Here is a 529,607-nt window from a genome sequence, read left to right on the forward strand (position 1 = left end):
TTTATCATCGGAAACAGAATTAGCCCTCGACGTCTGCACAACTTTTTTTGAAAAAATCCCTAAGCCGCGCAGTCACAATTTCAGCAAAAATCTGACGTTCAGCAATTCACTCAAAAATGGTGCAAAGCTGTTGCAAAATATCCCCTGAAAGGTTTTTCGGTGAAAACAGATGGGTTTTTATCATCGGAAGCAGAATTAGCCCTCGACGTCTGAACAACTTTTTTTGACAAAATCCCTAAGCCGTGCGGTCACAATTACAGCAAAAATCTGACGTTCTGCAAATCACTCAAAAATGGTGCCAAGCTGTTGCAAAATATCCCCTTAAAGGTTTTTCGGTGGAAACAGATGGGTTTTTATCATCGGAAACAGAATTAGCCCTCGACGTCTGCACAACTTTTTTTGAAAAAATCCCTAAGCCGCGCGTCACAATTTCAGCAAAAATCTGACGTTCTGCAATTCACTCAAAAATGGTGCCAAGCTGTTGCAAAATATCCCCTTAAAGGTTTTTCGGTGAAAACAGATGGGTTTTTATCATCGGAAGCAGAATTAGCCCTTGACGTCTGAAGAACTTTTTTTGAAAAAATCCCTAAGCCGCGCGGTCACAATTTCAGCAAAAATCTGACGTTCTGCAAATCACTCAAAAATGGTGCCAAGCTGTTGCAAAATATCCCCTTAAAGGTTTTTCGGTGGAAACAGATGGGTTTTTATCATCGGAAGCAGAATTAGCCCTCGACGTCTGCACAACTTTTTTTGAAAAAATCCCTAAGCCGCGCGGTCACAATTTCAGCAAAAATCTGACGTTCTGCAAATCACTCAAAAATGGTGCCAAGCTGTTGCAAAATATCCCCTTAAAGGTTTTTCGGTGGAAACAGATGGGTTTTTATCATCGGAAGCAGAATTAGCCCTCGACGTCTGAAGAACTTTTTTTGAAAAAATCCCTAAGCCGCGCGATCACTATTTCAGCAAAAATCTGACGTTCTGCAATTCACTCAAAAATGGTGACAAGCTGTTGCAAAATATCCCCTGAAAGGTTTTTCGGTGGAAACAGATGGGTTTTTATCATCGGAAGCAGAATTAGCCCTCGACGTCTGCACAACTTTTTTTGAAAAAATCCCTAAGCCGCGCGGTCACTATTTCAGCAAAAATCTGACGTTCTGCAATTCACTCAAAAATGGTGACAAGCTGTTGCAAAATATCCCCTGAAAGGTTTTTCGGTGGAAACAGATGGGTTTTTATCATCGGAAGCAGAATTAGCCCTCGACGTCTGAAGAACTTTTTTTGAAAAAATCCCTAAGCCGCGCGGTCACTATTTCAGCAAAAATCTGACGTTCTGCAATTCACTCAAAAATGGTGACAAGCTGTTGCAAAATATCCCCTGAAAGGTTTTTCGGTGGAAACAGATGGGTTTTTATCATCGGAAGCAGAATTAGCCCTCGACGTCTGAACAACTTTTTTTGACAAAATCGCTAAGCCGCGCGGTCACAATTTCAGCAAAAATCTGACGTTCTGCAAATCACTCAAAAATGGTGCGAAGCTGTTGCAAACGATACGCTGAAAGGTTTTTCGGTGGAAACAGATGGGTTTTTATCATCAGAAGCAGAATTAGCCCTCGACGTCTGCACAACTTTTTTTGACAAAATCCCTACGCCGCGCGGTCACAATTTCAGCAAAAATCTGAGGTTCTGCAATTCACTCAAAAATGGTGCCAAGCTGTTGCAAAATATCCCCTGAAAGGTTTTTCGGTGAAAACAGATGGGTTTTTATCATCGGAAGCAGAATTAGCCCTCGACGTCTGAACAACTTTTTTTGAAAAAATTCCTAAGCCGTGCGGTCACAATTACAGCAAAAATCTGACGTTCTGCAAATCACTCAAAAATGGTGCCAAGCTGTTGGAAACGATCCGCTGAAAGGGTTTTCGGTGGAAACAGATGGGTTTTTATCATCGGAAACAGAATTAGCCCTCGACGTCTGAAGAATTTTTTTTGAAAAAATCCCTAAGCCGCGCGGTCACAATTTCAGCAAATATCTGACGTTCTGCAATTCACTCAAAAATGGTGCCAAGCTGTTGCAAACGATACGCTGAAAGGTTTTTCGGTGAAAACAGATGGGTTTTTATCATCGGAAACAGAATTAGCCCTCGACGTCTGCACAACTTTTTTTGAAAAAATCCCTAAGCCGCGCAGTCACAATTTCAGCAAAAATCTGACGTTCTGCAATTCACTCAAAAATGGTGCCAAGCTGTTGCAAAATATCCCCTGAAAGGTCTTTCGGTGAAAACAGATGGGTTTTTATCATCGGAAGCAGAATTAGCCCTCGACGTCTGAACAACTTTTTTTGACAAAATCCCTAAGCCGCGCGGTCACAATTTCAGCAAAAATCTGACGTTTTGCAAATCACTCAAAAATGGTGCCAAGCTCTTGCAAAATATCCCCTGAAAGGTTTTTCGGTGGAAACAGATGGGTTTTTATCATCGGAAACAGAATTAGCCCTCGACGTCTGAAGAACTTTTTTTGAAAAAATCCCTAAGCCGCGCGGTCACAATTTCAGCAAAAATCTGACGTTCTGCAATTCACTCAAAAATGGTGCCAAGCTGTTGCAAAATATCCCCTGAAAGGTTTTTCGATAGAAACAGATGGGTTTTTATCATCGGAAACAGAATTAGCCCTCGACGTCTGCACAACTTTTTTTGAAAAAATCCCTAAGCCGCGCGGTCACAATTTCAGCAAAAATCTGACGTTCTGCAATTCACTCAAAAATGGTGCCAAGCTGTTGCAAAATATCCCCTGAAAGGTTTTTCGGTGAAAACAGATGGGTTTTTATCATCGGAAGCAGAATTAGCCCTCGACGTCTGAAGAACTTTTGTTGAAAAAATCCCTAAGCCGCGCGGTCACAATTTCAGCAAAAATCTGACGTTCTGCAATTCACTCAAAAATGGTGCCAAGCTGTTGCAAAATATCCCCTGAAAGGTTTTTCGATGGAAACAGATGGGTTTTTATCATCGGAAGCAGAATTAGCCCTCGACGTCTGCACAACTTTTTTTGAAAAAATCCCTAAGCCGCGCGGTCAGAATTTCAGCAAAAATCTGACATTCTGCAATTCACTCAAAAATGGTGCCAAGCTGTTGCAAACGATCCGCTGAAAGGTTTGGCGGTCAAAACAGAAGGCCTTTATCACAGGGCAAGAAATCAGCCCTCCACAACTTAACCGGCGTAAAAAGATTTTTTTGAAAAAAAATCCCTAAGCCCTAAGGGTCAGAATTTCAGAAAAAATCTGAGTTTGTGCAATTCACTCAAAAATGGTGTCAAACGGTTGCAAATGCTCCCCTGAAAGGTTTGGCGGTCGAAACAGAAGGCCTTTTACCACAGGACAAGAAATCAGCCCTCCACAACTTAACCGGCGGAAAAAGATTTGAACCAGTCCAAACTGGGTGGAACAGGTCTAGACTGGTTGGAACCGGTTCAGACCATTTGGTACCGGTTGAAGCCAGTTTGAACCGATCTAGACCAATTGGAACTGGTTGAAACCAGTTGACGCCGGTTTGAACCAGTCTATATCGGTTGGAACCGGTCCAGACCGGTTTGAACTAGTTGAAGCCGGTTTCAGCCAGTCTAGACTGGTTGGAACCGGTCTAGACCGGTTGGAACCAGTTCAGACAGGTTGGAACCGGTTGAAGCTGGTTTAAACCGGTCCAAGCTGGTTGGAACTGGTCCGAACCGGTTGGAACCAGTCCACACCAGTTGGAACCGGTTGAAGCCGGTTGGAACTGGTCCACGCTGGTTGGAACCAGTCTAGACTGGTCGGAACCGGCTGAAGCCATTTAGAGCCTGTCTAGACCAGTTGGAATCGGTCCAGACCGAGTTTAACTGGTTGAATCCGGTTTCATCCGGACTAGACCAGTTTGAACCGGTCCAAACTGGTTGGAACTGGTCTAGACCAGTTGGAACCTCCTCAGACCAGTTGGAACCGGTTGACGCAGGTTTGAACTGGTCCAGACTATTTGGAACCAGTCCAAGCTGGTTCAAACTGGTCTAGACCGGTTGAAACCATTTCAGACTGGCTGGAACTTTTTGAAGCCAGTTTGAACCGGTCTGGACTGGTTGGAACCGGTTGAAGTCGGTTTCAGCTGGTCTAGATCAGTTGGAACAGGTCTAGACTGGTTGGAACCGTTCTAGACAAGTTGGAACCGGTTCAGACTGGTTGAAACCGGTTGAAGCCAGTTTGAACCGGTCCAAGCTGGTTGGCACTGGTCTGGACCGCTTGGAACCGGTCCGGACCGGTTGGAACCGGTTGAAGCCAGTTGGAACCGGTTGAAGCCAGTTGGAACTGGTCCACGCTGGTTGGAACCAGTCTAGACTGTTTGGAACCAGTTTCAGCTGGTTTCAGCTTGTCTAGACCGGTTGGAACCGGTCCAGACTGATTTTAACTGGTTGAAGCCGGTTTCATCCGGAGTAGACCAGTTGGAACCGGTCCAAGCTGGTTGGAACTGGTCTAGACTGGTTGGAAACGGTCCAGAACGGTTTAAACTGGTTGAAGCTGGTTTCAGCCAATCTAGACTGGTTGGAACCGGTCCAAGCTGGTTTAAATCAGTCTAGACCGGTTGGAACCGGTTCAGACCGGTTTGAAGCAGTTCAAGCCAGCTGGAACCGGTCTAGACTGGTTGGAACCGGTCCAGACCGGTTGGAACCAGTTCACGCCAGTTTGAATCGGTCTAGACCGGTTGGAACCGGTCCAGACCAGTTTGAACTGGTTGAAGCCGGTTTCAGCCGGTCTAGAGGGCCGTCTGAGCTGGGGCAGGGCCTTGAATTGGAAGCGCCTGCACCTGTGCCGGGTCCTCAGGAGCAGACACCAGATGAATCCACTCTGGCTCTGGAGGTGATTGAGGACCCATTGCCTCTCCCAGCCCTGTCAGGGGAAGGTGAGCCTCCCCCTGGGTCCAGTAACCCTCCAGCCTCTCCTGAGCTGCAGAGGCTCAGGGCAGAGCGGTGGAGGGAACTGGTTGCTCTCAGGAGGAGTGCTCGCCTTAAGGCCAAGAGAGGCGGGTCACCTGTGGGCCGGGACCGCCCCTGGCCTCAGAGAAGATAAAGGCCAGTCAGCCCGGTCCCAGGTTCCGGGAGCAACGTCGCTGGAAACCTGCTTCTGCCAGCACCCAGTCCTGTTCTTCCAGAGTTCCCAACCACGCCCGGCTTCTTCCTTCGGATCCCGCTTCACCTTGTGTGGACTGTCTCTAGACCCGTGACCCAGGACCGGACTCTGACCACGCCACACGGTAACCTTCCCCCGGAACCAGCACAGACCGGTTGGAACCAGTTGAACCTGGTTTAAACCGGTGCAGACTGGTTGGAACCGGTTGAAGCCGGTTTCAGCTGGTCTAGACTGGTTGGAACCGGTCCAGACCGGTTTGAACCGGTTGAAGCCGGTTTGAACCTGTGCAAGCTGGTTGGAACGGGTCTAGACCGGTTGGAACTGGTCCAGACTGGTTTAAACTGGTTGAAGCCAGTTTCAGCCGGACTAGACCAGTTGGAACCAGTCCAAGCTGTTTGGAACTGGTCTAGACCGGTTGAATCAGGTCCAAACCGTTTGGAACCAGTTGAAGCTGGTTTGAACCTGTCCAATCATGGCGTACCCCATGCGGCGTACCCCAGCAAGCCGGGTCCAGACCCTTGGATGAGGGGGGTGCCTGGTATGGGTGGAACTGGTCGAAGCTGGTTGGAATGGGTCTAGACCATTTGGAACCACACCAGACCGGTTGGAACTGGTTGAAGCTGATTTGAACCGGTTTAGACCTGTAGGAACCAGTCCAAGTTGCTTGGAACCGATCTAGACTGATTGGAACCGATTCAGACCGGCTGGAACCGGTTGAAGCTGGTTTGAACCGGTCCAAGCTGGTTGGAACCGGTCTATACCAGCTTAAACTGGTTTCAGCCTGTTTCAGCCAGACTAGACCGGTTGAACCGCTTCAGACTGGTTTGAACCAGTCCAAGTTGGTTGGAACTGGTCTAGACCGGTTGGAACTGGTCCAGACCGGTTGGAACTGGTCCAGACCGGTTGGAACCGGTCCAAGCTGGTTGGAACTGGTCTGGACCGGTTGGAACGGGCCTAGATTGGTTGGAACCGATTGAAGCTGGTTTCATCCGGAGTAGACCAGTTTGAACCGGTACAAGCTGGTTGGAACTGGTCTAGTCCAGTTGAAACCGGTTCAGACTGGTTGGAACCGGTTGAGGCCGGTTTGAACTGGTATAGACTGGTTGGAACCGGTACAGACAGGTTGGAACCGGTTGATGCTGCTTTGAATCGGTCTAAGCTGTTTAGAAGTGGTCTAGACCGCTTGAATGTGGTACAAACCATTTGGAACCAGTTGAAGCCGGTTTGAACAAGTCCAAGCAGGTTTGAACCAGTCTAGACTGGTTGGAACCGTTTCAGGCTGGTTGGAACCAGTTGAAGCCGGTTTGAACCGGTCCAAGCTGGGTGGAACAGGTCTAGACTGTTTGGAACCGGTTCAGACCGCTTGGAACCGGTTGAAGCCAGTTGGAACCAGTTGGAACCGGTTGAAGCTGGTTTCAGCCGGTCAAGATCAGTTGGAACCAGTCTAGACTGGTTGGAACCGGTCTAGACCAGCTGGAACCAGTTGAGACCGGTTGAAACCATTTGACGCCAGTTGGAACCGGTCTATACCGGTTGGAACTGGTCCAGACTGGTTTGAACGGGTTGAAGCCAGTTTCAGCCGGTCTAGAACAGTTGGAAACGGTTCAGACCAGTTTGAACTTGTTCAGACTGGTTTGAACCGGTCCAGACCGGTTTGAACCAGTTGAAGCCGGTTGGAACTGGTCTAAGCTGGTTGGAACTGGTTCGGACCGGTTGGAAGCAGTCCAGACCGGTTGAAGCCGGTTGAAGCCGGTTGGAACTGGTCCAAGCTGGTTGGAACCGGTCTAGAACAGTTGGAAATGGTCCAGACCGGTTTGAACCGGTCCAGACCGGTTTGAACCAGTTGAAGCCGGTTGGAACCGGTTGAAGCCGGTTTGAACTGGTCCAAGCTGGGTGGAACACATCTAGACCGGTTGGAACCGGTTCACGGCAGTTTGAATCGGTCTAGACTGGTTGGAACCGGTCCAGACCGGTCTGAACTGGTTGAAGCCGGTTTGAACCTGTGCAAGCTGGTTGGAACCAGTCTAGACCGGTTGGAACTGGTCCAGACCAGTTTAAACTGGTTGAAGCCGGTTTCAGCCAGACTAGACCAGTTGGAACCGGTCCAAGCTGTTTGGAACTGGTCTAGACCGGTTGAATCTGGTCCAAACCATTTGGAACCAGTTGAAGGTGGTTTGAACCTGTCCAATCAGGTTGGAACCGGTCTAGTATGGTTGGAACCGGTCGAAACAGGTTGGAATGGGTCCAGACCATTTGGAAGCGGACCAGACCGGTTGGAACTGGTTGAAGCCGATTTGAACCAGTCTAGACCTGTTGGAACCAGTCCAAGCTGCTTGGAACCGATCTAGACCGGTTGGAACCAGTTCAGACTGGCTGGAACCGGTTGAAGCCGGTTTGAACCGGTCCAAGCTGGTTGGAACCGGTCTAGACCGGTTTAAACTGGTTGAAGCCTGTTTCAGCCAGACTAGACCGGTTGAAACCGGTCCAAGCTGGTTGGAACCGCTTCAGACTGGTTTGAACCAGTCCAAGCTGGTTGGAACTGGTCTAGACCGGTTTGAACCGGTTGAAGCCAATTTGAACCGGTCTAGACTGGTTGGAACCAGTCCAAGCTGCTTGGAACCGGTCTAGACGGGTTCGAACCGGTCCAGACCAGTTTGAACCGGTTGAAGCCGGTTTCAGACTGTCTAGACCAGTTGGAACCAGTTCAGACTGGTTGGAACCAGTTGAAGCCGGTTTGAACTGCTCCAAGCTGGTTGGAATCGGTCCAGACTGGTTTAAACCAGTTGAAGCCGGTTTCATCCGGACTAGATCAGTTGGAACCGGTCCAAGCTGAAACCGGTCTAGACTGGTTGGAACCGGTCTAAGTTGGTTGGAACCGATCTAGACCAGCTAAATCTGGTCCAAACCATTCTAGACCGGTTGAAGTCAGTTTGAACGTGTCCAAGCAGGTTGGAACCGGTGTAGTCCGGTTGGAACCGGTCCAGACCGGTTTGAACCGTTTGAAGCCAGTTTCAGCCAGTGTAGACCTGTTGAAACCAGTCCAAGTTGAACCTTTTGGAACCGGTTCAGACTGGTTGGAAACAGTTGAAGCCGGTTTGAACTCCTCCAAGCTGTTTGGAACCGGTCTAGACTGTTTGTAAGCGGTCGAAGCCAGTTTGAACGAGTCTAGACCAGTTGGTCATAGCTGCTTTGAACCAGTCCAAGCCAGTTGAAACAGGTTGAGACTGGTAGATACCAAAACAAACAAACAAACAAACAAACTTTAGATGAAATGATGCTACTTGCCTTATTCATAGGGGGAAGAAGGTTGGGATACGATCACATTGTCAACCCAGACGTAGTATAGATTTTACACTAAAAGGGGTTATCAAAGCTGCACAATTCTATGATGCACAAATAGTGACTACCACCCCAACTAACCTCTATGTCCTGAATGTGAAATCCTGGGCATAGGTGGTGCTGTGTGCAAGGATATCTAATTTTTGGCAGGGTTTGTTGATTAATGACCCCCTTCCTTATTTGAGGAAGCACACTGCTTGCTCAGTTAAGAGCACTGCTTCTGGCTAGGATATTTTAATGCTCCCTTCAGAAACTCATTGAGTAGATGGAAATAAAATCAATTTATGTGCCATACTATAAAAGCTAAAGCTGCAAATCTCAAGCATGGTGACTGGAACGACATGGTATTACTTCCTGCCGGTTAGCTTCATCAATCGTTGCTGACCACAGCTAAAGTTTTCTTAATAGTGCTTGCAGTTAGAAAGTTTAACTATACAATATGTAGGGTATACACAGAATATCTCCTTTAACCTGGTCATTGATCGGACACTACAGTCAACGCAAGAGAAACAGATCTACCTGGTGCAAAATTGAAAAGGTTTTGTAGAGCGCAAAGTAGGGCTCCTTTAGAATAACAAAGTAATGGAACCTACATGTGGCAATAGTGCTTTGACTCCAGACAGCCATATTTAGAGTAGGCTCACACAGATCAAATGAATTCAAGTACCATTGATTTAAATAGGTCTACTGTGAGTATAAGGGACGCGGGTGGTGCTGTGGGTTAAACTACAGAGCCTAGGACTTGCCGATCAGAAGGTCGGTAGTTTGAATCCCCGCGACGGGGTGAGCTCCCATTGCTCGGTCCCTGCTCCTGCCAACCTAGCAGTTCGAAAGCACGTCAAAGTGCAAGTAGATAAATAGGTACCGCTCCGGTGGGAAGGTAAACAGCGTTTCTGTGTGCTGCTCTGGTTTGCCAGAAGCGGCTTAGTCATGCTGGCCACATGACTTGGAAGCTGTACGCTGGCTCCCTTGGCCAATAAAGCGAGATGAGCACTGCAACCCCAGAGTCGGCCACGACTGGACCTAACTGTCAGGAGTCCCTTTACCTTTACCTTACTGTGAGTATGGCTCCAACCAAGAGAGAGCCACGCAATAGTGATTTACACAAATCCTCCTTCGGATTTGCAGTCATAGTAAACTTGTTGCATTCTGAAGGAAATCAGCCCTGAGTGCTCACTGGAAGGACAGATCCTGAAGCCGAGGCTCCAGTACTTTGGCCACCTCATGAGAAGAGAAGATTCCCTGGAAAAGACCCTGATCTTAGGAAAGATGGAGGGCACAAGGTGAAGGGGGCGACAGAGGACGAGATGGTTGGACAGTGTTCTCAAAGCTACCAACATGAGTTTGACCAAACTGGGAGGCAGTGGAAGACAGGAGTGCCTGGCATGCTCTGGTCCATGGGGTCACAAAGAGTCGGACATGACTAAATGACTAAACAACAACAACAACAGTAAGCTTGTCCCTTACTTATTCTGACATGTGACCCAGGCCAACATCACTGTCTTTGGATTCAGTTTTGGATGTTATGTTGATGGGGTAAACACTCATGAAGCAATTAAATAAATCACTTTCCCTGCTCTGATTTTCAGTAAGAAAATGCCCAAACAAGAACGTGGAGGTTACAAAACCAATATTAACTGACAAACAGAGCCAGGTTTAAGAGTGTCCTTTCAGGCAGCAAATAAAAATCTGATGGGAAAATCTCAAGATAAAGTTTTATAAAAGGGCTTCAAGCTAAACATCCGTACTGATTTTGAAGTTGTGAAATAGGAAGCTTTGTGAAACAGAAGTTCACATTAAAGGAATAGTGGTTCAAAAAATTGAAAGGAGAACGACTAAACTGTTAAGAAATTGGCTTTCAAAGCAGCGGCCAGTCACGGAAGCAAAAAAGAATGAAACCTCAGTTTTCACGTTTCTTTTCTGAACCATGTCTCACGTTGGCAAATGTTGATTCCTAAACACTTTAACTGTTCAGTTTTCATCTATGAACAATTTCATAGTATAGAATGAAGCCAATACCAACAACTGGGAAGGCAAGGCTATTAGGAACTATAGGAGGAAATGCATAATGAAAGAAAGTTTGGGCTTAACTCACACTCTATGGTAAAGGTAAAAAACGTAAAGGACCCCTGGATGGTTAAGTCCAGTCAAAGGCGACTGTGAGGTTGCGGCGCTCATCTCACTTTCAGGCCAAGGGAGCTGGTATTTGTCCACAGACAGCTTTCTAGGTCATGTGGCCAGCATGACTAAACCGCTTCTGGCGCAATAGAACACTGTGACAGAAACCAGAGCGCATGGAAACGCCATTGACCTTCCTGCTGCAGCGGCAACTATTTATCAACTTGCACTGGCGCGCTTTTGAACTGCAAGGTTGGCAGGAGCTGGGACAGAGCAACGAGAGCTCACCCCACCAGGGGGATTCGAACCGCTGACCTTCTGATCGGCAAGCCCAAGAGGCTCAGTGGTTCAGACCACAGCACCACCTGCATCCCACAGGCTATGGAGTGAGCTCACGGAATGGAAGATGGCAGGATCCCCAAAAATGTACTCTATAGGGAGCTGGCTTCAGGTACCAGGCCTGTCGGCAGACCAACTCTGAGTTAAAAAGATTTCTGCAAATGTGACAACACCAAGCCTGCCATGTGGACAACCACAGTGCCTGGAAACAGACAGTCAGCTTGTGTAACTATAGCAAGGACCAATGGAAGAATGACCACTGGGAGGAGCACAGAGAGAAGAAATGCCATGGTGCATCTTCAGCAGCACAGCCAGATGCCCTCACCTGCCCCAGCTGCAACAAAACATGTCTCTCCCATTTCAGTCTCTACAGCCACAGCAGGCGCTGTAACCCTCCAATGGTTTGGCTTCACCCCCACCATGCACTCCTTCATTGTCTCCCAGTACATGGATGCCAACAACACGTGTAGGATGTTCAAAGCATTTCTGATACTTGAGCATGGGGTTTGGCCGGGGGACACAACAGCAGATTGGGCAGATTAGGCCAATTAATGGGCATTCAGGTTAAGATGCAAAGAAAAATTAAAAAATAATGTATTTCCCCTCTCTTAGAACCACAATCCACAGAGACTAAGTTTACCTGTGATGCAAACATTGGTGATTAAAAATGATGTGTTTCTTTCAGGCAGAAGGTGGCAACACAACAATTTGGAAACAGCCCAGGTGAGGGCACTAATCAGTTCCTGCAGTGATGCAAATTGACTTTCGCTTGTATAAGATGTGCTAAGTAGGGTTATTGTGGACCATTAATTTTATTTATCCTTTGAGTCAGGTTACTGTGACATCCCCTTGATTGGTTTGTCTCCCGCTTCCATATGCAACACAAGCTCCTTGTCCCTTTTAAGCTCTCCCTGGCTGTGCCCACGCTGTCTTCCAGCTGTTTGTTTTATTCCTTTCAGTGAATTCCACTCCTCCAGAGCTCTCTACCAGCCTTCCCTAATATGGTGCCCTTAAGAGGTTTTGGACTAAAACTCTCACCAGCCTCCACCAATGCTGTGACTGATGGGATTTGTAGTCCGAAGACTGGAGAGTACCCGCTTGGCCAAGTCTGGTATATACCACCATTTGCCCAATGGTGATGGGCAAATGAGAGGGAGACAGAGAGGTGCAGGAAGATAATGGGCTGCAAGTTAAAGCCACCAGCTCTCCTGAATATTCCTTGGAGAGAAAGAAGAAGAAGAAGAGGAGGAGGAGGAGGAGGAGGAGGAGGAGGAGGAGGGGAGGTGGAGTTTGGATTTGATATCCTGCTTTATGACTACCCTAAGGAGTCTCAAAGTGGCTAAGAATCTCCTTCCCCTTCCTTCCCCACAACAAACACTCTGTGAGGTGAGTGAGGCTGAGAGACTTCAGAGAAGTGTGACTAGCCCAAAGTCACCCAGCAGCTGCATGTGGAGGAGCAGGGAATCAAACCTGGTTCACCAGATTACGAGTCCACAACTCTTAACCACTACACCAGAATGCATGAGGATACAGGCTGCAAATTAATGAAAGGATGGTCCCACCACTGGGTCACCCCTGAACGTTCCTCAAGTCACCCTAGGGTGCCATAACACACTGGTTGAAAACCAATCTCTTTAGCTATTACTTAATACAAGTATTTGGAAAGGCAACAGGTGGACATGCCAATTTTGAATAATATTGCTTCCACTTCATACGCACACAAGAGATGGAGAGACAGACTTTCAAACTTCCTGCTGTGAAATTATTATGCCGCATCTACAAATCAGATAAATGAATATTCTGAAATTGGAACACTTTTTTTTAATCATATGCAAATGTATACAAATTCAACCAGCCAATAAACCTGTACTTAGTTGCTTAAGAATAACAAAGCAGTTTTAAACCTTATACGATGAATTTAGGGTTGCTTTATTGGGTGCCCTACTTATCCTAGTAATTCACAACCCCACCTGTAAAAGGTAAAGTAAAGGTCCTCAGGGCAGTTAAAGCCAGTCAAAGGGGACTATGGGGTTGTGGCCCTCATCTTGCTTTTAGGCCAAGGGAGCTGTCATTTGTCCACAGACAACTTTCCGGGTCATGAGGCCAGCATGACTAAACTGCTTCTGGCGCAACTGTCACACCGTGATAGAAACCAGAGCGCATGGAAATGCCGTTTACTGCTGACCTTCTGATTGGCAAGGCCAAGAGGCTCAGTGGTTTAGACCACAGCGCCACCCACATCCCTATCCCACCTGTAACCAGTGCTGGATTTATATATAGGCTAAAGCCTAGGGCCTCTAAATCTAGGGGGCCTTGCCAGCCCATCAGTTCCCCAGCAGGCACCCCCCCTCCAAAAATGGCAAACCCAATACTTCATGTGAGGGCAGGACAACTTGGGCCTCTAAATCTAGAGGGCCTTGACAGCCTGCCCGCTCCCCAGTGCTGCAGTCTCCCCTCTCCCAAAATTGTAAACCCAAGGCTTCATGCAAGGGCAGGGCGACTGACCCAGCAACTATGATACTCAGGGCTAGCTAGTGGGGCCCAATTTGAAGCAGTAGGGTGCAACTTGAATTATTTTTTGTAGGGCCCCAGTTCACAGCCAAAGTCTGCAAAATCTTATAGATATAAAATCCATCTAGATTGCCATGGTGCAGGGCCCCCCTTAGGAGCAGCATGTGGGGCCCAATTTGGCCTAATTGCTCCAGTTGCCTTAAGGTCAGCCCTGATGAGACTGTGCAGGGGTTGGACTGACAAGCCCTGCACCTTCTAGCTCCCTGGTGTCACTATTCAGAGTACAGATTCAAGGACTTGTTATAGAAATAAAGGGGGGGCACTTATTGGAAATCAGTTTTGTCACCTCTCCCCGCCTTCCGCAAACCCCCAGACAATGAGCCCAGCCACCTTTTATTCACAGTCACAGAAGCACTACACCTCAGCATGGCCATAAACCTGTACGTTCAACTGCTGAAATATACACCCAATATGTAGCAATGGAGATTTATGTTACTGCTTTATGAATGAACACTGTGTTTTATGAATGGACTCTGTATTTTGTGAATTACGTAAGAGCCACCAATAGGGAGCTCTAGAATCTGATAGCTAACCAATTGGGTACTACCAAACTGCACCCCCTATTGCTGAAAGCAGGTAACCAGCAGGGAATGCTTCAGCTCAGCCTTTGCACTGTTGACAGAACACCCCCTGATGTGCAGATAATTGAGAAAGCTCATAAATTGTGTCCCTTCTGGCATCCTGGCCAATTCTATTATGCTTGTGTAAACCCTGCTGCACCAGTAGCCCAGAATAGCAGCAAATAAAATCTGCTCATATGTCAGCAACTGATAAGACTTGTCAACCAGTTCTTCCAAAGTCTTACTAAATTATAAAGCTCCAAAATACAAGCCAAAAGAGAGTAGGTCTGGGAAGAGCGAGGCATACAATGGGCACCACCAGTGAAAAGGCCCTGCTCCGTGTAGCTCCTGCCCTGTCATTTGATAGGGTGCCCACTTGCCCTCCTTCTTGACATGGAATGCTCTCTATTGGGGTCTCCAGGTCCAGTACAAAGACGATAAGAAGGGAGAGCAGGGACCTTGAAGTTCCCAACAGCTGTTAAGCAAGCAAGCAAGCAAGCAAGCAAGCAAGCACATAGGTCACCTTTGTCACAGTCAGGACACCTATGTCCTGGCCAGGCCTGCACCCAATCTTGTTTTTGTACAATCTTGTTTGTCCTCAGTAACCAAAATTATATTATCAACATATACAAGCAGAAAAGTTGTTTTCCTTCATTTGCAAGGAATCGTACAAAACAAAGTGGCCCTAATAAAGAAAAGTTCCAGGGTGACAACAGAAAGCAAACTAAAAATGCTTTTACAGTTCATCAGAACTATCCAGCAATATCAAGTTATAGTAGAACTGGTGCTATTAACAGTAATCCTTCGTTGGTTAATTGGTTCGGCAACTTCCATGCACATGACGTGTGATGCTAATTATTTCCCCCAAGAGTTAAATGATAACTAATCAGAGGCAGCTACAGTTGCAAATGGCAACAAAATATCTGTGAAAGTAAGAGGAGCACGTTTGCTCAAGTGTGTTGCAGGTACGAATACTGTTTGTAATGAAGTGACAGCAATAGTTTACTTGCTCAAATTAACAAATAAGAAAGTTTTGAGAATTTAAATTCTAGATTAAAATTGATTTCTTAATTGAGAAAGGGATTGTAATAAAAACACTGGGGCCTAATTTGAATAGTAGAGTGCCTGGTATCTGGTGGGCACTCATTAGGAGAGCTATGAGATCCAGGTGAGGGCCAATCCCAGCAGGTATATAACAGGAAGACCCAGCCTGCCCAGGCCTGAAAAGGTTTACAAAGTTCAGTTATTGCAAAAGTTTTTCAGTGTTAATTTTATGCATTTTTTTAAAATCACCATGGTATTTAACAATAATAATAGGGGATAAATTGTGAATTGCAGAATTTTAAATACCCGTCATCATCCTTGGTTTCATTCAGTTTTGTTTATAACACTCTTCCATTTTCTTCTTGTTGTGAGGGTGGTTCTGCCAGTAACCTGTAACCAAACACCACACTTGTGGCTTCCCTCCACTCCAACCCTCTGTTGTTTTCCCTCATTACCTATTTCAGTTTGTAAGCTCCTCTGGGGCAGAGACTTTTCTTTTTTGGTAACCTACAAACCTCATGTGTGGGATTATTAAAGCTGGGTGGGTGGGGGAAAGTATTATAACTCACAAAATGGTTATGTCAGTATCCCATTCCCTGGCTCATATGATCCACTGCCGAAAACACACACAAGAGATTTGCAAGTCTGGATTTGCAAGTCTTCAGAAAGAAATCAAAACTACCCCAGAAGGAGCACAATGTATCCCCCATCATTCAACCAGCTTGGAAATGAACCGCAGGGCAGGACCCCAAGCTAAGGCCAGCAGCTCTTTCCTCCATTCAGGAGCCAATGGTCCATTCCAAACAATGCTAATCTTTAAAGCATCATTTGTTTGTTGTTTAGTTGTTTAGTCGTGTCCGACTCTTCGTGACCCCATGGACCAGAGCACGCCAGGCACTCCTGTCTTCCACTGCCTCCCGCAGTTTGGTCAAACTCATGCTGGTAGCTTCGAGAACACTGTCCAACCATCTCATCCTCTGTCATCCTCTTCTCCTTGTGCCCTCCATCTTTCCCAACATCAGGGTCTTTTCCAGGGAGTCTTCTCTTCTCATGAGGTGGCCAAAGTATTGGAGTCTCAGCTTCAGGATCTGTCCTTCCAGTGAGCACTCAGGGCTGATTTCCTTAAGAATGGACAGGTTTGATCTTCTTGCAGTCCATGGGACTCTCAAGAGTCTCCTCCAACACCATAATTCAAAAGCATCAATTCTTCAGCCATCAGCCTTCTTTATGGTCCAGCTCTCACTTCCATACATCACTACTGGGAAAACCATGGCTTTAACTTTACGGACCTTTGTTGGCAAGGTGATGTCTCTGCTTTTTAAGATGCTGTCTAGGTTTGCCATCGCCTTTCTCCCAAGGAGCAGGCGTCTTTTAATTTTGTGGCTGCTGTCACCATCTGCAGTGATCATGGAGCCCAAGAAAAATCACTCACTGCCTCCATTTCTTCCCCTTCTACTTGCCAGGAGGTGATGGGCCCAGTGGCCATGATCTTCGTTTTTTTGATGTTGAGCTTCAGACCATATTTTGCGCTCTCCTCTTTCACCCTCCTTAAAAGGTTCTTTAATTCCTCCTCGCTTTCTGCCATCAAGGTTGTGTCATCTGCATATCTGAGGTTGTGGATATTTCTTCCAGCAATCTTAATTCCCTATGCCCTTTTAAAATGTGGTTTGGGGTTATTGGGTTGTTGTTTTTACTTTGGTTATCTATATTGTAGTCTTATATGTTGGTTTTATTCTGTGAACCGCCCTGAGACCTCCGGCTATAGGGCGGTATTCAATAAATTCAACAAATAATAATAAAGCGGTGCGGAGAGGTTGCTCGCCCTTAGCTGAGGCAGCGCCGAGGGCCAGCAGATGGCGCTGCCCTCCTGCCTCCTTTTCCCGCAGGCTCCCTGAGCGCGGAGAAAAGTTGGGGGACGAGTCAGCCGGGAAATGAAGGAGAGGGCGGCAGCAGCATTTGCATGAGCAGCGGGAAGAGCCAGTGTGTGGGGGGAGTGTGTGTGTATGCGCGCGCGCCACTCTCCGTCTCTCGCTCGCTATATAGGATGTGCCGCGGAATGGGTGGCTCGTTGCTGTAGGCACGCGTGCGGCTCGCCCTGCCTTTGGCGAGCAGCGTTTTGCAGCGCTGCTGCTGCTCTCCTCCTCCTCACCACCGGCAAGGCAAGCGATCCCGGCAGGCTCTGGCTTTTCCCGGCTGCCATCTCCTCCTCCTCCTCCGCCTGCCTGCCTGCCTGCCCTCTCTCTCTCCCATTTTCCTCCGCTGGGAAGCCTCGATGTGCTGCTGCCAATGGCCGGGGCACAGCCAGGGGTGCACGCTCTCCAACTGCAGCCGGTCCGCGTCTCGGCCAGCCTCAAGAAAGGCACCGTCTTCGTCAAGTGGGACGATGTAAGTTTGCGGAGCGCGCCGCCTCGGCCGCCCTTTGCCCGACCTTCCTTGCTCCCTCTCCCCGCTCACCTTGATGGATGGAGGGTGCCGGGATGGAAGGGGGAAACGCCACGCGTAATTACGCAACGGCCAGAGCGCATCGGCCGGGGGGCTCGCCACATGTGCGGGATGGTGCCTCGCCGAGGGCGCGTGGTGCTCATCGGGCTCGGTGGCTGGGTCACACACAAACACGTGTCTGAGATGGGCTCTGCTGAGACGCAGAATCGGGGATCGGGTCAAATTTCAGCTGCTTCTGGGCACGCAGGGGTTTCCTAAGTGGCCCTAGTTCCGGAGCAGAGTACATGCTGGGGTAGCTCGGTCGGTAGAGCAGGAGACGCTTGCTCTCAGCGTCGTGGGTTCGAGCCCCATGTTGTGCATGCTCCTTGCACGCCAACGGGTTGGAACAGAGGACACACGCCGTCCCTTCCAACTCTACAAATCTATGTTTCTACGATTCAGTGCTTTGCATGCCGACGATTCCAAGTGTGAGCCAGTCCAGCCAAAGGTGCATAGGGCTGGGAAAGACTTACTCTTGGGAGACAGGCAAGGGAGGTGGGCATGAATGGAATGTGTACCAGTGGGCTTGACTGGGGATCTGGCAGTTCTCGCTATGTATTGTCCATTGCTGGTGCTTCTGGGAAAAAGCAGAAATCTCTATAAAGTGGAGTGGTGGAGGCAGAGTTGGGATTAGGTTATGCCATTTCTTTTTCCAAAAGGATGAATGGATGGCATGGAGATGAAGAAGCCAAAATGCTGTCGCATGGGTTGTGAAGCACCCTGACAAATGCAGGGTCCTGCGAGTGGGTGGGATGGGCGAGTGCAGGTGCTGCCAGCCTTAAAGTTGGGAGAGAAGCAGGAAGGTGGAGCTGGTCTGATTTTTATGTGATGAAACATTGGAAGAGCATTGGTTCCCAACGAGTTACCCTTGGCAACAAGCAACTCAAATGCATTGATGTGGATTTAGACAAGCAGTTTGGTGCTTGTGTTGAGAAGAAACGGGCACAGCTTTTGTGGGTATGTGCATAGCCTAGTGTGCATACACACACAGAGAGAGTTTTTGAAGGGAAAAATAATAATAGAATTGTAGTGTCTGGTCCATCCCCCTGCCATGTTTCTAAGTGGAACTTGGAACTGGATTTTTTTTAAAGAAAGTTTGCTACTTGATCTTTTCCTTAAAAATTGATTTTTGCACTCTTTAGTGCCTTGTTTAGATGCAGAAACCTCTCCGTAAGCTAGTCTTCACCCAGTTTCTCAGGTCCTCATAGTTTTTGCTGTCATATAACTACTTATTATGGGTGCATACAGTGACATTGGTAAATTGAGTGTTACAGATTTCCATAGGCAAAAGTAGGAAGACCTCCGTTGCCCAGAAAGCTTGCACTCTAAAACAGATAACTGAGGACATAGGAGGCATAGAGAGAAGGTGGTAATAGGTTTGACACTACAGTTCTACGTATTTAGAATCTAGTTTATTTTTGCCTCTTTATTACCGTTGCATTCCACAATTTGCCTTTTACAGCAAAGGTTATAAAGTGAAGTTGTTTTGTTATGGGGCATGGTGTTTTTGCACCTTACCTTCTGGCTTTGTTAGTGTCAAGGGTAGAAATTGATGCATGTGGTGAGAGCATCACTGGCTCAAGTAACAAGCAGTTATTTACAAAGTGACACCTCTTCCCCCTTCTGGCGTGACCCTTGTTTTGATAGGCATAGGAACAAGCAAGAGTACACTGTGGTCTTGTTCTCACAGGTATTCCACCTGCACCTAGACTGTATCACGGCAGGTGGGGGCTCACATCACTGAGTGCTTGGCCATCAAAAAATAAAAACATGAAACCTGGAAAACTAATTTGCTAACATAATTGCTAACAAGACTTCTCTGTGCATTGCTTTATAGAGAAGCTGGCTTGGTTTATTCCTCGCTGTGCTCTCTCTTGAACTTGGATTTCCCCTGTGCTACAGCTTCAGAATTTGGATTTGTAAGTGGAGATCCTAAAGCAGAAAAAGAAAGAAAAGTTCTTTCCACTTCTACCTGAATTTAAGCTGGTTGCGTTGCTTAAGTTAACAGGCTATGTTATTTTTGTTTCTCATTTCCTATTACAGTGGACACTAGTTGGAGTGGGTTTTGCTGGATGCAGGAATAGCAAAAATATTCTTTCTCATATAGAAGGAAAGATGCTGTGAAGCTGAAGTTTGTTTTTTTAAATGAAGAGTGGCAGTTCCAATCGTGCTTTATTTCCATATCTCTGGTCTTGATGTCTACATATAGTCTAATGGAGCAGTCAGGCACAGGCAGTGGTTAAACAGCTTAAGATAAAAAGTGTTTCCGTTGGGGCTTTAGCACTGATAAGCCCTTTCAACTGGGGAGGATACGGGACTTGTTTGTGACCCTAACTGGTATTTAAGTGTAGCAAACTGAATTGAGGGAGAGCTGGCATTTCAATAAGCCTTAAAAATTAAATGCTTAGATGCCCAAACATGCAACTGGCTGAGGACAGCTTATCAGAAACGCTGCAAGATCTGGATTCTGAGCAGAATTGCTGGTGACCTGTGAAACAGTGCATTTATAATCCACTTTATGGGTTCAGAAGACACAACTTTTCATGAGGAAGATGTTTAAGAGCAATTCTCTTCCTCCTAGTGAGGAAGGAATGCATGTCAGTGCCCATCTAGCGTATAATTGGGTTGCGGTACAATTAACTCGGCTGCTATTGAAATGTTGCTTTAAAGGGGATAAGATTGTTGGTTTTAAGTTGCCCAGCAAGGTCTTGATGGATTTAATTACAAGAATTTCTCTTCTGGTCTGCAGCAGCCTCCTGATGTTGTTGGACTTCCAGCTCTCATCATCCCCAGCCAGCATGGTCAAGGATGATGGGAGTTGTCCTAAACATCTGGAAGGCAGCAGAGACAAAATGAGGCCCCAAGCATTTCTGAACACATGTTGGCTTTTCGGTGTATAGAGTCAGAGGAGCAAATGCAGCGCATTGGTTAAAAACTGGCAATATGGTGCAATGAAGGCATGTTTTGGTAGAAGTCAGGATCAAAGACATTTCTGCAGTTCCTTCACTAAGGAAAAACCAGTGCTCATGCATTGGATACCAAAGGGAGGCAAAGAACAGGATTACAAGGCAGGCACCTCTCATTAAATCAAACAATTGTAGAGTTGGAAGGAACCCCGCAGGTCATCTAGTCCAACCCCAAATAGTGAAGGTGCCCTTGGTTATACCAACTGATTTGGAGAACGGCTGCAGTTCAGTGGTAGAGCATCTGCCTTGTCCATTCCCTGACACTGCAAGGGGGGAATATCTGAAAACTTGGGAAGCTGTTGCCAGTCAGCGTAGCGATATTGGGCTAAACAGACCAGTGGTCACTGACCTCCTTTTCTATATGTGCAACGATGTCCTAAGTAATTTGTGTCACTAATAGCAGCTGCGACAAACTGCGGGAGCACTTGCGGGTAAAGTTAGATCAGCGTCTTCTGTGGCCAAGTTTTCAAAATGCTTGCAGGCAGCTGTTCCATCAGTGCTGGCTTCAGATATGTCAGGCAGGTCACAGACGACGTGTTCTTTGAAAAGAGGGTTTAAAAGACCATGCCTGAAATTACCTCCTCTCGTTCTGTCTATGCTCTTGGCATCAACATCAAGCGGTGTAAAAGCTGTGTGTTTATGTCAAGTCCTGGAAGTGTTGCTATGCTTCGAACAGCAATGAACAAACTCTGACCTCTCTGAAAGTTAAAGAGCTTTGTATAGAACTGGTCCTGGGAACTAGAACCACAGTTAGCCCTAAGGTCACAAATAAATAAAACCAACCAGTGTATGCAGCGTGTCTCTCGTTCTAATCTTAAGGCCAACTAGATGTGACAGTTCTGTGATCAGATCTGATGTCTGTTCCTAAAGAGGCTATGGGGGACAGGTGGGGACAGTTTAATTCCTTTCTCTCTCTCCTCCACTCCCATTCAATATCCTGTAGCTACTATGAACTGTGGAAACAGTGGAAACAAATCTTGTCCTATTTTTGCCCTATGTGGCTGAGGGTGCTTTCACACAGCAGGTTGCTGTGAACTCGGTGATGCTTGGGTTTTTTTTGGGTTTCTTTATTGTCTTTCTCATAAAAATGCTGTCCCATTTCCCCCTCCCTCCCTTTAATCTGGATTTACTGTTTCTGAGTTTTTATTTGAACTTTTCCATGGAATCTGGATCAAATGGGAAAATAATACAAGGTGGCATTGGGATGCAGGTGACAACAGGCAAAACTTGCAGGCACGAGCAGTCACTAAGTCCACAATACAGAGGTACCTCGGGTTAAGTACTTAATTCGTTCCGGAGGTCCGTTCTTAACCTGAAACTGTTCTTAACCTGAAGCACCACTTTAGTTAATGGGGCCTCCCACTGCTGCCGCACCGCCGGAGCATGATTTCTGTTCTCATCCTGAAGCAAAGTTCTTAACCTGAAGCACTATTTCTGGGTTAGCGGAGTCTGTAACCTGAAGCATATGTAACCTGAAGCGTATGTAACCTGAGGTACCACTGTAAACTCTTTCTTGGAAGTGCTCTAATAGCAACACCTAATAGAGTGGTTTGTATGCAAAGTTTAAATCCCACTATTCTGCAACTTCAACCCAAATAAAATACACTGGAAGATTCAATTGCAGATCTCTCTGGCTTTCCTAGTCTGGCCCTTAGTACCAAGAGACAACATATTGGTGTTGTGTTTGCAGCGTTTGAAATTAGCCAGGTGCTGGGCGCATTTTGCACCTGGCTGTTGGCCACTTGCGACCAATAATAATAATTTAATAATTATTGGGCAGCCCAAGTAAAGATGTCCGAGTGTCATCCTGGCACCTGACATCTCCACCACCTGGAGGTGCATGCCTGGGGTTCATTGGATCTTGACTGTTTTCACACACTAGCAGCACATCCTGTAGAATTCTATCTTGTTATATTTTATCTGCACAATCAAAATGAATTTCAGAAACCAAAATGCTTTCTCTGTGCAGCCTGAGCAGGAGCAGTCACCATTAAGAAGAATAGGTCAGAATAGGCCAATATATATGTGGACAGTCCCTGGATCCAGTAATTTCCCGCCCTTAACTACTTTAACTACCTCTCAGCTGCCGCTTAAGTCCTCCCCCCCTTAAGTTCTTAACCTAGCTCAAGGTTGTCATCTGAACTAACCAAATGTTTAACTGAGCATCTATTACATTCAGTCCATCATTTGAAAAATAAGACTTTAGAGCTGCCTTAAAGGTAAAGGTAAAGGACCCCTGGATGGTTAAGTCCAGTCAAAAGCGACTGGAGTTGCAGCGCTCACCTCGCTTTCAGGCCGAGGGAGCTGGCGTTTGTCCACAGACAGCTTTCCGGGTCATGTGGCCAGCATGACTAAACCGCTTCTGGCACAACGGAACACCGTGACGGAAACCAGAGTGCATGGAAACGCTGTTTACCTTCCCGCTGGAGCGGTACCTATTTATCTACTTGCACTGGCGTGCTTTCGAACTGCTAGGTTGGCAGAAGCTGGGACAGAGCTCACCCTGTCATGGGGATTCGAACTGCCGACCTTCTGATCAGCAAGCCCAAGTGGCTCAGTGGTTTAGAAAACGGCAACTAGACATTCCCTTTTAGCGACTGCAACCTTGGTTTAAGGAGCCATTTGGCACCTGGCTTATATATCTGAGTCTATAACATTCAGGAGTGCATATCCTGGGATGTGGAAAATCTTTTGGGAGCTACATCAAATTGGGCCCACTGGATCTGTTGTAATCCAGATGTGAGACATGTCTGGATTCTGATGTCCGTTCAGTCAGAAGTTGTATTAAAGTCCAATGCAGATAAAACACTGTATAGGATCCTTCATGCCAATCTCTGCCACCCCCCAGTGTACGCCTGCCCCTCTTTCCCCACCCCTCTACATCTGACTGTTGATCCAGCCTTCAGATTTCAAGTTGATGAACAGCAGAAGCAGGTACACCAAAGCAGGATGGAAAGTATCCTTGCCGTGACACTGCAGCTTAAGTGCTTCCAAAGCAGAATAGGAATGCGTGAGGGATAATCCCATCTGATTAATGGGCAGGTTCTGGGAAAGTTGTGAGCTCAGCTGGCAAAAAATGTAACCTTTAACTACTCCTAAGCCGCCCAGGTAAGATGCAAAACTGAAATGAGACAACGTTTTGGGATGTAATCCCTTTATAGCACCTTTGGAGAACCTTTGCTATTGGGAAAGGCTAAATGCCCTTTACATGAGGCTGTCTTTGGAAGCTTTAGTTCATGGGTAGGCAACCTAAGTCCCGGGGGCCGGATGCGGCCCAATCGCCTTCTCAATCCAGCCTGTGAATGGTCCGGGAATCAGCGTGTTTTTACATGAGTAGAATGTGTGCTTTTATTTAAAATGCATCTCTGGGTTATTTGTGGGGCATAGTAGTAATAATAATAATAATAATAATAATAATAATAATAATAATAATAATTATTATTATTATTTATTATTTGTACCCCGCCCATCTGGCTGGGTTTCCCCAGCCACTCTGGGCGGCTTCCAACAAAGATGAAAAATACACTAAAATGTCACATATTAAAAACTTCCCTGAACAGGGCTGCCTTCAGATGTCTTCTGAATGTCAGGTAGTTGTTTATCGCTTTGACATCTGATGGGAGGGCGTTCCACAGGGCGGGCGCCACTACCGAGAAGGCCCTCTGCCTGGTTCCCTGTAACTTGGCCTCTCGCAGTGAGGGAACCGACAGAAGGCCCTCGGAGCTGGACCTCAGTGTCCGGGCAGAACGATGGGGGAGGAGACGCTCCTTCAGATATACTGGACCGAGGCCGTTTAGGGCTTTAAAGGTCAGCACCAACACTTTGAATTGTGCTCGGAAACGTACTGGGAGCCAATGTAGGTCTTTCAAGACCGGTGTTATATGGTCTCGGCGGCCGCTCCCAGTCACCAGTCTAGCTGCCGCATTCTGGATTAGTTGCAGTTTCCGGGTCACCTTCAAAGGTAGCCCCACGTAGAGCGCATGGCAGTAGTCCAAGCGGGAGATAACATAGGAATTCATTCATATTTTTTTCCAAAATATAGTCCAGCCCACCACATGGTCTGAGGGATGGTGGACTGGCCCATGGCTGCAAAATGTTGCTGACCCCTGCTTTTGTTAGTGCAGGACGCAGCAATAACTTTTTTTTAAAAAAAAGGGAAAAAAGCTACTTTAAAGTTTATTCTTAATAGTGCAAGCACAAATCCCAGCTGAATAAATATAAAGTGACTAATTGCTGTGCTTGAATAAGCCACTGCTAATGCGCTCAAAGCCCTCATCGCCCTACCGAGTGATAAGCCGTGTTTGCAGCACAATTTTATGCATTGTTTAGTAACACTGTTTACTTAGAAACAATTCCCACAAAGTTCACGGGAGTAAGTGGGATAGTATTGTAGCCTTGCTGATGCCTCCTCAGGGCCTGATCCCATCCAAAGGGCAAAAAGGATTTTGCACTTGGCTGATCTTGGTAGATCCTGAGAGTGAGGGGGAGGGAGTGGGTCCTACGATCAATTTCAGATGTGCCTGTTATAGAATCCTCTGCACCTAGTTGGCTGTAGGAAAGCCATAGCTCAGTTGTAGCATGCATGTTTTTTTTTAATCTTATCTTGTTTCTACCCTGCATTTACAGTGCAGCCCCCTTGTATGCCAAAGGTCCAAGGCTCAGTTCAAAAGGCTTTGCAAACAGCAGGTCTGGACAAATCCTCTACCTGAGATTTTAGAGAGCTGACGCTGGTCACTGCTCACCGGCTTTCCATACCTTGGTACCCTCCTTAGCTTTTTCTTCTCCTAAAGATAATAATAATAATGATAATTTATAATAATAATTTATTATTTATACCCTGCACATCTGGCTGAGTTTCCCCAGCCACTCTGGGCAGCTCCCAATCAAGTATTAAAAACAAGACAGCATTAAATATTAAAAACTTCCCTAAACAGGGCTGCCTTCAGATGTCTTTTAAAAATAGGATAGCTGCTTATTTCCTTGACATCTGATGGGAGGGTATTCCACAAGGTGGGCGCCACTACCGAGAAGGCCCTATGTCTGGTTGCCTGTAACCTCACTTCTCACAATGAGGGAATCGCCAGAAGGCCCTCGGCGCTGGATCTCAGTGTCCGGGCTGAACAATGGGGGTGGAGATGCTCCTTCAGGTATACAGGACTGAGGCCATTTAGGGCTTTAAAGGTCAGCACCAACACTTTGAATTGTGCTCAGAAATGTACTGGGAGCCAATGCTGATCTCTCAGGACAGGTGTTATATGGTCCTGGCGGCCATTCCCAGTCATCAGTCTAGCTGCCGCATTCTGGATTAATAGCAGTTTCCGGGTCACCTTCAAAGGTAGCCCCATGTAGAGCTCAATGCAGTAGTCCAAGATATCCTTCAAGGCAGCAGAAGTTTAGGCGCAGAGTCTTCCTTCTCCTAGATGGGCTACCTTCCCTGGTTGACGAGCCCCACTTGCCCCTTAGTTTTCTTAAAATAGCTCCCCCTTCCTTTAGATGATAACATGTGTTAGTTCACTTCAATACAGTACTGGGGAGCCCAGGTAACCACTGCCTTGTACAATTGACCACAAGACATGGAGCACACACACCATTTGAATGGCAATTTTAATCAACTTGGGGGGGGCGACCCCCTAAAATATTTTATGGGTTGGCGAAGGGACCTCAGCCCTTAGGAGTTGGCTCCTATGCTTACTTTTGCAATGTGGTAAGCTGGCCCTGCTGTTTTTGGGGGACCTCCTGCTCATTCTGCAGAGTGAGGCCCTAGACTTCTGCTGCAAAGTCGTGCCCTGATGGGGTTTAGCCTCCCCTTAAAGCAATGACAAACCTAGACAGCATCTTAAAAAGCAGAGACATCACCTTGCCAACAAAGGTCCGTATAGTAAAAGCTATGGTTTTCCCAGTAGTGATGTATGGAAGTGAGAGCTGGACCATAAAGAAGGCTGATCGCCAAAGAATTGATGCTTTTGAATTATGGTGTTGGAGGAGACTCTTGAGAGTTCCATGGACTGCAAGAAGATCAAACCTATCCATTCTGAAGGAAACAGCCCTGAGTGCTCACTGGAAGGACAGTTCGTGAAGCTGAGGCTCCAATACTTTGGCCACCTCATGAGAAGAGAAGACTCCCTGGAAAAGACCCTGATGTTGGGAAAGATGGAGGTCACAAGGAGAAGGGGACGACAGAGGACGAGATGGTTGGATAGTGTTCTCGAAGCTACCAGCATGAGTTTGACCAAACTGCGGGAGGCAGTGGAAGACAGGAGTGCCTGGCGTGCTCTGGTCCATGGGGTCACAAAGAGTCAGACACGACTAAACGACTAAACAACAACAACAACTTAAAGATGCCCCTGTGCTTTTCCTCCACAGCCAGAGTTGCTTTCACTCTCTTCCCGTCTCCATGTGGAGCTGTGTCCCACCAGGGAAAAGAGCTGAAGTTGCAGTGCATAGGAGCTGGTTGTATGTAGCTAGCTGCTCGCTCCATCTGTTAACAAGAGGGCACAGTCTCCCACATATTATTACAGCACCGTTCTGGTGGAGAGAAGGCGACACAAAAAGCCATTATGTGACATGAGAAATGTTCCTTGCCGGTTTCCTGAAAATGGCATGAAAAGGCGATGTAGCTCAGAGTGCAACTTGCCTGTTCGGAATTAAATACCGCCATGAATAGCAGTGCTGTGCAGAAAGAACATGTGTTAAATTTTCAGTTTCAAGGGATCTGAATATCTCGAATATGACTTGCTTTTCTTATGAACCTATACAGCTGCTATATGCTGAGCTGAACCACTGATTCATCTCTAACCCAATGTATTGTCCACTCTAGTTAGCAGCAGAAGCAGCAGCTTGCTAAAGTTTTGGGCAAAGGTCCTTCTCAGCACCTGCTCCCTAAAATTCTGCATTTGAGAATAATAATAATAATAATAATAATAATAATAATAATAATAATAATAATTATTTTGTGTTTATATCCCGCCCTCCCCAGCCAGAACCGGGCTCAGGGTGGCCAACATCAAAATATATAATACATTAAGACATAAAAATCAGCAATCGACTGAAATACAGCTTAAAATCGGATTAAAATCAAAATAAGATCAGATGGTTACCTGCAAATTATAACTACAGTGGTACCTCAGGTTACAGACGCTTCAGGTTACGGACGCTTCAGGTGACAGACTCTGCTAACCCAGAAATAGTACCTCGCGTTAAGAACTTTGCTTCAGGATGAGAACAGAAATTGTGCTCCAGTGGCGCAGCAGCAGCAGGAGGCCCCATTAGCTAAAGTGGTACCTCAAGTTAAGAACGGACCTCCAGAACGAATTAAGTTCTTAACCTGAGGTACCACTGTATAACTATAGGGGTTGGGAACCTTAAGTCCTCACCAGACTCAGCTTTTTGTATGAGCCGGTGAGAAGAGTTAGAGAGGCCACTTATATGCCGGGTTGTGTAAAAGGAACAACAGGTCAGACAGGGCCCTGACCAAAGGCCTGGCGGAACAGCTGTCTTGCAGGCCCAAGAAGCCAAGGGTCTGAACTTGAGACCTTCTGCGTGTGCCTGACTGCTGAGCCATGGTCCCTCCAGATTAATTGGAGCGTTGATCCATCCAGCCCAATTCTACTCTCACTATCAGTGTTGCTCTGAGATTTTTCCAGCCCTGCTACCCCTTCCACTGAAGATGCTAGGTCATTGCCTTTTCAGTGGTTAAAATCTTAAACACTCCTTAGATATCTAAGGGTAAAAGGTAATTTGATTAGGTGTGTGATTGCTAGATTATTACCACTAGGATAGTAAGAGGTGAAACTGAACCATATAATTGGTTTATCAATTTAATTTGCTAAAACAATCACTGAACTTAAAAAGCTAGGTTTGATACGTCCAATATAAATAAGAAATCTGCAAATACAGTGACATCAAGTTCTGTTACCAATCCTAGCAGAAGAAACTCAACTGTTTTTTTTTTGTTTTGTTTTTTTTTATTAAATATTTATTGGCATTTTCAAGAAACACACAACAAACAAAAACAAAAAATACACAAAACAAAACAGAGAAAAAAAAACAAAACACAAAAATACATAATATTCAAAACTAAACAAAGAAGAAAAAAAATAGAAAAAACCACATAAAATTTCTGATACTTATTATTCTTAACCTTATTTCTCAGACCTCCTCACACCTCCCCTTCTTGTATTCCAATTTAAATTGTCAGTTCAGCAAGTCCTTAACTTATTTCTTTACCTTAACTTAAACATTTGTTCTAACATACTATTGTTTTACTTTACTTCTTTTTTCCATTTCCTCAATTTATTTCTAACAGCCTTATTTTCAATTAATTTAAAAAGAAAAAACCAATTTTACCTTATTAAAATCACACTTCAACTTATACCTCATTAATTATTCTTAAGCCTTTTTCCTAAAGTCGACCAAAATTTCCCTTCCACGATTTACCCAATTTCCTTACCACTAACAAAATATAAAAAGCAAATTATCCTTATGTACCCTTTGGATTCCCAACCTCCACCCACCCTTCTCCCGGTTCCAGTCCCCAACCAATATCCATCAGTCTTTATGTTATTTATTTAGCCTGGAGATCTCACGTCCGAGGCCCTTATATCTCTCTCAGTTCCTTTCTGCCGGTCTCTTTGATAGTCCTTGATGTTAAGCCCCATGTCTCGGAGGGGCTCCGGCCCAACAGACTCCATGTTGCTTCCAGCCAGTCCTCCATACCTAAAAACAAAGCCTATGGGGTACTCCAACTCTTGTTTCAAATTTCTTTCAGATCCATATGTCCCCAAAGCTCCAGCTTTCACCTTCAACAAATTTGTAGTCCTCAGGTCTTCAGATCTCCTCCAAAGGGGATCTCTCCATTTTCCAAAGTCCCATTCAGACCAGGCTTTCCACATCCAATTTTGATTGTCCTTTTTTATCATCACGTCAGGCCTCATATTGTAACTCTCCTTTGACTCCTGCAAATCTCCTGCTCCTCCTTCATTTTCTTCAAAAACAACATATTGCTCCATCATATCTACACTTTCAGTTTCATTTATTTGTTCAGTTGAATAGGCTTCCTGTTTCAAGTCCTTATCAGGCTCAAAACTGTTGTTTACTGTCCAGTGTAGTAATGATACCTCTGTAGACAAAGCATTGTATTCATCTTGCAAATTTCCCAAGAGAACGAGTGCTCTGTCCAATTCTGCTTGGATTTTACATACTCCAGCCATTTTTGTGGTGTAGTGTCCCTATTACCCCTCTAGGGGGATTTTAGTTCCTTAATGTTCCTTTCGGCTCAAAACCAAAAGTCCAGTTATTTTGTATCAGCCCTCCTTATTTTCAACAAGTTGTACCAAATAAACCAGCAAAAAAAGCAGAAACAATGTTCTCTTTTTCCAGCTGACAGCTCACTTGACAGCTGTCAAAATCCTCAATACAACAGGCTTTCTCATAGGACGTTCCCGGGTCTCGGGGGGGGTGTGAAATTTCAGCTCCCAAAATTCTTTTTATCCTCCAGTAAATCTTCTTATAGTGTCAAAACCGTGAAGTCAGGATCTTTCATTAAAAAGAAACAAGAAACAAATTCTCTCGACCTTAGCTGCCCAGTCCTTTGCTTTAAATTGTTTACAAAGAGGGGGGGATGGACTTCCTTTTTAGCCCCTTCCCGCTCGTTCCAAATCCAAAATTAAAAATTTTTAAGATTCCAATCTCCGTATTACTCACGGGTTTATATTTTAGAGTCCAATCGGTCTTGGAAGAAGTTGGCGCTCTCTGTCAATGGCTTGCGGCTTCACTCCGTAGGCGAGGGAGTACTCTCAGCACCACGCCCCACCCTGCCTCCGTTCCGAAGCCTTTAAAAAGGCTCCGTCGCGGATTGGGGGGGCGCAAATGGTGCCCGCCGAGTCTCTGTGTTCACAGGCATCCGCGCCTGTGATTTTAAGGGTCTCCGCTTCGCCGCAGCGGCCAGACCCAGACGCTACGGAGCCGATTCCCTCCGGAGCTCGGAGGGAATCCGCCATTAAACAATGGCACCAACCCGGAAGTCCAGAAGAAACTCAACTGTTGATTCAGATATAAATATGGATATGAAAGAATTAATTTTGGGATTGAAAAGAGACATCTTAGAAATGAAGAAAGAGATGAATGAAAATGCTAGGACTACGGACCAAAAACTGGATAGGATGGGAATGAAAATTGACGAAAATGCAAAGATGGTGACAGAGTTAACAGGAAAAATGAATGAATTAGTTGTAAAAAATATGGAGATGTCAAAAACCGAACCTGGGACCTTTTGCCTGTAAGCTGTGCTGAGGTCAGAGGTAGGGAACTGGCCAATGGCACCATGGGGCTGCAAGGATCCCTTCTTGGCAGGCCCCAGTTACACTACCATTCATGGACTGTCCCTGGATAAAGTGACTTTTCTTCCTTAAGTTCTCAAAGTTCTTAGCTTAGCTTAAGGTTGTCATCTCAATTGGCCACATGTTTAACTGATAATCAATCACAATCAATCGATCGTTTGAAAAATAAGACTTCAGAACCATCTTGCCCCCAAATGGCAACTAGACATTCCATTTCCTTAAACTGTAAACTTGGTTTAAGGAGCCATTTGGCGCCTAGGTATGTCTTGAGTTTCTAACACTGATGTCTAGTAAGGTTTCCATGGAGGTAAAATCGAGAAGTAAATGCTACCATTGGTGCTGTGAAATTAGCATGTAGTGCAAATCTTGTAGAACAAAGTGTATTTCATCCCAGATACATCTTTTTCTTAAGTGCCCTTCTGAAGGAGTATGCTGGGCAGAATGTAAAAAACAAAACAAAACCTTGGATAGAAAGAGGTTACTGTTGGGCTGTTCCGTGCATCGTTCTTTGGTTGGAGGCCCAGGCCCGGCAAAGAAGTCAAAGTTAATTGGAAAGTTGAACAGTAACAGAAGGTTTGCTCCCTGTAGTTCAGAAGAGGCTTTTGCAGAAGTTTGAGGCAGAGGCAAGAAGGGAACATTTTAAACTTTAACACCAAGGATTCCTGGTTTGGGCCAGTTGAATACATTCTGATCCCTCACCCCAACTGTATAAAATGGGCCCATCCTGCTATTTTGTTGTAATTTAAAGTTCTGACGTAGCCCTTGCTTCTTTAAAATTTTGATTGACACAAACTGAAATGCTGCATGAACTGATCAAGCACGGTGTTTTATGCAAGCGACTGTGACTTTGTGCTGGTCAGAAAATTGGCAGACGTGCCAATAGTATTGATGCCAGTGCCCGCCTCAGAATCTGTTCTCAGAGCCAGAGCTTAAAGCTTGAAAAAGTGAAGTCAGAATGGATAAAAGTGCCTCTTGCCAGGTGTGGAGTGCATTTCAGTTGCTACTGAGCCACTACAGTAGGGAGTCACCTCGTTACATCAGGGTTAAGGGAAAGATGAAACACTTTCATCTCCTTTTAAAAGATGCTAGTGTGGCAGAAAAGGGTTTCTATACTCCTCAAATGCCTGACAGCCTTAAATAAACCTGCCTCTACTCAAAATACCTACAATAAGCTCGGCAATGCAGTGCATTTAAAGGGAAGAAAGGGAAGCTTGTTTTCAGTTGCAATGTAAACTATATTAGGTCTGTGATAGTTTTGCATCATCTCTTTTACCAGCAGAGCTCCTATTATTAGCATCCTATATGACAGGCATAGGCAAACTCAGCCCTCCAGATGTTTTGAGACTACAATTCTACATCCCTGACCACTGGTCGTGTTAGCTAGGGATGATGGGAGTTGTAGTCCCAAAACATCTGGAGGGCCAAGTTTGCCTATGCCTGCTATATGAGAACAGCAAACTCGTTCTCCAAGTCTGACTCCTGATGCAGCCTAAACATGTGTGTGGATGGTTCCGTTGGCAGACTCTGAGAAACCCCAAGGTTTACAGAAATACAAAAAAAAAAAAAAAATTGTTAGGAGAGAAACTCTAATGGGGGGCTGTTGCCCCCCCAGTCTGTTTCCCCACTTCAGACTGAGCATGCTCAAAAACCACAGAATGCTGAGTGTTTTTGTTATTTTGACCAGTGGATTGGAAATGGAGAGGGAGATCCTAGAAGAGAGGGTATAAGTGGTTAGAACTCTGAACAGGAGCAGCCTGTGCTGCAACATTTTGCTGCAGGCTCCTTTGGTTTTGTTTGTTTAATACACACCCTGTGTGCTTTTGTTTCTGTCATCTTTTCAAAGGGCAGCTGCCTGCCTGCAGCAGCAGATCATTGCAAAATCCTGGTGGTCAATAGGACAAGCTGCCTTGAGAGTTCTTTTCTTGATGAGGAAGAGTAAAGTAGATTTGGACAGGGCAAATGAAAAGAAATAAAAATAAATTCAGTTCACTAGCCATCTTGCAGATTGACGCAGGGCGATAGAGTGACCACAGAGCCACTCCTGGAAACCAGGTCAGAGATGCCACAAGGAATGCAGAAGGTTAGGGCGAATGACTCCTGGTGGCATAAGCAAGCAAGTTGAACCACTGGTAGAAAGCAAATGCAGCAGATTAAATGTAGGTCAATAGATAATTTGATCTGAGGAAAATTCCTTCCCTATACAGCTTTTAAAAAGCTGTGGTTTTACATAATGATTTGGACAGACCAAAGCTTTACTCACCTGGAGTTGAGAGGGTATTGAATGTCCTCAGTGTTCCAGGCTTGGAAATGGAAAATATCAGGGGGTGTTGTTAATGAAATACCCACTCCCAACTCCCCAAGCACATTTAGTTGTGGCACTTACAAGTCCTGACAGCTGATTTCAATGTTTTCAACATGGAAGCTGTACCCATACTTCGCACAATGCAAACTAACTATACGTTTGTTCCCTCATCCTGTTCAGCTTGAGCATTTCCTGCATTTGCTCTGGTTGGACAGAATGGAAACCTTGATACCCCTTTCACAATTTCTATTATAGTTTCCATATTCATGTTTTTTTTAAAAAAATAACAATAAGCATATGAATAGGATTGCTAATAATGTTCATAGTAGTACATAGTGTATCATACATATATATTCACACACTTCTGTATGTATGTATGTATGTACACAGCTTCTTACAATTCAGTCTACTCTTCAGGTACAAAAGGTTTGTTAACTGAGGTTGAGAATTTCTGACAATTTAATATTTTTCCAGCATCAAAATACTTCTAGAAGACTCATTCATTTTATATCTCCACTAAGGATTCAAAGCATATTGCATTATTTCATTCTGTATCTTTGGGCTCCTTTGGGATATAAATTCAATAAACAACTGCTTTATATATTAAAAAGAGTTTCTCACTTTGCTTTCCTTCTCTCTCTTCCCTAATCGTGTCAATGCAATGTTGAGGATGCCCTCTGTTAGCTTTCTAACCCTTACATCTCAAGAGTGGTGTGTTAAGTGAGACTATAACAGATGAGGCCACTGATTCTTAACCTTAAAAAAGACTTGGTTTTGAGCTGAGCTGGTGTCAGTTGTCAATATGGACATGGGCTGTTTTCCCAGTACGTGCCTCTCTCATTAACAGTCATCTGGTAGAAGCTAGCATGTGGTTCTGGGCGGTGCCCTTGAACTTGAGTTCCAATGGGAGATTTTCCAGTAGGGAAGTAGATTCTTTACAAAAAGTACTGTGCACTTGTGGCACTGTTCCTCGTTAGATCAGGGCAGCCATAACAAGGGCAGAGGGCCCAGCATATTTGTGGCTTAAAGTGGGGGCTACTCTGTGCTGGTGGATCTGCTTAGGTGGACCCAGGTCTTATCCTGTAGCCCTTCTATTTCTCCTGTATTACTGAAAATGACAGCATAGGCCCAACAAGTGACAAAAGTCCTCACAACAATGGGCAGGTGTTGGGGCTGGTTTTCAACATTGTGATATATCAGCAGCTAAATACCGCAATATTCTGACCTATAACGATGTCTGGAATGTATCTCAGTTGCTTCTTCCTCCGCACCTTAGGGAAAGAAGCAGCAGCCAAGATACATCGTCCAGCCCTTCTGTTGTTTAGTTGTGTCCGACTCTTCGTGACCCCATGGACCAGAGCACACCAGGCACTCCTGTCTTCCACTGCTTCCCGCAGTTTGGTCAAACTCATGCTGGTAGCTTTGACAACACTGTCCAACCATCTTGTCCTCTGTCGTCCCCTTCTCCTTGTGCCCTCCATCTTTCCCAACATCAGGGTCCTTTCCAGGGAGTCTTCTCTTCTCATGAGATGGCCACAGTATTGGAGCCTCAGCTTCACGATCTGTACTTCCAATGAGCACTCAGGACTGATTTCCTTCAGAATGGATACGTTTGATCTTCTTGCAGTCCATGGGACTCTCAAGAGTCTCCTCCAGCACCATAATTCAAAAGCATCAATTCTTCGGTGATTAGCCTTCTTTATGGTCCAGCTGTCACTTCCATACATCACTACTGGGAAAACCATAGCTTTAACAGGCTATGATTGCCTACTACTTAATCCACTAGAAACCTTGACTAGAAACCCCCAGCTCTGGGGAAATGGGAAGCTGGAAGAGAGATCTGTTACTCATCACCTGTGATGCCTTCTTTATGGTCCAGCTCTCACTTCTATACATCACTACTGGGAAAGCCCCAAAAGCTTTCCAGCTCAGTTGGGCTGGGCAGCAGTGGAGCATATCCCTGTACTGCCCATGCCAGGGGCGCAGAGGGTGCCCTCCTGCATGCCACAGGGTAGGAGAGGGGCAGGGAAGCTGCTGCCCACTCTTCTCCTGCTCTCCTCCCTGTGGTCAGGCCTGACCTGGGAACAGAACTGTGCTAGGCACAAGCACTGCAGCTAAGATGCAGCGCGGAGCCAGGATCTGATGAAGGAGCCTGCTGTGTGGGCGCCTGCTTGTTTCCCCTTTCAAAATTGTGCCCGGGGCCAAGGCACCCCTGGCATCCCCATGCTACACCTCTGGGGCTGGGCAATGTAACTCACTAGAGGCTTCTCAGACTTTGTGTGCTCATCCCGGGGGAGTTACTGTGCGTTGTGGTCCGTGTCCAGTCCGAGGCAGAAGCAGGGTCCAAGGTAGGGAGTCAGGTGTGGTCAGGAACTCTGGCAGAAAGCAGAACAGGGTGCCAGCAGGAACAGGTAACCAACAATGTTGCTCCCGCAACCTGGGACTGGGTGGGCTGGCCTTTATCTCCTCTGAGGCATAGGGCAGCCCCAGTCCACAGGTGACCCGCCTCTCCTGGCCTGGAGGCGAGCACTCCTCCTGCGAGAACTTAGTTCCCTCCACCTCTCTGCCCTGAGCCTCTGCAGCTCAGGAGAGGCTGGAGGGTTACTGGACCCAGAGGCAACCTCACCTTCCCCTGACAGACCTCCGGAGCCAGAGTGGATTCAGCTGGTGTCTGCTCCTGAGGATCTGGCACAGGTGAGGGCCCTTCAGGTTCAAGCCCCTGCCCCGGTTCAGCCAGCCCTGGAGGCGGGGACTCCTGCGCAGGCTGGGATTCCTCAGGTTCAGCCTCTGAATCCGATTCCCAGGCCACCACACTTTGCCTGCCTGCACCTTTGCCGTTTGGAGGCAATCTGCGCTGGGAATACATTGCAGATCTGCAGCCACCACAATGTATTCCCAGCTCAAAATGTCTTAAACTGGTATCGCGATCTGAATGCTATACCAGTTTAAGACAATTTACCAGTATATCGCCCAGCTCTAGCGGGTGTGTTTGTGTCCAGAGTCTTATGTAATTGGTTGGCCTGCTACTCTTGAGAAAAAACCAAAGTTCTTTCAGAAGTGCACTAGGTGACTTTTAAGGATATTTGAAGTCCCACTGGGAGTTCTCTTAAACAACCATCTTATTACAATTTGGATTTGCTAAGTGGCATTGGCTTCTCAAGTGGAAACTGCCCAATGAGGGATAAAATGCAGCATTAGTAAATGATATGTCCCAGGCTAGTCAAGCATCAGCGAGGGAGATGAGAATTTGTAGGTCAAATGCTTGCCCCAGGTGGTGTTGCATGAGTTTGAGTGTGTTTTGATTATATCTGTCAAAAAGGCATATCACTTAAAATTCAATCTTTCCCTAGGTAAGCAGTTGCTTTCTGCAAATATGTAAATCATCTGTGTGGAGTTAAGCACACCTGTATTTTGGGACTGGGGGCTTTAGGGAATAGAGACATTGACTCTTCTTGTCGTCTCTTTTCACTGTACTTTGGGCGTACAGGTTTCAATTGCTGCTTGCTCAATGCTCTTTAATCTCCAGGCGTATGTATTTCAAGGGTCAGTTGTAATTTTGGTTAGGTGACAGCAGGAATTTGAGAAGCGTCTGTCTTGGTGTGCTTTGTAATGGACTTTTATGAAACTGTAGCTGGTGAAATGAGAGCTGAACTCTTATCTAAATGCAGCCATAAGAGGTGTGCTTGAAACCACCACCACCTTGCTAATGAGGAAAGGTTGGCGTCTGGAAAGAAGTCTCTTCTGATGTTGGAGTTAAAATGTTGGATCTGGAAGTTGTTGTTGTTTAGGCGTTTAGTCGTATCCGACTCTTTGTGACCCCATGGACCAGAGCACGCCAGGCACTCCTGTCTTCCACTGCCTCCCGCAGTTTGGTCAAACTCATGCTGGTAGCTTCGAGAACACTATCCAACCATCTCGTCCTCTGTCGTCCCCTTCTCCTTGTGCCCTCCATCTTTCCCAACATCAGGGTCTTTTCCAGGGAGTCTTCTCTTCTCACGAGGTGGCCAAAGTATTGGAGCCTCAGCTTCAGGATCTGTCCTTCCAGTGAGCACTCAGGGTTGATTTCCTTCAGAATGGATAGGTTTGATCTTCTTGCAATCCATGGGACTCTCAAGAGTCTCCTCCAGCACCATAATTCAAAAGCATCAATTCTTCGGCGATCAGCCTTCTTTATGGTCCAGCTCTCACTTCCATACATCACTACTGGGAAAACCATAGCTTTAACTATACGGACCTTTGTTGGCAAGGTGATGTTTCTGCTTTTTAAGATGCTGTCTAGGTTTGTCATTGCTTTCCTCCCAAGAAGCAGGCGTCTTTTAATTTCGTGACTGCTGTCACCATCTGCAGTGATCATGGAGCCCAAGAAAGTAAAATCTCTCACTGCCTCCATTTCTTCCCCTTCTATTTGCCAGGAGGTGATGGGCCCAGTGGCCATGATCTTCGTTTTTTTGATGTTGAGCTTCAGACCATATTTTGCGCTCTCCTCTTTCACCCTCTTTAAAAGGTTCTTTAATTCCTCCTCACTTTCTGTCATCAAGGTTGTCTCATCTGCATATTGGATCTGGAAGAACAAGGTTCAAATCCCCATTTAGTCATGAAGCTCAGGTCCTCCTTGCATGTCGCTGGGTGATCTTGAGTCAGTTACTGTCTCTCAGCTTAATCTACTTCACAGGGGTGTTGTGGGGATAAAATGGGGGAGAACCATGTATGCCACCTCAAGCTTCTTGGACAAAAGATGGAACAGAAGTGTAATAAATGGGATTTGTGGCCAATACAAAAATTCCAATGTGACTTTGTGCATTTTTGCTAGGAAGTGAGAAGCTGACTATGCTCTCCCACCTGTGATTGTGTTGCACCCGCTTTAAATTTATTTACTTGCTGTATTTTTGGCCATGCCCCATCACCAAAAGGGTTCACAAGATGACTCACAGCATTATAAAATAATAATAAAATAATCGGTAATCACAAAATAGAGCAAAAAGCAGCAAAAGTCAAATAGAGATTGTTATGCTTGTGGTCTTTAGCATTCCTGGAAATGTTTTTGGAATTGGAGGAAGAACACTGAAGGCTGCAGCGACTTGCCTCTAAATATGTGTGTGTTTTGCAACGCTTTGGTAGATGCATGAAGATAGCACAAATTATAGTGGCTGTAAATTCAGGAACGAAGATCGATGAGGTGGATTTGTGCCAGGAAGTACTTGCCTCTTCACCACCCCCTTCCAATAAGCTGCTTTCATGTTTAAAATATAACAAACGAAGAGCTGAAAAATTTGACTGTAGCAACAATATCTACTGCGCCAACAACGAATCCGACAGTGCAGATGTAAGTTAATGGGCGTTAAGGATTAAATATTAGTTCTGTTTTAGAGGTGACTGGGTCATTGGGATCCTCAAGTACCTGAGGATGAACAGCATAGGTTCAGCCAAAAGGCATTTAGGCTGAAGCTGTTGAGTTGATTTGAAAAGTTGAATACAGTAGTACCTTGATTCTCAAATGCCTTGGAATTCAAACAACTTGGAACCCAAATGCTGCAAACCTGGAAGTAAGTATTCCAGTTTGAGAACTTTTTTTGGAAGCTAAATGTGCTCCGTTTTGAGTGTTATGCTTCCGATTTGAGTGCCACACTTCCATTTGGAGAGTTACACTGACAATTTGAGTGTTACACTTCTGTTTTGAGTGCCACACTTCTGATTTGAGTGCCATACTTCCATTTTGAGTGTTACACTGAGGTCTGTCTGTTTTTGCTATTTATTTTGCATTTTTGTTTGCAGCTTTTTGTTTTGTTTTTGTGACTGTGTGGAACCCAGTTCAGCTACTGATTGATTGATTGATTGATTGTGTGACTGCAGTTTGTTGTTTATTGACTGCAGTGACATTGTTTATTGCTTTCATTTTACGGATCAATGGTCTTGTTAGATAGTATGTAAAATTCATGTTAAATTGCTGTTTTAGCGGTTGTTTTTAAAAGTCTGGAACAGATTAATCCATTTTGCATTACTTTCTATGGGAAAGCCCATCTTGGTTTTCGAACGCTTTGGTTTTGGAACAGACTTCCGGAACGGATTAAGCTTGAGAACCAAGGTACCACTGTAGGTGATTCTGGAAGGTAACTTCCAGTCGCTTAAGGGTTGGAATTCTCACATTTCCATATTCATGTAGCGCTTGCATTGTAAAAGTGTGATTGCATGTACAGTGGTACCTTCGGTTGCATACGCTTCAGGTTACATACGCTTCAGGTTACAGACTCTGCTAACCGAGAAATAGTACCTCGGGTTAAGAACTTTGCTTCAGGATGTGAACAGAAATCGTGCTCCAGCGGCATGGCAGCAGCAGGAGGCCCCATTAGCTAAAGTGGTGCTTCAGGTTAAGAACAGTTTCAAGTTAAGAATGGACCTCCAGAACAAATTAAGCACTTAACCCGAGGTACCACTGTATTGTGGACTTAGTGACTGCTTGTGCGTGCAAGTTTTGCGTGTTGTCACCTGCATCCTAATGCCACCTTGTATTATTTTCCCATTTGATTCAGATTCCATGGAAAAGTTCAAATAAAAACTCAGAAACAGTAAATCCAGATTAAAGGGAGGCCCCATTAGCTAAAGTGGTGCTTCAGGTTAAGAACAGTTTCAGGTTAAGAATGGACCTCCGGAACGAATTAAGTACTTAACCCAAGGTACCACTGTATATAACCATACATCCTTAGAACTATCCTAATATACTGTTGTTGTTGTTTAGTCGTTTAGTCGTGTCCGACTCTTTGTGACCCCATGGACCAGAGCACGCCAGGCGCTCCTGTCTTCCACTGCCTCCTGCAGTTTGGTCAGACTCATGCTGGTAGCTTCGAGAACACTGTCCAGCCATCTCGTCCTCTGTCGTCCCCTTCTTCTTGTGCCCTCAATCTTTCCCAACCTCAGGGTCTTTTCCAGAGAGTCTTCTCTTCTCATGAGGTGGCCAAAGTATTGGAGCCTCAGCTTCACGATCTGTCCTTCCAGTGAGCACTCAGGGCTGATTTCCTTAAGAATGGATACGTTATATACCAGTATACTAGAATTTATAGTAAATTGTCTGCCAGTTTCCAACAAGCAGTGCTGTGGCCAAGATTCCCCGGAGGAAGCGTCTGGGTGGTACTGCTTTAGACGGCAAGTGGGAGTGAGTCTGACATGATGGAATGCTTCTCCATGCAAAAGAAACTTCCCTCGGCCAAACTAGCACATCAGGGGAGAATGCAAGGGCCTTTCTTCCTCACGTGCTAGATCTTAAAAGAGAGGAGAGTTTCTTTTCCACTAGGGGCATTTCTAACAGGCCGCCCCACCTATGCTGTGAAGTGGTGCAGTCCACCTGGAACTATGCCACTTTTAGTGAGAACCAGGCATTTTTTTCTCATATATAAAGCAGACCAGGGTGTTCACAATGTGAACACAAGTGTTCACAAATTCACGCTTTGTAGCCTCTCACACAATACCTTTTCAACTGCAGTTGGCCAAATACATTTTTAAAGTAAAAACTTCCTGCTAATAGTCGACCTCCTGGGACGCCGAAGCACCACATTATAGTAACATATTGTTGTGTTAACACCTTGTTCCATTGATTAGCACATGAGAACATCCCTGTGGACATGTTACAACTCCCAGTGCTCACCCAGGAGGCCAATTCAATTAGTTCTGTAAGTGGAATTTGCGCAAATACTTAATAACGGGATTGCTACTTGCCATAATGTCTCCCCACTCCCTCACACCTATTGGATAGCGAAAACTTGCTGCTCTGAGGGTAGAGCCATAGGGTTGGTTTTCCTCTCCTTCTTAATCAAGTTTCATCAAGTGCCTTGATGATCTTGCTTAAAGTTAAACTTGCATTCTGCTAACTTGTGTTCTGTATGTACGGGGACACGGGTGGCACTGTAGTCTAAACCACTCAGCCTCTTGGGCTTGCCAGTCGGAAGGTCAGCGGTTCGAATCCCCACGACGGGGTGAGCTCCCATTGCTCTGTCCCAGCTCCTGCCAACCTAGCAGTTCAAAGCATGCCAGTGCAAGTAGATAAATAGGTACCAATGTGGCAGGAAGGCAAACAGCCTTTCCATGCACTCTGGTTTCCATCACGGTGGTCTGTTGCACCAGAAGTGGTTTAGTCCTGCTGGCCGCATGACCTGGAAAAACTGTCTGCGGACAAATGCCGGCTCCCTTGGCCTGAAAGCAAGACGAGCACTGCACCCCAGAGTTGCCTTTGACTGGACTTAGCTGTCCAGGGGTCCTTTACCTTTACCTATTCTGGAATTGTTTTCATCCTAGAATAGGTAAGGAAAAAGCGTTGGAGTGGAGGAAAGTATTTTAGGTTGGTTATGCAAAACAACTAAGTAAATGAATGAGCGTGTTTTGAAATAGCATGACTTCTAGGCAGTTCTCCCTGCTTTGCCCCATGTAATTTCTTCCCGTTAGCTTACAAGTAGTAAAAGAATTGGCCTAGAAGTCAATGTGCTCAGAGGGTGGCTCTCCGTGCCCCATGTATTCTGGTAATACTGAAGGCAGGACATCGAGCTTCTCAGCTTGGTAATTCCTTTTTAATAGAACTGTGAGGCTAAGAACATTTGCAGGGGAGAACGGAGGGTTTGTCCGTTCTCACTGTCTCCGACAAATGAGGCCATATTAAAATGCTTCCCCCACTCCACAAAAAAATAATAATATAGGGCTCTGAAATGAGTAAGCCACACTGAGGGGGAAACAGAGCATTTTCATGGGACGATGGGGAGATGTGGACCAATCTTTCATCTGCTAAGCTGCCTCTACAAGAGCTACACCTGTGTGTGTTTTAATCAGGGCTTGTTTTCGGGCGGAACTTGCCAGAACTCAGTTCCGGCTCCTCTCAGGTGGACGCCATTGCTGTTATAAGCGAGGAAGGGAGGTGTTCACGGTGAATTCTAGCACCTCTTTTTCTAAAAAAACCCAGCACTCTTTTTAATCAAGCAAATGTGGGTTTAGCAGCCCAGGCATCTCAGGATAATGGATACTAACAGTTGGGTAGAAGGGGTAGGAATATGAGGGGGCTAAGGTGAGCAGAGCTCCCAGACCCTTTGCTTTAAAAGAAAAAAAGGAAAAAGGAAAAAAAAAGTCAAACCAGGTATTCCTGATGAAAGCTAGAGCATAAAATATGGGCATAGCCTTTTCTGTGGTGGCTCCCCATTTGTGAAATGCGCTCCCTAGAGAGACTTCCTTGGAGCTGTAGTGACTTGTCACTTGAGAGCCATCCTGACATGTATTTAGGCTCTAGGCAAAAACATTCCTCTTTAACCTAGGCCTTCAGCTGTTAAATAATCTATGGCTTCTTAAAGGTGTGTGTGAGGTGGGGGCTTTTATAATGATTTTTAATAATAATAATAATAATAATAATAATAATAATAATAATAATAATAATAATTACTGTATTTCTCGCTCTATAAGATGCACCAGACCACAAGACGCACCTAGTTTTTGGAGGAGGAAAACAAGAAAAAAAAATTCTGAATCTTAGAAGCCAGAATAGCAATAGGGATCGCTGCGCAATGAAAGCTGCAATCCCTCTTGCTGTTCTGGCTTCTGGGATAGCTGCGCAGCCTGCATTCGCTCCATAAGATGCACACACATTTCCCCTTACTTTTTAGGAGGGAAAAAGTGAGTCTTATAGAGCAAAAAATACGGTAATTACTACTACTACTATTATATTACTAAGCTTTGCTTTATGATTTTACGATTATGCTCTGTAAAATATGTTTTTAACGTTAGGCACTGCCCTGAGAGCTTTCGATATTATCATTATTTATTTAATTTTTATACCTCCCTAGACCCGGAGGTCTCAGGGCGGCTCACAGAACAAAATAAAGAGCGGTGTATAAATCAAATTGAAGAATAATAACAATACTTCTTTGGGGCTCAGTAGGCCGCACCATTGCTAAGGGCAGTGAGTCACTGTTGCTAAGCAACCACAAGAAGGAATGTTGACACCTGAGACTGGGGAAGAGGCCCCTCTCAGAGCAGCAACCAGAAGCAGAAGAAGCTGGCCAGAGGAAGTATACTGGGGTACCTTACTTGAAGCACCTTCCTGCCATCAACGTTACTTCATTCACTCAGGCTGCTTAGCAGTGCTACAGTTTCACACCATTGCAGAAATGTTTGCAAAAGGTGAAATATGTTTTGTTAACTAACTAACTAGCAAAGCTGAGACCAGAAGAAGAAATCTAGGACAACTTGGATGTCAAGGAAATAATTTAATAATCTAGCTTAACGTTAGGGATGATTCACGCATCACCTCTCCAACCCGGATTAGTGCACGTGAAAAGTGTTTTGCATGTGGAGGTGGGGGATGCAGGGAACTTTAAGCCTCAAGGAAAGTCCTTGCATTTGTTGCAACATGTTCTGCTTGGAATAAACAGACGCCAGCAGTGCTTGGGAGGAGCCAGTTGTCCAAAAGCGCAGAGTGAGAGGCGCTGGGAAACTGCACATGTCATGCATGCCAATTCCCCGTTGCTTCGCTTGTCAGGTTGTACTTGGAGTGCTTACATGAAGCAGACCATGTACAAACAGCACTCTGCGGGACCTGGCAAACCCAATTGCCATCTGCCTTCATCCTCTGTCTTTTGCAATATAAATGGTTCAGGCTGCAGCTTCTTAGAAACCGGAGGCTTGAAAATAGATACTTAGGCAAACACGTTCATGCAAATTATCCAGTCATTAGTGTGAGAGAGCTGGGGAAACCCCTTCTTTCGGCATACCTCTTGTTCCTCCCTCCCCCTCCATAATTAATCATAATAAACCCCAACCATCACCCCGGCTGGGCCTAGCTGTCCCACTGAAAAAGGAGGTAGTGACCCAGGAGTGGCCCAAGATATTGGGCTGCCTGAGATGTCCCACCGCCTTTCAGTCCATACACAGAAGCAAACCTGATTGGCAGTTAAATCTGCCACTTGAACACTAGCAATGGGACACCAAGATCCTGTCCAGCTGTGGCAGGCTTACTTAGGGTTAGGTTAGGGATACAGAGCAGTCTACCTGGCACACACAGCTCTGTCCTTTAGCACCTTAGTGCTGCTTGCTGCCCCTCAGGAAGTGTGCCAGTGTGGTGCAGCTGTTTGTTTGTTTATTAAATTTCTATACAGTCATACCTCAGGTTACAGATGCTTCAGGTTGTGCGTTCTTGGGTTACGGATGCGCCAAAACCCGGAAGTACCAGAACGGGTTACTTCCGGGTTTCGGCGCTCGCGCATAAACACCGGATCACAACCCGCACGTGTGCAGACGAGTTGCGGGCGCTGCATGTTGCGAACGTGCCTCCCGCAAGGATTGCGTTCGCAACCCGAGTGTCCACTGTACCACCCTTCATCTGAGGACCACAGGACGGCTTACAATATATAAGCACAAAAATACATAGCATAGTAACAAACAGAAACAATTCCCCTCCATATATGGTTTAAAAGGCCACCAGTGGTTTAATGGGCCTAAGCTCTGTGAGTAGAGGCATGTTTTTGCCTGGTGCCTAAAGAGATGTAACCTCACTTAAAGATAAGGTGCCAGGCAAGACTCCCTGGGGAGAGCATTCCACAAATGGGGAGCCACCACAGAAAAGGCCTCTTCCTGTGTTACCACCCTCCGGATTTCTCACGGAGGAGGCACATGAAGAAGGGCCTCAGATGATTATTGCAGCATTTGGGTTGATACACACGGGGAGAGACAGTTCTTATGAATGTTGGACCAGGACTTGGGACATCTGGGTTCAAATCCCTACTCAGTCATGAAGCTCACTAGGTAATATTGAGCCAGCCACAGCCTCTCAGCAGCACCTGCCTCACAAGATTGCTGTTGTGCCAACCCAGGTGGCTTCTGTATGGGGTATGAGGAGGTCGGGTGACATTTTGCCCTTTTGCCTTGGACAGTAAAATGTATTGTGATGGTCCTGGCTGACTTCTACAGGATGAAAAAACTGATACTTCTGAAAGCAGGAAGAGCAGGGCAATGCACTATTGGCTACGATTGCCAGGGTTTGCCATTTCCATTTTAAAAGGGCAGAACTCCATTTGGGGAGATAGCTAGCAAAGCAGTCTTTTCAATTATTCTGTGTATTTCCACGTCTCGTTCCTAGAATAGAGCACTTTGATCTTCCCAATTTCTATCCTTTTCCCAATCGCTCTTAAATACTGGTGGGAGGATGAGGATTCATCAGACTTCCCAGTGAGGTGTAAATTAGAAATTCTTTCCTCCCTGGACTAACAAATAGTCCAATTCTCAGGGTGACAAATTTGAATCAATGAAGAACTGAAATCTTATTTTAGAGTGAGCTTCCCCTGATGTGCTTTTCACAAACCTCCACCTCCTGTAGTTTGTTCTACTACTAGGATATTGACTGATGAAGAGGTGGGTGGTGACTTTTCAACCACTCTTGACAGCCTTTTCCTATTAAAGGGGTTGGACTCAAGTTCTCCAAGAGATTCTTTTGCCCGTGGGTGAATTCTTGTTTTCTGTTTATTTGTTTTCTGACAACATGTGCTGGAGAGTAATGGAGGGTGTCTCTGTGCTTCTTAGGCTCACTGGGCAATGGAACTTTCTGTAAAGATGGCAAGCAAATAGAACTTATCTCCATGGGACCGAGAGCTTTTAAGAATTAGCTTTTTACAAATTTAGTCTTCTGAATTCAGTGTTTTCTTCATCAGTTGCACTAATTTGCCCCAGCATTGAATCTTCTGTACCTCACCATATGCAAAAATGCTCTGTTGCAGTACACACTGCTGGTACACATTTATTTTGATTTTATAGACAAATCGGGTCCTCCCTTAAAGAGGGCACGTATTGCGGTGAGACCTGGAAAACCAGCACTCTGTGTTGTGGATGGGTACGATTGGTCAGCCACAATACCAGATTGGTAGGTCCTTCGTAGCTGGGTGCAATCTGGCCAATGGGATGCAGTCCAAACGGTTAGAAGGACCTATTTATGCCCATGCACGTGACCCAGAGCTTCCTCTTTTGGCCTGTGCATTTGGAACACCTTCCCACCTCTCCCTACTTTTAGGGCTTTGCGCTTGACCTTGCTATGCCGTCATGTGTCGTCTGTCGTTGAGACAGGGGCACAGCAGGAATTTTCCCCACTTGGCTGATTGGCTGTTGCCATTTGGGTTTTGTCTTCCCAGTAGCAAATCGTCACAACTTGTAAGGTTGTGGATTGGCTCTGGTTCAGGTGATAGAGATGGGAGAACGCTCTCACCATCCCTATGTGAAGGGTATTCTGTTAAAGGAATCCAGGGACTCAATGCTTTGGTCAACCCCTGAGAGGGGTTTGTGCCCATGCCAGAGTCCAGGGGGACATTTCAGTGGCAGAAATAGCCTGTTCCCGGCTTTCCACTTATCCAGGTGTTCATCCTTGGCTGACCTATGCTGGAACCCTGGGTCAGCGCTACCTGCATGGCAGGCAGCTAGTCAAACCAGAGCCTATGCAACAACTCACTTTCTGTAATCAATAAAGTTGTGGCCTAAATTCTGCCAAAAACCAAAACCAAAATTTGAGTCAAGTGTGAATTTATTTAAAGGGAGAGGTTTCTGGGTCTGAACATGCAACTGGTAGACCTCAGTCACATATTTGGAAGCTGAACCTGTGAGTTGGGACAAGCCAAATAAATACAAAACTGTGTTTGTACTAATTGTCTCAGAAAACATTGGTTCCTATTTGTTTTTAATGCTAAGTGAGCCAAAATAAAAGTGAGCAACCTGGGAGGTTAATTAGAATAATTATAATTTTTGTTACTTGGAGCTCTTTTCAATTTTATGAGCCTCTCCTGTGCACTCCTAGGATGGTAGTGGAAGGGAAACACAGAACAGGAGGATTCCAGGATGTGTGTGCCTGTCTCCTCATCCCCAGAGCAGGAACAGTGGCATCATCTTCCAGAGCACCAGGATAACCGATGGACCGTCTTTGCTCTGGTACATACCGTATTTTTTGCTCTATAAGACTCACTTTTTCCCTCCTAAAAAGTAAGGGGGAATGTGTGTGCGTCTTATGGGGCGAATGCAGGCTGCGCAGCTATCCCAGAAGCCAGAACAGCAAGAGGGATTGCTGCTTTCACTGCGCAGCAAATCCCTCTTGCTGTTCTGGCTTCTGAGATTCAGAATATTTTTTTTCTTGTTTTCCTCCTCCAAAAACTAGGTGCGTCTTGTGGTCTGCTGCTTCTTATAGAGCGAAAAATACGGTAACTGAAGTGATGATGAGGTTTTCAGGATTTTTGTTTTGTTTTGGTGACTTGTTAGCATAGAGCAAGGCAGAGAAACAAGGAGAATAACAAAGTAGGGGCTGGATACTTCTCTCCTTTTCTTTGTTGGGCTTCTTACTTCAGGCTGACACTCTCTTAAGTGATAACACTTCTTTGCAGGATTGGTTTGCATTTCGAATTAAAAGCCACCAGCTGCATTTCAGGTGGCTGAAGATCTTTTATTAATGCTCAGTGCATATTTTTTTTTTACAAGTTAAAACTGCAGCTGAAACAATATGCACAGGTTTTCTGGCAGTTGTGCTAATAAATTTAATTAGTAAGCTAAGTCCTGCTTCCTTTGCTCAGTGTGTTTGTGTGTGCATATCACAATGGACTAATATAACTGCCTGCATTTTGGGATTCTTCGTTGGGGTTTCTAGATCCTCGTTGAGAATATGAGATTTCAGAGGATTACGACGAGTCCCTGCATTTCACTGCTCAGTTAACATGGTTCTAAAATCCAGCAGCTCATCCCAGCTCATGAAACATGGTTCTATAATCTAGCAGTTGTGAAACGGTTCTTGCATATAATTGGCAGCAGGATTTGTAGGAAAAGCAGGAGGGGCAAAATGTAGAATGGCAATGTGTATGAAGGAAACATCTGAAAATACTTAAGTAGCATGTTGTATACTTCAAGGGAGGATGGGACAGAGAGTTAATGACAGAGAGGCTCCTACTTGTGTGGAAATATTCTCAGAAAACAAACTCTAAAATAGATGGAGCAAGTCGGACATCACAGATTTGAGACGGCATCCCCTGGAGGGAAGCAAACTTAAAATGCCTGGCTTTGCAATGTGCTCAGCCTCTGAGGTGTTGGGTTACTTTGCAGTTGTCCTCTGATCTTGTCCAGCAATTGAGAGGAGTTAGAATAATGTGTTTGTGTTGCAAGGCCTGCTCACGTTTTGAAGGGGTGGTAGCGGTGGAATTAAGCAACTGTGTTTTGGTTGGCACTGGGAGTATCTACAGCAAGACTTAAAATAAATACTGGCAAGTGTTATCTTCAGCATTGCGTAGGGCAAGGCCAGTAAAGTGTTCTGTTTTCCTTGAGTACTTTAAGGGCACCTTTCTGTTCCACCAACTTTGTCTAATGAGTTACCCAAACTCCTGTATAAATGAGAAAGGCATGCACATAAAATGAATGGCAATTTATGAATACTTCCTTTTGCTAGCTAGGGTGGTATATTTAGGCATGCAAGAAGAGCTTTGCAATGTGTTAATACTGTGTCCTTTCTTTCTTTGCCAGGATTCCACCAGTGTGACGTCAGTTTTTGTCCGAACAGACCCACATGGATTTTTCTTGTATTGGACAGACCAAAATAAGGTAGATATACATTGAAGTACTTCAGCTCCCTCTTTGTGGTGTCTTCTTTTTCTGACCAAATACCTTTTCTGACATATTTGTAACCCTGATGTCTTTTTTTTTTAAAGGATGAGAACTAGGGATGGGTGTGTATGTGAATTTAAACCAGTCCACATTTAAAGATTCACACTTAATACACTACCTAAATCACACTTCCTGAAAATTTTGCAAACCAAAGCACAGCAATTTTTCAAAAGTCATCCTTCCCTGAATATTGCAATGCAGTAATGTGTACAAAAATGCAAATACTAAGGTAAAGTGTACATAAGAACACATGCCCGTGAAAGAAACATACAAAAATGCATCCTATTCGTGAAAATTGCATTGCAGAACAGTATCTTTTAGGAAAAAATGCATACAAAAATGTATATCTTAGGAAAATTTTGCACTACAGCATTGATAAATTTTCATGAGGTCTTTTTAAAAAACAAATTCACAAGCTGATGTGGAAATGTGGGGGACTGTGTTTAAATTTGGAAAAATAAGAAACTGAGAGAACTCTGGACCATTTCCGCAGAGTGTGGCCATGTTTTCTAAATACTTATCAGTTCTACTTGATAGGAACCTGGAAAAAAAAGTCTTACTGACTTTTGAAGATTGCAAACAGTGAGAAAGGAAGAGCATTGATGATGAACATTTATATGAAAGTCTTCAACTATTTATATAGTCTGGTACTAGGACATTCATTTTGTGTTTCCTTGTTCCTGTAAAAAACAACAACCACTAGTACGTATATTGAAACGATGCTCTAGGACAGGGGTCAGCAAACTTTATCAGCAGGGGGCCGGTCCACTGTCCCTCAGACCTTGTGGGGGGCCAGACTATATTTTGGAAAAAAAATGAACAAATTCCCATGCCCCACAAATAACCCAGAGATGCATTTTAAATAAAAGCACACATTCTATTCATGTAAAAACCCACTGATTCCTGGATCATCTGCGGGCCGGATTTAGAAAGCGATTGGGCTGGATCTGGCCCCCAGGCCTTAGTTTGCCTACCCATACTCTAGGAGGGTATATATTTATAGTATTGTTGCTATATTCCTGACAAATGCTTAAATACCTATAGCTTTTTAAAAGAGCATTCGTTCAAGATAATTTGAATTGGACTATCACTGTGTGATTAAAACCCAATCTATAAGGGTCAAGGAAGGATATTTCTCTTCAGCTGATAATGATGGTTTTAGAAACATTTGCCGAAATGTATCCTGAAAGGCTTTGTTTAGAAAAACAAAAATAGATCAGCTGCCTGAAAGCTTTGCTTAGAAACTTGAGTGTTTGTTTACGATCAATGCTGACAGCTATTGAAAGATTAGTTGCAAAAAAAAAAAAAAACTTGTAGGAAGAACTTGTGCTAATGCCAGAGCTTGCTTATAATGTTGCTTACTGCAGAGGAGTGGTTAGAAGATGTAGGCAGCTTGCCAATAATATTCATCCATAGTTGGTTCTAAGCTAGCAGTATGTACCTGGAGGAGGGGTAGGCAAATCTGAGTTAAGGAACATTATCTGTTTTTCCCCCTTGCCTAAAATAAAACAATTTCACAGCTGGGCAAACAAAGGCTGAGGTTTTATCAAAAGGGGATGAAATGTTCTGGAGATGCAGACTTAACTTTTAAGCCTTCAGTTTGGTGCCTCCCTAAAGCTAAGTAAGTGTGACAAAAGAATGACAAAACCTTGCAAACTGAAGACGAGGGTACAAACTTGACAAGTGTTGCCAAAGACCCAATGGCTACCATTTCTGAGTTTCCAGTGCTAGTATTTAACATGTGTAGAGAATCGGAAGATCTTAGCATGCAACAATATGCACCTTCATGTCTGAAAGCGATGGATTTCTTATTGCAGTTAATGATTCTATCTCATAATTGCCTTCTTGTTCAAAAGAAGAGCTAAAATACATGAAGATTGGGAGAATTACAAAGTATGAAAGAATACAAATCTGCAAATGGCTCTTTGTTTCTTTTAGGGATGCGGGTGGCGCTGTGGGTTAAACCACAGAGCCTAGGACTTGCTGATCAGAAGGTCAGCGGTTCGAATCCCCGCGACAGAGTGAGCTCCCATTGCTCGGTCGCAGCTCCTGCCAACCTAGCAGTTCGAAAGCACGTCAAAGTGCAAGTAGATAAATAGGTACCGCTCCGGCAGGAAGGTAAACAGTGTTTCCGTGTGCTGCTCTGGTTCTCCAGAAGCGGCTTAGTCATGCTGACCACATGACAAGGAAGCTGTACGCCGGCTCCCTCGACCAATAAAGAGAGATGAGCGCCGCGACCCCAGAGTCGGTCACGACTGGACCTAATGGGCAGGGGTCCCTTTACCTTTACCTTTATGTTTCTTTTACCTAAAGGCAATAATAGGGAATGGCTCTGATTTGGAGAAGGGGCACCGCGTATGTGAATTCTCCCCCCTATCTCCAGTTAAGTTTCGTCTCTTCTGAATTACTATTTGAAGTTCCTGTTATCAATCCACTCCCTGCTCTGTGACTACTAGTAGGTTCCGGGAGTGGCTTATCAGGAAAATGGTGCAGGGCAAAAGAGTGAAGCCCTCCTCCCTGAATGTCAGTACAGAATTCACTACACCTAAAGTGAAAATAGAAATATCAGAAGATCTGGTCTTGGCCCCAAGCCTTGATAAGCAAAGGTAAACACTCTAGGCAAACAAGGGTCATGTAATACTTGGACAAATGGATGTACAAGTTCTATAGCATCCACAGGATGGTGTTCCTAAACAGTCTTAAGAAGATGGCATTAAGAAAAGCTAGTGTGGAATAAAGAGAAATTTCTTGGAAGTAACAATTAGGCTTAGGGGCAGAATATTAATATGTTATTAATAAATATTAAGGATTAGAATAGTAATAAAGGAGAAGAAGTTAGTAAATGAAAGAAGTTAATATTATTAGAAAAATGAATTTGGAGAACTGCTAAATAGGTGATATAATGAAATTCAGTTAGAGGGGATTCGCGGAAGTCGGTTATTAATGTAATGAAATTAGGATTTGGAAGTAAAAATTTGTTCTTATGTGTGTGTGTTTTTGTATTTTGTGTATTGTAATGTTTTTCTTTTTTTCTTTTTCTTTTTTTATGTGATAAATGTGAAAACCAATAAAAAAATTTGGTTAAAAAAAAGAAAAGCTAGTGTGGAGCAGTGGTTAGAGTGTCAGATTAGGATCGGAGAGACCAGGGTTCAGATCCCCATTCAGCCATGGAGCTCACTTGGTGACCTTGGGCCTGTCACTGCCTCTCAGCCTCACCTACCTTGCAGGGTGGATATACAGTAAATGCAATAAATAAATAAGATGCTTATCAACAGGATAGTTTGATTATCAAAGAATAAACAATAATACACATGTAGCTGCTTTCTTAGGGGACACTGGTGGCGCTGTGGGTTAAACCACAGACTCTAGGGCTTGCCGATCACAAGGTCGGCGGTTCGAATCCCCGCGATGGGGTGAGCTCCCGTTGCTCGGTCCCTGCTCCTGCCAACCTAGCAGTGTGAAAGCATGTCAAAGTGCAAGTAGATAAAAAGGTACCACTCCGGTGGGAAGGTAAACGGCGTTTCCTTGCGCTGCTCTGGTTCGCCAGAAGCGGCTTAGTCATGCTGGCCACATGACCCGGAAGCTGTACGCCGGCTCCCTCAGCCAATAAAGCTAGATGAGCGCCGCAACCCCAGAGTCGGTCACGACTGAACCTAATGGTCAGGGGTCCCTTTACCTTTACCTAGCTGCTTTTTTAACTTGATGATGGTCCAAAGAATATGGAGTCTGATTTCCAGCTTCACTAACCTCACTGTGCCCATGTGAGGGGCGTACCAGGAAACTGGGCGCATCAACTGCCACACACATGTTACCTCCTAGCCTCTTTCAGCTCAGGCTCATTGTTAGTGGAGAATATGTTCGTGGGCATTTGTTCCATCACAGGTAAGAGAGCTTGCTCCTGACAGGTTGACTTGGTGAATTAAAGGTGATAGAAGGAGGGGTGCTATATTAATAAACAAATGCATGTTTTAATAGGCTCTGTTTTAAAAAGGCAGATGCTATTTTGCTAAGCAGATTCTCGTTTTAGTTGTTGCTGCACTCTGATATTAAAGGAAATCTTTAAAATGGCCTTTCCTTCTGATGGGCTACTGGGTGAGCTGAAAAACGTGCTTAGAAAAGTGATTTGTATTCCACAGTAAGAATTAGTTTTTCCCTCTGTGGATTTATGTAGTCAGCAGCCTGATTGACCTTGGGCTAAAAGTTCTGTGCAATATTTCTTGCACTTGTTATTGTTGATGATGTTAAAATCCTGGAGTAGGTTTTCTGAGGGTTGATTTCCCCCCATCCCTGTGGTTTAAGTGCTTTGGGCTATTTCTTACACAGTTTAGTCTCATTTGGGACCAAGGGCTCTTGAAATGACCAGAAAGAACTCACAGTGTGCTGGAATAATGAGAAAAGGAAAGATCAAGCAAAAATACAGGGCAGACAGTGGAAATTGTGTATTGCCTGCATAACTATTTTCTTTGAATTTCAGATTTTGCTTACAGATAAAGCCATTTATGGAGCTATGAGTCTGATCAGCAGCTCTTGAACTAATGTGTGGATTGGAAATTAAGTTATTCAGTGGGCTTTTCAGTTCCCACATATTCTGACATGGATCTTGCCTTTGCAAAACATATCAAAATGGTGTTTTTTTAAATAAAAAAATAGCTTCAGAAATGAATATTTAGATCGGTATTTAAATGCAATTAATTAATAATCGCATTTGGATTAATAAAGAAAGCACATTGATGCAGCAAATGAAAAGGAACATATTTATGAGTTAATGCTTGTGAAATTGACATGGGCTGGGAATAGACCAGTTTGCCCATCTTAAGTTGCAGTATCAAAGAGCAGCAACACGTGCATCACTAGCGCATACGCAAAACACCACACAAGGCTTACATGTTACATTTTAATGAGCATAGAAGCTTGTAATAATTTCTAACAAAAGAAATGAACAGGCAGGTTTAAATGGATAGTAAAATAATTGCTCATATGCTACAGCAGCCATATTTAATATTTAGAACAGCATGCCAGTGTCCTTGTAATTCTTGGTGCTGTCTAATCTGTCTAATAATTTTCTGAGATGGGAGTAGCATGGAGAACTGAACTGGGACATATTTTTTCTGAAAGTTGTCAAGGAACGTTCATGCATACTTTCTGAACAAGCAGGTTTCGATGCTGGTCTTTAAATCAAACTTTGATATCCATTACCTCCCTGCCCCTGAGGCATGGCTTGTGCAGAGGTCTGCATTCCTCAGTATGAAGTGGATGAGCTAGAACTTGAACAAGCCACTCTGATCTTTGGCCAAGCAAGTTTTCGCTACAGCTCAATGAATCCATTGAAGATACCCTTTTAGTACAAGCCATGTAATAGTGTATCTTAGTGGGGTCATCTGGAATTGCCTTTCCAAGCTTGATATCCTCCAGATGTTTTGGGATGCAACTCCCATTAGCCCAAGCCAGCATGACCAGTGATCAGGAATGATGGGAGTTGGAGTCCAGCAGCTAATGTAGGGCCACAGGCTCCCCACCCTTGCCTTAAAGTGTACAGGATGAGATCTGTGGGTTTCTGAAGTAGAGTGTGTTTTGGACTGGGGTGATGTTCGGAATTTACAATGGAAGGAATTTATACAGTGCACAAATGCTTGTCCTGAGCCCATCTGCATTTTGGGTTCGTAACTCTGTATCTGTTAGCTGAAAACCAGGATAATGTATTTCAGTAATTAATATCTGGAATCAGAGTCTGCTTATGGCTCTTTGCTCATGCAAAAACTGTCATGACCCAGTAGTGACTACAGGGACTTGACAGTATAGGTTACATTTTATTTTTAACCAGTCACCCAGGAACATCCATATGACTCAGGTTCTAAAAATGTGCCGTAATGAGCCTGTGTTCACAATAAGCAGCTGTAGGCTTCCCAGTAAGCAACTTACGGATGGAAAACCTGGATGATACACCATCACAATGCGGGTTTAATGCCTAGAACACAGCAAAAGTCTGCTGATTGTTCATAGAACCCAAAAGGAATGTTGTGCCTTAAATTCATGCCACAATCCAGCCTCCTCCAGCCGGGAGTGCTGCACAGCAGCTCCTCCCTTCCCTTGATGGCTGGTGGTAGGTGCAGGAGTCACGGGAGGGCTGTGTGCCGTTGCCCTGTGCTTCCGGCTGGAGGAGACAGGCAGGCAAGGGAGAGGATGGGAAGGAGGCAAGCGAGTGGGAAGGGGAGAGGAAGGAAACAGGATTAGTGGGTGTGCAAGCAGCTATCCCGTGCCTGGGAGGGCACCCTCCGCACCCCTTGGGAGTGTGCGCTGGTACCCCTCGGGAGTGCGCCCTCGCACCCCTCGGGAATGCGCCCGCCCTGGGCAGTGTGGGCATATGCTCCGCCACTGGCCGTGATCACCAGTCAAATAAAGCTTTTCCTTCTCTCTGCACATAAACTGTTGTAAATCGTAGAAGGCAAAAACATAAAATCTGTGCAAACAGCAAGTCTGGTACAAGCATCCAGATCTATATCCTTTTAAGTGTAGCATATCCTTGAGAAAGTTGATTGTGCATCACAACCAGTATTTCTGAAATCCTTCAGCTCACCCTGTAAGGTCGTCTAGTATTATCTTCATATTGCAAATTATGCAGTAAGGCTGAGAGAGGTCTGCCAAAGGGAACTGCTTTAGTTTATGTCCAAGGTGGAACTCAAACCAAAGACTTCTCATCTCACATACTGTACTAAGAACTCCTCTTTCACCAGCCTAAATTAATACACGGAACTGTGGCGGCATTGTTTCCCATTCAGTTGTCAGAGCTGACATTGGTTGAAATAGGTGTTCACCATTCTTTGGTGTCAGGAGTGAGCTGGCGGTAAATCACATAATCAAGTTGAAGTTAACTCTTTACTAGCAAGAACACGATCTGCACTGACTTGGCAGAGTGTCAGGTCTAATGAGTCCATCAGCTCCATGGTCAGTTGCCAAGACTGAAAGTCCATGCCTCCCCACAGCCGTCAAGTTCTTTCCTCTCTAGGGATTTCCCCAAGCAATTGGAGATTGCACCTGCATAAAGCCAACCTCTCCTCCACCCTTTTCATGCCTCTTCTGGTTCTGGGAGACCAGGGGGGAGAGGAGCTTGTTGCAGCAGAAGGGGGAGACACTCATGACTCTTCACCAGCCTGACTCATCTCTGCCTCCTGGCCTCCTTCCTCCCCTGCTTCAGCTTCTGCCTCTTTTTCTGGTCTTCTCTCTGCCACAGAATCTCCCAGATCACTAAGCTTTGTTGTCTATTCAGCTTCCAACATGGTCTCCTCCCAGTCTTCTCCCTCTGACCACTCATGGTTGTCCCACCACCAATCCAAGAGCTTTCTTCCTCTGGGGGTTCCCCAGCTGGTTCCTCCCACCATTCCTCCGCGTCCAACCAGTCAATAACATTTGGCAAATAGCTGACTTGTCAGAGACCTGGAGGTAGTACTGCAAACTGCCCATGACATCTACAATACAGTAAATCTTTTCCTTTTGTCCTGTCTTTGACTCTGGTAAAGCATTTTTATGTGGGTTTCTGTATCACTTTAAACTGTTCTTGGGAGGGTTGTCTCTGCAGTGTGGTGATAGACATTGTGTACATAGTTTCTCAAGCACTAACTGGACAGTACTTATGGCATCACAGGTGATGAGTAACAGATCTCTCTTCCAGCTTCCCATTTCCCCAGAGCTGCAGTCAAGGTTTCTAGTGGATTAAGTAGTAGGCAATCATAGCCTGTTAAAGCTATGGTTTTCCCAGTAGTGATGTATGGAAGTGAGAGCTGGACCATAAAGAAGGCTAATCACCGAAGAATTGATGATTTTGAATTATGGTGCTGGAGGATACTCTTGAGAGTCCCATGGACTGCAAGAAGATCAAACCTATCCTTTCTTCAGGAAATCAGTCCTGAGTGCTCACTGGAAGGACAGATCCTGAAGCTGAGGCTTCAATACTTTGGCCACCTCATGAGAAAAGAAGACTCCCTGGAAAAGACCCTGATGTTGGGAAAGATTGAGGGCACAAGGAGAAGGGGATGACAGAGGACGAGATGGTTGGACAGTGTTCTCGAAGCTACCAGCATGAGTTTGACCAAACTGCGGGAGGCAGTGGAAGACAGGAGTGCCTGGTGTGCTCTGGCCCATGGGGTCACGAAGAATCGGACATGACTAAACGACTAAACAACAACAATCATAGCCTGTTTCAACAGGTGAAGTTAGGGAGCAGGTCCTCCACAAAATCATGCTGGCAGTCTGGCATGACCTCAGGCAGGCTTGAATCCTGTGTTACATCTGTCAAGGAAGTAAGCACCACCAGCCTTTATGATCTTACCAATAAAAGCATTGTCAAACAGTGCAGTTTCTAGGATGATGTGAAAGTGGGGAAGCAAACAGGAGTGCTTAACAGAAAGGGAACAGGGGCAAGAATGTAGCTGTTGCACAGGGAACAGAGAACCAATTCAGTTTTGGAACCAGAACATGGAATTCAAAAGAGGCAAATATTTAGTGAAGCAATAGCAAGAGAGGAGGGACTTCCTTTTCTCCAGCCAAATCTTGGAGTGCCAGCCTCTAGATCCATGACAACTTCTCCTTGACTTTTTGCTTGAGTAAAGAATCTTCTTTCTCCCCTGCCTAGAGCTGATCCTAAAATAAGTGGCATTTCCCCATGCCCCCAATTGCTGACCTCCTCAGAGGCTGTAGGAAAGTTGTACACTAGCCAGATGTGTGCTAAGCAAAGATACATACTAGACCCAACTTTACCCTTTGTGTAGCAGTTGACTCCACTTCACACGTGCACAAGGAGGTGACAGTAGAGGTCAATAACAGATGCTATACGTCCTGTCTTGTCAAACAGTTCACAGCTCAATAGTTTCCTGTGGTTTCACTCTCTGTCTGTCTTGGCAGAAGCAAAATGTACTCCTCCCCTGATGAACTGAGGTGAATTTAACTTAGGAGACACCAAGACATGCCTATGCCTCTAGCCATCTCTTGAATTACTAAGGAAGGGAGTGAGTAATGACTCTTGCATGCTATAGATATCAAGGTAGTAAACAGATGTTTACCCACTGTGCCTGTGACATGTTATGTGATCCAAAGTTTTAAAGGTCTTGTTGGATTTGTTGATTAAATAATCAGTTTGTGAGAGACACTGCATATCCCTGTGATGAATTAATGGGAGTGACTCACTATACCTGTATCTTGTGTACTAAACCAAGAGTGGCTGGGGAGACCCAGCCAGATGGGCTGGGTATAAATAATAAATTATTATTATTATAAACCATGTTGGTTTGACTTCTCCCATATTAAAGCATGTTGCTGCTGGTAACGACAAGCTAAATTTGAAGAGAAAACTGTTAAACTCTTCAGCCTGCCTGATTGTAAATGGTGTATGCCCAAGCGCTATGAACAGGAGCGGGTGTGTGTGTGTGTGGGTGTGTGGACACCTTTCTGGTGTTCACATTGTAAGGACAGCATGTAGACCAGGCATATGCAAACTTCGGCCCTCCAGATGTTTGGGACTGTGGACCAGTGGTCAGGGATGGTGGGAATTGTAGTCCCAACCATCTGGAGGGCTGGAGTTTGCCTATGCCTGATGTAGACAAACCCCTTGTATTTGTCTCAGAGTGACAGAAAAATGGTGCTAAGCTGCTTAGAAACCTAGCTGGCATTAAGCCATGTCAAGTAGAATGACGGCAGAGAATTGCCTAGGACCGTGGATGTGGATCATTAAAATATCTGAATAATTTTATGACATAACTTGCAAGCTTTCAGTTAAGTAGTATGTTAGCATAAGTACTTTGTTCATAAGTAACAATTGTGGTATTGTGTCCTAGCTCAACGTTGCATTTGTATGAGGGCTTGGTCCGTTTCAGCAAGCTATATTTTGGACCGCTGGCTTTTGATGACAAGTGTTAGGTTAGGTTTGCAAGTGACTAGAATAGTGGCATGTGGTAAGAAAGGAAACTCCCTCAACAAAGTTCAGATTGCCTCAGAGAGAGAAAGCTCTGTGCACTTGGACTTGTGTAATTAAATGCTAGGGCAAAAGAATGAAGCCCACTGCAGCTTGACTGCGTGGTGTGCTAAATACATTGGGTCATGATGATGGGGAAGTTTTTAGAGAATGAAATTAACAGTTACAAGAAAATTGCACTTGCACAAGTTGATACAAGAAAGGCTTTCCATTAGAATGCAGAAGCAAATAACGAAATGTAGATAAGTGTGGAGTTCTATTCTACTTCAAGCACTTACTTTTTTTAAAATAACAATGAGTTCAATCGAAGCATATGAGTTGTTCCGCAAAGCCTTGACTAAACTCAGTGCTTTTAAGGAACAGCTTTAATAGAAAACGCAAATAACCTTGTAATTTCTTGCTTTGTAAGAAAATAATAATAATTGCCATGATTTTCCATGTGAGGCAAGACTAAATTCTGTGTAATGGGTTGTGTGCTACTATTAAGAATACAAAAGAAAAAAAAATTACCATAAAATGGAACTTTTACCAGGTGGGTCCTCCTTTGTAACAAAACAGAATGCAAGGTGTACAATCAGAGAGCTTTTTTTTTATGAAAAGAAATTTGGGGTTAGCATGGTCTTACTGAGGATAGTATTCAAATCCTAATAAAAACCAGTTAGTCCCTAGGTAAGGAAGTGTTGTTCAGCTTTAAAAACAGCTATTGCGTTCCTCAGATTGCTTGAAGACAGCAAACACAATGGAGAGGCAAACTGAATAGGTTTGCACACATGCATGGAACGGAATACTTGACCGAATGCCAGAGGGTGGCTTCAAATTGGCATCTTAATGTTCTCAGAGTTCAGCAAAGCATACTTGGAGAACTCACATGTTCAGGACTTAGCTGGAAACACCTATCAAAAGGAAAAGGTGGAACGTATAAGAATGGTCTTGCTGGAGCAGACCAACGCCTTTCTAGTCCAGCTTTCTGTCTCTAGCAGTTGACTGTGGGATGCTCTCAGCAGCTCACAGGCAAGACATGAAGGCACAACCGTCCCCTGTTTGCTCTAGGTACCCAGTACCCAAAAGGTCTGCTGACCATTCAGGCATCAGGAAATCTTGGAACTCCAGATACTTGTATCACTCTCAGGCTGCCTTTCATTTCGCAGTATTTGTATAAAGCTAGGCAAAGCAGATTAGATTCAAACAGAACTATGGGTATGAGATACGGAGAGCCGCCTTTCAAGTCTGCTTAGCTACATAATATTTTGCCCAGGTATGGCAAGGTGGCGTGCAAACAAATACATTTTTAGAAACATGGAATTGGTACTTATGGGGGAATTGCTGCTAGTGGTAAGCGCACTGACTTCCACAGCAGTTCTAATCTGCATTCTAGAAATACAAGACCCCCAGCCCAAAGGCTTAGCAGGACTGCTGCAGTAGGCACAGGCAAATTTGGGTGTGACAGCTGCAACATTTGTTGACTCTTGCCAATGATGAACAACATCATGGACAATGTGTGGGGTGGGGTGGGGTGGGGAGATGTGTTGGTAACCGGCATGGACATGTTCTAGGATACGTTATTATGTTGTACATGAAAGGATATATATGTATAGGCTTAAGTATCCATGCAAAAAAAGGGACGCGGGTGGCGCTGTGGGTTAAACCACAGAGCCTAGGACTTGCCGATCAGAAGGTCGGCGGTTCAAATCCCCATGACGGAGTGAGCTCCCGTTGCTTGGTCCCTGCTCCTGCCAACCTAGCAGTTCGAAAGCGTGTCAAAGTGCAAGTAGATAAATAGGTACCACTCTGGCGGGAAGGTAAACGGCGTTTCCATGCACTGCTCTGGTTCGCCAGAAGCGGCTTAGTCATGCTGGCCACATGACCCGGAAGCTGCACGCCGGCTCCCTCGGCCAATAAAGCGAGATGAGCGCCGCGACCCCAGAGTCAGCCACGGCTGTACCTAATGGTCAGGGGTACCTTTACCTTTACATTTACCTTTATTCATGAACAACACACAAAGTAACATAAATTGAGAAAACTCACACAAATATTGTTTGCTGCACCTTTTCCTCCTTAGAAATAAAAGATGGAAAAGAGTCGGTTACGACTGGACCTAATAGTCAGGGGTCTCTTTACCTTTACCTTTATCCATGCAAAAAAGAAGAAAAGTGCCAATGGGAGCAAAATCCAGTTGACTACATGTTTCTGTTGACTGCTGTAGTCAATTTCATAAGTACACCAGCTTGACAGGACTAGTGGAAGCAGCTGTGGTTTGGCTAATAGCGCAATAAAAAGCCATGCAGTCCTTGGGGAAAGGGAATATGAAGTGCTAGGCAATGGAGCATACAGGCAGCTGAAGAGTCACTGCCTCTGCTCAGCAGCTCATCTGAGCCACAGTTCATGTCCCTGGCTCTTTCTCTTTCTACCCTTGAGCCATAGAATAGAGTCTGTAGGGAAAGGAGGACATGCCATTGGAATGGGTAGAAGCAGACCCAATGTTATATGTATTATGTGAGCGCTGGTGATCCTTCTGGATTGACAACCGGGATTGAAATGTTATGAATGAACCCACACTAGGTCTTTCCCACTCTGCCTGTCTTCTGTGTGAGAGGCTACTCCTTGGGGCATTGTAGTTTTGTGGAACTGGATCTCTTGTAGGAAGCTGGAGTCAATCGTCATTTTATATAGCAATTTAGTTCAGCCACATTTTGTGTGTCCATTACACTCTGGAGTTCTTGCTTGCTGTATATGTGTGTGTATCACTTTCTTCCTTTAAGAATGAATTGTTTGTTTGCTGTGTGTATATGTTCCTGAGAAGAACTAATGTGTAGCCTAAGAGCAAGTCAGGAGCAGGCGTCAGGAATAAATCACATGGAATAAGTTAACTCTTCATGAGAAGAAACATGATCTGTTCAGGAGTGCCATGTCTAATGAGCACAACAACTCATAAGTCTTAGCCCTATGATAAGGTTACCAGACGTCCCCGTTTCCTGGGGACAGTTCCCAGATTTACAAATCAGTCCCCAGACAAAATCCATCTATTTAGCAGGAAGTTGAAAAGTGTCCCTGGATTCATTGGAAAAAATCTGGTAACCTTACCCTGTGAGGCAGTTGTGGAGGGTGAAGGTCCATGCTTTTCTGCAGCTGCCTAAATCTCCTCCTCCAAGCAATCTGAGACTCCGTCAATCTGCCGGTCTTTGCTCCTTCCTCTTCATACTTCTTCTGGTCCTGGGAGACCAGGGGGCAGGGGAACTTGTAACAGCAGGAGGGGGAGACACCCTGGCTTCACCAGCCAGACTAATCTCTGCCTCTTGGCCTCATCTCCTGGTTCAGCCTCTGATTCTGGGCTTCTCTCCCTACTCACTAAATTCTGTTATCTCTTCAGCTTCTGATACATCATCCTCCCAGGTTTCTCCCTTCTTCTCCTCTGACCACTCTTTGTCATCCCACTACCAATCCCCAGACTCTGAACTTCATCCCTTGGCGGTTCCCCAGCTGGTGCTTCGATGTCCATCCAGTCCATGACAGAGCAGATGTTGTAGAAAATATAATGATAACAATCTGTATTGTCTTGTACTGTCATCATAGGATAGTAATGCCATAGTTTCACTGTGTCTTTCACTTCTCATGGTACTTTCATGGGCTGGCTTTACACTTTTGAACATTCAGAATGTGGTCATCTTCAGAGGGGAGTGGCTACCGACAGTGTTAAAATTGGAGCTTCCCCAGAGGGAATAGTTGCTCATTTGTATGTTGAGATGCCAGCACAACTGAAGCAGCCTAATGCCCAGCACTTAGCATTGAAATAAATATGAAGTCAAAATAATGCATGATGAAAACTGACCAATATTGGGAGCATCGTGCATCTATGGAAGCTACCTATGCAACTTTGTGCTTTCTAGGTTGGTAGATAATAGCCTGGGGAAGCCAGACAGAGTGTGAAGAACAAGCCCCCCAAACTCCAATTTCCAAATGGCATTTAGCCTCCTAAAATGCATGGCACATTCCATATAAGGGATAAAGCCATTGTGAAAAAAATGACCTGTGACAGATGCTGCTCTTGTCCTATAGTGACAGCTTGTATAGCTGTGAACTGGCATACACAGTCCCATGTAAGCAGGTGTTGGCTGTGATAGTGAATGAATATGAGGTTTTCACTGTATCGTTTAACTTTATTACATCCATAAATCAGCCGGGCATGAGTAATCATTAGCTGTATCACCAGTGCTTCCCTCTCATAAGGTATCTACTACTTCTGGTTTCTGCAGGTGAAGAGTGAAGCATAATTTAGTGGTGGGTAATGTTTGACAGCTACACTGTGCACACACATATAAAGTGTGCGGCTGCTTAGTTTAAACATTAGCTCAGCCTGATAGAGTAGCTGGAAGCTAATGTCATCACGAGATGGAACAATGGCTGAATTTGGCACTACAGTATATGTATATAGTAAATAAACTGTTTCTCCTTGAATGCAGAAAGGCATTCTCTGCTGTTTCAGATCACTTAGTGTCTTGATCTATGTGGCTTTGAGGGTCAACAAAAATGGAGCTGTGTGTTCAGCAAAAAGTTCATTTAGTGACTGTGTCTTTGGCAAATTGCAAATTAAGTTTTATTACCTTTCAAGGAATTGCTTGAGAGTGATGCAGTGAGTTTCAATTTTAGGTTCTGTCCAACGCTTTCCCCCCCTGGAAAAAAGGTGGGGGAACTCACCATGAAGTTTGTTTGTTTATTGCCCGGCCAGTTACAGTGCTGCCACCCCCCCCCCCGGCAGTGACTAAGAGTAAAATGTGATTAAAAAACCCAAGCAGACAATTATCTGGATTAGAAATGGCTGCAGCTTTATTGATAACAGATCTAGGTGGATTTTTGAATCAGGCATTGGGTGCATATCTGTTCCATGGCCCCCACTGACAAAAAAAATAATTATTTAATTTAAGAAAAGTAAGGGAACTCAGTTTCCCCAAGTTCCTGCTCAAAAAAGCCCCTGGTTCGTCGTTTCTTAATCCATCAGTCACATAGTGAAACACACTAGCTTGAAACAAATTAGGCAGCCATCTTTGATGATTTGCTCTTGAGTCAAAAGATGGCTTCTAAAATGATCCTCAGCAAGTAAAATACAGTTGCAGTGAATGTCTCCATTTAGCTCAGTTTAGTGAAGTTGGAGGTAATATTGGAATTTGACCTGTAAATGGAATTAGAATTTAATGAGTTCAGCCAGTAGTTTTTGTTTTAAAATAGAGTCCTAGTTGATGTCAATATTGGGTAAGGGAGACATTTTTTCCTGTTGGCCTTCGGGTTGACTATTTGTATTTGTTCCCTGTTTACTGTGAAACCAAAGGTATGTTTTGTGTATTGTGCTCTTATCTAGCCTGTTGCTCATATCGTTGACTGGGCCCTTCTGTATTGTGTATGCTGAAACTGTTAATGGTTTCATTTGATGCCAAATTCAACTTGATGCTTGGATTGGGTTAACCACCCTCAAGCTATTTTCAGCACTGTGTCCCTCATATTAGGCACGCAAGTATGGCTTTGCCAGCATTGAAATTCAACTTCTTGTCCTGATTGTAATGTCCTGGGAATCTTGGATGTTTATTTTTTTTAAAGGAAAAACCTGTTTTGCTAGCCAACATGGTTATGGAGAGAATCTTGGTTGTGTGCCAACTGCATTATTCAAGATTAAAATGAAATGCAGTCTTAAGCAGACCTTCCAGCAATCAATAGGCATTACAAAGCATAGGTCCCTTATTCTGTCTGCTGTCCTCTGCAGTGCTAGCTTGTTTTCAATGCTTTGTTTGTGCTCATCCCACCAGCAACCATATAGTTTTTCTCTCATGACGCTGCTTTGGGCTGTTTGCTGGAATTCTGCCAGAATCTTCTTGGAGGCAAGATTGAGTGGGGTTGAATGTATGTGCAATGCAAAGGGGGCAGAAGAGGTAAGCATTGTAACCTCTTCTTTTGTCACTCAGTATGGGTGGCGCTGTGGGTTAAACCACAGAGCCTAGGACTTGCCGATCAGAAGGTCGGCGGTTCGAATCCCCGCGACAGGGTGAGCTCCCGTTGCTCGGTCCCTGCTCCTGCCAACCTAGCAGTTCGAAAGCACATCAAAGTGCAAGTAGATAAATAGGTACCGCTCCGGCGGGAAGGTAAACGGCGTTTCCGTGCGCTGCTGTGGTTCGCCAGAAGCGGCTTAGTCATGCTGGCAACATGAGACGAAGGTTGCACGCCGGCTCCCTCGGCCAATAAAGCAAGATGAGCGCCGCAACCCCAGAGTTGGCCACGACTGGACCTAATGGTCAGGGGTCCCTTTACCGCTGCCCTGAAGATTGCACCAACTATGAGATGACTTTTTTGTGCTTGTGGTACACTGTGCTAAGATAAGGTTTGATTTAGCATATAATCTGAACCCTTGGCCTTGATTTAGCTCTCTTCTCACTAATCATGAACCAAGATATGTATATTTTTTTGCAGTTAACTAAATATAGGAGTATAGGAAGCTACCTTATACTAAGCTCAATATTGTCTACATCACTCTTGGTGGGCCATTTTGACAGAAAGCCTGGCATCACTCTAATATCAGGTGACCCATTTTTCCTTTGTAGTGCAGCAAGCCACTCTACAAAGGAAAATTCAAACCCATGGGTTTTGAAATTACTGCCAATCAGTTGATTTGCACTGATTTCAAGCTCTGCTTTCTGCAGGGGGTCAGCAGCATCCCTGACACCCCCCCCCCCCGTAGGGGAGTTTGCTCTGTGGCCTGTGACTTAAAGAGACAGCCTTAGTTGGTTTGCTAGCTAATTGTTCTCAGTGTATGGTAAGGCTTGTTGACAGGATCCAGGTATGTCCTATGCCTATAAGAGAGTGGTTTGTAAATCACTTTTCCAGAATGCCAGTTCTTGCGATGTTAGCAGCTGTGTGGTCAGGCTTCCAGGCTGAATTCTTGATCTCTTAGATTTGCATCAATTATGGGTACAGCTGTGACCATTTGCTGATGAAAAGGAGGTGTATTTATGCACAATTCATCCAGGAAAATAAATCTTGTGAAGTGTATCTGGAATCAGAGCACATAACTCTTGGAAAGCTTGCAATCATTGTGCTTTTGCTTTCTTCTGTACTATTAGAATATTTAGTTGTAGAATATCAAGAAGAAAACCACCTTAATCTCCTTCTACATTTCCAGACTACATTTCCACCTGTATACTATTCCTGCTTTTTTAAAAAAATAAAAATAAATCAAAGACGATTATGTGCTAAAAGTGTGGAGGTTTTATTTTATTTTTGTTAAATGATGTGGTTTCATAACTAGTTTATGAGGAATAAATCTTGTTTCTCAATAATGCAGCACCCACAACACTGACAGTATTATTGAGCATAGCATAAAACACATACTGCATCTATCCTAATATTGCATTCTTAAAGCAAGCCACCCGCCCACCAGTCATAAAGCGGGGGGGGGGGGACTCCCCTTATTTCTGCACTGTTGTTTTTTTCTGCAGCTTCATTATGCCCTGAATTTTACTCCATTTATCTTCTGAGAAAAACCCAGAATGGCACATATGGCACATTTTAGAACATTGATAGAAGGTTTTGCTGATGGGTCTTACACTTGGTTTTCTGAATATTTCTTCCTTTGAATTATTTTATTTTTATTTTGCCACATTGTTCCATGCTGGAATGGCAGCCCAATCAGTTGATCAATAATTATTGATTATAATTATTTATTATAATAAATATCAATTTGAAAGGCACTGCCTGCTTGGAAGAATCAAATGTAGTTCCTGTATTATTATTTTTATTATTGCCTTTCTGCGTCAGCAAATGAGTGCTCTAGCAGACAGTAGAATAATATTTTGAAATAAACAGATATACAGCCCCTCCACCCTGTTTTCACAGATATTTTTTCCTGCCATTTTAATGGTTTGCTTTTCTCTAGCTTTCTGTGTGATCTCAGGGCTCAGCTTGATGCAAATACTTCCTTATTGTTTGAAAAATTACTTACAGTGAAAATTTGTTTTCATAATTCAGAACTCCCAAATCTGGGTAGAAATTTAGCTGGGGAGCACTTTGTAAGCACACTTATGAGAAACTTGGAACAACTGTGCCAAACGAGTATAATTAAAGGATGTGTAGGACGCGGGTGGCACTGTGGGTTAAACCACAGAGCCTAGGGCTTGCTGATCAGAAGGTCGGTGGTTCGAATCCCCGTGACGGGGTGAGCTCCCATTGCTCGGTCCCAGCTGCTGCCAACCTAGCAGTTCGAAAACACGTCAAAGTGCAAGTAGATAAATAGGTACCACTCTGGTGGGAAGGTAAATGGCATTTCCGTGCACTGCTCTGGTTCGCCAGAAGCGGCTTAGTCATGCTGGCCACATGACCCGGCTCCCTCGGCCAATAAAGCGAGATGAGCGCTGCAACCCCAGAGTCGTCCATGACTGGACCTAACGGTCAGGGGTCCCTTTACCTTTACCTTAGGGCAGAAAGGGGTATTGGCCCTTCTGTGGCCTCCTATTCTGGTGTTGGGACTGGGGAGGAGGTGGACTAAAGCAATTGACTTCCATAGGGTAATAGTGCCATACTGAAAATGATTTCCCCCTTAATTAATTAGTCTGTGGCCAGAAATAATTCACCCTATATTGCTGCTTTTATAGCCTCTTGGTTTCTAAATACTTTGACATGATTAACTGCCTTAGCCATGTAAGGGGAAAATGTGAATGTGTGTCCTAAGCTCCACAGCTTCAACTTTAGCCACTTCAGAAGGAGGCGCAGCGTTTCTGGCTCCTCCCCATGGCTTCCTGGCAGTAGAGAGCCTTGGTGGAGGCTGGGGAGCATCTTGAGTAGCTGAGGGGGTTGAAGCAACTCAGGAGGCAGTGGCATTCTTGCTAAGTGAGTGCATCATGCATTATATTTAAAGGTTTTGTGGGCAGGGTGTCAAAACTGTTGGGATATCTTCATTGTTTCTGTCCAGTCCTGAATGTCTTGCCTGATTCCTGAACCTCTGGATCATGGCTCCTGAACTCTGTGTCTGCTGCCACGTCTGTGCTGATATTTGTCTGAATAAAGATATCTTATCTGCACATAAGAATGTTTGTCTGCATGTGTTGGACATGAAGCAGGACAATATGAGCAGCTATTTTGTTAGACTACTCACACCAAAGTTAGCATCATTGCAAAGGTAATAGCATTTTGTGCAAGAGGCGGATTCTGTGCCAAAACATGTCCCATTATTCAAATTCAAATTATGTTTTGAGACTCTCTTTAGAAAACTGTACAGACCAGAGTCATTGTATTAGCACTTGAAAAAATGCCAACGATGAAAATGTCAACCTTGGCATGTTTAGATGAAGTATAATATTGTGCTTGGCAAACTACTTAAAGTGAAGGTTATGCACACCTTAAAAAGAAAAGCCTGGGCATAGGCATGCTTAAGTTTGAGGTTTCAGGGCTTGTGTGTGTGGTGGGGGAGGGTGTCTTCCATTGAAGTATAACCCAGGTTCAAGAAAGACAAAAGAAAGTAGTTATTTGCATGACACATTATGAAATATAGCACAGACACAAGATGTAGCGATGGTCACTGGGTGGGGTGACTTTATAAAGGTAAGAGAACTATGAGGATAACAAAGTAAGACCTCCTGGTTTAGAGGCAGGTGTACCTCTGTATATCTATTTCCTGATAAGCAAATGTTCAGGAAGGGCTATTATTCCCATGTACTTTGTGGACTTCCTGGAGGCAACTGTTTCACCACTGTGGGAAGCAAGATCCTGGATTACTAGATGGCACTCAAATCTGTTTCCAGCAGGGCTCTTACATCCCTGTTATTATGCCCCAGGGAAAAATAACCTCTGCACCAACCAATTACAACCTAAATTGTGCTTTTAAAAGAGATTTCACAAATATTGTAAAATGAGCTCATTTATTCTGTAATTATACATGCATTCTGAACTTGTCATTTGAGATGTTACGTATATAATCAGGAACATTTTTTTATGGACCGTGAAGCATTGATGGCTTAGAGTGATAATAATTTAGCCCAGAGGTTGTCAACCTTTTTGGGTCCACGACTCCCTTGACCAACTACATTCTTTCCGCGACACCCCTATGGGGCTCAGGAGCCCAGTTATGTCACCCCTTGCCTACAGAGCCAGCAGCCCCTCACCGCTTTTTGAACACCTTCCCTTGTGGAGTGTTCCCTCAGCCTCCTCTTCTCTGCTCTCCTCTCTCCTTGGGAGTCCTCTGGAAAGCCACTGCTGCCACCCCTGGTCTCTGCGCTGCCCACCCTGCACCAAAAAGAGATGCCTCCTTACACTGCCCCACATGTGCCTGGGAAGCACCCCTGGCCAGTCCCAGACACACCATTCACCTGGGCAGTGTGTAGCCAGGGCTGCTGCAACAAACAACCATGCAAGCCTTTGGGAGGCAGAGACATGAGAGGGCATCAGGGAGGGAGGGAAGGAAAGAGGGACAGAGGCCAGTGTTGCCCATGGCACCCCTGACCATCATTCAAGGCACCCCAAGGTGCCACTGCACACTGGTTGAAAACCACTGATCTAGACTATTAATTGTATTTCAAATAGTATCTGGAATTCAAATGCCTCTGTGAAACTCACAAGCAGGGTATGAAGGTGATGGTCTTCCCCTGTTGATTCCTAGCCTCTGACCCTTGAAGATGTTGCTTTCTATGAAACAGCAGTGTGGTGGCAGGTGGAGTGGTATGGCTTAGTAATAGGAGGCAGGAATAAATGAGTTGGATAAAACAGGGTTGCATTGTGTGGGAGGGCGCAATGTGTTTTTTCCAGTGTCCAAAGGAAGCCTTGATGCCTGATGGGAAATCCCCATAGATTAGCCAACACATGGCTGAATTATTGCAAGAGGAAATTTGTGGAGATTTCATGTGGCTAGCAGGTCTTGGACTTAATGGAGTTATGCATTCATTTGCACATTCCAGTCTTGTGTATGTATAAAACAATCTCATGCTAGCTGAAGGTGTGTCAAATGTTTTTGTCTAGAATTTCAGGCTAGCAATGTTGATGTTTGGCACATTATCCTATTACCTTCAAGCAAGCTATTCTCTATAACATGTGACAGACAGTACATGATGAGGTTGAGATCTGTAACTTAATCACTAAGAGTCTGATGTGATGTGTACTTTTATTTAGAAGAGGGCAGATCCATCACTAAGGCTGCAATTTTAGTCTTATACTTGACACCAGTCTTCCCAGTGACCCAGTGCATTAATGAATAATACCTTTCAACCATTGACCCCTGAATATATTGAAACTGTTCCTTATGTCATGCTCCTTTCAGGCTGTCCAATAGCAGAGTAAATGTCAGTAGTGAGTTGGCTTTTGCAGTGACATTTATAATGTTTGAAACAAAGTGCATTTTAAATGCCAGTTTAATTTTTCTTTTACAAATGATAGCCATGAATTTTCTTCAGACAAGCTGCAAAGCTTATTTATTTATTATTTAGTAAATTTGTATACCACCCTTCATCAGAAGATCACAGGGCAGTTTGCAACATAAACATACAAAAGGAGAATACAAATAAAAAAAGCAATCTAGAAAACAACCATGAAGATGACTGGCTGTTCAATGAGGTTTAAAGAGCTGTATAGATCCATCTGCATAAAAAGGTATTCAGGAGATACCTGAAAGACAATGGTGAGAATACTTGCTGAATCTCAGATAGAAGAGTATTCTGCAGCATAGGACCAATGACACTAAATGCCCCAAATTCTAACTGTAGCCAGTTGACCCTCTGTAGCATGAGGGGCATCTAACAGCGTTCCTCTGGATTGTCTCCGTGATTGAGCTGGAAAATAAGGCTCAGGTGGTTTTCAGACTTCAACACCAACACCCAGTTTTAATTTTTGAAGTTTTTCTACATCTCCCACCATCCCCTTCTTTGTGTGACATCTAGCTTGATAAAGAGATGAAGAACTCAAAAGGCTTGTGCCCTATTGGATTGACTCTAATAAAGATATTGCCCAGCTGTGTCTTTTGGAGAGTTCACTCCCTGCCATTTATGGACCAGCGTGGGCTTATTGTGTATCTGGTATTCTGCAGTCTTGGGCAATTTGCACACAGTAATCAATGCATTGCTAATCCAAACACCAAGTTTTTCAATAATTGTCTACTAATTAAAATATTGGGATGCGCGTGGCGCTGTGGTCTAAACCACAGAGCCTAGGATTTGCCAATCAGAAGGTTGGCGGTTCGAATCCCCGCGACGGGGTGAGCTCCCGTTGCTTGGTCCCTGCTCCTGCCAACCTAGCAGTTCAAAAGCACGTCAAAGTGCAAGTAGATAAATAGGTACCGCTCTGGTGGGAAGGTAAACTGCATTTCTGTGCATTGCTCTGGTTCTCCAGAAGCAGCTTAGTCATGCTGGCCGCATGACCCGGAAGCTGTACGCTGGCTCCCTTGGCTAATAAAGCGAGATGAGCACCGCAACCCCAGAGTCAGCCACGACTGGACCTAATGGTCAGGGGTCCCTTTACCTTTACCTTACCCTGCACACAATACACAAGTTACTTAGGTATTTTGTTTAGTTTTGATAAGCACGCCATAGGCACTTATTTAGTGTTAGAAAAGCTTTCATACACCAATTCCCATGCACACAAACATTTATGTATGGGGACAGCTAGAGGTAAACAGTGGTGGGAAGGATTTGTTAAGAATAGGTATTTCCATCCCCTTCTTAATAGGAAAGGATACTAAACATGCCTTGGAGAGCTAGAAGCATGCCTTCTAGCTAGGAACCATAGGATTTGCAGTTTCCTCAGTCTCATGGATCTAGTGCCTGGTGGAGAAAACTACAACTCCCATGCTATTTGAAGGATGCTTTAGATCATGCTCATAAGAGTTATTTCCATTTTAACGAAAGGTCGGAAATTCCTCTTTTGAGTCTTCCACCTTGCTTTTTATTCTTCCCCCTTTATTTTGGCAGAAAGGGAGTATATTTTTCTCTCTGTTAGACCAGGAGATCATACCAATCATAAAATTAGCTGCTGATTAGGACAAAAAACAACAACCATGAATTTATAACTGATATAGTGCATCCCCTGGATTTTTTTGCTCAGGAAGCAAAGCATAGCACTATAGGAGCTATGGGAAAAGACAGGAGAGCAAAAATGCCGGGAATGTAGGCTTGGGGGAGCACATTGTTGTTTGAGACTCTTGCAGACAACCACAGTGCCTAGAGACAACCAGTCAGGTGATGTATCCACAGCAGTGACCAGAGGAGGAATGACCACCGGTACACCTGCTTCAGCACAACCGGATGCCTTCATCTGCCCCAGCAGCAATAAAGCATGTCCCTCTCATCTCAGTAGCACTGTAGCATTCCAACAGTTTCACTTCACTCCTGAAGGTGCACTCTTCCATTGCCTTCTGAGATTGATGGATACCAACAACAACAACAAAAACAATGGGAAAAGAAATATGACAGAATGGCAGGGTGGTAGTTGGCAGGGAGTGTGTCTATGTGGCTCCTATTTGACTGAAGTGTACAGTGGAGTTGCTGCCCAGTGTCTAGGTTGTGGTTGTATCTATAGTCCAGGTTGGTGATGAACTGCAGAGCTTGGCAGGCCGGTAATAGTGAGGAGTGTGCAGAGGTGACCCAACTTCAGTACCTGGGACAGCGCAATGTGGTCTAGAACCAAAACTATGGTTATCTAGCAGAGGCCCAGCTAGAGAGCAGGTCACCTGGAGCGATCTTCCGTATGTGAGCAGAAGTGTGTGTTCTTGGACCTTCCTCCTTGGAGGAGACAAGGGATAATGGTCTTGCTTCTGAAATGTATTGTCTGGTGAGGCTGGTATGTTTTTTGCTGCCTCTAGCTCTGATGTGATTGTGGAGTTGATGGTGAGCAGTAACTGGTATCCAAGGACAATGTCAGAAGAAGCATTATTGGGAGTAGTAGCCAGAGGAAGCATGATCCACTGAGGCTCGCCTTCCTTTTCATCCAAGCAAATTTGCACAAGAGGGGCTGCCTCACTTGATCTCTCTTCTAATGCAGAAATATTAATCTGAGTGTTAGGACACAGCAGCACACACTCTCACTGGACATAAAGCAGAGGAGAGAGCAGTCTGTATATTATATGGCCCAGCCTTGCATGCCTACATTAAACAGTGAATTGTTAAAAGAAGATGATCTTATTTTCCCTTTAGCAGCTTATTGTTTTGGGACAAATAGACACTAAAGAAAAGACTTAGCAAAGATAAACAAAGTATGGGTGGAGAAAGGAGGCCAACAGTGAGGGATTCCAGTCTCTTGAAAAGCTTTGGAATTCTCACCAGTCAGATCCTGGCCTCTGTGTATATACATTTCTTGTGATGTGTAATGTAAAATGCTTATTTCTAGGTACATTTGTTGTCCTTAATTACCCCTGTGCTGTTTTAGGGCCTGGTATAGCATAAATGGACTTACAGCAAGCTTACAGTCCTTGACAGGAGGTTGTGTATTATGTCTGCACTCAAAATTGGCTGTGTATCTTACAGCCTCTGTAATTACATGAACAATAGGATAGTTCTTGGCCTCCTTATACTTCTCATGATCAGTCGTGAGTTGTGGTGTCATCTAAGAAGTGCCTGGTTTATGGCCTGTCAAACAAGTAGGCTAAAAAGCAAATATTTATACACATGGGCTGGAGATTTAGGAATAAAACTGAGGGTGCTACAGGACTATTGAGCATTAACTGTGCTCTGTAACAATGAGTCTTTCTGGAAAGTGGTTCCCTGCAGAACAGCTGACATCAACAATTTCTTCCTCTTCAGCATCTTGCAGTTGTCAAGCTCTGCACAAAAGGTTCAGCTAGAAATATTAAACCACATGGAAGAAGTAGAGACAGTTGTCAGGACTTGTAAATAAATGCTGGACCACTGAACAATAAACAGATGTTATGTTATTAAGCAATAATCCCAATAACATATTAATGATAGCTCTAAATCCTGCGGCTATAAACAACTTAAAATTCTTTTTCTGTATTCCCTGTCTCTCTCAGCTTGCTCTGACTCACTTCTTTCCTAACCAACTCTCAAGCAGTTCAAACATTTTGAAAGAGTAGGGTGTTACAGAGCACAGAAGAGTTAGACCACATATGGGACATGTGAGACCTGTAACAAAAAGTTGCAGCGTGTGGTGCTCTTGTTTGGTATTCCAGCTGGTTAGCAACACCCTCTTCCAGGACACTCAATTTCACTCTCTTGCTCCCCCTGGTCAGTCAGCACTCTGTTGCCACTGAGCACGCTCTGTCCTCATTGGGCTGTTTTTAGCCCTTCTCTCCTGAGCTTTTAACAAGTTGGTTTTGTATTTTTCCAACCTTGGGCTTCCTGTCGGTTAGATTACTGCAACACATTGTACATAGGACTGCTTCTGAAGATGGTTTGGAAACTTCAGCTGGTGCAGAATTTAGCAGCCAGGTTGTTCACTGGGGCAAGATGGTTTAAGCATATAACACCAATCCTGCCCCAACTGTAAAGGTAAATGTAAAGGGACCCCTGACCATTATGTCCAGTTGTGGCCGACTCTGGGGTTGTGGCGCTCATCTCGCTTTATTGGCCGAGGAAGCCGGCGTACAGCTTCCGGGTCATGTGGCCAGCATGACTAAGCCGCTTCAGGAGAACCAGAGTAGCACACGGAAACGCCGTTTACCTTCCCGCCGGAGTGGTACCTATTTATCTACTTGCACTTTGACGTGCTTTCAAACTGCTAGGTTGGCAGGAGCAGGGACCAAGCAACGGGAGCTCACCCCATCGTAGGGATTCGAACCGCCGACCTTCTGATCAGCAAGTCCTAGGCTCTGTGGTTTAACCCACAGTGCCACCCGCGTCCCTCCAACTGTAGTGGCTACTAATTAGTTTCCATTCCCAATTCAAAGAGCTGGTTTTGATCCATAAAGCCTTACACAGCTCAGGACTGCAATACTTCAATGACCGCCTCTCCCCATATGAACCAACCCAGACTCTTAGACAATCACCTAAGGCCCTTCATTGTGTGACCCCTCCACAAGAGGTCCAGAGGGTGGCAACACAAGAACGAGAATTTTCTGCGGTGACTCCCCATTTGTGGAATGCTCTCCCTAGGGAGGCTCACCTGGCTCCATTATTATATATTTTTAAATACCAGGCAAAAACATTCCTCTGTTAATGTATTGAATGTATCTATGTGGAGTTTATTGTCTGTTTGCTTGGTTGGTTATAAATCTCTTTGGATTGCTGTGGGCAAAGTAAAGTGCTCCCAAAATTTAATGAATAAGAACAGTGTTTTTTTTCCTTAAAAAAATGTTAGGGGTACTCTCATTTTGACTCAAGAAAACCACCATTTTATAGTTCAAATTGGGAAAAATAAATACAGTAAATGGACAAAAGTACAAAGATTCACAAAATGTTTAGAGGTATGTGTACCCCTGCGCCCCCCTGAAAAAAAGCACTGAATAAGAATAATAATTCCATCAATAACCATCAATAACCTCCTTATTGTGCATGGGTGACTTTGTCTACATTAGGAGCCATAATCACATCTGAATTTCAGAAACAGAAGGAATGATGACTGTGTCCTGCCACCTGCAAGGATGTAAGTGTAATATTGGGACATTTCGCTCCTCCTTGCTGTTATCAGAGTTGGAAGTAGAGATTTCCCTCAGTCTCTTCATTAACTGGAAAGTTGGACACCTCATCCTTTGGAACAATGGTGGCTTTTTACAGTGTCCAGATCCTCCTTGCGTCTGTTTGGTTTCCCAGAAGTTGAGAAGCAAGTAGCAAGAAGTAGCAGAAGTGGGTGATACTAAAAAGAAAAAAAAAAAACACCAAGTACAGTTGGGCAAGTAATTATCTGTCAGATTCCAATTGCTCCAAATTAGAAATGGGTGGTGGAGAGGAGGAGACCAGAGATGGCTTTGGTAAGAGCGAGTGCTCACGTGAAGGGAACTGCAGAGAGTCAGTAAAATTTATTTCATTAGCTATGCCTAGGGCAGAGATGGCAACTCAGAGAATTTTAGGCCACTGCAATTTTATCTGGCACTTCGGAATTACAGGGCTGTGTGAAAAATTCTCCAGTTACAACAACTTAAAGACAAAATTGTGGTGGTTAAGAGGCGGAGGTTTCCCAAAATCTCCTTAGCTCGTGGTTTTGTTTGAGGGTTTTTTTTTTTTTTGGTCACCATGTGTTTTGCAGCTGTCCAGCTCTCAGTGGCATTCTCAGCCACTGCTACCATCTGCCTTTTTTTTAATAAAAAAAAACAAAACACTCCAGAAGTCCCTTGCCACTATGCTACATCATGATGTAATGTCATAGTTGGGGAACTAATGGGAAAAACAGCAACTACTAGGAAGAACTGCCAGAAACAGTTGGCAGAAACAAATAGGTTTCTCATGGCTTTTGCCTCTCCAGCCCCTCAAATGCTTGAAATGACGCAAACTTACACTCCGTGCAAATCAGATGGCAAAATGGAGAGGGCAGGTTTTGGTTCAGCCTTAACATTAAATTTCATTCTAAGTGTGGTACAGTGGTACCTCAGGTTACAGACGCTTCAGGTTACAGGCTCTGCTAACCCAGAAATAGTACCTCTGGTTAAGAACTTTGCTTCAGGATGAGAACAGAAATCGTGAGGCGGCAGCGGGAGGCCCCCTTAGCTAAAGTGGTTAAGAACAGTTTCAGGTTAAGAACAGACCTCCAGAACGAATTAAGTTCTTAACCCAAGGTACCACTATATATCTTTTTCTCAGTATTGACTTGTGAGGAAAACCAACAAAATAGTATTTTAGCACCAGTTGCGGAGCAGCAATTTTTTTCCATCAGAAGAACGCTATCTGTATGTTTCAGTAATTGACAACTCCTATAGTATGGGAAAGTGGGAATGGCAAATCTCCTTAAATTGCCTGACGCTGCAAGCTGGGTGAGATGCCCTTTTTTAACACCACGGGCCAGCTGTGCATCTAAGTAGCAAGACTGTTGCCTCCATGACACGTTTAATTTTCCTCTAGAGACTGCAGACATTAATTTACAGCATTACTGTCTGAATCAGTGAGTCATTTAAGGTGAGACAGTGCATTTCCCCCTCTGGGAGTGAAGAGCCAACGTTTTAACCCTAATACCGCCTAACTCGCTAACAAATGATTGGGTAGTTGTCTTTGCTCTTTCATGCTGAAATATTCTGATATTTGAAAGATGCCTTCCAGCTTTGCAGTGCTGTGAGCTAATCTGAGCCAACTGCCTGCAAATGGATTGTTGGAATATAAGATATCCTGCAATGGTGTACAGCACTCATTTGGGGAACTCTGCAGTTACACTCATGCAGAGTTCTATGGGCTGGGTGTTCATCAGTATGCGGATGATACCCAGCTCTACATCTCTTTTAAATCAGAACCAGTGAAGGCTGTGAATGTCCTATGTGAGTGTCTGGAGGTGGCTGGAGGAAGGATGGCGGCTAACCAATTGAGGTTGAATCCTGACAAGACAGAAGTACTGTTTTGGGGGGACAGGGGGCAGGCAGGTGTGGAGGACTGCCTGGTCCTGAATGGGGTAGCTGTGCCCCTGAAGGACCAGGTGTGCAGCCTGGGAGTCATTTTGGACTCACAGCTGTCCATGGAGGCGCAGGTCAATTCTGTGTACAGGGCAGCTGTCTTCCAGCTCCATCTGGTACACAGGCTGAGACCCTACCTGTCTCGCCAGAGTGTTGCATGCTCTAGTCCCGCTTGGACTATTGTAATGTGCTCTACGTGGGGGTACCTTTGAAGCTGACCTGGAAACTGCAATTAATCCAGAATGAGGCAGCTAGACTGGTGACTGGGAGTGGCCGCTGAGACCATATAACACCGGTCCTGAAAGACCTACATTGGCTCCCCGTATGTTTCTAAGCACAATTCAAAGTGTTGGTGCTGACCTTTAAAGCCCTAAACTGCCTTGGCCCAGTATACCCAAAGGAGCGTTTCCACCCCCATCGTTCAGCCTGGACACTGAGGTCCAGCTCCAAGGGCCTTCTGGCGGTTACCTCACTGTGAAAATGAGGTTACAGGGAACCATGCAAAGGGCTTTCTCAGTGGTTTTGCCCGCTCTGCGGGACGTCCTCCCATCAAATGCCCAAGAAATAAACAACTATTTGATTTTTAGAAGACATCTGAAGGCAACCCTGTTTAGGGAAGTTTTGAATGTTTGATGTTTTATCATGTTCTTAATATTCTGTTGGGAGCTGCTCAGAGTGGCTGGGGAAACCCAGTCAGATGGATGGGGTATAAATAAATAATAATAATAATAATAATTATTATTATTATTAGTATTAGTATTATTATTATTTCACAAAAAAACATTAATTATTTTCTGCACACCCATGGATGGAAGAATAGCTTTTATGTAATAAGGTTCCAGTCTGAAAATCATACAAGATTTATTCCATATCTCATATTTGGAAATTAAGCCATACCACATGACATATGTTTTGGAATTCCTATATTGTTCATGCCTACACACCCATTGCCAAAAAACTAAACAAACACACAAGAGCTTTAAAATGTGAGGATCTCTTGTTTTTAGTTGTATGCAGTTTTCCTCCCACAGCAAATCGATTTTAATATTCATTCTACAAAACGCTTCTTTGTCAAAATAGAAAGATCAAAGCATTGGAAGCAGATCTCTACATATACATGGGTTCATTGCCTCAGCTTAGGCCTCTAGGCCACTTGATCCTTTTGGTAAATTGTCACTAATTTAACTGTTTTCTGGCAACCTCAGCTCTTGGCAATAGTTATGCAGATTTAGGAGAAACCAGGGACCAATATTCTGCTAATTCAGTTCTTTTGTTTTTTTTTTTTAAATAAATTTTTATTAGAGTTTTACAAAAGAAAAAAGTAAAAATTTACAGAATAAAAAAAGAAAAACCACAGATAAAAATAGACAATACAAAAAAGAAAACACACAAAACACACGAAAAACAGCTAATTAAGAAGAAAAAAAAAGAAATTAAAAAGATAAAACAAATCCATTTTTCTCAATATCCTCAAAGTCATATGCTTGTATCCTTGACCTCCTCACACCTCCCCCCTTTTGTGTTCCCATTTACATACTTAATTCAGCAAATTCTTACCCTTTTTCAAATATCTTAACTTTGTGTCATAACATATTATACCCCAATATTTTCAACCATTTATCAATACATTTTTTTTACATAATCTTATTAGCTTTTATCACTAGTTACCACTTATTACCAATCCAAGCATAATTTTAACATTCATTAATTTTACAGTATTTCCAAAGATAGTCTTTAAATTTCTTCCAGTCTTCTTCCACCAACTCTTCTCCCAGGTCTCGGATTCTGCCAGTCATTTCCGCCAATTCCATATAGTCCATCAGCTTCATCTGCCACTCTTCCAGGGTGGGTAGCTCTTGTGTCTTCCAATACTTTGCGATGAGAATTCTTGCTGCTGTTGTTGCATACATAAAGAAAGTTCTGTCCTTCTTTGGCACCAATTGGCCGACCATGCCCAAGAGAAAGGCCTCTGGCTTCTTAAGGAATGTATATTTAAATACTTTTTTCATTTCGTTATAAATCATCTCCCAGAAAGCCTTAATCTTTGGGCACGTCCACCAAAGGTGAAAGAATGTTCCTTCATTTTCTTTACACTTCCAACATTTATTATCGGGCAAATGATAGATTTTTGCAAGCTTGACTGGTGTCATGTACCACCTGTATATCATTTTCATAATATTCTCTCTTAGGGCATTACATGCCGTAAATTTCATACCTGTGGTCCACAACTGTTCCCAGTCAGCAAACATAATGTTATGACCAACATCTTGTGCCCATTTAATCATAGCAGATTTAACTGTTTCATCCTGCGTGTTCCATTTTAGCAGCAAGTTATACATTCTTGAAAGTGTTTTAGTTTTGGGTTCTAACAATTCAGTTTCCAATTTTGATTTTTCCACCTGGAAACCTATTTTTTTATCCAAATTATAGGCCTCTCTTATTTGAAAATAATGCAGCCAATCTCGCACCTTGTCTTTTAATTTCTCAAAGCTCTGTAATTTCAATTTATCTCCTTCTTGTTCCAATATTTCCCAATATTTCGGCCATTTGGCCTCCATATTGGACTTTTTCAGTGCCTTTGCTTCCATTGGTGACAGCCACCTTGGGGTTTTATTCTCCAGTAAGTCTTTATATCTTAGCCAGACATTAAACAATGCTTTCCTGACAATATGGTTTTTGAATGCTTTATGAGCTTTAACCTTGTCGTACCACAAATATGCATGCCATCCAAAAACGTTATTGAAACCTTCTAAGTCCAAAATGTCTGTGTTCTCAAGAATTCTCAAGAATTCAGTTCTTTTGTGTCACATTTCTTATGCAGTGCTCTGTATGCAGATACGAATGGTTCTGATATTGCCACAGCAGTATATACTGATGGTTTGGAACCATAGTGGTCATCATCCATGGCCTTGCAACCTGGGGTTAATGAGAGTGCAGGCCCAAAGCATTCACACGGCACCAGGTTGGGAAAGGCTGGTGTATCTGGTTCACTCGGCTTCAACGTCCATAGTACCAAGCCATCTGGTATACACTAACAAAACTTAATTGCAAACAGTCATCTTCAGAGAACTGGCCATATAAATGGAAATAATGGTATGAGTATAAATAAAAGAGCAAATCCAGACACGCACTAGCGAATGGCTGCTATTTTTAACTCCCTCTGACTTTAAAGCCTAACTCAAATTACTTAATGCCGTAAAACATATTTAATGTGCATAAGAATGCTGGCTAACAGGTTTTATATATAGTATCATAAAGGCCATAACTCCACATACTATAGTAAAACTCCAGTAAGGGCAGCCGGAGACATCATTTGCTTTACAGTAGCTGCATGAACTTGAAAAAGCCTGCTGATACTAAAACTTTGTTTTATGGGCATCATTTTAGTTGCACAGAGAAGGCATCCGTGCATTTTAGAGTACTTTGGGCATTCAGGAGGCCGGTTAAATCATCCTGTGAAGGAAGGAGAGATCATGGGGGTGGGAATTATAGCGCCCCCAGCCCATCCCTGTCTCCCTCTGCTAGTTGGAGGTTGACCTTCTGACATGGGGACCCTATTTCTACTTCCTGCTTAACCTAGATTTCCCATAATATAACAAGCCTATGTGAGTAAGAAACAGGTTCATTACTTGAGATTGTCTCCCTGCAACTTGCAGAGGGCGACAGGCTAAGGGGCTCATTCCCAGGCTCATCCCCAAGTGTTGTGTTCCTGCTTCCCTGAATAGCTGAAGAGGACCCTATTGAGCCAAAACAGTGTTTAGCATTATGTCATCCTTGTCTTCTTAGAAAACACAGCAAGGCCTGGAACTTTATAAAATATTAAATTCTTACAGTATCACAAAGCCCAGTTTCTTCATTCATTCTCATGGAATTTTGCAAGAGTCCATCTAAGAAACATCATTGGTATGGTTACTTGTTGTTTGTGTAGTGCAATGTAATGTGAGAATTCAATGTATATTTTCATAAATTTCTGTTATTTCCATTGGGGGGGGGCAGGCACTATTGTGTACATTTTTATAGCCCTGTTGAAAAAAGAGCACCTTAGTTTTACTCATCTTCTGACATTTTTCTCTGTTTCTCATCCAACTCCTGAACATGAAATGAAGTGTGTGATAGCCCCCACGAGCTATTCTTTTCTAACTGTGCAGACCCTGAAGCAGGCTACAGACCACAGCTCTAGGAAGCACCTGAGCTTTGGATCAAAGGAACTTTGCAGTCCCTGAGCAAATCTAACCCAGGTTAGGGATACTCCCAGTTAAGGTAAGCTTGGGCCAAGTTCCTTTATATATTCTCTGTAAGACCTTCCTCAAAGCCTATATGATAGGACTGTGAGGGGTGAAGCTAGAACAGGCTTTTCCCCATAGACTGAAGTGGAACATCTTTCACAAAGATGCTGGGAGGCCATGGTGGCCTCCCCTGGCATAGGGGCTGAGAAGGAGAAAATAAATTATATTCAAAACAAGCATGCTAGGAAAAGCGAATTAAGGGTCCTGAAGTTCTTTGGAAATGCTACACAAAAAGCGGCATGGATTTCTGAGATTGTCTGCAATTCTTCTCTGTAAAATAATAAAAAAAGACAGGACAAGTTAAGGGGGGCGGGACTTGGACTCAGAAACAGCAGAGAAACTTCATATGAAAGCCGCTTCAGTGATGACTATGTCACTCGGCTTTTGTAGAGGAGGTCCCAATGAACAGGCTCTCTCTGTGTCCCTCACCATGTGCTAGCATGGAAACTGTAACATCAATGGATGGCAATTAGGTGCCAAGTTGTTGCACATTAAGTGCACTGCTTGGAGCAGCTGTCATGTGGAAACGATTTCAAGTGATTTGAAAAACCAAAAATGCAGGAACAGCAGTGAGGAATCTTGTCTATGGACCATATGGCTACAGTCAACTGAATCCTTGCAAAGTCTACTTCCTTTATTCCATTTGGCTTCTGAACTCTTCGTCTGAACAAGAGATCTAATCCAATGTTGTAAACACTCTATGGATAAAAAAAAAAAAGATTAGTAAAGGCATTGCCAGTAAGTCTTGCTAGAGAAAGACGGTCTGCTGTTGGCAACATGGATCCTCCACTTTTTTCCTGTCTAGGAAAAACAAGCAGCAGGAGGATAAACAAGCTATCTAGGAATAACATAAGAACAAACCTGTAATGACTGGTTTATAAAACCAATGAATTTGCACACGCTTCCTATATTAAATTTGGTAAGCAAATATGTAAGAGGTTATATAAGAAACCATTGATTGGAATCACCATGTAGCATGGGGATATTTACGTTCGGAACTGTGAAACTGCTTTTGCAGAAAACTCCAGTGCCAGAAGATGTTTATATGGACTCTCAATTTCCAGCTTGGTATTTTGAGACCTGCAGCTTTGGTATTTCACTGTCCCTGCAGCTGTTCAGTTAAGCCTGTAAGAAACATTTGCTCAGCTGCCATTGGGTATTAGAAAGATGTGAAGGAAATGAAAAATACTTGGATGGATTGCTCATTGAAAAGAAAGGATACCAGCCGAGCACCACTAAAACAACCAAGGGTTGCTTCAGACTTGATTGTTGTTGCATGTTTGAAGGGATTAGCTGATTCGACCATGTGAACATGGGGTGAAGTAGATTTAGAAGCTTCAAACACAGCATACAAATGATTTATGAATTTATCCTGTGTGGTGAAAGAGTGGTTCGTGTTAGGCATTTGTTGTGTGGCAAGGGAGATAGCAGGTAATCAGCTGTCGTTTGTTATTAGAAGAGTTTTGAATGTTTAGTGGAACATACTCCAGAAGTTAGATCAATAATATAAAAAGTCTGATTCTGGTTCTCAATGGCTCAAGGGAGAATGTACAACAGCAGGGGCATAACAGATGGAAGCATTTTCTGTTGTGGGCTCAAGCTTTTAGCAGTGTGAAGGAAATTGGCTGGATTCTTATAAAGTTTGTCAGCTTAAGTAGACCAGCTCCATATTACTAAGGCTTAAACAATCCTATTTTTCAGCAGTCTGTTTTGATTATATATGTGTACGCAATTTCCTTTGTGGAGCAACGTCTCTCAATTAATGACAGAAGCCTCTAATTCCCCTTCCCCCCACCACATCCTGTTATTTACATGCTACTGAGCTTTGAGAATTTCCAGAGTTTAGGGAGTCATGGAAATGTGTTCAGAAGACCTTGCTGAACCCTGCCTGATTATACTGTAGGGTAGAGTGGGTAGACATCAGGCATGTAGGATCCATGCTGCTCTTGTTTTTAACAGGAAAATGATGGGTGCATGCACACCGTCCAGAACAGGATGTGAGGATTTAGGATTAAGGAACAGAGTGCCTACTGAACCATCCAAGTTAGGCTAGGTGCTCTGTTTATTATGGCAAGAGGAAGTAAATCCATGGGATACTGGTAAGTAGAGGAGGGAGAATTCAAGTTGTTTTGTCAGGGACTGGCTGGATGACGAGGAGTGGTGGAAGCTGCCTGACCAAGAGCCCCCCCCCCCCCAGGGAAAGCACATAGGGAGAGTATTTGGATCCTGGATCTTGGTGGTGGGAAACGGGCCATAGGAAAGGAAAAGCTGGGAAATGCTGGAGGCTGGGAGCTTGGAGGAGGTTGAAGAGGAGGAAACAGGCAAGTTCCCCAGCCCACAGGGATCAGTCTTGGCAGTTTCACCACAGAGCCATCCTATAGTTTCTTTGCTGACAGCCTACAAGCCCCCCGCCCCAGCAAAGCATCTCTTGCATATTACTGAACAGAGAGCCAGGCAGAAACAGAGGGGGTCTCTTGGGGCTCGCCATAGACAGAGGAAAGGGCCTGACACAGAGTGTTGGAGAATGAAGGGGAGGGGAGTTACAAGCCAGTCCGGGCAACTTCTTCTTCTAGACAGAAGCAACCCTCAGAAGTCTCCGTGTGTTCTCTGTTCTGTTTCCTTAATAAAGAAACCAACTGTAAGCTAGTCAGCGTGTCACTGTCTTTCTCTGTTCTGCGAATGACCTGTTATCCCTGTCGGCTCCCTGACATCTTTTGTTTTAAAGATCCCTTTCTCTCTGTCTCTGGGCCTTCAGCAGATGCTGTTTACTTCTTCTCGAAAAGCTTACTATGGCAACATGGAAGCTTAGAAGAAGTTAGGATGTTTCGCTCCGAGCCTAAGGGTATAGCTCCACCAGTTGGCTTTTTCTAGATTGGCTTTAGCAGGCGGTGACATCTGCACAAATTACTGTGATTAGTCTTGAAACTGTAGGGTTCAGGGGTTTTTTTTGTGTTAATAAATGCCTTTTACTGTGCTAGCAGCAACTTCCAGGACAACTATTTCTTTACTGCTTTAAACTCTGACTGCTGTTTAAGTCCTCCACCCACCACATTTATCAAGAAGTTCTACTTGCTTTTTGCAGATCTCTTTTGGGAACTTGTAATGAAGATGAGTTTATGTACACTGCTTCCTATTACAATACAGATAGTTAAAAGACAATTAGGTTATCTCTGGTATTGGAAGCAAAATCAGTAATTAAAGACACCTGGGTCAAAGTTCCTGGACTAAATGGTTGTCGGCATCCATTTTTATATGAGCTTATGAACTGCACACACATGCACACACATGCACAGCCATGGCTATCACTATCATGCATACCTTTGCTCCAACAGAGACTAGCATATTCCCTCTCCAAATTTATTATGAGGACTGCAGTGATATTTTTAACTGCTGTACCACATTTGGAGTTTCCAGTTTAAGTGGTTTGTAAGGAACTGATGCCCAACTTGAGCTATGGGGATTTTGCTAACAGTTGGGTCTCTCTCTTGCACGGTCTCTCTCTCACACATGATCCTACTCTTACTTGAAGGTAGAAATCCTGTGAATGATGTGTAAATGTCACAACTGGCTTCAGTTCATTGTTGATGTTTTGAGCAAGTTGAAGCACTGATTAGTACATCCACCTGGGGGACGGGGCAAATTAATGCCCAGGCAGCTTAATTGGTTTCCATTCATGACAGCCAAAAGAACTTTCTTAGCACCAGATTTCCGAAAATGCCTCATACATACAACATATTTCTCTCACGTGGTCCCTGAAAGTCCAGCAATTGCTTATTCACCACAATATCCTGTTAGGGCCATTAGTGCCTGTGCAAAGCCATTGTGCTGAACCGTCTTTGACTGATAGCTCACTGAGGAAATCATTTTTCGTTTGAGTGAACAGAGTAAGCAAATGTATTTCCCAGACTGGATGGGGAAAAAAGCCCCTATAATTTAAAAGCAAACAAAAATATTTATGCTGAAGCACTAATGATCTGAACTGAGTAGTCACATGCTGTGTTATATTTATGTATACTGAATAAAGTGTGCACTGTCTCTTAAGCAAAACAGCCTCCTGACTCCTACCTTCCACCAACACCTTCTGGCTGACACAGTGTGGAGATCTGGGGGACCATACCGGTCAAGAACCTAAGCTATGTGTCAGTATTGTTGGGGCTTCTTATCACTAAAGTGGCCCTTAGCAAGTTATTTTGATTCTGTCTCAGCATCCTCCCTGCCCCACGCCCTATTTGCAGCACGGAGATAATAATGTTTGTAAGGATAACAACAAAGTAACACATGTTATCTTTGAACACTCAGATGTACTGTATAGATGTTAAATATTAATACCGTTGCTAATATTAATAATTTGCAGTAGTTGTTTTCTAGGGGTCAGCAAACTTTTTCAGCAGGAGGCTGGTCCACTGTCCCTCAGACCTTATGGGGGACTGGACTATATTTTGAAAAAAAAATGAATAAATTCCTATGCCCCACAAATAACCCAGAGATGCATTTTAAATAAAAAACACACATTCTACTCATGTAAAAACACCAGGCAGGCCCCACAAATAACCCAGAGATGCATTTTAAATAAAAGGACACATTCTATTCATGTAAAAACACACTGATTCCTGGACCGTCTGTGGGCCAGATTTAGAAGGCGATTGGGCCGGATTCGGTCCCCGGGCCTTAGTTTGCCTACCCATGTTCTAGACCGTTTAGCTAATTCAAGCTCTATTATGTGTGAAGCCTTAGTTCTTCAAAAGTTTTTGCAGACAGCCTAGCTTATGCCCCACGGGTTTGGAATTTACTATAGGGCCATTCAACACATTTCACAAAGGTCCGTTTGATTTTCCACTAGGTGTACACTTTGAATTTTTGCGATTTTAAGGATCCTGGTGAGTAGTTTTAAGGGCAAACTTTAAAATGTAATGCAAAAAGTTGCCCTGTGTCGACTGTCACAGCTAGAATGACATTCAAACATTAAAGGAAAATGTGGTTATTTTTAAAATGAAAATAGTACACATGAGCTAGAAGAAGAAGGTATGGTTTGCTGCTACATCTGAACTGGTCAAGTATCTTCCTTTTACTTGACCACCTGTGCTCTACTTTCTTTTCCTTGGTCTGAAAATATACAGCTCGTTTGATGTTTTTTCATTGGTCCTATATCCATCTGGGATTAGCTTTTCTTTTGTACAATCTTTCCTATGCCAGCTTCTGACAAACATGAAAGGTGTTAACATAAGGAGGGTGGCTTTTGTGAGTTCTTTAGAGCAGATTAACTATTTTTGGAAGTAGTAGGGAAAGCAGCTAGGCACTTTAGGGTAGTACGTACTGGCCTTCTGCATCAGAAGAAAGCCTCTCCTGCAACCTGAATGCATATGTAAAAGAATAGTTCATTGTCACTCCTGTCAAACTTCCCACCTTAAGTCAATAATAGTTTGCTCTTAAAATAAATGGAACTAACAATTGAGCATCCTTTTGACAATCGCTTTAAAAGGCAACACATAAAAAACCTGTGCTTTAGGAAGCTCTGCTGCCATTGCCGAGAGAAGTTGTGATTTTGACTTTGCTTCCCTGTCTATTATTGTCCTGTGTGCTGCTCTTGGAATTCATGCATAAATCGTCTTGGATATAGAGAGGGCAGGAAGCTTGAATTAATTCCCTTTAATTGGCAGAAGACAGAACAAGAAGCTCCTCTGCTTGGAACTCTTCAGGGGTCTACCGCCCTGCCAGCCACACACAGATGTGTTTCTCTGCATCACATCTGAAGAGTCAGAAATGTAAATGAGTTTTCATAGTCAAAGCAAACACATAGCTTGCCTTTATGAATGAAACTAGCATGGCTTTCCTCTCCACTGAGAGCCACAGGCAACTCAAGCTGGTGACGCTCAGTTGCAACAAATGTCAATATGGTGTTTAAACCTAGACCTTCCACAGTGCCAATGGCATTTAAATTGCAGCATCATTTTGGCTGTAATAATCTACGATAGGAAAGAATGCATATGAATTTGGGAGGGGGCAGAGAAAGAAAACATTGCCTTCCCTTCTTAAAATTGTGCTATTGTATTTATCAACATTTTACAATTATATCTATATATCAAATTATCTGCAAAAGGTAATTGAGGTTTAAAATGTTAACGCGTGTTCTGTATGATGTTTGAACTTTATACTTTGAAACCAAGTTACATTTGGTGGATTCTGCAGGTATGCCATGAAAATGGGTTTATTCTCTGGGTTGCGATATTGGACAATGATCCATAGTTTGCAGCTGTGGACAGCCTTCCACCTAGGAGGAGGCAAGTTGCAGTCGTAATTCTGAGGATACCTGTAGTGAACTTGAGGTTTATTTTCTACTGAAATTCCTAAAGGTTAGAATGCAGAAGGTGGCAAGCAACTCCACATTCTAAGTTTAAAGTTGAGTGGGCAGCATAAGTGCTAAATAACTTTCAAAAATACATCAAACCACCCAAGCTCTTTTCCCTCTTTGTTTAAAATGGACTGGTGAGGTAGGTGTCGATGGAGGTAAGTGTTCTTTGTATCTCATTTAGCTTAAGTGGCTTTCATTATATAGTATATGGAAGTCCTCACTATACAACAACAAAGCGTATTCTCCCTCATGGAGAGCACGTGTTGCGGTGGGGGCTGACGAGACACCTCATTGTTTCTAGGCAAAAGGTTTGGCCATCTTTTAAGCAGGGGCGGGCTGTTACTGGGGAAAGTTATATGTTGCCATTTAGTGATTGACAGCCCTGTTTGTTAAATACATTGCACACAGCAACGAACTTCTTCTTTTCGCTGCGTGCTTCGGATCACCCGCCCTCCCTTCCCTAATGTTAGGCTGTTTGCTTGACCTTCCTATGCCTGTCATGGGGTCGTCTGCCATTGGGGCAGGGGCCCGGTAGGAATTTTGTCCATTTGGCTGATTGGCTGGTGCCATTTGGTTTTTGCCTACTACGTAGCAAATCATCACAACTTGTTAGGTTGCGGTTAGGCATTGGTTTGGGAATTGGTTGGTGGAGGGGTATGGATTTGGCTGTGCCTGCCCCTCCAAAATGCTGCTGCTGCTTCAAGGGTTTTCCGTTAAAGGAACCCAGGGGCTCCCCATGCTTTTGTCCGAAACCCCCTGGCAAGGGGCTAGGGCCACGCAAGCCCCTGGGAGCATGCTGGGGAGAGGTGAGGCATGATGCCCAGTCCCATCTCTCTCCCCAGGTGACTTACCCTTTCTGACTTCGCGGGGGGTGCGAATGTCAGAGCTGTCCCCGTGAGGGTTCAGTTAGTGCTACCAATGCCTAAGCAACCACTCACATTGCTGTAATTTTAATAAAGTTGTGGCCAAAATTATGCCAAAAATCTTAAACAAAAATTAAGTGTCATTGTGTTTTTATTTGGGGTGTCTTGGGGACCTTGACGCGCAACAACTTATTATTTATACCCCGCCCATCTGGCTGGGTTTCTCCAGCCACTCTGGGTGGCTCCCAGCAGAATATTTAAAACACAATAAAACACCAAACATTAAAAACTTCCCTAAACAGGACTGCCTGCAGCCCTATGTTTTTATATTGTGTTTTTATATTGTAAACTACCCTGTGATTCTTGGATGAAGGGCAGTATACACTTTTTTTAAAAAAAACAGTTTTTATTAAGGTTTTTTTGTGTTACAAAGAAAACAGATAAACAGGGAGTGGTACATCTATTCAACTTGTCTCCATTTTCGTTTCATAGTCTTTTTCACAGTTCATTTACGTTTGGTGAGAGACACTATTGTCATAGACATCTTGCAGTTGGGGGAGAGGAGGGAGAGAGATGGGGAAATTGTTCTTTCATTCTATTGCTTATTCTTAGGGTTTGGGTCAGCATCATACGGGTAGGTCCTTTGTGTATTTATTTATTTTTATTGATGTTGCGAGAGGTAAGGGGTTCCCAAGCTTGATTGGCTTGGTTCAGTTGATTGCAGTGTGGCTTAATTGTGTGAATGGGGCAGGCTAGGTTGTTGTGTCATGTTAGTGATTCATATGCTATTTTTTTTTGGGGGGGGGATAGGTTATTGTCCTGTTGTGCTGTGTATGTAATAAAGGGGAACAATATTAGGGTGAAGGCATCCTCTGTAGCTTGTTCCCATTCTAGTTTGAATTTGCTGATTAATTTTTCAAATTACTCTAAATAAATAAAAATATTCTGCAACAACCAAGTGCAGTGGTTGCAAAAAAAAAAAAAAGCCATATTGTGACTCCCCCCCCCCCCCCGCAATGTGATTATGACAGTTCAGCTCAAGTTCTAGCAAGTCAATGAGTTGCTCACAGTGCTTGGTTTTGTGCTTGTTTATGATTTATTGGCAGAAACTGTTCTGAAAATCTTTCACTTCATGAGCATGTGGGTAATTCCTCTCTTAAAGCACATTTGAGCCTTTCAAGGCTTGCACAATGGTCTCATCTGATAAATTAGCTATTTTAATTAAATGAATTATTTTTAATGACTGCAATAATGTTTCAGTGGATATTCTACTGGAGATCAAGGTCATCAGATAGCCCCCAGAATGTTACTTGGTGATTAAAATGTTGAATGATTTATTCATTTGGAACCCTGTGGTTTCTTTTGACAAGTTGCATTTCCTATCCAAAATGGTTGAGTTAATGAAGCTTTGAAAAAATAATAATTCAGAACGGCACTTCGTTTTGCTGCATGCTAATTATTGCATATGTTGTATTTTAAAGGTGCCTGCAGTATATAAAATGCCTTCATGTTTTCGGTTGTCGTAAGAGACCAAAAGGTCTTTGAATGAAGTATGCTTGGAACAAAACATCTTCTGTATGTAAAAAAAAAAAGGGTGGTTGATTTGATTTATGGTGATAGTTTTGTGCATGTTGAAGGTTTTATCAATATGTTTGGCTGTTGCTGTTTGGCTGTCATTACAGGGTTTCAAGCTACATTTCTCACATTTGGGATTTGCTGGACATGTTACAATTCTACACACAATGTTTTGTGTGCAGCTGGCACACACGTTTCCTGCAACATCTAGCAAACAAGAGCACATGCCAAAAAGCCAGCATTGGCTATAGCCTCCCACCGCATGTACTTGATGTGACAAAAATACACTGGATGATTCATGTAGGAAGCAGCCCTTAGTTCTTGGAGCTGTCGAGAGGAAGGAAGGCAAGCCAAAAGCACCAGATTTTGACGGGGGGATTTCAAAAGCCCCACAATAGAATGGAGTTTTTGGATTAACAATTGGTTAACCCCAGGCAGTGGTTTCCTATTTGTGTCATATAAAAAGCATAGCAATAGAGAGAAGCATGAAGGTAGTTGTGCAGTGCTGTAGTTAGGCTGCCAGTGCCATGTGATAAATGACTTATTTTCTGGCTCTGCAGTGGCTGTCCTGTTGGGCCGAAAGAACAACTTCCCAACAAGTTGGAACAATTTCAGTAGTTTGCTCTGAATGGAGCAATTCCTTCATAAGGGAACATAATGGGCCCATTGTCACATGCTGTTCCTTATGTGTGCCCTTGAGGGACCTTGCTTGCCACGGAGAGTGTCAGCGTTCTCTTATGTCCACAGGACCTGCATACATCAAACAAACCGAAGCACACACGGGTGGGAGGAGGGGAGAGGGACTAACTGATTCTCCCTGTGGTTAGCATTGCAAAGACTGAGTCATCATACAGATTGCAATAGAGATAAGATGTAATGGAAAGTATCTGTGGTGTTGCTTTTGGCTGCTCTTAATTAATCAGATAAAAGTAGGGGACAGTGGGGGAGGAGGACCCAAGGTAATACGTTGCAGAAAATAAGAGAAACTGTTAGAATTGTGCCAAACTGACATCCTTTGGCAGGGATGTGACGAATAGCTCTGCTTGCTGCCCTTTGTCTGAAGCTCATTTATCTATCAAAACAACAAGGTCACAACCTAATTCAGGAATATTGTGTTTTTAAAAGAGCCTTGTGAGGGCACTTGTTCAACTCAAAGGACAGCATTGGAAAAAATGAACTTCATTGCAGCAATGTAGTTGGTGGCAGAGAGTTTATAGCAAGCAGGAGTTAGGACGTAGCCCTTAATTTATGTAGGATTTGATCTGGAGTTAAGGATTGGAGAATTCTCTCCCCTTCCCCCATCTAGTTTACTCCTTTCTTGCTCCACTGGATCACTCTCCCCTGCATTCCACTACTCCTGCCCTGAATTCTGGGAGAATTTCTAAAATAAATTCTGAAACTGTAGTGTAGTTTTCCACAGCTTCATTTGCAGATTATGTTTACAGTGGTACCTCGGGTTAAGAACTTAATTCGTTCTGGAGGTCTGTTCTTAACCTGAAACTATTCTTAACCTGAAGCACCACTTTAGCTAATGGGGCCTCCCACTGCTGCTGTGCCGCCGCCGGAGCACAATTTCTGTTCTCATCCTGAAGCAAAGTTCTTAACCCGAGGTATTATTTCTGGGTTAGCAGAGTCTGTAACCTGAGGAATCTGTAACCTGAAGCATCTGTAATCCGAGGTACCACTGTATCTCATAGAATCATAGAATCATAGAGTTGGAAGAGACCACAAGGGCCATCGAGTCCAACCCCCTGCCAAGCAGGAAACACCAATAGTGCCACGGTATTCTGCTCTGGTCAGACCTCACCTGGAGTACTGTGTCCAGTTCTGGGCACCACAGTTCAAGAAGGACACTGACAAACTGGAACGTGTCCAGAGGAGGGCAACCAAAATGGTCAAAGACCTGGAAACGATGCCTTATGAGGAACGGCTAAGGGAGCTGGGCATGTTTAGCCTGGAGAAGAGGAGGTTAAGGGGTGATATGATAGCCATGTTCAAATATATAAAAGGATGTCACATAGAGGAGGGAGAAAGGTTGTTTTCTGCTGCTCCAGAGAAGCGGACACGGAGCAATGGATCCAAACTACAAGAAAGAAGATTCCACCTAAACATTAGGAAGAACTTCCTGACAGTAAGAGCTGTTCGACAGTGGAATTTGCTGCCAAGGAGTGTGGTGGAGTCTCCTTCTTTGGAGGTCTTTAAGCAGAGGCTTGACAACCATATGTCAGGAGTGCTCTGATGGTGTTTCCTGCTTGGCAGGGGGTTGGACTCGATGGCCCTTGTGGTCTCTTCCAACTCTATGATTCTATGATTCCTCCCCTGCCCTCTTTAATTTTACTGTTGAAAATGTGCACATAGATAAAAACACTTCCCAAAAAGAAAAGAAGTTTCCTGGGTATGATTCTTTGCACCATTTCATTAAGCTTCTTTTTGTGTAGTGTTTTACTGATGTACGCAGGTCCTCCTGCACATTGGAAATACACTGGGGAGCAGGGTTGGTAGGGGCTTCTGTTTAGCAATGCATATGTCCACCTTGATGATTGGGGTGGTTGGGTAGGGAAGATGCAGATAAACTGGAAAAAAAAATTGAAAGGTGCAGCAAAAGTGTGCATGCTCTGTGATTCAGCCTCCATTGATCATGCAGACCCCACATGGGGGGGGGTTAATGTTGCCAGCCTTCATGTCACCTTTGCAGACATATCTGTGTTGCGGAGTTGGTCTGCCAACAGGCCTAATGCCTGAAGCCAGCATATGTGAATTGGCTTTATTCAGTTTGAAAATCTGCCTTCAAGTACACCTGTTGCCACCTGTAGCCAGAAATAGAAAATACTATCATACAGGTAAACAGAACTTGTTGTATTTCATGCTGTGATAATGCTGAAGCCATACGATGAATCAGTTGTTGCATCAGATATGTGTCAAGCTCGCAAGCAGAAAAAAAAATTGTGAGCCTCTAAGCCACTTGGAAAGTAAGCTACATTTGTATACATGGAGACCAGGTTGGTGCACATATTTATACGGGCAGTCCTCCTCTATCTTCTCCTCATGTTATGCTCCCATATTGTGGTCACCACACCTGAGCCCTGAACTTACTAGATGACTTAGGGCTAGCTGGACACTTCTGCCAGGATAGGTGATCATTTAGTAAACCATCCTTTGGGTCGCTGGTGCTAAATAATGTCCAGACACAGAGCATATCATTTCACTCTGAAGACAACAATCATTCATTGCAAAGTCCTTGTTAATTAGTGGATCTATGACCTCATCAATGTAGTGCACGTTATACTACTGTATCTGGAGAATTGGCAAGTACTGCAGCCAATTCAATTTATTGCCACAGTAGGATTTTAGAGTGTAGGGCTTCCACTGCCACTGAAAAAAATAAAAAATCGGGCAGTTGGGCAGAGTGCTTACAAACTTGTTGCCCTTAAGGAAACCAATTCACACAACATTCACATTTTAGCTTGACAGTTCCGTTCTGAAGAATAGACCAAGGAGATGGAATGCTAGCCTGTCATACAGTGTTACTAATGGAGAGTTGAAAGAGAAGAAATACCGAACAAGATGTTGAATGGGCGTACTGGGTTTCATTGTTAACAGGATTGGGCTTTGGGGTTGTTGTTTTTTTGTATTTTTTGTGGGGCGGGGCTGAATTTGTTTAACCCACTTTATTGTGTGGGCAATGACACCAAACATATACAAAATGTAACTTTCTGGAAATCTCACCATTTCCTTGCTAAAAGAAATCAGGAGTAATTCAGATAGAAGCTTTTCACTTTGGTAACAGTGTCTTTGGCTGAACTAGAGGAGGGCCAGGACTTTCAGTGGTCTTGAAAACAGAAATTGGGCAGCATCTAGGTGGTACAAATGCCTTTTGTTGAAGATTCGATTTTCCTTGGTTCAGAAGTTTAACAGTAGTAGTAAGGAACACACTGTACATGTGTGAACGTAGTGGATAACTCCCTCTGGGCTTAGCATGACTTCATCCGTTAGGAACAGGCTTTGTGGTTTAGGCAATTTATGGTAAGCAAACAGCTAGCCTCTAACTGGGCAAAGTGACAATTTGGCAATTAGACGGACTAGTTTTTAGCTGTCACAGTAACTGATCCCCTGTATTTGGCTGCCATTAATTACGCAGACCAATACTGTAGAGAGAACACTTGGTCTTTCATTGAGTGGTCTTTCGGCTGATTCTGCATTGTTGAAATGGACAAAATGCATGCTTGCAACCTTCCTTGGAGCAGTAGGATTCACAACACTTGAACAACAGGTTTGAAATTGTAACTTATTTTCTTTGGTAATGTCAGCTGGTGACAAATCTGATTTAATGTTCCAAAGATTTTCTCTGGTACTGAAAGTAGGTTTTCTCTTTAAAACACACACATACAACCTGATCCTGTCACTTCAGGAAATGCGCTGCAGCAGAAATAAGATTAGTGTCCCAATTTAATATTTATGTAGGTGTCCTAGTAATGCACATCCTGCAGTCCAACAGCATAACAAAGAAATACATTGGCACTCATCTAAGAATCTAAGATTATAAATTCATGGAGGATAGGAAACATGGTTGCATAATTAGGCTGAAGTTATACCTCACGGCACACATTCTAGCTATGCTTCATTTGGAACCTTTTCCATCTTTTATTTCTAAGGAGGAAAAGGTGCAGCAAACAATATTTGTGTGAGTTTTCTCAATTTATGTTACTTTGTGTGTTGTTCATGAATAAAGGTAAAGGTAAAGGGACCCCTGACCATTAGGTCCAGTCGTGGCCGACTCTGGGGTTGCGGCGCTCATCTCACTTTATTGGCGGAGGGAGCCGGTGTACAGCTTCCGGGTCATGTGGCCAGCATGACTAAGCCGCTTCTGGCGAACCAGAGCAGCGCACGGAAACGCCGATTACCTTCCCCCTGGGGCAGTACCTATTTATCTACTTGCACTTTGACGTGCTTTCGAACTGCTAGGTTGGCAAGAGCAGGGACCGAGCAATGGGAGCTCACCCCGTCGTGGGGATTTGAACCGCTGACCTTCTGATCAGCAAGTCCTAGGCTCTGTGGTTCAACCCACAGCACCACCCACGTCCCTGTTCATGAATAAGTCATAAGAAAAAAGAGGTGAGATACCATTCAATTTCAGTAGCATGAAGTGCTTGCTTCTTGTTGACCCAAGTGGCAGTATCACCTAACGGCAACTGACCTTCAATGTCTTCTCATCATTTGTACCAAACATTATGAACCAAACATAGCTTTCTGATCTTGTCTGGTAGAACTGTCTGATAGGGAATAAGCCTACAAACTGTACAGCCTGGGTTTGGGGCTGTGAGGACATACATGATAAAGCGAGGGTCTTAATTGCTCATTCTTCACACCTTGGCTAGAAATGGAGTGAAGAATATTGCACCATAGCCTGGAATGGAATGATTATGGGGGTGTTTAGCAATGGAATGTGGGTGGCAAACTAATATGGGCAGAGAAGGGATTAAAATGCTGGGGAAGTGTGCGAATAAAGCTTATACTGATGCGTCTTTGAAAGATTTTCAGCACTTAACTTTCATATGTAAGTGTTCTAGAGTAGCTAGCTCTCAAGGTGTGACTGCTTGGGGTTTAACCTCCTTAGGTTTCAAGGGAAATGGTAAAATGCCACGAGTTAAGGGACCACAATCAAAGGTAGAAGATAAAAGTTCCTATTTGCCTTCAGATACTTTGTATTTGTGTTGCCCTTCCGAGCCCATTCTGCTTCCTCCAAGGCATCTTAATGGTATTGAATGGGGCCATGGAGACCTCTCTAGAATTTTTGGGATGAGAAACCCATTTGAGTTCAGGAAGGCAAAGTGAATAGGGGTTGAACAAACAGCAGGGAGAGAAATCAGGGAGGCATACTCTACAGTCCTCTAGTTTGAGTTTTATGGCCTTTCAAAAGACAGTCCTCTATTTGAAGTTGTCATCTATTTGGCAGTCGGAGTCCATTTTAAAGATAAGGAACCATAAAAGGAGAGAGGGAGAAGGAGCCTTGCTCACCAACCCTTCACATCTCCTGGTCGGCAGATTGAGCAGATATGCACCTTTAAAGGTAAAGGGACCCTGACTATTAAGTCCAGTCACAGACAACTCTGGGGTTGTGGCGCTCATCTCACTTTATTGGCTGAGGGAGCCGGCATACAGCTTCCGGGTCATGTGGCCAGCATGACTAAGCCACTTCTGGCGAACCAGAGCAGTGCACGGAAATGCTGTTCACCTTCCTGCTGGAGTGGCACCTATTTATCTACTTGCACTTTGACGTGCTTTCGAACTGCTAGGTTGGCAGGAGCAGGGACCGAGCAACGGGAGCTCACCCCGTCACTGGGATTCGAACCACCAACCTTCTGATCGGCAAGCCCTAGGTTCTGTGGTTTAGACCACAGCGCCACCCACGTCCCGTCCAAGGCACCTTGCTTTCCCCCAAACAAGCTTTGCCATCTTCCCCACCCTAGGTCCCACTCCTCACTTGCTGCCATCACTCCCAAAGAATCCTGGGAAATGTAGTTTGTTAAGGCTGGTGGATGTGAAGGGTAAACTACATTTCTCAGGTTTCCTTGGGGAAGCCATGTGTCTTAAATGTGCATAGCTGTGCCATTAGTCTCAGATTATGAGCCTCAGGAGATCTGGTATCCCTCACTGTTTCTCTCCATAAGGTACTCATCTTAAGCTGTGGTTTAATAACCTTTGGTTTTCTGGATGAATATATACTGCAGTGCAATAGCCTAAGCTGAGTAGTGTTTACAATACATCGTGATAAATATTAGAATAGGGTTCTATTTGTCAGCTGAGTAATATCTCTAATGCTGGGATGTTGTGAGAGAACAACACAGTGGTGGACACAAAAGGGCTTGAACTTGATTATTTTGCCAAACTGTTGAACAATCTTTGGGAAGCTTGAGTGACAAGTCCTGACTAAGAGCTTTCAGAAAAAAGGCTACATGAATAAAAGGCAACTGCTTTTTTTTTATTGTTACAAAGCAGATGGCTGGAGTTTTTCCTCTGAATTTTGCATATGTAGCTAAAGGCATTGTGTATTTGGATTGTTTCTCAACCAGTTTTTCATCACATTTAGTTTTTGAATTCACAGCTTTGTCTTTAAATGGTTCATTAAAAGCAAACAATCCATACCTTCCACATTTTCACTTGTGTAATACTTCTTTTTCATTGTACCTGTATGTAGCTGCCTTTCCTTGGTCTCCTGCTGCTGTTTTGCATCTTTCTGCTTTTCTTATTTTATTATTACTTGAAAAGCTTTTCTATTCCAGCATCACATAGTGAATGCATGGACACTGCAGGTCATGTGGTCATTTGGACTTGGCACTAATTTTAAAGAAAAAATATTGCAGTGGGGTCCCCCCCTGCACAGATACCCCACCCCTACTTACTATCCATGAACTAGCTAAGTTATTTGGTGCCTGACCTAGAATATGAGCACTCGATGGATGTGCAAACTGTTTCCTATTTCAGGGAGATGTCTCCATTTTATAGAAAGTGAAACTGAGTACCTTCTGGCTAGCCACATTTTGAATTCATACTCTCTGTATTCTTCTAAGATTAGTTGCAGATAGATATATCAGGGACCAGATCTAATATAAAATGAAGAGCAGTTAGGTATCTCCATACACAAAATCAATAGATATTTTCTGCGCCAAGTTTCTTTCTTTCTTTTTGCTCAACTTCCTTAATAAATTCAGTTCAATACAGAGATTTTTCTAAAACAATACACAAGTCCCTGCTCACGAACCTCAGCAAAATTTGTCTTCCTCCATTAAGTATAAAAGGACCACAGCTCAGGCTGAAAATTAAGCGCCCCAAAATTAAACAACAAATACTCTGGCATGCATATCAGTGAAACAATGTAATTGTTTCTTGTTATCCATGTAGTACCTTGTCAAACTACTAGTTAACTGTGCATTTTCCCCAAAAGTTAGCAAATGCCTAAAATAGCCACTGATGCTATTTAGCCCCAAGTCACAATTTGTGAAGAAAACAAAATTCATGGAAAAGTAACTTGGCAATCTTTTTTATAAAGTGTGATTGGACAACTGTAACAAAGAGAATATTTCTTGATCTGACTAAGAGGCTGAGCTATGAATTATGAAGTCTCCGACTGCAGTCTCACATCACCATGAAATTGCTTGTTGATCTTAGAGCAATCTTCTTCTTCTTCTTCTTCTTCTTCTTCTTCTTCTTCTTCTCCTTCTTCTTTTGTGTGTGTGGGGGTTGTGTTCACATTAGCGGTAAGGTCATTTCTCCCACTGGGTTTCAAGCTGCATTTGCACAGTGTTGTTCATGTGGGGTAGGGATGTTTTCACCCCATACACATGGTTTCTCTGCCCCTGCAAGACCCCCACAACCAAAAATCCTATTATGTTGACATCTATGCATGCCTGACAGCTGTCTCAAACGTTCACAACATTCTTAAGTATGAAGTGATTCCAGGTAATTATTATCATTATTTTTAGATTTAAGCTGGCTTGAGGAAAAATGCATCAAACAGCATTCCCAGTTGCTATATAAATCCTATTATCACCCTTCCTTACATATAATTGACTACCAATAGTTCTAACAGAAACGATGTTTTTCTCAATATATAAACTGGCAGTTCATGCGTTCTACTCTTCATTTTAAAATAAAAAAGCCATCTAGACTGAACTCTGATTTGTGAATTGGAAGTGAATATTGGCGGGGCAGGGGGAGCTGCTATGAATGTGAGTATTTAAAATACAGTATCCTGAGAGGTCCAGTCTCAGAAAGGGAACTTTGGAAGCTATTTCACGGGCCAAATGGCCTGCCTTTCTTTGACATGAAATACAGTTGGTTTTTGCTTGATCAAACTGATGTTTCAGCACTTTTTGCAGGGTTCTCCTTAAATGTGCTGAAGCTAAAGAAAGCTCCACTGCTTAATTTGAGTAAGAGCCTCATAAATAAATGCGGTAAAATCTGTTCAAGCAAGAACATTCTCACGGCGGACTTTTTTTTTGGCTAGAGTTCATGTTCACATTTTGCATTGTGCTCTTCCTCCAAGGAGCTTGGAGCAGGCATACATTGAGCTACCGGGTTATATCTACATGCCAACTCTGAGAGTTAGAAAGAGTGAGTGATGAACACAATGCCAGCCTTAAGTTTCATGGAGATCCATGTATCTGAGCCCCATGGTCCAAGTCCAACACCATTATCACTAAATAGCACTGGCTGCTAGGGCCAAATGATGCTTGTAGATGGGGCAGTCATATCTGTTTGTTCAATCCAAATGATATTTGCAACACAGTGGCTGTGTGAGTGAGAGGAGTTGAATCCATCCTATCTTACCTTACTGAGATGCACTGCAGCCAGCAGTCACCACCCCGGTTCCAGTTTGCTTTTGGTATTGGAGCTGGACAGAGGGGGAAAAGGGTTTGCGGGATGGCTATGTTCTAGCTCTGCTGTGGGAGGCATTATTCTTCTGAATAGCAGTTGCTGGAAATTTTGGGTGCACAGTGCTGTTGTGGTCTTGTCTAACTTGAAGGCTTCCTGCGGGCATCTGGTTGGCCGCTGTAAGAACAGGATGTTAGACAAGATGGTCCAGTGGACTTGCCTTATGTTCTTACAAGATGGAGCTCAGGGAGTTAAGGACATGGAAATCAGCTGCATGCCCCCCCTTTGTTAAAATAACTAAATAAATTAGACCCCTCTCCCCCCTTGATATGTGCATGAGCAAATGTTTGACTCTTCAGCCAGAGAGTTCGAAACCGAACTAGTTTCTGTTTTGCAATACAATGTCTTAATTATACAAATAGCTAAGCTGGCATCACTCTGCACAAATTGAATCTCAGTGGATTTTATGGGAGTTTTAACTCGGGCTTCTTGTTGGGGAGATGGGAGTCATTGCTAGTAATTGCAAACACAGCTGATGAAGTCCTTTTCCGTCTGGGCAACTCGGAAATGTGTGGTGTAATCTTGTGGCTTATTGTCTATCCGACTACAAAAAGCTGACCATTAAAAATAATTGAATATATTCTTCAGGCTTCCTTGCCAGATTAAAATGACTGAAGAAGGCAAGAAGGTGGGGTTGGGTGGGGAGGAAATGTAGCAATGTGGATGTGTGTGTGTATGTGTGTGTGTGTGTTTTCTAGCTCCAAGGTCCTGCATTTGGCTCAATCTGATCTGTTTCAGTCACTCTTTCAGAACTGTGCCCAAAGGAGAGCTATTCTGCCTGGCCTTTAATTTGAACTCAGCCTGATCTTTTATTTCCCTTCTCTTCCCCCTCCCCCCTTTTTATGAAGATTACCCACTCTGGGACCCCACAGCTAATTCTCCCCTGGCCTCCTCACTGGCCCAAGTAGGTCTAATTTAGCCAGCTAGCCCTGGTGACTATCTAATGTTTATTGGATGGATTTCCCTCAAATTGATTTTTGAACTTTGAATTTTATTGTTATTCATGCTTTTATACTGTATTTTATGCTGCTTTTATGTTGCATTACAATTAAATTTGTTGTTAGCCGCCCTGAGCCCGGGTTTCTGAACCAGGAAGGGCGGGGTATAAATAAAAATTTATTATTTATTATTATTTTAGTGTACTTAACAGGAGTAAGTTGCAGTAGTTGCTGCTAGGACTAAGTGGTGTTTCAAATGCTTAATGTGAGCTTCTGTATTGCACAGAAGTCTCAGAGTGAAATTTGAAAAGGGGGGGGAGAGAAAGATTTCTGAAAGTGGTGCAGCTTGCTGTTTTCTGCAAAGCCTATGAGTCAGCTGTCTTGATCCATAGTGATGCTTACCACCAAGGGAAGATGATGGCCCAAACGAGGTGGAGATCAATAGGCCCAGAGTTCTGGAAAACGTTGTGAAATATGGTGAGGCCCATGGATAAATATCAAGGTGCTGGTTCAGGACCATGGTTAGAGTCCAGCAGCAGAAGTGTCTTGTTGGCATGTTCATGGGGCTTCCATACCAGTGGATTCACATGAGAAGGGCCAGGGTGTGAATGCATCTCCTCGGATTCTAGGGATGCCAGTGAACTTCACTCAAGCCAGGCTTAGGAACCAACGCCAAAGCCTTTCTTTGTAAAGCCCAACCTCAAATAAAACCCCTGAACTTCCATCCAACTTGGATTTTTATCTAAACACTCCTTCAACTCTCTCAGCTGTGAAACCCCCTCAGTCCTATGGGGAAAAGATAAAGACACATTCTCAGAATGGGGCATTTAGACCCCACTCATCCCCCAGAGGGGATGGGTGCCCCACTCTTGAACTTTGTCCCTGAAGCCCCCTTTGTATTACCCCCATAGGACCAAAAGGATCAGCATCACTCCACTCGCTCCTATGGAACAGGCAGAAGAAGCTGTAGGAGCAGATCCAGAGGATATGTGTGGGGAGTTGTGCCCCCAGGGCTCTCCACCCTGTCTGTTCTGACCCATCTGTGCAGATATGTGTGAGGCAGGTCAGTGGTTGCAGCACCTTGGAAAGCTCTAAGTGAGCAACTTGCTCCCACAATAGCTGAAGGTTAACTTAAGACACCTTAAGAGTCCCTCCAGGCAGTCTATCTTTCCTGAGCTCCATCCCATAAGACCTTTGGCTCAGGTTCAATAGTCAGTAGGCTCGGGTTTAGCATTGTGGTACTGTTCCCCAGCTGATGGTACAGCAGCACTGGACTTAGAAGGCTCACATGTCTGAGATTGAGGGTGGGCCACCATCCTAAGAATCTGCCCCTGGAGCCCCTTTACCCTCCTCACACCCTCAAATTGGCTTTGAAGAACTATTTGAATTCTTCCAAATTTAGCAGGGAAGACTGGTGTACTTTCCAAATTAGTGCGAGTCCATCTTTGCTGAATCCTCACGTTTGACATCCAGCTTATTTCTGCCAATCCTTCTTCATAGGGCTGCCTTCTCATACAGTCAGTGTAGCGTTAGTGTGCTGAACTCACACAAGGTTGTATGAGCAGCAATTTGTGAAAGTGAGCTGGCATCTCAGCAGCAGGGAGCAACTCCTAGTGTAAATGTTATCATTTTTTGTGTGTCTTATTTTAACTTGGATTTCATCTTGTTAGGCGGCTGTTGTTTTTGCTACAATTGTTGCTAATTTTAACTTAACTGGATTTTTATAGCTTTGTGTTGAAAGCTGTTATGAGAACCTGTCTTGAAGAGTGGGGCAGTAAACGTTGAAATAGAATAAGTATATTTGAAGAAGGTAACAGGTTTCAGGTGTGGATAGGAAGTGGGCTGTTGCAATCTGTTGAAATGTAGTTAAATGCAGTTAGTTGCTTGTAGTGTTCAACAGCTGCTGGTGCTCTACATGTGATGATTCATCATGATTGTAAAAAATGTAATCCAAAGCTTTAACCGGCTTGCAAAAGCCACACGGGCTATGAGGCCATTTGGATACCTCCCCAAAGAAGTGTACAGCTTTTGTTATGGACCCTTAGAGAATGCAGCATGGCTGTAATCTGGCAGAGATTAGTTTGTGCTTCAGCTGAGAGAACAAATGTTTGTCTGAAATGGACCAAGCTTTTGTTGGGAGTGGTAATGATCTACAAAGGGGACTCCCAACATCTTAGCTAGAAGACTATGCCTTAGCAATCTATAATGTCTTTCTCATTCATTAGCTTTACACTGAATGGCTTCAAAATCTTTAAAAATATATTCCATACTCAGTTACTTTTCCTATGTGACATAAAGGTAAAGGGACCCCTGACCATTAGGTCTAGTTGTGGCCGACTCTGGGGTTGCGGCGCTCATCTCACTTTATTGGCTGAGGGAGCCAGCGTACAGCTTCCGGGTCATGTGGCCAGCATGACTAAGCCGCTTCTGGCGAACCAGAGCAGCGCATGGAAACGCCGTTTACCTTCCCGTCAGAGTGGTACCTATTTATCTACTTGCACTTTGACATGCTTTCGAACTGCTAGGTTGGCAGGAACTGGGACCGAGCAAGGGGAGCTCACCTCGTCGTGGGGATTCGAACCGCTGACCTTCTGATCAGCAATCCTAGGCTCTGTGGTTTAACCCACAGTGCCACCCACGTCCTATGTTAGCCTCTAATCTAGGGGTAGGGAACCTGTGGCCCTCCAGATGTTGTTGCACTCCAGCTCCCCTCAGCATGGCCCTGGGGCAGGGATGATGGGAATTGTAGCCAACAAAATCTGTCGGAAACAAGGTTTGGGGCAACTGGTCCCAACTGCAGGCTTTCCATATCAGTGTCTTGTAGCCACTTCACTCGAAAACATTTCACTGATCAACAGAGAGCTGCCATGCATTGACGTCATCCCCTTCTAAACATTTTATTACGAACGTCATTCAATGAGTCTTCCTCTATTCGGGCAGCACATTCTGAGACATATTCTTTGTGCAAACCTCTGCCTCCTTTATTCAGTGGTTGATTATTAGTGTGACTTCACAGACACATTGTTGTTGCTCTTGTTTTTGGCAGGGGAGGGGAATGTGTGCCTGCAGGTAAGTGAAGTGTCTGCTTCCTTAAGCATTTTCTAAAATGCTTAGACAATCACTTGAAGACAGAGAGAGGAATTGCATCACATTGCTCATAGCTATGCATGATGAGTTTCTGTCCCTGCAAGGATGCTCTTCCATAATCCAGTACACACCGTCAATATCTTCAGCACCACAGTAATAAGGAAACAATAAGCTGAAATCAGTCATTTTGTGATCAGTTGCCAGAAGGATTTTAGACTTGGATGGGTAAACAACTTTTAAAATTATGTAAGGGAACTGCATATATATAAAACAGTTTTTCTTTGACTTACTCTAAAACCATTTTCCTATACCTGCAGTTTTTGGAAGTTTCTCCCTGAAGCTCAGTCTGGTATTTTTCATGTAGGAGTAGCTATCTTCTCCCCAGCTCCTATTAAGTATTGTGCCTTGCTGTGTCCTGCTGTACTCAGTGAGGTGGTAGAATACAGCTATGAGAAAGAGTAGAATGTACTCTTCTAACATCAGCTTGGGAAATGCCACTTTTTGAGTGGTCCCTCATGTAATAATACGGTTCACAAATTAAGATAACTAGTACACCAGGGACAGATTCTACCCTAGCCTACTCCTTACTGTACTAGATTTCTGGTTGCAGGGAGCTTTCCATGAAGGGAAGTATTCCCTAATATGTTTCGCCCACATACATCCTTTTGCAGTCTGAAGTGGTAACACTGCAGTTGGCCATCTTGTTTGGTCCCATGTTTATATCAGCCCTGAGAGGATCCTGGTTGTGCTCAGTGGCATCCAACTTTTTACTTCCCTGCTTTAAAAAATTAAAGATCTGGGTTACAGTGGCTTGTGGCACTTAGTGCATTATCCTTTGTCATTATGCTGACTCAATAGTCATTATGCCTTCTGTATTGCAGGATTTCTGGGCTCCCTGCAGTGGTATCAGATAGAAAATGACGCAGTTAGGTTCTGGTGAATATATGCTGCTTTAAGGCTTGCTACCTTCTCTTAATATTAAGGCTGATCTGTCTTTATTTTGCTCAGTTTCAACTTCATTGAGGCTTCTTTAACTGACTTAGGAATTAAGGATATCTAAATGCTGAATTTACTTGATGGAAAGAAAGCACAGTGCAGCTTACATCAAACCCATTATTATTATTTTATTTGCAAATAATTACAATGTTTCCAAGCACTTAGTTCAGGTCACTTGTGATTAGTTCACGTCATATATCTAATGACTTTGATAAGCGATGGCAAGTATTTGTGCTTTCTGCTCCATATCTTTGCTTAACAGTGGCGGCAGCTGTCCTTTAGCATTTAGCATGGATCATTCACTGTTTAATTTCTTCCTCTTAATGGAAACAGATGCAATTTGGTATTTTGTAATTAATGTGAATAGAGAGACTGTTCATTGCTGAGGTGGATGCACTTAGAAGTCCATCTTGCACTGTGCCGATACATTTAGTTCAGACAATTAAGTCTAAGATTGAACATTAATGCTAGAATTGCATATTGATTACATGATAGTCACTTGGCTGAGATGGTTCCACAAATTTCTCACATGTCGGAGGCACTCTCGGAAGTGTTGTAGAGGAGAAGATCCTTCTGTTACTACCTCAATAGGGCAGACTTGTAAAGTAGTTGCGTCTAATTTAGGCTGCCCTTAATGAGGCAACAGTCAAAACTCACCTTAAGCCGGACTGTGGGTTTATTACTGATATTTAATAGAATCTCTATGTGGACGCAGGTGGCACTGTGGGTTAAACCACAGAGCCTAGGGCTTGCCAATCAGAAGGTCGACGGTTCAAATTCCCACGACAGGGTGAGCTCCTGTTGCTCGGTCCCAGCTCCTGCCAACCTAGCAGTTCGAAAGCACAAAGTGCAAGTAGATAAATAGGTACCGCTCCAGCGGGAAGGTAAATGGCGTTTCCGTGCACTGCTCTGGTTCACTAGAAGCAGCTTAGTCATGCTGGCCACATGACCCAGAAGCTTTACACCGGCTCCCTCGGCCAGTAAAGCGAGATGAGTGCCACAACCCCAGAGTCTTCCGTGACTGGACCTAATGGTCAGGGGTACCTTTACCTTTATGTGGACACAGTACAGTGGTGGTGGGGAGCGAAACCTTTTTTAAAACAACAACAACAACAACAACAACAACCCAAATTGAGGGGGGAACAGTAATATTTTTGGGGGGGACCCTGTGTCCCCAATTTTCCTCCCCTCCCCTGTCCTTTACATCTCCATGGAGGGGTGTGTGTGTGGATGGATTTAGTGGAAACATCCCTGTATTCTCTTCTACCAGCTCAGCCAGGCTCCCACTAGCTGCCACAGAGAGTGTTGGCACAACGATGAAACCTGGATTGAAATTAACAGTAAAAGAGATTAAACACATCAGGATAGGCTTGCTCAAACTATTATTGTTATGTGTACATTGATAAATTATAGAAATACACGCTGAGCAGTGGTCACGTGTCACAGCGATATTGGTGCTGCAGTCATCAGTAAAGCAGAAATCATTAAATTGTGAAGGAATAGCATGTTGAGAGGAGGATAAGGCAGGGAATTTACATACCAGATTTTAAAGTAATTTGATGTTTGCCTTTGCAGGTTTCATAAAAGCTCCACAACTCACCTGTAACTCTTTAATCCACAATTTGCCACTTGTTTAAGTATTTGCATGAGGTATTTACAGTGTGGTGAAATGGGCTCCCCATTGCCTTTCGTCCTAATGAAGAACCTTTGTTCATTTCCATTGCATAGTCAGTTGAATGTGCATTGCTTAGCAGAGTTTCTTCCTAGAATTTTTTTTAACTTTAAAGCATAAAAAATAGTTCTGCACAGCTGGTACACTGTCTTTATCATCCCTATGGAAGGATCAGGACATGAATATTATAACATCATTAGAGAAAATGTTTGCTAAATTCGGCTAGCTGCTTGGAAGTAACAAGATCTTGACCTTAATGGTTACTTAGATTGCTGTTTCATGTTCTAAGATGAGCAAAGAACCATCTATGACCCAAGGGTATTCTGCTGTATGAAATTTTTACATTTCTACAGTGAATAATGCCTGCCAGTTTTGACATAGTTAAATTGAATTACTGGTAACTACGATAAGAGTTCTTTATTTATTGTTCCACCTCACCTTCATAGTCCTAAAAAAGCACACAAATAAAATTAAAGGATGTGTTCCAAGTCAGTTAAGATTCTGCCTTGTACACAAATGGTCTTTTAATTATACCTGGGGGTTGCTGTTTTGTATCACGGTTCAACTTGTATTTGTTGTACTGACAACTTTAAACCAAAACAAAAATAAACAAAGAAAGCTGGGCTTCAAAACTAATTGCATCAGTGTTGGCCATCATTTAAGATTTTAGCTGTTATGAATTTGTAGTGATGGATATATTGGAGTTGTGTAAAAACAGCTTTCATGGTTGGGTCATGCAAGACAGGGACACACACTTTGCATAAAAGAGAACTATTTTTGCACCCATTTGAAAACTCCAAAGGATGAGACTGCTTTCAAAGCAAATTAACTTTCATGGTCACAACTGTTGTTCATTTGTAACAGGAAATACCTGCTGTGCTAACTATTTCTACACTGAAACATCCTCAAATGCCATGGGTGCACCTAGCAATCTCAGAAATTTAGTTCATGCTGTGCTCCCCCATCCCCCGGAATGCAGAAATTTGAACCCGGAGGGTCTGACTGAGAGCTACTTGGCATGTCAGGAAGAGACAATAACAGGGGATGCGCAAGTATTTGTATACCAGACTTTGCTAATCAGGTGCCCTCCATATGTTTTGGAGTACAACTCCCATCAGCTGGTTGGTCAGTGTTAGGGTAGACATTTCTACCCTTGCTCTCCCAAGCTCACATCTGAAAATTCATTCAGAAGCACTTTTAGGAAGTGCAATTCAGTTCCTTTTTCTTGCCCAGTGCTGCTTGAGAATGCCTGAAGCTGCTATAAGAGACAGGAAGGGTAGTTTAGGGTTTCTATAATTTGAAGAGCAAAAAAGAGGATACTATGATGGCCATTCAAAACAAATAAATGCAATTTGTCTCAAATTTTCTGTGGAAAAAGAGGACGTGTCTTGGAAAAAGAGGACACATGGCAACCTTAGATAGGCATAAGTTTAGAAATTGTGTGGATTAGGGCTGGGCAATATATCAATATATGCATCATCTAAAAATGAAGGTTTCATACTTTTTGACCTTGCAATATATCGTGAATCATGTCTCTCTCTCTCTCTCTCTCTCTCTCTCTCTCTCTGTGTGTGTGTGTGTGTGTGTGCTATGCAAAAATCATGATGCAGTGGAAGCTGTGAAGCCAGCCAATGCCTCTACATAACTCCATCCTTATTTCAGAAATTGTGATATATCTGTATATCGCGATGTTTAACTGATGATGTATCACAAAGTTGAAAACCAGCTGCATCGTTAATTCAGATGCCGTGATATATTTGCACATCACAATGTCTAGCTGGTGATATCACGATGTTGAAAACCAGATATTGCCCACCCCTAGTGTAGATGAAGCAGCGGGTGGGGAACTACAGCAGAGGCAGAACCAAGGGGACAGTGACATGCATAAAAGGATGTGTGCTGGGAAAAACTTGTGAAGGGTACAGACTGTGTGCTGTTGCTGGGGAAAGGGGCTAGGCAAGACAGCTAAGGAAGATAGGCGAGATAGCAAAGAAAGCATAGGGCACAGGAGATCAATGGGTAATGTAGTGATAGTGCCTGCTGAACCAGCCACCGCTTGCACATGTTCACAGGGGAGTACTAATGTAGGTGACGCAACAAAAAAATTGCATTAAATTCCTGTTGGCAATCTGTTGACAGCAGTTGTCTTCAGCCCTTGATTCACTGCTCATCTGGTGTTTGCCGATTGTACTCAACTCAGAAGTTGCACGTCTGTTTCCATGGTGCTGATTAGCATACCATAGCAGGTTGCATCCGAGGCAGATTTACAAAGGCTGGAACGGCCAGACTGACCTCACTAAAACAACATTGATCTTAAGGCAGTAGTACGGAGCTAGACTGGGGTAGGTAGGTGGGGGCGTTTCTGAAGCATATTGGGGAGACTGATGGGGGAGAAATGGGGAGAAATGGTGATTTGTTCAGCGGCAATTGTTATAGTTTCCAGATTTTTTATTTATTTTAGCCAAATGGAATTTCACAATGTGATTATATCCACTGTTTGATCTCTCATTGGCTGAGATTATGCCATTAATAAACCCTTTCAGGGTTCTTTTCTTTGGTGCAGCACCGAATGGCTATGAAGATAATGTAAAAATGCGAGACAGAGTGAAAGATATGGCATGTTTTGCGGGTGCCTTCTTGTTTTTCAAAATAGTGAGTTTCATGCTGATAATGAAACATCACAGAAACTCTGTGTGCTGTTTGAATGCATCTTTTAGCATTTTCATGCAGAGCATATGCCAGGAATTGGCTCTGAATTTAATTAAATCAGTTTCCTTTTAATACTACCATCTCCTTGTCTTGAATAACTTCTTGGTAAATAAACTGGTAAATAAACTGGTAAATAAGGGACACTAATGGATCTGATGGCTTCTCCTTCTCCTGAAGCATTCCTATATCTCCTGAGGGTGCCTTATCCTGAAGTAAATAGATAAGATGGGAGGAGGGGCCAACCTCCTTCCCAGATCAGCCCTTCCTAACAAGCTGAATGACTGTGTCAGGCTGGATCTCCTAAAAGTACAGTATCCAGGCTCCCCCTCTCAGACACAGTCTTTGGACTCTCAGCTTGAGGGAACTTTAAAGCCTTTATTCAGCAAATCATTACACTGTCCAAAGTACAGGATGCAAGATTTGTAAGGCCGCAGCAGATCTCTTAAGGTTCATGACTAGATGATAGCTAAGAAGTTGTCCCAACACTACTTTTAAAGGGTAGGATGGGTCCAAACAGTTACCGTATTTTTTGCTCTACTTTTTCCCTCCTAAAAAGTAAGGGGAAATGTGTGTGATTTCACTGCGCAGCGATCCCTCTTGCTGTTCTGGCTTCTGAGATTCAGAATATTTTTTTTCTTGTTTTCCTCCTCTAAAAACTAGGTGTGTCTTGTGGTCTGGTGCGTCTTATAGTGCGAAAAATACGGTACATGGTTATTGACAAGAAGAATGAGCTTGCCAGGGATCGCTCCAGTGGGTTGGCTGGAACTGTTCACATCTGTGCCAATGGCAACATGTCCTTAGTAACAGAACCTAAGTCAGTCCTTCCAGGTCCCCTTCCACTTCTGGTTCAGCCAGACCCATTGATTGGTTGCCCTCCTCTTTGGCTACCGTGGAGACTTCCTCTCTGGAAGATTCTCCCTCCCTTTCCGTGACATCTGCCAATAATGGGCTAAAGACTTCTCCTGAGTTGCTGAACTTTGGTTCATCCAAGAGGCTTTGATTTATGAGAAAGGCTGAGACCCTGAACATTTATCTCTGGTCTCTCTCCATGCTAGCAGACAGATTTACAACACCTGCTTATCTGGTTGGCACCATTGCTCAAGCCCAGTCTGAAACACCATTAATGGGAATAATATCATCATCCAGCTGTGCTCCCATAAAGCCCCCCACCCACACACCATCAGCTAACCTGAGCCACAGAACGTTACAGCTGAAAAGCCCCAGGATTGGCTGGCCTGAGACAATGGCATTGCTAGGTCACAAAGGTGTTCAACCAAGGCCCCTGGATACTTTCTTGCTAGTGCCCCACTTTCCCTGTGGAACAAAATATCTAATGCCACCTTCAAATTGACTGGAGGAATGTATTTGGAAGGCTTTGGAGAATATAGAGAAAGCCACCAAGCAGTGAGTAGGTTGTGGCCCATTCTCTACTGACTTTTCATAGCTCATCTTCCCCATGGAAGATATTTGAAAGGTAAGTTACCTAGGCTTCCGTGCATAAAATTTTCAAGCATTATAAAATAGATAGATATTCACCTGCTATAGTAGCATTTGGCAGGAAAGTGTTTCAATGAGTAGTCTTACAGCAAATGTTTGATCCTTGGAAGCCCACCCAACGTTATTCCGCTGGGAGTCCCAGAAGAAAATGGAAATTTCCTTGGCCATTGATTTCTGTTCTCTGAGACTCCCTTTTTTAAAATGAGATTGTTATTGTATTATAAAAGTTTTTCATAATACAATAAAATTGCAGCTACCAAACATACAAATAGAAATAAGTAGAATACAGAGTCATTTCTTAGTAAATAATTTTTAGCCATTACCAGCCACAGAAGGTAGTAGACCCTCTCTCAGCTCTTACCTGGGATTTTTCCTTTCTCCTCCCAGACTCTCACCCTGTCTCTCACCCAGGCTCCTCCATCAACCATCTACCCCCCCCCCCCGAGTATACAATCTCTGGACTTTATGATATAGGACAGAAAGGCAGTAAGATTGTAACAATAAGAAAAGAGAAAAAAGAAATAAAAGAAATACAAATTAGAGAAAGATACAAAAAGAAAACTTCTGCCTATTGAGAGCCAGTGTGGTGTAGTGGTTAAGAGCGGTAGTCACGTAATCTGGGGAACCGGGTTTGTGTCTCCGCTCCTCCACATGCAGCTGCTGGGTGACCTTGGGCCAGTCACACTTATTTGAAGTCTCTCAGCCCCACTTACCTCACAGAGTGTTTGTTGTGGGGGAGGAAGGGAAAGGAGATTGTTAGCCGCTTTGAGACTCCTGAAGGGGAGTGAAAGGCGGGATATCAAATCCAAACTCTTCTTCTTCTTCTTCTTCTTCTTCTTCTTCTTCTTCTTCTTCTTCTGATTTTCCATCTACTGGTTACATTAAAAAAAATATATTGTTTAAGACTTTCAGTCCATTCTAACATCCATCTTCTCCACTTTCTGTTAAGTCAATCTACTGATTGAGAGCGGGGTAGCTACTGCTGTCTAACAACAGCATGCTTATAATAATATATTTTATTTTAAATTGGTTTGTAATGTACTGGGTGGAGGGTGGAGTTTTATGGTTTTAAGATCATCATCATACATAAGCTGTTGGTCTATTAGAATGCTTCTGAGCATCAGGCAGAAGTTGTCAGGTTAGTGGTACCAATGTGGATTGAACAATATTAGTGCTAAAGGTGAAAGAGAGAGAGAGAGAGAGAGAGAGAGAGAGTTGCTAGGGATGGCAACTACCTTTGAGTTCACTGAATTGGTCAACCTGTACCTGGGCTATTCCATTTTTAAATTGTGTGCAAGCTCATATTATTTAATGTTCCTCAGTATAAAATTGGACATTTTCCTTGTGGAAGCATTTGATAAAGCGAGCATCCTCCTGCAGTCTGAAGGCGTTTGGCCGAGGCACAAATTGAACCACCTCTCTCTGAGAACTAAGCCCTAAAGTGCTGCTGACCTATGCACAGCAATAAAAAGCACAGCCACCATTAATGTTTTCCTGCAGTTGTGTTCTCAGCCCGGATTGCTTCTTGAATCAGGAGTGCTTCAAATGTTTAATGGTGGCATTGTATTAAGCTTCATTAACCACCCACGTAAACATTTTCACAGAAATACAAAACAGAAACAACACAGGCATTTAGCATTTTGTGGGTAATTTTATTGCTTTTCAAAAGGGCACATTCTGTGCTTCCTCTGTGGTTGCAGAGATGTAACTGGGAATATCCCCTTGGGAAATGAATGCAAAGCATGTCCCATATTAAGGCTAATATGCGGCAAATGCTTTGGAGCTTCTGGAATGCTTGTTAGGTGACGAGGAACCAAGGATGCATATCCACCAGTGCTAGCCTCAGATAAAAGTGTTTTCACTTGAGCAGTCCATGCACCTCTTCAGCATAGAGTAGCTTGTGCCTATGTTCTGTTTGTCAGCAAACTGCCTATTGGGAATTTGCATAGTTATGGCAGCCAACAAAAAAGAGCACTTCAGTAGTGTTAGACTAAGAAGTGCCACTTACTGTAAACGGACAATATTCATATGCAGTTTTCACTAGCCCTAACTACCTGACTGCTGTTGGAAGGATCTGTTAGTATACCCTCCAACATTTCTCCGTTGAAAACAGGGACATCCATAATAATAATAATAATAATATTTATATTCCACCCATCCGACTGGGTTCCCCCAGCCACTCTAGGCGGCTTCCAACATATACAAAAATATAATAAAACATTAAACATTAAAAAACTTCCCTTTACAGGGCTGCCTTCAGAGATTTAAGCAGAGGTAAGCATTGGAGATGTGGGACGCGGGTGGTGCTGTGGGTTAAACCACAGAGCCTAGGACGTGCCGATCAGAAGGTTGGCGGTTCAAATCCCCGTGACGGGGTGAGCTCCCGTTGCTCAGTCCCTGCTCCTGCCAACCTAGCAGTTTGAAAGCACAAAGTGCAAGTAGATAAATAGGTACCGCTTCGGTGAGAAGGTAAACGGTGTTTCCGTATGCTGCTCTGGTTCGCCAGAAGCGGCTTAGTCATGCTGGCCACATGACCTGGAAGCTGTATGCCAGCTCCCTTGGCCAATAAAGCAAGATGAGCGCCGCAACCCCAGAGTCGGCCACGACTGGACCTAATGGTCAGGGGTTCCTTTACCTTTTACCTTTAAGCATTGGAGAAAGGTAATGATTAGTTCTACAATCTCTTCAGCTTTCTCTATCTCCAAGGGGGCTTCTGAATTTTTGTAAGAGACTGGTTTACATGTGACGACTTTGGACATGAAAGATGTAAAATGTAACCAGGTACTAAAGTACATACTTTGAATATGCAGTTCTGTAGCCAGCATCCCAGGCTAAAACACAGGCACACCAGCTTTCCCTTCAATACTCCCTTTCTGCAATTTATAATCCTCCCCTGTTGTCTTGGAAACAAGGGGGTATATATTTGCCTTCAGCAGAGAGGGACACATGGAGAAAATAGTAGCTGACTGGATATTGCTCTGTGATCAGAGGCAAGGTGACTTGAGCAAGTTCATAAAACTCTGTTTTTAGACTACAGCATCCATCATCCCCAACCTTTGGCTATATTGGCTGGATCTGGTGGGAGTTATTCCAACAATATTTGCAGGGCATAATGTTTTGCCTGCAGTTGTTTTGGCCGAGACATTTCCCATAATGGACATCTATCCCAGAGAATGGGTTATCAACCTGCCTGCCATTCAAGTAATTTCCTCAGACACTCTGGGATGCAGTCCTTTGAAGGCTTCCTATGAACTTGACTCTGCACTAAGACAGGGGGATCTTTTGTAGGGTGATGTTGCCAAAGTTTAGAATTACTTGTTTTGCTATATGAATTTGTTTATTCATGACTGCATTACAAACCTAGCAGCATTTTCCATGAAATTTCTTCTTCAGCTCGGAAGTTCGAATGACTTTATGCATATGCATGGCTAGCATTCAGGTCAGGACACTAAACTTAGCTGATGTGTAGGTGCATGCACAGACATTCTTTATCGCTGAACTCTTAATATTGATTAAACTATCCTTGATTTGCTGGGAACCGCATGACCAGTCCAACTGACGATCGTTCTGTTTATTAGCATTTAATCTGTTTAGGTAAATTATCTGTTCTGTTGCAGATGTTGTATATTGTAGTTGTCCCCAGTCCCTTAACGAGACCTGAAACCCTCTCTTGCATGTTTGAGTGGAGCAGAGTATGATGAATTCAGAGAAGCTCTGCACGAGTGCAGATCAGGCAAACCCAAACTGAAGCTCTCAGGGAGCAATGCAATAAACTACACACTTGGCAACTCTACCCACTGTCTTGTGGGACACCTTCAGGAGACGAACCCTACACAAATCAGGACGGTTGGATGGCGCCTTGTGGCAACTCCTCCAGCAACTCCTGCAGCCAAGCTGGTGCCAAATGTATTGCTCTGCTTTCCTTTGGACCACAGTGAGGCTGAGAAGGGGGTCTTTTTGTCTGGGCAACCGAGGACCTCCATACCCACTGCCCAGGCTTGCACCCCAGAGATGTCACTTCAGTGCTGCTAATGCAGTAGAAGCAATGTGGTAGGCAGCAGTTATGGCCTCAGTCTCTGTGGCCTCAACAGGTGCTGTGATCTTTCAGTTGTTTGAATTACCCCCCGGGGCACAGTCCATTGTCTGTCAAGACAGATGGATGCCAACAACAACAACAACAATAACAACAACATCATGGCACCCATCAGCTTGCATGCTCCAACATAACAAAGGTGGAGAAAACTCTCATTGAATTGTACGTTCCCCCCAAAAGCTTGCAAAGAGGAGTTAGGTTTTCACTAGTTCCTGCGATTTGAAAGTAAAATGTGTGATAATCTGAATAATTGGAAATTGTGTCCATGACCTTAGTGTCACATGAGTCTCTTAATTGCAACATCCCTTAATTAGGATGTGCTTAAGCAATACAGACTCCGAGGCGCAGAACACATTCATGGGAATCACTATAGCTTAATGAAAATAAATGCCAATGAGTCATCCTCCAGCCTTATAAAATGCTCTTCCAGGGGAATGTGCATGCCCTTTTTCATATTGCACTCTATTAAACCTCGTTTTACTCTGTTAAAAGGTGATGAAATGTATTTTGTGATTCTTTCCTTACTGTGAGGCATGCAGAGTTTATAAATGTCTAACATTTAAATGTTAGAGAAGACACTGGCATTGCATTGCAGCTTTTTTATTTTTTAAAAAACAGCTGTATTGGATTTCACTTCATATTGCACACCTTTTACTTGGCAATTGGTGTTCAAGATGAATCCTACATAAGCTGGAAAATCACCAGATACAAATATTTCAGAAAGTATTAGATTTTGTCTTAAGCTTCTGGTCACCTACACTCCAGCAAAGGGGCAGGTTACACCAATTAAAGCGACACAAATAAAATACAAAAAGCTAAAAATATATAAAATATAATAATCAAAAAAGTAGTTGGAAGTATAATATAATTAAAATGATATTGAAATAATATTGTGAATGAAAGTTTAAGAACTTCTAATGGGCCTGTGAAAATATCAAGAAGTTTCTTATATAGAATAGATACTGTGGCGTTTGCCCATTCCTTGTGATTATGTTTGTACAGGGGGATGGAAATGGTTAATGTATTTTTTTTCTTTAAAATTTTTATTGATTTTCACAAACTTGTAAACATACAAACAAATAAACAGACAAACATAAATCCTAACCTTATTAAAACTAATCTTATTAACATTGTTAAGCGACTTCCTCGTATCCCCCTAGTTGAATTTTAGTATATATCATTTTAACGGTTTCCCAACTCCAAATTCTGATATAATTAACTTGATCGCTTAACCTGTTTCTTTCATATTCATTCATTCATGTCCTGAATGGAAATGGTTAATGTAGATTGACCAATGAGAAAGCTCAGAGGCGGAGCCTACCTGGTTTTGAGGCTCAGCCCAGGGGTTTACCAGGGGAGATAGAGGAATGAGGGTCAGACAGAGGCAGTAAAAGTCGAACATAGTGGTTGTGACAATAGAGTAAGAGACAGGGATAGAACTGAGAGAGAAGAGTGTGACAGTGTGGGATAGTGCCACATCTAGTTAAGGGTGCGCATCTGAGAAACCGTTCTGAACATATTTAAAACTTGTTTGTTCTTCAATAAACTTTAATTTTCGTTGTTGATTTTACAACCTGACTGAGACTCAGTATTTCACCAGAAGAAACCTGGTTGGTGGCAGCGGAAGAATAAAGCAGTTTTGTACAGGTCAATAGTCCGTGGAACAACCGGGGGCTCCGTATGAACGCCACAGATACCATAAAATGGTTGTTACAATGTACATACAATGTGTTCAGTGGCGTAGCGTGGGGGGTGCAGGGGGGGCCGGCCGCACCGGCCGCAACATCTGGGGGTTAGGGTTAGGGGGCGCAAATCCATGGGTTTGGGGGCGCAAATTACTTGCCTTGCCCCGGGTGCTGACAACCCACGCTACGCCACTGAATGTGTTGTAAATGTTTCAGCTATTTGTGCAGGTTAATCTGTTTATTTACATCGCATTTTAACCAAGTTTTGACTTTCTGAGGGATACAAGTCCTTGATAGCAAATCAGTTAGCGCCATAATTTATATGGAATAACTTTGTAGGCAGCTGGCCTCCCTGGATTTCTGGGACAGGCATTTGGAGATTTATTTAAGATGAACTACATTCTAAATAATAAGTTATTGAATGTTCTAAGTCTCTGTGATAGTCCAGGAATTTAAACACCAAATACAATAAATAGAAGCATTCGGCAAATCCACTGCTGGGATAAAAATGGATACGTTCACCATGCAGCCAATACTTTCCATGTCATTTTAAAGCAACTTTTTATAAATCCTTAGCCTTTAAAGTTAAAAAGGTCCATGATATCATTGATCTTGGGCCTAGTTGTTGCTGGTATAGGGTCAACCATTGCCCTGGATGCACTGCTGTGGGTGCAGATAAAAATTAATAGGAAAGTAGCGTGTCAGGGGTGAAGCTCAATAACCCTTCTCTCTGTCATCTATCTGGAATGCTTTTTAAAAAATATATGAATGGGGGAGCTTTTAGTCTTGCAAAACTGTTAACTACTGTGTGAAGTGGTGCAGCCAAGGCACTGAGCTACACACCTCAGAACTAGGCTTCAGTCTGAGATCTTGAGGCTCAAGTGAATATTTTAAGAAGGAAAACAACAAAGGTAGAGAATCTGATCTAGTGGTTCAGGAAAAAGCCTATGATGGACGTTCTTGGATGATACGCCCCCGAAATACAAGTGGGAAATGGCATAATGTAATTTATTAATTAAGAGATTTGTGTTCCAACCAAAAATGGTTGCAGAGCAGTTTATAAAAGCAAAGTAATTAGCAGGAACATTAATACAATTATCTTAAGTTTCACAACACTGTTTTCATACATGTCAAAATACCTTGCTGGTGGAGAACAAGTACTTAAGATAGGAGGGTAGGTTTTTGACCTCCATGTCAGTTTCACACGAATATGACTTATTTTTCCGTATGGTGGGGCATTTAATTATGTATCCCTCTTACTGTATATTTGTGTAGCCCAAGGTGAATGTCACTCTGTGTTTCCCCTTATTATTATGTATCTTGGCTCCATTGTTTCGCCATAGAGAGTCTTGCGTTTATGTACACTGTAAAGTCCATACTACATTTGCTGTACAAGTACAGATGTTTTGGATGCTTTTGTTCCTCTTAAAATGTCCATTACTGGTTGTCTGTGAACTTGGGCAGTCAGACTACATCAGTAGCACACAGGTTTGATTTACTGTTCTTCTAAGCACAGGAAACACCTAGAAATATTAACCAGGAAACTTAAGTTAAGAAGCTGGACTTGACGGCAAAGGTTAATGATAATTCCTGAATCTGGTCTTGATTGAGGAGAAGTTTCCATGCGTGCTTGAACAAGGCTTGTAATGGTCTCTGTTACTTAAAACAGTCAGCTTAGCTTTTAGGCCTAAATTAATTGCTATTTGTTTCTTGGTTCTCAGCAATATAATTGCCTTCTTATGTAAAGGGAAAGGGAAGACACTCTTCTGCTGGTGCTGTACTGCTAAATGTGTTAGGGCAGGGAACATCTATCTGCACTGGTTGGGATCTCTTCCCTCCCCCAATGCAGATGAACTTGATTTTGCTTTTTAAAAGCTTTACTTGTTCCAGCTTCTCCCTCCTTCAGATCCTAGTGATGTTTATAAATACACAGGCCATCAGTGCTACTTCACTCCCGCCCAGTGCACACATTGGATGGATCATTACATGTCAAAAATAGAAACAGCTCTGTATTCTGTTATGTGAGGGTTGGAGGGTATTTTGGAACTCACTGGAAGCCAGCATCGCACTATAGCAATTTTTTTTTTGAGGGGGTGGGGGTTGGTGGTTGTTTTTTGCCTTTGTAACAGCTGCAGGGCACAGCCACCAGTTTCAGAGGGACAGGTTGTGATGAATATTGAAGCGTGCTGCTTTAATATTGCAGGACCAAACTTTGAGAGGACGGAGGCCAAACGGTTCTGCTGTGTTACGGTACTACAGTGACTTCAGAGCCACATGGCTGAACTCCAGGCATCTTGTTCACATAAAAAGTACATGGGATTGATGATCGTTTTATAGAACTGGCTGCCACAGATTTTAGATTGAACCTTGTGTATGTACCGTACTTTTCCGTGTATAAGACTAGGTTTTTTTACGGGGAAATTATGTTTAAAATTGGGGGTCCCCAATTTTACAAGGGGACGTGTTATACACAGAAAAGTACGGTATATACTTCCACTGCTTTGCTCATTGGTTATAAGTGCAGTTTTAAAAAATAATAATAATAGCCAGGAGAGCAAAAAGAAGTAGGTCTTCAGACAACACATTCTGAAATTCTCCAGAGATCTGGCAGACTACATCACACCCTACTTCTTTCTCCATCTATCATCTTTCTCCATTTGTTAGTTAATATATAAGGACCTAAAAACAGCAGAAGAGCCCTGCTGGATCAGACCAAAGGCCCACAGCATCATGTTCTAATTGTGACCAACCAGATGGAAAACCTGGAAACAGGATCTGAGTGCAACAACACTCCTCCATTTGTGCATGTCAGGAACTAGAGGCAGAACATCGCCATTATGACTAGTAGCCATGACTAGTGGCCACTCATAACTGCATCCTCCATGGATTTGACTGCTCCACATTAAAAGTCATCCAAGTTGCTGGCCATCAATGGGAGCAAATTTTATAGTTAAATTATGTACTGTGTGAACAAGTATTTGTCTATCCTGAATCTCTCAAAATTCATTTTATTGAATGTCCCCAGATTCTAGCACATTGAACACTTTCTTAGTACAATGCATAAATATATACACCCCTATCACCTTTTCACTGAACTAACACTCCCCTACCCACCCAAATGTGGGATGTGGGTGGCTCCTGTGGGTTAAACCACAGAGCCTAGGACTTGCCGATCAGAAGGTCGGCGGTTCGAATCCCCTCGACGGGGTGAGCTCCCGTTGCTCGGTCCCTGCTCCTGCCAACCTAGCAGTTCGAAAGCACATCAAAGTGCAAGTAGATAAATAGGTACCGCTCCAGCGGGAAGGTAAACGGCGTTTCCGTGCGCTGCTCTGGTTCACCAGAAGTGGCTTAGTCATGCTGGCCACATGACCCAGAAGCTGTACGCCTGCTCCCTCGACCAATAAAGCGAGATGAGCGCCGCAACCCCAGAGTCGGCCATGACTGGACCTAATGGTCAGGGGTCCCTTTACCTTTACCCACCCAAATATAGCCTTTCCTTATAGTAAAGTGACTCCAAACCCTTGGACCATTTTTGTAGCCCTTTGCTGAAACTTTTCCATGTCTACAATATCTTTTTTGAGGTGAGGTGACAAGAAATGTACACAGCATTCCAAGTGTGATCTCACTATAGGTTTGTACAACAGCATTAGGGTAATGGTCACACCTCCAGATGTTGCGCACAGATCCAGATCAGCTTAGCTTCAGCATGACTTGTGCATGAATTGATGTACATTTACTATTCTGAACAGGAGGACTTCCTCTGTGAGAAATGGTGTCTGGTTTGTAATACATCCAAGCACCATGAGCCGTCTTTTTGTATACCAAGCCAGGGAATTATGAACTTTACTTGGAGGGGAGAATGATGTAGCATTGGTTGGTACTGTCATTTTTCAGTGGTTCTAAATGTTGTGGCATGGACCTTTGGAGAGAGGTGACATTGATATAACAGATTGTATAAGCATTGGCCAAATGGTTTGAAGTCAGTGGAGCAAATGAGAGCTTTTTGAACAATTTGGACAACTGTTATGGGTTTTTGATATAAAAGTGCTTCTAGAATCAAGGGACGCCCCATATTGCATTAGGATTTTCTGGAGGAACAGAACGTGGTATTTGGCTAATATTTTTTGGGATTGGTATGGTGTTTTGCTAATATTTGTACAGCAAACACCAAACAGCGTGAGTTAAAAGCAGGAAAAATAATTCCTAAAATATCCATATTGAGCTGCAGTTGGCACCCATTTGTTCAGTGATTTTGAAAGAGTTCTAGGTCCACAGACCGTTCTTCACGGCATTTTACAGCTTCAAAAGTGATGTGCCATCCTTGAAAGTTAACAGATGCGGCCTCCTGCTGCAATACCAATTTTACAAATACACTTCAAAAATTCATTTCCTTTTTTTTGAAACGAAAGAGTAAACATACATCAAAGAGCTGCTTTTCTGAGTCCATATCTTTTACTTCCTTTTTATTTTATTTTTTAAAAAGTCTTGTTTTTGTGGATAGACCTATCTTCCTGAACACCACACCATTCCATTCTCTACAGGGAGCGAATAGGGCTAGCATTTTCTGTTGCTGTTTATCATGTTGGGCTGGCTTTCATACATTCTCCTCTGTGGCAACATATTTTAAGGAATTCTATTTGTCTATTTATAATGAATTGCTTTTTCTTTTCTTTTTTTCCTCCCTTCTCTCTCTCTCTCTCTCTCTCTCTCTTTTGGATGAGAGAATTTCCTTCTTCTCTCCCAGTGGCCATACTATGTGCCACAAAAATGTCTCTTACATGGTCAGATTATCAGCATCTTTGTGGTCAATGACATTACACAGGGATAAACCTCACTGTGATTTGTCTTCCCGCAAGATCCGCGTGCCACTTTTGTAAATGTAATACAATTTGAATAAACTTGGGGAAACCATCTGGTTATTAAGCAAAGGAAAACATGGCTTGAGCAATTAAGACTTAACTTAGATGTGACTGTAATCCTGATTACAATGCATTGTGAGTCATACACAGGCATCTGCCTTCTGTGTTGTGACAAATTAAACCATTGGTCTTTCTCGCTCAGCACTGCTGGCACCCTTGAGGGACTCAGGAAGGAGTCTTTCTGAGTCAAACCTGGAAATGCTAAGGATTGAACCTGTGACCTTTTCCATGTAAAACATGAGCTCTGCCACTGGGCTACAGCCTTTCTCCAGAGCTACTGTGCAATGTTGGCTGGCTTACTGCTATGGCCCATCAGTTATTCTGACCTAAATGCACTACGTTATAACACTGATGTGTTCTGGTTAAGTCTATAGCTGGAACAATGCTGTTGTCATAAATTAGTACTCCTCCTACCTCTTTGTGCTGGTTGAAGGGCAAAGCTTTCAGCTAAATAATTCTGATTAGCATGATTGGGAAAGGGCCTTTTTACTGACATACTGATTGGGTTGTTCTTGTTCTTGTTTTTATCATGTATTTTGTGTTTTTAAATTGTGATTTTATGTTGTGAACCACCTTGAGACCTGCAGGTATAGGATGGTAGACAAATTTAATAAATAATGATAATAAGAATAATACTGATGTCAGTTCTCCAAAGTTTGAAAGTAACATACTATGGGGCTAATAGGGTCAGTGGTCTGACTCAATATAGAGCAGCACCCTTTGTGTAAGGGTTTAGATGAACTACCCAACACCTCTAGAAAGAAACAGATTCTACATATTCAGTTAAGGTCTTGTCATTTTAAAAAGGACGGACTTTCTGAAGAACTGCCCCCTGGCAATGTTTGTATCAGGAGTGTGTGCAGGAGCCAGGCCTTGTGACCAGTAGGACTTTGCAGGACTGGGGCCTTCCTAAGTTTGTTCTGAAGAGGCAAGGTGTGGCCGCACAGGTGAGGCCGATTGGTAACTCACAGCACCTGGTGGCAAGAGCCAGGAAGGGATATAAGGTCAGCATTTCCCTTTGGCTCTTTGCCACAGCAACACGTTCCCTGCCTTGCTGCGTTTGACTCCTTGACTCCTTGCTTCTTGATCCTTGATCCTCGGACCCCTGACTTCATGACTCCTTGCTTCTTGATCCTCGGACCCCTGACTTCGTGACTCCTTGCTTCCTGACCCTTGGCTTACTGACTCCTGGCTTCTGGACTTCCATTCCTGCTCCCACCCCACCATCTTGCCCCCGGTCCCAACATCCCCAGCTGGGACTTTGACCACCCATGAACCAGACCGTGACAGTTTGACACTAGACATTGGCAAGGACATACTTGGAAAGTTAAATTAACCTCATATGCAGTGGCACAATGGTAAGGTGAAAGAATTAGGCACCACCTTAGAGGTAGTTTGGAGTGATTGCTTGTACATGTACCAGTGGCTGTTGCTGGCTAGGACTGTTGATTGCTAAGAAGAAACTATGTTTGTGATGGACCTACATGATACATACACTGTAATGCAATCTCAAAGTGGTGGCCAATGCTAACTAGCTTGAACACAATCACCAGCCAGTGTATGTAATCTGTTGGCAACCATACTGTACATTTTGAACCAATCACTTCCCCCTTATCTTTGTCCTTTTGGGCATGATATTATAAGTATATCTGGCCTAACAGGAGAACTATTAGTGCCAATAATAGTGTGCTATTTAACAAATAAACTGATAGTCTCAAGCTAAATATTGCCAGAATACAGTTTCACAATTAAAACACAATTATAAGTAGCTAGATAATTGGACTGTTGGATACAGGAAGAACATAGTCACAAGAGACCTGCCTGCTACTGTAGTTGTGCAAATGCGTCCATGGTTCTTGAATGCGAGAGGCATTACAGCGCTGTCTGATCTTATACTCTGCCCTGTCTGCTTTTCTCCTTGCTATTTTTGTAGGTAGCTATCAAAGGATGTTCCTTTTGCACATCAGTCCACACTGACTTGCTAAAAGAGCTCCTAACAATATCATTATGGTTACGTGTTTGGTTTTCTTTAAGAAAGAAAGACTTGGAAGACTTGTAGAGAGAGAAAATAGCCACTTACACGAAACAGGAAGTGAAAAGCCTTGTTTCAAAATAGTTTTGTCTAAAATAAAACATAGTGGTGAGTGACTTTCCAAAGCCCACAGCAGAGAACAAGTATCATGGGATGGAAAGTGTGTAATTGAAATCTGTTGATAGGAATTCTTGTGGTGTTTATGTACTATTTCTCATAAATAAATTAGCCATGCTCTGCAGAATGAAAAAAAAAATGCATTGTTAACAGTGCTGGTGTACTCCAGTGTTGAGGCGGTGTACATATCAGGCAAGCAGTGATGTCTCCCAAGCCAATAATGATGAACATAGGAAGAGTCCTGCTAGATCAAGCTAATGGGCCATGATACCTAGAATCCTTTTTCTAGCAGTGACTAGTCACATGTTTTGGGGAAGCCCACAAACACCATGCATTGCTTGTGGGTTTCCCAAAAACATCTGACTGGTCACAGGCAACAGGCAACAGCCGTCCTTTGTCCGCCACCATCCTGTATCTAGAGATGAATTGCTTCTGAACCTGTGCACTTCATTTAGCTGTCTAAGCAAGCACGTAGCTACCCATCACATCTTTTGGTGGCAAATTCCATAAGATGCATGTCGTAATGATTGGGGATTACTGTTTCTCCCCATTCACCCAAATATTCCTGCTTGGAATGAGTATCACTCAGCATAAGTCACCTGCCTGCCATTCCCCTTAGTTTAAGTGTGTTCACTTTTCAAAACCTTGGCGCAAGCCTGAAACACACTGATTTTCTGGTGATCAAAGGGAAATCCATTGCAATATCTATAAAGTATGTAAATAAATTGCTACGTACTGTTCAGAAGGGTAGGTACTGTTCCAATCCAAAGGTTTACAGGCTGGAGAATCCTAATGGATTTATTGTTCCTGTAGAACTTCTCATGGTACAACTTCTTCACAATGTAGGCTGGTAATCCACAAAGTTATGAGGAAGATCTGACCCATCGTGACTAGCTATTAGATATGTTCCAAGTGACATAACTCACTGAGTACTGTTTGCCCTGGAAACTGGCATGCTTTCTCGTTCTGGCCTTTTTGACTGTCCTACCAGAAGGGCACACCATGACATTGATAGTTCACAGATCATCCATGCATAGAGCAGACTGTTCTGCAACTAAAATGAAAAGTATTTGTCACCCTTCAGAGAGCATGGGTAGCAAAGAAAAGTGTGTGTGGTGTGCGTGCTCATGGCTTGGAAATTACAAATACCCTTTGCCAATAAGTGATTGCAGTTTCATTTAATTGCTTGGCAGTCTTTTAAAAGTGTAGAAAAAGATGCAGGCAAAGATGAGTTAAGAAACACAAGTCTCCATTTCCTGTAGAAATTAAGCTTTGGACACTTATGACTGCATCCTCTGCCCCAACATTCTTGATGGGATGGGGGCTATGTTTTTGCTTATGGTTCTCTGTAACTGTGTATCCTGAGCAGCAAAGCTAAACTGCCCTTGTTAGGTAGTTGTACCTGGATGCCAAATTTGTGGGCAGTAGAAGTTTCCTTGAGATTGAAGAACTGGATCTTACCTGACCAAATGCATTTCAGTATCCAAGTACAATTCTACAAGGCAGGCATTTGCTCCAGCTGCTTGTGTTTTTTCACATTTGTTAAATCTGAGAGTTGTGTGGTATAGGTGTGCTAAGAAAATGAATTGGGAAGATCTGGTTCCTATCTCACCTGAGCCATAGGCTCTTTAGGTGGCTTTGAGAAACGTCTGCTGCCAATCTACTCATGGGAGAAATAGTTACCTGTTACCCATTTTATCAATTTTCTCAGATGTGGCAACCAGAATTGGGTGCAGGTTTGCAGCAGACACATTGCCTTGCAAAAGCACAGCTTTGCCAAGCAGAGGAAAAATACAACATATGCCCAACAGATACTGGCCCAATCATAACACAAGGCTTCATGTGTATTTGGGGTGAATGATTGTAACATTGGGGCCATTTGCAGGAGTGCGTCTCATGTAGGCATAGCATTGCCTTCTTGTTTTCTAGTTAGAAAATTCACCAAGCTCTGAAATATTGATCTGGAAAAGATTTGTTTTATCAGTTACAACAGGCAATCCTGTCTCAAACTCTTCTACTCTGTTTCCCTGTTATATATTACATTTATATATCACCTTTCCTCCAAGGATATCAAGGTGGTATACAGGATTCCTTCTCCCATTCCCATTTTATCTTCTCAACAATCCTGAGAGACAGTGGCCTCACCAAAGTCATACAAGTTAATGGATGTATAGGTGTTTGAACCCTGATCTCTGTGATCCTGGTCCAACACTCTAATCACTGCACTAACTCATATATTTAGGTACTTGTATTCAGGACTATACAGCCCTCTCAAGGTGGTGATTCACATTATACAACGAAATAAAGGAAGAAAATGCAGACTTCGCAATAGTGGTTCAATCTAAAAACTCGTCAGTAAAATAATATTAAAATAGCTACAGTGGTTAATTTGCAGCTAAAAGCCCGAACCAGCCTTCAATCAATCAGTTAAAAATAGGTGCAGATGTAAATTGACAGATCTTTAGAGTTGAGATATGCAAACCTGAATTGCAAAAGGCGAGCGAGGGCTTTTTTTGTATTTTGCATATTAAGTGCAGTGGCAGCCATAAAAATGATTTATGAGCACAATACAGAGATGTCATCTCTCTGTGCCATATAGGCAAACAATTGAAGTTGATTAAGAGTTAGTAGATGAATGAATCTCATTTCTCTTGTCAGGCATGTTACTCAACTGAAACTCACAACTACATGTTAGGTTGATTCTATGATTGTTTTCTCCATTGAGTTTTTATTTTAAATCCAAAACAGACACATATAAGGGGCTTAACCTTTTCCTATCCAGTCCTTTTTTACCCTCACCTTGAGAGAGTCATAGTGGTCATAGTGTTGAATGTAGACTTGATAGGCCTAGAGAGACCTCAGATCAGTGGCGTAGCGTGGGGGGTGCAGGGGGGGCGGGCCGCACCGGGTGCAACATCTGGGGTTAGGGCAAATCCATGGGTTAGGGGGCGCAAATCCACGGGTTAGGGGGCGCAAATCCACGGGTTAGGGGGCACAAATTACTTGCCTTGCCCCGGGTGCTGACAACCGACGCTACGCCACTGCCTCAGATGCTTGCTTCATAATGAAGTTTACTGAGTGACTTTCATTCATTCATTCTCTCTCAACTTAACCTACCTCACATTGTTGTTTTCGGGAGGCACATCTTGTATGGTATCCTGAGCTCTTGGGATGAAGGGTGGGATTAAATAATAGAACTGGCTGATGCAGGTTAAACACTGTACAAGTGGAAATCCTCGCACTTATTGTAAGAGTGCATTGGATGCCACCCTTGGTTTCCATTATCAGGAGTGTCTCCCTGAGTATAGGCTTGGGACATTCACTGGAGCAGCATGACAGGTGCAGGAATAATCCTGAAAACTCCAGATCGAGGACAGTACAGTGGTACCTCGGGTTAAGAACTTAATTCATTCTGGAGGTCCCTTCTTAACCTGAAACTGTTCTTAACCTGAAGCACCACTTCAGCTAATGGGGCCTCCCGCTGCCGCCACGCGATTTCTGTTCTCATCCTGAAGCAAAGTTCTTAACCCGAGGTACTATTTCTGGGTTAGCGGATTCTGTAACCTGAAGCGTATGTAACCTGAGGTACCACTGTATACAAATTTAATAAATAATACATTTAATTGTTGTTCTTGTTGTTAAACTGAAAATTGCCTCCTGCTTTTCTGCTGATGGCATTTTTCTGCTGGACCTTGGTCCCATCCATTAATGGATTGTGCCCTTTGTTAGTGGTTGTCTAGTTAGGATCAAAATCATGCATTTGCCCAGTACAATGGAGGGTTAATAGGCAGCAGTTCTGCTACAGCTGTGTAAGGAACTTTAGGCTCTGGGCTAATTGTGGCTCTCTAAGCCTCTCTGTCTGGCCTTTTAAGATCCTGCTCAGGCTCTTCTCCAGCACTGCTGGGCACTCTTCTTGAGTTCTGTTGCTTGGCTGGAGTCCTTGAGCTTTGGGTTGCCTGGATGGAGAAGTGTACCTGTGTTAGCGCAGAAACATCTGTCTTTGTGTGGTTAAAATTCACCTACTGTGCAAATGTATGAGTCCCCTCTTTAGTCCCACCCCTTTTGCCTCTGGCTCTGTCCACCCTTGGTTTGCAGCCCCGTGGAAGGGTGCCTAGAGGGAATATGGGTCCCTGGTTCCAGAAAAAGTGTACCCATCCCTGCTCTGTAGTGCCTTTGCCATTTCTGAAAGCTACAGCATTGTCTTTTTCTTTTTAAAAAATAATTTAGGAGTACTCTCATTTTCCTATTAGTATTGAAATACTGCCCCTCAATGAGGCCAAACTTAGATTCACAAAATGTTTAGGGGTATGTGTACCCCTGTGTCTCCCCAGAAAAAAATCACTGACCACATCCATTCCAAAACATAAAAATAAAAAAGATTCCTTCAGACCTTCTCCCCTCCCTCCATGGGTTCCATTTTTACCGTTATCCATCTATTATGTAATGATAGTAGCCAAAGTTCATTTCACTTTACAAGTGTCATTGTATTCCTGCCAATGATTTCAACTGTCTACAGTGGTCATTTAAACATATTAAAAATTTATTCCAATCTTTTAAAAACACTTGGTCTTCCTGATCTTTCCCGTCAGTCTTGCCATTTCTGCGTATTCCATCAGTTTTGTCTGCCATTCTCTGGCCAGTACTTCTCCTTCTTTCCATCTCTGGGCTAGAAGCATTCTTGCTGCTGTCGTTGCATACATAAGCAGTCTTTATTTTGTTTTATTTTGGTAGTTCCTCACCTATTATACCTAACAGAAAAGCCTTTTTTTAAATAAAAGTTTTCTTAAACATTTTCTTTAACTCATTATTTATCATTTCCCAGAAAGCTTTTACCACCCCACAGGACCACCACATATAATAAGATACTCTCTTTCCTTTTACCTTTCCAGCACAAATTTGAGCTGGTTCTATACATTTTTGCAATTTAACTCAGAGTCAGATACCAACGGTACCTCATTTTCATATAGTTTTCTTTCAATGAATAGCAAGCCTTAAACTTCAAATCCTCTTTCCATAACTTTTCCCATGATGAAAGTTGTATATTGTAAATCTCTTGCCAAATGTATCATCACTGATTTAACTTCTTCATCTTTAGGAAACCATTCCAAAAGCAATTTATACATTTTTGAAAGTAATTTCACATTGTTTTCCAACAGAGAAAGCTATGGCATTGTCGGTTCTCACCATTTTGAAACAAACCTCCCAGTAAATGTAAATGACATATGGACATACATACCTGGTCTCTCTCTCTCTCTTTTTGGAAGGGTTGTGAAGCTTGTAGTTTGGGTAGCTGGAGGAGTTTGTGAAGGAGGAGATGGTTGTTCATATATCTGCAAGATTGCATTTTGCACTGATACGGTGAAAACGTGGGTGGTGGAGCTGCCACCAAGGAATAGAGATGAGTGACAACCTCAAATTAAGCTACCATTTTTAGCAAGGGCTGGAAGTATAGCATAAGAAGAGCTCTACTGGATCAGACCAAAAGTCATTCCTTCCTTCCTTCCATCCCCCATTCCACCCAAAGAAATCACATCCCGTTTCTCCCCTTTTTGCACATATGGACGCTCTGTGCATAAGTTCCCACAAATTCACAGGTGGCAGAGCCTGTGGGTGAATCAGAAGTCCTTTTCCCTTCGAACACTTATTTCTGCCTAAGAATGAACACCTAAACAAGATTTTAAGGCTCTTATTAAATGAGCCGGCATGTTCAATCTTCCACGGCTGAGCCAGTTAGCCAAAAGATGTGGTAACATTTCACACAGTGGAAAGATCTGCAACATAATACCCCACCGAATCAGTCATCTGGCACAGTATAGAGAAAGAGGGTAGTTTTGTAGTGTTTGAACACGTTTATTCTAATATGTTCCAAACTATTGACTGAAGTTAAGAGAGGGGGACTTGAGAGCAAGCTTGAATTCAAATTCCTATGGAATGTAATAAGCTCCTAGGCAGGAAAGCTTGAGGAGCTGAATACTTAAACAACCATTTGATGCTTTCTTTGCTTAGTTGGTTAGAGGGTTATGAAGCTCTATACCAGTCTTCCCCAACTTGATGACCTCCAGATGTTGGACTACAATTCCCATCAGCCCAGCAAGCCTAGACAATGGTCGGGGTGATGGGAGTTGTAGTTCAAAGCATCTGAAGGGCATTGGTTTGCAGAAGCCTGCTCTTCACAGTAACTGGGATACCTTTATGCTCCTATCTTTATGCAGCTACTTCGATTCCTTTGAAGATAGGGACGAAAGAAATGCTTAGGATTTACAGCAGGAGGGGAAGGTTTGAAATCTAAAGGCATCTTTCTTTAATCATTTTGCATTCCAGAAAATTTCTTTTCAGAATGAAAGTACAGTTACTGGGCAGATGTCTCTCTCCATGGTAGTACATTTCCTGCAGAAACTTGTTTTCCCCAAGAACTCCTAGAATTATTTCCGGCATCGGGGTAGAGAATGTTTTTGGCTCTATGTGCCATATCTTTATCAGGATTGGCTTCATGAGCAGGGCAACCCACCTGTCAATCACAGGACATCCCATGCTTGGCTGCTAGATTGCCCCGTCCACCAGCCAAAATCCTTTGGGTGGGGACCACGCTGCAAGGGACATTGTCAGCCCCATGTTCAGCACTTTGGGTAGCTCCAAGCATAGGTCTGGCTTGTTTCTCCCCTTCCTGCATCTTGATGGGAATGGGAACAATAAGGCTGTGTTTTATAGGCTTTAATTTATATATATATTTATTTATTTAATGAATCCCCCCCCAATTTTTTTTATTGATTTTCACAAAATTATAAACACACAAACAAACAAACAAACAAACAAAAATCATAACCTTATTAAAACTAATCTTATTAACATTGTTAAGTGACTTCCTCGTATCCCCCTAGTTGAATTTCAATGCATATCATTTTAACGGTTTTCCAAATCAGTATTCTTACAAAATTAACTTAATCACTTAACATTTTTCTTTCTTTCCAATTCAGCATTAAACATATTAATTCATCACATTGCATATTTAAATCCTAAGCCTATCTGGTAATTGCAAGCTTTTTCCAAGTAGTTTAACTTAACATATTTAACTAAATAATCATTAAATTTCGTCCATTCTTCCTGGTACTCCTCCTCCTTCTGGTCATGGACTCTTCCAGTCAGGTCGGCTAGCTCCGAAAAATCCATCATCTTCACCTGCCATTCTTCCACTGTTGGTACTTCTTTGGTTTTCCACTTCTTAGCTAATAAGATTCGAGCAGCAGTTGTGGCATACAAAAACAATTTAACATCTTTCTTGGGCAATTCCAAACCTGTTATTCCAAAAAGAAAGGCCTCTGGTTTCTTTATAAATGTATATTTCAACATTTTTTTCCAATTCATTATAAATCTTTTCCCAGAAGTCTTTCACCTTGGGACAGGTCCACCACATATGATAAAAGGTACCTTCTTTTTCTTTACATTTCCAACATAGATTATCACAGTTATGATAAATCTTTGCTAATTTAACAGGGGTCAGATACCATCTATACATCATTTTCATTATGTTTTCCTTTAACATTGTACATGCAGTGAACTTGGCCCTTTCTTCCACAATCTTTCCCAATCTTTGAATTTATATACCACTCTATACCTGGAGGTCTCAGGGTGGTTCACAAAAAAAAATAATCACAACATATATAAAATCAAGATAAGAACAATAACCCAATAACATCGTTGACTCTTTGACTGTGAGTGCCTGGTTTGAAATCAAACTTAAGCAGGACTTAACCCCCTCCAGGCAGCTGTGCATCATAGGTTAAAACCTGCTAGGAATAGGCACCTGCAGCTATCCAACTCATCAAGTGATGTCACCAGTAATGCTAGCAAATTGGACTACAGCTTCAATTATCCCTGATGATTGGCCATACTGGCTGGGGTAATCGATGATGGATGTCTGTGGTGTACTTTGCTAGTATACAGTGCAGCTTATTTGTTTTTGTTTTTTTAAATACAGTTTTATTGATTTCCAAAATGTAACAATTACAAAAATAGAATAAAAAGAATAGAAGAAAATGCTAAAATACAATCCCAATTTACCCCGTTCCCCCCTCCAGAATTGATTAGTCTATTTAAGTTTGCCAAAGTCCAGTCTGTGATTTCGGTGGTTGTCATTCTTCATGGTTATCAGTAAAGTATTTTATAAAAGGATGCCATATTTCAACAAAATAGTCTACATCATTTGCATTATTTGATGCATGTAGTCTCTGTTATTTTTTCTGATACAGCATTCAACCATACACCCTGTTTCCAACAAGAAATATAGATATTCGAATCCTTTCTAATTCTGTGTCACTAGTAGGTGTGCTGCCGCTAAAAGAAAAGTAATTAGTTTTTTTAATAATAAAAGTCAAAATGCCCTTCTGTAAAAATGGTTAACTTGGGGTACATTCTACATACTGACCCATAATATAGCTTATTTTTGTAAATACCCTCTTCCAGAAGGGCTTTATATGTTCACATTCCCACCACATGTGAAATGTTGTACCTATACAATTTCAGCCTCTCCAGCACGATGGTGGGATACTTTTATTAATATAGCTACACTGTAATGATGTCAAATTTATTAAGGAAACAGAAACAGAAATGAACTAACTGGACATCACCAAATTCTTTAAATGTGTTAGTCTCCCACCCAAAATTGCATTTATAAAGTCCATTAATATATATTAATAAAAACACTTCTGTATAAAATGTCTTATTGTTTCTCCAAATGGCATATAAATTCATTGAGGCATTTTCATCCTGGTCTTCTATAGTATTGTCATCAGTAGGGAAGGAACTTTAAATTAGTGATGATGAAGAAATTGCTTGCTTTACAGAAGGTGCTAGGTTGAGTTTTTATCATATCCAACTACAAAGGATGTTAGGCAGCAGGACTGCAAGGACTTCTGCCTGAAACCATAGAAAACAACTGTTGGTCACGGTACACTACGTGAGCCAACAGGCAGCTTCATATGTCCATGTATTGTCCAATCAATTGTCTACGGCCTAATTTTATTTCACTAGTGGATGAACAGCTGTCACTTTCCCCTGAGGGAGATTGTGATATATCTCCTGCAGATGTTTAAGCGAGTGAGTTTGTTCATCATCAAGGCATCCATCACCCATAAATGCCATGTACCTCTTCTCTAAACCACTGTAGTGGGTACGTCATTATTCTTCCAATTTTTGTGAGTGGTACTCCGACTGCCGTTATCAGGTTCTTTACAAGGTCTCTGTGATCATTCTTTATACTGTTCTTGGCATATTCTAACAGGAACTCTTGTGAGGTTTTTCCAATTTTGTAACTTATTATCTCTCTGGTGTTTTTTGCAACATCCTATCAATATTTTTAATATAGTGGTGCTGCTGCCAAGTGTATCTATGGGCCTTGCACTGTTCTTTTGACACCAATATTTTTGAAGGTGTCATCATGATTTATTTTTTTAAATGAAAGTTGAAGTGTAATTCCACTTACATAGAATTTTAGAGCAGTTTTCTTTCATCGCCATACTGACTGTGCTTTTTTTCTTTTGAACAAGTATAATTCTGGCAAGATGCTGAAATTTAAATCTGGTATTTCTTATTTTTGCTATTGAATTTCTTTTACTCTTTATATTTTTTTTGATAGCACTTCTGACATCTTTGTAAACTTATTCAGTTTTTTAAGTGCTTCAAGAATTTTAACCCTGCACAGTAGACAAAAACATTAAAAGAAACAACACAACACCCAGAACAATGATGCATTAACATATTCAACAAGCAACACATTCTGTTATTGATATTCCATCTGGCAAGCTTCCATGCTTGTGTAGATGGAACAATTAGAAGAGGGCAACAGCACTGAATTCTACCCAGGGCCAATGAAATAGGTGAGAGAGATTAAAATCTGCAGACTCAAAGTTGCTATTTCGTAGCCTGAGGCAAGAGATAAGATGACACCCTTTATTTTGCATACAGAAGCTGATTAGATGGGCAGCTGATTCATACTTCAACACTGATGGTGGAAGAGGACACTCCATGACACCTAAGGGAAGGTTGCTACAATGAAGTGTGGGTGGTGCTGTGCTCTAAACCACCAAGCCTCTTGGCCTTGCCGATCGGAAGGTCGGCAGTTCAAATCCTCGTGAAGGGCTGAGCTCCTGTTGCTCTGTCCCAGCTCCTGCCAACCTAGCAGTTCAAAAGCATGCCAGTCCAAGTAGATAAATAGGTACTGCTGTGGCGGGAAGATGAACGGCTCTGTCACGGTGTTTCATTGCACCAGAAGTGGCTTAGTCATGCTGGCCACGTGACCCGGAAAGCTGTCTGTGGACAAATGCCTGCTCCCTCGGCCTGAAAGCAAGATGAGCGCTGCAACCCCATAGTCACCTTTGACTGGACTTAACTGTCCAGGGGTCCTTTACCTTACAATGAAGTCAGGTGGAAATTCTTCCAGAATCGCCCCCCCATGCTTTATTTTCCCATGAATTCTTCTTATTATTAATTTCATAAGATCATTAGCTACAGTAAATGGAACCAATTTCAAATACTATATTAGGCAAGCTTGGCCATTTCAAAGTTTTTAGCTTTGTTTCCTAAACACAGATGACATGCTAAATTAGATCATGCTGAAGGACATCCAACTACCCAAATTTTTCTTGAAAACCCTTATCATTGGTAGGCTAATTTAGGTTACAGAACAGGCTGTGTGGCACATGGTATACAGTGGTACCTCTGGTTGCGAATGGGATCCGTTCCAGAGGCCCGTTCTCAACATGAAAGGAATGCAACCCGCAGTGGCGTGTCTGCGCACGCGCAGGTTGCGATTCGCTACTTCTGCGCATGCGTGTGACATCATTTTGCATGTCTGCGGATGCGCGAATGGCGAAACCCGGAAGTAACCCTTTCTGGTACTTCCAGGTCGCCGCGGGACGCAACCTGAAAAAACGTAACATGAAGCAAACATGAGGTATGACTGTACTGGCCTCCAGTAGAATGGAGTGCTTGTCCTCCAGCACCTGCCGTCTGAAGCGATCGCCTCAGTATATCTAATAGTAGAGCCAACCCTTTCCAGGCTTGATAACACCATTAAGAATTCTCGAGGTGGCCCCTCAACACAGATAAATTTATGAAGCTAAGCTCATCATGCTGATTGCATCTTTTATTTGCTGGTAACAATTATTATAATTGATTGTTCACTGCAAATTGCTCTCTGAGATAAATAAGATCCAGAATAAGGGACGAGTTGATTAGAGTTATATTCTAGAGTCTGGTTTTATTTTTTTAATGGGGGAAGGGAATTGATAGTTGCACAAAGGTTAGCTAAAAATCCTTTCACCCCCTTGACATTTTGCAATATAACCTAAGCCTCCTGTAAATTGCATTGACAAGCTGGCACAACGATGCACCTTGAAAATGAATGAATGCAATGATGGAATGTAAACATTTCCAAACACCTGCAGTGATCTGGGCCAGATGTATACTAGCAAGCAGGGAGATGACAGAGAGACAGAGCCATGTTTGATTTCTCGTTGAATCCAAGGCTGCAACTATGGGAGAAACAAGACCCTTTTGGGATGTTAATGCTGTGAACCTTGCCAACATAGGCTCACGTTGTATATACACGTAAATAAGCCATATATCATAAAGACACTACAGTCTGCACTGTGCCTCATTCCAAAAGAAAACATAAACCCTGGGTAAGCGCCTGGAATCTTGCATCGCTCAGAGATTGTGGTGGCGTGAAACAATAATATTCATTAATGTCAAGAATGCATTTATTATATTATTTCCTGCAGTACAAAGATATTCTTTTAAAAGAACAAATCTTCAACAAAGCAAACTCTCTTTCCACATTGTAACAACAACAACTAAAAAAACCCTCACTTTGCAGAAGCATAATTTCTTAGATCCTTTCCTTGAGATTTGCCTCTGGATGAACGTGGGAAGTGTTCTCTACAGCTCCTTATAACTATGTCTAGGTATTGGTAGTTTTGTGGGCCTAGTTTATGGCTCTTTTTTTTGGGTGGGGGGAATGGGTTCATTTACAATGGCCTATTGCAAAAAGGAATAAGGGAAAATCATTCTCTGTAAATAGACTGCATTAGAGGAATGTTGGTTGATTGTATCGCTCGATCTTTTTTGTGATTGTTTCCATTACGGTTTCATTTGGAGGCAGAAAATTTCCAATTTGTCTAGCCCTGTGTGTCCCATCCATCTTCATGGTGATGTTGAAGGGTGCTTTTTGTTCCCTTGTAGTTAAAAACGGCTTCAGATTAGGAAGTTTCATCCAGAAGCGTGCTGATGATGATTGTAAGATTTCCACCACAAACCTGGCTAGCTCTGAAAAGTAACTTTTCCAGCAATTGTCTCCTGGAAGTAAAGCTGCCGAAACCGTTTTTCTTCTTTGCTCTTGCATGTCAACACGTTTGGCTTATTTTGAAAGCACTTCAGTGTCTGGCAACGATATGGTGCTTACAACAAAGCAAGTGGAACAGCGGATGCAAAGCCTGGAATGGATAAAAGGAAGGTTCAGAATTCCTTTAGAAATCTCAAATAGAACTTGGCAAACTGTAGCAAGTGGCTTCCTATCATAGCTAGACAGGAAGTGTCATATTTGATAAGTAGCATTTGAGCTTTGAAGCAGGAGTTTACACTTTGGGAGAGATTTTTTCCCCTATTGTTAAGTGGAGAAAAAACAATCCCCTGGCAGCAAAACTTTCTCAAATGTGAATCAGGCTCAGCTAGCTAAAGGTTGTGAGAACTGTTCATTCAGAATTAGAGAAATTGGCAAGTGTGCATCTTAGGCAAGTTTATTCAGAAGTACATACCCATTGCACTCAGTGGGGGTTTGCTTCCTAGTTAGTGAATTTAGTGTTATAGCCCTAGCATATTTCTTGCTTAATTCTGCAATATCCATATTTGATCGAGTAGCATCTTCAGGAGAAGCGTGGCCTCATAAGATGAATGTTACCCATGAACCATGTACATCAATGAAAGTTCTTAGAATGATTTGGATAGAAGCTGGGCTATATTGGTCTCAGTTGCTACTAAAATTGGTGGGCAAATGCTGCTTGTTACAAGCAAATAGAAATGCTTAGAAATGGGGTACAGCAGTAGCTGTACCCAGACCCAGAAAATATGACATTTGACTAGTATTTTAGAGATGCAATCAGATAATGGCATGTGGTTGTACCATGGCTTATGGGTTTGTTTTTTGTTTTTGCTCAGTCATGGGCTTTGATTTTTGGGGTTGGGAGCACTGGCTGAGATTTTTCCATAGCACCTCCTTGACGGCAGATGTAGCTACACCCCCCCATTCCCTTGAAAATTTTATATATATATATATATATATATATATATATATATGTATATATATATATATATAAAATACACACACACACACAGTGGTACCTCAGGTTAAGAACTTAATTCATACTGGAGGTCTGTTCTTAACCTGAAACTGTTCTTAACCTGAAGCACCACTTTAGCTAATGGGGCCTCCTGCTGCCGCTGTGCCGCCGCTGCACGATTTCTGTTCTCATCCTGAAGCAAAGTTCTTAACCCGAGGTAATATTTCTGGGTTAGCGGAGCCTGTAACCTGAAGTGTATGTAACCCGAGGTACCACTGTATATATATAATCTCAGTAGGTGTTGGGATATTATATAATAGAACAAATATGTGAGTCATGAATTTACCTTCTGCTCAGGGTGTTACCTTCAGGTTTCTAAAATCTTGCAAGTGTTCACTGCAAACTAGAAAATGGAATTTCAATAAGAGAAAAAGAAATTGGTCCCCCAAGGGTCAGTTGTATCCATAGTCGGTGTTATATTTCTGTCTGGACTTTAGTGATGAATGCAATTCCTTGATGGATAGTTTTAAGGCCAGTGGCCTTTGATCTGCAGATGGTAGCAGGGCAAAGGAAAGGAGGAGGCCTACAACTGATGGTAAATGGTATTTTCAAAGGTCTTCTTTTCGTGCATAGCTGAAGTGGGAATAAATCGAAATTGTGACAGTTCCTGAACTGCCCTGGAATGTATGAGTCACCAGCCTGGCAGCAGAGACTTTCTCTAGTGTCCTAGGGCAGGTGCCTGAGACCTTGAGATTCCTTTTTTCTTCTTTAAAGTAAGCCTTTAGCCCTCCTAGGAAAAAGTTGTGGGGGGGGGGATGCAGGTACCTACTAAGTGATTTCTGTGAGTGTGATGTGACCAGCTTAATGTGCTTAACTAGATATGCTTAATGTTATATGAACTTGATGGTGAGCCTGGATAGCTCAGTTGGTTAGAGCATGGTACTGCTAACTCCAATGTTGCAGGTTGGATCCGTATAGGACAGCTGCATATTCCTGCATTTCAGGGGGTTGGACCAGATGGTCCTCCAACTCTACAGATCTATGATTCTGTGATATCTGATCTGTCCTCAAACAGAGATTTTCATTGTTAGATTTGGTTTCGCTCCCTTCACCATGTCTTATCAGCTCCCCAAAGTGATGAGATGTGCTTAGAAAATCATACACTTCCAAAGGCAGAAGGAAATGGAAAAAGCTCTATTCAGTGCCTGTTTCACTCTGGGTTTCCCCTTTGAGTGAACCTGACTTCTAGTGGGACCCTGTTGGGTTGATTTTTGATGTGTTGCATCATGGCCTATATCATTGTCTTGAGATGGGAATGCTGGCAATGCCATGGTCCTGTTGTGTCTGACTGCATGGGTTAGCAGGATGTTTCTCTGCCTCCCCTGAATCTGAAAGTGGCTCAGGTTCACTGTGACTGTAACATCAGGTGTAAGTGATCATAGGTGATAAAGATTCTCAGGTGCGTGCCCATGGCAGGGGCATTATGTGAGAGGTGCCGGGGGGGCCGTAGCCCCGGTGCACAATTTTTGAGGGTGCACAGTCCAGGTGTTCCTCTCTGTGGGTGTCACCACATCGGGGGGATTCGCCTGCTAAGGGCTGCATTGGCCAGCTGGGCTCCCCCCTGCATGGATGGGCAGGCAGCTCAGCACAGCCCCACTTTGCTTTGGTGGGAGTGGGCTTGCTCTGGCAGCATTGGAGGAGAGGGTTGGGCTAGCAGGCTCTATTCCCCCTTCCCCAACGCCTATACTTGCGTGCCTTGCCTAACGCCTGTGCGCATGCCCCAGGCGATGGCAAGCGACACTACACCATTGTTGCCACACAGAGACTTTGAGGTGTCTGCCTTATAATTCACTGCTTTACCTCTTGATATGGTAATGTGATGGTATAAGTTACCAACCAAAGTTGTTGGCCGTATGCTGATTGTTTTCAAAGGAATTCTTTCTTCTTCTTTGGCAATCACTCGTAGCCGAGTAAGATTGTCTTCCATAAACACGGTTTTAACAATGAGTCCGTAAGTGATTGTGGAGGCCAGTTCTGGAACCACACGACCTTTCACAGTGAGGACAATGGTTACAAGAACCACCACCAAGTTGCTCTATATATCCTGCTTGCAAGTTTCCCACAGGCATCTTGTTAGCCACTGTGAGAAGAGGATGCTGCACTTCAGATGGACCATTAGCTAGATTCAGCAGGCTCTTCCTATATTTTTATGGCTGTCCCAAGGTCACCCGTGAGCTTCATGTGGCTGGGTGGAGTTTTGAACCTTGGTCTCCTTGTATCTCCATTACTCCATATCAGCTCCCCTCAAGACTGAATCTCCTCAGGTATATGCATGTCTCAGGATTAGCTTTAAAATGTTCTCATTAAACTGACCTGGCAGCTGCCAAGAAGTGGTGCTAACTGAATTTATGGAGACATGTTCTCTATTTTATATGCACTCATCTGAACAACTGTATCCACTTGGAGGCTTAAACACACTGCCCTTCCAAATCATGTATTCTCCTTACTTAGCAGTTTGTGTCGGATAAAAAAGAAGAAACAGTTTAATGCAGTCATCAAACACAAGGTGACCCCTATTAGCAGCTCTGATTGCCATAGTTTCCAGATTTCAGATCCTGGCTTTTGTTCCAGGCTTCCAATCTTCAGCCTACAGACATTTTTAATTCCCACTCTCCACTCTATGCCTACCATTCAGCTTTCCCTCCTCCGTACGTAGCACAATGCTGCTTTTTGGCTGTTCGGAGAGAATTAAATTGCAAGAGTGAAAATTCCATCTTAAAAGCATACAAGATGCCATTCAACGAGTTTTAGTCAACACAATGCAATAATGCATAGCTTTGTGTTTACAAGTCATGAGCCAGGTTCTTACACCAATTGTAACAATCAATTTCTCAAATGTAGCAAAGAAAGGTCACATCTCACTTCTTATGAGTCCATGCCTTTCCCTTTGTTGGGCTTGAAAATAATACTTCTCAAATAATAATCCTCAAGCTGCATCCTGTGGTTCAAGAAAGGGTTGTTCACAGGTAGGGTTTTTTTGTGTTGCTTTTGGAATTGTTGCCAATACTAATAGGGGATTCAAGTGGAGTATGCAACAAAACGTTGTGGGGTACCTCCCACTCCTGTGTGTGCATTTTATTCGACGGTAATAATGGTAGCTTCCTCTTAGTGCTTGCGGGATTCATTTGATAGTGATGTGGAAAAAATTCCAACCACATCCTCTGGTGAAAGCCTGGGACTTCACAGCCAGATGTACAAGAAATGTTCTGCTGGTCATTTGACATAATACGCCAGTCAAATTCATTATTTTAGGGCTCAATTCAGACAGAGCATTTTCCACACAGCAGTTCCCCTACACATCTCTGCGCATGATGGGTGACCCTGAGGAAGGTTCTGAACCCTGATAATCTCTCTCCCCCCTTTAACAACATTCTTCTGTCTTTAATAAATGCAGTGCCACCGTGATTTTTCTTGGGAGTTGTGAGGTAGGGCCTTGTTGTTCCAATTTTACAGAGTGCTACACATCCGTCATCACAGCTATCTTTACAAGAACCTTGTGAGGTTCTGTCATGATTATTATCCTCTTACTGCAGGGACTGAGGCTGAGAGACTAGTGAGTTGATGGCTGCTGTGAAATATGGAAGAGGTCCTTGGCAGCACATCGTCTTAGATACTGCGCTCTGCCAATTCTAGCAAACGTAAGAGCATGTGGCATTAATCTTCACGAAATTATATATGAACTGCCTCAGAATGGCTGAAAAGGAGTAAAGTCGGTTACTGGTCAATTTTAGAAATGCTATTATCTGAACCACATCCAGACATTAGGAAATAGCGATGAAATGGAACTGAGCAAAACCTTCCAGTAGGTCATCCCCCCGGTAGGCTGAACTCCACACACCTCGTCACAAAGTGACGTCAGATGGCACCCCAAATCAAGCCAACTAAAAGGACAATCCATTAACACCAGCTGTATTTTTTGTAATGGCTATATGCAGTGCTTTTTCCTGGGGGGACACAGGGGTATGCATACCCCTAAACATTTTGTGAATCTATGTTTGGCCTCATTGAGGGGCAGTATTTCAATATGAGTAGGAAAATGAGAGTACCTCTAAACATTTTTTTTAGAAAAAAAGCACTGGCTATATGGACATGGAAATTACACATGCCCTGGAAGTTGAAAATTAGGTTCTTTATTGCAAAGGATAGGTAAGTAAATAAGTGCCTTTAAAATGCAGTTGTTCAGAATCTGAAAGCATACAGGGGCCCTTTTAAAACCATCACTGCTCCATACATCTCACTTCGGAAACCCAACTAGCCAGTCTTAGTGATTTCAAGGCTTTCTTCGGGCATTTTGAAGGGAAACTTGTAACTGAACAAAGCATTTTTCAAAAAAAATAATCTTTAAATAAACGTTGCTTGTGAACCTCACAAATGCAAACATAACAATATGTGGATGACAACTTCTGGCTGAATAATGTTCATAATGGCTTTCTAATGGATAAATGTGAGGCTGAGATTGGCACAAAGAGACCGTTGTGATCTATATGCCACTCTCTCAGTTTCCCTCTAAGATGCCTAATGAAGACAGACTTGTGTGAAATCTCTCTGAACAGAGGACTGGCATTGTGACAACTTAATTCTCCTTCAGATAGCTGCCTTTTTCTTTACTGAAAAGTAAAGTCATATGCCTAAATCATTCTTGAATCAATTGCCCACCGTTTACTGAAAAGTAAAGTCATATGCCTAAATCATTCTTGAATCAATTGCCCACAGGTATGGATGTCAGTTAAAAGGAAGAACATGGTAGCTAAACCTCAAGACTGTTTGATGAATTCTGCATAATAGACCATGCAATGAAATGGCACCTGAATGAATGCAATTAATGCCTGTGTCAGCAGAGACAAGAGAATTAGTTATCAAAAGTTCCCAGAGCATATGTATGTGTAAAGCCAACATGCTGCAAATGAGGCATTCAAGTGAAACTCAAGATGTGTGTCATTTTCTTTTTTTTCAAAAAAATTGCTTGGTTCACAAAAAATGTGCATTGTCTTTTTTCAAGTTGTACCATCCTTTTTTACATTCAAATACACCCCATGTTATCTTCCTCAGATATGCTGTCACAAATATTGCAATGGGGTGCATTTTTTTTCAAGTAGCAGTTTTAATCAGATGTTAGGGCTGCTTAGGTCAGCAAGCTAGAGTGATGTGGTCCTGGGCTACTTGCATTGCATAATACACTTGTTTCAGCTATTACATTTCAGAGAATATGAGTTGTACCACTGGAGGATGAGTTCTCTGTCCCCCTGTTCATCATAAACAAGGCAATAACAATATTGCTTAGTTCCAATATGTAGACACAGAGGTGAGCATTAGGGCTTTCATTTTGATATATGAAGCACAGATAAGTGGAGGACTCATAGTGGCCTTTCCCCCATAAACTTGGGATGTGACACAATCTGAATTGTCCTACTGAGCCCAGACTAAATTGCAGAGTGGAAATGGCTAGGAACTGGTATTACAAACGGGCAGCACATGTGGAAAATCAATGCTTCTGCTCTTCATAAGGGGAAAGGTCCGTTTAATCTATAAGCTGTTGCTTCTTCCCATCTATGGAATTAAATCCCACAAAGTAATGGCCACCTACTTATATGGCTTTAAAAGAGAATTAGACAAATTCATAGAGGATAATGTTATCAGTGGTTAATAGACAAGGTTGCTATGTTCTCCCTACACTGTTGAAGGCAGGGTACTTCTGAAAACCAGCTGCTGGGAATCACAAGTGCGGAAAGTGGTATTCTGCTCATGTCCTCCTTGGGGACTTCCCATAGGCGTCTGGTTGACCACTTTGAGAACAGGATGCTAGATGTACTGGACCTTTGGCCTCATTCAGCAAGGTGCTCCTTAAGCTTTTCAGCATCTCTGTGTAGCAGAGCCCTCTCAAGTGTTGTTGCACTCCCAGCATGGCCTACGGTCACCCTGGAGGACCACAGGTTTCTCACTCCTGGCTTAAGGTCATAGGTCTGCATGATGGAGGACTTGGCCCTTTATTTCCAATGTGTTTCTGCTTTGCCTACCCATCCTACTGGTTATCCACAGGGAGTCTTCCGAGTGTCTTCGATGTCAGTGCTTTGCCATTTCTTCTCTCCACAAAAACAGCAGCTCCACAAAAGTGATGCATCTTATGCTGTATTGGCAAGTCCTGCTATTCGTGAATGGGAGCACACATTGGAACCAAGTGCATCCCGCTGATCTTAACGCACTGGATTGGAATTAACAACAACTTTAATTATTTTTATTGGATTGCTTTTCTGTTTTGTTAAGAGCTCCTTGAGTCGTTGGTTAAAAGTTTAAAGAGTATTGTTCTGAGAAGATGATATGGAACACTGTTCCATTAAAGGTAAAGGTAAAGGGACCCCTGACCATTAGGTCCAGTCGTGGCCGACTCTGGGGTTGCGGCGCTCATCTCGCTTTATTGGCCGAGGGAGCCGGCGTACAGCTTCCGGGTCATGTGGCCAGCATGACTAAGCCGCTTCTGGCGAACCAGAGCAGTGCATGGAAACGCCGTTTACCTTCCCGCTGGAGCAGTACCTATTTATCTACTTGCACTTTGACGTGCTTTCGAACTGCTAGGTTGGCAGGAACAGGGACCGAGCAACAGGAGCTCACCCCATCACGGTGATTCGAACTGCTGACCTTCTGATCAGCAAGTCCTAGGCTCTGTGGTTTAACCCACAGCGCCGCCTGCGTCACTGTTCCGCTGGATCAAAAGAATAGAGTGAATAGTGCTTTTTGTCCCTAGTGAGAGAGCAGTGTCCATGGAAGGTTGGCTCTAACATTGCTTACCCTTCATGAAAATGGGACAGCAATGAGATAAGCCTCTTGGTCATTTGATGCTACCTTATATTGAGCTAGACCCACTGGTCCTTTAGTCCAGTACTGTCTGCTCTCTAGTTTGCAGGCAAAAGTCTTTCTTATCCTTGTAACTGGTGACTGCAGGGACAAAACCTGGGTCCATTGGTACACAGAGTACCTACTTTGCTACTGAGTCATCTCCAAGAGGCTTCCTCTGGGATTCATTTTAGATGTAGCCACATCTGGGTTATGGACCTGGAATGGGTGCGAGCTTGTTGTGTGTTTCTGCTAACAATGCAGGCAATAAAGGGCAATGTATCTTCCGGCCAACTGAAGCTGTGAAGGCATCAGTGACTCTTCCTCTCTTGCTTTCCCCCCATCTCTGCAATGTACAGTGGGAGCCTTTATTTTTAAACCAGCATTTGGAATTCAGTGTTTCATCACCTCTTCCTTTATATAACAGAGCGTGTGTCGCAGTACAAATATTTGGACCTTTTTTCTTCTTGGGGCGGGGGAAGAGTGATATAGGATCAGCTTTACCTCTTTCAGCATTAATAGAATGCCTCATCTTTGCTGCCATTTATAAGAAAAGGAACCCCCTGGTGTCCTTGCAATCACCATCTATTTTGCTGTTTTTCTCTGCTGTGTTGTATAGCCCAGGACTGGTGTAGACTTGTAAAGCCACATATGCTAACATGTCATAAACAGTCACAGATTTCACAAATGTTTTGTATTGGGGCAAAAAAAATATCCAATTACTGTATTTTTCCATGTATAAGACTAGTTTTCCCCCCTAAAAAATAATGTCCAAAATTTGGGGGTGTCTTATACGCGGGGGTCATCTCCCCCCATTTTCTTAAACCTGAGTTCCCAAAAATAGGGATCGTCCTATACATGGGGGCATCTTATAGACGGAAAAATACGTTAATTCCCCACTCCACCACAAATGTATACAAGGTAGAAAGTAAAACGCCACCTTATTTCAACAAAAATTCCCTAACCTTAATAAAGAAATAAAGAAGGGGTAAGTACAAAGGAAAAGAAGAAAGAAATGGGGGAAGTAGGTAGAGGAGAGAGAGAAGAGGTAGAGATTTGTACAGATGTGTGAGCAACAAACTTTCAGTTTTAGAATGAAGGCTTTCTACACTTCAGCTATTTTATTAGGTTGGTTGGTTGTTGTTATATTTTAAAATTATATATCTTGCTGGTGCTACCTGGATGTGATCAGAGCCTGGATAGCTGTCAATTGCAGTTTTATTTTTAGCCCATCATTGACATCTCAAATCCCATGTCAGCAAAAAGCTGTACTAGCTACTTGAAGACAAGGCAAACTGTGGCATTAGTATGAGTTGGAAGAAATAAGGAGTGATTTTGATAGGTTTCTTATGTGATAAACTGTTTCAAGTAAACACGAGTTTGAATAAATCATAATCAAAGGTTGGGGGAATATTTGGCCTACAACTCTCATCACCCTTGGGTATGCTTGCAGGTGCTGATGGGAGTTGTAGTTCAGCCAACATTTGGAAGAAGGGCACGGGTCCTCCATATATGGTATAAAGAGATAATTGTTTTCTGAACTGTGTGATACCTACTACATTCCCACCTCCCTATATAAAGGTTGAGGGACCAAAAGATGTCAAGAGTTGCAGTTCAGTTCAGAATGCAAGAATGTTTCAGGTAATTGGAGGAGGAAGGAGACAGCCTCTCATCCGACAGCCACTTTTGATGGCGAGTAACATTGCTTTCTCGCCCTGTAAACTAGCAGTTACATAACAGCACAGTGAAAGACTCTGAAACCAAAGGAGGGAGGGATGGGAAGCCCTTTAACAACTGACAAGCTGGAACGTGTGCAGTGGAGGGCAACCAGGATGATCAAGGATCTGGAAACCAAGCCTTACAAGGAACAGTTGATGGAGCTGGGTATGTTTCACCTGGAGAAGAGGAGACTGAGAGGAGATATGATAGCCACCTTAGAATATCTCAGGTGCTGTCACATGGAAGATGGAGCAAGCTTGTTTTCTCCTGTTTGTGAGGCTAGGACCCGAAGCAATGGCTTCACGTTACAAGAAAAGAGATTCCAAATAAACGTTAGGAGTAACTTTCTGATAGTAAGAGTTGTTCAACAGTGGAATAGACTCCCAAGAGAGGTGGTGAACTCTCCTTCATGTGAGGTTTTTAAGCAGAGGTTGGATGACCATCTGTCATGGGTGCTTTTGTCGAGGTTCCTGCATTGCAGGGGGTTGGACTGGATGACCCTGAGGGACTCTTCCAACTCTTCCAATTCTATGAGTCTATGACCATGAGGGCCCACAATCTTTCCCTAAGATCTCACCAGGACATGCAAGAAAGTAAGGCCCCAGTGAGATCCTACAGCGCATTTCCCCCTCTCCTGGCAGCAAATCAGCCCAAGATGCACATAGCTGCATTGGACCATAAAATAATGATCAGCTGGAATGGAAACAATTTCAGTCTGATTGAATGACTTCTGTTGGGCAGTGGTTGCTGAAGGGCCAAAGGCAGCTTCTCAGCAGAGTCAGTAGAATAGCCCTGTTTCTCCCTCAGTGCAGTCTTAAACATGTAATGCACAAACATCAAATGACCATGCATACAAAGGTTTTTAAACATTGGATCCACAGGGAAATCATATATTTTGACTGACCAGGTGGGGCAAAGTTGCTGTGGTAGCTTCCCAGCAGGTGGGTTGGTGTTGCTTACTGGGAGAGAGGAGCAAGTCTTGACTCCACCAGTGCCATTCTACTGTGCCAAACTCCCCACTGCCTCTCTCCCTCCTGGTCATTGGCAGCAACCCACTTGCCAGGAAGCCAGTGTAGTACCTCTGCCACACCTGGCAAGCTGTTTCTAGATTCATGTGTGGTCTTCTTGGCATTCAAGCATATCACACTGTAACAGAGATTCTACAGGGGTGCAGGTTGTGGGCAAAGACATATTATTTATTGGGCATGGTTTGATAATGATTGTGTTTGATGTAGAAGAAAAACTTAGGAAGTGGTTTAATTTTGTTTGGAGAGCTAATCTAAGGAAAGTTCCTGTCCCCGTTCTGAAATTCAATACTCATAAATAGATGATGAGACATAAGAAGGAGACCTTTATTAAAGAATATCAGTTGGAATTGACACAAGCTTTGGAGACTCGTGATAAGACGAAATTTTGGAAATTGGTGACTGATATGGAAGGTCGCTCTTCTCCAAAAGATGAGTGTCACATTGCGGAACTATGTAGGAGGAATTTTTTTGTACAGCAGTCTAATGATCTAATGATGCTTAATGAGTTTCAGGGGGGAGGAATCAGTCTGTACCCATGAAGCTGTATTATACTGAGACAGATCATTGATCCCTCTCTGTAGTACCGTCTACTTTTCCTGATGGTGGCTAGTTTTTGACTGCCTGAAGTCCTGTTTAACTGGAGCTGCTGAACCTGGAATATTTTGCATGCAAAGCATCCCCTGTGCCACTGAGCAGTGGTCTTTGCTTGCTTTCTGTCCCCTTTCCCCATATAAGATATAAATCCTCTATTGCTATGGTTACTGTTTCCATTGCCTGGTGTGGGCAGCCTGGTAGAAAGAGTGCACTTGCTGCTACCCTGCAGCTTTTTCCTTACTGAGTGCTTGCTACAGCCCTATTGAAAATGTAAATTATCTGTATATCAAATTAGTTTTACAAGCTACCTCCAAACATGGCGTATCAGTTTCCTTCCCACCCCCAGTCCCAAAATCGTTAACAGTATTCATAAGGGGGAAAGTATACTCGTTTGTGGGGTCCTATGCCGCTACATGGATTTCTCATTAATTCAGTAGCTTTCCAGGGATCAGAGATAGATTTAAATCTAACATGTTGTGGTATACTGTATTAATCCAGCATTGGCAGTGTTTATGGAACTGAGCAACTTTTATGGTAATACAGACAATTAGTGCAGCTTATTTGCTCTAAATACAAATCGTATCCACAGGAGAAACACAGTAGATGCTGCCAAGTCTCATAAAACTTGCTTGCCTATGGCTCATGAAGTAGTGCACTAAGTAGTTGAGAAGGACACATTGGTGCTGGGCTTCTGCATGGAGCACGTCACACCTTAATGATGATGATGATAATTTATTTATTTATACCCCGCCTATCTGGCTGGGTTTCTCCAGCCACTCCAGGCAGCTTCCAACCGAATATTAAAAACACAATACAGCATTAAACATTAAAAACATCCCTAAACAAGACTGCCTTCAGATGTCTTTTAAAAGTAAGATAATTGCTTATTGCCTTGACATCTGACGGGAGGGTATTCCACAGGGCGGGTGCCACTACCGAGAAGGCCCTCTGCCTGGTTCCCTGTAACCTCACTGCTCGCAGTGAGGGAACCGCCAGAAGGCCCTCGTGCTGGACCTCAGTGTCCGGGCAGAATGATGGGGGTGGAGATGCTTCTTCAGGTATACAGGTCTGATGCCATAAACTATACCATAAAGGGCTTTCCCACTGGGATGCAGCCAGATGCCTCTCCCCTACCATCTAAGGACCCAGCTCAATGCATTTGCTGCCATTGCAAAGTTGTGACATAGTAGAAATGGAGATGGGTGGAAACCCCGCAGAACCATGGCCAATCCGTCTGTGGGTAAAATTCCTCCATGGTCATGAGAAACGGGGGCCGATCCATGTCCATAACAATTCTGCTGGTGGAATTTTCTTCCAGATTCCTCTTCACTAAACTATTTACTTAAGGAATGGGTATGTGGAGAAGTCTCAAAGGTGAAAACTGGGGGAAGGGCGGAAGCCGGTGTGGGCCTCCTTGTTATACTCCAGGTGTGGATTTGACCAGAAAAGTCTTCAGTCAAGTCTACCCCTAGGCTCCACCCAGGGGAGCCAGAGAGCTGGCTTTGATTGGTTCCCTGGCGGAGGAGGCCCTACCCCCTCATGACTGCCCCATAGTGTACTTGGCTGAATGGGAGGAGGATCTGCTCCCCCTGCGTCACTGCAAATCATGGCAGTCAGGGATGGAAGAGTGAACCTGGGCTTTTCCTCGAGGCCACTAGCTTCCAAGTCTGCAGCTCATGCAGGTCTCCTGGTCTCTAAAAGGCATAATCTTAACATGATTTGGGAAGACTCACACTGACGGGCCAATGGTATAAGACAGCTTCCTTTCTTCCTTTATCTTAATTTATTTATGTATTTATTTATTTTTAATAAATTTTTTATTGGGAATTTCATTTACAACAGAACACAACTCCCCCACCCCCCAACACAGAAATCCACCCCCTCAGACACAAACATAACAAACTACAAGCATAATATACAACAATACAAACAACTAAATAAAAGACTTCTTTTATCCTGTTTCTGGCATCCTTATTTACTTCTTATAAGCTGTTTCCTTTATGAATAATTATTAAGATTTTTCTAACTATAATTTAAATATCCACAAAGTCCCCTGCAGACATTAATCGAAACAAGTCCAGGTATGAATTTTAGGGCACTGTTTTGTGAAGTATTCTCTGCATTTTCCCCATGCTTTTTGAAATTCTTGTCTAGTATGATCTCTGAATGCCTTTATCTTAATTTTGAGTGGGAATGCTTGTAAAGACCTTCATATAACTGCAGTGTAAATGATGGAATGACCTAATGCAGCAAAACACATCTCCCCTCTCCCCTTCTTGTCTCATCAGGTGCAGGAATCGGAGCTGCTGGATATCAGCCTTGTCAAAGATGCCCGATGTGGGAAACATGCCAGAGCACCTAAGGTAGGTCACATGGGGAGGCCAAATATTCTCCACTGCTGTTCTACCAGATTGTGCTTCGTAAAAATTCCCTATGGGTCACATTTTGTTCCTAAAAGTTGCCTCTCCAACCATATATGTGTCTTTGCATAACTGCAGCATAGCCTTACTTATAATGATAGCCTCAAGGTGCTTAATTAAGGGCTCTCTGGGAGAGGCAAGCATGCAATTTGAACTTCGTCTTGTACATTGACGGAAAGTCTATTATGTGGAACTTTTTGGATGTCATTGCGGCAGTGACTGTGTTGCGAAGCAAGTACATAATTTCACTTTAGTTTTGAGTGGCTATACCCTCGACAGCTGAATCGGAACTGTAATGTTAATTATGAAGTGCTCCTTTTTAATAAACATTTAATAGATAGCGTAAGTAACTCATCATGTTTGCAAGAGATGCCTAAATTAAGTTTTGCTATTTTCTGCGTCTGTAAATTGGATGAAAAAGCTGCATTGTTGAACCGAATGTACCTTCTAGATAATGGCTGTTTTTCATTTTCAACTTTTCATTAATGATCACACAAGTATGCAATCCAAATTCAAAGCTATGCTTGGTGGCACTTGAGGATTTTTCACGCATCTCACCAGCTATGCTTTATGGAAGCAAGTTGCCATCTTTGGCCTTTCTCAGTTTTGTTTTGCTTTTTAAATAGGCAGCTGCCGTGTGCAGGTAATTGTGTGCTTGGGTGTATCATGTGACTATGGAATTGCTTTTCCTAAAGCATTTTAAAGTTTCTTCCTAAGGGCCCATTTCAGTGTCAGAAACTTTCCAAAAGGCTAGAATTGTAATTGAAAACCTATGGTAGCAATTCGTGACATGCACATAAATATCAAATTAGTGCTCCCTGATTATTGGCTTTATGATGAACAGCATGAGAACATTAACAATGGATAGAACATTATTTTAAAAAGCAGCTCCCTCCCCTTCCTTCTCTCTCTTTTTCTCTTTCTTTTTTGAGAGAAGTGTTCCTGTATCAAAAAGTATGTTTCGCTAAGGTGCACATACAGTTATTTGCTCAGTGGGGTTTTGCTTTTGTTAAACTGCATAAATGCTTTCCTTGCTGTTGTGCTCCACCAGTCAGTGGCAAGCAGCTTTCATTGCAAGCTGTTTGTAAAAAAGAAAAGAGGCCTTTCTTTGCCTGGGGATGACATGCCTTACCTATGTGTGTGAGCTTGCCTGTTGCTTTGAGGTGAAAGGGTACCTTAGAAATGCGATAATGTGTTGGACAATCAGTTAAAATCTGTTTTGTGCAGAGAATGGTTAATTGTGCAGTGAACCCTTTAGTAACAACTGGAAAGATCTGTGGCTTAAATGACTCCGCCCTTTCTCTCTTGCTGTCTCTTATGCCTGGAATTCCATCTTGGAACACCTATGTGATACTACCCCGCTGCTTTCCTTCCAATCCCTCCTCCAAACACAACTTTCTAATGAAGCCTTCAACACAACTCCTTAGTCCCTGTCTTCTAATGATATTGGGCTTAGGTATAGCCTTCTCATTTCCCCTCCCTCCCTCCATCCTGGTACGCCTCCTTCCTGCAACTCCTGCAGCCAAGCTGGTACCAAATGTATTGCTCTGCTTTCCTTTGAACCACATAAGTGAGGCCAAGAGGGGCAGATTGTCATCTGGGCAGCCTGAGACCTCCATACACACTGCCCGGGTTACGCCCCAAGAAGTCACTTCAGTGCTAACACAGCAAAACAACACAGGAGGCAGCAGTTACAAGTTATTGGTCTCTGCAGCCACAGCAGGCGCTGTGATTCTCCAGTAGTTTGACTTCAGCTCTGGAGGAACACTCCATTGTCTCTCAAGACAGATGGATGCCAACAACTCCTCCCCCGCCCCCATCCGCAGCAACCTGCTTTGTCAAATTTTAGATTGCAATCTTACTGAGTCAGGGACCTGTCATTATTTTTATTGTTGCTGTTTCACTTTAAAGCAGTCTTCTCGAACTGGTGTGCTCCATATATTTTTGACCACAGCTCTCATAATCCCTGGCTGTGTTGACTGGGACTGTGATGGAAGCTGGAGTTGAAAACATGTGGGCAGCCACCAGGACGGGGAAGGCTGCTTTCACGATGTATATTTCTTGCTGCCATACTTCACAATGCAGGGTTACTCCAAGCTGAGATCTTTTACCTAAGCCTTTTCAGGGTAAAAAGGTATCTCCCATTGGCTTACATTGTGTATTGTTTTTATCATCACTTAACACTCATGGCGATGGAGGCTTTTGAAAGATAGATGACATTTAAAGCAAAAAATGCAAAACAGAACTGCCTAGCCATTGGCAGTTTTTGGATCCTTCTAGAAAGCATCCCCAAAGTTTCCATGAGATGTCAGCCCACTGTGAAAGAAGCAGCAGTTGTCATTGAGCTGTGTGTGACATGGACTAGTGCAGGATTGACCCAAGACGTTTTGCTGCCTGGGGCAAAAGTTCCAGTACTCATGGTGCCCTTACTTACTAGATTGGTAGCCTCAATTTTAAAGATGCCACCCTCAATTTTAAATATGCCAGTCATGAGTGGGTTTTCGCAGCCGTGCCTCAAGAATTATTTGATGTCTACCAATACATATTAATGATCTGCAGAGTCTCTCCTTTAGCTAAACACCATCTCACAATCTCTGTAGAGCCACTCCCAAGCCAGCTACAATATTTCCATTGGTTCCAATTGCATTCTGAATAAATCACTTGGGGTAAATGGCCCGATGTGGGTAGAGAAATGGAATCTCTGCCAGAAGCAATAGGAGGGCAGTCAAGAATAGAAGAAACTGAAGGGTGTTTCAGAAGAGAAATTCTGCAGGAACAGAAGGAAAATCAGAAAGATGGGGTGTGAAGATCTAGTTTTCACAGGGATGGTCAACTTTCTGTACCAGTGATGCTCTTCCATGCAAAAGAGATTCTCTTCAAAATGAAAACTAGCTTGCAAGGGTGATGGATTATGGCATTCTTTCTCACATGCTACAATTCTTTGCGCTGGGGTGTTTACTTTACGGAAGAGAGTTCCATCATGTGAACCCTTACCTGTCCTCAGAAACAGGTTGACAGCCTCCTGTGATGAAAAAGTTGGTTTTGCTGGACAGGTGTTTCTTTTTCTTTTTTCTCCTGCCAGCAAATGGTTAAAGAACGGCAGCCTCTGATTGGCCGTGGTTCCAGGAGGGAGAGTTTAAAAGGAGAGGTTGAGGAGGTGGGGTTGGAATTGAGGTTGGAGAGGCTGGGAGATAGGTAGGGAGACAGGTTAGGAGTCAGGTTGAGGTGAAAAGAGTGAAAGGGGAAAAGAGTTGGTTCTGGAAAAGAACTTGCATTATGAGTGTATTGTGAAGGACAGTGTGTGGTGTCCTGTAGGAGGAATAGACTGGAATTTTACTGGGAGGCAGAGATTGAGCCAGGAGAAGTAGGAGCTGGAAAGGAACAGCCTATTTGGGACTCAGTCTAGTCTGGAGGGGAGAGATTCTTAAGAGAAAGCAGGAGACTCCCAAACCCAGTGAAGGGAGGGAGTGTGGAGAGCGCTTGGGTCTATTTCTTAAAGTACCTCAGAAGCAAGATTGTTAAAGGGGGTGGATAACTGAAAGAAAGTATCATCTTATAAAGGGACAGACCTATAACACAAAACAACTAAGGGTGAATTAAAGTGAAATAGCATTGCATTCCTGCAGTAACCTAAGTTTTATCCACTTGTGTTATGTACTATCTTGCCTTAAATAAATCCTTATTGTTTATTTAAAGAAAATCCACCTGAGACTCCAACTTACTAGTTATCCCCTCACAAAGGTCCCCCACAGGATAATCTGGGATAGTTTTATTAAAACAAAAGAAAAACCTTCAGGTAAATGGTTGTTCAATGAGGTGGGGGCAATTTATGTAAGTGAGAGCGGGCCCAATGGCGTGAGAGGAAAAAGTGTCATTGCGCCCATCACACCTCCATGAAAATTAGCCCATATGCATCTTGCTAATATTGACAATTTAGTGAAAGGATCAATTTGTAGGAGCATATTCACAATATGAAAAATCTAATCTAAAAAGCTACCCTTTGTGGTTCTGTTTCTTGTCACAGAGTGTTATACGAGGAAGGGATAATTATTTCTCCATAAAACCTTTGTCTCCATATTAATTTCAACCTCCCACCCACCCACCTCACCCCTCTGCCTGCATGTAAAATAGATGGTGGAAGTTTGTTTTTGCATTATGGATAGCTGATCTAACCGTGAACCATATTAAAAAATATTTTTCAGAGACAGTGTTGAGACAGCTCTCTTCTTAAAATGCTGTTCATGACTGCATTTTTAAAACTGGATTTTAGTAGTCCTATAAGAATGTTAGTTGGCCAAATGTCAGGTTACTCTGAATGTCATAACGTTTGCTTTTCTAAAAGGTTCTGCTTCTACAATTATGTGATAAGTGGAAATATTAGCTGCTTTCAAAAACAAAATTAGATTTCTGGTTCTTGGGTCTCTCAGCAGAAGCTGAGAAGGATGAGCCTATAGATTGAATCTTAGGAAATAAATAAAAACGCTGAAATGCTTTGCTTATGAGATATAATTCAGTCACTCTCCCCCAGTTCAGGGTTGACTTTAAAAAGAATGCAATCACAAAAAACTTTTGCCCTTAGAATAAAATTGCTTACTCTGAGTTGTGTTTGTGCTAAAGCAGCCTGTAAGTTTTGCTGTGACTTTTTCAGTTAGAAAATGGGTACTTGCAGATGGCTCTGGTGGGTTTGTGGAAACATAAAAGTTCCATCTCTCTGTGTTTCCGTGTACCACATTTTAAGGATATTGATAAGCTGGAATGTGTGTGGAGGAGGGCAACCAATATGATAAAGGGTCTGGAACCCAAGCCCTATGAGGAATGGTTGAGGGAATTGGATTTGTTTATCCTGAGAGGAGATAGCGATCTTCAAATATCTAAAGGGCTGTCACATGAAGGATGGAGCAAGCTTGCTTGTGCTCTGGAGGCTAGGATCCTATCCAATGGCTTCAAGTTACAAGAAAAGAGATTCCTGCTCATCATCAGGAAGAAGTTTCTGACAGTAAGAGCTGCTCAACAGTGGAAGAGACTCCCATGAGATGTGGTGGATTCTCCTTCCTTGGAGGTTTTTAAGCAGAGGTTGGGTGTCCACCTGTCATGTATGACCTTGTTGAGATTCCTGCATTGCAGGGGGTTGAAGTACATAACTCCTGGGGTCCCTTCCAACTCTACAGTTCTGTAACACCCACCCTCTTCTGAACATCTTTGAAGAGAGTGATAGAAGATTATATTGTAAGGACTTGAATATCCATGTGCTAACTGTGGCAACATTGGGCTACTTTACCTTTTACCTTCCATGTAAGCTACACTCCATACAGTGATGTATGGAAGTGAAAGCCGGACCATAAAGAAGGCTGATCACTGAAGAATTGATGCTTTTGAATTATGGTGCTGGAGGAGACTCTTGAGAGTCCCATGGACTACAAGAAGATCAAACCTATCCATTCTGAAGGAAATCGGCCCTGAGTGCTCACTGGAAGGACAGATCGTGAAGCTGAGGCTCCAATACTTTGGCCACCTCATGAGAAGAGAAGACTCCCTGGAAAAGACCCTGATGTTGGGAAAGATTGAGGGCACAAGGAGAAGGGGACGACAGAGGACAAGATGGCTGGACAGTGTTCTCGAAGCTACCAGCATGAGTTTGACCAAACTGCGGGAGGCAGTGGAAGACAGGAGCGCCTGGCGTGCTCTGGTCCATGGGGTCACGAAGAGTCAGACACGACTAAATGACTAAACAACAACAACAAGCTACACTCTCTCCTGCCACCAGGCCACAGGATATCCTGGGAAGAAGGTGTACCTGGGGTTTATGTAGGGCTTGTTTGTTGGTACTTGGGGGTGGGGATGGGGCTCAGGGGTGGTGGGGAGTGGGCACATTAGCACGGTGAAAAGCTGTAGATCATGACCTATGCTTTTATCTTGCGACACTAGAAATGATATAGCGTATTAGTAGTTAGCAAATGGAAATTCAAATTAACATGGGTGCTTAACATCCCGAAGTTTCACACAACAGTTTCTATGGAAACTAGAATCTTTATATAGCTCTGAGGATTTTGCTAACAAGCTGAAATAGTGGCATTAGTTGGGTGTAGGGCACATTCCCCATGGTGAACATTCATTTTTAAATGTGCTATGCATTTTATTATTACTGCTCAGTAGTCATACATATTTCAGCAGGAAAGGCTTTTAAAATAAAAATAAAACTATGCATTGTTTTCTTGAGCCATATGCAAAGTAGAAGATATTAAAAACATTTAATTTCTCCAAACATTCTGAAAGGATGGGGGAGAGATAATGGATGTAGCCGGGATTAACCGCCCCCATCAAGTAAATAAATAAAAATACTTAACTTGCTGACCAATCACATCACAGTTAGCTCAGTTCTGCTCCCCCCAGCAAAACTCCTCCCCCCCTGCCATAAATCCTGGCTATGCCCATGGGAGAGATGTTAAGCACAGGGAAAGTTTCTTTTGAATATTTTTGCTGCTGGTGGTGATGATAATTTTACTTAAAATCTGTCCTTCACCATAAGGTCCCAGCTTGGGGGTATGCACATAGCAAAACAACAAATAATGCAATCAAAATATCAGTATATAGTGGTGGTGGGGGTAAGCCTGGTAAGCAATGTGGAGAGTTTAAAAACTCTTTTTCCACAGAATCTCTGCACAAAAAGGGCTTTAAACCCTCTGCCTTGCTTACAGGGCTCTGGGATGGTCATGGAAGTGATCGTGGGATCTCAAGGGGCCATTTTGAGAGCTCAGATGGTGGGGGCGGTTCTGTGTGTTCTTCTGACCATGCACAATTATGTCTTTACACACAGCCCCCAGGAACACAATCCTCGTGCAAGCAGTGCTTGCACTGTAAGTGTAGTTGCTAACAGGCCATTTTGGACCTGCGCCTCCATACACTGTTTGAGGACGTGGTTGAAAGAGCTTCTCCCGTCAGAAATTCTTGGCTTGCATCCATCCCTTCCTTTGCTACAGCATGTGGAGCATCTGCATGTTGGACAGAGGAAATAGGTACACAGTTGCTTACTGAAGCTTTGTAGGCGGCCCCCAAGTCCTCTCTTTTAAGGCAGGGGAACAGACATGCACCGTCTTAGTCACTAAGTGCTGGCTTTTCCCCTGTGGTCGATGGCCTCATGGTCAGGCTTTAGTTGGATGGAGAAAGCTATCAGTCTGGGCACCCACATTCCTACTGCACTACAAGGCAGGAAATGTATTGCCTGCCTTGCAAGGTGCCACTGATGAGGCGTTCTCTGCTTCCCTTGTAGCTATAACAGAAGGGGCATCTCTCGCATGCTGTCCCCTCTCTACTCCTTTCCCTATCCTTTAAACAAGAGGGAAGGAAGCTTTTGGGCAGCCTCAACTAAGCCATGCAATGGAGAATCTTGCAGTGCCTGCTTCTTCCTGTATTTTTTAAAATATTATTATTGTTTTCTAAGTCATTTGGTCGTCCCCCCCCAGATTTCATTTCCCGTTTTTCTGACTAGAAACAAACAGAGACCTATTTCATACCCTCCAATATCCCCCACTAACTGACCCACCTTGACCCCCCCAATTTTTATCTCCGACCCACAGAACATTCCCTATCAACAGGACACAGCACACAACTTTTAACTGTTTAATTAATTTATCTCATAAAAATTATTCACCGCTTGATTGTAAAAAACCTTGAATATAAAATGGTAAAATCAATAAAAAATTAGAAACCTACTTTAAAACATAGAAAAGTTAGATCCCTAAAACAGATTAAGATTACCTCAACTTTCCAAGCATTTAGGTGGGCTTGTCTAAATAGGTATATTTTTAGTAGGTGCTGAAAAGAGAATAGTGAAGGGGCTTGCTTGATCTCAGTAGGCTCAAATGTTCTTGCTTATTGTTTGTGCTGTTTATTTTTATTTCTTGTCCTTCTTAAATGTGATTTAGAAAATCTCAGTGAAAGTATTTTGAAGATGGGAACACACACCCATCTTACAAAACTAGCAGATCTTTCACAGGCCCTAACAAGGTAGTCTTTATATCAGCTTTGCTAATTAGGGGAACAAATTTTAATCAGCAAGTGAAACACTTACTGTAGTTTTATTCTCCTTATTTATGGAAATAAGCAAGTCTGCAGTGTAAACATGTCATATGAGAACAGAAATTTAGCAATGAGGGAATTGTGGTTTTCTCATTTTTGAACTTAGTGAACATGCATGATGGTATGTCTTTAACTTTTAATTAGAAAGGATTGCATACAATCACGATAACCTTCTAAAAATATCAGCATTTAAAAGAACAGCCCTCTGGCATGTCAGTGAAGAATACCCAGATTTGCATTTCAGTGAGATTAGGGTTGAGTGGTTTCTTTCATTTGCCACAATTTCTGTTTTTATCTTCAGATAAATATATGGGATTTTTTTTGTTTGTTCGTTTGGTTGCAAAGCGAGCTAAATTAGAAATTCCTTTATTTGACCTGTACCAAAGTTATCTATTACAGCCAACAATATATAAAGTATAGATTATATTCAAAGCATGAGGAACATGGGATCTGATTTTGCTTCTTGAATAATGGCACATCTTCAGAGGAGTTTTTCTTTCAGGAGCATTTTGTATTGGTGGGGGGGGGGAGACAGAACATTCTCCTTGTGTAGAACATAAAATGACCCCCCCCCCAATTTTGTGGAGGTTTCTCTTGTGTACAAATGATTTAGTCCCGCAACATCTTTGCCAAGTGTGTGTCAGGGGTTGTATCTAATTAAGTTCTACTCAGAGTAGACACTTTGTAATTAATGGACCCAAATTAGTCATGTCAATCAGTTTCAGTGGATCTACTCTGAGTGGGTCTAGTACTGGAAACAATCCCAGGATGCTACAATTACTCTTCTCTACTGGATGTAATGATGAACAATTTTGGGAAAAGTAGAAGCTGTGTCTCGGTGGAGCATTGTCCTGGCTCCCAGTTGTTGAAGAACAAAAACTTGAATGATCTTTGCAAGCGTGCTAATGCTTAGATTGGTGCCCTACATTTGCAAATCACTCATCTAAGGCACAGCAGGCAGTACATCTGATACTGACACAACCCTTGCCATCCTATATGGGGAAGGCTCAACTTAATTCATCAAACAGTTCTGTTCCTTAGCAAGCAGTCTTGCACTCTGTCTTGGAGGTGGGATTTGCTCCAACCGTTCATGCCTCCTTCCTTGGGCGCCTCTGGGACCTAGGTGATGGAGGGAACTCCCCTCTGGAGAAAGAGAGCTAGATTCAGCATCTGGCATGAAAGACACTGTTAAGGTGTCAGAGATAGACTTCAACAGTTGTGGTTAGGAAAGCAAAGCTGAAGAGGCAGAGAGGCCTCTTGGTTCTTGCTGTGGGGATTGATGAGGTGAGAGAACAGGCTGAGGGACACACACATCTGGTCCAACCTCCAGGGTCTTCACTATTAGGCTCCCCCAGGTCTGGCAGAGACCTCCCCACTACACTGGAGCCAACCATCAATCTCCATCATCCTGACTTGGCCACCCCATGACAAGCATGTGATTTTAATGGAAAATATAGTCTCCAAGACCTCCATTCTGTGTATCCCTGGCGGCTATTAACAATAAACATTTGGTACTACAGAGAGAGGGAAGGAGGGCAGGAGAAAGTGAGAAAAGACCAAATACTAATAAAAGGTAAGATAGCTGACTAGTTTTAATTTTTTCTTTGGTTGTCTAAGCAATTCCTATTGGTAAATCAGTTGCCTTCCCGATATGCCTATCCCTTTAAAAGGCTCATTTGTAACTGGTTGCAACAAACGACGAGGAAATGTTCAGGAAAAATGCAAGCTAATGACCCATCCTTTACTGAATGACCTGAAAAGATCAGCTTGTTCTGAACTACATGCATTCATGCCCAGGAACGTAAATAAAAACATTCTTAAATTCATCCTTGAAGCCAATACAGGACTTTGTGAATAGAAGCCAAGTGAGGCTGTGCATCTTAATGTGGGTTTCTCAACAGAATGAAGGAAGTTTGCCCTTGGAAGAAACAAGGATAGCCAAGTAACATAGGTTTGCAGCCCCTTTTTGGTGAACAGTGAACCAAACGTCGTGAAGTACTGGCAGGTGTTAACTAAACACTTGAATGCCATTAGACCTGCTGCTCAACTGGACTGCTAATGGCTTAAGTTCCACAATGTACACAATACCACAAACCTTAAGTGTGGCAATAGAGTGGGATTCTCTGGGGCAAGCTGATCAAACAAGGAAGCAGAGCAAAGTACTGGACACACATTTATGACCTGAATGTTAACAAAACAAAGAACATCTCTTCAAACTAGGACTGTATAGGTCTCTAGATTGGTAGCAGGGATGGATAGTCATCAGCATGCCATGTTTGAAACACTTGGCATTCATTTTCAAGGGACCTCAGACATTGAAAATCCATAGTTCCCCCGCCGTTGTGGTCTTCTTCTTATTATGTGAGTTTTCTGTGGGAAAGAAAACTTGCACTGAAAGTGAGCTATGAAGTAAACATCACATGTCGTTAACGATGTTAGCTTCCATCTGATGGCCTATCGATGTCCAGAATTCCTGCAACATTTGTTTTTCGGCTACTGACATCAATTAGTTAAACTCGGTTTGACAGATTGGACAGATCTTATTGAACTCTGCTGCTGCTTTGGTTGCTTTTTTTTTTAATGCCTATAATCCCTTTTTGGATTTGAAGATGTGTACTTACTACGAGAAGCATCTTAATAGCACTAACATGGGGAAAGCGTCCCAGCTCCCAGGTCTCAATTTGATTATCATGCAAGGCGCAACTTGAAATGTACATTACATTCATGAATACTGAAAGACTTCTCTTGGGGAGATATTTCATTCAGGAGCAAACTGATCAAAACTCGAGGGTAGAAGCAGGCATAATTTATTTTGCAGTCTGAATTTTCTGATGAAAACGAGAACTTCGGTTGGAGTTCCTTAGATGATGTACACCCTGAAGTAAAAAATAAATAAAAATGAACTTGATCCTTTAAAGTTTTTTTTTTAAGTTTGCTAATAGCATGGGAGTTTGATGTTCAGCTGCTGTAAGTTTGAGGACAGCCACTTCATGCTTTGATTGCAGATCAAAAACTGAAAGGAGAAAGCTTCATATATTTTCTGAATCGGCTGTTAACAAACAACAAGGCAATGTCAGAACTGAGCTGCTGGTTTCAGTCTTGTTGCTATGAATGTATAATCTGGCCCATATTTTGAAAAATGAAAATCTAATTTGAGATTATAGGCATCAATGCTCGTACATTCCTACATTCAGTCTACCCCACCAAGTTAGCTCCAAATTGAGAAGCACACCAGTGGGTTTGAGTAGGATGCTTCCCCCTGCTGAATATTGACTCGGGACTCTGGTAGGTGGAGTAAGACCATGCATTTCCTCCTCCTTTCTCAAAGACAAAGCTCAGTTGCCTGAAGAGACTGACTCAGTGTCCTACTCATTGCTTGACTCTGAGGTCATTGCAGTAGAAAATGATGGAGGGGGTTGGGTAATGGAAAGGGTCAGGATTGCATAGCCTTGTCAGCCATGTTGCAAACCATCCATCCACACCAATGTGACTACATTATTGTAGACCTCAAATGACTGTGCTACACTTGCTCTGAACTCCTAGCACCCCATCAAACTATTGGAGAATTTCTGCACCCCTCTGTGACGTTAACATATATGAGAGAGTGCTGGAGGGGAAATAGTTAAATAGGTTGCACAGACAGGACCCAGGGGGGTGGAGTCAGTGGGACTATAAAACCAGTTCTGGGAGGAGTTCCGGGAGGAGTTTGTTGGGGGTTGTTGGTGGGTTTTAGTGGGTTGGCTGATTGGGAAAGGCAGTTGGTAATAGAGAGACAGTTAGGGCAGTGGGTTCTTGAATGTGGGGAGGTAGAAGAGATAGAGAGAGGAAAATAAGACTAAAAAGTAAAGACAACAAGGTTTGGAATGCCATAAAAGTTTTGTTCGTGTCTGAAATAAAATATACTCTTCTTTATTAATTGAGAAGCTGAGTGAGACTGAAGTGATTTTACCAGGGGGAACCTGGTTGGTGGCAGCGGTTTAGTGGTGTACGGGTCAATAGTCCGTGAGACGACCGGGGGCTCCGTACGAACGCCACACCCTCCACAACAGTTTTTTGTGAAATCCCTCTCCTCCAACAAACTTCTCTCTGCCCCCTAATAAAGTGGAGGATGTCTGGGACAGATGTGAATCCAATTTATGAAATTCATTTTCTGAGAATTTTCTTTTTCTGTCATCCTGGAACTGTAGGCAGATGACGTTTTAGCTGGTTTGGCAGAGGTCTTGACAAACATGGCCCACTCCCAGCTCCCACCGACCAATTGTACTTTGAGAAATTTTGGGGCCCATCCAAGTTCTTTCCCCTCTCGTTCCACAAACCATCGTATTACATTCTTGAATGTAAATGAAATGATTCCTTGAAATTGCACTGTTAAGCTTGTATGGTACAATAGAAGACAAGATGATTACTGCTGCCCAAGCTACCAGTTCTGGCCTTATTTAAAGGATTAAAATAGTGAGGCAGCTAGAGACGCAGTGTGTTTCATGCCTGGGCGACAAAATATTAAGAAGTTTTCATATTAAAATGAAGGTGATGTGAGATAAATCACAGAGGCTTCCTAACCGGGAGAAGGGGAAAGTGTTTGTCTTACTGCAGAAACAAATATTATGTATTTGTCAAGGCACAGGCTCAGAGGTTGATATCTTTTGAGAACATAGGGAAGGAACAATTAAGTCAAAGGACAGCGAGGTTGCATTCAGAGAAATAATCAAGCTTGGAGCAAGCTTGTTTTCTCCTGCTCTGGAGGTTAGGACATGAACCAATGGCTTCAAGCTAGAAGGAAGAAGATTCCGACTAAGCAAAGGGAAAAGCTTTCTGGCAGCAAGAGCTGTTTGACAGGGAAATAGACTTCCTTGGGAGGCTGTGGTTTTTAAGCAGAGGTTGGATGGCCACCTGTCATGGATGATCCAGTTGAGATTCTTACAATGCAGGGGGTTGGACTAGATGACCCTTGGGGATCCCTTCCAACTCTCTGATTCTGTGAAGGTAAAGCCAAGTTACTTTTGTTAAGCTTGTGGCTGAATCAGAGGTAGCTCAGTGGTAAAGCACATGCTTAGCATGCAGAAGGATTCGAGATCAATTCCTGGCACCTCCAGATAGCAGAGATATTGGAGAGGGCTGGGAAAGGTCTCCGGCTAAGAGTTCAGATAGTCATTGCTTAGTCAGAGCAGGCAGTGCTGGGCAAGATGAACAAAATGGCTTTGGCTCAGTAAAAGGCAGACTGATAAGTTCATATGTTCCCCTGGGACCCCTTTGAATAAAGCACTGAGCTCATTTCACGAAGGCAGGACAGCACAGTACAAACTCCAGCACCACCGTCTGGGGAGTGATTTAGCGAAGGTGGGAATACATGTTAAGCTATTCAAAAAGGATTCTTAAAAAATAAAGGAATGTTGCTGCAGCATGGCATAGATGCTGTTCTTTTGGTTTGTGCATTTAACACCCCATGGATTACACATGTATGGTAAGGTAAGTATTGCAATCAGACTTGGACTTTCTGCTGCTATAAGAATGGATTTCAAGAAGTTTCAGGGGAGTTAAATGGGCATCCAGTGATGTGTTACATTTTAGCGCACAGCAGTTAGGGAAAGGAACCTGCCAGCTTGTTTGAACTATAGTCTTTCTGTTCCGTCAAGCCACGAACGCCCAAATTGGGAGAGGATAAAAGTCTCAGTGGCATATTTTCTCCTAGTGACTGAAAAGCTACAAGGAGTTATTTCTCTGACAGGAGGAAAAAGCTGGTGAGGGAACAGCAGCAGTGATCGACACGGTAATAGTAGCAAAAGTGATTTGTTTAATCCTATGGAGAGCAGAAATACCTTTGTATGGCATAAGGCCCTGAAATTGCGAATGCAACGGGGGGAAATGTTTTGGGATCTTCAGCCTTTCCCTGTTGTTACCATGTGTTCTTGTGGACCTGTGTACACACATACCTGCCCCATATATTTTTTAACCCATAGCCATGGTGTGCCGTAGCAATTCTAAGGGGAATTAGCAATGAGAATATAAGCCAACATTTAAAGTAACCAAATGGGTGGTGTATTGCAAAGGTAGACATCATTCAGACCGGACTGGGAATTAATGGGTTCAATCTAAAGAAAGCAGGTGAGGACTGGGTAAGAAGGAACTATTTGCAATACTGGAAGGCTGCAGAGGATGGAGATGAGACGAAATAAGGAAATGGGAGGACAATGGATGCCAGATAAACTTGCAGAAGGGCAAATGGGGTTAGAGAAGTGCTAAGTTGTGGGCGAACATATCAGACGACACAGCGATTCTTCAAACAGCTCTTGTTTATTCACAAGCCAGAACAGAACTGAACTGAATGGTTCAGTCAGCCTGCTTATATAGAGCTCCAGTACAACGTAACTGTAACAATTTTCTAAAACTATCCAATCATTGAACGTCACTTTTGATCCCCTATTTGCATAACTATCTACAGTATCCCCCTGCTGGCCCAGGGTGAGAACTTCAGTACATAACAAGAAGAGAGTCCAAACATAACTAACACTTTGTCCGAAGCAGGGTGGGCAATTTGCTTGGAGAGTTGGTGAGAAAGAAAAGGAAACACAAAAGAGAGATTGAAAAGAAACCAGAGTGCAAGCATTATCTATTCCAAGGCATGGGGCGGGGTGGAAAGAGGTTAAACATACTTTGCATCTTTGAGGTTTCAAACCAGAGGGTAAACTGAGGAACTGCTTTGCTGCAAAAAAAAATTTTTTTCTTCCAGTAGCACCTTAAAGACGCATCTGTGTATCTGAAGAAGTGTGCATGCACACGAAAGCTCATACCAAGAACTAACTTAGTTGGTCTTTAAGGTGCTACTGGAAGAAATTTTTTTGTTTGTTTGTTTTGACTATGGCAGACCAACACGGCTACCTATCTGTAACTGCTTTGCTGCAGTAAGTGTGCAAGGAGAGTCCTGGGGGCATCCATCATTCTCTCTCTTTCTCTCTCTCTCTTAAAAAAACTAGCTAAAGGGTTGAAAGTAAAACAAGCACTGAAGAATATAATTGGTGCAGATTCAGATGCTTTAACAAGACGGTGCTTTGAGCAATAGGATAGTACGAGCAGTCACTGATGCGGACGGATGTATGCCTCCTTATTCTGCATCAAAAATGGCTGGAGATGCATTTTTCTGTAAGGATAGTTTGTGCTTGATCTGTTGCTAAATACTTATGCTGAGGTTTGCCATACTTTACCAAGAGAACAGGGCCCTTGGAGAGCGCTCAGAAGCAGTAAGAGATTTCACATGTGCTGTGCATGAGAAGCTGCATCAGATGAACCTCTGCTTTTCTTAGTTTTCAACAGCAGCCCTGTCCTGGATGCAATACAAGAGCCCCATTTCACAGGCAAAAGCTTGCCTTCCCAATGGAAACTGCTTAATAAGGTTTTTGTTTTGGGTGAGGAGGAAAAATGGAAGCCTTCAGCCAAGGAAATTACCTTCCAAATGTCTTGTTTGTGTAACTTAAGAACCAATTGTAAAATCCTTATGGCGCTCCAGTTTTCTTTCCTGTTCTAACAGCTGAGGAAAGGATGTGGTATCTCTCCCCCCCCTCCCCATTTCCGTACAGTGACAGCTTCTGGGCACTAGACTTGCATGCTCAATAGTCCTTCTGTGACGCTTGATGTCCCGAAGCCAAAAATACTACCTGTGCTATCAAGACTGTCTTGCTGTGTTAATATCAGGATGATGTATAATATATATATTTTGAAACTAACTCTCTACTTTTCATGGAGAAAAGTGCTGAGTACAATGACACCATCGTTGCTCAGCAGTGCCTAGGCTGATCCGTATAAATAGCACCTGTTTTACTCAAGCCTAAAATGTGGCCTCTTACACAGTCTGTCTGGGAGCAGACAGATCTTGTCAGGTTCATTGCCAGGCTGTGTTTGTAGGCAACTGCCATGGGGTCTGAGTGATGAGAGGGGTGAACTTTGGTGGCAGGAGGTGAATGAACTAAGTTGTGGGAAGGGGAAGCCAGTGAAGAAAAGGCTGTAGTCTTCAAGTGAGGTGGTAATCAGAGCATGGAAAGAGTGCTTAGTAAGGGAACAGGGAAGAAGGGCTGCCTTTTTGCAGTGTTGTGCATAGCAAGGGAACATGATGTTACAGTGGACTGGATGTGAAGCGCAAAGGAGATGTAGGCATCCTAAAGCCAAGGCTTGAGGCCTGGTCAACAGAGTCGATGGTGTTGTCCGTGGATACTGAAACTGAGGAGAGATGTGTTTATGAGGAAAAATGGCGAACAATGAAACATGCAAATGGAAATATCAGACAGACAGTTACAAGACTGGATGGAAGGGAAAGGTCTAAGACCCAAAGATAGTGCTGGGTGTCTTTGGTGAAAATTTTCAACAACATGTTTGTATTTCTATCTTACTCTTCCATTTAAACTACCAAAGTAAATCAAACAAGTGTGCAGAAGCTAAACATGGAACCCTGAGGTGCACTCAATATAAACAGCATAGACTAACAAATCAACTTCTGAAGCCAGAAATAATAAAGCCAAAGTTATATGAATCTAGTGAGGGAAAGAGTTCAAAGTACTTGCTTTCTTGGCATAGCCTCCACGTATGAAGAGGAAGATTTGTTGCTCACATATCATGAGCAAGATTTGAGGAAGTCACTCAGGGATGACATGTGGAAAGTGAACAGCAAAGGGCAACGTTAGGTTTTGAAGGAATCTTGGGGAAGTGTAAGGTTAAATGGGGTTTATAAAACATGGGTATGCAAGTGAAAGAATGAATATATTGGGTCAGTCAATTTGTGTTATGTGCCAGCTGTGGACTTTGCCATACTTATGATGAACTAGATAGATTGGCTGTACCTGGAATGATAGTCAAAGAGCTTAAAATATAAAAGGGGTGGGAGAAAACTGAAGGAAGACTTTATAGGATATAAGTAAACTCTACTAGTAACTCTAGTAAAGGGAATTTAAGGGAAGGTGAAAAAGAGCTGTACAAAAAAAGATATGGAGGTGCCATAGCTAAGTGATTAAGTACCTGCTTTGCATGCAGATGAACCAAGTTCTGTTCCCAGCTTCTGAAACTGAAGCCATTTCTGCTAGGTGGGCATAGAAAGGTTTCTGTCTGAGTGCATGCCAGGGAGAGTAATAGACAGTGCTGAACTACATGATCTGCCTCAGCATAAACTAGTTTTATATGTTTTAAAATGGACAGTATAAGGTTCCACTGTTTACTTTCTTAATGGCTTCTCACTTGTGGTGGTAAACACTGAAATCCATGTTCCAGAAATGTTTTGCTTTTCTTATAAACTCAATAAAAAGCAGAGAAGCTCCCAGTGTTCAAAGTGAGGCGGTTTCCAAGGACTCGTTGCTACTCTGCAAAGTTGGTGTCTGATCTTATTCATATGGTTAACTTTCCCAAAAGAAATATTGGGTCTTGAGCATGCTGAACTTAGGCTGGATTGGGCTATTTAAGAATATTCAGTGAAGCAAATAAAACAATGTGAATATGCACCCCGCCCCCGCCCCTGCCTCCAGCCGGAACTCATCTTTCATTTTCAGTATATTTGCCATTTGCTATTCACATTTAAAGAAGCAAGATTCAGAGTTCTCATTTGTCTTTTTAATAAAGTAATGATCTTCACTTAATACAAAAAGCCCACATAGACAATAACTTACAATAATGAGTAGTGTGCATTTTGTGCTTAAAATAACCTCACCTTCATTTCCTTCCTTTATACTGAACAATGGACTTCTGCGTTCCTTACTTTGAGTAAATTCTGAAAAGCAAAGAAAGCTGTTGAGGTTGTTGAGTATACTGTATTAAAATGTATTGTTGTCAGAGGTGGGGAACGCATCACTATGATAATGGAGAGAAAGCTGTCTAGTTTTTACCCATTAATGTCATGGCTCCCCAACTGGAAATCAAAATGTTACAATGACTGGAAGTTTTGAAAGTTTCAGTAATGGAAAAGAATGGAAGAAATTTAAGGAATATTTAGTAAAATATAATAATATAACATAAGTGGAAATACTTGCAAGTACTAAATTTGGTTTAGGATTAAATTATGTTGAATTGTATAAAATGATGGATTGAGAATATTATGAAAAGAAAGGAAGTTAGTAATTTGAACAAGTTAATTTCACTAGAAAGTGGATATTGGAAAATTGTTGAAATGAGATTTAATGAAAATCAGTTAGGAAGGATTTGAGGAAGTCACCCAATAATGGAATGCAATTTGGATTATTAACTGTAAGAAGTTTTGAATGTATGTTTGTTTTTCTTTTTTATATGTTTGTTTGTTATTTTGTGTTGTGTTAAATTTGGAAAATTAATTTATTTATTTTTTTAAAAAAAAGGAAGTTTCAGTAATGAAGTTAGTGCAGTGTGGGCTACAGGTTACAAGCAGGTGAAACATGGAAGAGGAGTATTATGCATGGCTAGGTTTAGCTAAGATGTTGATCTAGCAATTGGCACGCATGATTTTCTCACACCAGTGCTTTCACCTCTGGTCTATTGGAGATAGAGGCAGAGCTGGCATAACTGGCTCACTATTGGACTTGTCCCCAGATGCCTTTCCTGAAGGGGAAAGCTCTTCACTGACAGATGATGACACCTCCACAGATGATGATGTATCACTTTGGGGGCCAAATATCACAGAGGGGAGTCTAGGGAGAGGGACTGATTGTTCAACCACTCTGGGAGTTGTAGCTCTGTGAGGGGAATGGGGATCTCTGAGAAACTCTCAACACCCTTAACAAACTACAGTTCCCAAGATACCTTGCTGGCTGTTTAAAGTGGTATGATGTTTCTTCAAATGTGTAATGCAGATGGCAGCTTACAGAGCCAGTTTAGAGTGGTATGACAGGCGGGAAGGCAGAGGGGGGGATGATAATCAGTGTGTGTCTTTTGAAGGAGTGGCTGACAATCTTTCAGTTGAGCTCTTTAGTGACTGCTGTTCAGCAGCTGAGAAACCAAGTGAGCAGAGTCTTACTGAAAGAGAAAAGTGCAGTGCAGTGTAGTCAAAGGAAAACATGAGCCCATTACCTCTCAAATGACATATGGTGCTTTTGCTTGATCCGTTCAAGCAGAAGATAAGTTTCCTCAGGAAGCAAATAAACAAGGAAATAGACTGTGTTCACACAAATTGCTACTGCTCTGTAATCCAATTTTCAGCCTGTGCTCATGAAGCGGACCATTAGGCCACTAATGCTGAGGAAATGATTGACAGTTGTTCATTGTAGGGTTCCCATCTGATTGAGAACAAGTCATAGCAGATACCCTCAAAGAAGAGGTATTACATCCTGTGTTTGTGTGAGAAAAGCATGAATGCCTCTTCTAAGATGGTGTCTGCCACTTGTGATTTTTGTAAGTACGTGCATTTAAAAACTACAGGTTTTTTTGAATGTGCCGTTTGATTAATTGGAGGCACCTTTTAACCAGTTAAAAGGTTTTAAATCAGTTAATCTAACATTAGTCATCTAAACATCACAGCCTGAGTTATAGTAGGCTTCTCAGTTTGTCCTGTGTACTAGTAGTGCTTCACTGTTTGCAATGGCTCCTCTGTGATGCAAACACTCAGCTTGCTTAATATTTTAATGCTTTGCTTAGAAACAAGAGAATGCTTAACTGCATTATTCCTCATGGCTCCTGGCCCGATCTACCATTAAAGCTGTACTTACAGCACGGGGGAAAGGTAATTTCCGGTAAATGCTTGGGCCTAATTCCGTTGTAATTGTGGTCTGAAGATCTTGTCTTAGCCTGTGAAAGATTGGGATCTCGTTTGCAGTTCAGCTGCTGCAGGATGAAATAACCATGGAAAGGGCCAGCACAGATGTAAATATTTGCTGAACTGTGGACACCGCTGAATGCCAAAGACCCTCTGCTTGATACTGGAGGAATGTTCTTCCCTGCACCTGAGAATCTGTCTTGTCTGGGATAGATCATTTTGGCCTGCAGATAAGTGGGAATATGATTGTCATGAATTAATCTGATGTCAAGCTGCCCTATATTTAGTTTTAAAGAGGTTTTCAGGTGACACTTCTGCTTCTAAGTTAAAACAAATGTTGGGAGATGAACACTGCAATGCTTTGCTCGGCTATAATTGGATGTGCTCTTCCTGAAGTTGGAGGTTTAAAGACATTGGCAGCTGTTGAAGGGAAGTTATCAACACGAGTCCTTTTCCCCCCTTTGGCATGGCAATGTTTACAGTGTCTTATTTCCAGTTAAGGGTTTGTTGAAAGCTGCTGTTTCACAATAACACACAAATGCGGTAAATGCTGGAGACACACACTACTTTGAACAATTACCTATTGTAGTCAAATTTCCTGTTTGTAGTGAGAATTGGAGATGTTGGCTGATGGCTCCATTCTGCTAACTGGCCTCAGGCACATCAGAGTGGCTGGTTGTTAAGATTGCCATTCCAGGGCCAAGGGTTATGTTACAGTAATCATGAAAGTGCCTTTTAAATGCTTCTTGGGAGTCTGTGAAGGAGCCAGGGTCTGAGCTAGATGTAGTGGCACAAATAATATCATTTCCTGCATCAATTGACTGAGTCTGAGCAGTAAAAAAGAAGTTAAGTTAAATTATATGGATAATTGTTTTAAAATGGTTTCCCCCCTTCTTTTCTGGTTTTATGGTTGTTAACTGTTTTGTTTTATAATTGTATGTTTTATTGCTGTAAGATAAATAAATTCATAGAATGGTAGTGCATATGATAAGACTTGGCCAGTTGCAGCACGGAAACCATAACTCCTGCGAGCAGTCCAAGTGGTCTACATCTGGAATGACCTTTGAGTTTGAGATCAAAAACCATGAAAGTTTGTGTTTCTTTACTGTGAAAATTGCTAATGTAAATGATTGAAGTAGAAGCCCTGTTTGGTAAGGTAAAGGTAAAGGACCCCTGGACAGTTAAGTCCAGTCGAATTTGGCTATGAGGTGTGGCGCTCATCTCCGCTTTCAGGCCCAGGGAGCTGGCGTTTGTCCACAGAAAGTTTTCCGGGTCATGTGGCCAGCATGACTAAACCACTTCTGGCGCAACGGGACACCTTGGCGAGTGCCAGAGCACACAGAAACGCCATCTCGCCACAGCAGTACCTATTTATCTACTTGCACTGGTATGCTTTTGAACTGCTAAGTTGGCAGGAGCTGGGACAGAGCAGTGGGAGCTCACCCCATCACACGGATTTGAACTGCTGACCTTAGATTGGCAAGTCCAAGAGGCTCGATGTTTTAGACCACAGCACCACCTGCATTCCTGTTTGGATATTCTGTACCATGTGCAACTGTAGGCCCTTGCAGTGCACAAAATCCTCCTGTTATTTGGGACCCTGTATGGGATCATCATACAGTCTCATTTCTGTTGTTTTGTATATTAGAAACTTGGCCATTAGCTTTGGCAGAAACCTTTTTGCATAAGGCCAGCTATCATAACTCCGAATTGATAAAACTTAACCTGCCAAAACTCTAATATTGAGAAATGGTGCTTGTTTTTTCCCTCCTAAACCTTGGCGACATATGGGAATAGTTGATCTTACATTCCTTGTTTTGCAAATTTACTACGAGCTACTTTCTAACCAGATCGAGAAGGATACTCAAAAATTGTCTTCTGATCATCTGTTCATTCCCACTTGGATTGCCACAGGGTGCATGATTGTCCTGTTTGATATCTCATTTTCATTCCAGACCATGCTAGTGTAGTTACCTCTCAAAAGCTCTTCTCAAATGGCACAAGCTCCTCACAGACTTCATCTTGAACATACGTTCCTTAAAGGAGCAACTATGTTTGGGATTGTTGGAGGAAGCAAGTTTTTCTGGATTTTGTTCTACACTGTTTAGTGGAACATTTGACCAGGAGCAGTCTATTTCCTCTTGAGAGGACCCTTTGTATAGCTTAGATGTGTAGCCAGTGTGGTGTAGTGGTTAAGAGCGGTAGTCTCGTAATCTGGGGAACCGGGTTCGCGTCTCCGCTCCTCCACATGCAGCTGCTGGGTGACCTTGGGGCAGTCACACTTCTCTGAAGTCTCTCAGCCCCACTCACCCCACAGAGTGTTTGTTGTGGGGGAGGAAGGGAAAGGAGAATGTTAGCCGCTTTGAGACTCCTGAAGGGGAGTGAAAGGCGGGATATCAAATCCAAACTCTTCTTCTTCTTCTAAAATGTTTCTTGCATACAGCTGACACACTTGTTCTTATTTTGCTGCTTCAGGTTTAAAATATTTCATCACTCTTCCATTATTTCTGGACAAGTGTACAAATGTAAATAAGCTTCTGTCTTCTCTCATTTCAAGTTTTAGTCTTCCTCTTTGTAATGTGTTTTGTTCCCCTTTGAAGTGCCAGTTGTTGTTTTGTGGGTAAAAAAAAAAATGCTTTCCAGGTTGTCATGTTTGTTAAGATGGTATGTCATTGAGCAATATTGCAAGGGTATTGATGGATAGAGCCAAATACCTTAGAACAAATGTTTTTGATATATAAATCAGATGACTGCATAGACATTCACAATACAAGCAAATATAATTTATGGGTTTTAATACAAAGTAGTATCTATTTTAAGGGATGCGGGTGGCGCTGTGGGTTAAACCACAGAGTCTAGGACTTGCTGATCAGAAGATTGGCAGTTCAAATCCCCGCGATGAGGTGGGCTCCTGTTGCTCGGTCCCTGCTCCTGCCAACCTAGCAGTTCAAAAGCACGTCAAAGTGCAAGTAGATAAATGGGTACCGCTCTGGCGGGAAAGTAAATGGCATTTCCGTGCACTGCTCTGGTTCGTCAGAGTCATGCTGGCCACTTGACCCGGAAGCTGTACGCCAGCTCCCTCAGCCAATAAAGCGAGATGAGCACCGCAACCCCAGAGTCGATCACGACTGGACCTAATGGTCAGGGGTCCCTTTACCTTTACCTAGTATCTATTTTACAATAATGCACTGGGTCAATGCAAGCACTCTCACAAGCATTCCGGTAAAGTATGAGATGAAGGCCAATATTTGAACTTTGTGTTTTGATTCAAATCTTGCATAGAAAAATGTTCATGGAGAAATACACATGAAAAATCTGATGTGGGAAAATCCATATGTTATTTTATGGGAAAGGCATGCAAAAGGGAGACTAGATTCTAGCTTGCACTTGATGTTATAAGCATGAGTTTTTACTCTATGGCAGAATCATTATCAGCCATACCTATTTTGTTTGTTTGTTTCTACTGGAAGGTTGGGCTGCTTTTGCAATGCAACAGAAGATGATGAATTTCATTTATGAATAGCTTCCTATGAAACATAATTAAGCCATCTCCATTAAGCCATTTTTAATCAGTGAAATGTTTGACCCAGTCAGATGATGACTTTCTGTACAGTGTGCTGCAATTTTGTGGTGCTCGATGTCACAATCTCACCTTTTTGCTTCAAATGGATTAATCCAACCCCTGGTTTATTACTTGTAAGCAACAATATAGAATGGAATCATTTAAACAATTTATATACAGTTTAATACTCTTACAGTTTAGGACATAATCAACAAGCAGTTTGAAAGAAACAAAATGCACAATACAATCTTTTATAAGTCGCAAAGCTCTGTACAAACACACTCTGTATAAATTGGGAGGGGGTGTACACACACACAACACACATACACACTCATTTACTGTATTATGTAGGTTCCCATTGCAAAAATCTAGAAGAACTAATTCTCTAATGCACAGCTCCCTTAACCAACTACATTCTTTTCGGGCCACCCCAGTGGGGCTCAGGAGCCCAGTTATGTCACCCCTTGCCTGCAGAGCTGGCAGCCTCTCACCCTTTTTCAAACACCCTCCCTTGTGGAGTGTTCCCTCAGCCTCCTCTCCTCTCCTTGGGAGTCCTCTGGGCAAGTTGCTGCTGTCACCCCGATCTCTGGGCTCACCCCCCACTGCCTCAAAGAGAGGTGCCTCACCATTTGCCTATGGAGCTTATAGCCAGGGCTGCTGCAATAAACAGCTGTGCAAGCCTTTGGGAGGCAGAGATGCGAGAGGGCATCAGAGGGGGCAGGGAAAGGAAGAAAGGAAGGGACAGTGTTGCCTGTGGCACCCCTGACCATCATTCAAGACACCCCAGGGTGCCATGGCACACTGGTTGAAAACCACTGCTCTAATTAATTAGATAGCACTTTTTTCTTAGCAGTAGAATATTCTACTAAAAGAATCATTACTCATGCAGTTTTAGCAAGAACAGCTTATCATTACCATCACGGTTAAACTGTAAGTTCTTCCTAAAAGAAGCTACTATAAATGAGGGGGAAATAGTACCACTACCATGCCTGCTGACAGGAATGTGTCTCGTCACAAGAATGTAAGTAAAAGTAAATGATTTGCACTTGTGGAAAAGCCAAAAATTTTCTCTGCAGTGGAACTACATTCTCATGTTCAAATTGTAAGATTTTTCGGTAATGTTTTCTTCTTCACTTAATGATGACTTCTCTGCATGGAGACAGCGGCAAGAAATACATTTAAAAAAATTGAATTATCCTGCTCATGAAGGCCACGTTGTCTAGAATGAACTAAAACAGGCAGGCCTTAAGCAGATTATTAAGATAGCATAAAGGAAAAAGAAATCTGTCTTTAAAAGTTCATCTAGCAACTCTGGATAGCAAGATCCTATTAATAGCACCATCCCATGCATGTTTAGTCAGAAATAAACCTCACAGTGTTCACTGTGTGTTTAGGGTTGCAACCTGACAGTGAAAATATTTCCATCTCTAATACTCCAGAATATGCTCGTCTATGACCGTAATAAAGATTTGGATTTGGAATAACTCCAGGCCAACAGAACCCTTGATTGGTAGACAGCTAATAATGCAACCATCATAAATTCTATTGTGTGTAGTCATATTAGCAGAGCTAGCGATAACTTGGTGGGGAGCTGTATCAATCCAGGCCAAATTCCACAGGGTTACCTAGAGTTTAGATTACTTTGGTGCCAGGTCTTATTAAAAACAGAACCCCATCTCACAACTGCGGTCTCCTGAAAGGTGAGCTAGTGCAGTTTAGTGGCTGAGCTATAAGTCCACTCATTGGTGCAGCTTGGGATTTCATGGCCTCCATGATGAAAAGGAGCTTGTTTTAAAACTGTATCTTAGATCATAGATCATAGAATTCTGCTCCAAAATGTTGTTGATTTGGATTTTATGTACAGTGGTGCCTCGCAAGACGAAAAGAATCCGTTCCGCGAGTCTCTTCGTCTTGCGGTTTTTTCGTCTTGCGAAGCAAGCCCATTAGCGGATTAGCGCTATTAGCGGCTTAGCGGGCTTAGCGGATCAGCTGATAAGTGGCTTAGCGGATCAGCTGTTAAGCGGCTTAGCGGATCAGCTGTTAAGCGGCTTAGCGGATCAGCTGTTAAGCGGCTTAGCGGCTTAGCGGATCAGCTGTTAAGCGGCTTAGCGGATCAGCTGATAAGCAGTTTAGCGGCTTGGGGGAAAGGGGGGGGGAGGAAAAAAACCCCGCAGGAAATTGCAAGACATTTTCGTCTTGCGAAGCAAGCCCATAGGAAATTCGTTTTGTGAAGCACCTCCAAAACGGAAAACCCTTTCGTCTAGCGGGTTTTCCGTCTTGCGAGGCATTCCTCTTGCGGGGCACCACTGTACTGGATAGGCAGAAGGTAAGCTGTAATTGGAAAAGCCTGTACTCAGACCCTTCTAATGGACTTCCTCACTGGGTTTGGGCTATGTGCTGTTCTTGATCGCTGCAGGGGTAAGGTAAAGGTAAAGGGACCCCTGACCATTAGGTCCAGTCGTGGCCGACTGGGGTTGCGGCACTCATCTAGCTTTACTGGCCAAGGAAGCCGGTGTACAGCTTCCGGCTCATGTGGCTAGCATGGCGAGCCAGAGCAGCGCACTGAAACGCTGTTTACCTTCCCGCTGGAGCGGTACCTATTTATCTACTTGCACTTTGATGTGCTTTCGAACTGCTAGGTTGGCCGGAGCTGGGACCGAGCAACGGGAGCTTACCCCGTCGCGGGGATTCGAACCGCCGACCTTCTGATCAGCAAGTCCTAAAGACCCTATTAAATTGATCTGGGAGACGTATGGACCCTGATGGCTTCTGACTCTTTCTAATAATAATAATAATAATAATAATAATAATAATAATAATAATAAAATTTTTATTTATACCCCGCCCTCCCCAGCCAAGGCCGGGCTCAGAGCGGCTTACAAGTAATAATAAAAACAAGATGAATGATTACAACTTAAAAACAAAAATAAAATACAACATTAAAATAATGGAACATTAAAATATTAAAATGTAGCCCCATCGCAGGAGGAGAAGGAAAAGAAAAAAGAAAGAGAGGGAGGGAGGGAATCAAATTGGCTCCAAGCCAAAGGCCAGGCGGAACAACTCTGTCTTACAGGCCCTGCGGAAAGAAATCAGATCCTGCAGGGCCCTGGTCTCATGAGGCAGAGCGTTCCACCAGGCCGGAGCCAGAGTTGAAAAGGCCCTGGCTCTGGTTGAAGCCAATCTAACTTCCTTAGGGCCTGGGACCACTAGGGTGTTGTTATTTATGGACCTTGAGGCTCTCCGTGGGGCATACTTTCTAGGAGATTTGTTTCATGGATGTGACTGGCATTCATACTGTGGCTCTGGCCACTCTCTGGAATGTTGAGATGTCCTAAGCACCAGTCTAAAGCACAGTTTCCCAAACTTGGGTTTCCAGCTGGACTACGATTCCCATCATCCCTGACCACTGGTCATGCTAGCTAGGGATGATGGGAGTTGTAGTCCAAAACAGCTCCAAGACACCCATGTCCTAACAGTAGAATCCACACCATTCCTTGGTTTACTAAGGAGTTGAGGAGCATGAAACAGCTGTGTTGACAGCTGGAGCACAAGTGCTAAAAGACTCATGATGAAGATTTGGAATTATCTGAGGATCATTCCTTACTTTATTCCTGGAACCCATACACCCAATCAGCACTGTAATGTCAGTGAGCTTATGCCTGAGTATTATCAGCTGCTCTGCTGACTGTCATTACATGCTTCTGGAACGAAGGCAAGCAACAAAGCACAGAGTTTATTTATTTAAAACCACTTTCACAAAGAACCTAGGGTGAGGCACACTAAAACGGCACTGCAATACACACACACACACACACACACACACACACAACATTTTAAAATATGCAAGCTGGGAAAGTAAATTACAGACCCACAGAAAATTAATGCCCCCAAAGCCTGGATTTCAGTTCTAAAATTTTGTTATCAACTGAAACTTTGGAGGCTTTAAATATGTTGGCATAGTCTTCAGTATTTACAGATCACAGATAATGTTTTGGCTGTGGAATCAAGCCGTGAGATCAGTTTAGAAGATCTACTCTGGAAGGGCGTTGTTAATGTTTAACTTGCAACATGGGGCCACATTGACTTTTCAAGTACAGTGTAGTACATCTACCAATATTGATGATACTGGGGTGTGTCTTAATGTCCTGGGGCAGGCGATTTTTTTTTTTTAAAAAAACTTGTCCCACATTCATTGTTTGAGTGTATAATATGGACAGTTCCTCCACTCTCACACACATGCACACACTCAGCAATGATACCACCTTTGTCTATTTTACTGTTACAGTAATTTGGCCTAGTTTTGCTTTCCAAACTCTTTATGTACAGATAGTGCCATGTGAGCAATTAAGCACTACTGTTGTCAGTCAAACTAGAAACACTGTGTGCTTGGCAGATGTTTCAGTATTTATGTGATTTTCTTCAGTACATAATTATAATATATATTTAGGCACCAATTTCATAGATGAAAATCAAAGGCGGTTTTCAAAGTCATTTGTGTTGGAGTGGTTTCTGTCTTTGCTGCTTTCTCATACACATTGAGCTTACTGCTTTTCATCCTTGTAAACTTATGTAGACGTTCCCAATAGTTTTGCTTGTTATGCAAGGAAAAGCATGATTGACAGTGGAACCAACACTAACTCCAAACTAAAGTTGCATCTGCCTGATTTAACCAAAACTTCAGTTTGGAACCCTTTATACATTCCAAAATGAATTATAAGAGGAAAACGTATAACGCTTTTCTCCTGTATGCTCTGTGTATTCTGATGTTCTACGTATTAATTAAATTACTGTGCCAATAAATAATAAATAATAATAATCTTGATATTATTACATCAATATAATTTTGTGCACTGTAATTTCATTGATGTGCAAAATGCTTAAGTCAAAATGAAATGCTGGCAAATTGCTAAAGCATTGGCACTGTTCTGGAGACCAGATCAGTCAGTTTGGACCCCCAAATCTGGATTTTCCAAAATCTGGAAAGTTGGGTGGAGATAATTCCGTGGGCATCCCGAGAGAGGAGCTGTTTCTCCTGTTTGTTTTCAGTTGGACTTGATGCAGCACAGCCTTAGGCTTTGGGAAGAACAAAAAGTTAGTTCTTGCTTGATGCAGTTTAATAGCATGCAAGCAGAGAATTGCGTCAGTAAAACTGCTTACACTAAACATTGCATAATTCAAGGCTTTAAGTATTTAACAATCTGCATGATAAATGATGCAGCACAGCTCAAAAGCAGCTGAGATGGAAAACCCCTGCTCTGTGCCAAAATGGACAAGATTTGTTGACTGGATTCTTAGTAGAAACATGTCAAAAGTCATGGAAGCCCATGTATGTGTGAGGCCTGGACAGTTTCTGAATTGCTATGTATTCAGACCTGAGCTTCTTCTCCAATGTGCATTTTGATTATAATTATTATAAGGGTCTCCAAGTTTGCTGGGTCCCAGGGTTTTGGAATTGTTTCTCCAGGCAGGAGGGTTAGAATCAAAGGGATAGGCTATTTTCTCATTGGCTCAAAAGGGTTTGCTATTTGGATCAATCTCATCAGATCAATCAATCAATCAATCAATCAATCAATCAATCAGTGTCCACTCCTCAACCTCTTGCCTTCCTCTGCCTCCATCAACCACCTCTAGACTCCATCCCTGTCTGAACAGGTTCCAAACCATGACCGGCCAAGAACTTCTTTGTTCTCAGCCACAGGAGTCCTCGCAACATGCGATTGAGGGAGTCTGTCTTGATCAGGTGCTGCAAACCTCCTGCAGCTTTAGTGGCTGTAATCCCGACCCTGCTCTTCAGATATGTAACTCAGACCCAGGGCAAGCCAGCAAATTAACCATTTGATTTTGTTTTCTGTTACATTTTTGAAGCCGTTTTTCTCTTTTCTGTACAAGGCAGGGATATTGGATCATCTTTTATTTCTTTTTTGCAGCCTTTGGGGTGACCACATTGTGCATATGAAAGTGTTGTCTTGCTGTGGTTTTTTAAAAAATCAGACTAGCATCTCATTTCTGTTCACTCTGATAGTTGCCCATACAAATCAGAGGCACTCCCGGCTTCCTTGTATGTTCAGTTAGCTGAAGTGTAGGGAACACAAATTGTGTATCTCACCTCTGGCTGTCTTAGGAACCACAGATAACACGCTAATGGGTAATTGGGAATCTTTTTGTTGTTCATTCTAGTGTCCCGCAGCGCACTTGGAGAATCACGGCAGCCGATCATTCAGCATATAAACAGCTAGGTGTAAGATGAGATAGATAGATAGAAATTACCATATTGCATTAGGGATAATTGCAAACTCTAGAGATATGTTAGATGGATGAGCAACCTGCCATATGGCTGTTTTCATGTTTACCCAGTAGAACGTAATGCAGAAAAATGGTTTCCTTCCCTGTACTAATTAATGAACTGCTCTCGCTTTCCAAAGTAATGTTACAGTATTGTCAAGTGGTCCTGAACGTCACAGCTATTGCATGTACTCAGTGATTGGGATCCATTGGCCTTTGCACTGTCATGAAGTTGACTTAATGCAATACCTCTGCACAGCTCAGATCGTTAAAAATGCTCTCTAGTACAGTGGTACCTCGGGTTACAGACACTTCAGGTTACAGACTCTGCTAACCCAGGAATAGTACCTCGGGTTAAGAACTTTTTCTTCAGGATGAGAAGAGAAATCTCGCAGTGGCAGCACAGTGGCAGCGGGAGGCCCCTTTAGCTAAAATGGTACCTCAAGTTAAGAACAGTTCCAGGTTAAGAATGGACCTCCAGAACGAATTAAGTTCTTAACCTAAGGTACCACTGTACTAATTGGTACTAATTTATTTTGTGTGTGTTGGAAATCTGGGATTAAAAGCTTTCATGAAAGCCATTATTATTATTATCATCATCATCATTAAACTTTATTTGACAGGCTACATTAAATTAAACAGCATCCCACATCACACCATAATATACCACAGAATACAACAGTACACAACTATACATTATATACATCACCAATCATTACTTTTATCTATAACTAATTTACAGAACAGAAAGAAGAAAGAAGAAAAAAAGAAAAGAAAGAAAATTAAGGAAAAATAAAGTTGACTTCTGATTAAACCGATTGTAAAAGGTAAAGGTACCTTTGCCCGTACGGGCCAGTCGTGACCGACTCTGGGGTTGCGCGCCCATCTCACTTAAGAGGCCGGGGGCCAGCGCTGTCCGGAGACACTTCCGGGTCACGTGGCCAGCGTGACGAAGCTGCTCTGGCGAGCCTGCACCAGCGCAACACACGGAAACGCCGTTTACCTTCCCGCTAGAAAGCGGTACCTATTTATCTTCTTGCACTTAAGAGTGCTTTCGAACTGCTAGGTGGGCAGGAGCTGGGACCGAATGACGGGAGCTCACCCCGACGCGGGGATTCGAACCGCTGACCATACGATCGGCAAGTCCTAGGCACTGAGGTTTTACCCACAGCGCCACTCGCGTCCCCTCCTAAACCAATTGTACTATCACTTATTTTGATTGTTTTACACACAGCATCATACTATTATTTTGTTTTCCTAATTCTTATCCAAAGTACATGATTATTTATCACATTCTTCTTACAAGAATCAGTCAAAGTCTGCCAGGAGATTTTTGTTGTTACAGTAATTTTTCAAGTAATCTTTAAATATTATTCATTCTTTATGTACCTTCTGTGGTTGGATATCCTTTGATTCTCCCTCTCATCTTTTCGCTTTTCCAGCTCCTTGCTACCAGAATCCTGGCTGTGGATGTTGTGTACATGAATAGTGGTCTGACATTATTTTTTATTTCTGATGACATTATCCCTAGAAGGAAGGCTTCTGGTTTTTTTTTTTGGGGGGGGGGGTTTGAGAATGAGAACCTGAGTAGTTTTTTAAATTCATTATAAATAGAATCCCAGAATTCTCTAATTGCCATGCATTCCCACCACATATGCATATAAGAGTCTGTACCTTTTTTGCACCTCCAGCAAACTTCTGATCTTTTTAAATACATTTTAGCCAATTTATCTTGGGTGAGGTTCCATCTATACATTAAAGCCATTCTCAGGATATCAGTGCTGCTCTCAACATCAGTTTTGGGGGTATCCTCTCTTCTTTGGGTTGCTTTGGACTTTGGGGCTGTTTCCACTTTCATTCTTGCCCAAAATCACCTCCATTTCCCCTGTTTATTTGATGGAATCTGTTAGGTTGTGGGTGAACATATCAGACAACACAGCAATTCTTCAGACAGCTCTTGTTTATTCACAGGCCAGAAAAGAACTGAACTGAACTGAACTGAACTGAAGGGTTTAGCCAACCTGCTTATATAGAGCTCAACTACAAAGCAACAGTAACAACTTTCTATAACTATCCAATCACTGAACGTCACTTTCAATTCCTTATTTGCATATGCGGACCTGAGTGAAAACTATCTACAGTATCCCCCTGCTGGCCCAGGGTAAGAACTTCAGTACATAACAGAATCCCTTGAAAATGGCTCTGCTTCACATTAGAAGGCTGCAAATGGCCCTCGGGCAGTTTAGCCTACAGAGCACAACTCATGACCAAGCTTGGGGAAGCTTCCCAACTCAGTTGAAGTTGAAGTCTAGGCAGAGCATGTATACTGCAACATTTACACTAATGTACTATTTTGGCTGGGATGCAAATATTTCCTGTGTGAGAGGAGGGACACTTCCACCTGTGCTAGAGAAAGAGTGTGTGCGTCTTCAGTCCTCTCTGTGCTGGATCACATGCTATTCTGAGGATACAGAAACCCTACAGAAACAGCTTGCAGGGTGTGAGAGATGGCAGTAGCAAGGCGGTGGGAAAGTCCCATTGTCTGGCTCAGAGTCTTTGGATCCAAGCCAGTATTAAATGCCTAATATTGTGATAGGCGCTGCACAAATTAAATCCAAAATAAAGTCTCTGCCAGTGTTTGTTTGCTTGTTGTTTTGTTTTGTTCCACTCTAACAAAAACCAGAAACAAAAGGGATAGGGAATGGGAAGGGATAATTAAAATAAGTAAAAGTAATTATAAAAGGCATAAACAAAGAAAATCTTTCTGACTGATTGCCAAAAGTAAATAAGTTTCCAGAAGATACCTTTGATTGTGGTAGCAGTTTCACCCCTGTAACCCAATGTGGTGATCAAAGGTGTTTTGTTTTGTTTTTAATATAGAGATGCTGATTTGAAATTAACAAGAAAAGTGGCATGGATGATACAGGAAATAATTCATGCTGGAAAGCTTTTGTCTCAGCAGCTGGCTTTCTTACGGAATCTTAAAGTGCTTGTTACCATTTTCTGAAACCTAAATACATTCTTAAATTAATTTGAGTCATTTCCCATGGCAAATATCTTTATCTCATTGCTTTATCCAAGGTGTCAGTGTTCATTGGTTTTTAGCATCACTTTCATAATAATATTTGGATCCTGAGCTTAGAAAGTTCATATTGCCCATCCTTTTGGTATATTTTGAAATTTATGGGTGATTAATATTTTTACATCAACCAACATTGGGCTTTCAGTACTTCTAAGAGCATAACTTCTCACTGCATAAATTAACTTTGGCTGAGTTGCAATTTCTCCTTTATAGCCTGAATTTCCAATAACCAAGTAAATGAACAATGAACTTCTACCCTCAGGCAGACTGCTGATTATCCATGCTAGAAATTCTGGCATGTGCTTGGGAGCTGTGGATAAGAAAAACTTAATCTTGGACTTAACTTTTGCACCTTCAGATTGAACAAGTTCAGTTTCCTTGTAGAAGAACTGAATTTCAGCTGAATTTTTGAGAGCTTAATAACTAAAGCAATTGTAAAAGGCTTACAAGGAATCATATGTATTATAACTGCCTTAATAGTTGTTGAAATAAAACATGCTAATCCTCTAGTGGCCCTTCCTTCGTAGTGGAGGGAATGGCTGCCAGAAACTGGCCCCTATAGCCATTAAACACTCTGAATCTCACAGTGCTTTCTTCTGAGCATGCTTGGGCCAATCTTCTGTAGATTTGGCAATGATGCGTAGTTTCCTGATCCCACCCCCTACCAACACAGGAGTTGATGGGCTTGCAAGCAGGAAGAGCAGCTGTCAAGCTTGGAGGAAAACTTGCACTGGAGTAAGGGTTCAGGATATGAGAGCTGCTGTGGTCAGAGTGATAGACCAGGACTAGGGACATCCAGGTTCAAATTCCCACTCACCTATGAAGCTCATTGTTCCTCACTTCAAAAACGTTATTGTAGAGTTGGAAAAGGTTCAGAAAATTGCAGTCTTAATGATCAAGGGGATGGAGCAACTTCTGCATGTGGAAAAGTTGCAACATTGGGGGGCTTTGTACTTTAAAGAAAAGGTAAGAAGCAGCAGGGTACATGTTTTTAAAATTATCCCAGAGATGGAAGGAAGAGATAATCCCAACCAGAGAAGAATGGCAAACCAAGTTGATGGACTATGCCGAAATGGCAAAATTAACTGGGAAGCTCAGGAACCAAGAAGACAAGAAATTTAAAAAAGAATGGGAAATGTTCATAATGTATATACAAAGTTATTGTAAACAGGTCAAAACATTAGCAGGATTCTAAACACACTTGTATTGTAACAGAATGTATAGATAACCTAGGAAGATACAAAAATGGATGAGATCATCTCTCCATCAGGACTTTTATAATGCACTACCACAGGATACAAAGTACAAGAATCATTTGAGGAATCAAATGTTTTATTTTGTCAGTTAGATCATCAATGAACTCATCTAGTGTCGAAGTGGTTTTGATCAAGTTTGTTCTATCTGTGGAAATCCATTGTGAAAATTCATTGGGGTCACTGCCTGATAGACAATTTTCATAACTTCAAAGTCCAATATCCCCAAATTTAAAAAAGTATGCACTTTACTTTCGGGAAAAAACTTATAATAACCAATATTATGTTAATTTTTATGATGAACAACTTTGTTTCATTAATTTTTTTTTTCTATTACAGCTATGGATTGTAGGAAAGTTGTACCCAGTAGCCATTTTTTCCCCACGATGTCCAAAAAACGTAAAATTTTTGTTACAAGGAATAAAAAATCCAAAAATTTCATTCTTTGTCGAGAAAGAGCATGTCTTTGCAATAATTTTCAACATCAAAAACTTTGAGTTCCATCATGCCCACACGCTGAAAATAGAGGTTTTCAAAACAGTTTTTTCACCAAAAAAAGTACATTTATAAACCATACCTTCCTGAATCCCCAAATGTTTTTGACCTTGTAGGGCAGGCATGTCCAAAGTTCGTTTTGGGGGCCTAATCCGGCCCACCAGTCAGTTAAATCCAGCCCCTGGCATGCAATTCAAAAACAAGGAGGAAATCTAAACCTTTTCCTGTTTTGTTTCCACCACCCTCTAGAGTTTTCAGTTATGCCAAACAAGAGTCTAGAGAAATTAAAGTCATACTTGCAGTCAGTAGGGAAACTTTAAAGCACCAAAATACTTGGAAAAATCCAAACACCCCAGCGATTAGAGATTGGCAAATAAAATTATTTGAATTTGTTGAATTAGCAAAAATGACACAAAAAATCAGAAACCAAAAAAAATACAAAGTTTATTAGCGACTGGAATAAATTTATGATATACATTGAAGGGAATTATAGAAATTTAAAAACTATAGCAGGTTTGATATAGATCTTACGATGTGTAAACCATCAACAATTATCGGCTGCAGGAGAAAGAAATTATTTACACTAAGAAGCCTGAAATCGGGAGGGATGGAGGTCAATAGGTGTGTAGAGGAATGATTTAAACATTTAAAGATATAAAGATTCAAGTGTGAAGACAAAGAACTGTAACGGAAACTGATGTTATTTTTATGTTATGTTTGGATATTTCTTTTGTAATTGTTGATTTGTTTTCCCTTTTGGTTATCTAAGTGAAATTCAATAAAAAGAAATGAAAAAAAAAGCACCAAAATACTCATGGATATAGTTAGGAGACGGTTTGCTAAAATCCTTACCAAACTTTTTTACTGGCCACAGCTAATAAAGAGAGGCGTTGATAGTTGCTACATTCCACTCTATTCTGATGTCATGAGTATCATGACGCTGGTAGATTCTTATCAGCTTCAGTCTTCATCTGCCTTCACAGCCATTGTAACATACCACTTGTTATCTCCCGCCTATTCTGCAGTTGAGGACTTATTGGATTCACTCGCTGGATCATCTCCTTGTCATGATGAGTGGGCTTGCAAGTTGCTATGATCCTTCTGAGTGAAACCGCCGGGAGTCTCGTACTCCCAGCAGGGTCACCCAAGGCAGTAAGGTCAAGAGGGAGGAGATAGACAAAGAATAATCCAAGAATGATCCAAGACATCAATAGTTTCAAGTTGAGCACAGGATTGGCAAGCAGGGTGGAGGGAGAGCTGTTTTGTGCATTCAAAATCCCCTCTCCCCAAATGCTTTCCCACCTACAATTGAAAATATGCAGGTTATCTTAAGGTTACCAGACATCCCCATTTCCCAGGAACAGTCCCTGGATTTACAAATCAGTCCCCATACAAAATCCATCGAAGTTGAAAAGTGTCCTCGGATGCATTGAAAAAAATCTGGTAACTTTAGGTTATCTGTGTCTATTTTCCTCTAGGATAGAAAAACAGATTAAGCAGAAAAACCCCCAACAGTGGTCAGGGAAGGAGTTGAATATGATTTCTGAAAAAATGCCTGAAAATGTGATGGCAAAGTAAGCTGAAAACCTGACTCAGGGGGAAAAAACCCAACAACTCTAATTCGTGGTGGGTGGTATATTTCTCATGGGTGACTCATTTTATTTTTTTTTCATATTTAGAAAGATAAACATTTTAGAGGAAGCAGATGGTGGTAGAAGTCCAGCATGTTTATGCAGTGTAGATAGGCATAGGAGAAAGAAAGAAAAACTCCATGCACACAGATGTTTAAAGATCAGATGTGGCCTTTAATCAGATGTATTTCCTTGGTGCCAGATATGGCTTGTGTGTAAACGATAGTGGATGGGAAATGCAAAAAAAAATAAAAATTAAAATGTAAGTGAGAAAATGCCAGTTTAATCACCACAAAACAGATAATCAGAGGGTGTGCCCAAATGACAGCAAAGATGCCATTTCCTCTAGATCTTGCCAGAATGGGATCAGTGTTTGTGTGCTTTAAAGTTTCCCTACTGACTGCAAGTATGAATTTAATTTCTCTAGACTCTTGTTTGGCATAACTGAAAACTCTAGAAGGTGGTGGAAACAAAACAGGAAAAGGTTTAGATTTCCTCCTTGCTTTTGAATTGCATGCCAGCATGGTATTCGGTGAAATACAATGGTGCACTATGCAGGAATGGTTGACTGCTACTGTTTGCAGATATAAAACAAGGGGTGTATTTAATGGCTGTAATCCTAGAAAAGCATTTCTCCCCTGAACACTGTTAAAAATGTATTGCGCAGAGAAGTGGCATGCTGTATGAGTACGCTTGTGTGTGATCTTTCTCTCCCCAGGTATATTTTTTTAAAAAATCAAGGTGGTGGTGAGAGACTTTGGGAAAGCCTTCATGAACAGCAGTCTTAACCCCTTTCTTCTGCTAATGGCAGATAATTATACTTTTCAAAGAGTTGGCTGATTTCTTTCCAGGGGTGGGGGCAGAAAATACCTATTGTGTAGCTTAAGTGCCTGATGTGCTTGGAAGCAATTCAGTAGGTGGCATTGTTTGGAAAGCTGGGGGGAAGCTAAAGGTGGCAGGCTAATTGCTACATTGGGGTGAGCCGCTGGAGACAAGGCGATCAGATTCACAGAACTTTTTCAGCTTGCCCTGAGTTTTGTTACAGGCCCAAGGAAACAAAGATGATTTAGATGGTTTGGCAAGCTTGAAGAGGAAAATCAATTGTGTTTCAAGGGCATTAGTATTGAACAGAAACGTCAAAGCCTTTCTGTATCTTTTCTTTCTTTTCTTTCCCCCTCTTTTTTTAGAAAAAGCTTTTGTTGGTTTTAGGAACAACCTTTTCTCTCCGGCCTGCGAGTCTGGTGGATGGAAAGGAAAGGAAGCTGATGGCCCCATTAATATGAAACCTGTATCAGTGTTCCTGTTTAAAAATATGTGCTGTATTACAGAAGCCCTGTACAGTGGTTCCTTGGGTTAAGAACTTAATTCGTTCCGGAGGTCAGTTCTTAACCTGAAACTGTTCTTAACCTGAAGCACCACTTTAGCTAATGGGGCCTGCCACTGCACTGCCGCTGCACTATTTCTGTTCTCATCCTGAAGCAAAGTTCTTAACCCAAGGTACTATTTCTGGGTTAGCGGAGACTGTAACTTGAAGCGTCTGTAACCCGAGGTACTACTGTATGTTGAAAATACATATCTTGAACTCTGTAGTTTTAACACATTGTCATAAAAAGCTTCCTTAAACCAAGATTAAAGCATTTTGTGCCTCACTAAGTATAATTAAAAGCATGTCGGCATGTTCTTAATTGAGGGGATCAGGTTTTCTCAAATAATGCACTCAGTCTTTGCAATTAAAACACAGAAAGGTTTTATACAGAACATGGGTGCAGTGCAGGCTCTGGATTACTCCATTCATCCATGGGATGCTAGGAAATGGCAGCTTTGCCCCCATATAAGGGTTGAACTTCCAGCTCTGCCCTAATATTTCAAATTGGTCAACCTCCACAGACCCTCCAAGTGCCCCTATTTTCCAGGGACGTCCCTGATTTAGAGAAGCTGTCCCAGTTTCTGATTTGATCCCAGAACGTCCCACTTTTCCTTAGGTTGACCCTATTTTCTTTAGAGAAATGTTGGAGGGTATGGAGTTATCCAGCCCCCAAGCCATCTGAAGGCAGCCCTGTATGGGTAAGTTTTTTTAAAAAAAATGTTTAATATTTTAATGTGTTTTTACATATGTTGGAAGCTGCCCAACGTAAGCTGGGGAACCAAATAAGATGTGTGGGGTATAAATAGTAAAATTATCATTCTCTATTTTCATCAAAGACATGTTGGAGGGTATGCCTCCATGCTGTGCTGAACATCAAAGGCAGACAGTTTTCACTCTTTATTTCTGGAAGGTAGCAGCTCAAAATTGATTGGTACAGCACTCTCAAACATCTTGACAGCGAAAGGGGCCTATTGGGTATGGGGCTGATACACTTCCTGATAAATCTCATTTCATGTTTCACCACACACCACTGCCACTCTGGACAGTGTTTTTGGTACGATCTGTACCAATTCCTTCTCAGTTCCTAGCTTTTTGTCTACTTTCTCCTGTCTATGAGTAGCTGCACCAATCATATTTGGCTGTACCACAATGCCAAAAAGTCAGTTTAGAGTGAGGGTGGACAGTTTCAACCCTGTTTGAAGACCCTCGCTTTAACAATAAGGGGTGTTTTTTGCAGAGGTGAAAGGGTTGGAAAACATCTTCCATTTGGGCTTAGCTCTAATTAAGTAGGGAAAGTGACACATGGGTTTGTAATAGTAGTAGTAGTAGTAGTAGTAGTAGTAGTAGTAGTAGTAATATACCTGGGGAGAGAAGCTTTTTATGAAACGCATCTGGCTGGGTTTCCCAGCTGCTTGCTCTGAGTGGCACCTTTTCTCTCTCTCTGCTTTCCACTCTTCCTGAGGAAATGATAGCTGTTCCTTCCAGTCTCCCTCTTTTCATTCTTCGATTGCTGATACAACTACCTTCCACTACCTGGTCTTCCTCTCTCCTGTCTAATCCATCCTCCAGGCACAAGCTGAAATCTGAAGCCTCGCTCTCCCTGGGCTGGCATGCCAAGGGCCTGCTATTCTTCTGCTTGCTTGCAGCCTGCCAGTTTGTCAAACTATGCCAAACCTGGGCTGGCTCTGTAAGCTGTCACCCTGCTATATCTGGATAATGGCAACAATCCTGTGTCTACCTCCATAATTTCTGTCTGGTGTCCTTGTTAAGAGTGTTGGACTGGAAAGACCTAAATCCTCCCTTAGACGTGAAGAGGAACTGAGTGGCAACCTTAAACCAACCAGCCTTACGTAAATCTCAGCCCAGCCCAACTCTTGAGTGGGTTGTGAGGATAAAAAAAAAAGCAGAAGCCTCCTTGGAGGAAAGGCAGAATAGAAATGTAATGAGCAGATTAAGTAAACAAGGTAAAATAACTATAATCTGCCTCTTTTGTGCCAGCCGTCATGAGGTAATTGTCTTTTAGCAGAAGTCCTGCAGTAGCTAAGCTGCCCACCCGCCAGCTTCCCTCCTTTCCTCTTTCTGCCTACACACTGCAGCCTATTCCAGTGACAGAGACACTAGTGACTATATTGCGGCCACCAACCTCAATAAAAGAAAGGGAGACTATGCCTCCACGCTCCTGCTTCTGTCTGCCTTAGAGAGAAAGAGAGAGACTGGCCATTGTGATGCTGCCCACCTGGAGGAGAGAGACTGGCCATTGTGACCTCACGCTGATGCTGCCTGCTTGAAAGGGAGGGCGAGAGAGACACTTCCCTCTCGTCCTACATGTCAACCACTTTCATAGGAGAGATGTCATTTGCACCCTGAACCAGATAGGAGATTCTTCACTCGCACCCCCTTTTTTCCTTTCAAATGCAATGTTCATCTCTCCTCAGGCAGACAGGTTCCACTGTCCACAAATGAGTGTAGGTTTTTTTTTTGCATAGGATAGCTGCTCTCTCATGCCAGCTGTCAGTGATGATAACTTCTCCCTGTTCTATCTCTTCCTACTGCCTGCCAATTATGTATCCGATGAATGGGGAGCCACTATCCCCATTAACAGCCACCGTCTGGAGATGACAAAGCAGCAGAGAGCCAATTTGCAAAGCATTGTGTTTATTTCCATAGAAAACAACAGGAAGCTACAATCTAAATTAAAAGTGAAACTAAACTCCTGTGTTCTTCAAGAGCCACAGTTCTTACAATGATGCTTAGTACCATAGATGTTTGATATGACATGTCCTCTCATGCTGTCTTCCCTCACCCTTTCTCTGTCTATAGTTGCTTAGCGTGATACATGTTGAGTTCTTATCTTCCTTCTGCCCCGGCCGTTTGTCAGTTTGGGATACTGCTGGCCTGCGGAGGAGAAACACAGCTGGCAGCTTTATCGGCCTTTTCTGAGTGTATCACTTGCCAGGATGCCCAGCTGTGCTACTTTGTGGCATAACCAATACTCAACTCAAACTGTGATTTATCCCGCAGCTAGTGACTATTTCAACACACATTAAGTGCACCAGAAAAGGCCAAAGGTGCCAGAGATGCCAGTGCAGTTCCAAAATAATTATTGATGCTGGTGGGTTGCCTTGGTGCCCAACTTGTGGATTTCCTGGAAGAGCCAGCCTGGCCAGAGGTAAAGGTAAAGGGACCCCTGACCATTAGGTCCAGTCGTGGCCGACTCTGGGGTTGCGGCGCTCATCTCGCTTTATTGGCCGAGGGAGCCGGCGTACAGCTTCCGGGTCATGTGGCCAGCATGACTAAGCCGCTTCTGGCAAACCAGAGCAGTGCACGGAAACGCCATTTACCTTCCTGCCGGAGCGGTACCTATTTATCTACTTGCACTTTGACACGCTTTCGAACTGTTAGGTTGGCAGAAGCAGGGACCGAGCAACGGGAGCTCACCCCGTCACAGGGATCTGAACCACCAACCTTCTGATCGGCAAGTCCTAGGCTCTGTGGTTTAATCCACAGCGCCACCCGCGTTCCTCTGATCCAGAAGGGCTTTCTTCATATTGTTATAATTTCAAATGATAATTGGCATGAAGATGTGCATTCAATAATTAAACTGTATAACCAGAGTGATCGAAACCAACAAAGCCTTGGTTCCAAATGAGGAGCTTGTTAAAGACCCTGCGTGCTTAGCTTTGCCACACATTTGGGGGTGACATTTGTGCGGAGTTTATGCCAGAGCTTATTCATGCCTAATAGCCCAGGCTGAGTACACAGATGTGTAAGCACATGTCAGGGGGCGCAATGGGTCAGTGCATCTGGCTGTTAATTAGAAGTTGTGGGCATTGCAGGGGATTGGACTAGACGACCCTTGGAGTCACTTTCAACTCCCATTTGTGGCTGTGAACAGACTCTTTGCAAAATGACCGTAAAGTGCACAGAGGGTGTGTGACCCTGATTAGCCCCTTCCATGTGTACCTTTGTACGCAAATAAATTTCTAAATAGTCCTAAGGTTATACATGGATATAATTACTATAAAAATCCATCGTCTTGTAGCCTCACATCTTGCCACTTTGTCTGCCATCACAACACATTTTGGTTTTCCCCGCAATCTGAAACCAACGGGTTTGTCTTTGGAATTAAATATTTAATAGCTTTAATTGCTCCAGCAGCAGCTGATTGGCTTTTTCAGCAATGTGATGCTCTCCAAGCTCCCATCAACATTTTCGAGAATGTATGGGATGACCTCATTCTGCTAAAGGTTAGAGAAGTTGAGTTAAATTCGGCAGTTTCATTGAAGTCATCACCACATTTTTTTTTATTGATTGATTGGTTGATTGAAATGTTGCTCATCTTTGCCTAGAGTAAATGAATGCATATTGGCCTACTAACATCATCCTTTATGAACTCTCGTAAATATCCACTCTTTCCAAACCCTCTTCTTTTCCAGACAGAGCCAAACCAGTAGGAAATAACGGAGTGAAGATACATGTTGTGACACCATTGTGTCAGAGCACTATTTTGAGGCTGATTTGTTTAACTTCTCTTGCGTTCCGGCTTGCAATCCTTCTAGATTATCTTTTCATGAACATGACATAGTTGATTGCAGAGTGCCAGACGCCTTGTGTTTTTCTGTGACATAAAACACAGTGCGGTCCATTCAGATGGTAAACTAGTATTCAGTTCCCATGGAATTAGGCTTTACTTGAGCCAGTATCTGGAAAAGGGGGCCAACATTGAGCAAGCCATAAACAAAGAAATGCTGTGTTGTCCCTTGAATTGGAAATATTACATCTGTAGTGGGTGTTTGCCATAACAGCACATTGGGACACATCAAGCTGATAAAGGAACTGTGAGCTCCTCAAGCGCCTGAATCTTTTATGGTGTGCAGGACTGCAAGTAATCCAGCTGTTTATTTGGCTGATAGGGTATGCCTTCATCATGGTTGAAGAGAAGCAACAGCGTATGGATTCTTCCATTTAGTGGGAACAGGAGTGCACTGTGCATGCATGCACAACTGATGTGTCCAGGTAGAATTCTGGTGAACAGATGGACAAACTGAACAAGACAAAGGGGAAAAACAATCATTGCAACAATGGGAGGGGAACGTTGAGATTTGATAGGATAAAGGAGATAATGAAATGTATTTCCAAACTAAAATGGCAAAGTATAGCATGATGGGGCATAAATGAGCACTAGGGATGGGGGAGATACTTGATTTAGTTCTGATTTAAGGGTGGATATATCAACTCTGCACTTTGCAAAACAATACCACACCAAAACACAGGTATCAATTCACACTTATCTGCATTTTGTTATGCAGTTCTCCAGGCAGGGTTTACATAAATGCACATATCAGGGGGAAGTGTGCATGAAAATGAATACAGTCGTACCTTGGTTGCTGAACGCCTTGGAACTTGTACATTTCGGCTCCTGAACAATCAAAAACCGGGTGTGAGTGTTCCTGTTTCCGAATGATTTTTGGAAGCTGAACGTCTGGTGCAGCTTCTGTGGCTTCCGATTGGCTACATGACACCATGCCTTGATTTTTGAATAGTTCCTGAAGTCAAACGGGCTCCTGGAACTCATTCTGTTTGATAACCAAAGTATGACTGTATATTAGTGAAAATAGCATACAAAACATTATTTTAGGGGAAGTTTGCACTAAAACGCTGGTGAATGTTCATGATTTTTTAAAAAAAAAACAAATTGAAGAAATATGAAGAGCTAAATTTATGAGTCAAAAAAAAGAGAAACGGAGAAAACTAAGATTCACACATTCTTCCATCTATAGTAATTTCAGTGCTATTTTATCTCTATCATGTGCTTTAGTTAACATTTTTGTTTTGAAGCAGCAACAAAGCAACAGAGAAGTAAGCAAACTCCTTTTGAAACCCATACTGCTAATGCAGTGCTTTTGCTAATTTAAAAACTGGTAAGATTTATCTTCAGAAGATTTCTGTTTTCTACAATTAATCACAGAATGACAGAAGTCAAAGTTCATGCTGCCTTATTGTCAAACCTACTCAAATCATGAGTGAATGAATTAATAAACAAACTAAAACAGCAAATAATACTTTGTGGTTTCTTACCCGGCTTTTGTGTAGAGAGATTTGTGCCCGGTTACTCATAACTGGGCTTTTTCTAAATGGGATTGGATTGGATTGGGACGGGACGCGGGTGGCGCTGTGGGTTAAACCATAGAGGCTAGGACTTGCTGATCAGAAGGTTGGCAGTTCAAATCCCCGCCACAGGGTGAGCTCCCGTTGCTTGGTCCCTGCTCCTGCCAACCTAGCAGTTTGAAAGCATGTCAAAGTGCAAGTAGATAAATAGGTACTGCTCCGGCAGAAAGGTAAACGCCGTTTCCATGTGCTGCTCTGGTTCACCAGAAGCGGCTTAGTCATGCTGGACACATGACCTGGAAGCTGTATGCCGGCTCCCTCGGCCAATAAAGCGAGATGAGCCCCAGAGTCAGTCACGACTGGACCTAATGGTCAGGAGTGCTTTTACCTTACCTTTACCTGGCTTTTGTGTAGAGAGATTTGTGCCCGGTTACTCATAACTGGGCTTTTTCTAAATGGGATTGAAAAAAATATACTTTTTGAAGCAAGAATACAGGTAAAACTTTGGCTTAGAGGTGTAGAATTCGTCTCACAAATTTAACTTGAAATTTTTCTTATTAGCTGGCAATTTGCTCATAAATTCTGGTGACTGGTTCACTTTCCTCCATTTGTTTAAATATTATTTAAATGATGCTCATTTGATCCTACCATTTCAAAAAATATTTTGCAAACTCCCTCAAACCTCTTTCTGACATGGGAAGGAATCTCTGGTTTTCCCCTACTGTGAATGAACAAGTCCTTATGGCACATCTCATTAGGTAATCTTCATCAGCTGTTGGTTGTCCCTTTCTTCTAGTTTGTGCCCTCATAGTTGTTCTCCTTGTATTCACACCAGGAATAAAGGTTACTGATCAAACCAAATTCTTCTTCCAACCAGTGCTGTTCCTTACTGGCTCTTGACTGGACAATACCTGTGGCATCACTAATCACACCCACATACCATGCATGCACAACTTCTGGGATTTGAAAAGGGATTTTCTCACTTTGAAAAAGATGTACAATACAGGGCTAAAACAGATGTATGCATGTTTTTAATTAAAGGGTTTCTTTTAAATTGAAGTACAGTGGTACCTCAGGTTACATACGCTTCAGGTTACATACGCTTCAGGTTAGAGACTCTGCTAACCCAGAAATAGTGCTTCAGGTTAAGAACTTTGCTACAGGATGAGAACAGAAATTATGCTCTGGCGGCGCAGCAGCAGCAGGAGGCCCCGTTAGCTAAAGTGGTGCTTCAGGTTAAGAACAGTTTCAGGTTAAGAACGGACCTCCGGAATGAATTAAGTACTGAACCCGAGGCACCACTGTATACAACTACTAGGGCCGCAGGTGGCGCTATGGGTTAAACCACAGAGCCTAGGACTTGCTGATCAGAAGGTCAGTGGTTCGAATCCCTGCAACGGGGTGAGCTCCCGTTGCTCGGTCCCTGCTCCTGCCAACCTAGCAGTTCGAAAGGACATCAAAGTGCAAGTAGATAAATAGATACCTCTCTGGCGGGAAGGTAAATGGCGTTTCCATGTGCTGCTCTGGTTCGCCAGAAATGGCTTTGTCATGCTGGCCACATGACCCGGAAGCTGTACGCTGGCTCCCTCGGCCAATAAAGCGAGATGAGTGCCGCAACCCTATAGTTGGCCACGACTGAACATAATGGTCAGGGGTCCCTTTACCTTTGCCTTTATTCAACTACAAAGCAGCAGCAAGAACAGGCAATGTAGCAAGTCACCAGTGGTTAATGGCATGTGTTTCTTTTCTTTTTCCTCCTTTCTGTAGAAGTCCAATATAATGCTCAGATATGGTCCAGGATAGTGGGCAAACAACATTCTAGCAGCCATGGTAGCATCCATAAACAGTCTCTTTAGATTCCTTGGTATCTCTTCCCCCACTATTCCAAGCAAAAAGGTTTTATGAAAAGTTATCTTAAACATTTTTAAAAACTCATTATAAATCATTTCCCAGAAGTCTTTCGCCCTTCTACAAGTCCACCACATATGCATAAAGGTACCATCATTACATTTACATTTCCAACATATTTTGGTGGAATTTTTATACATCTTTGCAATCTTAACTGAGTTTAGGTACCAACAGTACATCATTTTCATGTAGTTTTCCTTTAACGAACTACATGCAATAAATTTTAGATCCTCCTTCCACAGCCTTTCCCATGACTCGAGTGGGATATTATGTCCCAAGTCCATTTTACCGTTACATCTTTAACCATGATGTCCTTTAATCCATTGTCCCTTATTTATTTATTTATTTATTTATTTATTTATTTATTTATTTATGGTATGAGTTGCATCTCTGCATATGCACACGGAAAGTGCCTGGGGGGATGTGCTATAAAAACTCTAGAGATACATATATGCTGAACTGGGCTTTTAAAACTTTTTTGCTATAGCTTCCTTCCACGCTTATTAAGCAGTAGTTCCTCCAGGCTGATGAGAACCTTCCTAGTATATACTAAGGGATGAAGAGGCAGTTGCCAGGTGAGAGTGAAAACAGACATGTGGATTCTGAGTGTGTGTGGTTTTTTTAAAAAAGTCAAATTATGGGTATTTTATTACTTCCACTGAAATTGTTGGATCTTCAAGTGCTTTTGCCTGACTGGATTGCATCCAGTTTAACTGATTCTATTTATACAATCCATTTTGAGATTTGCGTTCTCCCTTCATGTATATTTTAGTATGGTATATGCAAATAGTTGAAATAGTTTCTCAAACATTAGCTGAATCCAGTCTGTTTTAAAGTTGTTTGAATTCTGTTACCCTGCTTGTTTTTCCAGGTATGCCAATTTATAGATTAATCTGGCACTTGTCAATGTGTTCTATAGCTTCCTAGCAGACTGCAATTAAAACACCAGTGGCTTCCTTATTCATGCATTCAGAACCTTTTCCAGGATTTTTCAAAAGCCCAGTATGAGCTGTGTGTGATGATGGTCTTAATCCTGCCTTGTTGCCATCTGGGCAAGGGATGAAATCAACTTATTTTTAGCTGACAGTACCTTGTCCAGTCAAAGTTTCAGGATGATTAATTTTCCTGGGAGTTTGTGTGACGGAGGCTTGAACCTGCAAAGCTACAGCTGTCTCCTGTTGGCAACTCTGGGCTAGTTATCACTAAGAGTTAAGGTAGACAGGTACTTCGTAGCAGTTGAGAATGTCGTATCCAGATGTAATTTGTTGAGAAATAGTACTTAAACTCGACGTGCTGTTTATATGACAAACAGGTGTATTTTGTGTTCGTATCTAAGATATCAGTGCCCTCTAGGCTCAGGATGTTGTCCTAGAACTAGTCTCTGGGTTTGCTAACGTGGTGTGTCTAGCTCAGACACAACACCAGTGTGCTGCAGCCTTAGAAGATATCAGTTCAAGAGTCAGATAATGTTCTCTTGTAAGACTGTTTCTCATGTAGATGCAAACTGGGATCATTGACTTAATTTTACTTAATGTCCGATTTGTACATAGCAATAATACTTTACCACTTTGCAGCCACAGTTGGTACACATTTACTAGATATCTGGAAATACCCGTGAGAACATGTACTTTCCCCCTGTGATTTCGAAAGACGGAGCTGCTCAAAAGTGAGGGCACTTGGCTAAAAGGAAGTTGAAAGGTAGAAGGTAAAGGTAAAGGTACCCCTGCCCATACGGGCCAGTCTTGACAGACTCTAGGGTTGTGCGCTCATCTCACTCTAGAGGCCGGGAGCCAGCACTGTCCGAAGACACTTCCAGGTCACGTGGCCAGCATGACAAGCTGCATCTGGCGAGCCAGCACAGCACACGGAATGCCGTTTACCTTCCCGCTAGTAAGCGGTCCCTATTTATCTACTTGCACCCGGGGGTGCTTTCGAACTGCTAGGTTGGCAGGCGCTGGGACCGAGCGACGGGAGCACACCCCGCCGCGGGGATTAGAACCGCCAACCTTTCGATCGGCAAGTCCTAGGCGCTGAGGCTTTTACCCACAGTCAAATTTATCCAAAATACTTGGCAACAATACTGAAGATTGGGTAGAATGCATGGCACATTATATGCACCATCAAATAAGAAGGCTTTTAAAAGAAAAATGGGATAGCAGGTGAATTTACAAAGACCCACGCATCACATGACATGACAGATTAAAACAAACTGTGGTTTAATGTGGACAAAGCGCAAAATATGCTGGACATGTTGCTTTCATCCTCACTGATCAAGTTTTGGTACCGTGTCTTTTGTAGTCACCCAACCACACCTTGCCTTCCTGTCACACTTTCTGAGTGAGGCTCTTTTAGCCTATTTTGACAGCTATCATGGGACGAGGAGTTGCTGCTAGAGAATAGACGGCTGAGAATTTCTGTCCAGCTTTCTCTTCTCACTAGATCGGAAGAAGAATTTGCATTACAATTCAGCACCAGCTCTTGTAGATAGAAGCGAAAACAGTACCATAATTTCATCTGCTGCAATCACTGAAGCTTACACTTAACACTTGAATGGAGATATTATAATATATATAAGAAAATTGGGAATCTGTTGCTTCTGAGGTAAATTAAGACCAACAACAGCTGCACTTGTTTCACAACCATGCCTTCCAATCTGTGTGTGATTAGTGAATAGATTAATCTGAAACTACTGGCAGTACTGTACAGCTCTGCTGAAGAAAGCAAGGGCGGTCCTTGTTAAATCTCCAGGCGGCTTTCATCTCCTTGCAGGAAATCTCCTTATGTTAATACCTGCCTGTTGGTTATAAATGACACATTGGGCTAATATGAGCCAGGGAGATCAAACGGGGTTGGCAGGGCTCCCTAACTGCAACCAGGATAAGGAGCGCATCACATAACGGCAGAGGCAAAAACAGTGGTTGCGAATATGGTGTGTTAATAATCTCCTTCCAAACTTCCCGCAGGCTGTAGAATATCAGCGTTGAGTAATAATAAGAGGATGATGACACAGGGTGAAATTCAACATCACATTATTACAGACATTCAGTCTGCAGATGTACACCAGCTTGCCAGACAAAAAGATCCTTCTTCCTACCCAAGTCAATTTCAGGGAGTGCAGGACGACGAGAAACCTCATTGTGTTAGTGGAAGCCCTTGTGCAGGGATTCTGCAGATGAGGTTCATTGGGCAAATCCTTAGGTGGATTAAAAGATCAGGGTGTATCTTTCCACTATTATGCCTAGAAAATCTGCAGCAAAGTATTTACAAAATGTTTATAATGCTAAAAAGTTCTTTGGGATTTTTATTGATATTATTTCTAATAGTTTCTAATTTGTAATTTTTTTAACTGTTAATTGTTCATTTGAGCTGTTGTCAGTCAGTAGATTTTATTGTTTATGGCCAATGGCCGTCACAATATAGCATGAGCAAAAATCACACAGCTACAAAATCGAAGATATTACATGCACCAGACCAGGACAAATCTACAATGTCTAAAATTTAAAAACATTCCTTCTAGTCAGCATTCTTAAGGTTGGGCACGTGCACTATCCAGAAAGGTTGCCCTTATCATTCTTGCTGCTAGTGTCACCCTATAGCTGATGCATTTATCAACATCTGCCACTTAAGATGCTGTGAGCCACTACAGGCAAAATTTTGTGGAAGAGTGGTGTACAAATAAGCAGATGGTGATGAAGATGATGAAAGAGAGTCACAGTGTATTCTCAAAACACAGTTCTGCAGTCTCCCCAGCAACAGACCTTTTACATCTTTCTGAACATCAGGCTTAGGATTCCAATGGATGCAAACCACAGAGGGCCAAATCAGACATACCATTATTAAGTGCAGACAGGAATTGGACCAGCATTCTCTCCTTTGCTGCTGTCCTCCCTGCCCCCTGAAGCGCCAGGTTAGGTACTTTGGTTGTAATCTTTCAAAACAAGTTATGTCTGAAATGGGGAACTGTGTTTTCATGCTCATTTACTCGCTAAGATTTGAAAACATTGTTTGATCCTTGTTAGTAAACAGATCCTTATTTCAGGCTTAATGGGAAACAGTACATTAAAGAAACAAGGATCAAAGTGTCAACGCTGGTACATAAGAGGAAGACTGGGTGCGCTCATGTCCCAATGCTCATTCCTGTCCTAACAAGCTGTGGTTTATTGAGCCAGGAATGTTAGCATTCAAACCAGCCCATATTTCTACCAGTTACATATACAGCCACCTTTCATCTCACATTTTGCAAATGAAACTATCCCTTCTTGGAATTTATCAACAGCATGTCGATAATTCGAATATGGCTCATCACTGTCGCACAGTACAAAATGTTGCACCATTAGTTCTGTCTCATTAAATTCAATTAAAATCCAGAAAGTCATTGGAAAAATTCTCAGCACCAAGCTAATCAGACTCTGTTAATGAAAACCAATTGCATTGTGATGGAAGATTAATAGATGTGAGCCTGTAAATGCACAAATCAGAAAGTCTTCATAAAAAAAAGAAATACAGCAGTCATGATGAACTTCCTGAAAACAATGGGTGGAATTATATGTCACACTCTTCTGAACTCTCCATCTGTGCAAGCATTTCAACTTCCCAAATGGAATTATTCCCCTTCCTGTCACCTCGTGCACTCTTTTTGAGTTTCTCTGACCCCCCCCGCCCAACACAATTCTGGGGTGTACAGGTGGTGGAGAGGGGGAAAGCCCCATTGCACAAGCAGAAGTCATTGTGTAGGGCTTCTGTTGATGGGCACATTAACTGTGTCCCACCCAATATAATTGAAATAGCAAGTCAGACCAGTGGAAGGTTTAATCCAGCAGTTTGTTCTGGTTGGCTCCTATCCCAAACCCTGATTAGAATGAAGGCCCATCAATTTCAACAGTGCTGAGTCAAATACTCCCAGGAAGACCACAAGCAGGGCATGAAGGCAACAGCCCTCCTTTAATGGTTGTCCTTCATCACAATAGTAGCAGTATGATGGGACAGAGGTAAAGGTAAAGATACCTCTGACTATAAGGTCCAGTCGCGGACGACTCTGGGGTTGCGGCGCTCATCTCGCTCTATAGGCCGAGGAGCTGCATTTGTCCGCAGACAGCATGTGGCCAGCATGACTAAACCACTTCTGGCGAACCAGAGCAGCACATGGAAATGCCGTTTACCTTCCCGCCAGAGCGGTACCTATTTATCTACTTGCACTGTGCTGTCAAACTGCTAGGTTGGCAGGAGCTGGGACAGAGCAATGGGAGCTCACCCCGTTGCGGGGATTCAAACCGCCAACCTTCTGATCGGCAAACCCTAGGCTTTGTAGTTTAGACCACAGCATGACCTGTGTCCCATATGGGACAGAGGTGCTTACGTAATCTGGCAGGTGCCTTTTTGCTGCTGCTTGGAGGGATTAGGTGGCAGTGTGGTGTCCCACCATATCATTTGCTTCTGAACCACAGGATTTACTTATCTTCTAGTAAATTTATCAAACCCTCTATTTAGGCCATCTAAGCCAGCAGCCACCACTGCATCATATAGCAGTGAATCATGTATGTATGTATGTATGTATGTATGTATGTATGTATAATTTAACTGATGCATTTCCATCCAGCAAGAACCACTCAAGATGGCTAACATTAAAAATAACAATAAAATAAAATCTTTAAAAAGCAATATTGAAAATCAATATAACAACCACTCAAAAGGTAAAGAGTAAGTTTGGCTGGTTTGGCTTTGTTAGGCCAGAGAATCAAGAAGAAAAGGACCATCACTGGAAACAAATTGTCACTTGTAACTATCAATGTAATTTCAGAAGACTTAAATACTCAGAAGAGGGAAGAATCTGGACAAGTGTGCAGGTTGATTCTAAAAGAAGCAGCATTCCCTTAAAGTAGGTGACTGGAGAGGGAAGAGATCAACCTTCTTGCATTCCCAGTAAATATTGTTCATATGCATGCCTATAGTTAATAAAATGAAAATGTACCTATGAAGTATATCTGAAGCACAATGTGTAGCTTGGCCTTTAATGTAACTAAAAAATAAATAAAATTAACCTTCCATTTTCAAAAATGGCAGATCTGAACAACAGAACAGGTATGTGGACAGCAAAATGTAGGGAGTTTTTACTTTGCTGTCACATAAGAGTATTTTAATTCTCAGTCCTCTGTTCTGGGCAGGTGACCCTAAAGTAAATGAAGCTGGTATTTTGCCATGATATTACTTCCTGAAAAACCGATTTCTGTCTTATTGTTTCACATTGATCATTAAAGTTATGGAGTGCATGGTCTACTGCTCTTTCCTGCTATTCTGAACAAGTAGAGACTCATTGTATGAAGTTCTTAAACAGCCTTGGCTAAACATTACCGATTGCTGTGTTTCAGTCTTCAGTTATTTGGTGCTATCATTTGAATGCAAACCTTGCAGCCTGTCCCAGATTGAACTTTTTCTTGTCTGCTTGGAATATTGAACAAAGAGGGATTGAACAGTAGTTTATTTCTTTTCAGTGGTTTAAAACATCTGCCAGTCTATGCAGTTTTAACCTGCCAAAGTGCAGGGATATGAAGACTGATTAAATATTAATTCTGAAGGGGGATATTTGTATTTTCTATTTAATTATTTGCTGCATTAACTCTCTAACCTCTATGTGGAGAATCAGCTTTGCAAGTGGTGAAACTGAGAAGACTAAAAGCTGATTGCCCTTATGGTTGAAACTTAGTTAATAGCATGACTCTCATAATTGATTTGCCCTGTATGGTGGAATGTCATCCATTATTATGAGCAAGGACAGCTTGCAGGATTGCTTGTGCTGTGTTGTAGCTCTTTTCCCATTTACACAACTTTGGATGCAAGTAGAACTTCATAATATGGTTTCCTTCCTCCATTTCTCACTGGTGATCTTAGTGGTTCTTAATAGACCACATCTACAATAGCCTGTCAAGTGTCACCTTCTACAAGGTATCCATGCAGATCCTAAAATAGAAGGTTTGTTGTTGTTGTTGTTGTTTTTAAAATGACAACCTAAAATAATAGGACTCATTTTGGATGGGGAGTAGCTGGGCTGTTTAGGTTGCTAGCAAAAGAAGCGAGACGGTCAGTTAGAAATTAAATTAAATGGACTCAAAACAGGTGAATGACAAGAAATGAGACTTGTGTTTGGTGGTTGGGAGTAGTTGTGTTGTGTTGATCCCCAAGCTCCGATGTATTCATCTGTTTTCCCCAAAGGCTTTAATTGTGAATCCCAAAAGTCAAAGGATTGAGTGGTGGCTGATAGAACCTAGACCTGGTGAGGTGCCTCAAAAGTGATGTGGGTGGAGCCTAGAAGTTCACATGGGTACAGCCTAGGAGGTTCCTGCTTGCAAGGTCCCTTTCCTCCTCCCTCGCAAAGGAACAGTGGAATTTTAAGCAGTTTTGCATACCAGCACGTGACACGACTAGGATTATGCTAAATGGAACATTACAGGCTGAAAAGATTTTCAAGGACTGCATTTGGGTTAAATAGCTATTCCCAGCGAAAAACACAATTCCTAACGATGGAGGTTTAATCCTATGTACATTTTAATGTTGTATTCATTAAAGCTACATTAATGATGGTAATAATGATCATTATTGTTACCTACACAGGCCCTGCTGCAACGCTAGGCCAGGTCAGAGGGGAACTGTTTATGGGTTGCCAGAGCACAGTATGCTCCTATCTCCACCTTCACCTCTTGGTTTCCATTGTTCCATCCATCTTCTGGTCACTTTCCCTGTCCCCTTCTTTTTCTCTTCCTCAGCATCTCTTCCTCTCTTCCCTTCAGCTTATTTTCTTCCATCTATCAATTTCCTTTTCTTCTTCATTCCCTACCATCACATCTTTCCTTTTATTTATTCACTAGTCCTTCCACCCCTTCACCATCATTCCTCTTCTTTCCACCCTTCATCATCTCTCACTTGCCATACTTCTTTCTAGCCACAACCCTTCCATGTTTTCACACTTTCTCACCCCCCCCAAACCACCAAAATATTAACTCTTCTCCCCTCCATCCCAGATAAGTAGTAGTAGTAACAATGATAATAATAGAAATGGTTTTGCTGTTCTGGCTTCTGGGATAGCTGTGCAGCCTGCATTCGCTCCATAAGATGCACACACATTTCCCCTTACTTTTTAGGAGGGAAAAAGAGAGTCTTATAGAGCAAAAAATACGGTACATTAAAAACATCTCACCACTTCTAAAAATGCCATAGAGATAATTAAAAGCCAAAAGCCTTCTTATAGAGGAAGGTCTGTGTATTTGCATAGAATTGTAGGATCATTTAGTCTACCCCCTGCAATGCAGGAATCTTTTTGCCCAACGTGGGGCTCAAATCTACAACAACCCTGACATTAAGAGTCTCATGCTCTTCTGACTGAGCTATGTGGATGTTTTACATTTTAAATTTCTGCCTCAAAGGGAGACATTCAGCCAGTGTGCTATGGCACCTGGCGTGCCTTGAATGGTGGTCACGGGAACTGGATTAAACCAGCTGATTCTGAAGGTCTTTTGCTAAGCCTAGGAAGTAGGATGTCAGTGGTGTTTGTTATATGCACAGACCCATTGCTTCTTGCAGCCTGCAGAAAGGAAGATTCTGAATAAAATTACCCTCTCTGTTTTTCCTCCTTGCAAATAACTACTGATGCTAATTGCTCAGTTATAATGTTTACCTGTTCTGTGATGATGCTGATTTAGGAGCAGATGTAATGATGAATTCCGTGAAATGTAATTAGATACTTCTGGCTTGCTCTGTTTTGCAAGCAAGTGGGCTGTTCTAATTTCCGAGCATAGATAGCACAGGTAGAGTACAGGCAGGAGTTTGCATCCTGCCTATAAAATCATTGCTCGCTCATCTTGATTGGAAATGCAGCCTATTGTAACATAATAAATTCAAATTCAGTTGTTTGTGCTTTCAGTAGTTCTTTCCACAAATCTAAATAGGGGCTATATTGAGATGACTTCAGTGTTCCATTACCAGCTTGCATCGGGAGAGCTTTTTGGGTTTTGTCATGCATCTCCTAGCAGAAGTGCAATCTTTAGTAATTGGTTTACTGTAGACTTCCATGAGTAATAAATGCCTGTTAATGCAGTTTACCCATTCACTTCAATAAAATTACTCCTGCTGCAATTTTAAATAATCTGCTCTCACATTTGAAAGTATATCAGTCCTCCTGACATTACCATCTGCGGAGCAGAAAGCAAGTGGTTTTCAGGCTTAGACTTTGGGTGACATTTTTAATTTCCATGCATGGATTTAGGTTTATACTGCTGAAATTCCTCTGCAGGTCATGTGGTCTGCCTCTTTGCACTGAGGCTGAATCATCCATGGCCAAACCTTATTCCCACAGATTATTCTGCCCTCCAAAAAAGATTTCCCTTGTTGCTTTCTCTATTTTAAATTTGCCTATTCTCAGAGAAACCTCTCTATACAACAACGTAAATATGTCTTTTTCTTTAAAATGTTTTTAATTTAGTTAAGGACTAGTGTGGAATAGTGGCTAAGAGAATGAGCTGTAGTTTGCAAAGCACAAATTTGTCTTCAGGGTAACTATTCTGAGTAATCAGGGGATGAGTCTAGACTCAACACAAACTAGACTGTGAATGTGCTACAATCAGAAACTAAGAAATGCGCCACAGGTACCGTATTTTTCGCCCCATAAAATGCATTTTTTTCCTCCTAAAAGTAAGGGGAAATGTCTGTGTATCTTATGGAGTGAATGCGTGGTCCCTGGAGCCAAATTGCCCAGGGGCGAAAAGCAGATCGTGGTTTTTTTTTTTTTTTTTTTTAGAAAGAGGGAAGGGGGTGCTGAAACGAAACCGCTGAGCAGCTGATCAGCAAGCGATCGGGAGGGAGATAAGGCTGCGAGTAAAGGAGGCTGCCTGGGAGGGGGGAGGTAAAGACAGCAAATTTGCAAGGAGAGGAGACAGGAATACTAAAACAAGCAATGAGGAGAGAAATTAGAAGAAAAGGAGAAGCAAAAAACTGCTCCAGCTGAGGAAAAGACTCTCAGGCAAACAAGAGGGAAGGGGGTGTTGAAACGAAGCCGCTGGGCAGCTGATCAGGAGGGAGATAAGGGACGCTAGCAATAAAGGAGGCTGCCTGGGAGAGGGGAGGTAAAAGCACATGGATCCTCAGGATTTTTGCATTGGGTCACCCCAAATTCACCATCAGATCACATAGCATGTCAATGGCTACAGCCTGCACCAAAGAAATCATACATCCACTGTTTCGTGGGGCCACAATGGCACAAAAACATGGTTACAAAGCACAGATCCACATGGATCCTCAGGATTTTTGCAGTGTCACCCCAAATTCACCGTCAAATCACATATCATGTTTGTGGCCACAGCATGAACCACAAAAATCATACATCCACTGTTTAGTTCAGAATATTTTTTGTTTTCCTCCTCTAAAAACTAGGTGCATCTTATGGTCAGCTGCATCTTATGGGGTGAAAAATACGGTATTTTAGGCGAATGACAATGTGAAAGGCAGTATTTTTTTTTATGAATGTAGGAATAATTTATGTCAGACTATAAATAAATATACAGAACTTCCCGATTAGTCATCCACTTTCGGGGACTGTGAAGATGTTCCGGAAGATGTCACCTGGAGACATTGGCCAGTTTATTGTGATGGTGATGAGCTTAGTGGTCCCCCCCCCCAATGTTTTATCCTCCCCCTTCCTTCTCCTGCTTCAGTGTGGCCATGAAAAGGATTTCAGAAGCTATCATTCCTGATTTGAATTAAACATAGTTAAGCATTATGCCTGAACACCGAACGCTTGTTAATCAGTAACTATAGATTGCTTGAAACAAGTCAACTTTAGAACATATGACTTAAAGTTTCCTTGTTTCAAGAAAATTATAGCAAAGATGAACTACAGTTTTCAAGGTTAGGCTGCAGTGTGTCATTTTGCCCAATAAAAAACAGAAGCGGAAGCTTCCTAATTTATTGTGACTGCACCGGGGGAGGACTGAGTGTATGTTTGAGAATCAGACAGGAGGACAGCCTCTTTCCCATCTCCATATACCGTAGTGCACCATAATGTCTGAGGACAGCCACTGGGCTGATTCCAAGAATCCATATGAAAAGAAAGAAACTAGCCACTTGCTCTGTTCCACAAATGCTTGTGCAGGAGTTTTAAGAGCACTGCAATAGATTGTCTCCCATGCTTCTGTTTGTGCAAGCTGTATTTTTCTTGCACGGCAGTCTAGTACAAGGAGTTAAAACAGACTTTCCTTTGCAGGAAGCACTTTTGGATTCACCATTAAAGTGTTGAGCCTCAGGAGAGGAACATTTTAGATTCAGTAGAGTTCTCAGTTTCTGGGTTTAGGAGAGACTCAAGGAGGAGAGTTATTATGTCCAAGCAGCATGTTTATTTCAGTTTAGATTAAAGCACAACTAAATGGGTTAATGTACCAACAGAGTCTGGAGTGAAATAAATTTGACCCACTGAGATAAGCAGTTAAGATCAGAAAGTAAAACTGTGGTACGGTTACCAAATCAAGTGATTACTATGGTGCTTTGCTTTCTCCGGAATAGGAAATATTATTTAAATAGTCATAGGGATATGCTTCTCACTTTAACCACTTAAACCATGATCCAGAATCCAGCATGCTCAGTCCTCAGTGCATATTTCTGCAGATGGATGTGCAATAATACATTGCAGCTTGGTGTAAGATAGTTTCATACACCCCTAAAGGAAACCTCTAAAGTTATCATCTTGCAGTATAACTGACCCACACTTGATGGCCTGTGTGTGGTCAGATGGCAGTGATATCATGTTTACAAGAACGATAAGAATAAACTTAGAAACTGCAAGGATAATAGTAAATATACACATTTGACATAAATATAAACTCACCATGTCTGTCATACACAAGTCGGTGATGTTTTGCTGTCTGCCATATCACACAAATATTTCTTGTTGCACTCTTAGTCTGACCCTTAAGCTTGTTTTTTCCCCCCTATTGCCATGGAATATTGTAATCAAAACTTGAATTACTACTACAAACCTACCAGCAAACCTGTAATCCCATACATTTTCAGAGCATTAAGGTTGATGCTAGGGTTTCTGCATGCAGATTTGGTGATACATTTATATCACTTATTGGGGTATACATGCGTGGTTTATTATCAGCACAGAAAGACTGGTTTGAAATATCAGAAGCAGTCCCTGGTGGTAGAGAAGCTATGGAGCAAAGAGGCAGAAAGTTGGCAAAGCAGACAGTGAAGTGAATTAACAAATACCTAAAGGCAAGGTAGGATGATGCCTGAGGGGAAAACTGAAGAAGTTAGTGGTGTGTGTGTGTAAAATTGTACCAGACGTAAGTAGAGGAGCCTGGGTGCTTGGAGGAAGATGAAGTGACAAGAGTTTTGAGCAAGTTTAGGAGCCAGGGTGCCAAACAGAAGTGAGATGGATTAGGCAGAAGGCTTGGAAGCTAGAAGAAGAAGAAGAGTTTGGATTTGATATCCCACTTTATCACTACCCAAAGGAGTCTCAAAGTGGCTAACATTCTCCTTTCCCTTCCTCCCCCACAACAAACACTCTGTGAGGTGAGTGGGGCTGAGAGACTGCAAAGAAGTGTGACTAGCCCCAGATTACAAATCTACTTCTCTTAACCACTACACCACAGAAGCATGGAGTTTAAGAAATGAGCTGGTCTAGGATAAAGCCTTACATAGGTTTTGGAGACCTAAGAGGCTGTGAGAAGATGGTAGGAAGTAAGTCACATAGAAGATGGAGCAAGCTTGTTTTCTTCTGCTCGAGAGGCTTGGACTTGAGCCACTGGATTCAAATAGCAAGAAAGGAGATTCTGAGTAAACCTTAGGAGGAACTCTCCAATGGTAAGAGCTGCTTGACAATGGAATGGACTGCCTCGGAAGGTGGTGGCCTCTCCTTCATTGGAAGTTGTCAAACTGAGGTTGAATGGCCATCTGTCAGGGGCCATCTGTGATTCTTGCATTGCAGGGCATTGGACTAAACGACCCTTGGGGTCCCTTCCAGCTCTACAGTTGTATGATTCTGTGATTCTGTGTTCTTAAAGTCAGGAATCTCCCCAGGGTCATATGAGGGAAATATGGCAAAGTTGAAATCCCCCATGACTGAGGAAACACCGGCCCACTCTCCCACCTCCTGATGAGTGGCAGTGCTTTGAAGAAGCCAGGAGAGCAACACAGCCACTTTTTCAGCCGGCCACTACTGCCATCAAGTATGCCTTCCCTGACATTGTAGCTCAAAAACTGGGGAAATCCATCATGAGCTGTTCCTCAGGTGGAACTGTTGGTGCTACAGGGACCCTTTCAGCATCTGAAAGGCTAAAGGGGCAGCAAGCTCTGAGAGACTACACATGCTACCTGTATTGGAGCAGGAAACTGTATTTCACCAACTCATTGTATGTAATCAGAAAGAGTTGGAAGAGGAACAATCTGTGAGCTGAGTTGCTCTCCTTCCTCAGTGGATTGTGAGGGTTTAGAAAGATGGGCAGCACTGATGTTTTGCTTAGGTGCCTGCAGCTGATGTCAGTGGCAACTCTGCTTTTGGAGAAGCACAGCTACTACCATAGAGAAGCAACGGGGAGGAGAGTAACAGCCAAGATCTGGTCCAGCTTCTCCTTATTCCTCCAAAGCCGTAACCCCTAGAAGGGTCATAAGTAATGGCCTTAGAATGATATGAGTTTCTAAAACAGAATTCTGGGAAGTGATGGAAGTAATGGACTCGTTTCTTGTACAAGGAATTTATACTGGAGGACAGAAATCGTTCCCACAGGAGCCATTTATAGAGATCTTTTTGGATCTCTTACATGCCTTTCTTGAGGTCATTTGGAGAGCCTTAAAATAAATGTGATACGACTCTCCAGAACTTTATTACAGAAAGTCTTGAAGTTGTTCGAAGATCCAAAGTTTCTATTAAGCTTTTCTGTGACAGTTTTTCAGCTTCTGCTCAGGGCACTAAAGATGCCAGACCTCTGTAATTGAAAGAACAGTCAAGCATGACCTCAGCCTATTTGCCGTCTTTAAAGTAAGCTCCCATACACATTCAAGTTTGTAATGTTGAAGGAGCATGATTCATCAGTGGATGGAGAATTACTGTATCTGATTTTTTAAGGGTGGGGGGGAGAGAAATGACTATATATGGGCCAATATTTTCCCCTTACACTTGCTAGACATCAATCACATATTGGCCATGTTTGCATGTTGACTTGTGCATTTCCTCCTCCCTACTCCTCCTACTAGGGACGCGGGTGGCGCTGTGGGTTAAACCACAGAGCCTAGGACTTGCGGATCAGAAGGTCGGCAGTTCGAATCCCTGCAACGGGGTGAGCTCCCATTGTTCGGTCCCTGCTCCTGCCAACTTAGCAGTTCAAAAGCACATCAAAGTGCAAGTAGATAAATACCCAGTCGGTACCGCTCCGGCGGGAAGGTAAACGGCATTTCTATGTGCTGCTCTGGTTCGCCAAAAGCAGCTTAGTCATGCTGGCCACATGACTCGGAAGCTGTACGCCGGCTCCCTCAGCCAATAAAGCGAGATGAGCACCGCAACCCCAGTGTCGGCCACGACTGGACCTAATGGTCAGGGGTCCCTTTAACTTTACTCCTCCTACTGCACAGCTGGGAGAATGACTTTGCTTGTGTTTAGTTTCACTTTTACAGTATTTGGGCTTGTCGTTACAAAAGCAACAGAAGTTGTGGCTTAGAACAAGCTCGACTTCTTTAAGCACGCCAACTTCACGACCTATGATTTGGAGTTGGCATGCTTTGAAAATGACCAGTTTGTTTTGAACTGCATTGGCTAGATTTGCATGCCATGCTAAGCCAAACCATGGCTTAGTGCAAATGTGCAAGTGTGTGGGCTCAGGGAGAGAATATCACAGTGCTTTACCCTACAGTCAATTTGCTGCTTTGTTGCACCAAGCTAAGCCATGGTTTGACATGGTAAGTGTCTCATGGTAAGTGAGAGCCAGTGTGGTGTAGCGGTTAAGAGTGGTAGACTTGTAATCTGGAGAACTGGGTTTGTGTCTCCGCTCCTCCACATGCAGCTGCTGGGTGACCTTGGGCTAGTCACACTTCTTTGAAGTCTCTCAGCCCCACTCACCTCACAGAGTGTTTGTTGTGGGGGAGGAAGGGAAAGGAGAATGTTAGCTGCTTTGACACTCCTTCGTGTAGTGATAAAGCGGGATATCAAATCCAAACTCTTCTTCTTCTTCATCATCTGAACTGAAGACAAACCATGAGCCACAGGACAATCTTGGTTGCAGCTCATAATCTGCTGAGAGCTAAATCATGAGCCTGGGTTCAGCTAATATGCTAGGCCAAACCAAAGGTCATTTAATTGTGGTGCATTTTAATTGTTTTAATATGGTAATGTAACAGCCCAGCTTCTGGCTTCCTTTTCTTCTAACCTAAAGTAACTTTTGATAATATTTTGATAGGCTAGGTTCAAGTTTGGATTCACATATGTTAAGGTCCTCCTACAGAAACCCAGAAAGTAGAACGCAAAATGTAGCCTTACTTGTTCAGTGAAATGTTATAAAACACAAGGTCCAAAATAGTCTTGTTGCTACAGACTCTTGAATTAAAAATAATAAGAATAAATTTGGGTTTCTCATGTCTTGTGACAGTGTTGAGTCAGTCCAGTTTGTATTCCAGCTTCGGAAGTAATTTCAACATTACTTGATCTTTCCTACCATTCTTATGCCATATATATCAGTGTAGCTTAAGACAAGTACAATTTCTCATCATGAGTGCTAAATATTGGCCCAAAACAATTGGAGTGGTTAAATAAGTGATAAAATGTATACCTGAATAAATGGCTGAGTTTGTATTTTATTCAGGGAATTAAAATGTTAGACTGTGACAGGTTAAAAAAAAAGTGTTTTCAACAGTGCCTCTGTGTGTGTGTGTGTGTGTGTGTGTGTGTGTGTAACTGCAATCCTGGTATGACTGTGGAATTAAATTGCAATTGATATTTCCAAATTATGTTCATTCAACCTTACTTGCAAGTGCAGTTTGACAACAGGTGCCAAACGTGTAATTAATGGATTTGTTCTGTAATGTGAGCCCCATTGTTTCTAAGCCTCTTAAAAGATAATGTTGGATGACATTTCCACCATTATTTATATGCCGACGGCACAGATATTGTTAGTAATTATACATATATATATATTCTTGCAAGCAAGTGCAGAATACAAATGTGCAGCAGTTATGGTGGATATGCATATCCATTTCCTATTCTCTGCTTTGGTAGCTAACATGTTTCCTCATATTTCTTCACTGCAAACTTATTCATACTCTGACAGCTAGGGCAGAGTCTATTCTGTAGTACATGAAAAGCTATGTCAGTGTCTTTGCTGTAACATCAGAGGCATGGCATAAAACTACATACATGAAACCCCATTTTTCACTGTGATTAACACATGAAAGTAAGGGAAGCATCTGGGTTCTTGAGTCCCAATGATTTCTTGAGGGTATCCGTTTCAGTCATGATTTTCATGCAGTCTTCATAGATGAGCATCTCCTGGCCACCTCATACTAAACAAATGGATCCAACGTGTTGGATTCCAGTTGTTTGAAACGGACTGTAGTCAATCTTTTAGATTTGTAAAAACTTATTTCTGGAGGGAGACTTACTCACCAGGCAGAGCAGATATAGTTTGTCCCCAGGGCACTAGACAAATTTCTATTTAACTTCCCATATCTCCTCCATTTGCATTTCAAGAGAGAGATGATTCATTTGTTTCTGTGGCCCAGTTTGGTCCACTCATCTCCTGATCCTTCTTCACATTGTAAGGAAACAAGATTAAATCTTCCCTCCCTTTTTAATTTCCATTGTTCCTGACCCACCTATAAGGCCGGTTGACATCCTTGCAAGGGTGTAACTTGACAAAAGGATATATGTGTGGGAAATGCATGTTGTGTGGGCAGCAATATATTGGCCCAGGATTACAGGAGGTCTGCAGCAGGGCCCATTTTTTCCTTCTGATGCCAGCCAGATAGACTTAGCTCACCTTGTTCTGATATAGTAATGGTAATTTATTTGCATTGCCATGTTGTTGTTGGCATCTGTCGGTCTTGAGCAGGGGTCAGCAACCTTTTTCAGCTGTGGGCTGGTCCACCATCCCTCAGACCATGTGATAGGCTGGACTATATTTTGAAAAACAAATAAAAATGAACAAATTCCTATGCCCCACAAATAACCCAGAGATGCATTTTAAATAAAAGCACACATTCTGCTCATGTAAAAACACGCTGATTCCCAGACCGTCCGCGGGCCGGATTGAGAAGGCGACTGGGCTGCATCCGGCCCACGGACCTTAGGTTGCTCACCCCTGGTCTTGAGAGACAATGGAGTGTGCCTCCAGGGTGAAGTCAAACCACTGCGTCAGCAGCACCAAAGTGACCTCCCTGGGGCGCAAGCCTGGACAGTGTGTGTGGAGGTCCTGGGCTGCCCAGATGACAAGACCCCCCTCTCAGCCTCACTTATGTGGTCCAGAGGACAGCAGAGAATTACATTTGGCACCAGGTGGGTTGCAGGATTTGCCAGAAGGAGGCGTACAAGGCACCATCAAATTGTCTTAGGGACTCCACTCCGGAGTTGTGTGGTCGGATTTCCTCCTTAGCCTTTTTTTCTTCCTCCCAAAAATGTCCCGCAAGGTAGCAGAGGTTTAGGATCAGAGTTTTCTGAAATCATGACCAGTATTTTGAAATATATTGACTTGCTTTATGCCTTTTTGCCCTTAACCCACACCTACAATGAAAATCGTGAGCTTTTGAGATAAAGCACCCATTGTGAATCTCTGAAAGATCTTTGTGTTTTCATATTTTCATGGAAAGGCTGGGTACAACTGAGTTAAGTAGACAATAGGGCCAGGTGTGTATCAAAATAGCTACTGTTCTCTGCTTTGATTACAGTTATAAATGCATGTGCATTTGCAGTGGTTAGAAGGTTGCTGTTAATATAATTCCTCTGTGCTTCAAACTTGCCCATCCCACACATAATTCTTTTGGATAGAAAAGATGTGGGGGAGGCAAATAAGTGTTCAGAACAAATTCACTTGAGTGACTTTTAGCCCAACACAATACTCAGCTAAAAATTTGCACCACTAATTAGTGATGCACTCACAAGTGTTCTCCTTATGTTTATTGTGCTGAGAGTGGTAATCATTGTTGAAACCTAAAAGCAGCTCCGTAAAATGCATGCACACATCATAAATAAGCATTTTCCAGTTCATTTTCTTATTCTTACTTGCCTTTCACTGTAAGATTGGGCTACGGCAATGTAAGAATACAATACAGTGGATGCTCGGGTTGCGAACGTGATCCATGCGCGATTTAGCGCTTCTGTGCATGAGCAACTGCCGAAGCCCAGAAGTAACCCATTCCGGTACTTCTGGGTTTCGGTGGGTCCATAAGCCGAAAATACGCAACCTGAAGCGTCTGTAACCTGAGGTATGACTGTATTACAATCAGTTACCCTGGCCTTCCACACTTGAGTTGTATATTTTTGGGACCCACCCTGTTCCTGTAATTGTAATTTGTTTTAAATTATTTTTAATGCTGTATTTTAAATTTTTGTGACTTTCCCTGGGACCGTAGAGTGAACAGCATGGGACCGTAGAGTAAACAGCTTTAAACTGCATTGTTTTATCATTTTGATGTTTGAGACTCTGGGCTCCTTTTGGAAGAAGGGCAGGATAGAAGTTCAATAAATCTCTCTCTCTCTCTCTCTCTCTCTCTCTCTCTCTCCAACACACACACACACACACACACACACACACACACAGCATCAAAGGCTAGGGTCTGGAGGTGCATCTGGCAAAAGCTGTATAAGAAATGTGCCAAACACACTTCTGTAAGGAGGGAATTTCATAGCCTGGGAGTTTTCTGTGGCAGACCCTAAAGCTGTCATCTCCACAAAGAACCCCTTGGGAAGAGAGGGAACTTTCTTTTCTGAAGCCAATATGACATGGACCATTGACCAAATATGGGTAACTAGAGGAATGGCACCAAAGATAAAGAAAGTGGAAATCTGCCCAAAAACTTGCTCCGACCATAACGCTGTAAGGATGGAGATGAAGCAAATATCAACTGGCTCCTTCAGATGGAGGATGAATGACACCTTATTTGGAGATGAAGAAGTGTATAAAAAGGCCCTAAAGCTGTAATCTCCAAACGTCTGAGAGTGGTGGAACACCCAAAGTGGTCTGCAGGGATTGAGTCAATTGTTCAGATTTTTGTAGCAAAAGTTGTTTAGATTTTTGAACACTGATGTGAGCACCTTGAATGGTGAAGTGGTGACCAGTGCAACTGTTTTAAAACAAGAGTTACGTGAGTTCTATAAGGAACCTCAACCAGTAATCTGGCTGCTTTATTTTGAACCAACTGAAACTTCTGAGTTGTTTTGAAGGGTAGCCCCACATAGAGTGTGTTGTGGGAGCTGAATATTCTAAAAGGAAAGCCAGCCAGGCTCAAGGACAGCTGTGCTTGTGAACCAACTGAAATCCATATCTGTATTGCTTTAGTGCAACCCTGGGATCAGCGCCAGCACAACCCACTGGTTCATCCTCCTCCCATGCTCGATGGCAGCACCGCTGGAGGGGGGAAACGGGACATTCTCCAATGAAGTCAGAAGCCATGATGGTTTCCGTAATTCTGTGAATGACCTGGGGAAATAGGGGCACGTGATGGGTTTGTGTTAATAAGAGGAATTACGTTATGTGTATGATGTCGTCTGTCTAACAATGAGTTCTGACCATCAGTCAGAAGATAATCGGTGCTGGAAAATTTTAAATGCCTTTTGGGCAGGGAACTGAATCCAAATTACACATTTCATCAAGGCTTTATTAGAAGCAGGCAAAAAGATATTTTAGTTATTAAAATACAGCCAAACAACAATTAGAGGATAATTGATTGGAATTCTTCAAAGGTTCAACTCTCTATCTAGCCATTACATTGATTGGTTATGGTTTACTGACTGCTAATAAGAGAGAGAAGGAGGCTAATTCTCATGACATTGTATCACTTTAGAATTTTTTTTTTGGGGGGGGGCGTGCCTGCTTTGGTGAAAGCTTGGCGCAACTCATGTTCCTTTACTAAGCAGAGGTAGGCAAGCTGCATGGCGATAGGGGAGGCCATTTTCTCCAGCAGCCTGGTGAATTGGTTGCAATTTTGCCAAGGCAGGGGGAGGGGAAAGAATGAGGAAAGTAGGGCTAGCTTACATCCTGGGTGGAACCTTCTGAACATGGATGTTGGGCCTACACAGGAAAGGGTTGTGTTCCCCACCACCACCACCACCACCACAGTTTTCCTTAAGCACCCTGTTGCTGTATTGAGCACAGCACAAACACCATTCAACATTCTTAAGTAAAAAATATGGGTAGTGGAAAAATGCTGTATGTATTGCTGCAATATCAGATGGTTAAAACTGGAACGGTTAGATAAAATGAAGTGTCTGACTAAGGTCAGGTTTTCTTTATAGATTTTGACACCAGAAAGAGGACAAACGCTGGCAATAAAAAGAAAGGAAGAAATATAATACAGTGGTACCTCGGGTTACATACGCTTCAGGTTACAGACTCCGTTAACCCAGAAATGGTGCTTCAGGTTAAGAACTTTGCTTCAGGATGAGTACAGAAATTGTGCTCCAGCGGCGCGGCAGCAGCAGGAGGCCCCGTTAGCTAAAGTGGTGCTTCAGGTTAAGAACAGTTTCAGGTTAAGAACGGACCTCCGGAACGAATTAAGTACTTAACCCGAGGTACCACTGTATGCAGTCAAGGTCAGCAGTCCTCTTCAAAATATGCAAAGATACCAACTGGCCTTGGTGAACAGGCCTCTTTGAGCAGTGACAATATCAGGAAGCATTAACCCTTGTTTGTTGTCAATGAAAGACTCTCATGAAGTGTTAGGCATTTTAAACAACAAGTGTGGAAGTACCCACACCAGTCTGACTCATCTCTGCCTCCCTCCTCTCCTGCTTCTAATTCTGGACTTCTCTCTGCCACAGACTCTCCTAGCTCACTAAACCCTGTTACCTCTTCAGCTTCTGACCTCTTCTCCCAGTCTTCTCCCTCTTCCCCTCTTCATAGTCCCACCACCAATCTGAGCCTTCTTCCCTTAGGGGTTTCCCAGCTGGTTCCTCCCACCATTCCTCTGTGTCCAACCAGTCCATGACAATTATGCGGAAAAACAAAAGTTTAGGCATCCTTCTTGATTAATTCTGCTAAACTTACATTAAGATGTCATTTATATTAGTCTGCAAAGCTATAATAGCATAAATTAATAAAAGTAGGCTTGTGTCATCATTGTCACATTTGGGCGTTATTTCAGTAATTCCAGAATTATAAATAATTCTGATGTGTTGAAGGTAAATTATCCCTACTTCTTAACCAAAAATGTACAAAGCACACTTGTTCCCTGGAAGGAGAGGGAATGAAAGGGTGGCCATCTTTTAATATGCCTGACAAAGCAATCCTAAACGGAACTGGAGACCAGTCCTGCCAGCTTGCACCAGCCAAATCTGAAGGCAGAGGCATTTTCTTTCTTTCTTTTTGCTATGCCAGCTTCAGGCTGGTGTAGCTGACAGGGCCTGAGGGGCTTTGCATCCAATGGATCCTAAACTGCCAGTCCCCTGCTTATAGCTGTATGCAAATGTGGAAGGTTTAGGTGATTTTCTTGACTTATTTAGGCGACTTGCTTGACAGCACTAATCAGGTATGGGTGACTTGTTCAATTTCGGGTTCTCGTAGTCTCTCTCCTGTCTATTATTAAATTCAGTTCTCCATGTTTCCATAGCAATTTAGGATTTATTTATTTTTAATCCTGGTGAAAATACATTTTACTGTACATTTTCCCCCATACTACACATTTTTCCAAGCAGTTTTCTCTGATATAACTCATTTTTGTATATTATTGCCACTAATCACGCACATTTCCCACTAATATATGCATTCTTGTGCATATTGGTTGGCAGGAGAACTGCATCACAAAATTTGTTCAGGTGAGAATTTTGAAGGAGAATTGTGTTTCAGTTCGTGTATTAGTTCGAAAAGTGCAAATCAGGTAAAGGTACCCCTGACCATTAGGTCCAGTCGTGGCCAACTCTGGGGTTGCGGTGCTCATCTCGCTTTATTGGCCGAGGGAGCTGGTGTTTGTCCACAGACAGCTTCCAGGTCATGTGGCCAGCATGACTAAGCCGCTTCTGGCGAACCAGAGCAGCACACAGAAACGCCATTTACCTTCCCGCTGGAGCAGTACCTATTTATCTACTTGCACTTTGATGTGCTTTCGAACTGCTAGGTTGACAGGAGCAGGGACTGAGCAACGGGAGCTCACTCCGTCACGGGGATTCGAACCGCCGACCTTCTGATCGGCAAGTCCTAGGCTCTCTGGTTTAACCCACAGCGCCACATCATCACCCACAGCGCAAATCATGTAGTTTCTCATTAAAAAGCAAACAAAATTGAGTATCTCCCCAGTCCCTAATACTGACTTTTACTTGTACAATAAAAATAGATTGTACTCTTCCACTGTAAGGAAGGGGCTTTGTGGTGGCAGGGAGTCCCAGTGAAATGGAGGCTTTGGGAACTCCAAGAATGTCCATGCAGCTCTGCAGAATATTTTGGGAAACAAAAGGCATAGAGGCCTTGATTCTTTCTTGACCTTTGATATTGTGGCTGGTTGATCCAGTTTTATTGTTATCCCTCAGGTGGGAGAGGTAGACCGTTGTGTTCACTCCTCTTTTGAAGCCAGAGCATGCTGCTCTCTTAGTTCACAGTGCAAGCACATTCTTTGGTAGCCTTCAAAAGGAGCATTATATTTAACAAGATGGTTTCTAGAACACTAGCAGGGTATGTACCGAATGTGTTTTCCCTCAGAAAGTTTTCTTCTTTTTCCAACTCGCGTGCTTTTAAAGAAATACCAGCACTTTAGACGGCTTTTGTGTAGAGCAGGGGTCGGCAAACTACGGTCCGCAACTGGGCCGGATCCGGCCTGCAGACGGTCCGTGGATTGTGTGGATTCCTTCATTATTATTTTTAGTTATTTTTCCCCTGCACTGCCATTTTTTTGGGGGGGCGCCATTCCCCCTCCCTCTCACACACCGTGGCATCTCCCTCCCTCCTCCTGGCTTCCCCCCGCTCTTCTCCCCACCCTGCGTATAGAAGGAAGGGGTCTGGGCTGATCTGGCTGAGCGCCATTTTGGGCAGCGCCTCTCAGGCCGCTCGTCCCTCCGTCTCCGCCACCACCGCCAGCCTCTGCCGCTTGCAAGGGCAGGCACAGGGGCTGCGGTTGGGAGAGCACAGCACCTCTCCAGGGCCACCCAGCCCTTGCGCTGGCAGCTCTATAGGTAGGCAGGAGGAGGGGCTGGGGGATAGAGGGGGATAGAGAGAAGCCCCTTCCGCCGGGTGCGCGTGCATGCACGGTCCAGCCTGCCACAACATCTGGGGGACGGTGAACTGGCCCCTTCCCAAAAAAGTTTGCTGACCACTGGTGTAGAGAGCCACACTGATAATTGACAACCCTCCAGCTCTAGAAGAGATCTCTTCTCTTGAAGAGAAGAAGCATCTATTGAGGAGGGGAAATGTTAGTTACAAATATATTATCAAAGAAAAACACCTGATAGTTATGTGCAAAATCACATCATGCCTGTTAGTTATTGTCACAGGCAGTGTGACATTGCCGGCAATGGATATAAAAATATCAGTTTCCAGTGCATCTGCCATTTCCACTTTATTTCCCATGCCAGCTTTGAAAGCCACATCTCATTTTTTTGTTTCAGGCTGCTAGTTACGTGATGTGTCAGATGATATGTTTTGCTAGCCCTGGCTGTGGAAATCCCAGCTTTCTAGACACAAACTTCACCTGTTTCCAACAGAGAAAATGGCTTCTTCTGCTATGAACTGCACACATGTTTGCTGGTGACCCTCAGTCAGTCTAGCCCAACGCTTAACCCACAAGGCTGAATGTAGCCAACAAGGCATATATATATTGAAACCTGCCAGATGCTTGGCAACCCACTTTTATGCGCAGTCTCATTGTGACAGGAAAAACCAGAGGTTTATTGAATCCCAGGAGGGTTGCTGTACATGGTTACTGGTCTGCAATTTGCTCAATGGGTCACAAGGTGGACCACAAGGCTGTCCTAGGTGGGGCTGGAGCAGACCTCAGGCTTGTTATATCTACTTGAACCTTGAGATCCACCAACCAGAATTAGAGACAAAATGATGGTATGGGGTGGAGGGGAGCTTCTATACAATTTAGATTTACAGAACAGAGTATATCAGGGGACATGCTCAGCCCAGGAATTTGTTTCCTGATTGATCTCACAGTCCTTTTGCACACACTTAATATACTTCTGGTTTCTCCCCAAACTTTCTTGGCTGCAGCTGTCTGAGGTAGCTTGGTCTTTATTCTTTTGCTGCTGTTAAACCACTGGGAGTCAGACATCCTTGTTGATATAATTCAAATCACCCAAAGAACTACCAGTAGACCCAGGTCCAGGCTTGTGCAGGGTGTGTGGGGGCAGCGCTGGGCCTCGGAGGGCTAGGATGGCCACCCCCACCCCACCCCGGGGCCTGCTAGACATTGTTGTTGTTATTTTATTGAAAGAGTTTCAGTTATAAAAGATAAAGTGATGAAAGAATGAAGAATGAAGAGGGAGAAAGAAAAAATACCAATAAGAAAAATAGATATAGTAAAATACAGCAGATATAGTCACTTTGCTGAATAGAATAGAATAGAATAGAATAGAATAGAATAGAATAGAATAGAATAGAACAATTGGAAGGGATCCTGAGGGTCATCTAGTCCAACCCCTGCCATGCAGGAATATTCAGTTATCCCATACTGAGATCGATCTTGCAGTCTTGATCAGCGCCATGCTGCAACCAACTGAGCTATTTGGATGATTACATATCCAAACGTTATTATACAGATTGAAAAGAATATTGCAAACTGCATATGTGATTATTAATAACCTATTATATTTTGTATAAACTCATTCCAACTGTCAATATATATATATATATGTATGCAAACAAAGTCCATGTGTATAAGCAATCTGTTCATATATTTTGCAAGTGCACACTTGCAGGGGCCTCCTGGGCTTCCACTGTCATGCCAAGAACTAGACACCAACTCTGGGCCTCAGATAAGCTCTGCACAGGCCTGCCTTGATCCACCTTCTTCCTCCCTCTTCCCTTGATGCTGAAAACCCATCAGCACACACTTCACCTGTGAATTAAAAGATGGACAAAGAGAATTTGTCAGATATTTCTTACTAGTGCTCACGTTGGGGAATGCATTCTAGAAGCAAGCTGCTTGGCTCTACATCTGTTAAGTATTTCTCAGCCTATGGTCACTTTTGTTGGATAAATCTATCCAAAAATAATTTTTATTTTGGTATGGCCACTTCTGTAAGCAAAGGCATCGTTCAGCTGGCCGAGCACTCAGTATGCTTTATCTGTGTTAGTCATTTAGAAGACATGATGGTTCTCAGAACAGGCCACCATCTGCCTCCTTTCCTATACAGTGAGACGTGCTTAGCTTTGATACACAAAAGGCCTGTTGCTGAATAGTGGCTATTTTTCATTCTGGTTTCTGTGTGGTCTTTTGCATGCCATCCAAAGCCAAAATGGAACACTTTAAACCTGTTGCCCATTTTTTGTCTTTTGTTAATGAATGACAAACACTGATGTGTTTTCCAGCTATGTCATTAAAGAAAAGAAACCCTTCCAACTTGAATGTTGCATTTGCAAATCATTGTCCATTACTGATTGATAAGATTGATAATTCCCAATCAGAGAAGCTTATGCTTTTTCATTCCTTGCCTGGTGCTGCCCACTGTGATGTGGTTAGGGGTATAAAACACATACTGCAGATCTAATTGGTGCTGGAGGAGACTCTTGATTGTCCCATGGACTGCAAGAAGAACAAACCTATCCATTCTTAAGGAAATCAGCCCTGAGTGCTCACTGGAAGGACAGATCGTGAAGCTGAGGCTCCAGTACTTTGGCCACCTCATGAGAAGAGAAGACTCCTTGGAAAAGACCCTGAAGTTGGGAAAGATGGAGGGCACAAGGAGAAGGGGACGACAGAGGACGAGATGGTTGGGTAGTGTGCTCGAAGCTACCAGCATGAGTTTGACCAAACTGCGGGAGGCAGTGGAAGACAGGAATGCCTGGCATGCTCTGGTCCATGGGGTCACGAAGAGTCGGACACAACTAAACGACTAAACAACAACAACAACAACAGAACTAATGTAATAATCTGATGGCTAATTTAAAAGCGTGAGAAAAATAGACATAAAATCCTCCAAAGGTATGCTGCCCACTTGTCATTCTTGGAGGGGAAAGTATAGATTCACTGAATCATACAGTTGGAAGGGATCCCAAAGGTAATCTAGTCCAACCCTCTACAATGCAGGAAATCCCCTGCAATGCAGGAAAATTTCCAGGAAAGATCACAATACAACATGCTGAATCTGTTTTAGCTGCTACTGGGAAACTGACAACTGCCCTGAATTGCACAATAATCATAGGGAACAAACATTAACTTATCAACATGGTTAATTAAGTTAACTGCATTGCTTATCCTGAATATTAGATAGAGAACTTTAGGGTTTTGTGCATAGCACGCACACACCCTGAAATATAAATGGATGTACGGTAATTATTACACATCCTTCCTTGTCTCCCTGTGTAGCTTTTGAATTTAATTACAGCTCTGTAGTTAAAATATTTTGGAACTGAATTTTTATTTTGTCTCAGAGAATGGACTCTAGTGGTGGGGGACAGCAATGGTCATTCTCCCTGAGCCTCCCCAGCCCATTCCCTTTTGTTATAATGCCGAACACCTCCCACTGCCAAAGCTAACCTGCTGCTCTTAGGTGCGGTTGAAGATGCTGTCCTATCATCTATGTTGAAGTATGAGTCAATTGCCAGGACAGAGTTGCTTTTGCATTTAGAATGGTTTGCATTTGGGTGCCCATCTTGTTCTTCACCGCAAGCAGAACAATGTGTTAGGCCACCCACAGAGTCTTATATTTGTAAGGATGGAACCGTTGCTGTTATTTTAAAAATTGATATAGAGCACCTCACAAACTGTTTGGTATTTAGAAGGGAAGCATGCCCCATCTCTTCAGTGCAGTAGTAGCTCTTTCTACTTTAAAACTGTGACCTAACTGAAAAAGACAGAGGTGGTGATAAAACTTCAACCCATAACATCTGGCAGAAATGGCTGTTCCTGGGCCAGAATAGCCTGGCCTGAGTTGTCCATGCTCTAGTGACCTCCCCATTGTACTAATGCAATGTCCTCTGTGTTCTCTGTGCCCTTGACGACTGTTTGGAAGTTATAGGGAGTGCAGAATGCAGCCGCTTGGTTGAGGAGTGGGGCAACTCGATGGGACCATGTGTCACCAGTTCTGTACATGCTGTACCAGCTGCCAATGTGCTACCAGGCCCAATTCAAGGTGTTAGCACAAGCATACAAATGGTTAGGGACTCAAGTACCTAAAATAACAGCTTCTCCAAATACCATTCATATTGGTGTTGCCACCTTTGGGTTCTGCCCAGTTGGTGCTCCCCCATAGCAGGGCTTTCTTGGTGGTGGCTCCCCATTTGTGGAATTAAAAAAAAACCACATCCCTGGCTGAAATATATCATTCCTGGCAACACAGAAATTATTTACTGTGAGGATTTTTGACTGTTTTTGTTGTAAATGCATTGATCTGTGGTTTTATCATCTGCCACCCCTGGGCTCCTTTGGGTGAGATTGAAATCAAATCAGTGAGTAAACTTCATTTTAAATAGCAGGAATCCAGAAAGCAGTATTATACCATGCCTTATGATCATTTAAACTCTGATTTCATTATATTATGCTGATTTTATTATATAAAGGTAAAGGACCCCTGACAGTTATGTCCAGTCGCTAACGACTCTGGGGTTGCGGCGCTCATCTCGCTTTACTGGCCGAGGGAGCCGATGTTTGTCTCCAGACAGTTTCCAGGACAGTTTCCACAGTGCCACTTGCATCCTGATTTTATTATATACACCTCTTATTTTTCTTTTTCTTGATTGGCAGTAAAATGAAATAAAGATTTTGTTGTTGCCACTGTGGATAATCCTATATTACACAGCCCTGCCCCTTGACAGTAGGCTTTGTTCAACTAAGCAGCTCGGGCTCCATCACAGTGGTCATGTCTGAAATCCAAGAGTTCACTGTGGTGTAGAACAGTTTAAAGCACTACTAAACCTCAGTTGGGACGCGGGTGGCGCTGTGGGTTAAACCACAGAGCCTAGGACTTGCCGATCAGAAGGTCGGCGGTTCAAATCCCCACGACGGGGTGAGCTCCCATTGCTCGGTCCCTGCTCCTGCCAACCTAGTAGTTCAAAAGCATGTCAAAGTGCAAGTGGATAAATAGGTACCGCTCCGGTGGGAAGGTAAACGGCGTTTCCATGCACTGCTCTGGTTCGCCAGAAGCGGCTTAGTTATGCTGGCCACATGACCCGGAAGCTGTACGCTGGCTCCCTCCGCCAATAAAGCGAGATTAGCTTTATTATTTGCACAGAGTCGGTCACGACTGGACCTAATGGTCAGGGGTCCCTTTACCTTTACCTTTAAATCTCAATCACAAATCATGTTAAACCACCAAGTTCCTGCTGCGGTGCTGTTGCATTGTCCCATACCAGTATTTTATCTTGGCATTGCTAGTGGATCTGACAGTTCCTGTGTTTAGGATTAGGGTGTAAATCTTACCTCTTAGATTGTTGGATTGTTAAAACTACAATAACCTAGATTATTATAAATGTGCTCAGGAGCCCATTGCTTCTGCTGTCATTGCATCTGTGGCATTGCATCTCCCTCCTGAAAGAAGGCTCCATTCATAAAATGGTTGGAGAAGGCAATGGAGAGAGGTATCTGTATTATCATATTGCAAGCAGTAAAATGATTTAATACACGTAGGTTTGCATTAAATATTCAGTGTGGTTAAGAGTGATCAAATCTGTAATATTTCCAAATGTCAAGTATGGTGTCTGAGAGATTTCGTCTTGGAATATTCCATTCCATTTTGTATCTAGGTCTTCAAAAAGCCCAGCCTAGCATTCTATACAGCTGTTCATTTGCATATCATAGCTTGCATTCATTTCCTCACGTTTCCCCAGGAAATAATAACTTTTGCTATTTCCTGGTTTTTAGATAATGAGTAGACTGGAACTCTGACAACCACTGTTGGACAATTTAAGTTCTTCCAGATTTGTAATTGGGTGAAAGTGACAGAATGAATCAAACAAAAAGAAAACAAAAAATGTTGTCTTTTATAAAATCCTAAAACAATTTTTTGTACCTAATGATTCCAGCATTCAGCCTATATTGAGTATTTATACAAATGATGGGGTCAGCTCAGGAATACGACCAATTCTCTGACCAATAGGCTCCTAAAACATGTTCTTCTCCTTGGCTGTGTTTTAGGAGCCTATTATTCTACATAGTAAAGTGGTGTATTTGGAGTCTGCAAAAAAATGTGGCCCGTCTGTTGCTTAGCCCTTACATTTCATGGCTGTTGAGCCCCACTGTGGAGAAATAGCTATTCGTGTGTAAACTATAGTCCTGCTGAAGCTTTTTCATTATAGAAAATGTACACTTTACACATGCATTCATATTCAGCCCATACAAAAAGTTGCTGCACACCCCTAATTTCACCAGGTGACTAAGCACATGTCTATGTATAATTTGATGTGCAAGAGAGAGATACGACTGGATCCCAAGTTATTCTCAGTGCAGTTTCTGTGAAGAGATCTCTTTCAGTATGTACACTGTTTGGTAGCTATGAAGTGATTGTGCTAAACCTGTGTCAGGTGCAATATTTTTGGGAAACCGAACGTTCCTTTGCAAGTTTATATACGTTCTGCATTAATAATTATCAAATTAGTGAGTTTTCCATGCTTGGATCTAGTGTGTATCTGGGAAATAAGCAACTGACCTAGTGAGCCATAATTCAGAAGCAGGCAAAAGAATGGGATTAATTTTAGCCAGAGCTCAGCATGGTGATAAAGAAGAATGCATCTGAGCAGGTGCAGAGTGTCAGTTCCTCACTTTTACAACTATGGACTTGTCCTCAATGAGGGGACATTGCCTCCATTGACGCTTGAGTCCTGGTAATTCCTATTTAGAACTGAAATTCTGGAAATACGTATTCAGAGATCAGCTGTTCCTTTTCCAAGGCATAGGGCAGGCTTCCCCTACCTGCTACCTCAAGTTATTGGAACTACAACTCCCATCATCCCTGAGCAATGGCCATGCTGGCTAAAGCTAATGGGAGGTGGAGTCCAACAACATATGGAGGCCATTAGGCTGGGAAGGCTGGTATAGGGGGCTCGTAATGGTCTGAACACAGAAACAGCAGGGTTTTTACTTGAGACAGAAAGCCACACTGCCACAAGCCTTCAAACACTGTTGTAAGGTGAGCCATTATGAGAGAAGGATATTTTCCACTCATTGCCAGCTGAGTGTTTCCTATGATTCTGAGCTACCCACCCTCTGGAGGCTATTCCTTATTTATAAACAGATAGTGTATGTTGCTAGGCACCTTGGCCAAGCGAGCACTTGGTCTGTAGGCATGCATTTCAAGACTATAACCCTGCCACATATACACACATTGACTGCTTTCAGAAATGACTTTGGCTCTGCAGTTCCCCATTATTTCTTATTAGCATGCATCAGAGCTTAATGAGAATTTGATTTTTGAGCTACAGGTTTTATTTTATTAAGAACATATTTCTCTGCTCGTGCTAAATATAGAGGGCATGCATTAGGCAGAATCTTGGAGCTAACACAGCATCTGATACGCAAATTGCATAGCAACCATTCTTCAGTTATGGGTAGAACTGGCAAATAGACTGAACACAGAGAACCTCTCCCCTAGTTTTGCACTGTATGAGGTCATGTATCCTAAAAATGTGATAATGTGATATATATATTCTTATAACACTTGTTAATATTTAAAGTGGTGCTAGTACGTCAGGGGTTCCCAAATCATGTTCCGTGAGCTTCATTCTGATATTCTGTAATGTATCTATGGATTTATGGCTGAAGATGGGATATGCATCACATTAAATGTCCGTATATTATTCTTATTGCTTCTTTTATTTATTTATTTTTATTTATTTTTTCTTATGTTGTATTTTATTGCATTCCCTTTTGAATTCTGTGAAATACAATAAGTAAGAAATAAAAATACAAAATCATACAGCATCTAGCACAGCACATTACAATTGCTACAATAGGAAGAAAAATGATTAAGTGGTCCACCAAGACACTCAGCAATTTTCAAGGGATCTGGAGTTTGGGAACCATTTTAATGTTGCAGATTTTACAACAGCCCTGCAAGGCAAGCCTGGTTGCTATCATACTACCTGTATAAATGAGGGAACTAAGGCTGAGAGACAACAGTTTGCCTCAAGCCACCTAAGGGGCAGAGTTTTGAACAAGGAACTTCTCGTTTCATAATTTGGTTGCTTAGAGTTTAGTTATGGTGAAGAGGAATTCACGGTTGAGCCAGGATGCTGTAAGTCTGGCTAGGAGATGAGGGCAGAAGGAATTGGGACAGGAAGAAAGAGGCAGAGTTCAGGCAGGATCTCAATTCCTGAAAACAAGAACAGTCAAAGGCAAATATTTCAGGACCCCGGACAGAGCCTAGGAAGCAAACAACTTGATCACAAAAGAACCCTTTCTTTCCAGTAGCACCTTAAAGACCAACTAAGTTAGTTCTTGGTATGAGCTTTCGTGTGCATGCACACTTCGTCAGATGCACACTTGGTATGAGCTTTCGTGTGCATGCACACGAAAGCTCATACCAAGAACTAACTTAGTTGGTCTTTAAGGTGCTACTGGAAAGAAAAAAAATTTTTGTTTTGACTATGGCAGACCAACACGGCTACCTATCTGTAAACAAAAGAACCCTGTTAGGTTCACTGGGCTGATTTACCCTTCTCAGACTTCATTTTCTCCCTGGATAGTACAGAGCCTTGAAAGATACAGCGAAGGGAGTTTCCTCTTTTTGATCATTGCTTTGGGGCACACAAGGACACCACACACCCCCTTTTATTTATTTGTTCTTGCAACACTGAGATTGTTTTATTTGTTTTTGTTTGTTCCTTCTGGGATGCTCCCTGTGAGGTGGTGACCATGGCATGCTGGCATAGTTAATCTCCTTCCATTGCCCAGAATTGTAGGGAGAAAGAGGGAAAACACCCCACTTCCTACTTTCACCATATTGGGCCTCCACCACAGATTCCCCATCACCACTGCAGTGTAGGACTGCTCTGGCCATGTGTTTTTGGGTAGGGCTTTGAAATAATTTTTTGGGTTTTATTTCATAATGAATATGCAATGAAAAACTGGTTTCCTTTTTACAATGTGTGAAGTTAATGGGATTGGTTATAGAATTAACCATGTCTAGAGTAAAAAGTAAAGGTAAAAGGACCCCTGACCATTAGGTCCAGTCGCGGACGACTCTGGGGTTGCGGTGCTCATCTCGCTTTATTGGCCGAGGGAGCTGGCGTCCAGCTTCCGGGTCATGTGGCCAGCATGACTAAGCCGCTTCTGGTGAAACAGAGCAGCGCACGGAAACGCCATTTACCTTCCCACCAGAGCGGTACCTATTTATCTTCTTGCACTTTGATGTGCTTTCAAACTGCTAGGTTGGCAGGAGCAGGGACCGAGTAATGGGAGCTCACCCTGTGAATCACTGGGACTTAAGTTATTATTTTTACTAACCTCTCAATAATTTCAATAGGTCTGTTCCAAACTTGGGTCTCCAGTTGTTTTTGGACTACAACTCCCATCATCCCTAGCTAGCAGGATCAGTGGCCAGGAATGATGGGAATTGTAGCCCCAAAACAGCTGGAGACCCAAGTTTGGGGATCCCTGGTCTATTTTATGCATGACTGAACAGTGGAATCCCAACGATGTCTACTCAGACGCAAGACCCATTGAATTCAGTCTGGTTTATATCCAAGTAAGTGAGGTTAGGACTGTTGCCTAGGTCTGGGTCCAATCCATCATGCTGATATGTGCTTGTAGGTTTTAAGCTGAGGCTGATTTCTATTCTGCTACCACCGGCTCTTGTAAGTTGCCTTGAAACAAACTTTTTTCTTTTTATATACATGCCAGTGGGAAATGTGACCCCTTTCATAGGACATAATAGCTTTTCAATGTAACGGCGAAGACAAAACTTTAGTGTTTCTTCAAAGAGCTTTGAGCGAAACTTGAAAGCTTAAAGAAGTCAGTTTTGTAGGTGGACCCCCTGATACGTACTGAGTACATATCTTAGCAACTTCAAGGAGAGGGCTGTCTTTTATTTCTTTATACACTTAAATATATGCTGGGGAGGAATTTCTTTCTTTTTACAGTCTTTATGAAATACTAACATCACAGGAAATAGTACCTGCTACTAAATTTTCCTTAGACAGCTGTTCCAGAGCAGTGGCACGATAGAGCTTTTAAAGATTTTGTATGGTGTGGAAAAAATGGATAGAGATTCCCTCCCCCCATTCTCTTCTACAGCCCAGTGTTTCATCTGTGATCCTCCAGTTTTTTGGCGCTGCTCAGGCTGATTAAATTTTTGATGCCCTTCCAACAGTGAAGCATTAGCTAGTATAGTTTTTGTAACCACATTTTATTAATTTCATCTTATAAAACAGTTGTGTTCACAATTTAACTTAACAGCCAAAATGAACAGAACCAAAATTAAAGCAATCCGTTACAATAGTTAAAATTAAAGTGAAATATTCCTTAAGTCTTCCAGAAGGATATCTCAGCACTACAATTTAGGACCAGCCCTGATGCAAACAATATATTTATTGTAGATTAAAATGAGGATTCAATGAAGAACCACAGTTTTAGGTTGTACTAGTAAATGTTTTATTAGCTCTTATGTAAGCTAGAAAAGGATTTCGTGTTAGAATAAAATGTTGCAGAACAGGAAGGCGGTTGGGCCAATGCGAGACTTTCTTTGTGTTGAAGAGCTCTTATATTTTGTGCAAATAATAATTCATCACTAATATTTTGTCAGATTTCCATTTCCCCTGCTGTGAATGCCATTCTAACTATTTTTATTTTTAAAAAACCATACTTCTTGGTATTAAACTATTATTTTAAATGGGGCTATTCTAAGGCTGCAATCCTATGCACACTTACCTGGGAGTAAGCCTCACTGAACCCATTGGGAATTAGTTCAGTGTATAAACATGCATCAGATTGCATTGTAAATGTTGCATTTCCAACAACCTTCATGAGTTTGTCAACAATGTCTCTAAAAGTGTGGGCTAGCAACATTTTTGGAAGGAAACGGAAGTGTTAGAATGATCAGGAAGTGATTGGTTCATTTAAGGTTTATAGCCCAAAATATATGTGAGTAAATCACTCACTCACTCTAGCTATAAATACAAAAAAGGCAGCCAGGAACATAAATGAAAATAAAAGGAGCTGAAGTAAGCCACTTAACCCTCCCAAACAAACAATATATTTCTGTTATCTGGCTCAGGCGAAATGCTAACTAGATGAGCAAACACAAGACGAAAATGATTTCAGCACAAAGACTGTGTCTGTGACAATTGATGGTGAAGAAAAGCTGCTTAATGCATCATGTTCTCATAATCTAATGTTTCCCAAAGATAGCCAGATAGTAGGAGCATTAGCACCGCTACAACCAGAAGGTTTGCACAAAAACCGGACACACTATTTTTATTCATTTTCCCCCCAAAGATCCTATCCTATCACCTAAAAATGTAACAGGTTTTATCCATAGAACAGTTGTTCTGTTTGGGAGATTCAGGACAGATAAAGAAAGTCCTTCACAGACCACATAATTAACCTACAATTAAGTACTGTTTTGGGGGGACAGGAGGCGGGCAGGTGTGGGGGATTCCCTGATCCTGAATGGGGTAACTGTGCCCTTGAAGGACCAGGTGCGCAGCCTGGGAGTCATTCTGGACTCACAGCTGTCCAGGGAGGCTCAGGTTAATTCTGTGTCCAGGGCGGCTGTCTACCAGCTCCATCTGGTACGCAGGCTGAGACCCAACCTGTCCGCAGAATGTCTTGCCAGAGTGGTGCATGCTCTAGTTATCTCCCGCTTGGACTACTGCAATGCGCTCTATGTGGGGCTACCTTTGAAGGTGTCCCAGAAATTGCAATTAATCCAGAATGCGGCAGCAAAACTGGTGACTGGGAGTGGCTGCCGGGACCACATAACACCAGTCCTGAGAGATCTGCATTGGCTCCCAGTACACTTCCGAGCACAATTCAAAGTGTTGGTGCTGACCTTAAAGCCCTAAACGGCCTCGGTCCTGTATACCTGAAGGAGCGTTTCCACCCCCATCGTTCAGCCTGGACACTGAGATCCAGCGCCAAGGGCCTTCTGGCGGTTTCCTCATTGCGAGAAGTGAGGTTACAGGGAACCAGACAGAGGGCCTTCTCGGTAGTGGCGCCCACCCTGTGGAACACCCTCCCTTCCAATGTGAAGGAAATAAGCAGCTATCCTATCTTTAAAAGACATCTGAAGGCAGCCCTGTTTAGGGAAGTTTTTAATATTTAATGCTGTACTGCTTTTAACACTTGATTGGAAGCCGCCCAGAGTGGCTAGGGAAACTCAGCCAGATGGGCGGGGTATAAATAATAAATTATTATTATTATTACTGCAGAACTAGTTCTCACAGGAGGAGGCAGTGATGGCCACCGACCTGGGACTCGGCTGCATTAGTCAAGAAACAACATTTTGAATGCGCTATAAACATGCAACACCAGATGGTGCTGGAGAGTAAAAAAAAATATTTGCAATTTTCCATAGTGATTTTTTCCCTGACTTATTTACAGCATTTTCTTCCTGTGTGTAGATCCACCCTTAGATGGCTTTGAAATAGGATTGGAGAAATCCTTGATGAGGAAGGCTACCAGTGGCTACTAGCCATGCTCTGACTCCACTTTGGGGTGGCAGTAATGCTTCTGAACAGGCCACTGTGAGAACAGGATCCTGGACCAGACAGCCATTGACCTGATCCAACAGGCTCTTTTTATGTTCTCATGACTTTTGATAAAATGCAGAAGCTAGAAGTCAGTGCCAAAAGATGATAGTGGGCATAACTTCCCTGATTTTTTGCTGAAATGTAAGGCTTCCCACAAGGGGCAAGAACAGTTATAGGTAACTATATTTCGTTTATGTATTTTTTAAAAAATATTTATTTAACTCAGGCTGCTGAACTGAGGGATAGGTCTATCGCCTCACAGTGGGCAAAACAGCAAAGCTGGCTGTGGTAGCTGGCACAGACATTTCAAAGCACATTTCTGAGCACAATTCCTAAGCAGGATTAGTTAGCCCTGTATACATGAAGGAGTATCTCTACTCCCATTGTTCAGCCCAGACACTGAGGTCCAGCACCAAGGGCCTTCTAGCAGTTCGCTCGCTGTGAGAAGTGAAGTTACAGGGAACCAGGCAGAGGGCCTTCTTGGAAGTTGCAAATACTCTGTGGAACATCCTCCTGACAGATGTCAAGGTGATAAGTACGGTAACTATACAACCTTTAGAAGACATCTGAAGGCAGCCCTGTATATGGAAGTTTTAAATGTTTGACATTTTACTATGCTTTTGTATATGCTGGAAGTCACCCAGAAGTCACCGGGGTAGAATTATTATTATTATTATTATTATGCCTCAAGCTGGACACTTCCACTGCACTGTTCAGCTTTTCACTGCTTTAGATTTAGGTTAGGTTATTTAGATACAGGGGTGAGAAAGGGGGTTTGGTGGTCAAATCAGTGTGCTTAGTTAACAAGTGAAAGGTCTCAGATTTCACACATGAAAATATATGCAGGGTATGTGAAGACGGTGAGTCTTGTTTGATGATATTTTGATTCTGACCACGATTTTTAAAAATAAGCACAACTTCTGCCTTCTTTCAGAGTCTCTGAAATCATAGTTCTCACCACGCAATCACATTGCTATCATAGAAGCTATAAAACAGCTGTTTTATGCACTGCATCTGTAAAACTCCTAGGCTCCAATAATCGTGAAATTGGTACCTACGGAGCAGCAAAACTAAGCTTTATGGTAATTTCGGCTTTAAAAAGAGACAACTGATATGTTTGCTATTAGCTTCCTGGGAAGGGCGCAGCTAGGCTGAGAGAGGGGTCTCGTCATCTGGGCAGCCCAGGATCTCCATACACACTGCCCAGGCTTGCGTCCTAGGCAGTGGCGTCGCAATGGGGGGTGGCGTCGCAATGGGGGGCAGGGGTGACAAGAAGCCACAGCTGTGAGCAGAGGATCCCAGCACCAGTGGCAAACCGCTAAGTACAGCACATGTGTGGCGTCGCATGCATGCACTGTATGTAGCGACGCCGCACATATGCTGTATAGCGGTTTGCCACCAGCGCCGTTCCAGTGCCGTACGGACGGTGCTGGGATCCTCTGCTCATGGCTCCAGCTGCAAATGGAGGAGCCTCCGTTCGTGACTGTAGCGGCGACAGAGGGATCCCGGTACCGTCTATACAGCGCTGGAGTAGTGCCGGCAGCAAACCGCTATACAGCGCATGTGCGGCTTCACTACATACAGTGCATGCGTTATACATAGCAATGCTGCACATGCACCCTATGTAGCGATGCCTGCCCCAGGTGTCACACCGCCTTCCTTCGCCCCTGGTGCCAGGGAGGTCACTTTGGAGCTAGTGATGCAGAAGTTTGACTTGACCCCCGGAGGCATACTCCATTGTCTCTCTAGACAGATGGATATCAACACAGTGGTAGCAGTTTCAGGATGAAATACTCTACAGATTCTAAGAGCAATGGGTGTCTTTGCCATAGAGCTACCTGCATAGTTTGGGGGCTATGCATACTTGAATAGGTAGTCTTGCTGGTGTCTGCCCCCAAATGTGTGCAGGGCAAGGTTTCAATCTGAGAATGATTCTTTGGATTTTAAATGACAGTTCAGTGTAGAGCTATGTTGCAGAGTACTGTTGAAGTGCTACAGTGAAAATTTAACTAGATGTTCATGCACAGTTGAATTTGATAGCTGTTTCTGTGTGCAGTGCAGTGAGAATCTACCTTTGACGTCAGAAGACTCTTTTCAGAAAGTCGTTGGGATTTTTTTCTTATACATGACCTGAAATTGGAATGTTATTAAATGGTTTGATACTCAGTATGAGCAACACTCATTTGTCTGGGAGACCGGACGCCGTCTTCCAGACAAATGGCTGTGAAAGACGATGAGGCAAGATGCTATCAGGAAACTTGTAAAACAGTTGCATTAATTGAGATTGCAGACTGATTGTCTTTTAAATGTCCATCCACTTTTTATTTTCCTATGCTTCATTTTTTTTCTAGCTGAACTGATGAATTCATTTATATGTTAACAATTCTACAAGCCTCTTTATTCACATGTTCAATGGTGTATACCCATGGTATCCCAGTGGAGAGACTTTAATGACATGCATAAAATTAGATGATACAGTAGGGAACAGAAAACCATTTTGACAGCTTCTATGATGTTGTTATTAATAGAATACCTCATTTTTGCTAGTTTTCCCTAGATTCTATTATCTTTCCTTTTGGTTCATTCTTTTAAAAAACAGGTAAAATGATGTAATCATCACAGCAATCTATTCATGTAAAACCGTTTTAAACTTGAAATCTTTGAAGACAGGAAATGTCTGGGTTTGTGGTTTTGTAAATGTTCTGCCTTTGTACTTTCTCTCTCATATATCTGACCTTAACTAACAAATACATTTGACTTTTAGAATAAAATATGTAACTTACTGAGCTTCAAAGTGGGGTGGCTTATGAATTGCATACTCTTTTGGCCTGCACCCTGACATCAATATTGTTACTGAGAATCCAAGATATATTGTTGTATGCAAGATCTGTCCTTGACTACAGGTGCAGACAGGCTTGGATTGGGCCGAATGCTTTATCCATCTGGGGTTTGAATGGGCTCAGGTGGAGGGTTTGCTCACAAGCGTTGGATATTGTAAGAAACAAACCCTTTCCAAGAGAAGGGGAAGCTGGCAAAAATGATGGCTTTCCATTTTGACTCAGGTGCAGAGAGACAGCAGCTCTGGCATGCAATCATAACTATTACCCAGTTGGATAAGCCTTTCAAAAAGGCATCAATGCCCCTGCTGGCAAAAGGGTTGTATCATGCTATTTCTAAGTAGGTCACATCTTGGAGGAGAGTCCATCTTGCTTTGCATCTGTCCGGTTCTGGTCTTGCAGAGAGTCCACAAGGCAAGGCAAGGCAAGGCAAGGTGGGGGGGGGGGGTAGGGTTGCAGTACCATGGATAGCTCCAAGTGCTCTTCTTGCTTAGTTGCAGCCTGTGGGGTGGCAAAGGTGCGCCTCTATTTCTTCCCTGGCTTCACAACACCATGGACCACTGCCACTTACCAAGAAGGGGAAGTTTGAGGCATGGGGAGCTTGGCATGCTGTGGAAAGAGCATCAGATTGGCCTTTTAGAGCCTTTGCCTCCAGCGGGTCTCACCTAGGCTCTGTCCCTTTGTGGAAGGGCCAACTCCCTGGCCTGAAGATGTTGTTGTTGTTTAGTTGTTTAGTCGTGTCCGACTCTTCGTGACCCCATGGACCAGAGCACACCAGGCACTTCTGTCTTCTACTGCCTCCTGCAGTTTGGTCAAACTCAGGCTGGTAGCTTCGAGAACACTATCCAACCATCTCGTCCTCTGTCGTCCCCTTCTTGTGCCCTCCATCTTTCCCAACATCAGGGTCTTTTCCAGGGAGTCTTCTCTTCTCATGAGGTGGCCAAAGTATTGGAGCCTCAGCTTCACGATCTGTCCTTCCAGTGAGCACTCAGGGCTGATTTCCTTAAGAATGGATAGGTTTTATCTTCTTGCAGTCCATGGGACTCTCAAGAGTCTCCTCCAGCACCATAATTCAAAAGCATCAGTTCTTCGGCGATCAGCCTTCTTTATGGTCCAGCTTTCACTTCCATACATCACTACTGGGAAAAAGATAGCTTTTACGATACGGACATTTGTTGGCAAGGTGATCCATGGCCTCTCATCTGGTGTGCTCCATGCACCATAGAACTGGTGGGGTACTGCAGGCAGCATTCAGTTTCTCAGGCCAAGGGAAGGTGCCTGCAAGAGTCCAGACTTCTGTTTGACAGGCCCTGGTGCTATGGGACTTGGTTCAAGGGGGTTGTGTCTTCCAACCACAGGTCTTCCCAGCATCAGCACCAACAGGTTCAAAACTTGGTCTGGACCATCAGCTGTTAGCACTGCAGGATACAAATTGGTGTTATGGTCACTGCTATACATGGCAACACCCCACCTTTATACATAGGATACCTGCAGATGCTGCCTTGCTTAAAAACAACAACAACAATGAATAATAATTATTGTTACTTTATTTTTCATTTTATTAGATTTCTTACCTGTCCTTAACCACAAGGTCCCAAGGTGGGTTACAACAGCAAAATATACAATTATAAAACAGCCACAACCATAAAAAAGTGTGAAAACAGTTCAAAACAGTTCCGTACATAAAATTCAAACCATTCCATAGAAACATTTGAAAATGATTCCACGTATAAAATCAGTTATGGGACGTGGGTGGCGCTGTGGGTAAAACCTCAGTGCCTAGGGCTTGCCGATCGCATGGTCAGCGGTTCGAATCCCCGCGGTGGGGTGAGCTCCCATCGTTCGGTCCCAGCTCCTGCCCACCTAGCAGTTTGAAAGCACCCTTAAGTGCAAGTAGATAAATACCAATGGAAGCAAAGGCTCAGAAAAAGCTCAATATGGAGGCCAATTGGCCGAAATATTGGGAAATATTGGAACAAGATGGAGAAAAATTGAAATTGCAGAGTTTTGAGAAATTAAAAGATAAAGTGCGAGACTGGCTACATTATTATCAAATAAGAGAGGCCTACAATTTGGATAAAAAAATTGACTTCCAGGTGGAAAAATCAAAATTGGAAACAGAACTGTTAGATCCCAAAACTAAGATGCTTTCAAGAATGTATAACTTGCTGTTAAAATGGAATACGCAGGATGAAACGGTTACGCAGGAATACGCAGGATGAAACGACTGGCCCGTACGGGCAGGGGTACCTTTACCTTTACCTTTTATAAAATCAGTTATGAATAGTTCCAGTACAGATGCCAATGGCTGGGATAAAGACATCCTCTTAAAAGGCTTATTGAAGATCTTCAGTTGCTGAAAAGGCAACAGCGACTCCGTCTACTGCATTACTAATATTGTATTTTGTTTGTTAGTTTCAAGTCTGCATTGCTGAGAATTTAAAAGTGCCTTTGACAGTTGCCTCCTATTGTGTTTCTAAACATTCAGACTTTCAAATACCTTTGACTTCTGTGGTGGAAAAGTTTATACTTCAGCAATTCTATTGTTTGCACTTTATCTTGTTGAAACACACGTATACCCGTTTTTTTTTTCCATTGACAGCAGTAGCATACTGGGGACAATGTATGGAAGAGCACTACTACTATTGATACAAACCTTTGATATTGGAAAGAAATAAACATTGATAGGTATCATTTTTATTTTTTATTATTGGTATTGGTATTTGGCAAGATTGCTGTCCAAGTGAAGTGTAGCTTTGTCTGATTCACCCTTCTGCTTCATTTTGTAAGATGATGACAGTCAAACATTAAGATATTTGTTTGTTTGTAGGTTGGTGACTCAGCTGAACATCAAGATATTGACATGGAATTTTGCATACAAGTTCAGGACACAGTTCATTTGCTTGGAAGTTCAAAAACCAGTTCAATCTGTTCTGTTCTATGGGGAGATAGGGGGAAGGATAAAATATGTGAAATAGATTGCAATGCAAGACTTTATGAGATTGAAATTGATGTAATTCCAAAGTGCTACTTATTTTAGACCCATGTGAACACGGTAGGTAATGCTCTACCCAGCAGACAATGAATAGAGCCATGTGACAGATTAAGTACATACAGTACAGCTGTTGGGGGAAGGTCTTTGGGAGAGGGTGTGGCCCTCCTTCTATCCAGATCATAAATATAGATTTTAGGCTAACAATATTTTGTGCTCATAAACATTTGAATAAGTTTCAGAAGTACAGTCATACCTCATGTTACATCCGCTTCATGTTACGTTCTTTCAGGTTAAGTACTGCAGCGACCCAGAAGTACCGGAAAGGGTTACTTCCAGGTTTTGCCGCTTGCGTATCCCCAGACACGCAAAATGACGTCATGCATGCGCAGAAGTGGCAAATCACAACCCGTGTGTGCGCAGACGCGCCACTGCAGGTTGCGTTCCTTTCATGTTGCGAATAGGCCTCCGGAATGGATCCCGTTCGCAAACAGAGGTACCACTGTATTGGAAGTATTGAATACCTCCAGATCTTTCCCCACTCCCTGAGAAAATGTCTAGAAAACAGCCCATGGCTGCTTATATCATTGTAAACTATTCCAGATACATTACCTTCTCTAGTTTAGCAGTGCATAACTTTGCTTGTGTGCGCGCATTTAAATAGTCATTCTCCTCAAACCCAGTTGCCAACTGTGTGTGGAAGGGAGAGGGGTAACAAAACATCACGAGAAACCATTTTAAAAAGTGAAAACTAGCCAAGAGGAACATTGCACCTCTTAATGCTGTTATGCTATTGGAAGTCTCCTTATAAAATGATTGTGAATTAGCTGTGCTTGATAGAGTCAACCTCAAGTGCAGTTCAGAATGTTTCCATTTGTGGCATGATTCCATGAAACCATTGCTCGATAATATGACAGCCTGAAATTTAAGTCTTATCCAGTATTTCATGGGGAAGGGAATTTGAATTGAAGTAGTGGTTGCTATGTGAATGGATTGCATGAAGCCATCTCCTTGCATTCTTAGGGTAAGGTTGCTTAACTTCCTGATGCCTCCCTGCATTCTTAGCTTGCAAGCTAACAATAAACATTTTGCCTTGTTCAGGATGTGTGTTACAGCTGTGTTGCTTCATTCTACAACAGGGAATGGGGAGCTTCTGGCCCTCTAGCAGTTGTCACAGCACCCAAGCATCCCTAAGAGTTACCTGTGCTGATTAGGTTAGATCACAACATCTGGAGGGTTATAGATTCCCCAATATGAAAAGAATGGATGCTAAAATGTTGGTTTTAATTATTTTAAATCTTTGTAATACTTTTAATTATGCTATGCTGTTTATGATGCATGGCAGCCCTGGGATCCTTTGAGGGGGAAGAGCAGGATAAAAATCAAACCAATAGGTGCTGCTGATGACATGTTTCAAAAGTCAGGCTCAGGTATGCTTCCTTTTCACCATCGTTTTCCAAATGATGCGTCACACAAATCTCCTTTTGCACAGGGGCCAGAATGAGTTGCCAATTCATTTAATCCTCTGGGCTGGAGCAAGTGGTTGGGCTCAGGTGTTGGGGAAATTATTTACTTTGGTTGAGTTCTGGCAAGTGTGTGTGTGAGAGAGAGAGAGAGAGAATGAATGAATGAAAGACAGCTGAGTAAAACCTCTGAGATGCAACTCTGCAACTGCAGCAACAAGGAGAGAAGTGGATGTAAAACAAATTGCAAGGAGCAATATACGTTTTGACAAAGCTCTTAAATTACATGGTGGCAGCAGTCATGGGCTTTAGATCCAGGACTCAAGGCAATCTGCTGCCTGAGTTGATTTGCATACCCTCAAGCAGCATCTTGTCTCCACTTGAAACCAAATGCTTCTAGCGGCTGTCATATTTAGCCCCCTTTCTGAGAATTTATGCTCTCCCAGGGCTTATCCTGATTATTTTGGGGAACGGGGAGAGGGAAGAATTTAATTTAAAACATCTTGTTTTTCTGGGTATAATATAAAATCCAGATGAGCTTCTTCCTCACTACCACTTCACAAGATGGCAATCAACATGTGTTTGGGCTCTTTCATGGTTTCATGGCCAGCTCCTCCCACTTCTCTTCCTATTCCTCATCCTCCTAAATAATGTGCCTGCAAAGAGTACCACAACTCTGAGAAGCGGGGCACCTGCAGGCAGATCTGCAGCCTTCCTCCTTCAATTTGCCACAGGCTGATCCAATGGGAGTCCATTCTAGAAGGCTTCTTTAGTAAGAACAACCTACTGCAATTGTTGGAAAGGGGCTGTGTGTTGAATGGTTTAATCTCTCATGGGACATTTCAAGTAATAATAAAGTTGGTGGAGATGAGTGGCAATTTAGTAGTCACTGCTTCTCAATAGCTTGCCAGGATCATCTCTGGGCTGTGGAATGCATAGCCACTGGCCTGAAGCCTTGGTGTGTGGCCAGCACAGGAGAGCAACAACAATTGAACAGGTTGTTTATGTGCATTGCATTAAACACTCTTGGGATGTATAGATCAGATAACCTTCATTTTTTAATTGATTCAGAATGCCGTATACCTTTTATTATTAGGTGAAATGGCGATGACAGAAACAAACTGTCTGCTCTGAAGGTAGGAGGAGTAGAGTGTGCTCAAGAGCAGACCGCCCACAAAGCCTCTGCCTAGTGAATTGTCCACATGACATGCACATACCATATCTTGGAGGGGATTCAACAATTGCTGCAAAAATGCACAAGTTTCCAAGGTTTTTTTACGTGGGTGCTGTGCAGGTTCAAGAGGGAGAGGAACCCCTTCCAAAATAAGTCGTTTAATCCTTGATCTGAAGTTTGCTCCCAGAAAACAAAAGTAATCTCAGAGATTTATGTTCCTGATGATTATGTGCAAGGCTAGCCAAGGATCTTCTTTCTAAACAATAAAAACATCATGTTTGTTTTGATTTGATTATAAAGATGGACATCCACCATGCAGCATTTTAAAGTATTAAATCTTTAATGCTTATTGATAAAGGTGCCTAGCCAATCCATTTTGTCCCTATGAAGAAGATGGAGTGACTCCAGAAAAGAAGCATTGCCTTCAAAGTTAATGGGGTCAGACGTTCGACAACACCTCTCTCAGCTATCCTTAGTTTGACATGGCAATCACACATCTGTCAGTTCCCAAAAGAGTGTTTACTCTTGTTACTTCAAAACCCTGGGAACTCTACTTGCCAACTATTACTGAGAGGCACTTGATAGCAAGAGAAATCTAACAATCACATCTGATGCCGGAGGAAAGAAAAATAATGCCGTATCTGAGATCCCATGTGCACATATTTGCACATGAAACATATAAATGGCCAGCGTTAGGTGAGCCAAAGGTGTTCAAGAAGACAATAAAGGAAGGCCCCACTCAAGATGTACTTGTGTTACATCATCACAATTATTATACATACAGTGGTACCTCGGGTTACATACACTTCAGGTTACATACGCTTCAGGTTACAGACTCCACTAACCAAGAAATAGTGCTTCAGGTTAAGAACTTTGCTTCAGGATGAGAACAGAAATCGTGCTCCGGTGGCACGGCAGCAGCAGGAGGCCCCATTAGCTAAAGTGGTGCTTCAGGTTAAGTACAGTTTCAGGTTAAGATTGGACCTCCGGAACGAATTAAGTACTTAACCCGAGGTACCACTGTAATTTGGTTTAAGTGAATTTGACTAACAGATCAAGAGCCATGGAAGTTATAAGTTATGGCATTCGTCTTGGTTTCTGTGCAGTAAACATTCAAGCCTCCTCCCTGCCCACTGAACTTCTTTCTTCTACACAACTATCAAAATTGCTAGAGCCCTGTCTTATTTCTCATTTGGCTACCCTCCCAAAGTTGGACAACAGGTCTACCTATTGAGAAACAAGAGAGGGATTAGGCAAGAGATACAGATTTCTAAGAGACTATGTCTGTGCAGGCCTCACCACTATTCAATAACCAGATCTACCAGAAATTGTAAGCCTGTTTTCTGATGCTATTCATGTTTGCTTGTTTGGTGTATTTACTCTGATTCCCACCCCACAAAATTCTACAGATGCCTATCCCTTAGCATTCCCGTACTGCCCCTTGAATCTGTGAGAGCTTAATCCCAGCCAAAGTGACAATTTACCTTGTCTTCACCGAAACTGGGCTGCAAACATTCTGACAGCCTTGTTCCCCCAAGCACTTCATGAACAAAATAAAAAAAAAATCCTTCCAGTAGCACCTTAGAGACCCAACTAAGTTTGTTATTGGTATGAGCTTTTGTGTGCATGCACATTTTGTTTCGACTACAGCAGACCAACACGGCTACCCACCTGTAACTAGAACTTCATGAACATTCTATGTTGCAGCAGCTCAGCCAGTGCAGGAAGTTTCACTACTACAAGCACAATACAAAATAGGTCTAAAAGTTAAATCCCACATCATACTGCATATAACATGAAATTGGAACCCTGATAGCCACTGCCTTGACTGTAGTGTCTCTGTGTGTGTGTCTCTCTGTGTGTATGTAGTTTGCAGAAAAGAAAGGGAAGCGTTTAACCCTTCCCTCACCCACTATTCCCCCCGCAAACCTCCTCATTGTTTTTTGTCTTCAACCCCACATTTGCAATGGAAGCATGGGGCTGTTCTTATTTTATTTATTTGTTTATTGCATTTACATCTTACCTTTTCTCCAAGGAGCTCATATGTTGTTCACAGTTCTTCCCCATCTCGTTTTATCCTCACAACAACCCTGTGAGGAAGGCTAGGCTAAGAGAATGCAAGGCTGCACATGAGCTTCATGGGGATCCAAATTCTAGGCTCCCAAGTCATGGTCCAGGGAAGGGTTCAGAGGAAATGCAGTGGGTAAGGTAAAGGGACCCGTGACCATTAGGTCCAGTAGTGGCCGACTCTGGGGTTGTGGCGCTCATCTCGCTTTATTGGTCGAGGGAGCCAGTGTACAGCTTCCGGGTCGTGTGGCCAGCATGACTAAGCTGCTTCTGGCGAACCAGAGCAGCGCACGGAAACGCTGTTTACCTTCCCGCTAGAGCGGTACCTATTTATCTACTTGCACTTTGACGTGCTTTCGAACTGCTAGGTTGGCAGGAGCAGGGACCGAGCAATGGGAGCTCACTCCGTCGTGGGGATTCAAACCACTGACCTTCTAAATGGCAAGTCCTAGGCTCTGTGGTTTAACGCATAGCGCCACCCATGTCCCACCAATGCATTGGGTAGAGGAGGTTTAAGAAACTCCACTGCTTCTTGGTTGCAAATTGCCCACTCTCAATACTGCTTTGCAGAAGAAGAAAAAAGGCCTTCAGGGTTACATTAGAAAAGGCCGCAGTGTGAAGTGTAGTTTAGTCTCAGTGGGAGTTGAAATGGATTTCAATGTACAATTTAATAAACTTGAAGAAATGATAAGAAACAGGTACTGCAACCCAAGTGTTGACCCACATCTAATAATAACCTCTGCAGCACAGAGAGAGTTTTATGGGAAAGCTAGTCTGGATTGTGAGCAGTTTTATCAGTTCTCATGGTTAGCGTTCCTTCAAGAAAATGGCTTATTTCAGACATTACTTCTCCTAATCGTTTAGGAATAATCATTTAGTCAGAAGTAACGAATTACATGTCAGATAAACTAATAGGTTTCAATTGCTTTTCTCCTGAGCTGAGTTAAGAGAAGGTGCCATGAATCTGATGGATTGTGCTGTCGCAAACTTGGTCTCTTGTTACTCTTTGCATGATTAATAATTATGTCAATCTGTAATTTAGGCTAGCATAAATATTGCATTAAACTGTAATAAAAGACCTCAGAATTTTTAACAGACGGGTGAGTGAAACAGCTTAAGATAGGCACATGAAATTGATGATTGATATGAGTAACAGATCTATCTAGAGTTGTTAATTTTAAGGATTTTTTTAAACTTTCCAGTACACTGCAAGTGCATATTGTCTGCGTTACATAGAAACTATTGGTTCATGGCCCTATCCTGCAAAATCTAGAATGCTGCTTTTGCTTTGAACAGGGATGGAGGAACTGATATTGTCAAACTACAGTTCCCGTCATTCCTGACCATGGACGTTGCTGGCTAGGCTGATGGGACTTGGAGTCCAACATCTGGAGGACCACACATTCCACATCCTTGGCTTAGAATACAACGTTTGTGTGGTTCATTTTTTAAAATATTGTTCTTATGAGTTGAATTCATAAGCCTTGAAATGAGAGCAAGATCTCTAGGAAAAATACTATAGAAGACATATTGTTTAAAAGTCATTTTAATTATGGCTTGATGTCTAGAGAGAAAGAGTTCTTTGGGCAGTTGAGCTGGAGGCAGGGTTTACAAAACTGCAGCCCCATTTGAAGGTGAGCTGCAGTATTCGGAAATGCCAACAACATCTCATGAGCCTGGAGTAAGTCTCATAGAATCTAAGTGTGTATATGCAACCTATCATTCCTATATTTCAAACTCATATGTAGAAGTGCACGTTTAACCGAGTGGCCTTGGATGTTCTGAGTAGCTCTTAACCCACTCTTGGCATTAACTGCATTTGCATTATCCAAGAAAATGAGACATTTGCCTACTCCTCTTAACATTGAGTACTAGGGATAGTTTAGAGCAAGAAGGCATATCACCAAGAACCAAAGAAAGTCTGCTCTCTGGGGAAGAAGGATGCAATGCTCAGGCACCTGCCATGTTATATAATTCTAATCTGTGCCAGTCATCTCTGGCGTGCTAATACTCCTGACTCTGTTGTTGCGTAGTAGAAGCACAGGAATGATCTGACTCATGCAAAGTCAGGTCCTTGGTCCATTCAACTCAGTATCGCATATATTGACTGGATATACTCAGCTTTCTGGGCAGGGGTATTTCTCAGCCCTACCTGGAGATGCCAGGGACGGATCCTGGGACCTTCTGTTCCGGCTGCCACTTGATAATTCAGTATTTGGACTTGCAGCACAATTGTTGCCAAAGGCTTTGTTCCAGAATCCACTACAGTGCCTAAATATAGATCAAACTAGAGGTGACACAATTTGAAGGCTCATAGCAGCGCTCTAGGGTACAGGCATAGGTATAGGCTAAGACATTGTCCCAACACTGGGCATGCCTCCTTTTGAGCAGTGGGGTGGCAACCGTCATTTGCATGGTTATTGTCCTGAGCTGGGGGACTAGACAAGCAAACAAGCACTCCTGCGAGTTGGCTGGGCCTGTTTACACCAGTGCAGCATCCTTGAAGATGGAAATATGTACATATTTTTTTTTTCTGGCAAAGGGTTTTTAAGGAGATAACAGAAACCACTGGGTTAAAGCTCACCAAAAGTCAAGAGGTAGCATTGTTATCAATTTACGATGGGGTAGAAGGTTCGCAGGCTATGAAAGACTTGCTCACAAATTTATTGACAGCTGCACAAATTATGATAGCTAGGAAGTGGAAAAGGTCCGTATAGTTAAATAATAATAATAAATAATAAATTTTATTTATATCCCGCCCTCCCCAGCCGAAGCTGGGCTCAGGGCGGCTAACAACAATCAAAATAATCCAACATGGTTTTCCCGGTAGTGATGTATGGAAGTGAGAGCTGGACTGTAAAGAAGGCTGATCGCCGAAGAATTGATGCTTTTGAATTATGGTGCTGGAGGAGACTCTTGAGAGTCCCATGGACTGCAAGAAGATCAAATGCATCCATTCTTAAGGAAATTAGCCCTGAGTGCTCACTGGAAGGACAGATCCTGAAACTGAGGCTCCAATACTTTGGCCACCTCATGAGAAGAGAAGACTCCCTGGAAAAGACCCTGATGTTGGGAAAGATTGAGGGCACAAGGAGAAGGGGACGACAGAGGACGAGATGATTGGATAGTGTTCTCGAAGCTACCAGCATGAGTTTGACCAAACTGCGGGAGGCAGTGGAAGACAGGAGTGCCTGGTGTGCTCTGGTCCATGGGGTCACGAAGAGTCGGACACGACTAAACGACTAAACAACAACAACAAGGAAGTGGAAGGGGCAAGCAGAATATAAAATGGAAGAATGGTATAAAGAGGTGTGGGATACAGCTATTAATGATAGATTAACATGTGCCATTAAGGTAAGATGGGGAATATGCAGGAGAAATGATTTTGATGAGGTATGGAAGGTGTTTGTAGAATTTGTGCTGTTAAAACCAAAAGGGGTCAAACCATCGCAAGAGGTATTGAAATTTTGGGAGGTTGGATAGTTACAATGGAATGGTCTCGGGGGTGGGTTGCACATCTTTATTCTTATTTATTTATGATTATTACTTCGTCAAAAAAAGAAAGAAAAAGAAGAAGAAAGAAAGAAACAAAGAAAGAAAGAGATGAAAGTGGTACCTCGCTTCAGGTTACATACGCTTCAGGTTACATACGCTTCAGGTTACACACTCCACTAAGCCAGAAATAGTGCTTCAGATTAAGAACTTTGCTTCAGGATAAGAACAGAAATCGGGCTCCGGCGGCCCAGCAGCAGCAGGAGGCCCCATTAGCTAAAGTGGTGCTTCAGGTTAAGAACAGTTTCAGGTTAAGAACTGACCTCCGGAATGAATTAAGTACTTAACCCGAGGTACCACTGTAGAGTCATACAGCCATCAACAAGCCAGGTCAGCCACAGGGGAAGCACACACAGGGAAGGCACAAAATGCAATTAGCTTTCTATTAGTGGGGCGGGGGCATGAAAACAGCAGTGTCCCTGGTTTGGCAATGAAGGCGTTGCTGAAACTAAGCTCTAGGTATGCCCCATCCCTCTGGATCCCTCCTGAGCAAATGAAGACTACCTTAAGGGAGTGGAGTTCTCCTCTGGGCCTGTCTGGCGCATTGCTCAGCCCTGTGCAGGATTCTGCCCAAGCTGAGAGTCAGAGGGGGAAGAGAGGCAGGAGGGCTGGGCCTGTCTGTGCACATGCTCTGACTCTCAGCTTCTAATCCTGTCCTGCCCTCCTTCTCCTGACATTTTGTGTGTGCAAAGCAGTTGGTTTGCCACTGAGCTGAATTCTTTCCTGGTGGTTGTTAGAGGATTTTGCTTCAAAATTTGAATCTTTAATACATCCTTCCTCAAGCTGTTGTTCTCCTGATGTTGATAGACCCCCAACACACCCCCCCCAAAGCATTGGGCATGCTGGCTTGGGTTGGTGGTACAAAACATCTGGAGGGAACGAGCCTGAGGAAGCCTGCTTTACTGTAAACAAGCACATTTGGACATAGTTAACATTGTAAAATAGGAAACAAAATTTGGTCTATAAACAAATCAGTTTAGGGTTAAATCTGAAACCACCCACCTGTGCATCAAAGCCCAAAGGGTTTCTGGTGTCTATAATGAAAGAGATTCTAGCTTCAGCAAGCTGCTGTTAGAGATGAGCTGCTGGATCAATTGGACCCACAGCTTGATCCACTTCAGAATCATTTGTGCAGTTCAGAAATTATCTTTCTGTAATTATACAAAATGATGCTAAAGAAGTCAATAGTAATCCTGCTTTTTGATGTACTCTTCAATTAAAAATAATATTCAAAGGGTTTCTCAACCAGAGAGGGCATGGTATTGGGGGAGAGTGTTGGCAAAATGACAAGCGAAGAAAACCCCAGTCGAGAGTACCTCGATGTGGTATTGATGTGGTTCTGTGAAGTTAAGCAAAGGTTGCATTCAGAGACATGAAAGGAAGAGCTTGTTTCCATCAGAGCATGGATGTGTATTAAGGAGGGGTGTTGTTAGACATTGCATAAACATGACCCTTTTTTTGGTATTCTTCAAAGCTGGTACAGTTGTGTCAGCATATGTTAGCCCTCTGTGCTGATTAGGAGCTAGCTGATGAAAGTATTGAATCTCAGAACTAAAAGTTAATGCACCTCCATTGAATACTTTCTTGACAGGGTGCCAGGATTGCAGCTGTCATTCAGAGCACTCCAGGGCAGCTATGTACATGCCTTCTTTGAGCTGTATTTCACTTCTAAGGATAGAGGGATTATTTGGTTTTGAGCAACATGAAACGGGGAAATATTCCGCCTGCTAGACAGGGAGCATGCAACTGAATGTAATTGTTTCCCATGTTTGCTAGGGCTGCCTTGTATTAGAGCTGAGCTGAAAGAGCTGATTAAGCTTTGGTTTTGCTTTCTTCACTATCAAAAACCACTGCTGTTTTTGATGTGCTTTGAAGTAGCCTTCCTAACTTTGTCTTTTGTGTGTGCTAGAAGAAAGTGTGCAAAGCTACCTGATTTTGAAGGCTGCAGGGAACTGTGTGGTCTCCATCCTAGCTGACAGAATAATAATAATAATAATAATAATAATAATAATAATAATAATAATAATACATTTATATGCCACCGATCTGACTGAGTTGCCCAGCCACTCTGGGAAACTTCCACCAAATTAAAACTTCAAACATAGTAAATATCAAACTTTTAAAAGCTTCCCTATACAGTGGTACCTCAGGTTAAGTACTTAATTCGTTCCAGAGGTCCATACTTAACCTGAAACTGTTCATAACCTGAAGCACCACTTTAGCTAATGGGGACTCCTGCTGCCGCCATGCCGCCGGAGCATGATTTCTGTTCTCATCCTGAAGCAAAGTTCTTAACCTGAAGCACTATTTCTGGCTTAGCGGAGTGTGTAACCTGAAGCGTATGTAACCTGAGGTACCACTGTACAGAGCTGCCTTCAGATAGTTGTTTATTTCCTTGACATCTGATGGCAAGCATTACTACTGAGAAGGCCCTCTGCATGGTTCCCTGTAACTTCACCTCTCACAATGAGGGAACCACCAGAAGGCCCTCAGAGCTGGATCTCAGTGTTCGGGTTGATCAATGGGGGCACTGACTTTCATGCAGTTGGCTTAGGTATTCAAGGAATGACTCTCCATTACTGTATATGCGGATTTGAACACAAACATTGACATTCATAAAAATTCAGCTGTGTCACAGAAGTGGGAAAGGGGTGGGTAAAAATGTACTAGAATGGTGGATAGAAAAATCTAGGAGAGTCACTTCACACAAGTGGCACTACTGAGAGGCTTAAGGAGAACAGGAGCCAATGTTAAGTTGCCATCCATCGGGAAATGGGCTCGAAAGCCAAAAGCTATTCCTATTTTTTATTTTTATTTTTGCACTCAGACCCTGTGCCCAGAATAAATAACTTAATTAAAGACTTAAAACTCCCCCCCCCCCCTTTATTTTCTAAAAGAGGAAAAGATGCACGCTCAGCAACAATATCAGTCTAGAGGAGCCACGTGAAAATATGGCGAAAAGATTTTACAAGGGGTTGTGTGCCTACTCACAGCTTTTCTTAATTAGTAAAAAGCTTATGTTCCCCTTCACTGAATTGTTATGGCTGAAGTGGAGAAAGTACTGTCATGCTGACTTTACACTTTGCCTTTAATTTATTAGTGATACCTCTTCCCAAGTGCTTTCAATTGGGAAATTGCTTCGGGAATACTTCTCAGAAAAATTACAAAATTTGTTCTCTCCGTGCTTGAGGTGGTTGTGATTGCCCATTACACCCGAATGAGTGGAGGAAAGCCCACAAGGCTAAATAAATTAGTTATAAATTTGGACCAAAGACCCGTGAACAACCTTAGCTTTAATATTAGGAGGTGAGTCCTACTGATACGAATAGGCCGATAGATACTGTGGATTGGGAGGAGTTTGAACATACTTAAGCTGAAAATCTGTAATATTTGAACAGAACTAACCTGGTTCACGTGTAAAGCCAAACCATGGTTAATGTTAACCATAGTTAACATTGAGGCTTTTGCAGAGTGATCACTTAAACCTTTATTTATTATGTCACACAATAGTTAAAAGTGCCGGCAAAAGCAACTGAGCCTTAGAAGTGGTTCAGTCTTTTTCCTGTCTTCACAAACAGCTCTGTAGATATTGGATGATGATGGCTTCTTATCCAAAGTTAAGGAGAAAGTCTAGGTTTACACATAAGCTATGGATAATGTTAACTAAGATTTTATACAGCAACTACAAACCATAGTTATCAAGTGACCTTTAACCATAGTTAGGGTAAAGGTAAATGGACCCCGGACGATTAGGTCCAGTCGTGACCGACTCTGGGGTTGCGGCGCTCATGTCGCTTTATTGGCCGAGGGAGTTAGCATTTGTCCGCAGACAGCTTCCGGATCATGTGGCCAGCATGACTAAGCCACTTCTGGCAAACCAGAGCAGCACATGGAAACACCGTTTACCTTCCTGCCGGAGCGGTACCTATTTATCTACTTGCACTTTGACGTGCTTTCGAACTGCTAGGTTGGCAGGAGCAGGGACCGAGCAATGGGAGCTCACCCTGTTGCGGGGATTCAAACCGCCGACCTTCTGATCGGCAAGTCCTAGGCTCTGTGGTTTAACCCACAGCGCCACCCATAGTTAATAAACCATAATTAAGCTGCTGGGCTGGGTTCACACATACTAAGCTATGGTTTTATAACCCTGGTTTAGCACTGTGTGAGGAACAGGCCACATCAATTCTGTTAAAACGTTTGAAAAGGTTTTTGTTTTTTGTTGTGTCTAGTGGAGGTTCTAGAACTAAGTATTATATTTTTCCCACTCCATTCATAATCAAGTTCCACTGTGGCTAAAGCTGAGTGCTATGTTAGCCTTTCAGGATTTCTAAGGCAAATACCAGTGATAGTAATCTCAGTGAGCAATTAATGGTTTAATGGAAGTGGGGTGTGTGTGTGTGTGTGTGTGTGTGTGTGTGTGTGTGTGTGTGTGTGTGTGTGTTTTAAATAGATTGAGAGCACTACAGTCTAACACCAGCTTTAAATGTTTCTCTTAAAAGCTTTACTTGATAGCAGGCTCTGTGTCCTTTGGGATAGAAAGAATAGCAATTGCACTGCAAATGAGAGGCTTTTATAACCTCGAAGTAGGAGAGCTTATATTATATCATAATTATTTGAGACAGAAAGGCATTTGTGATACAAAAAAGTAAGCACCTGCAGTGTCATTATAACATTATAGCATTCAAGATATAATGTATGAGGATGCAAAAGTTCATTTTTTGTCATCCATGTGGGGATTCCTGTTCTTATGCTATTCAGTTTCTCCCTACACTATAAATATAATTATAAAAATCATAGAACCGTATTTTTCAGAGTATAAGACTAGGTTCCCCCCCTAAAAAATAATGTCAAAAATTAGGAGGTGTCTTATACATGGGGCCATCTCCCCCCATTTTCTTAAATATGAGTCCCCCAAAATAGGGGCATCTTATAGACAGAAAAATATGGTATATTTAAATATGTTATTTGTAAAACTTTTAAATAATAGATTAATAAATTGCAAAAATGGAGTGTTTGCTTGCCAACATTCCAAATGAGACATTTGTATTCCCTTCTAGGCAACTAAAACTGCTTCAGTTTCTCCTATAAAACCTACACACCTGCTTGCCATGCTGCAATGGAGCATTTAAGTGTGTGGCTAAGTAGCAGCATCCGCTCTCAGAAGTGTAGTTAAGAAATCATGTGGCTGCCACATCACATTTACAGGAGCTTAACTTTGGTTTGGAACGTCCTGTGAATTGGCAGACCATAGAAACACCATTGCGCTGCTAACAGGTGCTGCTTTATCATGGAATCAAATTTTAAGCGTTAAGAGCTGAGAAAATATCCGACAATAGAACTCTAATGTGACCTTTTTGATTTTGACACTATGACTACAGAACAAAACTTCCAAGAGCGGTTTGTTTGACTCCTCTCATTGTCTGCTTTTAACCACGCATTGAACATAGTTTTAATCAGCATGCCTTTTTTTAAAAAAAATGCAACCATTTAACTAATTTTAAAATTTATTTTATTTTAAACAGTTTTGTTATATCTTTATGTTAAATCACTGTCTGCTGTCTGGACCTGACACTTGCTTAGAAAGCTTGGAAATATAATGTCAGAATAAATAAATTACCTACGTTTTGCTTGCTGTGTGTTCGGAAGCTCAGGCTGTGGCTTCAGCTCTGCACAGTGGTTAGGATAAATAATAGTGTTGTGTGTGTCTGATCTGAACCTGTGTAGGTAGACAAACACAACAGTAAAGACATGTTTGGGCTCAAAGATTACAGTGCAACATGAGACTCCGGTACTAGCTAAATAAGTCTTGTTGAGCAAATTGGATGTGGCATTGCCAATTGTGATAGCCCCTTGATGCAAAAATAACAGTTGACTTGTGTATCTGCCATATGAGATGAGAAACGACCAGGGCCAGTTGTTTCGCAGCATGCATTTGACTTGGCAGCCTTCCTTCTGCTTAAGAAGACTAAGCATTTTCTCCATTTATATTGATGGATGTTGTGTGTGCCTCGCTTGAGTAGAACACAGCAGAGGTTATAATATATGCTCACTGAAGCTGTACTTGCCAACATTATGCTATGTGCGCGAAACTAACGGACAGCACCCATATTGTTTTTCTCTGCTTTCGTCAGTGCCATATGAATGAATCAGATTAATATTTTATGGCCTGCATTGTAGTGTGTTACATCCATATTTGTATACCATAAAACATAAACACTGTAACAGATCACAAGCTGTACATATGGATGTATTCCAGAAATATTAGATGGAAGCAATAGCTTTGAAGAACATTTTCCCCCCACTCTAAAAGATGATCTAACATTAAGAAGTTTTGGATTATTTCCATTCATAATGAAACCAAATTTTAAAAAATCAAGATGTCATCAAAGACTTACAGGTCTTTAAATCTTCAAAGCAAATGAATTTTTAAATATTCAGATGTGTCTCAGCGGGAAGCTTGCAAATTAGTTTTCATCATTTAAACATCTACAGCAATAAGAATCCATCTTGTAAGTGTTTTATTCCTGAAGTTTCTACAGAAATCAACAGGAAATAGGGAGAATATTCAAGTAAACAACATTTATAATGCAGTATTAAGCACTTTAGAGGACAGATATATGCAAATCTCTCATCTGCTCTCTGCTACAACACAGAGGTGAAAGTGTTAATTGAACTGTTTGAGTTTTTCTCCGCAAAGTGGCATTACTCAGTATTATGTGTAGGATTTAAAATGCTTATGAAGTCCTTTCTTCACTCAATGCTTATACATTGCACCGTTTTCTCTCTTTCTCATGCCCTGAGCAACGGATTCTGAAAATGCAATCAGATTTAAGGCAGTCGCTAAAACAAACAAACAAAAACTGCAGATGTGATTTAAAACTTCCAGGTGATACTATTTCACTTCAGATGAGTCTGTATTTGTACTGAACTATACAAACCAGAAAAAAAATGAGCTCTGAGGATTGCGCTTTCAGGCATCAATGAACAGTAAAGACCTTCTCCATTATGTGTCCAGACTTCCTAGGCTTCAAGCAAGTGGAGTTTTGCAAAGCAGAGGACTGGCAGTGACAATAGATTGTTTCAGATACTTGTTTCCTGGGCAATGCAGTGATTCAGTGAATTTTGTTCTTCTGTGCCCTCGTGACATGATGCATTTTAATCCATCTTATTTTACTTGCAGAGGTTTTTTAAAAATACTCTCCTTCCATTGTACCGGAGCTTGATGCTTCCATGGGGATATATCCATACCATTGCAACTGAGATCTTGATTTTTATTTTTATTTTAAGCGTTTAAGGTTTCATAGTGACAAATACTACCTGGTTTTTGGTGGTGTTTCCTTCAATTCTTAAGTCAAATATCTTTGATGTTTGTAACAAACATTGAACCATTTTGCTTCTTTTATTTATTTTTGTCCTGTGAACAGTGTATGTCTTACAGCATTGCAAAGATTCCAAAAAAAGTTCCGTCTCAAGATTTATTGGACTTTATTTAAATAGCTGGGTTTGGTTTGTGAGAGTTGTGGAGTGTTTCTGAGGTGGAGCAGTTTGATATCTGTGTACCTGATCACTAGCATTGTGCAGATACTGCCTCCTCAACAGTAATAAGGGGTTGTGCATGATTTCCATCCACCTCATTGGCTTTTGCAGCTCAAGTAAGTGGCTGGAAGGTGGTAGAAATAAATGGTTTCATTGTTGTAGCCTTTTTGATGGGCGATGCCACAATTTCAACTGTGCAGTTTTGATCTGAATCACTTCTCCTTCTCCATCTCTCTCCGGCACACTTATTGCCTGCTCCCTCAAAAGGAGTGCAACCCCACCTCAAATCATCCTGAAACCTGTCAAAGTTTTTCAGTGCCACCAGCTTTTCAGAGTTGCTCTGATACATAAATGTACAGCTTGACAATACAGTCGTACCTTGGATCCCAAACGCCTTGTGAGTTGAACGTTTTGGCTCCCGAACGCCGCAAACCCAGAAGTGAGTGTTCCAGTTTTTGAATGTTCTTTTGGAAGCGGAACATCCAAGGTGACTTCCAATTGGCTGCAGGAGTTTCCTGCAGCCAATCGGAAGCTGCACCTTGGTTTCCGAATGTTTTGGAAGTTGAACAGACTTCCAGAACGGATTCCGTTCAACTTCCAAGGTACCACTGTACTGGGAACCTTGAGCTCCCCATTGGTAAGAGCTCTGGGGGGGGGCGGGGAGAGCAGGTTAGAGCTAGCAATAAAATAAAGGTTTGCATCCAATAGACATGAAATGTGTTCAGATACAGTGTTTCATTTAAAAATTATTGGAGGGAACTCTCTGAATGACAAAGTCACTATGCAACATTAATGAACTATGAGTATAAATTCCTGCCCCCCTCTCTTTTCCTTTAAAAATTATGTCTAGTGATGAGTTGGGGATGCCAGGTCTGGATTAGAGGGCTCATGAACAAGGTGAAATATTATTGTCATGTTGTTGATTCATTAAAAAGCCAATAAAAAATTACGGTTGGGAAGGCTGCGGGGAAAACAGAGTGATTTGTGGTAAATCTATACAGTCTCTCAGTGTGCATATATGGGGTGACCTGGAGGGCTTAGAATAGGGCGGTCCAACACATAGCCCGAAGGCCACATGAGCCCCTCAGGGTCTTTTTTTGGTGGTCCTCAGCAACATTTGACACCTTGCACTGCTTTCCCAAAGCTGGGTGAGGAGGCACTGGGCTTTGGAAAAGAAGCATGAGGTCTCTGACAGGGTTGTAGAGTCCTCCTGCCTCCTTCCCAAAGCCTAGTTAGCATTTCCCCTGCTTTGGGAAGGAGGTGGGAGGGCTCTAGGACATTGTTAGAGCTCTTGCGCCTCCTTCTCAAAACCTGGCCTCACTTTGCCGGCTTTGGGAATGCAGCACAAGGCCAAGAGGGGTGTCAGTTTTTGGCAGCCCACAGGTTCCACATCAAAGCGCCCTTGCGGCCCACTTTGTATGCAAGGTTGGGTCCTCTGGCCTAGAACATTCTTCCCCAACTTGATGCCTTCCAGATGTTTTTGGACTCCAGTTCCCATCATGCCTTGCCAGCGTGTCCAAAGATCAAGGGCCATGGGAGCTGTAGTCCAGCAGTAGCCAGTAGGGGTAGAGAGCATGAGGTTGTGAGAGTCTGGTCTAGACAAACACAGCTTTGAGAGCCAACGTTATCCACCTTGTAAAGGTAGCGCTGACTAGAACTGAGGTGAAGCAGGTGAGGTTGTCTAGGGAAATCTGCTAGTTGATTAGGGATGTTAGAAACTCTCGCTTCTCATTCCATCTATTGTTGCATAAATGCACAAATCTATTAGGTATCATTAAAGCACTGATTTTAAAGCAGCTGACATTGAGCTGATGCATTGTCTGTGCTTTCACTTAATTCATTTGCAGGGGGGGGGGAATAGTCAATAATTAAAAGCCTGCCATAACAGGCAAGGTCTTGTGACAATACAAAGGAGAAGGCATCAAGGCATGATGCTGTGTTCAAGCAAACAATCCAGAATTGTCTGCTCCCTTTCACAGGCTGATGGGGAGCAAGCAGTGCTGCAAAAGGCAGGGGAAATGTCAATGGCTTGAGCTAAGCTATCCAATGCCACCTGGAATTCTGTGAGATGAGGAAAGTACTCAGCAATACCCAGCAGAGACTGCAAAGATAAATATTAAAGCCATGTCCCCCTTTGCTTTAAGCAGCCGGTGTTGTCACATAAGCAGACTCTATGAGCGACAGCTGTTTTAAGGAAGGACTGTTAATAATGTTCATACCCTCCAATTTCTCCATTGAAAATAGGGGTGTCCTGTTCCAATTATTATCTTCTTCATCATAATATTATTATTTATATCCTGCCCATCTGACTGGGTTTCCCCTGCCACTCTGGGTGACTTCCAATATATGTAAAAACGTAATAAAACATTTAACATTAAAAAAAAAAACCTGACATATACAGGACTGCCTTGAGATGTCTTTAAAAGTTGTATAGTTACTTATCTCCTTGGTTTAGGGGTCACATAACTCCATACCCTCCAGCATTTCTCCGATGAAGGAAAAATGCACCTCTAGTTCAGGTGTAAATAAGTGCTGTATATAAATGATTCCTGGGAGATTAGAAAGCAAAAGGAAATAAAGGTAAATATTTTAAATTCTTCTAGTTTTTCTACCAGCAGTGATCACTCAAGGGATTGACTCATGATGTCTAAAGCACTTAATGTTGTCAATACTAAATGAAGCTAGCGGTATTTGTTTTGCATATACATGCTGAGGTGCCTGACAGCAAGTCATAAGCCACTGTCAGATTTTTCAGTCCACTTGCTTGACTCCTTAATTGAGCTTTGCATACTCATTAAAGAATTTAAGCGATTGAAAAATTTAAGTGATTTGGAAAGGACTTCTTGGAGGATGCACTGAATACACAACAAGATTTAAAGTTAAATCCAACCTAGAATCCTTTTTGTATATTGGAAGACACAAGATCTACCCACCTTGGAAGAATGGCAGATGAAAGTGATAGACTATATGGAATTGGCAGAAATGACTGGCAGAATCCGAGACCAGGGAGAAGAGTTGGTGGAAGAAGATTGGAAGAAGTTTAAAGACTATTTGCAGAAACATTGTAAAATTAATGAATGCTAAAATGATGTTGGATTGAAATGAAGTGGCTTTAGCAACAAGGTTAAAAAGAATATGTAAAAATGGACTGATAATTAGATGAAAATATAAAGTTATAATATGTTAAGATATAGAATTAAGATAAATACAAAGAGGGAAAGGATTTGCTGAATTAACCATGTGAATTGGAATACAAAAAAGGGAGGTGTGAGGAGGTCAGGAAACAAGTAATTGAAATATAAGATACGAAAAGATTGATTTGTTTTTTAATTGTTTTTTTATTTCCTCATGTATTTTGTATTTTTCTTTGCATTTTTGTATCTTTTTTCTTTTTCTTTTTCTTTTCTTATTCTGTAATTCTCTTTTGTCTGTAAAATTTCAATAAAGATTTAAAAAAAAATAAACAAAGAGAGAAAGAGAGAAGCAAAAAAAAAAAAAAGAATCCTTTTTGTAAGTCTCTCTAAGCTTCTGTGGACCTGTCAGGTTTTCATGGGCCTCGGCTAGGTTTGCCACCTGGTATCTCAGACACTGGTTTAGATCACACATCACATTAAACTAAGCCATGTGTTAGCCTGAACACATACATGTGTGGGCTCCCAGAGAGGAGATCATGGGGACTTTGTTCCTCTGCAGGCATTCTGTCACTGCACTGAACTAGTTAGCACGTTATCCAACCCAGGGCTCATGGTTTTGCTCTCCCCAGATCATGAGCTGCAATCCAGTTTTGTCATTTGTTTTGGATCATGCAGTAAGCCAAACCTTGGTTTAGCTCAGCATGCTGCAGCGGCAGAAGAACCAGGTGGAGAACAGCAGACAGAAGAACTACTCCTGGAGCCTATATGCTCATGCATTTTTGCTAAGCCATCGCTTGGCTTAGTATGATGTGTGAACCAGGCTACTGGATGTAGCTCTTGAAACCCCCAGTTGAAAACACAGCCTTTTCACATCCCATGGTAGATGTTCTCATCCCTCCCCCTCAGACTGCTGTGGTGGGCAAGACTCTTGGTCTGTGCTACACAGAAAATGTGAAAGGATATGGATGATTAGACTATGAAAAAAATGGGTTGTAGGAGCAGTGGATTCCTTTTTCAACTGGACATTGATAGGATCAGGTTGTAACCTCTAGTTCTGTGTGGGTGGTAGAGATCTCACAGAAAGTTATCGGCATTCTCAGAAACCCATTGTTCTGAAAAGAAAGATTCAACAGGGCAGAGGCAGCTCTGAAAAATTACTCGTGCCCAAAGATCTGGCGTATGAACCCTTGTTGTATTCATTAGTTTTGCCTTCTATACCAAATTTTCAATATTGACCAGAGATGGAAATAAATTCTGTTTGGAACCCTGGAATTTTTGAACATAGGTTACATCACTGTACTTTGGGGGGCAGGGACAGTAGTCTTGAGATGAGTCATGTTCTTGTCCCATACATAGTGTGCATCCCCATTCTGTTCCTCTCAAAGGTTGTGTGTGAGTGTGAGTGTACTGCTTAGACCAAGGTATGATTTTGAAATGTTGAGGTGCTGGAAACCGCTGTGCTGAGAACAGTTAAATGCTGAATTAAAAAGTGGCATGTAGAAATATTTTTAAAATCTAGAACACATTCTTATCTCCTGCAAGATTTCAAAACGTTTAAACCTTAGAGCTGCAATGCTGCAAACTTCCATCACAATCCTAAACATGTCTACTTGGAAGTGAGCCTCCTGGAGTCATAAGATTCCAGCCTTAATTGGAACGAAAACTCATTAACCTCAGTCAGACTTCTTTTCAAGCAAGTAAGCCTAGGGTCAGGTAGTAACCCCATCCCCCAAACCCCTTCTGATTTAGAAGATAAGCATTACCTCTAATGGCAAAGTGTGCATGCACTTCACACAGTATCACTGTGTCGCTACAATGAAAAATTCTGTGAGAGACTTAGACTAGCATTGTGTAAAAGAGTTTTCCAATGCCTTGGTGCAATATTGCCACCAGATGGGTGAAACAATGTGGATGTACCTGCCTTTCCCCTTCTTCCAGACTATGCACTGAAAGTCTTTACTCATTTTATACCCCTTCGAATGATAATTTTCTTCACTTACAAAAGAAAGGACTGATGCAGCCTTTCCTAAAGCCAGGGTTTGTTTGTGTGTGTGTGTGCGCACGCGTGCTTTTTTAAAAGAATAAATAAATCAAAAATCCAATAGTACTACAGAGAATTTCCTCATATGTGACAGGATCAAGGCTTTCTTTATTTTTGTTTAAGGTCAAAATAGAAGTTATCTGGCGGCTGATCAGAAAGTAGGCTATGGCCAGTTTGTTTTCTTTAGAGCGGCTGACACTTTAATCTCAAGAGGACAAACACATTTCAGTGCCCCTGAGCTTTGTCAGTGTATACAGGAACAAACACACCGTTGGTCCACAGCAGTATGCACACTGCTGAGACACACACAAGCATGGAAATGGGCACAATAATGTTGTTGGTTTTACTGTTGCTGGCTTAGCAGTCTCTTGAGCTTGCTTGTGCCTTTGTGAGCACTACCCTGCCGCCACATTCTGTGCACAATAAACCTTTTCCTGTGCATGCAAGTTTGTTTTGGATTAGGGGCATTTGTTTATACTGTCATGTCATGTGTATAATTTTCCATGTATGTTTCTGCAACAGATAGAAATTTGAAATAGGATACACAGCATCCAAGATACCTTGGTAACTCATATCTGCCTTCTCCATAACCATAGAAAGATTGAGGGCACAAGTAGAAGGGGATGACAGAGGACGAGATGGTTGGACAGTGTTCTCAAAGCTACCAACGTGAGTTTGACCAAACTGTGAGAGGCAGTGGATGACAGGAGTGCCTGGCGTGCTCTGGTCCATGGGGTCACAAAGAGTCAGACACGATTAAACAACAACAATAGACCACAGCAGCGGGTTGAATGAAGTGTTTGTCATTTTGTCCTGAAATCCTATGCTGGGGCATAGCAAGTTTTTTCCCACCTCCTGTTATAAATATGTAGTTACACCATTCATTTCAGTATAGACCCAGTTCAGATATGTTCCCCAGGCAACAACTCATTGAACATGGTTGAGGAGAGGTCAGGCACACCCTCCCTCTACCACACATCTAAAATAATATGATATTATTATTATTATTATTATTATTATTATTATTTATATGCCACCCTATACCTGGAGGTCTAAGGGCGGTTCACAGAACAATGGCTGGCCCTGTTTCTCCTGCGTGGTCATTTGACCATGCTGGTTGGGCAGTTGGAGTATGAGAACAACGGAAGAACACCAGGTTCCTTATCCCTGCTCTCACATATCTAGTCCAGTAAAGAATAAGATCTTTGGAGCTCATGTGCTGCAGGCCTTTGTGTGCTGCTGTACATTATCCCAGTGCTAATTGCTGAGAGATGGCTGACTACTATAACTCAAGTAGACAGTTTCCCACATTATAGAGAAGCTGCTGAACTGACAGGAGCATGTACAACACATCCTGGTTTAAAAGTAAAAGAGGCCATTAGTGATAAAAGATGGCCTCACAGGCCCATGATATCCTTCAGGCTATGTTTCCTGGAAGCTGGCTGATCAGAAGGGACAAGGCTAGACAGCACAGATCTAAACCTAGTGGGTTGCCAACTCTTCCCAAAAACAGTGTGTTTATGGTGGCACTGCTTGCTGCTGTAAAACTAAAAGGCTGTGCTGTGCTGGAAAACGGAGCGTCTTTTACCTGCTGAGGACCAGGGTTACATTGCTTCTGGCACTTGTTTACAGGTTTGTTTCACTAAACAGACAGAAAAGATTATGAGAAAATGAAGTACTGTTGTGCATTTGAAGGCAGCTGTATTGTCAGAATCGTTTTTTCCTGGAAACATGCAGTTTAACAAGCTTAGCTCAATATCAGGAGAAAGTCACATCCCACTAAGCTTCCTCACATCACAAAGCTGAGCAAAGGTGACTGCAGGGCAAGGCAATTTTGGTTTCCAAATCTGGAATAAAAGAGCCATCGCAAAACAGAACGGTTTCTTGAAGATTTTTTACTGGGTGGAAGCTTTTTTCTTAAGGTTCCATTAAATTTATTTGAGACATTTCAAGTTAGTGCCATGATAGAGCAAAATGAATGCTTGAATGGGTCTGTTCTGCAGTCGATAAGGTTTGTTATTCTGACAAACTCCTGTTGATTATACTGAGCAAAAGAGAGAACCTTTGGTATTTGCAAATATTGTGTGCTTAAAACATTCACATTAGATGACCCCTGATGCTCTTCTCCATAAATTAGCTGGATTTACAGAATTTATGAGCTAACAGAATGGAGGCAGTGAGATTTAGCATTGGAGTTTGAATTGCTCCAATATCTATCCATCGTGGCACAGAACTTTAAAAGACTTAGCCTTGTAAGCCCAGCAGTAAATTATATGTACTTTATCGTGCCATAGTTTCAGGATTCTCCCCCAGCTATCTTAATGTAGCAAAATGTGCTGCAATAGATTCATAATAGTATTTGAACAGCAGGAGAGTTTCCAGACATAACTACCTCACATACCATTCTGGGAACATTGACTTCACTCACACAGCTACTTTCCAGCCAAGCATTACTAGAACACATTGTGCAGCATTTTATATTGGAGTTGTTAGCATTGGGGGAGGGGATGTGTTAACATTAAGTGCCTGAAGAAGTGTGCATGCACACAAAGGCTCATACCAAGAACAAACTTAGTTGGTCTCTAAGGTGCTATTCGGGAAGTGGGTGGCGCTGTGGGTTAAACCACAGAGCCTAGGACTTGCCGATCAGAAGGTCGGCGGTTCGAATCCCTGCGATGGGGTGAGCTCCCGTTGCTCGGTCCCTGCTCCTGCCAACCTAGCAGTTTGAAAGCACGTCAAAGTGCAAGTAGATAAATAGGTACCGCTCCGGCGGGAAGGTAAACAATGTTTCCGTGCACTGCTCTGGTTCGCCAGAAGCGGCTTAGTCATGCTGGCCACATGACCCGGAAGCTGTCTGCGGACAAACGCCAGCTCCCTTGGCCAATAAAGCGAGATGAGCGCCGCAACCCCAGAGTCGGTCACGACTGGACCTAGTGGTCAAGGGTCCCTTTACCTTTACTTTTAAGGTGCTACTAGAAGGATTTTTTTTATTGTGTTAACTGTAGTTTGTATTTGGTTTTCAGTTTTTAAAACCAAAAACAATTTGCCTTTTGCTTTAAAGTCTGTCTTACATAGGAAGTACTGTATAAAGGAAGTTCAAAATTTGAAATGCAAAGGAACCAAGAGAGGACCATGAACAAGAAGCTGGTGAGAGGTGCAAATAACAAGATCTCAGAATATGTTTCCCCAGAACAAAATATACTCTTCATAAGGTTCTAGTAAGCCAACAAGATAAATGTTTTTTGAGAAACTGCTTTTTTAAAAGCTAACTTTGCAATACTCATAAGAGCTAATCATCACCATCGCTATCATCATCCAACTGTGTTCTGCTGGGTTTTATCCACTGGTATCTCTTGTCCTGGCAGAAGGCTCTTTGAACTCAGTGGAGGCTTTTGTCAATGGAATGGGGAGAGGGACACATTTTGTTGATTCCGTCTTGCAGCTCCACTCACCATGGTTTCACAAGGTCCCCCAATCCTCTGGAGCAGATTTGAGGGAGCATGTGAGGGAACTGCTGCTGTTTGTGTGTGTAGAGGATCAAAGAGCCTTCCATCAGGGTGCAGGACGCTATTGAATGCAGCCCATAGTCTTGACTGGCTAAGCAAATTAACTTCATTGTTTACTAAACATCACAGGCATCATTATACCTGTAACCATTCCAGGCCTATGTTCTGCTTATAGCTGCATTTCTCATCATTTAAATGGCTTAGATTTTATATATTGCTTGAATGCATAATCTGCAATAAATTCTAGAGAGGTAATCAAAACGAGTCAATTTCAGCAAAAAGTAAGTCTTTTGGCACCATAAAAATGAACAAATCTATTTCAGAATAAATGTGTTAGTCTTTGAGGTGCCACAATGCATTTATTGTCATTGCTTTATCTGCAACAGTAGCTTACAGTTAGTCAGACCTTTGTATAGAGTGTTTCAGCCCAGCTATAAAATGAGATGCAGAATTATTTCCTCTGTGCCCCAGTGGAGATTACTGCAACTGCATTTCCACTGCCAAGCACATTAAAGTATCCTATTACAAAATTTAGTGAGTGTGCTACAGAGGCCCTGGCTATGTAGCCATTGTGAAAGAATAGAATTTTCATGCAGTTTGTATTTGGTTTCCAGTTTTTGCAGCAAAAGCCATCTGGTCTTCTCTTTAAAGACTGTATTGCACAGGTGGGTCAGAAATCCAAAGGACGTTAAAAAAATTAAATGGAAGGAACCAAGAAAGGACCCTGAACCAGAAGCTGAAGTGAGAGGTGCAAATTTAAAAGTATTGCCTTGGTTAGCGAAACAGTTTTGGATTAAGATGGTGATGATTCACTCTTATGAATATTGCAAAGTTACTTTAAAGCACACACACATTTTCTTTAAAAAAGTTTAACTTGTTGACTTACTAGAACCTTAAAGGTAAAGGGAGCCCTGACCATTAGGTCCAGTCGTGACTGACTCTGAGGTTGTGGCGCTCATCTCACTTTACTGGCCAAGGGAGCCGGTGTACAGCTTCCGGGTCATGTGGCCAGCATGACTAAGCCGCTTCTGGCGAACCAGAGCAGGTCACGGAAACGCCGTTTACCTTCCCGCTGGAGCGGTACCTATTTATCTACTTGCACTTTGACATGCTTTTGAACTGCTAGGTTGGCAGGAGCTGGGACCGAGCAACGGGAGCTCACCCCGTTGCGGGGATTTGAACCGCCGACCTTCTGATCGGCTAGTCCTAGGCTCTGTGGTTTAACCAACAGCGCCACCTTAGGCAAAAATATATTTTGTTCTGGAGAAGCATAGTCTGAGATCTTATTCTTCCCGCACCTACTGTAAATGCCACACCTCTCTACCCAGTTTAGTGAATAGGTTGGGCTGGTGAAAGGCCATACATTTAAAAAGCCATTTAGTGGAGGCAGCCAGAGTAAACATAAAGATACCCACTTGGTGCAAGTAGTGAAATTAAGAAGAAGGAGGGCTGGTTTGGTCATATACTGTATGTGTATATGTGCTTCAGCCATGTATGCACTGCAGGGATTTGGGATCCTTGTACATATAACCCCAGCATCTCTTTAACATGCTGAACTGATCATTAGTGTTTATACAAACATATGCACATGGTTGGATAATGTGTTGCTGGAAATGTGTCTTTCACTAGAATTGTCAAGATGTTTTTATTTGCTGATATACATGTTTTTTTCCATTGTGTAAACAGAATATCTGCAATTACAGACGAAGAAGCCTTTACAATTGCAATGTGTATTTTTGAACTGCCTTACACAACTTTTCCCCCTTAAACAAAAAACAAAAAACAATTTCTGTGGCAACTGGGGATACTTGAAGAATCCGGTACTTATGAATTCTTATAGAAAAATTCTCTGATCTGAACTCTTCGAAGAAATACATCTCTGGGAACTTACCTATCCAGAAGACTTTGTAGTTTTCTGAATGTCACCAGTGCAACATTCTTGGCAGTTTAAATCTATCAAAATGTTCATTCCAATTAGGTAGATTGAGAGAAAATACACATTTATATATGTATTGAAATATATATTGGGAGATTTTTTTTAATTTTAATTTTTAAAAACCTTCATTAATACAGGTATAGAATAATGGGTAAAAACAAGCAAAACTGATATAGAGAAATAGACCCACGCCTAACAAATTTTGCACAATGGATCGCATGCAAAGTGCAATAATTCAATTGTCTATGCAGCTATGCTGGTCCCGAGGGTTAACCGTGCGGCAAGGTCTGAGTCCAGTCCGAGGTCGAGGGTGCGGTATGGAGGCTGTGTGTCAAAGCTGAAGCGGGGTCCAAGGCAGGGAGTCGGGTGAGGTCAGGAACTCTGGCAGAAGAGCAGGACAGGGTGTAGGCAGGAACAGGCTACCAACAATGTTGCTCCCGTAACCTGGGACTGGGCTGGCTGGCTTTTATCTGCCCTGAGGCATAGGGCGGCCCCAGTCCACAGGTGACTCGCCTCTCCTGGCCTGGAGGCGAGCACTCCTCCTGCGGGAACTTAGTTCCCTCCACCTCTCTGCCCTGAGCCTCTGCAGCTCAGGAGAGGCTGGAGGATTACCAGACCCAGAGGCAACCTCAGCTTCCCCTGACGGGGCTGTGAGTGGAGCACTTGCAGGCAATGGGTCCTCCATCATCTCAGGAGCCAGAGCAGACTCAGCTGGTGCCTGCACCTGAGGATCCAGCACAGATGAGGACCCTTCAGGCTCAAGCCCCAGCCCCGGCTCAGCTGGTTCTGGAGGCGGGGACTCCTGTGCAGGCTGGGATTCCTCAGGTTCAGCCTCCGAGTCCGAATCCCAGGCCATCACACCAGCAGAGGCAAGGTTACATCTGTTGACTTACCACTGGAACATACCATCTCAGGAGTAGCCAATATAGTGCCAGATGATGTTTGATTCCAGCTCCCATTTTCACAGACCATTGCCCAAACTGGTGAGATATGTGTGTATGAGGGGAATTAAAGTCCTGCAACACCTGGCTATCCCTATGTTAACTGCTAGTATTACATTTTGCAATGGACCAGCGATTTAATGTCACTAAGCTGTTATTAAGATGGTGGTGTGAATGTGGGCAGATGTGGGCCATAGAGGGCGAACATGCATCCTTATTTCTTTTGTATTGCTGTGACTCAACGAAAGCCATTTCTCTCTTCACATTACATAACTGTTTTAGCCCTTGAACTGAAAATGTAGTTTATGCAGTCTGGACAGTACAAAACTTCCATGAAAGCACACTTGGGACCACAGCATCTCCCATAATACGTTTTAGCTGAAAACGTGTTGCCTGGAATAGAAAGCTGTGAGGCGATAAATTTGATGAACCTTTAGTCTCTTCTTATTTATATAAAGTGGTGTGAAGAAAAAAAATGTGAGCATTAAAATTGGCACTTTCATTGTGCAAATATTTATAAATAGGACTGACCTAGCTGGATGCTAGTAGTGTTGCTCAAATGAGTAGTTATGTTGCCAGGCTTCGCTAAGTGGAAAGCATGATAACAAATGATAATTAGAATGCATCTAAATCTAGTCCTTTGTGCCCATTTACACTGAATTGGTCCCTGATATCCAATTTTATTTCCCAGCAACATTGGTTTGTTCCCATCTTCAGTTCTATTGTGTTTAGTATTCTATCTCTGTTACCCGGCACATTTTTTTTTCTAAGAGCAGAATCCATTTCCACTGAAATGATTTCCATCATTACCTTCACATATAGATTTTCTATCACCTTTCCTTTCGCTCCCCTTGCCCCTCCTTGGCTTTCTATGCTGCTTTCTTGCTTCCAGGCTTTTGCTGTTTATGTGCGTCATCACTCTTTTTTGTTTTGTTCAGATTAACTTGCTGAGCTCTTGCTCTTCTCTGTCATGTACCCAATCCGAAGTGTCATGCCTTCATTGATTAACTCCCACGATCACAGCTCGCTTGATGGCATTTCCTAATCCCAGTGTTTTTCATTCTTTGAGTGTTTGTCTGGACACTACAATATTATTTAATGCATTCTGCTTTAGGGCACTGTCATCACTGGGTTGGATCCAGACTTAGCCATGCTTAGAGCTGGCCCACTGAAATCAATAGAATTTAAAATATCCATGACTACGGTAACTTAAATTCAGTTGCTTCTTTTGTGAATTTTTTTCAGTGTTGCTGCAGTCCTAATCACACTTACTTGTGAATGAGCCCTATCAAATTCAGTGAAACTTCTGATTGGATATGGTTAGGACTGCAGTCTAAGGGCTTATCCACAATTACCCTCTGCCCTGCTCATTCCAGGCACAGGTCTGCATTTCGAATGCCCTCCCTTCTTTTGCCCCTGAGCTTTCCCCACAAAAAACCACTCTTTAAAGCTGAAGCACAACAAATAGCAATTTGGGATTTCTGTGAATTGCTATTTGTTCTGATTCAGCTTTAAAGAGCAGGTTTTCACAAGGAAAGCTCTTATGCGAGAAAAAGAGTGCTCGGACATGGAGCTTTAAAGCGCAGGCTGTGTCTGGAAAGTGCAGAGGAAAGGTAAGTGTGGATGAACCCTAAGTCTGTTGTTCAGAGACTGGCTAGACACTGAGGACTGGTGGCTGGATTCTAAATTCTGATGGGTGGGCATTGGGAGAAGGTGGGAGACTGCCTTGGAAGAAGGGATTGGTGATCTGGGGGCATAGCTGTCAACTTACAGATTTGAAAATAAGGGACCAGCAGCCTTGGAAATAAGGGATCAGCAGCCAAAATAAGGGATTTTAGTCAACCAGCTCCTTTCCTTTCCCCCACCATGTGCCCCCGCTCCAGACAGACCTTTTCCCCAGCAAGGGTGAGTGGGCCGTCGATGACGTATCCATCCGATTCCAAGCACAGGTATGTTCAAGTTCTGAGCCCCTCCGAGCCAAAGGCAGAGAGCCCAGCCAGCAGCCAAACAAAGCCTCAAGCATTGGCTCCCACAGCGCAGCAACCTGGCAAAGGGGATGCAGCAAGGAAAACCACTGTCACCTTTCCGCTGGGAAGCGCTGAGCAAAGGCGAGTCCCCAGGCAACGCGGCGGGGCACAAGGCATGCAAGCTGCACCCCCCAGTCGTTCTTAGACTCCTTATTGGGTGAGCAACTCAGCCAAGCAACACAGTTGGAGCCTCCCTCCTCCTTGGCTGGCAGGGAGGGAGGGAGAGGAGCTGTTTCCTTTGAAACCCGGGAAATTTAAGGGACATCATCAATCCAGGACAGCAGCGGGAAACGGCGCTGGGATAAGGGAGTTTCCTGCCAAATAAGGGATGGTTGACAGCTATGTCTGGGGGAGCCTGAAACAGCCAAGAGGTGAGAGTCAGAGGCAAGGAGAAGCTGCAGGACTGGAGAGTGAAGAACAAGTGCTGGAGGAGCGAGAGATGGGTCAGTCTGGTGTAGAGTGAAGGGCTTCCACACCTCCCACTCTTGCTCCCACCTCTCCTGCTCCACTGTCTTCCAGGACCAGGAGAGGATTGAAGAGGGAGGAGCTGAAGTAGGTTGCATTCAGAGCCAGTCTTCACCTGCTTGTGCTTGGGTGAGGAAGATACATGAGCCGAGGTTGGGGCTTCTCTGTTGCAGCAACTGCGTCATCAGGTGCACACCTAGGAGTAGCTGAGAGGACTGGTGGAAACGCCTTTTCCTGATTTGTAATGGTACTTTTAGCATTAAAGAGCTAATTCCTCACTCTTGACATTCCTTACCTGACAGCACAGTGACACTGATGCTTCTGACGACAAACCATTAATTTAATCTTTTCCTTAAATCACGTCCCTTTACTTTGACCCAACCCTTAGTACTGGTTATATCTAGATATTTCCTTTACTTTCCAGTGTACAGTTCTCTGTACTGCATGTGCTCAGTTTTATCTTAACCTGAACAGTGTTTCACTCTGCTTGTTTCTTTTTATATGACCGTATATCAAGTACGGGTCTGTTAAAATGTTTCACCTCCCCAACAAAACACTAAAGACGCTAATACAGCTTTCCTCAGCTGCAAGTCTCCACTGATAAATATGTCTTGATGACAAGCATTGCCATGACATCAATTACTTTAAACATTGCACCACCAGCTGTAAATGACATGTAACAAATCAAACGACACTCGCTCAAAATGGAACAGCAGCATTAGGAATGACGCTGCCATTGAGATCATCATTAGCTTTCATAGATTGGCCTGGGAATGGGAAGCTTGGACCAAAACAGGCTCTTCGCCCTTGCAGTAGAAGTTACGAACTTATAAACTAGCATTCTGCAATTCAGCACTATCTATGATCTACTTGAAAGTAAATTGGATGGGGAGGAGAGCTTTTTTCTTAGTAAGTTCGTATAAAATTGTAGCCTTAGGCTTTGCTGGAAGTAAGAAGCCCCATTGTACACAATGGTATTTCTGAACCAACATGGACAGGATTGCAAAAGTAGTAACTTATACCGAGTAGAAGCTACTACAAGAAAATATAGTGGTACCTCGGGTTAAGAACTTAATTTGTTCTGGAGGTCTGTTCTTAACCTGAAACTGTTCTTAACCTGAGGTACCACTTTAGCTAATGGGGCCTCCCGCTGCCGCCATGCGATTTCTGTTCTCATCCTGAAGCAAAGTTCTTAACCCGAGGTGCATTTCTGGGTTAGCGGAGTCTGTAACCTGAAGCGTCTGTAACCCAAGGTACCACTGTACACTGATAAACTTTTTGCGGGTTTCTTCTTAATCCATCAGGATAGATCGGGTCAGCTCTAGACTTAGAACTCAAGCCTAACCAAGTCTACTCATTACTAAGCAACTGAATTCAGTGAGACTTACTCCCAGCCAGAGGCGCTGCCTTGGGCCGAAGATTGGTGGCAGTGGTGCAGTGTGTGCATGACATCACGCCTTGTCTTCAGAAGGAGGCCTTGCCCAGTACCACGCAGCTTCAATGACCGTGGCTCCACCTCTCGTGCTCAGGGGGGCTGAGCCCCTTGCTAATGATTATTGAGGGGGCTGGCGACACCTCCACCCCCTAGAGTTGGCGTGTCTGCTTCCAGCTAATTGAAGTTAGGATCTAAGCCTTCGTTGTGTTTAGAGTTTCCATTCCAGCTGGTGATTATGAGAACTTTTGTTTAACTTTGGCACCTTAATTTTCTTTCCCTCCCTCCTCTTTTCCTTTGAAGACTGTATCTTTTAGTTTGCAATTCTGGGGACAGGGACTGTCTGGCTTTAATTGATTATATGCAAGCCACTCTGGGAGCCTTTTCAGCCAAGGACCAGGATCCAAGTGCAATAAATAAATAAAGCAGACCCATTTAAACCAGCCAGGCTTAAGTTAGTCACAACTACCATAGGTCCCATTGATTTCAGAGCATCTGCTCTGAGCATGACTAAGCCTGGATTGTATTTGCAGAAAATGTTAAGGGGCATAATTAACAGATCTTTGTAGCCAGCGAAGGATATTCACCTAATATTTCTTACTGCAAAGACACTGATTCATTTCTTCTAGGATGTGTTGTCACAGTTAATTCCCCTGCACAAATGTTTTTTTAATCAGTAAAGAAAGAATTGGTAACAGATGAAAATATCATAATTGTGCCTTTGGGCTCAGCTCACAAAAGACTTAAGAAATATAATTTGTGGGGGAGGTCACCTTTGACTGGTTGCCCTCATCCCTTTGTTCTGTTTGATTGGGGTCTGGCAGAAGGGGACTTTGAAGTGGCTTTGAAATTCCTTTTTGAACTTAAAAAGTGTGTCTAATGCCAGCTGCCTAATACCCCTCTGCTAACATATTCTCAGAGAACTAATCAAGCACAAAGCAGACGTGTAGTTATGGACCGAGCTCTGTATCCCAGGACTCATTCTGGTAGCATTGGCAAAAGCAGCATTTTATCACTCCACTGTGATGATGGTACCCATTTCAAAAGGACTCTGGGGGAATGTCCTTTCCCGCTCAGTTAGTTGACCCAGAAAATTGTGCACGCCTGAACTATCTCTAAAACAAAGTACAACAACTAAACATGGCTGAAGAACCAGAATGAGAGACTGCCTGGGAAACCCCTACTACAAACACCTTCAGATATTGCAAACAGGTCCTCTGTTGAATACCTGCTCTACTACTAGAAGGTTTAGTATTTTACAGATTGCTCTGAAACTCTTATTTATTTATTTTTACATATTTACAGTGCAGGCCCATACATTTCTGAAATTAACCCCATTGACTTCAGTAGTGCTTACCTCCAAGTAAGTGTTTGTACAGTTGCAGCCTCAGTCTGTTGTAGTGGTGTTGAACAGGAATGGCTTTTATTCTATTTTCTTTGTCAGATAATAAAGCTTTGAAATAGAAATCAAGTCCATCCATGTGGGGCTAAGGCAGAGAAAGGGATGGCTATAGACAGCACTATCCATTTTAGTGACATACACACAGAGAGAGAGAGAGAGGGAGAGAGAGAGAGTTATGTTTACATACTACCAGGGGAATTGAAGAGTTGCCACATTACCTTTCAGACCACCTAAACCTATCAATTACATGCATGATTATTATTTTTTTGGGGGGGGGGTTGAGTTGCTGATGCCTAGGGTGAAACCTTTTTATAGCTATCTTGTATCAGAAAAGTTTGCAATACAGTGGTACCTCAGGTTACATACGCTTCAGGTTACATACGCTTCAGGTTACAGACTCCGCTAACCCAGAAATAGTGCTTCAGGTTAAGAACTTTGCTTCAGGATGAGAACAGAAATCGTGCTCCAGCGGTGCGGCAGCAGCGAGAGGCCCCATTAGCTAAAGTGATGCTTCAAGTTAAGAACAGTTTCAGGTTAAGAATGGACCTCCGGAACGAATTAAGTACTTAACCCGAGGTACCACTGTACATTTTAGAGAGGTGTTCAACTACTGTATTACAAATTATATCTAGTTTTGCTCATACTGTCACTAAAGAGAGATCTCATAGAATCTCAATGTAAAGTGAATGTTTATTGTTTAAATTTCCGTAAATGGAATACATTTTCTATGCCCATATCCTTGTTTATTTGCCATGGTGGCCCTTTGCATTAAAAATGCTGGCTAACAAATCTGTTGCTGCAATGGCAGCACAGAAAATAAGAGCAGAGTTTCTTTTTGAATATTTTTGAGATGGTGCTGGAGACTACTGAGCTCAAGTCACCTGCTGATGATAATGCATTGTCTGATACCTGTGTAAATGGTTTCTAATGTGGTGTTAGCTTTTGTTGGATGTACTTCTTGTAATAGCCTGTGGCTAGAAGACCACAGCACCTGCGACTCACTCTCAAACTTCTGTAAGAGCTGCCCCAGATATATATTTTTTCTTGGCTTTGGCAGACAAAAGGGATTTTTTCTGTTTGGAAAATAAAGCCTCATTCAGATCTTTGAGTAATGCCAAGCTCTTTCAGTGCTGAGCAAAGTATAATTGGAAATCTTGCTAAAGAGCTTCAGAGCTTGTGATTTCATGGACAATTGCACCAATAATAGGCTTAGCTATTGTTAATATTACTGAATAAAGAGTCCTATTTGCACAGCTCCTTTACAAATAAAAGAAGACCTTTGGTATGTGCAGAAGTGTGCATGCACATGAAAGCTTATACCCAGAACAAACTTAGTTGGTCTCTAACATGCTTCAACTGTGTCAGACCAACATGGCTACATACCTAAATCTAGAAATAAAAGAAGAGTTTAGGCTGCATAGTTTTCCATCCTAGCCCTACAAATATGTCTAACCCTTTTTTTCCTTTCCATTTTTATTTGCATTTCTGCTACATTTCAACAGAAGAAAAAAAAAATGAAAGTAATAAAAAAATAGGAAAAAAGAGTTACATATTACATATTCTATTATATTCAAAAATACAATCACAGACAGACTTCCCTTCCTCTCCTTCCTTGGTTCCTTTTATATTCCAGTTCATTTTGCATCATCTTAGTTTCCCCAGTCTTTCTCTACTTCTCCCTTTAATTTTAGTTCTAACTTATGCTGCTGAAAATACTAACATCCTGCTAGGTTAATTGTCTGTTCATAGTAATTTTTCATATAATCTATAAATAATATCCAGTCCTCTTTTATCGTCTTGAGTACAGTACAGTAAGATCTACTACAAATGTTAACAGTGGTTTTATCTAGCCATGGGGTAGCTCAGTTGGTTAGAGCACAGTGCTGATAACCCCAAGGTTGCAGGTTTGATCCCCCAGCTGGACAGCTGCATATTCCTACATTGCAGGAGGTTGGACTTGATGATCCTCAGAGTACCTTCCAGCTCTATGAATCTTCTGTGATAAAATTTGTGGGCCATTCTTTATAGCTCCAGTAATGCTCATCTGATTGTCAGGTTCCCAGCCTTCCCGTAACTTGGCAAAATCCTTAGTGCTAGCTTACCACAGTAATTAATCTTTCAGTCTAAATCTTTAAAAATATTAATTTGGGAATGGAAGTGTTCGAGCTTTGTCTCTGGACTTCAAGTTAATTTAATTAGCTGGACTGTATGCAAGAAGTGTTGGCAGCTGTAAATAAGTACTGTAAATATTTAAGCCACTGAACTTCAATATTTATTATAGTGCATGAAACCAGCCAAGTAATGCCTCTGAATGCATTCAGTTTTCCACAATCGGCAAGTTAGGCTGAGTGAGCATAGATAAAAGGGTCTTAATATACTTTGTAGATTATGAGGATGTTAATTTTAGGGTGCAGGTAGTCCAAGTGTAGGGACGCGGGTGGCGCTGTGGGTTAAACCACAGAGCCTAGGACTTGCTGATCAGAAGGTTGGCTGTTCGAATCCCCGCGACGGGGTGAGCTCCCATTGCTCAGTCCCTGCTCCTGTCAACCTGGCAGTTCGAAAGCACATCAAAGTGCAAGTAGATAAATAGGTACCACTCCAGCGGGAAGGTAAACGGCGTTTCTGTGTGCTCTGGTTTCTGTCACGTCACGGTGTTCCATTGCATCAGAAGCAGTTTAGTCCTGCTGGCCACATGACAGAGAAAGGTGTCTATGGACAAACCCCATCTCCCTCAGCCTGAAAGCGAGATGAGTGCCACAACTCCATAGTCATCTTTGACTGGACTTTAACAATCCTGGGGTCCTTTACCTTTTACCTTTACCTACCTTTTGTGTACAAATAAATGTGTGTTGATGTGTGTAGATAAATAGGTACCACTCCGGCGGGAAGGTAAACGGCGTTTCCGTGCGCTGCTCTGGTTCGCCAGAAGCGGCTTAGTCATGCTGGCCACATGACCCAGAAGCTGTACGCTGGCTCCCTCGGCCAATAAAGCGAGATGAGCGCTGCAACCCCAGAGTCGGTCACGACTGGACCTAATGGTCAGGGGTCCCTTTACCTTTACTAGTCCAAGTGTGGTCAAAGTGGTTTGAATTCACCACTCTGAAAATAAATGTCTCTGAGTTTGTTTATATCTATTGGACTTCTACAAATGGCCTGCTGGTGAAGGAATGAAGGAAAAGTAGGACAATTGATATGATTGGCTAGTCGACATCTTTAATTTGATGTGTTTGATTATTTGCAATTGAAGATGTACCGTAAGTCTGATCCTAACTGCTCTGCAGATTTCATTGGTGTCAACCGTGGACTTTCTGGGCACCGATGCAAGATAAATATCTAACTTTACACTGGTAGATGGAAATAAACAAAATGAAAACATTTTTAATTAACTGACCAACAATCTGATAAGTGCGAGGAACATCTTGGAAAGTGACTTCAAACCGCTATGACAACATTTTAGATTATCTGCCCTTAATTGCTTCCCAAATTGTGTCAGAAATACTAAACAGGCTGCTTTTGTGGTGGTGGCAGAGTTTGAAAGGGGATTAGGGAAAGTTAGGTGGTTTTGGATGATTAGCATCAGTTGGTAATAACATTGTGGTCCCTCAGGCCCTATTATAATGTCAACCATTCTTAAAAGATAACCATCTTACTACAGTGTGTAGAACTTCAACCAGATCCTGCTTAATTGTTCAACTGTCAGACCTTTTTCACTGGGGAAAGCTGGCTCATAACTTGCAAATTCAAAAATGTTGTAGGTTTCTCATGCCTTAAACATGGCTGCTTCAACTCATATTTTTTTTTTTTAATGTTTCAGACTTGATCCCATTGGTTGTGCTATCACATACCTTTTGTTTGAGATTAAATGAAACAGCCTAGTGTTTAAGGTGGCATCTACACACACATATACCGGTATGTAAAAAAATCTAAAATGCTTTTTTTAAAGCATTTCTTAAAAATACATTGAATTTTCCATAAGGCTCACCATCTAGTGTGAGACTGTATATTGCACTTAAAACACACTTTAAATGTTTTATTTGCAGCTATATAGCTGAGTCCTAAGTGGGAAAATTCCCTGTTAAATTAAAGGGACACCAACTGGTGCCATTGAGCAAGCCCGTCCATTGTCTTCATGCGCCCTAGAGCTTCCTCTCCATATTTCCTTTTAATATTTCACCTGAAAGTTGCTGCAAGTTTGCTTTCCAAGATAGTAATGTATGAAGACGTGGGCATCCCGACCAGTTATTTGGAAGCAGGGCTGTGAGAAACCTCCTGAGAAATTTCACCAGACTTACTCAAACTTTCTTGGCTTTCCTCAATGACATGAACCACTATGATGAAATGGTTAGAGTGCTGTATTTGGCCTAGGGCAAGGGTTTCCTACAGTGGGTCTCCAACTGTTTTTGGACTATAATTCCCACTCCCCACTCTCTTCAGCCCCTACCAACATGGCCAGTGGCATGGGATGGTGGGAGTTGTAGACCATGGCATGTGGAGGGCTGCTGGTTTCCCATCCCTAGACTAAATGCTGAGTTAAAAATTTCCTTTGCCATGAAGCTCTTTGGATAACCTTGGCTCCATATCACCTGCTATGTACGCTAGTTGTGAAGATAAAGTTAGGTATCCCACATGTCTGATTGCTCCTCAAGAACAATCTTGACATCTGCTTTAAATTTTCAGTGGAAGCCCTAGTTCGAAGCAGTGGCGTAGCGTGGGGGTGCAGGGGGGGCTGGCCGCACCGGGCGCAACATCTGGGGGTTAGGGTTAGGGGGCGCAAATCCACGGGTTAGGGGGCGCAAATCCATGGGTTAGGGGGCGCAAATTACATGTCTTGCCCCAGGTGCTGACAACCCACGCTATGCCACTGGTTCGAAGTGTATAAATGTCATTTATGTTCAGAAGTAGTTAGGTAAAATGCTGCAATGGTAGGATCCTGCTGAAATATCATATTGAAGCCTGAGTTAAACTGTAGTGAAAACAGAAAACAGAAAGCATCTTTTAAACAACAACAACAAAAACAGCACTGAATAAATATTTAACATTTAGGTTAGACTACTGCAACACATATGTGTTATTGCTTCTGAAGACAGTCTGGAAACTTCAGATGGTGCAGAATTCAGCAGCCAAGTTGTTCACTGGGACAAGACAGTTTGGAACATGTAACATCAATCCTGACCTGACTGCACTGGCTGCCAATTAGTTTCCGAGCCAGGGACCTAGGTCTCGGAAAGTTGGTTCTACCACATGACCCTGCCTTGAACATTATATTATAACTTAAGAAGAGTACTTCTGGGTCAGACTTAATGCCTACTTAATTCAGGATCCTGTTTGCATGCTAGCTCTCTTCTTAAAAATAGCATCATAACTAATGACCATTACATTTGTCAGGAGAGGCCTTCCTCTCAGCCCCCTCACCTTCTGATGCCATGTGAGGGCAACCAGGGAGTGGTCTTCACTGGCTGTAGCATCCTGCATTCAAATTTTCTTCCCTAGGGATCTTTTCCCTAGCACTAGACTTATAGTGCAATTATTGAAATACTTCATTGTCACTTGTATAACTTGTATACAGTGAGATTACACGAGCACCCCCCACTCAGCTCTCTTAGTCTTAATTCCACTCGTTTACTGACGCACACCCACCAAACCTGAAAGTCAGTTGCCCTGTTGCTACCTTTTCATTCAGCAGCCTAAGAACCCATGGATAGAAGCTGTTCTTTACCCTGTTGGTGCGACTAATCATGCTTCTATATCTTCTGCCTGAGGGCAGGAGATCAAGAAAGTGCCGGCCAGGGTGTGAATCATCCCTGAGAATTTTCCTCACTCTTCTGAGGCAACGTTCTTCCACGATGTCATCCAGGGATTCACTGGACAGCCCATAATTATTCAACACATATCGGCTATAAAAACTCTTTTGAGTTCGGTGGGACTTCATCCCAATTACGTCTGCAACTGGTGCACTTTTGCAGCATAAATGTCTTGGCTTTGTAATCCGAGATAAAGACTTTATATTTGTCCAGGCTTTTCAGCATGTTACAGCCACTGTTTTTATTTCTAATGGATTGTTTTGTTGTTCTGTTGGATTCCATTGCTCTGTCACACTTTGTTGCTCTCAGCAGTACTTTTTAAAAAAACATTATGCGTTGTACTTGTTTTCCCTTAGGAAGAACAGCTTATAAATATGACGGAGATTCAGATTTATTTATACAATCATAGACCCACCGTAAAATATGACTGGAGTAACAAATCTCAAGTATTATGGAATGAACCATAAAGCATAGAGCATGAAATATAAGACAAACAGGACAGCCAAAGCTTTATATCCACCCAAAACTTACTCTTAGGCTCGAATACATCTGAAAATAAATACAGATTTGATCATCATGCAAACTTTTTAAATATAAAAGATACACAAGGGAAACTCCATTCAAGATATTCAGAGCTTCTACATTCTGTCAGTTTTGAGTAAGTGATTTTCATCTCTCCTGCAAGCAAATGCTGCAGACCTTAATTCAGATTGTTGGCTGCATGAGATAATCATTTAGTTCAAAATACCTGTGGTTTCTGCCTTGGTCTGTCTCCACAAGTGTGCCTTTTTGTGCAGCGACACCAGTAGGGAAGGAATCGCAGTACAATTTTGTCAGCTGGAGTGATAATGCATTCAATGAGTCAGTCATCCACTTGAAATATGACAGCTGCATGCTACATAAAAAGTGGGACTACCCAGGTTATAGTCTTCCAGCACCGCATGGTGCCAGCCCCATGTGGTCTTTGTGGTAAAGTTTGAGGAGATAGTTCAGCAGCACTGCAAAATAGTCTGAATAATCACTGGGGGCATGAACTAGCATGACTTCTTGAAACCTACTGAAACAACCAAGTGGTTCAGTGTACTAAGGGTACACTGTCAGTTTTGTGTGTGTTGCCTTTTCTTTCATGATTTGCATTGCCAGCCAAATTCTGCTAAAAGAATTTGTTTTTTACTTTCCACCTCAAAAAAACGTTTGCAGAGACTCCTAGGGTTTTCTTTTAATGGATAAATTATACTAATTGCCCTATCTTGAGAAGTGCACAAGAATTATTATCCTACTGGGTAAAGAGGATAAATTTGAACAAAATGATCCACCATGTACAATTTGTTTGTTTGTTTGCTTCAACCCTCGCTATAATGTTCCAATATGACTGTGACTCCCAAGGAGTTTTAGCCATGCTCTCAGAATAAAGGGGCAGCAGTAACAAAGTCTCCCATGCTATGCTGAACAGAGCAGAGAAATATCTTCCTCAATTAGCGCAAAACTGTTACAGTTGCCATGTGCCTTTGGATTGCCTAGTACAGCTACTATGGGCATGTTCACTGGTGATCAAGGTTCAACATCTATCCTCAGTTATTTTATGCTAACTTTTCAATGTGGAAATGTAAGATATACAGTAGATGTACATAGATGAGGCATAAAGGTAAAGGGACCCCTGACCATTAGGTCCAGTCGTGGCTGACTCTGGGGTTGCGGCGCTCATCTCGCTTTATTGGCCGAGGGAGCCGGCGTACAGCTTCCAGGTCATGTGGCCAGCATGACTAAGCTGCTTCTGGCGAACCAGAGCAGTGCATGGAAATGCCGTTAACCTTCCCGCCAGAGCGGTACTTATTTATCTACTTGCACTTTGATGTGCTTTCGAACTGCTAGGTTGGCAGGAGCAGGGACCGAGCAACGGGAGCTCACCCCGTTGTGGGGATTCGAACCACCGACCTTCTGATCGGCAAGTCCTAGGCTCTGTGGTTTAGATGAGGCATACCCAGTCGTTTTTCCAGGTCCTGGAGCAATAAGCCTTTTGAGGACCCACCTGCATTCCAGCGTGATGCAGTCTGAGATACAGGCTTACCGCGCCAATAACAACTTGACTTTAGTCTCAAGTCAGTTTCGTTTGCTACTTCTTCCCATTGCAGATAGTGTTATGATTTTTGAAACCTTTGTGCAGCTGTTCATTGCATTTCAGTTGTCTGCATCGCTCAGGGAGAGGCATCCCCCCAGAAGCAAATGCAGATATGTTCACAACAATGCATGTACTTTTTTAAGATATACAATTTCCTAGTGTGAGCAGTGGTGCATTTTGGTATGTTAACTCTGGACTTAATGGGGAATGGTGAGCGGTTGTTTAGATACTAATGTGTTTCGGAAAATGATGAGCCATCCCTGATACATTTGGAGTTCCTCCTGCTCATTCTGCTGAGTGGACCTGGACTTGGGTGGGATTCAAATAATGTGTCTTGTCAGTAGAGACCTGGCCTGTAGCTCAGTTGGTAGAGCACAAGGCTCTTAATCTCAGGGTTGTAGGTTCGCATCCCAAGTTGGGCAAAAGATTCCTGTATTTCAGGTGGTTGAACGAGATTACCCTTGTGGTCCCTTTCAGCTCCATAACTCTGTGCTCTGTGGGAGGTAAAGGTAAAGGAGCCCTGGATGGTTAAGTCCAGTCAAAGGCAACTATGGGCTTGCGGCGCTCATCTCGCTTTCAGGCCAAGGGAGCCGGCGTTTGTCCACAGACAGTTATGTGGCCAGCATGATTAATCTGCTTCTGGCACAACGGAACCCTGTGACAGAAAGGAGAGAGCACGGAAATGCTATTTACCTTCCCGCTTCAGCAGTACCTATTTATCTACTTGCACTGGTGTGCTTTTAAACTGCTAGGTTGGCAGGAGCTGGGACAGAGCAATGGGAGCTCACGCCATCACAGGGATTCAAGCTGCCGACCTGATCAGCAAGCTCAAGAGGCTCAGTGGTTTAGACAACAGTGCCCCCCCCATCCTGTGGGAGGACTTCCACATGCACAATGGGGCTTTCTCTCCTTCCCACCCTCACAATTGGCTCAGAGTAGGGTGGGGTGTCAGGAGAACCCCTGGAACAACGGGGGTGTGTTTAAAGGCGGGGGATCATCTCATTCAGCAAACCAAAATGCTTGCACTGATGGAATGATCAGAAGAGTGCGATATTGAATTCATCCCATTATTTTCTCTTGGATTTGTTTGTGATTTCTGATTTGGAAGGCATTAAAACAAGCAGTGGCCAAGTGAGTCTTGGATCATAAGATGCAAGCAAGCAAACAAACAAAAACCTAAAGCAATGGAGAGGAAAATAAAGGAAGTTGGAGTTTTCAGAAGTATGTGCTTATTCTTCTCTTCTCACCCTCTTTTTGTGAAGCCAGTTCTGAGGGTTAATAGCAGGTTAATAGAAAAGGGTAGCGCACTGCATTTGAGAGAACTCTTCGCCTGGCCTGCTGACAACAAATGCATGTAAAAATAAATCATTGCTTGAGCTTTTAATAAACTATACTATTTGTTTTGTTTTCTGTTCTGTAGAAACAAGGCAATTTAGTTAGAACAAGACTGACTTGGCCACCAGTCAAGACATTACAGGGCTTCAGAAAGTCATGTGGGATGTGTAAGAGAAGTTCAGTGTCGCTATGAAACCAGATTTGTAAACCATGATTAGGCTCTTGGGGTCCCCTGAGAATTGTGGCTCTCAATAATAATAATAATAATAATAATAATAATAATAATAATAATAATAAATTTATTTATACCCCGCCCTCCCTGGCCAGAGCTGGGCTCAGGGCGGCTAACACCAGTAAAATTACAGTAAAAATATAATAGGGGGAAAAAACAATTTAAAATACAGGTTAAAATACAATTTTAAATGCAGCCTCATTTTAAAAGTAGCCCATAGATCAAAACCATAAGGGGAGGGAAACATAAGGGTCAGACTGAGTCCAAACCAAAGGCCAGTCAGTGAAAGAGTCAGTGAAGGAACAGTATTGTCCTTCCATTGCTGGATACAGGTTGCTTAATATGAACTTACGAACCAGGTGGACTGAAGATCTACGTAAGGGGGGAAAGTTAGGATTCCGTACTACTATAGCTACATTTGTGAATTGAGGCCCCACCCCTACTTGGAGATAAAATAAGACACATGGACACAAGTATTTAGGTTAATTGGCTAAAAAAGGCCACAAATTTATTGGTTACAGATTGTGAGTGGTATTGGCTGAGGCATTGGATCGAACAGAGTATACATGACTCCTGCCCTCTCTTCCGGGAGTCACGCGAGGGTTAACAACCTGTAGGGGGAGCTTGTTGATGCAAATCAACTGGAAGCTTTCCCCTAGAGTCACTGGGGTCGTGCCATGGCCCTAGCCACCACCTGGGCATCGGACAGGAACCACGACCGCTGGATTCCTTTAACGGAATACCCTTCAAGGGGAGGGGTAGGTGATAGCCACAACCTCCCCTCCAACACACAACACATTTTCCAATGCCTAACTGCCAAACCTTACAAAGTTGTGATGATTTGCTATGAGGTAGGGGTGAGCTCCCGTTGCTCAGTCCCTGCTCCTGCCAACCTAGCAGTTCGAAAGCACATCAAAGTGCAAGTAGATAAGTAGGTACCACTCTGACGGGAAGGTAAATGGTGTTTCTGTGTGCTGCTCTGGTTCGCCAGAAGTGGCTTAGTCATGTTGGCCACATGAGCTGGAAGCTGTACACTGGCTCCCTCGGCCAATAAAGTGAGATGAGCTGGCGGAAATGACTGGCAGAATCCGAGACCAGGGAGAAGAGTCGGTAGAAGAAGATTGGAAGAAATTTAAAGACTATTTACAGAAACACTGCAAAATTAAGGAATGTTAGAGGGATGGTGGAATGAAGTTATGTGGTTTTAGCAATAATGTCATAAAGGGGTATGTAAAAATGGATTGATAACAGGTGAAAATGTAAAGTTATAATATATTAAGATAAAATATTAAGATAAAAGTAAAAAGGGTAAGAACTTGCTGAAACAACTATTGAACTAGAATACAAAAAAGGGAGGTATGAGGAGGTCAAGGAAATAAGCAAATGAAAGATAAGACATGGAAAGACTGATTTGTTTTTAATTGTTTTTTATTGTTCTGTATTTTGTATTTTTTGTTTATTTTTCTTTTTCTATTTTGTAATCTTTTTGAAACTTTAATAAAGATTATTCAAAAAATAAAAAATAAAATAAAGTGAGATGAGCGCCACAACCCCAGAGTCGGCCACGACTGGACCTAATGGTCAGGGGTCCCTTTACCTTTACCTAGGCAAAAAAACCAAGTGGCTGGTGCCAATCTGCCAAGTGGAAAACATTCCCACCAGGCCCCTTGGACAACCAAGGCAACCAATCAAAGTCCATAGCAAGGTCAGGAGCAAAACTTAGAGGGAGGGAGGGAGGGTGATCTGAGGAACAAGAAGGAGGAGCTGGTGAGCCCGTGGCCATTTTAAATGGCAAAACCACGCCTCCCTCAGCCGGATTGGCCGGCTGGGGGGGCGTGACGTGGGCACATGCTCAATGGCGCAGTGGTCTTGGTTACGCCCCCCCCCCCCGCGAACGTGGGAAGCTGTTCTCACTCACAACACCTCCCCTCTGTTAAGAGGAGAGCCCTTGTAGAATTCAGTGCTGCTTTGACTCTTCCCACACACATTGATTCTTAGCACATTTCAAACAGCAATACTACGTCTATTTTTATGTACCGTATTTTTCGCTCTATAAGATGCACCAGACCACAAGACACACCTAGATTTTGGAGGAGGAAAACAAGAAAAAAAATATTCTGAATCTCAGAAGCCAGAACAAGAGGGATTGCTGCGCAGTGAAAGCAGCAATCTCTCTTGCTGTTCTGACTTCTGTGATAGCTGTGCGGCCTGCATTCGTTTCATAAGATGCACACACATTTCCCTTTACTTTTTAGGAGGGAAAAAGTGAGTCTTTTAGAGCAAAAAATACGGTAATCTATTTATGCTGTGATCACTATTTTATTTTTAAAAAACAACAACTCCGAAGAACAATTCATTGGTGATTGAGTTACATGTGAAAGGATATAAGAATTAAGTGGTTGTTGAAAGTTAGCCAAGAATGCCCACCCAGAGCACTCCATTCTCGGTTGGCAATCTCCCCCCCCCTCCCGTGAGGATCTTCTTTAAGTAATGGTTGTCCCAGGGTGCTGAATGTGTAGAAAAAATTATTGTAATGTTGCACGTAAACCATTTCAGCATTAAAGTAACCATTACTGGCTTCTTATTTTACATGATGCCCTGGGCCTCTTTCTAATCAGTGTAATCGTAAATTACACCGCAAACCATGCAAGTTATTTAGAACATGGTAGAGGAAACAGTCCCCAATCATTATCCAGCTCGTGGGATGGATTTAAATAGATAAGAGAGGATATATTAATTGCATTTTATCCCTATAGGTGCCCACGTGTGTCCTATCCGTAGCAGCAAAATTGGAGTATTGAACTATTCTTTCTTTTTTGTCATTATCAAAGTACGGGGCAGACACTTTAATGACTTTCAATGCACTTACTTACAGGATCCCAAACTACGTGAACATCTGGATGCAGGAAACATAGGAGGACGACTGGAAGGCCGAATGCTCACAATCGTGTATGGCCCTGACCTGGTCAATATTTCATACTTGAACTTAGTAGCAGCTCAGGATGACATCGCAAAGGTATGACCATGCAAATGATGCAATGCCATAACTGGGAAAAGGAAATCGGGCTGCTAGTAGGGAATTTTAGGAACATGTATAAGATGGATCAGTATTATTTCAGAGAAACAGTGTCATGTACAATACTCTTCCTACTGGCATTGGCAGTTCCCTTTCTGAACATGTTGTATAAAGCATTTTCTTGTCCTCCAAACATTTTTAAGCGATTCATAAAGCTTCTAATACAGTGGCATCTTGGTTCTCGAACGTAATCCATTCCGGACAACCATTTGACTTCCGAAACGTTAGAAAACCGAGGTGCAAAGGGCTGGCTGCAAGTTCAATTGAGAAAATGAAAAAAAAAACACGCAGTGGAAGCCGTTCAACTTCTGAGGCGCATTCGAAAACGGAAGCATTTACTTCCGGGTTTTTGGCGTTAGGAAACTGAAATGTTTGGCTTCCAAGACGCTCGAAAACCGAGGTACCACTGTAAATCTTAGTTCGCCATCCATTTTATTATGGGCAAGTTGTAATTCTGAGGAAGTGTCTTAAGGCAAGCTGTCAAGTATGTTTCGGAAATAAGAAATGGCCATGCTGTTTTAAACCTGTATAGGACAACTTGAACATTTGGTCTTGATCTAGAACTACAAACAAAGGCATCAGGATGGATCTTGTGCCCAGGGGTATTGCTAGGACCTTAAAAGAAATGGATCAGAATGCCCCACCTGTTTCCTGAACCCTGCCACTACATGCACTGTATTCAAAGAGAGTTAGTTGTATTTAACTTGTGTTGAAAGCTTTAACCGAAGGTGGACTATCTGGTCTCACAGATGTTAATAGGACTTGGGGGCTTTTTAGGTTAGGGGACAAAGGTGAGTTGGGGGGGAATGATAGAGATGGATAAAATAATGCACGGTGTGACAAGGAAGAGGTTTACCTGCCACTCTCATAGCACTAAAACCTGGGCTCAGCCATTGAAGCTGCATGGTGGGTAAGACCAGGAAGCACATTTCCACACACAGCACATTTTTGTAGAAATAAATTGTATTTAATACATGCAAAATGATTAACAAATAGATTAGTTCAGGAGTTGTGGTGTGGTTCTACCACCAAACAAACTTAATTCATACTTAGTTCACCTAGTAGTTATGGGAACTACTTTCAACTGTAGTTCAGAGATTTTGGAACTAGTTCAGTGAGCTTTATTCCAAGCACTGCCTGATATTGAGAAATCTAAGGCACCTTGAATTCTGACAGATAATTCTGTGAAATTGTGGACAATGTGGTAGTTAACCCCCTTAGAATGGCTAAAATTTATAATACCAACAAATATAACTGTCAGAAATGTGGCGACGTTAGAGTGGATTTCAATCACTGTGGGTGGAATTGCCCTGAAGCAACAGCAGTATATCTATCCATCTATCGGCAAGAAATCATATCTTATAAGAATCTTTTTGAAATACCTTGTTCAGCTAGACCCAAAAATATTTCTCTTAACATATCTGAAAGGCAGGGAGAAACTGTTATATAATATGATTCTAGCAGCAAGAATTGTATATGCAAAATAACAAACCAAAGTATAAACTAAACTTTTTAAAAAATAGAATAAAAAAACCATGAATATAATTCAAACCTTTTCTCATACTAATTCTAATGATAATTGGAATTAAAACAGTATATTTATACAGTGGTACCTTGATTTTCAGGGACGCGGGTGGCGCTGTGGGTTAAACAACAGAGCCTAGGACTTTCCGATCAGAAGGTTGGTGGTTTGAATCCCCGCAATGGGGTGAGCTCCCATTGCTCGGTCCCTGCTCCTGCCAACCTCGCAGTTCGAAAGCATGTCAGAGTTCAAGTAGATAAATAGGTACCACTTCGGCGGGAAGGTAAACGGCGTTTCCGTGCATTGCTCTGCTTCGCCAGAAGCGGCTTAGTCCTGCTGGCCACATGACCCGGAAGCTGTACACCGGCTCCCTCGGCCAGTAAAGGGAGATGAGCGCCGCAACTCCAGAGTCGGCCACGACTGGACCTAATGGTCAGGGGTTCCTTTACCTTTACGTGGTTTTCGAGTGTCTCGGAAGCCAAATGTTTCAGAACCCGAACACCAAAAACCCGGAAGTAATTGCTTCCGTTTTCGAATGTGCCTCGGAAGTTGAACTGCTTCCGCTGCGGTTTTTTCTCCATTGACTTTGCCAACCATCCTTTCCGCCTCGGTTGTCGAACGTTTCAGAAGTCAAATGGTCTTCCAGAACGGATTATGTTTGACAACCAAGGTACCACTGTATAAGCTTTCATTTCTATTTCTTTTTCTTCTCTCTGTTTTATGATGGTTGTTATTGTTTATTTATTAAATTTGTATGCTGCCCTTCATCCATAGATCTCAATATAGGTAAAGGTAAAGGGACCCCTGACCATTAGGTCCAGTCGTGGCCGACTCTGGGGTTATGGCGCTCATCTCGCTTTACTGGCCGAGGGAGCCAGCGTACAGCTTCCGGGTCATGTGGCCAGCAGGACTAAGCCGCTTCTGGCAAACCAGAGCAGCACACAGAAACGCTGTTTACCTTCCCGCCGGAGCGGTACCTATTTATCTGCTTGCACTTTGACGTGCTTTTGAACTGCTAGGTTGGCAGGAGCAGGGACCGAGCAACAGGAGCTCACCCCGTCGTGGGGATTCGAACCGCCGACCTTCTGATCAGCAAGTCCTAGTCTCTGTGGTTTAATCCACAGCGACACCCGCGTCCCTTCTAGATCTCAATATGGTTCACAGCATAAAAATACAGAAACACAAAATACATAATTCTTTTAATTGGCTCATCTTGATTGTTATGTGTTCAGTAAATGACTGCTTAAACTGCTCATTTGTTTATTGTTTGCTGTTATTGTGTCTTTATTGATAGCCTTTACTTTGGCCTTTGGCCTTGTATAAATAAATGTATATATATTCACATGCTTCACCCAAGACAATAGGCCACTCCTAGTTTCCCTCAACATTTTCTTTGCTGTAGCAGCCTGATCTACCGTAATTAATTGGGAGGGGGTGAAGCACCATTTAATAATACTGAATAATAGTAAAAAAAAGAGACAACCCTTGCTAATAACTAACTCATTCTTCTGCATTCAGCTCCATCATATTTTCAGGCATAGTCACATGAATTTAGGTGAATAAATAGGGCCCCCCAAAGCGGTTGTGTACAGGGCTGCAGGGACATAAATCTGCCACCGCGAGACTGTTCTCTGACGCAGTGTGGGAGGAGGAGGTAAATATGGAAAGATTTTGCCTGCTTAGCTGTTGCTGCACTTTCTGAGTGATTTCTAGCTGTAGATAAAGAAACAGATGTAAAATCAGCTGTGTAACAAATTGAGGTGTTTCTCTCCCACGGTGAGCAAGAAGCTTGCCCTCTGTGCATGTTTTACAATGGTGGTTATCTCCTCCTCCCAGCCTTCCCCTTGGAAACTTATATATGTGAGGATTCATAAGTGAATTTTGTTTCTTTGCTGTTAGCTAGGTGCCCTGCAATTGGCCCATTCGCTTTGCTAAAAGCTTCCACTCATAAATCAGGCATTTTTGTAAAGCGATGATATCCCTGATGGTAATTGTTTATTGCAGGCTCTTGTTGATTTTAAGCTGTTTGTAGTGAGCAACTACAGGTTATTTGCAGCATGGCAAATAATGAGGTTTGCACAGACAGAACTGTTTGAAAAGCACTTTGAGGAAAAACTTCAAACTATTATTTCCTTGCGGTTTGCTTCTGGAGTTCAGGCTGTTAATAATTTACTTCAGAGCACAATCCATTCCCGAGCCTTTCACTGGTCATTTTATTGAGAGTTCTCTGCTCACTTTCTAGGCTTAAGTTAAAATTAATGAGTTGGTGAGCCTTGAAGCTATGGCCTTTTATTGCACAGCACAAAAAGTTAGAGAATTAAGATAATGCACTTTTGCTTCTTAGAAAGGAATTTTAACAGAACGTTTAGGCGGATGGAGGGTTTTTGCCATTTGTAAAAGTCGCCTATCTGCTGTTTCAAGATTGGCCTAGGATTGCATTATCCTAACTTGGTAATTAGAAAATAACAGGTAGGACTTGCTGCAACAAAATATTGCCGTTGCGTGTCGAGGTCCCCAGGGCCACCCCAATAACTCACACATCACACAGAATTTTTGTTTAAGATTTTTGGCATAATTTTGGCCAAACAACTTTATTGAAATACAAATTTGTGAGTGGTTGCTTAGGCATTGGTTGCGACTATCTGCCCCCACCATGGGGGACAGACTGACATTCCACTCGATGCGAAAGTCAGAATAGCGGAATACACTTGGGGGTAACGTGGAGCAGGGAACCTGCCCTCACCCCAAATGCAACCAGGAGCTCATTGCTATGGCCCGAGCCCCCTTGACAGAGTGGACAAGCAATAGTTAGCCCCCAATTCCTTTAACGGAATCCCTTGCAGCAGCAGCATTAGAGGGGCAGGCACTCAACCTACCAAGGGCAGGCACTCAACCACTTCCCCTCAACCAACCAAACCATAAACCAATGCCTAACCGCAACCTTACAAGTTGTGATAATTTGCAACGCAGTAGGCAAAAACCAAATGGCCCCAGCCAATCAGCCAAATGGACAAAATTCCTACCAGGCCCCTGCCCCAAGAGCAGACAACCCCATGACAGGCATAGCAAGGTCAAAGCGAACAACCCTAATTCTAGGGAGGGGGAGGATGGGCAATCTGATACACGGTCTAAAAGAGGAAGCCCTAGCCTCGTGCAAGGAGTTTTAGCATTTCTGGCTGTCAATCAACAAATGGCAACATTAACTTCTTCCCAACAACAAGGGAAGCCCCAATCGCATCAGTGGCCAATGAACAATTAGCCCGCCCCCAACTTTGGAGTGTCCTGGCGGCCCCCACCGCAACACGTGCTCTCCATGAAGGAGAACACGCTTTGTATCCCTAGTGTGGTTTAATTATCTGAGCCAGTGGATAAAGAGGTTGAGTTGGTGCAAAGGCCGAGATGGACTGAACAGACCTTAAAAATAACAGATGTGCCTTTGACTCAAGAATAAAAATTTGGAACTGAAACTATTTCAGTGCTAATTTTTTATTAGAACCCCTCTGGAACACAGTGGCCTGAAACACCAACTTCTGAACTAACTGAAACAGCCAAATTCACAAGTTATGTTGGACGATAAATCAGGTCTTTAATAAATAATATTACAGGGAAAGTGTCCAAAACACCAATTTATGAGTTTGTCAAACCAACCAATTTCACAAGTCAAACTGGACTAGATGGGATTGATAATAGTAAGCAAAAAGCATCCACAGAAACACATTGCAATTTCTGTTCTGGACTACTAACAGTACTCTCAAAAAACTGCCCTGTGCACCAATCTCCAAATTAGCAAAACCAACCAAATTCACAAGAAACTCAAAAACTAGCAGGGATTGGTTTGGCGAGCCACAAGAGGTCCACAGAAACCACACCTCAATGCTGTTCTGAGCCATAAACAGATTTTCCAGGGTGGGGGGAACCACAGCCTTCGAACAGAGATGGATTTGTTGTTGTTGTTGTTGTTGTTGTTTAGTCGTTTAGTCGTGTCCAACTCTTCGTGACCTCATGGACCAGAGCACGCCAGGCACTCCTGTCTTCCACTGCCTCCCGCAGTTTGGTCAAACTCATGCTGATAGCTTCAAGAACACTGCCATCTCGTCCTCTGTCGTCCCCTTCTCCTTGTGCCCTCAATCTTTCCCAACATCAGGGTCTTTTCCAGGGAGTCTTCTCTTCTCATGAGGTGGCCAAAGTATTGGAGCCTCAGCTTCAGGATCTGTCCTTCCAGTGAGTACTCAGGTCTGATTTCCTTAAGAATGGATAGGTTTGATCTTCTTGCAGTCCATGGGATTCTCAAGAGTCTCCTCCAGCACCATAATTCAAAAGCATCAATTCTTCGGCGATCAGCCTTCTTTATGGTCCAGCTCTCACTTCCATACATCATTACTGGGAAAACCATAGCTTTACCTATACGGACCTTTGTCAGCAAGGTGATGTCTCTGCTTTTTAAGAGATGGATTTAGGAGAGTGCAACTGGTGGAACGTGTGTGTGTTGTGGCCTGTTGGTGTAATGGTGGTGACACTTGCCCTTCTTTTGATAGAATTTGCTTTGTTGGGAGCGGGGACAAAATGGGGGGTTGAGGAGGGTCAGCTGGAGGGAAGTGAGAAATGTCTCTCCCCCCCTCTGAGTAATGTTGGAGGGTATGCCAGGTGTCACCTCCCAACTTAAAACTTTGTGATACTCTGCCCAACCTATGCAAGGCTTGAAAGACGCAAAGACTTTCTTCCCCCTGCTTTGATGGAGATCAGCAACAGACAATTTTCTGTGCTTCCTTCAATCCTGAATAGAAGGGCTGTGATGATAAATGGCAGCTTCATGGACAATGGCCAGAATGAGCCTGTGTTGAACCCTCATGTTGCCAGTGTTCCATAACTATTATGTGAACAGCACAAATTCACAATCTTTTCCCTTCCTGTTTTGAGAGGGTTTTGCCTGTTTGGGGGAGTTAGCTGCTGTTTTTTTGTTTGTTTTGTTTTTACTTGTTTATTTGCTTGTGGGTGGTCTTGTTTTGGCTCCAATCTGATCAGCACTGACCACCCAAGTACGGCATTAGATATAGTGATTGGGACTGTTATAAAACTACAAACTTGGGAGAACGTAAGTTTACATCGGACAAGAAATTTTGTCCCCATCCTCACCAAAAGCACCGATCTTGTTCTATGCTCATTTTGTGCATATCTCTCCATGTCTAGTGGAAACCTCTCTTCTCTTCTCATCATCTCCTACTGTGGTGTTTTCAAACAATTCAGTTTTGCAAATCTTCTGTGCTTTGCCTTAAAAAATGCTGTTTTCTCTTTTGTAGCTGTTTTCATGGCCCTTTAATTTGATGGTTCTAACAGCAGAAGTTGCCTGCCTTTGAACTTCCTGGCTAAAGCCAAACTAATGATGAACCTTTTGGTCCTAATGATTCAAACACTAAGGAGGAGAAAATATTCGGTCCTGGGCATTATTTGTCTTCAGCTTTCTTTTGCTTTGTAGAAATTCTTTGAGCCATCCTACACTTCCTGCTTTCGTTGTTAAATTCTTGTTTTCTTCTTTCTGGGGGTCAGTGCATAAACAGCAATAGTAGTGTTGTTTGCAGCCAAGCACAGTGGTCAGTATTTCCCCAACATAAGCAGAATCTTTGCTCTCAATCTTTATTATCTGGATAGTCAAATCTCCATCCAGCTATTAGATTATTCTGTTCCAAACAACTTTTGGGAAGCATACTTTGGGATGCTCCAGATTGAGATCTAGCCATTTCAGATGATAATGCACAGTGCAAATCATCTCCTATAAAAAGTTCTCATTAAGTAGATTAAGGGCTTTTTAATAAAAAAACACAACTTGTTTTGCCAACAGAACATAAATGCCAAGTAAAATATACTTGTTGTTTTTAATTGGTACTTTCAACAATATATCCAAACTGTTTTTTTTGTGTTGTTTTTTTTGCAGCTCATAATCTCAGTATTTGAAAATTGTCAGTATGATTGTCACCCCTCTTGGTCTTTTCACATGATGCACATATTTTACACACGTTTATTAGTTCTAATCTCCTTGCTTAATATGAGTTTCTTGCAGGAGGTGGATTTCTGACCCCACCCCCACTTCCTCCTTTTATTTGGAGAATTAAACATTTTAACACTAAGTGGTATATTTTTAGTGAATCTAACTATTATTAAACTTGTAAAGGATGAACAATGATCATCTTACTTCTGAATTTTTCTGTTCCTCTTTTAATAGGTTTTTTAATAGATGTGAATGAATATGTTGCCGTATTCCATTTGTATCCCTTCATTTCCTATAGACACATTTTCAAATGCACTCCCCTGCCTCCAAGTTCAAAAGAATTGTTTAATGCACAGAGAATGTGCACCTCAACTTGTATTTTAGCTCTAAAATTCTGTTTCTTGCTCTTGTTCCTTATTGTTCTCTCTTCCTGGTTTATCTCCAAATTTTTGGTCATTAAACTTTGCTTGGGATCTCAATTTATCAATGCCCCCCTCCGTTTTAAATAAAGCGTCTGAGTGCTTTTTTTTTTTTTTTCAAGAGCTGGGCAGCCAACGCTCTTCCAGCTCTTGGTCTGAGCAGCACACCTGTGTCTACAGAAACCATATTTGCTGGCTTCAATGGCTGCATTTAACTATAATTATTTTAACATTTAATCTCTCAGCCACTTGGCATTTCTGAACTGCTTTTGCTATGGCTGCTGAAATAAAAATTAATCATGTAATAGCTGCTTCACTACTGAGGAGTGGAAAGGGCATGGTCTGCCTCAGTCATGTGGGGTTTCAAATTAATTTTAGTTAAACTGTTTTATTTATATAATATTTAAAGGTATGTCCCGCTTTTCTGCACTAAATTGTCAAGGTGGTTAGCAACATTAAAGCCTGCATTCATACTACAGTAAAATATAAGCCCAAAGCAGCTGTGTTAAAATTTATAAAATGAGCAAATAAACTAGAACAAAGCCAGAAAGCAGCAGCTCAAGTAATGCCATCTATCAAAACAGGAAGCAAAGTCGATCCATGAGGTGAAAGGCCTGTCTAAATAAAAGGACCTTAAAGGCTGTGAGAGAGAGGAAGCAAGATGAGCATTTCTAAAAAGGGGGGGGGGATCAGTGAACAGATACCTTAATGGCCTGGCTTGCACATCTCATTAAACCATATTTTAATGAGTCCTATCTACTACTATTGGACTCATCTACTACTATGGTGGGACGCGGGTGGCGCTGTGGGTTAAACCACAGAGCCTAGGGCTTGCCAATCAGAAGGCTGGCAGTTCAAATCCCCACAACGGGGTGAGCTCCCATTGCTCGGTCCTTGCTCCTGCCAACCTAGCAGTTTGAAAGCACGTCAAAGTGCAAGTAGATTAATAGGTACCACTCCGGCAGGAAGATAAACGGTGTTTCCGTGTGCTGCTCTGGTTTGCCAGAAGCGGCTTAGTCATGCTGGCCACATGACTCAGAAGCTGTACACCAGCTCCCTTGGCCAATAAAGCGAGATGAGCGCTGCAGCCCCAGAGTTTGCCACGACTGGACCTAATGGTCAGGGGTCCCTTTACCTTTACCTTTATCTACTACTATGTACGCACACTATACTTTTAAAGCACATTGGGAGCACATTCTTTCCTTTAATAAACTCTAGGCACTATACGTTAAGGGTTTCTGGGAATTGTAGCTCTGTGAGGGGTAAACTGTTGTTGGCACCCATCTGTCTCAAGAGACAATGGAGTGCACCTTTGGGGGTGAAGTCCAACCGCTGTGTTAGCAGTACCAAAGTGACTTCCCTGGTGTGTCAGCCTGGGCAGTGTGTATGGAGGTCCTGGACTGTCCATACAGCAAGACCCCACTCTTGGCCTTGCTGATGTGATTCAAAGGAAAGCAAAGCAATATGTTTGGCACCAGCTTGGCTGCAGGAGTTGACGGAAGGAGGTGTACAAGATGCCACCCAACCATCTTAGGGAACCCACTCCAGATTTGTGTAGGGTTTGCTCCTTAGCCTTCTTCTCCTGAAGATATCCCACAAGGCAGCAAAGGATTAGGATCAGAGTTTTCCTTCTCTTAGATGGGCTATCTTTCAAGATTGATGAGCCCCAGCTACCCTTCATTTCCCTCTACAGCAGAGCTTTCCAAACTTTTCACGTTGGTGACACACTTTTTAGACATGCATCATTTTGCGAAACAGTAATTCAGTTTCAGTAGCAAATCAGAGATTAAAATAATCCCTTTCCAGCCCTGGGAGGAGCATGGGTTGGATTTGCACAATATACCTACACATTGCAGCCGATACAGTAACGTGCCGCAACACACAGTGTGGAAAGTTCTGCTCTACAGCATGTGTAGAAATGGCCTCCTGGACCATTTATCACTCTGTCCTGCTACATAATGCAAAAAGGGGTCCTAGATGTCTGCAGCTGCTTCTCTCTTGCTTTCACCCTGCATAACATGATGCCTTTGCATCAGTGTACTCATAATTCTAAGGGACACGGGTGGTGCTGTGGTCTTAACCACAGAGCCTAGGGCTTGCCAATCGGAAGGTTGGCAGTTTGAATCCCCGTGACGGGATGAGCTCCCATTGCTCGGTCCCTGCTCCTGCCAACCTAGCAGTTCAAAAGCACATCAAAGTGCAAGTAGATAAATATGTATGGCTCTGGCGGTAAGGTAAACGGCATTTCCGTGCGCTGCTCTGGTTCGCCAGAAGCGGCTTAGTCATGCTGGCCACATGACCCGGAAGCTGTATGCCGGCTCCCTCAGCCAATAAAGCGAGTTGAGCGCCACAACCCCAGAGTCTTTCGTGACTGGACCTAAGGTCGGGGGTCCCTTTACCTTTACCTTACTCATAATTCTATACTTTTAAAGGGGCCAACAAACTTTTTCAGCAGGGGGCCAGTCCACTGTCCCTCAGACCTTCTGGGGGCCATACTATATTTTTTTTTTGGGGGGGGGGGGGGAATGAACGAATTCCTATGCCCCACAAATAACCCAGAGATGCATTTTAAATAAATGCACACATTCTACTCATGTAAAAACACCAGGCAGGCCCCATAAATAACCCAGAGATGCATTTTAAATAAAAGGACACATTCTATTCATATAAAAAACATGCTGATTCCCAGACCGTCCGCGGGCCGGATTTAGAAGGCGATTGGGCCGGGTCCGGCCCCCAGGCCTTAGTTTGCCTACCCATGGTATAGTGTATAGGCTGACCCTGGCATGAGCCCTTCAAGGACCCCTTTTCATTGGGGATGCTGTGTTTTGAGCTTGGGGCTTCTCTAATGCAAGCTTGTGCTTTGCCACTGAGCTGTGCCCCCTCCCCTCCAGCCAAAAACAAATGTGCAGGGTGGGGAAATTGTCTTCACACAGTCAGTTTCAATTTGGATGAAGAGCGTTGGAGAATGTGGACCATTTAGGAGCTGCCTTTTCCTATGAGAAGAGATAACTTATATTGAGACAAATGTCTTCAGGGATGCAGTGTGATGCATGTGGAAGATGAGAGAAATGTGTTCGTTAGGCAGCAGATCTCAAAATCTAAGGCTTCACCGGGGCATTGAGGAGCTATATAATTTGCTGCTAGCATAAAGGGAAATGGCTCCATGTGAATTATGGTGTAAGAACATGGAACCAAAAGGGGAGTGAACAGAAAGCTTTCTTTATTAAAGCTGAAGTTCATTGTGTGGAAATCAAATTGGATTATTTTCAGGCCCAATATATATCTATAGCAACAGAATGGGGGAAAAGGAGTTGACGATGTAGTCAATGTTTTTTAGTCTACTCTGGTTGTATTTAGGAAATCATTCTTTTCATATTCTGATAGGAGCAAACCTAACCTGTGCCTCCCAGATTAATATGCAGATTGGAACTTAGTTATCCACTTTCCAAATGTTCCCATACTGTTCTTGGTTTTAAAATTTTTTTAAAGGCTAGAAATCATTGATTTTTAATTCATATCTGGAGAAAAAATTAATTTAGAAATCCATATTTTTAGATGAAAGAGTTTTGAAATAGGCCTTTTGAGAGAGAATACATTTCAAAGCACATATTCAGGTATTATTTGCATGTGGATTTTAAAAATGCAGATCTATGTGGAAACAGGGCGGAAAATACTTACAGGTGAACACATTTGAAAGTGGCCATAGGCTGGAATCAGACTGATTCCAACAGATTATGCAGTTCTAAACAATGTGCAAGCAATGAAGAGGAACTTCTATATAAAACTGAAGGAGGAGCATTGGCTCTACTTTCCCCTTGTAAAATTCACTGGAAATCTCACTATGAAGAGCAGTATGAAACAACCTTAAATAAATAGTGATCTTCTTCTGTGCTTAGTTATGTCTGTGGAGGTGCATAACTCCTCTGCTTTCTTTGAGAAATTTCACAAAGTCTTATCTGGTATCTGTTTGCTTTCATTGAAATTCCTTGAACATTTATTTAAGGCCAGATGTGGTGTTTGCTCCATATTGTCACAAATTAGGATCCCAAACAACGAGCACGCATTAGTTATTTTTAAGATTACCATTGATTTTTGCTCTCAGTCTCTCCCTAGCTAAGATCTTCCTCTTTACACAGACCTGAGTACACAAAGCCACTGCCATAGTTACTCATATTGCAATGCTGTCATTTTTATGTGTGCCCTGTTGTTGTTGTTGTTTAGTCGTTTAGTCGTGTCTGACTCTTTGTGATCCCATGGACCAGAGCGCGCCAGGCACTCCTGTCTTCCATTGCCTCCCGCAGTTTGGTCAAACTCATGTTAGCTACGAAAACACTGTCCAACCATCTCATTCTCTGTCGTCCCCTTCTCCTTGTGCCCTCAATCTTCCCCCAACATCAGGGTCTTTTCCAGGGAGTCTTCTCTTCTCATGATGTGGCCAAAGTATTGGAGCCTCAGCTTCAGGATCTGTTCTTCCAATGAGCACTCAGGGCTGATTTCCTTAAGAAAGGATACATTAGGTTTAGTAAATCCTTACTGCCCAATACTATAGGCTTATCAAGGCCTCAATTTGGTTTGCATGAGTACACATAAAGGTAAAGGTAAAGGTACCCCTGCCCGTTCGGGCCAGTCTTGACCGACTCTAGGGTTGTGCGCTCATCTCACTCTAGAGGCCGGGAGCCAGCGCTGTCCGCAGACACTTCCGGGTCACGTGGCCAGCGTGACGAAGCTGCTCTGGCGAACCAGCATCAGAGCAGCACACGGAACGCCGTTTACCTTCTCGCTATAAAGCGGTCCCTATTTATCTACTTGCACCTGGGGGTGCTTTCGAACTGCTAGGTTGGCAGGCGCTGGGACCGAGCAACGGGAGCGCACCCCGCCGCGGGGATTTGAACCGCCGACCATGCGATCGGCAAGTCCTAGGCGCTGAGGTTTTACCCACAGCGCCACCTGCGTCCCTATGAGTACACATACCTGCCTATAAATAAAACCCAAGATTGGTGTTCTCTTGGAATAAATGCTATGTGAGAACTATTCCCTAGGTATATGTCACCTTCCCACAGTCACTCACATTAGGTTGACTTGAGGTTAATGGCTGCCTATCTCTGTGTATCCTCAGATGGTTTGACATGATGCCCTGTTTGCAATTAGCTATCATTAGCTAAGAGTGTCACTGTTTACCCCTGACACATCTCCTAAACTTGCCCTTTTGACAACTCAGAGGTTAACAACATTAACCCTTGAAAGTAAAGTAAAATGGCAGAAGGATCAGAGCTGAAGTTTTGCACAAGACAGCACTGAGCAAGGCAAAGAAACGTGATCTTTGTGATGTCCTGTACGAAATTATCAGCACCTCTCAGGTCAATGTGGAGCTCAGAACAAAACTGCCCAATGGACTTGGCACTTCTCTGAATGCTGTGATACAGTTCTCAGTAGATGAAATGTATCAAAACGTGGACTTTAAAATGCTACTTTTAAAATGCATTGAAATATGTGGTTTGAGAGGATTTTTTTAAAAATGCAAATGAATGCAAAATGGAATGTAGATAAATACAGATTTTAGTATAAGCATATGAAAGTGTAGTGGACTAGGAATAGGCAGATTTGTCCTTTCCTAATACGGTTCAAATCACTTGCATATTAATATGACTTTATTATATGTCTACTGAATCGAAATGTGTATTCTACCCCTCCAAAAAAAGAAGAGATCAAGGGACTGATAAGAGCCCATATCACAAGTGAAATGTGCCTTGGGCTCAGGAAGCACATGCAATCAGTAGGACGTGAGTTTTTAAATGTGAGAGAAACATCACCAGGCTTTATTGCGCTAAAAGTATTTCAAACTGTTATCTTACGCTGTGATTAATCTTTGTAGCACTTACTGTCACAAGAAGATTTAGAACATATGATTAGTTCTTGAACAGAGCAACGTTGGGATGTTTTTGGAAGCTAGAAAAACTAGACAGGGCGAACTAAAATTACGAATGAGACACAGCACTTTGATAAGAATCTGATGCTAAAGGGCCTACTATATTTGGTTTTCATACCTGCCCCTTTGCTTTGAAAGAAAACAACGTGTCCAAGGTGATAAATCACTTTGCAGACTGCTGCATCTGATTCTTCTGTGAAGCCTTAAAGATGGGCAGCTCTCCATTTCATGGATCCCTTTTCCCCATCTGAAAATGGGAAGCTAGCATGTGCAGCTTTCAGGGTGGCAGGATAAATCCCCCCCAAAAAAATAGTCAGAATGGGGTATTGTGTTAAATGAATATTTTACACAAAAGGTGGGGTCCCCCTCCCTTTTTTTCTGCCCGTTCTTTTTGAAAGAGCTGAGCAAGATTCATTTTAAAAGAAAAAGGGCCACATGAAGAAGGGCCTCAAATAATGATCAAAGGGTCTGGATTGGTTCATATGGGGAGTGGTGATCCTTGTATTGCAGTCCTGAGTAGGGCTGGGCTATCTATCGATCTATCGTCCAAAACCAGTTTGAAGTCCATATTGCCTTTTTGGACTCCACTAAGATAAAAAACTCTGGGTTTTCCTACTGGTTCCCTCGAGTAAAAGCAGTCAAAATCTGTGCCAACTACTTGGTGGAGATCACTGATCCCACCCTTCGGAGTGCTTTTACTATGGCACGGTTCCAAACATTGCCAACTGCTTATCTGACCGGTAGATACACAAAAACCCCAGTAGAACACCGTTTATGTCCTTGCCTTATGAAAATTAAAGAGGATCTTACACATTACCTCCTCTATTGCCCCATTTACTCGGGCTTTAGAGACGCATTGCTGCAAATTATACCCAATTCTATAACCAGTCCTGAAGATAGAGTAAAATTTTTGTTAGTTGATGCAAACCCACGCATTACCCATGTGGTAGCGGTTTTTGTGATGAAGGCCATGAAAGCCAGGGAAAGATTTATGGACGACAATGTAAAGACCCCTTCATCGTCTGTTTAACTCGTTACTCGTTTTCCCTCCTTTTTTATTCTGTGGGAAGAAGGTTTTGTTGGCATAGTATATAATGAATTTTAATATTTTTAACTATTGTAGTGTTGATGTTTGTGCACAGGCATGGTCCTCACAATAAATGGATTTGATTTGATTTGTAATATCGGTTTCATAATTTTTGACCTGGCATGAATCATAATAATATAATCATTTATACCTCGCCCATCTGGCTGGGTCCCCCCAGCCACTCTGGGTGGCTTCCAACAAAACACTAAAATACAATAACCTATTAAACCTTAAAAGCTTCCCTAAACAGGGCTGCCTTCAGATGTCTTCTAAAAGTTTGGTAGTTATTTTTCTCTTTGAATAATAATAATAATGTGTGTGTGTGTGTGTGTGTGTGTTATGCAAAAATCACAATGTGGAAAAACCATGAAGCCAGCCAAGGCTTCTCTTGATTCCTGCAGCCCCTGTTAACTCTGCCAGATCAGCTCTCCCCTGCCTCATGCTGGGGGCAGTGAATCACAAGAGCAGACGCAGGCAAAAATCACGATGCAGGAAAAACTGTGAAGCCAGACAATGCATATCTCCACCCTTATTTCAGACATTGTGATAGATCAGTATATCGCAATGTTTACCTGGTGATACATCACAATGTTGAAAACTGTTCACCTCTAGGATAGTTCCATCCTTATTTCAGGAACTAGGATAGTACCATCCTGGTATCATTGAAATTGAAATACTTTATTGTCACTTGTACAACTTGTATACAGTGAGATTACACAAGCAGCCCCCACTCAGCTCTCTTAGTCTTAATTCCCCTCGTTTACTGACGCACACCCACCAAACCCAAAAGTCAGTTGCCCTGTTGGTATCTTTACATTCAGCAGCCTAACAGCCCACGGATAGAAGCTGTTCTTTACCCTGTTGGTGCAACTAATCATGCTTCTATATCTTCTGCCTGAGGGCAGGAGTTCAAGAAAGTGCCGGCCAGGGTGTGAATCATCCCTGAGAATTTTCCTCACTCTCCTGAGGCAACGTTCTTCTGCTATTTTATCCAGTGGATTCACGAGACAGCCCATAATATCTTGTGCTATATTCACCACCCTCTGTAGGCACTTCCTATCAGTTGATGTCAAACCAGCGTACCACACTGTGATGCAGTATGAAAGGACACTTTTCTATTGGTAGAAGGAGATCATCAGATGTTGATTGACATTGTTCTTCCGCAAGACTCTGAGGAGATGGAGTCTCTGCTGGGCTTTCTTAACCACCTGGGTTGTATTTATTTTCCAAGTAAGGTCTTCACTGAGGTAAACTCCTAGGAATTTAAAGGAAGAGACTCTCTCCACACAGCCCTCCCGGATGTACAGCAGGGCTAGTTCTCCTCTCTTCCTCCTAAAGTCTAACACCATCTCCTTTGTCATGATGTTTAGCTGGTGATATACTGCAATGTGGAAAACCAGATATCACCCAGCCCTAGTCCTGAGCCACGTAAGGCTTTACAGGGCAAAAGTAGCACTTTGAATTGGGCCTGGAAACTAATTGGTAGCCAGTGCAGTTGGGCCAGGATTAGCATTATATGCTCAAACCATTTTGCCTGGTGAACAACCTGGCTGCTGAATTTTGCACCAGCTGAAGTTTCCAAACTGTCTTCAAAGGCAGCTGTATGTATAATGTACTTCAGTAATCTAACCTAGAGGTTACCAGAGCATAGATGACAGAAGTTAGGCTACCCCTGTCCAGATAGGGCCATCAGCTGAGGCTGATGGAAGGCATTCCGTGCTACTGAAGCCACTCTAACCTCAAGCGACAGCAAAGGATTCAGAAGTACCCCCAAGGTGAATACCTGCTCCTTCAGAGGGAGTGTTAGCCTCTGAAGGAGTGGGTAAGCATAAGGGCAAACAGCCTTGTTACAAGGTGCATGCTTTTCCAAACCAGAAATTCAATTCTGTGTTGATAAATAATGTGCAGAATGGCCGGGAAATTCTGACAGCTCTCCATTGTTAGCACTGAATGTGCAGGTGTATGTAAATGACAATAACTAAGGTTAAAGGAGGAGAGTGTAGAGCAGCTGCCTGAAAATGAGAACTACAAAATAGAGCATCTGCAGCACCTTCTTAAACTGTCACAAAGATCCTGCAATGAGATTTGAGTCATCCAACATGTCCTTAAAGGGATGATTAAAAAGAAGAAGAGGGCAATGAAAGAAGAGTAGTTAAGCATTATTTGGCCTGAAATGTGAAATATTGGTCAGGTTGGTGATGGTTTTTTTTTGCAACACTGGAGTTTCAAAATGCACGGTTGACTGGAGAAAGGAGCATCCATGACAAGGAGATTGAAAAGGAATTTACTTGGGTTGCCTTTTGAGCTTTGCAGTAAATTAGGCTTTGATGCGGGTTTCAAGGCAGGAAAGGAAGGGAATGACAAGCTGGCAAGATGATATTTGTGAGATGGTATGCAGGAGGAAGTGAAGAGGCATGAAGGATAACTGCAAGACTTCAAGGTTGGATGACAGAGAGATCTTCCAAAGTGTCAGCAGAGATGTGGGAATAGGGGTAAGAGGCAGAAGCAGAATATGTTACATGTGGAAAGGTGATCGGTTCAGTTCAACTGCGTCTCCCAGAGCGTGGGAACCTTTAATTTGATCATATGATCGCCTCTACTTCAAAGGGATTTTTTAGATGTGACTTTTTATGCCACAGTCGCCAAGTGTGGTGAACTCTTGATTCTCCAAGGCAAAACCCTGTCTGTTCTGTTAATTCCAGGTTTTGAAAAATCCCTGATTAGTTAGTGTTGTTTTCCCCACTCTCCTAAGGGATTCAAATTATCAAGTTACTGCTAAGCTACTTTCTTGTGTGTGCAGCTTGGGCGGGGGCTCAAACATAATTAATGTTTGTGCCATAAAATCAGTTCTTGAAATATATTTCTATCAGGCAAAGGGAGTAGCAGTTCTAAAAGGGAGCTCATTCCACTGCCTCTGCATTCAGTTTAGGACAGGTGTATGCTTGCTTTAGGTACGTTTAAAATCCATACTGAAATACATCTGGTTCATTCTGCAGAAAGAAGTACTAATGGAAATAAGTGTGTTGTATTTTATGTATAAATAAATTATCATTTGGTTCATTCTAGAACATGTTTGAGGGCAGTTTCAGCTTAGTTGTTTAGCAGAAAAATAATCATGTTGAAAGAGATCTAGCGCACTGTAGTGACCAAGAGTTGCGTGTCGAGGTCCCCAAGCCACCCCTCAAATAACTCACAACACACACACACAATTTTTGTTTAAGGTTTTTGGCATAATTTTGGCCACAACTTTATTGAAATACATAAATGTGAGTGGTTGCTTAGGCATTGGTTAACTCTATCTGTCCTATCTATCTGTCCTGTCTATCTGCCTGGGGACAGAACTGACTTCCGGACACCAACGAAAGTCAGTAAGGGAAAGCAATATTGGGGAGAAATGGAGCTGAGGCACAGACCCTCACCTCTCCCCGCATGCTCCCCAGGGCTTGCCGGCCCTAGCCCCATTCCAGGGATTCGGACGAAAAGATGGCAAGCCCCTGGATTCCTTTAACGGAATTCCCTTTCCACAGCAACCTTGGAGGGGCAGGTCCAGCCAATCCTAACCCCTCCTCCAACCAATTGATAACCAGTGCCTAACCGCAACCTTACAAGTTGTGACGATTTGCTACGCAGTAGGCAAAAACCAAATGGCCCAGCCAATCGGCCAGATGGACAAAATTCCTACCAAGCCCCTGCTCCAAAAGCAGGCGACCCCATGACAGGCATAGCAAGGTCAATGCAAACCCATAAAATTAGGGTGGGTGGGTGGGTGATCTGTTACACACAGTGAAAGAGAAAGAGAAAGCTGCTAGCACAGGATTTAAAACATCTGATCCCTCCCACCAAATTGCAACATAGAATTTACCCCAGCAACCCGGCCATCCAACTGTTGCCACAGGCTTCCATAGGAATCCTGCCGGGCAACAGAGGCGTGGCCTGGCAAACCCCACCACAACATGTGCTCTCCATGTGGGAGAACACGCTTCATGTATTAGGAAGTCCTCAATTAAGATGTTGTCTCTGCCATGGTCTCACAAGGTAGTCTTAGGCAAGCCTCCCTCTACTGCTTCCATCTATAATAATGAGATAATACTGAACCTTCCTTACAGCGTTGTTCCAAAGGTTCTATGATAATGTATGTGAAGCATTCTGGACATACAAAAATACTGTATAAATACTAATTATGATTGTTGCTGAAACTTTGCTTTTCTGAGCCACAGTAGTATCAACCAACGTTACCTCCTTGCCCATTCACATAATCTATAAGTAAATCTGTATCTGTTGATGCCTGTTCTGAACACCTTTCCACTGGCCCGAGTGATTTTTATTATTGATTAATTGACTAACTTTCTATACCACCGTTCATCCGAGGATCACAGGGCAGTTTTCAATATAAAAACACAAGGGCACATGCCATAGGAACAAACAAAAACATTACCCCTGCATGCATAGTTCAAAAGGCTGTGGATTGTTAAATAGCCAAGGGTTTGGGAGAAGTGGAATGTTTCTGCCTGGGGGCTAAAGGGATGTAATGAAGGCACCAGCCTCCCCAGGGACAGCATCCTGCAATTTTTCACCTTGAAAAGGGGTTTGGCTATCAGGTGTGTATGCCCTATTGTCAGTTTTCTTGGAACTCAAGTCCTGATGGATTGCTCCTCTGTCCTTTGCTTGCTATTGTAAACAGCCTCGTGATCTTTGGATGAAGGGGGGTGAATTCAATTTGCAAATTAAAAAAATAAAAATAAATTGAACATAAGTGGCAATTCCTTTCTGTCTGTTTAGGAATGGTCGGAGGAAATCTTCAGTCTGGCGTCAAACCTGCTGGCACAGAACATGTCAAGGGAAGCTTTTCTGGAAAAAGCGTAAGTGACAAAGCACTGAGATGTGGAGGATGTTGCTACTCTTCGTTGTGTGTCAGCTTCCTTTTTCTTTGTGAGAATGATTGCTACCAATTGTTTTCTGCAATCGCAGGCAGCTGCTTCTATAAACATTCATTTTCCTCTTTCCCACTGGCCCAGTTCTCTCCCAGGTGATAAACATGTTATCCCCGTACCCCTTCAGATAGCTAGTGGAGCTCGCATCATGGAACATTCTTCTGTGTGAAAACCATCCTCATCGAGATCATCCCTGTCATCTAAAAAGCTAGCATATTAGGGAGAAAGGTGCTGGTCTATCTTTTCCCCGACACTCAAGGTTGTTGTTTTTAAAATATGCAAAGCATTTTTTAAACATTTTAACATGATGGGGTATCCAATGAGTCCCAGTTTGCAGTCTGCAGTGGAGCAACCAAACATAGCTCTGCTGTCTCAGCTAGAGGTAGGCCCTTGAAGCTGAAAAACAAGACGAGAATTTTTTATTTGAACCCTTTCTAGATAGCGCTAAGAAAAAAGAGACTGCCGTGGCTTTATTTTGGTTTAAATTGGCACTTGTTTCCTGTCAATGACTCCACCAAGTTTGTGGTGCTCAACTGTGTTTGGACATGCTTTGTTGAGAATTGCATCCGAGTAACGCAGCAACCATTTTGTGGAGATCTGCAAGCCAAAGTTACCGTATTTGCATTTAAACAGGTTATATATTTTCCATCCATGACTAAACTGAGCTTTCTGTTTCATGCCAGGTGCTAACGTAATTTCATGAAAGCAAATTACTTTCTTTTCAGGGTGTATCGGTGAATAAATTAGCAAGGACTTTGTGGGGTGAGAAGAAAGCCTCTTGGCTCCATTTTAGGTGTTCTTCAATTCAAGTGTCGGCACAAAATGCTCTTTGGCTTTTGTTTTCAACAAAATGGTCGCATGCACAAAGAGCAACAAGCCTCAGGTTGATGCTCTCATCTTTCTCTCCTCCAGCACAGCTGTGAGGAAGGAATTTGAACCATTTATTTCTATTTTCAGCTAACCACAGTTACTTGTTGCCCAAATCTGGATAAATGGTGGTTAGTCTTTAATGATGCGTTAGGAAAACAAGCTAGCTTCAAATTCTAGTTAACAATCCTGGCTTGTTTCTTTTAACCATAGGTGAGCACAAGGTAGATCAGGATCTGCTGGAAGATCTCTGGGAGATTTTTAGTAGATCAGCAACAGTTTTCTGACATCCAATTATCTGTTGCAACAGCAAATGGACTTTTCCCACCTACACTGTGGAAATGAAGAAAGCTACCCAGGAGGGGACTTTTGTGCTAAAATGAGTTCAAATTGAGTTTGAATTGAGTTCAAATCTTGTATTGAAAGCGAATTCCTAGGCTCAAAATGTGATCACAGGCTCCTTGTTCTTTGATTCTGGTTCTTTTGGCAAAAGAGGGGAGGACCTTCAGGAATATAGTTTGGAGTAACACGAAAAGAAAAAAAGAAATGGAGCTGAAGAGGAAAACAATCAAGCATTTAGTACAGTTGACTGACTATTAAACTAAGTTTAAAATATGAAGTAATACAAAATTGCCACCTCAGTAGAACCAATTAATAATTATTAAAGGTCACAAGTTAGGAACAAACCATCACAGCAGGGCTGAGAGATACTACAACATGCAGATATATTCATGTCTGGAAACGGATTTATTAGACCTCTCAAGGAAGATACTCAAAAGGGTCTCTAAGGATCAACCAGCAAACTGCCTCATAAGGGGATAACTTGTGTGTTTTCTAAGTCCTTGATAAAAATCTACAATAGAAGAACACATGAGAGAATGTTTCCAGCAAGAGCAGAACCTATCTTTTCACAGATCTACCTTCTAAAATCTTGGTTGGTAAAATGATACAACGTGCCAGCAAAACTGCTCTTTCATACTTAGGTGTTGTCAGGAAACGTATATATGGCATACATTTCTGAGCGGTAAGTCAGGGCTAGTGACAAAGGTGTACAGGTAGTTCTCACCTGAGAACCCAGTTCTTAATGTTACAAGGTTCTTATAATGGTCAGCATGGATGGAAGTAGCCTGTGCTATAGAATTCAAATCTGGCAGTCACAACAGCATGAATGACAGGGACCAGATCTCTATGCAGATAAATTTTCATGTGTACAGGCAATGTGGTAGACTTAAGAGTCATTTCAGTCTTCCTGCTGCGTGCAAAAGGCACATCCTAAGACCTTGGCACTGCCATCTGGTGCTATAAAAGAGATGCAGACTGATCTCCTTTGGCATTTTCACTGTGCTATCTATTATTAGTTAAACAATAAAGCGATACAAGATTTCCACTTCCCCTTCTTAATGGCCCATGTGCTTTTGCTCAGTGGAGGAAAACTGTAAATCTATTTATCTGACGTTTGTAGGTGCAATGTGTTGATTCAAAGTGCTTTGGAACAAAAGTACAAAGGGTGTTGATGAGAATATCCTGGGACAAAAATAGTAGTGCTTTCCCCCCTCCACCTTAAAAGAAAATGCCTAAATAAATCCAAGTTTATCCAAAGCCATAATGCTGATTTGTTGGGCTCAGAGAAGGGCTGAATTATATTGAAAACTAGCCGTTAAACTACATGTTACACACGATTATATTATATTGATGCCTTACCTGTGAGGTGGGCAGAAGCTGAAAGGAAGTCAACAGAGAAAAGTGTGTGTGTGTGTGTGTGTGTGTGTGTGTGTGTTAACCCTTTCTCTGGCCACTTTTTGTGCCAAATCCACCACCAGGTTCCAAATGCTTACTTCTTATAGTGCAGATAATGCTTTGTGAAAAATCTACTGGACTATGAGAGCGGTTGCAGACTATCCTAGCAAAACAAAGAGCAGAAGAGGTGGCAATCGAGCCTATACCTTCACTGGGAAAATCTAGGTGTCCCTGTTGCTAAGTGTCTGTCAAACTGCTTGATGTTTTGACTTGGATTAGTCGCAGCATTCACTGCCCAAAAAACGTCTTGCATTCCAGGAAGCATGTGTGCACTTAATGCTTGCCGACAGCTCTCCGTCATTCTCTGCCCAATCTATACTGTCCACATAGGTGTTATATGAGATGCATATTGGAACTACTTACCACTGATGACCAAACTATGAGAGTGGGAGCTAATGGCATGGATCTTTCCCAAGAATCTGTATGCATGCGTTCGTGCACGCACACACACACGCACCACAATACCAATTCCCATATGGTTGGCCCCTGCCAACTGCATTCTTCCAAATGCATGGGAGCTGATCCCAGATAAGTAGCTCTGATGCGACTGAGAAAATGAGCCATCAGCTGGTGACTCACTCCAGCAAAATTTTGCCACAGAAAGCTAGAAGACCTGCAAAGCGTTCATCCTCATGCCCCATTCTGAGCCATTGGTCTTAAATGTGCTCTGTGTATAATTTGAAAAAATACTATAAAACAAGTTCTTCTTGGCAAAGGTCCATCTTTGATTTAGCTTCCTCAAGGGACTTTAGATCGCTCTCAAAATCTGTACTTAGAGATGTCGTTGTAAATAAAGATAAACTTGCTTGAGGTTTCAAGACATTAAGCTTTTCTTGGAAATAGAAAGGCTTGGGAGATTATAATTTTCTTCTACAAAAGAACAAAGTTCAGGGTTATTTTGTGGTCAGCGCTGTGGAAAACAAAGCAGAGTTCTACTTCTGTGGTTGTAATGATTTATACATATATTTCTTTCCTTCTAGATATACCAAACTTAAATTGCAAGTCACTACGGAGGGGCGGATCCCTTTGAAGAAGTAAGTTATGCTCTCTTACAGAGTGCCTCCTTTTGTAGAAGCTTTTCATGCCATTATATTTGATAGACTGGCTTGATCTTATTACCCTGTTTGGCATTTAAAAACAGAAGCAAGCTATGATAATTCATTCTACAGTGCCATCACTCTGATACAGATCTTCTTGTTGCCGTGGTTAAAGTGTGTGCAGACTATACCATTGCAGGTGGATGTTTCTCCACACAAAATAAATCCCCCTTTCCTGAAATAAAGAAAACAAACAATCTAGCATATCAGGAAGAAGGCTAAGCTTCTGCCTGTCGGGAAAATGTTTGCATGCAGATGTTTGCCACCTGTAGTCTGAAGGGGTAAAGCCCAGGTACAGTTTGATTACCTCCAGGAAAGCAAAGTCTCTGATTCAGGGGTTAACTATCTGTTAAGGCTAGGAATGGAAAGGTGTTCAGGGTTACTTTTGCATCCTATACAGTGGTACCTTGGTTTGCATATGTCTTGGTTTGCATACATTTTGGATTACAAACACATCAAACCCGGAAGTGCGTGTCCCATTTTGCAACCTTTTTGGGGGGATTACAACCCATTTATTTTGGATTACGAACAGTAAAATTTTGGAGGCCCCATTAGCGAAAGTGCACCTTGGGTTACATCCTGTTTTGGTTTACAAACGGACCTCCGGAACAGATTATGGGTGTAAACCAAGGTACCACTGTATATTAATTTTGTTTGGCCATTGCCAACCTAATAATTCCCTAGATTTGCATCTAAGTGTCTGATAAAGTTTGCAACGACACAGTATGCTCTGCAAACATTACTGGAGATGTGGCATGAGATGTGTTCTCTAGCTCAACACCATTTATCTGGGAGGACATAAGTGCTGATCGGAATGTGCAGGAAGTTCCTGGGTGAACATGCTCCAAGTGCCTCTTGCATCATCATTATTGTCATCGTCATCAATACGTTTCTACCCTATCCTTCCTCCCAAAGGGGCCCAGGGTGACGAACATTTATTGTGTGTTACATGTACAAAGCTAGGGTTTTTTTAAAGATGTGTGCACATCTAAAATTGTAAGGTCTGAATCTGACACAAAGGTGCTTTATTCATACCAGAGAGCTGAAGTTGTCTGAGGCCCCCTGTCAAACATATCCTTGATGGCCAACTTGGGGCTGTGTTTAAATTGGTCCTAAATTACTTGACAGAGAAGAGGCTTGTGGAATTCGCCATGATATTCAATCAGAAATCCACATGCCGCTGAGCAGATTGTATTGAGGGACGCCTCAGCAATTACCGTATTTTTCGCTCTATAAGACGCAACAGGATGAAGGCTTCCCCTGCCCTGAAGAGGCTTCACACGGCTAAGCCAGAAGCTAGAAGACGCACACATAAGATGCACACACATTTCCCCTTACTTTTTAGGAGGGGGAAAGTATGTCTTATAGAGCGAAAAATACAGTAGGTTGTTTCACATGGGAGAAGGCAGCTGTTCAACCTTCCTGAAACCAGACCATCATCATAATCATCATCATCTTCATTAAACATTTCTATTCCACTTTTCATCTGAAGTTCACAGAGCAGTTTACAATATAAAAACACAAAACACCCCACAATAACAAACGAAAACACTCCACACACAAAGTTTAAAAGGCCATAGATTGTTCTTCTTATTAATATTATCCAACACATGCCCATTAAAATGAAATGGATCAAGTCTGTGCTGCAGTAATGATAGTCTCTAATTCTTTTGGGTGTTATGTATCTGAAAGTCCCTTTGTTTTTACCTGTTTTTACAGCAACAACAAAAAAGAGGGGTAGTTTTGGAGCATTGGTGAGAAAACACTCAAATGTCCCTGATTGTGTTGGTTTCATTATTCTGAAACCAACTTTTCCAAAAGTCAGAGTTTGGTCCCAGACATCTTTTCAAAGGTAACATAGATAAACAAAACTAAAAATGGGTGAAATGTTTCAATCAGAATTTCAGTCCCGTGCCTTAAATTTACCTGAAAGACATCTCTTTCAAGATGCAAACTTACAGTTATTAAATATGTCCTTTATTAGGCCTTTCAGCTGATGTTAGAGCTTTATAGGGCAATACTCAGGACTGGGGGTGGGCAGGCAGTGCAGATCTTTACTTCTTTTGTTTCTTTTCTACTTTGCAGCATTTATCGCTTGTTCTCCTCAGACAGAAAGCGCGTTGAGACTGCACTGGAAGCCTGTAGTCTTCCGTCTGCCAGGGTAAGCAATAAAACCTCCCCAGTCCTGATATGAAGTGTTGGCTTGTTCTCCACTGTTGTGCCATCCGACCAATCCGCTGTCAGATTTAGCACTGACTTTTCAAATGTCAGCTAGCTTGTATTTGGGCCCCTTGGTACATGACGGCCACTCCAGCATTCAGAAATGACTTGGCAGATCTTTCCCTTCCTCTGTGTGTCCAGCTCGCATGCTCTTGCTAGATACTGGCTGCCATTACACGGAACAGTCTTAGGTTACAAAAGATGTCAAAACATTGGCAGGAGATTTAGATATCCCAGGGAAATGTATTCAGCGAGCTTGAATATCATGTCATGTGCCTAAACAAGACGGGAAGTCCTCCTTTTTGAAGCTTCCACAAAGCAGCTGAAAAGACTTCTTCTGCTGAGACACAAGAGGGAGTTGCTACAGCTGTGCAATCCTAAACGTGCTCACTCAAAAGACTTTCTGTTTTCAATGGGACATGCTCCCATAAGCAAACTTAGGTTGATGCAAAACGAGAAGTATGAATATGTATCTGAATATTCTCCTTTGAATTTACTTCCTAGCTGGAAAACGTGGAGAAAAGAACATTATTATTTTTTTTAGCTTGGTGTAAAGCACCACATGTTTCAGTACAAAAATGTTATGTTCTTCAAGGAAGCCTTTTCATTTAAATTGGATATATATTGCTGGTGCAGAGCCAGCTTGCCCTGAAGCTGCATCCCACTCAGGAAAGCAAAATATACATATCATGCAACAAGAGGCACTCTCTTGAATATTAGCAAGTTTCCGCAATGTTGACATTCAGAGCATTTTTGAAACATTGCCAAGTGATTTTGAAACAACAGAAATCCAGTTAGCTATCCATAGCCTCATTAGACCCTTTGGTGTAAAAGTGGTCAGGCAAATGAAAATCAGTGCTGTGGACACTGCAGTCATTGGGCTTACGTGTCTTAATTTCTGGGTCAGAACATGGAGTCAGAGGTTGCAGGTGTGCCAAAAAGGGGAGTCATTGCACCTGAATCCTTAAAGAACCACCCAGACCATCAGAGCCTGTAGGGCCAGAGCCCAGACCCTTACAGGTGCAATCTGCTGAACCTGATGGACCACATGCCTCTCACCACACATCCCGGGTTCAGCACTGCAGGAAGTGCAGCAGGAGGGAGGCTATGGGATGCAGGAAGAGTGTGCATCCCCAGACCAGAGGGCTGACCTTGGAGTTCTCTACAGGGAAGTGAAGGATGGAGGAGATAGTCTCGAGAAGGCCATGAAGACCTTTGTGGGGCCAATTATATCAACAACATTTTGGGCTGGGATGTTCAGTTTTATCCTGGGTATCATGGGAATAAAGTTTTATATTTTTGCATGCCACTTCAATCTCTGAGTGCTGCACAATTTGTGGGGTTCCAGGAGCTTACCCAGGGTTCAGGCACAGGGGAGACAGTGGTGTCTTTATGATATATGGTTTATTTACACATATATACAACCTGAGCCTACAATGCAGGGGTTCACAGTATTAATGCTACAAGAGGGTCTTGCTTCTCCCATAGCTACAGCCTTGAATTCCAACAGAAATCAGGCATCACTCTTTCTCTCTCTCTCTGAGGCTTCAGCTTGCTTCTTTTCCACTTCTAGTTTCTAGCTTACATCACTCAACTCTCAACTCTAGGCTTGTGTTTTTCTGCTTACCAGCGAATTGAAGGAGGAAGCTTACCCATTTGCTACCTTGCACAGAGCCCCTTCCTTTCTTCCCTTAGTGGCCCATCACCCAAGCTATCAGCTCATCAAGAAGCTAGCCAGACTATTCCAAGAATTAGAAGGGGGCCCAACCACACACACACACACACACAAAACCCCCTCATAACAATTTCATAGGTAGAGTGTGCTTTACTCTCTGAGTTGCAGGGGATTGAAGTGGTTTTATCTTGTTTTATACTTTATCATGTTATTATCATAATTCTAGAGTGACTCAAATATAGTAGCCTTCTGGAGAGCCACTGATAGAGAGTCCCAGAGCTGTGGGGCCAACACAGAGAAAGCTTAGGCTTGCCAACTTTCCATCCCTCACGACCATCTTCTGGATAGGAAGGAACTAGGAAGCATGGGCAAAAAGGCAGCAGGGAGTATACTCCCTGCCAACAGAAGTCTCTTTGTACAGATGGTGACTGCTAAACGGGGAGGGAGGGCAACATGGCTTTATGAAACTCACAGAGCAATTGAGCAATTTGTTGGATTAATCCTGCAGAATGTAAGTTCAGCAGATCTCATGTGTTTGTTTTAGTTTTTTAAAATTGTAAAGTGCCTTTGGGTGCCTTGGCAGACAGGCAAGATATAAACACAACCAACCATGCACCCATTTTCATCACAAAGCCCACAATTTATATTTGAAGCGGCTTTACGCTTATTAGTGGCTTTATGCTCACCACTGAAAAACAAATTAATATAGCAGTAATGGTTTAAGAAGTAGTTGTTTTATAAGCATCATACTTTGCAGTGTCATTATAGACTCTTTGAAGGAGTTCATGTCCAAGGGAAAAGACAGTACAGTCCCCATCAACAGCTGTAAAAAGGTAGGGGAGCAAGTAGGGGGAAGAATTAATAAGCTGTATGAAGAGAAGAAGTTGCCCTCTGGGAACCAGAGAGTAATAAATAAGCAATATATAATTGATGTTTAAACTGGCTTCTCACTAGAGAAGCTTTTTCAGCTGCTAATTGTGGTTGCATAGTTTGTGAGAACTAAGAAAGAAAATCAGGGCACTCAATTCTTTGTTTTATAGATAGGAAAATGGATTTAGAAATTAAGCCATGAGCTACATAATTGTATGGGGTCGGCGAAGAACAGTCAACAACAGAAATGGGGTAACATTTAAATAGGGGAACATTTAACTCTATTTTGTCAAATGTATTCAATAGGTTTCTGTCTTGCCATGTTAATCTAGTGCCATAGAGGTCACTTAGCACCTTACTTTAAATCAGAGGTCCCCAATCTAAGAGACTGTTGTGGGCATCACAAAATACTTGTTTCACAGATGAATAATTGCTGACAGGATTCCCCATCTGCCCATTACCCTCCCAAAAATGCAACAGGGAAAGGCTACAGACAAACAAAACCCTCCCCCAAAAGCAGACAGCAACCTCCAGAACAGGCCACACACATACACACACAAAAAAAAAACCCTTCCTACAAAAAAAGAAATGTACAAAACACCACACAGACACCTGATCTTTCCCTCATTCCTCAAATTTACCAGGCAGCACCAATGCCTCTCTTCCTTTTATTTTCTGAAGAGACCCAGTCAGAAGCTGGAAACCAGGAATCAGCCGCCAGTTGCTCCACCCTCTTCCTTTTTCCTTTCCTTTCCTTTCTTTTCCTTTGAAGAATGCCTCAGGGTCTCACATGGGAACCTGAGGAATGTGAGGGAAGAGTGTGGTGTGGTTCAATCTCTGCACTTTGCTTCACAACCAGCCTAGTACCACCCAAGTTAAAACAACAACAACACACACACAAACAAAAAATCCCTCTGTTTAAAAGAGAGGGGACAGAGGACTTTGATGGGCACCAAAGTACATGTCTGTGGACTCAGCATCGTGGACCCCTTTTAATATACACCACAGGAAAACAAAAATACTAAAATATACAGAAGTGCAACCACAGCAGGTTAAAAGCCGAAGCAAAATGCAATCAAAAAGTTTCACAAAGTGGCATGAAACGCCTAGGTGAACAATTTCCCCCTTGCACCCCAAACCCACCAAACTTATATGGAGAGGGGGTCCTGCCAATGAGGAGGCTCTGTCTGTCTTTGTAGCCAACCATGTCACATCTGAAGGTATCAGGTGGGTGCAAGGGAGATGGGTTCCCAAGTCAGATTTTAAAGCTGGGTGTGTTCATTATGAGAGAAGGAAGTCTTTCCACTAGAACCATAGAGCTGCAAGATATTTTGGAGGCCATCTGGCCCACTCTCTGGCTCTGTGCAGGATCTGCCGATTGTAGAAAGGTCATCTCTGACAGATGCCTCCGTCCCAGATTGTTTGGAGTGGTGTCAGTGGCGTAGCGTGGGGGTGCAGGGGGGGCCAGCCGCACCGGGCGCAACATCTGGGGTTAGGGCAAATCCATGGGTTAGGGGGCGCAAATCCATGGGTTAGGGGGCGCAAATCCACGGGTTAGGGGGCGCAAATTACTTGCCTTGCCCCGGGTGCTGACAACCCACGCTACGCCACTGAGTGGTGTAGATCAAAAATCAGCGTTCAGAACTGCCCCAAGGAACAAATGGTTAGCAAGTAGAGCTTGTTAAGAGCTGGTGAGGTGTGCTCATTCCTGCTTCTGTTGGTTAGAAGATTTTTAGCTGTATTCTGAACCACTTGAAGTTTCTAAATATCCTTCATCGGCAACCCAGCATATAGCATATTGTGGCAATCTAACCTGGGTATGGAGACAGGTGGATTCAAGTGGTTTCCAGAAGAGTTTGGTGGATTTTCCTATCATCACTGTTCCAGAAACTGAGAAGCTGCAGGAAAAGTATTTCTGGAGAGGGAAGGAGGGAGGGGAGGGAGGAGGAGGAAGAGGAAAAGAATAAAAAGGAAAACTAACAGCAAGCCCCTCAATAGGCACTTCCGGTTTCCTTGGCAACTGTATGAAAAAGCAGAATAAATAATGGGAGTGATTTTCTTCTGTCAATGTCTGCAATATTTAAACAAAATAGACTTGTTTCTGATTTACAGAACACTTTTGTACATCTGATCGGCACAATTTATATTTACCTTGGCTTTTTTATTTGTTGTGGACCACTCAGAATAATGTAAACAAAGCACCATCCAACTCCCTGTGTTTGTGTATTGAACTTTTTTTAAAAAACAAACAAACTCCTGCTTCTTCATTATGCTGTTTGCAGCATTTTAAAGAAGCTATGCAATAGACTGCAGCAAAAGTTATTTTAATCTTCAGGGGGGCAGCATCATCATGAGGTCATAGTGGCTAGCCCCTCTCATTCAGGGAGCGTCAGCTGCGTCCCATTGCTGACAGAGGGGGAGAACATGGAGAGACAGGAGGCGATAATTAGGCAGGAATGTGGAACGAGGGAGGAGCAGCCTAGTTGCAGTAGAAGCCTGACCTCCGAGAACAAGGAGAGGGAAGGGGTGAGTTCAAGGGAGAAGACACAGACTGACAGTCTAAGCTCGGACTCAGAGAGAGTGCCATCAGAAATAGCCCATCCCATGACACATAGGCGCACAAGAATTATTGAGAAGCGTGAACAGGAAAGGAAGCAAAAGTGGGGCATTAAATGTGGGAAGAGGAAGGGGCAGAACTCAAACTCGGCAACAGCTAATTTGGAGGCAGAAGCTGAGTGACTTAGCTCCAGAGTGATTTCTGTGTTTTGAGCTATAAACCTGAGTTAATTACTGCCGGAGTTGTCTTGCTTCTGTGGGAGAGACCCAACCATTACAGGGAGGCATCATAATGTGGTCACAGTGGCTAGCCTCTCTATTGCAGGGACGCAACATCATCACGAGGTCACAGTGGCCAGCCTCCTTCAAGGATGTAGCATCATCATGAGGTCACATTGGCCATGCTCTCTCCTTCAGGGAGGCAGCATTATCATGAGGTCACAGTGGCCAGCCTCTGTCCTTCAGGGAGGCAGTATCATCATGAGGTCACAGTGGTCATGCCCTTTCTCCTTCAGGGTTCCTGAGTGGTTTTCTAGTCACTTTCCATAACCAAGCAAGAATTAGATGTTTGAATACCCCCAAGGTTGACAAAGATAAAACAGAGCTAAGAACAAATCATATACACACTTCGTCAAATGATGCCACTTGAAGCAGATAAATTGAGTGTTAAATATAATACATCCAGATTTTCCTGGACATTACCAGGATTTCAAAGGCGAAATGGATGTCTGGGGGAGATTTCCGAAAGGCGGCGCTTTGTCCTGGATCTTAGGCAAGTCAATCGAAAAATTGTGATTGCTGCAAGTACAGTTTTTTCATGGGGTTGAAGATGGGTGATATGTAGAAATTGGGAAGGAATGGGTAAAGGGACCGTTTGCATAGAAGTAGGATATGGAGTAGCTCTGCCCACATATGCAAACACTGAATGAAGCATTGGAAAAGTGTACTAGCAGGCAAAATTGTCAGGGGTCATTAGTACCTTCTCTGGTGTTGTACTGATGTAAAGACCTAGTGATGGTGTCATTCAGTCTGAGCAACTCAGTTTTACCTATTTTATTTGAATTACCCTTTGCAGAATGAGTCAATTCCTCAAGATGACTTCACTCCTGAAATATACAGAGAATTTCTGAGCAACTTTTGCCCCCGACCTGAAATCGACCACATCTTCCAAGAGCTGTAAGGAATTACGGAAACCTTCACATTTTGTTTTCTGCTCATTTATTATTTATTTTTGCTCCCAGTGGCAGAGGGCGTGTTCTGCCAGCCCCAGAATCATGCACACAAACTGGCCCAGTGAGCAAAAACACACACAAAAACCACAAGAAACCCACCTCTCTGGAGGATCCTGGGCTCTCATGAGCAATGAGGCTTGGGAAAGTTGCTGCAGGAGAAGAGAGGAAACTTTCCTTCCATGAATTTCTTTAGGTTATCAAAGTCCTTGTATTGCAAAAGTGCCTCTGCTTGCTGTTATTACTGTTGTTATTATTTATTCCATTTATTTCCTGCCCTTCCTCTCGGTGGAATCTAGGACAGCTGCAATCTTCTTTTCCCAACAGCATGTTGATACTGCTTCTAAAGCACTCTTCCTTCCCACCACTTAACCATGGGATGCAGAGACCTGATGTGCACTGCTGGGATGTTCCATCATCCTAATGCAAATCTGAGTTAGCCTGCAGGCATAAACCTGTGGGGCTAGCTGTTCTGTGTGATTTGTGGAGTGCCTTGCTCTTGATGTGCTGCTGTTGCTAGCATGAATCACACACAAGGAGAGAGACAGGGTCAAGTGGAGGAAATGGATGTCAGTATGGGGACACTTCAGTCCTCAGGCAAATTGTCCCAGCTGATGCTGGCCAAGCAACAGGGAAGCATCACTGCATATCAGCAAATGCTCAATTTACCGTAGGGCCAGAGCTTATAGGTGACCAAATTCTCATATTTTTAAAAGTGTCTTTGCCTGTAATTGGCATCTCTTTTTACATATGTGTAAAATAAGGGACGCAGGTGGCGCTGTGGGTTAAACCACAGAGCCTAGGACTTGCTGATCGGAAGGTTGGCGGTTCGAATCCCCGCAACAGGGTGAGCTCCCGTTGCTCTGTTCCTGCTTCTGTCAACCTAGCAGTTCGAAAGCACACCAGTGCAAGTAGATAAATAGGTACCGCTCCAGCGGGAAGGTAAATGGCGTTTCCGTGTGCTGCTCTGGTTCGCCAGAAGCGGCTTAGTCATGCTGGCCACATGACCCGGAAGCTGTACTCCGGCTCCCTCAGCCAATAAAGCGAGATGAGCGCCGCAACCCAGAGTCGGTCACGACTGGACCTAATGGTCAGGGGTCCCTTTACCTTTATGTGTAAAATATCTGCCACACTTGCTACACATTTAGTTGAGCAAGCTTGTATAAACTTGGATAAAGCAGTAAACATCAGTCTGGAAGACTGTGCTAGATTGAGCGATTCATGTAGTGTCAAGCTATATGTCAGGTGCTGGTGCCAGATGTAAATTTGGCTCTCGGGATGAGATGTTCAGACTGGGTGTGGGAGTCTTCTTTTGCTCTTTCAAGAGCAACTGGCCCATCAGTGCTTCATTAAAGCTTCAGGCATGGCCAACCAGCTCCAGCCCTTTCCAGGGCTGCTTCACTTGGGCTTGTGGATGCTTATTTTCCAGGTGAAATAGGAGAGCACAGCAAGCAGCTATTGCTTTAGTCACAGCTGTGGATTGGGGAAGTGGTGGCAGGGAATCACTTGTGAGATCAGCTGCCTTGGTACTGCTAAGGCTCATCACAGTGGTCCCTCATCCCACCTCTCTTCATGTCTTCTGTCTTTAAGGCTGGAGTCAGAAGAGCAATGAAAGTTAACCCTTGGCCTATGTTCTGCTTTACTTCTGATCTTAATGCAGGGGTTGGGGGTTGGTACATCTACTTATTGATTTCTTAATGCAAACGTATTAATGAAATAACACGTTTCATGGGTGTTTAGCTGAAACCTGATGATTTCAAGAGGAATATTGCAAAATGTCAGTGGGGAAAAACAATGCACTTGGTAAGCTTCCTTTTCTTTTCCCTTTTCCATTTCAATTTTTTACAGCGGCGCCAAAGGCAGAGCGTATCTTACTGTTGACCAGATGATGGAATTTATAAACTTGAAGCAACGAGACCCACGGTTAAATGAAATTCTTTATCCACCCTTGAAGCAGGAACAGGTTCAGCAACTGATTGAGAAATATGAACCCAATAATAGTCTGGCTAAGAAAGGTCAGTCATTTTCATTATCTTCAGTATTCTGCTGCAGATTTCAAACAATGAACAAATTGCAACAGAGAGATACACACTGGTTCAAATTTAATCATATTTCTGGCTGGATGACTGAAGATTTGACAGCCCTGAAGTAGTTAACATTTAAACACTTTCTTTGGAACTTCTGTGAAGGGTGGGGGGCGGGCTAGTTTTCCCGCTGCTCTTCATTTCGTAGGGTAGATAATTCAGAGTGTGCAAACGTAATCACCAGGACAATAATTATTTACTTGAATTTGAAATTTGCGAAGTAAAATGAAAGCCATAAGAAAACACTGAACCGGAGCAAAATAATTTACTGCTTGATAATGCCAATGGTGGAAGCAGCACAGCATTGCGTGTGCTGATAAGGTGTTTATGCTAAGTGGACTTCAGAATGGATAGATGTGCATTCTGTCATAATCGGGAAATATGCTTTTGGGGAATTCTTTAGTGATGTTACTAGCAAAGCTGGGCTTTTGGCCAAGATATACTCTTCAGTTCTGTTCAGATAAGCATTGCAACAGCCTGGAGACCATGTTATATTTATTGAGACTTCTTGCTTCATCCTCATTCAAGCATTCCACAGTCATACCAGTACAATATTTGAGAGCTATAAGGGACAAATAATAATAATAATAATAATACTTCAATGTGGAGTTAGTGACATAGGACCCATTAGTTGAATCCTGCGGAAGCCTTGCACAAGGATTTTCACTGGTGCAATGGGGATTTCCACCCTCTGTTCCCCCTGCTTGGGGGTGTGGGTGGGTAAGGAGAACAATGGGAGGAGAAGGAGGATTGTCTTGTCTGGCAAGCTGAAATGATTTTGCACAAGGAAGGTTCATCATAATGTGACTTTGAATTCCGCTCAGTAGACTGATTCTGGGGGTTATTTATTCCCTTAACCTTTGAGACTGTCTTGATCAAGAATTGGTTGATTATAGAGCTAAATATGTGTGGCTTTGGGAAATATTTACTAGAAAGTGGACATATTTTATTCTGCTTTGTAAAATTGCTAAAATGCATGCAGATATGCTGTTGTGTTTTTAAAAGGTAAAGGTAAAGGGACCCCTGACCATTAGGTCCAGTCGTGGCCGACTCTGGGGTTGTGGCGCTCATCTCGCTTTATTGGCCGAGGGAGCCGGCGTACAGCTGTTAACGACGACGACTACTACTACTACCCCCCCAAAAAAAATACAGTTTTGCAACATGAGGATTCTCCTGGATGATTAGGTGGTAACAGCCAAGAGCGTTTACCTATTTTGGCTGATGCACCACCTGTAGCCTTTTCTAGAGAGAGAATGCCTGCCCTCTCTCATTTATGTCCTAGTCCCTCCAAGTCTAGTTTTGCATAATGGGCAATATATTAGTGGAATTGTGGGATCAGGATGTCATCAAGAAATACACGACCTAGGACCAGAGTGCCTCAAGATTTTGTCTCTCCCTCCACCCCGTCACAGGCATCTTGTTGTGGCCTGAGTATTGTCTGAGGGGTAGGGGGCCTGTTAAGAGTGGGGTGTTTGTATGCTTATAATGATCTGGAGAGCATATAGGTACTGATTCTTCTCTCTGTTCCTCCAATGCAGTGCAGCTGCATACATTCCAGAGATTTCTTCTCTAAAGCTGACATTTTCTTATATTGAATGGCCATTTCACACACACACCCTATATGTGAGCTCTTATTTAAATACATTTAATTTTCCTTAAATCATCCAAGTTGTTTTTGGAGTGCTTTTTTCTTTGTTTTTTTTTTAAAGAAAGCAGAGATGAAAGTCATAAGAGAAATGCAAACTGTCAGTGATACATTTAATAAGAAAAAGCAATTACAATCCTGTCGCCTCTCATTCAGCAATTGGAGAGAAGCCCCACTAACATCTCAGTTCTGGTCTGGTCTGCGTAACACATTTAATATGGACAGTATTTCCCCCACCAGACCCGCTTCTTGATTTATTTTCTGTGAACAGTCGCTTACAAACGTAATCCACAGTTTGAGTATAGACTCAAATGTATGCAAGGCACTACCTTCACACTCATATTGCTCACATACGAATTAAACAGCAGCACATCTGCGCTCAACTAGCAAAAAATAAAGCTGGAAAATATAAAGAAGAAAGTATACAGGAGTATTCAGAAAGCAGCTGGCTTGTTTGCTATAAATTTGCCTTTAAAAAAAGAGTTTTCAAAAGGACAGTCTGCATGCAACCATTGCCGCCATTTTCCATTTTATGACAAGGCAGTCTTGTCATAAAATGTGGGTGAGAGTACAGTTGCAGACAGTTATGTGCATGTGCGCGCACACATACTGCCACAAGACTTTCAGAGCCTTTGTGATGACACCCGACGCTACACCAATCCATTTTCCTTTCCTCACATTTCTCTGCACAATTCCTGTGCCCAGGACTGACAAAAAAGAACCTGCATTTCAAATTCTAGCCACCTGCCTACACAGCTGCCCAGGTTAGCTTGTGTCTAAGCAATGTTTCCATATTTGTCTGTATGGCCACCAGAGACCACGTTTGAGGTGACAACAAAGCAGACCCAGGGAAGAGAGATGGAAGACGGAGAGTTAGGAGAAGTCTGCTGACCTTTACAGGTCAGGTGGTGTTGCGACCTGACAACGGCCACTCCTGTGATCTGGCGACTGACTGGGAACAAATGCAGGCCTGCCTGCGGATTGGCCAGTGGTGGGCAGGCCTTCTTGGGGCTGCTCCCGAGGGAATAAATTGAGGCCTGCCCCAGCCTTCCTCCTCAGCTTTTCATCAGGCTGGAGTGGAATAAATGGCTTCACCCAATGCCTAGGCCAAACCATTGCCATCTGTAATCCGTTTTGGCCCATTTGAACCCAAACTATATGTTGCTGTCTTGTCTGGCGATTCATCACCAAGGGAGCGATGGGTCATGGGGCCTTAGCATGCAATGGACAGTACCCCTGTAGCATTCTTGCACATGCCCCCACCTCTTCCACCTGTCCTCCAATTCCGGCAGGACCCAGCTAGAAGGGAGAGGGGTGTACAGAAGCTTTATTTTCAAGACAAAACACAACAAAACGGTAAATGCTGCCACCACTCCCTTGTCCGGGGATAGCCCAGGAGAGTAACCCAAGGAAGAAGATTACTCTTCAGTGTTACTGGCTGTCCCACCCTGCATTAAAGGTAAAGGGACCCCTGACCATTAGGTCCAGTCGTGACCGACTCTGGGGTTGCGGCACTCATCTCGCTTTATTGGCCGAGGGAGCCGGCGTACAGCTTCCGGGTCATGTGGCCAGCATGACTAAGCCGCTTCTGGCGAACCAGAGTAGCACACAGAAACACCATTTAGCTTCCCGCCGGAGCGGTACCTATTTATCTACTTGCACTTTGACATGCTTTTGAACTGCTAGGTTGGCAGGAGCAGGGACTGAGTGTTGGGTTGAAATAACAACAGACAGGTAGCGAGTGTCATCTGGGAGGCATCCCTCGAGCAAGTCTCGAGGAGTCTCTTTTATTGAATATTACAGCATTGCCACGTATGTACTTATTGCTGATTGGTTAACACAAGTACAAAGCAAAAGGTTGCATATAGGCATTAATCACCGATAGATTAAAGGCTGGGAAAGGGAGCACAGAACTAGACAGGCATGAAAACCTCCTAATTAAAATATAACTAATGATTGATAATGCAAGACTTAAACAATTACGTTCCAATAGATGTGGTCAACTATGCATTAAGAACAGGTCAGGGTACGGTGTTTCATGAACTCAATGTGAACTGAACATTCTGGGATGGTGAGGGAATGTCTTAGTATTAGAATGATTTGTGCAGAACGATTTATGCAGCATGTACAGAGACGAAACTTAGAAGCAAGACTTTCCCAAACATGTCACAGTCATGTGCAGAAACAGGGCTTTCCTACATCTCCTCCTTTCTTTTTTTATTTAAAGGTGAGTGGGACAAAAATACTTCGGGATACGTGGTATGCCAGCGCATGCCTGAAATAAGCCTGTCCACATCTCCCCTAATGTTTACTGTTGGTGCTGCCATTTCGCAAAGTAGGCAGCCATAATTTTATTGGGCGGCTGAGGAGGATAAAAACACTGAGACCAAAGGCGTATGAGACCAGGAATGCATTGGATGAAGCAACATAGCAAAATTAATATACATACTATGATAATAGCATATTGAAAAAGATTGTGAAGCCAATTCAGATTTGGCAACCAGGCAGTGAGCCACTGGGTAAACGAATCCCAGAGGCCAGAAAGTCCAACGTCCTGTTTGATGTGATGTGTGAGATTTTGCAGATGAGAGATTTGCTTTTGAATAGCTTTGGAATTGTCAGTAATATTGAAACAACACATGTCATCCACTTGTTCACAACCATAATGATGAAGCATTAGCAAAGAATCTATTGCAGCGCGATTCTGTAAGAGTCTGTGACGCAATTCACTCTGTTCTTTATTCAAAAGGTGAAGAGCTTGTGAAGTAGAATTCAAGGCTTTTGCTGCGGAGCAAGCTAAAGAGTTAATGTTCATACTATTCCGTACAGCCAATCCAGGGACTCCTAAGAGAAAGACAGCTAGAGAAATATATTCAGATCTGCTAGGGAGAGAAACAGAATCATCACAATCATTAGTCAATTCCACAGAGCGGTGATATCGAGACCGGGACAAATGATGCTTTTTGGGTAATATGATAGACAAACGGCTTAAGCAGCAAGGTGTGCCAGGGCTAATGTTCGCTGGAATATAATTGAATGTGTAGCCTGGGCACGACCAGAACCAGCCTTCAGGCAGCTCTGTGTATTTATATACATAGGAAATATTTACATAATCAGAGCAGTTAAAATTATCCTTACCCATTTTCACACAGTTGGTTTTTGTGCAATTGACCATATGGGCGCAAGTGACATTAAATAAGCCACGTATGGGGTCAACAAATCAATAGCCAGAGGTGGGCGTCGGCGCACTTGGTTACCCCAGTGATGGTAACCGGAATAACCAAGGGTGCGAAGAGAATCATTTTGGGGTAGGGATGAATAAAACCAGGTATCATTTTGCATATCGAAAGGGTCATGGCAAACAGGGATAAGGCAAGACCCAAGGATTTCACCTATTGATACCTGCTGAGTTAGGCAAAAGGAAGAAACATTGAGGGTTTTTGCAAAAGATTCCCACACATTTATTGGTGTGGAATCACCGCTATTAGGAGCAGAAGCAGAGAGGGGCAAAAACAAAACACTGAAAATGAGCACTATCATGGAATTTATATTAAGGCAGGAAATGAGACACAGAAACAAATCTCCATTTCCCACTTTTCTCTTTTTTTTTCTTTTCTTTTTTTGATGAAGATGGGGGTATTATCCGCCAGGGGCTCTGCATTGTTTAGCAAAATGACCTGGGTGTTTGCAGTTGAAGCAGTTGCCTGTTGGCTTATTACCAGCCTGGATGGCACCGGCAAGCAAAGACATCGCATGGCTCTGGCTTCCTACATCGGCACAGGTTTGAATCATATCGGCCAGGTCATATTTGGGGTGATGTACAACTGAATGCAATGCCTTCTTGCAGTCGGTGTTAGCATTTTCAAAAGCCAATTTTTTCATCAATTCATTTTGGGCTGTAGTGTTATCGACCTGCCTAGTGACCGATTCTTTCAATCTATCTATAAATTGATGGTAGGGCTCTGAATGTTGTTGCTTAATATTAACAAAGGAGCTCAGTGGTTGCCCTGAGACAGGGACTTTCCAAAAGGCGCGTTGCACACAGGTCGCGGTGCGACTGAAATGCAAAGGTGTCAGTGTCGGACCAGCGCCATAAAGTTGATTGGCTGTATGCTGTGGATCAGCCAGGGCTGCTGCATTATGTTTAAATTCACTTTCAAAAACTACATATTGCGCCGGAGATAAAAGCATGTGCATCAAATCTTTCCAATCTTGGGGTAGCATTGTGTAACCGCTTGCTATCCCCTCCAGCATCCCTATCACATAGGAGGATTTTAAGCCAGAATCAGTAATGGCTCTCCTTAGTTCCCTCATAACAGAATAAGGAAGCACCTCGTACATTACCTGTTACTGTGCAGTGCCTGGGTTGGTATAGGAGATAGGAAAAGCAGATGGCATTTCCCCAGCCCATTCAGACTCTTCCTCTAAGGACAGGAGCCCTTTCTGCCTAGCTAAAGAAAGCGCGGCGCGCACAGCTCCTGTAGGAGAGCACGCAGGGGCTGGGGCAGGCGAAGGAGGGATGGGGGGGATGTGGGCTGAGGTGGATGAGACGTAGGGAGGGATTGGCAGGGTTGTGAAGGGGGCAAAAGTTTTGGATAAGGTGGGGGATTGTCTGCAGCGGCTAGAAGGGCAGGGGCCGACGGAGATGCCTGAGGTCCTAATCTAGCGACGGCGTCTGCACATTTCTGCCAAGTAAGCAGACAATGAATCGGAGCCCTCGGTTCTGCAAAGAGGGTCTTTCCGATCTTTTGCCAAGCCTCTGACCCTAAAGACCCCGATTCCAGATACCAGGGGCACTGGCAAGCAATCTCACATAACAATTGTTCAATTTCTTTCAAAGAAATATGAGCACCCGCCACCCGCTGTCTAACGAGATGGAGCAACTCCTTGGCATGCTTCTGCTGGAACCTAGTCAGTCCCCCCCCCCCATACTCACGAAGTAGCGCGCTAAGACTTTTCCAGTCGAGTGAAGTACAGGGGCTGGCTGCGTAAGGGATCTGGCAATCACGTCGGGGTCAACAGATGTTGGGTTGAAATAACGACAGGTAGCGAGTGTCATCTGGGAGGCATCTCTCGAGCAAGTCTCGAGGAGTCTCTTTTATTGAATATTACAGCATTGCCACGTATGTGCTTATTGCTGATTGGTTAACACAAGTACAAAGCAAAAGGTTGCATATAGGCATTAATCACTGATAGATTAAAGGCTGGGAAAGGGAGCACAGAACTAGACAGGCATGAAAACCTCCTAATTAAAATATAACTAATGATTGATAATGCAAGACTTAAACAATTACGTTCCAATAGATGTGGTCAACTATGCATTAAGAACAGGTCAGGGTACGGTGTTTCATGAACTCAATGTGAACTGAACATTCTGGGGTGGTGAGGGAATGTCTTAGTATTAGAATGATTTGTGCAGAACGATTTATGCAGCATGTACAGAGACGAAACTTAGAAGCAAGACTTTCCTAAACATGTCACAGTCATGTGCAGAAACAGAGCTTTCCTACAATGGGAGCTCACCCCATCGCGAGGATTCGAACCGCGACCTTCTGATCGGCAAGTCCTAGGCTCTATGGTTTAACCCACAGCGCCACCCGTGTCCACAATTGCAGGCAGAAATTCAACAGGTCTGGTATGCGGCTAAGTGGTCAGGCTTTGGATTTAGACTTGCCCCACAGAAGGCACACAGAACAAAACAGGAAAAATCCTTTTCCAAGATTTATTAAATAAACCACAAGATTAATCATACTTAAAAGTAGGCACATCTCTTACAGGGTTCAAACATGAAAATAAAAACATTGTTTAACATCGCTAGCTAAACATGCTCACAAACGAGAACAAAAGAAGACTTAGGATAGTTCGAAAGTTCTTGGCTGAATCCACTTTCAAGATAACAGACAGGAATTCTACATCACAAAGAACACACATATGAATGGCGACTGCCAGCATGTTGGTAAGCCGGGCAGATGCTGTGCTTGCCAAAGGCTCCATTCCAAACAATTTTATCCTTGAGAACCCACGTGTAATTGGACCCAAGGACTAATCAGTTCTTCTGATTAATTTAAAAATTAACAATGGTCGCCTAGTAGGGTGATAACTCAGCTTGTGACAGCTGGAGCTTATTTGTTCTCAAGACCTTGGGATGAAAGGGTTCCTCCCAATTCCCAGGCACACACCAGATTCTCCTTCCTTTGATAGCCCCATTCACATAAAGACAGCATCTTAGATAACCAGGTGTTAAAACCCACAAATCACTTGGTAAAGTTTCCTTCCTGCAGATGCATGAGATAACTTAATCACACTTCCAGAGCCAATTAGTCTACGGTTTAAAGTAACAAATACACATTCCCCATAATTCTTCTGGTCTTTGGTTCTCCCACAATGCTTTTCCTCAGCTTGACCAAAATTTGTCTAACTAAGATTTCCTAATATCACTACAACCGCAAAGAAGGACATTTTTGGCAAAGACCAAAGGGATACGCAAGGGAACAGAAGGCATGGCATGCAGAGGTGGCAGTGCCATGGAAAAGAAAAGCAGAAGCCGCCTCTGGCTGAGGCTGCCACTCTCCCTGTGCCCACTTAGATGTAGCCCTTCTTTGTGGCCACTTCCCCAAATATCTCTTCATCATATGGCGGCTGCTTTGCTAAATTTATTATAATAGATTTCATAGTTAAAACACTTCCAAAAACTAGCATACAAATAAATACACATTTGATGATACATGGATGAATCTGCATTGCCTTAGATCAGGCATAGGCAAACTTGGCCCTCCAGATGTTTTGGGACTACAACTCCCATCATCCCTGACCACTGGTCCTGTTAGCTAGAGATGATGGGAGTTGTAGTCCCAAAACATCTGGAGGGCCGAGTTTGCCTATGCCTGCCTTAGATCCTAAGGTAACTAAGGAAGTTATCAGTAAGATCGGGGGTCCTGAGGCTTCCTAGGTCAAAACTAGCATTTTGAAATCGAGTCTAGAAAGCAATTGGTAGGTGTTCTAGAATTGGTTTTATATGTTCAGATCATCTTTCACTGGTCGGCAATCTGGCCGCCAAATTCTGCACCACTTGTAGTTTCCAAGCCATCTTCAAAGGCAGCTCCACATACAATGTATTTACACCTTGCCAACACTCCCGCCTTCCCAGATCTCACCAAACCTCCTCAGCTTGCCTAGGCTGCTCACCTGGCCCTGTTTTCATCCTCTGGTTCTCTGCTCTTCACATTTCTTGAGCCTGCATCTCTGTCCTCCAGATACCTCCTTCTCTCCTCACCTGGGTTACCTACCTGCCTAACAGCCCAGCAGCTCATCACACTATGGGTCACAATGCTACCTGTCTATGGCCAAGTGATAACACCCTTGTGATTTTGTATATTGCAGAGATATACTGTGTATACTTTCTCAACACCCAGCATAAACCCTGGCACCTAAAAGGGAGTGTGTAGGCACATTTATGGTTTTCGTTCTGATTGTATATACCGAAAGCTCGATTTATTTCTTTTTTAAAAGAGGCAAGCACTGCTGTCTCCATTACTGGGATTCCTTCCCCAGCCCTGCACTGGAATATCACCAGACTTTATAATGAAGAAGTTCAGCTTTGGTGAATACAAATCTAGGGGACGGTCATGAATCCCTCCCTCAAAAAACAAAACCACAAAAAAGTTCTCTCAAAATATTTTGAGAGAAATTTTGTTTCAGACATCACATGTTCAAATCAGAGTGGAGTGTTTTGTTTTAAAGAAATGATTGAATATATATCTACACCAAGATGTAGAATTTATTGTGCACTGAGGAAAGGAAGAGTGTTTTCCCCTCCGAGCCTGCAAGCATTGTTTAAAAACAAAAACTTACCTCCGACGTAGGGGATCACCACACATAAACAGAAACATAACATCTCAGCCTTGATTTAAGAAGCATCTTCCCCCCTGTCAATTTTTAGACAGATTGGCCTCACTGTTTTAAATCTGTGTTTGCTAAAGAGTGTAGAAGCGCCTGTCAAAGTCTGCTGCGTACAACTTGATGGGTCTGTCTCCTAGGCAACAGAGAACGTAGAGGCAGGAGCTAGTACAAAGCAGGGAGGGCCCCGCTTTTCCACTTTGAAGACACCTTAATAGTACAGTGCACTTTTAAATATAGCATCTGACATAAACCACATCCCTCATAAGTCATGCTTCGTGGTAACAAGGGCACTGACGGAAGCACATTTTGCAAGAGGCAGAGCCCATGGCAAAGGAAGCTGAAAATGTCTTCGCAGAACATTCACTAGATGTTTATCTGCGGAGCCAGCAAAGCCATGGGCCTAAAAAGGACAAAAGCGAGGTAGAAGGAGGGATTTGGCATCTGCAATGGCTAGTTGATGTGATCAGGCTTTTCTAAGAGGGCAATCCCATCTTGTAAGCAATCCCTTGTTTTCATGTTGGATTGCTTTCTGGGGAGCCATATGTAGACCTTACAGCTTTCTATGAAGGGAACAAACTCTCCATTCATATGATATGTACTGGGATGAAGGTGCTGTGACGCAAAAGTCCCTGGTGTCATTATGTTCCACTATCCTTCTTTGTGTTTTCAGATATGATTATTATTTATTTGCTGTAACAAAATGTAAATTGCAGCCCAACCTGTATAATGTAGACAGGCAAAGCACAACTGAGGTTTCCTGTGCCCTTAATTAACTACTTCCTGTGTGCAGGTTCAGACCATTGTATTGCTTCCTGATAAGTGCAGGTGCTAGATTTCTAATTAATAGTCTTTATTCATTGTTTCAGGGTCAGGGTCTGTTCTGGGGATGGAGCACTTTAAACTCTAGACCTGGGAAGGACCTTGGAGCTTAGTTTATCCTCCTGCTCAACATAGGCTTGAACTATTGTTTCTTCTATTATTATTATTATTATTATTATTATTATTATTATTATTATTATTATTATCTTTTTTTAAAAATGGCAAGCAGAGCTCTTCACCACTTTTTTAAGTTATGTGCTTTAAACAGGGAACCATACGCAATGAAGGTAACTTTCCCCTTCATCTTCAAATGCCTTTTCTTTTAAAGAAAGGGATGATGTGTTCATCTTCCATAAAACAAAACTATACAGGTATGTGTGTTTTTGCACGCACACACACCTCTGAAAGGGCAATAATGGGCACTACTGCTGGGATCAGCATTACCAGAAACCCCAGCAAGCAGAATGACTTGGATAACTCTTCCCTCGTGAAAAACACATAACTACTTTTGCAGATATACGTCCAACTTACCTAATAACTTTTTAATGGCTTGGAAATACCCATGAGAATAAAATAAGAAATGTCACCTCTTTTGTGCATCCTTATTGAGAGGTGCATATCAGACGTGAGCAGGACAGGAGCTGGTAATGGACAGAGCTGAAGCCACACATTTTCTTTCTTTCCCTTTTGCTTTCTCTCTCTTTGCCTTTCTCTCTTTCTGTTTGCCTCCCCCCCCCCAAAAAGGCAGCCCACACATTCACACATTTGGTAACCTTTTTTTAAGCCTAAATGCTTAAGGGACGCAGGTGGCGTTGTGGGTTAAACCACAGAGCCTAGGACTTGCCAATCAGAAGGTCAGCGGTTCGAATCCCCGCGACGGAGTGAGCTCCCATTGCTCGGTCCCTGCTCCTGCCCACCTAGCAGTTCGAAAGCACGTCAAAGTGCAAGTAGATAAATAGGTACCGCTCTGGCGGGAAGGTAAATGGCATTTCTGTGCGCTGCTCTGGTTTGCCAGAAGCAGCTTAGTCATGCTGGCCACATGACCCGGAAGCTGTACGCCGGCTCCCTCAGCCAAGTAAAGCGAGATGAGTGCCGCAACCCCAGAGGCATCTGCAACTGGACCTAATGGTCAGCGGTCCCTTTACCTTTAAGTGCTGTATATGGGGGGGGGGGGAGATATATCTGGGGTGGCAACACATGGGAAAAGAAGGATTAATGCTTCCCTCCCCAGCTGTCACTCCTCCCATATTGCAACTTGTCTCATCAAACAAAAGTCCCATTCCTATGAACAATACCTTATCCTAAGCCTAATTGATACTTGGTGGGGGGGGGTGATGTTGAGTAGGGGCTATCCAAGTGCAGGGAAGGCCAACTTTTCCTTCCCAATTGGCACACATACTACCCCAAAATACACACACCCCTTCTCTGCAGCAATTATGCTTTTTTTTGGCAGGGGGGGGGAGTTCCCAGTTTCACTAATGGGAGCTTGTTTGTGGTCTGTCAGAGTAATTGCTGTGCAGGGGATTAAGTCAAGGGAGGGAAGGTACAGACTCCATTCAAAGGCATCAAGGGCTGCATTGAGACCAAGAGCCAGAGATTCTCAACCTTGATTTAAGTTGCATTAGGTCAGTATAATACAAAATAGGTAGTGGGTACTTTGAAGAGACATCTATAAACATTTCCTTGAGCATGTAATGCAATTAGCAAGGTGCTAAGTATTGGGAGAGAGGCAGGAGACTGGAAGTATTTGCAGAAAACTAGAGGATATTGGGGAATCCTGTGGCTCTCCATAGTTTCTGACCATTATCCATGCTGTCTGAGGCTGATGGGATATGACGTCCAACAACATCCAGAAGACCACAGGTTTCCCCATTCCTGTCAACATGTGCTTTTTAGCTAACAGGTGTATCCTACTCTCGGGAGTCCCTGGTACTGCTGCAGCTATCATTTCCATGTTATCAAACATTCCCCACTAGGCTTTGGTGGGCACCAGATTTAGTAACACTGATTGGGGGCTCAGTGGCAATCTGGGCTCCTGCTGCTACTACCCATGTCCCCAGAGGGACATGGGTGGTGCTGTGGGCTAAACCACTGAGCTTCTTGGGCTTGCCAAACAGAAGGTCAGTGGTTCGAATCCTGGTGACGGAGTCAGCTCCTGTTGCTCTGTCCCTGCTCCTGCCAACCTAGCAGTTCAAAAGCACAGCAGTGCAAGTAGATAAATAGGTACCGCTGTGGTGGGAAGGTAAACGGCATTTCCATGCACTCTGGCCTCTGTCACGGTGTTGCATTGTGCCAGAAGTGGTTTAGTCCTGCTGGCCGCATGACCTGGAAAGTTGTCTGTGGACAAACACGGCTCCCTCAGCCTGAAAGCAAGATGAGGACTGTAACCCCATAGTTGCCTTTGACTGGACATAACTGTCCAGGGGTCCCTTTACCTTTACCTTTTACCCAGCATCCCGCTGGCTACCAAAAAATATAATTTTGTGCCCGTTAACTTAGAAGCTGCCAGTCACTGGCCCCTGTCTGCTTGCACTGAGTCTTGAATTGCAAAATAATTTGGTGTAGGGACCTGTATTTTGCAAAATAATAATGAGAAAGAGACAATCTGTGCCCTCTGGGAACTATGCGAATTAAGATACAATTTTGAAAACCTCTCAGCCCTGTTTCTTTAGTGTACCACAAGGGAAGCAAGGGGAATGAAATTTCCCATAATCCACTGTGGTCCCCAGACTTCCTTAATTAACATCACACAATTTAATCTACGAACGTTTTATAATAACATGTAAATATAAATAAACTACAAATAAGTGAAAAGGTGTAATTTGATCCAATTTATAAAGCTGTTCCCTTTTTGCTAACATTTATTTGTTTGCAGCTGGTCTCCCGTGTTAATGAAGCTTAGCTATGAGCTCAGCCAAAGATTTTATTGTAATGTGAAAACCTCCTGACTGTTTATGCAGCAATTCTCTTCCGGCAACTAGTTGGAAGTTGAAGGAAGCACTTTATGTCTGTTAATTAAATGGATCAAGAAGATAAATCCACAATACAAAACAAAGCAGCAGTGATATCGGCTGCCAAACAGCAAGGGATTGTGAAGGTAGCAGTACAGGAGTGGGCAAGTGTAGCTTTGTTTGACTTGGTGTTGAGATTTGTTCATTTTTATTGCAGGCTGTATGCTTTGAAAAGGCATGGATTATGGTTGTATTTTGCAAGTCTGATGCTGAGTAGCATGAGTGTTTGCTGAGAGGTTTTGCCCATATCTATCAGATGTAGAATTCACTCTCTCTGGAAAATAGACTTGGATTAGCCAGGGCAAGATGGTGCTGCAACTGCTGCTACAGCATTTTTTTGCGTCCAGGTGTATGGAATTCAAATATGTTCCACAAGGATGCTTTATTGATTTGATTGTAGCTGTCATTGCAACTCTCCTGGGAAGAAATCACCAACCCTTCCCATCTCAACAAACTCCTTGAAATGAGAATATGATGCTTTGGTCTGCGATGGAGGGAACATTTTAGTTTTGATTTTTAATTTTAGTCTCAGCCATTTTAAAACTTTAGCTTTTGTTTTATTACTTTATTTTAAAACTTTAGCTTTTGTTTTATTACTTTATTTTAAAACTTTAGCTTTTGTTTCATTACAGAAGTGCCTTGTTGCATGAAGGAGGTGAACACAGCAGAGAGAGAGAGAGAGAGAGAGAGAGAGAGACCTCCAAAGGCAGCCAGCAGGGTTTTAAGAGTTTGTTGTTGTTGTTTAGTCGTTTAGTCGTGTCCGACTCTTCGTGACCCCATGGACCAGAGCACGCCAGGCACTCCTGTCTTCCACTGCCTCCCGCAGTTTGGTCAAACTCATGCTGGTAGCTTCGAGAACACTGTCCAACCATCTCGTCCTCTGTCGTCCCCTTCTCCTTGTGCCCTTCATCTTTCCCAACATCAGGGTCTTTTCCAGGGAGTCTTCTCTTCTCATGAGGTGGCCAAAGTATTGGATCCTCAGCTTCATGATCTGTCCTTCCAGTGAGCACTCAGGGCTGATTTCCTTAAGAATGGATAGGTTTGATCTTCTTGCAGTCCATGGGACTCTCAAGAGTCTCCTCCAGCACCATAATTCAAAAGCATCATTCTTCGGCGATCAGCCTTCTTAAGAGTTAGAAGTCCTTAAAAACATTGGGGGACATTGAGGGCTACTTAAAGAGTGTGGCCCTTACATTTGAGAGCGTGGGAGAGAAAGGAAAAAAAGCCAAGGAAATCCTGTCTGACAAATTCTGGGTGCAAAGGGTACCTTTCTCATGAAAGCAGTGGGTAACATGTGGGCATGTTTCTTTGTCCTCCAGGCAGGCAACATCACCATGAGGTCACAGTGACCAGCCTCTTTCCTTCAGGGAGGCAGCATCATCATGAGGCCACAGTGGCCAGTCTCTCTCCTTCAGGGAGGCATCATCATCATGAGGTTGCAGCGGCCAGCGTCTCTCGTTCAGGGAGGCAGCAACATCATGAGGTCATAGTGGCCAGCCTCTCTCTCCTTCAGGGAGGCAACATCATCATGAGGTCACAGTGGCCAGCCTCTCTCCTTCAGGAAGGTAGCATCATCATGAGGTCACAGTGGCCAGCCTCTCTCCTTCAGGGAGTCAGCATCATCATGAGATCACAGTGGCCAGCCTCTCTCTCCTTTGAGCATGCAGTATCCACATGGGGTCAGAAGGTTCAGCTTTTCTTTGATTGAAACAGAAAGCATACTTAATTTCTCTGTCTTTTAGACAGAAGGAAGAGCATTTGGGCACGGCGTATATTTTATTCAGGTGAGCAGCAGCAGTGTGTGGTTACAGTGGCTACTAGCATCTGACTAAGTGAAATGGACAGCAGTGGATTTTGCAGGCAGGTACTCTGGGCGTTATATAGCTTTTTCTGATATGGAATTCCTCAGTCTGGCCTGATAACAGAAGAGGCAGAGAATGTCAGCATCCCTTCCAAGGAGAGGAAAACGTTCTTGTGGGATTTTATGCCTCGCGTGCCCAAATAACTTGATTGGCCTCAGGTACAATGTATCTTTTGCAGTGTGTGCTGCTCCATCTCAGGCAACAAAACAGGAGGGGTGCCCATTTTAAGGATTCCTTTTCCTTTATCTCTCCGCTCTGGATTAAATTACTACTTAATTTTGCATCCCAGGCCAACAGCAGGCAGATGTAGGCAATCTTAAAACCAATTTTCGTGTGCTTCTGGTTAGCGTTGATGGCATAACTATAAGAGGAAACTGCCCCTTAAGTAAGTAGCTGCTAGCAGGCAGGCAGTATAGGGATGGCAGTGGTGTCTCTTTTTCTGGTGGAGAAATGGCTTTTCGCCATTTAACTTCTCTGGAAGCTCATCATCCAAATATCTTGGCTATTAGCCTGTAGTTTCCTTAACAGCTGATTTGCCATTTAGGAAGTCTCCAACGGGATTGACTAAAAGTAAACATGTACCCCTGCTTTAGATTTTTCACTGGAAGAAGGGAACTAACTATATCTAGCTGTCTACCTAATCAGCGGATAATCAAACTCGGATATTCACTACAGATAAAGTAAGCTAATATCACTAGGGGGAATCCATTCTGCTCATTCACAAATATCCAGAAATTGATATAACCCATAGTTTGTAAATCCCCTTAATATCCTTCCAGAGGGATAATTGTAACTGGAAAAGAAGGGAGAAAACAAAAGGAAAAACCAAAACAGACACAGTGTTTCAGAATGAAACTCCTTGTAAAGTCAGGCATTATCCAAGATTGGCAAGGGACGGTTGTCTTTTAAAATAGATTGTTCAAAATCTTAAGGCTTCTGCAATTATCCAGTACTGCAGTCTGTTTATTAAGATAATTTTTAGCTAAAAGTTGATGGGAACGTGGTAGCATAATATTATGGAGATTGTCATACACTTGCTAAATATCACCTGTACTTCCTTTTCTTTTTAAAGAACTATGGCCACATATTATTAAGCAGGTTGGCTTACTCTTAAAATAAGCTCACCTGTCACCCTATATTTCCTTAATTAAAAAACTGTCTCTCAGTTGAGCCGTTGAGAGTAGTCACTCAGCAGCCACATTGTGCAACACAGCATGCCAGTCATTCTTCAGTATCCTTTTTGTTTTAGAAGTGGGCGAAAAATAAATCACTTGATGGAGAGCAAAAATAGCAGTATGTTCTTAAATTTTAAAATGTTTTGCTAGGGTTTATGTTTACAAGTCTGCTTTAGTTGTACTTAGACATTGGTCCCATCTACCCTATACATTTAAATCACCATCGTTCCATTTTAAACACTCATGGAAGCTCCCCAGGAATCCTGAGAACTGTGGTCCCCATACAGAGCTACAGTGTCTCCAAAAAGCATATTCCCTACGTTATGTTTCAAACAGCTACCAAACTGCAAAAATTGGCGCTTAAAATATCAGAAGTTGCTTGATTCATATCCTACTCCACTCAGTAAGTTTTCTACTCTGAATTCAAAGGGAAAACTCTGTGATTATATTTTCCATTATGGTGCTGAATTGGACAGACAGGACATTAAATTAATAATTTTTAAAATGATATAGACTTTATAAATTGGACCATCAAACGGCTGATTACCTTGTAAAGCCCACATTTCCAAAGCTTAGGCAAGCATTTATGGCCTTCCACTTCCAAACTGCCTACAGCTCTGCTCGGTGGCAGATATTCTCTCACTCCCATGGCACTACATTTGTGGGGCACCAGAAATTGAGGACCTACCTCACTGCTTGTTCTTTTGTTCACTCTGCCCTGAACCAAGAATGAAATTTCTGGGATCTGTTCTGCCCCACCTACACTCTGATACCACTTCAGAAAAGATTTTCTACCTCCTGTCAGACACCAACTGTAGGGTAACCTTCAAGGTCTCTTTGTGTCCTAGCACAGGGACCCCCAAACTCGGCCCTCCAGCTGTTTTGGGACTACAACTCCCATCATCCCTAGCTAACAGGACCAGTGGTCAGGGATGATGGGAATTGTAGTCCCAAAACAGCTGGAGGGTTGAGTTTGGGGATGCCTGTCCAAGCAGCAATGAAAGTCCAGGCAAGTGTTGTTATAGAGATTGCTGTTGACTGCTTTGGGGATGCTCTTATTTCACCACAATAGTTCAGCAATTCCAAGAGTTCCCTAAGAAGAGTTAAAACCACTCTGAAAACTGTGGCTCTGCCAGGGGAATAAGGTCTCCTATCAGCTCTTAGCACTGTTATCAAACTACAGTTCTCAGGATTCCTTGGGGGAAGCCATGACTGATGGAATTGGCATGATCTTGCTTTAAATAGCGTGTATTATACACATTTATAATTATAATTCTGATGTTTCCTTAATTTATTCAATTAAAAGCATCTTTAACATATTTTTTGTCCTCCTCCCATTACACTCCCCTGTAAACCTCCCATTCCCAAAAACGTCCCACCAGATGTTTGCCTGGTAATGTAAGCAGCAGCCCCTTCCCAAAAAATCCAAAGATATTTCTCAGATATATACAGATATTTCAAAGATATATACTCAGCAGTAAAAGAGCCACCATTTTCTCAGGCGGGGTCATATTTTTGCAGAACCTTGGACAGAGAATTTCAGCCCAGTCCTAGCTGAGAAGTCCTTTGCCACTTCAAGGGGGAAAATCTTCTCTAATCCACCAGTCTACTTCCCTGCGAAGGGTTGCAGTAGATGGGAAGGAATGCTTTATCGAGAAGCAGCTGAGAGCAATGTCCTGTGTGGCGTCAGCAGATTTGCTCATGAGTAAGCATCCAGGCAGGTGGCGCAGATGGTGCTGTGGGTTAAACCACAGAGCGTAGGACTTGCTGATCAGAAGGTCGGCAGTTTGAATCCCCGCGACAGGGTGAGCTCCCGTTGCTCGGTCCCTGCTCCTGCCAACCTAGCAGTTCGAAAACATGTCGAAGTGCAAGTAGATAAATAGGTACCGCTCTGGCTAAACGGCATTTCCATGCGCTGCTCTGGTTCGCCAGAAGTGGCTTAGTCATGCTGGCCACATGACCCGGAAGCTCCCTTGGCCAATAAAGCGAGATGAGCGCCGCAACCCCAGAGTCGGCCACGACTGGACCTAATGGGCAGGGGTCCCTTTACCTTTACCTTTAAGCATCCAGGCTGCCACTTCCCAACAGGTCTTCTGCAGTCATTGTTTCAGTCTTGACTGCTATGTGTCGCACACCTGAAAAGTACAGCAAAAGAAATTCGAGGAGGAAACAAGCTGGGAGCTTCCAAAACTTCATTACTGCAAACATTTCACAGGGGGTCTTCTGAAATCCCTCATGGGCTCACATTTCTAAACAAGAGCTGCATATTAGGACATGAAGAAAATGTGTCCATTTAGAGAATCCCTTGAAGAGCTGAGACTCTTGCTGGCTGCCAGGAGATCTACATTCAGCCTGACATTATCATTTGCAATAAAAACAATGAGTTTTTCAGATTCAACAAAAGCAGACAGAACGGAATGATCTTGAAACTTTCTCTCCCCTCCCCTCTGAGTAATCAGTTTATGTTCTTATTTTCTCTGTTGACTAAATGACTGGAAAGAGTCCAACTGAAGTTGGCAGAAGACATTCTATTAATAACACAGGCATATGGAGGATATTAGAATTTCAGTGCATCATTACCTGTCAGTGCTACTCATGAAAGCGCATGGGAACTGAATAGCACATTGGCAAGACTTGGTCGTATATTTCTGGGAATGTTTCTTTTTCCTTTGTAGAAGAGCATGAAAAGTTATTCCAAAATTTCCCTAGCAGGTTGACTGCCCTCTGTTTGGCAGCTGAAATATAATACTTAAGTGAGAACTGACCAGGAACTTCTGAAGATATCAAACTTCACATGTCAGTTGGTAATACGACTTCAGGCAACTCTCTGGGGTTTTTTTTTTTTGGGGGGGGGGTGTTGCGTCCTGGATCATTGTGTGCTTGCATGAAATCACGTGTAATTGGAACACCCATTGAAAAACCCTGCAAACACCCCATCACGCCCCCTCCCCATTCCACTCCTTTTGGTGACTTTTAGTGGCATTTCCGGGTCACTTCTAGGTTCAGCATGATATGTGGTTGTGTACATATTGGACGTGCCTAAAACAGCAGCTGCTTGTACAAGGGTATGTATACATTGGTGATGACTCTGTGTTTTTTTAAAAAAAAATAATATTTATTGAAGTTTCAAATAATTACAAAAATAAGAAAAAAATAATAAAACAAAAAATACAAAATACTGAAAAATAAAAACAATTAAAAACAAATCAATCCTCCCATTACTTATCTTTCATTGGCTTATTTCCCTGACCTTCTCACACCTCCCTTTTTTGTATTCTAGGTCAGTTATCCATTTCAGCAAATCCTTTCCCTCTTTTCAAATTATTGTCCTGTAAATTTATTTTGAAGCTAATATAATTTTACTTTCCCTCCTTTCACCAATTAACAGTCTATTTTTCCTAAGTCTTTATAGCATATCTGCTAAAGTCACATAGATTCATTTCAACATCCTTCTAACATTCATTAATTTTACAATGTTTCTGTAAATAGTCTTTGAATTTCTTCCAATCTTCCTCCACCGACTCTTTTCCCTGATCTCGGATTCTGCCCGTCATTTCCGCCAGTTCCATGTAGTCCATCACCTTCATCTGCCATTCTTCCAGGGTGGGTAGATCTTGTGTCTTCCAATACTTTGCGATGAGTATTCTTGCTGCAGTTGTAGCATACATAAAGAAAGTTCTATCCTTCTTTAGCACCAATTGGCCAACCATGCCCAGGAGAAAGGCCTCTGGTTTCTTCAGAAAGGTATATTTAAATACCTTTTTCATTTCGTTATAGATCATCTCCCAGAAAGCCTTAATCCTTGGGCATGTCCACCAAAGGTGAAAGAATGTACCTTCAGTCTCTTTACATTTCCAACATTTATTATCGGGCAAATGATAAATTTTCACAATCTTGACTGGTGTCATGTACCACCTGTATATCATTTTCATTATATTCTCTCTTAAGGCATTGGTGATGACTCTGTATCCGATGCACTCCCGGTGCTAGTTTTGGAAGCTGCACACAAATAATGCTCACAAATGATGCTCACAATCCACACTGATTGTGTAGCTTCTTGAGAAATACTGCTGTGTGGTGTCTTTTTGCTCAAGCCGGCTTCAGTCCGGCTCGCAAATTCAGTCTCGATTCACTTTGTACTTGAGACAGGTGTCTGCATTTGAGACAGACATTGCGCACGTGCATCCGTCAGCTTCACAAATAGGTGTTTGGGAGCAGGGTATTACGAGAAAGGGAGACAAAGCACACCATGCACTTGGGGAGAAGACAACCTCTCACCCCTCTCTGATGTGTACAAAGCCATGCATATGCATCCTGACCTGCACTAGAGAAAAGTGACCTTGCTGCGCTTTCAATTGCTAATATGTACACTCAGGAACAAGTTGCCCTGGTATACTTGTTCTGTAATACTTATTTCAGTGTGTTGGGACGATGCAGAGGATTGTTTGGATAGTTTATCATTGTTCTGTTATTTATATGATCATTACCAGCCCTTTTCTCTCACACACATGTGTGGGAAGCATATCCATTTATCCTTTCAACCTTCCTGAATGGTAGTTATTAAAGAAGCCTGACGAAAACATCAGGTATTCCTTTTCTGCAATCAGACGCTCACCGTTGTGACATTTCCAGCACTGATAAATCAGTTGCTTAATTGCAATTGAGGAAAATGCAGCACAGCCACAGTAGTGGCCTTGGATAAAAATGAAACGTTATTCTCTGGCAATCCGAAAAAGCACATTAGTGAAAGTATGTGATGCAGCAGTGGTTTGGCCCACTTCTCCTCTTCAGCACTGGGAGAATTAGGGTGTGTTTACACATGGCGCTGTGGTCTAAACCACTGAGCTTCTTGGGCTTGCCGTTCAGAAGGTTGGTGGTTCGAATCCCCACGGCGGGGTGAACTCCCGTTGCTCTGTTCCAGCTCCTGCCAACCTAGCAGTTCAAAAGCATACCAGTGCATGTAGATAAATAGGTACCACTATGGCAGGAAGGTAAACAGCATTTCTATGTGCTCTTCTTTCCATCACGGTGTTCCGTTGCACCAGAAGCAGTTCAGTCATGCTGGCCACATGACCCGGAAAGCTGTCTGTGGATAAATGCTGGCTCCCTTGGCCTGAAAGCGAGATGAGTGCCTCAACCCCATAGTCGCCTTTGACTGGACTTAACTGTCCACGGGTCCTTTACCTTTACCTTACACGTAAGAACCTACCTCCATTCCAGGGCTGAGCTACTATTTTTCACATGGTTGTGCTTGGTGGACCTCGGCATTTTAAGTAAGATGCAAAGTCAAACTCTTAAGGGTTGCAGTCTGCTCATTTTTGTTCTTGGATCACTTGAAGAATAAAAAAAAACCCATAGAATCAAGGCTGCTGCTGATATGATAAATAATTTGTTGAGCGTGTCTTGTTCTTCTGGGATGAGTTGAATCCAAACAAAGGTGTACTGCAAGCTGAGTTATTGAAGCTAAAGTATGTGCCTTTTTGAATTTCTTTTCTCCCAGGGCAGATATCGGTGGATGGATTTATGAGATATTTGAGTGGAGAGGAGAACGGAGTCGTTCCACCTGAAAAACTGGATTTGAATGAAGATATGAGCCAGCCTCTGTCTCACTATTTTATCAATTCGTCGCACAACACCTACCTCACAGGTGCAGTAAGGGGGGGGGGGAGCAGTTTTGACAAATTAGATAATGTAGATTTATTATTAATACAGTAGAAATGCATTTATACCTGCAGATGATTGGGAGTTCATGGAGTGTCTAAACCCTTCAAGGTAGGAAGATGCTGACCCCTGAAAGGTGGTTGGTTACCTGGTGATGTCTATCTTAACATCAGTTTCTTCCTTCTCTTTTTAAAATTATTTTAAAATAATTTTATTGAAAAGTTTTCAGATATACATTTCCACATTAAAGTCTTACAATATGCCAATACATTCAATGACTTCCCTCCTTATCCTTCCAAGACTCCTTTGATTTAACCCCAATTCCTGCATATTCTTATTTATCCAATTGGTTCAAATTCTCCCCTTTATAATATCCCTTTAAATATGTTATACTGTTGATTTTACATTAATGCTGCCAGCGTTTTCATCTGTGTACGATTATTTTCTACGTGCTCAACCAAAAATTTCCACTCCTCTCTCAGTACTTGTTCTTCCTGCTTTCTTATTCTACTTGTTAGGCCTGTTAACCCTGCATATTCCTTCATCTTAAATTGCCAATCCTCCTTGTTAGGGACCTAACCAGGAGCAAACTCACCTGTTCAGAATGGGCCCTATTCATTCAAACTACTTAGCATGTGCTTAATTTACCTTGGGCGTGAATTAATTCCTTGGACAGAGATTGGAGCAATTCCCACAGCCAGATCTGCCAGCCCTCCTTCCCAAAGCTACCCTTACAAGGGTAGTGTCGGGGAGGTCTCCAACTTTAGACCTAGTTGCTCACATTGCACACATATTGCAAGATCTATATTGTTACACGCCACCCCAAACTCTGAGCAGTGTGAGATTCCAGGGGTTCCAGGTGCTCACCCAGGGTTCATTTTTTCCTTTTGGAAATTAGGCACAGAAGAGACTGTGGTGTCCTTATGAGATATGGTTTACTTACACATATATGCAACCTGATGGAGGGGCTCACAGCATCAACACCCCAAGAGCAACTTGTTTCTCCCACAGCCACAGCTTTGGATTCAAACAGAGATGCACAATCTCTCTGCCTCTCTGGCTTTTTCCGTTTGCTGCCTTGCTTCTCAGTTGCATAAACTCTAAACTCTGGCTTAGTACAAGCCCTTTGATCTTTTGTCCTCTTAATGGCCCATTACCCAGGAGGCTAGCCTGCCTGGCTTAATTAGCTATTAACGCTTCTTGAATCCAGGGATTAGAAGGGTCTAGCACCCACAAATTCATAACAGTGTTATTCAGAACGCACCACCAGCCTGAGCAAGTGGAAGGGGGAAAGACTGATTTTCCACTAAGCCCAGCAATGGATGTGTAGAGAGAAAAATCTCACTCCACACTTGGGAAAGCTTGTCCAGGGTATCATGGCTGTAGCATTACTTTTAGCAGTGAGAAGGAAAAGCAGTACGGGGGAGTAAGTGTTGACTTTACTCTGCCCCTACCCACGGGTGGCGCTGTCATATAAACCACTGAGCTCTTGGGCTTGCTGATCAGAAGGCTGGCGGTTCAAATCCATGCGATGGGGTGAGCTCCTGTTGCTCTGTCCCAGCTCCTGCCAACCTAGCAGTTCGAAAGCACGCCAGTGCAAGTAGATAAATAGGTACCACTGCGGCTGGAAGGTAAACAGTGTTTCCTTGTGCTCTGGCTTCCGTCACAGTGTCCTGTTGCACCAGAAGCAGTTTAGTCATGCAGCCACATGACCCAGAAAGCTGCCTGTGGATAAATGCTGGCTCCCTCAGCCTGAAAGTGAGATGAGTGCCTTAACCCCATAGTCACCTTTGACTGGACTTAACCGTCCAGGGGTCCTTTACCTTTACCTTACCTGTCCCTACCATTTGCATCATTCTGACTGGAACATGACCACAAGATTATTGGACCTGTTGACAAAGTATTGCAATATTGTAGATGTCTTTTACCCAATTAAAGCTGAAGCTACTGGCCCTACCTTGTATTTAAGAAGCAGCTGCTTGAATGTGTTGGAAATGCTTTGCTCATTGATCTTTCTCCCATAAGTATCATTTCAAACTTTGTGTGGGATGTATCATGTTTAAATGCTCCCACACACAACTAACCCCCTCTTTGTACATAAGCCCCCCTTTCTCTGGATTGTGATATTTATGTCACCAAAAAAGCAATGACTTCCAACATGTTGTGTGGGCCTTGGTCATTTTGACCATTTGCATCTGATGTGAAACTACATAAGCCACTAGCAGATTCAAGCAGGCAGCATAAGGCTATAATTACAAAGATAACATTATTGCATTTTTTTTTTTTAAAAAAGCAAATGGTTGCTCTTGAAAATAACTATTGCTGTTAAATTCATATGCAATAGTTGGATTTGCTGTTGTCGTCAAGATAATACCAATAATTAGGGATCAAGCTTGTTATTTTCTCTGCAACATCAAACATTGAAGGTTAGAAAGACATTTTTCAAATTGGCCATGTTACATATAATGACAGATATTGCTCCTGACGCAAACTTACGCTGTCATGTGTCCGGATGTTGACATTAATACAAGGTGAATAACCGCAGGAAGAGTAAAAAAGAAAGAAAGGTATTGCCTATTATTTGTTTCATGAAAACACTACTTTGAGTTCAGAACTGCAATATGCATTGTGTCAGTGTGCACCAGTTGTTTATTTATCAATACTGAACAAGGTGCACAACTTAAAATTCTTTTCGCAATTTAACTTATTTTCTAACTGGATACCTAATGGTTAATTGTTGTGCAAAGCAGAGATACTATAACACATCCAGATTGGATGCATTGCTAAGCCAAACCATGGCTTAACATGAAGGAGCAATAGTGTGAGTTCCCTGACAACACAGGGCTAAACCTTGGTTTGGCTTAGCATTTTGTCTGAATCTGGGCTCATGGTTTGTCTTGCTCCAGATAAACCACAAGTTGTAAACCAAGAATAAAACTGCTAAATACTTCTTTTATTTGTTTCAGCAAGCCTGCTCTGACATTTGATTGTATTATGTTTAGTTAAGTTTTTAAAAAAATTTATTGTTGGCTTTTGATAATTTTTTTTTATGGAAACAGGTTTTTTTTTAAAAAAACCTGAATGGCCTACACATGTTGTTAAATTAATTAAATGAGTATATGGAGGGCCACACATCGTCTAGCCCTAACATAAGCAGTGAGGGACAAGCAGTCCATTTTATTTGGCAAGGTGCAGAAAGTAGAGACTGTCCCTCTCCGAGGCTGAAGTTTACAGCAAGTTCAAGTTTTCCATTATACACATTTATTGGAACTAATTAAAATGGTCTCTGTAGTATGTAAGTATCCCAAAGTTCCTTCACAGGATTGTTCTGGATTGATAGCATTGTTCTGTGTATTAAGTATAGAAATTACCTACAACAACAGATAGTCTGTAAGTGCCCTGCTATTTTTGTAATTTAATTTGAAATGTGTCCAAGACCAGGTAAGAATTTTTCCGTTACCTACAGTCTTTGCTTATCTCACCCCTGCCCCCTAACTGAAATCTCTTTATCTTCTGCTGCTGAAACCTGTAATAATTCTGCTGAAGAAGCCACCATAACTGCACACATTATTTTAAATGTGACTGCACAATGGATTTATATAAAAGCATTATGATGTTGACAATTTAATTTTTAATGCTAACTCTTGTGTTATTTTGTCAGCACAATCTTGTCAGGACAATCTGTTGTACTGGTCCACACCCAGTTGTTAGGCTGTTTTGTGCCCACAAGGAAATATTACCATATATTTATGAGCGTGATAGTAAAAGCTGACATTTTGCAAATGATAGTCTTTAGTGGTTCTGTAAATACCATCTCTCACCCCAGGAGGCCCATCAAATATTCCTGTGCTGTGACTTTGCCAAATGCAAAATTCAGTTGACCGTCAAATCGTCTTTTGCATACGCCTTTCAATACGCTTGGACATGGACACATAAAATTTCCAAGACCCCAATTAATGTTTGGATAACCTGGGCCAGCTCACACATGCACCTTGCTATATATCTATGTAATGGAGTTGATGTGCATGGGCCCCTCTCAGTTGAGCAAGATAACCTATGGCATGAGTGTTCCCTCAGTAGAAATCCAGTTTGATCAACTTCCACCTACATCACCAGTGTCCTCAATATAGGACCAGTATTGATCTGACCACAGGGCATTTGTTTTTATTTATTAAACAAGTTTTAGATCACTTTGCTGCATATAGCAATTGAAGTGTTGTACATGGTAAAAACACAAAAAAGCATGCGCTCTGAGAGCAATAGAATCAAACAACAATGTTATTGTTTAGTCGTGTTTACTCTTTGTGACCCCATGGACCAGAGCATGCCAGGCATTTCTGTCTTCCACTGCCTCCCGCAGTTTGGTCAAACTCATGCTGGTAGCTTCGAGAACACTATCCAACCATCTCGTCCTCTGTCGTCCCCTTCTCCTTGTGCCCTCCATCTTTTCCAACGTCAGGGTCTTTTCCAGGGAATCTTCTCTTCTCATGAGGTGGCCAAAGTATTGGAGCCTCAGCTTCACGATCTGCCCTTCCAGTGAACACTCAGGGCTGATTTCCTTCAGAATGCATAGGTTTGATCTTTTTGCAGTCCATGGGATTCTCAAGAGTCTCCTCCAGCACCATAATTCAAAAGCATCAATTCTTCGGCGTACAATAAAACAGTACAATAAAACAATAAAACAGTACAAATTCTAAAAACAATGGGAGGAATTCAATATCTCACTAAGGTGATTGTTCCATCAAGGCAAACATTTTGGATTGCGTGTCAAGGCCCCACACCCCTTCCTTTGATGAATAAAGACATGTGGACACCAGTATTTTAGGTTAATGGGCAAAGAAAGACCACAACTTTATTGGTTACAGAATGTGAGTGATATTGGCTTTAGGCATTGGACCCGAACCCGGACTATATCTGACTCCTGCCCACCATGCAGGAATTCTCACAAGGGTTAACCACCAGTAGGGGGAGCCCTGTTGATGTACATCAACTCAGAGATCACCCCCCCGCCCAGGGCCAGTGGAAAGGTTGTACCATGGCCCTAGCCTCCACCTGGGCTTCGGACAGGAACCACGAGCTACAGATTCCTTTAACAGAATACCCTTAAAGGGGAGGGGTAGGTGATGGCCACAACCTCCCCTCCCATAAACCAAACTTTTCCAATGCCTAACTGCCTGACCTTACAAAGCTGTGACAATTTGCTACAAGGTAGGCGAAAAACAAGTGGCTGGTGCCAATCTGCCAAGTGGGAAAATTCCTAGCAGGCCCCTTCAACAGGTGACCAACCAAAGTCCATAGCAAGGTCAAGGTGTCGAATGCAAGAAAAAAGGGCGGGAGGGCAGGAGATCCGCAGAAGCCATCTTCAGCTCTTTGACCAGCTCTTACCATCAGAAAAGTGACAGGGGTATACCCCAGGGAAAGCCTTCCTAAACAAAAATATCTTCAGTAGGTGTCTAAACATCATGATGTTATGCACCTGTCTGATTTCAGCTGATAATTGATTCCAGATGGATGCAATAATGGAAAACCAATTGGTATAGTTTTTGTAAAACATTCAGGGATTTAAGATATGTAAAATGGGATGCGGGTGGCACTGTGGTCTAAACCACAGAGCCTAGGGCTTGCCGATCAGAAGGACGGCGGTTCGAATCCCCATGACGGGGCGAGCTCCCGTTGCTCGGTCCCTGCTCCTGCCAACCTAGCAGTTTGAAAGCACGTCAAAGTGCAAGTAGATGAATAGGTACCGCTGTGGCAGGAAGGTAAACAGCATTTCTGTGCGCTGCTCTGGTTTGCCAGAAGTGACTTAGTCATGCTGGCCACATGACCCGGAAGCTGTACACCAGCTCCCTCGGCCAATAACGGGGCGAGCTCCCATTGCTCGGTCCCTGCTCCTGCCAACCTAGCAGTTTGAAAGCACGTCAAAGTGCAAGTAGATAAATAGGTACTGCTCCAGCGGGAAGGTAAACAGCGTTTCCATGCACTGCTCTGGTTTTGCCAGAAGCAGCTTAGTTATGCTGGCCACATGACCCGGAAGCTTTCTGAGGACAAACATTGGCTCCCTTGGCCAGTAAAGCGAGATGAGCGCCACAACCCCAGAGTCGTCCACAACTGGACCTAATGGTCAGGGGTCCCTTTACCTTTTTAAGATATGTAAAATGAACCATGGAAAGAGAAGAAGGGGAGTCATTGATATCTTAAGGATGTAAAATGTGTGTTTGAAATTGTAAAACAGAAAATTTAATTAAAAATATATGTAAAAAGTTAATTGATTCCAGAGAGCTCAAGCTGCAACGCTAAAAGCCTAGTTTCTAGGACAGGCTGAAAGCATCCCTGGGCCATCATAGACTCTCAGCGGTGCCCCAATTTGAGGAGTGCAGTTGTCAGACAAGGAGATAATAGGCAAGGCTTTCTCTTAGATAGTCTGGACCCAAGTCAGTTAAGGTCTTTAAATTAGACAACCGGAACTGTACACGGTTAGCATATTGGAAGCCTTTGCAGCTCTCTCAGCAAAATTGACAAGAGTACCCCCGTCAACAATCTAGCTGCTGCATTCTGCACCAGCTATAGCTTCCTGATTAAGCCCAAGGGACGCCCCACATTGAGTGTGTTTCCAGTAATCCAGTCTCTAATGAACACACCCTTAATGCGAACACAACCCTTTTGTGAAAGGACGTGTGGCTGGAGATAAAAGCCCACAAAAAAAATTCAGAGTGGCTGAAGTTAAGACAGAGATAATTGCAGTTAGCTTTTTTAAAAAAGATGCTGCACACTCTGCCTGCAATGCAGCCAAGTGCTTAGGAACACAAGACACTTCAATAATTAGATAGCACCAGCTGTCTTAAGTAAAAAGTGTCCATGTGTGGAGAGAGGCACTGTTTAGCCAAACTGTTGCTGCTGAGTTGAGTGGGATTCAAGGTTATAGATCAAGCTAAAGGTGTCTGCTTAAACATCTCCTGGGATTAGGAAAAGCATGCACAACCAAAAATTTAGTACCCTGCTACAAGAGCCAGCTGTTAAGTACAAAGATACGCGGGCATGCCATCATGCCATCCACAATTTTTTTCTCGATCTTTGAAGTGCATGGTCAAATCTTGTGGCTTTTTATTTCCATTTATTTTTGAAACATGCAGTATCTGCCTTGCAGACATATTTTTTTAGGATTATGTCAAGCTAGCTTCCAATTAAGTATGCTTGGGATTGGAGCTTCTAGCTCAGAAACTAGAAAGCAAATAAAATTGCTTCAAATAAGATTATTTATATATATACCAGTATATATCTATATATATCTATATATCTATATCTATCTATCTATATATATATATATATATGTAACCGGATTTCTCGCTTAAATCATGATACTTAAGGACTAAGTAGCCATCAGGGTCAGGATATTTAAAATATCATCATAACAAGTATCTTGGCTCAAAACCAACTTTCTGTGACACTGATAATTGCTAGATGAATTCAAGAGAATCTTGTAGATTAGATCATGGTTGTTTGTTGATGTTATTTTTTAAAAAAATAATATTTATTAATTTTTAAAAAAAATTATAAAAAAGAAAAAACAGAAAAAAAGACAAAACAGAAAAATAGAAAGAAAAAATACATCCATCATTCTCAAATTTCTAACTTTCATTACCTTCTTTCTTTGACCTCCTCCTCCTCCCCTTTCTTGTATCCTGGTTAATAATTATCGCAGCAAATCCTTTCCATAGTTCATAATATTTTGTCCTTACATTATCTTAATCTATTTTCATCTTGTCTTATAGCAAACCTTAAAACTTAAAACTTAAATCTTATTTTTACCAACTTCTCATAACCATATCATTAACCTAATTCTTTAAACATTTTTGCTAGAACCAAGTAGTTCCATTTCAACATTTTTCTAACATTCATCAATTATTTAAAACAGTCCTAATGATAAAAAAAAGAAAAGTAAAACAATCCAATCTTCATCCAGTGTCCCTTCCTCCTGGTCCCGGATTTTGTCAGTCCTTTTTGTCCCATTAATCTAGCGCATTAACCTGGTATCCTTATATCCGAGGCCCTCAAGTCTCTTCCATGTCCCTTCCGTGACTCTTCTTCATATTTTCCTTTCACTCATGGGAACTCCAGCTTAGTAGTATTTTTTACCCTTTTCAGCATATCAGCCCCATTTCCATAGTCCAGACTCCATGTAGTTTCCTACTGCCTGTTCAAAATTTCTGGTCGCATTAGTCATCAAATCCATCTTCTGGCTTAGCTGATCCAATAGGGCATTTATTTTACAGAAAGCACCCAACAGAGCTTCTGAAAACATTGTCCTTCAAGGTCACAAGTCCTTTCCCACGATTGTAATCTGTAACAGCTGCAAGCTCCTGAAGTTGGTTACAATTTCACAGTCTCCCTCTAGGGGGAAAACTTCTGTTTATTCTTTCTTTTAAGAACAATAGCAACAAAGTTTCTTTTTTAAGATATTCAGTCAATATTTGTTCCTTTAAAATGCGAAAGGAAACAATGGAGTCACCATGTTACTTTTCTTTTAGCTGTCTGTCAAAAACATTTGTCTCTGGTCAATGAGCTTCAAACGTCAGTCCTGACACTCCGCTCCAGGATCAGGACGGTGGAAAGTTACTTTACTTTAAACTCACTTCTGCAGGTTTAAACAGTCCAAAAAAAAAGATCCCCCTTCTTCTCCTGCTACCGAAGGGGGGTTCCACGATTTTAAATGATGAAAGCCAATCCTTTAAAAGTGATTTTCTAAGCTCTAGTTACGTTGTCTTTGCTTTATTCTGACTACAAAGAAACGGAAGGCTGACTTCCTGTTTAGACCTTCCCGTTTCAGTACCAAATTGAAATAAATTTTAAGTCCAATTCCTCTCTACTGGCCAGTCCTTATTTAAAGTCCAATTGTTTGAGTTTTAAGTACTCACGGGTGATTCTTTAGATGCCAAATTGTCCCAGGAAAAAGGCAGCGCTCTCCGGCAACGGCTATGCGGCTTCGCTCCACGGAAAAAGCAGTAGACTCACAGCACCGCGCCACTTCCCCCTCTTCGCTTCGGAGCCCGTTAATGGGTTCCTTTGCGGGTTGGGGGGGCGCTAAAGGTGCCCGCCGAGTCCCATGGTCACAGGCTTCATCCGCCTGTGATTTTTTAAAGGGTCCCCGCTTCGGTTGTTTGTTGATGTTAGTCCTCCATATTTGAGTCAAAGCTTTATCCAGTTCTCCATTGGCTTAAGCCAAAATTTCAAAGAACGCCACCTTGATCTGCAACTGCTTGTTCCTTGTCATGTGGCAGATGAATGTATATTTATAGAACTTGGCTCCGGAACAGCTGCTCTTAAACATGGTTTAAGATTTGTGGCTCAGTGAAATTGCATGTAAATGATTAGCCAGAAGAATATTGTGTTGAGTTAAGAGAGGAAGAGGGAGTGCATTGACTCTGTGGTGAGAAATGCATGCCCCACCTTTTTAGCGGGTTGTGTGTGTGCGTACACCGGCGCCACATGAAATGGAAGCATCTGGCTTGGAATGGATTTAATCATTGCGTTTTATGGATGCATTACCATAGCTGACAGCATTTATTGGAAAGCTGCAGCAACTACAATTGTATTGTCAGATTCATTTGACAAGTGCTCAGTTTGTTTGAATGTGTACAGATGCTGCTGAATTGTTGTCTTAACTGGTTAGATAGCCAAGAAAATGTTGAATGAAACTGGACGATGTCTTGAGGGATGGAAACTTTGCTAACATTGGTTTGTTCTATTGTTGTTGTTATATATTTATTCTTAAAAGGCACTTACACGTTGCTTAATGTTTCAAAAATCTCTTCAGCTGTGTGCAGTCCAAAAAATACAAGCAATATAATTTTTATGCATTAAAACAAAAACACAGCCATAAACCAGTAAAGCAGCAATATAAAAGCTCATTGAAAGTGAATAAAACAGAAATGTAGACACATAAAACCGGTTCCAATCTTATGGGTCAGGGAAGGCCTGGGGGGAAAGGGAAGTGTTTACAAGATTTCAGAAGCAACAGGTGTTTGCTAATTCACATATGACAGAGGAATGGGCATTCCACAGTACAGGGGCAACAGCAGAAAATGTCTGTTTTGTAGTCACCACCTTAAGATTCTGTAGAGTACCTGCTGCCTTGCGGGTCATCTTCAGGAGATGAAAAGGCTAAGGAGTAAAGCTTTCAATTTATGGTTAGCTGCCCTAAAGAATCTTGATCAGTGATTCCCAAGCTGGGGGCTGGAATGCAGAAATATTCAAAGAGGTCTGCGAAGAAGTTACCCTCAACCCACCTGCCCACTCATGTAAAGGAAGGAGAAAGAGGCTGCTTCAAAGGGCGGTTTTACCAAGTGCTTTAAAACAATCTCCATGCTCCCAATTTATTTACCGCATTGTAAATAAATGATGACAATAGTATCGTGCACAGTTGGATTTTTAATATACAATTAATTGTGTGCATAACTTCATACATAATAAATGTACTTTGTTAATTTAAAGTTAAGAACGCAGCCACTGGGGAAATAAGGAAGCCCTTAAATCAGAGTATGTTTTCTTCTCTTGGTAGATCTGTTACCCCGTTAATTATCAGAATCTAACAAAGCAGTCTTCTCTTTACATACCAGGGAGGAGATACAGTGGAAATTCGGGTTACGTAACATCCTCCTTATGAACGCTTTGGGTTACGAGCTCCACTAACCCAGAAGTAGGTGTTCCGGGTAGCAAACTTTGCCCCGGAATGCTGGCATGGGTTACAATTTGCTTCTGCTTCTTTCAACCATTGTTTTAAGAAGAGAAGGAAGGAGAACCCACTCAATGTGGCCCATGTGTGGTTGCAGGCAGACTGCACCAAGCACACATGGGCCTCATGAGACAAGGGTTCAAGACCCACCCAGGAAGGGAAAGGCAATTTTGTTCATCCGCCAAGGCACACAGCATGGGCAGCCACAGCCACACACCAGTGCCAGCAGCAGCCTCTGGTAGCTTACTAAATAGGGCACAGGTTTGCGAAGCAGGAGAAGGAAGCTTGAGTTCAACATGGGGTTATTGGGGGGGGGCGATATCACCATTCATCTTTTGCATGCTTAGCAAAACAAACAAGCAGGGACAAAAGAGTGGGAAATATCAGTTGTGGAGGGTGATCCATTAGGGCAAATGGGGCAGTGCCCCACCAAGCTCAGTCTGTCACCAACAAGCCCCCACCTTACACCCCCTGTTTAGTCTCAGTGTTGCCATTGCACAACTCAGCAGGGAGGAAGATGGGACCAAAACTGGAAGTACAGTGGTACCTCTGGATACAAACGAGATCCCCATTCGCATCCTAAAGCAAACGCAACCCGCGTCTGCACATGACATCATTTTGACCATCTGCGCATGCGCGAGCGGCGAAACCCAGAAGTAACGCGTTCCGTTACTTCCGAGTCGCCATGGAGCGCAACTCGAAAGCGCTCAACCTCAAGCATATTTAACCCGAGGTATGACTGTAACCAAGGGATGCGGGTGGCTCTGTGGGTTAAATCACAGAGCCTAGGACTTGCCAATCAGAAGGTCGGTGGTTCCAATCCCCGTGACGGGGTGAGCTCCCATTGCTCGGTCCCTGCTCCTGTCAACCTAGCAGTTTGAAAGCATGTCAAAGTGCAAGTAGATAAATAGGTACCGCTCCGGCGGGAAGGTAAACGGCGTTTCCATGCACTGCTCTGGTTTGCCAGAAGTGGCTTAGTCATGCTGGCCACATGACCCCGAAGCTGTACACCGGCTCCCTTGGCCAATAAAGTGAGATGAGCACCGCAACCCCAGAGTCGGTCATGACTGGACCTAATGGTCAGGGGTCCCTTTACCTATGACTGTAACCGGCTCTTTGTGCTTGAGTTCCCCATGCAGATTGTGAGGCCTGGCTGTTACGTACAAAGTGCCCTCTTTCTGTAGTTTTCCAAAGCCCAACTTGCCCCTTGTGAGTTTTAGGTATGCACAACTTGGGGCCATACCACACGTCTCATGCCACCAGTCCTGTTATGCTCTCTCTGCATGAGGTTCATATACTGGAGGTGTGCTGATTTTTGTGCCTTGTCAGAGGCATGTGAGCAGATTGAAGGGAAACAGGATGTGACAGAAGTGTGCAATTCTTCCTCCCTTCCCGTGGCTCCACTCCTTCAGCATGTCTGTCATGGCAGTGGTGTTTTTGGCATTCTACTCATGAAGCCGGGGTTCCAACAAGTGCTACAGCCCCCTAATTGGTGGGTCCTAGTTATGAGACTGCACCCTTAGTTATATTTTAAGCGAAGCAAATGCTTAAGAAACAACATTGCACCACAAAGAGAAGCACACACATATCATAGATCTATTCATAATTATTGTGATCTTAGTCTTTAGTAAAACAACAACAACAACAACAATTTTGCAGCACATAAGTGCTGATTATTTATTTAGACCTTATAGCTCTGTCTTTCCCTTTAGGGGGAAGTGTAACATTTATAATCCAATGTTGCCATCCATCAAGGGAAGAAAAAAGTAATTTCAAAGCATTCTATCCTAAACTTGAAGAAATGTCATTTTAGTGGCAAAAATAATATTTTTTGTGGGTTTGGAGAAATATATATATATATATATATATATATATATATATATATCCCCTCCAGCTTTTAATCTGGAGCTCAGTTTTCCAATAGAGCTCTTCTAGCTATCAGCTTAGTTTATTACGGTTGTCACAGTGAAGAACTGACTGCAGCACCTCATTGTACCATGCCAAAAGCTAAGGAACAATGATCATTTATCCGTAATGATGAACAAGGCCCACTTTCCTAAGCTTTCACAAACACACGCAAACACATGCCATGCCTTTAAAAGCAAAACATGGCATCTGCATCATGACAGAGTGCATACCCTCTGCTTGTAGATCTCCACGTTTTCTTCACACAGCTGATTTCATACCACATAACCAGCCTGATGCCCTTCTGATGTTTTGGAACACAAATCTCATCATCCCTGACCGTTGCCCATCCTGGTTGGCACTGATGGGAGTTGTCTTCCAACAATAACTGGAGGGCACCAAGTTGGTGAATGCTGATGCAACATCAACATGTGCAGCAACAACATGATGCTATTCCCATACTTCATACCCAATTACTCTTCATTCCTTTCTTTGCTTCCTCTGTAAAACAAGACATTGGCTCTGAGAACTGTTGTGTTACAGCCATCCTGGGACTAATTTTATGAATTGTTTCTTTTCACTTTTCTTTGGCCAACTGGTCTTGAATAGTCAGCTAATATTCTGTAGATTTTGTTGATTAATTTCTTGTTGTTTGAGTCTATTTGTCAAATACAGTATTTTCTGGAGGAAGGCCACATTTAATGATTTCTGTAAGGCGTCTTGAATTATGACAGTGGTTCTCAAACTTTTTCCCTCTGGGCCACACTTTCAGCATAAAAATTTCCTTGTGCCACACCAATTTTTTATTGATAAGAAATACATTGGGGGGGGGATGACTGCTAGCAGTGCTTGATTTATATCATAGATTACAACTACTTTATAATATGCTCATGGAACATCCAGAAATTTTAAAACAATGCAGCTGCAGAAGAACATGAATAATTCCCAAAATATAATTATGAATGAGCCTCTTACATCTGTACCTTATATATGTATAGAAACTCAATGAGAGGTGTGAACTTTCTTTTGCCACGTAATCTCATTTATATTAGATCTAATCTGAGACAAAGAAACTCATTTCCTCATCAACACAAATAAGCCTTTTTCTCTTCTGATCTTTCACATTTGTTGAGAGTTGAGAATCCCTGTTCACAACAATATGTCATGGAGAACTGTAGAAGAATAGCAGTCAGGATAGCTCAGTTGGTAGAGCATGATACAGTTAATCTCAGGGTTGTGGGTTCAATCCTCATGTTGGGTGAAAGATTCCTGAATTGTGTGGGTTGGACTTGAGGGCCCTTGGGGTCCTTTCCGACTCTACAATTCTATGATTCATTGAGCCAATGCTCTTGAAAGGAGTGAATACTGTTTCTGGTTGTATCAGATGTTTTGGCCTACAACTCCTATGATCCCTAGCTAACAGGACCAGTGGTCAGGGATGATGGGAAATGTAGTCCAAAACATCTGGAGGGCCAAAGGTTGGGGATGCCTGAAAAAAACCTTATACCATACCATACCATACCATACCATACTATATAGTGGTACCTCGGGTTACAGATGCTTCAGGTTACAGACTCCACAAACCCAGAAATAGTAACTCGGGTTAAGAACTTTACTTCAGGATGTGAACAGAAATTGTGTGGCAGTGGCGCGGTGGCAGCGGGAGGCCCCATTAGCTAAAGTGGTACCTCAGGTTAAGAACAATTTCAGGTTAAGAACGGACCTCCAGAATGAATTAAGTTCTTAACCCGAGGTACCACTGTACTGAAATGTTTAAATCTTTCTTTGATTGTCCTTAAATCTTCCCACCACACTTGATATCTTCTTTAGTCATCCCTAAAGAAGTGTTTGTTGACAGTTGCACCTGGAACATTGTGTTCATCTCTCTGAGCTCCACGTCTCAACCTCCTTCGTTTCTCAATTAATCCATGGCAGAGTTAGTTATGGACGGAACCTGTGTTGAATTCAGTCCGACTCATCAAACCATGTTTGAAACACTTAATTGAGCAATCTCCTCTGTTGCATTTCTTGGGCAAGGACTGGTCATCCAAAGCAACTCAAATTCGCTGCGCTGTTTTGCATCCTGGACGAGTACATCTAGCTGAGAGGCTGGGAATTAAATGCTGATATAAGCTGGTGACTTTTTCACCCTTTCTGATAATTCTTCCAAAGAGGTTTCGAGGAGTTCAGCACAGAATAGAAGCCAAGATTATTATCTTTTGCCATGAATCTTTCATGTGGTGATTTACAAAAGGCCTGTGGAGGTCAAGGACCACAGAAAGCCAAAACATCTGCAGTAATAAATGTGGCAATGTGTGAAGTAATTTTTTGAAAAGCTTGAAATTGAGTTGTGAAGTAGCCTCTCTTTGAATCCTTGGCCACTAAAGCATCATACAGAATTATCCCAGTTCATAACTCTTTAAAGGAGCCGCACTGGACATTCATGTATCATCAAGAAGGAGGAAAGGCCTCACCCAAAAAGAGGTCACATATTTTCATGACATTTGTATATGGCAATTTACATGCTTGAGATGGCGATTGGGCGGGGGGTGATGTTGTGCATGTGATGTCCCAACATTGCTCGTGTGAGCATTGTACCTCTCTTCCTAAGATGGGCAGAAGCTTCTCAGGATTTTTTTTTACTCACCAAGCCTCTGACAGGATGCTAGAGCCCTGACGCCTCCTTCCCAAACCTGGGCAGGTTTTGGGAAGGTGGCAGAAAGGGTTCTTGGACACCTTCGGAACAGTGTGCCTGGAGGAACTAGGCTTTCATACTTTAATATCCTAATTTGCAAGGAACATTTAGGGGACTAGCTTAGGCCCCTAGTCCACTGACCACTGCTTTTGAGTGAAGGAGGAGCAATTTTTGCTTATATTCTTGTGGCCTAGTGCTAAAGCTTAGGAGTCTGAACTATGGGCTGCTGCTCAACTGCTGCCTCCTTCCTCCTGTTGAACGTCCATACAAAATGAAAATAGGTGACAGTGTTCATGTGGGAAAACCCTAAAAACAAGGAATTCTAAACATGCCAAAGCTTTGTGACTTTCTAGCATCTGATGGACGAGCTTGACCAAAAAGCCCTGTCTTAAATGGCTTCTACCAATTTATTTTCACACAGCTTAAGCATTTAACAGATTGGTGTGTTTTTTGTAATCTCTTACGGTGTTAAACCCCCAGGAGAATAAGGAAAAATCATATCAGTGAAGACTTAACAAGTAGTAATTGGGTGTCTTATTTCACATCAAATGTGAATCATGCAGATTCCCTTTGGATTCTCCTGTGTTGTTTTTTTTTGTGTGTGTGTGTGTGTGTCCTGTTTCTCCCAAAATGATGCAAGCAAAACATTATAATTATTACTTGTTTAAGAAATATAACGGAATATTAAAAAGAAAGGAAGCAAAGCAAATTGAATAACCATTGTTTAGGACAGAAGAAAAGGAACAATTAATCAGTTAGTTAACCTAATTCAGCTAACCAGCTTAACTGGGTGGTTGATCACATTGCTATCCTAAAGCATGGGTCTCTTGAAAAGCAAAGCAGAAAATAATGGATGAGAATCACAAAGTAATCTAGTCCAACCCCGGGGCTAAGATCCAAGATGTAACTGAACGACTGCAAGGAATCATAAAACCCACTGACAAATACCCCTTCCTCTTGGTTCATGTGGGAACCAATGACACTGCAAGCAATAGCCTCCAGAAGATCAAAAGAGATTACGAGGCTCTGGGCAGGAAATTGAAGCAATTAAATGCACAAATTGTCATCTCATCTGTCCTCCCAGTTGAACGACGTGGCCCAGGGAGAGAGGGAAAAATAGTGGAAGTGAACAACTGGCTTCGCAAATGGTGTAAACAGGAGCGGTTTGGATTCTTAGATCACGGAATGCAGTTTCTTGAAGATGGACTTCTGGCAAGCGATGGGCTGCACCTCACAACGGTTGGGAGGAATGTTTTTGCAAAAAATCTCAGAAACCTCATCAGGAGGGCTTTAAACTGACTAATGTGGGGGAGGGAGACAGTGCTCCTGAAGGTAGGAGTCTATCAATTGATGAAGATGATCATCCAAATGTCATAGACCAAATGGAGCAAACAGCACGCAGACCTAGTGGTGGGAGGAAAAAATCCTTAAATAAGAGACACGGGGGAATGATTAATGGACTTCAATGTCTGTACACTAATGCACAAAGTATGGGAAATAAACAAGATGAGCTTGAGCTCTTGGTACAGCAAACTAAATATGACATAATAGGAATCACTGAAACCTGGTGGGATAAGTCCCACGATTGGAATGTAATAATGGAGGGATACAATCTATTTCAGAGAAACAGACCAGACAAGAAAGGAGGAGGAGTGGCGTTATATGTCAGGGATGTGTATACCTGTGAAGAGATCCAAGATTTAGAACCTCAAAGCCAAAGTGAGAGCATTTGGGTCAAAATTAAGGGAGAGAAGAATAACAGTGACCTCATTGTGGGAGTTTACTATAGATCCCCAAGCCAAACGGAGGACATAGATGATGCCTTCCTGGAACAGATGGCCAAGCATGCAAAAGGAAGGGAGATAGTAGTAATGGGGGACTTCAATTACCCGGATATTTGTTGGATGTCAAACTCAGCCAAGAGCATAAGGTCAAACAGATTCCTCACTGGCCTTGCAGACAACTTCATTGTCCAGAAAGTGGGAGAAGCAACAAGAGGAACAGCCATTTTAGATCTGGTCCTAACCAATGTTGATGACCTGGTTAGTGGGGTAGAAGTGGAAGGATCATTAGGCGCGAGTGATCATGCTCTTCTGAAGTTTACTATACAGCGGAAAGGAGCAGCCAAGCATACTAGGACTCAATTTCTCGACTTTAAGAAAGCCGACTTCATAAAACTTAGGGAAGTGCTTGGTGAGATCCCATGGACAGTAATACTAAAAGGAAAGGGAGTTCATGATGGCTGGGAGTTTGTTAAGAGGGAGATAGTAAAAGCACAACTTCAGGCAATACCAATGAGACGGAAACATGGAAGGTGCCTAAAGAAGCCAGGGTGGCTATCTAAAGAACTTTTAACTGAGTTAAGATTAAAAAAGGATGTGTACAAAAAATGGAAAAGGGGGGAAACCACCAAAGAGGAATTCAAACAAATAGCCAGCACGTGTAGACACAAAGTCAGAAAAGCTAAAGCACAGAATGAACTCAGGCTTGCTAGAGAGGTTAAAAGCAACAAAAAAGGCTTTTATGGGTATGTTCGTAGCAAAAGGAAGAACAAAGAAACAGTGGGGTCACTCAGAGGAGAAGATGGTGAAATGCAAACAGGGGACACAGAAAGGGCTGAACTCCTCAATGCCTTCTTTGCCTCAGTCTTCTCCGATAAAGAAAACAATGCCCGACCTGAAGAATTTGGAGCAAATGATTCAGCAGAGGAAACACAGCCCAGAATAACTAAGGAGATAGTACAAGAATACTTGGCTAGTCTAGATGTATTCAAGTCTCCAGGGCCAGATGAACTGCATCCAAGAGTATTAAAAGAACTGGCAGATGTGATTTCAGAACCACTGGCAGTAATCTTTGAGAATTCCTGGAGAACAGGCGAAGTCCCGGCAGACTGGAGGAGGGCAAATGTTGTCCCTATTTTCAAAAAGGGGAAAAGAGAGGACCCAAATAATTACCGCCCAGTCAGTCTGACATCAATACCAGGGAAGATTCTGGAGCAGATCATTAAGCAAACAGTCTGTGAGCACCTAGAAAGGAATGCTGTGATCACCAATAGTCAGCATGGATTTCTGAAAAATAAGTCATGTCAGACTAACCTGATCTCGTTTTTTGACAGAATTACAAGCCTGGTAGATGAAGGGAACGCAGTGGATGTAGCCTACCTTGATTTCAGCAAGGCATTTGACAAGGTGCCCCATGATATTCTTGTAAAGAAGCTGGTAAAATGCGGTCTTGACTATGCTACCACTCAGTGGATTTGTAACTGGCTGACTGACCGAACCCAAAGGGTGCTCATCAATGGTTCCTCTTCATCCTGGAGAAGAGTGACTAGTGGGGTGCCACAGGGTTCTGTCTTGGGCCCGGTCTTATTCAACATCTTTATCAACGACTTGGATGATGGACTCAAGGGCATCCTGATCAAATTTGCAGATGACACCAAACTGGGAGGGGTGGCTAACACCCCAGAGGACAGGATCACACTTCAAAACGACCTTGACAGATTAGAGAACTGGGCCAAAACAAACAAGATGAATTTTAACAGGGAGAAATGTAAAGTATTGCACTTGGGCAAAAAAAATGAGAGGCACAAATACAAGATGGGTGACACCTGGCTTGAGAGCAGTACATGTGAAAAGGATCTAGGAGTCTTGGTTGACCACAAACTTGACATGAGCCAACAGTGTGACGCGGCAGCTAAAAAAGCCAATGCAATTCTGGGCTGCATCAATAGGAGTATAGCATCTAGATCAAGGGAAGTAATAGTGCCACTGTATTCTGCTCTGGTCAGACCTCACCTGGAGTACTGTGTCCAGTTCTGGGCACCACAGTTCAAGAAGGACATTGACAAACTGGAACGTGTCCAGAGGAGGGCAACCAAAATGGTCAAAGGCCTGGAAACGATGCCTTATGAGGAACGGCTAAGGGAGCTGGGCATGTTTAGCCTGGAGAAGAGGAGGTTAAGGGGTGATATGATAGCCATGTTCAAATATATAAAAGGATGTCACATAGAGGAGGGAGAAAGGTTGTTTTCTGCTGCTCCAGAGAAGCGGACACGGAGCAATGGTTCCAAACTACAAGAAAGAAGATTCCACCTAAACATTAGGAAGAACTTCCTGACAGTAAGAGCTGTTCGACAGTGGAACTTGCTGCCAAGGAGTGTGGTGGAGTCTCCTTCTTTGGAGGTCTTTAAGCAGAGGCTTGGCAACCATATGTCAGGAGTGCTCTGATGGTGTTTCCTGCTTGGCAGGGGGTTGGACTCGATGGCCCTTGTGGTCTCTTCCAACTCTATGATTCTATGATTCTATGATTCTATATGATTCAGGAAATCTACTGCTACAGCATCCATGATAAAAGGCCATCCTGTTTCAAGCTTATTGATCTATGATTGGATATTGAGTGGTATTTAACTAACCAAATGTGTGAGTGGAAAAATGTCCACTTATTTTTTAAAAAAGACTCCCTACCCTCTTCTTGCCTCACACAATATGTCCCAGGCTGTCCCCAAATCTGCTTGGGAGGAAACCCCAGAACAAATTGAGGGGGCAGATGGTGGAAGGAGAAGAAGAAAGTATCCCATTGCACAAACGGAAGTCATCCCACTCTCGAAAGGCACTGTGAAGCACTACTTCGAATACAACCCTTTGGACTGAATTTCAAGCTTTTCACAATAAAACAATAAAATATACTCTAAACTTTTTTTAAACCCACCCTACCTAAAGTGAAGGGACGCGGGTGGCGCTGTGGGTAAAACCTCAGTGCCTAGGACTTGCCGATCGTATGGTCGGTGGTTCGAATCCCCGCGGCGGGGTGAGCTCCCGTCTTTCGGTCCCAGCTCCTGCTCGCCTAGCAGTTCGAAAGCACCCCTAAGTGCAAGTAGATAAATAGGTACTGCTTTATAGCGGGAAGGTAAACGGCGTTTCCGTGTGCTGCGCTGGTGCTGGCTCGCAAGAGCAGCTTCGTCACGCTGGCCACGTGACCCGGAAGTGTCTCCGGACAGCGCTGGCCCCCGGCCTCTTAAGTGAGATGGGCGCACAACCCTAGAGTCGGACACGACTGGCCCGTATGGGCAGGGGTACCTTTACCTTTACCTTACCTAAAGTGAGCCTTTCTCACTGACCAGTAAGAGAGTTGAGCACATAGTAAGTCACTCCCACAGAAATCAGTGAGACTGAAAGTGCTTCACTTCGGTTGGATTGGGGCCCATTGAGTGTGCAGTGTTTCATTATAAACCAGTTAAGTACAGAATGGCACATTAAATTCCGGGAGTTGTGAAAACATGTGTGAACTGCCAGTGCCGATCAGTTGCCACAACAGAGCTCTAAGGTGGTGTCAACTGCACAAGAGACTGCAAACTTTTTGTTGTTTTTACTGTACTAAAATATAATACGTTTTTTGACAGAAGAGCCGTTTCTGCCACAAGTGCATTTTAATGGTGTCATTCAGAACACAGTTACAAGAGTTAGATTTCTTAAAGACAATTAATAGTAATACGAGAATCTAAGCCGCTGTCTCAATGTGATTGCAATATGATTATTAAAAACACAATTAGAAATACATTTGAAACAAGACTAAAACCCTAAGAAGTGGACACGGAGCAGTACAGTGTACAGTTCTCTCATCCTCTTTGTTTATATTTCGTGGTTCTCACAAGAAATACCGCAACTGGCAAAGGTATTTCTTAGCATTTTAGAAATACAGAAACACTTGAAACCAATGGGAATCTGAACTGTTGTGCATGTGATATTCCCTCTTATTTTCTAGGTCTACCACCACACACATCAATGCAATATTCTTTAGGTAGAAATCATGCACACCAGAGGTGGCTAACCTATGGTCCTTCAGAGGTTGTTCAGACTACAACTCTCGCCATTTCTGACCACTGTCCATGCCTGGGGCTGATGGGAGTTGGAGTCCAATAATATCTGATAGGCCACAGCTTAGCCATCTCTGATTTACTATGCTGAATATGAAGGAAAAATCAGAACCATTCAGTATCGACTAATTGGACATGATTTTCATTACATTTTATGCCTCTTAAATGGATTTGTCCATTTGTTTGTCACCACCGGGGGAAACGGATGATGTAAGCTTTCATTATGGTTAAATTATGTGCATTTAGTCCATAAGCCCATAATGGATCCCCTTGTTTCATGCTCCTCGTTATATCTTTGCAGCTGGACAGCTGGCCGGTAACTCTTCCGTAGAGATGTATCGCCAAGTGCTATTGTCTGGCTGTCGCTGCGTCGAGCTGGACTGCTGGAAAGGCCGAACAGCTGAAGAAGAGCCCGTTATTACACATGGATTCACCATGACAACTGAGATATCCTTTAAGGTACGTTGTGCGGTGTCGCTGATATTATTGTGCAAGGGCCAGTTTGCAACATACACTTAGCTTATTTTGGGCTAAGGGAGGAAGGGAAATGTGGTAAGGCACTTGTCGTGGGCATCTTGGAGACTCGTGCCGTAAGTCTTCACTGAGGCTTTTGTTTCAATTCTCATCTGGGAGATTAGAGCAACTGAATTACCTTGTCGTGCGTAGGGTATGTTTATGCGCTGAAGCCTAGCAATGAGGTCTTTGGTGCGATGCAGAGCTTTCAAATGAAGAGAAACTGTAAATGGAGAGACAGTAGCTGTCTGCACATTCAAAAGCATCAGGTAGAGTTGAGTGCACATTCAATGGACCTACTCCAGCATCCTTTGGTGTGTTTGGCATAGCTCCTCAACTGGCACTGTGGTCTGACCTTGCAGATCAGAAGGTCGGTGGTTCAAATCCCCGTGATGGAGTGAGCTCCCATTGCTCTGTCTCAGCTCCTGCCAACCTTGCAGTTTGAAAGCATGCCAGTGCAAGTAGATAAATAGGTACCACTGCGGTGGGAAGGTAAACGGCGTTTCTGTGTGCTCTGGTTTCCATCATGGTGTTGCATTGTGCCAGAAGCGGTTCAGTCATGCTGGCTACATGACCCGGAAAACTGTCTGTGGACAAACACCAGCTCCCTTGGCCTGAAAGCGAGATCAGCGCTGCATCCCCAAAGTCGCCTTTGACTGGACTTATAACCATCCAGGGGTCCTTTACCTTTACCCTCAACCTTCCTACCTCCCAACTCAACATGAGAAGGATGGCATTGGAGCAGGCACAAATGAGAACATTGAGGGCAGGGCTGCCACACAAGCACCTGCTCCCCCTGCATACTTTATGCTCAACACATTTTTTCAATGCTCAAAGAGTGCTACTGATGCTGCATTTAGCTATAAGGAAATGGACAGCAGTAGAGCCTCAAATGGATCCACGAGCTGAATGCAAGATATATTATCTTCTAATGTCAACAAGGATCTGTGCTGGATAACATATTGACTAGCATCCAAGGAACAACGGTGAAATAGCTAACACTTAATCTGGGGACATTATGGTAGTGGATTGAAAATTACTGTTCTTTTTAAGTAAAACATTAAATGGACAGATTGGAGGCACTTTTGTTGCATGATAGGGAAACTATGATGATGCTATGGTGTCATTACAAAATCTAAATAAGTCTCTCCACCATGACTGTCTAGTGTTAACTGCAGTGCCGGATTTACATATAAGCTAAACAAGCATAGCTTAGGGCCCCACTCTCTTGGGGGGCCCCAAAAAAATTAAAGGGAAAAAACCTGGATATACATTTCCAAAATATAAGATAAAAAAACAAATAAAATAAAACTTACATACAGCAACAGTGTTCTGTGTTTTGTAGGCTCCTATTTGTTATGTGCAAATGGCTTTAGATACCTATTAGGTCCATAAATTAACATATAGCATATATTCAACACAAAAAAACAGCGACAATTTGTTGTTGACAAAGGACAGCTGGCCATATAAAGGGCCCCATTAGCTTCAGTAGTTTAGGGCCTCATCAAACCTAAATCCAGCCCTGGTTATACCATGGAATATGTGCTTACTTGTGTACTATTTCAATCCTTTCAAGCTTTTTATAAAATTATCTGAAGAACTGAAACAATGTGATAGAGACAGTTACAAGAAATGTATAGCTAACTACCCCTCAGTTCATATTATCTATACCCTTCAGACTTCCCTTTGCGGTAATGTCAGCTGATCTTCTTTCATGAAAGTTACTGACTATTCGTCAGTAATTATTTGTCCATCCAGAAACAATGGTTGTTTGGTTCATATACCTTTTCAGACAGTTTATAGTTTGCTCCTTCGTTATACTGTACTTCCAAGATTTACACAACAGTGCTTTGAGGAATTAATGAAAATCCCACATGGAAAAACAAACAAACAACCCTAGACTGTGGAAATAGCCTTAAAATGCGTTAAAGGTTTAGGGATTATGTGGAGTTGGAATAGAATGGAGTATCTTGTGATCTGTAGGATATAGTATGAAAGCAAACACCCTAAGTGTCATGAAAATGCTTCCCACACACTTTCTATATCCTTAAAACAAATACCTCAAGACTTGCTGAGGTGTTTGCATCTATCTGATGTTTGTGGAGGAAGGAGCGCAGTCACAAATGCCAGCTCTGCCTCAAACAGCCCCGTTCCCACTGGCTGCAGCCTCAAACCTTCAGGCATTAAGAAGAAGGTCTGGAGGGCAAATCTTCTCCTGTTCAGCTGAGTGTATTTAGACTCCTCCACACAGGCAGGAACCCTGTGTGACTGGGATAATTCACACTGAGGATTCTGAGTGTGGACAGTTAAACTTGGAAAGATTCTTCTGCTCCATCCAAAGTTAGGGTTGGAGCAGGTGAGGATGAAGATGCTGAGACTGTGCCCATCATGGCAGCGGCAGGACTGCTCCCTTGCATTCCTGTTTATCCCTTCATACATTAAGCAAAGCCCTCCTGGACCAGACCAAAGGCTCATTTAGTCCAGCATCTTATTCCACACAAGAAGGGTAGCCGTAGATGAAATATTGTTAGTTACAATTCTTTTTATTTTTATTATTTATTGAATTTATATAACACCCTATACCTGGGGGTCTCAGGGCAATTCATAGAATAAAATCAAGATATAAAACCATAAAATACATAATAAAAATAAAACAACAACCCAATAGCACCTCCCCAACAAAAAAGACACATTTTAAAAGGGCATAGGATGTAAATCACATCAACCAAAGGCCTGGTTAAAAATGATTATTTTGCCTGGTGCATAAAGGTGTATAATGAAGGCAAACTTCCCTGGGGAGAGCATTCCACAGACGGGGAGCCACTGCAGAGAAGGCCCGTTCTCATGTTGCCACCCTCTGGACCTCTTGAGGAGGAGGCACATGAAGAAGGGCCTCAGAAGATGATCTCAGGGTCTGGATAGGTTAATATGGAAAGAGGTGGCCCTTGAGGTATTGCGGTCCTGACCTGTTAAAGGCTTTATAGGTCAAAACCAGCACTTTGAACTGGGCCTGGAAACTAATTGGTACCCAGTGCAGTTGGACCAGGATCGGTGTAGTATGCTCAAACCGTCTTGCTCCGGTGAGCAACCTGGCCGCTGAATTCTGCACTAGCTGAAGTTTCTGAACCATCTTCATTCCTGCCTCCCTAATCATCCCCACACTTAGAGGTAGCCCTATGTATAATGTATTGCAGTAATCTAACCTTGTTGCTGTTTTCCATGACTGATTTCAAAGTGGACTGTGTTATGTACTGAAGTTCTCACCCTGGGCCAGCAGGGGGATACTGTAGATAGTTTTCACTCAGGTCCGCATATGCAAATAAAGAATTGAAAGTGACGTTCAGTGATTGGATAGTTACAGAAAGTTGTTACTGTTGCTTTGTAGCTGAGCTCTATATAAGCAGGCTGGCTGAACCCTTCAGTTCAGTTCTGTTCTGGCCTGTGAATAAACAAGAGCTGTCTGAAGATTCGCTGTGTCATCTGATATGTTCACCCACAACTTAACAGACTGTGTATATATAATGCCTATATTATCAGAATGTGATATCCCCAGATGTTGCTAGACTACAGCCCCCTTCAGCCTCTGACCATTGACCATGCTGATGGGTGCTGAAGTTCAGGAACATCTGGACAACATCTGGATGACTACAGGCTCCCCACATCCATTTTATTGCTAAGTACCCTGTTATGTACGTGCTGAAGGTTTGCGGGATATAAGGATTGTAAAGAAAAATAAAATATATTATTGGGGCATTTATCTCCTTGTGATATCTTCGGTCTCATGTTTTTATTTATTGATTCAGTTTCATAATTTAATTTAGCAATCCAAGACTTTTAAAATGTGTTTGTGTCATAGAGCTTCTGAGAGAGACTAATGTTAAAGTATCTGGCACATTACACATCATCATAAACTCAGATGTTTTGAGCACCAGTTTGAGGCCTCACCTCTCTCATTGTTATTGGTTATCTTTTGGGGGGGGGGGACTGAGAATGGCCTATTTCTCTGCAATCTGTGAAGATCGTCAGGATGTTGTGACTAAACTAGTTACACTTCTGATGACGCTAGCATGAACATCAGTTTAAAAATATTGTTGTCACTTTGCTGTTCAGTTTGACAACACACTCTTGTTGAGAAATAACATATCCTGTGTGTGAATGAATTTTGAATTCTCAGTAGCTGATGGGTGCAAAGTCATTAAACCAGCACATACTTGGACCATGGCTGTTCTCCATGTAACAGGCCTGTCATTTCCCCCTGCCTCCAACAAATAGATTTGACATGTTCGGAGGCACAAAAGTAAATTAATCTCACTGTGCTGCAATTTGACTCCCCTAATTCTTTCTTTATGCCACAACTGAGTAAATATGGGAGGCTGAGATCTAAAGAGCCGTGAATTCATTTCCAAACTTCATTGTAACATACAACGGTTTTACCAAGATGGGTGTAATTTGTATTGCCAGGTCAGCTATCCCGCCCCCCATCAAAATCTGATTTTTGTGTAAAAAGGTAAAGGGACCCCTGACCATTAGGTGCAGTCATGGCCGACTCTGGGGTTGCAGCGCTCATCTCGCTTTATTGGCCGAGGGAGCCAGTGTATGGCTTCCAGGTCATGTGGCCAGCATGACTAAGCCGCTTCTGGCGAACCAGAGCAGTGCACAGAAACGCCGTTTACCTTCCCGCCAGAGTGGTACCTATTTATCTACTTGCACTTTGACGTGCTTTCGAACTGCTAGGTTGGCAGGAGAAGGGACCGAGCAATGGGAGCTCACCCCGTTGCGGGGATTCGAACCGCCGACCTTCTGATCGGCAAGTCCTAGGCTCTGTGGTTTAACCCACAGCGTCACCCGTGTCCCTTGATTTTTGTGTAGCTTGACCTTTTTCTTCCCTTTCTTGATGGAGACACATTCATAGCAATATATTTTCACGCAGTGATGCCTCAGATGCAAACATAGCTGTCAACTTTTCCCTTTTCTTGCGAGGAATCCTATTCGGAATAAGGGAATTTCCATTAAAAAATGGGAAACGTTGATAGCTATGGATGCAAACCTTGGTTATGCCACGAGACCCTTGCCTGAGAGACAGTCATCTCGAAACATGTCTCATATGGATTTGCTTCTGTGCTGCATTTGAAATGGTTAGCTTTTGGGCAAAGCCATAAGCCCTATTTTGCCATTCAGTTCCCCCAGGAGGGAAAGTGGTGAAATATTCCACCACATCTCTGTGCCTTTCCCCATCACACATTGGAGGATGAAAGCAGGGCCAGATTTAGGTTTGATGAGGCCCTAAGCTACTGAAGGTAATGGGTCTCTCTATATGTCCAGCTGGCCTTTGTCAACAGCAAATTGTTGCTGTTTTTTGTGTTGCGTGTATGCTATATGTTAATTTATGGACCCAATAGATATCTAAAGCCATTTGCACATAACGAAATATGTATTTTATCAAAGTTGAACTGAAATACAATTAAGAAGAAGTATGTTAATAGTTCGAAAGCACGTCAAAGTGCAAGTAGATAAATAGGTACCGCTCCGGCGGGAAGGTAAATGGCGTTTCCGTGCGCTGCTCTGGTTCGCCAGAAGCGGCTTAGTCATGCTGGCCACATGACCCGGAAGCTGTACGCCGGCTCCCTCGGCCTATAGAGCGAGATGAGCGCACAACCCCAGAGTCGGCCACGACTAGACCTAATGTTCAGAGGTCCCTTTACCTTTTATGTTAATAGTGAAATACAAGGGGACCTGTCTCTTGTACTTGCGTACATGGGTACACACCAAGCTCCAGATGTTTCCCCTTCTCTTCTTTGGCAATCACTCGAAGCCAAGTAAGATTGTCTTCCATAAACACAGTTTTAACAATGAATCCGTAAGTGACTGTGGAGGCCAATTCTGGATCCACACATTCTTCCACAGTGGGGACATAGGTTTCCGGGCAGGAGTTGATTACGGTGAGGGTTTGCCAAGCATGCCTTCCTCTTAGCACGTTTCTCCCTTTCATCCTGAGTTCGAGTGTCTTCAAAGTCCATGACACCTTTGGTAAAGGCTGTTCTCCAATTGGAGTGCTTGCAGGGCAGTGTTTCCCAGTTCTCAGTGTTTATACTACATTTTTTAAAGATTTGCCTTGAGTGAGTCTTTGAACACCTTGTGTTGACCACCAGCATTATGCTTACCATTTTTAAGTTCCCTTCTAATGCACAAGAGAGGCAGTGGCAGATGCAGGAACATGATAGGGAGAACACGACTAGTGACCGCCATCCCTACTCTCCATCATGTGAGTCTAATCGTGTAGGGAATCAAATAGGACCATAGCGATAGACCAGTTTGGCGTAACCAAGATAGCCTAGACCCATATCCTTCTGAAGTGTTAGATAAACTTCTAACTTCTGTTAGATAAACAGATGCCAACCCCAGTCAGCTTTTAGGCAGCTTTTAGGAAATGTTCCAAATGCTCACCCTTATTTGACTCCATGCAATAGCCGCTCTCTGTCACATCTAAGGGTTTCCCCACATCAGAAACAAGCCTGAAATGTGTTAAGCTAAATAACAGAGTTTTGTGGAAAGAAAGCCTGTAAAAAAAAAAAAAGGCTGTCAGGCAATATGTGACTATTTTAATTATGCAAAATGATCCACAAAAGGCATAGCTTTAGGTATACAGTTGGGCCCTACAAAGACAGACTCTTCCATGCAGGCTGTTGTTTGTTCTTCCTCCGGCAGCAGATGTAATAGTGGAAGGAGAGATTCTGAAGACGGTAAAGTAAATCAAGCTTAGAATAACTTAATTGCTAGTGGGGCTTCCTCAACTCTTTTAAAGTTTTTTAGAACATGAGAAAGCATGGCTTTGTGCCTTAGAAGTTATCAAACTGCTTATGTTTGTGTGTTAAATCGTTTTTTTAAAAAAAAACCGGAAAGAGAAATGTGTTCTTTAAAAAGAAGAAATCCTCATTGCCTGTTCTTCTTCCTTCTTCCCTGCCATCTCCCATAGGAAGTAATAGAAGCTATTGCTGAATGTGCATTTAAGACGTCTCCTTTCCCGATCCTTCTCTCTTTTGAAAATCACGTGGATTCGTAAGTAGCCAAAGTATTTTCGTAAGCAATATTGTGGAATAAATATTAGCCTGCATATGTTTCATTGATGCTTCTAAATGATTGAAGTTCGTGGTGAAGAAACGCTGGAATTCCAAAGTGTGGTGGAAGTGGTTTGGATATGAGTTTGCTGCATTCCATATTTCTTTGCAGAGAATGTGTGCCACAACCACTTTGCAGCATTCTTGAAGAGCATCTTTTTGGGGCAAGGGCCCTGTTGCCCATCAACTACCCCTCTAAGGACCAAATGCCAATGGGGACCATAGCCAGTGTATATATACACACAGACATTGGACATAAAACACAGATACACATGGACTACATACGTGTACCCTGATCCCATATGCACACCCTCCAACATTCCTCAGATGAACATAGGGTTAGATTTGCAGTCTTTGTCCATATAGGTTACCTCTAGCGACTTATGCACACACAAAATCAGCAAGCATATCGGGGAGGAGAGCAACAGTGGCAATTTTAAATCAGCGACTATACAATATGCATATTGCAAAGAAATTTATGTATTTATTTTTGCATGATATCTGCACGTTTAAAAGAAAGCACTCATAGCAGGTGTATGTGCCTCGATGGGGGTCAAACAGGTAGACAGAAGGAAATCCACTTGACAGCCCATTTTCAAACAGATTTCTGGAAACCTTGCCTTTTAAAGAGCAGGCAGGCAACTTTATCTCAGATCATAGCCCCGTGGTGCTTAGTGCTAAGATTGGGGATAAAAGATGTCTCTGCCTGCTCTATAGAGGAGATCTCTAAAAAGCAGACAGCACCTCTACCCTCCCAATCAAAGGTCCAGGGTCTCTCAAGCCACTTCCTGTGGCTTAGTGGGACCATGAGTTAGCCAACAGTTAGAATAAATGAACAGGTTTCTCCTAAGTAGCAGACATGTTTGAAAAATCACCATTGTTGTTGAAATGCCAGAATCAAGAAATGTACAAACACAGAACAATGCTAGTGGCACTATATATCAGTCTTTCACCAAAACTTTTGGATGAAATGTATGAGCAAAACTTATTGGAAAGCAGATATAATTGTTATTTTCTGCTCTTTTATGGAAACCTGTAATAAAAGGGCCTGGAGACAAAAAGCCAGCCAGATCATTGGTGGTTCTGGTACCCCTTCTAGGGCGAAGAAATAATATCTCATCTGCTGAAATTAATTTGAGATGAGTTCAGTGTCTAATAAAACAATTTCTCACCCACAAGCTCAAACCATAATTGAAACTGCTTCCTCCAGGAGCTTTTCTGATGGTACAGAGATTCAGAGTGTTATTTGCTTTGCAGATGGACTCTGAACATTTGCTCTCAGCCAAAAATTACATTTAATGTGCAACCCTCAGTACACACACAATACTGTTGGGCAAGCTTTTGCCATTTAAAATGCATGTACATTTAAATTATATTTCCAGTTTGCATCGAGTTTCTCAATGAGTACAAGGATATTTCAGTTAATATTGCTCATAATCCCAACAACTGTTGCAAAGCACCCCAAGTAGCCTCAGGGCACAGGGAAAAGAAGGTGGCAAGAACTGGGAAATTTGGAGGAAAACTTCAACATTTATTCTATGCCTGCTTTCTAGTCTTGACCCTGAGCAGCAATGTGAAACCGAGAAAACTCTGAAACCTAAGGCAGGAACCACAAACCTACATACAGGAGTAGAATAAAGATATTTATGTTTAACAGCGTGCAAATGTCACATTCATTTTCTGCATTTTCTTAAGCACGTATTAGTTGCCTGTATGTGAGGCAGGTTCAGCTTTTTCCGTTTACCACTGCAGATGTCTGAGAACATTTATTGTATCTTTAATGTAAAAGTGTATGTGAAAAGAACTGTCACAAGAGTCGGAATAATCGTGTAATGACTCCATATCAGTGAGAATAATTTAGGAGGATAGGTTCAAAAAATTATGCCTCTTCCTCTCGTTAAAGGATATTAAATTTTCCATTACTGGCACTTCCGATGCTATGAATAACCCTCATTTAATTCCCTGTTTTCTTCCCTTTTCAGCCCTAAGCAACAGGCAAAAATGGCAGAATACTGCAGATTAATATTTGGCGATGCCCTGTTGATGGAGCCACTGGAAAAATACCCAGTAAGTTGGTCCTCTTTGGTAAAAGAAGAAGAAGTAGCAGTAAAAATATAAAGTATTGATTTACAATTTTGAATTTTCCGTTGCTTTTCATATAGCACCTCTAAAAAGACTCTTCTTTATTTTGCACAATATAGTGGGTGTGGTAAGGTGCTATAGCATACATTGTACTTTGTAAGATGTTTGGCAAGGATGCCCAAGTGTAGTTTTAAAAGAGTCACTGCAACAGCTGTCTAGCTTTGTACCATATAAAGTCAAGAGAATCATAGCATCAGCAAGTGCATTACTTGCACTATTGTGAAAGAAATTAATCACGTGATTGCAGAGTCCACTCTGACGATGACAACAACAACAGCAACAACAACAACAACAACAACAACAACAACAACTTATTATTTGTACCCCGCCCATTTGGCTGGGTTTCCCCAGCCACTCTGGGCAGCTCCCAACAGAATATTAAAAACATGATAAAACATCAAACATTAAAAACTTCCCTCAACAGGGCTGCCTTCAGATGTCTTCTAAAAGTCAGATACAGTCATACCTTGGCTTTCGAACAGAATACATTCTGGAAGTCTGTTTGACTTCCGAAACGTTTGGAAACCAAGGTGAGGATTCCGATTGGCTGCAGGAGCATCCTGCAGCCAATCGGAAGCTGCGCTGGATGTTCGGCTTCCAAGGCAAAGTTCGCAAACCGGAATACCTACTTCCGAGTTTGCGACATTCAAGTTCTGAGTTGTTCGTGAATTAAGCTGTTCGAAAACCAAGGTGTGACTGTAGTTGTTTATTTCCTTGACATCTGACGGGAGGGTGTTCCACAGAGCGGGTGCCACTACCAAGAAGGCCCTCTGCCTGGTTCCCTGTAACTTCACTTCTCGCAGTGAGGGAACCATTAAAAGGCCCTCAGCGCTGGACCTCAGTGTCCGAGCAGAACGATGGGGGTAGAGATCCTCCTTCAGGTATATTGATTACATGGGCTGCCACAGATCCCTGAACATCTTGCATGTGAAGCAAGGAAATGGCATCCTTGCCAAGGAAGAGGTTAGTGGCTTCACAGATGTGCACAGAGCATTGTGTGCCAGCCCACCACATATGGGGAGGGGGTATTACCTGAACTTGCAACTGAGTAAAGTAATTGTACTCTGTCATGCACACATTTCCCCATAAGTGCAGTGCTTCTTCTATGTGGGGGGAAATCCCCAGGTAGTTGTTTTCCTAACTGGGACACAGGAAGCCTCCTGAAATCAAGAAACGTTGGACATGAGCGTTCCTCAGCCGTAATGAAAAGTTGGCATATCGACAAATCAATTGGCAGAGCTGTCCCTTGCCGCAGGCAGACAAAGAGGGTGTGTCTAGGCCAGGGGTAGGCAACCTAAGACCCGTGGGGTGGATGTGGCCCAATTGCATTCTCAGTCCGGCCCGCAGACGGTCCAGGAATCAGCATGTTTTTACATGAGTAGAATGTGTCCTTTTGTTTAAAATGCATCTCTGGGTTATTTGTGGGGTCTGCCTAGCATTTTTACATGAGTAGAATGTGTGCTTTTTAAAAAAAATGCATCTCTGGGTTATTTGTGGGGCATAGGAATTCGTTCACCCCCCCCCAAAATATAGTCCAGCCCAGCACATGGTCTGAGGGACGGTGGACCGGCCTACGGCTGAAAAAGGTTGCAAAAGGAAGAAGCAGGGCCATATGGATACAAGGTGTGCTTTAAGGCCCCTGCGAAACGAATATGAGTGAAGCCTTACAAAGGGCAAAATATTATATCATCAAGGTGCAGCTGCTGCCTCAGGCAGCCGATCCAGCCTCAAAGGAATGCATTGGCCACTGCTGCTGCCGCAGTGGCAGTGATGGCTGTGGCATGCTTTTCAGTGGCTGCATCTTCTGCCTCCTTGGCAGGCCCCGCCCCCATGCCACCTCCGCAGTGGCCTCTTGCATAGCTGTCAACTTTTCCCTTTTCTTGCGAGGAATCCTATTCAGAATAAGAGAATTTCCCTTAAAAAATGGGAAACATTGACAGCTATGGCCTCTTGGCAGATAGGAGGCACTGCTGATCTCTTCCCACTCTGAGACAGGAAATGGTGGGGGCTGCCCTCTGGGGTCTCCTGGGCTCTGCATCCACCTGCCATGATTCAGAGCGGGTCTGTCCCCCCCTCCCCATGGCAGCCTTTTATTCCCACTTCAACCATAGGGTAAGGTTGATTTGATTTCCTTCTCCCCACCCCCTGTTCACAATGTAGATTTCCCTCGCCTCTTCTTTCCTGGGGAGGGCAACGCCATTTTGTGGTTGGCCTCAGGTGCCCAAATGTCTCCCGACGTGTGGAAATCATGCTTCAAAAAGACACAGCTTTACTGCCAGTTTCTTTTCCTTTCTCAGCTTGAACGTGGCGTTCCTCTTCCAAGCCCAGCAGACCTGATGTACAAAATTCTGGTGAAGAATAAAAAGAAGTCCCAGAAGTCTGCGGATGGTAGTGGGCGGAAAAAACTGTCTGAACAAGCTTCAAATGCGTGTAGCGATGCTTCCAGCGGGTTTGAGCCCTCTTCTCCTGGAGCCGGTAAACAAACACTTTCCCTGCAATATATTGTTTTTAAAAAGCGGGGGAGCACATGTTACAAAACTACTACCACTTTTAAACACACATAGACACAAATATCCTCTGCATAACGCAAATGCAAGCCACTGGTTCTGATACTCATAGCTATCCCCAACTTCTTAAAAAAACATATGGTACACTCTGTTGGACAGGGATGCCCAGATTTTGTATTGTAGAAAGCTACTTTATTTTCCAGAAAGTGGTCTGGTGGATGGATCCGAAGGCCTTTTCAAATGGTCACCTTAATAAAGGAGGTGCCATTTATGGCTTGACTCCTAATGCTCACATGCAAAATTTAATCATTTACATATTGCACATGTTACACAGAAAATCGAAGGGGACCAGCATGTATTAGGAGATCTCTTTGTTGTCACTCTAAAACACTTAAAAAAAAATCCTTGCAAGTGAAACTCTTGACAAACTTTGAATATGCCTCAGGATATTCAGAATATGCCTCAAGGGCAGAATTATTCCACAGCAGGCCAGCTGAGCACCTCTAATGGAGGGAATCAATACAGGCAAATCCTCACTGTTGCTACTTCAATATTGCTCAACCTCAACCTTTGTGCCAAGTGAGGCAAAGCTCGTGATTCTTGCCTGCTTTCTGCCACTGTGCCCAAGTCCCTGCAGTCCGTTTCCATGACAGCAGCATCTTTCTTTTTATGTCAAACCATAACCAATTTTTTTCTTCATTCTTCACTTGTTAGCATCCATTCAGAAGCTTGTGCTGTCTTTTAGCATCAACACCAGGACACCATTCCTGAAGTCTGTTGGAGCAAAGCCTCATTTCATAGAATCATAGAATCATAGAGTTGGAAGAGACCACAAGGGCCATCGAGTCCAACCCCCTGCCAAGCAGGAAACACCATCAGAGCACTCCTGACATATGGTTGTCAAGCCTCTGCTTAAAGACCTCCAAAGAAGGAGACTCCACCACACTCCTTGGCAGCAAATTCCACTGTCGAACAGCTCTTACTGTCAGGAAGTTCTTCCTAATGTTTAGGTGGAATCTTCTTTCTTGTAGTTTGGATCCATTGCTCCGTATCCGCTTCTCTGGAGCAGCAGAAAACAACCTTTCTCCCTCCTCTATGTGACATCCTTTTATATATTTGAACATGGCTATCATATCACCCCTTAACCTCCTCTTCTCCAGGCTAAACATGCCCAGCTCCCTTAGCCGTTCCTCATAAGGCATCGTTTCCAGGCCTTTGACCATTTTGGTTGCCCTCCTCTGGACACGTTCCAGTTTGTCAGTGTCCTTCTTGAACTGTGGTGCCCAGAACTGGACACAGTACTCCAGGTGAGGTCTGACCAGAGCAGAATACAGTGGCACTATTACTTCCCTTGATCTAGATGCTATACTCCTATTGATGCAGCCCAGAATTGCATTGGCTTTTTTAGCTGCCGCGTCACACTGTTGGCTCATGTCAAGTTTGTGGTCAACCAAGACTCCTAGATCCTTTTCACATGTACTGCTCTCAAGCCAGGTGTCACCCATCTTGTATTTGTGCCTCTCATTTTTTTTGCCCAAGTGCAATACTTTACATTTCTCCCTGTTAAAATTCATCTTGTTTGTTTTGGCCCAGTTCTCTAATCTGTCAAGGTCGTTTTTCCACGTGTGTACCCCAAGAAGGATAGCCTCAGTATTTCAGGGCATAATATAGGACTTGAAGCTTTGGACTAATAACTCCTTTTCTTTCACACATAGCACAGCCCTTCAACAGGAGAATTCCAACATTCTTGCACACACAGAGAGAAGTAGAGTGTGGCTGGGGGAGAAAGTGTCCTTTCAAAATTGGCTGCTAATTGATAGATGATGTTATCAAAAATATTTCCATGCTATCTTCTTCTTCTGGAGAGCCAGTGTGGTGTAGTGGTTAAGAGCGGTAGTCTCGTAATCTGGTGAACCAGGTTCGCGTCTCTGCTCCTCCACATGCAGCTGCTGGGTGACCTTGGGCCAGTCACACTTCTTTGAAGTCTCTCAGCCTCTCACACCTCACAGAGTGTTTGTTGTGGGGGAGGAAGGGAAAGGAGAATGTTAGCCGCTTTGAGACTCCTTCCGGTAGTGATAAAGCGGGATATCAAATCCAAACTCTTCTTCTTCTTTGGCGATCACTCGTAGCCAAGTAAGATTGTCTTCCATAAACACAATTAAAACAATGAGTCCATAAGTGACTATGGAGGTCAATTCTGGATCCGCATGTCCTTCCACAGTGGGGACATTGGTACGTTTCTTCTGGTCCCTACTTCATCCCAGCTGAGAGATAGCTCCTTTGTTCCATAGAAGGATAAGTAGCTGATGACAACATGACACCCATTCAGCAATGTTGCTTGAGTAACAGAACTTTGAGAAGTGTTTGTCCTTTTTTCTTCTCTTGAAGAACAGTTCCTTAAAACTTTGCACCGCTTTGCTCAGCTTAGCTACAAAAGAGGCTATTCAGGAGGAGCAGAGAGCACAAGTTTGCCCAGATCGGGGCCTAGCTGAGAGTCAGAAATGAATGTCTCTCCAAGTTCTACACAAAAGCTCATTATCTGTGCTGTTTCACTGCTAAAACAATAGCCCCACCCCTGAGCACTAAACGAAGCCCTCAAGAACTGAGGAAGTGAAGGGAGGGATAAGACTCAAGTCCCACTGGGAATTACACTCAGAGGGGGTTTGCCATTGAGCAAGGCTTTACTTTTTTAAAGGAAATTAAAAGAAACAAAAATTCTGCCACTTCAATCTACAAAAGTACAGTAAACCCACCCTACTGGGGAAATTTCTTTGGAATTTCTACTTTCTGCTACTTTCTTGAAAGTAGTTACCAAAAAGTAACCAAAGTTTAACTGTGAAAATGGGGAATGGGAGTTTTGGCACTCTGTAACTTCTAAGTATGGCTAAATATCATAATGATGTTACTGATTGTTCATTAATGTATGGGAGGGATAATGGCTCCTTTCGCCACAGAGGAATGCTTTGAAAGCCAAAACACTAGACCAAGATACCATCTTGAGCCTATGGTACTGTAGTTGCATTTGGATGAAACAAAGGGACTCTGGTAACAACAGCAGCTTAAAGGTGTGACTATTGGGAGGCGGTTGACTGCACGGAGTTTCCTTTCTTCAAATAAAATGTTGCAGGGGAAGCAGAGATCGAGAGTGACGATGACGACGATGACGACGATGACTGCAAAAAATCATCAATGGATGAAGTAAGTGATGAATCATTTTTGAAGTCCTGATGTGACTTTGAAAGCATGTTTACATGTTTGTCCACATGACACAGTCTTGCACTGCCATCTTGTGGATAGTGAGGGCCAAGATGCTGCCATAGAACCAGATATTTGCCAGTGGATTATTGAGCTTATCTGAAGAGACCCACGTTTTAGAGCTGGCCTTATTTCGGGAATATGGGATCCTAGGTTGCACTCTGGTTCCATGCTTTGAAGTTCATGTCTGCATCAAAAGTTTTCTCTCCTGCTGAAGTTTTGGGGGGCCTTGAGCTAAAATTATGTGGCTTTTGAGATGTCAGTATCACAGTTCAGGTGCAGAAATGATACTGACCAAATTGCACAGTACATCTCCCCATCCAGCCTCTGTATATTTCTCTGTTTATGTGTTTTGCAGCCATTGTTTTCTCTCTCTGCTGCCTCTGCTGCTTGGTGTAGTGGTGAAGAGCAGTAGACTCGTAATCTGGTGAACCGGGTTCACGTCTTTGCTCCTCCACATGCAGCTGCTGGGTGACCTTGGGCTAGTCACACTTCTTTGAAGTCTCTCAGCCCCACTCACCTCACAGAGTGTTTGTTGTCGCTTTGAGACTCCTTCGGGTAGTGATAAAGCGGGATATCAAATCCAAACTCCTCCTCTTCTTCTTTGTCCTTTCTTAAGAGAGCCTAACCAATCAGCATCGTGCAGCAAATAGGATAATGTCATGACACTCTATGGCATCTAGAAAGATTTGGATGACATCACTGAGAGCAAATAAAAAATGTAACATTTTATTATTCATGGGGAATAAGGGCAGTGTTGTTGCTTTTCTCATTGTTGCCTTCAGTCTAGATGCACAAATGCTTTAGTCCGCTCCCTTTCAATACAATCCCTCAAAACTGGGGGTGCCTTCCACCACTGCCATGTTCACACAAAAAGTACACAATGCCTCCTTTGCAGCACAACCATAGTTTAAAGCAAGAAAGGGTATATGTTATCCTAAATCAATCAATCAAACAAACCTCACATGAAACAAAAGTAACCGGAAAAGTTTGATGATTTGGTATGGGGACCTGCAGTTCAGATTACTTTGTCCTCATAGCATTTTCATGATGCTTGAAGCCATCTGCAGACAATTTGCCTCTGTCACTTGTCAGAAGTAAAAAATCCACCTGGAGATTTCGCCCCTTCCCCTCTGAAGAGGAAGGTGTTGCCTCTGCCACCATCCAGAGAATAAGTAGCTGCAGGGGCCTTGCTCCCCCTTCTTTCCTTCCAAAAAGAATTCCAACAGCCATTTACCCCCAAATAAGAAAAGTAATGGGACGCGGGTGGCGCTGTGGGTAAAACCTCAGCGCCTAGGACTTGCCGATCGCATGGTCGGCGGTTTGAATCCCCGCGGCGGGGTGCGCTCCCGTCATTCGGTCCCAGCACCTGCCAACCTAGCAGTTCGAAAGCACCTCCGGGTGCAAGTAGATAAATAGGGACCGCTTACCAGCGGGAAGGTAAACGGTGTTCCGTGTGCTGCGCTGGCTCGCCAGATGCAGCTTGTCACGCTGGCCACGTGACCCGGAAGTGTCTGCGGACAGCGCTGGCTCCCGGCCTATAGAGTGAGATGAGCGCACAACCCTAGAGTCTGGCAAGACTGGCCCATACGGGCAGGGGTACCTTTACCTTTACCTTTAAGAAAAGTAATAAACAAGCAGTTAACAAACATTGTCATTTGCTGTGTGTGATACAGCCGTGTCAAGGAAAGGCCAGCCTGGATTCCACTACTGACCAGAGGCCCACAGGCTGTTTCATAGCTGCACCTTCTTCCATCCCATGAAGGAGAGTCTGACTAAACTCCAGGAAGAACTTTCTGACATTAAGAGCTATTTGATAATGAAACAGATTCCCTCGGGAGGTTGTGGATGTTCCAATGAGAGTCCATCAAGGCAGCGAACAGCGGGACTATTGTGGCGTCCAGTCCACTTCCACTGTGCCAACCTGCTGCTCCCGGCTACCACAGAGTATCTTGCGCAGCGGTGCACCTGTGTGGAAGGAATCTCAGCCATGCAGTAAAACTCTCATACAGCAGCTTCCTATTCTTTCTACGAAGCTTTATTGTACAGCAGCAAAACAACATCAGCCAGGAGAGAGCGAAGACATGAGGCCTCTCCTGTCACAGCCAAAACAGAAAGTAAAAAACGTTCACGTAACAAAGATGTGAACACTCCCCCAGCGACAGGACGTCATTTCCCTTGAGCTGTTAACCCTGTAAGCTCTGGGTATCCTCACAGTGGACTCCCCTTCCTTGGAGGTTTTTAAGCAGAGGTTGGATGGCCATCTGTCTTGAATGCTTTAGCTGAATTCTAGGGGGTTGGACTAGATGACCCTTGGGGTCCCTCCCAACTTTACGATGATTCTAAGCACACCAGCAGCAAGAAATACATCTGGCCCCAAATGGACGCAGGTGCCTATTGGTCCTCGCTTCTTTGTCCCAGCATTATCAGACCGATTCTTTCCCCTCCAATCTGTTTCCCTTGTTGGTGCCTTTCCTTTACGTTTGTACTCCTGAGCACATGAGTCTTATTTTCTGCAACAACCCAGCAGATCTGTGTGTTGAATTTTAATTGTTGCGAGCTGCTTAGGGAGACAAATTATGCCTGTAAAGCCCGTGAGAATAAAATAGATAGCTGGTTTACGTGGATTTCCTTATCATCCTAACTTGAGAGATGTTACGAGGTTTGACAGTCTTCTAATGGCACCGAATGTTGTAGTTTGGGAATTTGTAGTAGAGATAGACAGCAGTGGCTCATTTTGCTTCCACAGAGGTTCAGTGCACCTGGATTTTGAATGGCAAAATAGAGTGGTGTTCAGCTAATCGGTAGACCCTTTGACATTCATGAACATGACCAAGTTAGGGCTACTAACTTGGGTCTGCTCTGTGGAAACCTTAGTCGAACACCACCCATTGGCTATTAAGGGATAATGTCAGAGGCCCTTAAAAAGTTTATCGATAGTTACACCTCTTGGTAGTATTTACGAAGTTAACTTGGGGCAGTGGATGCTTTGACAGAAATGTTGACCTTTGTCTGTCTCCGTTCTAGGGGACAGCTGGTAGTGAGGCCATGGCCACTGAGGAAATGTCAAACTTGGTGAACTACATACAGCCTGTGAAGTTTGAGTCGTTTGAAACATCTAAAAGTGAGTATGGAAAGTGCAACAGAACTACCGTATTTTTCGCACCATAGGACGCACCGGACAATAGGACGCACCTTGTTTTAGAGGGGGGAGAACAAGAAAAAAAAATTCTCCCCCTCTTTGCCCAGCGCCCCTTCAGCGAAGCGGCAGGAGGCGCTGCGCAGAGAGGGGGAGAATTTCCCCCCTCTTGTTTTCCCGCTCTAAAACAATGTGCCGTTTAAGGTGCGTTCAGGCAGCTACCTTGGAAGCACACCGACCCCTCTCGCTCTCCAGGCTTCAGGTTCCTTTCGACCTGCTCTTTGGGGCTGGCGGGGGGAAGCCCACCACCAGCCCCAAAGAGCAGGTCAGGGAGCAGCGGAAAGGCGCAGCGGAGAGGCTGCTGCCATAGTCGCGCGTCACCTCTCCAGCTGGGAGAGGGTCATGGGGCTATGGCTTCTTTAGCCCCGCATGTGCTCTCCCAGCTGGAGAGGTGGCGCGCGGCTTAATAGGATCCTGCCATAGCCGCGCGTCACCTCTCCAGCCGGGAGAGGGTCGCGGGGGGGCTTTTTTTGCCCCGCGCACGCTCTCCCGGCTGGAGAGGTGACACGCGGCTAAAGAGGCTCCTGCCATAGCCGCGTGTCACCTCTCCAGCCGGGAGAGGGTCGCGGGGCTATGGCGTCTTCGCTCCATAGGACGCACACACATTTCCCCTTCATTTTTGAAGGGGAAAAAGTGCGTCCTATAGAGCGAAAAATACGGTACATTTCTCGGCAGATGTCACTAAGGCTGGGCGGTGTACCGATATATCGTCCAGCACCCATTTGTAGACCACATGTAAGAACCGTTTCAGAATAATTGAACTGGCAATGTATTGCAAAGCACAGCCTTCAAAGCTCCAGGGGGCGGTATAATTGTAAGTGCCCTTGGCAGCTGACTGGCTGCCTTCCCTTTCAGCTCCCTTTCCCCTCCAATGGCAGAACAGTCTCACTCCCAGCCTTGGTGCCTTCCCGTAACCATGGCGTCTCTACCTGATGCCAGAATTGCAACTGGGCTGCTTCTTTCTTCTCCATCTCTCTGTCTAAGGAGGAGTGGAAGGAGTTTGCCCTCCAAACGCAAAGGCTCACCTGCCTCCGAGAGCAGGAGTCGGCAGTGCACATAGCACGTACCTCTAAATCTTCATAACTGCTCCTTCACCTGATCTCCACCCTTCAACCATGCGATCACCAATGAATGCTCCATTGCAGTGTTTAGCTGGTGACATATTGCAATGTTGAAAACCAGGTACAGTGGTACCTCGGGTTAAGTAATTCGTTCTGGAGGTCCGTTCTTAACCTGAAACCGTTCTTAACTTGAAGCACCACTTTAGCTAATGGGGCCTCCTGCTGCCGCCGCGCCGCTGGAGCATGATTTCTGTTCTCATCCTGAAGCAAAGTTCTTAACCCGAGGTACTATTTCTGGGTTAGCGGAGTCTGTAACCTGAAGCGTATGTAACCTGAAGTGTATGTAACCCAAGGTACCACTGTATTGCCCAGCCCTAAATTTCACAGAATTTTTAAAAGATCTAGAAAAGTCTGTTCAATTTCTGCAAGGGCAATGTAGCCAACAATGGTTTTGAGACTTAACGATCTGTGAACCAAACAAGTGTTCAGTTACCTAAGCGCTTACTCGATATGATAATAAAATGGTAGCCGCTTATGGAAGGAAGCACAACTTGGTTTCTTGGTAGAGAATCAGGCTGCCTTTAACATTTGAATCAATAACATTTATTAGTAAGATGGAACAATTCAAAAACAAAAACAAAAATGGTTCATACCAATGTACTCTTAATTTGGAAGCAATCTGATTGCAGAAAGTTAATGGTATAATCAGTCAAAGTTAAGCACTTTTGAGCCCCATTGATCGAAACAGGAAGGATTTAAATATGTGCTTAACTCTTCTTCTCCAATCAATAAGAAATAAAGTGTGTACCTGTGATAGGATTCCATAGCTGTCAACTTTTCCCTTTTCTTGCGAGGAATCCTATTTGGAATAAGGGAATTTCCCTTTAAAAAAGGGAAATGTTGACAGCTATGGGATTCTGTCACAAGTTTTTAAATGTAGAATTGTGCTAGAAGCAGGGGCTGGAATTCAAGGTCGTGCCACAACAAACTTTCCATTTGTGCAAGCATTTCAACCTGCCAGGTGCAACAATCTGCCCTCTGGGGTTCACAGGGGGGAGTGCCATTGTGCAAGCAGAAGACCTTGCACAGGACTTCCACTGACTGGTCTCCTTAGATGAGTCCCACCCGCGGTCTTTATTGCTTTGTAAATGCAATTTTCATTCACATGCATAACACAGCGCAGGAATGCAGCACTCGTCTTCTTGTGTACATTTCACTGTTGTTTTCCCCTCTGTTGTAAATTGCTTTGTTAGAAACTAATGGTCCATATTCATGACTGCCTGCTGCTTTTTGCTGAAGTGGCCTTGCTGGGAATGCACTTTGCAACATCTTGAGCAAACAAGCTGACGCCTTTTCCCTTACGTAGAGCAGAACCCCCTTCGAGAGAGCCTGTCCTGTTTCGCTTGGGTTTGACAGGCAATGGTGACCTCTGCTGCGGCCCTTTGAAAGGAAGTCTATAGCATTTGAATTTCAATGTTGCACACATGTTTCATAGGCACTGTGGGCAGAGCAGTTAAAAGTTGCAGATCTATGTTCAGCTTCTCTGCTTAGCAGTCTCAGACTACTTGCATTCCTGAAATATATTTAACGCAAACTGGTAATTGTTGGCCATAAATAGCAATTATTGAAGAAGCTCTTCGTACTCTGGACATTTTACATTATTCAATTGTATGGTAGTCTCTAGTGTAAGTATGTGTCTGCAAAGGTTTCGTTGGGCTGTGTGACGTTTATGTGCCTCCCATGCCAATCCCAGCTTTCTACCACTGCTCACACTAGAGATTTGCTCTAAGCCACCAAGGTTAAACCACAGAGCCTAGGACTTGCCAATCAGAAGGTCGGCGGCTCGAATCCCCATGATGGGATGAGCTCCCATTGCTCGGTCCCTGCTCCTGCCAACTTAGCAGTTCGAAAGCACGTCAAAGTGCAAGGAGATAAATAGGTACCGCTCTGGCAGGAAAGTAAACAGCGTTTCCGTGCGCTACTCTGGTTCGCTACACCGCAACCCCAGAGTTGGTCATGACTGGACCTAATGGTCAGGGGCCCCTTTACCTTTGCCCAGTAGTGATGATACCCTGACAAAAGTATATTCCAGTAGCATGCTGTGTATACCTGCTGCCATAGAAAGTTATACTTTATTCACTTTCTGAATTATTGAATAATAAATCATAATACAGTGGTACCTCGGGTCACATATGCTTCAAGTTACCGACACTTCAGGTTACAGACTCCGCTAACCCAGAAATAGTACCTCGGGTTAAGAACTTTGCTTCAGGATGAGAACAGAAATCGTGCGGCGGTAGCGGGAGGCCCCATTAGCTAAAGTGGTGCTTCAGGTTAAGAACAGTTTCAGGTTAAGAACGGACCTCCGGAACGAATTAAGTACATAACCAGAGGTACCACTGTAATAATAAAATTTTATTTATATCCCGCCCTCCCCAGCTGAGGCCAGGCTCAGAGCAGCTAACAACAATAAAAATGACACAAATGTATTTCATATGTATTCATGAATGTATTCATATGTATTCATAGGTCCCTTTTCCTGCCAAAAGGCAAAGCAGTATACAAGTTTAAATAACTAAATGAAACGAAAGCTTCTGATGCCTCATTTCACAGTAGTGTCTACACCCCAAACTGGTGACTGAACCATCCCTTAGTCCCCATAAAAACATTAGGTTTAAGGCTAAATAATGGGGTTACGATTGCAGCCTAAGGCTTAACATCCCAAAGAAATCCACATGGGAGAAATTTCAGTAGAAGTCAACATGACTTGTTTTTAAGTTAATAGGTTTGAGGACCAGGAGTTAAGTCTTTTCTGTCAATAATCTGAGTGTTATTCACATCAGTGAACTTTTTAAACTATTTGGCCAGCGTTCAAATGCTGCTTTTACAGCAAAATGGGTATCATGCGCAACCGAAGTCTGGGCTTCTAGTCAGAACCCTTGAAGGGGGAATATATGGAAGTAAGAATTAGTGTCCGAATGGTGCAGCAAAGCTTTTCAAAGTGTTGACTCCATGCCATGAATGCCACATGATGCTCCACTTCTGGCATCAAAATATCATGACCTTGTAACGTGTTCTGTCAGTTCAAGGGTTTCCACTAGCACAATGGAATTTGCCCCAGCCAGTGGTCAGGGTTGATTCCCTAACCCTGCCGTAGAACAACAGCAAAATGAGACATAGGCAGCTGTGTGCATTTCTTTAGTTGTGGAATCCTCCCAAAGGATGACAAATGACCAAGTAGAAAAACAGTACACTTTGAAACTAAAATGAATGAAAGCATTTGTGCACTTGCATCAGTTATCCGCATTACCAATTTTCCTCTCATCCTGCAATGATCTTGTGTTGCTGGAAGCACTCTTTGTTGATTCTATAGATGCTATGGTATGAGATTTTACATATATTCAGCAGCATGAAAGTTACATCTCTTCACCTTTATTTTCTTTGCAGAACGGAACAAGAGTTTTGAAATGTCTTCCTTTGTGGAAACCAAAGCACTCGAGCAGCTCACGAAGTCTCCCGTCGAGTTTGTGGAGTATCTTTGACATTCATTGGGGGGAAAATAATGTAGCAACTTGGTCACAACTGAGCAAAGCGGTTGGTGAAGGGTTGATTTGGGCCGAAGGAGCATGGTCTCCAGTTTTAAGCAGCCAGTCAGTGAAAATGAAAATATAAATTTCACACAAAATTAATTCCCATTCTTTTAGAAAGTGGAACCCGTAAGACAAGTGGACCATATAAATAAATGGGGCTTCAGCTTCAAGTTGAATGTTTGCCATCTTGATTTCATCTTAATTTCTCCAGATTGTTCTCTGTGTGAATAGCTTTCTCCTTGCTGCGTGGTACAATAGATATTTGACCATGGGCCACTTTTTATGTCTGAAGCTGTGTTTGCATGTTGCTTCACTGGGCTAACTCAGTCAGTAGAGCATGAGGCTCTTAATCTCAGGGTTTTGGATTCAAGCCCCATGTCTGGCAAGAGACTCCTGCATTGCAGAGGGTTGGACTGGATGACTGCCGTGGTCCCTTCCAACTCTGCAGTTCTATGATTCTAATAGCTAAACACGTTCTTTTCCTAGGGGACTGCAATGCAATTCAGCTTGTACAGTTGCAGTGCATGTGGTGCAGCAGAGCTGACACTTGTGTCACTGCTGCATAGGGCTGTGCAACCAATCTGTTAGACTCTTGAATCACTGATCAGATCAAATCAGAAGGATCAGTGTCAATTTTGGGCAGATACAGATGAAATCAGTGAAGCTCAGTATCTGTACAGATTGAATTCCATTGACACGGAGCGGTCTGTTTAAACCTATAGCTCCAAACAGTCCCTCAGAAAACCAGACAGCATGTCACTAAAATGTTGCAATTTATTAATTACAATACCATATAAAGAAAATGGGAGGAGGGGAGCTTGACTTTGCTTATTGACAGCTCCAGGGCTAAAATCTCACTCAGCACTCTCAAATCACAGTGTTGGTGGAGACAAGGTACTCAATTGACTATAGAGTATTTTTGAAAATTATTTTCTTTTTTGATAAAGAAAAAGAGCTCACCAAAATTTAAATCTGGCTAGTCCAAAAATTCCAGGAGATATCTGTAATTTTGCAGGGTTAATCCTCTCTTGAGGGGCTACCATGGACCTATGTGGGGGTGGGGGGAAGTTTATGGGTTTTGGTTTTGGTTTTCCAATGCAAGTGAGTGGGGAGATCTGTATTTACAGATCACGGTCCGGATCTGTGATATAGATCATATCAGACCAGGCACAAATTGATCCAGCCCAAACTGGGGCCTGACCCAAATTGCCAAATTTGGGCCCAAATTGGAGAGGGGCTTGCATAGCCCTGTAACCTACAAGCTGATTGCCATGTCTGTTAGGAATGTGTCATGTGCCAGATCAATCAAATTATCACTTATTGTAGGTAAGGTGTACAATATTTGTGTTTAACTCTTCAAGCCAGGCTAGCTTTTCCGGTTGTATTTTATCTTAACCACTCACAATTTAGGTATAACAAAATGCAGCTGAGCCGAATTTATCCAAAAGGAACACGTGTTGATTCCTCAAACTATATGCCTCAGCTCTTCTGGAATGCCGGCTGTCAAATGGTTGCTCTTAACTTCCAAACTGTAGGTAAGCAATTCATCCTACCACTTACTTTAGTTGTTGTGTATGGTTTCTGAAGAACCTGTCTAATTGGACTGCTCTTTTAAGAGACACTAGTTTGTATCCAACATTAATCAGACTAACCTAAGTTATTTAATTTCAATGGGTCTCCTTTGAATAGAATTTAGTTGTATACAACCCTCTAATTAGAATTCCCTCTACATCCTGGGAAAGGATATTAATTATGGCAGAATATTTGAGTAAGCAAATAGAATTAGCGTTGTGGATATGCACACTCAGAAATGGATTTGAGGGGGTGATCGTTCATGCGGTTCTATTTCTTGAATCGCAATGCTAAAATCACAAGCAGCGTAATGTACAGGTTCATCCATTTATGCAATCCAGCAATATATCTGTTGCTTTTGTAAAGGATTCCATTGCAGTCATTATGGAGCATGGTTGCGAAACCAGGGGTTTTTTTTTTTAAAAAAGTCCGTAGTATGTGAGGTCAACCATCAAATGAAATCCCTTACTCCTCTGTGAAAATGACTGCTGATTTTGATGACATTTGGCAGCCCGTTCAGTAATTATAAATCAGTGGATGCTGCAACTGCGTCCCAAGCAACTCACATGAACCTTTCCTTAACCATAGCAGCCAATTATCTAGTAAAACAGATATTAACTGTATCCCCACAACTAAATGTCAATTGGACCAGAAGCAAGGACAACCAGTGCTCCCCTGAAAAGAAGCATACCTTCCAAACTTACAATTGTGATTTAAATAGAAACAATAGATATTTATGAAGAAGCTGGGAAATTAATTCCCATAAAAAGAATGATCATTGTTGTGCCTTGAAATTTCTTTTTCAGCTTCTTGAATAGGTAGTTTGTGTTTTGCTTCATGCAGAGCTGAAGGTAACGGGGACTTTAACGTTTTCCTAGTTTTCAGTTGCTAATGTAGACAAAAATGGACAGGACCAAAGAGCTCATTTCAACCAACGCAAACCATAGCAGCTATGGCTATTGCCAGGCACATTCCACAATGGGCAATATAAGGTGTAAAACCAGGAGATTAGTAGTGTAGTCACAGTAATGTCTGCAGTGGTAGTTGCCCTTTAGATGCTGCTATTGTTAGAACAGTCTACACGTTGTATATCCAATATTTAGAGATGACCACGGTGTAGTTTTAAAAGTACCGTGTGAACAGGCCATGAAAGAAGCACAAAACAGCATATGTGGAATGAGGTTTTTTATATATAAAAAAGAATTCAGTATGGTAATCATGTCCATATAAAGGGGAAAGGAGACCTCTAGTGGAATTTCAGGATTCTTCTTTTGTAAATGTGCTAGAACTACAGCAAAACTTCTGTGTTTGACCTGTCCCATGAAACGTTCTATTTTTTTGTCGCTTAGATTTGTCTATGCAAATAAATATGGGAATGTATGAATATAATGGCAAAAGTGGGTACAGACTAAAACCGGAATTTATGAGAAGACCAGACAAGCACTTTGATCCGTTTAGCGAAGGTATCGTAGACGGAATAGTAGCAAACACCTTGTCCGTGAAGGTATGTATGCAGTCGCTAATGGAATAATTGTCACAATGGTGTGGCTGTTGAATGTTAAGCACCAGAATGACTTCATGTGCCATGATTCATACTTGGGTTCGAATTCCCAAGTTAAGAAATGCATATGTGCTGCATCAGTTGTGAAGGCAATATATTTTCTTTTAATATTTATTGGAGTCAGTGACCAGGGAAAATGATGATGATGATGATGATGATGATGATGATTAATGTATTTATACCTCGCCCATCTGGCTGGGTTTCCCCATTTCCATGCATGTTAAACAGGAAACCAGCAGGGAGGAAAAGGGAGCTGATTGGGAGCAAAGTCAAGTGACAGCTTCATTACTCATCTGATAGTTTGACATGTGAGGATAATGGCATTAAGACACATGTTACCTGCTGGGAAAGATATGACAAATGAAGTAGCATCTATGCCCACTTAGGTCCTGCTATCATTAGCGGTTGCAATAATAATATCAATAATAATGGTCCACTTGAGCTGCTCTTCTGTCAAAGGGTGCCCAAACTCTTGGGGCTTCCTAAGGAAATTTACCCTAAAAAATAATGGTGGGGTACCCAGCCTGCCCCCTTTACCTTTACCTAAGGTCAATGTCAGAGAAGGCGCTGAGAAGGCTTGAGCCTACTCACCGAACACAACAAGGCCAGAATGTCTTACTGGGTGCACATAGCAGAATGTCCTGGGTGCACATAGCAGAATATGGTGACCTGTAGCCCCATTTCCCCACCACCTACCCAACTCCCTTGTCAGAATGGCTGCAAATAAGCCATAACCTAAGTTGTAGGGGCTGCGATCTGCAGAGAAAACATCATGGTGCCCTTTTACAAATTGGTATTTTGAAGTGATGGGAGCATTTTCGAAACATTTATCCTCTACTGTGTCTCCCTATCCAGCGAAGCTTGTATTGTGATTATAGTAAATGGTATGAGTGGAGGCCATGAAACTGAGAAAATGGTTACCATAAATGAAGCAAATTGGCCAGGCTTCAATTTACTTATGTGTGTTGGGACTGCAAGCACAGAAGAATAGGAAAGCAGTAATTTTTCAGAGATACGTATATAGCACAAATTCTGGCCCTTGTCCAGAAAGAAATACTCCCACATTCCAGTTTTAAACCGTTTATCATCTACCTCCACAGAATATGCTAGCAGAATTTCAAATACTTCTAAATTAGGGCCCCATTTTGGATTATGGCACAAAATCCAGCTTGTGTTCTGCTTTTAAGCAGGTTTTGTGCCAACGCCCAAACTCTGTGCTGGTTTAAAGAGCTCAGCCTGTAGAGCATGAGACTCTTAATCTTGGGGTCATGGGTTCGAAACCCACAGAAGATTCCTGCATTGCAGTGGCTTTAACTAGAAGTCCTTTGTGGTCCCTTTCAGCTCTAAAACTTTCATTTTATTATGAAGTACACACATACAGTATTGAGTTGACAAGCAAAATAGTGTAACAAAACCTCTAACTTCTCCTGTTGTCAAATAATCTTGTAGAAAATAATTTATATCACAGAGAAAAGGTACAGAACTGTGTAAACTAAAAAACCAGCACAAGTATTCAGTTTACTCAAATAATTATATTATTATTATTATTATTATTAATTATTATTATTATTATTAAAAATAATAATTATTAAGGCCTTGGAGTCCAAACCAACTTAGAAAAAAATAAAAGCATGGAGACTTAAAAAAAAAAGTTTATTGTTTATTTCTTATTCTTGACTAGAGTTGATTGGTTGTGGGGATGTTTTTCCTTTTTACTATGAAAAATGTGAGGAAAATCTTACGTTTTCAATTCTCTTCCCCTCATATTAACTGTCTGCTATTCTGCTGCAGCCTCGCTCCCTAAGTACCATTACAAGTCTCTCTCTCTCTCTTTAGAAAAAGGATAATATTGTGACATTTGTGCATGCGCAGTCCAGTTTGAACAGATTTGTTCTTGAGCTGCAGCTCAAGTTTCAGAGGTTTATACAGGCTTATAATGCATTGCTTTCTCTTGTTAGCTCATAATGCCAGCAGCCCCGAAGTGTTTAACTTCAGGAGCACCTGGGCCACCAGGCATGTTCACAGCCCAGCTGGGATTGCGTAAAGGTGCCCATTGTATAAACCGCTACCTCCATGTTGCAGGTAGCGCTGGTGTGATGAGTTTACGGCTGGCGTGACTGATGCTGTTGCAGCAGTCCAAGAGGCATTACCACAGTCCTATGAAACACAGTGGCCTTAGGTGCCACTTCAATATAAACAGCATCTTCATGCAAACCAAAGTGTGGATCAGCCGTCCCCCAGCACCCGCTGTCTGGCTGTATTAGATTCAGAATCGAGGCTTTAGTTTTTAGAGACATTCCAGTCTACTGGGCCATCTGCCACACTGCCACTGAATGCCTAAACTTTGCATTTCTAGATCATTTCTGGGCAGTTGCTGTCGGACAAAAAAGTCGGGACCTATGTAGAAGTGGACATGTTTGGTCTGCCGGTCGACACAAGGCGAAAAGCTCTCAAGACCAAGCCGTCTCAAGGCAACGCAGTGAATCCTGTATGGGAAGAAGAGGCCATCGTGTTTAAGAAAGTAGGTTTGTCGTTCTTGTTTCCTCTACTGAAAAAAAAGCTTTATAGTATTATTGGTTGCTGGTCTTCAATTCAGAAAATTAATTTGGGGGGGGCAGGTGAAATCCTGTTTGCCCCAATTCTGTTCCATTTGAATCAGTGCCTGCTAGACCTGGACAATATTATGATTTACAGTCTGAAACCAATATGACGTTCAAACCGCAATATCGGGTTCAGACTTTTTGAGCTGGCAGTAGATCCCAGCTCCCTGGCCTCCGCCAGCACAGCGTACCTCACTCTTGTCTGCCTGCTTGCACTGGGAGTGGCCGGGAAGCCATGATGTATCACCAGCTCAAATTGCCTTGATCAGCTGAGAGATGGGCATTTTAAGGAAGCCCGCTTCTCAGCTGATCGAGTCCCCCTTGACCTCTGGCTCATGTACAACTGCCCACGCCTCAGCAGAGAACTTTAATGGAGCGCCACCCCCCGTCACTGGCTTGCCCAAGCCAAAGGCAGGGGGGACAACTTGATTAAACTGCTCCGCTGAGGGTTGAGCCAGGCTGCCCACCTGTCAGTTGATCAAGCCCCCATAGAGCTCCAGCTTGCGGGAACCAGAGTGATATGGGGGCTTGCTCTGGCTCGTACATGCAGGAGTGGTCTGGAGTAGGGCTGGGCAGTTTTGGACATTGTGATATATCATTAAAGTAAAGGGACCCCTGGCCATTAGGTCCAGTCGTGGCCGACTCTGGGGTTGCGGTGCTCATCTCGCTTTATTGGCCGAGGGAGCCGGCGTACAGCTTCCAGGTCATGTAGCCAGCATGACTAAGCCTCTTCTGGTGAACCAGAGCAGCGCACGGAAACGCCATTTACTTTCCCGCTGGAGCGGTACCTATTTATCTACTTGCACTTTGGATGTGCTTTCAAACTGCTAGGTTGGCAGGAGCAGGGACCAAGCAACGGGAGCTCACCCCGTCGCGGGGATTCGAACCGCCAAATCTGATCAGCAAGTCCTAGGCTCTGTGGTTTAGCCCACAGCGCCGCCCGCATCCCGATATATCAGTACATCATGATATTCAGCTGATGATATATCACGATGTTGAAAACCAGGTAACGCCCAGCCCTAGTGCCTGCTCTGCCATCACCTCCTATTCCTCAAGGGGGAGACTCCACCATCATCCACAGGGGAAGAGCCCTAGTTTGCCTGTGTGTAAATGGTGAGATGCCACAGTCACCACCAAGTGTTTCCAGTGCTGATTGCCATACCTCCTTCGCTCCTCATCTTCCAAGGACAATGCCCTTGTGATCATCATGGGCAAGCAACATCCTACATGAAAGTCAAAGCCACGCAGGCTGGGAGTGCTTCAGCTAAAGAATACTTGGGGGAGAATAAAAGATGTCATAAGCATTCTGTGGCTCAGCATGCGGGTAACACTATATATGTGTGTGTGTGTGTGTGTGTGTGTGTGTGTGTGTGTGTATATATATATATATTGTCATCCTTACAGCATCCATGCTAAGCAGGCATGTATAACCATCCTCATATTGCAGACTGGATGGGGTGCAGAGGTTGAGGTTGCCTACAGCCCAGTGAATGAGCTGGCTGAGATGAAGTAGCAATGGCTTGGATCACAGCTCATTGCAATAGCCCAGAGCTTTCCAAACTGTGTGTTGCGACACATTAGTGTGTCAGCTGCAGTGTGTAGGTTTGTCATGTTAATGCTCCCTGCACTCCTCCCAGGGTTGGAAAGGGGTTAGTTTAACCTCCGGGTTGCTGGTAAAACTGAATTACTATGTCGCAAAATGATGCAGGTCTAAAAAGTGTGTCACCAACATGAAAAGTTTGGAAAGCTCTGCCTTAGCCACCACATCGGGTAATAGACATGGAGAAAGTGCCCTCTGAGAAGGCAAATATGTCCTGCCCCATCCCCCAGAAATCCTAGAAGTAATTCTGGAGAGACAATATATAATGAGTTTATTTTTAGGTGCTACATAGGGAAAGAAAAACTTGTCACATCTATTTTTTTCTAATAATAAAAGGGATTATGGAGGAAGAATGAAAACCCTTAGCAAACAACATGCTTAATCTAATTGTATAAGTTTATGGTAGATTATTTGTCAAAGCAAACAAGTGTTGAAATTTGACCTGAAAAGCGAGATCCTCTTGCAGCTGTGTAAAATAAAGCAAACAGTCCAATTGTGAGAACTATCCCATTGCCCACCTGTTCCTCAAAATTGGTCAGACTCCCCCAACCAAATGTGCCATATGAAAATCTAGGGCACATACAGGTACTTCTGTAGTGTATTGGTATATGACAGGGGGAGGGTGCTTATGGAACCCAGAATTTGGAATCAATGGATTCTACCCTCTACCTATCTCCAGTTCTACAGTATCTAGAAGCAGTCAGCTGTAGGGTTTCCAAGATCCTGTGTGTCATCAATTGAGGCTGAAATTCTGGAAATGGGGCAGCTTGATCAAAGAATAGCCAGATGGACTGTGATATGTGTGCTTGCCTAGTTAGGAGGACTACTATGACATCACATCTGTTGCTAAGAGACACAGAGAAAGATAAATATATGGTGATGGCAAGAGTGTGTGACAGGTAGCAATGTCCTGGTCACCAGCTCTTTCTGATATTTAAGAAGTGAGTTGAGATCTGCGGATCATGCTATTTCAACTATCATGTGTAATCAGCTGCGTATTCACCCAGGAATGAACTGTTGCAGCACTGTGAACAATGTAAGATTCCTACCAATGTTAACTTGCTGAACAGCATGTCTCAGTATTCCTGCTTTGTGCATAAGGTGTGCCAGAAAACATTAAATACTTTCCCCCAAAATATAATTATTTAGGTTGTTCTGCCTTCCCTGGCATGTCTGAGGATAGCAGCCTATGAAGAAGGAGGGAAATTCATTGGTCATCGGATATTGCCGGTATCAGCAATTCGACCAGGTAGGGCAATCTGGGCTTCTTTTTCACTTTATTTATTGTTTAATCTCTGAACCACTCTTCTCCAGTTATGATTCCAGGACAGTTTACAACATAGATATCCACACATTCAAACAAACAAAAATATCAAGCTCAGTCAAAACCAAGACCAAAAACTAAATTAATAGTACCACAGAAGGATATAAATCTGTTTAAAGCTGACTATCAAATATCTTTGAATTATGGTGCTGGAGGAGACTCTTGAGAGTCCCATGGACTGCAAGAAGAACAAACCTATCCATTCTTAAGGAAATCAGCTCTGAGTACTCACTGGGAAGGACAGATCGTGAAGCTGAGGCTCCAATACTTTGGCCACCTCATGAGAAGAGAAGACTCCCTGGAAAAGACCCTGATGTTGGGAAAGATTGAGGGCACAAGGAGAAGGGGGCGACAGAGGGCAAGGTGGTTGGACAGTGTTCTCGAAGCTACCAGCATGAGTTTGACCAAACTGCGGGAGGCAGTGGAAGACAGGAGTGCCTGGCGTGCTCTGGTCCAGGGGGTCATGAAGAGTCGGACACGACTAAACAACTAAACAACAACAACAACAACAACAATCAAATCAGTTCATCCAATTGCCTGAGTGAATCGGTATGGTTTCAACTAGCGCTGAAAGCCAGAAAAGAGTGGCCCAGCTGTACCTCCCAGGGAAGGGAGTTCTATGAATAGGGTGCCACTACAGTGAAGGCCCTATCTTGTGCCACTGTGCTAGGGGTTCTACTGAGTGGGAGGACATCAAGAACTTAATACAGTGGCGATATGATACTGGGAGAAGTGCTCCTTCAGATATTTCTGCCACAATGCATTTGGAGGTTTATAATTTAACATTAATGCTGTGAATTGAGCTCAGTGCGAAACCTGTAGAATTTGTGTTGAATGATTCCTGTTAGCTATGCTGCTCAGCATTCTGGCAGCTGCATTCTGCATTGATTGAAGCTTCTGAATCATCTCTAATGGTGGCCCCATACAGAGTGCAGTACAGTAGTCTAATTGGGAGGTCACCAGAGTGTGGACCACCACTGTGGCTAGGCTGCATCAGTTCAGGAACAGACATAGTTAGGAGATAGGCCCTTTTGTGCTGCTGGTGGTGGTGCTTCTTGAGCCTCCAGTGACAGCACTGGATCAAGGAGCACCCCCCAAGCAACACACCTGCTCCTTCAGATAGAGTAAACCCATCCAGAACAAACTACCTACCCAATTGCACCTTTGAATGAGGGAATGAGCCAAATGAACTAAGAGGGCAGGTGCTCTGCGTACCTTGAAAGCTGAACTATGAGGACTCTAGTGTGCCAGGTTTTTTCAAGCTTATTGCAGCTTGAGAGCCCAGCTTCAACAGTATCAACCATAGATCATAGAACTGGAGATCTGCTCATTGAGTCCAGCCCCTGCAGTGCTCACTTTCCATCCTTCCCCATCTCCCTGCCTGTTCCTTCACCCTCTTCCTCTATATACTGTTCTTACTGAAGATGCCAGCAAGCATCACCAGCTCTGGGAATGGACCATGGAAGCTCACTGCAGTCTACCTTAGAAGAGAGGAGGTATTAACAAGCTGCAAAATGTTGGACTAGATGACTCTTGGGGCACCTTCCAACCCTGAACTTTTATTATATGATTCCCAGCACCCCCTGATGTCCCTCCCAGCCCTCCCAAGAACATATTCTGCCTCCGCTTCACTGCCCTTCCTTTCCAAGTTGTGGTGAGACCAGCAGAAAGGGCACAGAAAGTGTTTAGAAAAGGGGAGCCTCTCCCTCTTTCCCTCCTTCTCCCAGGTAGCACACTAATAAAGCAAAACCCAGGGGCTAATTGGGGGTGACTCATCTCCAGGGCTGATAAAGTCCCATCGTTTTGCTTCTCAACAATCTGCGAACCAATATGACTTGGGTAGAAGAAGGGAAAGGGAGGGAACCCTCTGTTTCAAACATCTCGTCCGTTCCTGCTGCTAGTCTTGCTCATGCCCCCAGTTTAAAACAGAGAGAGATTAGGGGCTCTCGACCATGCCTAGTTCTTACTAAATGACTTGCAATAGACCAATAGTGCTGTTAAAATATAGTCAGGATTTTAGCAGAGAAACTGAAAAGACTTGCCTCCAAGAATCCCATATACTCTTGTTCCATGAAATGTTTCTTTATTTTTAGCACACTGAAAATCTGCAAGCAGGTATAGCCAAGGCACTAACACTGTCTTTAGTATTCTATCGCATAAACGTAGATCCCAAGGGAAGCTCCAAAACTGGTCCCTAAGGAAGCAGACTATTTTCCGAGAGTCCCAGATGTGTGCTTCCTTGTGTTTCAGTCATTCTAACAGTAAACATTTGCCATATTTTTTTCCAGGGGTTTCTTCACAACTGTTGTTTGCAGTGGAGGCCATACCTGTTTCTACATACATTGCTTAAGGGTGGAAGTTCTGCATCGAATATTACAAGCACTCCCTGCCTTCCACAGTTAGAGCATCTGTGATAATGAAGCATGTCAGGGAAATTGCTAAGGAGTGGGGTGCTATGTTTAGGGACCATGGCTCATTTCCAGCACCTCATGAGTCACCTTGATGCCTATTACACTGCAGTGGTCAGTTATAAAAATTCTGTTGACCTTGTCCTGCTTTCTTTTCTAGGCTATCACTATATCTGCCTGAGGAATGAAAGGAATCAGCCCTTGACACTGCCAGCCATATTTGTATACATAGAGGTTAAAGATTACGTACCTGATACTTATGCAGGTAACTATAAAATCCCTAGGCATCAAATTGAACATTTTGTTGTTGTTTTTTGAAATTATATAAAGTTCATACACTGATCAGTAACAAGCTGTATTAACATGCAGTAGCTATCAAGACGTGGGTGGCGCTGTGGTCTAAACCACTGAGCCTAGGGCTTGCTGATCAGAAGGTCAGCGGTTTGAATCCCCGTGATGGGGTGAGCTCCTGTTGCTTGGTCCCTGCTCCTGCCAACCTAGCAGTTTGAAAGTCTGTCAAAGTGCAAGTAGATAAATAGGTACCACTCCGGTGGGAAGGTAAACGGCTTTTCTGTGCACTGCTCTGGTTTTGCCATGCTGGCCACATGACCTGGAAAAACTGTCTGTGGACAAACATCGGCTCCCACGGCGAGTAAAGCGAGATGAGTGCCCCAACCCCAGAGTCTTCCACGACTGGACTTAACTGTCAGCTATCAAGAAGTTGTAATGTGTGTTGTAAGAAGTTGCTGTCCATCATCCAACATGATGTACAGTTACCGCTGTAATTGTCAATGATTCCACACAGTGTTCTTTAGTTTCATAGGGCTGCCTTTTCTTTTTAGACTACTGATGTAGTCTATTTCAAAACAGACGGTTGATGACAATCAGACTGGGCAGATCTGAGTCCAAATCCCAGAGCAAATGGAGAATCTGGAAGAGTTCTTTCCAAGTTGTGTTCTCTGGGCCTTAATTCCCTATCTTTAAAGAGGCTATATAATATTAATAGCACTCCATCTCTCATCAATGCTATGGATATATTTTAGTCTACCATGTGTCATTTGTGAATTTAGGCTGCAATGGTATGCAGACTTACTTGAGAGTCAGTCTCATTGTATAGATTTGTCCTGCCAGTTTGGGGAAAGATAATAAAATACAGCCAGCTGTTGTTGTTTTTCTTCGAGGAAAACTTGAATGACTCTAGTCTATGTTGATTTCTTATTAGAAAAATCAAAGAACAGCCTTAGGATTGTTAAATGATTGTTTCATATCTGTAAAACAGATAGATAAATATAGCCCTTTGAAAAAAAATCAAAGTTTGATTCTAAATGCCTGTTTCATTTCCAGATGTTATTGAGGCATTATCCAACCCTATCAGATATGTGAATTTAATGGAGCAGAGAGCAAATCAGTTGGCAGCGTTGACTCTGGAGGATGAAGAAGAAGTCAGGAAAGAGGTGAGAATTTGGGGTTGAAGAAATTTAGCAGAGGGACTGCTTTGATGATGCATTGCAGATAGCACAATGCCCTCAGAAAATGGAAAAGGGAGTTTGGCCGTGGTAGGTCTGCCATGATTCAGTCTCCACACCCACCCTCCACTCGCCCTGCCATTAATGCCAAATCTGTTCACACAAATCTGGGACAGATTTCCACATATGGAAAGGGGATATAAATCTAGATTTACACTGCCCAGCCCATCTGATTCGCAATACTGTATTCTTGATAAGGAAAACAAGCGAGGCTCATTCAAAATTATTTATTGACTGAATAATGGATGTTTATCTGAATGATATATTCTGGTTTTGTTGCCCAATTTTTGTCCCCTTTTCATTTCACATCTACTTTTTGCAAATGTCACAGTATCGTAACAAAAATAAACGTAGCAAGAAGACCATGGAGTAAAGAGGAGAAAGACATCCCAGGTAGCAGAATGTTTGGTTCAGCTTGGCCACTTTGCAGTTTTGCTCAAGCATGTTTGCGATATGGTGATAGATTTGCGGTTGTCTGAAAGCCTGATCTATGCTAAGATTTCACATTCACATAAACCGTCCTTCTGATTGTATGCAAGTCCCTAGCTTAGTGCCTTAAGTGCACTAAAATGCCTGATAAATCTGCTGTGTGGCCTAAGATGCAGTTGTATTTCAGTGCCAGGTGAGGGATCCCTCTGCAAACAATTCCTCTGTCTTTGAACAGCTGCATGTCAGCAGCAGATGAGAAAGACTTGTATAAGCATCTTCTCCACATGCGCACACACAAAGAAGCTGCATTTTCGACCCAGGCAGAATGATATTTGTAATAACTAACCACAGAGATGGATGCATCTCTTCATCAGCTAAGTGATCTTTGTATTTCTACCCCAAGGTGGCTTCTATAAAGTAATGAAATACAAATACAAGCCTCTATCCTCTCTGATACACCACATTGCGTATCTTATCCCCACCACCTCACAACCCAGGTCCTATTAAGTCATTGTAGCTGTTCTCCTTTCATCCATCTCACTTTCCTGAATGTTAGCCGTTTGTCCCTTCCTATAAGTCTCTTCAGTGTCAAAGGGCAGAAAGGGTGGAGTCAAAATCCCCAGACTAGTTTTGGGTGAGCTGCTTCCCAAAGACAGTTCAGTGTTCCATTCCCAAGCTTCATGCTTATTAATCCTATCTCCTTCAGGTCACAGGTTTTCTCATAGTGCAAGGGCAGAAAGGAATGGGCTGGATTCAGCAGCAGCTAGAGGCAATTGCATCTGATATCAATTTCTTTTTAGGAGCCTCTCCCCAGCCCTGGTGCCCTCCATATGTTGTAGGACTCCCAACAACCATCAACCTAGCCAGCATGGCCAATGTTTAGGTATGACCTGAGCAGTGGGCACCGGGAAGACTGTTAATAGAAGCTGCTCCCTAGCCTTAGAAACTGGTCAGGGTCAGGTGAAGGAGCCTTATTTGCCAGACAGCTTCTATTTCAGAAGAGTGGAATAAGTTGTGTGTCTAGACCCCGCAACCACCCCCTTGTAAAAAAGACACCAGGACACAGATATTATGTTAATGTTATTGAGCAAATTTTGGCCACAACTTTATTGATTACAGATTGTGAGCGTTATTGACTTAGGCATTGAATGAACCCGACTATATCTGACTCCTGCCCGATGTGCAGGAAGTCTGGTAAGGGTAAACCACCAGAAAGGGGAGCACCGTCGATGCAGACCAACTCGAGCTCCCCCAGATGTTCCCGTCAGGGTCGAGCCAAAGAGGGGTTCCTCTGGCTCACGCCAAAGCTTAAATTGCCCCGGCCATGCCCCCCAGCCACTGGATTGGTCGGCTGGGTGATGACGTGGCCGGGATCCCCTGGGCAACGTGGGACTTCGTCCCCTGCTCCCAGAGAAAAATGGGTGGCTACGTGGTCCACCGCAACTCCTCCTCATGGTAAAGTGGAGTGGATCTCCAAGATTGCTAACCCAGTAGCAGCAATCTTATTCTGCCATTTGTTTTTGAGAGGCAACACCATTGGAAAGAAATCCAATTAGATTATAAATATGTCCAGGGAAGTAAGCAGCTTGCAAACGTAAACAAGTAGAGGGAGCAAACATTACGCTTTCTTGCCTCTCACTGCGTGCCAGAGATGGGTAAGGGATATACAGGAATGTTCAGAGTCTGGTTCTGTTCTGTAGCTTCTGAAGAGTTAAACTGGTGCAGTGAAAAATTCATTTGTAGTATGCAGTGTTCATGGGTGCGAATATTGGGCAAGTTTTCAGCGTAATGTATTCGTGCTATAATCTTTTAAACTCTTCCCCTACTGCTGAACCTGTAACACATTTTGAAATGTTGAAGTGTTTTAGGGAGAGAACTCACACACCCTCCAAATCAATTTATTACCGAAGCTGCCTGAGAAACTAATCCAGTGAGGTACCATGGCAACAGGTGCTCCCTACATACATTTGTGCATTGCTGCCTAACGGCACTCTCAGACTATGCACCTTCATCGCTGCTCCATTTGTGCAATGGGAATCGGTGATGCATTTTGATGAACATGGCCACTAGTGTAGCTACTGTTGAGATGATTCGTGTGTAGTAAAAAAGAATGAGCTCTAAACATGGACATTGAGTGCTGGCGAGGAATGAAAGGTTGTGGGGAATGCCTAAGCAGGTTGTGCGATGCAAGCACATTCATCTGAGCATGCAGCAAGGATAGGCTTACATAGGCTTATCTGTTGAATATAACTATGGGAGAGCTGTCCTGGGAACAATTCATGTGTCTTGGGGGTGAATTAGTAATCAGACTTCTGGGACATTAATCTGGGGAGAGAAGAGCAGTAATTTTTTTTTTCACGTTCGGTTCACTGGTGGTGACTGGTGTGTTCTGTTAGATTATATTTATATCTGCATAGTACAATGTTATTAATCAGTGGTGTACTGAGACCTACATGCAGAAATCATATTTCCTGTGCTTGCTGTAGGGTATAGACCTTGTCTTCTGGGAATGGAAATATAAAATAGGAGCATAAGTCATTCAAGAAAGACCGAGATCCAAGAAACCCCAATAAGTATTTTTATTGCAGCACCCCACCGTTAGGGCTAATTAATTGTGATTATGAGTGGATAAACATGACTTATCATTTGCATACATTTAAGTGGGGTCTATGCAGGTGTATATAGAAATATTTAAATACTGGACAGTTTATTTCTAAAAGTTGTAATAGTACTGCAGTGTACTGTTTAGTGCAGTGTGAGATTTCCATTATTAATTCTAGGCTTTCGTTTTTGCAAAAGTCTATTTTTTTCTGGTAAGTAATCAAAGGAGCTGAAAATAGTAATGGCAGCTATTTCTTAAGAGCACTAGAGGTATTTTGTAAGTTCTTTCTGAAAGGTAGAGTAGGGTCACTTTGTGCCAGGTACGGTACAAACTCCCCCAGCAAGCTTGCAATATGAATAAATCTTAGCATGTGAATACAATTGGCTAGGGGTAGAGGGTTGTGCATCATTGGAAGTAGAATCCATGTCCAAGCATGTTTAGGCCATGTACCCTAATCTCAGAAGTAAGTGTCAAAAGGAAAATGAATTGATAACGATTTTTATATATTAGTAACTTTATATTCATGTAACTTTTAGTTCTGTAACTGTGTCATTTTGTAATACTTTGTTTAAGTTGTTTATTGTTGTTTTAGTTTTCTGTACACTGCTTAGAGTTATTTAGAATACAGTGGTACCTCCGGTTAAGAACTTAATTCATTCTGGAGGTCTGTTCTTAACCTGAAACTGTTCTTAACCTGAAACACCACTTTAGCTAATGGGGCCTCCCGCTGCCGCCGCCACACAGTTTCTGTTCTCATCCTGAAGCAAAGTTCTTAACCCGAGGTACTATTTCCAGGTTAGCGGAGCCTGTAACCTGAAGCGTCTGTAACCTGAAGCATCTGTAACTCGAGGTACCACTGTATATTAAGTGGTATAGAAAATAAACAACCAGAATTAAGTGTAGCATTCCTCCTATAAGATTGCTTGCCTCCTTGCATATTTATGGGAATTGTTTTGTATTGTCAGGCGGAACAGGGAGATGTTCCTTCCGAAGCTCACACTGAACCCAAGCCGGCACCAGCTGAAAATGGAGTAAACCACACCACTTCCCTCACCCCAAAACCATCCACACAGGTTACTCCCAGCCAACCAACACCAGGTAAGAACTAGATTGCGCTGTGTCGTTTTTATAGTCTCTTTCTATGGGGAAAATAACCCAGCTGAATAGATGTCTTTGTTCGTCGTGTTCAAAAACTATTAGAACAAAATAGAAATTAGGCCAGCCCTTTTCCTTTCCCCCCCTCCTCTTTCTCTTTTGTGAGATATATAAAGCCCATCAGTACACCTGTGTTGGATTGTTTTTGAAAGACAATACCTGTAACAAAATCTCTCTCCTTTGCTACCCTCCCATGTAGAAAACAGCCAATCAGTAGATTCTGTGCTCAGAAACTTGCAGGCAACCACTGGCAAGTTGAACTTCTTGCATCTCCTACTTTTCCTTTTGCAGAGAAAATGAGTAAGGATTGCTATGAGTAAGGAGTAGATAATCTTCACTCTTCTGTGTTTTGGAAAACAGGGGAATGTGGATTGAATTGTGTCATACTTTTATATCTCAGACTCACGAGAAGCCACTTAAGAGGCACTAGGGATTGCGGAGGAATTCGTTTGGCCCATTTTTTTTCCAGAAGATCAACATGATTTGAGGGTCCTGGTGTAGCCTTTCAGACCTTTCCCATTGGTTGGGTCTGCGTTGCTCCCGGGAGGGAGGAAGGAGTCAATAGACACCGAGGTTGGTTCAGAGAAAGAGTTTATTTCTGCTTTCCGGATAGCAGAAAGGCACTGCGTGATCAGCCACAGCAAGCACACTTAAAGAGCAGTTACATACAGCTTATATCCCCCTCCCTCCCCAGGAATCCAGCCTCATGAGTTTGTACACGTAAGTTTACATCCTTGAGCATGAACAGAAATTCCTGTTTCTGTACTCTTATCTTGGGGTAAGAAGGTCACTTAACTATAGGAGTACTCCTGGCGCCATCCCCGGACGCGGGGGTTTACAGGCCTGTCTTGCAAGGTCTGTGCGTCAGCGTGGTCAGGATAGTTACAACCTATAAGATAAGACCCAGATCTGCCATCCCGTCTCCACTCGGAACTGACAAGGCCATCCATTAAGCCTTTATAGACTGGTAAAGGGGAAAGCTTTGTTTATACAGCTGGGTTTATGTTATACAGCTCAAGCTAATGGATTTGGGAATTTTGGGGCCCGGTTTGGGTGACTGCACAGTCAGGTTTGGGTAACTTGTTCCTTCCCTGGACTTGCTTGTGGATCACATCACAACTATTTTCTATCTGGATTTTGCACTACAACATGCACAAAACCCCCTAAGTTTTATTTGTTTTCCGTTCAGTTTTTGTGCAATTTATTTTCAATGACTGTATCGGATGAGAGAGAAGGGCAATGCGTGAAATAGGTGATGGTAGCAAAAACAGCAGCAAAGAAGGACAAGGAAATAATGATACATAGCCGCTTGGAGGGCTACCACCATTACTGCAGCTAAGAAGACTCATAAGAAACACTCCCCCATTCACCCTATTCGCCTGATCTAGCAAACTTCTGAAATAACCTCTAGCTTTACTACCTGTGAATGAGGTAGTAAGGATTGTGGGATCTGGGGGGCAGGGGGCAGGTGGGTTTTGAATCAGCATTCATAGACACGTATGAAGGTATACCAGGTATGACTAATCAAACAAGCTTCACTGCCTTTTTTGTAAAAAGAGGAGCAATGGCAACTTCCATGGATTAGGAGGATGTGGAGAGATTGTTTAAAGGATGCTTTCTCACCTTAAAAAGGAAACCTGTGTGCCTATAGCTTTGAGGCCATATATTTGTCATTTCCAAACCACTGGCTATTCATGGCATTTTCCATCTAGGTTCTGTGAAAGTGCCAGCGAAAACAGAAGATCTTATTCAGAGTGTCCTGACAGGTAGGAAACATGTGATCTTTTGTGTGAAGGAAGTGCAACCTGATTCTATTTATTTATTAAACAGGATTTATAAACCACTTAATCATCCTTAACTCCTGAGTGTTTTACATGGAATATAAAATGTTAATTAAAAGAATACTGATGACATGGAACATTAAAAGCAAGTTAACGTAAATCAGTAGTTATTGATAACATACCTGCCCATTCCACTGAAATTTCTGCCGTTGTTTAAAGCTGCCACTTACCCTCTCAGTTTTCTTCCATCCTTTCTTTATTCAAACCCCTGCTGTTTCCTCTGTGTCTCTCCATTCCCGCTTTATTCAAATCTCTGCTGTTGTTTAAAACCACAATTGCCTTATGTGCCCATCTGTTCCTGCTTCACTGAAACCTCTATTGTTGCTTAAAACTGCCATTTTCCCTCAGTGCCCTCCTTCCTGCTTTACTCAAACTTCTGTTATTGTTTTAAACCACCACTTCCCCTCTCTCTGAATCCCTCCCTTCTCATTCCCATGCCATGGCTTCTTCTGTTGCGCAGCCTGCCATCTCTTTTGCTGATTTCATTCAAATCCAGGATTGTGATGCAGCCCTGCAAATTCTCCTTTGGGGTCTGCACGATGACAGCCTTTCATTGTATGTCCATAGGAAGCAATAGTGACAAAGAAAGCTTTCCTCTCTTTATTTTTAGAAGTCGAAGCACAAACTATCGAGGAGCTAAAGCAACAGAAAGCGTTTGTGAAACTTCAGAAGAAGCACTACAAAGAAATGAAGGACCTTGTGAAGAAACACCACAAAAAAACCACGGATCTTATAAAAGAGCATACCACGAAGTATAATGAAATCCAAAACGACTACCTGCGGCGGAGGGCGGTTTTGGAGAAAACAGCTAAAAAAGACAGTAAGAAAAAGTATGTTGTATATGGAGTTTATCCCTCCTCTTATAAACCAAGTTTCTCTTTCCCCCTTTATTGCAGTAGCATACTAGTTTCAGTGGGCCACACCAAAAGGCAAATGTCACTCCCGGTTAGTGTTTGGAATCCTTCCAGATTCCCACCACAGGAAGATAGCTCCTGTTGTGGGACAGTGACTGACACAAAACCCATTAGTGGGCAGTGTGTTGGAGCCACACCCCTCACCAGACCTCCATTTGGCAGAGTTGATGCTGCATACTGGTATGGAGAAGGGGAGAGCTGAGGTTGATGTGGTGCAAGCTCGCCTGCAGGAGTGCCAGATAGGCTCTACAGGCACTTTTGCACTACAGCGACCACACCATTGCCTCATCCCTCTTGGACCTGGTATGCAGCGGCAACTCAGCTGGAGAGAGGTCAGGAATGTGGCACAGCCCCACCATGCCATCTGCATCTGACAGAGACATTTACAGCAAACCCTGTACTTAGAAGTAAGTTCCATAAGGCTTAACCCTAGGAAATTGGGTAGTAATAATAATAATAATAATAATAATAATAATAATAATAATAATTTATTTATTTATTCATTCATTCATTCATTCATTCATTCATTCCCTGCCCATCTGGCTGAGTTTCACCAGCCACTCTGGGCGGCTCCCAATCAAGTGTTAAAAACAATACAGCATTAAATATTAAAAACTTCCCTAAACAGGGCTGCCTTCAGATGTCTTTTAAAAATAGGATAGCTGCTTATTTCCTTGACATCTGATGGGAGGGCGTTCCACAGGGTGGGCGCCACTACTGAGAAGGCCCTCTGCTCTGTCTGGTTCCCTGTAACCTCACTTCTCGCAGCGAGGGAAGCAACAGAAGGCCCTCGGCGCTGGATCTCAGTGTCCAGGCTGAACGTTGGGGGTGGAGACGCTCGTTCAGGTATACAGGACCAAGGCCATTTAGGGTTTTAAAGGTCAGCACCAACACTTTGAATTGTGCTCGGAAACATACTGGGAGCCAACGCAGATCTCTTGGGACTGTTGTTATGTGGTCCCGGCGGCCACTCCCAGTCACCAGTCTAGCTGCCGCATTCTGGATTAATTGCAGTTTCCAAGTCACCTTCAAAGGTACCCCACATAGAACGCATTGCAGTAGTCCAAGCAGGAGATAACTAGAGCATGCACCACTCTGGCGAGACAGTCTGCATGCAGGTAGGGTCTCAGCTGGTAGACAGCCGCCCTGGACACAGAGTTAACCTGTGCCTCCAAGGACAGCTGTGAGTCCAAATGACTCTCAGGCTGCACACCTGGTCCTTCAGAGGCACAGTTACCCCATTCAGGACCAGGGAGTCCCCCCACCCGCCCACCCCCTGTCCCCCCAAAACAGTACTTCTGTCTTGTCAGGATTCAACCTCAATCTGTTAGCTGCCATCCATCCTCCAACCACCTCCAGGCACTCACAAAGGACATTCACCGCCTTCACTGGTTCTGATTTAAAAGAGAGGTAGAGCTGGGTGTTATCTGCATACTGATGAACACCCAGCCCAAACCCCCTGATGATCTCTCCCAGCGGATTCATATAGATATTAAAAAGCATGGAGGAGAGGGCGGAACCCTGAGGCACCCCACAAGTGAGAGCCCACTCATCCCCCAACACCCCTTTCTGGACACGGCCCAGGAGAAAGGAGCAGAACCACTGTATAACAGTGCCCCCAGCTCCCAGTCCCTCTAGACGGTCCAGAAGGGTGTTATGGCCAGTGGTGTCAAAGGCTGCTGAGAGATCCAGCAGAACTAGGAAACAGCTCTCACCTTTGTCCCTAGCCCGCCGGAGATCATCGACCAGCACAACCAAGGCAGTTTCAGTCCCATGGTGAGGCCTGAATCCCGATTGGAAGGGATCCAATGGTCCACATCCTCCAGGCGTGCTTGGAGTTGTTCACTATGGCCAAATCAGACAGCTCAAGGAACAGGTGTGGCTGGTGCACCAGCTTTATCTGTGCAAATAGATTTCTCACCACTGCAGAGACTTGGACATCTAGGCTCAGGGCTAAGTCCAGGAACAGTCCCAAATTGCAAACCTGATTCTTCACAGGGAGTGTTATCAGGCTCGATGATGATCTTTCTCTAGCAATAGCTATGGCCTTAAGTAAACCCTCACTTTCAGACTCTATTCCTGTGGTTTCCTAGGCAACTAGCTTAACACCTGGGTAGAGCTGTAAACACCTCTGATTGTCTGTCAGGGCGCAGACTGATGTATTTCATTCGTGCTGGCTTGGCTTTTAATTTTTAATTTTTAAAAAATTGCTCTTGCTGCTTAGCTTGCTTACACAGTTGCTCTGTTTCTTTCACATGCCCCTTTCATTGCTTCCCCTTCTCACCTCACCCTTTAGAGTTGCAGTTCTTTCCCAAGACCCAAAATATCACACTGCTCCTCGGGGAGTTTGTTGTTCAGATTCCATTTTATGAATAAATGTATTTCTCCCCCGTCTGCTTTTGTGTGCTGTTCTGCTCTCTTCGCCTTCCTTTGAGAGACCTTTGGTTTTTGTGAACTTTGTCCTTTGGTTGCCAATAAATATTTGTACATCAGGGTGCATGAATTTGGGGTGTGCAAGTTCTGAAAGGAATTGAGCTGACAGATGGAGGTCTTTCTATGGCTCTTTAAATAATGCAAGCCGCTGCTTCCGAAATGCGATGCATGGAGTCCAAGAGTGTCGTTGGAAGATCAGCAATTAGATTCAGTGCCGAGAAACGATTGGTGGGTTTGAAACATTGCTTTCTTCCCCCCACCTGTTTCCCCCAGTCTTTATTCCATTTTGTCCTAGTGTTGCTCACTGATCTCACCACATGGTTACATTTTTGCCTGGCACTGAGTGTGATTTCCGTTCATATCATTTCACATTCTTTCCTCCTTCTAAAAAAAACAACAATATTTGATATTGCTGCAAAGAAACCCCTCTGCCAGAGCATCCTAGTGGAAAGTCTGCTTTGGTGCTAACACTTTTCTGGGAATTAAAGAGGGTTTGGGGTGGAGACTTTCAACATGCACACTGTATGCTGAATCTTGTTTGCATGGAAGGAAACAGGTTCTGTAGCAAATAGATAGCAGCTGTACCCTGAGCTGGGACAAACAGAGGAGGAGCAACAGGTGGGTTGGAAGAGTAGAAATCAATTCTTCGATATCCCAAGAGCACACTGTGTTGGATTCATTTTTTTTATTTACTTAATTTTTATCCTGCCCTTCTTCAAAGGAGCTCAGGTTAGTCTGCATGCCCCCCTTAAACACACATACCCATTTTATCCTTATAGCATCCCTCCAAAGTAAGAGATGGTGACTACCACCCAGTCATCCAGTGTGCTTCTTGGTTGAGGTGTTTGTTTGAACCAGGACCTTCCTGGTCCTAGTCTCTTAGAGGTTACACCATGCTAGATCCCACTGATAGCACCTTGGAGCTTCCACTGGGCAGCATAATGTTATAGGGTCCTTTGAACAAAGAGGAGCTTCAGATCAGCCTGAGGAGATCCATGCCTGCAGGACAAAACCTATTAGGCAGTGCATGTAATGTTAATGCAGTAAGAACCTGAGGTGTAGCGTGGGTTGCCAGCACCTGGGGCTGCACAGAGGTGTGCGGGAGGGAAATGGAGTAAGCATGCGCATTCAACTGCCCAAGGCATCTGTGTCACCCAGGAGATTGCCGCTACAGCGATAAGAGTCCTTCCATTGTTTTGAGAGGTCACTTCCTGGTTCGCATGGAGAAGCCATTTTCAGAGGAGCCCAGCAACGGAACCATGTAGCTGCATTGAGGCAGCACCGGGTGTTGAGATTTTGTGCCCCTAACAAATTTTCCACCCGGGACAACCACCCCATGCCCCTCCCATGCTACACCACTGGTAAGAACAGTGGATTACCTGGAAGAAAGTCTCTAATGTGAACACCCTAAAGAATGTGAGAGCAGAAGAGCCACTGAAAAAACGAGCTCACTGAAAAATAGAACATGTATACTCACTTAGCTGTAATGTGCCAACCTTGTGACATCTCAGGGGGCAAAATGAAAAGCCCCATTGGTAGGAATTGCCACATTATTCATTACACAGCTCATGTCAGCAGTCCTATCAGCTTCTAAACCAGTGAAGAAGCAGCTGACAGTAAAATCCGATTTTCCCCTCAGGGTGAACCTGTGTGATCCCTCACATTTCTGGAACCAAGTGAGGTTTTGGCTTAGGTTGAATAGCCATTAACTTAGGATGTCTCAGCTCATTTTCCAGATGGCGAGCCAGCTTGTGCCTGGGTGCCTTCAGCGTGTGTGTGTGACATTTATAAATAAGTTGACATGGGTCAACATGCATGGGAGTCCTCGCTTCTAAATATGGTTTAGCGGAACCCTGGGCTTATGGTAGCTTAGCCACAAGACCCAGACAACATCTGCACATCCAAGTTGAGATGAATCATGGTCAGGTGGGGGGAAGGGAGGGTATGTGCATTGTACTGTCACAACTTGCATTGAATTTCTTTTGTTGTTCCACATTGCTCTGCAGAGGTGAAGCTGGAAGCCCAGATCACAGTTCTTCGACTATTGAACAAGAGTTGACCACCCTTGATTCAGAAATGTCCCAGAAGTTAATAGAGCTTAAGGAAAAGCAACAGCAACAGCTGCTTAATCTTCGGCAAGAACAGTATTATAGTGAAAAGTACCAGAAGCAAGCACATATTAAATTGGTATGTATGAGTACCTTGCTTCCACACTTTATCTGAAGCTCTTTGACGTCAAGGTTGCATGGAGTGATCCAGCTATATTTGCAATATTGTGATATTTGGGGCCACTTGAAATGTGTCTGTGTGGAGGTGTGCTCACTTTCTGTGCTTCTGATTACCATCCCTTTAACATTACAAATTTGTGAAATAAAATAGAATATAAGGATTCACTTTGGCCACCTCATGAGAAGAGAAGACTCCCTGGAAAAGACCCTGATGCTGGGAAATATTGGGGGCACAAGGAGAAGGGGACGACAGAGGACAAGATGGTTGGACTGTGTTCTTGAAGCTACTAACATGAGTTTGACCAAACTGCGGGAGGCAGTGGAAGAAGGAGTGCCTGGCATGCTCTGGTCCATGGGGTCACAAAGAGTTGGACACCACTAAATGACTAAACAACAACAACAAAATAAGGATTCACAATGGCATGGTGGGGTGTGGAACAATATTGCAAATATAGCTGGATCACTGGCCACTTTATTTTCGGACTCTTTCCTAATTCTGATTACAGTACTGCTACAAGGCCACATCTTGCAAAGCTTTCTAATTTGCTCCACACTAACTAGAAACATTGGGCCATAATTGATTGGTTTGTCATTAGTGCTGCTTTGGATGGGGGGGGGGCATCTTTCACTGTATGACTTTGAAGCTGAAACCAACATCCTCTGCCTAATTAAATTATCAGAAATCATTCCAGAATAAGCAGTTAGATTAGCGTGGCCCACAAAACCTGGAAACGAGAGCGATGTCACTAAAAATGGCTTCCAACTAGTTACTGTTTGTGCCAAATAGCCTTCTGTGAAACTATGTGTGCTCTGAACGGATGCCAGAGCACAAGCTATAAACAGCAAAGTGATATTATGCATATATTGTCCCAAAGGAGCTTTTGTTTTTACAGCTGCAAATCTACTGCTGGTGGGGTCAGGCTCCCCGTGTAGGGCAGCCCTCTGGGCTGAAACAGGAATCCAATCAGATGGTAATAGATGCTTTGGAACGCTAAAAGAGAAGAAGGCAGTTGAATGCTACTATTATATAGTTCCATTCTGCCCCCGGCATGTGGACGCTGTCAGAGGTACTTAACTGAAATATACTCAGAGTCGCAAAGTGATTTCATGCTCTTTATTCAGCTCATAGTGGTGAGGAGGAAAGAATGAATGTCCCCTCAAAGTATCTGCTTTATATACATTATTTACACAATGGGCTGCACATGATTGGCTAATTCCGGAATTCTACTGTAAGCCAATCAGGTTGTGGATTCACTTCTATCTGGAGCATGATTGGGTGGTTCCTGCCAACCAATCATACTGCTGCATTGTTCTAGGACCAATCAGACTGCTGCTTCTGAATCCTATTGTTCTAGGACCAATCAGACTGCTGCCTTTTGGATCCTATTGTTCTAGGACCAATCAGACTGCTGCAGTTTGGATCCTATTCAACTCAGTACATAACATTAACCATGCTCTTTACACACTTGGTTACTTTGTTGTACGAAAGATCAAAAGTTACCAAAGTATTCCATCTGTGTACCACAGTCAAGCAGAGTTGTTTACAACTGCAAAGGACCTTTGGGAGATGGTATGATTGTGCAGCAGCTCATAAGATTGGGTTTGAAGCCAAATCCTATTGGCACAGCGGCCCCTACAGGCATCCCTGCTACAGGCAGGGCATTTGTCTGGTTCTGGTAGGAAGGGTATTTGGCCACCTCATGAGAAGAGAAGACTCCCTGGAAAAGACCCTGATGTTGGGAAAGATTGGGGGTACAAGGAGAAGGGGACGACAGAGGACGAGATGGTTGGACAGTGTTCTTGAAGCTACCAACATGAGTTTGACCAAACTGTTGGAGGCAGTGGAAGACAGGAGTGCCTGGCATGCTCTGGTCCATGGGGTCACGAAGAGTCGGACACGACTAAACGACTAAACAACAACAACTGCAAGGAGTGAGCCCAGAGATAATGTTGACCTGTCTACCAGATTTGGGTGGATCATTTTGTTTGGATAGAAGTCTAGTTTTTTTTATGACCAGCTGTGTTTGAGGTCATCCTTTGGCCCACTGGCCTTCCTGGCATGAATGCTGGGGTCCAAAATGAGTCCGGAAGGGCTTTTCTATGGCCAGCCTACCTTCCTTGCAAAGACAGGGCCTTTCATTCTGCCCCACCACTTTGTCCTACTTGGCAGAGGTCGGTGGCCAATGGAGGATGTTACCCATGCTAGGAAAAGCCATTGCCAGAGAAAGCCTTGGAGGCTGCATTCCTAGCCTGGCATATCAGAAGTAAAGTTGGCCATCAGTGTAGCAATTTTATCCATTACTTTTGAGGAGACTTCAATGGGTTAAAGCTGAAACATGATGTGTATTTTCCACATGAGAAAACAAATGATTTCAGCTTGGGAATTGGCAGAATGAAAATAACAAGACGCTTCAGTGTTCATTTTGTAAGGAATTAGAAAAGAAACCCAATCCAATGAAGAACAACCACACATTTACAATATCCCTAGAACTTAATGCTGACTTATTTGTTTACTGTTTGTGCACTGTCATGCACTTGCATAGCCATCGATGGCAGCTTCGTTCCATACAAATTTGGCAAATTTTGAGGGCAATGTGATGCCTGTGTCTATTCCCATATCTAATGTTTTGTTGACAGAGATTTGATTTGTCTTGCATCTCATCAGCAGATGGTCTTTTATATAGAACACATGGGAATTTGTTGCTCTTTCAGTGTGATTTGTTGGATTATCGGGGGACAGGGGAGTGTTTTAATGATTCTGAGAATTGCAAATGATGCTACATTCGCAATGCATTCGAATTCATTCAGCACAGCAATGTAGAACTCTATTTTGGTACCCAGGCTTGTTAGTTAATCGTGTGTCTGTGTGTGTGTGTGTGTGTGTGAGTGAACTTTTGAAGTGGTTGGTAATCGCTATCACAAAGGAGGCCGTCAAAATAGCACACAAGGCATCTGCCAAATTGTGCACATTGGTGGAAGAGGTTTGAAAGCTCAGCACAAGTCAAATGGACATTACTGGATTCTTTTAGTGAGGGTCTTCCATGTCATTCAGAGGTCGTGTGTTTATGCTTTGCATATGGAAGATCCCAGCTTCAAGACCCAAGATCTCCAATTAGCAGAATTTCAGGTAGTGACACTGGAAAGTCTTAGGCCCTAGAGGACTCTGGCAGTCAGAGGGCATAGTCCTGGCCTGCGTAGACCCATGACACTGTCCCAGTATAAATCAGCTTCATAAGTTCACATAGAACTTCTCCTTGTATGGTACAAGTTATTTCTGCTCCTTAAACATGGCAGGGTTGTGACATAGCAAAGAATGTTCCCATGTGGCTCTCCTTCTTCTGCATGTTTTGCATTTTACTGGAGCAGTGGTTTTCAACCAATGTGCCATGGCACTCTGGGGTGCAATGAGTGATGATCAGGGGTGCCACGGGCAACACTGGCTTCTCTCTCTCTCTCCTTCCCTCCCTCCTCTGATGCCCTCTTGTGTCTCTGCCTCCCAAAGGCTTGCAACCCTACTGTTTGTTTCAGTAGGGTTCAGACAGGAGTCTTTCTCAACGCCGCCCAGAGATGACAGGGAATGAACATGCATGTCCTCTACCATCAAGTAATAGCAACAGCAAAACCCGTCCCTTCCTGTGTTGTGCAGATTAACAAAAGCAATACTCCTGGCAAACTGGGAATATCCCTTCGCTCCCCCAAGTTTAGTATATTCCACCATTCTTCAGCAGAGTTTCGTTTTCTTTGAGAAAAATAAGTGGCTCACGTAACTGCAGACTAAGCTTTAATAATACTGTAACAAAATAGCATAATGACAGAAACTAGGCAAGAAGCAAGAAGCAGCAGTTGGACAGGCATTCTTAATTGAACATAACGGAACACATTGAAGGGAGAGGCTGATTCCAGGGCAAAACACACAAGCCCCGCCCACCAGATACCAAGCTCCCTTACTGTGCAATTTAGGCCCCAATGTTTTTCTTACATTCTGAGGGTTGGAGGCTGGGATAAGTTAACAACTTAAGCCGTCCAAATACAGTGGTACTTCAGGTTAAGAACTTAATTCATTCTGGAGGTCCATTCTTAACCTGAAACTGTTCTTAACCTGAGGTACCACTTTAGCTAATGGGGCCTCCCACTGCCACCACGCTGCCAGAGCACGATTTCTGTTCTCATCCTGAAGCAAAGTTCTTAACCCAAGGTACTATTTCTGGGTTAGCGGAGTCTGTAACCTGAAGCATCTGTAACCTGAAGCACCCAAGGTACCACTGTATTCAACAATCAAATGTGGTTCATGCAGTTTTATAACACACCTGTTTTCCCCTCTTTCAGCTCATTCAGAAGCTGACAGACGTAGCAGAGGAATGCCAGAACAGTCAGTTGAAGAAACTGAAAGAGATTTGTGAAAGGTAAGGCATGCTGTAAGTAAACGAAACCTTTGTATTTAAAGTTGCAATCCTAAAGCACTACAGAGCAAGCCCCACTGAAGACAGAGGGGCCCAAGTAAATATGCATATTCCTGCTTTCTCAGACTTAACTTTGCCTTAAAAAGAGAAAAAGGGTTTTCTTTTTGTTGCAGGGAAAAGAAGGAGTTGAAGAAAAAGATGGACAAAAAGAGGCAAGAAAAAATCACAAAGGATAAAAGTCAAGTGGATGAGTAAGTGTGGCCTTCAACTATTAATCATTAAGGGAGTCCCCTTTTCAGGGGCATTTGACAATATACTGTACATAAGCTATGAGTCTGTTCACACAAAGCATGCTGTGAACACAGATGGACTGTTGTCAGTAATGGGAATTTAGTAATGGATTTATTTCTGCTTTTGGCATCCCACATCCCTTTGGCCCAAGGTTGGTAACATTTTAGAAATCCAACTCTGTAAAACACATGCACACATGCGCATACGCACGCACACAGAGTGACATGCATGCTGACATTTGAAGTCCATCCTCTTTAACCATGATCATAATAAAAGGTAAAGGTACCCCTGCCCATACGGGCCAGTCTTGACAGACTCTAGGGTTGTGCGCTCATCTCACTCTAGAGGCCGGGAGCCAGCGTTGTCTGCAGGCACTTCCGGGTCACGTGGCCAGCGTGACAAAGCTGCTCTGGGGAACCGGCACCAGAGCAGCACAAGGAAACGCCGTTTACCTTCCCGCTATAAAGCGGTACCTATTTATCTACTTGCACTTAAGGGTGCTTTCGAACTGCTAGGTGGGCAGGAGCTGGGACCAAACGACGGGAGCTCACCCCGCCACGGGGATTCGAACCGCCAACCATGCAATCGGCAAGTCCTAGGCGCTGAGGTTTTACCCACAGTGCCACCCGCGTCCCCAGAATGATCATAATAGGCTACCCTAAACCAAGTCCCAAATCCAAATGAAGTTGGCAGTGACTAAATTGCACTAAAAGCAATGGAACCACCTTATTGCAGTGAACTGAAGTGCCATTGCTTTTCAGTTGCAACTGAATTTAACTAGATCCAAACTAAAGAGTGCTTTCAAGAAATATCTGCATTTTGACAGGCATTGAAAATAAGTTCCATAGTGGCTCTTGAAGCAACGGAAAATGTTAATAAAAGAGTTTGGGGAAGGGGTCAGTTAACAAGTTAAGCCCATCTCTTCTCTTACAAAATGACGCTGCATTGGTTTTATAATATCTCTCCTACCTAATTATCTCACTGGCATGTTTAACTGGGATAAGATGGATCCCTACAGAGAGAATCCAATAAAGATGATGAGCAAATGCCCAGACCCACCTTTTTGTGACCTTCCTACAAAAACAAAAAGTTATTTAAAAGCAAAACACAATCAGATGTCTACAATTCAACATAAAACCAACAAAACAACGGAAAAGCAAAAGCACAGCAGTCAGAACAAAACCAAGGAAAACAGTATTCAAAAACAGTATACAGTCCTGACTCAAAGGTTTATTTGAATCAGGATTGTTTTAACTCAGACATATGGAAACTCGGCCCTCCAGATGTTTTGGGACTACAGTTCCCATCATCCCTGACCACTGGTCCTGTTAGCTAGCTAACCCCCATCATCCCTAGCTAACAGGACCAGTGGTCAGGGATAATGGGAACTGTCGTCCCAAAACATCTGGAGGGCCGAGTTTGCCTATGCCTGTTTTCTAAAAGAGAATGGTGGAAGGGTGCCAGCTGAACATTCTTGAGGAAAGATCTCCAGATCATTTGAGCCATTACTGAAAAGGTTCTGGTTCCCATTCTGGAAGAGACCCACAAATTGCTTCATCCCACAGATGAGCTACCAACATATTAATGCTCAGTGGCACTTAAGACTGCATAAAAATCCAAAACCAAAATCCAAGTGTCAGTTTCATCTATCAATCTCTATGTGGATATAAAAGGACTAAAAATGAAATGGAAAATCACTTTAAACAAAAGAAAGAAGCAAGAAGGTATAACACAAAAAAGGGCAATGTATTTCTAATTAAACCTGGCATCCAGAGTCCCGCTGATTTAAATGGGAGATGGATTGCTCTCGTAAATATTTTAAGCTGTAACCTTGAAGAAAATAATAACCTGCAGTGACATAGGAGAGTAATGGCATCAACATTTTGGCAAGCGAGGAACAGAAGGCTACAAACATCAAAGAGCTGTTGATGAAGACAGACACGAGGCATTCAGTCTCAACAGAACAGTGCAAAGAATAGCATGTTGGGAATTATTGTGACTAGGCGATAAAAAAATGACTTTCTGTTCAAGATTAGGTGTGATATTTTATAGGATTGCTGTGAGCATGTAATTGTTCAAAAAGATTGGAAGGCTTATAAAGGAAGCCTAGCAACATCAATTGGTTCATGACATGGTCTATAGATGCATTCTACAGTGTCACTGCTGAAGCTAAGCAGGGTCTGGTCATGGATGGAATAATTAAACATTTACACATTTATGCATAAAATTCATTGTTTCAAGATGTCTGCTGGCTGCCATCTTGAACTGGGAAGCTCTAGCAACACTTGACTATCTCTAGCAATGTTGGAAAGGGAGGGTTATTGTTTTGCTGTTTTGTTTTACTCTTTTACTTGTTTTTATCATGTATTTTATTCTGTGAACTGCCCTGAGATCTTATGATGAAAGACAGTATATAAATCAAAGAAAGAAATTGCAGCTTTAATGGATGAATTCAAAACCACTTTTCTAGTAACGTATGCACAATTGTGGGGGGGTGACTATTGACCTAGTAAAGATGGATTCTGTTAAGACATACAATAATTGAAAGTTCTATGACCTCACATTACCTCTTCTCCTCTGTATGTTTGTGTTATATAAGGTAGTTAGCTATTTGCTTAGTGGAATTGGGCCGGCATGGTTAAATTTCAAGGAAAAGAAATACTGTTGATTAAGATTGCACAGAACAATAAGCTGACTAGTGCAGAGTCGCTGGATATTGTTCAGAAGACTTTCCCATTCAAATAACTGCCAAGTATGAGATGTACAAAACACTTATTCTCAAGTGCTAGGCTATTTCCAATGAAATTTCCAACTTAAACTTTGGTCAGTAGCAGTCCCTATGGGACCCATACGATCCCTAGCATTTTCTACAGGGAGGACCTAAAGAGAATGTGGCTATAGCTCACAATGCACAAAACATGAATTTTCTGTACAGTGGTACCTCGGAGTACCACTTAATTCGTTCCAAAGGTCTGTTCTTAACCTGAAACTGTTCTTAACCTGAAGCACCACTTTAGCTAATGGGGCCTCCTCTTGCCGCCGTGCTGCCAGAGCACGATTTCTGTTCTCATCCTGAAGCAAAGTTCTTAACCTGAGGCACTATTTCTGGGTTAGTGGGGTCTGTAACCTAAAGCGTATGTAACCTGAAGCGTATGTAACCCGAGGTACCACTGTACTCAAATAAAGGACTCTACTGAAAGGTGGGGAAATGTTTATGATGAGTGAAATCACCTGGTCCACTCCAGAAAACTTTGGAACATACTGGAATGAATACATCCCTCTTTGTCCAAACTCTAGAATCTAGAATGATTGTGCTATTCACTTTGTGCATGGCATAGGCCAAAGGTTGGGAACCTACAGCCTTTTAGAGGTTGCTGGACTAAACCTTGGAGCATCTTTGACCACACTGGCTGGGGCTGATGGGGGGTTGGAGACCAGTGGGTTCTTCATCCCTGGTGTGGACTTCCTTGTTCATGATTTGAGGCTGTTACACAGTAAAGAGTCATCTCCTTGCCTTCTCTGAAAGCTTTTAGGCATGTGAGGTGAAGCCTAGTACAGCCTGGCAACATCCTTCTGCCACTTTAAGCCCTGCCTTGCGGTGTAGTGAAGGGAGCAGTGATGACACCTTGTTACGTGTGCTGGATCTGGGGGTAACCCGGGTAACCCGGTCCAGGTACGGTCCTGAATCCAAGGGTTCCGTGAGGAGTCAGTCCGACAGGGCTAAGGCAGGACACGAGGCAGGAAACCAGGCAAGGTCAGGCACAGGATCACAGGCAGGTTCTGACAAACAGCAATGTTGCTCCCGCAACCTGGGGTGGGGGTCCAGCAGCCTTTTATCTCTGTCGGGGTAACGGCCGGTCATGATCCCCCGGTGACTCACCTCCCTGTCTCGCCTGAAGGCAAGCACTCCTCCTGCAAGTACTCAGGTCTCTCCTTCTCTCAGACCTCAGTCTCTGCAGCTCGGGAGATGTCGGTGGGTTACTAGACCCAGAGGCTGCCTCAGTCTCTCCTGACCCAGTTGGTAGTGGAGCAGCTGTAAGTGATTGCCCAGTTGAAGGCAACGAGGTAATCCCCGCATCTGGAGCCAGAGCAGGCTCAGGCCCCTGACTCGGCCCAGCTGGTGCTTGTTGCAAGGGAACCTGTGCAGACTGGGGCTCTCCAGAATCAGGCCCCAGACTAGGTTCAGATGCCGCCTGGGGCAAAGGATCCGGTGCAGACTGAGACTCCTCTGGCTCCGAGCCCAAGCCCGAGTCCCAGGCCATCAGACTACGTTTGACTTGTGCTGAATCCATCAGAATAGGGCAGGTTCTGTGGTAGAGTGCAGCCTCAATCCTAACTGGGACAGAACTCTGTTCCATCCCTGCAGAAGATAAGGTGGGAGAGAGATAATAGGTTCAAGAAGAGTTGCTTGGTGTAAAACAGTGGTGGGGAACCCAACTGTCTCTAGGTGCAGTTATTAGACTCCAGTCTCAGCCACCAAGGTCAAAGGTCAGGGATGATGGGAGCTATAGTTCAAGAGGGCTATGGGTTTCCCTGTCCATGGTGCTGAAATGTTTCTGAGGCACGCCTGCAATTTCTTTCCTCACACATTAAGAACCGATATGACCTTTCTATTCACAAGGTTTGTGTGGTCCACTTGTGGTCTCTGGTCAAACCACTTCTAATGCAGAACATAATGTGTGGCTTCTGGGCTGTCTGGTTTTTATTTTCCCTTATTTAGTTAAAGTAATGTACAAAGAATTTGTGAGAAGGATCTTTGTGGCAGAAGCTAGCAAATTATGCATTAATAATGCCAGTTAAAAATTAATGACATGGAATCAGTAGTTTTTAATCTTGCTCCCAGGGAGAAGACAGAAATGATTCGATCATATATTCAGGAGGTGGTGCAATACATTAAAAGGGTGAGTCCGCTGCATACAAGTTCATCAAAACTTTCTGTATTTGCATATGGCATGAAGATAACATTCCGGTACTTATATTGGTTTACACGGAGTAATAATGCTAGAACAATGAAACTGATGTTTGTCATTTGAAAAGAGATATCTTGCATTTATGATTCCTTGCAATGCTACATTTTTAGTAAACTTGGTTTGCCATCTTCTGTAGAATTACCAAGAGCCACTTTGAATATTATCTTGCTGTGCAGGAGTCAAGTGTTTCCCCATGACAATATCACATCTGAAATGTGAAGGAATGTTGTAAAGTTTATCAGCTGTGTTTCAGATCTGATGTTGCAGAGGAACAGAAAGTGTGGAGAATTTAAAAAATCCTCTTCCTGCAGGTAAGGTAATGTCTCAAAGCTGTTCTAAGAAATCTGAGCAGAGTCCCCTTCCAGCATTTACAATACATTGCAAAATGTTGTCACGGGAAATTGAATGTAAGGGCTCATGATGGCAAATGACCTGGTTTGATTCCATGGAGGCAGACACAAGTCAAGTTTGGCGCTTCTCATAGTATGTCATGAGCAGGCTGGGAGCATGGCCTGCTGCACCTTGAAATCACACACCTGGTGCTACCTTCCTCCCTCCCTGGCTCCCCAATGACCTAGTGACTTTCCTGATGGCAAGGGAGACAGCGGAGGTAGCCAAAGAGCATCCATTTCTGCTGGAAAGAACAGCATGACACTGTTTGCATCAATTTCAGCCGGAGAGAAGGTATTTCCAAGAATTGGGGGTCAGTTTCCCAGCTAAAAACTGATGCAACGGCCATCATTTCCTCACCAGGAATGGTGAAACAGGCAGTCCCAGACCCAGCAGAATGGATGCTTGGCTTTGGATCAGCATAGGTATTTGGAGGAGCTATAGCTGAGGCTTCACAAGTTAGCCATTGTGCATTATACACACACGCATGTAACACGGAGCTGATGGCTGTTTTTTGTGAACAAAAGTACCATTGAGAGGGATAAGTTTGAGCAGAGCAGTAGTGGGTAGCGAGCAGGTGTTTATTCCTTTCTCCACTGCTCCAGATCCTTCCCAGAGACTTGTCCTCCTGTGAGATTCCACGGGTGGGTTTGCCTGTGTTTCAACTCACTGGGGCAGGAGAAGGGGCAGTGACATTACAGGAAGATCAGAAATGACTGTCAGAGATAGAGTTGAATGCTCCCTATCAGATGCTTTCTTGCATCACTCATAAAGCCCTCCCGAAGCTGCTCTTCTTCAGAAAAAGTAGCCTTTCTAGGTTTGTGCTGCAGTTTTAGAGGCTTAGTGAATAAAGCTTTAGCCAGAGTCTCACTCCCATTCTTGTGAAATGCATGAAGGTTTGAAATTGACTATTGAGTGGCAGATGATCAATAGGTAACAGGGAGAGAGCAACGATGCTAGGGCCAATGAACAGAAAATTCTGTTCAAGTGAGTATGGCATGCATGCCAATTGATTCAGAAGCTGATGTCAAAAATTGCATTGCAGCATATGTGGAAGTTAGACGTACACAACAATGTTCTATAGAACATGTGTTTTTAGTTATTAAAAAAAATAACCCAAAGAAAATGTGTTGATTTGTTGGCATTCCTTTTTATTTCTCATTTCTTTCTCATTTTATTTCTTATTTCTTTCTACTTGTTATTCTTTGCTAAGAAATAAAATTAGTCCTGGCTTCATCCTTAACTGTGCAAAGCTGTCTAATTTTTTGGTGCTGGATGATGGCGTGATTAAATGCTACTATCAACTACCTATAAACTTCAGCTGTTTCTTCTAGCATTCTTAAGTGTGTTTTAAACTGCACATTTCTTGGAGGGAAAATGTAAGGTTTTAAATTAAATCTCCAAGTATACATAATATATCAATAAGCATTGTTTTGTTGAAAAACAAATCAAATATTCTACTAAGAATGCTTATGTTATACTGTTCTATCCTGGACAGAACTACTTCAGTATAGAACTGAAGAATGAAATACACATGTTTGAATGCAATAAATTGTTTGCCTGCTTTATTCCAGCTAGAAGATGCTCAAAGTAAAAGGCAGGAAAGACTTGTGGAGAAGCACAAGGAGATTCGTCAGCAAATACTGGATGAAAAGCCCAAGGTAAGGAGATTTGAGCACCATTTTTTTAAAAAAAAATTTGCTTACGGACAATGAGCCTGGTGTCAGGCTGATACTTAAGCAGGTCTCTAATTATGAATGCTAATGAAATAAATATCAGAGAAAGATGTGCAGTGCTTCATCATATGGAAAGAAAAAATATAGGCAATGTTAATGCACAAATGAGTGTGCATTTGGGGGGGGGGAATGGTATCCTACAAAAATACTGTATTTTTTGGTGGCGCTGTGGGTTAAACCACAGAGCCTAGGACTTGCCGATCAGAAGGTCGGCGGTTCGAATTCCCGCAACGGGGTGAGCTTCCGTTGCTTGGTCCCTGCTCCTGCCAACTTAGCAGTTCGAAAGCACGTCAAAGTGCAAGTAGATAAATAGGTACCGCTCCAGTGGGAAGGTAAACGGCGTTTCCGTGCGCTGCTCTGGTTCGCCAGAAGTGGCTTAAGTCATGCTGCCCACATGACCCGGAAGCTGTACGCCGGCCCCCTTGGCCAGTAAAGCAAGATGAGCGCTGCAACCCCAGAGTCGGTCACGACTGGACCTAATGGTCAGGGGTCCCTTTACCCTTTACCTTTAATGCACCATCAAATTAATGCACACCTCAATTTTCAGAACCTTGAAACCCAAAAAAGTATTTGCTGGCGAATGTAAATGTGCCATCAAATCTAATGCGCACCTTAATTTTCGCAAAGTACTTTCACCAAAAAAAGAGTGAGCATTGGATTTGAGTAAATACAGTATGTTATTTAATCTTGGTGCATGTCATTCAGTGTAAAGAATATCCTTGACCAGCAGAGGGTGCAATGCACCTGGAATTTTTTTAAGCAATGTAAAATCTCAACTTTTTCTATTCAGGAATAAGGGGTTGGTTTTTGAAGCATGCAGAAATCCTATTATTTTGTTATCTGAGGAAAGTAAAGAGTTTAGCGTCCTGCAAAAATCTCTCACAGATATGGAATATAGCATCAGAGAGCCTTGTGGCTGCAACAGACTGTAGCATGGCTACCCCTCTCAACGCCGGCAATGACATGTTTTGTGCATTGCATCTATTCTCCATCTCAGACACTGTGACGTAACTGTGCATTTGTGTTGTTTTGTTTCTCTCTTCCCCATAGACAGGACTGGTTAACAGCATTGTTTTCATTATTTCATGTAGCTTTTTCTGGCAGCTGTTAACTTGCAGGAAATTAATTCATGGCATTTTACGTTATGATTTTTGAAGAGTAAATCAATAAACAGCTTTTTAAAAGGTTTAGACTATATAGTCTCTTCACATGTTAAAATAGGTGCCAACTTTTGACTGGTTCGTTTGACACAGGGAAATTATAAAGGTAAAGGTAAAGGTACCCCTGACCATTAGGTCCAGTCACAGATGACTCTGGGGTTGCGGCGCTCATCTCACTTTATAGTCCAAGGTAGCCGGTGTTTGTCTGCAGACAGCTTCCGGGTCATGTGGCCAGCATGACTAAGCTACTTCTGGAGAACCAGAGCAGCGTATGGAAATGTCGTTTACCTTCCCGCCGGAGGGGTACCTATTTATCTACTTGCACTTGACATGCTTTCAAACTGCTAGGTTGGCAGGAGCAGGGACCGAGTAACGGGAGCTCACCCTGTCATGAGGATTCGAACCGCTGACCTTCTGATCGGCAAGCCCTAGGCTCTGTGATTTAGACCACAGCGCCACCCACAGTGGGAAATTATAGGCACCTGTTATTTCATGGAGCTTCTGATGAGCAGAATATAATTTTAAGTGGTAGATCAAAAACAGTTTTTGCTTGTTATTTCTAATGGCACAGTAATCCAGTTGCTCCAATTCCATGGAGGATATTGTTCTGGTTCACACATCCTGCTAAGTCAAACTCTTTTATCTGTAGGCTGCCTGGAATCCCTGTCAGGGGGTATTAATAAACAAACAAACAGCTTACCACAAATGTGTGGGTTCCTGGAGAAGGAATGGTGGCAACAATGGTTTTCTCCTGGTCCTCCTGTGGTGCTACTGTGAACAAAGCCATGATCTGAATTAGCAAGTTGTCTAGACCAGGATTTGTGTTTTGTCTTGCTTTAGATGAGGGATAGAGAAGAAACTTGATCCAGTTCTCATCTGAAGCCAAATCTTTCAAATTTTTCGCCATTTGAAACAATGCGAGAGCCAAAGTACAGCGAGCCTTTGAAATTCGCACTCATCTGAATTTTGCTATGCAGCCCTCCAACCGATCTCTGTTTACAAAAAAATGCATTTGTTGGGGGGAGTGTGCATAAAGATGAATGCGTTCGTGAAGATAGCATTACATTATGAGCAGTTGCTTGCAAAGATGTACACATTAGTCAAAACCGCTGGCAAAAATGAGTTCATTAAGAGAAATTCACACTAAATTGCTGAAGAATTTTTCGTGAAGATTTTTTTAAAGCACACACATACACACAAATTTCTGTGGAGTAATGTGGAGAACTAAATTTAAAATGGCAGAAATGAGAAACTGAGAGAACTGAAATTGACAAATCTTTCCATCCTTGCTCCACAAAACCATGAGCAGTAACCAGTCCTTTTTTTCTGGGGGGACACAGGGGGACACATACCCCTAAACAATTTGTGAATCTTTGTACTTTTGTGCATTTACTGTATTTATTTTTTCAGATTTGAACTATAAAATGGTGATTTTCTTGAGTCAAAATGAGAGTACCCCTAAACATTTTTTAAAGAAAAAAAGCACTGGCAGTAACTAAGGTACTGCAACAGCAAGATCACTGGGGAGGGACACAGTGGTCGCAATCTCATCTTTGGGAACCCACATTCCTGTGTGTTCACCCTAAGTCATGCTTTGCCATACCCAGCTAGTCCACGACCATTTTGCAAATGCAGACAATTATCTTGAACCCAGCTTTAGGTTTATTTTCTATCAGTGGGTGGGGGGGATACCAGCAGGAACTGCATGTACAGACTCTTGTGCAAGTCTGCTGTTGGTTTAAAATTGGGACCAGCTAGCCTATGAAAAGCAGTGGACAACAACTGGTTTGGACAAACATTCTGAACTGAGTATATTTTAAAAGCAAGGTATCCAGAAAACTATGTGGAAGTTTTGTGGATTTCCAAGACTGTGGTGCAGACAAGTGGGCAGCAGAAATAAAACAACAGGTTTTGCCCATCTCTTGGCTAGATGTTTAACCAAATTGCTTGATGTTATGTTTCGCAAGTTGTTTTGTCTTGAGAGATGCATTTATATAATAGAATCATAGGTTCCCAATTACTGTTGTTGTGAATTTAATGAATATATTTCAACATTAAATCTTCTCCTTACTGTTTGTGCCTCAGCAAAGTCACAGCAGACATCATTTTTTGCAGCTAAGCATCTTGGCATCACGTGACAAAATGTATTATCCAGTACCCATTCAGTACATGTTACACAGGTTCCTTAAGAAAGACATGTCAGGGTGCAGTACAACTTTAGGAAACCTTCCTACACAGGGTTACTTACGTAGGCAATCTTCATGTCTAATCGTTCTCTGCAAAGCTTGTGTATGACATGTGATAAGAATAAAACAATGGAAACAATGGAATGGGTAGACAGTAACCTACATTATTTATTTGGCTCTTGTTTGTTTCAGTTCCAATTGGCGTGCAATTCAGTAATGCAATATGAAATGTGAGCACTTAAATTTCATGCATTTATAAGGTTGCAATCCAAACTGCTGACTGGCTAGGTTGCAAGGGAGGTCCACCAATGCAGAAGACCTCAACACACCTGCAGGAACGCCCCCCCCCCCAATATGGAGTTTTGCAAGGCTGGCAAAAAAAACACTGGATCCTGGGCCATCCCTGCTGCCACCCCATGGTGGCAACAGACCCTATCCAGGCTTCTTTGCTACACCAGCCTGGGAGCTGCTGTAGTGGAACTGCAATTTTAACTCCTCCTCATCCCTTCCATCCTGGCCAGTGCAAGTAGCACAGCTGTGATTGAGGTAGGGACACTCCTTTAGGCCCTATGGCCGCCTCCCAGGGATTCTGGATAGCTCTGTAAGATTTTAAGATGCAGCATCCTGCCAAGACAATCCACTGTAAAGTTTGTACACTCCATACTTATATGCCATTAAAATCATCCTTCATCTGGGAATTTGCATCCTCTTTCCAGCTGCTGTTCTCAACTATATATTCATATGCATCCTTCTAGCAGTCGACTGGTGTTTTGCTTTAGCCCTTTGGTTAGGATTAGGGCACAACTGGACAACACATCAGGAGATCTGGGATCCCGTGTCCCTACTTTTTCTTGAAAGGGTCAATGCAACTGCAGAGTACCCTGCTTTGAATTGGAGTTATGGCATTAGAGAAAGGACTTAACTATTTCCCCTGTTCTTCAACATGCTTCTCTCCCCATTCCCCTTGGGCAAAATATTCAGGACCCCATCCCTCCCCAGTGGGGTAAGGTAAGGTAAAGGTACCCCTGCCCGTACGGGCCAGTCTTGCCAGACTCTAGGGTTGTGCGCTCATCTCACTCTATAGGCCGGGAGCCAGCGCTGTCCGCAGACACTTCCGGGTCACGTGGCCAGCGTGACAAGCTGCATCTGGCAAACCAGTGCAGCACACGGAACGCCATTTACCTTCCAGCTGGTAAGCGGTCCCTATTTATCTACTTGCACCCGGAGGTGCTTTCGAACTGCTAGGTTGGCAGGCGCTGGGACCGAACGACGAGAGCGCACCCCGCCGTGGGGATTCGAGCCGCCGACCATGCGATCGGCAAGTCCTAGGCGCTGAGGTTTTACCCACAGCGCCACCCGCGTCCCTTTTACCCCAGTGGGGTAAAAGCACCTAAAAGGACAATTTTGAGAGAGGGGAAACTCTTAACTCCTAATCCACCTTTCCTCCACTCATTACAGCCTCCACTTGTTACTTTTCAGGGGAAATCGCATGGTACACTCTGACATGTATAGTTTGACTCAGATGTATTCCCCTGGAGCTTGATTGGCAATAACTCAAGGTATCTCTGAGGCTCTTGTACCTGCTATGATCTGGTCTACTCAGAAAATGCATTACCTAAATACAGTTCAGGAACCTAGAGCTACGTATCTATCTGAAACGTCTTTCACCTGTCACCTCTTGATGTCCAAACAGCTGTTTCAACTATCCTATTTTTAGTGTACCTGTCGAGCAGCCTAGAGGTGTCCTCTAACTGTAATTGCCTCCCTGCTTGTGCAGATATTAGAAATTCAATAATCCAGGAGACAGTTTCCTTATATAGATGCCTGAAGGAGTATAAGGACACATTCTTCTGCATCTCTGTGACACAGCAAACACTTGTGGAAATATAAATCTTGGTCTAGTGCTATTTAATATACTCGTTAACAAGGGGATAAAAAGTACAGAACTCAGATTTGCAAGTAATGCCAAACCGAGAGAGGCTGAAAGTGCTTTGCAACGACAGGGCCACAAACAAATATTTATCTTGATAAACTGGGGGGGGGGGGGGAATTGGCAGAAATAAAAAGGGTTACATTTAACGAGCATAAATACAGCGTTCTGGAGATGGGTAAAAACAAATGCATAATTGCTAGCTGGAATATGTCTTCCTAGCAAATAGCAGTGCGGAAATGGCTTCAGGGCAAGGGAGGGGGGGTCCTAGCAGATAAGATGATTGATTAGCTATGTACTGCTGTGCAAATGCCATACTGGGCTCCATGGAAAGGAGCATTATGAGTAAAACAGAGGCGATAATTCTCCCCCACCCCTCTCCCTGGCATTAGGGAGGCTTTATGTGAGTACTATGTCATTTCCAGACTTCAAAAAAGACACATAGAAGCTGGAAATAATCCAGAGCAAAGCAACAGGATTGCTTAGAGGTCTGGAGAATATCCTTTCTAAGAAGACTGAAGGAGTGGAGCTTGTTTAATATGGGGAAGAGAGGATGGGGGGCTTCACATACACAGCTGCAGTCTGTGGTGTGCTGCCAAAGAACACATTTCTCACCTTACCTGCTGTTTCCAAGAGCGAGGCCTTAATTTCTTCCTGTACTGAGACTGGCATTGGACTTCCAAGCCTGTTTACCTATAATTCCGCTGGAATCGTCTGTGGTTGCAGAGCGTGAATTTTCATTTTTTGCTTTAACTTTGTTGTGCTCCACCTTGGCTACTGTGCAGTTGAGAAGTGGCATGCAAATGGAAAAATATATTAAAAACACATACATATATATGGTTGCTTTAAATAGGACAGTAATCAGTTGTTTCTGACACCCCAGTATGGACAAGAAAGTACAGTGGATTCAAACCTTAACCCCAAAGATTTAGCCTGAATGCTACAAACAATGGTTTAATTGTAAGAGTAGGGGCTGATCATATGAAGCCATGATGGGATTCTACTACTAGGCTTCATATGGAGCAAAATTAAAAGAGCTGGCTGGATCAGGCCAATGGCCGAGTAGTCCCTCATCCTGTTTTCAGGAACCTTTGCCAGGGGAAATGTCCAAGCAAGACCTGAGTACAAGAGCACTCTCCCCTCCTGTTTCCAGCAATTGGTATTTATTATTATTAATAATACTAATTACCTGCCCTTCACCCTAAGGTCCTAAGGTGGGTTACACTATTGAAACACAATATTTAAAACAAATTAAAACAACTTTAGAAAGCATACTGTCCCCAACCATGGAAGCAGAGCATAGCTTCCGTCATGGCTAGCCACCATCATTAGACGTAAGCAGCATGTCTAGGTGCTACTTTCAGCTGTATTTCCATTGGCATCCCTAGGTGGGGTAAGGGGGCAATAATTGTATTAGGTAGGATTCCTGCTTCTGAGAGGGGAGTGTGGATGTAAGGAGGCAGTGGTACCCACCTCATTCCGTGTATGTCACAATCAGTCATGTTTCCATTCTGCTGCAGTTCAGCCTGTGCTAAAACATATGCTGCTCATCTTGCTGTCCTTTATGGTTGAAACTAATGTAATTTATCACAGAATTAATAACAGAATTGATTTCAGTGCATTTCAATGGAAGGGCAGTGTCAAAAACAATGCAGAAATAACATAATTATTTGCATAATATCTGGGGCAAAAGTCAATGGTAGTGAATACTGCTCATATGTACTTGCGTGATGTCCGTTCCTGAACTCCAGGCCAACATGAAAATTGCATGCGGGCAAAATGCAGTATGCAGTATGCAAATTGCAGCACGCAAAATACAAATGGCAGCAATTTCCTCCCCTATTTCCATTTCTAATGGAATTCTCCAGCAAACCTAGAGGGAGTTGGACTTTTTGATTCCTATTTACAGAGCAACCCTAACCACATCTACTCTGATGTAGATCTTAAAGAATTCAATGAGGCTTACTCCCAGGTGGGTAGGGTTAGGATTGCATCTTAAGACCCCTCCAGCCAGCACTTTCTAGTATGCTAAATGGACCCTTTTTATTCCATGTGTCATGGGAAAAGTTCCCTTCAAATGTTGTTGCAGTTTTGACTCTGTTTTGACTCCATTTCACTTTAGTTCTCCTGTCTCTATAGGGATTTCTGAGTTTCATCTGAACAGTGCAGATTAAGTTGCTCATGATATCTGTCAGTGGGTGGTGTTTCTCAACAAGGCCCTGGTGGCCTACAACTGGTACAAGAATTTTCCAGAGTGCATAAACTGAACAGGCCAAAAAACTATCCCACTTTGGGTCTTGCAGTTCCATTAGAGAACTATTACTTATTCCTCTTGATTTTCAGAATAGGATACAAATCATGCTACAAAATAGCTTTGGGTTTTCTCATAAAGCAGAAGAGGCATGAGAAGCTGCTGCTTTGTAACATACTGTAATTGGCAACAGAACCAAAACAACATAGGGAAAAAAATGATTAGCACAAAAGGAGAAAGGTGTTAACCATATCATTCAAAAGCAAAAGATACAGAGGTGTGTCTATGTGGTTTTGGAATGTCATACCTTGCAGTTTAACGTGGTTTATACATGATGTTTCAAATGTACACATAAATTGCAGTAGCTGTCAATAATTCATGCTTGTTCTGTATCTGAAAAGGTCATGAAAATTTCAGACGACACATACACACACACCCCAGGTTCAGAGCAAATTAATGAGTCCTGCCCCCTGCAAAAGAAAAAGAAAAAAACATTGGCTTCAGGGAAAAGGAATGATTTCTGACATGAACCTTTCATTAAATCTCATAATTGCCAAGTATAATGTACAGCGAATAATCCAGAAGTCAGGGGAAATCTTTAAAATATATTGATCTTTTTTTAGACCTCAGGCTTGTTGGCATAATTCTCCTTCCCTGTGCTAGATCAAAATACTTTCCCCCTTTTCTCCTTTGCATAATCTCATCCTTTTAAAAAAGAAATGATTGGGCTTGTAGCTAACAGGATTATCAGTCTAAAGCTCAGAAAGTGCCTACTGTGTGGTGTACATAAGTCGTTGGAAATGGATTTTAATGCTTGTTTAATGGTGGCTAAGCATGGATGCATGTGGCTGTTAGGAAATCAATAAAATCTGGAAGGTAGTATTAGGGCTGAGATTTAGGAGATTCCGGTTTGCTTCTGAACTCAGCCATTGACATTTATTCCAGCATCCAAAGCAATTGATGACAGCTTCTGGGACATGTGCTCAATTAGGCTTTAGACTTGCATTTCTTGAACACCAGCTCCCAATGTCGCATGGCGAGGTGCTTCTTAAATTGAATAGACTTCAAAAAATTAATTATAACATGGCAGTGAAGTTTTGCTGTCCACAAATGAAAAAATGCCACTAGGCCTGTCCAAATTTTCAGGAAGTCCTAAAGTAGCAGTTCTGATCTTGGCCTCTGGCATGGTTACGTTCAATTCCCCATATTCAAAATAGGAAAAATTAGTGCATACTTTACAGGGCTATTGTAGGGAGCACTTGTGCAAGAACTTTAGAGTGCCTGGATGGATGGATTTATTTGTATGAACAGGAACAAAAATACTTTGGATCATTCTGTTCAGAAATTTTTGTGTGAATGTGTGTACTCTGGCACCCACTTTAAAAACACGGATGGTGCTCCCTTTTAAACAAGGCATTTTTGAAAGTTGCTGCAGGTAGAACAACAAACAGTGGAACTTTGGTTTTCAAACATAATCCATTCCGAAAGACTGTTCGACTTCCGAAATGTTCAAAAACTGAGGATCAATGGGCTGGTTGCAAAGTCAATGGAAAGTCAATGGGGGGAAATGAAAAGTGCGCCTTGGAAGCCATTTGACTTCCAAGGCGCATTTGAAAATGGAAGCAATTACTTCTGGATTTTCAGTGTTCAGGTTCCAAATTGTTCGGTTTCCAAGACTCTCAAAAACCAAGGTTCCAATGTATTGTGAAGCAAGCACAGGATTGTCTTGTAACACAAAATGGTTGGTGAGATCTGCAGGGCAAAAGTGGAGCTAAAACCATACCTGCTCATTTCCCCCTCTAAATCCCCACAACCATTTTGTTTAACCTTTCCTTCATCCCAATGAAATCCTTACTGGAAAAGAACCACAACAACAGTATTCAGAGATGCACTGCCTCTGAGCATGGAAGTGAAGCAGCCATTGATGGACCCATCCTTTGTACATCTAACCATTTTTAAGCCATCAAAGGCAGTGGCCAACACTACAGGTGGTTCCATAAGTTTATTACTCATTTTGTGAAGCAGTACTTCTTTTGGCCCATCATGAACAGGGGTGGTCCATCCCATTTCATCACCTGAGGCAAAATGGGAAGGTGCCAGCCTGCATGTTCACTGCCTGCTACACACTGCCTGCCCCTTCGAAGCCCATGCCAAAACCTCGCTTACTGGGTCATGCGGCTGTGGCTTCCAGGTTCTGGCAAGATCTTGTAAGAGCCCCTCACCATCTCACAGGACTCTCACAAGATCTTGCCAGAACCCAGAAGCCACTGCAGCCACTTCTTGTTTTTCCATTGGTGGGGGAAAGGGACTGTCAGAACATGCCTGGGGGGCACCCGGAGCCCCCGGAATGAGACAGACATATCCAGGCATCTTCCTGATGAAGCACAGCCCGGGCCGTTCACAAATCAGTCCCGGTGCACACCAGTGACACATATAAAAAGACGTGCACGCTCACTCAGCAGAGTATAGCAGAATTGATTGTAGATCATGAGTGTGTTCATTCTAAGTATTTATTAAGCAATATATACAGGACACAGGTAGGTGGCGCTCTGGGTTAAACCACAGAGCCTAGGACTTGCCGATCAGAAGACCAGCGGTTCGAATCCCTGTGATGGGGTGAGCTCCCGTTCCTCGGTCCCTGCTCCTGCCAACCTAGCAGTTCGAAAGCACGTCTAAGTGCAAGTAGATAAATAGGTACCGCTCTGGTGGGAAGGTAAACAGTGTTTCCGTGCGCTGCTCTGGTTTGCCAGAAGTAGCTTAGTCATGCTGGCCACATGACCCAGAAGCTGTACGCCGGCTCCCTTGGCCAGTAAAGCGAGATGAGCGCCGCAACCCCAGAGTCGGTCACGGCTGGACCTAATGGTCAGGGGTCCCTTTACCTTTCATGTACAGGACAAAGTAATCATGGTGTCCTCTCACTTCTTCTCCAAGAGAGAGTAAAGAAGTATAAAAGTACAGTACAGTGGAAGAGAGATTAGACTAACTTCCGTTCTCACACTTTCCAAGTCTAGAAAGTAAACACTGACATGTGATGTCACAATCACACATCCAGCAACGGAGGAGGGAAATGCTAACAGGAGGCTCCACTTGGATTCCACTACCTGAGATGGCTGCTTCAATCTGCCTCATGGCTGGCCCTAGTCAGGAATGTACCTTCAGCCAGTTTAATCAAGGGACACTGAAGTCTCATGTTATAAGTAAGAGAAGGTGAAAAAATGCCTGTCTCATGTTTTTCCACACCAAGAGTGACCTTTATAAATCTCTGGCATGCTCCCATCCACCCACACTGTTGTCATTTCTCTAAACTAAAAGGGCACAAAACCAATTGCATTGGCCTTTTCTTGTAGGAAAGGTATCCCAGTGTGGAAAGTCTAATGTGTTTTTGAGGCCTGAATATTAAGCCGATGTTTTCACACTTCCATTTCTTAACCTCATCTTTTTTTTATAACCCCCCCCCTAAAAATCTTTAAAATATAACTGTGTTTAGTGTAATTTAACACATTCTCTTCTTAAGTTAACTGGATTAAGTATCAGTGCATCTGAACATATTTATTCATTTCAGGACAAGAATCTCCCTCAGTTCTAGCTCAAATCTAGTGCTGTTGTTTTATTTCTATATTCATATAGCCTGTTTGTGCATATCCACGTATGTTCAAATATTCTCAGAAACTGAAAAATGTAATGAGGATGAGACAATATATTTCAGTATAGAGTGAGAGAAAGGAAACTGAAGGATTCTTTGGCTGTGTGTTTGTGTGTTTATAGCAATTGAAGAGCAACTTTAATTTAGATGGCCTTATTCCAGAAAAGCAGAAGTACAAACATGGAATTGCATCTTTCCCATCTTGTAAATGAAAACAGGCTTTTCATAAGTTACAAGTTGTGACTGTGGTTGTTGCTTGGTTTAGATTTATTTCCTTGCCACATTCATTTCACTTTATCTTTGTTCCAGGACCACAACACATTCTTATCTCAATGACAAACAGGTCGCAAAAGATGCATGTAACAATCCCAAGTGATACTCAGCATGACAATTAAATTCCTCTCCTCTCTTGGTACCTATGCATGCATGAGTACCTGGGGGATTTCTGCATTTCCGTTTGATGGCCTAGCCATTACATGGTGTTTATTTTAGAATGGATGCTTGGAAGCTGCTGATTTTGTCAGCTACATAAAGATTCTACACCTAGTCTAAGCAAACTTAAAACAGAGCAGAGACATGTCTAAACAAAACATGCACGCATCTATGGGAGGGAGGGTGTCTTAAGGTGCATTTTTATAGATATGCAGTATGCCCCTAGACAGGATCTTAAAAAGTAGAGACACCACCTTGCCATCAAAGGTCCGTATAGTAAAAGCTATGGTTTTCCCAGTAGTGATGTATGGAAGTGAAAGCTGGACCATAAAGAAGGCTGATCGCCGAAGAATTGATGCTTTTGAATTATGGTGCTGGAGGAGACTCTTGAGAGTCCCATGGACTGCAAGAAGATCAAACCTATCCATTCTGAAGGAAATCAGCCCTGAGTGCTCACTGGAAGGACACATCCTGAAGCTGAGGCTCCAATACTTTGGCCACCTCATGAGAAGAGAAAAGCCTCGCTGGAAAAGCCCCTGACGTTGGGATAGATGGAGGGCACAAGGAGAAGGGGAAGACAGAGGATGAGATGGCTGGACAGTGTTCTTGAAGCTACCAGCATGAGTTTGACCAAACTGCGGGAGGCAGTGAAAGACAGAAGTGCCTGGTGTGCTCTGGTCCATGGGGTCACAAAGAGTCGGACACGACTAAACGACTAAACAACAACAAAGTATGCACCTTAAGACAATCCCCCATGCCCAGTGACTGCGATTATTCTTTAAAAATATGTCAGCTTTGTTTCAAGTTCTCTTAAAGTGGGTGTAGAATTTTTATGCAGCTGACATAATGTGTTTCTAGGGTGGTCCTACTCTGTGGCGGATAGTCTTCTATACAGGATTCTAAACATACTGATTATTCCCAACCATAGTTTTGTTTTGTTTTTAAAAAAGTTGCTTGGGACACTAATGTTAAGAAGCCTTGTTTCTGCCATGGGGTGACATTGCCATTTAAACTTTGATATTTCATTTTCTTTTCATTTCACTTTTAATTTGTATACTGCCTTTTTATATTACTATGGTTTATAAGGTGCTTTACAAGCTGAAGAAGCAAAAAACCGAAACAAAAAACAGACAGCAGAGCTCATACATGTAAGAACAATCTGATCCAATACAAAACAGTCACAATAACTTTAAAATAAACATCTTATATCAAATAAAACAATATTCAACAATCCGTTAGAATAAAATAGTAATCAGTAAAATTAAATATCAGAAAATATTAATTAAACAGTTTACACTTATCAATCACAATAAATATTTGCTTCTTAAGCTTTGGATTTTATGGGCAATCTTGCTCTAAAAATCAGTACTTGGTGACCTGTTGTGGCCTAGAGGTAAACTGCTTAGACCTTGTAGTGATTAATTAAGAAAAGGGCACAGTGGGGTTTATATAAGTTGTGTGTGCATGTGTGTGACTCACTTTAGTGTTTGGCAACTGCAGGCAGAAGATGAGCACGTACAAACAGTTTGAGTTGCAGCAGGAGGGCTTGGAAACTTTCTGCGCAGTGGGCTAGGGATCTCAAGCTGTTACAGGAAATTGCTAATTATGGTTTAAATAATCCTTCATTGTGTGCTGCGATGGTCTAGGGCCACGTGGCACTAATCATTTTGCCAGGTTCTTTTCATGTTTGAAGATGCCAGTTTGGTGCCTGCATGAAAGTGCAGCATGTTGTGTGTTGGATGCCTGGCTTTTGGTGTGGCCTTGTTTCCTACATAGTCAATGTTACTTGCTTAATTCTGCTAAACATGTTTTGGGCAACTAGTGAAAATGACTGTCTAAATGTTTATTCTTGCTACTTGTGTGCTCTCCTTGCTCCGCCTAGTAACACGACCTAGTTATTTGCTTGACTGCATTAAGGAGAGCTACATATTTTTTTTTACCATTCTCTTTGATGTTGGGGTTGGGGAACATCAAGGGTTGGCATGTTTGGGCATCTTTTTTTAAAAATAAATTTTATTTTCAATGCAAAATTACAACAGAAATTACAAACATTGAATCCAAAATAAAACTATACAAACAAGAAAGAAAAACAGAACACAAAAAAACAAAAAAGCACACATCTTACAAATAAAACCATACCTTCATTCTAATCTAGTTATCACATACATATACACATATTGACTTCCTTCCTTTGTTCTAAGACCTCAAAAATTTTACTCTTTCTAAATTGTTGTGTCTAATGTAGATTACTTCTATCTTTATACTTTTTACACCATTTTTCTTTTTCTTTAACTCTGCAAAGCATCATTCATTACATACCGAGATGCTTACTCCAGAACAATGTTTTTTCATATACTCTTTAGCACATCCCCATTATTTTAATAATTTCTGGTCCGACTGACCCCTTATGAATGCTGTGAGTCTTGCCAGATTTATATATTCACAAAATTTAATTTGCCATTCTTACAAATTTGCCATTCTTACAGGCCCAACTTGCAGTGTACATTTAAAGCAGTATAATACTACTTTTAATATAATACTACTTTTAAGTAGTATTATAAGGGACGTGGGTGGCGCTGTGAGTTAAACCACAGAGCCTAGGACTTGCCGATCAGAAGGTCGGTGGTTCAAATCCCCATGACAGGGTGAGCTCCTGTTGCTCAGTCCCTGCTCCTGCCAACCTAGCAGTTCGAAAGCACGTCTAAGTGCAAGTAGATAAATAGATACCGCTCCGGTGGGAAGGTAAACGCCGTTTCCGTGCGCTGCTCTGGTTCGCCAGAAGCAGCTTAGTCATGCTGGCCACATGACCCGGAAGCTGTACGCCGGCTCCCTCGGCCAATAAAGCGAGATGAGCGCCGCAACCCCAGAGCCAGTCACGACAGGACCTAATGGTCAGGGGTCCTTTTACCTTTACCTAATACTACTTTAAAACAGACATAAATCTATTGTTTGACTGGCTTAATGAACAAACCTGTTAACATGACAAAAGGTGCTGATGGGCCACTAGGGAGAGGAATTATTTAGCCTGGAGAGTGAGATGTTACCAAGGTAATAGGGTTTGTGTTTAAGGGGACAGGAAAAGGGAGTTTTGAAGGGAAAAGAAGAGCTGAGAACCATCTTGTGAGGGGGCTGGCTGCAGGCTGCTTCTGCTACCTCTTGAAATGATGATGCCATAAGATCTGAATTCCCTCCGTTAAGGCTGAAGGTGTAAGTAGGTGAATAAACCGTATTTATTAAAGCACAACAGTCTCCGCTGTGTCTTCCTTTCTCCAAAGGGACACAGACCCTGTGTGGGTGCCTGGGACCCCATGGGCTCTTGCTACTGCTGGGCAGAGAGAGGGGCAGGCACCTGACTTTTGTAACAGTATCCTGGGAACTAGTTTGTTAAAGGTGCTGAGAGCTTGTTGTTGTTTAGTCGTTTAGTCGTGTCCGACTCTTCGTAACCCCATGGACCAGAGCACGCCAGGCACTCCTGTCTTCCACTGCCTCCCGCAGTTTGGTCAGACTCATGTTTGTAGCTTCGAGAACACTGTCCAACCATCTCGTCCTCTGCCGTCCCCTTCTTCTTGTGCCCTCAATCTTTCCCAACATCAGGGTCTTTTCCAGGGAGTCATCTCTTGTCATGAGGTGGCCAAAGTATTGGAGCCTCAGCTTCACGATCTGTCCTTCCAGTGAGCACTTAGGGCTGATTTCCTTCAGAATGGATAGGTTTGATCTTCTTGCAGTCCATGGGACTCTCAAGAGTCTCCTCCAGCACCATAATACAAAAGCATCAATTCTTCGGCGATCAGCCTTCTTTATGGTCCAGCTCTCACTTCCATACATCACTACTGGGAAAGCCATGGCTTTAACTATACGGACCTTTGTTGGCACAGCTGAGAGCTGTGCTGGGGCAACTCACCCTGGTGGAAAGGGTATGAATAATAATAATAATACTGCTTTCCCCCCTCACAGAGCAACAATTCCCAGAGTTACCTGGAAAAAGGGATTGACTGCTAAGCCGCTCTGAGAATTGCATCTGTGAGGGGAATGTTCTCCTTCGTTGTGCTGATTACTAATTTGCCTACCATATTTCATGATGATATATTCCTTTCCCATAATGGAAAGTCCTATGTAAAAGAATAATGGAGCATCTTACGTTACAGCGCAGAATGTTTCCAATGCATATCCTGTCACTTGGAGGCTGCTGTCGAAAAAGTGATGAGCTGCCTGGCTAATGCATCTTGGGCAAAAACTGAAAATCGTTGTGAATTCCTTAGTGACTGATAACATAGCTCGTAAGAGAGCAAGTCCACTAAGCAGTTGGTATATGACTGACTGCTTTCCACAAACTATCTCTTTGCGATTTGTGGCGTAGGCTCTAATCCATTACAGTAAAACAGCAATTGCTTTCATTTTGTATCTCCTAAAGATTAATAGCTGAAGCCTTGCCAGTGAGTCATATGGTTACCTGTATCCTGGGTAACCCCTCTCTGTTTAGCTAGTCTAAGTCTGATTGAAAGGGGATTATGAAAGGAAATAAATTTATATAGGCTCTCTGCAAGGATGTGGGTGTGGGTGCTTTCTATTTATATTGCACACAAAGAGAGGGTTATGCACAAACGTAAACACAAGCCATGGATTTGGGAGGGAGCAAATGCTGTTTGGACTCATTCCACATCGAAGGCAGGGCCATCCAGTTCCCGGGAGACCAGTTTAAAGGAATCCAAAGCAGAGGGGATCACAAGATGAGAGTTGGGCATGATGCATTTGGCAGTAAAAAAAAAAAAAAAGGAATATAGACCAAGGTAAGAAAGCTGTACATGGCCAGGAAGGTAGGCTAGCATGTTGTATCTCTCCTTTCACTCGTTTATTCTGAAATGCACAGCCACATTGCAACAGCACTTCAGAGCAGCAATGCAAAACAACAGCATAACCATACACAAAGAAATGCTGTGATAGGTAAACATCATAGTTCTAAAAACTCATGTCAGAGCAGCATAGCAGTGAATGGAATAGCAGCAATTAGAACATTGGCTTGGGTTTCCAAATGCCTGCCTATGTAAAAAAAAACCAAACACATTGAGGAGGAGGAGGAGGAGGAGGAGGAGGAGGAGGAAAATAAATTGGTAAACAACTCTGATTAGGGAATAGCATCAGGAAGGATATGAAGTAAACCCTGCCCCTTATTCCTGTCAAGCTAACTTCAGGAAAAGATTGGAGTTGTAGCAAGGCTTCCTCCAAAGATTTTGATGAACAGTGGAGAGGTTTTCATAAGGTTAAGGTAAAGGTAAAGGGACCCCTGACCTTTAGATCCAGTCGTGGCTGACTCTTTGGTTGCGGCACTCATCTCGCTTTACTGGCCAAGGGAGCCGGTGTACAGCTTCCAGGTCATGTGGCTAACATGACTAAGCCACTTCTGGTGGACCAGAGCAGCACACGGAAACACCGTTTACCTTCCCACCGGAGCGGTACCTATTTATCTACTTGCACTTTGATGTGCTTTCAAACTGCTAGGTTGGCAGGAGCAGGGATCGAGCAACGGGAGCTCACCCTGTCGCAGGGATTCAAACTGCTGACCTTCTGATTGGCAAGTCCTGTGCTCTGTGGTGTAACCCACAGTGCCACCCACATCCCTTTTTTTCATAAGGTACCTTGGCCAAATCTATGTAGGGCTGGAGGGCTTATTATCTATCAAACTGGGGCTGCAGACAGGGTGGGTTTTTGGAAAACTCCACTGGCTCAAAGAGCCTTCCATCAGCGCAAAGAACATCAGTGGATGAAACCCTTTGAGTTGTGAATGTATCTTTTGCAGAAAGTCTCATTGCATTGTGGGTTTTGTAGTGAAGCTTTTTGTTTCCAGTTCCAGTGGGAGGTTTACCCAGTAGGAGACCAGGAGCAGTGAATGTGACTTGGAAAGCTTTTCATTGTTTCTAAACAAGGCAATTAAAAACCTTTCATTTGGCATTAAGAGTTGGCATGTCCAACTGTGTGTCAACTTACAGCATTTGACGGTTTGTCTCTTAGATTTTGAAAGAGAGTAAACGTCTGGTACTCGGAAGAAGGGAATGCTCTGTTCTTTCCCCATTGCTGTTAGCTCCCAAATGACTCCTGTTATATGCAGTATTGGAAAATTCTTATCTAAGGGCTCATTCACACTGGAGTTGAATTTGGATTTGAAGCTACCATTGTCACTCTCTCATTTTTGTGGTGGTGTCCACACAATATCTAGTGGCAGCCCTCACTTTACCCACACATAATTAATATTCTCCCCTATCTACAGATAATCAGATACGGGAAGAAAATTCAGTATAAAATCACATGCTATCTGACTATGGACATACTGAAGCACATTGAGCGGGCAGGTTGGGGTTTTGTGTTTTGATTTTGACATGTAGTGACATCTTGTTTCGAAAAAACAGAGGAAAGAATGCAGCCTGTCTTTTTTCCACCAGTTGCTGCTAAAGGCACATTTGCAATACTTTTTATTTTTTAAAACAGTTACCGGTATTTTTCACAGAACTGCTCTTGCACAAAACTACTGCATTAAAAATAGAAATTGAGATTGCAGGTACAACAGGCAGGAAAGGAAAACGCATGGAAAGGAAGCAGCAGCTTCATGCAAGTGACTCCAAATTCCTGGCTTAGAGTGGTCCACACTTTATTATCATTTTTGACCACTCTCTTGTGCAAAATAATGTCAAAAAAATGTATGATTTTTTTTTTAAAAAAATAACATGTTTTGGGGTTGACAAATATACCTGCACATCTGTGCAATGGACTTCAGGTTTCCTAGTTTGGACATACTTTTTTCAAATGATATTTTCACTGCATTCCTGCATTGGATGGGATGACCCTTGGGATCTCTTCATCTCTACAGTTCTATGATTCTATACTATTCTGTGCAAATCTGTAACTTGTGTTAGAAAAAAGGGATATATCACAAAGGTAAACAAATATTCACTTACAGTGATACCTCTGGTTATGAACTTAATTCGTTCCGGAGGTCCGTTCTTAACCTGAAACCATTCTTAACCTGAGGTACCACTTTAGCTAATGGGGCCTCCTGTTGCCGCCACACCTTCGCCACACGATTTCTGTTCTCATCCTGAGGTAAAGTTCTTAACCCAAGGTACTACTTCCGGGTTAGCGGAGTCTGTAACCCAAAGTGTTTGTAACCCAAGGTGTTTGTAACCTGAGGTACCACTGTACATGCGCACAACAGCCCTCATGTTTCCAGAAATTATGGTGGGTACTAATTGAGGGGAAGGGCCTACATCCCACAGCTCAAATACATCCCATCAAGCACTTGCCACTTGGTTGGATGGGAAACTTTGAGATAGATTTATGAAGCATTAAACTGGAAGTGCTCACAAATCGTGTCCTCCCTAAAAGAGGGCACATGTTGCGGTGAGACCTGGAGACTGACCTCCTGGTTGTGGGTGGGTCTATTGGATAGCCACAACACCCAATTGGTAGGTCCCTCGTTGCTGGGTGTAATCTGGCCAATGGGTGCAGAGTAAACGGATCCAGAGACCTATATAAACCCATGCACGTGTCCCAGAGCTTCCTCTTTCGGCTCATGCATCGGAACACCCGCCCACTTCTCCCTAATTTTAGGGCATTTTGCGATTGACCTTGCTATGCTGTCATGTGTCATCTGTCGTTGGGACAGGGGCATGGCAGGAATTTTCCCACTTGGCTGATTGGCTGTTGCCATTTGGTTTTCGCCTGCCGTGTAGCAAACCCTCACAACTTGTAAGGTTGCAAATAGGCACTGGTTCATGTGATAGGGATGGGAGAACGGTCTCGCCATCCCTATGTGAAGGGTATTCCGTTAAAGGAATCCAAGGACTAAACATGGTTTGGTCAACCCCCGAAAGGGGCTTGTGCCCATGCCTGTGTCCAGGGGAGCATCTGGGGAGTGAACAGAGTCTGTTCCCAGGCTTTTCACTTGCCTCAGGTGTTCACCCTTGGCTGACCTATGCTGGAGCCCTGGGTCAGCGCTACCTGCAAGGGTGTAGGGAGCTAGTCGAACCAGAGGCTACGCAACCACTCACTTTTCTGTAATCAATAAAGTTGTGGCCTAAATTCTGCCAAAAACCAAAACTAAAATTTCAGTCAAATGCATCTTTATTTAAGGGGGGGGGGGTGTCTCTGGGTCTGAACATGCAAATACACACAGGGAAACAGGAATCCAGGTGCACATGAAAGCCTTAGTGTGGAAGAAAAGGCCTAAATGGTGAGCTATTGAGCATGATGCTCTATTCCTTCCCTATGAGCAACAGCTATCTCTTCCAGCCAGACTAAAGTCCCCTATTGGCTCTGCTGACTCTAGCATTCAGCCTATGAAAGGTGCCTCCAACCAGCCAGCAGCTGAATCCCTTAATACTAACAGTGACACTGAGAAAAATGCAAATTGAAGCTGTTTACACCCTATTCTTTAAAAGCACATTCTTTCCCTCCAAAGAATTCCAGTTGATGGGGATTCCAACTCTGTGAAGGGTAGACTGCAGGGCCCGGAATTCTTTGAGGGAATAAATGTTTGCTTCAAACGTTCTTTAAAGGTATTGTGTGTATGAAGCCCCAGTAGCACAAAACCCCTCTGGCGAAAAGGAACTATTGCTCAAAATTACATATACAGCAGTTAATTACCTCCTAAATTCACATTATCACAGCCTCTTTAATAGCCCCTGGCAAGAAGTTTTTAAAAAGACAGTTTTTTGTAATGAAGAGGATACATAAAACTTACGGCACGTGACCATGATTGTTATTTTTATAGAAATATAAAATACACTGAGATGTTATACATCAGTGATCATCACCAAACTAACATCTCACTATAAAATTTATATGCATTTGGCATATCATGGTTTATTTCATTTGTCTTTATTTTTGTTTCGTTTAGCTAAAAACTTAAAAGCCTTCAGCAAAATGAAATGCTTCAATAAAGTGTTTCCATTACTGAATGGAATGAAATCTGCAGTGATGACAACGGCCTTTGTCTTGGTTTGATAGGTCTGTTTGCCCTTCTTGGGCACATGGTTTTGCAGGCAGGCCCCAGGCCTCCCCTGAAAACCGGCCTATTGCAGAGGGCATTCCCTGGGCGTGGGACCATCTGACCAGTAGCAGCGCATGATCCTGTGCCCAGGGCAAGGTTGAATAACTGGCCTTCTGAGCCTTTTGGCCTCTTGTATGCTGCGCCGGTTGTCCCACCCACCCTCCCTCAGATTAAGGTTATTTGCCGATGGTACAACCTTGCTATGGACATTGTTGGTCGCCGGATTGAGGGATTGCAACACACAACACAAGCAACATGAAGACCAGTATACTAGATAGCACTGCAATGCTTATTGCATAATATACATAATTTAGTGCAACAAAAACAAAAACAAAATGTGTACACTTGTAAATTCTCCAATATATTTGAAATCAAATGAACACACGTCTGACAATCTTTGAAAGTCTGTAGAAGTATAATAAGTCTATAGTTAAAACAAAGTAATAGATGCTATCCTGTGGGCTAAGCGGTAAAACTTTTTAGGCATTCATGGTGCCAAAGTAGTGAGTGAATAACAACATAGGACAGTGATCCCGAATAATCTTACTGTTTTGCTGGACTCTTCTTCAGCACAACCCATAGATTAGAAAAATGCACAAGGAGCAGTGGTCATAAGGATATGACCATATCCATGTTACATTACTTTGTTTCAACTATAGACTTATTATACTTCTACAGACTTTCAAAGATTGACAGACATGTGTTCATTTGATTTCAAATATATTAGAGAATTTACAACTGTACACGTTTTGTTTCTGTTTTGTTGTACTAAATTATGTATATTATGCAATAAGAATTGCAGTGCTATCTAGTATACTGGTCATCATGTTGCTTGTGTTGTTTGTTGTGTCAAGTTTGCAGCACAGCGGTTTGTTGTTCTGGATTGAGGGATTGGGCAATAATTTTTCCCATCTGGCAAATTAGCATCGCCATTTGGGTTTTCGCATACCTCATAGCAATCATCACAACTTTGTAAGGTGCATAGACATTGGGTAAGCCTAGTCTTGGTCGGTTGCAGCCTCTGCCTGCCCCACCACGGGTAAGGGTATCATGTTAAAAGGATCCAGGAGGAGTAGCTCCTGTCCAATGCCCAGATGGGGGCTAGGACCATACCACTCCTCCCATGGGGACCGCCTAGGGGATGCCCCAATATAATGTAGGTCATAGTCCCCCCCCCACTGGTTTCACCTTTAGAAAGACTCCCAGTGGACAGGTGGGAGTGACATATACAGTTACTTACCTCAATGCTTATGGCCAAACCTTCACATCTGTAACCAATAAAGTTGTGGCCTTATTTGATCCCAAACTAATATACCGTGTATTGTCTAGTTATTTGCCCAATAGGGTACAGAGTGGTCATGGGGCCTCACCACACAACATATTGCCTGCAAAAGATACATTGCTTTTTTCCTACCGTATTAACTCTGCTGTCCTCATCCTGTTCTGAGACATCTCTCGGGATGATTTCAAATGGTTTTCTGACTCTGGAGACTTACTGATTATTCTCTTGACAGTGCAAGGCTTTATGTAGCTTTCACACAAGGGGAAAAAACAATTTCCCCCGTTAATAAGCTTTTTGAGAAGGGGCATTGTGTCTCCTCCATGGGGACATCATGTGTACTGACTCTACCTTGGTATATGTGTGCTTGCTTAGGGGAACTAGCTGAGCACTTGCAAGCCAGAAATATTTATTGCCAAACCACATGTAACCTTAGCTGCATAGTTCCGCCTGTTTCTTCCCTCCCCCCCCCAACTTACAAGGGCAAGGGCCCCCAGTTTGGATCAGGCACCTATTATATTTGCTAGGTTTTTAACCCTCAGGCCCTGATGTGGCCCCATCCTGGATCCCATTGAAAGGGACCCTTTTTTGCGATGCAAATTGCAGGCAAGACAGGAATCTGGATTGGGACCACTGCAGAGGGGTGTGTAGCTTAAGGCCCCTTTACCAGCAACCCAATGTTAGGGTCCTCATCTGAATCAGGGCCCTACACTGGCCATGTGTGAAATTTAAAAACCTCTGAGCTCAAGAGAAAACTATGCAGTTAAAGTGTGTAGCCTGGCTGTCAGAATGCCAAGCAATATGAGCACCTGTAAAGATGGTGGCCAGATGGCAGACAGGACTGGGCTCCTGCACTTTTAGTAGTGCATTTCGGCAAGGCATCGTTTGCGTGACAAGCTATACCTGCTGCAAGTGATACTTGCTGAAATTCTTTCTTCTACACATGCATTAATGGGATTGGGAACCTGTAATCATCTGCAACTAGCCACCCTACTCGCAAGCCAGACAGACTTTAAGTGGAGCTCCATACAGAAGTCAGCCATTTCTTCCACATCCTCAAAACTGTATATAATCATTTGCTTTTAAGGAAAGAAGTACATATACCTTAATTATTTTTTTAAGAAAAGAAAAGAAAAAAACTACTGTGAAATGTCTCTTTGCCTTTAAATTACACTGGGGTACTTGCTATCAGTAGACCATTTTAGTACCTGGAGTATCTGTTTGCCAACTTTCCTCCTCCTCCTCCTCCTCTTCCTCCTTTTGTTTATAATTTTAATTAAATTTTCTGTTTTGCAATTTAAAGTATTCCTTTTCACATCCTTCAAATATCAGTGACTTCCCATTTTCTCTTTCCATGGTTCATTTTACATATCATAAATCCCTGCATATTTTACAGAAACTATACCATTCAGTAGTCCATTATTACATCCATCATAACTTAATTACACTGTTGAATTTACCTTAATGTTGCTGGCGTTTTCAGCTGTACACAGTTATTTCCTATAAATTCAACAAACATTTTCCAGTCTTCTCTAAATGTATATTCTTCTTGTTCTTTTATTCTATATGTTAAGTCTGCAAGCTGCACATATTCTGTCAGCTTAAGTTGCCATTCTTCTTTGGTTGGGACCTCGCTCACTTTCCAATTTTGGCTTAACAAAACACGGGCCGCAGTAGTGGTACACATAAATAACCTTTTTTGACACCTGGGAATTTCAGTCTGAATTATCCCCAACAGAAAGGACTTGGGGGGAGGGTGTGTTGGAAAGTACTTTTAAACATTTTTTTCAATTCATTATGGATCATTTCCCAGTACTCTTTTACCCTTTTACAAGTCCACCACATTTGAAAGAACGTTCCCTCTACCTCTTTGCATCTCCAGCACTTATCTGATTCAGTCTTATACATCTTAGCAAGCCTTGTTGTTGTTTAGTCGTTTAGTCGTGTCCGACTCTTCGTGACCCCATGGACCAGAGCACACCAGGCACTCCTGTCTTCCACTGCCTCCTGCAGTTTGGTCAAACTCATGCTGGTAGCTTCGAGAACACTGCCCAACCATCTCGTCCTCTGTCGTCCCCTTCTCCTTGTGCCCTCCATCTTTCCCAGCATCAGGGTCTTTTCCAGGGAGTCTTCTCTTCTCATGAGGTGGCCAAAGTATTGGAGCCTCAGCTTCAGGATCTGTCCTTCCAGTGAGCACTCAGGGCTGATTTCCTTCAGAATGGAGAGGTTTGATCTTCTTGCAGTCTGTGGGACTCTCAAGAGTCTCCTCCAGCACCATAATTCAAAAGCATCAATTCTTTGGCGATCAGCCTTCTTTGTGGTCCAGCTCTCACTTCCATACATCACTACTGGGAAAACCATGGCTTTAACTACATGGACCTTTGTTGGCAAGGTGATGTCTCTGCTTTTTAAGATGCTGTCAAGGTTTGCCATCGCCTTTCTCCCAAGGAGCAGGCGTCTTTTAATTTTGTGACTGCTGTCACCATCTGCAGTGATCATGGAGCCTCTGAGTTAAATACTTTGCTTGCTGCTTCTCTGCCCACATGTTGCTTTTCAATTCAGTGTGGCCATTTTGCACACCCATGGCTACTGTCCACCTCAGTCAGAGAGAGAGGCTGTGCCTACAGCATCCTGTATGTGCTCACTGCTCTTAAGAAGGAGGCTGTACTCACCAGATTCTTGCTTCTACCTGCCTCCATGAAAGAGAAAGAGTTGTGTGACCACCACTTGTCTGACCAATGTGCTCCCAAACTGCCCACTTGAAGGAGAGACTCTGGCCATTGTGACCTCATGCTGATGCTTCGTATCTGAAGAAAAGTGACTAGCCATTGTGACCTCATGTTGATGCTTCGTATCTGAAGAAAAGTGACTGGCCATTGTGACCTCATTCTGATGCTACTTCATTGAAGGAGAGTGAAATTGCCCAGTATACCCTTTCATAGGTGCTGTCCCCTTAAAGCTGGGAAGAGACTGCCATGTCCACGCTGACAACAAATACAAGTGTTCTTGTATCCCAGACCAGACAGGGTGTTTTAAAACTCTGTTTCTTGCTCTTCCATTGTCTCAAATTTAAGTTGTCCCATTCTCAGGCACTGTAAAGGTGCCAGTTAATTGCTCTGCTGGTCCAAAAGATCCAGCAGAAAAGAAGAGGACATATCCCAAGGGTACTTTGTGTCTTTTTTTTTTTAAAAAATGTTTTTTATTAAAAGAATTTCCACAAGTAACAAAGTTTTTAAAGTCATATTAAGTGAGGAGAATGGTCCTATTTTCTTGTTGTTTCCCTCAAGTCGTTCATGTCTAACTTTTGTCCGTAAAGAGATCTAGGCACATGGTGGAGAATAATGCATTCCTTTGCCCTCTTGGTTAATGCATGCTGATAAATCTACCACACATTAACTTGCCTGACCCCTTTTTTGAACCAATTAATTATATTGTCCTTCACAAAACCCAGGAGGAGCAAGTTCCACCTCTCTTCACATGGCCTCTAGGCTTTGAACATGTTTTTTGCTTCCTTTCCACCTTCTTCCTAATTTGTATGTCCTGTCATTTGTAACATCTGTCTCTATATGAAAAGAATCTGAATTTTCCCTCTTCAGGTGAAAGAAATTATGAAAAGGCTAATTACTAGAGTGGTGTAGAGCCTTCAGGAGGTAGATTAGCACATTGATTTTACTGTAGCATTAGGCAAAAGAGAGACAGTGAGCTTAATTCTTGCTTTTCATGCTTATATCTTGGAGTAGAATGTGCTAATAGCTTCCAGTGATTTCTTAACTTGGGCATATGTGTGTATGTAGCATTGTTGAGGCCCAGCTAGATGATGTGGAGGCCTTCTGACTGTTTTTATTTTCACTTTAACGTAGCCAGGAGAGACTCCGAATTTGATCACAGTTGAAAGGCTGAAGAGGATGCTAAATCCTTTCCACACAGGCTGTTTTGCCACTCATAATTTCTGCATATTAGGCAATTAGGACTCTCTTCTCAACTTAAGATGTATCACAACTAGCCAGTGATTCAGACCACCTTGAAAACAGTGAGTCAGGCCTCAAAAGAATCTACCCTAAACATTAGGAAGAACTTCCTGACAGTAAGAGCTGTTCGACAGTGGAATTTGCTGCCAAGGAGTGTGGTGGAGTCTCCTTCTTTGGAGGTCTTTAAGCAGAGGCTTGACAACCATATGTCAGGAGTGCTCTGATGGTGTTTCCTGCTTGGCAGGGGGTTGGACTCGATGGCCCTTGTGGTCTCTTCCAACTCTATGATTCTATGATTCTACCCTGAGCTGCCATTCTAGGATGAGTCGAGGACAGGGGTGTAGTCTAAGATGGGCAAGCTCAAATTCCAAGATCCGAGGGTCCAGAGGCAGGTGAATACATGGAGAAAGTTTCTGAGCGGGCAAACAGAGGAACCAGAGGCAAGGACATTGTCAAAGTCAGCCAGGGGTCAATATCTGAGTCAGCAGTATCATTTGCAGGAGGCATGAAAATAGACAACCCATTGGCATTCTGACCTGCCTCTGCAGGCCATATGGCCAAGTTAAGAGGTTCCTGTGGTCTTCAAGCATCTTCGAGGCATGAGTGAGACCATTTTCAAAGTTTAAAATGGGGAAAAGGCTTTTCCAAACCCTCCTCAAATACATCATGGAAATTTCTGGAACATCCACCTTTTCATGGGGGTGAATTGTCCCTCAGAATGAGGGGTTTCTATCCAACATTATTCTGTTTCTAGTATTCACTCATGAATACATTCAGTTTTGTTTAAATCTGCATCGGAATTTGCATTTAAATTGTATGTGTGTATATATTTGAAATTTATTTTCTTTTGAAATGTGTTCTCAAATTTATTTCCTTTCAAAATAGCACACTGGTTAACATATTTTATGCACTTTTGAACCATCAAAATGATTGGGGACTGCAAAAGCTGGTGCATAATGAGGTGCCAATCTACAGATTAGTGCAAAGGAGGTCAGTTTATACTAGAATTATAAAAGATCAGATTCTTAAAGTATGCCTACATGGAGCCACCATTTTAAAGGAAGGTATCCACAGTGTTCTGCCCAATGGCATCTTATCATTGGCAAGTGCTTTTTGGCAAACAAAGGGTTGTATTTGAGCACTGCTTCTGGAGTAAATTTCACACTTTCTGAATTGTCACCTCCAGTTCAGACTCCCCACCCCCACCCCAATCTACCCACAATTTTATGTTGGAGCTTCCATCATGCAGTCATCTTTTTGAAAACGGATTTGCTGAAGTGATGTGAGCTTTTTTTGACAACGATAATTAGTTGCTAAGTTGAATGGGGAAGGAAATTAGTGGCTTTAGCACATACATACAAAACATTTTGATTTGTTTGTCATTCTCTTCCTTAATTAGTTACTCTTCAATCATGCTTTCCTCTTTGCTGCTGACATTTTGTCTGAAGTTTTATCAAGAATGGCATATCTCCCTCCCTCCCTCCCTCCCTCCCACCACCCCCTGTTTGATAAAATAAACACACTATTTTCCCATCAGAGAGCACTGAAAAATACTGAAAAGCAAAATCCATCCACCGTGAAGCAAAAGGAAAGATTTCTTTTTCACATGTTGCAAAATTGGCACAAAACCAACTGTAGGCAAGAGCTGTTTGAATCCACTTTTATAGTTTAGGGAAACTATTTCGCCCTTCCAAACATAGGACTATTTGTCTAGTTTGCACCATGACAGAGAAAGGAGTTTTGCTTGGGTTAATAGGAAATGTTTCCTGCCATTCAAATGAACAACACCATCCTAAGTTATTGTATGATCGTATAACTGAATGCAACCCCACCACCTGCACATGGTGGCGCAGCAAGGGTGTGGTGGTGCACACTGCTCTACCATTTTTTAGCATCCGACAGGAAGCAAAGAAGCATTGATTTGTCAAGATCCTTATGGATCCTTACAAACATGCCTGTCTGGTGTTTGGCTTGGACATAGGAAGTTTCCCTGTATCAACAAAACCATCCAACTCTCTAGTCTGGTTGACAGCAACTCTGTAGGGTCACAGAAAGAGGTCCTATGAGAATTGAATTTAGGACCCTTGGCAGACAAAGGATGTGCTACACTGCCCTTCCCTATAGGTTGGGCAGGCTTGCCTCATCATTTACAACCTCTTGGGACTTTGCAATACCTGGATGCCACATCTGAGTTCCTTGGAGTGACTATGCTATGCTTCTTTAGAAATAGCATTGTTATTGACAACCAATTCAGAACATGCATGCTGACAGATGTATATTTGTCTTTCTGTCATCTTACAAATATGCAGCAACCTTGAGCTTTCAGACTTCTGCTTTAGAATGTTAAAAGCACCAACAGGTCTAATCTAGGAACTTCACAATTAACATCTTTTACAGAAAGGTTGACTTGTGATTCCTTTTGAAAGGACGTCCCTCGAGGAATGAGGGAGCATCACTTTGCCATGTGTTTTTATGCCCTTGAATAATATTTTTTTAAAAGAAAAGAAAGACAAGAGAAAACTGTTGGAATTATCATATTTGTACTGCTGGAACACTTCCATTCAGAATGCAAAATGTGCCCACTACCTCTAAGCTAACTAAGAAAACAAGTTGCATTTTTATTCAACAGCGTTGACGCTTTTACCAAGCATGAGGCAGCAGATTGTTAGGCATGTAAGTAGGTCAGACATTGTGTTGAATGATTGTGCTTCATCTTTTGCCATCTGGCAACATGAATCAATGTCAGCGGGATGCAAAATAGGACTCTGCAAAGGTGACCTTGGTGACAGGATTGGGCCATGGAAAGCAGCCTGTTAAGAGGTTACCTGTATTTATAAGGACAAAAAGCCCTCCCCCACCCACTGCATGATGGATTCCTCCCAGTGAGCTGAAGCTCTCTGTAAGCCTTGATCAGAAGAGGCCGAAAAACCTCTGATGCAAACAGTGTGGTCTGAGTAGAGTTCACTTCCAGCTTTCCCCAAACAATTTCAACCTCCTTAGGTGGGGGGGAAGAGTGTCTGAAAGTGATCCCTGGTCCACCATAGATTCCTGGTCTGTCTGTCTCTCTCTCTCTCTCTCTCTCTCTCTCTCTCTCTCTCTCTCTCTTTCACACACACACACAACCTGTGTCCTCAGGTTGTTGAATAGGCTGAGTAATTTGGCCAGTGAGAATGACTCTCCCATCCACTTCAACAGGTTACTAAGCTGGAAGGGTTGTTGGGGCCATGCACCACCGAGACCTTTTCGCCCCAGACCTATCCTTGTTATCAGTGGAAGCCACTTGCAGGGGACCTTGAATTTCTGAGGAGATACATGTGCAAACATGTCCCGTTGCTCGATCCCTGCTCCTGCCAACCTAGCAGTTCGAAAGCATGTCAAAGTGCAAGTAGATAAATAGGTACTGCTCTGGCGGGAAGGTAAACGGCATTTCCGTGTGCTGCTCTAGTTCGCCAGAAGCGGCTTAGTCATGCTGGCCACATGACCCAAAAGCTGTACACTGGCTCCCTCGGCCAATAAAGCGAGATGAGCACCACAACCCCAGAGTCGGTCACAACTGGACCTAATGGTCAGGGGTCCCTTTACCTTTACGTGTGCGAACCCAAGACAGGAACTTGGGGAAGTAACCCTCCAAGAGGAAAGGGAAGCCCTCCTCCGGAGGAACCACAGCACTTCCTCACTCACACCCTGTGCCCACTGGGTAAAGGTGAGATTTCAGCCCATTCTCTTGATATTCTGTGAAGGAGTACACTGGAGAGTGTAGGTCAGGATATGAAAAGAGTTAAGACTGTAAAGAAAGGGTGGCCTCCAGGTACTCCTGAACTACAATTCCCATATCCTTGACCACTTGCCATGCAGGCTGGGGCTTATGGGAGTTGTAGTCCAACATCTGCCGGGCAAGATGTTTAAGTGTGGTGTGTAGATATGGACATGTGAGAAAGGAAGACTGAAGGGGACTTGGAAGGAAAATAATGTATTTGTACCCTGCTCATCTGACTGGGTTGCCCCAGAAGAAGTCTGTGGCTATTGTGCTGCAGGAAGTAAGAAAGGGGAGTATCAAATTAATGGTAAGGACCTTTAAATGGCAAGTGGTGATTTCTGGAAAGAGTAGTAGCCAGATTCTGAGTGCTGTCAAGGCATTTTATCCCATTAGCAAGGTGGAACTCAAAGAAGACTCAGTCTAAAACATCTAACTACAGTGGTGGAAGCCCTTAGTATCTAAAATAAGAACTTATGGGCTTTATTCAAGTATAGGCTGCAGGCCTTCAGAGATAAATTTGAAGCTAAGTACCAATGGCATCTCCACCTCTGAATCCTACTCTCAATAATGTCTTTCACCATTACCATTCTCATTTAGAAACAACATCAGTTAAACCAGTAGGCAGGGCCAGTCCAAGACATTTTGGCATCTGAGGCAAACCACAGAGGTTTCTAGCCAGGGAAGAAGGGTTGAGTGAAGATCTACATTGGGATCTGATGCCCCTGTAGATTTTGCCAGTGTTCTGGATCTTAGCAAAACAGAAGCTGACTCACTCAGACCCATATTTTAATCATAAGCATGTACACAAATCCACAGGCTGGATTGTCTGATCTTTTCACACCACTACCCAACAAGTTCATGGATACAGAAAGAGCAATACTGTCTGCATATTTATATGTACACATTCAAAGATGACTGCTGGCTGTTTTTCTCTGAGTAGTGACTGCATGCAAAGGTAGCCAGAGCTAGCTCAGCTTCTGCTTATTACTTAGAAAAAAAGGAATAATTCAAGGCAGCACACATTTTGAAAATGATTCGCCAAGGTGCCTTGTGACTGGATTAACATTTGCCAACACTATCAGGATTTTGTAGTTGTTGTTTAGTCGTTTAGTCGTGTCCAACTCTTCGTGACCCCATGGACCAGAGCACGCCAGGCACTCCTGTCTTCCACTGCCTCCCGCAGTTTGGTCAGACTCATGTTTGTAGCTTCGAGAACACTGTCCAACCATCTCGTCCTCTGTCGTCCCCTTCTCCTTGTGCCCTCCATCTTTCCCAACATCAGGGTCTTTTCCAGGGAGTCTTCTCTTCTCATGAGGTGGCCAAAGTATTGGAGCCTCAGCTTCACGATCTGTCCTTCCAGTGAGCACTGAGGGCTGATTTCCTTCAGAATGGATACATTTGATCTTCTTGCAGTCCATGGGACTCTCAAGAGTCTCCTCCAGCACCATAATTCAAAGGCATCAATTCTTCGGCGATCAGCCTTCTTTATGGTCCAGCTCTCACTTCCATACATCACTACTGGGAAAACCATAGCTTTAACTATACAGACCTTTGTTGGCAAGGTGATGTCTCTGCTTTTTAAGATGCTGTCTAGGTTTGCTATCGCCTTTCTCCCAAGGAGCAGGCGTCTTTTAATATCGTGACTGCTGTCACTATCAGGATATATCATTTTAATTATTATATTTTGTATTTCTGCACCACATCTTAGTTATTGTTCTGTGAGCCAACCATACACATACAGTAAAGCAACAAACAAAAATAAGATAGTGTTCAGAATTGAACGTAAGCAAGCCATAGCCCGACAAAGACTCTAATTTTTACTTTTTGGTGATGGTTGGCACTGAAAGGAACAGCTGCTGTCAGCAACCATCGGCAGTTGGACTGCTTCTGTGTTGAATGTGGCCGTGCTGGTGCAGAACGACTATTGTAGATTCATAACAAAAATCCCCACAGTACCCAAGCTGCCTCTGTATCCCAGTTTCATTAGCACTGTTTCACAATGTGGGGTGCAGCGAGTGCTTAGGGGGTTAGGGACAAGGGAGAGGAGCAGGATTGATGTACAGACTTGAATGGTGCAAGAAACAACAAAAATAGCCTGCAAAAGTGAGATTCCTTTAAAAAAAATATATTTATTAACAGTTTAAAGATTACAAAAAGAAAAAAAAGAGTTAAACAAAACAGAACAATACAATACAAGAAAAACAAAAACACTACTTATCTTAACAAAACAAAAACAGAAGCAATTAAAAACACATCCAATATTTCCATATCTTATCTTTCATTTACTTGTTTCAACGACCTCCTCACACCTCCCTTTTTTGTATTCCAATTCAGTTAGCTATTTGAGCAAATCCTTTCCATCTTTCTCAGTTTTTGTCCTATAATTTATCTTAACACAATCTAACCTTATTTTTTCCCCTTTAGTCCATTAACAATCTATTTTTACTTAATTCTTTATAACATTTCTGCTAAAGCCATATAACTTCATTCCAGCATCCTTCTAACATTCATTAATTTTACAGTGTTTCTGTAAATAGTCTTTAAATTTTTTCCAATCTTCTTCCACCGACTCTTCTCCCTGGTCTCGGATTCTGCCAGTCATTTCCGCCAGTTCCATGTAGTCCATCAACTTCACAAAAGCGAGATTCCAAAGCTCCCCTTCATCTTAAATCCCCCCCTCAAATCTGTTGTACCAAACACTCTCCACTTTCATTAAAAGCAAAACTGGACCTCCTGTAGGCAGATGTGTTTGCTGTTTACGTGTCTGCCCTGTTCGTGTCTAATATGAGATGGGGGTGTACTTCTAACATCAGAAGGAAACACATAGGTGGAGCTGAATCCACCAGCATTGTTGCACTCTTTTCTCTCTGCCAAGTTTCCCACATCTCATGACATCCCATGCATGTTTTTCTCATATATGCATGTATCTGAATATTCACACATTACTCTAGCCCTGCAGGTTCCAATACCGAACTGAGATGGAATGGGGCAGGGAGAAGCAACTAAAATAATATATGGAGGTGATGCAGGGATAAGTTCAGCTTCCCTTAGCCACATACCCCTTTTCATGTGAAAATTAGATACAGTTGCACTCATTCATATGCAAACAGGGCATACGATGAAGGACAAACATGGCTGCCACGCATATAAGAAACATTTCAGGTGATCTTCTGAAGCGAAATGGAGGTGAACTTGGTGACATATATAAACTTGCTAGGGAAAAGAGTGTTCAGTCCCCTTTTAACTTGGATTCTGTCTTTTGTGTTGGCTTACCTGTGAGTAAGCCCCGTTGAATTAAATAGGATTTGTCTCTGAATAGACATGGTTAAGATTGTGCTGCAACAGATTCAACAATGGACTAGAAGTTTCCGACACAAATGCAAAAGGGTATGTAGCCATGGCATAATGTAATTTAAGAGTACATGAGGTAAAAGCACATCTGGAACGCTCGCTTATGTCTAGAAATGGAAGAGTTAGATATTCTATATGGCAGGGATGACAACCTGTCTGGATGACTTCGGTTGGAGTCCAACTTTTTATCAACCCCAGCCAGCATGGCCAACAGTCAGTTCTGACAACATCTAGAGGACCACAGGCCTCCCCTGCCCCACTCTATAATTTGTTTGTCCTGTCCTGTTTTCTACGTTGATAATATAAGCCTACTCTATTTTCTCTTGCTGTTGTTTAGTCGTTTAGTCATGTCAGACTCTTTGTGACCCCATGGACCAGAGCAAGCCAGGTACTCCTGTCTTCCACTGCCTCCCACAGTTTGGTCAAACTCATGTTAGTAGCTTTGAGAATACTGTCCAGCCATCTCGTTCTCTGTCGTCCCCTTCTCCTTGTGCCCTCAATCTTTCCCAACATCAGGGTCTTTTCCAGGGAGTCTTCTCTTCTCATGAGGTGGCCAAAGTATTGGAGCCTCAGCTTCACGATCTGTCCTTCTAGTGAGCACTCAGGGCTGATTTCCTTCAGAATGGAGAGGTTTGATCTTCTTGCAGTCCATGGGACTCTCAAGAGTCTCCTCCAGCACCATAATTCAAAAGCATCAATTCTTCGGCGATCAGCCTTCTTTATGGTCCAGCTCTCACTTCCATACATCACTACTGGGAAAACCATAGCTTTAACTATACGGACCTTTGTCGGCAAGGTGATGCCTCTGCTTTTTAAGATGCTGTCTTCACCTTTCTCCCAAGAAGCAGGTATCTTTTAATTTCGTGACTGCTGTCACCATCTGCAGAGATCATGGAGACCAACAAAGTAAAATCTCTCACTGCCTCCATTTCTTCCCCTTCTATTTGCCAGGAGTTGATGGGACCAGTGGCCATGATCTTAGTTTTTCTATATTTCCTCTATTAATAAGATTCAGGGGTCTCATGAAACCATACTATCAGTGCTATTGTCCCGCAGGTGCACTCCATATTGAAAATGATAGAAGTATAATATCCTTTGTGCAATAATGTAATAATATGCATATTGTGGAAACAGTAGCATCTGTGTATAGTAAAACCAATAAAACGTGCTCATTTAAATTACCCTCTAATGTGTCTCTAAGGAAGAAAGCCAAGAATGACTCATATAACTTTTTAGTTAATGGGAAATGGAATATGTAATTGCTTGTTTTACTTAATACTACTTTTCTGTTGCCTCAAATGCACTTGAGTTTATTTTAGAACTTACCTTCTCAGCTGAGCAAGTGCCAAATCACAAAGAATAATTTTAAATAAGTGGACAAATCAACAGCTGTGCTGTCGTAAGGGGTCCTAGCGATGCTTGATATGAAAAAAAGGTTGTGTAATTCCTGTGTTCATGATAGGACTTCCTTTGTCACCAATCCAAGCACTTACTTACCATAGATAGATTTAAGAGTTAGTTAGACAATTCATGGAGGATTGGTCTGTCAGTGGCTATTGGTTATCATGCGGCCAAACAGAACCTCAACACGCACTTACTAATCTTTGTAATAAAATGTTACATCTTATTAAGATACTTTTATTGAAATTTTCAGTTTTATTTTGAGCAGCTTTGGACATGTTGTTGTAAAGAAGAAGAAGAAACAGCAGCTGTGTATAGATTTCATTTTCCAGCAAGAATAGGAAGGGCAGCAGTCAATTTTAGACTTCCTTAATACGTACACCATCATACACTGTGTTTTCTGTTTAGAAGATTGTTTTTTGAAATGTCAAGGACAGACCTTTTAAAGTCAAGAGGCTAAAGATGGGAGTCCAAGATGATTCGTGCTTCTAAATTAGTCACGATCCCTGCAGCTCCAATTGACATAATGTCAATTTCAGGCAACAGGAATTTAAAGAAGATGCAGTAGGGTCAAGTAGCCTTTACTCATTTATTTTTCTTTTCATGGGATGCATAACTGGATTGGCTTGACATGTCTATATTCATTATCATATAGATTCATTTTTTAAAAAAAGAAAAGAAAGAAGTTTATGCACAGTAAGGGCTGTGTGTGTTTTATTAGTTTTATTAGTTTATTAGATGTTATGGTTGCAAAACTATTGAGTTGGCTATTCCCAGCTACTGTTCAATGTGCCCCCAAAGTTTGCAAAACTAGTATGGCAGAGACCATGTCAATACACAGCTTACATACAATAAATAATTAGAACATGATAGAACATGATAGAACATCACAGCTACAGCTGGTGCAATGAAGCTTTTGTTTGTTCACATGACTTCCCTAAACCTTGCCAGTCGAGGATGGAATTGGGGAAGGGCCATTGCTCAGTGGAATAACAAATATTTTGTTTGCAAAAGGTTTCTGGCTTCAGTCCCTGGCATCTCAAAGTAGAACTGTAGACCTGCAAGGGATCCCAAAGTTGGTAAAATGTAGTCTTTTTGTCAGATTTCTACCACTGTTATTTCTACCCAAATAATACCGACACATAAGGAAACCAGGCATTCCTATGTACCTACTCCAGATTTACGAAGAAAATTTTGTTTCTATAGAAGGTATTCTTTCTAAGAACTGCCCGCCCTTAGTAGTCCTTGACTTTACCTGACCAAGAGCACAGTCTCTGACTTGGCAATCAAAATGATGGATGGTTATATCTTCTACTGTGGAGATTGCCATTATCCCCGGGGCGGGGGAGGTATCTTCTTTCCTGTTGAAACTATTCTCTCTGCACTCGAAAATAGATTTGTAACTTGAAGAAAGCGCTGTCACATTTTGATGAGTTAGAATGGACAGAGCTGTTTCATTGCCTTGGATATGCATGCCAACCAGAGAAACTTCGAAGAGGTGGCATTAAAGATGTGTTCAATGACCTTTTTGTTGTTCGTTAAGCACAATGATGAAATATATATATATTATTATTATATCTATGTTTGTGTGTTACTAGCTGTTTTGTTTAAAATGTCATATTCTAGTTTAGAGCAATTGCCATTCTCCTAAAATTAAAACGATCCTTGGTTTTGTTTTAAAGAGCATAGAAGAACCAGAAGTAGAGGAGGAAAAACAGAAGTAGAAATGGAGTATGAGACTAGTGAAAGTGAGTGAAACATTTGCCTTTCTTCTTTAGCAAAACTAACAACTCTCATTTTGTACATATTGGTAGGAATCCTAACATAATAGCCATTGATTCATCCAATTCCTCCCCCCCACCCTGATACGCACCTTTGCATGTTTTGATCCCTGATGTTGTTTGTTGGTTACTTGACAAAGTCTATCACGGATTATTCTATTATTTTTTCTGTTAAGAAACTTGTGCTGTTTTGAAGTTCCACTGCCTGCAAACTTCAATGCTTCCGTTAATTCCCACCGTTACAATGAGCAATGCACAGTATAAATATATGCAATTAATGATAATTAAGAGGGCTGTGGAGGGCAGGTAGCATTGAGATCAGGAGTGTTACTATTTTTTTAATGCTGTATGGCCATGAACTTCATAATTACGATTTTGTTCCCACTTCAGACAAGTACTTGAAATGGTGAAAAGGAAACTTGTAGGTCATATCATGTTAGCATTTTTGAAGTGACTGTGTGAACTCTGAGTATCAGACTAGGATCTGGGAGACAAAGGTTCACATCCCCACTTGACCCTGAAGGTCACTAGGTAACCTCGAGCCACTCACTGCCTCTCAACCTCACCTGCCTCACAGGGTTGATGTGCAAAAGAAACTCCCCTGCAAAAGAAATGGGCTACCTGTGGATAGAATTAATAGGTAGGCTTAGAATAATTGATGAAAGTCACTTGGTAAAATATTTTGGAATCAAATAATCTGGAATAGAGCAGCCCAAGGGAATGAGAGATGTCAGAATAGAAGAGAGAAAGAAAAATCATGTATAACAGAAGCAAGGAAGTCCTGCGAAACAGGGTTTTCTGCATTTTGAAATGAGAATGAAAAATCTCCAGAATGTCTTGCTAGGAAGAGGGAACTCTCAAACCAGCACTTGAAACTGGTGTTGTTGTGTTTTGTTGCTTTGTTTCAAATAAGCCAAAAACATCACTCTGCTCTGTAGTTCAGTGCCTTGAAACTGGAAAATAAGTGGCTCAGCACAATTTAGACAATGTTGACATCAGCTGCATGCTGCTTTCCTTGCAATACCGCCCTTCCATGAAAATAGAGATTAACATTTCTACTGTATGTATCCCAAAGTAATTTGCATCCTAACAAAGCATGGCACCCCCATGGTAAATTAAGTCCTTGTTTCACGTGATTTTGAAAGCCCTCGATACCTATCCCATGACACACTAAGTAGCCATGATTTGGCCCCGACAATTATGGAACGGTTCCCTTGTGACTAGTCCTCTTTTCGTAATGTACTCCTGGAGATGCTCTGCTTGCAATTACCAGATGGAATGGCATTAAACTTGTCATGTCAGGGCCCCACTCAGTGATAGAGCATATGTTTGCATGTAGGCAATGATATTTCCACTTTTGAAAGGATAGCACAGCTGGTAAAATCTCTCCCTGAGACTAAATGGTGATGTTCAATGCGAAATTACCTAATTCGGTATACAAACGTCTCCATCTCATAGCTATGTAATGAATCAAGTGCTGTTTCTCATGAACTTTTCTTTCAGAGGAAGTCTGAGATTTTCAGTGCCGGATTTATGTATAAGCTACACAAGCTATAGCTTAGGGCCCCACTTGCATGGGGGACCCCAAAAAAATTAAAGGAAAAGAAACCTGGATGTACATTTCCAAAATATAAGATAAAAAACAAATAAAATAAAACCAACATACGGTGACAGTGTTTTGTGTTGTGTAGGCTCCTATTTGTTATGTGCAAATGGCTTTTGATACCTATTAGGGCCATAAATTACCATGTAGCATATATTCAACACAAAAAACAGCTACAATTTCTTGTTGACAGCTGGACATATAAAGGGCCCTATTACCTTCAGTAGCTTAGGGCCTCATCAAACCTAAATCCGGCCCTGGAGATTATGCACGCATACAGTCAACATTCTGCAGACCAGGTGCCCCAAGGCAACTTGCTTTGCAGGTTAATTGCACAGAAGCTTTTGGGACAAGTCCATGTACCAAAATGCACAAAAATGTCTATTTTAGGATGAAATACGCTGAGATAAAATGATAGGTAAATGTGTATGTGGGCTTAAGTACGAATTTTAATGCAGAGCTGTTGTTTGTTTACAAATAAATAGATGATAGATAGATAGATGATAGATAGATAGATAGATAGATAGATAGATAGATAGATAGATGAGGAAACTATATGGAATGCATTTTTTAAATGAGCACATGTGAAATTGCATAGATGGATCTGCACTGCGTATCTCAAGAGCTGGTAGTGGCAGTTATTTGCTATCTGATGGAGGAAACTCTGGCACATCTCATATAATGTCATTAGCCCTGCACGCTAATGGGAAAGGAGAAATGATCTGTTGATAAGAAAGCTTACAAAGAACTATAGCTCACTGGCAGAGCACATACCTAGGTTGCAAAAAGTCTCAGGTTCAGTCCCTGGCAACTCCAGGCAGGGTTGGGAGGGACTTCGGACTTAAACACAGGAGAACCATTGCCTCTCCGTGTTGACAATACGGAGCTTGATTGACCAATAGTCTGACTTAGTCAAAGGCAGCTCCCTATGTTCCTAAATAGCTCAGAATACATCTTAATGCAGTTACTATTTATTTTCCAAGATAGACATTAGACAGAAGCAAATTTGGGCTGAAACTCATTCCTCCCTAGGCGAGGGAGCGCACACTCTCGTTTCCTGAGAAGAATCATTAATAGCTTGAGGGAACTGTTAGAAAAAGCTTCTCTTCCACCTTCCCTGAGGCTGCTTAAAACACGTGTGACTGGCTGTGGAGCTGGTGCCATCAGCTTCCAGTCAGCTTCAGAAGGCTCTGCCTTCTACACTTTGTGTCATTTCTGTTTTAGCCTTTTAAAATTGTAAACCACCTTGGGTGCCTTGGCAGAAAGGTGGAATATAAATGCAGAAAATAAATAAAAGCAGAAAATAGCGAGCAATTTTAGAATAGCCTCGATTTAGAGGTGCTCTCGGACTCACTTGAAAGCTGTCAGTGAGTGTCCACGCTCTGCACCTTCCTTACAGAAGTTTCTGCAGGCAAGGAAGCTCAGGAACTTCCTCTCAAATAGATCCACATGTGGTTGGGGATTGCTGGCCATAGCATACGGTAATTACCTGCAGGCTGATCAGCTTTCCCACAAGTGGAGAATTGGTGCATGCATATAGGGAAACATACAGGGAGTGTACATGTGAGATGGTTTGGGCCATGAAGGTGTGTGTGTGACACTAAGCTTTGAACCTCTGCATTTGTGGCCCTCAAATTAATTCCATAAAAATGTAGAAGTCTCTGCTTGTCATGAACACGGCTTTTCTCATAGTCATCAGGGCTGTGACATGTTCTGTGTTGTCGCTCCATATCCCAATATGTGTGTGTGACCAGCAGTAACATAAAACAGAGTATGAAATGAGCAGGTGGGGAGGCACACGAGTCTCCTCTGCTTTGTTTTTAATAAGGAAAAATCATTTATTTCAGCACCAGCCGAAAATTCCGACATGACATTTTTCTAAGGTAAAGCGAGGCAGTGTTTTCCTGTGTTGTCTTGCGGAAAATATGTAACAGCGCCATGGAGAGCTTCTCCTCATTTGTGATTCACTGGATGTGGAACTGTGACAGCACTTCCACTAGTTTAGCATGAATGTGCTCCTGTAGCCTACATTTGGAAGATAAAGCTCGCAGCCTAACGTGGACTAAGCCTGCTCAGTGGGCACAAAATGCTAACTGTTGGGTGGGTGGGGGGGAATGGAAACCAGGCTCAGAGGAAATACGGCGAGCAGAATCATAGAAGTGGCTGGCTAGGGCACTCCCCACTGCAACATTTTGTTGCATGTCCCATTTGTCCTCCTTTAACTGCGGCTGGGAACCAGAGGAGCTATAGGTTTTTTTAGGTGAGGGCTCTTTTCTTTTGCCCTACTTCCTTTAGTTCTCTTGAGCTCCTAGCTGATTGAACTGCGTTGGTGTCATGGTGCTGTCAGACAAGGAATGTCTAGAGGGAGGAATTAGCTCTTGATTGTCAAAAGTACGCTTACAAGTTAGGAAAAGGCATGTCCGTCTGTCCTATGTGAAATATACTCTGAGTCAAGTGTGGATTTCATGCTCTTTATTCAGCTCAGAGTAGTGAGGAATGGAACTTCCCCCAAAATGTCTGCTTTATATACATTATTTACACAATGGGCCCCACGTGATTGGCTAATTCTGGGATTCTCCTGTAGGCCAATCAGGTTGCGGATTCACTTCCACTCAGAGTTGGATTGGGTGGATCCTGTGGACCAATCAGACTGCTGCAATCTGGATCCTATTTTTCTAGGACCAATCAGACTGATTGGACAGCTCACGGAAGAACCCCGACCAGACCTAAGAGGAGGCGTGTAGTGGTGATAGGGGATTCCCTACTGAGGGGAACAGAAGCAGTGATCTGTGGGCCTGACAAGATGTCTCGTGAAGTGTGCTGTCTCCCCGGGGCTAAGATCCAAGATGTAACTGAACGACTGCAAGGAATCATAAAACCCACTGACAAATACCCCTTCCTCTTGGTTCATGTGTGAACCAATGACACTGCAAGCAATAGCCTCCAGAAGATCAAAAGAGACTACGAGGCTCTGGGCAGGAAATTGAAGCAATTAAATGCACAAATTGTCATCTCATCTGTCCTCCCAGTTGAACGACGTGGCCCAGGGAGAGAGGGAAAAATAGTGGAAGTGAACAGCTGGCTTCGCAAATGGTGTAAACAGGAACGGTTTGGATTCTTTGATCACGGACTGCAGTTTCTTGAAGATGGACTTCTGGCAAGCGATGGGCTGCACCTCAGAACGGTTGGGAGGAATGTTTTTGCCAAAAATCTCAGAAACCTCATCAGGAGGGCTTTAAACTGACTAATGTGGGGGAGGGAGACAGTGCTCCTGAAGGTAGGAGTCTATCAATTGATGAAGATGATCATCCAAATGTCATAGACCAAATGGAGCAAACAGCACGCAGACCTAGTGGTGGGAGGAAAAAATCCTTAAATAAGAGACACAGGGGAATGATTAATGGACTTCAATGTCTGTACACTAATGCGCAAAGCATGGGAAATAAACAAGATGAGCTTGAGCTCTTGGTATAGCAAACTAAATATGACATAATAGGCATCACTGAAACCTGGTGGGATAAGTCCCACGATTGGAATGTAATAATGGAGGGATACAATCTATTTCAGAGAAACAGACCAGACAAGAAAGGAGGAGGAGTGGCGTTATATGTCAGGGATGTGTATACCTGTGAAGAGATCCAAGATTTAGAACCTCAAAGCCAAAGTGAGAGCATTTGGGTCAAAATTAAGGGAGAGAAGAATAACAGTGACCTCATTGTGGGAGTTTACTATAGATCCCCAAGTCAAACGGAGGACATAGATGATGCCTTCCTGGAACAGATGGCCAAGCATGCAAAAGGAAGGGAGATAGTAGTAATGGGGGACTTCAATTACCCGGATATTTGTTGGATGTCAAACTCAGCCAAGAGCATAAGGTCAAACAGATTCCTCACTGGCCTTGCAGACAACTTCATTGTCCAGAAAGTGGGAGAAGCAACAAGAGGAACAGCCATTTTAGATCTGGCCCTAACCAATGTTGATGACCTGGTTAGTGGGGTAGAGGTGGAAGGATCATTAGGCGCGAGTGATCATGCTCTTCTGAAGTTTACTACACAGCGGAAAGGAGCAGCCAAGCATACTAGGACTCAATTTCTTGACTTTAAGAAAGCCGACTTCATAAAACTTAGGGAAGTGCTGGGTGAGATCCCATGGACAGTAATACTAAAAGGAAAGGGAGTTCGTGATGGCTGGGAGCTTGTTAAGAGCTTGTAAAAGCACAACTTCAGGCAACACCAATGAGACAGAAACGTGGAAGGTGCCTAAAGAAGCCAGGGTGGCTATCTAAAGAACTTTTAACTGAGTTAAGATTAAAAAAGGATGTGTACAAAAAATGGAAAAGGGGGGAAACCACCAAAGAGGAATTCAAACAAATAGCCAGCACGTGTCAGAAAAGCTAAAGCACAGAATGAACTCAGGCTTGCTAGAGAGGTTAAAAGCAACAAAAAAGGCTTTTATGGGTATGTTCGTAGCAAAAGGAAGAACAAAGAAACAGTGGGGTCACTCAGAGGAGAAGATGGTGAAATGCAAACAGGGGACACAGAAAGGGCTGAACTCCTCAATGCCTTCTTTGCCTCAGTCTTCTCCGATAAAGAAAACAATGCCCGACCTGAAGAATTTGGAGCAAATGATTCAGCAGAGGAAACACAGCCCAGAATAACTAAGGAGATAGTACAAGAATACTTGGCTAGTTTAGATGTATTCAAGTCTCCAGGGCCAGATGAACTGCATCCAAGAGTATTAAAAGAACTGGCAGATGTGATCTCAGAACCACTGGCAGTCATCTTTGAGAATTCCTGGAGAACAGGCGAAGTCCCGGCAGACTGGAGGAGGGCAAATGTTGTCCCTATTTTCAAAAAGGGGAAAAGAGAGGACCCAAATAATTACCGCCCAGTCAGTCTGACATCAATACCAGGGAAGATTCTGGAGCAGATCATTAAGCAAACAGTCTGTGAGCACCTAGAAAGGAATGCTGTGATCACCAATAGTCAGCATGGATTTCTGAAAAATAAGTCATGTCAGACTAACCTGATCTCGTTTTTTGACAGAATTACAAGCCTGGTAGATGAAGGGAACGCAGTGGATGTAGCCTACCTTGATTTCAGCAAGGCATTTGACAAGGTGCCCCATGATATTCTTGTAAAGAAGCTGGTAAAATGCGGGCTTGACTATGCTACCACTCAGTGGATTTGTTACTGGCTGACTGACCGAACCCAAAGGGTGCTCATCAATGGTTCCTCTTCATCCTGGAGAAGAGTGACTAGTGGGGTGCCACAGGGTTCTGTCTTGGGCCCAGTCTCATTCAACATCTTTATCAACGACTTGGATGATGGACTCAAGGGCATCCTGATCAAATTTGCAGATGACACCAAACTGGGAGGGGTGACTAACACCCCAAAGGACAGGATCACACTTCAAAACGACCTTGACAGATTAGAGAACTGGGCCAAAACAAACAAGATGAATTTTAACAGGGAGAAATGTAAAGTATTGCACTTGGGCAAAAAAAATGAGAGGCACAAATACAAGATGGGTGACACCTGGCTTGAGAGCAGTACATGTGAAAAGGATCTAGGAGTCTTGGTTGACCACAAACTTGACATGAGCCAACAATGTGACGCGGCAGCTAAAAAAGCCAATGCAATTCTGGGCTGCATCAATAGGAATATAGCATCTAGATCAAGGGAAGTAATAGTGCCACTGTATTCTGCTCTGGTCAGACCTCACCTGGAGTACTGCGTCCAGTTCTGGGCACCACAGTTCAGGAAGGACACTGACAAACTGGAACGTGTCCAGAGGAGGGCAACCAAAATGGTCAAAGGCCTGGAAACGATGCCTTATGAGGAATGGCTAAGGGAGCTGGACATGTTTAGCCTGGAGAAGAGGAAGTTAAGGGGTGATATGATAGCCATGTTCAAATATATAAAGGATGTCACATAGAGGAGGGAGAAAGGTTGTTTTCTGCTGCTCCAGAGAAGCGGACACGGAGCAATGGATCCAAACTACAAGAAAGAAGATACCACCTAAACATTAGGAAGAACTTCCTGACAGTAAAAGCTGTTCGATAGTGGAATTTGCTGCCAAGGAGTGTGGTGGAGTCTCCTTTGGAGGTCTTTAAGCAGAGGCTTGACAACCATATGTCAGGAGTGCTCTGATGGTGTTTCCTGCTTGGCAGGGGGTTGGACTCGATGGCCCTTGTGGTCTCTTCCAACTCTATGATTCTATGACTGCTGCATTCTGAATCCTATTGTTCTAGGACCAATCAGACTGCTGCATTCTGAATCCTATTGTTCTAGGACCAATCAGACTGCTGCATTTTGGATCCTATTCAACTCAGGACATAACCCTATGCCTCTCAGCTACTCCTAGGTGTGCATCCGATGAGGCAGTGGCCGCAACAGAGAGGCCCACCCTTGACCTCAACTTATGATTCTCCCCCACCCAAGCTGTGCAAAAGCAGGCAAAGACTCCACCTGCGTTTAACCCATTTCTGCTCCTGTCTCTTCAATCCTCTCCTGAATCCTGGGAGACAGTGGGGCAGGAGAGGTGGAGGCAGGAGGAGAAGGTGTGGAAGCCCTTGACTCTAAACCAGCCTGACCTCTCCCTCCCTCCTCCTTGTACCTTCACTCTCCAATCCTGCAGCTTCTCCTGCCTCTGCTTCTCATCTCCCAGCTGTTTCAGGCTCCCCCAGATCACTAATCCCTTCCTCCAAGTCAGTCTCCAACCCCGCTTATCGTCCCATCTCCCACAAACTACTTTTTAGCTGCCTGAATGGCTTTATTCCTTTCAATTTTATTGTGGCTACATCATGTATTTGCAATCTCCCTGGTCCTGAATGGGGTAACTGTGCCCCTGAAAGACCAGGTGTGCAGCCCGGGAGCCATTTTGGACTCACATCTGTCCATGGAGGCACAGGTCAAATCTGTGTCCAGGGCAGCTGCTTACCAGCTCCATGTGGTACGCAGGCTGAGACCCAATCTGCCTGCAGACTGCCTCGCCAGAGTGGATTCCCCAAAATCCATGTTTGGGCTAAAAGTAGGTCCATGGTCTGAAATGATCGTACATTCATTCATTCTACCTGGCATCTACAACCATGAATAAAAATGAGTTTTTAGAGGTGTGTTTAGAAAGTCCCATTCATAAAAGGATGTCTATAAATGGTTGTATGCAGCTGAGGATTTAACTTGCTAGCTTCTGTCATACCCTTTAAATTATTTCCTGGGAGAGAAATATTTTGCACCTCTTAAAACACACACACACTTAACTGAGAGGGACAAAGTTGTAACCAGATAAATAAAAACTTTACGTAATAAATTCTGGTATACTGCATGGGGGAAAGGTACCTTTTTCGTATTTCAATCTTATTTCTAATACTTTAAAAAGTATGTATTGTCCTTGATCGTCATGACCTAATCATGCATGTGGTAAAGTTAACTTCCGGGTTGGCGCCTCCGGCAATGGCGGAGCTCCTCCGATCGGGAGGAACTTGCTCCGTGAAAAGCAGTGTCTGACCGCCACGGCGAAGGCGGAGACCCATAGAAATCACAAGCGGGAGAAGCTTGTGAACCTGGGATTCGGCTGGCACCTTTTGTGCCTCCCCTACTTGTGGGGAAACCCTGTTTTGGGGATCCGGAGCGACGTGAGGTGAGTGGCGCGGTGCTTTGAATCGACTGCTTTTTTCACGGAGTGAAGCCGCATTGCTGTTGCCGGAGAGCGCTGACTTTTTCCTGTGGACAATTGGATTTTAAACAACTACCCATGACTAAAACGGAAAATTGGATCTTTAAATACCTTAATACCTTAATTTGGCACTGAAGCGGGAAGGTCATAAACAGGAAGTCCGCCTTCTGCTTTTGTAAATAGACTGAAGCAAAGACGTCACAAGCTAAAGTCTTTGAAAGTTTTTGGCAAAGGATTAAACTTCCATCTGTTTAAAATACAAAACCCCCCTTGGAAGCAGGAGAAGAGGGGGAAAATTTTGGACCTAGTGAGCCTGCAGGAGAGAGTGAGAAATCAAATTACCACTGCTCTGAACCTGGGAACGGGCTGCCAGAGGACGTTTGGGGAGAGTTCATTGACAGAGCGGATTTGACAGCTAGCTTAATAAGAGCAAGATACTGTTTCCATTGTCCTTTTCTGCGTTTAAAAAGGAGGAAAAGTAACTCAAAACTGAAACTATCTTTAATGCTTGAGTTGTGCTTGAAAGAACTGATACAAGTGGAGATTGTTTCCCCCTAGAGGGAGCTTTTGAAACTGTTACAGGAGTGTAACTGGGAGATCTCCAGCTGCAAGATAAGGATTCTGAGAACCAGAGATTGACCTTGGACCATTTAAAAATGTTGACAGGAGAAGCCATTGTGACGGTTTTATGTAAGATAAGCCACTCGCTGGAACAGCTTCATAAAAAGACGGATGACATGACTTTTAAAGTTGACAATTTGGAACAGAAAGTGACTAACTTGAGTCAAAAAGCGAGCAACAAGACAGAAATAATTCAGGATTTGGTACAGGAATCTACTTCGGCAGGACAAATGGTGGAGGAGAAGGAGGAGAAGGAGAAAGCTGCTGTTGCTGAACATAAAGTAATACAAGCGGGATCCTTAGCTTTACAGAAGCAAAGTGAGGACTATGAGGCCTTTTATGAATGAATCTAGAAAAAGTTAGATTTCGAGGTTTGGACCCCGGCTTGGACTGAAGAAGGAAAGTTGGAAAGATCCCTCTATGCAGGGATTAACTGACTTTTGGGACTTGGACTTGGGTTGGGAGGAGATTGAAGTTTTGGGGGCCTTTGGATTTGGAGGGATTTTGAAATATGTCCTGAAATACTTTATGGATCTTAATTTCAACTATGGAAATTTGGCTGACCTGTCCAGAAGGAATAAAAGTATCGTTAGGTTGGAGTCTCCCCGAGATTTGATCTTTAGCATCAAAGAATATGAAGAAGACCTGCAGAAGGGACTTGGAAAAGAGTTAAGAGCCTCGGACATAAGATCTCCAGGTTGATGGACTATATGGAGTGGACGGAAAGGACTGGCAGAATCCGAAACCAGGGAGAGAAGATGGTGGAAGAAGATTGGAAAATTTAAAGTTTATATATAGAAATATGGTAAAACAAATGAGTGATAGAAAAACGGTGGAATCATATTCTATGGACTTAGCAGAAATGTTATAAGGAGTTAAGCATATATAAGTATTTTAGTTTTAATGGAAAATAAGGTTAAAAAAATATGTTATTTACAATATGATAGAAAATGGAGAGAGATGGAAAGGATTTGCTGAAAAAAATATTAGAAGTGGAATACAAAAAGGGAGGTGAGAGGAGGTCGAGGAAACAAGGGAATGAAAGAGAGAGAATGGAAAAGGGATGATATATGTATGTTTTTAAATTGTTTTTGTTTTTGTTTTATTTAGGGTTAGGGTTAGGGAGTGGGTTTTGGTTAGTTTAATTTGATGTGTTTAGTTTAATGGGTTTGGGTTGTGTTTTGTGTTGTTTGTATATTGTTTTGTATTGTGTTTTTTCTCTTTTGTTTTTTCTCTCTTGTCTTCTTTTCTTTTCTTTTCCTTTTTTGTAATCTTTAAAAGCAATAAATATTATTAAAAAAAAAAGTTAACTTGACCAGAGTTGCAAAAGAAAAATGTAATCATTTTTTAATAAAACGTATTTGCATAACTTAAGCAATTAAGAAATACCACTTTCTACAGATTTGGGAGGATTTTATCTATGCTGTTTAAATTTCAGTAACAAGGAAACATATGTTTTATTAGAGAGGACATGGAGCCCTGCCTCTTTCATATGTGGGCTTCATTCTGCTTTTCTTAATCTCAAATGGGATATAACACTGAAGCACAATATGTCCCCAACATCTTTACAAAAAATGCACCCCTGGTTTATGCCAAATTAAAATGGAAGACTGGCTCCAGGGAGGGGATTATTAACCCCTTGTACCCTGTGGGACGCGGGTGGCGCTGTGGGTTAAACCACAGAGCCTAGGACTTGCCGATCAGAAGGTCGACGGTTCGAATCCCTGCGACGGGGTGAGCTCCCATTGCTCGGTCCCTGCTCCTGCCAACCTAGCAGTTTGAAAGCACGTCAAAGTGCAAGTAGATAAATAGGTACCACTCCGGCGGGAAGGTAAATGGCATTTCCGTGCACTGCTCTGATTCACCAGAAGCGGCTTAGTCATGCTGGCCACATGACCCGGAAGCTGTACACCGGCTCCCTCGGCCAATAAAGCGAAATGAGCGCCGCAACCCCAGAGTCGGTCATGACTGGACCTAATGGTCAGGGGTCCCTTTACCTTTACCTTTACCCTGTGCTGTTTTCTGCTGAAGATTGGGTCTCTCTCTCTCTCTCAGACACACACACACACACACACACACACACACACACAGTGCTGCTGCTTTAACAAATAGCATCTGAGATAGGATTTTCAGCATAATTATTTCCCTTTGTGACATTTCGTTTTTAAGGCACTCGCCACCTGTGCACCGGCCTCCCTCTTTTGTCTGCAGACTCCACAGATATATTTTGTAGGCTAGAGGGGGGGGAGTTGGGAGGGATAGAATTTTGCACAACAGAACAACATGTGTAGTTTGGCTCTTATTGGAGCACATCATCTTCAGAGCTTTGCCTAAGTAAGGGCACCTAAATTAAATAAGAGCCACAGTAAATGTCATGATCCAATACTAGGAAGTATGCCATAATTTACTCCGGGTGCACGTTGTCGCGTTTGACAATATGTGCTTGATAGATCTGGAATTCTGCCTGGTGTGCTGTCATCTTCCGTATCTGACTGCGGCACAGTTTATGGGAGAGGATAGTATTTTGCTTGCCAGATTGTGTTTTAACATCTTTATTTTCATGCAACGGCTCTTAAAATGCAAGATGTAAAATACAGGGTGCACAATATGGAAGACTGCCTAATCTTGCCAACAGTGTGCTGTTTTGGTTCCTCTAGAATTGTCCACTTCCAGCTCCCTTAAGCTTCTTCAGCGTTTGGGCCCCAACAGATCATGGAATAATAGAATTGTGAAGGGATGGATCTTGCTTCCCCCTTGGGTTTCTGGGGAAAACTCAAATCCAGCACAGAGGAATACACACCCTGTTGTTCTCCATCCAAGGATACCCCGGTATCCAGCCAGTTGATGTGGGAAAATATATATGCCATTTGTCTCTATGGCGAGCTTCTAAGACTTGTAAACCACAGTTCTTAACTGGCCAGTCAAAGCCATCAACTTAACTAAGGAACTAGTTTGGCTGGTTTCCTCTTAAAGATTCTACCCCAAATACACAAGATCACAGGTTCGGAAGGGATCCAATTGACCCTCCAAACCCACAACGGTATGTACACATTCTAGAAAACATAGAGCCTCAGGTTTTGCCTCAACACTGGGAGCCACTGTGGTGTAGTGGTTAGGAGCGGTAGTCTCGTAATCTGGGGAACTGGGTTCGCGTCTCCGCTCCTCCACATGCAGCTGCTGGGTGACCTTGGGCTAGTCACACTTCTTTGAAGTCTCTCAGCCCCACTCACCTCACAGAGTGTTTGTTGTGGGGGAGGAAGGGAAAGGAGGATGTTAGCCGCTTTGAGACTCCTTTGGGTAGTGATAAAGCGGGATATCAAATCCAAACTCCTCCTCCTCCTCTTCCTCCTCCTCCTCCTCCTCCTCTTCTTCTTCTTCTTCACTTCCTTGGGCTGTCACCTATGCCCTCTCATGACATAACTGCCTCTGCAGCTGCTACCTTTTTCCTAAATAGCAAAGCTTATTGCCTCCGCAGTCACCCGTAGCAAGTGTTCATTTATTCATTCAAAGTTAAAACAGTTTCCAAAGTTGTCTGAGCCTCTTCACAGCCCCACCAAATCTGTAAGGGTTTCTTCTGGAAGGCTCCCAACACTTAGAACTGAATGAGGAGGGATCTTTAAGGGTGCAGAAAACTTGGGAAATCTACGTGCAAAGCAACAACAACAAAAAAGAACACCTTTCCCCCCCTAATCTCACACAACAAGCTTGGCATGTGGTTAGTTCAAGCACATTTCATACCCACAGAGCAAAAGGAAATGGGCCAACAATAAGCTTATCTGTGTGCCCCAGACCAATTTTCAAGGTTTTCTTTCTTTCTTAGCGTTGTACACATTTCAGACCAGAAATACAGAATGCCTACATCTCCCAAATGAAAAGCTTGACAGTTACTTTTGTTGCCACTTGTTCCATGTCATCTCAACTCCTGGACAGCACCAGCTATTCCTTAGGTCAGTTTTTGAGCTTTCATCCAAGCAGTCCCAAAAGCATTTGAGCTAATTGTGCTTTCTTCATATCCAGGGGGAATAATAGCTAACTGCTTTGGGAAGTATTATATTTCCCTATAGTTTCCTGTGGTTGAATCTCTTGCTATATTAGGACATGTTCCTTACTTTCTAGGATAACCTACTTATTAATTTATTAACCTTATCAGCAGCTATGACACTCCAGAGGCAGCCTTTAAAACTACCCTACTTCTTCATGGCCACATTTTGTTGCTGGGCACCTGACAGGAACTGTCTACCTTTCTCCAAACATGTGTCAAGGGCAAGGCAATAATTCCTTTTTTAAAAAAATTATATAATGATTTTCATCCAAGCAAAGTAAGCAGACACACAGTGAAGGGACGAATCCGCAATTTGCAATAAAAACTGAATCCAAAGCACTTTAAATTCAGATTAAAATCATATTATCTAGATTTCATGTTTTAAATCCAGTTTGGGTTAAAAACGTATCTCAGTGATTTTGTACCTTTTCTTAAATATGCTTCACCATCTTTTCTGGATGTGCAGTGCAGCTCAGCATAACCAAAAATTATCTACAGTACTGGACAACTTTTTGATTTTCAGGATTTGGGCATGCATGAGGTAATGTATCAATTTGTCTAGATAACTCTGGCTCAGGGATCACCAGCCTCTTTGGGACCAGTGGGTACATGTTGACTTTTGAGAGAGTTTTGGGGGTGCCCATCACGAAATAGCTGCTATGTGGGGGTAGCATGAGGCAGAAATAGAGAGACAGCTACCAGCACCAACTTTACTCTTGCCATGGGAACCCAGCTATGACTTGCTGGTCCTAATGATGGAGATCTCTCCCCACCTCTATCTCTGTCTCTCTCTCTCTCTGTCTCTCTCTCTCTCACACACACACACACAGACTGCTAATAGCATCAGGGATCATTCCTCAATATCAGAAAAAGTATACAAGGTATCCACACCACACTCACTCTCACTTCACAGAAATCGCCTAGGTACCTGCACATTTTGCTACCTAACTTTCTTTGCTTTCCTGACAATTTCCAGTAAAGTAGGAGGGTGGCGCAAGCAACTCAAGTGAAGGCGAGGTGAATCCATGCTTAACATCACCAAACTGCTTCTTCCTAGCCAATTTTCAACTTTCTAGGCACTATAGACCTAATGTTACTTGTGAACTAGGGAAATCTGAGTTCACCTCTCATTTTTGGCACACCCTAATTTCTTTCCCATCCTGCTCCCTCCTATAACCATCAGAAACATAGCAAAATACATCACCTGCAATTAATCATCAATGATATGGTTATATTAATTAACTAGCTTACACCAAAAAAAACCCCACCACCTATGATTAAGTGAAATTAATTATTTGACATTTTCTATGGCTGTTATTTAAATATATTTGACAATATCTACTTTGAAATAATAAGTCTTTAGGCTATCTGTTAATTGCTGCACTGTAGAAATAATCTTTATTTAAATTTATATGCAGTAAAAATTAACGCAAAGTAAAGTGAGCAAAGGAGGTTTGTTCAACCTTTGGAAAAAGAAACAGATCACTGGAAATGAGCCTGAGAACATTTTCTATTCATATTATTTCCTTCTACTGCATATTCGAGAAACATTTCTTGAGTAACAAACACTTTTTTTGTTTGTGTACACATTCATTTAACATACTACAGAAATATCTATTGCAGTAATTTCTCTTTATGCAATTATAGCCGTTTTATGTGCTTTTGTATTTGTTGGGAATCTTGTCACATTGATTCAGAGGCTTCTTGTTTCTGTGAGCTCTCTTGACATGCCCATGAGCCCTTCCCACCCATTCCAAACCACTAGGCTGGGAAGGAGGACAGAATTAATTATGTGGGAATCGGCCCATACCAAATAGTTGACTGAGAAAGCCTGAATGACTGTTGAACCCAAAGCCTTGCTATCTCAGTTTAAATTTCATGCACAAAAGTGGAGGAAGCAAATATTTGGATTTTTGTGCACTATTTGACTACAACTGCAGCAAATTCGGCAGTGGCAGCAATTTTTGGCAGCTAATTTAGCAAGGGGGCAAATGGCAGGCTGCATGAGGCAAATGCTATACACAGCTCATGGGCTGTATATTGCTTAAGGACCCCTGACCATTAGGTCCAGTCGTGGCTGACTCTGGGGTTGTGGCGCTCATATGGAAATGCCGTTTACCTTCCCACTGGAGCGGTACCTGTTTATCTACTTACACTTTGACGTGCTTTCGAACTGCTAGGTTGGCAGGAGCAGGGACTGAGCAATGGGAGCTCACCCCATCGTGGGGATTCGAACCGCCGACTTTCTGATCGACAAGCCCTAGGCTCTGTGGTTTAACCCACAGCGCCACCCGCGTCCCATGTATATCGCTTACCTATGACTTAAAGTTTTAAAGCCCGGAAAACTCATCCCTACCATTAAAAACTATTAAGACAACCCTGTTATTCCACAAATTAGTCAATGATCGTATTAAAATGTTGTAAGTATTTTAATAGAGCTAAGCCAAAATGTTGAGCAGATATCTCTCTCTCCAAGAAATACACCTCCTTTTGAGGCTATTTTCCCTTCACTATTGCAAAAGGGTAAAAAACTGTTTATAACAGGGTGTAAGTGAGGTGGAGATGGGATTGAGGCAACCAGGTTGATGTACACTTTCCCAAATAAGATATATACAGTGGTACCTCAGGTTACATACGCTTCAGGTTACACTCTCCATTAAGCCAGAAATAGTGCTTCAGGTTAAGAACTTTGCTTCAGGATAAGAACAGAAATCGGGCTCCGGCGGCACGGCAGCAGCAGGAGGCCCCATTAGCTAAAGTGGTGCTTCAGGTTAAGTACAGTTTCAGGTTAAGAACAGACCTCCAGAACGAATTAAGTACTTAACCAAAGGTACCACTGTACATAGTTGACCTGTTGGGACAGGGTGTCTTTGACTAGAGCTGAACTAGTGTGAAAATATTGCTAGCACAGAGTAGTGAGACCGGCAGCATTGCCTGAGCAGTGAAGCTGTGTTCCCTCTCCTCCCTTCCCATTCAAAGTGAGAGCAACGCCTTCAGTCTGGAGTGGTACAGCCCAGACGGTCTTCTAATCCTGCTCTGTGAGAACAAGGCCCCTCAGCCTTTCCCGTCTCCTTGTCTTCGTGCCTGTCCACTCTCTGCCAAAAATGCTACAGATACTCCCAGCGATGCCTAACGCAGCAAGCTGTACAATGCCATCTGCAGATTCCCCTGCCCAAATGTAAAAAGAGATACTATGCCCAGGAGCACAATTACGCTTCAAGACTTCCTCTCGCAGACAAGAGGCTTAGCATTCTTCCAGGAATACTGGCTCTGCAATATGACTTGTCATTCAGTTCGGGGGTGAGGAAAAAAAGAGGATTTCCTGGGGACTACAGCTGTTTTGCATATGATTATTGAAATAGCAATATTCAAAAGGGGGGGTGTCTCTGTGTGTGTTGGTGATGATCAAGTGCCTAATTCAAGGGACAAGAAGTCTGTTTAATATTCCATGCATGCATTCTGGATGCTGGCATGGAGCTCAGATTCCTCTGAACCTCAGCTTCCAATTTCTGCTTTTCAAAAGTAGGTTTCTAGCTGTGCTCATTTGTCAAAAGAAGTTTGCCAATGTGCAGCCAGTGTCATCAGACGAACACGCAGCAGCTGAGAGATGTTTTGGATCGGCTTTTTGCAATCAGTCCTCCCACACTGACTCCCTTACCTAATTTGCTTTTTCTTCTTCTCCCCTGCTTTAAGACAAAACAATCTGCCTGGGTCTTATGTCACATCATTTTGCCTTCAGCCACCAACATTCTGTTTTTAGAGAATTTTTTTTTTTTTTAGCAAAACATTAATGGCCTTTCTACTTCATTAAAGGTAAAGGACCCCTGACAGTTAAGTCCAGTCGCGAATGACTCTGGGGTTGCGGCACTCATCTCGCTTTATAGGCCGAGGGAGCTGGTGTTTGTCCGCAGACAGTTTTTCCAGGTCATGTGGCCAGCATGACTAAGCTGCTTCTGGCAAAACCACAGCAGCGCACGGAAAATGCCATTTACCTTCCCACCGGAGTGGTACCTGTTTATCTACTTGCACTTTTGTGCGTGCTTTCGAACTGCTAGGTTGGCAGGAGCTGAGACCGAGCAACGGGAGTTCAACCCCCACATGGGGTTTTGAACTGCCAACCTTCTGATCAGCAAGTCCAGGAGGCTCAGTGGTTTAGACCACAGCGTCCCTCTACTTCATTAGTAGAGGGACTTTCGCATCCCTCTACTTCATTAGTAGTCAGTAAAATAAATGTGAGGTCCTGGTTGCACTCCCCAGTTGAGATCTGCAATTATCACTTGATAAACCCTGGCCAAATAAAGCAGCTGCTGCAAATCTAAGGTGCTGGGTGTCATCACCTTAGCATTATCTCACAGTTTAAAGCAAGTCAAAGGATGTCCATCCCTTTGGGTCCGCCATGATTTGTTTTCTTCACGCGTGTGCAGTTAATGTCATTAGCCCAAGAGCCAAACATCTTCTCTCTTGATACAGTTTCTGTTAAGGGAATTGCATTTCTCCCACACTCAAAATACACGATGCTTCTCTTACAGCAGGCATTGCAACTGCAGTGTGGCTTGTAGATACCATTGCTACAGAAACCAAGTTAATTGACAGTGTGAATGATGCTGTCTCCCTTATGCCAATATTCCTTCCCTTCCCTTTCCTCTTTTTATGGCTTTAGAAGAGGAATGAGGAACCTGTGACCCATCAGATGTTCTAGGAGTCCAACAACATCTAGAGGGCCACATGTTCTCCAAATATTCTCTTCAGGCTGCATTGCTCCAGGAAGAAAATCAGTCATCTGGCTTATGCTAATGGTGGTACGACTGCCCCCATTGTCACTTTGCAGACCTTTTCCTTCATTTTGTTTCAGTTCATTCTTCTTGTCTTGCAGGAGAGGGGCTGTCCAGTTAGGTCAGGCAAATAGCAGAAGAGAAGGAATATTGCATTGTTGTCCTGCAAAGGGACAATGTGACATAAAGCAAGAAAGCATGCTGCCCAGAGTGTTTGGAGAGGCTAAATTGAGCCTGTCCTCTCAGCTGAAGGCTATATATTCCTCACCTTGTATATGTCTGTATAGAAGAGAAAAACCTTACACAAATACTGATCAATGCATAGGCAAAACGTGAGGATAAATTGCAGCAGTTTACATCTTAGGCAATTCGATTTAGCATTTGCCAACATAAGTATGAATTTCTTCAGTCTCTTCCCTCCCACCCTCAAAGCTGGCCAATATAGTAACATAATTTTAGAAAGCCTTTCAAAGAATCATTAAGTTGCATGCTTCTACTTGGCAGTTGTGTCTAGTAGGTTTTACTGCCTGGAAAGCATACTTAGATTTGTACCTTAAGATGACTTGTATGCATGAAGAGACATGGGCAGTGGTTTTGTGTTGCTACACAAAAGGAGCCTACAAACATATTGCAGTGTATTTCAGAGGCTAGGGTGACTGTTGTTGATTTAATCCTTTGTTAGGTGCTAGGGGTGATGGATGAGCTGTAAGCGCATTCAATGTGTCTGTTTGACAGTGATCATTTTTTTAAAAGGTGTTGTGCTGCTTTGTGGTCAGTTAAAATAAGTGTTTGTGTCACCCTTCACTAGCCTGGCACAGCACAGAGCTTAGATGACTTGGACATATTTTGTTGTCTGTGCCTCTAAAGGTAAAGGTAAAGGTACCCCTGAACATTAGGTCCAGTCATGATTGACTCTGGGGTTGCAGCGCTCATCTCGCTTTATTGGCTGAGGGAGCCGGTGTACAGCTTCCGGGTCATGTGGCCAGCATGACTAAGCCACTTCTGGCGAACCAGAGCAGCGCACGGAAACGCCATTTACCTCCCCGTCAGAGTGGTACCTATTTATCTACTTGCACTTTGACGTGCTTTCAAACTGCTAGGTTGGCAGGAACAGGGACCGAGCAATGGGAGCTCACCCCATTGCAGGGATTCGAACCGCTGACCTTCTGATCAGCAAGTCCTAGGCTTTGTGGTTTAACCCACAGCGCCACCTGCATCCCTTTCTGTGCCTCTGCTCCCCTAATTGTTCAGCAAAATTTGAAAATGGTCCTTCAGCAGGAGCATCCAGGATTTATTTCCCCCTGTGTCCATCAGTGGAAAGATATTCAGCACATTATCTGTGCCTAATCATTTCTCTGTGTATAATTCTTTAAAACAGATTTGCTCAGTTGTCGTTATTATTGGAAGGTAGCTTTGGCTAGAAGATCTATTCATTCTATGTGTCTTTCTACATTCATCCATTCTTCCTTTTAAAAAAAAACAACCTTTGGGAACAGGTTGAGCAGGGGATGGAGGAGGCAGGAATTCTTCTCCCATTCAGATTTTAATCCAAGCTGGAGAAAAAAATGGGGGATTGTAATGGTCGCCTCTTCTTGAAGCAATCATTGCAAAGCTGTATCTAAGCTCAGCAAGCACGGCTGGCATCTTTAAACCAAATAATTTCCATTCTACATTTTGAGCACCAATTTGTCCTTATATAATCTGAAATTTCCTTTGTTCTGTTGCCTGGACACAATTTCCATGAATTTCCATGCATTTTATGCTGGCTTTCCATTAGGACAAGTGTAGCAGCAGGGGAAGAAGTGTAGCATGAGTCTTTGAGATGATGCTATATCGGTCTTCCACTAATTATGCAAAAGCCTTTTTATTCTCTTCTGCGGAGGTGGAAACATGCCTGTTTTCTGTTAAGAGTGGTTGTCTAAGTCCACTGACATCTGACTTCTGCTCCCCTTTTTCTTTCAGTGTGGCTCAATGTGCTTAGTACAATTCATATGCAGTATAAACTTGCCTTTTGTCCCCTTCCTATGTCGAACTAATGAAATGAATCTGGGAATGAAAAGCTGCAGGGGAAAAACTCGCTTACTCTGTACATCGCTTAGCCGGCTTGTTAGACGAGGGTCAAGGAAGCTGTATGTTTTGTCAATTGCAATTACATTTTGTCAATTACAGCAGCGAGGTCTGGGAATCATTGTTGCAAAGTAGCATTGGGCCTGTGCACTTTGTGCTGAGAAAGTGGGGGCATTAGATATTCTTAAATGATTCAGGAAGGAGTAAAGGATAGATTTTAACAACCCTTTTTCTGTTCACCACATCTATTTCTGATCCAGGAACTAACCTAATCAGCAATTCATTAGCTGTGAATGTGGAGCAGCTTCCGGCCACAAATTTCCTTTGCCTTACTACACCAAGTGTCTAACGCCATTCCCACTTTTATCTTTAGTTTTGTGTACAGCAGAGAAACACAGGGTCTTATTTCTCTCCATCAGCACCGGCACAAGCTATGAGTTGCTGAAAAGCAGTTTTGAGGTACTTCTCCTGAAACAGACATGTCAACTCTGGCCCTGCTGGGGTCATCCTCTGTCTCATCTTTACCACTTCAGATTGTAGGTGAAGGCTTACATAATTGGATACTCCTGCACACAAAGACGTTTTGTGTGTTTCTGATCCCGTGGCTGAGTCAATATTAGAACAAAATCCAGTTCTTGAACTGGACGTCTGCATATTTCAAGAGCTCACCCCTTTTCTGAAATCTGATTTGATCCTCCTTGCCCGTCTGGTAGGAGATGCCCACTATCACTCATCTCTACAAAGAGTGCTAGAAATGTAAGGCATGATCTGCCCAGACACTTTAATAAATCCTCATTTTTAAATGGGAGTCATTTCTGAGTCTTAACTATTGGACTGAAACCAGTGAGACTTGAAAAGGTTTACCATGCCCATTCTCAGATGTCCTGAAGGGTGGGGTTCCATCAGCAGCCAAGGGATTTCCCAAAAAGATCTGAAGCTTGAGATCTGAAGTTCAGTGAACTTCTGATATAGAAAACCCATCTATTTCTTAAATATAGGACTTAAAGGTAAAGGGACCCCTGACCATTAGGTCCAGTCGTGGCTGACTCTGGGGTTACTGCGCTCATCTCACTTTATTGGCCAATGGACTGAAGTACAGCTTCCGGGTCATGTGGCCAGCATAACTAAGCTGCTTCTGGCAAACCAGAGCAGCGCACGGAAATGCTGTTTACCTTCCTGCTGGAGCAGTACCTATTTATCTACTTGCACTTTGACGTGCTTTCAAACTGCTAGGTTGGCAGGAGCAGGGACCGAGCAACGGGAGCTCACCCCGTCACAGGGATTTGAACCGCTGACCTTCTGATTGGCAAGTCCTAGGCTCTGTGGTTTAACCCACAGCGCCACATGCGTCCCAAATATAGGACTTACAGCTTCTTAAATAAGTGTGGGTCCTCTTGGTGCAGCAGCTAACTGTTAAGTAGGATACATGCAACAAGCCTTCAGTAGATCACAAGGTAGGATTGTTTTTTCTGGACCAGAGGATGAGGAAAATACAATTAAGGTGTGCATGCTAATGTCAAACAACTAAAGGGCTTTTGTTGTCATCCGTGTTTGCTCTGGCTTAGCTGCTCTCCTTGCTATTTAACTGTGCTTTTGTTCTCCTGGGCGGCGTGTTTACAAAATGTCAGAAACAGAGCCCTGATCATATCAACTTTATATGTTTGGCTCCCATATATCTGTTCGACTAGGAGGCATAGTGAGAACTTTGTCAAAGGTCAAGCCAGGGTGCAATCAATGTCTTGTAGAGGAGGATTAATTTCAAACATTTCCCTTTTTTCAATATTTGTCAGCCTCCTTTTTCCTGTAACAAAATAGCAAATGGTCATCCCACTGCATAATAGAATAAGAGATGAGATGCAGAAGGTTGGAGAATCAAAGTGGAGAGGTAGAACTGAGACCGATAAGAAGCGGAGGGATGATTTCAAAAACCAATCTATTCAGTGATCAAGAAAAGCAGCCAGTTTTAAGATCAGCGCTAAGCCTATCTCACATTACACAATTTTCTTTCTCACCCTTGCATCTCCAGTTGCATCCTCTGCCTGGAAACGTCATATTGCATCTGTTCTGAACTGAGCATCTCTGCAATGCAGAAAAGAAATCAACTGTTTTTTCAATTATGTATGGAAAAATCTTGGCAGTTCTCATACTAGAGCATGATTATAGCAGGCTTTCCACTTAAGAAAATATTGTAAGCTGCTATGCCTTGGGAACACCACAGTAATATTACAATGGGCGGTTTGATCCATCTCCCTGTTGCTTTTGGACTTTAATTGTCTGCCTCTTGTTTGTTTTTTCCCTCGTTTGAGCTGGCTTCATCTACAGCATTGTAAAGCATTTTTAATTGCTATTTGTATAAAAAAATGAGTCTCAGTGGAGCTGTTACTTGGTGGAAGCAGAGCTCACAGGCTCCTTCTGCTGATGAGTTATGTCATGTAATATTTGTATTTACAAGGTGCCTAGCCCACTATTCCATTTTGAAATATGATGTGTCTTTTACTTTTTGACATGTGTGCAACTACAACAGTTGGACAGAGGAGATTTTTCAAACACTTTCAATTAGAAGTTCTTCAATTGCTATTAACAGGGTGTATGTCAAAGGGGAGGGGAACAATCACTTGAAGGTTATATCTGAACCCCTTTCCTTCCACTCATGTGATCTAGAGAGAGCCTTCAGTCTCTCTGGAGCACCTCACACTATGCTGGGGAAACAGGGGCAGGAAGGAATAGGCTTTATCAGACCTCACTTGATATGTGCTTCATGCAAACAATCCCAAGTATGGATCCCCAATGTCTGAGTGTTTGTTCTCTTTGTGCCACCTGCTGAAAGCAATTTTTTCATATGTTGCAAGACTAGATAAGCCTTCTAACCACTGAGCAATCTGGAGGGTGCTCATTCCTTCCAGTGTTTTAACACTAGTTTTTTGATCACCAGTAGGGCACATCAAGTCTAGTTATGTTGCTCCTCCATCAAATCTTACAGTGTTGGAATGTGATTGAGTAAAACGTGAGCATCCATGAATTTTAGGGACTTTCCTCGGACAGACGGGGACTTCTGCCTGGAATGGTGCTACTACAGGGCATGTGGGATCAACATCAATTTTGAAACCCTTATCAAAAGTACATTTTCACCTCATGTAGTATAGGACTGGCTACCCGGCATCCCAGTCCATGTACAACACAGGTAAAACTAAGAGTCAGAAAAATATAACTTCTGAAGCAGCCCAAAGGGAGTGCTTTTTCCCCACTCAAGCTGTATCATCTTTTATGTACTTGACAATACACCAAGAGTACACCGATATGTAGCAACATCCCCTGAAGATCAGCCAGGTGTAATAAAAGCCCCTTCCAGCCCACACACGCCAGGATGAAAGGTTTAATAGGGACCGCTGCAATAACCAGCTTACCTCTTGAGGATGTTCCTATATTGGAGGAAAGACTTCAGAAGCCTGATTTGTGCCTTTGTCTTGAACAGCCACGCACAACCCGAGCCACCTTCACCAGTATCTCCCTGAGCACATATTGAACTCATTTGTTTTATTAAACAGTGGTTCCAGCGATTCCAGCTTTTAGAATCCAACATTGTAATATCAAATAGAGACACAGGGCTGCAGCTGCTTTGAATGGCGGTACTCGATGGATGAGGAGGTGCTGATGATGGAGGGAACAGAGTCACATAATGCTATGTGCCCATTTCCCCGTTTATTCTCACGCATTGTCCCCCCCTTCCAACTGTCTCTCTCTCACATTATATGCGACCCACGTGCTGTATCAATCTATATCTCAAATATAGATCAAAAGATAGGTAGGTAGATATAACATACTGTTTGAAAGTTAAAGGGTGGGGGGAGTCCTTAGGCTACCTCTTTAAGTAATCCCACACCCTGAAATCATGTGCGTTTGTATGAGATTGATATGTGAATGGTATGTGTTGGCCAACAAATTCGGTACTTCTGTTTCCTCCCTTCTTGCTGAAATCATCAACACACTGTACTGCTTAAGCCTTTTGGGCCAACAGTGGACAGTTTGAATGTTCACGAACATTCCATAACAGCTAAGCGAACACTCGGGTATGATGGTTGCATTCGATAAGGGGAAAGGGCTCCCAAAACTATATGAAACCATCGTTCATTTCGCATAGATGTGAAACGGAAACTTCATTGGAAACCTCTCATTAAAAGCATGGCTCCCATTATTACAGGAAATAATCATTTTGCTTCTTATAAAACAGCCTCCCTGTTTCAGTATAGTTTCAGAAACATTGCAGTAGCATCAGCCAGCATACTGGAAAGCCGAGACTTAGTTGAAATGAACCCTAGGCACAGATTTATAATACTAAATTAGTTTTTGTTTACATAAATCAGAGCTTTGACACCTCACCCTAACTTCTGCAAAGGTGTAGGTGGAATTTCAGAAACCTTTTCAAGGAAGGATGGAGGTCATATTATTTTAGGGTGTGGAGATACTTTAAGAGGTGGTCTGAGGGCTTCCCTGTATTTTCTTAACTTTAAAACAGCTTCTGGTCAATCTGTTGGCTTGGGATGGAGCAAAATTCCCTTTCCACTGCTTGTTTTGCCCCTCTGAGTTGTCACTATGTCACATATTCAGAGGGGATGTTCTAGGGGGAAGTGCGGCCCTCGGTGGGGGTTGCCATTTCCCCTCTCCAGATACCTAGAAATGACCCTGCAGGATCAAGAGGAGTGCAGTGCAATTGGTGGTAAGTTTACCCCCACCCTCAGAATTCACCCCTAGAAAAATCCCCCAAAATCCCATTTTCCCCATGCATTTCCCCGCCCACATTGCTTGAAGAACACGGATGGTCAATCATTGCCTATTGCATTACTTACGATGGTGTTGCTGTTATTTCCAGTTACAGGCTGATCTCGATCAAGAATACCAAGACAAATTCAAAAGACTCCCATTGGAAATCCTGGAATTTGTTCAAGAGGCGATGAAAGGCAAAATTAGTGAAGATGGAGATCACAGCTCTGCCACTTCTCCCCTGGCATCCGATGGTGGGAAAGTCAACCATAAGCCACAGCAGAATGAGGAGCTGGAAGATAATCCAGGGAAAGTATTTGATACACCCCTCTAGCAACTCCTCCAAGGCCACATACCTAAATTACCATGGTGCAAAAGTCCCCACCGTGTTCTCCAGATACTCTCCTGATGTGAACAGGGCATCTTCAGATATGGGAGACATCTGTAGGGACGGCACACATTTCTAAAAGGAACGGTTGATGAGGAAAGTCTATGTTGTTTGTAAGCCTTCTTTGTTTCGTTACCGTCTGGGGGGTAGATCAACAGGCCAGTGCTGCTGTTTCCCAGGCTACTTTGGCCAGGCCATGTGCAATTTGGAGCTTTCAGTGGGGACCAGCATGTTTTGTGAAAGTAAACATTCATAGACCTCTCTGTGAAGCAGCAGTGGCTGAAAAAGAAATTCCGAACATCATAACATCCATAGCCATTTATTTCCTCCTTTGCACCTTGAAAGCTTGTATCATCTTGATAATTGCACTGATTTTATTTTATTTGACCAGTTGCTTGCGTTGTTGACAATATATCTGCTTTGAGATGTTCTGTTGAAGCCGTGGTGACTAGTTAACTTTCCCAGCTGAAATCTCTTCAAGAAGAAGACATGTGTTTGTATATGCTTCCTGTGTGATGCGGGTTCACATAGATGTGTATACACACACATACAAACATATACGAACCACTGTGTATGAACAGAGCATGCAAGTTCTCACTGGGAGCCTTCCCTTGTGGCAAAATAAAGAAGTTTCAGGGATCAGAGCTAATATTTCAATGGGCACCTTTACAAAGCAACCTTCAAATCACAAGAATCTTTTAACTTACTATTGTATATTGTTTTCAATTATAAATGGGTGGATCCGAGAGCATTGTTTTCAATTTATTATTTTTGGTTGCATCATGTGATCTGTTGTTGAAATGTTTTGGACTGTGGTATCTGACATGCAAACATCTCTTCCATAGTTTTAAAAAATGTATGGTATGCATGTAGGAAATGCCATCTCCAAAATGTATATAAAACTCAGATATTTCAGAGCTGGAGAATTTGTGAAAAGAAAATAGACAGAAGGATATGGAGGATGAACACATCAGTTCTTATCCTGCAATTTATTTATACCATTAACCTTAGAAAGGTTATAGCCCCTCTAAACTCAATAGAATTACTTTGTGGATGATATTGAAACACTAAATTTTGTCCTGATAATAATAAAGACTTAATGCCTAACAGCATATATGTAGTTTGCTTTCCCTCAGGAGTTCAGTAGAAATAACTTATTTTATTTAAATGTAAGCAATAAATAGAGATCAAACTTAAGTTTCAAGTTAAATGCTAAGTGTACATAGGGAAATAAAACTTTGGCTGAACAGTATTTTTTTTCTCTTAATTTACAACACACATGAGGAAATATAATTTAGAGGACCTAACTCTAAACAGAGACTTTCATTTTGATTTTAAGAATATGACTCCTGTCATTTATTCTACTTTTGCACTTTGAAGATCACTCTTATTAATCGTTAAATACAAAACCTGGAAGGGTCAAAGTTTAATGCTGCATTTTATAAGATAAAGGTTCAATAAATTTGTTTTAGGTTAGGTAAGATAAAATAAATAGCAGTATTCACAACGATTCTGAGACTATTTCTTCGATGTGCTTGTATACAGCAGCTTCAAATAGTCTAGGAGAAATACTGATGAGCTTTTTAATTTATGAAATAAAAGTTAATGGTTTGAACAGAGTATATTATCAGATGTAGTTGGTTTTCAGTACATTTGTATTTGACCATTGACTGTCCTTACTTTTTTAAATATCTGTACAGTGCCCCTTTTGCAGTTGTAGTTTAGTGTGGAATATTGTATATCTTGCATTTGTTCAAACTTACAGTGATATATCATTTACCATTAATATTACTTGAAATAAAGTAAGGTAATGAAAAAGGAGTCTATGATGTGAGAGTCTTGTGCCTTTTATGTATTTGCCTTGTTAAGTGTTGAACATGTGGAAATAATATAGTGTGGACATTTCTGCTTTAGAGAATAGAGCTGCGTTGTATTACACTGAACTTCAACCTACACTCCTGATCTCTTCACACTACTGAGAAACTTTTCATTTGATTTTATTAGCTTCAACCGAATTTTAGTTCATAAACATCAGACATTATGAATCTCACATGGCTGTAGGAGATTTCTTTAATAGAACTTCAAGGGGACATAGCTTCTCTTTCTTTCAAAACTAACCTTGCTCTTGTACATTGCCAAACCCTGTATGTGATTGGCTGGTTGGAAATAGTGACTTGCTTTCAGTTAAGAAAATCTTCTCATTTACCATGTATATAATTTCAGTTTCTCACAATTTTAGAGGCATAATTCATATTTTTTTTGTAAGAATCCTATGCAATTTTGTGGCATGATGTTTCTTCCACTTGTAATTTATGTGCTTTCATCACAGACCCAAATAAAATTTCTTAACACAATCTGTGTGCTCTCTCTTAATTGGCCAACTTTCAAGCCTCTTGGTATCTGTTCAGCTTTCCCTTGAAAGCACAATCTTTTATGTGTTCTCATGTGCGCAGTCTCAGTTTCTGTGGGGTTAACAATGTGACCCAGCAGGCCTCGCCCCTGCTCCTTATGAATTTGAAGGTACACCATATGGCGCATGCCTCCAAATCTTCTGCAAGACACAGAACCACTGCAACAGAAAACCCTTGGGGTTTTTCTCAGCGCACAAACTCAGTGTGCAAAGGATTCTCTGGAGACAGAAATTTCAAAGTTCAACCCCACTAAAAGATAAGTTAATATATGGTGCCTAAAAACAGATAGTAATGGCAGTGGACATGCCTCCCTGTGGAGAATAGTCCATAAGTGGGGAACCATCACCGAAAAGGCCTGTTCTCTCACCACCTTCTTCATCCCAGAGGGGGCACCTGGAGAAGAGCCTCAGATAATTATTTAATTAATAATAATTAATTAATGCAGGGTCCAGTTTGGTTCATATGAGGAGAGGCAGTCCTTGAGGTACTGGGGCCTGAAGTTGCATGCGGCTTTCATAGGTTGAAAACAGTACTTTGATTTGCATCCATAAACTAGTTGATAGTGAGTGTAGTTGAGCTAAGAGGGAATGCGGGTGGCACTGTGGTCCAAACCACTGAGCCTCTTGGGCTTGCCAATCAGAAGGTTGGCGGTTTGAATCCCCACAACAGGGTGAGCTCCCCTTTCTCTGTCCCAGCTCCTGCCAACTAGCAGTTCAAAAGCACACCAGTGCAAGTAGATAAATAGGTACCACTGCGGCGGGAAGGCAAACAGCATTTCTGTGCACTCTGGTTTCTGTCACAGTGTTCCGTTGCACCAGAAGCGGTTTGGTCATGCTGACCTGGAAAGCTGTCTGTGGACAAACGCCGGCTCCCTCGGCCTGAAAGCAAGATGAGCGCCGCAACCCCATAGTCACCTTTGCCTGGACTTAACCCTCCAGGGGTTCTTTACCTTTACGTGCTCTGAACATCTTGCCCCTATGAGCCAGCCACCAAATTCTGCACAAGCTGTGGTTCCCGAGCCATCTTCAAAGGCAGCTCCACGTTTAATGCATTGCAGTAATCTAACCTGGAGGTTACCAGAGCACAGAGAAGAGAAGTTAGGCTATCCCTGTACATAAGCCCCCTAGCAGGGCTCGAAAGTGCTTGCCTTTCCATGCTACTTACCTACCAGCCAGCGGCGTAGCGTGGGTTGTCAGCACCCGGGGCAAGGCAAGTAATTTGCGCCCCCTAACCCGGGGCAAGGCAAGTAATTTGCGCCCCCTAACCCCTAACCTGCCGCCGCTGCCAGCTTCTTCTTGCTGCTGCCTGGGCTGGGGTATTTACGGTAAGGTAGCCACGGCGGCGGCGGGTCCGTGTCACGTGATCTGAGGCAAGTTGCCGCTGGCGCTGCCGCCCAAACTACGCCGCTTGCCCGGAGGAGGAGGAGGGCAGAGAGGCGAGGAAAATGCAACATGGCCCAGCAGCTGCAGCAGCGGCGGGGCTGTGAGGAGGGGCTGCCTGGCGCGCCCTCCGTGGCCCTGATGCGCAGGGACCGCGGCGAGCGCTGAGAGCCGCTGCCTGCCGGACGCCTTCAGCCCGGACGCGTGCACAGCTTGTCGGTTCCGCGAGACATGGGGCTCTGCTACAGCCTGCGCCCGAGGCTCTTCGGCGACTCCGGAGGCGGCGAGCACGCGCCCCCCAGATGTTGCGGCCGGTGCGGCCGGCCCCCCCTGCACCCCCCACGCTACGCCACTGCTACCAGCAACTGCTATCCAGAGGCAGAGGTTCTGTGCAAGTAGATAAATAGGTACCACTCTGGCGGAAAGGTAAACAACGTTTCCATGAGCAGCTCTGGTTCGCCAGAAGCGGCTTAGTCCTGCTGGCCACATGACCCGGAAGCCTTACGCTGGCTTCCTCAGCCAGTAAAGCAAGATGAGCGCCGCAAACCCAGTCAGCCACAACTGGACCTAATGGTCAGAGGTCCCCTTACCTTTACCTAGCTGTTGATAGGCTGACCTGCCATGAAAGTGCCTATCACCTTTTAGAGCTAGTTCTTATCACCAGACTTTGTGGGAAAGGATTGCATCAATTAACTTTATGTTGTGCGAAGGTCTTTCCTCTCTCCTGAATCTATTGCCGTATTGGGGTATAATAAAATGGTCTCTTTTTCTCAACAGGCCTAGGTGTTTGTACCTTAGGACAGGACCCAAAACAGCCAGTAGTGTAAACAGGCTGTGTCATTGATCTGAATAAGATATATATTCTCATGTGTCAGCCAAGCATTAATCCCCTAGGTGAGGAATTATGGCTGCATAACGGAGCAAACATTTTTCATTCAGAGCCTGTTACTATTCTTCATCTTTTAATCTGATGTTCTGTCTGGACACAGACAACAAATATCCCAGCACTTTGGGATATAATTGGATTACCTCTAGGGGAAGCAAAACAATGCTAGAGCCTTCTTCAATGCACACAATAATTTTTCTTGAAAACAACACTTACCAACAGAAGCATCCCAAAGTCTTAATGCATCATCCTGGTGGCACATCTGAAAACCAGAATGGCTCTTAGTGCCACAATAATTGATAAATGCCATTATACTCTTTAGTCAATGCAGCAATAAAGGACTAGCAAGACACTTGTGCAATTTTATAGACACTAAGAACTGAGGGCATGAGCTGATCTAAGGTTTATGTCATTGTGATGGCCAAAACATACCCGTTAGGTCTCTTATCTTCCCATATGAAGGAACCTACAACCCTTGCAGGTTGCTGCTGAAAACCAGATGTCAACCAGCCCTACTGTTCGCCTCAACATAGTTCCATCCATATTTCAGACATTGTGATATATCACAATGTTTAGCTGGTACTATATCGTGATGTTGAAAACCAGATATTGCCCAGTCCTACTCCCCATCCCTGCAAGAAACCATTAGAAATTGCCACATGATATGGAGCAGACACACCCACTTCTGGTCACATATACTTGGGATAGCTCAGTTGATAGAGCATGAGACTTAGGGTTGTGGGTTCAAACCCCATGCTGGGCAAAAGATTGCTGCATTGCAGGGGGTTGAACTAGAGGACCCTCATGGTCCCTTCCAACTCTACAATTTTATGGACTCAGCAACATCAGTAAAGAAACCGTGATTTGAATGCACTATAAACATGCAACACCAGATGGCGATAGAGAGCAGGAAATTTGAAAAACATGATTTTCCATAGGGATTTTTTTCTACAACGATTTAATTTCTGACTTATTTATAGCATCCCCCCAGTGTTTCAATCCACCCTGTGATTCTATGATTCTACCACTGCCCTACAGCCCCAAGAGGGTTGGTCAAAAGGGAAGGCTGCTCAAAAAAAGGATAGCCCCCTCTGCCCTGCATAACTTTAAAATATCCATCACTGCTGAAAGAAATGGTTATGTCCCTCCTCTGATAGGTTTCAGGTGAGTTAGGCTGTGCACCTGCTGTATGTTTAAATCACATTTGAGGCACATGTGGACACTGTAAGGCACTCAAGTCTTTAGTTTGCTAAGGGTTGCTGGGAGCTGTAACTCTGAGAGAAGGAAACTGCAGTGCCAAGAATTCTTCAAGGGAAAGAACATGCTTTGGATGAGCTTTAAAGAGAGGTAACCTTTTTTGTTGATGTTTATAACCACTCTCCATATTTGCTTTGTATATACAATTCCCACTGAGGACAATGAGACGTTGCCTTTGGAATGTGTGCATAGGAATTTCAGTATTACAACCCTTTCTTTTCTCTTGCATTAGCAGCTATTTTAAACATCCCTATCCTGCCAAGTTTTATTATTCTAACGTTTGCACAGTGGTACCTCGGGTTAAGTACTAACCGTATTTTTCGCTCTATAACATGCACCCGACCATAACACGCACGAAGTTTTTAGAAGAGGAAAACAAGAAAAAAAATATTCTAAACGAAACAGTGGATGTATGATTTTTGTGGTTCATGCTGTGGCCACAGACATGTGATCTGACAGTGAGTTTGGGGTAGCCCAATGCAAAAATCCTGAGGATCCATGTGGATCCATGCTTTGTAACCACGTTTTTGCACCACTGCAGCCCCAGTCAACAGTGGGTGTGTGATTTTTTTGGTGCAAGATGTAGCCATGGACATGCTATGTGATCTGATGGTGAATTTGGGGTGACCCAGTGCAAAAATCCTGAGGATCCATGTGGATCCGTGCTTTGTAACCACGTTTTAAGTGGGGAGGGAAGGAAAAGCACTCAAGGGACAAGGAGCACGCGTGGGGTGGGTGGAGAAGTATGCTGCTAATAATGAAGAAGAGGGGTATAAGGGGAGAAGGCTCCTCTCCTCTCCCACTTTGCTCCTTTAAAGCAAGCAGGCTCTGCTTTTCTCCCTCCTCCCTGCTCTTCCCCGGCTTAGCAAGCTGAAAAACTTTGCTGCTATGTAGTGAGCTGAGTGGGGAGGAGAGAGGGACAGAGAGCCTGCTTGCTTTAAAGGAACCAACCGGACAGGAGCCGCTTACACTCGTGTAAGCGGCTCCTCTCCAGGCTCTCTGTCCCTCTCTCCTCCCCACTCAGCGGCTCTTCTCCCGCTTTGCTGTTTCAAAGCGAGCCACGGAAGAGGGAAGGAAGGGGAACCATGGATCCTCTGCTCACGACTGCAGCAGATCCCCCCGCCATCCGTAGGCATTCCCTCCATAACACGCACAGACATTTCCCCTTACTTTCTAGGAGGAAAAAAGTGAGTGTTATGGTGCAAAAAATACGGTAATTCATTCCGGAGGTCCGTTCTTAACCTGAAACTGTTCTTAACCTGAAGCACCACTTTAGCTAATGGGAGCCTCCTGCTGCCATCGCACCGCCAGAGCACAATTTCTGTTCTCATACTGAAGCAAGTTCTTAACCCAAGGTACTATTTCTGGGTTAGCGGAGTCTGTAACCTGAAGCGTATGTAACCCGAGGTACCACTGTACATACTTTATGGTTTGATGTGTATGCGTTCTAAGGTTTTTGTGTTTGAATCTTTTCTGACGTTTATTAACTGCCCTGGACTCTCTTTCAGACAGAACGGTGATGTAGAAATTAAATAACGTCAGTGTGAAGTTCTTGGTTGACTGGGCACCCATAATGAATCATGATCTCAGCTCAGCCCCAAACTGTTCAACTACAAGTTCATTTATAATACTTCCCCGGAGGATGTAAGGGATTTAGTAAATGTGTGCATTAGGGAGACTTGAATAATTCGATTTCTGTGAACTGGGATTAGAGCATAATAATGTTGAGACAGGACAGAACGTATTTATGAATGAAAATATGTGAAATGGACATTGATTGGAAATAAACTGTTATGTCCTTTCCCTAGTCTAGCAGGTGTTTACGAGAGAGGGGGCTCCATTTAAAAAATAAAGTAGCCTCCAAGAATGGGTTGAACTAGAATGACATCCTCAGTTTGCTCTCATAAGAGTGAGAAAGAAGCCCTGTTCAGCCAGGCCAAATCTAGCATCCTGTTCTCACAGTGGCCAACCATATTTCTTAGAAACATAGAATTGTAGAGTTGGAAGGGACCCTGAGGATCATCTAATCCACCCCCTCCAATGCAAGAATATACAGCTGTCTCATACGGAGATCGAACCTGCAACTCTGGGGTTATCAGCGCCATGCTCTAACCAACTGAGCTATCCAAGTTTGCCTAGGGGAAGTCCACCAGCAGGACACGAATGCAACAACACTCTTGTTGCTTGTTATTCCAAGCAAGCTGATATTCAGAGCCATGCTGCCTTCGACAGAAGAGGGAGAACATAGCCATCAAATGTAGTAGCCCTAACCTCCATGAATTTGTCCAATTGTCTTTCAAAAGTGCCCAAATTAGTGGACCTCACATCATTTAGTGATAGTGAATTGCATAGTTTAACCATGTCCTATGTGAAAAAGTAGGGACGCGGGTGGAACGCGGCAAAATCAGAGTAATGGGAGATGTCAACAAAGGCGGGGATTTTAGTAGGGAAATTAGGCAGTCATGATAGGCTGTAAACCTTGCAGTTTCCAGCCAATGGGGAGACAAGGGAGGGAACTGCGCTTCAGGTGTAGGGAATAGAAACTTATGCTTTGTCAATTTTGGGTGTGCCTGCTCTAGACACATGGGACGCGGGTGGTGCTGTGGGTTAAACCACAGAGCCTAGGGCTTGCCGATCAGAAGGTCGGCCGTTCGAATCCCCGCGACAGGGTGAGCTCCCATTGCTCGGTCCCTGCTCCTGCCAACCTAGCAGTTCGAAAGCACATCAAAGTGCAAGTAGATAAATAGGTACCGCTCTAGTGGGAAGGTAAACGGCGTTTCCGTGCGCTGCTCTGGTTCGCCAGAAGCGGATTAGTCATGCTGGCCACATGACCCGGAAGCTGTACACCGGCTCCGTTGGCCAGTAAAGCGAGATGAGCGCCGCAACCACAGAGTCGGTCACAACTGGACCTAATGGTCAGGGGTCCTTTTACCTTTACCTTTACTCAAGACACCCATTCTTGCAAGAACATATTGTATTCAATAAACTTTGCTGCTTCACCAATTTTGTTCAGATTGCATTTTAAGGTGTGGGATTAAGGGTCTTAGGACCCACTTTTTATATCTTACAGGTGGCATCTTCCCATTACACCTCACACAGTGAAACGGGACAGGATGCCCCTGCCATTCAACCAGAATCTGCTCGACACAACAGGAAAGAGTCAAATACTTGGCTTATCTAGTATCTGTCTCAAGGGACCTCCAGTTGCTGCTGGACATGCCATTCTTACCAGACCCAGGCAGCACAGCCAATTTCTAGGCATGATGGTCCATCAACATCTGAAGGCAGGGCACAGGTTCCCCAACCCTGATCTATCTAATTAAACTTGACCAGATGAATCTAATTAGCCCTGAACCGACAGTTCCAATAGTCACCAGCCCCACTGTATACCCTTTTTGTAAGGACAATAGAAAGGTTGGCCAACAAAGTTCACCACCCACCCTGAGAAAAGCGCATTGTAAATATGTAAGTTTAAAGCCACAGCAGTTCGGGCTTCTCCCTCTTCTGCAAACCTAATAAACAATTCGTTTCTGGGGAAGAACTGCAACACAAACATATTGGGAGCGGCCTTTAAACGTAAGACCCACCCTAAGCAAACTCAAGTGCGGTTACCATTTTAAAACTACTCTGATGACAGAGGGGCTTGTCAAGTAGCACAAAAGACATGTATTTGAGAACTAGCTCAAGATCAGATGATACATCATTTATTCAAAAGACAGCATACAATGCAACACACACAGAGAGAGACAATGAAGGCTGAAGACAAGGCCTAGCAATTCTGGCACAGTCTGAAAGGGGAGCCCATTTTTATTTACTCCATCAGCAGATGATTGTCAGATGAAAGGTCAAGATTTTCATCATAATGGTTTTCTACAAATCTATTATACTCAAAAGACACTAGGAGTAATACTCTACACAGTTCTGGTTGCTGCATCCCGAAAAGGAGTTTGTAGAGTTGAAAAGGGTTTGAAAAGGGCAAACAAAGTGATAATGGGACTAGAACATCTCTCCCGTGCAGGAAGATTTACAACATTTGGGACTGTTTAGTTTGGGGGAAAGTGAGTAAGAGGGCAGAGGGGGGAGCATGAAAGAAGTATAAAAAATTAGGCATGGAAAGGAGAAAGTGAACGTAGAAAAGTTCCCCTCCTTCTGTCATGATATTAGAAACGGAGCCAGTCAGTGAAGCTGAATGTTGGACGATTCAGGCCAGAAGTGCTTTTTCACATAAAGGTAAAGTTAAAGGGACCCCTGCCGTTAGGTCCAGTCGTGGCCGACTCTGGGGTTGCGGCACTCATCTCGCTTTATTGGTGAGGGAGCCGGCGTACAGCTTCCGGGTCATGTGGCCAGCATGACTAAGCTGCTTCTGGCGAACCAGAGCAGTGCATGGAAACACCGTTTACCTTCCCGCCAGAGCGGTACCTATTTATCTAAAATGATCTAAAGTATAGTAAATCAGCAGCAGGATGGGACATCTGAACTTTCTGCCATTGTTTCAGAAGTGCACATGTTCTCGTGTCCAGACACATTAAGAAAAACTACTAATTGCCTCCAAAGTCTTCCACGTCCCATTATGGCAGAAACTGGTTGAATCCCAAGCACTTTTCTCTGTTTTATTTCTCTGCCAAGGAACTAGAGTGTGCTCAGTGGGGATGTGGAGTATTTCTAGGAACCTCTTTCACAAATTCCACTCACTGCCACTTTCCAGGACTGTGAAACTGCAGCTCCTGCCAAACACTTGATGGCAACGTATTGTGTTTCTGCTTTCAATAAATGTGATGACAAGTTTCACAAACCTTTCATTGTGCCTTAATGCAAATCTTCCGGGAAAACCCTGATATGTTTTCATTCTGACACCTGTGACAAGTCAGTTTCCCATGGGAAAGAAAGATAAGTGGCATTATGCATTACTGAGATTTAGTGATTAGGGGAAGCTTAACCAAACTGTGGTAGATATTGAGATCTGATTTCAGTATATAACTCTATTGATCCAAGTAAAATTTCAGCACTGCCCCTGTGAATGGGACCTCTTTGTAGCACTCATAGAATTCAGAGGAGTATGATAATTTCTCTTCCAAGATTAACAGGGCAATTCTATACATGTCTAAGTCTGGTTGCATTCAAAGGTTAGCAGCCCCAGGCTGCGGTCCTAACCATGCTTACTTGGTAACGCCCATTGAGTTTTATGGGCTTTCTGACTGATTTCCTTTTATGTAGATATAGTTGTAGCTTGGATCCTGAATGTCTTGTGACTCAAACGTTTTGGCTCCTAAACGCTGCAAACCCAGAAGTGGGTGTTCCGGTTTGCGAACGTTCTTTGGAAGCCGAATGTCCAACACAGCTTCCACGGCTTCTGACTGAGTGCAGGAAGCTCCTTGGTTGTTGAACATTTTCGGAAGTCGAACGGATTTCCAGAACTGATTCCATTCGACAAACAAGGTACGGCTGTATATGTAAAAATGGTGATCTATGTCACAGTGATTTAAACAGGGTCTCTTCCACCTATGAGGCAAGGTGAGGCAACTGTCTCAGGCAGCAGGAACCACACGGGCAACAGATCTGGCCTCCAAGGAATCCATTGCCTACTGCAGCTGCCACCACAGTGGCAGAAATGGCTGTGAAACACTCATTGGTAGCCAGAGCTTCTACCTCCTCAGCAATGCTACCTCTACAGCAGTCTCTCTGCAAATAGGAGGTACTGTTGTTCTCCTCCTACTCCTAGGGAAGAAATGGTGGGGGCTGCCCTCTGGAGTTTCCTGGGCTCTGCACCTACCTTCAAATGTCAGATAAGGTTTATTTGATTCCCTCCCCTTTGTTCCTGATTTAGATCCTTGTTCCCCTCTTGTTCCTGATGTAGATCTCCACTCACCTCCCCCCTCCTGTACCATTTTGTGGTTTGCTTCTTGGGCCCGCCCTGGATTGCAAGTGTAGTATTTCAGTGCAATGTACTTTCAATCAACTTTGCTTCAGATCACTTTCACTGTTAGCGTGCCTGAATTATTATTATTATTATTTGGTGGTATGAAGCACAGACCGAGGCGGACTAGCCAAGGAGATTATCGCCAAGATTAGATGTCTAATTTTGGAGGACATCCACTTCAAGTTAATGGGAGTCCAGTCATTGCACTGAAGCATAATTGAACGGCTAATGAATTGATAGAGGTCTTGCTTTTAGTCTGTGTGTAACAAAGGTGGTGGCTCTGCAGATGTGTTTGAACTCCCAACTCCCATCAGCCAATGGTCAAGGGGCTGCTGGGAAGTGTAGTCCAGCAACATCTAGAGGGCCACAGAATTCATATCCTGCTATACAATTTCACATGGCTTTGCATTACATCACTGCATGTCCCGTTGTAAGTTTTCTCTTTGTCTTCCCAAAAGAGAGATTTGTCATTGCTTCTCACATGAAGATAAATGTTAAAAATATAGGGCTTTTCAAACTGAAAGTAAACTTAGTGTTTCACCTTCTGCCCACCAGTAGAATTGCCCTTGAAGTCAGAGGAGCATCTGTTTGTGGCTTCATGGCCGGCAGAGATTCAGCAGGACCAGCATATTTTCTTGACATTGAAGCTCACTGACGGTGCTGCTGGTGAAATCCTACCTGGCTAAATTCTCCCTGCATTGCAGCTCCTTTAGGCTCTGGATTCCTCTATGCCAGGAGCTGAAAAGCATAAGGCTGCAAAGAGTTGAGTCAGATTTATGGCCAGAGCTCATGCATGTTTACTCAGAGAAAAGTAAAGTGACAACTGGCCATATGGGCTGAGACTGATGAGGGTTGGAGTCCTTCAAGAGCTGGAGATCCACAGATTCTGTATTCCAGATGTAAATGGCTTGGTGTGATTGTAGGACAAAACAATGAAGTATTCTGGTAGTCAGAGCTGTACAGTTTACATGCATCTGAAGGGGCTTTAAGGTCAACCAAAGCTCTGTTGCTGACCTGAGAAGGAAAAGAGCACATATAGAAGTTTTAGAGAGCAGGGTGGGATAGCTGATAGTACACAGCAGGTCCAAAAATTCCTTTATAGACCCGTCTGGCTTGACAGGCGTGACGATGGGGGTTTCCCACTTGGCGTGGTCAACCGGCTCCAAAACTCCTTGGGCGATCAGCTTGTCCAGTTGTTCGTCCACCTTAGCCTTGAGAGCAAAGGGAACCCGGTGTGGCTTTAGCTTGATGGGGGTGACTTGTGGATCAAGGCTAAAGGAGATGGGCGTACCTGTATACTGCCCCAAAGTGCCGTCAAAAACCTCGGCAAAGTCTTTGACCAGACCCTCAGTCTCTGCGTTAGAGATGCAGTTGATGCCGGTGACTTCCAGGCCGAGGGCATCAAACCAGTCTAGCCCTAGGAGGCTTGGCCGCAGACCTTCGACCACCACCAACCGGAGCAGGCCCGAAAAATCCTTGAAGGCAATCCGGAACTGGCCAACGCCTACCACGGGAATGTCGTTTCCCTGGTAGTCTCTCAGGTGTACGCGGTGAGAGTCGAGTTGCCTTTTGGACACTCTGGGTGCCAGTCTTTTGATGGTGCTCCAAGACACAATGGACAGGGCAGACCCGGTGTCGATCTCCATGTCACATGGAGCTCCTTCAATGAGCACCGTGACGTTCAGCTTGCGTAGGCGAGTCGGTTTGGCCAATCGTGGTTCCAGACGGGCAGCGGCAGTTGGTGAGAGTGAAACAGCTTTCCTTGGCAGACTGGAGTGAAGATTTGGACTTGCAAGTCGGTGAAGGGGGGGTGTCAGACGGAGCCGATCGGCAGACCTTAGTGATGTGGCCCCTTCTGGAACACTTCCTACAGATGGCGTCTCTGAATCGACACTTGGCACAGGAATGGTTGCCTCCGCAGCCGGCACATTCCGGTTGGCCCTTGGACTTCTGTTGGAACTTCCTGCGCTCCCGCTTTGTCTGGTGCACGCCATCGTCTTCACTGGAGGATGCCTCATCACTGCTGTCCTCTTCGTGATGCACTGGAACTGGCTTCCTAGCAAGACGCGGGCTGCTGGACTTGCGGATCTCCTGGGCGGAGCGTTCAGCAGCTTCTGAGGCCACAGCCTCCTCAATGGCTTTCTGTAACGTGAGGTCTGGCTTGGCGAGGAGACGCTGTTGCAGATGGATGTCCCGAACCCCGCAGACGATTCGATCCATCAGGGCATCGTCTAAGTCTCGGAACTCGCAGTGCATTGCAGCCTGTCACAGGGCGGTGGTGTAGTTGTTGATTGACTCCCCCTCTGCCTGGTTCCGGTGGTAGAACGCATGGCGGGCAGCAATCTTGGACGGCTTTGGTGCGTAGTGGTTGCGGAGCTTCTCTTGGATCGTGTCCCACGGTGTTGCCTGGACTGCTTCAGGCGCAACCAATGCTCGGGCCGTCTCAAACACCTCAGGCCCACAGAGGCTGAGGAATAGGCCCCGCTTACGCTCCTGTGATACTTGCGTCAGCTTGTTGGCTTGGAGGTAGCAGTTGAACCGAGCGAGGTAGGAGTCCCATGATTCAGAGGCTGGTGCAAACGGCGGTAGAGGCACAAGGGAAGCCATGATTCCGATGCCGGCGTGAAGGGCGATGGATGGAACACCGTGCTCTAGCCAGAACAGTCAGCTCTGAATTGGTTCTGTTCAGTGATTCAGCTCAGTGATTCAGCTCTGCTCAGAGGTGGCTGCATCTGTCTGTGCTCTGATGTCCATCAATCCCACCTTCGTTGCCAGAGTTAAGTTGTGGGCGAACATAGCAGACGACACAGCGATTTCTCCAGAGCAGCTCTTTACTTGTAAGCTGGACAGAACTGAACAGCAAACAGCTCAGCCGGCCTGCTTTTATAGGCAGCCGGCTGTCATCATTGTAGCAACAACAACCCAGGGTTTCCCGCCTAAAATAACTGACGTGGACCTGAGTGAAAACTATCTACAGTATTCTCCTGCTGGCCCAGGGTGAGAACTTCAATACATAACATTCAGTGTCCAGGCAGGATGATGGAGGTGGAGACGCTCCTTCAGGTATACTGAGCTGAGGCCATTTGGGGCTTTAAAGGTCAGCACCAGAACTTTGAATTGTGCTTGGAAATGTAGAAGCATTTCCACACCTCCACTGTAACTTTTCAGGCTTCCTCTTCCTGACAATCATTCTGAATATATGGTAAAGTAAAAGATAAATGGGGACGCAGGTGGCGCTGTGGGCGAAACCACAGAGACTAGGACTTGCCGATCAGAACGTCAGCGGTTCGAATCCCCGCAACGGGGTGAGCTCCCGTTGCTCGGGCCCTGCTTCTGCCAACCTAGCAGTTCGAAAGCATGTCAAAAGTGCAAGTAGATAAATAGGGACCGCTTTGACAGGAAGGTAAACGGCATTTCCGTGCACTCCTCTGGTTCGCCAGAAGCGGCTTAGTCATGCTGGCCACATGACCCGGAAACTGTACGCCGGCTCCCTCAGCCAATAAAACGAGATGAGCGCCGCAACCCCAGAGTTGGTCACGACTGGACCTAATGGTCATGGGTACAGTACCTTTACCTAAAAGGTAAATGACCCCTGAAGGTATGAAGGAGGATGAACTCAAAGTCCTCCTGTTTGAGTGGTCCTCCTGGTGGAGTGGCTTATCCATCCGTTCAAGGGGCTGTCCTAAAGTGACGTCTTATCCCAACTGGGCTTCTCCGTGGCAGTTTCTCCAAGTTAGACATCCAAAGGCTGCCTCAAGGAAACAGACAGGATCAACAACAATAATAAAAAGCACAGCTTTTATTTATGCCTTCCTTCTCTGCCATAGACTTAAATAGCTTCACTTTTCAGCCACCACAGATGGGACTGCAACAGCAACATAAACAGTGTGTTCTGAATAAGCGCAGATGAACTCGCGAGTGCCAACTTTGTGGGCTGCGGGATTTTTTCGCACATCTCCCTCTCTAGGCTTGATGCTCAACAAGAGCTCAAACGGTGTTACAGCCATCTGACAACAATTGGCGCGTAGGCGGAAGAAATATATTCAACATGCCAGTTTCCCATCCTTCTGCAGAAGCACATGGTGGGATTCCACCTTCAATCACAGACACTTTCCATTGGCTTCCAACAGTGCTCTGCTTTGGTGCCAGGACTTCAGGGCTGGCCCAAGACATTTTGGCACCTGAGACAACCCACAAAATGGCATCCCCTTCCCCAGCAAGGAAGAAGCAATGAATGAATATCTAAATCAGGAACAAGGTGGCGGTGGGGAATAAAGATCTACATCAGAATCTGCTGCCCCTGTAGATCCTGCCCCCCGAGGCAGTTGCCTCAGCTTGCCTCATGGGTGGGTCAGCCCTGCCAGAGTTGCAGGAAAAGCCTCAGAACTCTTACTTGGACAGTAGTTCAAAGCATCCTGCTATTTCCACAGCTGAAGCTGACTTCTTTATTTTTACCCACATGTTCTCCACTGGACTGACTTGTTTACTGTCTTGAATTTCCGCGCAGGTGTACACATTTGACAAATATCATTAATCCCCCTCCTTTACCATTAACTTGAAGAGATTGTGCCCTTCAATTGCTTCATTCCAAGCCAGGGAGTTGTCCCACCAAGTCTCAGTTGTACTAATCAATTTATAAGGTTATCGTGACATGTTCCTTGGCCTTCCAGGTGCTCTTGTTGACATTATCCTCTTCTATTTTCTTGCCGGACCCTTTTCTTTCACAGGCTCGGTGACTCATATGTCATCTGAAAGCACCGTCACATTGCAATGTGACATCCGCTATAGCTGGAACCGACTGAATCTTCGCCAGCTATTTCTATTCAGGCATGCATGTGTTGTCCTTAAACCCATGTTAGCTATGAAGTTAAATAACAAGTTATCAAATGTCCCTGTTTGTTGCAGAGCTTGTACATAGAAGATGAATCCAGTCCCTGAAAGTTTCATTGATAGTAGGACGTTGTTATATCTTCTGCCTCAGGGGCCCAGTGCTGGCTTGAAAAGGACTCTGGTCAGATGTTGCACCACTTGCCTGGTCTGAGGACATGGCTTTTCCCCTCATCCTTTGATGTGGATTCCCCTAGAGCAGGGGTGGGAAACACACAGTCTTCCAGATACTGTGGAACTCCAAACCCCATCCTCCTCGGCCAGCACAGCAGCTAGCCAGGAATGATGGGAGTTGTAGTCCAGCAAACATCAAGAGCACCATATGTTCTCTGTCCCTGACCTGAAGTCTCTCCTGCTCTATAATTGTGCAGGGGTATTCAGTTGCAGAATGCACATTCACCAGAATGCGGCAGCTAGACTGGTGAGTGGGAGTGGCTGCCAAGATCACATAACACGGCCTGAAAGACCTACATTGGCTCCCAGTACGTTTCCGAGCACAATACAAAGTGTTGGTGCTGACCTTTAAAGCCCTAAATGGCCTGGGCCCAGTATACCTGAAGGAGCGTCTTCACCCCCATTGTTCAACCCAGACACTGAGGTCCAGCTCCGAGGGCCTTCTGGCGGCTCCTTCCCTGTGAAAAGTGAAGCTACAGGGAACCAGGCAGAGGGCCTTCTCAGTAGTGGCACCTGCCCTGTGGAATGCCCTCCCATCAGATGTCAAGGAAATAAACAACTATCTTAGAAGGCAGCCCTTGTTTAGGGAAGTTTTGAATGTTTGATGTTTTATTGTGTTTATAATATCCTGTTGGGAGCCGTCCAGAGTGGCTGGGGAAACCCAGCCAGATGGGCGGGGTATAAATAATAAATGAAAATGATTATTATTATAGACTACAGGCCCTTTAAATACTGCAAACGGCAATCCCAGGGGGTGAAGCCCTGCCAGACTCTTTAAGGCTTCAGAGAGCTAAGTCTTTGCTGGGGCAGCATCTTATCAAGCTCAGCTAATAGGGCCTGTACCGGCAGATGAAATTCTATATAACATGTCAGAAGAAAAAAAGAACCCAGAATGTAGCCATAAGTCCATTCCCACACCATGACTCCCTTGCTAAATTTAGCCAATAAGCACGATTATTGACCCACACCTTGGAAAAACTAAAGCTGTTTTCGCCCCTTCCTTTTTCTTCCATCCCACATTTTACCCGACATTTTATACTCCCACACTTGCCTGCTGTCCAATTCTTTTCCAACTCCATCCAGTCCCTTGGCATTTGGCGTGAAGTAGCAGCAACAAAAACACATTTAGGCAGCAACACTTTTTAGTGTTTTGGTTTAACTTACCCCTGAGGAAATAATGGAGAAGCAGTTGAATGGCTCAACCTCTCTTTTCAAGTTCACTTGATCAACATTCCAAGTACTTGGTGTTCCCAAAGGAAATTGGAATAAGGCTGCAATCCTACATCTGGTACAGTGGTACCTCGGGTTACATACGCTTCAGGTTACATACGCTTCAGGTTACAGACTCCGCTAACCCAGAAATAGTACCTCAGGTTAAGAACTTTGCTTCAGGATGAGAACAGAAATCGTGCTCCGGCGGCACGGCAGCAGCAGGAGGCCCCATTAGCTAAAGTGGTGCTTCATGTTAAGAACAGTTTCAGGTTAAGTACAGACCTCCGGAACGAATTAAGTACTTAACCTGAGGTACCACTGTACTTCCCTGGGAAGTAAGCCCCATGGAACTAAAGGCGACTTACTTCCAAGTAGACATGTGGAGGTTTGCATTGTCAATGGAGTTCTGTATGAGCAACTGTTTTCTGCACCATTGTTGGACAGGAGCAAGTTGGTTGTATAGTAACATTTTCAAGAGTGAGCTTGCTTGTCTGCCACTAGGAAGGAAAACAAGTTGTGACTATAACAGCAAAGGTGCCAACTCCTTTCTGCTTTCCTTGCTGAGGGCCTTTCTGCAGGTGACCCTAACTGTGCTGCTTGTAATCACATTTTCACGTTTCATTTAATTGCACACATGAGAGTGATGTTCATTGGAATCCATGCACTGCTGGGGAGGTTTAACACACCCACACCCACAGGGAAAAATCAAAATTGCAGTTGGACCTTTCTCCCTAAGTTTAACTATAGCATGAGGCAATCACACCCACAGGGAGGGTTAAACTGCATCACCTCTGCCTGAAATCAAAAGTTAAAAATGATATGATTGCAAGTGAAGCAGATAGACCCTGAATCAGCTCCACTAAAAAACCACAAGTTGCATGAAACTGCCCTGAATCCATTTTCAGACCCTCCAAGTGTTAATATTTTCCAAGGATGTCCCTGATTTAGAGAAGCCATCCCGGTTTCTGATTTGATCCTGCAATGTCTCACTTTTCCTTAGAATGCCCCTATTTTTATTGGAGAAATGTTGGAGGGTATGGAGTTATCCAACCCCAGCGCCGTCTGAAGGCAATGCTGTATAGGGAAGGTTTTTTAAAATAAATGTTTAATGTTTTTTATATGTTGGAAGTTGCCCAGAGTGGCTGGGGCAAACCAGTAAGATGTGTGGGCTATAAATAGTAAAATTATCATTATGGAATGGGATGCCCCTATTTTCAGTGGAGAAATGTTGGAGGGTATGCATTTTTCTGGCTGATTGGGATGACCTTGGTCCATTTTTCTTCCCCTTTTGCTCTCTGCATAAGCAAAACATCTCAGAACGCCCAGCTTGAAAAGACACATTAAGCAAACACACCAGCCTTTCTTTCCATGGTGCTTCCTGCTTGCATTATTAAGTTTACCTCCTGGAGGGACAACAGAGAAACCCTCAATATATGCGAAGCTGAAAATGTAAGCGCCGTCTGATGCTGCCAGCTCATAATTCTCACTTGTAGTGATTCTCAGTTTCCAACTGACCTTTGAGATACCAAATTCAATTACTTGCCTGGACCAGATTGAAGACCCTCTAGAGTTTCCAGCCATGAGTTATAGCATTATGATTATACTGTAGCCCACAGTTAGGCATAGCAGCCTTAATTGCAACTGTCGATGGTAGCATCCATAAACCCTGAGCCAGGTGTTTTATAGCATATACTGTGCTCCTGATATATAGCAATGATATTGTTATTGGTATTTACTGGCGTGGCTGACGGGATTCATTCCACGCTCCTGCCAAAAACCTAAATTACCCGTTCTGGAAAATATCAGCATGTGCTCATTTGTGCCTTTCTAAGAATGCACTCTGACTTTTCCTACCATTTACATCTCCCGCATTGAGTTCCAGACTCACTCATGCTCAGAGATAGGATAGCTCAGCTGATAGAGTCTGAGACCCTTAATCTCAGGGCCCAAGGCCCACATTGGGCAAAAAGATTCCCGCATTGCAGAGGGGCGGACTAGTTGATCCACACAGTTACTTCCAACTCTGCAATCCTATGAAATCATGGAGATAGGATGCCCTCCTACATTATGTTCTCAAGATGTCTGTAGAGAATACAGTGGTACCTCGGGTTACAGACGCTTCAGGTTACAGATGCTTCAGGTTACAGGCTCCGCTAACCCAGAAATAGTACCTCGGGTTAAGAACTTTGCTTCAGGATAAGAACAGAAATTGCGCGGCGGTGGGAGGCCCCATTAGCTAAAGTGGTACATTGGTTTAAGAACAGTTTCACGTTAAGAACAGACCTCCAGAATGACTTAAGTTCTTAACCCAAGGTACCACTGTATCAGTTTACCACCCAACCCAATAAATCAGCACTCTGACAAAAGAGCAGTTACCATTGGGAAAAGAGTATTATGCTAGCCAGTGCCAGAGGTTGTCACCATGCTCCAGAGGTCTACAGTTTTTGCTGGCCAAACCTTTCTTCTCTGAGGGAGTGACCCACTAGCCTGCAAAGAAAATTCAGGTACAGTCCCAGCTATGGGAAAACACACTTCATTACAAAAAGGATAGGCAGGCATCAAGTCCATATGGCATAGAGAGACAACCTTGCCAGTGGTCAAGCAAGACTCAGAGGGCAGTCTAAACATCCACTGGTGAGCAGTGGATTGCCCATTGCCCGATGAGAGATGAAATTTACATTTGAGAGAATGGAAGAATGAGAGAGAGAGAGAGAGAGAGAAGAAACTCCTCTCTTCTCTGGTCTAGGGCACTTTCTCTTTAAAGCTGTGGGCATTACGATCACAACATCCGTGTGAGATCACAATGGCCAGTCTCTCCCCTTCAGGCAGGGAGCATCAGCACAGGACCTTTCAGCTTATGAAAGACTTGAAGGAAGAGCTTATATTATCCAGTTAGCAGTTCCTCATAGATGATGCTAGTGTTATTATAATCGTAGCACCTGTTTAATGAAAAAGGTAGCAAATGCTTTCTAATAACATTTTCTTCAATTCTTTGGCTGCTAAGCTGTACTCTCTTTTCAAGTCGGTTTATATCTTGACTGTGTCTGTGTGTGTATTAATCTATGACATCTTCAGATTCATTACTGTGGCTTGTGTAAGTATGACTGAAAGTCTGCTCAGCAAGCAAAAATGTGTTTACCTTAAGCTTTTATTTTCCCAGCAACGTAGCATATGGTCAATGGGTGGACCTTGTTATAACTGCTACGTAAATATTAGCTAGGCTTGAGTTTAGAGGGAGTACTCACAAGCTTAGCCACGTCTAGTTGCAACATATTTATAGCTGTCAAAACAAAAGGAAATATGAAACCATCAAGACATAAAATGGACTCTTCATTTTTCTTAGAAGATCTAAACAAAACTGGTTATAAATGCAATTAATGCTTCAAAGTATGTTTAAAATGTTGCTCATGAGAATCACCTCAGGTATTTATGAAGTTTTCCTCCTGTCCTGCAAAAGGTCTCAGTATCTCCTCAATAATAATTCATTTCTTTTGGTGAGAACTGTGTTATATGCAGGTACTGCTATCCAAACACAATGTGTTCATGGGAAATCATTTGTTAGGTGAATGTTCACATAGTGAGCCAATGATTTCCATTGATTCCGATGGGGAAATTTCTAATGTGTTCCAAACAATAGAATGTTGACCCCAAAATGACGAAAAACTTGGGAAAATCTGGGAAACCGCTATGAAACCTTGCAAAAGGCAAACAAGGAAGGAAAAATGCTCTCTTATTTGTCCAATGTCTCTTCCTTTTCCCTTGCTCCCACCATGGTTTCTGGTGAAACTGTTGCCACAGAACAGTGAGACACAAAACAGTAAAGCAATGTTTATTTGTTTACACTACTACACACAGTCCCAACAGTTTGGATATCTGAATCTGTGGTGTGTATAGTGATGTCTGGGTACCAATTCCTTGTGTTTGGATAAGTGAGGTTTTAAATAACAAGTTTCTGGGTAGGGGGACCTGCGTGTGTAGTTTAAAAGGTAGTTTTTTTAAAAGGTAAAACTGCAGTATTTTTTTAAAAAAAAGAGTAGTACTTTTTAGAAGATACCATCCCAATCATTGCATCTATCTGTGGACTACGTCACAAAACACAATGGTCACAGTCCAAAGCAGACATACACCTGCAAACCAGTTCTATATATGATAGCAATAGAAAGATGGTTCACTCTTCTTATTTAGTTCCTACTTGCACTGCCTTAGCCTCTCCAACGCTGAAGCCATTTTGACATGCCCAAACCAGACATTTGGTATATGCCATGGCTCCACAACAGCTATTTTGTGACTGAGGCCCATGGCATTTTCTCAAAGTTCCAGATATGCCCATAAGCACTGGGAGCAAATGATCCACTAGAAATTTATAGGTTCATTGGATTATTTTAACTTTTTAAATTTTAATTTAAGGTTGTTGTTGTTTTTAATTAAGTTGTAATTCACCCTGGAACCTCCTGGTGAGAGTTAGGCAATGAATATAATTAAATGATGATGACGTATAACTAAAGGTGACGTGAACAATAGCAAAACCACCCTTGTTTTGCCCTCATGGGTTTACAGAGAATCACAAAAACATAGTTCTTAAAAGGTTTATTCTCCAACATTCAGCTCCATTCTGTTCATAGCCCTTTCTGAAGTACTCTTTCTTTCAGCCGCAGTGCTGATTGCTATGTGTGCACAATGCAGATTCTGGCTTACTTCATTCTTGCTTGCCTTCTGAATTTGCAGCTCGCTCCCTCTGCTAGCTTTATATTGCCTTGACTTGCATGGCTCGATAGTCACAGCAGTTGCCAACGTGGCTCTCTCCAATTGCTGCTGGATTTAATCACCTCTGGCCTTTGGACTTGCTGGATGGTTCTGAAGAGAGCTGGAATCCAACAACATCTGGAGGACATCTCGCTGTCTAACCTGACACTAAAAGGTAAAGGTAAAGGGACCCCTGACCATTAGGTCCAGTCGTGGCCGACTCTGGGGTTGCGGCGCTCATCTTGCTTTACTGGCCGAGGGAGCCGGCGTACAGCTTCCAGGTCATGTGGCCAGCATAACTAAGCCACTTCTGGTGAACCAGAGCAGCGCACGGAAACCTTCCCACCGGAGCAGTACCTATTTATCTACTTGCACTTTGACGTGCTTTCGAACTGCTAGGTTGGCAGGAGCAGGGACAGAGCAACGGGAGCTCACCCCGTCATGGGGATTCAAACCGCCGACCTTCTGATTGGCAAGCCCTAGGCTCTGTGGTTTAGACCACAGCACCACCCGCGTCCCAACCTGACACTAGGAAGCAATAATTAGAAACCAGCTAGCCTGATCCTGGCTTGTGTTGGGGTGATTGCTCCACCCTAGAAATAAACCACCACCACCCCTCCAAATTGGAAAGCAACTCAGCTTCTTTCTGAGCCAACCTGAGTTGCCTCTGAGTCCCTCATGCCTGTCCACTTCCCTTCAATCTCTTCAACAGTGTTCTGGTGATTGCAGCATGCCACCGAAAGAGGGATAAGGGCAGAGCTGGCCTCCCTATGAGAGGCAGACTGAGGCAGCCACCTCAGATGGATAAATTCAAGGGGCACTTCTAGGGACATGTCCCCCAACCGCCACCAGAGAAGCAAGGCAAAGTGGCTGGTGTGGTTTCCACTGCTGGATTAAGGAGGCCCTTATCTCCCTGTTGCATCAAATGTTACTGGTCTACAAAGCTCAGCCTTGTCTGTATTTTCCCTCCCATTTTCCCATGCTTCAATCCCAGGCAAAGTTTCCCCTGGGATCTCCTTTCATCCGCTCTGTCCTTTGTGCTATCCTCTTCATTGCTTGGGCCTTTATCTTCTCAACCCTCTCTTACTTGAGGCTCCTGTTTGTTGCCTGCTCAGCTCTCAGCCTCATTGTCTCCCAACCCAAGTGCTCTCCCCTTCTACTAAAGGTATACAGTGATTCCTTTCCCTGGTCTCCCTCAGCTCCCACTTGCAGTTTTTGGCACATCTGCTTCTGCCACTCCTTGCCCCTAATTTTTAGCATTCCTTGATGTTTCTGCTCCTCAGAGCCATTTTGGCTATGTAGTCTGTGGGAACCATGGGTGGGCAAAATAAGGAGCACAACAGATTACTCTGGATCCTCATCCATAGCTTTAGCTACCCTGCTTCATAGGCCTTTTGTACCTGACGTTCTCAGGTACCCTACCCTTTTGCTTTCTGTCTTCTCCATCCCTTCATCCCAGAGATGGAGAACCTGTAGCCCTCCAGATGTCATTGGACTTTCATCAGCCCCAGCCACCATAGCTGGTGGGGAGGCTTGATGGGACGTGCAGTCCAATGACATCTGAGGGACTCCAGGTTGCCCATTCCTGCTTTACCATTCTTTCCTCGTTACACTTCCTGTTTCTCACTTCCTTTAGTCACCTGGTCCTTTATTCCCCGGGTTCTCTTCCTACCTGGTTCCATATCCTTTATATTATCCTGCATCTTAGAAACACCACACAACCCCCTGTGTCCCCATGCTCAGTATACTGTCATCTTCTGGCCAATTAGACCTTTGAATTTATTCACAGATGGCATGCTGTTTTGTAAAGAATTGCCCTTTCCCCATAGCTGTTAAAAAATGTTTGTGAACGTTCCGTGGCATCAGACAGATCAGTTAATGGTCAGGGTTTGCAGATGTGTGATATTCAGTTTTGCATTTATTGTATATGTTTATGGAACCCTTCTTATTAAAATAATGCAATTTAATGTTTTAGTTTCCTACATGTTAATGTCATTAGACAGCTGGGCAGCCTGGCGATAGTGTTTTTAGCGTGCCAGTTCTATTGCACAATCATCATTCCTCAATATAATTAGCTGGTACTTTTGGCTTTAGCAACCTCTCATTTTTTATGCTTCCTGCAACCCTGAAATTACTAGCACAGTAATTGAAGATGCAGCATCGTCCAAAAGAAGTGTGGCATCCAAATATAAATTGAGGACATTATTTTAGGGTACCAAGGGAGGAGTTCTTGTTCCACGGCATCATTACTGACATCCAGGTATGTTGGAGAGCAGCCAACGTGATACCAGAGTGCAAAGATTGCTTATTAAAAGTAAAGGTGAGAGAAACTGGGTCTGTATTTTTAGAAGGTGTCAAAAATGCTAATGGCAAAAGACATCTGGAGGGAACAATTTTTTAAACCATGTACAACAAATATATGCTGCAGGACTATTTAAGGCAGAATCATCTTTGTGCACCAGGAAATAGAAACTTTGGGCTAAGGGGGTATTAGTCATCAAAGGCCTCCAGGTAGAATTTCTTTTGACTATAGATCAGGCAATGCAGGGCCTCATTATCTAAACCCAACTAGTTGAACATTGATTCACAAAAGCGGCAGCCTGGTTTTTGCCCTCAAAGTTCTGTTACTCATACTGTGTCTCGGGGAATCATGACCTGTGGAATTCACCTAATTCTAATTGTCACTTCTGTGAACAAAACTGCTGCTTTTCTGATGCCTTCTTCCCCTAAGCAGATCCCAAAGCTTTTTATGACAGCTCTGCATTGGTATTGATTTCCAAGCTGCAGTATAAAAACGTGAAAGGTCCTTTTTACGCTTTCAGTTCTTTTAAGAGTGAATCACTCTTGGGTGTGTGTTGAATGCAAGGCAATTTATTTGCCCTTGTAAACAAAAACAGAAAAGGGTTAGAAAAATTCCACTGAAATTGTTGGGTAGCATTCAAGGCTGCAGTCCTGCACACATGTCAGAATAAACTACACTGGACTAAGTGGGACAGATATAAGATTCTCCTGCCATGGCCACAACTTTGCCCTGGAGTAGAAATGGCTCACCCGGTGGGGAGGAGCCACCACACTAGCTTCCTGCATGTGGGCCACAGTTGATTACCAGGAGGGAGAGGAGGAATTTGGCACAGTGTGGATGCAGCAGCAGAGGATATGCATCAGCAGAGTCACAGCACCGACCTCTTGGACCCTCTCCCTCTAGCACGACCATCTTTGCCTGATCTCCCTTAAGCCTGATGAGCTTGCTCAATGTCATCATCTGATGACTCTAGTCCTAAGTCCAACTCTGCGAACCAGGAGACACCATCAATGCAATCATGTCCCCTCTTTCTATCTTGGGGATTCCCCCAAATTGAATATTTCATTGCCTGTCTCTATCTTGTTGATCCTCAGTCTATAGCTATAGATCCCAAACTATGTTGGCTTTTCTTTCTTTCTTTTGACTATGTCTGTGTGACTAACTCCAGGGCTTTGTTAGCAGTTTCTGGCGATGTCAGATATTTTTGAAGCAAGATCTTCTGTATGAGCCTTAAGAAGCTTTGGCTCGTTTATTCAATCTTCCATCAGATGTTGTTGAGCTGTTTAAACTGCAGATATATTAAACTGCAGAGTCAAGAGGAGTGTGTACACAGCCGCAATGGTGACTGGAGGTGCAGCTTGAGTAGTCTCTGTTCAATGCAAGCTATGAGTAGGGCTTTGCTTAACCTGCATCTACCAGTAAATAACAGAGCAGGATCTCTCCAATGCAATTACTGGCTACTAGTTCTGTATGCGAGGGACGCGGGTGGTGCTGTGGTCTAAACCACAGAGCCTAGGGCTTGCTGATCAGAAGGTCAGTGGTTCAAATCCCCGTGACGGGGTGAGCTCCCGTTGTTCGGTCCCAGCTCCTGCCCACCTAGCAGTTTGAAAGCACGCCAGTGCAAGTAGATAAATAGGTACCGCTCCAGCAGGAAGGTAAACAGCATTTCTGTGTGCTGCTCTGGTTTCACCAGAAGCGGCTTAGTCATGCTGGCCACATGACCTGGAAGCTTTCCGTGGACAAACGCTGGCTCCCTCGGCCTATAGAGCAAGATGAGCGCCGCAACTCCAGAGTCATATGCGACTGGACCTAATGGTCAGGGGTACCTTTACCTTTGCCTAGTTCCCTATGCATCCATACTAAGGCACACTGTGCTGTGCCTGCTAGCCTTTCTTAACAGAATGCCACTGTTCTCTTCAGGAGAGCAGGCCCAGGGATGTAGCATTATTCTGCCCTATGGAACAAGAAATAGCTGAGCCATTCTCTCAGTAATTGCTCTGTAATAGCAATTGAAAAAGGATGATTAGCACCCTTGCCTAAGAGAAAAGTGTGCTATTTCATTTCTGCTTTGACTTGAATCCATGTTTGATTGAGTCAGACAAAAGCCATTGTGTTTGCTATCAATAACCTGGTGCTAGTTTACATAAGCATTGCACAAAGCAGATGATTAGAGTCTCAGAAGGGAAAGCACCATGGGGAAAACCATCACCGGTGGCATTATAAGGATAAGCTGTGGGAAGAACTCTGATGAATGCTTCACCCTTCCTGAACCTGATGGGAATTTACTGTGCGCAGAGTGTTGCACATCAAAGGAATCTCAGGCCAGTTCAACTGGCCTTTCAAGCAATTGCACACCTTTAAATCTAACTGTTGTTCAATAGATGTGCTGATACATTCAGGAGGAAAAAGCCATACCTGCTGCCTTGTGGGACATCTTCAGAAGAAGAAAAGGCTAAGGAGTAAATCCTAAGATGGTTGGTTCCTTGTAAGTCCCCTCCTGGCAACTCCTGAAGCCCTGCTGAACAGAATAACACAACATGATGTCCAATAACAATGCCATTAAACACTATTTATAGACTAATACAAATGGTCAGAAATTGCAACTAAAGTCTCTGAATCTTCTTCACCAGTCACGGTAGACTAATTCAAAAGTTTGATATATACATAATCTGTCACCAAATATCGCTGGAACAGTTTCCGGATAACCAATCTATTTTGTTCAATGCTTCATCAGCCAGTCTTGATCAATTCTTCATCAGCCAGACTTGTAAGAATTAATACGAGAAGGATGCAGTTCAATTTCTTAACAAGCCAATCTTACATGTAAAAGGTAAAGGTAAAGGTACCCCTGCCCGTTCAGGCCAGTCTTGCCAGACTCTAGGGTTGTGCGCTCATCTCACTCTAGAGGCCAGGAGCTAGCGCTGTCCGCAGACACTTCCGGGTCACGTGGCCAGCGTGACAAGCTGCATCTGGCGAGCCAGCGCAGCACACGGAACGCCGTTTACCTTCCCGCTGGTAAGCGGTCCCTATTTATCTACTTGCACCCGGAGGTGCTTTTGAACTGCTAGGTTGGCAGGCACTGGGACCGAACGATGGGAGCGCACCCCGCTGCGGGGATTCGAACCGCCGACCATGCGATCGGCAAGTCCTAGGCGCTGAGGTTTTACCCACAGCGCCACCCGCGTCCCTATTTCTTAACAAGCCAATCTTACATGTTTCTTAACAAGCCAATCTTACATGTAAGTAAATATAAAAGCTGTAGAAAATATACTGTGGATCAGTGCTCATATGATACTGTAGTCACTGATTCAGTGACTATTTACTTACATGTAAGATTGGCTTGTTAAGAAATTTTCAAGTGTACACAATCCCCCCCCCCCCCATATAAGCAATAAACATTTTAATTCCATTTCGTTGTTCATCCATCAAGGATTTTTCAAAAACAAAGTGAATATGAACAGAAAATCTTCATAGGAGCACAGAACAGGCAAAGTTTTCTTTCCCTTCGGGTACATTCAAGTTTTTCCTCCTGCACATGTTGATTCTAAATGTTGACACATGCAAGGGCAAATGGATAAATTTTTGCAACTGCTCCTCTCTCTCTCTCAATCTCTTTCACTTTCCTTCTCTGTCACACACAAAATGCCACTTTCCATTTCCCAGTTTTCCTCGTGCTATTTCCTAGACAAAAAGTGCAAAAAGCAACTGTCTCTCAGGATGTTTCCAGGAGATTTTGTGAGAACGTGTTTCTCTAGCTGGCTCGCAGAAGGTCTCCCTCACAAACCCCTAGAAAACAAATAGTTAAACTGCGTTTCTTAATGTGCTTTTGCATTCCTCTTGAAATCAGCCGTTTGCAATCAATTGAAAAGCAGGAATGAACCCATTATTATTTCCTGAGAAAGTCCTTTCTTCACTTGGGGTTAGAATGCTATTTTCCTGTTGTAGATAGGAGAAAGCAGAATGCCAGATCTTTATTTTAATTGTCTAGTCCAGGAGCAGGAAACCTGTGGACCTCCAGATATTATTGGACTACAGCTCCCATCATCCCTGACCAACAAGAAGGAAGCCCTAAATTTTCCTAACCTAAAAACACAAGATTGGGAGTTGATCTCCTGCTTCCTCTTTTGTAGGCGAGATAAACGTAAAAAAGGACAGCATACGTCATTCATTATGCATCCTCTGATAGACCAACTCTTAAAGCCGCTCCTTGACGTACACTCTTAAGTACGATTTTCTTTTTCTCTAGAAGTAGACTAATCACTAAAACTGAGCAGCTTTAACTCTCAATCGGCTACAGCAGAAATAATCTTTGTCTTCAAAATTGAAATGTTTGTTCTGCCTGGGACAGAGCAAATTTTTCTTTCTTAACATTTCAGTTAAGTATTTAAATCTCTCCTTGAACCAATTATTAGTTTTTTTATTCATTTATAAAGGTATATATATGCCACTGTCTTGCAAAGCTTCAGGGCAGTGCACAACATAAAAAACATTTAAAAGGAATACAAAGTATTATTAAATGTCTGACTGGGTGCTTCTCAGAGGATTTTGTGAAGAATACAGTTCCTTTTGATGCAAGTATACTTAATTGCTAACATGATTTGCTTAAAGTTACAATGGAGCATTTAAACGTCAGTGGGTCTTGTGACACCTTAAAAATTAATACATTTCTCATAGTATTAACTTTTATGGATAACAGTCCACTTTATCAGAAGCATGGAGTGTTATCTGAAGTTATAGATATATATACTCATGGTGGTAATGGCAATTTGTAACAACTGAGGTCAGGGGAAATGAAATGCAGAAAAGTATGACTGTAGATCATGAAAGCAGATGCCATAATAATTGTGTTAGTCCTGAAGGTGCAACATGTCTCTTTTTTGTTTTTGCTGCAAATGAATAACACAAGTACTCCTTTAAACACCATCACTGATAACACACAAGCCAGCTTTTAAAAATAGTCCTGTGTGACTAGTTCCACACACCAAAGGGGACTTGACTATTCCTCAAACAACCCCCCACATCCCTATGAAACTGAGATAAATTTCACATAGTTTTTAAAAGCATGTTTCAAGTCCCTCTGTCCTCATCCTTAACCATTGCCAAAGAGCAGGGACAAATGAGATGGTGAGAGGACTACCCAAGCCATATTCATGCTGTAGGGGGGTTGTGACAAAGGTAAGATAATCAGGACCATAGACAGCGACCCTGAAGCTGAGAGCAGTCAGGACAAGTTGTCTCACCACTGGCTTGCTGCACCTGCCAATGTCCGGCCTGGAGGCTCAAGACTGGCTCCTCCAAGGGACTGAATCTGTGGAAGTTTCCTAGGGGTATCTTGATCCTCAGAGGAATGTGTAGGCCATCCTTTGGACTACATAGGTAAAGAGGTAAAGGGACCCCTGACCATTAGTTCCAGTCGTAGACGACTCTGGGGTTGCGGCACTCATCTCGCTTTACTGGCCGAGGAAGCTGGCGTACAGCTTCCGGGTCATGTGGCCAGCATGACTAAGCAGCTTCTGGCGAACCAGAGCAGCGCACGGAAACACCGTTTACCTTCCCGCCGGAGCGGTACCTATTTATCTACTTGCACTTTGACGTGCTTTCAAACTGCTAGGTGGGCAGGAGCTGGGACCGAGCAATGGGAGCTCACCCCGTTGCGGGGATTCGAACCGCCGACCTTCTGATTGGCAAACCCTAGGCTCTGTAGTTTAACCCACAGCGCCACCCGCATCCTATACATAGACTACATAGACAAAGGTAAAACATCCTAGAGCTGTGGGGGGTAGGTGTGGCATCCAGATACCAACAGGATGATCCAGTGGATAAGATTGAGGATATTCATCAGTGTCAGTGGAGCTGTTTGGTTCATTTTGCAGAGGGAAGGAGCTCACTGAGGCTCAAAGGCTTTATTTTTGTATATTAGCTGTGGTGCGAATCCAGGGTGCTTCAAACTTTGGCGAGATAGTTCTGGTCTTTTGAAAGCATAATTGGCAGAAGTGCGGCTACACTGTAAAGTTAATTACCTGACAGTTTGCCTATCACCCTGTCTAAAACGGTTCTCTCTCTGAATCTAAAGGAAGACGACTACATAATGACATCCTTTTATTTTTATTTTTACAAAGCTTAAGGAAGAAAGGCTTGAACAGGTGAATCTCCCTAGTAGTGGAGGGAAGAACTGGATTTCGATGGTGGGCAGATGCCCCCTATCACTTTGACCCATGCATACAACCACCCAATTTTCCATCCCCTCTTGTCACCAAGATGTTGGGTGAAGCCTTTCCCTTTGCAAATGGGCTTGAACTCAAGGTGATCTGCAATGGGGAAATAATGTTCCTTTGCCTGCATGGTTTGATTCAAACACACAGAGAGAGAATTATGGAGATAAATAAAGAGCTCACATATAAATGCAAAGTAGAACCTTGACTTCAAACTCTGAGTGGCAAAATGGGAGAATTTGCAAAATTTTGAATGTTTGCATTTCTTTTGACTCAAGGTTTCCCCCGTCTCCATCTGGTTCTTAGCAATCTTGGAGAATTTAGCTAGTAAAGTATATACCATTAGGGGACAAATCAAGAAAGACATTTCCCCCTGAACCTTTCCTGTACTGAGCATGCAGCAAGCAAGCATGCTAATAATGAGATCCCAGCACAAAATGCTCTAGTGGGGAAACAAGAAGATGGTTGCCAACTTCTTCCTTTGATCACAGACAACTAGTGCTGCATTTTTGAACTGTTTCTTTTTGTATTTGTCCATTAAACTTTAATTAGTTTAATGTTAAGTAAACGTCCAGTGCGCTTCCAACACCATAAATCTTATCTCAGCAGAGAATTTTATGCAGCGGTTGAAGAAGGCAGGAGAGTCAGTACCTTTCAATGAAGAATCCTGGAGCAAGCACTTTGGAACTCAGGAAAAAACTTTCTTTACAAAAGAAAAACCCTGGCGATAAAGCACACATGCTTTTATCTCCAGCATAAAGAAAACTTTACTCTAAACTTAACTCATATCAGCAAACACGCCCATGGCCACAAACTGAGTCTGCGAGTCAGGTCAAGGGGAAAAACACACGGGTGAACTGACTATTTATACAAACTAACTCACATTCCTGGATGCTTAATGACTTCCAGCTGCTCAGTGATTAGAGCGACTTGTTACCTCTTAACCCTTTAGTACCAACAGTATTGTTGTAATATTATTCGTTGTCATTAATAATAATTTTTTTAGAGGAAACACACACCCCATCTCTAGGTCTTTGGGTGCCTAGTTTTCTGTACAATGCAATTATTTGGAAACACTATGTTTGAAATTGTATTTCAAAGAGTAGCAACTTTTTGACCAATAGCACAATCCTAAGCATATTCACATAGAAATAACTCCTACTGAGTTCAAGGGAACTTACTGTCTAATACAGAGTTGGGGACCAGGTTGCCTTCCTGAGGTTGTTGGAGAGCCAGTGGGGTGTAGTGGTTAAGAGCAGTGGACTCGTAATCTGGTGAACTGGGTTCGCTTCTCCGCTCCTCCACATGCAGCTGCTGGGTGACCTTGGGCTAGTCACACTTCTCTCGGAAGTCTCTCAGCCTCACTCACCTCACAGAGTGTTTGTTGTGGGGGAGGAAGAGAAAGGAGATTGTTAGCCGCTTTGAGACTCCTTAGGGTAGTGATAAAGCTGGATATCAAGCCCAAACTCTTCTTCTTCTTCTTCTTCCTTGACTAAAACTTCTATCAGTCCAAGCCAGCATGGCAAATGTTCAGGGATGATGGGTATTGCAGCCTAGCAACTTCTCGAATGTCCTCAGCTCTGCTTAAGTAACTGTACTTAGGACTGTAGCTGAGGTGGCCTCTCTCTCCCCCAACCACCAGCACTGGGCAACTTAAATGAGATAGACCAATTTGGTAGAGTGGCCGGATTTATGTTAAATAAGAGGAAAACTAAAATAATGGTCAAGAATATGGATCAGAGTCTGATAGAAGAAATGCAAAGAGAATCGGGGATTGAAGTGGCTAAAAAGATAAAATATTTGGGAATTTGGTTAACCCCCCAAAATATTGATTTATATCAGAACAACTATATACTGGTGTGGAACGGAATTAAGAAAGACTTAGAAACTTGGAGCAGAATGAAACTTTCTTTCTGGGGCAGAATTTCAACGATCAAAATGTGTGTGCTTCCAAAGATGTTATTTTTGTTTCAAATGATCCCTATAATCAAGGGAACAAAGATCTTCAAAGAGTGGCAAAGAATGATTTCAAGATATATCTGGCAGGGCAAAAAGCCAAGAATACAATTTAAGTTATTAACAGATGCTAAGGAAAGAGGCGGTTTTGCCCTGCCAGACCTGAAATTATATTATGAAGCGTCTTGTCTCTGTTGGTTAAGGGACTGGATAAAACTAAAAGACAACAAACTATTAGATTTAGAAGGTTTTGATAATAGATTTGGTTGGCACACCTATTTATGGTTGGAGAAGAAGAAAAGTCACAAGGGTTTTGATAATCATATTTTCAGGAGCTCCATAATAGAAATATGGGATAGGTATAAAAATATACTGGAACCCAAAGTTCCACACTGGTTGTCACCACCAGAGGTAATGAGTGTAAAGAAAATCAATATGAGAGGGAATTGGATTACCTATGGAGAGTTAGTAATTAAAGAGGGGGGGGATGGAAAATGAAGCCATATGAACAAGTTAAAGATCATGTCTATGATTGGTTGCATTATCTTCAGGTAAACGAAATGTTTAAAAAGGACCTTAAAGAGAGGGGATATATAGAGAAAGAATCGAAATTTCAAACAGAGATAATTGACAATGATGTTAAGACAATGTCAAAAATGTACAAAATACTTTTGGAATGGCAAACGAAAGACGAGGAGATAAAGTCGGTTATGATACATTGGGCCAGAGATTTTGGTTATAATATACAGTTGGCTGATTGGGAAAAAGTATGGAATGAAAATATGAAATTTACTGCATGTATGGCGTTAAAGTAGAATATTATGAAAATGGTGTACAGATGGTATATTACACCCGTAAAGTTAACAAAAATGTTCAAAACATGTAACAAGTGTGGGAAATGTAAAGAAAAAGAAGGATCATTTTTTCATATGTGGTGGGAATGTAAGAGGGTAAAGGGTTTCTGGGAAATGATATATAATGAGTTGAAAAAGATGTTTAAATACACATTTGTAAAAAAACCAGAAGCCTTTTTGTTAGGAATAACAGGAAGAGAGATAAATAGAAGTGATCACAAACTTTTTAAGTATGCAGTAACAGCGGCAAGAATATTAATGGCCCAAAAATGGAAACAAGAGGAACTACCGACCTTGAATGAGTGGAGAATGAAACTTATGGATTATGCAGAATTGGATAAAATGACTGGAAAAATCAGATATCAGAAAGATCACAAATTCATCGAGGACTGGGGAAAGTTCACGGATTATCTGAAAACTATCTGTGATGAACAGACAACGCTAGTGGGTTTTAAGGAGGCTTTGTGATAGTATAAGGTATATTGTAAAAAAGAAATAGAGATGGAAAGATAATATTAAATTGGCAATATCATATAGAAAATGCGTGAAGATAAGAAAAATGGATGATTGAGGGATGTGCTGGTGGAAGTTCAAAAACAGGAAATTTGTAAACATGGTTGTACGGATTTATTTGTAAAGGAAAAGCTTAATAAAAATTTATAAAACCAGCACTGGGCGACTCAGAAACCAATTTGCCTTGAGGGGAAGACAGGCAGAAGATAGAACCACCTAAAGACCTGGCTCCAGTGTCCCATCTGAAGTGGAATCTACTTCCTCATTGTCCCCCCAGGGCTTCTCAAGAACCATCTTGCACTAAACAGGGAAGTCTAGCTTCCTAAATGCCTGTTCCCACTTGTAGCTGTCTTTGCTGTTTTATTAGTTTTCCTTTATGCTTACTACTTGTTTAAAAAAATTAAACCGCTTTTTGTGATTTCACTGAAAAGTGGTATATAAACACCTTTTAAAAAGAATTAAATTACTAGTTGAACATTGTGGGGCTTGCATCCAAGCGAACATACACAGGATTGTGCTGCAAATGTTCTCCTTTTAAACCAGACAGGAGACAAACCCATTACCGCCAACATAAATAATGGAGCTCATATTTTCCTAATGCAGTTTATGTATGTTAAATCCTACCCTTTTCACCCGGGGATTCTTGGCACCCTTTCTACCATACACACTCCTGCAAAACTCTCTAGCATGAGTTTCATTCCACCACTAGATTCACAGAAGGTATGTACATAAAGCAACATGTGACTCAACAGGGAGACCTCTTTCTGCCACCCTCTTAGCATCAGAAGTGAAATTTACCAGAGTTCACTCAGCTACTGTTTGGCAGAGCTGTAGAAGTATGGGATGAGTAGACTTCAGAGGAAACTATGCATTATGCAGTCTCCCGGTTCTTTCATCTGTGGATTTTTAAACAAAAGCCAAAGCAGTCTGGGAGCTGACAAAAAGATGGGTGCAGGGAGAAAGATGGCTTAACCCTTTCCTCCCTGATCCTTGTTCAGCTCAAAATTACCCTCCCTGTGATTATTCATTCCTGAGCTGAATGACTTTAGGATCTGTAACTGAATGGACAGGAAGTTGAGTTGGCTTCTATATCGGCCTGGTTTGATTCTTCACACATGCATCTGAGGAAGCGGGTAAAGGTAAAGGGACTCCTGACCATTAGGTCCAGTCATGGCCAACTCTGGGGTTGCGGCGCTCATCTCGCTTTACTGGCCAAGGGAGCCGGCGTACAACTTCCGGGTTATGTGGCCAGCATGACTAAGTCGCTTCTGGTGAACCAGAGCAGTGCATGGAAACGCTGTTTACCTTCCCACCGGAGCGGTACCTATTAATCTACTTGCACTTTGACGTGCTTTCGAACTGCTAGGTGGGCAGGAGCAGGGACTGAGCAACGGGAGCTCACCCGGTCGCGGGGATTCAAACCGCCGACCTTCTGATCGGCAAGTCCTAGGCTCTTGTGGTTTAACCCACAGCGTCACCCGCATCTCTGAGGAAGTGGGTACTGGTGTACAAAGGCTTATGCCTTTTTAAAATAGATGTGGTTATTCTTTAAAGTGCTATACATGCTATACATTCTTTGTTGGTTTCTGATCCAGCTACCACTCTCCTATTAATTGTATGCAATCTAGACAAAAAGAAACAACGTCAAACTTCTTAAAAGAGTGGGTTTGACAGGTTGGTGTCAGCTAATGTGCGGATACAGGTGTGCAAAATGGGTGACAAACTCTGATTTGGACACCAGGGGTAGTTTGTTGTTGTTGTTTTTGCTTTAACTACGTGGGACAATCCTGCCACCAGTTGAATCCTAGTCTTTAGCCCTCTCTCTCTCTCCATGGCTTAAACAGCCTTGCCAAGCTATCTTTTGTTTAAGCTGTCAGTTGAAGTAACTGTTCTCTGCTGCTACCCAGTGCTGATCTTTTGATGACTGCTTCCCCGGGCAGTGAAGAAGAGAAGGCAGGTCATGGGGTTACTAGGGGCAGTTGAGAGTGTAGAAGTACAAAGGCAACGCTCAGCTGTAACTCTGGCTTTGCCGCACATGGCCGTTTAACCTTCTGCAAAAGCCGATTTGCCTTTTCTCTTTTTTGCCAAGCCTCTCCTGTAGCTCTTCTGTAAAAGGGAAGAGAAGAAGATGAAAAGGATGGTGCATTCAAGGCACAGGGCCATTTGGGGATGGCACACTTTGAGTGGGATTATTGTATGAAAGAGCAGTTTTGATTCCAGCTTTGAGTAGAGTGGGGATCCTGGACAAAGGATTCAGAAGACATCTGAAGGCAGCCCTGTTTAGGGAAGTTTTTAATGTCTGATGTTTTATTGTATTTTTAATATTTTGTTGGAAGTTGCCCAGAGATGATGATGATCTTCTAGGTGGGGGGCTCCCTTGTGCTTGTACTCAGACCCTTCTTGGGTCTTGTGCTCGGATACTGCTCACCTGTTTCCCACAGGCATCTGGATGGCCACTGTAAGATCAGGATGATGGACTAAGATGGACCTTTGGCCTGATCCAGTTCTTATTATGTTCTTATGTGCCTTCCTTTGCTAGTGGACCCTGGTGGGCTTACAAGGTGGCAGTGGAACTGCTCCAAAGAGCACTGCATGTACCCACCTTTTTGATTTCCTATAATGCCCCAAACACATGGGCCAAATTAGGCCCATCAAACCTCCTAATCTGGCCCGCCAAGCCGTTACGGCCAAGCCATGTCCACCCGCCTTACACCTGAAGTCATATATGATGTTGGATGTGGAGCAGGTAAATGTGCAATTAGGCCCAAAGAGGGTTTGCAGGTACCACTGGCCTGGTGACTGGCAGTGTCTGCAAAACCTCCTACACAGCACGGAGATCAGATGATATCATTGGCATTTGCAAAGCTCCATGCCTTTCCTGGAGGAATTTGAATTCAAACCAGGTGGGTGTTCCTCAGCTGCCTGTCATCATTGGACCATCAGGTGATTGGCAAATGGGTGGTCCAATTCCGCCACCTTTGCAGGTGCCGTGTGGGAAATGGAAAGGGCGGTTAGTTCCAGCTGCCTGGTACAAGTCAGTGCCAGACCAGGTTAAAAATACAGTGGTACCTCGGGTTACATACGCTTCAGGTTACAGACGCTTCAGGTTACAGACTCCGCTAACCCAGAAATAGTGCTTCAGGTTAAGAACTTTGCTTCAGGATAAGAACAGAAATCGGGCTCCGGTGGCGCGGCGGCAGCAGGAGGCCCCATTAGCTAAAGTGGTGCTTCAGGTTAAGAACAGTTTCAGGTTAAGTACGGACCTCCGGAACGAATTAAGTACTTAACCCGAGGTACCACTGTAAAGAAAAGACAGGCCATGTCATGCCTCAGCAGTAGATTTCAGAGAAAGAGGTTCCCTTATTGGATTATTTAGACAGGCACACTGGAAGTTTAACACTAAACTTAAAAAAACAAAACCCTCTAGTGGGAAAGCACACTGCTTCACACATTAAACGCTCGCTTCCACCTGAGACTCAGGAAACACCATGACAGGAAGTGAGGTCCCCATCAGGGGTAGCAGCGGAACTGACGATTCACCGTGCTAGAGAAGAAACTAATTATTTTTTTAAAAAACTTAGTTTCTTCTCCCATTAGATTCACAAAATGTTTAGGGGTATGCGTACCCCTGCATTCCCCCCCCCCAGAAAAAAAAACACACTGGTGGTAACAGCTGGTCTACAACCAACAACTTATTTCTTTTTTAAAAGTAGAGAAGCTGTTTCAGTTGTTGGCAGAATCTAGCTGTGAGTACAGTGGTACCTCGGGTTAAGTACTTAATTCGTTCCGGAGTTCAGTTCTTAACCTGAAACTGTTCTTAACCTGAAGCACCACTTTAGCTAATGGGGCCTCCTGCTGCCGCCGCACCACCGGAGCACGATTTCTGTTCTCATCCTGAAGCAAAGTTCTTAACCTGGGGAACTATTTCTGGGTTAGCGGAGTCTGTAACCTGAAGCGTCTGTAACCCAAGCTACCACTGTAGTTTCTACATGTAGAAAAATTAATAAGGGCCATCAGCTCAACTGTTTGGATAATATGTGGAAAAAGATAAATCAGCAGTGGTGATCATAAATGGGAGAGTGCTGTTGTTCATGTGTCTTGCTTATGTGCACCCCATAGGCATCTGCAGGCATACCCTCCAACATTTCTCCAATGAAAATAGGGGTGTCCTATACAACAACAACAACAATTTATTTATACCCCTCCCATTTGACAGGGTTGCCCCAGCCACTCTGAGCAGCTTCCCGCACATATAAAAACATAATAAAACAGACATTAAAAAAAACCACCTTCCCTATTCAGGGCTGCCTTCAGATGTCTTCTAAAGGTTGGCTCGGGGATCACAAACCTCCATACCCTCCAACGTTTCTTTGATGAAAATAGGGGTGTCCTAAGGAAAAGTGGGACATTCCAAGATCAAATCACAAACTGGGACAGCTTCTGTAAATCTGGAACTGTTCCTGGAAAATAGGGACACTTGGAGGGTCTGTCTGCATGGCCACAGTAGGGTTCTTAATGTTCACAAGCAGACTTTATATAAGCATGATAATAGTAATAATAATAATAATAATAATAATAATAATAATTTATTTGTACCCCGCCCATCTGGCTGGGTTTCCCCAGCCACTCTGGGCAGCTTCCAACAAAGATTAAAAATGCATTAAAATGTCACACATTAACAACTTCCCTGAACAGTGGTGGTTAAGGCAGAATTATTCCCAAGTAGATGACGAAACACAGGAGATGATTTTAACCTATGCACCAAGCAGATGGTAGATGGAATGAGGCAGCTATTTATGCAGCATATTTACATTAATCACAGAAAAGTGGCAAAACTGGATCAGGGTGCTTTACTCCCCAGGAAACTCTGGCCAGGAACTGCAACCTGCTTCTGCTGAGCTAAAGCGTGTTGTTACATAAAACACACTGAAAGGCCAACCTGGTTTTGATAAATATTTGTTGACCTATTTACTCTGCCTTGCCTATCTGTATGCTATATTCATCTCTAGAATGTATGCGCTGTGGCCTGCCAGCACGTGAATTCGCTCTTGCTAAATGCAAATTATTATTAGTAGATTGGTTATGGGGAACGGGTGGCTTCCCGGATGTCATTTTTCCTGGCCATTGGCAATGCTGGAGGGCCGCAGGTTCCTCGCCCTCATTCACTCATCCATTTTATTTGTGTGGTGCTTTTCCCAAAAAGAAACCGTGCTCCAAGAAACAGGGATGCATTTTACAGGCACTACAAAAGCAATTTCAAAATAATGTAGCAGAGCAAAACTAGAACAGCATACCCCCCCAACCCCACACATTACAATACTATAAATGTAGCAAGATTACTTAAGCAGCATACAGCAACCAGTAGCAAAGATAACAAGGAAGCGTCATAGTTTCATCTTCGTCCTAGAAGCACCCCTCCCGTGATGTTGCTCACATCCTTCTCCTGCAGCAGCTTTTTTCAACGTTTCCAAGGGCAAAGGATGGGGTAATATGCGCTGTTGCTGCATATTATTGTCATTTCACGCTCTTCAGTTAGTGAAAGGGGTGCCTAATGGGAGCCTGATTGTAACACCAGTATTATTACTGTTTCCAGGTCCAGTTCCAAGCCTTGGCTTTGACCTTTCCGGCAAACGTTTGCTTTTAGCTTGACTTTTGGAGTAATGTAAGATTCTGCCCTTTGCCTGCTGGAATTTGGTGATTATTAGCTGCCTGGAAGGATCCCGTTTAACATAGAATTTGAAAAATCTAGATCAAGAAACAAATGCAAACTATCTCTAAAATAGGAGTGGGGAACCTTTTAATGTCTACGGGTCACATTTCTCATGCCAGAGGTGGGTGGGACAGAGACAAAAAGTGGCTGTGGCAGACAGAGCAATGGATGTGATTCTTGTGGGAATGTTCAGGGTGGCAGGAGAGGATATATTGTTTATTAATATCCCTCCTAACTTGCGCCAGCAAGTTTCTGTACTTAGCAGAGTGCATTCCCCTTCTTACACAACAGAAAGCTGGTTGCAAACTCATGTGAGTTTCTTAAGAACAGGCATCCCCAAACTCAGCCCTCCAGATGTTTTGGGATTACAATTCTCATCATCCCTGACCACTGGTCCTGTTAGCTAGGGATGATGGGAGTTGTAGTCCCAAAACATCTGGAGAGCTGAGTTTGGGGATGCCTGCTTAGGACAATAAACAATTCAATCTGGCCTGTCCAGACTGAAATGTGTTCTAATGTTTTCCTGGTAAGACCCTTGAATCCCTCCTAAAAGAATAAAGACACCACAGTCTTATTCATAAGTAACAAAAATAAAGATTACTCATGCTCATGGGCTGGGTGTTCATGAGTATGCGGATGATACTCAGCTCTACCTCTCTTTCAAATCAGAACCAGTGAAGGCGGTGAAGGTCCTGTGTGAGTGTCTGAAGGCGGTTGGAGGATGGATGGCAGCTAACAGATTGAGGTTGAATCCTGACAAGACAAAAGAACTGTTTTCGGGGGACAGGAGGCGGGCAGGTGTGGAGGATTCCCCGGTCCTGAATGGGGTAACTGTGCCCCTGAAGGACCAGGTGCGCATCCTGGGAGTCATTTTGGACTCACAGCTGTCCATGTAGGCACAGGTCAAATTTGTGTCAAGGGCAGCTGTTTACCAGCTCCATCTGGTACGCAGGCTGAGACGCTATCTGCTAGCAGACTGCCTCGCCAGAGTGGTGCATGCTCTGGTTATCTCCTGCTTGGACTACTGCAATGTGCTCTACGTGGGGCTACCTTTGAAGGTGACCCGGAAACTACACCTAATCTAGAACGCGGCAGCTAGACTGGTGACTGGGAGTGGCTGCCGAGACCACATAACACTGGTCTTGAAAGACCTACTTTGGCTCCCAGTACGTCTCCGAGCACAATTCAAAGTGTTGGTGCTGACCTTTAAAGCCCTAAATGGCCTCGGTCCGGTATATCTGAAGGAGCGTCTCCACCCCCATCGTTCTACCCAGACACTGAGGTCCAGCATTGAGGGCTTTCTGGTGGTTCCCTCACTGTAAGAAGCCAAGTTGCAGGGAACCAGGCAGAGGGCCTTCTCGGTAGTGGCGCCCTCCCTGTGGAACACCCTCCCACCAGATGTCAAAGAGAACAACAACTACCAGACTTTTAGAAGACATCTGAAGACAGCCCTGTTTAGGGAAGCTTTTAATGTTTGATGTATTACAGTATTTTAATATTCTTTTGGAAGCCACCCAGAGTGGCTGGGGAAGCCCAGCCAGATTGGTGGGGTATAAATAAATAAATATATTATTATTATTATTATTATTATTATTATTATTATTATTATTATTATTGTTGTTATTATTATTATTATATCAGGGAGAGCACAGTGTGATCCCTGAAGGCAGGCTTTGGGCTTATTGTTTCAAATATATACAAACAGCTTTACCCCATAAGGGAGATTTACCCAGTGACTGCAGTTAGCAGTCCAGGTGTTCACAGGACAGAAGGAAGATGGAAAAGAGAGACAGTGGCAGCATGTCTTGGCCTTTTACCAGGTCTGGAAAGGTCACGCCCACCCACTAGTCACATGCAAGGAAGGATGCTCCAGGCCAGAAGAAACAGGAAGTCTTGATGGCTGGACCAAACATTCCCTTGCTCGTCCACTCTAGCAAAACAAGGAATGTTGTATTTGACTGCTCACAGTGAATTACATCCCACAATTCTTACCTTTGTTCACACCACATCATACCTTTAAAAGCACATGGCTTCTGCCAAAGAATCCTGCGAATTGTGGTTTACCCTTCACGGAGCTACAATTTCCAGCAGAGCGCCAGGGCGCCAAGTTCTGGAGGGCGCCAGGGGAAAGGCGGAGACTGGATGCGGCGCTTCCGCCTCTTCCCCGCCGGCAGCACCATCCTCCCTAAAAAAACTCTGGGAAACCGGGGTGGGGGGTGGGCACCAGAGGGAGCTTTGCACCACGGCGCCAGATATGCTTAAGACGGCCCTGATTTCCAGTACCCTTAACAAAAGTAAGGGCCCAAAGTTTCTCTGGGGGAAGACATGAACTTTAAGTGTTTAGTGCAGATGTGACCTTTGTCGAGCTAGGCTGCATTCCAGCATGCTAAAGCCAGAGGTTCCTTGTCTCTCTCACACATGAACACACGTCTCCATCGTGACAAGCAATGGGGCATTTTCACAGTTCAGCAGCACATCCCAGCCAGGCAAAAACACTTGAGAATTGCACAAGGGCAAGGCTGGTGAGGTGTGGTGCCTGGGGAACATCTTAGTGGCTGGATAGAGAGGTCCAGAGGGTGGCATTTGACTCCCACTCTAAAATGTGAGTATTCCTCTTGACATAGGATTACTTTAAAATAAATGGCTTGTGTTTAGTGGCAGTTTGCTTATTTCGGCCTCAAAGCTAAATCATAAAGTTGTAAAGTGTACTGCCATTGGGCTTACTTAGGAACTGAATGTGCTCACTTAGCACATTTAGATGGTCTCTCACACCCTGTGGCCTTCAGCTCAGGCTGATGATCTGCAGCTTCAGGTGACAGTGGCTGGGGCCTATTTATTTTGCACAGCTCTGCCCGCTCTGACTTGGGGACTGTCAGGTGCTTTTCACACATCAAACGGCATGAAAATGACGTTCCGTAATTGGAAATGAGTGAACTGAGGTGAACCCAACAGCGATATAGCCTTATAGTGCAATCCTATGCATGAAGACGTTCTGTAGCTCGATGGCGAAGCCTCTGTAATCCATGTAGACGCTCCCAGATTCAATTCCTGGCATTTCTGTGTAGGGCTAACTTCCTGGAACCCTGGAAAGCTGCTGGTAGCCAGTGTCAGCAGTATTGAGCTAGATGGACCAATTGCTTGCCTTGGTATAAGGCAGTCTCAGCTGCATGAACAATGGTCAGGGATGATGGGCATTGTAGTCCAGCAATATCTAGAGGGTCACATGGCATTCAGGATTACAGTCTAAGCCAGGTTAACTCAACCTTGGGCCCTCCAGATGTTTTTGGCCTACAACTCCCATGATCCCTAGCTAGCAGGACCAGTGGTCAGGGATGATGGGAATTGTAGTCTCAAAACATCGGGAGGGCCAAGGTTGAGGAAGCCTGGCCTAAGCCAATAAGTGGGTGTTGCTGCCAAATAAGCATACACAGGAGCAGGCTATATACTGAGTTACTGCTGCAATAGCTTGTGTACAGTAAAGCATACAGCATGAGTAGGCAAACTAAGACCTGGGGGCCAGATGCGGCCCAATCGCCTTCTTAATCCAGTCCACGGACAGTCCGGTAATCAGCATGTTTTTACATGAGTAGAATGTGTCCTTTTATTTAAAATGCATCTCTGGGTTATTTGTGGGGCATAGTAATTCGTTCACCCCCCCAAAAAAAATACTTTGGCCCACCACATGGTCTGTGGGACGGTGGACCAGCCCATAGCTGAAAAAGGTTGCTGACCCCTGGCATACAGGAACCTGTGCCTAACAATATAATAATAAATACATTATTTAATATAATATAAATCTAATAGATTATGGGTGCTGTAATGCTTTGTGAATATTGTGACTTTTCTTGTGGTTGTGCTGTTTAGCCTATTTTTTAAAGTTGCTTTGTCAATAGTGGTTTATAGAAGGTGGTTGATTGGTTAATTATTTTATATGATTTATGTTGTGGTTGTGGTGTGACTATTTATGATATGGAAGCAGTTTTGTGACTCATGGGAGCGAAAAGAGGCACAGCAACAACAAGGTACTCTAATAAGAATTTTTAAAACACACACACACAAAAGTTGTCAAGTGCATCTTAGTGAAATAATTGGTGGCTCATGTTCCAACAGGAGAGATTTGCACAGCAGCATCCTCAGTTAGGAAATACCCGAGCCTGGGAATATTAAGTGCTTATAAGTTTTTTATTTCGACTGGATGTCAGATGCTCGCCTTGAGACCCTGTGTTGTTAGGGGAAGGAACTGCATGTCTGTTGTTGTTTAGTCGTTTAGTCGTGTCCGACTCTTCGTGACCCCATGGACCAGAGCACACCAGGCACTCCTGTCTTCCACTGCCTCCTGCTGTTTGGTCAGACTCATGTTTGTAGCTTCAAGAACACTGTCCAACCATCTCGTCCTCTGTCGTCCCCTTCTCCTTGTGCCCTCAGTCTTTCCCAATATCAGGGTCTTTTCCAGGGAGTCTTCTCTTCTCATGAGGTGGCCAAAGTATTGGAGCCTCAACTTCACAATCTGTCCTTCCAGTGTGCACTCAGGGCTGATTTCCTTCAGAATGGAGAGGTTTGATCTTCTTGCAGTCCATGGGACTCTCAAGAGTTTCCTCCAGCACCATAATTCAAACTGCATGTCTAGCTACCCAGTAAAAAGCCCCCACTCTGTGCACATACAGCTATATGGATATACCTGAAGGTGAAGTTCTTCCATTTGGGGGTGGGGCTGAGTATATGCTTGTGCATGTGTTCTGTACATAAGGGGTGAGGAAACTGAGATTTTGTTGTATTGCACCTCCTATCAGCATCAGCCAGCATGGCCATTGGTCAAGGAAGATGGGAGTCAGAGTTGAGCAACATCTGGTGAACCCGAGATATAGATGTTCATTCTTAAGTCAAAACACATTACAGTGGTACCTTGGGTTACATATGCTTCAGGTTACAGACACTTCAGGTTACAGACTCCGCTAACCCAGAAACAGTACCTCGGGTTAAGAACTTTGCTTCAGGATGAGAACAGAAATCGTGCTCCAGTGGCGCGGCAGCAGCAGCAGCAGCAGCAGCAGGCCCCATTAGCTAAAGTGGTGCTTCAGGTTAAGAACAGTTTCTTTTTTTCCCCCAATTTTTTTTATTGATTTTCCAAATTTATAACAAACATAAACAAACATAAATCCTAACTGTAATAATTCCACTTTTGTTAACATTATTAAATGACTTCCTCAAATCCCCTGGCTGAGTTTCAATGTATATCATTGTAACAGTTTTCCAAAACTAATTTCTCATAAAATTTACTTAGTTGGGTAACATCTTTCTTTCTTTTCATATTAACTTTAAACATATTATTCTATGGCATCATATTTAAATCCTAAGCCAATCTGGTACTTGCAAGTATTTCTATTTAAGTTATCTTAGCATATTTAGCTAAATAGTCTTTGAATTTCATCCATTCCTCCTGGTACTCCTCCTCGTTCTGGCCGCGGACTCTTCCGGTCAGGTCGGCTAGCTCCCAAAAGTCCATCATCTTCATCTGCCATTCCTCCACTGTTGTGTTTTCCAGTTCTTGGCCAACAAAATCCTAGCAGCAGTTGTGGCATACAAAAACAATCTAACATCTTTCTTGGGCAATTACAGACCTATTATTCCAAGAAGAAAGGCTTCTGGTAGGTTAAGAACAGTTTCATTTAAGAACGAACCTCCGGAACAAATTAAGTACTTAACCCGAGGTTCCACTGTATGTTGGGATTTCTGCCCCTCACTTCTGATTGATTGCTTGGGGTGGAGCCTAGCAATGTTTGCCAACAGCACACCTGCAGCCTGTATTCCTACATGCAGCTATAATTCTCCCTGCAACCACATTGCATCACTTTTCTGGGTATCTAACTACAGAAACTCATTTACTCACTCCTCCTTTCAAGTTCTGTCACATAAATGAATATGAATATAATTTATTTACAGCCCACCGGCCACAAATCAAATAGATAAACAGCATGAGACCTAGGAATAGCTGCAGAACTCTCTCCACACACACACACACATATTTCTTTGCACCTGTTTGGAACCATGAGGCTGTGCAGGCAAATACGAAATATTGCCGGTTACCAACATTGGCATTTGTTCTGAAATTCATTATGACTGCACTTCTACGCCTTGCATGTAAAGTGTGGAATCCATAGCTGTCTGCTTAAGGACAGGAACTGTAGCCCAAAAAATTACTGGGGGACCGTTGCAAATCTTGCATAAAGAGATGAATATGGCACCCTCTGTAATAAAGAAATATCTAATTCTGGAATCTTTCCAATATAATGTATTTGCCTTTCCTTTGTCCCCATGTGCTCATCTGAAGGCTCTCCTATAAATCTTCACCAAAGAGCCTAAGGGTTCTCTTGTCATCTGAGGTATGGGGGGGGGGGGTTACTAGGGAAAGGGGCTTCCTAGTGGTGGCACTCCAATTGCTCTCACCAATGAAGGCTCATCTGACACCTACTTTGAAGCCATTTTGGTGCCAGGCTTTTTCATTGAATTTGTGGTACTTGCACAGACTTTGCAGATTTCATGGTACGCTTTTGTTTTATGGCGTTTTGAAATGTTGTCAAGTTGCTGTGAGAATCTGAAGAGCAGGCGATCAATCTTTACAATAAAACAAGTATGTGTGCAATATGATTGCCCCTTTTGCTTTTGATCGAATGCTTCCAGTTTTGCTCTCCAATTTTCAAGATCATTTGCATTCCAATCCTTGTGTTTTCAATTCAAGCTACAAGCTTCAAACCCATTACTGTGTTTCAAGTTATGAATCAAAACAAGGAAGCAGCATGGGGCCTAGGAATAGCTGTGGGGGCCTCCAAACCCCCCCCCCCCCCAATTTCTCACCGCCTGTTGTAATTCCCACCATGTGTATGCAAGTTTTCAAACTATATATAAGCTACTCAGACCTATAATGAGTTTCTCTAGGCTACCTTAGAAATGTGGAAATGCTGATCTCTCTCAGACTAACAACACATTGCTTGTAGAACCATATAGCTCACAGCTGTAAACATGTACTGAACTATAGTACAGGTTTCCTAACATTTAGCAAGTGTAGTGTAGCATGCAAGCCTCCCATCTGAATTATCCATTAAGCAAAAAGTGCTGTTCTCATTTTCCCCACACCAGGAAATATTTGGGCAGGAAGTAGGTTGACATCACAATTAAAATACAATTTGAATTAAAACAAGCTGGAAGCTTTGCATTTATTTTTATTTTTTTTGTAACAATGAGTTGGGTTTAGCACTGGCTGCTTGCATTTATGTTTTTGTGCTCTACTTTCCCCACAATAGTACTGGTGTAAATATCTTCTTATGAGGACCAGACATAACGCAAGAACATAAAAGAGGCTTCCTGGATCAGGCCAAGGACCCATCTAGTTCAGCATCCTATTCTCCAAGTAGCTAATCAGCTGCCTATGGGAAACCTGTAAGCAGTAAGATTATACAGGATTTGGATAGAAGCAAAGGCAAAAGAAAAAGGGACACGGGTGGCGCTGTGGGTTAAACCACAGAGCCTAGGACTTGCCGATCAGAAGGTCAGTGGTTCAAATCCCCGTGACGGGGTGAGCTACCATTGCTCGGTCCCTGCTCCTGCCAACCTAGCAGTTTGAAAGCATGTCAAAGTACAAGTAGATAAATAGGTACCACTCCGGTGGGAAGGTAAACGGTGTTTCCATGCGCTGCTCTGGTTTTGCCAGACGTGGCTTGGTCATGCTGGCCACATGACCTGGAAGCTGTACGCCGGCTCCCTCGGCCAATAAAGCAAGATGAGCGCCGCAACCCCAGAGTCGGCCACGACTGGACCTAATGGTCAGGGGTCCCTTTACCTTTTTAAAGGCAAAAGAGGTTTGATAGATAAGATGTACAAATGACCTGCAAAAAAACCCCAACGACCCTCTACCTACAAAGGGAGTATAGCTTTTAATTTTTGGTGTGTTCAGAATACTTTTGTGCAGACAGCAGCAGGAACTGCAGTGTATTAAATGAGCAAGCCTACACTCATCAATGATCAAACAATAAAATACGTCATCCAAACAAATAAAAGGCAGCGTAATTTTGTTGACCAATCATAAACTTTAAGAACACACCCTCCCTTAAAATAACTTTGAGAGTT

At 43.1% G+C, this 529,607-nt stretch overlaps 1 protein-coding gene and 5 long non-coding RNA genes across 11 annotated transcripts; 2 read left to right on the forward strand and 4 right to left on the reverse strand.

Moving 5' to 3' along the window:
* Positions 1–17,020: 17,020 nt before the first annotated feature.
* PLCB1 (phospholipase C beta 1) lies at positions 17,021–483,427 on the forward strand. 3 transcript variants are annotated; one of them, XM_083606830.1, is made up of 33 exons: positions 17,021–17,498; positions 48,698–48,775; positions 149,394–149,468; positions 281,865–282,005; positions 301,785–301,864; positions 305,581–305,634; positions 307,783–307,858; positions 314,094–314,194; positions 316,096–316,262; positions 338,243–338,389; positions 359,906–360,063; positions 367,091–367,173; positions 369,215–369,299; positions 371,672–371,849; positions 375,009–375,079; positions 378,164–378,260; positions 382,844–382,928; positions 384,397–384,521; positions 385,908–386,062; positions 388,476–388,640; positions 391,469–391,568; positions 394,212–394,316; positions 395,396–395,505; positions 399,574–399,706; positions 401,476–401,529; positions 402,215–402,434; positions 406,958–407,138; positions 411,506–411,582; positions 411,753–411,830; positions 416,714–416,771; positions 418,805–418,891; positions 455,047–455,112; positions 480,795–483,427. In XM_083606830.1, the coding sequence occupies exons 1-32, from the start codon at positions 17,400–17,402 to the stop codon at positions 455,086–455,088; spliced, it is 3,465 nt and encodes a 1,154-aa protein (XP_083462956.1). In that variant the 5' UTR covers positions 17,021–17,399; the 3' UTR covers positions 455,089–455,112; positions 480,795–483,427. The 3 variants fall into 3 exon arrangements, with proteins under 3 accessions (XP_083462956.1, XP_083462955.1, XP_083462957.1); XM_083606829.1 differs by lacking the exon at positions 455,047–455,112; XM_083606831.1 differs by lacking the exons at positions 17,021–17,498; positions 48,698–48,775; positions 455,047–455,112 and adding an exon at positions 109,913–110,676.
* On the reverse strand, positions 160,393–443,721 carry LOC310759588. 2 transcript variants are annotated; one of them, XR_014546434.1, is made up of 6 exons: positions 443,640–443,721; positions 189,111–189,243; positions 188,329–188,424; positions 178,965–179,090; positions 167,284–167,343; positions 160,393–160,477 (listed from the first exon to the last, which is right to left on the reverse strand). It is a non-coding gene; the product is annotated as an uncharacterized lncRNA (long non-coding RNA). The 2 variants fall into 2 exon arrangements; XR_014546435.1 differs by lacking the exon at positions 443,640–443,721 and having other exon boundaries at positions 189,111–190,057.
* On the forward strand, positions 177,714–179,232 carry LOC310759607. Its single transcript, XR_014546460.1, has 2 exons — positions 177,714–178,598; positions 179,036–179,232. It is a non-coding gene; the product is annotated as an uncharacterized lncRNA (long non-coding RNA).
* On the reverse strand, positions 307,897–313,324 carry LOC310759593. Of its 2 annotated transcripts, XR_014546440.1 has the most exons (4): positions 312,614–313,324; positions 312,276–312,482; positions 311,104–311,260; positions 307,897–308,254 (listed from the first exon to the last, which is right to left on the reverse strand). It is a non-coding gene; the product is annotated as an uncharacterized lncRNA (long non-coding RNA). The 2 variants fall into 2 exon arrangements; XR_014546441.1 differs by lacking the exon at positions 307,897–308,254 and having other exon boundaries at positions 311,059–311,260.
* Positions 420,534–428,226, reverse strand: LOC310759594. Of its 2 annotated transcripts, XR_014546442.1 has the most exons (5): positions 426,801–428,226; positions 425,716–425,816; positions 424,858–425,019; positions 422,198–422,310; positions 420,534–421,118 (listed from the first exon to the last, which is right to left on the reverse strand). It is a non-coding gene; the product is annotated as an uncharacterized lncRNA (long non-coding RNA). The 2 variants fall into 2 exon arrangements; XR_014546443.1 differs by having other exon boundaries at positions 420,534–420,897; positions 424,858–425,816.
* A 9,919-nt stretch (positions 483,428–493,346) lies between the features above and the next one.
* Positions 493,347–499,670, reverse strand: LOC310759601. Its single transcript, XR_014546453.1, has 2 exons — positions 499,562–499,670; positions 493,347–493,661 (listed from the first exon to the last, which is right to left on the reverse strand). It is a non-coding gene; the product is annotated as an uncharacterized lncRNA (long non-coding RNA).
* Positions 499,671–529,607: the final 29,937 nt, after the last annotated feature.

This window comes from Podarcis filfolensis (genome assembly GCF_964270895.1).
Source record: "Podarcis filfolensis genome assembly, chromosome: 3".
Classification (NCBI taxonomy): domain Eukaryota; kingdom Metazoa; phylum Chordata; class Lepidosauria; order Squamata; family Lacertidae; genus Podarcis; species Podarcis filfolensis.

What these genes read in the sequence shown, in the direction of transcription:
- PLCB1 (XM_083606829.1), top strand. Translation starts at nt 17,400, where the DNA reads ATGGCCGGGGCACAGCCAGGGGTGCACGCTCTCCAACTGCAGCCGGTC. An exon ending in AGGCCATCGTGTTTAAGAAA is followed by an intron (nt 388,641 to 391,468) that starts GTAGGTTTGTCG and finishes ATAATTATTTAG; the next exon opens with GTTGTTCTGCCTTCCCTGGC. An exon ending in CTGAAAGAGATTTGTGAAAG is followed by an intron (nt 411,583 to 411,752) that starts GTAAGGCATGCT and finishes TTTTTGTTGCAG; the next exon opens with GGAAAAGAAGGAGTTGAAGA.